General features: G+C 37.8%; 1 protein-coding gene and 1 pseudogene across 2 annotated transcripts; one reads left to right on the top strand and one right to left on the bottom strand.

Moving 5' to 3' along the window:
* Window positions 1–69,698: 69,698 nt before the first annotated feature.
* PPP3CA (protein phosphatase 3 catalytic subunit alpha) lies at window positions 69,699–368,585 on the bottom strand. Of its 2 annotated transcripts, XM_065877944.1 has the most exons (14): window positions 368,008–368,585; window positions 224,702–224,902; window positions 146,538–146,662; window positions 138,296–138,407; window positions 137,101–137,246; window positions 134,069–134,208; window positions 124,277–124,354; window positions 121,778–121,872; window positions 103,103–103,228; window positions 100,585–100,659; window positions 82,801–82,885; window positions 76,690–76,787; window positions 73,621–73,650; window positions 69,699–70,438 (listed from the first exon to the last, which is right to left on the bottom strand). In XM_065877944.1, exons 1-14 carry the CDS (start codon window positions 368,063–368,065, stop codon window positions 70,242–70,244), a joined length of 1,566 nt encoding a protein of 521 aa, XP_065734016.1. In that variant the 5' UTR covers window positions 368,066–368,585; the 3' UTR covers window positions 69,699–70,241. The 2 variants fall into 2 exon arrangements, with proteins under 2 accessions (XP_065734016.1, XP_065734017.1); XM_065877945.1 differs by lacking the exon at window positions 73,621–73,650 and having other exon boundaries at window positions 368,008–368,166.
* A 26,188-nt stretch (window positions 368,586–394,773) lies between these two features.
* Window positions 394,774–396,473, top strand: LOC136123117 (60 kDa heat shock protein, mitochondrial pseudogene; annotated as a pseudogene).
* Window positions 396,474–576,716: the final 180,243 nt, after the last annotated feature.

The raw sequence follows: 576,716 nt of genomic DNA on the forward strand, positions 1-576,716 counted from the left end.
ACACACAGTTACCTCTGAAACTTGTTTCTCTACCAATTTGGGCTTCAACTGAATCATTATTATATTTTCCTCTAACCTTCAGGACATAGCCCATCTGTTCAATAATGCTTTAGCCTGAATACTACGGATGGGTTGGATGACAAGAGCAAAAGCCAGCAGTACAGTATTGTTGCTGTTTTCATCTTTACAAAGGTTAAATATATGGGTCCCAATGTCCCAAATAATCTCAGCTCACAGAATGGAAAATCAATCTTTGCCCAGAGAGAAAATGACCTTGCTTTTCCTTCTTTCCATGCACTACAGTTCACGTGAAGATTTGGAATAGGTAATTGGACCGGGTTCTAGCACTGGGTTTGTTTTCACTGACTTCTAAGAATACTGACCAGATTCGCAAAATCTATTCAGCTAATTAGAGATGCTGCCCTTCAGGGCCAGCTAATTCAGCATGTCGCTTGTAGGAAAGAGATTTTTAAACATGTGGGATTATGGCTTCTGGCAACCAGAGCTGCAAGCAGCAGAAGGAAGGTTTATTCCCTGTTTCTGTTTTGATTCTTTATTTCTGAACTTTCGAAAAGGAAGTCATTGGGAGTCAGACATATTTGGTATTTTATTATACTATTGCCCTATGATCTTACTCTATAACTGTATAAATAAAATGCTCATGTTATTAAAGAGGAAAATAAACACAAATCAATTGCAGTTGTATAGCTACATTTAGAGTCTGAACTGATAACACAGAGAGGTTCAAACTCAGTACCTTACCATGAAGCAAAAGGGACAGTAATGATATTAATGTCACATTCTGTAATTCAAGAATTTTGCATTTACCTCTTTGTTTTGGAATAACCCTTACTTACCCAAGTATCTCACACACACCATTAAACACCAGCGTCCTTAAATATGTACCTAGTCCAGGGTTACAAAACAGTAAGCAATCTTTACCATGATTAACATTTATTGAGAAGTTACTATGTTCCAGACACAATGTTAAACGCTTTAAATATATTAATTCATGTAATCTTCACAGTAGCCCTGTAAGAATTCTACTATCATTACCCTTCTTATTTTTAAAATAAGTTACAGAAGCAAAGAAAGAAGAGAAATTTTTCTAAGGTAACAAAGCTAGTAGGTAGGAGAACTGGGATTTGAACTCAGGCTCTTATTCCAGAGTCTGTGATCTTAGTGACTGAGCAATAATTATTCTGGTTGTTGTTCTATATATACATATACACAAAATATAGAAAAATTATGAAGAGTTATATTGGCATCTTTACATGGGTTTCACATGGAATTTCACCTGGTTTTATTTGTATTTTTACTTTTTTGAAATAATTTTAAACTTACAGAAATATTGCAAAAAGATTACATAGACTTCCCATACACCCTTCACCATGCTTCCACTAATGTTAATATCCTACATGTTCAGAGTACAATTTTTAAACAAGGAAATTCATATGGGTACATACTACTACCAATTCAAATAATACTTCATTCAAATTTTACCAGTTTTTTCTCCTGATAATACTTTTTCTGTTCCAGGACCCAAATCAGGATCCCACCCTGCATTTAATTATCATGTCTTCTTAGTTTCCTCCAATCTGTGACAGTTCCCCAGTCTTTCCTTGTCTTTCATGACCTTGACACTTTTGAAGACTACTGGTCAGTGGTTTTGCACAATGTTTGTCAATTTGGATTTAACAAATGTTCTCTGGTAACTGGACTGAGGTTATGCATTTTTAGTAAGAATATCACAGAAGTGGTATCCTCCACATCATATTATGGTATACCTGATGGTGACATAACATAACTATGATGAAGTTAACTGATAAAGTTTGCTAAGCTGGTGTTTGCTAAGTTCCTCCACTCTTTTCCCTTTATATTTAATAAATATATTGTGTGAGATTCTTTGAAATTATGTACACATCACTTCCCAATAAAGGCAATAACTCACTAAAATAATGTTAAAATAACAGTCTTCCTCCAAAGTTACTGGTAATTGATAACAGAAATTACATTTCACAAGGCTAATTTGGATTTTCAAATCAGGAGGTCATTAATACAGAGATATCATTTTGTTTTAATCACTGTTCACTTGCCTTCAAACCAAAAAATACGTATTTCTCCTGACATGCTCACTGTGTCTCCCGATGCCCAACTGTACAGAGTCCCCAGCACCTACTCTGTCCACCATCAACTCATGGATAGCCAACACCTCTCCTCCTGTCAAGGAACATGAAATTTGTTCTTTAGCAACTCCCTGAATCTAAAAACAGGGGCCTGCCTACATTTCAATTCATCCCAATTTCATCTTCATTCATTTCCATTTCCACCCCAATGCGTTCCTGGAAATCAGGTTAAAAACAAATCACATTTTACCTTAGATGTCTTAGGCTTTATACCTTATATAGAATTCAGATAAATTGTATATATGCCCATCAGTATGTCACAGAGCAAAAATATAACAATAAACCTTTTTTCAAAATATACTTGTCAAATAACATTCTAAGTCCTAAAAATTGGTCTGAAGTGTATGTTATACAGCGTTTGCACATAGGCTCCAGTGTACTAAGAAATGCACATAGAAAATAAAACTTCAATTCTACTGTTAAAGAGAAATAAAACTAAAATTAGTATATTGCCTTTAACACTAGGCACATTTATAATTCATATACTTTTGGTTGACTTAGAATTTAGAAGATGTGGCATAGGAAGAAAGTTGATGGGGAATCATTTAAATTGCTCACCTTTAAAAAAATATCTGTTCAGAAAGTTTGAAATTTTTGTCTTCTCTTCCTTGTTCTCCCTCATTGTCCCCCCTCTCCCCTCTCCTCTCTCATCTCTCTCTCCATCAATATGTTCATAACAAACAGAGGCAATCAATCTCTTGCACTAAATTCTTTTTTGCGGTGTGGAATGAGGGTGATTCAATGCTAAAGATTCAGAAGATAATATTTTTTCTTTTTATGTTTCAATAATGTTTTTTGTAAACTCCCTACAAACAAAAGTCCAGGAGTAGATGGGTTCACAGGTGAATTCTACCAAACATACAAAGAAGAACTTATATGGATCCTTCTCAAAGTCTTCCAAAAGATATAAAATGACCCAAAGACATGCTATGAAGCCACCATCACCCTGATACCAAACGAGGCAAAGATACCACCCAAAAAGAAAATTACAGGCCAATATCTGTGATGAATATATATCTCAACAAAATATTAGCAAACCAAATCCAGCAACACATAAAAAAGATCATACATCACGACCAAGTGGGATTCATCCCAAGTTCACAAGGATAGTTCAACATACTCAAATCAATCAATATGATATACCACATCAACAAAAGAAAGGACAAAACCCAGATGATTCTCAATAAATGCAGAAAAATCATTTGACAAAATTCAACATCCATTCATGATAAAAACTCTTACCAAAGTGAGTATAGAGGGAATATATCTCAACATAATAAAAGCTATTTATGACAAACCCACAGTCAATATAATACTCAACGGTGAAAAGCTGAAAGCCTTCCTGCTAAAATCTGGAACAAGAAAAGGATGCCCACTCTCACCACTTCTATTCAACATAGTATTGGCAGTCCTCTCCACAGCAATCAGACAAGAAAAAGAAGTAAAACGTATCCAAATTGGAAGGGAAGAGGTAAAATTGTCATTATATGCAGATGACATGATACTATATATAGAAAACATTAAAGATTCCACACAAAAACTACTAGAACTGATAAACAAATTCAACAAGGTACAAGATTAGCATATGGAAATCAGTTGCATTTCTTTATACTAACAATGAAATATCAGAAAGGGAATGTAAAAAAATACCTTTAAAAATTGCACCAAAAATAAATAAATAAAAAAAACACTCAGGAATAAACCTGACCAAGGAGGTGAAAGACTTAAACACAGTTGCATTTCTTTATACTAACAATGAAATATCAGAGAGGGAATGTAAAAAAATACCTTTAAAAATTGCACCAAAAATAAATAAATAAAAAAAATACTCAGGAATAAACCTGACCAAGGAGGTGAAAGACTTAAACACTGAGAACTATAAAACATTAATAAGGAAATTAAAGATGATTCAAAGAAATGGAAAGATATCCCATGCTCTTGAATTGGAAGAATTAATATCGTTAAAATGGCCATACTACCCAAAGCGATCTACAGATTTAACGCGATCCCTATCAAATTATCCATGACATTTTTCACAGAACTAGAAGAAATAATCCTAAAATTTATATGGAAGCATAAAAGACCCAGAATTGCCAAAGCAATCCTGAAGAAAAAGAACAAAGCAGGAGGCATAACCCTCCCAAACTTCAGACAATACTACAAAGCTACAGTAATCAAAGCAGCATGGTGGGCATCCCTGGTGGCGCAGTGGTTGAGAGTCCGCCTGCCGATGCAGGGGACACGGGTTCGTGCCCCGGTCCGGGAAGATCCCACATGCCGCGGAGTGGCTGGGCCCGTGAGCCATGACCGCTGAGCCTGTGCATCCGGAGCCTGTGCTCCGCAACAGGAGAGGCCACAACAGTGACAGGCCTGCGTACCACAAAAAAACAAAACAGCATGATATTGACACATACCTGACATATGGATCAATGCAACAGAAGAGAGAGCCCAGAAATAAACCCACACACCTATGGTCAATTAATCTTTGACAAAAGAGGCAAAAATATTCAATGGGAAAAAGACAGTCTTTTCAGCAAGTGGTATTGGGAAAGTTGAATACTTTGATGTACAACAGAAATTAACACAACACTGTAAATCAACTATACTTTAATAAAATATTTTTAATGAAGTTAAATTTTAAAAAATAATGTTTTTGTCAGCTTTGTGGAAATATAATTGACAAGTAAGATTGTAAGATATTTAAAGTGTACATCATGGTGATTTGATATACATATACACTTTAAAACATTCCCCCCATCTAGTTAATTAGCATATCCATTGTCACGCATTTTTATCTTTTTTCTTTGTGAGAACATTTAACTTTTTTTAAAATTTATTTTATTTACTTATTTAATTTTTGGGCTGTGTTGGGTCTTCATTTCTGTGCGAGGGCTTTCTCTAGTTGTGGCAAGCGGGGGCCACTCTTCATCACAGTGTGCGGGCCTCTCACTATCGCGGCCTCTCTTGTTGTGGAGCACAGGCTCCAGACGCGCAGGCTCAGTAGTTGTGGCTCACGGGCCTAGTTGCTCCGCGGCATGTGGGATCCTCCCAGACCAGGGCTCGAACTCATGTACCCTGCATTAGCAGGCAGATTCTCAACCACTGCGCCACCAGGGAAGCCCCCGAGAACATTTAACTTTTACTCTCTTATCAAATTTTAATTATACAATACAGTGTTATCAATTATAGTCACCATGTTGTATGTTAGATCCTTAAACCTTTGCATCTTTAGCTGAAAATCTCTACCCATTTATCAACCTCTCCCTACTTCTTCCATGCCTGCCCCCTAGTCCCTTGGTAACCATTTTTCTACTCTCCATTTCTGAGCTTGACTTTTCATTGTTGTTTAGATTTCACATATAAGTGATACCATGCAGTATTTTTCTTTCTCTGGCTTATTTCACTTAGCATAATGACCTCATCCATACTGTTGCAAATGGCAGGATTTCTTTCTTTATCATGGCTGAACAATATTCCCTTATATATAATAATATTCCTATATATATAAATAAAGATGTGGTATATATATAATTTATATATATATATTAATTACATATATTATATATATATAAATAAAGGAGTGGTGTATATGTACCACATCTTTATAAAACTGTTGACAGACAATTAGTTTGTTGCTGGAAGAAAATGTTTACATCTGATTTTCTGTTTTGAATTTCCTACCTCATCATCCAAGAACAAAAGGAAATAAAAATGAAAATTTTATTGGTCAGTGGAATGCACTGCTCATAATTTTATTTTACATATTTTTTCACATAAAATCTATAGGAACCAAATTGCTGTTAAAATATTTCATATTTCTTACATAATTATAGAACCATAAGCTTTCAACATAGGATAATTGAAAACTACTAGATTCCTGTTGAAAGTTTGACCCATTATTTAAATATTGACTTATAATTTTATACTGAGAAAAACTAAAGCTTATGGAGATTGAATAACTAACCCAAACTCATTTATTTCTAGCCAGTAATAAATGATACTAAAGTCTTAACTACAAAGATATTGCATATTAAGGGTTCTCTACTACAAACATATTCCATATTAATTATTTTTTCTAGATAATTTTTGATTGATATAATTCACATACCATACAATTTACTGAAGTGTGCATTTCAGTGGGTTTTCATACGTTCACAAAGTTAGGTAACCATTACCACCATCTAATTCCAGAACACTTTCATCACCCCAAAAAGGAATCATGTACGCATTAGCAATCACTTTCCATTCTCCTCTGGCAAACACTAATCTACTTCCTGTCTCTATAGATTTGTTTATTCTGGACATTTCATATAAATGGAATTGTATAATATGTGGTCTTTTGTGTCTTGTTTCTTTCACTTAGCATGATGTTTTCAAATTTTGTCCATGTTATAGCACATGTCAGTACCTTTTCCCCTTTTTCTGTCTGAATAATATTCCATTGTATGGATATACCTCTTTTGTTTATCCGTTCATCAGTTAATGGACCTTTGGTTGTTTATACTTTTGGGCTGTTATGAATAGTGCAATAGTACTGTTATTAACATCATGTATAAGTTTTTGTGTGAGTATATGCTCAGTTAACTTGAGTATAAATGAAATTACTGGGTCATATGGAAACTCTATGTTTAACTTTTTGATGAACTGCCAAACTGTTTTCCAAAGTGATTACACCATTTTACATTCTCATAGGTCATTTGTATTTTTGTTATTGAGTTGTGAAGATCCTTTTCATATTCTGGATACTATCCCTTATTAGATATATTTGCTTGCAAATATTTTCTCCCATTCTGCAGGTTGGCTTTCACTTTTTTTTATAGAGTCCTTTGAAATGCAAGAGGTTTTAATCTTTATGAAGTCCAATGTATCTATTTTTATTTTGGTTGCTTGTACTTTTTGTGTCAAGTCTAAGAAATCACTGCCTAAGTCAAACAGCTATGTTTTCTATGTTTTCTTCCAAGAGCTTTATAATTTTAGCTCTTACATTTAGCTCTTTGATAAATTTTCAGTTAACTTTTGAATATGCAGTGAAGTAGGGGTCCAACTTCATTCTTTTGCATGTGGATACCCTGTTGTCCACATTTACTGAAAAGAGTATTTTTTCCCCATTGAAGTGTCTTGGTACTTTTAATTATATTATACTCCTGTGTTGGACTTCATCAATAGCACATACTACTAAAGCAGTTTTCTCCTTCTGTCTGCATTTTCTTTCTTCTCTGGCCTCAGAATTTAAGTTTAACCACAGATAGAAGTCATTCTGACAATGGCTACGGACGTTTTACAAGCCACTTTAGAGCATTCCAGTGCTCTATTATTTATTGTTCTATTGCTCTTTCCCACTCAGTATTCATTGATCAAATGTAGTTGTCAGAAGAGTTGCACAAAGAAACTGCAGAGTGCCTGAACTGAGATGTGATTACCTTCCCTCAAATCTTCTGTTTGCCTCTAATCCTACACAGAAATCTTGATTTTCAAACACCACTCTTTAAAAAATGAGACTGTAATGTCTCTGGACAAGTCGGCCTATACTCTAAAACCTAGAAAAAAAAGTAAGCAGGAAAAGTCTTAAAGAACCTCTGAAGACTAAACAGTAGCCTTTTCCCAAAAGCAATTTAAAATGGAAAAAAAAAGGTTTTTAACTTTCCCATTTTGGTGCAAAGACAAATTTTTCCAAGTAAAAGTACTTGAAAAATGCTAATGACCACGAGTTTAAATTGTATAATCATTTGGAATACTGGAATTATAAATTAGAGCTAACCATATGCCTATGCCATGACTCAAGAATAATTAGTAATGTGACCACCAAAAAAAGGTACAAAAATGTTGATAGCAACTTTAGCCATAACAGCTCAAACTGGAAACAACCCACGTGTCCAATAACAAGACAACAGTAAATAAATTGTCTGTGATCATAAAACGGGATACTACACACAATAAATAACAGATTACAACCCCAGACACGCAGACACACACTCTCCCTGACAGTCCTGTGTGCAAAGAAACCAGACACAAAAAAATACACAGTGTATAATACTATTTATCTGAAATTCAAGAGCATATAAAACTAATCCAAGATATTAGAAATCAAAGAAGTGATTCCTTTGGGGGGATGTATTAACTGGAAAATGAGGAAACTTTTGTGGTATGGGAACAGTCTGTGTCATGAGCTGGGTGTGATTATACAGGTGTATATGTAAGAAAAATAAATCAGTCCATGCATTTACAATTAGTGCATCTTATGTGTTTTACTCATAGGTCTGATAAACTTCAATTTAAAAATTTTAAACAAGGTGGGGAAAGTGACCCCAGGAAAACAGAAATTTTCAAACCTTTTTCACCATGAGACAAAGAGCTACATCTCATCCACCCTTAACACAAGACAGAATGAAGACTCTAAAGCTAAGTGGCTGGAGCAAAGACACATAGTTGGACATGAAAAAGAGGTGATTAAGCAGTAGACATCATGTACATTTCCTTATTGCTAATTTGAGTCCATGAATCCCACTATTTCAGCTCCAAGAAATAAAATGATAAAATGAGGATTGTCTTCTGCAGAGCCACTCAGTTCTTAGTTGAAATCATGGGATCTTTAAAAAAACAGATCCTAAAACCTGTAGAGTTCATTTCTTTTTCTCTCCCACAAACTCACTTCACATCCAAAGAATCCATCAATATTCAAGTTCAGCCACAGGAAACCAAGTCATATGTTAATTCAATTCTACTCCAATGGCTTTTACATAATCCCTAGGCAGGGACCTTGTCAAAATCTTTGCTCAGTACAATTCCTGGGTCACTGCTGACATTCAGTTGATAGTGTATATTATAATTAATATCATAACAATAACAACACACAAGGAAAATACACAGGTCTTGCAGTTTGCAAAATACTGGACTGCAGCTAACACAGAATTTTGATTCAGAATCAACAATGGAAAGAGAGATCAAAAAGCAGCAAGAACAACTGGATTCAATGAATCCGTGAAATCAGCCTAAACTGTGGCAAAAACAATACTTATTAGGCAAGCTCTCCTATAGGAGACAACTAAATTAAGCAAGATAATTTTGTGTTCCTAATGCATGTACTCAACCATAGTGAAGGTTGATGTCTTAGCAGCTGTGTACATCTATGTATGTATCTCTTTGTGTGTATTTGAAAATGTTCAAAAGTGTTGGTGGGTAGGGTGAGAAAGGAAGAAATAGTAATAAAATACTTTTGTGACTGAAAAAGATTATTTGTCTAATTAATGAAATGAGTTATACCTTTAGCTCCTTAGTTCCTCTACTCTACAGGAAGAACTGCTGGTATTAGGAGGATTAATAAACATTCCCTAAAGATGCAAAGTTGTAGATTTCTTTTTTCCCCTTTGGAGAGCAGCCAATATCTACTCTCCAGTCCTCAAGCCAGGAGCACACATCTAACTTTGCCTGGAAAAGAAAAAAATCTGGCCTACATTTCACAGAAACACCTGTCAAAAAACTCCAGGGCAAGAAGGATTTTCCTCAAATCCAGGTTTTATCTGAAAGACTTTTTTTCCCAATTCCTAATCAGTGATGCTCTAAGTGTGGTCCCTGAACAGTAACATCAACATCACTGGAGAACTTGTTAGAAATGCAGATTCTGCCGCTTCACCCAGATTTACTGAATCAGAAACTCTGGGGGCGGGGCCAGGTCATCTCTATTCAACAAGCCCTCTAGATGAGGCTGACACATGCTCAAGTTTAAGTTGTTTCTCCTCAGTTCCACATCCTCTTCCACCTGCTCCAAAAAAAAGATCTAGCCGAGGTCTTTTAAGTAGCTGCTGCAAGTTTCTCTTCCTGCTCTGTTATTTTTTTAGTTAATTATTCTTCATGGTGGAGTCATATTTCCCACTGGCAACTTTACATAACCTTATTCAAACAGAATATACTCCCCCACTACAGATCATTAAATACAAGAAAAGTTTTGTCTACTCAAAATCTTGTCAGTATCTAATAAATTGCATCAGGGCCACCACAAAGTACAGCTGATCTTCTACAACCCAATCCTATTCCGGAATCTTCCACCACAGCAACACCTCACCCCCCCAAAACACAATTCTACATATTACATGAAGTTGCACTTAAAACTTCTATGGAGGGCTTCCCTGGTGGCGCAGTGGTTGACAGTCTGCCTGCCGATGCAGGGGACACGGGTTCGTGCCCCGGTCCGGGAAGATCCCACATGCCGCGGAGCGGCTGGGCCCGTGAGCCATGGCCGCTGAGCCTACGCGTCCGGAGCCTGTGCTCCACAATGGGAGAGGCCACAGCAGTGAGAGGCCCGCGTACCGCAAAAAACAAACAAACAAACAAAAACTTCTATGGAAGTGACTCTGCGGCCATGTGACTGATTTCTAGATAATAAAATGTGGAGGAAATCATTCATGTGTGATATTTCTGGTTCCACATTTTTCAGAAGAAGGTGGCCCTTTTTCCCATCCACCCATTGGATGCAGACAACAGGGGGCTGCAGGCCTGGAGCAGTGGTTCTCAAATTTTCTTTGCACATGGAATCACCCGGAGGGTTTTTTATTTTTGTTTTTAATTCAATTTAATTTTTTTTCCACACTAACCTTTCTCCTCCCGGCTGTCGGCCGCCATTGCTCACCTCTTGTTTCCGGGGCTGCCGCCACTGCCGCCACCTCTGCAGCTCCCACACGACTGGCGCAGGCGCTGCAGCCTGGAAGCAGAAGCACAGGCGAGTCTGTCAGTCTGTCCCCTACGCTGTGAGCTTCACCCCTTTGCCTGTACTACACCCCTCCTGACACCTGGGAGGGCTTTGTGAAATGCTAATTGCTAGACCCTACCCCTAGAGTTTCTAATTCACTAGGACTAGGGTGGAGTCTGAGAGTCTGCATTTCTTTCTCTATTTTTTTTTAGTTTTCATTGGAGTATAGCTGCTTGACAACGTTGTGTTAGTTTCAGGTGTACAGTAAAGTGAATCGGTTATACATATGCAGATATCCCCTCTTTTTTGGATTTCCCTCCCATTTAGGTCACCACAGAGTGCTGAGTTTCTAATGAGGTCTTAGGTGATGCTGATGCCACTGGTCCTGGGACCACACTTGGAGAACCACTGGCCTGAACTATTGGCCTAGAAGATGGTGGAGCCATAAAAGGGAAACTCCTTCCCTAAGTGACCATGTGGAACAGGGGTCCCCAACCCCCGGGGCGCGAACTGCTACCAGTCTGCAGCCTGTTAGGAACCGGGCCGCACAGCAGGAGGTGAGTAGTGGTTGAGCAAAGCTTCATCTGCCGCTCCCATCACTCGCATTACCTCCTGAACACCCCCCTTCCTCCCCATCCGTGGAAAAAAGTTCTTCCAGGAAACCAGTCCCTGGTGTCAAAAAGGTTGGAGACCGTTGATGTAGAGAACTGTTAGCTGGTCAAGAACATCAACCTCATTCTCTACATGAGCAAGAAATAAACTCCTCTTGATTTTGAGGAGTGCAAGGGTCTATTTCTTACCACAGTTTATTTTATTCTTAACTAATAAAATTATCTAGAAAATAGATTTCAACATCTTTGAGAATCTGCATAAAAATATGTTTATAATATTCATTAATAAGAAACAGTAAAGACACTAAACAAACAAAACACAGACAATGAAATGTTACACATCTTAAATTAGAAACAATTGATTCCTATTTTTTAATCTTTTGTTCCTTAGAGATTTTTTTTTTAGTGTTTCTCTCTCCCAGAGTTCAACAAGGTCCTTATGAGCTAAATTTCCTTAGTGCAATAAGACTTTTTGTTCTTTCTAGTTTTCCATCAGTCTGTGGCTTTTTGTGAAACCACCAGGGCAAGGTTGTGTCTAATTTACGTTTACTTTCCTGGTGCCTAACACAGGGCCTGGAGCATGGTTGAAATTCAAAAAATACATTTATGAGATGAACAAAACAATAAAGTATGGAAATGGGCAAATGAATAATATTTTTAAAACTTGGTTTTCTTGACTACCAGATCTTAGGTCCCATTAAGTTCCACAGATGCATTCAATAAATGCTTCTTAAAAGTATTCCAGGCACTGTTCAGATGGTAGGTGTAAAAAAGTGAACAGAGTCAAGGACCGTGCTCTCAGAGTGTTTACATCCTATGAAAAAAAGTCATAAACAAGCAAATATTTTTAATGCAATGAAAAGAAATAGAAACAAAACAAGAGAAGTAACAACAAGGGGTTGATTCATTCAAAAAATTAATAGGATGCTGTTCTCTAAGATGCTTGATATAGACAAAACTACTGGACAAACTATTTGGCAGAGAAAAATGGAAAAATCTCTATTGTAGCAGTAGTACTTATTCACAAGTCCCTGTACCAATAGCTTCCGCTCATGGTTAATTTGGCAGAGCACACAGGAGGTAGCAGACACTCTGACTTGGCTTTGTCAGCCTTCGGTACGAATTTTTACCTTCTTGAACTCCCAGAGATGGAGAAAGAGGGTTTTAAGTCTGCTTAACATTGTCAGAGCTTTTGTTCAATCTCAGAAGGCTACACTGAAAAGAAATACGGTCCCCTATTTTACAATCTAGGATACCTCCCTTTCCCCCACTATCAGTTTATTTTCTAAATACCTTGCCTGGAATAATGCTTGATTCAGAATAACATATGGAATATGAGCCCCAGCTTTGGGGTTAAATTGAGCTGCTTCAAGTCACTTAATTAACTACATGGCACTGGGTAAGTCTATACTGTCTAAAATTTCTTAACTCATTGAATGAGGTAATGATAGTAACTGTTTCATAGGATTGGGGTAAGATTACGTGAGACAATTGCATGTCAAACACTTATATTGCAAATGATCATTAAAGCTGTGCAATCCCAGTGAGGTCCAAAGAGTATGTTCAGTAGGAGTGAGAAAATAAGGGAGTCACAGCAAAAGAGTCTCAGAACTTGAGACCAAAGTGGTAAAACCATTCTGGATTTCAGAGTTTTACAATGAGGCCATTGTGATGAGTTGCTCAGACTAAGAGAGATGGAATAAAGAAGTATAGAAGTCAAGAAACTGTGAGTCACGGTGTTGGGTGTCAAATCCAACAGAGATGATGACAGAGTGTAGAAATCAAGTGTTAAAAGTTATTAAGAAAGTGGAAATGTGGGGCTTCCCTGGTGGCGCAGTGGTTGAGAGTCCGCCTGCCGATGCAAGGGATACGGGTTCATGCCCCGGTCCGGGAGGATCCCACATGCCGTGGAGCGGCTGGGCCGGTGAGCCATGGCCGCTGAGCCTGCGCGTCCGGAGCCTGTGCTCCGCAACAGGAGAGGCCACAACAGTGAGAGGCCCGTGTACCGCAAAAAAAAAAAAAAAAAGTGGAAATGTGAAGTCAGTAGATGATTCTCAAAGAAGTATTCTTCAGTTAGATTCCTCTAGAATATGCTTTTATAGCATCTAGTGTTTTTCCTTTGTGACACACATCTAAATTGTACTTAATTCACTTATTTATTCATTAATGTCCATCTGTGGGATAATAAGCTTCTTGAATATGAGAACAAGTATATCTTGTTCCCAAGCAATTATACTTGCTTGTAAAATACAGCAGAAATCTTAATGAATGTTGGGTGGATGCACGGATAGATGGATGGGAGAATGGATGGATGGATGAATTGATAGATAAACAAATAAGAGACAGTACTAAAAATAGATGGCATCGAGATCAAAAGAGGAGAGCTTTCAGAATCAAGTCAACAGGACGATTATCTGCCAAACAAAATTATACCTGAGAATCCAGGATTTCTTAATGATGGTTTACTTATTTCTCTCTTCCCTATCTAATCTCCACTTCCTCTTTCTCAGAGTAATAAACCTCATCTTTAGAAACTTATTTGATAATTAACGACTCGAGCAAATGTCCTTATAGTCTCACCAAGGATACTCCTAGAATCTCTCAGCATCATTTATCACGTTGGCAGTATATATATATATATATGTATATATATATATAAAAATTTAAAATGTGCATGACTTTGAGGCAACAATTCCCTTTATTGAAGTTTACCCTACAGAAATACTCATTCAAGTATGTATGATATGCACACAAAGATTTTCTTTGTAACATTATTTATAATACTAAAAACAGGAATGACACTAAATCTTCAAAGATAGGAGATTTGTTAAATAAGTGACATTTTCATACAATTGATTTTTATGCATCATTAAAAATACCTGACTTGTAAATACATCCATGATGTACTATTAAATTTCAAATATGTATAAAATATGGAATAATCTAAATAGGATGGTCACATTTTTAGGCATATAAATGTGTTACAGGGGCAAAAAGTTCTGGATAGCACTTAACAGCTTTTTTCCCTCCCTTTCTTTTTCTTTCCACTCTCTCTCCCTGCTGTTTTCATGTCTTATTAAGAGGGAGTAGTCTTTGGAGAGACATGATAAAAAAACAGACTAAATGTCCATTGAGAGATGAATGGATAAAGAAGATGTGGTATATATATACAATGGACTATTACTCATCCATAAAAAAGAATGAAATCGTGCTTTTTGCAGCAACATGGATAGACCTAGAGATTATCATACTAAATGAAGTAAGCCAGGCAGAGAAAGACAAATGTCATATGATATTGCTTACATGTGGAATCTGAAAACAAATATACAAATGAACTTATTTACAAAACAGAAATAGACCCACAGACATAGAGACCAAACTTACGGTTACCAAAGGGGAAAGGCGAGCGGAGGGATAAATCAGGAGTTTGTGGTTAACATATACACATTACTATGTATAAAATAGAGAGCTAATAAGGACCTACTGTATAGCACAGGGAACTCTACTCAGTGCTCTGTAATGACCTATATAGGAAAAGAATTTTTAAAAGAGTGGATATATGTATAACTGAATCACTTTGCAGTATACCTGAAACTAACACAACATTGTAAATCAACTATACTTCAATAAAAACAAAACAAACACAAAAACTGAGACTTTCATAGTGTAACGCACAAATATCTGCCAAGAGAGATCATCAATACTCGTCAGAAAAATGCTGGGTTTGGCTTGTGGCTACTTCACTCTGAAGACTGTGAAACACTCTGCGGAACTCAGGAGCCAAGGGGCGAATCCTGTCGTCCTTCTCTAGATGATGCCCAGGTTCTCAAGCATGAAGGTTTTTAATAATAGGGATGTAATAGGTATGACCAGAGGCTCGTGGAAGGGGAGAAGGAGTATACCAGAGTGAGAGCAACAGGATCTCTGTGGCTACACGCAAAGTAGAATCGTTATGAACTGATAGGTGACATGAGGAAGAAGTGAAGAAATGCTTTGCACCTCCTCTGGACTCCAGAGGTGTGTCAATAGTGGTCCACACTTCCAGGTGCTCCTGGTGTGACGGAGTGGTAAGATCTCTATGTTTACATATACAATTGCATAAGCCAAAACATCTTAAAAAGTACAAACCAAGCTGTTAGCAGTGATTGTTTTTGTGGTGTTTCGCTGTGGCTGGGAAGGGGAAAGTTTAGTGGGATGCAGATCTCAAGGAAATGAGGATAGAAAAGGAGGGAAAGTCAGAAACCTCTGCAATGATGCATGGTTTACTACAATCATGTTGCATAATTTTAAAATGAAGAGAGAATTTTGAAAAGCGCTCAGACAAACTTTACCTTGCTTGTACATTCCCTAGGCCTGAGCAGGAGAAGGAGGCCCTAATGTCAGTGTAAGTTTCCTGAGGAAGATACATCTGCCATTAGAGTTACACCCAGATTTGAAGTGAAATGCTTCTGAAATCTTATCACAAAAGCAATTGTTCAATTTTCTTGGAAATGATCATTTAGCTGTGCAAACAAATAAAATAGATATTTTCTCATGATCGCTTACACAAAGAGAAAAAGGAGACCACACAGCATACCTCCCATATCATATCCAACACTCTATAGATTAACTCTGCTTACTGACATAGCACTGGAATTTATACTTTCTACGACCATCTAATTCAAATAACTTGAGATCTTTCAAAATGAGAAAAAGACCCCCAGCTATATAGCGAATATATTACCCCTTTTACATAAATGGACTCCCAAGGCTTTTGACATTAAAGTCACAAAGATCACCACATCGTAACTAGCTACAAGGCTGTATATTCCTATTTCTACACTAGATTGAAAGTCAGATAGAGTTGTTTTTTTTTTTTAATTTCCTATAGCACTAAGTAGAGTGTATTGCCCAAAAACAGACAGTTCAATTGGTGAAGACAAAATTCATCACACAGAAGTGACAGGCAACTACTCTTCCTTGGGTTTTCTGGCCATAATTTTTTAGTTCGTCCACTGATGAAGTGTAATGTTTCGATTCTTCTAATTATCCAGCACCTGCTTTTTGGAAGCCTAATTTATTAGGATACCTACTGCAATGTGGAAAAAAAGGAAAAGAGGTAAAAACTCAACCAACAGATTTGGTTCTTATAAATAACTTTATAGGACGGTTGGCTGGAGATTATGTGTTTAATTCATGGCCTGCATGATTCCTGCTCATTAGACCACGGATAAACAAGACTTGGCTATAGTCAGGCTCCTGTTAGGCCCCTTCAGTCCTCTTCCTTGTTTCACCTGGAAATGCCCCTGTTGATGACCCAACAAATAAGCAAGTGCCGAGCCACCAAAATCACAGAAAGAGTAACTCATGGTTATCATCTATTCTTATAAATACTGGAAGAACTCTTATCAGATATTTAGGTTTTAAAAATACGTCTACTAAATTGAAATTTATACATTCCTGCTCATGTTGACATGTATTTGTGTTCCATTTTTTTCTATAAAACAGCCTCTCCATACTTCAGACAGAGAGTATGACTCTAAAATGAAAAACTCATGACTGGGTGTGGGAGGATAAAGACTAAAATTAGAGAGACCAACAAGCTCTAATATTAGGGATTTATTCTGAAAATGCCACTTCTAATGAGAACTAGCAAGGACATTTTCTAAAAATGAATTTACTTGTTTAGCATGTTGAACTTCTGTCCTATCCTAACAGGAGAAATAGCTGGCCTTTCTGCATTATTTTTGAAGACGTACAGTCAGATTCAGAGAAAAAAGCAATATTCACCCACTAAATCATGTAGAGAAGAAAAATTAATATTGGGTCTAAAGAGAGTAGAGACTGACCAGGACAGAGGTAGGGTGAAAGTAAAGAAACTAGAGAGAGATTCTTGATCAGTCTGTCTGTGGCTTCTAAGACCTCTCCGTTCTTCAGCTAAATAGTTAACACACAAACAGAATTAGATATCACATCCTGCATTTAGAAGGGGTTCTGTGTCACCATGGTAACTGGTTTTGCTTAAACATAGCTCTGCATGTACGTAGAGTCCGAATTAGCTACAGAAGAGAGACACACACAATATTCCTGGAGCTTATATAAAATCTGCCTATGTGTTATATTCTTCTGAAATGGGGTATTTGAGTTCATGTTTGTAAACGCTTTCTTTACAATTTCCCTTTCTGAAGAGTGTGTGTCTGATCATTCAGTTGTTTTGGTCCTGGAAGCAACATTCCAGATCGAATTTCAAGTGATAATCAACATGGGAAAAGAATAATTTGTGCTGCCTTTTGTCAATCAGTTCTCAGTACTTGGAATATAAATTGTAAAACCAATCCCTTTTACTTCTTACCTTTCAAATTCTATTTTATTTGGCTCATCCTTGTGGAGTGTTTTGGATCATTTTTCTCGAAAGTTTATCTCCAAATACATTCCACCCCCACTGACTCCTCTTTGTGATAAAATTGCTAAGAAAACAACTTAAGCAAATTGAAAGAACTTTAAAAAAAAAAAAAAAGTTGCCACAACATGGTATCCAAACCAAGAAGTATCCCCAGAATTCTACTAATAAGTTTTACTTGAAGATTTATCTAAAAGAAAAGAAAAATAATTTATGGATTGAACTCCATGACATGACACTGCTTAAAGCATGTGATTCTTTGTGCTTTTCAAGGCTCTATTTCTTTCTGTTGTTTTTCCTTTACTTTCTGAGAAGAGAATTAAATATGATACAGTTTGGGGGATATTACATCATTGGCTGTTTTACAATTTTTAGGACCACATTTATTTTTGTACTAAAATGGCAATAACGTCCTTAGTGTTAGTGGATATTTGTCTGAAGAGAGTGAAAATTAATCATGGTATTTTCCTTACTGAATACCAGTGAAATTATCCTTCTGCTTTTGGCTACAGGATGTATTTACAAAGTTTGTCCAGTGTCTGTAGCTGGGTCCCTTCTATTCAAGGGAAAATAGCTACCATTTTATGGAGCCCCACTTGGTGGGAAATTTAGCATGCCACGTCATTTAATTCTCACAAAACCTTGCGAGGTCGGTGTTATTATCTCCACTTCGGAAAAGGAAACTAATGTTCAGAAGGGTTATTTCCTCTACTTAACACAGCTTACAATGTAGCAAAGCTGAGATTCCAGAACACAGTTGCTCAGAAGACACTCAGCTCATTTCTAATGATGCTACTCTCAGCAGATAAGCTCTCATCCACATTGGATAAAGTTGCACTGGCTGTATTTTTACATTAGAATTCTCATCCCCCTGTTGGGGATCATTGCTGTGATCTGCCTGGAGGGCCACTGGGAGGCAGTAGTAGCCTGAACCCAACACCAGACCTTCAAGTCATCATCACCGCTTGCTTTGAGCTAGGGGTCTCCATCTCTACGAGGAAGAGATGTGATAGTGAGAGAGATCCACAGGTCCTTGAATGCCAGAACTGGAGAGGAGATTCAAGAAAATTTCATCCAGTGGTTGTCACACTGTGTCTTGGAGAATTTCTTAAGCAGGCGGCCCAAAGGCAACCGAGGGGCTGGACCAGGAGAGAGTCCCAGGCGAGGCATCTGGCTGTGCATCCCAGCCCTGTTTTTCAACTACAGTGTTTCTGTTTTTATCAGTTTATGTTTTGGAGTTTCTGCAAAAGATTTTATTTTAGAAAAGAGACCCCTAGTTTTTAAAAGTTCAAAACTGCTTTATAAATGAAACCGAGATTTAAGAGGCAATCTCTTACATAATATTTCTTTCTTCGGCAACGAGCAAATTGTTGGAACGTATTCCTTTTGATAGTGAAAGTATTTATGCCCATGATGTTTTGCAATATCACACCCCAGCTTTGAAAACCTGCTTAGAGGAGTGGACATCAGAGGAAAATGGACGATCAGTGCAGTAGCCCAAAGATCTGTGCCTCAGTTCTACCGAAGTGTCTTGCTGTCATGTGCCTTGAGACAGATCAATGACAGGAAGTCTGCCTTTATTTCCTCTTTAAAATGAAAACTGCGGTATCAGCCCCTTCATCAGAAACAGATTCAAAGGGCAGTCAGCTAGGTGCTCTGTCAAGAAAGGGGCAAGGGATTAGAGCCACCAGAAACAAAACTATACGCTAAGGAGAGTGATTTTTTTATACTATTACCTCAGAGCAAGAAGCCTTAATTCAGCCAGGGGACTGGAAAGATACTTGACTGAGGCATTAACCAACCTTGTGGTACTTTATACGGACAGGAAAAAAAAATAAACGTGCTTTTGCCAATTAAGGTGCAAAGTTTCTTTAAGAAAACAGTTTCTGGAATTTGGGACAGCAGGATGGTTTAGAAGAAGAAGCACCAGCTTTGAGCCCAGACGTTCCTGAGTATGAATCTAGCGCTGCTAGTTCCTAGTTGTACACCCTTGACCACGTTGTTCTGTCCTTGTGGGCCTCACCTTTCTCCTTGTAAATGTCCGCAGGACTATTGTGAGGATCAGAGAAGCTATGTGGGATGCAACTGGCATGAGCCTGGCATCATCATTACTATTATTGTGCAATGCTGTTGTTTCCACTGTGACTGGACTTGAATATAAGGATTCAGAGTTAGAGTGAGTTGACTTGTGTGATTTTTCCACAGTAAGGATATTATTCTGCTTCTACAGCCAGTTTCATCTGGCAGGGAAATTCTAACTACTTGGTAGTGGATGCCTTGAGTGCTGTGGGGAGAATTCTGAAGCTTCTCAGCAGGAAAAAAATGTCATGAGTGTAGCAATGGAGGTACGGTTACAGTGACTACACAAATGTCAGGTACAGACTGTCTCTGCTCTAGGCCAGGTGGGTGTTAGGAAAGAGGACACAGGCATTGAGCCCCAACTTTGTGCCCAATGTTTCCGCCATCACTGATGGGGGAGAGTAGAGAAACAGCAAACATTTCTTCTTTCACAGCAAACATTTTCTTGGCACCGAACTAGCTCTTGGCAGGACCTCAGTAGCTCGTGGGATGGACTATGGAAGGTGTCATCTGGGAGGAAGAAAGAGCAGCGGAGAAAGTTCGGGAGGAGGTTGGGGAAGGAACAATCTAGGTTGGATATGTTGTGTGTATCTTGACAGGTGCCTCCTGCCATCCCTAGCACTTGGTCAGCTGTGATGCTTTCCATTTCACAGGTTGAAGGCTCCTTAGTGCCACTGTGAACTCCTGGAATAAGCCGAGTGTTGGGACAAAAGTCAACTTTGAAATTAAGCTATCCAGATATGGATATGATCTGGGGCCAATTTTCTCAAGAAACCCCAGAGGTCTGGGGTCAGTGGATTTAGACTAGCGAGAGGCCACACAGCTGTCACTAAGGTTCAGATGCTCTGGAAATATTGCTGCGTCAGGGAAGCCAGCTACAAGGCGGGCTCTTATTGAAAAAATGATGGAAAGGGACATGATTTGGAAAAGGTTCCCTGAAGTGATCGTGATCATAAAAGCATATGGAATTAGAGATTTTGTGCACTTTGAGGTTTTTCTCAAGCAACTGGCAAAATACAGAAAAATCGTACTTAGTGTAGATTCATTATTTTCTACTGAGAACATTGAAAAACAATAGCTCCCCTTGCCCCATGTTAGAAATCTGTCAGGTTGATCCTGCATCTCTCACAGGTAGAAATTACAGTTTTGAACATCTAAGCCACGCAGGCCATCCTGAGAGTGTGGGCTGCCAGTGTGGCCCACATAAACTGATGGGACAGTTGGTTACCCTGCTCAAAACGTGTCAGCCAGGCCCACAGGTTCTCCCAGGCCAGGTTGCTAATGGAATTTTTGCTACCTCTTTTCTAAAGCCTCATTTCCTAAGTGTTGCCTTTTCAGTTATAATTACTTGCTAAAGATGACATTTTTCTTTTGCAAGTAAGTGGCCTAGGATGAGTATGTGAAACCTCCCATTTGAATAAGTGCATCAATTTAGTGTCTTGAAGTAAACAAGGTTAATGAATTGATGCATTCTGTGGAGTCCCTGAATGTAATTAAATTCAAACATTACCCAGGAGGGAGTCATGTTGCTGACCGTCTTCCACAAGGACAGCACCAGGGAAAATTGCAGCCTACAGACTAATTATTAAATCTTAGCTCCTCACAGGGAGAAACAATGGATTAACCATTTTACCTCACATTGAAAGCTCGGGGGTGCTTTGCATTTCTGTCATAAATATTGACCCAGCATTCCAGTTTTGCCTTGCTCTTTAGAGCTAGGGTTCCTTTGTCCATGAAACCACACAGAGGAAACCTATTTTCTATGTCCCCGTATTTCTCCAGGCTACATCATTGTGCCCAGAGTTTTTTTTTTTTTTTTCTAATTTAGAAAAAGCATTTTTTCTTATCTTGGGCTCCTGAATTGATTGTGAAATCTCCATTCCCCTTCCCTTCTCTCAATCTTGAGAGTCCCCACTGAATGTCTAGTCAATGTGTCACAAATATAGCATTTTTAGCTAGCAGACAGAATCCACCATTTTTCTACTCTTTCACTCTGCTTTTAGACTCCTATCGACATATCTGTCACCAAGGCCGTTAAAATCTTTAAGGCCCCATAAAGACAACTCACCATTGCTACTGCTGGCCTGGGCGCTGTCTGCAACCATTGCCCCCTATTCATGCTGTACCAGCAACGCTGGGAGTTGAAGTGCTTGTGCCCTCTCATCCTCTAAGACTAGGGTTCTCAGATTTAGCAAATAAAATTACAGATAAGCAACAAATAAATGTTTCATGTAAGTATGTCCTAAATATTTCATGCATGTACTTATACTAAAAGAATAATTTGTTGTTTATCTGAAAGGCAAGTTTAACTGAATATTCTGTATTTTACCTGGCAGCCCCATCTAAGACACATAAAATGTATGTTTCATCCTCACAACAATATCGTAGTTATTATTATTACTATTGTTGTTGTTGCTGTTGCTATTGTCCCTATTTTATTGAAGAGCAAACTGAAGCTCAGCAAGATTTTCTAATTAGTATAATGTCTCTCTGTTAGTAAGTGCCAGGGGCATCTGATTTCAGCCTCACGCTCCTAAATACTCTCTCTGACGTTCAACCCCTCTTCTGTACTGCCGCATTTATCATGTCTGCTACGTGGAGTTCCATCCACATTGTCCAGCACATAGATGAGTGGAATTTTGAATTAAGAGAGCCAAATCTTGGTATGTCAGTCCAAAAGTAATCTATATTTGCTATAGATTGCACACCTAGGTGAGGTAGGCTTTAGTTTCCAGGGGAACCGGCTTACCTGAGTATCAAAAATGTGAAAAGACCTTATCTTTTTTTTAATATGCACCCATTTTGGAACCTCTATCTCTCACCCCTTTGATCAATGTGCCACAAATTCTATCACCCAATTCCATGGGCTTCGTACACTGTCTCACCTGACTGGGAAATTGCTTAACCAATAAAGCACCTCACCTGCTATTTCTACCTGCCTCCTAGCAGCCTGCTTTTTCTGCCCACTTGTAATGCTATCCAAAGATGGCCCTGCTGCTAATAACAGAATTTTCTACCCTCTCTTTTTCAATAACTAATAGACAAATGAGCACAGTATCTGTCCTAGCCAGCTATTGGTTGTGGCCTTTCTGAATGAACCAAGAGAAACAATGCTTCACACTAACGAGATCATTAAAATAATCTATTTTGAAGTCATCCACTTAAAGAGAGAGGTTTATATGCCCCTTAGTGAACAGGGACCCACTTCTTTTCACCCAACTGCATTCTGAGACACAGGCACATGTGTTAGACCCGAATTGGGACCTCTTCTAAGAAGAACCGAAGAAGGCTGGAGCAGAGAAGTCCCTTATTTGTATCTCTACTATATTTCACATAGTTTTTGTTATACTGAACCCTTTTGATTCAATCTGTTTCTGAAAACCAATGGTGTGCTGACCTGTGTCATTACACGACATATCTTTTTAGCAACTATAGGCTGAAAGAAACTTTCAGTGCCTTGAGTGCTTCAAAATATAATCTGCACACAGTTATATTAAATGGGGTCTTGAGCTCTGGAAAGACTTTTCCTCCTGCAAGGATTCTCCATTTGTAGATAGCAGCTACCTTAAACAGATCATCTGCCTAAATAGAACATGACCTGGGGCATAACATTCCTTTCCATCAAAGAACCTTATGCTCCCAGATGGCAGGAGCTTATCATATTTTTTCCAAAATATGTTAAAACAGGGTTGCAAATTAATTTCTAGTCACTTCCTGAAGCACTAAGTGGAGGCGATTACTCACGTTATATTGGGGCTCTGGAAACATTTTCATGATGGATCAACCATGTTTCCCATGGTTGCATGTTTGGCAAGAAGGACACACATGCCTTGTATTGAATATGCCTGTATTAGAAGCATATATTGATCACACGAGACAGGAAATTAACTTCAGGTTCCTGGGATGAGGCAGTAGTATTTATAGCTAGCAAAGACAGCTTCTGACTAATTGACCAGGACACTTGCTAAGTAGAGAAGCACCGCCGCTTCTCCCTCGTACCTTACCGTCTCCATCCAAAAGGATTTGCTAAGCTCTTAATTGTGCGTGTGTTTGCTCAGAGTTGTGAAAGAACCACAGCGACCTCACCTTCAAGCTGCATACAATCTTACTTTAGAAAAACATTATGACAGGGTGTTAGAGCATGTGGAGGGCTCAATGTCTTTTCCCTTCCGTATCATATTGTATCAAAAGAGACCCATCTTTAAATTGCTTGAACCACCATCCCAAATTTATAAAGTTCTTAGTGTAATACTCTTTTAATTTTATTTATCACTATACTTCTGCCTGGGAATCAGATATTTTTCCAGGGGCTGGCCCCAGATAGAGTCAACTGACAGCCAAACCAAACTCAGATCACCACCACCATCCAGGTGACAAGTTATATCTAATTTTAAAAAAATAAATAAAAAAGACCCAAGCTCCTGCCTGAGATTTTTTCCCTTCAGGATGAATTTTCTTAAGAAGCTCCTCTGTCCTCATGCAAACAGGCTTCTCATGAGTTGTTCAAACAAGGCCGGACAGGTGTTAGTTCCATTTAGACCTCTACTGGGATCCCTGAGAAGAATTTCCATAATCAACTGGATGAGGCTCAGAATGGGTAATCAGTTGGTTATCTGTGACTCCCATACGCATCCAGAAAACTGTAGTATGATTATATTAGCCAGGTGACTTCCAGGCAATTTTTTCTTTTCTTTTTTTTGGCCACGTGGCTTGTGAGATCTAAGTTCCCCGACCAAGGACTGAACCCAGGCCACAGCAGTGAAAGCCTGGAATACTAACCACTAGGCCACAGGGAACTCCCCCGAGCAATTTCTTTAATATCCTTGAAGATTCCCAGAAATGGGCCTGGGTAATTTCTAGTTCCTATGACTCTATGGATAAGACAATGCCAGCACTTCTGCAGTATTGTGTATGACGAAGAAAAAATTGTCTACTCTTCGGTGACCCCCTGGGATCTAACAGCACCAGGGTCACAGGGACCAACCTAGCCTGATAATAGGTGCACCTTTCTCCCCTTTAAAGGGGCCAAAGGCAGGGTCGGTATTTCTAGTTGAGTTGGGCATATCTTGTACGATGGTACTGGAAGAAAGAGTGGGTCAGGGCTGAATGGCATCTCAGACCTCACTCCCCAAGCCATGTGTTCAATCCGAGTCTGCACTGGCCCAGAAGAACAAGAAAAGTGCCACGTGGGCTAGAGGCAGCTCAGGTTAAGTCACGAGTCTGCGCGTCCTCTGGGTAGATAAGTAACTTGGGAGTAGACCCCAAGCCAGATCAACAACCATAGATTTTGAGCAGTACTGCTTCACCACTTCAGAAACCAAAGGGAGGTGAGATGGAAAATTAGGTCCAAATATTTTGAAAAACCCTGTATTTCTACATTTTTATCGCTTATAACAGAGACCTTCAGAGTGACAAAATAAGTCGGAATTTAAAGTACTGTTTGCAAGGTTATGGTTTGTTGAGAGCTGTTGTACAAAGCAAAACCAACCCAGACAGAAAACTTGGGCCAGTGTGCCACTCTGCCACTTACAACATTTCTGAGCTTCAGGGTCTTTACCTATAAAACATTAAAACAGAGCCTGCTGTACATACTTTAAGAGATATTTTAAAATAACTTTTTGTATATCAGTGTTTCATACATTGTAGTTTTAAAACATATAAAAGAATAGGATGATCACACTCTAAATTTATATGTTAAATTTTTTAATGTTTATTTCATTTCAAATAAGACAAGTGACTACTTTTAAATACTACAAACCATTTTCATATTTCTAATCATCAGGTGACACTGCAGAGAGAGGCACTGTCTCACTCTGACCCCATCAACAGACAGAACAGCTTGCTTTCCATTTCTTAGGATAATCCAATTATCAAAATTTGTGCAGGATAACAGGTCATCCCAAAGTGAGATCCATCAAGTTCAAATCTAGAAAACCAAAAACTAAACTACAAAACAAAGGAAAGTATGTTTAATTCATAGAACGAGAAAAGAATTTTTTCCTTAGTCATGGGCTATAATAAAAGCAAGCACTGAAAAAGGCGAAAAGCTCTCAAAAAACGTCACATTCCAACAAAGCAAAGATCCTCAACTAATAGTCTCTCTCTGCAATACGTGCTATTTCATGCTCCGTATTTAATTAGTAATGATACGTTTTAAGAAACGACTTCGGAGGCTTCCGGGAAGATGGCGGAAGAGTAAGACGCGGAGATCACCTTCCTCTCCACAGATACACTAGAAATACATCTACACGTGGAACAACTCCTACAGAACACCTACTGAACGCTGGCAGAAGACCTCAGACCTCCCAAAAGGTAAGAAACCCCCCCCCCACGTACCTGGGTAGGGCAAAAGAAAAAAGAATAAACAGAGACAAAAGGATAGGGACGGGACCTGCACCAGTGGGAGGGTGCGGTGAAGGAGGAAACGTTCCGACACACTAGGAAGCCCCTTCGCGGGCGGAGACTGCGGGTGGCGGAGGGGGGAAGCTTCGGAGCCGCGGAGAAGAGCACAGCAACAGGGGTGCGGAGGGCAAAGCGGAGAGACTCCCGCACAGAGGAACAGGGCCGACCAGCACTCACCAGGCCGAGAAGCTTGTCTGCTCACCCGCCGGGGCGGGCGGGGCTGGGAGCTGAGGCTCGGGCTTCGGTCGGAGCGCAGGGAGAGGACTGGAGTTGGCGGCGTGAACACAGCCTGCAGGGGGTTAGTGCGCCACGGCTAGGCGGGAGGAAGTCCGGGAAAACGTCTGGAGCTGCCGAAGAGGCAAGAGACTTTTTCTTGCCTCTTTGTTTCCTGGTGCGCGAGGAGAGGGGATTAAGAGCGCCGCTTAATGGAGCTCCAGAGACGTGCGTGAGCCGCGGCTAAAAGCACGGACCCCAGAGACGGGCGGGAGACGCTAAGGCTGCTGCTGCCGCCACCAAGAAGCCTGTGTGCGAGCACAGGTCACTATCCACACCCCCGTTCCGGGGAGCCTGTGCAGCCCGCCACTGCCAGGGTCCCGGGATCCAGGGCCAACTTACCCGGGAGAACGCACGGCGCGCCTCAGGCCGGTGCAACGTCACGTAGGCCTCTGCCGCCGCAGGCCCGCCCCGCACGCCGTGCCCCTCCCTCCCCTCCGGCCTGAGTGAGCCAGAGCCGCCAAATTAGCGGCTCCTTTAATCCCGTCCTGTCTGAGCGAAGAACAGACGCCCTCAAGAGACCTGCACGCAGAGGCGGGGCCAAATCCAAAGCTGAACCCCAGGAGCTGTGAGAACAAAGAAGAGAAAGGGAAATCTCTCCCAGCAGCCTCAGGGGCAGCGGATTAAAGCTCCACAATCAACTTGATGTACCCTGCAGCTGTGGAATACCTGAATTGACAACGAATCATCCCAAATTAAGGAGGTGGACTTGAGAGCAAGATATATGATTTTTCCCCCTTTACCTCTTTTTGTGAGGGTGTATGTGTATGCTTCTGTGTGAGATTTTGTCTGTATAGCTTTGCTTCCACCATTTGTCCTAGGGTTCTATCCGTCCATTTTTAAAAAAAATTTTTTCTTAATAATTATTTTTTTATTTTAATAACTTTATTATATTTTATCTTACGTTTTTTATTTTACTTTATCTTCTTTCTTTTTTCCCCTTCCTTCCTTCCTTCCGTCCTCCTTCCCTCCCTCCTTTCTTTCTTTCTAATCTACTAATTCTTTCTTTCTACTTTTTCTCCCTTTTATTCTGAGCCGAGTGGATGAAAGGCTTTTGATGCTGCAGCCAGGAGTCAGTGCTATTCCTCTGAGGTGGGAGAGCCAACTTCAGGACACTGGTCCACAGGAGACCTCCCAGCTCCACATAATATCAAATGGCAAAAATCTCCCAGAGATCTCCATCTCAACACCAGCACCCAGCTTCACTGGGTGAAGACCAGCAAGCTACAGTGCTGGACATCCTATGCCAAACAACTAGCAAGACAGGAACACAACCCCACCCATTAGCAGAGAGGCTGCCTAAAATCATAATAAATCCACAGACACCCCAAAACACACCACCAGACGTGGACCTGCCCACCAGAAAGACAAGATCCAGCCTCATCCACCAGAACACAGGCACTAGTCCCCTCCACCAGGAAGCCTACACAGCCCACTGAACCAACCTTAGCCACTGGGGACAGACACCTAAAAACAACGGGAACTACGAACCTGCAGCCTGCAAAAAGGAGACCCCAAACACAGTAAGATAAGCAAAATGAAAAGACAGAAAAACACACAGCTGATGAAGGAGCAAGATAAAAACCCACCAGACCTAACAAATGAAGAGGAAATAGGCAGTCTACCTGAAAAAGAATTGAGAATAATGATAGTAAAGATGATCCTAAATCTTGGAAATAGAATAGACAAAATGCAAGAAACATTTAACAAGGACCTAGAAGAAATAGAGATGAAACAAACAACGATGAACAACACAATAAATGAAATTAAAAATACTCTAGATGGGATCAATTGTAGAATAACTGAGGCAGAAGAACGGATAAGTGACCTGGAAGATAAAATAGTGGAAATAACTACTGCAGAGCAGAATAAAGGAAAAAGAATGAAAAGAACTGAGGACAGTCTCAGAGACCTCTGGGACAACATTAAACGCACCAACGTTCGAATTATAGGGGTTCCAGAAGAAGAAGAGAAAAAGAAAGGGACTGAGAAAATATTTGAAGAGATTATAGTTGAAAACTTCCCTAATATGGGAAAGGAAATAGTTAATCAAGTCCAGGAAGCACAGAGAGTCCCATACAGGATACATCCAAGGAGAAATATGCCAAGACACATATTAATCAAACTGTCAAAAATTAAATACAAAGAAAACATATTAAAAACAGCAAGGGGAAAACAACAGATAACCAGAAGGGAATCCCCATAAGGTTAAGGTTAGGCAGAACACTCTATGACATAAATCACAGCAAAATCCTTTTTGACCCACCTCCTAGAGAAATGGAAATAGAAACAAAAATAAACAAATGGGACCTAATGAAACTTCAAAGCTTTTGCACAGCAAAGGAAACCATAAACAAGACCAAAAGACAACCCTCGGAATGGGAGAAAATATTTGCAAATGAAGCAACTGACAAAGAATTAATCTCCAAAATTTATAAGCAGCTCATGCAGCTCAATAACAAAAAAACAAACAACCCAATCCAAAAATGGGCAGAAGACCTACGTAGACATTTCTCCAAAGAAGATATACAGACTGCCAACAAACACATGAAAGAATACTCAACATCATTAATCATTAGAGAAATGCAAATCAAAACTACAATGAGATATCATCTCACACCAGTCAGAATGGCCATCATCAAAAAATCTAGAAACAATAAATGCTGGAGAGGGTGTGGAGAAAAGGGAACCCTCTTGCACTGTTGGTGGGAATGTAAATTGATACAGCCACTGTGGAGAACAGTATGGAGGTTACTTAAAAATCTACAAATAGAACTACCATACGACCCAGCAATCCCACTACTGGGCATATACCCTGAGAAAACCATAATTCAAAAAGAGTCATGTACCAAAATGTTCATTGCAACTCTATTTACGGTAGCCCGGAGATGGAAACAACCTAAGTTTCCATCATCGGATGAATGGATAAAGAAGATGTGGCACATATATACAATGGAATATTACTCAGCCATAAAAGGAAACAAAATTGAGCTATTTGTAGTGAGGTGGATAGACCTAGAGTCTGTCATACAGAGTGAAGTAAGTCAGAAAGAGAAAGACAAATACCGTATGCTAACACATATATATGGAATTTAAGGGAAAAAAAGCGTCATGAAGAACCTAGGGGTAAGACAGTAATAAAGACACAGACCTACTAGAGAATGGACTTGAGGATATGGGGAGGGGGAAGGGTAAGCTGTGACAAAGCATGAGAGAGGCATGGACATATATACACTACCAAACATAAGGTAGATAGCTAGTGGGAAGCAGCCACATAGCACAGGGAGATCAGCTCAGTGCTTTATGATCGCCTGGAGGGGTGGGATAGGGAGGGTGGGAGGGAGAGAGATATAAGAGGGAAGAGATATGGGAACATATGTATATGTATAACTGATTCACTTTGTTATAAAGCAGAAACTAACACACCATTGTAAAGCAATTATACTCCAATAAAGATGTAAAAAAAAGACTTAATACAAACAATTCCAATCCTCAGTGTCTTTCCCAAGATGATACAAGCCGTACCACACCCCTAAACTTCATTTTTGTTTGTTTTAGGCAGATGTTTGTCACCTGTATAATGAAACAATTTCTTTACTAATAAAATTTACATTTGATCTTAAACTAGCCATACAGAGAAGGTTAAGACTGAAAATGAGGTGGGGGGGGGATTTGACCTTGAGAAGTTCTCATTCTCTTTTCAACCTTCTGGAAGGCCATCCATGGGATGTGATTTGTGGTATGCTTTAAGAGGATTTAATTGGGAACAGTGCATAAGGGAGGCTGAAGGAAGAGAAATTGGAGATAGTTAATTATTGCAAAGTGACATATTCGTGGGATAGAAAGCCAATAAACAAAAAAGAAAGGCTATTACAGTGGTCCAAGGGCTCATTTATTCATTTGTGAAGTATTTTGAGTTCTTGAATATGCCGGTTATGAGCTAGGCACGTAATGTTGAGGAAAACACTAGCAGAGTGATGGTCAAATAATCATATATATAATTCAGTGTATAGTAACAGATATAGATGAGTTCTATAAATGTAAGGGAATATGTTTTTAGAAAGTCATAAAGGATACTAACAAGAGTTATGGATCAGGCAAGGCATCTCTGATGAAGTGACATCCAAGCCAAAATAAAAGTAGTTGAAGGAACTAAATAGGTAAAATAGCAGGGAATAGGTACAGAGAAAGAGGTCAAAAAAATATTTCAAGTAGTGCAAACATCAAGTGCAAAGGCCCTGTGGCAATAGCAAGTGATTGAAACAAGTAAGTATGGCTGGGTTTGGAGAACAAGAGAATGAACAGAAAACAAGTAATGCACATGAAATATGTCAGGTGGTGGCTAAGTATATGGAACAAAAATAAAGAATAAGAAGAACAGATAGTGAACAGGCAATCAAGGTAACGTCTGAGCAGAGACCTCATAGATGGAGGCATGTGGATAGCTGTGCACAGACCTTTCCAAGCAAAAGAGTCATCCAGTTACCTGAAGTGAGAGCCTGCTGGGATATTTTAGGAAAATAAAATACCCCAGCAGGTAATACACTGCTGTGGAGTGAGAAAGGGGGAGAACATTGGAAATGAGGCCAAAGAAATAGTAAGGGACATAGATTACTATTCTGTGTGAAATGGAAAGGTATTGGAAGATATTTTGCAGAAGAATCTCATAATCTGGCTTACATACTTGAAGGACTGTTGTGTGAGGGCAGAAGTGGATACAGTCATTGGCTTAGGTAGAGGGAGAGGTCAAGGATGACTCCTAAGCATCTGACTCATGCACCTGGAGAGCAGTGGTATCATTCCTGCAGATCAGCAATACTTGAAGAGGACCAAGCTTTCTGGACAGATAGCAGAGGAATCACTGCAGGGGAGGAGAGCATGAAACGAATCTCGGACAGTTGAGTTTGAGGTGCTTTGTGACATCCAAGAAGAGATGCCACACTGGGAGTTATCAGTGAATAGAGGGTAATTGTGTGTGTAGAATAGATTGCCTAAGGCAGCGGTCCCCAACCTTTTTGGCACCAGGACCAGTTTTGTGGAAGACAATTTTTCCACGGACTGGTGGGGAGGGGCAACGGGGTGTTGGTTCAGGCAGTAATGCAAGCGCTGGGGAGCAGTAGTGAGCTTCCCTCACTCGCCCACCACTCACCTCCTGCTGTGCAGCCCGGTTCCTAGCAGAACTCAGATTAGTACCTGTCCGCGGCCCGGGGTTTGGGGACCCCTGGCTTAAGGAGAGAGAATACACTGAGAAAGCAGAGGGCCTAAGGCCAGTCCTGAACAATACTGACATTTAGTGGTGGACCAGAGGCAAATAATAATCATGGTAACAGGAAAAACAATGCATAAATGTAGGAAGAGAGGGAGGAAAAACCAAAGCTGCAGCAGCATTTATGGAGCGCTTATCATATTTCAGGCACAGATCTTCACGCCCCGCATGTATTAACTAATCTTCACAACAGCCTTATCAGAGTTTTTTCACTTCTTATTTCAATTCAAATTATTGAAATTTGACTAGGGTATAAATTTCCATTGCCAGCTCTGTATCAATTTTCCTCAGTCATTTGTGATTCAAGTTGTTCTTTATTTCAAGAAATGTTTGCATTATTCATATCTTTAGACATTTTTGCTGTTATTCCATATGTGCTGAGCTCTCTGCTCTCTGTATCTTCTGTCCCTATTTGTCATCCACATCTATTTCTTTTTCTGAGATTATTGCTGTATCTTTGTGGATGTTTCTCTTTCAGTTTATACAATTAATTTCTGTAAGCCTACCCAGAGGTTTTCCCACTCACATTTGCTTTTATTCTAATTGCTTAAATATGGCTTTCATCTGTGATTTTTTTTTTCCCTCTTCCATTTCCTTCTTGAAATTCTTCCTCCTTGAAGCATTCTCTTCTCTTAGCTTTCATATTATCTCTCACTGTTGTTTATTTTTTCTTCCTGCATCATTGTTCCTGCTTAGAGTTCTTTTCTAGCTCTTTCTCTTCTTCCTGAGCTATAAATCTCACCCATTCAGTCTTCTGGCTTCTTATTTTCTCTCCCTATTATCCTTTCCTTCAGTTCCATAGATTCAAAGAACATCTATACTCCTGTGACTTCCAAACCTAAATTTCCAGTCCAGCCCTCTCCCCAGGGACTTATCTTCATCCTTTTAAAAAATCCATTTCGGGGGCTTCCCTGGTGGCGCAGTGGTTGAGAGTCCGCCTGCCGATGCAGGGGACATGGGTTCGTGCCCCGGTCCGGGAGGATCCCACATGCCACGGAGCAGCTGGGCCCGTGAGCCATGGCCGCTGAGCCTGCGCGTCCGGAGCCTGTGCTCCGCAACGGGAGAGGCCACAACAGTGAGAGGCCTGTGTACCGCAAAAAAAAAAAAAAAAAAAAAAAAAAATCCGTTTCAACCAGAGCCCCGCAAACCTAGAAAGTTTAAAACACAGCTCCAGATTTTCTCTCTGAAATCTTCTTCTCTTCCCATCTTTCTTATTTCTGTAAATGGTTCCACTATCCACCCAGCTGCTCACACCAAAAACTTTGTATTTATTATAGGTGTTCATTCCCAAATCCAATCCGCCATTTGGAGGGCTTGGATTTGTCTCTCATGATCGTGAGAAAAATCACCTTGAATGTCAGGTGTTACAGATCTCATTTCCTAGCCAAATTTTTTGCCCTTTGAAAAGGTAACACTCATTTGCTTGGGATGAATAACAAATTGCTTGGGGAAGGAAAAAGCTTTTAATTAGTGGGTAAAAATGTCTTTAACCTTGGGAGGATTGAGAATTAAAGTTAGAAATGATAAAGTAAATTAAATCCTTAGTGTTAATACTTTTGCATTAAACTAACAAATAATCTTTGTACATTTTTTATTTCATACGTTTGTCATGTTTAAGGGAATTTGGCATATTAAAATTGTGAGTATAATTTTTTTTTTTTTTTTGCGGTTAGGCAGGCCTCTCACTGCCGCGGCCTCTCCCGCTGTGGAGCACAGGCTCCAGACGCGCAGGCTCAGCGGCCATGGCTCACGGCCCCAGCCGCTCCGCGGCACGTGGGATCCTCCCGGACCGGGGCACAAACCCGCGTCCCCTGCATCGGCAGGCGGACTCTCAACCACTGCACCACCAGGGAAGCCCTGTGAGTACAATTTAAAATATCTAGTTACTAATTTACATTTGTGATTTTAAGATGAAAAGTATAAAAATATTTTATCACAACTTATGATACACTGTATTTATGAGTCTATATTATTAGAGTTTTAATAAAGAACTTCTTAAGTACTTTGTAAATTTTGATTACTCTTGTAATTGAAATAGTTAAAATAATTAAGTATCTTAAATGTTGAAATTAAATTTAAAATATTAAAGCCCCTTAAAAGTGGTTGCTTCAATATATCAAATTTTGAATAGAAAAAATGAGATTTTAATTAAGAAAAATCTAGTATTTTCAATCCTATTAATTTAAAGGGAGGAAAAGTCACACACACACACACACACACACACACACACACACACACCCTTAGGTAATAATGATATGTGCCTACCACAAAGTAATTTTTCAACAAATATCTATTGAATGAAAGAATGAAAACAGATTTATCTTAAATGTATAATCCCCTGAAGAGCAAAGCATACATTGTGACAATTTATTTAAGAAGATAGGGCAAAGCTTTTGGGGAGTAAGGATCAAGGTTCTGTTGTACTTTATTAATCTTAACCGCAACCATTATACATAATTACTTCCTGATATTGCTAGAGCCAAAACATCCACCAGTCCCTACCCACTCTCCCTTGTGTTTGCTAGACTTTCCTCCTCTCAGAAGGCAAATGGGTTAGAACATTATAGCAGTCATATACCTACTCTAAGAAAGCTACTCAACCATCCAGATTCCTCAATCCATGGACCAACACTGAGATTGCATTTCTGTAACTGCACCAAAGAGAGAAACTGTAGCCTGCTTAATAAATTCTAGATTCCAGAAACCTTTTTTAGAAGGCTAATCTCCATTTTAGCAACCAATTCAAATTACCATATTGTTGATTTGATCGACTGCCAGAAAAATTTAACTTTTAAGCTTGGTGTAATTTCAGATTAGACCATGCTACTATTATTCAGAAAATCTTACAGAAACAACCTTTGGCTTTTCTCCATTCAGTTTAAAAATAAACATGGCTATACCTAAGATTGTAGACCTAAACCTGAAGTGCTCTGTAGTCAGATGCACATCTTGTGCCATTTTACAGGAATCTTCCCAAAACCTAATCATTGGATCCAAGTCCCTTGTGCCAATTTTACACATTGGAAATATTTGTAGGGTAAAAATACCAAAATCTTCTCCAAGCCAGACCTGACTCTTTTCCTTCAGTAATCTGTGTTTCTATGTGTAAACTTTGTAGATGCATCTGTTTTGTGTTACATAAATACACCAAAAATGTATTTTATAGCAGGAAAATTTATGCATTCCATATTCTCACAGCTTGAAAATGGCCAAATTTATTCTCTTGAATAAATGCTTGGGGGGTAAAATCAAAAGAACAGCTCCAAAGCAATATTTTGAGAGTTTTTTTTGCCAGCCTCAGAGAAAAAGAAGGTACATAAAAATAGAAGCATGTATATAACGCATATATCCAAATATCTGCTATCTATGCTGAAAAAGGGGGATATACTACAGATAATTCCAAACAATTTGCCCATTCAAAATTTCTTTATTTTGGCTCTAAATACATTTCCATGCAAATATTTCTATTTGAATATGGGTGTGTTTAATGTTCTTGTATTCAATTCAAAGCAAATAAGGGAGTCAAGAGGATACTGGTTGGGATCATTTACAAGAAAGGATTTTGTGTAGCATTTGTATGACATGGAAGATTCTACCTCCTTCCATAGGAAAATGTGGGTCTGGGATGGAACCCCATCATCCATACTCTATTTCTCCACCCTACCCCAGACAACTGCAGCAGAACAAGAATTCTAATAAAGATTCAAGAAGTGGGACAAGCAGGTAGTGGACATGAGAGGTGGAACCCTTAGAAAGGGCAACAGAAATGGTTGAATAAGTCCTTGATGTATAGCTTCAGGGATAAGAAATCCCTAACAATATCCCAACCCAAATCCATAATCCCAGACATTAACTAGTTTCTACTTCTGCTTCATAATACTTGGTGCTCTCCTCTTGGCTCCAACCACAGGACCCTATACACTCTTAGCCATAGCATAGAGTCAACTCTGCCCACCCCTACCCCTGTCTCTATGGATATGTCCCACCTACATCATTGATATTACATTGGGAAGATCAACCGGAGAAGCTGGAAAGCTGTTTCATTTCCTGATTTTGTCTTTTTAGAGGGTCACTTGATTCAAGCTAATGATTAATTTAGAGCTACTAAGGTTTTATATTTTTAATTTAAAAAACAGTCCTGAAGAGGGGAAGAAGTTTCAAATATTTTCTCTTGCATAACAAGTAGACAAAATCTTAAAATGTCAATGAAGAAGACAAAAATACAGGCAACATCAATAAAGACATTTATCATTAAGAACTTGGGCAGAGAAGGTAAGAGCAACACATTTGAAAGCAAGATTTGCCAGGCATTGACTAAAACAGAGAAAATCTCTTTGAGAATAAATAAAGAGAATATTCTATAGATGGCCATGTACTTTCTGGATTATAAGCATGAAATATTCACATGAACAGCTTCCTCTATCCTGTCTCCTTTCCTGTTAAGATCTTGTACTCTCTGGGCTCTTGGCCTTATCTATATACATTCTCTCTTTCACTAATCTCTTCCCAAAATGAATACTCATTTTCTATGCTGACTATTTTTGAAAAATTTACTTTTTTTCTTTCCTTTTATTTCTTTCCCATTAGGGAGCCAAATATTAACCCAACCCATGAAATGGATCTCAATAAAGAAAAATCCCCAATAACTTTTTCACAAAATGGAAAACAGTAAAGAATTGACACTCTCAAAATATAAATTCCTGTAGCAGTTCTAGAAGTTCCTTAGCAAATTCCCACAAAGCATTGCATTACTGTTACTATTTTTTATTTTTCTCAAGAACCTATGTTTAGTAATAAAGAAGAAGTAAATTTTAATATTATTTTAAATTTGTTTAATTCCTAATGTAATAATTATATTTTAGGTACTATCATTCATTATAAATGTGTAATTTTTCAGTCATATTATGAATTACATAGGTTTTGAGTGCTGATCAGGCCAAACAATAGTCGTTTATAATATTAGAAGAATATTATAAATAACTAATGTCAAAAAGACTTTCCAAACACAGTCTATTTTAAACTCAGTTGTGCCTAAACAGATATACGCAGAACACATAACCATCTGTGTGTCAGTTTCTTAGTATAATCCACACTTGCTAAGTGTTCCATTTTATTATGTCAGCTCTGAAAGCAACAAAAAAAATGCTATGAACTCAGCAATTACGATCATACAGAAAGTCAAGTTGAGAGTGTGAGTGGGGTCCAATCTAACATATATGTACCATCTTTCTTGCACATGTAGAGACTGAATAGAATGCAAAGCAGCCAACTGTCTTGATTTCAGTACCTGAGAAGAAACCACAGTAAGCTTCGTTAGCAGAAAAAGCGATCGTTTTCATTCGCCTGAGTTTAAAAGTTTCTCACAGCACCTTCTGGTAGCATGCAATTTGACCTGGAGATTCTGTAATGAAAATCTACAATTACACATCTCTGAAATTAATTTTTATGTGCATAAAAATATGTCCCAGAAGTTCTGCCGATGATTTTTCATTGACTGAGCAGAACTTGCTCCTTTAAATCCCTAGGGATTAAGTGTCCATATATAGCCCCACGGCAACTGAGCCTTGCCTGCACAGTGTGAAGGTTCACAGAGTTTAGGAGCAATATGAGGTAGACATGATGCTCTTTAATTTTTAAACATTTTCAGAATATAGTTTTTAATGGCTCATCACTCAAAAATTTAAGATAAGTTGTATATTTGGACATTTGACATATTTTTCTTATGGCCTTATAGCAAACTGATTTTTCTCAAATTATCTATGCCCCAGTGATTTCATTCTTAATCAATCTTTGTTTTACGAAGAAAAATTTAGGTTTGATTTTTAGATAAGTAATTCCAAAATGATTTTCTCCAACTACAAGTCTCTAAACTCTCTCTTCCAAACTTGTTTATTTTTTAGAAGTTGTTTATATATATATAAAAAAAAACTGTATCTTCAGAATGAAGTAAATTTTTACTCAAAAGTTAATGATTCATCAATTGAAAAAATATTAACTGAATACCTATTTTTTGCCAGATAGCTCATCCAGATAAAGGAATTCACTTGAGCCGTAGGATTTGATAATATTGAAAACCTGACTCATTTAACTATTATTGATTGAGTTCCTTTTATGATCTAAGTACTGTGTTGGTCATGGGTTCACAAAGAAATGATTTAAAAACGCTGCCTTTGAAAAGCTCACATTCTTGCCAAGAAGACAGAAATAAAAATTACAAAGAGATAAATGTCCCAATAGAGGTGCTGTAAAAAGTATTATGAAAATAGAGAAGGGGAAGGGTCTAATTTTAATGTGAGGCATAGATGGTTCAGGAAATCTTCCTAAAAGAGGCAGCACTTGGGTCTTCCCTGGTCGCGCAGTGGTTGAGAGTCCGCCTGCCGATGCAGGGGACATGGGTTTGTGCCCCGGTCCGGGAAGATCCCACATGCCACGGAGCGGCTGGGCCCGTGAGCCGTGGCCGCTGAGCCTGCGCGTCCGGAGCCTGTGCTCCACAACGGGAGAGGCCACAACAGTGAGAGGCCCGTGTACTGCAAAAAAAAAAAAAAAAGAGGCAGCACTTGAGCTGATTCAAGATGGTAATTAGGGATTTTCCAGAGAGAAAAGTACTCCTGACAGAAGCCACAATATATGTGAATGTATGAAAAATGAGAAAGGCAAGTATTTTGGTGAAGCAGAGCATAGAGTATATATTGGGGAGCAGTAAGATGTGAAGACAGACAGTCCTGGAATCTCGATATGCTAAGGGATGCTATCCTTAGTCTCAGAGTAAATACTGAGAACTGATTGATAGTATTCTTTTTGTATCTGTTATTTGCAGCTGATGAAGAAGCATGCCCAGAGCTAATGTACCTATGAGTCAGAGGTTGAGAGTAGGTCTACACATAATATTGAAAAAAATTGAGAAAGACTAAGGAGAGTTTTTCACCAGAGACTGAGTCTTTACTCATCAGCATCAAAGTTCCACAAGGTACTTTTTTAGACTTGAAAAGCCTGAACCAACCTCTAGGGACACACTGGTTTATCTCCTGCTTTGTGCAGTCATCTCATTCAGCGTTTTAATTCTCTGTCCATAACAGAAGTATTATAACTTTTAATTCTGTGCTAGCATCTATCTACTGCAATGCCATGCACCTCCTATAGAACTTGGATTTTTATTTTATAGGTGATATAAATCTCAAGATAAGTTTAATTAGGGGAGTTCTGGTTCACTCTGGAAGTGATGTTTAAGGTGAATGCAAAAAGATTGAGGCAGAGAGATCTACTAACTGGCCCTTGGTAATATTCAGGAGTAGAAGATTAGGGCCTGAACTAAAAGTTGTGGCACTCAGAATGGAGAAGAAGTGGGATATTTAAGAGATATGTAGAGTTTCAATACTTGGTAATTGAGTAAATATATAGGATGGGAGAAAAAATGATGACCTCTGGGGACTTTACCTCCAATTAAAGAGATTAGCCAGAATCAAACCAAATTCACACCAAAAATGATAAGAAAAGCTAGATTTAAAAAATGTAAAAAAGCAGTCAGGACTTGAAGTGATCACGGTCCTAGAGGAAAGGAAAATGCATTGAGGTGAGTCAAGTATTCTGGTTAATTTCTCTCTAAATGCATTTGCCATTTGTAAGTAGACTGGAGCCAAAAACCTCAGAAGCCAAACAGAAAGAGATGATAGAGAAGCTAAACAGAGCGAATGGCACTCTCATAAATACTAGAGAGACATAGAGTTAAAGACCTACCAAGATGAAGCACAACTAGTAAACATTATAAATTTTCTACTGGGAAGCCTAAAAGACTGTGCAATAGAAGTAAAGATGAGCTGGAAATAGATCAAAACCCACAGAATAAAATTCACATTTGATCAGTTTAATCCTAGAATGAATTACAAAATATGCCCCTTATCGAACTACCTGTCAAAAGCAAAATTAAACTGAGGAAAAAAATATCATTCAGAATCTTTCCAATTATTTATACATAATATCTGAAAATCCATAGAAATATTACCATGTATACCAGAACACAGGACCAATTGACCAAAAACCAAAAGGAAAACACACAATTGAAAAAGATCCATAGGTGATAAAGTTATTTGTTTTGTCAAACAAAAACTTTAAAATAACTTTGATTGTTATGTTGGAGCTCTTCAGAAAAAAAAAAAAAAGAACCTGAGTCAACAAAAATCAAATAAAAACTTAAGAACTGTAAAACAAAATAACTGAAATAAAAAATTCAATACATGGTTTAAATAGCATATTAGACAAAACTGAAAAGAAGATTAGTAAATTGGAAGTTATGTCAGTAAAAATGTTCACAAATAAAACACAGAAAAACTGAAAACAAATACGAAATGAGAATAAGAGACACTTAAGAAATGGTAAACAAAAAAAAAAAGGTCTAACATATGTGTTATTGGAATCTCAGAATGAGAGGAATGACAGAAAAGGGCAGAAGTAACAGTTGAAGAAATAATCCTGAAAATTTTCCCAAAGTGATAAAAGGCATTAAACTACAAATTCAAAAAGTTCTGAGTCCCAAGCTTAACAAAAGCAGAGAAAACAATATCAAGAACAATCAGAATAAAGCTGTTCACAGCCAAGATAAAAAAAACAAAATCTTAACAGCAATAAGAAAACAAAGATTCATTATATTCATAGGAAAAGCAATATGACTGAGAGCTGACTTGAAACTGTAGAAGCCAGATGATGATAGAATATCTTCAAAATGCTGAAAGAGAATAAATGCCAACCTAGAATTCCATACCCAAGAAAACTATCTTTCAAAAACAAAGGCAAAATACATTTCAAACCAACATACGAATGTTGTAATATCTGGAGTAGCAAAGAAGTAATACACAGAGGGAAAAAATGAAATAATAAAAAAATCAATTGACCAAAAGAGATAAATGAGAGAAAAGGAAATATAGAAAACACTGAAAAATAAAAAACAAAGAGTAAGGTTATGGGGTAAACACAAATATGTCAGTAATTTCATTAAATGTAAATGGACTAAGCATTCAAATTAAAAGTTATGAGACGTTTGGAAAAATTAAAATAAAAATTTTACATGGTTTATAAAAGAAACATTTCTATATTAGGATACAGAAATACGGAAAGCAAAAGGTTAAAAAAGTTGTCATGAAAAGCACTAACAAAAAGTAACCAGTTATAACTATATGAATGCCAAATGAAGTACCCTTGAAGGCAAAAATCTGTAACAAAGGTAGAGAAGGATATTTTATAATGATAAAAGGTTCACTTCAAAAGGAAGATAAAGCCATTCTGAATTAAAATATATAAAGCAAATCTAAAGCAAAAAAGAGGAATCTATCAAAACTAAAAGGAGAAATATACAAATCCACAACTCAGTGGAAATTTTTAACATACATTTCCTATTAATTGATAGTATAATCAGACAAAAAATATTGGCATTGTTTTACATTTTTGCAAATCCCTTTAAAGCTTTAAATCTCTTTAAACCTTTGTATAATAGAAGACAGCTAGATACACAGATCTACTTCTGTATTCCGTTTGATGTATTATCACATATTAAATACGTCTGGAAAACTTCACTGTTCACTCATGAAAGAATGAGAGTAAAAGAGGGCCATCTGAATGGAATTTTAGGAATCCCCAGGGCTCCTTGGATCACTCCTTGAAAACTACTACTTTAGGTGTTTAATTCTTTGTGCTATTATAAATTACACTGTTTCCTAAAGTTTCATTTTCCAATTGTTTTCTACTTGTATATGAATATACAACTGATTTGTGCATATTGACTTTTATTCTGGGAGCTTTCTAAATTCACTTAATAGTCTTAATACTTTATTTGTAGATAATTTTGGATTTTCTACATATCCAATAGTATCAGTATGAAAAATGACAGTTTTATTTCCTTCTTTCCAAATGTGTTTTCCTTTTATTTCTTATTCTTCCTTTATTGCAAGGTTGGGACCTCCAGCTCAAACTTCTGAGGTTCTGGAAATGTTCTGTTTCTTTATCTGGATGGCATGCCCTTGTATCTTCATTTTGTGGTAATTCACCAAGCAGTAAACTTGGTGCAGAGTCACTGATTAATATTTTCTACTAGCCAAAGAAAACTAAGTGTTGTGAAATAATTCAGCATAATGTCTCCATGGTTCTATGGTTTTCATACTGCATTCGATTTTCCTTTGAGATTTCCCTGGCCAATCTACGTCTTGACATGCATGTTAAAGAGTTAAAAGTTGGATTATAAAATAATCATTGTTTCTAGAGAAAGCATTAGGGAATTATTTAGTTTTATAATTTCAGCTTCTTTTGCCTGGGCATGTGTGCCAGAAAAACACCCGTTTACGTTGATGCTGACTAGATTTCTTTTTTAAATTCTCACTTGAGAGTGCTGACTACTTCAGCAGGATTTGGATCAATTTACTTTGCCAAGTAATTCAAGTGATCCTGCTGACCAGTACTTTAACCTGGTCTGGGCAAGGTTAAAGATAGAAGAGAGTTGAGGTAACTGATAAATTTCCTTTTGCTGGGACCCAGGGCCCTTCCATTATTCTCTTTCTTCCCAATGCCCATAATTGCCCCTTATGGTATAGGAGGAATATCTGGATTCTCCCTGCTAAAATGGAGATTAGCAGGTTTTACATAGTTCCTCATTTTCTAGTTGAAAAAGTCAGTGGTGTCATCAGAATAGTAAGAATATATTCAAAAAGAGAGTCAACCTGGAGATTAGCAGATACTGTCTATCATTATTTGGGATCAGAAATTCTTCAAAATATTTTCATTCAAAATTCATCTTTGACACTATTCTGTTAATGTGGCCCAAACTACCCATAGTAATATATATATATATATATGTATATATATATATATATATATATTTTTTTTTTTTTTTTTTTTTTTTGCCCCAAACATTTCCTAGGCAATAAAGTTGCTTAGGGAAATTTTTATTGTGGAGAAAAATTCAGAAGTGACTTCCTGGGCCTCCCCACATAAGGGAGTGGGCAGGAGGGCAAGTATAACACAGACCTGCCTGGCTCTCTTGGGGGAGTTTCTCTTCTCACACTTCTCTTAAGAGTTCTTCCTGTTGTCTTTCTCTGAACTTCTCAGAGAAATGAAGATGAAAGACTTAATTTCCTCTCTGGAGAGAACAGCGTTTGTGATTTTTTTTTTTTTTTGGCCGTGCCACGCAGCATGCGGGATCTTAGCTCCCCGACCAGGGGTGGAACCCGTGCCCCCCGCGGTGGAAGCTCTCAGTCCTAACCACTGGACGGCCAGGGAATTCCCTAGTGTTTGTGATTTTTATAAGTGTACTTCTTACAAAACACATGTAGCTTTTTCCCTTCAATATAAAGTCATTTTTAAAGGAAATTCCTAGGTCTGCTGAAGGTAAATAAGGAAGCTCTGTTCTTTATCCACAGTCAGTACTGGCAGCTCCAGAATAAATCCTGACAGGGGTGATACAGGTAAAGAGGAGACACTGAATTACAGAAAATCAAATCTCCTTTCCCCTTTCCATACTCCATCGGGAGACATTACACCGCTTTTACAGCAGCTGCCTACCTCCATGTGATGAGCGGCATGAGGACATAAGGCAGCTTCTAATGAATTCCCCACCCAGGGGGCTAGGCTGATTTCCTCTCTGCTGACAATACTCAAATCCTCTTTCCAAATTGTGAAGTGTCTTTAAAATGTGGAACATCTAACTCCCTCTCTTACAACTGACACCTGGGATTAAGGTCAGATATATCATGGGCCCTCTTTGTTTAAAGGTAAAATGACTCTTTGAACTGAAATAATGGATTTAAGGCACTGAGACAGAACACAGCTCCATCCAAACCCCCAATGACGTATTTACAGAACCAGGTCTGGCTGGAAACAAGGTGAAAGAAACAGTAACTCTAATTGCAGCCAGCAAAATGAACAAGCTGTTTGGCTGAATGCTGGCCAAGCCCTTACCATTAAAAATACCACAGCATTGCTGCCAAAAGGGGTGTTGGGACAAATGGCCAGAGGTAGCCATTACATAAGCCAGAGCTCACCCTGCCAATTAGCCAGAAACCATTGCTGCATCTCTTCTGGCCACACTCACTCTGATAGGGCCCTGGCAAGCTCTTTAGCGGTTGAAGGAATGTACCGGAAGAAATCGGTTCTTCTGTGGGACAAGAGAACTCACCTTTAGGCCAAAGCAAATTATGGACTTAGCTCCTTGGGATTGTGAATCTGCCCATCAGCTGATAGTAGCTTCATCAAGAAAGTAGGAGAATCTCAGAGAACTCAGGCAAATGACCTTTTACAAATTGCTGCAGCTTTTTCAGAAGAGCAAGGGTAGTAAAAGCAAAGAAATGTGCCTTGGCTTGCACAAAGAAAGGAAGGAAAGAAAGGCCCATCGAATTACCTCATTTTCTTTATTTAAAGATGGTTACCGCCCTGACTAGCTTTGAGCTTAGCGGGCAGTTCCCTGAGAACTGTCCTCCACAAGCAAAATGAAGAAAAGCACAGAAGGCAGTTCTCTAGATAAATCAAACAGAGCCTTTCCTGTATCGTGAAGCCCTGGAAAATGTGGGTGTATGGATGGAATTACCCAGGTAAGAACTCCTGTGCTCATCACCTGTCACTGCTCAAGCAAGCCACAATAGCTATGGAGCCCTGCTGCCACCTTGGTGCTGTCATCATTTGCTACTTGATTCCCAGCCACAGGCTCCCTCTAAGAAGTCTTTCTATTTCCTTTTTCCAGGATCATCCCCTTCCCCACCAATCCCACACACACATACACTCACAATGTTGCATAAACAGTCCATTCAATTGCTACCTATCTAAGATCTCCTTCTAGTATACAGATTCAATCTTGCCATTCACCTGTACAAAATTCTTTCTTTTTAGTTTCTTTTTTTAATATGTATTTCTTTTTATTTATTCATTGTTGGCTGTGTTGGGTCTTTGTGGCTGCGCGCGGCCTTTCTCTAGTTGCGGTGAGCGGGGGCTACTCTTCGTTGCGGTGCACGGGCTTCTCATTGCGGTGGCTTCTCTTGTTGCGGAGCACGGGCTCTAGGTGCACGGGCTTCAGTAGTTGTGGCACGTGGGCTCAGTAGTCGTGGCTTGTGGGCTCTAGAGCGCAGGGCCAGTAGCTGTGGTGCGTGGGCTTCAGCAGTTGTGGCACATGGGCTTAGTTGCTCCGCGGCATATGGGATCTTCCCGGACCAGGGCTTGAACCCATGTCCCCTGCATTGGCAGGCAGATTCTTAACCACTGCGCCAGCAGGGAAGCCCTGTACAATATTCTCGAGGATCACTGTTACCTTTAAGTCTGAGCTTGTTACAGTGAACTCCATCTAAGCCTTATCAGTACTCTTGCCCATAAACTCTACAGTCAAGGTAGATAACAGGGCTAACAGGGGTTCTCATCATGAGCAGCACATTCTAATGATGAAGGGAGCTTCTAAAAATCCCAATGCCTAGACAGAATCCTGTACCAATTAAATCAGAATTTCTAAGGATGAAACGCAAGCATCTTTAATATTTTTTCCTGTGGTTACAAGTGTGAGAACCAGTGCATTATACCACTGTTGTAGATTGAATGTTTGTGTCTGTCGTCCCCCAAATTCATATGTTGAAATCCTAACTCCCAGTGCGATATTTTTAGGAGGTCAAGCCTTTGGGAGGTGATTATGTCAGGAGGGCAGAGTCCTCATGGGTGGGCTTAGTACCTTATAAAAGAGACCCTGGAGAGGACTCTAACTCTCTTTCTGCCATATAAGGACACAGCAAGAAGTCAGAAGTTTGCAAACTGGATGAGGGTTCTCACCAGAATCCAGCCCTGCTGGCACCCTGATCTCAGACTTCCAGCCTCCAGAATTGTGAGAAATAAATTTCTGTCATTTATAAGCTACCCCGTCTATAGGGTTTTGTCATAGCTGTCCCAACTAAAACAACCACCAGTTATGCGTTTGCACATGCTTTTTCCTAGGTGGGAAATATGCTATGTTACATCTCTGTTATTTTTTCCTGCTGCTCTTATAGGGCATAGGTGAAATACCTTCTCCTGCAGCTCTTCAATAACCTCCCTTAGTTTTCCCACGGCAGCCCGTACACGCCTGCATCCTGATTCTGGATTTCTCTCTTTTCCTCGTGAACTGGATAAGGAAATCCTGCAGGGCAGGAATTGTGTTTCATTGGTCTTTGCATCCACAGTGTCTATTGAAGCAGGAGAACAGATGCACATCAATACCAAGCACAGATTTAGTCCTTCAAGCTCTTCTTCCTGCTTCTGGAAAGCAAACAGCCGTCTGCTTACAGTGACCTCACAGGTTTCCTAGTTTTAGGAGGTAATAAAGTGAATGGAGAAGAAAGACATCTGGAAGATAAATAAGGGCATTACAACTACCTCAGGACATTGGTGGCACTTAGGGTGGTTTACTCTCCGTTGTCTGCAACTGGGTGAGGGTCTTTTGATAATTTCCATGTTGAAAGATTGCAAAATGGAATGCTGAAGGATTCAATCAAGAACGTGAACGCTCATAACCAGTCTGATTTCATGGCCTTTACTCAAATGGATTTCACTTCTCAACGCATTTTGGCAAGGGATGCTCCACAATGTATGAGGAGGGAAGGACTTTTAGATAAGTGCCAACTGGGACCTTGGTTTCCATTAAGAGGAAACTCAGAACTCTTCCAAACAAAAAAGGGCTCCTGGACACAATGCAAGAAGGACATTGTGAGAAGAGATCCAGAGTTAGCAATAAGGATACAAACATGAAAGCAATTATTTGCCGGAAAGACTTTTTTAAAATCCTGAGATCTGCAGGCCAGGGCCTGCCTCTGGAATTGGCAAAAGTAGAAGAAACAACTGACTTTCCTTTTGGCTTTTGCCACAAGTACGATCGCTCTGTGATTCTTGCCCAAAGTCTCTATATGAGATGGCTGGTGTGGATTCCAAAGCTCCTGCCTTCTGATGCTAGCATGGAAGACACAACACACTCTTTTTCCTCTTTCCAGTGGAGTTTTAGAAAATAAGCTGCTTTGAACAATATGTTGAAAATCACATTTATTTTTCAACATAGGTGGTGCCTTGATCATTCCTGCTTAGGAAAACCACAGGGACATATAAAGGCAAAGCATTAGGTACAAAAAGCAATTACAGAGCAAGATTTTTCCTTTCCTCTTCCTTTGTCTTTTTTGGAATTCTCCTAGTAATTCTTTTGAGAGAATTTTTACACTTTTTATGATATTGACCTTTTTATGTTAAGAAGGCCCGATTTTCAGGAGCAAATACAGCAAGGCACAAGAACCGTCTTCTAAAGAACTTGTATTCTAGTGCAGACGTAGCTTTCAGTAATCGCCTACGTCTCAAGACACACAGAGAAGAAAATTGAGAGATTACAGGGTGAGCGCATAGTAAACGTTTGGCCCAGAATCTACATCCTGCAAAGTCCTTAGTCATCAAGTTAATCCTTTGTCTCTACTTCTTTGGATGCAATGATGTTAGGTTGAACCATATAAAACTATCATTTCTATAGGTCAAAACCTGTTAGATACCAGCAATTACATGTAGTTTACTCTAATACTAAACTGATTTCAAAGTAATTAGAGACATGGAACACCTGAGATAAATGAGTCCTCTTTGAATTTCATCTTTAAATTTCAACCTCCTTCTTAACATTAAAAAAAAAATAGACAACCTTTGAAGAGCACTTGTTTTTAAAGTTATTTATGTTTATTGTAGAAAAATTGGAAAATTCAGAGAACTTTAAAAAATAAATATCACCTATAAATCTAATCACCAGAAATGACCACTGTTAACGTTTTGGTATATTCCTTTCCAATTTTTAGTCTGTGCATATACATCTTTATACTATTAGGATTGGGTCATATATAGTTTCATATTCTATTTTTTAACTTAATCTGATGGAACATTTCCCCACAATGTGAAATAGTCTCCAAAATATTATCTTAAGGGCTATAAGGTATTCAATCATATCAATATAACATAATTTATTTAACCAGTCCCCTGTTATTAGAACACTTAGGTTGTTTCCAGTTTTCCCCATTAGAAATAATACTGCAATAAACATCTTTGATGAAAATCTCTCCCCACATCTCTAATTGTTCCCTATGCAAAACTCTTTTTTTTTTTTTTTTTTTTTTTTTTTGCCACACATCATCTAGGATCTTAGTTCCCTGACCAGGGATCAAACCAGCACCCTCTGCAGTGGAAGTGCGAAGTCTTAACCACTGGACCTACAGAGGACTTATTATGGGTTCAGTGCTGTGTTAAATGACATGCATGAAGTCTCATTTCATGTTTACAACCGTTCTGTTAGGTTAGTATTACGATTACCCCCAATTTACAGATTAAAAAACTGAGGCTTATAAAAGTTAAGTAACTTGTCCAAGGGCACCTATCTTGTAAGTGGCAAAGAGCTGAGACTTAAAACTGAGTTCTGACTGACACTCAGGTCCTGCTTCAAACCCTATGCAGGAGCCAGTTGGGCCATTTCCAAGGATCAATTTATAAGGGGTACAAAAACATTGCAGCAGATGTAAGGAAATGAAATAACATTACCATAATTCTTCTTAGGATGAGTGCTGTGTGTTGGCTGGGAAAAATACTTTGATAGGCTGCATGGTTTGTGGGGGGGGGAGGGTGAAAGGTGACAGCCCCCAGGAGATGTGAGTGCTTCGAGGCAGCAGTCACTCGCAGTGTGACGGTACCAAGACAAGATGTGTTAGCCACCATGGCTACTCGTTCACATGGTTTGAAGTGAGTAATCACTGGGTTATTGTTCTCCATTCTCAGGTTTCCACAAGTTTCCCCAAATGGATTCCTCAGTTCCATGACTCACCAAAGGCTTTTGTTTGAACCAATATTAAACCTTGGGGTGTGACAAATGGGCTTGTCAATCCCTTGCTCAGTGTGTATACAGTTCATTATTTTGTGCTCTTTTTACACTGTACACTCTCCAAGTAGCTGGTCCAAACAGATACTTTATGCAAATCCTTCAGTGGAAAAAAAAAAGCAAGGCACAGTTTAGAAGGGTGCACATTTGGTGATCAAATAACTGAAAGTAGGTTGTAGCAAAAGATCCAAAAGCATTAAAAACATCCCCAAATATTTCTCAGCCAGTTTTATTTTTCCACTGCTCATAAGCCACTAACTCTGCCTCTCAGTTGCGTGAGGGTTTAAACATCTTTCCAACTCAGAAACTACCATGGCTTCCCGAAGCACACACATCCAGACTTTCAATAGGAAGTTGCAGCAAGAAGCCGGCTTGTCTCCAAAATTGTCCATTATGAACAAGCCTCAGAACCTTTGATCTTAATTAGCTAAACAAGCTCCTAGGACTTTATTTATTGGTAGAGCCAGCTCAGTTAATTGACGTAGTCACATTTTTCCCATTTGGCACACAGTTTTGGTCATAGTAACTTAAGAAGATGACCAAGATATGCGAAGGTATTTTATCAGAGGAAAAGTAATACTAGAACATATAAACACCATTTCTTAGGACCTATAACTTAAAGTGCCCAGTATGTTGTACATGGTAAGCTCCAACTCTTGTACTTCATTTGATTCTTATCACCATGTATTTAACAAATACAAAAACCACACATGAGCACCAACCAATTGGAACAGACTTTGTAATAACTGGCCTCTGCTTACCTCTTTGTACCATCAAAATATGGGTCTTGATGTTTAAGGTAGACTTAATGTTGAGGCAGAAAGATATAAACCCTGTAGGCAAGATAACTTTAGAATTTTCTTTTCATCTATTATTAACTCCTAGGGATTTCATAGATAACTTAAAAACAAAATGGACTGAATACCCAGACATCTGCACATAGCTCTTCCTTTGGTTCCTTCCTTTGTTCAAGTTCTGGATTTGCAAAGAAATCACTGTATAGGGCTGTGTACATAGAACTCTGTACACTCTATATAGGTTCAATTAGGGGATTTACAATGGTAACTATTTCCATACTTTGTTTTTATTTTTGTGTTGATTTTAGAGATTAATCCCCCTAATTCTTCTGCAGAAAAGAGCTAAGGCATCCTCAAAGGAATTAAAAAGCATTCAGACTGAACCATGGTGCTAGGCCATAAGCAACTTTGCTTCATGATTAGTCTTTGTTTAGAATATGATGTTCTATCTCCAGATATTTATGTGACAGCCATTTAGACTATTTATTCCTCTTGAATACAGTGAGGAAAATTCTTTCCTTTATAGCAACTCCTACTCCTACTCACCCCAACTCCTTCTCATTTTGTGATGGCCTTTTACATTGCAGGCAGCAGAGAAGGCTCTAAGACTTCTCAGCCTGTCTTTGGTAAGGAGGTCAGGATGCGCTTCCCTTTATCTTTTACCCAAGTGTGGATCAAAGTGAAGCCAAAAGATCTCCAGGGACAGGACTGATCAGCAGCTTCCTCGTTTTCTTTCTCTTCTTCATTCATATACCTGGCCCGATTCAGGTAGGATGTGAAAATGCTAACTATTAGACTGGTAGAAATGATCCACGTCAACTCCAAGGGAAAAGCAGTACAGTGATGGACAATGTGCTCTTAGGCGGAGGAGAATGAACTTGTACCCTGGAGGTCCAGGAACGTCACATGCTACATGTTATGCTACAAGCTGGAAAGGTTTTCAACGTTCTAGATTTGATCATTTAAAATGCCACATGCTTATACTTCTTTCTACTCCAATATATGTCTGTTTACCTACAAAAATATTTTCTATTACTTACCATGGAATGAAGGTGACTTACCATGGAATCAAATGACTTCTTAGAATTAAGTTTTAAGACAATATACCATGTTGTTCCTATGGAATCATGTGTCCTCTGGCATACCAGCTTGAGAATCTCAGATGTAGATGAAAGAGTGTTATACTTAGAGAATGAGGCCTGGATTCTAATCCTGCCTCTGTCAGTAATATTTTCTTTAATCTTGATTATTTTGTTTAATATCCCTGTTTCCCCCTTTAAATGAAGGAAAATATTTTCAATGTATTGCAATTATAAAATTCTATAAAGATTATATTTTTGTGTTATAATTTTATACATGTTATCTTTAGAACAAGTTAGGTCATATTAAAAAATTCCTGAAAACATTTGATGCTCCTAGAAAAGAGAATGGAGTAGCCATGAAAAATAAACATAAGAAATATTTCTTAGAGCAGTAGCAAGAGTTTATTGAAGTCAGGGAGATTGAATTGAGACTCAGAAATCAACACCAGTGATTGGTGAACTTGAACTTCAAGATTTCTACCGTTTTCTGCCTTTTGCATTTAAAGGTACTCAATAATCAAGAAAAAACATTTAGTAAACTTATGTATGCATTGTCTTTCACATAGCAAAACCACTTCAAAAAAATCTATTCTGAAGCTATGCTAGCAAAAACACAGGCATGACATATATATAATAGCAAAAGACTAGAACCAATCTAAAAGTTATTACTAAGGCACTGGTTGAATAAACAATGGTTCGTCCACATGATGGAGTATTATAAAGCTGTAAACAAGGCATGATATATAATGCAATGGATTTATCTCTATAATATATAAAGTAAAAAAAGAGGAGAATATGAGCATAATATAGTTCACCTAAGAAAGGAATGAATATGAATATATACATTCATATTTGTGAAATGGAAAGATAAACCGAAAACGCGGGAGAGGCCACAGCAGTGAGGGGCCCGAATACCGAGAAAAAAAAAAAATGTGTATTCTGCTCTCGTGGAATGTTCCATAAATGTCACTTAGGTCAAGTGGGTTGATAGCGCTAGTCAAATTTTCTATACCCTTGCTGATTTTCTGCCTTAGTTCTATCAGTATTGAGAGAGAGATTGAAATCTTTGACTATCATTGTTAATTTGTCTTGTTCTCCTCGCAGTTCTGTTTTTGCTTCGTCTGTTTTTAAGGTTTATGACTGGGTGTATAAACATTTAAGATTGTTATGAGCTGTTGAAGAATTTATTTTTTTTGTTATTGTGAAAGAATCTTCTAATCCCAGGAAATATTTTCTGCTCTGAAATATACTCTGTCTGATATGAATATAGCCACTTCAGCTTTCATTTGATCAGTGTTAACATGGTATGTCTTTTTCTAGTCTTTTTACTTTTAATTCATTTGTGACTTTATATTTGAAAGTGCTCCTTATATACAACTTATAACAGTGTCTTGCTTTTAAAAATCTATCTATGACTTTTAATTGGAGGATTTAGACTATTTACATTCACTGTGATTAAATTATTAGGCTTGAGTCTATCATCTTACTGTGTTTTCTATTTTTCCCTCTGCTTTTTGTTCTTTTCCTTTTTTTGCCTCATTTTGGACTAATTGAATTATTTATGATTTTATTTTATCTCATTTGTTGGCTTTTTAGCTACAATTTTTTGTTTTGTTATTTTAGTGGTTGCTCTATGGTTTATGATATGCTCCTTTACCTTATCTCAATCTGCCTTCAAGTGACATTAAAACATCCCATGTATAGCATAAGGATCTTATCACATAATTTCATCTTTCCTTCTGAGCTTTGTGTTATTTTTATCTTATGTTTTACATATATGTTAGGCCTTTCACTACATTATTATTATTTTTTTAACAGTCTACGATCCTATAGACATTTAAATAATTAGAAAAAAAAACTTGTGTATTTGCTTATGTAGTTACCATTGTGAGACAATTCTTAATGAGTTTCCCATATTTCTGAACATCTTGTGGGCGAAGGCACTGGAAGCTTTTTCTAGACGATCTTTCCAAGGATGTTTATATAATGAACAGCCTTCAATGAGACTAAAATAATGCCTCCTGCTGGTACAGAGGGCATGGGTTTTGCTATCTTTTATACTAAAGATAATGCTTTCCTCCTGGGCAAAGTTTGGACAGATTTGCTTGCAGCCTATAAAAAAAAAATTATTTTACTAAATTCAGGGTTTCTCGCTTACAAGGAACCATGTGCATCACACATCTAGGCCAACCTGCTTTACCACACGGGCCTTGGATGGCACGGAGACCTGGCACAAACATGAAGCTTGTGCTGCTTGCTGTGTTATGAGTAATAAAGTTCTTTGTCTCTGACCCAGGAGTCTTGTATCTTCTGCCAGCAGCCATGAAACTGTGGAAGGCTAACTTATTAACTTGCAAATAGAGTGAAAGCTCAGACCATTCACAGTTCTTGATAATTACTATTTCTGGGATGCTTCTTTCCTTTACGTAGATACAGACTTTCCTCTGGTATCATTTTCCTTCTGCCTGAAGGACTTCCTTTAAGATTTCTTGTAGTGTGGGACCGCATGTGATGGATTCTTTCATTCTCTGTGTGTCTGGGAAATTATTTTTTTCTGCCTTCCTTTCTGAAGGTTGTATTTGCTGAGTATAGGATTCTAGGGATGCAGTTTTCCTTTTTTAAATTTCAGTATCTTAAAACCATTCTTCCACTATCTTCTTGCCTGTATTGATTCCTATGAGACATTTTTAATTATATTTTTTCTATGCGTGGTGTGTCTCTGGCAGCTTTAAAGATTTTCTCTTGATAACTGGTTGTGTGCAACTTGATTACGATCACCTTGACGTTCTTTTGTTTACGGTTTTTGTGCTTTGGATTAAGCTTCTTGCACATGTAGGTTTATAATTTCCACCAAATTTGGAATTTTTTTGAACCATTATTCTTCACTTATTTTTACTTTCCTCCATTCCTCTTTCCCTTTCGTTTGTGGACTCTAACTATAGATATATTGAGCCTCTGCAGTTATCCCACAGTTCGTAGATTTTCTTTCCACTTTCTTTTTCAAATTATTTTATTTTGGCTAGTTTCTATTATTATGACTCCAATGTAACTAATCTTTTCTTCTGCAATAATGAATCTGCCATTAATCCCATTCAATATACTTTTTCATCTCACACATTGTAGTTTCCACTTGCAGAGCTTTGAGTTGTTTTTTGTTTTGTTTTTTTTTTTTTACACCTTCTATGTCTTAATTTTGAACATCTGGAATCAGGACCAGGACTAGGGTGAGACATGAGACATATGTGGGGCACAGATTTTAGGAAGGCACTCACCCTCAGGGATATGCAAGTGCTAAACTCACTCTATTGGGAATAGTTATAATACTTCTTTTAATGTCCCTGTCTGCTGATTCTCCTGTCTGTGTTAGCTCTGTGTCTGTTTCAATTGATTGATTGATTTCCTCTTTGTAGGTCATAAAAAAAATTCTGTAAGGTTGTATAGCAAAACCTGTTTCTCTCTTTTGGGCAGTCATATTTCTTAATTTAATCTCATTTATTTACACTGTCTACCCTATTTCATCAGGCACATATTTCTTATGTAGTTATATATCATGCAAGGTTTGTTAACATTTAATTTTGAAAAGAAATCTTAAACTTACAGGGAAGTTGTAAAAATAATACAGTAGACTCCCAAGTAGCCTTCACCTTAATTTCCAGTTCTTCACAGTTTTCCACAGAAAGTAAGTTGTAAATATTATTGTGAAATTATTTTAATCGTACTGGCACTTGTAAAGAATAATATATCAAATGTCTGTGAACTTAGTCCCCAAAGCATGGACTACTGCCCTCATCTACATCACTTATTACAAATTATTGCTACTGGCCAAAAAGCATCCGGGGTAAGGTTGTGGAATGACCAAAGTAAACTCATCACTATTATTCAGGGAAAGACAGCATTATACTGTGCTGGTGATAAGTTAGAACACACTATTCAAATATAAATGAGAGCATAACTCTTGAAGATAAAAATAGTCCCTGCTTGTTTCTTCGGCAAAATCTATGCGATCAATCTGTTTGCTTCCATCTGTAGCTTCATGCCTATGTGTTTCCTTTATCATAGCATCAATTCCTCTTCAAACAACATAAGGCCTTGGGAACATGGGGTTAAGGCAGGGAGAAAAGAACGCCATAGCACCAAAATATTTAAACTGGATGTCGCCAGGGTATTTCCCAAGTTGGAGATGTCTAATGGAGAGAAATGGCGTGGGTGTTGGATCTCATCCCCACTCCAATTTTATAAGATCAGTTGAGCAGATTTACATTCTTCTGATTGTTTTCTTTTTTTCTTGGAGACTTGACTCCTGAAGCCGTTTTGCAGCATCAGGAAAGGCAGTCTTAGAATGCCATTTGTAGTTGAAGCCTGGGGCCTCTGTCACATCCCCTCAACCCTGCTCTTCTGTTTCAGTGCAGCTGCAGTGGACAGTTCTCTTTGCTCATAGACTCACCTTAGTGTCAGTTCCCAAGCAAGCAGATGTCTTTCTGTATTCTGCCCTGTGTCCTTCTTAGACACGGCAGGAACTCCTGTGGCCCACATGAAAACATGGAGCAAGAATCTGGGAGAGTTTATGTCCCCAGGGAGCAACTCTCAAACAAGGGGAGTAGGTGGATAAATACTTCCATGTCTCAGTTTTCAAGGAGGGCAGCTCTTGGAGGCATTGTGCACATCAAGAGAGCATGGCCTACATTACTGATCTTTCAGTCTCACCCCCTCTGTCCCCTCACTCCTGCTTCCTGGGATAAACTACCAGCGTCCTAAGCTTTGTCTCTGGCTCTGCTTTTGGGAAACCTAAAATAAAACAGCATTCACTCCTTGGGTATATTTAATGCCTGATTTACTGAAGGCAACTGGATTTAACTCTGCTTGTTTTATCGAATGCCCACAAAAGCAAGGGCAATGGCTATTTCATCCACCATTTTATCCCCAGAGCCCAGCATAATTGCTTGAGCAAAGAAATCCTTGGCTAAAAAAATAAATTAGTTAAAATGAGGCAAAAGAAAATTCATTCCTTATTCATAATTAAAAAAAAAATCACATGAACCCGTCTTAGAATTGCATAAATACCACTCAAGAATCCAGCTTCTGCCAATCGCTGCTGAATATGAGCATAAAATAGATAAATTTTCTGAGCTGAGGAGATTGTTCTTTAAACTGGACAAAATAGTATTTTTAAGGGTAGGTGACTCTATTTATAAAGACATCTTAATAAACCCTCAATTGCTTCCTTACTTTCCCTAGTGCTTGAATATTTAGCACATAGAGTTAGTATGTTTATGTAGATCTCTCATGTATATTTATGAATATATCTATAGAGACGTAGTTTATTCTGTCTCCTTTTGACTCCATAAGAATATAAAACAGTATGTTTCCACTTTGGTCAAGAAAAGCTAATTTTACTAAACCAATTATTTGGCTGGTTCATTAAGCAATTTTCAAACCTAATAACTATGAGCTAGTTAATGCCTAGACGACTTCTTCGTCTTCCAAGTCTAACCTAGTTTTTCCCTAAACTCTGATGAAGGAATTATTTCCTCCATCATTTCTTACTCCCTTTCATTTGAAATGTCTTTTGTACCCTTAACTATTGCTTCAGGTTTGGTCTGAGAGTCAGAAATCCTACAGATTCTTCTCTTTTCTCAAGTATCAGCAGGCTAGAGATCCAGGTCTGCTTATTTTTCACTGAATTCCAAAGGTAAAACTGCTGTGTAACTTTCTCTGTAAAACGATTGGGACTTTCGTAACTGGACCAAATCTCAACAAGTAATTTTAGTTCAGCTTCTTTCTCCAACCCTATCAGGGGATTGTGTGCCTCTGTGTGTGTGTGTGTGTGTGTGTGTGTGTGTGTGTGTGTGTGTTTGGGTTGGAGGATGTGAGGTTAGAGGAGCCCTGGCCTCCGAGTTAAGGACATCGTTTAGAGCACACTACACTGTCTCTTACCCTGCTGCTGCTGCCTTTCGATGGCTCACATGATCTGACAGTTGCCTTCCGCGTTGTACGTTTAGTTCACAATAGAAACTCCTGGTGATCTGGATTCTTTAGCTGCTCACAGACTACAGGTTACAATTCTGATCTTCAGGTAAACTCCCTGTGTCTTGAGTTTATCATCGATTTTTATGCCTTCCTTTTGATCAGATTCCATAGTTCATATTCATTCCGTATTTCTTACCAGCCTGTGGTTCATCTCATCCAGTACTTCTCTCTCATTTTATGCTTTAGGTGGGTCCCATAACTCATGCCAGGCTATATCCAAACTCAGATTTCTAAAAAATAAATTATAAATTGTTTTCACTACGTCCCATATCTCCCATACGGTAGTAGTGGTTACTTGCTATTCATTCATTCTTTCATTCATTCAACCGGTATGGATTGAACGCCTCACTTGAGGAACAGCTGGGTATTCTTTAAATAGCTTGGAAGTTGATGTGCACATTGAACTGTGGCAGCCACCTCAGTTTTGCATGACATCAGCTTGACAGAAGTAAAATTTGATTTGGTAGCACAAGGGGTCGATTTGAAAACTCTTAGAGAGTGCCTAAATTTTAAAAGTCACTTTTTAAAATACACGATGAAAATTGGAAAAAGGCACTTTGGGGGAATGACATTGAGAAACCACGAGAAGGCCAGAGGAAGGCCTATGGTGTAGGATAGAGGTCAGGGTGAGGTAACCCTAACCCTAACTCTAACCCTATCCTACGGTGTAGGATAGGGTACAGTGCAGTACTGGGATAGGGATGGCTGGAACTTTGTTTGAATAGGACGGAACTGTGACGCCATGGATAAATGTTGAAGAAGTCACGATAAATGCTCCAAAGTGTGTTTGGAAACTGCAATGACTTGTTTCTCCAAGGGTCAGATCAAACAACATTTATCTAAGAGAAGGAACTGTGGCTTCTGCCTGTAGATTTTGCTAGAAATATGCTAAGAATTCACCACTCTTTCGATTTCCATTTCCAAGGACATATTCTACTTCACTGCTCAAATGTGCTTGCTCCAGTCTCTCCGTCAGAGCACTGAGATTAGAAGGCAAAGTCTTAGACCCGGAGTCCCACTTTCATGTTGCTCAGAGTGCCCCCAGATACCTGAGGTACCAAGCTTTTCTCATCATTAGAATGGGGTCTGCTCATACTTGGACCTGTGAACAATTCTGCCTTCTAAGTTACTTATGTTCGTAATTGTACTCAAAATTGTGGTATCCAAAAATGTGCTATGTTTAATAACAAAAGTGTGGTTAAGAACATATAAATACTAAGAACAAAAAAACAGGAATGACAAAAGAACACAATATAGTGTCAACTTAATGCTGTAAACAGGTGACATATAGAAAGTCTGGGTCCGGAGTGTGAATGATCTGTAAGAACTGGATGGGGCAGAGCTGTGGGAAGGATGAACTGAGAGCAGCTCAAGGAAGCTGACCTCAACAGAGAACCTAAAAGACCATAAAAATGTTTGGTTTGGGGGGCTTCCCTGGTGGCGCAGTGGTTGAGAGTCCGCCTGCCGATGCAGGGGACGCGGGTTCGTGCCCCGGTCCGGGAGGATCCCACATGCCGCAGAGCGGCTGGGCCCCTGAGCCATGGCCAAGCCTGCGCGTCCGGAGCCTGTGCTCCGCAACGGGAGAGGCCACAACAGTGAGAGGCCCGCGTACCGCAAAAAAAAAAAAAAAGTTTGATTTGGGGAGAAGCATCTAGGATCAAGAACAATCAACTTGGTGTTTTCAGGTGACTCCCTAAATGCAGCAGAATACTTTTTTTTTTCTATTCCTTCTTTTGAGAAACAGGAAGCTTGAGGAAATTGCTTTAATCACTGTGGTTGTAAAACAAGTCATAGGTGAGAAGTTAGACTTATGTGCTAATAATAAACACGGCAACATTCCATCATTTTTTTTAGCTACTGTATCTATTGACCTAAGTGGCTTAATTTGCACACAAGATCTATTCCTTGCAAAAAGTGTTGGTAATAGGAGGTCAAAAACATTAGGTATGAAATTAATTAACCACCTTCTAAGCAAGTTTCCCCAAAGCATCAGTTTTGCCTTAAGATAGGGCAAAAAAGAATATTGAGAAAGAAATTAAAACTGAGGGGGAAAAGCGTTTCAGCACAGATGGCCTGGTTTGTGATGGGAAAAGAGGTCAGGTGTAATATAGTATTCCATTTCATTTCTAAAATGAAAAATGCCTACATATTGGCAAGAAGGTCTGGTCTCCTGATTCAGCCAAGGAGGTCAAGTCGAGGCTTTATCTTTTAAAGAAATAGATCATGTAATTTGTTGCTTGAGAGTAATTGAAAGTTGGCACAATTGGAGAACCATTTCCCCTGAAGACTCACTCCTCTTAAATTGAGCAAATGTCAGAACCAGACATTTAAAAGCTAATGTTTATCTTCTAATTCTCAGAGACTTTATTGTGTGTGTTTCCTGTGGATTTGTGTACATGAACTTTCCTAGGCTTGTGTAAACTGTTCATACCAGGCTGCCTCTGACCACTGATCCCTTAAATATAAGCAACATTTCAGAAACTATTAGTGGACTTGAAATAGAAGGAATGGTTAGAACAGTGATTTGTAACTCTTTCAGACCCAATGCCCTCTTTTTATAACAAGCATTTTCTATTTATTAGTGTTTGATTTTCATCAATTTTTTAAAAAGAGAAACATAACACAAATAAGGACCTTAATTGATTTAAGCCTCACTTTTTCCTTGTATAAGGAAATTATACCTATTTACAGGTGGCTAAATGTATCCATCACAGTTCTTTTTTTTTCTAAGAATATTTGCATTGATACAATTTTGAGCTTTCTAGAAAAATATCACTAATTATGACATTAACAATGGTTTGGGGAAGATAAAAGAATTTTTTGTTATTGTTGCCTTTTGATTTTTCTTTTAAAATATCCAATTAAAACATGTAGGGCTTTAAACATGCAAGCACTGCTAAAAGGCTTTCAACATAAGCAGCACTGCCACACTGTGTATCTTCCAGCCCTCAATACCCTCTCCTTAGAGATAATTCTCTTCAACTCTTAGCTGTTTATTCTGGTATATACCTCACTAGTTTTAAACAATGTGTTTGTACCACTGTTTCTTTTTTAAGCTTTACTGAGGTATAATTGATAATAAAATTATAATATATTTAAAGTTATATACACATACATTGAATACACATATAATGAATTGATATACACATACATTGTGAAAGGATTCCCCCATCTAGTTAATTAGCACATCCATCCCCTCACACGGTTACCTTTGTGCGTGCATGTGAGAACATCTAAGTTCTACACTCATAGCGAATTTCAGTTGTACAACACAGTGTTATCAACTATAGTCACCATATTACACATTAGATTTTCAGAAATTATGCATCTTAAAACCTTATTTGTAAAAAAGAAAAATTGTAACTCTGTGTGATAATGGATATTAATTAAACTTATTGTGGTAAGCATTTTGCGATATATGCACATATCAAATTATTTTGCTGTACACCTAAAACTAATACAATGTTACCTGGCAATTATATCTCAATAAAAAGATGAATAAGGTTTTGTTAATTTTTAAATATCTTAGCTTCCGTTTTGATGTACAGTTTTGAGTTGTAATACATGTATAGATTCACATAAGCACCATCACAATCAGGTCAAACGGCAGTTCCGATACACAAAAAAATTCCTTTATCCTGACCAGACCTTAGCCCTCACCCTGACCCCTGAGAACCATTGATCTATATGTAACCTGTCGCAACAGTTTTGCCTTTTCCAGAATGTTATATAAATGGGATCATACGGCATGTAATCTACTGAGACTGGCTTCTGTTGAGGGTCAGTTCTCCCTTGCTTTTCTACAGGTCTTGTGACAGCTTTTGTTGTAGACTATCTTTCTGAGGCTCTTTGTTATGGTAATTTCAAGACTGTTTGCTAAGATAGAGGCAAAGGGAAGATTTATTCCCTAACTATGATTTTAAGGATTAGGTCTCCCTATAAGCAAAAGTTGGGCAGGATTGCTTGGAGCCCCCTTTTATAAGATTGGGGTTTTCTAAGGTGGCTTTCCTCAGCTGTGACAAACATCAGCTGGGTGTTTTTTTTTTAAAGTCTGCATTTGCCTTGCATTTTGCCCATGGGTTAGGGGCTAGGGGAACTGATTCCAGCATGAAGTTCATGCTGGCTGCTGTGCTGTGAGAAATAAAGTCCTTTGTCTCTGACCCAGGAGTTTCCTGTTTTCTGTCCCCATCTATGAAACTGTGGCAGGATAAATTGTTAGCTTGCAAGCCAAGTAAGACCTCAGACCCTTCACAATTCTTGATGCTTCCTCCATTTAGCAAAATACATTTTAATTCATTATGTTGTGTGTATCAGTAGTGTATTCGTTTCCTAGGGCTGCAGTAATGAAGTACCACAAACTGTGTGGCTTAAAACAATAGAAATCTATGGTCTTCCAGTTCTCCAGGCTAGAAGTCTGAAATGAAGGTTCCAGCAGGGCTAGGTTCCCTCTGAAACTTGTAGGGGAATCATTCCCTGTTTCTCCCTTGTTTCTGGTAGTTTGCCGACAATCTTTAGTGTTCCTTGGCTTGCAGCTTTGTTACTGCAATCTCTACCTTGGTCGTCATGTAGCATTCATTCTCTTTGTGTTTCTCTGTCTTTACATGGCTGTCCCCTTATATGGGCACCAATCATATTGGATTAGAGGTCCATCCTATTTCAGTTTTATCTCATCTTAATTAATTACATCTGCAACAATTCTATTTCCAAATAGGGCCACATTCTTAGATATTGAGGGTGGAACTTCAATATATCTTTTTGGGGGGACACAATTCAACCCATAACAAATAGTTTCCTTTTATTGTTAAGTAGTAGTCCATTGAATTGGATGTATCACAGTTTGTTTATCCATTATCTGTTGAAGGACATTTATGTTGTTTCTGTTTGGGGTAGTTATGCATGAACATAACATTTGTGTACAGATTTTTGTGTGAACATAAATGTTAATTTCTCTAAGGTAAACACCTAGGAATGGGATTGTCGGGTCATGTGGTAACTTTATCTGAAACTGTTTAACTTTAAGAAAAACTGTTTTCCAGAGTGGCTGTATCATTCTGGCTTTTACCAGAAATGTATGAGCATTCCAATTGCTCTGCATCCTCACAAGCACTTGATATCGTCATTTAAAAAATTTTGCTCTGTGTGTCTGTTTTGCCATTTGCATAGATGTATGGTGCTTTCTCATTGCAATTTTATATTTCCCTGGTGACTAACAATAGTGAGCATTTTTTCATGTGTTTATTTGCCACCAGTATACCTTGTCTGGTGTGTTAGTTCAAATCTTTTGCTCAGTTTTTAATTGGTTTGTTTGTTTGTTGCTTTACTTGGAGAAATTTGTTTATATTCTATATATGTTACTCGATAGAGATGTGATTTTGAACACATTTTCTCCCAGACCATTTTCTTAAAGATGCCATTTATAAAGCAAAAACATTTTAAGTATGATGAAGTTCAGTTTATCAATTTTTTTCTTATTTAACTTATGCCTTTGATGTCATACATGTGAAATCTTTGCCTAACCCAAGGTCACAGAAATATTCTCCTATGCTTTCATCTAAAGATTTTATACCTTGTGCTTTAAAATTCGAGCCTATGATCCATTTTGAGTTAAATTTTGTGTAAGGTGTGAGGTTGAATTCACTGTTTTTTTTGTGTGTGTGTTTGTTTGTTTTTGGTCAACAAATCTCCAGTCTTTCCAGTATCACTTGCTGAAAAAGTTATCCTTTCTCCATTGAACTGTCTTTGCACATTTCTCAATTGACCATTTGTGTGTGTCTATTTCTGGACTATTCTGTTCAAAAGCTTGTAAGTTTGTGATCTTGGATGCAAACTATTATATATAGAATGGGTAAACAACAAGGTCCTACTGTATAGCACAGGAAACTATATGCCATATCCTGTGATAAACCATAATGGAAAAGAATATGAAAAAGAATGTATATACATGTATAACTGGATCACTTTGCTGTACAGCAGAAATTAACACAACATTGTAAATCATCTATACTTCAGTAAAATAAATTAAAAAGTAAATACAACCATTGAAAAAAGTAACTTGAGACAAAAAGTATATTATTTTAACACAAATATTTATTGCTAACTCTTCAAAATTCAGTTAGTAACCCTTCCCTTCCCATTTCCACCAGTCTTAAACTATTGTGTCGAACTTTGTCCAGTCCTTATCAGACTTCTCCATGGAAAGATCCACCTTAGCCCAAAAAACCCTCCTACATATTATGCTTTTGTTTTGCTTTTTCTAGATTTACTATGACCCTGCCAAAGTAGTGTTTACATGATCACAGTAAGAAATAAATTAAGAAGTAATTGAAGCTTTGCTTTATTTATATTTTATTTTAGTGGTGTAAGGAAGTGACCCCAGGAGCTGTGATAGTCTTTTGCAACCATGAAGAGAGAAACCAACAGTAGAAGTGTGTGAGAAGGAGCATGGACAGAGCCTAGGTCCTTGACGATGATGTTGAGCCACCAAACTAATCCTGGGACCATACAGTCTCGTCCATGTCAGTAACTGTAAATGCCCTTATGGTTCGAGCACAGTTAATCAGGTATTTGGTTTCTTGCAGCTGAAAGATCTCCTGATACAAATAACTGATTTGGGTCCCCTTTCACCTGTCATTCTCCTTTTGTGAGCCACCACTCTTATGCTTTAACCATAGTGGGTGACATATCACTGTTTTTCTGGTGGAGCTTCTCCTTTGCTCTTACTTTTTCTACCAGGCTGAGTGCCTTTCAGTCCCCTCCCCAACATTTCTCCCCTACCAACCCTGCCTCGTAGTAAGGTGTCAACCAAATGCCATTTCTTCTAGGAGGACTTTCTGACTACACATACCTCCCCAACTCCCATCACACTCACACACACACGCACACACAGGATCTTCATCTACAGAATATTTATTGTAAGGACCCATGCGACTCGGTATGCGACTGAACATCACGCCCCAAAACACAAGTTTATTGAGTGCTTATTTTGTGCCAGGCACCATGACAAGTACTTTATTTGCATTATGCTTTTTAATCCCCAGGAAAAGTTTATGAATTAATTACTCTTATTGCCTTCATTTTACCAAAGGAAAAATGAGGTTTAAAAATGAGAAGCTTCTCAAGGTCACACAGATAACCGGTAAGTAGCAGAGCTATAAAAATTGCAACTCAGGTCTAACTCCACACTGGAACTCATATAGAGTACACTGCACAAAAGTGAGCATGTGTGGCACAAAATACTGATTTATTTTCATGGCTACAGCATCTTGTGAAAGGAGAGATTGTCTTGAATTTCACAGCGTGCTCCTCTCTGCTGACCCATGTCCAGCACAAAGAGCTACACAATAAGCGGGCTAATTGATCATACAGGAGTCCTTTTCTCTGAGAGCCAGAGCTCCTGCCTGCTTGTCCCAAGTGCCATCCCAGGCTCCAGTCCTGGCCTTCCCCTTTCTATAAAAACACCTATCTATATTAGCCTTTGGTCAGCCCTGTCAGAACTGGGATAAGTTAATTCTGTCTAAGATTTAGCAACTGACAGTGGTTTGTGGTTTCCTTCTCTACTGTGTGTCTTTTAATAGAGGACTTTTGGAGAAAGTGTTGTTGAAGCCAAAGGAATGTCTCTCTCATCGTAAAACTTCAGGTACGTTATGAGATTCTTGAAGATTAAACTGCATTGACTATACATCCAAATGAACAAATCATAGCAAGCCGGTGGTGATCGTGGGTGAGGTTGTTATAGTGGGAGGGGTAATGTGGAGGAAGCAGTTATTTCAGTATGAAAGCATTTCCTTCTCTTTGAGACACAGAAGGCTTTTTCATTGATTCTTCACAGAGGAGAGTACAGATTTACCCCCCTAGTCTCCTTTTTCTGGTGAATTCTTATAAACTCAAAAAGGCCACCACCTCCTCCCCATAACCTGTCTGGTCGTAGTTGTTGAGGTTTACATAAATACTTAAATAGTTCCCATATTTTCATCTAAATTCATGTTCATTAAGCAATTATAAGCAAAAAAATAATAATTCATTATGCATAATTCTGTGTAGCAGCAACAGTGAGTGGTAAAATATTTGTCCATGCCAGACAATCTGTTGAATTGGAAATATAGGACTGAGCTTTAAATTTGTTATAGAAGTAAACTAAGACATGGTTTCTCAAACTTGTTTGATCATAAGAATTTTGGTGGATGCTTATTAAAATGTAGGTTTCATTCCAGACCTTCAGGCCGCAGGAGAGACGTATGGGAAAGAGTGAGAAAACTGAACTGGGGTAAGTGTTTCTGCTGTCCTTCAATAAGGGTTTGCCACTTGGACTCTGGGGTAACCCTTATCAGGAGACCACGATGAAAAACATTTTTGTTCGCTTTCCTTCCCTGCCCTTCTTCCAAGGAATGTTATGCCAGGTACTGTACACACTGAGAAAACAAAGATAAGCAACAATTCCTACTGAAGTACCAGACAAAGACAATAAACAATGATACAGTGTATTAAATGCTAAAATAGAGGCCGTACAGGACACTATGCACTTAGAGAGGAGGGAACGCCTGGTCCGAGTATTTAAGGCAAATTTGACATCTGCAAAGGAGAGGTCATTCCACATGGAAGATGCAGGAATACAGACCCAGAGGCTTAAGGAAACCTGGTGTTTTCTGAGCATTGTTAAATGCCTGGCATGGTTGAAGCTCAAGGTCAGGTTGGGGGAAGTGGGGGTAGATCGGCAAGAGTCAGATTGTGAATGGTCTCACGTGCCACTTTGAAGTTGTCGGACTCGGTCCTATAGACCAGCGGTCCCCAGCCTTTTTGGCTTCAGGGACTGGAGTCGTGGAAGACAGTTTTTCAATGGACTGGGGTGGGGGGACGGCTTTGGGATGATTCAAGCACGTTACATTTACTGTGCTCTTTATGTCTATTATTATTACATTGTAATATATAATGAAACAATTATACATCATAAGGCTGACAGGAGGGGGAGCTCAGGCGGTAATGCGAGCAATGGCTGTATTTACAGCCGTAAATAGAGATGAAGCTTCGCTGGCTCACCAGCTGCTCACCTCCTGCCGTGCAGCCTGGTTCCTAACAGGCCATAGACCGGTACCCGTCCGTGGTCTGGCAGGTTAGGGACCCCTGCTGTAGACAATGTGGAGCTATTGGGAAGAAACCTGCATGTCCCCAGAACTTAATGTAAAATGATTTCAAAATACACCTTGATAAGAACCCCTTAAGACTGGAGTTTAAGTCAACTTTGTTCTGAGCGAATAGTCAGTTTCCAGCTTTGCTCATCTAGTGGAGACTCTTCTCAACTAACATCTGATATAGAACACAATGTACAAAATAGATAAAAAGCCCCATGACAATATTCCTGTAAAACACGGGGTTCTAGGGAACAGTTTGCAAATCAAAGTTCTGTGCTCCCAAGAGGCTGAATAATTACACGGATATTCAGACTCTTCCTGTTGAAGGGTAACTTCAATGTTACCTTTGAAGAGAGCTCCTTCTACTATGTCTAGTATAGCTCCTTCCATGAAGCGTCGTTCAGAACATGCCTGCGGCACTGAGTCGACTCTGCCTAGGTTTTAATCCTTCCAGTGAAGGGGAGGCATCCACACTCTCCCGCAGTTTCCTCTATGGTTAAACAGCTTCATTCGCTAGCAACTTCTCTGTTATGATAAGTAGGCATCGTTCTGATTTAAGCAAGGTCTTTTGGAATAATCAATTCAACATTAGAGCTATTATGTCGCCTTCTGTTCACCTTTTAGGTTTCTTTAATCTTTCCTAAAACAGACCCTCTCCCCTGCCGGTTCCCCATTTTCCCATGATTCAAATTTGCCAATGTTGCCTCTTGAAAACGTGATCACCAGGAATAGGTACAACATTTGTTTGGCTACTTCTTGCCTCCCATTACTATGTATGCATTTATAAAAAAATTAATTTATCATGAAAGGACCTCATCAGGGACTTTTCTGGTTAGTATTACCTTGAAATATATACAAAAGGAATATCCATGAAACAGCGTAAAAATGGCATTACAAAGCAGCTCAGTGTTAAGCCAGACACTGCCTTACTATTTGATGGAATGCTGACACTTAACATCATAACGAAAATTGATAGGCTGTCAAGATTGCCATGCATTTGTGTGTGTGTGTGGAAAAAATAAGAGCTTAGAACAGTGAGAGGAACGTAGCAGAGGCTCAGTGTTTGTGGAGTGAATGAAGTGGAAGGCCATCTACCACGGGAAAAGGACATATCTTTAGTCTGGGGATCTCAGATTTGTCCAACTCAAGGGGCTTCCAGGTTTGAAGAAATGTAGGCAGGCAGCGTAAGCTGCAAGGTCCCTGCTTCTCAATCGAGTGTGACAAGAGGGACCCAGTGAGTGGGAGATATGAAGTTGTCAAGGGCAAGTGTGAGACAGTTAAGTCAGCTCCGTGGTCCATTCTTGTGGTGTTGGCTTCAAGTCGAGGCCCTGGTTTCTAGGCAGAAAGATGGATGTGTCCTCGAGTTTCTTATTTCACATGGATGTGGTGGGGTGGGAAGGACAGAAATGTTTAGGGACAAGATCATTCTGGGGGATTCAGCATCGCCGTGACACTCTCTGGGCCGATACCACAAGACACTTCCCCTTTGACACACTGTCCTAGGAAATGCCACTGTCGATGACAAAAGATATTCCTCCCCTCGCCACTTTGTTCCTCATACAAGTTAAGTGTCTGAAGATTTTTCTTTCTTTTCTTCAAAAAATATTTTAAAAGAATATAAGTAGAAGATATTTTAAATAAGAAAAACTGCTGACCTAGGGTCAGTAGTCAAATCTAGCTCTTAATCCTTGAAAAGCTAGATAAAAGTCAGCACTGAGTTTGAAGCCCATGAGACGTAAGTCACCTTGGGGGTGGATGAAGAAGGGCAGAGGACAGGAGGCTGTGTGTGTGTGTGTGTGTGTGTGTGTGTGTGTGTTTAGCCAAAGAGTCACTGGAATAAGCAACTGAAGAATCCAACAGTTTCTCCAAAAGTGAGATAGATTTAATAACTGATGATCGGGCAGTGTTATTGCTTTTAGAGAAATAACTTCAGTTGTACATTGATTTCCCTGATAGACTGAATTATAACGCAAACATATACACTATTACTTTCCTAACTACTTAGCAGAAAGACCAGGCAATACTCACATCAACTGCTTATTTTAATGTCAAATGTTTATTTCTATGCCATAGTTGCCTCCGCACAATTTGTAAAAGAAAGGAATCCAAAAAAAGGAATTTTTTTTTTTGGTCAGGATATTTTCTCTGCAGTTATAAGAAGGAAAATAAACACCTTGGTACCAGAATTACCATTTCTTTCATATCATTCTGATAAATACTGCATCTAAATATTTTCCTTGGGTGTCATATCCATGGTGGTGGGGGAGATGTTTGAGTTCATCAAAATAAATTTGGGATCGTTTTTGTCAGAGAATATATCTAGAAAGTCTTTGTTTTGGTACACTAGATCACTACTTGCCATATTCTTATTATTTAATAGAACAGCATACTTTATTACATAAAAACAAAGTGCACTGAAAATGAACAATGTTAGAAACAAACTAAAATTTGGTGTATCTTAAATCTTCAGGTGATCAGATATTAGCTAAAGCGACGGGATACAAATTTCATATTGATACAAATGCAACTCTCTTGGGATGAAAATGCATTTACTTGCTTAGTTCTTTTCGATTGAGCAGACAGGGCATCCAGTACAACCGAAACAATGGATAACAGTTTTTTTTTTTTTTTCAATAAAAAGGAATGCTCTGGTTTCTGAACGGGCTCCCACCTTTGAGGGAGCCAGAAGATGGCATCTGCTCCTTCAATATATTTCTCCTGTGTGATTTGAGACAAATCTACCGAGATTCTTACAGCGGAAGTAGGCACCACACCTGAGAGCCCAAGGCCCTTCAAGCAGCCACTTCAAGTCAATCTGTGATGCACTGGGGTGGACCCAGCACCTAGAAGACAGCATGGTAACTGTGCATGTAAATCCCTTCAGCAGACTCAGGGAAAGGAGGAGATTTCTTTAAGTTCATGCACATTTTATTGAGTAGTAATATAAAATGCTTGTTTCTTTTTCATTGTTACAAGTGCATGCTTTGATTGCCAACATTTCAGAAGTCAAGTTACAAAGGCAAGGCTTTAGGCTGTAGTGAATTACTTGGGCACTTATACAATTGTTAAAAAATATGAATGGACTTTTGTTGTTGTTGTTGTTTTCAGAATGAACCAGTTGTAACCCGTAACTGATATACAAAGGGAAAAAGTGAAAAAAGTACGTATTTTGTGGCACATGACAGAACCTAACAAAATAACTCAACTGTTATGACATTAACAGTTACCATGCATTTAGAGTTTCACATGTAACTATGAACTTATTTAAATTTCACAAGGTTTGCTAAACATGCTAACCATCTATATGTGCACTGACAAGCTTATGTTAAAAACTTTTAAGAATACTCTCCCCTTTAGATTTTTTCAAAGCTTTTTTTTTGATTACAAAATTTCAAAGGCATGAAGCATTTTAGAGAATATAAAGTACGCCAGTATACATACATTTCCAGTATATGTCAGACCACTAAGCGCATTACAGTCCCATACAGGCCGATACAGCCATTTTTTTTCCTTAAAAAACATGCATAGGCAGATTTTCTTTTTTTACAGAATATAGATGCTTTATCACTGTACTTAATATGGTGTCTTGTTTACTATACTTAAAAATGCACCACTCATAAATATTTAATTCAGCAAGCCACAACCAAGACTTGATTTATCAACAAAAACCCCTAAATATAAACAGCAAAAAAAAAAAAAAGAGATAGATGTAATTATTCCAGTTTTTTGAAACTTAAAGAAAAGGTATTCATTGCCAAAGTAATAAGATAAGTGTTATATGGAAACAAGGGCATTCAAGCACACTAAAGAAACCTGAGGTAAGCATAATCTGTACAAAATTAAACTGTCCTTTTTGGCATTTTAACAAATTTGCAACATTCTTTTTTTTTTTCTTTTTCTGCTTTTTTTTTTTTGAAGACTGCCTAATTCATTTTATAGCCATTGTCTGACAAGAGTAGCAAAACATTATCAATAAATAGTCCTTATTTAGTTTGTACATCATTTTGTTAAAAATGTTTGATGTCATCCATTTTTAGTGCTGCAACTGTAAACGTACAATAGAGTAAGAAATTAGACAAAGTTTTCGTGTCCAGTAACATAATAAAAGACCTCTCATTAACCTATCTAGAAGTCCCCGATGCAGTAGGAAAACATGTTCACTCCCCTAACATTGCAGTATATACTAGCATTAGCTTTCTTTTTAAATTGTTTTTCCTATAAGCATTTTTAAAAGGCATACCCAAAAGAGGTGTTTAATCATAACCCTCACCAAAATATAGTTTATTATCTCTCTCCCTCTTTTCTAATGATAGTGTAAACTGAATCCAACTCCTGGCCCCAGAGCAAGTAAGCTACCATCAGAGGCAAGGACATCCAACTGCGGATATGCAGCAATCCCCATCACGCCCTGCAGCTCCCAAAAAAAAAAAAAAAAAAAAAAAAGTGAACAGGAAGTGGTCACTGGATATTGCTGTTATTACTGCCATTGCTGTCCGTGCCGTTAGTCTCTGATGCGAGAGTCTTGTTGATGGAGTTAAGGTTGGTGTCAGAGGGCATGGCATCTCTGCGAGGTGGCATCCTCTCGTTAATTCGATCTAAGCCCTTGGCCTCCTCGAAGCTAGTGATCTTATGTTGTGGTGAAAATCCTTTGATAGCTAAACAGAAAATCATTAAAAAAAAAGAAAAACTGGGTTAGTCAGAGGAAAACAAAGGGCACAGCTGTTGTAGCAGGTGATGTTAGAGATTTCGCAGTGAGAGAGGGAATCCTTTAGTAGAGAACAAAGTGACGGGACCTGAACACAGCACAACAGACTCCTTACCATACCTGAAGATAACCGAGACGTTTGGTAACAGCCAATGTCTCTTGCCAACCAAAATGTCCTCTTCCAAGTTAGTAAGATGTAAACGTTTCTCTTGTCTTCATGGAAGTTTAGATCCACGAAGTGGCATGTAAAGAGAAAGGCTGCTACCAGGGATAGGTCTCTAGGCCTAGCATAGACTGGCTACATCGTTGGCACAATTAACTGTATCAAATGCCCTAACCTAGAAAGAATGGAAATGGCCCTAATTTTACTATTCCATTGTGCTAGTAATGGCAAATTCAGGAGAATCACTGAAGCAGCTAGACCTAAAAATCTAGTGAAGAGTTTAGAGCAGAAGCTGAAAGGAGCTATAAAAGGCATGAACTTGGGGCATTTCCATGCCATCTCAGGATCCCAGGAAGACTTGCTTGGCAAACAAACAACTCAACAGTGGCATGAAAAAAAATGAAATTAGAAACTCCTGCTTCTCCACTCAACTTTGCAAACATGTGGAGTGGGGACAAGGTAAAAGAAACTCATAAAAATCAAGATCAGATCACTAAGTAGAAAAACTCTGTCTGCCCTTCAGCAGCAAACAGGTCAAACTGATGTTCGTCTGGTCCATTACTGCCTAAATCAAAGAAAAACTCTTTCTTAGTAGATCAACGTAGACGTAAGTGCTGGTTCAAGAATAACAAGGGGAAAATGCTTTTCTCAACTTTTAGCAAAAATGAATGGGAATGGTTTTGGCCTTATTCAGTGAAACCATGGAATTCACAAAGGGGGAGCATTGATACTTGGTTTTTTTCAGTAACCCCAGTGTGCTCCAGAGATAGAGAAGGCATTTGTGCAAGAAACTTAATGATTTCTTCAGTAGGTGCACCAACCAGTGAGCTGAAAATAAAGTACATAGATGGGGAACCAATGACATCAGTTTGCTTTACTCCCTGTGAAAATGCAAGCCAGACACTGAAGGGCCAATCACCAATGCTGAATTGGGTCGCATCTCCATGGCTGATGAAGGACAATTTCATTGTACCTTTATCCTTCCTACCCTATTTGAGAAAAAAAGGAAAGCAGTTTCAAGCTGAAACTTTGCTAGCCACTCCCACACAAATGTACAGTGCCTTTCATTAGTATGGATGAGATTCTTAAAAGATAAGACACACTTGCTTCCAAACTCATTAAACGATGAGAAACAGTTTGTTCCCCCTCTGCATTTCAAAGGTTAGCGTCATGGTGATTAGTCAACTATGAGAGGAAGAAGATGGGGAAATGGGAAAAGACCAAGGCCCAAAGCAAAGCGTCTTAATTCTTCTCTCATTCAGTCATAAATCGCAAAATAATAGAGCTGTCTGATGAGCACCCACCCTGAAAATGAACTCAATGATTTTGAGGGACAAAAGTAGTACTCTATTGTTTTGCTAAACTACTGTGAATATCATTCCATCATAGTTAATAAATACAAAAAGTTGGTCATCATAATTGATGAAGCGATTTTACGAATTGAAATGGTAAAAGTGGAATCTCTCTTTTAGGTTGTTTAAGGTTTTAAAATAAAGCCAATAGGGTGAGAGCATAGAAATTCAAAATCTAGCGAGAGCAATGGCTATGCGGAATGGGGCTCCATTTCTAATCATTTCTGTCTACCCTGGTCTGGAAGAATGTGTGCTCTGCTGTAGTTGCTGGTCAGACGATGGGTATTAGCAATTTACATTGGTAGTATACTTAACACAACACAAGAGTCACAGAAACCACAGAAAACAGCCAAACTATCAACAAGAATGCACACTGCAGATTAGAATTTGCCAAGAGGAATAGAGAATTCCCACATAAATAGCAGTTTATTCACTGCTATTTAGGAAGCAGTTGTATTTTCTCTTACAGTGCTATCATTTCCCCTACCGTATCCAAATCACGTACAAATTAAAGAAACTAAAGTGGCACATTTTACATCATATCCAAGCACCATAAAACACAATTTTGGGAACAATAAAACATTATCTTGCAAGAACAAAATACAACTGAAAAATTTTGTTTTAAAGGGGAACTTCAAATTATTCTTTTTAAAATTTCCAGAGGGCATGGTATGTATCAGATTAAAAACTATTTGGATAGGTAGTTCTCTCCTAACTCTACGTTTCAAAAGCACTTGATTCAAAAGGAATTGCGAGAGGGTCCACTCTATTGTCCTCGAGCAGTGCTGGGACACAGTCGGTGATGAATATGTCTCGTTTCTCCTGAAGCACCCGGCACAGTGCCTGGTGCAAAGAAGGCACTCGGTGGCTATTAACCAGTTGAGTGATGACTTAATATTCCCTGTGCTCGTTACCAGCCACTTCTACAGCCACTAGATATTTTTGAACTCTTTAGAATATTTTGCTGGTGCTAACCTTCCTACAAATACCAGTACGTTAAAATTTCTAAGACTAGCAGAACTGTTTACCTCGTACACAGCTGTCTCTTGTTGGAATATTTTTTGGAGACAAAAATTAATGTTGAACTACAACAAAGCACTATTCCAATGAATTTTTCTTCTAGAAATTTCTGAAGACTAGACTTAATAAAGCTATTTTTATTCTCTCCTTTTCAGTGCCGACTGAAAGTGATTTGAGGGAGGGACATGGTTCAGCTCAAAGAATATTGTTCTATCCATTGTTTGTCAAAACGGCTGCCATAAACCCCACCCCACATCATTCAAGATCTCTAATCCTTTTGTTTTCCGTGATTATACTAGGATCATTGTATACAAAGTCAAACATAGCTTTAAGGGAAAAAATAACAAACAAACAAACCGGAAAAGGACATTTTCCCCTTTAAAGCAAGAACATGTTGGTTAATACTGAGCCACAACTGTTAGCCCAACACCCACACACTCTGTACAAGCTACAGCAAAATTAAAAAAAAAAAAAAAAAAAAAGAAAAGAAAAGAAAGAAAAAGAAAAGAAAAAGAAAGAAAGAAAGAAAGAAATGAATACACCCAGCAGAGCCCTTGTCTGTTGCAGGTACAACAGAAAGGGGACTGGCCAATTTACCTTCATCAGCCTCAATAGCCTCAACAGTAGCTGAAGAGAAGAAAGGGGGTGCAAAATGAATGAGAAAAATGAGCAGAGGATTTTTAACTCTAAGAACACATCAGTGACGATCAAGGGAGCTAAGAGGATTAATGTTCCTGTAAGTGCTGGATTCTGGCACAGACAAAATAGAAATACTTCAAAGAAAGGAAAGAACACCACGAAAATGATGGGGGTTTTTTCTTGTTTTTTTTTAATGAGCTGGCTACACGTATCTGAGTGACATGATTTGGATTTTGTTCACTAAATACAGGAGAAAATGATTAATCCTTTAAGAAAACACTCAGGAAAGGTTTCTTTGACTTAGACTGAATCTACAAGGGACTAGGTCAATCGAAAATGTGAATCTGACTCACATGAAGTATGATAAAACCACTGCTACGACTGGTAACTTATAGTTTTAAAATGCCCCCAAATGGCAGAGCTTGAAGTGTTGTCATAATGTCAGTGGAATAATTCACACTATTTAATATTAAATGGCACGATTTCCTAGTGGAATAGAAAAGCAGGGGGGATGCAAATTTAGAGTTGCGTCTGAGTTGGTAACACATTGACTCTTTAAACACAAACATCGAGAGTGTTTCGAGAGTGAGGGAGAAAGGGAAGAGAAAGACGTTGGGGATGGGACAGCCTGGACTTCTTTTGCCAGGTAACCCAGTTTAAAATCAGTTTTCCTCATTGGAATAGCATTTTTGGAAACAAAATTCTTGAAATGTTATAATCACGTGATAATATGCCAGTAGCAGCAATAATTCTATCAGCATTTTAAAGAAAGGACCGTCTAAATACGGAAACCTCAGCGTATTTCAACAGGCAAAATTTTAGAAGCCCATTGCTTTATCAGCAATTTTTATAATAAGCTTAGGGTCTATATTCTCGCTTTAAAGGTGTATGAGTCTTTCTATGTTATCAAGGTTAGGAGATATTTCCCTAATGAAGTGCTAAAATGCAAAACTTCTCTGTAATTCTAAACTGTTTAATATTAAAATCCTACCCCTTGACTTTAATTTGCATATTTCTTATAATTTAACGTTTTAAAACGAGAGCAACTGCCAAGTGTACACTATAATTCACTTACAGTGCATTTAAAATTCCTTATGATAAAAATGCAGAATGGTTACCACCATGGAGAAAAGCCAAACAGCAAAACTTAAGTAGTTTCCCCTTTTAGACAGATTAAAGGGCATCAGACAATGAATTCTGAAACTGTATTAATGTACATGATTTAAAATATACACTGATTTTTCAAATTCTCAGGACTCATAAGATGTCGGCTGTGTGTAGGTGTTTGTGTGTGTGTGAGTTCAACACCAAATGACAAACAGATGGATTTAAAATAAAACAACAGAACAGGAAACTGAATAACCCAGGTTAAATTACAGGTGAAAATCTGGAAACAAAACAAAGAATTCTAAGAACTTAAGTTTAAAAGTAAAGCAAAAAATCTGGAACCGCACCAGGACCAACATATTAGAAATATGTACTGTCCATTATTAAGTGTATTCTTCTAAAGCAACTGTGGCCCATAGTTTCTGATAATACACCTGCTGTACCTTAAAACTGTGCTTAACAGAAACTATGCAGATTGTAGTCAATTAGGTAATTGTGCATTTTGTGCGTACAAACGATCCATTTATGCTAATGTTCTTAGAGAGCATGTTTACTTTGGTGGGAAAATTGTGGGTTTTTTCCTGAAGTTACTAAGATAAATTTTAGCTACAAATTAAATGAGGAACTTACTTCAATACTGTGGTATCTTCCTACCTTCATTTAGAAAATTTTTTTTCTTTTTGTGGCAACTCGAAGACATTGATGTTGGAATAAATTCATATGAAAATAAAGAAACTTTTAGTGATGCTGCTAGGAGGTGATCATTTAGCAGTACAATATCCATGAAGCTGGGCATCACTTTCTATGTAAAAGAGGTGTATCTAAATAACATTACCATAAGAATACCAGAATCTTCTAGACTGAGGGACAGGGATAGAAAAGAAAACACAAACAAAGATTCAGGGAAAGGTACAGGGAAATAAGCAGGAGGCTGAGATTTGCTTTGAAAATGTTGAGTGTATTGTTGTTTTCATTTTTTTCTGTTAGAGTCTAATCTAAAAGCAAAATTTCCATAAAGTATGCTAATATTGGACTCTAATTAATGATAATATTAGTTAAAATAGATAACAAAAGTAAAGAGTGCACTGACTGGGCTGTCTAATATGGTAGCCAGTAGCCACATGTGCCTATTCAAATCAAATTAATGAAAATTAGATAAAAACCTCAGTTTCTCAGTTGTAAGAGCTATATTTCAAGTGCTCAATGGCCACACATTGCCAGTGGCTTCTGTATAGATAGAGAAATTTCCATCATTACAAAAAGTTCTATTGGACGGCACTCATCCAGAAAACTACAGATTTTAATACAAAATCTACCTTCAAGGAAATGTTTTCATCCTTTCTTAAAAATAACATATGATGGTACTCACTCTCTTATGTTTTGAATGGATAAGTCAGAGAAAAGGCACCTATGACTTCATTTCTGTTCAAGTGGATAACAAAATCATCCTTTTTATTCTCTTCCTCCATCCTCCACTAAATCCTAGACTTAGGCATGGATAGTTATGTGTCTATGTGTTTATTTCATCAATCCAATAGATAACCTGTACATTTAATAAAAACGTAATTAAAAAGTTGTTTTTATCCACTGCTTGGCTCCAAGTGGTCAAACGTACTGTGCGTGTAGATAAGCTGAATGAGTTATCTTACAGCGAGGCCTGAAATCGTGGTTAATATGCAAATGAGGACGTGGGGGTAGCGGGGTCAAGAACACGTTTCAGCAAATGAGGGAGCTACTCTGTGGGGCACAACTGGTCAAACTGATGGGGGCGCGGGAGGGGAGGGGGGTCTCAGCCCTTCTTCCAGCTGAGAAGATCTGAAGACCAAGACGGACCTTAAATGCGTGAACGAATCAGGGCTCTAACGACACAGCTGACTGAGGTGCCTGCACACGGTGTGTCGTACCAATGGGCCTGCTTACCGCTTTGCAGGGTTTGCTTCCCTCCAGAGAGCACTCCACTGGGGAGCATGCCCGTGGGCGTCAGGCCTTTCAGCGTCAGCACACTCTCACTCTCTTCTCTGCAAAGGCACAACGGGGAGGACACGTTAACGTTTATTTTCTTTCAAGACAAAGAAAAGACTTAAAGGAAAAGATGTATGTAAGAACTCACATTTACCTCTATCCTGGCTCTCTTGAGTTTTTTCTTTTTTTTACTTAAAACGTACTATATTTTCACACATTCATATAGAAGTAGTGGTGTGCCCATGACATGACTGCTAAGATAAAGTTGGGAATTATGCAATTGTGGAAGTTCAGTCTCTTCTGACTATTGAAGAGATGGAAAACAATTCTACTTTTGTAAGCAGGCTCACAATACAAAGTGTTTGTGGGCATCCTCCACGATACCATAAATATGTTTTTTAAAAAAAAATGAGCCATGGAGAGGGCTGTTGTAAGTTTTCCAGCCGAGGCTCTGCAAAAATACGTGGGGCTGATCTGACTTGTGAGAGAAAACCAGAGAGTATAACAGATTTAAAAGATCTGATCTATGGATTAGGGAAGTAGGAGTTACATTCAGGGGACTGTTAAGGAATTCTGACACTCCATGACAAATACACAAACTAACGGCAAGTCGCTGATGAAAACAACTGGCCAAATTTCCAACTTTTCTTTTTCAGTCTCTTTCCCCATGGATCTGCTAATACAGCGTTGTTATATTACTCATTATGACAACTGTTTTACAATCAGTTTTATGTACATCATTATTTGAATTACATTTATTACCACAGCACAGCATTAATCAAATGATTAAATAACCATAAAATAGGGATAACCTCATATATTTCCATATAGTAGACAGTGTAATCCCACATAACCAGAAAAAAATACTTACAATACACATATATATCTAATGTTTATAATATGTACAACTACTTACTCCACATTTTTATGAAGATGGCTAACATGGCCCACACAGAATTCCTAAACTAGCCCCAAACCTGCTGCTTCACTATCTTTCTTCAACTTCATCTTTTAGTTAAGCCGAAAGAATCAACCTTTAACTCCTTTTATCCTCTCTTACTCCACATCTACTCAATGAGCAAATCTTGAGGGCTCTACCCTCATATTATTTCCAGTATCTTACCACTTCTCACAATACTACTACCTCATCTCTTTTGAAAACAGCTTTATTGAGATATAATTAACATACCATACAATTTGCCCATTTAAAGTGTGTGACTCAATCACTGGTTTTTAGTCTATTCAGACAGTCGTGAAACATCGGCACAATACATTTCAGCACATTCTCATCCCTCCACAAAGCAGTCTCGTGCGCTCCCATTTCTTTCAGGCTGTGTTACTACTCATCTGCTTTCTGTAGATGTGCTTCTTCTGGACGCTTCTCATGACTGGAATCAGGTGGCCTTCTGTGACCGACTCCTTTTCGGACCACCAGCATCTCTTACCTGGATGGTTCCAGCAGTCCCTCAACTGGTCTCTCTGCTCCATCCTTGTCACACTCCTGCCCTCTCCTCCCATATCTATTCTCAGTATAGCAGCTGGCTGAGCCTTTTAATACATATACAGATCCTGTCACTCCTCTATGCAAAACTCTCCCAATGGCTTCTCCTCTCATTAAAGGTGAAAGGCAAAATCTTTAAAAGGTTGACCAGAGCCCTAAAAAACTAGCTCCCAACCCACAGTCTACCATCCTTATCCATCTCTTGGACTACATTTCCTACCACCACCCACTTCCCTTCGTGGTCCTCACCATGCACCCAGCACACCCCACCTTGGGGCTCTGCACCTTTCTGTCACACTCTTCCCCCAAGGTATCTGCCTGGCTCCCTCCCTCCCAGCCTCCAACTCTCTGCTGGAAAACTGCCTTCAAAGTGAGGACTTCCTTGAGAATGCTATTTAAAATATATGTACCTCACTACAAATAATGCAATTTTGTTTCTTTTTATGGCTGAGTAATATTCCATTGTATATATGTGCCACATCTTCTTTATCCATTCATCTGTCAATGGACACTGGGACAAAGTGAGAGAGTGGCACGGACATATATACACTACCAAATGTAAAATAGATAGCTAGTGGGAAGCAGTCACACGGCACAGGGAGATCAGCTCGGTGCTTTGTGACCACCTAGAGGGGTGGGATAGGGAGGATGGGAGGGAGACGCAAGAGGGAGGGGATATGGGGATATATGTATATGTATAGGTGATTCACTTTGTTATAAAGCAGAAATTAACACACCATTGTAAAGCAATTATACTCCAGTAAAGATGTTAAAAAAAAAAAAATATATATATATATATGCACTTTCTTACGCCCTATCTCCCCTTCCCTCTTTTATTTTTATTTAAAGCACTTATCACCCCTGAAGAGCTATACAGTTTGTTTCCTTGGTGCTTTTTTTTGAGCTCCTCTGCCCACTACACCCCACCCTAGCTAGAAAAGCTTCATGTGAAAGGGGTTTCTGTCTGCTTTGCTCCTGCTGCATTCACAGTACCTAGACCAGAACAGCACCTAGCACATAGTCGAGATTCATAAAACATTTACTAAATGAAGGAGTCAAAGAAAAATAGGATGGAGAATGGCAGTGTTAATCCACATTTTAGATTTCTGAATCCTTTACTGTTATTTAGAGCCAATGCCTAAGCTCCGGCTAATGGTGTGTAATTAGTCCCCAATATGCTGAGAAAGATGCTCTTCAACTCTTGGTCCCTCAGATTCCCATCTGACAGAGGAACTGCCTTCCCTGCTCACTGCTTCCCCAAGATGTTCGCTTTGAAGCAGAAGTTCTGCGTGCATTCCTTTGATGGGTGGATCCTAGGCAACATGTGGCACCTTAAGTGCAAGGGCTCTTGAAAGATAGTTTTCTGGTTCCCTTATAATATGGCAAATTACCAAAATGTAAGGACTGTGCTGGACAGCTATACCTGACAAATGTGTACCACCATCTGTATCCATCCATTACATGTTAAAATGTCTCATTCCACAAATTTCTTGTATTTGCCTCTTCCCTTGCATCTCTCCACCCACAGCTAGTTCAACATCTTTTCTTGGATTATTTCAATAGCTTCTTAAATGCGCGGACACCCATAAGTCATCCTGCTATCCAGTCTTCAGACTGTCATTACATATACATCTCCACATGGGTTAGCACATGCTCCGATTCTCCTTAGTACTGATCACTCATTGAGTTTGGACATACTACGTATCCTCTTTCAGTTTCTGTTTCCTCACTGAGGTCAAGTCAACCTTGCAAGCTTGCCGTGTGGACTCCTCTCAAATGTGTACACCATGAAGCATACAGCACCTGGTCCTTAACAAGCGCCCCGTAAAACACTGCTCCTAGGTCCTTAGGATCTAGGAGGACTTCTCAGCTGCCAGAAATGCCTTCACCACAATTCTCCAGCTAATGGAACCTAGCCTGAACTTCACAGCGCTCCACCAACGGCAACCTCTTCATGAACATTCCTTTCAGGAAAGAGTAGGGCTCCTTCCCATCCTCTTCCACAGCAGAGTACCTCTTCATGTATTTAGTGCACATCTCATGGCCTTACATTAGTTTATTGTCTACATGTCTGACATTTTAATTCACAGTACCCACTTTGCCTAATGCTCTACATGGTACACATTTAATGCTCAATCCTACTGTTCCCTAGAGATGACCACCCTGTATTGTACAAATGCTTTTATTATAGGATAGCAATACAATATACCTTGCTTTTATTTTCTGTCAATATGTGCGACCTTAATCAAGTAACTGATCATCACTGGGTTCAAATGGAACCCACTCTCAGCTGGGAATAACTGCATCTTACGTACCAAGATGCAGAGGACTAGAGGGACTTTCCAATTTTAAGACCAACCTATGATTCTGTAGCATTGTTCCTGTCACTTTCACATGGTTTGAAGACTAACATAGATACAAAGAATTTTCTTTTATGTTAAGAAAGGCTTCTCCTTTTTTTTCCTAAATGTACTTTCAACTGGAAGTGATGGAGCTGTTTTTACTTATCCTCACAGAGACTTCAGATAGAAAAAGAAGTAAGCGCATTTACTGGAAATCTGAGGCATGATAAATAAGCAAGTGTTTATGCAGAGGGACCAGCTGAGTTTATGATCTTCACATAGTCCTTTGCCCTCAAAGGCAATTTTTCTAGCCACACAGCCTCCCTGCTGGCCTTCAAAACTGCTGAATTTGTGTCCATCCAAGGATCTTTGTACTTGCTCCTCCCTTTGTCTTTTTTTTAAAAAAATAAATTTATTTCTTTTTGGCTGCGTTGGGTCTTCGTTGCTGCGCACAGCCTTTTTCTAGTTGCGGCAAGCGGGGGTTGCTCTTCATTGCGGAGCACAGGCTCTAGGTGCGCGGGCTCAGTAGTTGTGGCGCACGGGCTCAGCCGCTCTGCGGCATGTGGGATCTTCCTGGACCAGGACTCAAACCCGTGTCCCCTGCATTGGCAGGCAGATTCTTAACCACTGCGCCACCAGGGAAGCTCCTCCCTTTGTCTTAAATACTCTTACTCCCTACCTTCGTGAAGGTCATCCCCACACTTGCTCAAATGCTAGACTCAGAGAGTCCTTTGTTGTCCACGTACTAAAATGAATGAGTGCCTCGCCTCTCACCTGCTATCCCCCTGTACTGCTTCATGGTACATAATGGCTACTTTAAGTTTCATTATATTTATTTTGAATGAATGAATGAGTCCTGCAAGTTCAGTAGGAATGAAAAGCATTAGAGCAACGGCAGCCTCATTCATTAGGCCGCAGGGAGCAACTATGCTCTACTTTCAGCTTTAACATGACTTTTCAAGATTTGGCTGCTACCGCAGAGCTATTACTGACTTTGATCTGGTGTCTTTGGGAAAGGATGATCGTGCTTTTCATCCTTCTCATGGCTCCCTGTTGTTGGTATCAAATCACTTAATTACTCTTTAGTGACTCTACCAGGAGTGGGATAGAAACAGCAAGAAGGAGAAATCAGAAGAGCCGGTACAGCTACTCCACGAAAGAGTTGAAAAAAAGAATCTGGCAAAAATTAGAATATGAAATTATACAATGTGGAGATGGACTTTCTCCCAAGATATTCCTATTTATCCTTGTTAATAATGTGATTGTGAATTGACTGGATACTCGTCACATATAATCATACTGTATTTTTTAAAATTAATTAGTTTATTTTTGGCTGTGTTGGGTCTTCGTTTCTGTGCGAGGGCTTTCTCTAGTTGTGGCAAGCAGGGGCCACTCTTCATTGCAGTGCATGGGCCTCTCACTATCGCGGCCTCTCTTGCTGCGGAGCACAGGCTCCAGACGCGCAGGCTCAGTAGTTGTGGCTCATGGGCCTAGTTGCTCCGCGGCATGTGGGATCTTTCCAGACCAGGGCTCGAACCCGTGTCCCCTGCATTAGCAGGCAGATTCTCAACCACTGGGCCACCAGGGAAGCCCTAATCATACTGTATTTTAAAGTAATCTTTTGAAGAGAAATATAGATACTTTGTATTATCCAAGAATAGATAACTGAATTTAAGTGAAGAAAAGTGTAGTTAATTCTCTTCAAGAAAACGTGTTTTCTAAGCCCATGCTTAATAATAACAAGATACATGATCTATTTAAAAAATAACTACTATATGGGAACTGAAACACTAATTAACTTTTTTCTCTCAATGATTTATTAGAATAATATAGATTCACATGAACAAGCTTTATGGCTGTTCATTTCCTAGAAATCTAGTGGAATGCACCTGATAAATTCATCTTTACCACAGAGAGAGAATGAAAAATAGAAAGGATTATAATAGCTTTTCCATTTCATAACATGTTCAACCTATTGTGAAATAAATGTTTTAAAGTCCTGCAGCAAATAGAGGGATGGAATGTGAAAGTCCCTTTAGAGGCTTTCTCTACAGAAATAATTCAGTAGATTTCCATCTGACGAAAACAGTGAGGAACTGACAATTCCATTTTAAAAAATAATTAAGAAAAAGCAAAGAGTTTCGAGTAAAATACTTAAATTACCAGATTAAAGTATTAAAATGTTATTGAGTGACAATCAAATGCAATAGAGGACCATGATCCCACCTGAGCACGGAGAACACTCTGGCCATCTTGCCGATTGCTCGGATCTTGTTCCGTATCACTTCCTTGCGGGCTGCAGCCGTTGCACCTATATTTTAAAAACAGAGTTGAGAAGTCAGGTGGCTTTTTATTTAACTAGTTTACTAATTTACATGTATAACAGACTGCAGTTAAGCCAAACCAGGTTTGCTTTTTTCCCCCTCTAAGGATTTATCTGGAAATCAAATTTAAAAGTCTATGCTTCCAGGCAGGAATACTTGCCTGTGATACTTTAGAGGTCCCCAAAATGCCAAAGAGCATCTTCTGAGATTTCCAAGGGGAGAGGTAAAGGGCTAACTGAAAAGTTACTGAGTAGATGGGGTGGGTTCCTACCCTTCTCCTCTGACTGAGCTCCCTTCTCTTCTGTTTATACAAAGAGAACGTGCATTGGCAGGAAGAGGAAGTGCGTCACCAGGATGGATATTCCTCAGAAAGCGTGTACCAGGGAGCTGGTTTGCTCTCACCTTCTCTCTGACCTGAAAGCCCTCAAACAGCTCCTTTTTTTGTCCATTTCTTTTTCTCTAGTGGCAATGACACCATAGCAGGTATCCCCCAACACATCTAATTGGATTGCATCTATTTTCCCCCAACAACTCCCCACTCCCGATCTGGGCCTGGCCATGTGTCTTGCTTTGGCCAATGCGACACTGGCACAAGCGATGCCAGCAGGAGCTTGAAAAGCACGTGGGGCTTGTTCCGTCTCTTGCTCCTTGGTATTTACCCAAGAGAGTGGAAAACTTATGTCTACACGAACACCTGTACACAGATGTCTATACCAGCTTCGTTTGTAATTGTCAAAATGGAAGCAACCAAGATTTTCTTTCAGTAGGTGAATCTACTGTGGTCCATCCAGATAATGAAAAATTATTTAGTGCTAAAAAATAATGATCTCTCAAACCAGAACTTAGTATTGCCAGCTATTCTGCCTGCAAGTGAGTGGAGTAAGTCTAAATCCATATGAGAGAAAGCCATTCTCCAATCCAGTCTTTCTGATAACCAAGTGGAAACATGGATTCTTATTCATAATTGTTTCCTTGAATTAGACTCTATTGGCCAAAACACTGGAGGAGAAAATGGCGTGTGTATAGACCCTATCTCATACTTTATTCTGAGTTTCTAACAATATTTATTATTACCTACGATTTGCAATTATGATTCTTTATATAATAAAACCTGTCCTAGAGACCATTTGAAAGTCTGAAGTTTCTGTGCTTGAATTTTAGATGATTTATGATCAGGAGACTCCTTGAAGGACATTTGTGAAGGAAAAAAAAAGTGGTGTAGCAATCTCCTTATACTGGTTTTCTTATCTATTTTTTTTTCAGTTATTCTGTTAAATCATGTTTCAGTTTACTTATTTGGTGTGCTATTACCACTCTATGTTTAATATCCCCCAGTCTGACTGACCCAGTCCACTCAGAGGTCATGATGTGCTAAGGGGGAAAGATCCTAACCGTCTCCAAAAACAGTATGGCCAGATCATAAAAATCAATCCAACAGACACAAAGAATGGAAAGAGTGGGAGAACCCACAAAATGGTGGCTACATTTAGAAGCACAACAAGAAAAGCAGCAAGAAGGAGTAGTTAAATGTCTAGAAACGAAATTGGATATATTTAAGAGGAATGAGAAGGGGGAAAATGTACAATCAAGTAAGTGAAAAATATCTAAGAAGGATAATCTCTCAGAAAATTTTCATTAAAGGACTTCTAAAAACCATAACCAGAGCAATGAAAAGCAAGAAACTAAGTAGGAAAGGAAGGGGAATAAATTATGTAGAGCCGTCCTTTTCAGCTCAGTATGAGCTGGTACTCAGAAAGATGCTCAAAAAAAAAATACGGAATTTTATTTATTTATTTATTTTTTAAACATCTTTATTGGAGTATAATTGCTTTACAATGGTGTGTTAGCTTCTGCTGTATAACAAAGTGAATCAGCTATACATATAAAATATGGAATTTTAAATGTAAAATGAACATTCTGACAGTCTGAGCCCGTTTAGCGTTCCTTATTTTTCAGACCTAATGACTTACTGGAGAGTACAGAGCAGGTATCTTACTTTATGTATTCATAGTTGTGCTCCCAACACATGGTGGTTCACAACATATTATAGCACTTTTCTTAATGAAGAAATGCTGTCTCTTTTTAGATTTCTCAATAACCCAGGTAAGAGGTTTTAGTACTTCTTTTATAAAATTAGAATATATTTACTCAAAAAGTCAATTAACTTAATCATAGACAGTAAGAAGAGACATTATAAACTAATATCTCGAAGTTCCATTCTGGGGGATTACCTTCAGTATTTGTCAAATAATCAAAATCAAAATGAATATCACACATTTACAACCCACAAAAAAGTAAAATAACCAAATAAAATATCTGAGTTAATATGTAATCAAACTGAAAGGAGCTGAACAGTAGCAGGAAAGAATTAAGTACAGATATAAAGGTCCTTGTATATTTAGTATTGCTATTCCTGGCTTTTGGTATTTTCCAGAGATCATTAAAACTCTTATTCAAATACTTATGGTCCACTACAAATCCTCACAGCCCATAATTCAATAGAAAGATCAAGGGAAAAAAAATGCACGTTTTTCAGACTTCTACTAGCTGTGACATGCAAATACAATGTCATGTTTAACATTCTTGGTACTTGCTCTATTTAAGTTGTGGAAATATACCACAGTAGCTCAACTTAAAATTCAGTATATTGAATAATAAAGGTGCAAAAAAATACCTTTTACATTAAACTATTTTTAATAGTTAACTACTGTTAACTATTTTTCGGAGAAGAATCTAGTCATTTATTTTAACTCAAAAGTACCAAACTGAAAGGCAATGTTTCCTAAGTTTAAAAACATTAGTAATTTTAAGTACAATTTCATTTTGTATTTCCATTCAAATAATTATCACTTCTTTTTTGGGCCTCTCTTTTGCTTCACCTTTTAAGTTCTCATCTTCTTTAAAAACCCTGGGGTATTATGCTACTAATTCCAGAATCTAGGTGTGCTGGCACACTCCATTTTCCTCAAAGGCTAATGTACAGACCAAGGGAATCTTTAAAGATTTGCTTTGACCATGTGTGCTTCCTGACCTTAACTTAGTGCCTTACTGACTTCTCATGAAGTATGAAAGGTACGTATGCCAAGTGGCCTGCTGAGTGAATGCTGCCAGCCTCTGAAGGGAACTGGAAAACTGCGGCAGCATCGCCGCGATGAGGAACCAAGTGCCAGGGTGAAGAGAGGTTCTTACACGTGGGCTACCTGCCATGCATTAGAGACCCTGGCTCTGTATGGCCCACGGTCCCCATCCATCCACTGAGTGACTACTATAATTCCTCAGTTTTAACTGAATTAGTAGTGTGTGGAAAGTGCTATATAGAATACAATTTATTACCCAAATCATTTATTCATAAAGTGTTCTTGTGAATCCTATCCTGTTCTATAGCCTGCTGTGTGCTAACTGCTAGCAACAGAAATAGGAGTAAAACGTGGTCTCTGCTTTAGGAGATCACGTGAACACCCATAGTGCACCGTGACACGTATTAGAGAGGAAGCAGCAGTGGCACGTGGGGCCGGTGGCTGTCAGCTAGAGAGTAGACTGAGCACATCTCTTCTTAGCTCCGTGTTCAGTAACTTCGTACTGGTAGCTTGAAACCAGTGGTAGGGAAGAGAATTTATACCAACAAAACCTGCAAGTGCTATAAACCAGGGTCTTTTTTCCCCTGCAGTGAAGCCTTGTTAAATATTTACCACTGGAAGTAGATGTGAATAGTCTGGAGAAAAATATTCACCCAAATGGTGATAGTTGAAGGATCCTGAAGGATAAATAAGAGTTAAAGAGAAAGGAGAATTCTCCATAGAAGGAAGAGAATATTCAAGCATGTGGAGGCCGCAAGAATCCATGTTATGTTCAGATGATGGGTCAGAAGTCCAGTGTGAATGGAGTTTGCCCTCACTGGGGAAAGGGCAGGCTGAGAATGAGGAGAGAAGCAGGGCATGCCCGGGGCTAAATTGTAAAGGTTTTAGCATAGTAGCAGGGACAAATAAGAAGTTTAGACATTAGCATTCTTATCACAGAGGTACAGAGAACTTACTTTGCACTTACCCACCCCTCTTCAAAAAAACGAAAAGAGAAAGAAAGAAAGAGATGGACGGATGGTTGTATACAGGGACAGAGATGTGAGAAAGCAAATATAATTGAATGTTAATTGTAGAAAGTAAATGATGGGTACATGCATATTGACTATACAATTGTTTCAACATTCCTTTATGTTTGAAACATTTCATAATAAAATGTCAAAAAACCCCACTGTATTTGGAAGAAGCTTGGCTTTGAGGGAAAAGGGAGAGAGCAGCTTTAAGAAGAGAGGTCTCTCCATCCCTCCCTTCCTTCGTGTTATATGGGGGATGCATGAGTTTCCCAAAGGAGGCAATGAAGAAAAGTTCTCAGTGCAGTGACATTCACCCCTTCCTTCCTCCAACCATCTCCAGGGGGAAACTGGACTGGTAAGATAAGCCCAATTCAACAGATTCTAATTGCTATCAGTACCTTTTTGCAACTGTAAGACGTGATGATGAGCTGTCTAAAATTTTAATACATTGATAGATGCCAGGGGCCTGGGGGTGGGGAGGGGGAATAGGGAGTTAGTGTTTAATGGGGACAGAGTTTCAGTTTAGGAAGCTGAAATTTTCGGGAGATGGATGATGGTGAGAGTTGCACAACAATGTGAATGTCCTTAGTGCCACTAAACTGTACAGTTAAATATGGTTCAATTAGTATGTTTTATACTATGTGACTTTTACCATAATAAAAAACATTAGAAAATACATGCAAAAAATCTTTTTTATACTTGAATATCTTATAAAAGAGGAATATTTTCATATTATTAGAAGGTGAAAAAGGAGCTTGCAAAAAATTGCTTACTCTTTAATGGAAAATGTAGCAGAAAATTTCCACTTCATTATTATATTGGTTTCAAATGTTTTGCTATTATTTAGGCTTCTTTCTTTAAAGGACTTTTAACTAATACAAGTGTATCCATAGCATATATCTTTAAATGAAATATATTATATTAAAAGGAGTATATATACATTAACATTTCACACTTTTTCAAAAGAAAGATCTATTTTAAGAACTATATTTTGTTGGCAAACTTCAAATCTCTTAAACCTTTTAATTCAAATTCTGAGAAAATATTACAGAAAACTCACGACTTTTTCAAACTTTTAAAAAGATAACAAAGTTTATCTCTGTAAGAAACCTATTCTACTTGAAAGTAAAATTTTATTATGACTCATTATTTTTAAGCAGAGTTTAGACATGTCTCCAGATTTTATTTTTCGACACCATAGGGCAATTACTGAATTTGAATACAGGTTATTGATGGAACAAAGCATAAGGTGCTGAGATAAGAAATATCTTTTGTTGTGTTATATTAAAGACAAAAATTAGTTTGTTTTCCTTCCAAAATCAGCACTTTGAAATATGATATAATGCAAAGACAGAATATGTCTTCAGATACCTCTAAAACCTTGCATAATTGGTCTTTATGGCTCTTTACAAATGATGGTGAAATTATAAGTATACAGACTGTCTTATCTGGGAGAACACATATCCCAAATTGACCCCTATTAAGGCTATGAGGCCAAAACATGTACTATAATCCCCAAACCTTATTTTCTTGTCTTTTCTTTCTCTGACCTAGTTTAAAAATAACAGACCTTGAGCAACTATACCTCAACCAAGCAAGGCTATACAGAAATTACTTAAACATCTACGCAGTTTTGCCCTTGGCTGTGGTGAACTTGACAAGTGCTTCATTATATTTTTCTACGCCACCAAGCCCTTGAGTCCTGGGATTTAGGGACAGCACCATAAGCACTGAGAAATTGTGTTCATTCTGATGGACTGGCTTTAAAACTGTGGCCTTTACATTTTCTACTCATGCATCTACAAAAGTATATCCTCCAAAGAATACTATTCTCACCTCCAAGTTTAAATAATTGTAAGGAATATAATGTTGTAAACATTGCCATTTTAAAATGAAATGACTATACTACTCTTTTAAAAATCAATGGCATATAAATATCATAGCAATTTCATCCTACCATCATCCATTTAAAGAAAAAAATCCATGAACAAGACATTCATTGATATTTAGTCCTTTTTTCTTTGAAATTGCATTTCCATTTTCCTGATTTTACTTTAGTGAATTATATATTTATACTTTAAAATATTTTTATCACATTATACTTTGCTGCCAAAAATATGTTTAGAAATTTAAATGAAATGTGTTTTTTAAAATTTCCTGAGACAATAAGGCCCTAAGCCTTAAAAGTGCCTTTGTAATCAATATCAATTATTAGCAGTACATAACTGAGCTAAGTAGCACAAACATATGATAAATTTTTATGAATATTTAAAAAACATAGAAATATAATTTGATTGGAATGCATCCCTTAATGATAAAGATGGGAGGGCGGTTACACTGCCTTGATTAAGGAGACTTCCTACGCATTGAGTTTTTCCAACGTCTCTTTGTTTAGTACTCCAGGCAGTGTTCATAGAGACTATGTTTAGGGAGACCCATGCCTTTTTGTTAAAATGAGAGAAAAGCAACTGAGAAAGAAGAGGTGGGAAAGGAGAGGCTGCAGTGAGCCTTGCAGCTCAGATGAGTTCCCAGCCTGATCATTTTTAGGAATGAGGACATATGGAAACTGAGGATGTGAAAATAGATTCCCTTACTCCTCTTGAAACTTCTTTGGGTAACCCCAATGGTCCAAATATTCTGGCATGAAGACAGCTGCTCTATCAAGAATTAGATTAATCACTTTCTATAGGTGACAGTTGTTGGAAGATCTCCTTGACCAGCCATGACTTGAGAATCCTGCACTGCTGATCCATTTAGGGTCAGTGCCGGTTAAATCTAGTCCAAAGAGACTGGAGGTGCTGCCCCTCACATAATAGCTATATGAATGCTTATGTAGGTTACTCTATTAGGCAGAGAAAAACACCTTTAGGATAATAAATTTTAAAAATCTCTGTAAGAATTCATCTTTTTGAGGATTACAACCTAAAATATTTGGAATATCTTTCTAATTTTAATTCTAACAATAGCATATAGTACATATCCATAGGTGATAAAACTGGGACATAATGGCTACTCATTCCAAATCACTCCAAACCACATATTCTGAATTTCTTCCATATGCTTTTTCAGCTCAACTAAAATCTCAGCATGTAATAGCATCTACGATGGTGTGATATTTGGCATAAGGCTATTCTGTCTTATATGTCATTTTGAAAGCGACAGATCCTTGAAAAAATATATTTTTTTTGAATAAAAAGACTCTTCTGTGTAATGGATTTTCAAAAAGGCCAGTATAGCCTAGACAGTTTCTTCCACCTTCTCTTGTCATAAAACACAACTGGATTCTTCGGATAGGAAGTCTTAAAAATGTACAGACTACTCCCAAATGTCAAATAACTGTCATTATTTGGTTATCTTAAATATGTAGTTAAAAGATACTTTCGTTTCCAAGTGTTAATTTGATTCCATGGACTTTTGTTCTCTGAGACATTGCGTTCCATCTGTTAGATAATTCCTTGGTAGACTTGCAGAAATTGGCTATGAGCATAATTATAACTTGGGTAAAAATTAAAGACTTTAAGGTAGATTAGGAGGCTTCGTTGATTTTTCAAGAAACTATTATATATTCAGCCTATGTTTCAAGAAACTATCATATATTCAGCCTATGCCTTACAGAGGACATTTCAGTTTATTTATATTTACCAAAGTAGAAACTAATAGCATGTGAAATCTCATTTGGATTGAACTCTTTATCATAATAGAAATGCATCAAGTTTATAAACTGGCAATGAAAATAAAAGCAAAATGAAATGAAATAACAAAGGTCAAGCTAATAATGTAGATGTATTGTCTATAGGAGAAACAATCATAATGTCTGGATGTTTCGTCTGTCAGGATTATTTTGGGTATAGATGAGGATTTAACAGTTGAAAAAGGTATTTATTAAGGACCTAATTGTGCATACGTGCTAAATGCTGGAAGAAAGCATTTAGACCAGAATTTAATTCTGGACACTTATGGATTTAAAAATTTATCAAATAGTAGAATGATATTTAAATGTTATCTCTCTGAAATTACAGAAATTGAAGGAAAAAATAAACCAATACAGTAAAATATCATGTTTGATTGTCCCATGTGTTATACCCTAGACAGAAAGCTAATTGAGTACCATTTGACAGCACGACAAAAAAGCAGGCTGAAATACGTAACACTGCTCCAGTCGTCTGACAGCAGAGGATGGTCAAGGTGCTGGCATGTACTGAGCTGATCGGAAATAAAGCCACTCGAAGATCTTCTGATGCTATTCAAGAACTAGGCAGGGTGTTTTGTCAGTACAGGGGGGATGCAGTGAAGATTTTGCCCCAAAAGGTAAATAGGGAAATGAGCATTAGGTTCTGGCCAATGATCAGTGCACAGGCCTGCAGAGGCAACTGAAACAGACAGAATGGTTTCCAGGTCGTGAGACTTTAACATCACTGAAATATATTATTATCTTATCAGAGGAAAGGGATATGCCAGTCAAAAACTGTACTGGTCAGATACAGAGGCATAAGAAAGAAGAGAAGCCGAGGCAAACATCTGACATGTCTAGGGAAGTACTGTCCAGGGGCCAGTGGCCTTTCAGTGTTCTGGCCTTACAGCAAGACTTCAGATCATAAATACCTGGCTCATCGACTTCTTTTAAGACAAATGAATAAACTGGCATGTGAGAGGCAGAATAGCACAGTGGTAAAGAACTTGTGTTCTGGAGTAAAAGACCTATTGAGTCTCAGCTCCCCTATTTACAGGCTGTGCTACCTTGGATAAATTACTAAGCTTCTGTAAGTCTCACCTTCCTCATCTAAAAAATGAGGAAGGTTCTAAGTGCTTTATTTGTATTATTTCGCTTGGTAAGTTGTTGACCTAAGGTCATCAGCTGGGAAGTGGGGAGCCCAAACCAGGATTCATTACAGTAGCAGGCTGGTGATCTACTTCCCAGGTGGGTGGAAGAATTACCTAAGTTAATTCGTTCGGTCATTCTCAACATTCAACGAACACAAGTGCCAGGTACTGTGCTATATGCTAAAGCACTTAGCATAGATCATTGGTATACAATACTCAAAAATGTTTGCTCTTTCTGTTAAGAAGAAGGAAGTGCTTGTGCAGAAGTGCATATTCCAGTTCTTCTAACAGTTACATTTCTCACTGTAAATTACAAGGTTGATGGTGTGATCTTCATTAATATCACGCTGCCTCAGTTGGGGCCCCAGTCGTGTTTTGTGCCAACCAGGCTAAAGGCTGGGCCCCAGATGATGGCCAGTTCACTAGGGGAGAAGGGGAGAATCCAGGATGCTGCTGGCTTTGCTTTGAGGCAAAAAAACAGACCGCTTCACAAAGATGGGCTGACCAAAGAAAATCAAGATATCTGTTTCTTTAAAATTCTAAGAAAAATTGGAAGAAAGTTTCATAGCTTCTCGTAAGCTAGGAGTAAAGATGAAGGAATAAAAGGGATTTTTAGGAGAGCGAAAATAGATTACCCTCATAGAAAAATATTTTTAAACTTTAGATTTTCTGAGCATTCATTAAACTTTTTCATATGGCCTTTAAACCTGCCATCTGAGATCAAACAACTATAAAGAGAATGTTTTACAAACTTCAGACTTACAACGACTGTCTGCTGTTGTTCAATCAATTATTAATTATTCTCATATAAGTACAACCTTCAGATTAAGAAGTTGGACCCATAAAATGCTTTAGAACAAAGAGAAGCACGTAAGCTCTGCCAAAAACGCATGAAAACTGGATCTTATTTTCTTATGGTATCAATTTTCAGCAAGCTGACATTACCCCCTATACTTCTCTCTGTGAAGAACACTTCTTTCATATGTCAATTACCTCAACCTTGTGTGTGAGAAGTGAAGTTTTTCTGAAATATAGAGACATACATATACACAAAATCTTTGCCTTTGTTGAAAAAAGAGCGCTCTCTAATACCTTTCAAATAAAGAATACATTAAGGTTTATAAAGCCCATGCTTATTTCCCTTCTTAGTATACAACATGGACTTCCTTCTCAAATAAATTTTATAAATACATTTAATCCAAGTGTATGTTTAGATATGCAATAGCTAATGTTTAATATAAGTTGGCCAATGTCACCATAAGTTGAAGGAAAACTCAAATGCTACAAAAAAACAATGATTTTTAAAACTGTGAATATTGTATATGTGTATAGTACAGGTGTCTGTGGAATACAGTATAAACTTCTATTTTCTGCAAGCATTTTAGCCAATGGTGGACATTATCCAACCAATTAGCTCTAATAGGGAGATGACTGTTTTTTTAACATTTAGTTCGTTCTGCAAAGTCTGCACTTTTTTTGTTTTTTGCAGTACGCGGGCCTCTCACTGTTGCGGCCTCTCCCGTTGCGGAGTACAGGCTCCGGACGCGCAGGCTCAGTGGCCATGGCTCACGGGCCTAGCCGCTCTGCGCCATGTGGGATCTTCCCAGACTGGGGCACGAACCCGTGTCCCCTGCATCGGCAGGTGGACTCTCAGCCACTGTGCCACCAGGGAAGCCCCAAAGTCTGCACTTCTGTGCAATGTGAAAATTATGCCAGCTAATATAACTCATTTGTGCAAAATCATGTAGTACAATAAGAAGAGAAAGCAGTACTTTTAATGTCTATGTTACTGTATCATTTAAATTGGCAACTTAAATAGATTTTAATTATTGTAATCACATATAAGTCAGACTTGATGATACTGACTACAGTATGACGGCTAACCAGGTACCTTGTTTGATAGTCCCGGCCCCAAAATATCAATAGCCATATATATGATGGGAATTCATACCCTAGTACCTAGTAAATGTCTGTGTATTTTTTTAGACATGTTTCAGTTTTAATGATATACTGGATATAACTATTTGTTTCCTTTTTATAGCACAACCCTGATGAAAAAAAGCAGTTACCTGTACTATAAAGGGTACAGAGTACCAAGGATACGTTTATAGTGACGAAAATGATTTAGCCTCTAAATTACACATTGAAATATTAAGTAATTGAAAAAAATCAGCCATAAACGGGAAGGTAATTAACAAAAGCCTGACAAGCAACTACAAAGCCCTTTACAAAATACTGACTAATCTTTCTTTTTATAGATGTCATCCTTTCCTTTCTCCAATTACATCATGCAAAGTCAGTTATTTTTAAAAGATAAGAGAACTTAACACTGGTGAACTGATACCCATCTTTGCATATAATTTTCTGGAAAAATTATATGGATTTCTCAAACGGCCATACTTCTTAAAGCAGTAAAATACATAAAGTGCTTTTCTTTCCCTTGTCAGAAGTAGAAGAGAACGAGAAAGGTGTCCTTTATGTTTCCTCCTTCAGTTATCAAATATATTATCCCAATTCACACCCCTTCCTGCAAGCCTCTAAATCCTCTGTGAGACCAGCATATTTAAAATTGGTTTCTTATTGCACTAGACTCTCAGCTTAGTGAAGGCGGAGGCCATGTGTTTGTTTGCCACTGAATACACAGAAAAAGATATTTCATGAATCAATACTTTGACATGGAAATAAAAATATAATATAGAAATATAACGTGGTATCAAAATTAGGGTACTCTGAATTTTATTTTAGTTTTTGGCCTTCTAAAAAATGATTTCAATTTTCTATTTTAGCTATTGTAAAATGAAAACAAAGTTTGCTATTTGCCTCTTTTGAATAATCTGTTATCTGACAAAGTTATGCCCTAATATTTCACTTTCTGGTTTTCCGGTCAGACTTATATCTCAGTAATTTTTCTGCATTTGGTGCAAATATTTTAAGATGGCTGCTGCCTGAACTGTTCCATGATCCTGGTTCTTATGCTGTCTCCCTCATCACTCCTTTCTCTTTCACTTGTTTGCCTTTTTTCTCCAGCTTCATAAAGAAGGGATAATTTTACAGATTGGTCCTCAATTTTCTGATATTTCCTTCCACATCAGTAACTTTGGAGGCCTGTTTGACTCTTAGTAGATTCGGCTGTGACTTTTAATTCAAAGCCTCTGTCATCAGACCCGATTTTGTCCCCAGTCTCCAGGGTTCCATTTCCAAATCCTGCCTGGGCACTTCCAGAGTGATGTGTGTACTCAAACTCATGTCTGTCATTGAACTCTTTTCTCCCTGAAACGGATGAAGTTTTTCCGTAAGTGTTCTCATCCTCCTAGGTACTGAGGTTTGAACCGTCCAAATCCACTTTTGTTCCCTTTGCCCCACTGATACCATAGTTGTAAGCCCAGCTCTTTGGAATAGCTCCCTTTTCCTTTATTTATTTTTTGCTGTACGCGGGCCTCTCACTGTTGTGGCCTCTCCCGTTGCGGAGAACAGGCCCCGGACGCACAGGCTCAGCGGCCATGGCTCACGGGCCCAGCCGCTCCGCGGCTTGTGGGATCTTCCCGGACCGGGGCACGAACCCATGTCCCCTGCATCGGCAGGCGGACTCTCAACCACTGCGCCACCAGGGAAGCCTCCTTTTCCTTTTATTATTAACACTAACATTGTTCCGATCTAGTCACCTCAACTTTGAAATAGTTAAGTTCCTAAATTATACCCCAACTAATCCTTTGTTCTTTCTCCAAGCATTTTCTTGGGGAAAGTATTTGCTGTTTCTCAGACACTGCTTTTATGATGTTACTCCTCTGCTCACCAATGGCAGGTTATGCTTCAAAGTTGATAGAACAAGAATCATGTCGTCACAGTGCTGCTGAGGGCTCTTTTTTTGTATGTCTAAACATTTCTTTGTATTTTTTATATTAACATGTCATATTTTTTCTCCCAAACTGCCAATTATTATCAGACACACAACTTTTTTTCACATTGGGAACATGAAATATGAGATGCTGAAATGAGTTGCTCAGAAATGACAATAATTACAGCCACGGGAAGAGCTCTAAGCTAATGGCTCTTAGCGAGTGTGCTGCCAGAGGCACAAAGCAGAGGGGAATTTTAAAGATGAAATTCATCTCAAACATTCATCATGGCAAATATACACAGCTTCGGTAGAAAATGATATACCCGAACCCTATATAGTGGTATTCCTCAGGGACCCATAAGATGCCACGCTAATTCCCAACTTTGTACTTTAAAAAGTTCTGTATGGTTTTTTAAAGCTAAACAGAAAGCAGTGGGGAGACACTCTGGAACCCGTGATATTAGATCTGAAGAATTATCTAATAATTTAAAGCAGATGATGGGAGATAATTTTCTTGTATACAATTTAGATGGTTTCGTAGAGGCATGCAAAAACCTGCTCTGATCCCATATTCAGTGACTTGCCTGTGGTTAACATTAGGATAAGGCAAAAATGTGGATAAAGGATAAGAGTTCCACCATGTGGTTTGCTCCTTAGATGAAAACAGAGACATAAATTCTAATTTAATATTAAGTCTTTCCAGGGCAGCCTGAAACTATATTTGGCTTAAAATGTATTAGTTTTATTATTTTTTTCTTTCCTTTCTTATTCTACAGGATTTCAGTTTTACCTCCACAATTCTTTCCTGTTAGCCAGACTTATCACATATCATAGTTTCAAATATAACTTGTATATATATAGATAGATAGATAAAGTGATCTCAGAGTCTAAGATTTTAGAGCTAAAAGAAAGTTCCAAATAAATATTTCTAACTCATGAAACTGTCATTAGGTTTCTAATGCTTACTGCTCTTCCAGACTTCCTTATTATAACAATGAACAGTAAAGAAAGTTCTGTGATGCAGATTGCTTGATTTCTGTCAGCTCCCCCCAACCCCCTGCCAACACTTTGGGATCACTTACTAATCCTTGGTCTGAAATGAGTCTTCTTCCTTAATGAGAATCAACTACCAAATGAGATACATCTACTTGGATTTCTTCCTTCTTTGAAATGTTCTGGTGAATAACAAACCCAAATTGAAACCAGACTATCATTTTATCATCCAAAATCAGAAGTGGAAACAGGAATCAAAGACCCCAATACATATAAACTAGATCCTCAAAAGACATCACTTGGCATTAAAGTGCTTCAAAACTTTTCAAGATAAAAGAAGTTTAGTATTTTATTTTCAACATAAAGGAACCATCGACCAATATAAAACAGTGATCTTTTTCTAGATAGGCTATCAAATTCCTTTATTTGTAAGGCAGAAGCTAAGGAGGAGAGATTCATGACATGATTTCTACCCAGCAGAAGCCTAGGCGAGCCAGGAGACTCTTTGTCTGCTCAGATACAATACAATTTTTCACATTATCAAACGCATAACTTCTTGGAGTAAATTGAGGTTAACAGAGTAGCACAAAACTATTTTATTTGCTTTGACTTTCATGGCCTAATAATAATGTAAAAATCTTTTTTTGTAATTTTATGGATATTTAACAGAACGAACTAAAGTATAAGTTTAGCTATTAGTGTTGTTCTGTTAAAAACAAAAAAGCATCATGCTGTTTAAAAAAACAAAAATTCAAGCACTGGAATCACAGGTTGTGGAAAGTTCAAGAGCCTGAGAACCAGGCAGACATTGGTTTGAATCCAGGCTCCATTACTTCACTAACTCTGTGACCTTAGGTTTTAACCTCACTGCCCTGAGTCTGTCTAGCTTCATATGTAAAACTGGGATAATCATAGCACCTATGTCAAAAAGTTGTTTTGAGGGTTAGCGATAACATAAATAACCTAGAAAATTTCCTTAAAGTAAGTGATAGTTAATAATTACAAATTTTTGTTGGTCAAAAGGTACAATTAGTTAATACATATAAATGACTTAGAATGATGCCTAACACATAAGTGTTAGCTGCTGCCATCGTCACCGTTAAGTGGTAAAGGGGAGCTGACAGAACATAGAAAAGAAGCAAAATTAATCCCACACCTATACTCCTCAAGGATAGGAGGAGAATTTCTGTCTGCAATAGACTTTATAAACACAAAGAAGTCCACTTGATAAGATACACAGATAGGCATGGTCTGTAAAGGCACCATTACTACCTTGGATTTTGCAGCTTGATGTTGGATACCAAGCAAAATATTGAGAAGGGTTTGATAAGGACTCATCAAGAGATGGCTCCCCTTTAGAAAGAGCAGGAAGTGCTTTAATTAAGTCCTTTGATGTCTTCTGATTCCTGCTTTTACCTCTGGAGCCAACCACAAGCCCAGGAGCCTGATAGGCAGAGCAGAGGGCCAGCCCCCAGAGAGAGACAGACTCTGCAGGCTGCCTACAGGAGGAACAGGGTGGGAGAACTGGAACCTTTATCCTAAGGTTGAAAATAATATCACACAAAAAGGAAAAAAAAACTTAAATATATGTTCTCAATAAACAATTGTTCCAAAAAGAGTTAAAGAGTTCTGGGAAGATTTATGAGTTGTTCTTTGAGTACCTTTGAGGAAATCCATAATTTTTGTGCCGTGTTAAAATAAAGCACTAAAGAACATTTCTCATGATTTACTCCGAAATGTATAATATTCTAAGTTAAACATTTTTTTTTTTTTTTTTTTGCGGTACGCGGGCCTCTCACTGTTGCGGCCTCTCTCGTTGCGGGGCACAGGCTCCGGACGCGCAGGCTCAGCGGCCATGGCTCACGGGCCCAGCCGCTCCGCGGCATGTGGGATCTTCCCGTACCGGGGCACGAACCCACGTCCCCTGCATCGGCAGGCGGACTCTCAACCACTGCGCCACCAGGGAAGCCCTAAACATATTTTTTAATTAAAACTTTTACTTCTCTTTTCTTTTTTTTCCTTAGAGGGTAAATTTGTGAGATTTGAACTGAAAAATCCCATATTTTAGTCCTGCTGTTTCTCTGCAGGACTAACCTAAGATTTAAGCATGGTAGTAAGATTTCACTGGTCTGCTTAGAAAGAAAAACTTCTTCCAAGTGCCTTGAAAAGGACATGCACTCCTATCATTGGAATAAACAAGCTTAAAAGCAACTGCTGATGAGCACAGTATATTGACTGGAACTAATAATTTTAAAGCAGAGGAAGTTCCAAAATATATCCTTTCATGTAAGTGACTGAATGGGTGGATAAAGAGAACTCACTATAAGTGAAGTAAACACTGAGGTGGTCTTGGTAATACTACTTGCACTGTTGAAATGTGCTGATACTTTTGGCTATAGGACCTGGAAGCACACAGTAGGTACTCAATATATATTTGCTGAATGAGTGGGTTAACATAATTACAATTATATGCAGGTTTACTTATTCTATTGAATATACCATATGTTGTATATTTAGTATGTTGTCTATACTATAATTATTGGTCAATAAACCTGACTAAAACAGAGATCTGTTAACAGAGATGCATCACTGCATTAATGCTAATTAATCTTTCTTTTGAGGAATAACAGGAACATAGTGAAAGGCATCTACTGCAAAATGTCTGTTGACTTTTAAGATTTAGATTCCACCAGATTAGTATTCTTTCCTGAGGAAAAAATAGCCTCTTCCTAATCTTTCACTGGGAAGATTAATATCTCTTAAATGATATCACTACCCTGGAAAAGTTAATGATGGTAAACTGTGGCTATAACATATGAAACATCTAGAATCTGGATAAAGCACAGAATATCCATTGAGCTTCTGAGTATTTTAAAATATATCAATATATTTACTTAAGTAAGTTCTTACTTAAACCATGAGATGGTAGGAATAATTGTACACTTTAAATTTACCTAAGTATATACTCTATTTACGTGAGCGTACGGACACTTTTACTTTACTTTTGCCTACAGAGTTAGGTATTCTGCATTCATAGATGTGACCTGTATTAAGCCCAAGTAAATATTAAATCATGCTGTTCAGATAGTAACTTTTGGCAAGGGCCACATTCTTGCTTCATTTTACCCAAGTGCAGTTTTTAAAGGTAAAAATTTTATCAATTTAAACTTGCCACAATATCTAGTTTCCACTGCTACCTTCCCCCTTTACTTATTTTATTGATATTATAATGTTTACGCATCCATCTCTCTAACCAGACTGCAACTTCTTCTTAGGTCTTTAATGCATTTTGGAATCCCGAGTGCCCTGTGCAGAGCAGGTACTTAGTAAATGTTTATGGAAGTGAACTTTGCACTTTCCTCCTCCAACTACATTTTTTTGTAAGTTTCCATTCAGTTTGGGGTCCTTTTGTAAGACCCAGAGTCATTTTTTCTATCTTCATTCACCTCATGAATCTTTTGTCTTTTATAGAAATGTATTCTTCAAGGGTAACTGAATACCAAATAGTATCTTAAAAAACAACAATAAAAAACCTCATAGCTTATTCATTAATTATTATAGGCATGAAAAAATACTGGGGTTGACATAAATACCAATATACCAATGTGTAAGTATCTTTTATCATAGACACCAAAATTTGAATAATTGACAGAAACAACCTCACTAAAAGAGCCAAAAAACTCACTTAGCAATGTGAGCTACCGAAAGATGTTTATTAAAGTAGTTCACAGCTTCAACTATGTTTTCAGGGTAAGGGGGAAATTCTCTCAAGTTTTTTCTTGCATTTTTTCAAAGCAACTAGAAAATATAATAATATCTTTCATTCTCAGCAGTATGTTATGATTTACACATCTAAATCTTAGAAATTTATTCTTAGGGTTACCTACAAGACACCAAGTAATTACTTGGCAAACAGCATTAGCACAAAGGCTCGAGGCTCTTACCATCAAATCCATCTTCCTCTGACCCCAGTTCATCATCTGAGCAGATGTTGAGGACATTTACCAGCATCTCAGTCACTAAAGAGAAAAAGGAAAGAAAGAAAGAAAGGAAAAAAAAGTCTACATTTTCTACTATAACCTTAATTATTACCCTGGCACTGTTAATGACCAGGCTTAGCAATAACAATCTTACCTATATTGAAGATGGAATTTCCTGTAAGTAGTTTCTATAAAATTCAGACCATAAAAGATAACAGGCTTTGTATTTCTATGCAGACTTTATATTTTTAAAATCATTAGCTCATGCCTACAAAATCTAATGGTAACATTTACCAGCTATAGGTCAATAGACAGTGGACAAAAGAAAAATGTGGATATGAATATACTATAATCCATGAAGGAGAAAATGGTTACTTTTGAATTTTTATTTATTTGTACAATGATGCTGCTAGATTTAGACCAGATTACAAACTTTATGTTCATAGGGATCGAGTGAATGCTAGATCTCTTTTTTAAATGTTTTAGTCCCCCAGAGAACCCAGAATAGTGATAGAAATGTGGTTTTGTGTTTAAGAAAAACTGATGATTTATGAACTAATATATTTGAGGTAGTTGTGAGAATATTGATTTTAAAAAATGAATGTGTTGATATATATATATATATATATACACATACATATACATATATACACATATACAACATTAAGCTTCATTTTCAAAAAGGTTTTACAAATGAAGCTCAGGTAAGTTTAATGAGAAATTTACTTGAGTAAATAGATTATAAGAGGGCTGTATAAAAGCATTATACACAGAAAATTAGTACTGCAACACTTTACACTAAGTTACATGTTATTTGCATTGAACGCTTTAAAAAATTAGGTTGGGTTCTATCACGAATGTGAAAAGAAGCCTGTCCACTATTTCTTCAAGAGTTACTTTTTAAAATCAGTGTTCTTCTAGCATTGAAGATATATGATAAAGGGTAAAACTTCATTGGAGCCAACGTTAACTCAGAGCTTCAGTTTAATTATCAAAAGTAAATTATGTACACACTGTTATATTTAAAATGGATAACCAGCAAGGACCTACTGTATCGCACAGAGAACTCTGCCTCAATGCTATGTGGCAGCCTGGATGGGAGGGGAGTTTGGGGGAGAATGGATGCATGCACATCTGTGGCTGAGTCCCTTCGCCTGTGTACCTGAAACTATCACAACATTGTTAACTGGCTATACTCCAGTATAAAGTTAAAAAAAAAGAGAAAAAAACGTAAATTATGTACACGAATATATTAATACATTCTTTTATAACAGATGTTCAAAATCTGAATAATTAATGGAAACAACCAAAATGAAGGGTGTTCAAGGGTAGTTGTCAGGATTCTCAGTGCTTCTGTGTCCATGTTGTGATCTGATGGGTGCAAGGAAGTGGTGACATGGAATAGTACTGGGAACATTTATCAGAAAGTATTAAAATTTACTTTTGACTTATTCTGGTGTTGAAAGGGAAGACTTCTTTGCTGACAATTCATAGATTCTCGGGTTTAATTGTTTATAGAATATTTAAAGAAAAAACACATTGACTGTAGGAAAATAAATACTACACATATTAATATATTACACGTATGTATTAATATAAACAAACAAATGTTTCAGAAGAATGTACAGCTTTTCTCTAAAATCCCCCCATAAGACATCATTTTTCTGAAACACGTGCAAGCTCTTATGTTTACTACAGTGCACGTTCACCTTCTCTGTGATGCTCAAGATGTTGCATGAGGAATGATCCAGATTATCACCATTAAACCTCCTGAACTGAAAACTCAAGTTCAGTGGGTGCAGGCCTTTCCTCCAAATTTTTGCTGAGGTTTAGGTCAAAATATAAAAACCAAATAAAGGGAGAAGGAAGGAAAGAAGGATAAGGCCAATTCTTCTGTAAACCTGGGGCATGCTAATAACTTTTTAAATGTAAATTTGTCTCACCTTATACTAATGGCCACTATATTTAAAATGAACTATTTTTTTGTTATTGTACATGTTGTGTTTCAAAATACTGTAGCCACTAATCACTTTCGTACAATGATTATTATTAACATCAGAAATGTGAGGAAAGCATGGTTATCGCAAACTTTTAATTCGACCAGTAGTCTATAAAATAAAATTATACTTTTGAATTATAATGCGAAGGGGTAAGAAAAGAAGGTAGCCATTATAGCTTGAAGCCAATCAAAACTATGAATCTGTTATTTTTTAAAGGGTTGGATTATTCTAATGAGGTTATATAAATTATCCTAATATTCCTCACTTCTTTTATTTCCCCTTAATTCCACTCATTGCATGTTGTTAACAGCATATACAGTGACATACTTTCAAATCACTGCTCCTACGGTAAAGCTTGTGAGTTTTACTGGTTAGGCCGAAGTGTTTCTCTTTCTGACTGTTTCATGGTAAAAAAGGCTGCATTACCTCTCCTTCCTTCCCATACCATTTCATTAAGAACATCTCAGGATTCCACAACATACCTTTTTCCCCAACAAATGGCAGGGACCAAGTGAAAACATCCATGAAATTTGGAAGCCAGTATGGATGAGGAGAACAGTTGAATTGCCTGATATTCATGACATTGTTCTCATACTTCAATACTGCAGCTGAAGAAAACAAAAAGAAGGACATTAGATTCACAAGCACATATTTCTGCTTCTACACATGGCTTGAGTTGATCAAGAAAATTCAACTATATATTTGACTTAAGTTCCAAAACATGAAGGCAAACAGCTTCATTGGTCATGAATGTTTATTTAGTTATGGATTTAAACTTCATTCAGTGTAGTATCTAACTGCACAATGTATAAATACTATACATGAAATGGCATTATAGTTTGGCAAATATCTATATAAGATAGTTAATCAAATGTCAGGAATTGGATCAAGCCCCTTTTGCAGCCAAGAACATTTTAGTCTTTTTTTTTTTTTTTTTCTGTGGGCCTCTCACTGTTGTGGCCTCTCCCGTTGCGGAGCACAGGCTCCGGACGCGCAGGCTCAGCGGCCATGGCTCACGGGCCCAGCCGCTCCGCAGCATGTGGGATCTTCCCGGACCGGGGCACGAACCCGTGTCCCCTGCATCGGGAGGCAGACTCTCAACCACTGTGCCACCAGGGAAGCCCCCCATTTTAGTCTTATTTAATACCTGGTGACACGAATAAAAGTGGCATAGCTAAGTTAGTGTGATATAATTTAATAATATCCTTAAATATTTGAACAGAATTTACATCTATTGTTTTTAAAGCACACTTTTTTCCAGTACAACTCACAACAGTTGTACAACTCACAACAGTTGTACAAAATAGTTTAAATTAGACTGCACTCCTGACTTAATAAAGTAAAATGTTTGGACTGAATCCTGCCTTAAATAATATGCCGATGTTGACTCCACCTTTGACTTCTGAAAAGGATGCACCATCCTCAAAAATGGGAAAATCAATCTGCCTGCTTCACTCTGCTTTGCCTGGTATCTGTAGGTTGGACACACACTCACATGGGATGTTACGCTTGCAGAGATGTTAAGAGCATGGCTAGTCTCACTTCTAACCAGGTTCAGAACCTCATCTATAGCAATCGGGACACAGGGTGAGCAGGTGTCCGTGAATACTTTCAATGAAGCAAAAGCTACCTGTTTTAATAGGGTCATCTCCTCTACGGATAGACGATTTTAAGTTGTAGGAAATTCTCAGGGGGAATTTAAACCTTCTTTACTACTTACTGATCCTAGTTCTGCCTTCTGGAAAAATACAGATCAAGTATACTTCTGTTTCTAAATGACAGTCCTTTAAATATTAAGAACAATACTCTCACACTGTACCTTGCTGAGTTTTGGCAAGATTTTACTGTTATTATCCTATCATAGCATGATTAGCATTATATTAGCAGAAACTATTGAACAGATCCTAGATGCTGTCAAATGAGCTTTTCTTGGTTTTGTTTGGCGGTTTAAAATATAGAAAAATTAATCATCTCATGACTTTTTAATTTTTGGACTGACTTTTGTATGTGGAAGATGTTATAGCATGTGATTGCTATGCATAAAGATATCCCTTAAAAATATATATTTTTTTGAAAAGCTCCTGGGAGTTTACTGGGTTTGAGCTTTGCACGAACGTCTGCACTAATATCTTACTCAACTACTTATCGACATCTTTAACATAACGTTGCTTTCATAACTCTGCGTTTTCCTTCCACCTGGAATGTTTTCTCAGAAACTCTGAATTTCCAAATTCTTCCCATCCTTCGGTGCCCAGCCCAAACACTATCCCCTCTGTGAAATCGTTTCTGATTTCCTCTGGTGGATGTCTCTCCTCTGAATTCCAAAAGCCCTTGACTTACAGCTCTATTTGCATTTATTATTCAATTTTGATCACAGCTATTCTAAGTGTATATGTATATATCCAACGTCTCCCTACGGCTGTAAGGACAAGTACCATACAGCAGGCTCTCTATCTTTATGTTCCATATACCACCTTCTTAGCACAGATGCTCAGAAGCTAAGGATACATCTTGGTATTTTCCCTATAATCTTTTTCAAGAAAATTCTTCCTAATGCCTTTGACCCTTCCTCACATGAGACCACTTCTAGAGCCTTTCCCCCATCTTGCTTATCCTATTCTGGATGTATTCCACAGCAGCAATGCTACTGTTAAAGTGTGGCTCAGAACTAACAGAATCTTGGTGGGGTCGATCAGTGCAGAGCACGGGAAGGATGTATAGTTTTCTGTGATTTGCATACTACATACATCATATTGCAGCTGAATAATAAAGTGGATGTTTTCAGCAGCTTGAAGTTAACAAAAATCATACTTGAGAACAGTGAGGTTTTTTCCTTTGAATCATATTTCAGGCTGACCAACCCAGTTCCAGGGAACAGAATCACAGATGGTTTGGGGACAGGAATTGCAGATAATGCAATCCACACTGATATGGAGGGAGTTAACTGTCTTCTTCCCATGGAATGCTGAATCCCGCATACAATTCTGTAAACCTGTTCATCTTTGCATTATCCTATCATTTATGTGATATGTCATTTGGCCTAAGGATACATTCACATAGTATCAGAAACATGCAAAATGAAAAACTCATGGCAAATTACAATACCAATACTTGGGATCTGCCAGATGGGAAAGGTGAAGTACTTCCCGCTTTTGCTAACTGCTCCCTGAGCACCGGCTTCATGGAAAAGGTCTTTACCATTTTTGAATACTGCATATTATTAGCAGAAATGGATCCTCCCATCTTCAAAAGGATCTCTTAAGTTTCTAAGTCATCTTTTTGAAGAGTAATTTCTCCTCTAAGTCCACTCCCCCACTTTTTATTAGTGTTAGGTTGGTACAGTAGGAAGAAGGAAAGTAAGTGTTATAACTGACAGTACCCCAGATGAAAGAGAGAGGCTTTCTATAATATGTCACTTAAACCTTACCACAAATCTGAGAAACAGATGTGACTGCCCTCATGTTATAAACTAAGGATTTGAGGTCAAGAAATGAAGTGACTTTCTTAGGATCATGCAACCAGGAACTAACTGGAAGATATCACTCCTATTCAAACTCAGCTTCTACTGACACCAAATCCATTCCCTTTCCACCACACCCTCTCTCTCTCCTAAATTATAAATGTATGAATTCTAGTCCCAGCTGTTATACTAATTTAACTTTGAATATGGTATTCATAATTAAAGAGGTTTTAGCTTTTTGCCAAAATACATGTTTGAGAAAAGTGAAATAGGATGCACATTCACAAGTGTGGATAAGGCTTGTCCACAATAGATAAAGCAGAAGCTCTGTTTTGTAGCTGGTGAGACAAAGCATTTATTCATTCAACATTGGCTCAACCTAATTTATCTGCGTGCCTACTGATAAAGCAGATACTGTTTACAGATTTTTTTTTTTGTTTATTAACAACAGAAATAATACCAGTTAACAGCAGCTACGTTTTCTAAGCATCTGCTCTATACCAGGCACTATATTTGGTCTTTTATAATCACAAATCTTTGCAATCTCTCTCAAAAGTGATTCTTACTTGCATTTTCAAAATAAGCAGAGAGGTTATTTGCCCAAGGGCACACACGAGAAGCAGCAAACTTCAGTTTGGGTTTGAACCTGAAGTGCCTCAACTTTCCAGTATTCCACAATATTCTCACCCTTCTCCTTCCACATTTATTCTTTTTTTAAAAAAAGGAGCACTGGACTGGAAGGCCAGGCGCCCAGACCGAGAGATGGATTCTGTCATGAATTATAAGACACATGGTCACTTGATGTCTCTATGTCTAAATTACCTCACCTCACTACATGGCTTTATCCAGATAACTTACACGACCTCTTCCAGACCCAAATGATGTTCACAAACTTCTGCAGCAAAGATCTCATCATTAACACAAAGACTGACGAATATTCTCAGTAATTCTAAGAGGCTATTAATAGAACTTTATTCTTATTTTTCTATAAAAACAAAAATAAACAAATGGGACCTAATGAAACTTAAAAGCTTTTGCACAGCAAAGGAAACCATAAACAAGATGAAAAGACAACCCTCAGAATGGGAGAAAATATTTGCAAATGAAGCAACTGACAAAGGATTAATCTCCAAAATTTACAAGCAGCTCATGCAGCTCAATAACAAAAAACCAAACAACCCAATCCAAAAATGGGCAGAAGACCTAAATAGACATTTCTCCAAAGAAGGTATACAGATTGCCAACAAACAAACGAAAGAATGCTCAACATCATTAATCATTAGAGAAATGCAAACCAAAACTACAATGAGGTATCACCTCACACCAGTCAGAATGGCCATCGTCAAAAAATCTACAAACAGTAAATGCTGGAGAGGGTGTGGAGAAAAGGGAACCCTCTTGCACTGTTGGTGGGAATGTAAATTGATACAGCCACTATGGAGAACAGTATGGATGTTCCTTAAAAAACTAAAAATAGAACTACCATACGACCCAGCAATCCCACTACTGGGCATATACCCTGAAAAAACCATAATTCAAAAAGAGCCATGTACCACAGTGTTCATTGCAGCTCTATTTACAATAGCCAGGAGATGGAAGCAACCTAGGTGTCCATCGACAGATGAATGGATAAAGATGTGGCACATATATACAATGGACTATTACTCAGCCAGAAAAAGAAATGAAACTGAGTTATTTGTAGTGAGGTGGATGGACCTAGAGTCTGTCACACAGAGTGAAGTAAGTCAGAAAGAGAAAAACAAATACCGTATGCCAATACATATATATGGAATCTAAAAAAAAAAAAAAATGGTCATGAAGAACCTAGGGGCAAGATGGGAATAAAGACACAGACCTACTAGAGAATGGACTTGAGGATATGCAGAGGGGGAAGGGCAAGCTGGGACGAAGTGAGAGAGTGGCATGGACATATACACACGACCAAACGTAAAATAGATAGCTAGTGGGAAGCAGTCGCATAGCACAGGGAGATCAGCTCCGTGCTCTGTGACTGCCTGGAGGGGTAGGATAGGAAGGGTGGGAGGGAGGGAGACGCAAGAGGGAAGAGATATGGGGACACGTGTATGTGTATGGCTGATTCACTTTGTTATAAAGCAGAAAGTAACACACCATTGTAAAGCAATTATACTCCAATAAACATGTTAAAATAAATAAATAGCTTTCATTTAAAAATGCAAGTGCAATAATATATATTCTTTTTTCTTCAGCCACATAAAATACTCATGCAAATATACTTCTCGAATAATCTTACATTAATGTATGAATTTTGATTTTTTGCATAAATATATATGTTGCAAAAATACATGAAAAACATTAAACCAGAACAGTCCCAAATACTCCGTCATGAAATTCACAGTTAACGTTTCATCTTCCACCCCTGCCACCTTCCTCTGACTGCCGCTGGAATTACAGAACTCAACTGAGCCCTAACAGGGTGCTCTCCTCTGAAGTACTTGAAAGATGTTTATCTCCAGTGCATATAAATAATACAAATGGTTGTACTTCAAGAATCACTCGAGACCACCTCCTGAGACCTTGTCTGAGAAATAGAGAGAGGAAAAAAGAACAAAGTCTACCATCAAGGAACTCCTCTATTCCGCTGGCAATACACATGACCTCATGTCCTTTACCAATTGTATCAGAGGCCCGGAGAGGGATTATGACACATATACGGGCCTTAGGTTATGAACCATTGTTCAGAGCAGACCAGACAGCACAGAAACAAATGCTCTTTTGTTGCACACACAGGGATGAAGGATAGCCAGAAGAAATTTGGTATAATAGAAAGAATATTAATCCCCATGAATCTGGAGACCTGACTGCCAGTTCTTTCTCTGATGTCAAAATTATGGTTGCAAAATTATGCAATTAGTTGGTCCCATCATGCTTATGTAAAAGATATAAAAGTCAGTGATAAAGAGACTGCTCCGGGCTTCCCTGGTGGCGCAGCGGTTGGGGGTCCGCCTGCCGATGCAGGGGACACGGGTTCGTGCCCCGGTCCGGGAGGATCCCGCATGCCGCGGAGCGGCTGGGCCCGTGAGCCATGGCCGCTGAGCCTGCGCGTCCGGAGCCTGTGCTCCGCGACGGGAGTAGGCCACAGCAGTGAGAGGCCTGCATACCGCAAGAAACAAAAAAGCAAAAACAAAAAAAAAAAAAAAAAAAAAAAAAGAGACTGCTCCTACTAGGAAATAGGGAAGGGGCACTGGACCTCTATTATTTCTAATGATACCACAAGGCCATCTGAATATAGTGAAGCCCGAGAAAGAGAATCTAGATCTTAATTCAATCCTCCGTCTATCAAAGCATGCATAAATTGCTAGGCCATATCCAAATCTGTAAATTAAAGGGGTCTCTCCTACTTTTTAAAATTAAAAATTTTGATGAGACACAAAAACCAATAGTTCACAAAAACTTGATAACATTTTGCAGCATCTTCTTTACAACTGCCATCATCAGGGAAGCTGATGACAGAGCAGTACATGACAAAAATAGAAAGGTCAAAGAGAGCTTCCAGTTTAAGAGAAGTTATCAAAATATTGCTAGCAAGATGCATTGACGAGCTCACCGAACCATGGGTTCAACACATTCCAAGTCGATTTTAAGAGGAACACAGAGCTCTTTTTCTGAAAGTCTTCAGATTAGTAACTGTAATGTTCCCTACATACCTCAGGCATTCTCAACACTACTAGGGCAGTTCTAAGATAGAGGAGAGAAGAGCTCAAAAGAAGGGAAATGATAAATTTTATTCTTTTCACCCTTCTGCTAACGTTTTTATCTCAACTCGAATTGACAATCCACTCCCCACTTCAAAAGATGGGACAGAGGGACAGAAAAGAAACAAAGATGAGAGGAAAGCAAATAGAATCCCTGGAAGCCATCCAGAAAAAGCGCAAAAAAAAAAAAAAGCACAATAGGCCCAGGATGTTTTTTCCTTTCAATTCTTCCACCCTCAGATACCCTGGTAGAAAACGTAGCATCAGTGTGTTCTTTTGGCAAAGTCCTACCATCATAGAAGGAGACATGATAGTTTGATGGATAAAATTCTTGAGGTAGGACTATGTACTCATAATGTCCTTTGGCAGAATTTTAAGATTATGTTGGTATGCTGCATGAAAGGGTCTTCTCTCTGGGAGAGATGCTACAGATTTTTAAAAATCTATATGTTCCCATAAAGATTACTTTGGGGAGGGTACAAGTTTCGTTTAAAAACTTGAGAAGATATATATGTACATTCACATATATGCATAGTTATTGTAGTACCTGTTATAGCATCTATAAACACAATCTCTACGATTCCTTCCATTTAGAAATTTGACTTCTCACTCCTGTTTCCTTTTTTTTTCTTCTCAATGTCCTATACTTGCCTGATGGATTCTGTTTTAAGAAGATTCCTTTTTTTTATTGTTAGTGACCTAGGTAAAGGGCATGACCTAGTTCAAAGGAAATTTACCAGTTCATGAGGGTTACTGTATTTGGTGAGCAAGGGCTACGCTTGTAACTCACTTTTACTCTATGGCTCATAAGGTTAGGCTCAAAGTAAGTGTTCAAGGCATTTATGAAGACAGATTTCAAGTCTTCAATTTATAGGTAATTTTCAGGTAATTCTGTCATAATGATATTTTTCAGCATGGGTTTCTTGAGAAATTTAATGTTTAAATTGCTCAATTCAGTACTTACCAGAGTGTATTTCACAGACATATGCTCAGCAACTTCTACACAATGACTGAATTTCAACCAACCTGAAATATCTTAGTATTACTGGATACAAACAGTAGTTATATATAATTTTCTTGAAGGTATGAGCTAATGATTTTGTACTTATTGAAAGACACGTGTGTGTGTTTTACGTGTTTCTGCATATAATCCTTTTACGCCCACATCTAACCCTTGTTCCTCCTCTTACCTTGTACATGCCTCTTTCACGGCACCTACAACACCTTCTTTAACTTTGTCACAAGTCTCCTACATAAATGTGGATGATATTATCTTACATGAAGGAAGGTGACTGTACTAGATATATCTATTATCTGAGCCAATCTTATGGTTATGTGTGTGTGTGTGTGTGTGTGTGTGTGCGCGCGCGTGTATGTATGCATGGGTGTGTGTTATGTGTTTCCCTTCTCAATACTGCATTAGTAAATTCTGAATCAGGTATTATTCAAATACAGAATTTTGAGTAAAGTAAGTGGAAGGCAGATGATAGAAGGAATGAGGAAGGCATAGATCTCTCTTCTTTTTTTCTTTTATTGTGCTTTGTACCATACCTGGCACATGGTTGATGCTCAACAGTGTTGGCTGAAGAAAAGATCTAATGAAAGGAAATAGAGAAAAGAAAGACAAGATGGAGAAAGAGAGGAAGGAAAGAAAGAAGGCAGGCAGGCAAAAAAAAAAGAGAAAATAAAGAAAAATTTAAAAACATAAAACATGTAACTTGTCAGGACACTAAAAATGTAACTAACCACATATGAACAGAAGTCTGAAGGGTGCTTGAAAGAATTTGGGAAAAAGGTAATATGTCACTTCAGAGGCTAAACTCTGTTTTAAAATTGTAAGATTCTAAAATAGATAAGAGTGGAAATAATATTATCTCTGTCACATAGTAACTATGTGAGCTCCGGCAAACATTTCTCCTTATTTGAGTCGTACCTTTCAAACTTGTAAAATAGGAATAATTAGGTCATCTTCAAAATATGAAGATCAAATAAAATAATGTATGGGATTAATATTTATAATATATACAATCAGATAAAATTTTGGCACCTGAAAAATGTAAAGTATCATGACTTAGTTTCAAATTCCTTGAGGAAAGAATGGCTATCTATTTTTAATAGTTTTGCCATTTTACAATTCCCACTTAATGTGTCACATCGACATACTAGGATCCAGAGAATTTGGGCCAAAAATTGATCCTTGGGATTAGCCCAAGTCCAGTCAAACACTGTGAATCATTTCTAACATTACAATTTCACATAGAGAATTTGAATTTCTACCATTAAATATTTTTTGCTAAGTCAACAAGAAGGAGTTCCTTATCAGTTTGAGCTGGTACGTTCCTTTAAGTTCTAATCTATACAATTATAATGTTAAAATAAGGCTTAATCAACCCTAGACTAAATGAGAAAGATTTACCTGAAGCTTTAAGCTACTGAGGGAGGTGGCATGGACATAGGAAACACTGGCTCTCATTCAATACAGCTGATACTTATCAGCTCCAAATGCATAACAAGGGTAAGTGTACCTCGGTGGGAGGTACTCTGAAAAGTAGTGCCTATATCTGTATCTGTTTCAGTGTCTGTATGCGCTTTCACCTTGTACTTGGTATCAAGCCTTAAGCTGCAGTTTGCAATGGTTCTAGGTTGCTATCTCCAAGATATCCTTGGCACTGAGTTAATATAAGCCTATACACTTGATATCTACTTCTTTTCGTGGAAGTAATGTTACTGAGTGTCTTGCAGGTCTAGAACCTCTAGATAATGAATAGCAAGGGATAATCCACTGATTCACATCTTTAACGTTTCATATATGTTATGTGTGTGTATATATATATATATACACATACATATATGTATATACACACACACACACAAATAAATATATATTTCTTGTTTTTCCTCCTGTTAAATGCCTTATTGACAATTAGATTTCTAGAGAAGTTGGTTTCAGTCCAGGGTAAGAATCCTCTAACCATCTGTCAGAAAATGGAATGTAACACAATATGTAAGCCTTAAATGGTCCCGTCCAAGGGGCAGCAGAAGAGCACTGACAAGGAATCTGGATGGAGGACTCAGGTTGCTAGAGGTCCTGTCTTCATCCCCAAGGAAGGGTTCACAGAACACTGAGATCTGATTTTATGGGCAGAGCTTTGTGAAAAGCGAGGATTATCGCACCCACTGCCATAGAGTACTTACTTTGTTGAAGCTCCACAATTACTTAACTGCTGAAATTTAAAATCCTGTAGTGGTGATGGTTAAGAAATCAAGCTGTGACAAAGCGAGAGAGGGGCATGGACATATATACACTACCAAACGTAAGGTAGATAGCTAGTGGGAAGCAGCCGCATAGCACAGGGAGATCAGCTCGGTGCTTTGTGACCGCCTGGAGGGGTGGGATAGCAAGGGTGTGAGGGAGGGAGGCGCAAGAGGGAAGAGATATGGGAACATATGTATATGTATAACTGATTCACTTTGTCATAAAGCAGAAACTAACACACCATTGTAAAGCAATTATACTCCAATAAAGATGTAAAAAAAAAAAAGAAATCAAGGCCATATGTTAGAGTAAAGATACATAGATTATACGTAGCTTAATTCAATTAAAATATATAGGGAAAGTGGGGCTTCCCTGGTGGCGCAGTGGTTGAGAGTCCGCCTGCCGATGCAGGGGACATGGGTTCGTGCCCCGGTCTGGGAGGATCCCGCGTGCCGCGGAGCGGCTGGGCCCGTGAGCCGTGGCCGCTGGGCCTGCGCGTCCGGAGCCTGTGCTCCGCAACGGGAGAGGCCACAGCAGTGAGAGGCCCGCGTACCACAAAAACAAAAACAAAAACAAAAACAAAAAAATATATAGGGAAAGTAATCCCTAAATATTCAATCTTGATAGGTTTTCTATTTCACCTTCTGTCCCATTAATTAAATGTTTAAATGTAAGCAAGGTGATTACTGGAGTAAAACTAATCTATTTAGAAAGCGGCCTCCAGCAATGACACTTTAACAGCAGAGCTGAATAAACAAAAGCAAAAGCATAAGTGCTTTGGGGGATATCTTTCCAAGGGAGACATTTATTTCAGACTAGTACAAAAGATACTCTAATCTTTTCATAATGTATGTATTTGGATGTAAAACACTCATGTAATTTAAAAGTGATAACAAATGACTCATTTCAAAAGCTTTTCCTTTCTTATTGAAAACTAGTCACCTAAACACAATGAACCCCTGAGTTGAATAGAGGATCAGTGCAAACGCTGCCCTGAAAGCTTTCACATAACAAAGCTGACGCACAAGAGCACAGAAGGAGGGTAACCCGTGGGCCCTGGAGTCAGACTGCTGAGCTTCCATCTCAGTGCCATTCCCTGACCAGCTTGCATGAACTTTGGGGAAAGTATGTAACTCCTCTGTGTCCTGGTTTTTCATCAGTAAAATCAAGATTATAATGTAGTTCATAGAGTGCTTGAAAGATTAAATGCATTTATTCATGGAATGGAAATGTAGAGCACTGTCTGGCAATGGTAAATGCTCAATAAACATTAGTTATTATTATTGTTGTAGGTATAGGAAATCACAACCACTGATGAACTGCACTTATTGAAGAATCCTGGTCATAAAAGTCAGCGTAAAGGGGACATTCTACTGAAACCTCTCTGCAGTTAATTTTATCCATTTATCTCAGAGAGATGATTTCTCTGAAAACCAATCAAAACCTTCTAACTTCAAGTTCTCTTTACCTTTAAAAGTCTACCTAAATTTCTTTTTTACCATCTCATACTGATAATAAAAGGAGTTAATACTAAGAGTTTTGTTCATGGTTTCTGCTTTACTCCTTCATAGATTCTTATATTCCATACTACTTCTTGGTAGATTATCCTAGGTTTAATAACCATTATTAAGACATTATCTTCCTGGTGTGTGTAATTCTACCAATACTCATTGGGCTAAAAAATAAAAATGTTTATCAAATAAATAAAGAAATGACTATTTTTTCATGGGGGTGTATCTTACTTATTGTTTGCTTTTGCTTTAGCATTTGTTAGCAAATATCAAATAACAAAATGCTACCATGAATATGTATTTACATTTTCTTTCTTTCTTTCTTTTTTTTTGACTTAAACAACAAACATTTATTTCTCACAGTTCTGGAGGCTGGAAGTCCAGATCAGAGTGCCAGCAGGGTCAGGTTCTTGGTGAGGGCCCTCTGGCTGGTCTTGTCCTCACGTAGCCTTCCTTGGTGCATGCAGAGAGAGATCCTCTGTTTCCTCCTATCTTTATAATTAATCCCATCACAATGCCCCAGCCATGACCTAATCTAACAGTAATTATTTCCCAAAGGTGGCACCTCGAAATACATCACATCGGGGGTTAGAGTCTCAACATAATGACTTTGGGGAGAGGAGGAACACAAACATTCAGTCCATAGATGGTATTTTTATAGTTTATCTAAATGTAAATACAATCTGAAGTGAAAGATTAAGTATCTACATTTTCTATATTGAAATAAGTGAACTGACCAAACAGCTGCTCAAGAGCAATTAAGAAGACCTTTAGATTTGAGATGATAGAGGAATAAAGTAAGGGTTGGGAAAACTTTGCCATTGGGCAAAGTCTCTAGATTAATTTTATCCAATTTGTGAAGCAACTAGTGATCATATTTATGGCTATGGTTGCAAATACCCCAAAAATGCTTTAAAAAGGGATATGTTAATGATAAAGGTGATGCCCATGCTGCAGACAGACCTCAGACTCTACAGAAATGGCCCCTTGTTATAAAACGTGGGTGTCTTCGCAGGGAAGTAAACTTTTACACATGCTGTAGAGAAAGAGGCAGAGGTGCTACTCAGGGTTGCCTGGGCACTGATGCTACTCCCTTCCAGAGACTCCCCCAGCCCTTTTCCCTCCTCCACACAGGACAAAGATGGAATCTAGCTGGTTCTATTTGGCTCCTGAACCTGGCAGGTTCCAGTTATCTCTAAGTTTGTGGAAGTTATTCCTGAATGGTGAAACAAGCTCCCAGTGTGAAAGGACTGCGGTGCAGCAGGGAATGAGATTGTAAGGCCTGGCAACACCATGCTGTGTCAATGATGTGTCACTGAGCACTGAGAGCTCCTGCTGGAAGGTGGGGCTTCAAGGCCAGTTGGCTTCAGATATACTGCATTTGCTCCTGGAGCTCACACCACGACTGCCAATCAGATTCCTACCTGGGTTCACTATATTAACAATTCAATCCTCCCTTATGATAGTATTTTCCTGCCAAGTCAGACATTATCTTTTAATTTATAAATGGTATCTTCCTGAAGGCCCTGTCTACTTTTTGATTGGGAAATATTTGAGGATGTTGAAATTGCAAGTTTTGGTAAGATTAAAATGCTTTTTATAAGTAAATCTATCAAGTTGTCTAGTTTAAAAGTCCAAAACATCGTAATATGTTTTTTTCTATCAAAAGCATAGACTTTTGCAAAAAAAAAAAAAAATCTCAAAATTCTTGTAAACAATGCTTTTCCTGTCCATCCTTGAAACCTGATTTTCAACTTCTCTTCCTTAACTTACTTTAACATTGAATTGATTTCTTTCCTGGTTGTCATTTTAATCTTTGGTCTTGATCACTGTATTAGTTTGGTTGTCATTTAGATTTTCCTCTCAACTCCAAAATACATTTCATTTAATACCTTTTACTTAATTACTTAATTTTACTGTCAGTAGATTTTCTTAGAACTGAGTTGTACACCCCTGGAATACATATTTATATTTCTCTACATCTGTAGCATCCATCCATCCATCTAGCCTCTCACCTATCCATTTGACAACTCATCTGAACTATGGAGAGCTGGCACCACATGGAAACCTACTACAATTTACTTTATAGATTTTTTTGAAGCACAGTTATAATCATTAGAGAGACAAAGGACTTAACTGTTTACATCAAGGTTTAAAACACTTTTAAAAAGAGGTTTATTATAGTTTTCGGCCAAACCGAATTGTTTAAAGCAGAGTTCACATCTGCCATTGTGTTTTTAAGCACTGAGAGATTTCACTCTAAGAGAGCTTACATGTCACTTTCTCAGTTAAGCTTTTTTTGTTGCCACCAGCTTATTTCCATTCTCCTTTCATACCGTTCTTTTCTTTGTAGGATTTTGCAAATATATTTAAATTATTGGTGAAATTCTTTAACGCCTATCACACTACTAGATTATAAACCCCACTGGAAAAAAGACCATGTCTGTCTTGTTTATTTTATATCCTTAGCACCTCACGTGGTACTTGGTATACAGTAAGTTCTCAATAAAGGTTTGTTACATTGGTGAGTGGATGAGGTTGAAGTCACTTTCACAGATGGAAAATTATTTTGAAGAAAAAGCTGCAGCAGCAGTAGCAGCGTGTCATTACTGCATTTTTCTTCTGTTTGGTGTATCTGGATAATTGTGAAATCGCTTTTCCCTTGGGCTACAGCTTCACAGGAGAAAAACAATTCAAAGGTGCTAAGTACTCTGCAAATGTTTAACTCCAACTGGGAAATCAACACTGGTTACAGCAGTAATTTAAAGACAGATAAAGCTCTGAGGGTCAACACCAATAGGATACTTTTGGGCACTGTCTTGCTATTAATTCCCAGAAAGAAAATGCTTTGATCAATGCACGTATTGGCTGCCTACCATGTAAAAGGCATGCTACTTGGCTTTACAATGTGTATCAAAAAGCCCCTGATTCAAACTATTATCTGATTGGGAAGTTATAGGAATGCACGGAAAAGCTAACTAGAAACAAAAGTAAATGCTAAGTACGAGGGCAAATGATTGGTATTGCAGGTGAAGGGTAAATGGTTGGTATTACAGGCGTTAAGAGAAGAACTACCAACAGACAGACTGGAGGGGGTGTAGTCCATTTACATGGGCAGAGAAGAGCAAGACAAGTATTCTAGATATAGATGAAAAGAAGTGGGTGGGCAAAGATGTGGCGAAAAGGAAAGCCAAAAGTTGTTCAGCGCGATGAGCAGAACAATTTGGCTAAAGTAAAGGGTTCATGCAGAGGGAAGCAGAGAGATCGGTCACGAAGGTAGACTGACCCATAAAGTAAAATTATAACTATGAAGCTGAAGAGGAATAGTATTCTGCCAGCTTCTGGGAAGCCCCACACAGACACATGGCATAATTCGAGCAATATAAAATATTCAATGATGATAATATCTTAATAGTGCACAACGTTTTGTTTCAAAGTAACTTCATCTATTATTCACACAAAATTGTTTTTTTCTCATTTTACAGAGATGTCACTGTATGCCAATAATTTTAGATGAGTTCGTTGTCTCACGGCAGAGCTGGGATTCAGAGCTACATCTTTGGCCCTGGCATCTTGCAGGGGTAAGCAGGATTTGTCAGAGTGAGGAAACCGAAGCAGGAAGAGGGGCAAGTTGTTTGTCTGTTAATGCAGACTGGAAAGGATAAGAACTGAATGGATTAACATAGGAGATGGGGATTGACATAGGGGATGGGACATGTACAGTCCTCACTGCGTTCTGAAAGCTGCTTTTAATTGCAGGCAAGTATGAACTACTAATCCGAACGGTTGGACATTTAAACATGAAGCTGATCATATGACTATTATCGGTTTTAAGACGGTAGACTAGACTCACAGACGTAGAAAACAAACTTATGGTTACTAAAGGGGGAAGGGGGGGAGGGATAAATTAGGAGTTTGGGATTAACAGATACACACTACTATATATATATAATAGATAAGCAACAAGGACCTACTGTATAGCACAGGGAACTCTAACCAATATTTTATAATAATTTATAATGATTATTTTATATTTTATAATAACCTATAAGGGAAAAGAATCTGAAAAAGAATACATATGTATATGTATAACTGAATCACTTTGCTGTACACCTAAAACTAACACAACATTGTAAATCAAATATACTTCAATTTAAAAAAAAGATGGCAGAATAAACCTATTTTTTTTCTTTTTCTTTCATTTTGCCAGAGAGCTATTACTGCTTCCTTAATTCACAGGAATTTAAAAAATCAAATCACACTCTAACTACTAGGTTATAATCCCAGAGGCCTTGATGGTCATCTGTTTTCTAAGAATCAAATGGTTAACTCAGAGATTCTTCATGGCTGTTTCTTTCCACTGATTGTGTTTTGAAGGTGCTTGCAACCCAGTTTTACTGCACTGGCTTTTAAAGTTCTCGTTAACATTTATTTTATTCTAATACAGTCATCCTCCCTTCAGCAGTGAACTCCCAGTCCCACATACTGTACACAGTGCTAGTGTAATAGCTTGAAAGTGCTTCAGAGATTTTCCACAAAAGTCTTTTGAAATTGTGCTCAAACTGAAGAATATATCTTTCTTCTTCCTATCAGTTTATCTTCTTCTCTCAGGAGAATTTTTTTCTTTTATGAAAAGGTTCCCAAAATGAAATGCTTCTATATCCCCTCCCCAAGAGATTGTGATCTGCCCTAAAGGCAGAGTGAAAGAAGCACAGAACCTCAAAGATAGCAATGCACTGATGTCTATTGCTTTTTAAGTTCCTGCCTTGTTAAATCAGAACCACAGACAAAGAAGCAATGCACATCTTATTCAAGAAATCTCTATTGGTCTCAAGCAAAACTGCATTGCCTAGCATTGTGATGGATGGAAAAAGGCTAGACCTGTTTTCATGGAGTTAAAATCTCAATTTTCTCTTTCTGTTTCTTTTTTTTTTTTCCTGTTTTGAGGGGTTTTTTTTAATTTAAAAAAAACTTGTAAGTATAGTACATGCTACTTAGTAATCAGTCTCTGTCAAGAAAATTATTCATTTGGGCACTGCCTTCACTAGGTTTAACAGAAAAAAAGTTTAATGCCATAAAACAACAAAAACAAAAGTGCTCATAAATTATATACTTTTGGTAAATAACAGGATCACGGTGGGACATGCAAAACAACATACTGAGTTCTTGCATTTCTTGTAGGTACCAAGGGGAATTTTGCGGACAAGATGGAGAAGCCTTATCCAACCAAAGGGAACTACTTCTTATTGATTTTACACAAGAGGCTTCAAGATTGAGATTCTGTTTGGAGATGAAAAAAAAAAGTCTTTGCTGCTTAAAAATAAAAAAGTTGCAAAGACACTGGCCTTTACTTAATTTTTTCCTCTTTCTAATCAAACGTTAATGATTCTTCCATGTCCAGATCATATTTTATCTGAAATAAGACTTTCTCTGACCATTCTAGAAAAATCACCCCTTGTCGAATGTACTTAGTGTTTGACTCTCTTGGTTTTACTTAATGACACCGTCTTACATTTTCATGAAATCATCCGGATGTCTTGCTCTGTCAACTAGTTGATAAGCACTTGATATGCAGAGAACATGTTTTACTTGATTTTGCATGCTTCTTGCCACAGAGAACCAAGGGCAGGCTCTTTTCTAGGAACTAGGCAATAAGAAAAGGGGGACAACTATCCCTCACATGCTGCCATCCGTGGTTGTGGCTGAAACTCTTTGTGCCTACTGACAACCATGCCCCAAGGCCACAGGGGAGGGTCCCCCAGAGTCAAAATGGAAAAGAAACAGACTGTGCAGCTAGAGCAAACTCCAGCCAGCAGGGGTCACTCTCTGAGCCATGGGGACAGGGGTTGGACAGTCAGAAACTGTATCTGTAGGCCAGCGCAGATTCCTCTGGGGAGAGGTAGAGATTGGGAAGTGCGACATGTGGTTTGCCCTTTGGAGCAGGATCCCTGACAGATCCAGAAGGTATGGGCCTCAGTATCCAGGCCTCAGCGGGAGGTGGGAAAGTGCGAAGCAGGAGATCAGGGTACAGGCAAAGGGAGAGACCCACTTCCCAAGGGGAAAGTGGAATGCAGGCTTGAAACGAAGGTAACAACCTATTCATAAGGACGGAGGACAGCAAGCAGGTGCCTGGGAAGGCATCCTGGACACCAGCCTAGGACAGGAAGCTGCCTCTCACGACTCGCAGAGGCATGGGAAAGGCTCCCAATTCCAGGAGTTTTCAGACTGGCTCAGAGATAAGGCTGCCTTTTCCTGCCTCTCCTGGCCTGTATTCGGCCTCACATGTATTATTTGATTGGTTTCTTTCTGTTTCATTTCTCTTAATCTCAGAAAGCCACACTCAGAAATGCTGCATATATACTATCCAGACCAATGCCAAGGAGGGTTAATGACTGTTTCACACTTTCTCATTCATTCTGCCACACCTCTAACACCTCACATCATTTCCTTTCATAAAGAGATTACCTTCATGAAAGAAAACAATGTGGCCCCCGCTCCCCCTCTCTTCTCTAGTCAGTAAATAATGCCCTCTCCTTTCCTGGTCTCCTTTGGGCCACAGATACAGCGTTGCAGAAAGAAAGTACAGGATGCTGGACCAGATGATGTCGGTTTGATGCCAGTTCATCACTACCTAACTGAGTGACCTTGGGCAAGGCAGTTACCATAGAGACTCACTCTGGGAGGCAAATGATATTTATTTTAAAGTTTAATTCAATTTTTAAAAAATAAATGAATACATACCTATCACAAGGTCTGACTCATTGTAGGTGCTCAACAGATGAGATCTGAATTTGAATTTCAAGCTATAGCTTCTTTCTGCTTATTTTTCACAATCCTTTACATGTGCAGTCACACTATTCTTATTTAAATCCCTATCCTTCTTAAGAAGCATGATTTTGGATTTCTCTCAATTATTCTTTCTTTTAAAGCCTATACCTATCATAGCAGTAGCTGTCAACCCTACTTTACATTAGAATCTCCTAGAGAACAATTAAAAAATAACAATGCCTGGGCTCCCACCTCTGACCAACTGAATCTGGAACTTTGAAGATAATCACAAAATCTGCATCAAACAATAAATGAAAAAGTAAGGAGAAAAAGAATGACTAAAAATGCTTAATTAAAACCAGACCAAAAGAGAACTTAGTTATTACACATACTATACAAAACTCCAAGAGAGATTTGAAAACACTCACCTTTGTTATTGTATACATCTAAGTAATTTGGTGCTGAAAAAATTGTAATGAGAGAAGGGAAGCCTGTTGTTTGGCTTTTCCTGTACATGCGGTACCTAAAAACAATAAATACAAGTCAAAACAAGGCTAAGTATGGAAAAAAGATGATATCAAAATAGACATTTAGAAATAGAAAATTAAAGCTAAGTTTTACTATTCAAAGAGAATTCAATTATGGAGGCACTAAAAATTTTCTCTCTGAAGTCTGTTATACACAGACATCAATTCATTTTGAGGGTGACAATGGAGACGCACAGTCATATGTACAATTTCAAAATAGGTCTTTTCTAAGTTTAGCAGACCTGGGAGAGAGTGGATTTCAGTGAAAAATAAGAATTCATTTCCATGTTGAATAGAGAGGACAAAGGCTGCTTTTCGTACACAGATACCTGTACCTACCATGTTTTTCAGAAGTTTGCCAATATTTTTAACATAAATAGATTAAATAAGCAGTGCGATATACAAAACTTTACCACTAATAACCAGGCTGATTATTCTATTTGTAACAATATTCTGTCATGGTTATATAAATCCATTTTGCCTAGACCAAGTGATTTGCTTTTCATAGAATGTCTGGTTAAATCTATGGGTTATACGAGCTGAAATTGTTTCTATTTTAGAATTTTATTTATTACCAATCTCTTCTGGTGTCTATAGGTCAAAGATTATTGTCTCAGCAGGGAAATATTTAATCAATCAGTAATGAAACCTCTGCAAGATGTTTGGAAATAAATTAACAATCCAGTTACTTTTCTTTCACTGAGACAAAAATAGGACTCTAGTCCTCAAATCAAAAAATACAGGAGATTTGGTTCTTTTCCATCAAGGTGAAAACGTATCTCACGACTTCTATGTGACGGATTTCAGGAATATTAGTTTAGAAAAATTCCTAAAGTGCAAAACAAAATTTTATCATTCTTTGGTTCTTCTGCGTCAGTTATTTCTGGTAGACTAATCATGCCTAATTTAGCTGGGTTCTAAACAGGCCTCAAATAGTACCTTTATATAGATTAAATAACGACTTTAAAGTTTATAATTTTACAAATATTTTGATACTACTTTTCCCAAGAGAAAATACCCCCTTAAAAATCTTTTGAAATGTCCTAGAAGTATTTATTCTGCTTATGGAACTGAGCTTTGTTGGGGGAAAAAATCAGAATGGAAAAGATAGTGACACTCTTAATCCTGGTACCTTGACTTTATAAACTCTGGCTGATTACACCTACTTGACAGCAAATAAAAACAAAGAATCTGGATGACATAATCTCAACTTTCCCCAATGAATCAGTCAACTGCTCATTTTAAACAAATATACTTGTTGATTTTAATCGACACACTTAACCTGTTTTCAAGTAAGCAGATGGATTTCAGGTCTATCATGGGATTAAGATAAATCTGCTTAACATGTTCAGTTGGGACAGTCAGCCAAAAAGTAGTGGTGACACCACTGCCCTGAAAAGTGAAAAAAATTATCTGAGGACCTGATTGGCTGGGTATATCAATAGGTTACTGCGAACATTGGCTACAAGAGCACTGAGCACACAAAATTGGATCAGTTCATACTTGCTGACTGATTGCTTGAAAAAAGCTAATTTTGTAAACAACAGGATCTGCCTTGATTCAGAATCATCACAGGTATGGGCTTACTTCAGAATGCAGGCATCTGAATTCCCAATTTCAGTACACAGATTATACAAATAAATGTTCCTCCTTTTCAGAAAACTTAGAATATGAAGGAATGAGCTTAAGCTTTTGAAGGCAAAACAATGCCTTTCAGTGGAGCTTACTGGGAAGGGTATTGGACTTCAAATCCTAGAATTAATTATGCTTATTTCTCCCTATGCCTATCTCCCAAATGTAGATTGAATGTACCATCAAAGTGCATGACTGATATTTTTTAGATTTCTAAATCCTTAGAATCAGTTTACATTTTTAAAATTTACCAGATATTACAAAATCATGTTATGCATTTGTTAGTTAGAATATAGGATTTTCCCCATCATTTGAATGTCTCTTGTTTTTGCCCTTTAAAACTTGGGATCAGGAATGATATTCTTTAAACAAGAGTACAACATGCAATACCTGTTAAATACGTATGTGTCATTCTCATCCACATTGCCAGCCAAGACTGAAAAGTAGCAGGCAATTTACTCACTCACGGGACAACGGTAAGAGCAGGAATTGAAAGAAGTAAAAGGAGGTGGCCTCACAGTGCTTAAGACAGCCAGGTGAAAAGTCTACCTCTTCAAGCTAAAAATGAAAGGACTTTAAAGGGGACTTTACAGCACATCTGCAACTACTTATTCCCCAGGACCCTGCCATATCTGTATCACCAGAAGGCAATTTTTAGGTCTAATTCCTTCAGGCAGAGAGCTTGGCAAAGGGAACCTCCACCGCCGAGCATATGAGGGACTGACAAAGGGCAATGCATGGTTTTCATAAACCCACAAAACGGCTCACCCTGCGTCTTGCGCTTCATGGGCTCGGAGTATAGATAACAAGTTATTGTGCTGTAAGAATTCACATACAGCCGGGTAACTGCCAGAGACAAAAAGAAAAGTATCTGTTATGAAATCATCAAGAGTAGCACATTTATCTACAACATTCAGATTTATGTGATTGGATCAATTATAATCAAACATACATCATTCATGAAACAAGCCTCTTGGTTCTAAGGACAGGTTTTCCACTGTGGCAGAAAAAGTACCTATAGCTATACTTTTTTTTTTTTTTTTTTTTTTGAAGTATAGTTGACTTACAATGTTGTGTTAATTTATGCTGTCCATCAAAGTGATACAGTTATACATACATATGTACATTGTTTTTTTCCATTATAATTTATCACAGTATATTGAATATAGTTTCCTGTGCTATACAGTAAGACCTTGTTGTTTATCCATTCCATTATAATAGTTTGCATCTGCCTATAGCTGTACTTTTATTTATTTAGGCCACATTGCGTGGCTTGAGTGATCTTAGTTCCCTGACCAGGGTTCGAACTCAGGTCCTCTGCAGTGGAAGCGCTGAGTCCTAACCACTGGACTACCAGGGAATTCCCTATAGCTGTACTTTTAAAGGGCTGGAGGTGTGTGAATTGGAAAAAGAATGCTGTTATTATATAACGACACTAGAAAAGTATCCAACTCATAGAGAAAATCAATATTATTAAGTCTACATCTAAATACAAAGTGAACGGAAGCATAAATACAACATGAGAGTGGAATTTAAAGTATAAATCCCAATTTTCTCAAAGATAGCATTATTTGTATTTGGGTGCCTGCTTGAGAGCTTGACAGAAAGGACTGAGCTAGGGAGTGGGAGAGAGTAAGTCTTCTGAAAAGTCAAACTGTCAACTTCTTTATGGGTACATCAACTGATTATATCATTCAAAATCTAAACAGAATTATGAAATCCACAAGATTTTAAAATGTATACTTTAAATTTGACCAACAGAATTTTATCTTAAGACATTGTTTCCTGTGACTTAATAAAAATATCAAATATACAATCAATATGATTTTGTCTGTTAAGAAAGTCTCAAAACCAAAGATGAAAACTTCATTAAAAATGAAATTCAATGGGGCTTCCCTGGTGGCGCAATGGTTGAGAGTCCGCCTGCCGATGCAGGGAACACGGGTTCGTGCCCCGGTCCGGGAGGATCCCACATGCCGCGGAGCGGCTGGGACCGTGAGCTATGGCCGCAGAGCCTGTGCTCCGCAACGGGAGAGGCCACAACAGTGAGAGGCCCGCGTACCGCAAAAAAAAAAAAAAAAAAAAAAAAAAAAAAAATGAAATTCAAATTACAAACTAAACTTGAAAGACCTTTTGCAATCCCTTTATCTCTGCTCCAAGAATTTTTAATGAGAAAAATGTATGTCATAAAAATGAATAAATTTTAGATAGTTCAAATCAAGAGACAGCAAATCAATGCTTGTTTAAACATAAACAAACTACAGATATTCACTAGAACCTAAACTACATATACTATAGGAAACAATTCACAATTACAAAAATAGCTCTTTGGGGAAATAATAATATATGTCACTCAAATAATTAAAAAAAAAGAGAAGATGAAAATCATTTCTATGCTACAGATTTTGTAAGAATTCTCTGATTAGGAGGAAAAAAATACCATTAAGATGGCATATCACTGTAGAGATACTGATTATAAAAAGGATTCAGTTCTTTGGCAAAAGTGGGATCTGAAATCAAAAATAGTCTTTGTGCATGTGCAACATGTGCACACATATTTGTGTGCATGTGTGTGTGTGTGTGTGTGTGCGCGCGCACATGTGTCTTCTAGAATATTCTAGCAATTTGCTAGGGAGAGAGAAAGAGGAGACATCCATGCCGCCTTCCCTTCCTAGTGTTCCCAGGTCATCCCAATAAATAAACCACCTAACTGATGAACATTAGCATGATCCACAAATTGGAGGAGATGGTCCACCCAGAGTGTCTACATGGAAACATGTCCACATGGTACCTAGATCAAGAGTTGGCCAACAGGTGCCGTCAAAGACTTCTGTTCTACTTTGGGAAAAGGTGAGTATATCACTTTTCCAGATCAGTGTGTCAACAAAAGAGACCTTAATTTCAGAGACACTGGTTGGTCTTCAAAAATAGCGCATTTGCTTGTACATATTAGCTACAAGATGCCCAGCCAAAGGGTGACAGAGTAGCGGAGGCACTCAATAAATGTTCCTTCCCTATCTCTTTAAGCAGTGTACTTACATTTCTTGTGCCCTCAAAATGCTTCTTTAGAAAGACACTACTGCCTTGTTGTACCACTGTAAGACAGAGGTTGTTTGTCTACGTTTGTCACTTTTTCCCTCGTGCAAATGGCTTGGTTGCTCTTTTTTATCTATTTTTTTCCTTTTAGAAGAAGTTACCTAGTCTTATGAAAACATAATTTTAATATATTTTCTTCATGCTAAATTTGATACCCTTATGTGTTTAAGCTAAGTTTTCCCCCATGGAAATATACATCTTATATTTAATGGAAATCTGAAGAAGATAAAATTAACCTAGCTAGGTTAATTTGCTAGGTTAATAGCTTTAAGTGAGGAACACTTGATTACTTGGAGCAAATTCATTTTGAAGAAGATTTTTAGAAATGTAAAAGCATGCATACTCAAATACTTGAACTTTCTAAGAATTACAAACATTTTTCTAAATAATAATTTCTTGAACAATATTAGGAAAAACCCCTCTACAACATTTTTATGCTTTTTAATGGAAATGATGATAAACCACAAAGTGTTCAGCTGAAAAGCATTAAAAAAGATACACGTAGAATGGTAGGAAAAGCAGAGTTCAGAACACCTTAACACCATAGAGAGAGTTGGAAAATCATTAATTCACCAATAATTTATCAAACACTAATTGGTGATTTTCTTTCCATTTGTTATGAGACACAGGGAGGGGTGGTATGATAAGTGCAAGGCATGGTTTCTGTTCTGAAGATATAATCTAGGTAGCAAGGTAAAACATATTTTTTTAAATTAAAAAAACTACATTAAAGATAAAATAGTAATGCTTTGTAGAGAAATTATAAAGCAAAAAAGAAAGCATGTGGGTCTGAGGAAATCTTTTTGAAAAATATCTATCTTGTAGTAGTTTTTTTTTTTTCCTTTCTCTTTTCATTAATAAGGTGACACTTCTGAACCCACCAAGAAAAAAGAGCCTTTCCTCCTCCAGGCTGATCAGCTCAAGCCGGGGCCATGGCCTTCTGAGCAGAGGGCAGGCTGAATCTCAGCCCCACTCATCCCCCTCCACAGAGCTACCCTTGTCAGGCGCAATCTAACTGTATGAGTGATTCTGCTGGAACAGTTTTTTTTTTAACCCTATGTCCTGCACATGTCTTCTAACGACACTTGCTTCAAGGATTGGTGAAGGCCAGTGATGCTTTCAGCTTTGTGATATTCATTTACCAGCATGCATTGCTGAATTTGGGAAAGAAGCTATTGTAGTCTTTGAAAATGTTGGGTTTTTTTCTATTGGAATATGATTATTCCTTAAGCACTAGAAAATGCATCTTCTCCGAGTAGAAAGGGAGGTGGAAATTTCCATGGAATAGTAAGGACCCTTAGATTTGGGTTCTTATTCCACTTCTTTGAGCCTGAATTACCCCATTTGCAAAAATGCAGACAGTATTATTTATTTCATAGAATTGAGATGAAGTAGCAATATATGTAGATGTCCGAGCCCAGTGCCTGGCCCATGGCAGTAGACATTCAGCCACTCCTATTTGTCTCCTCACTACCACAGTGTGGAGGTAAGAATGCGCCACAGAACGTGAGTCAGCAACCCCAGATTCCAGCAGTAGCTGTTCCATTTATTAGTTGTGACTTGTGTTAGACCTTAGAGGCAATAACTTATGGGTATTAGCAGACAGGCAACGGGTTAAATTCCGCCGAAGGAAGGAGAGGAAGAGGGAGGAGACTGAGCATGAACAAAGGTAAAGAAAGTAGAAAAGACAAAAACGTGAGAAATGGTAGAAAAAGTGGCTGGGCATTAGAGCAAACAGCTATTATTAGACTCATTCTATTGCTTCTCTTATTATTTTTGTTTCCTGCAATATTAAACTCTATTTTAGACCTTGAAATAAATCTTGTAGATTTCAGATGCTTTAACCATGATAATAGCCAGCAGGCATTATTAAAATGCCTTTTTATGCTTCTATGCCTTTGCATCTACTTTCCCTGAGTTTGTTTGTTCCTCTGCAAAGGCCCACTCTTCTGCGAAGCCTTAGCTAAATTATCATTTGTGAACCCTTCTCTTCAAACCTACCTCACCCTGAGGTGCATAAAATTGCTACATCCACCATGTTCCCATAACATATGAATCTAATACATCGCTTGTCACACTGTAGTGTAATTTACGTTTATACATCTGCTCTCCAGTAATAGCGAATGCCTTAAGAGACAGACACGGTTTTATTTGCCTTCATATTCTAAATGCTCAGCAGCAATTTGTCAGCTTACTGAAGCTCACACACAACTGTTGGAGGAGCCTCAACAGGGGCAGTTAGGCAGGTGCGAGATGCAAAGGGTTTCCTTCCCTCACTGGCTCCAGCGAAGCAGAGGCAGGCAGCCTGCAATCCCTTGCCAGTGGACCAAGAGAAAGCCTCCATCTGCCTCCTTGGTGCCTCACCCACTCTCAGCCTGGTAGTATGGAGGACTCGCCCCCCTGCCCAGATCCTCCTCTGTTTCTTGGGGCCTAGCAATGGGTTCTTAGCCCTGGGGTGTCCTGGCACTGCCCGGATGCTGTCAGGCCTATCTTTTCCTAGGACTTGCTGTGTTTTTTTCTTTGCCCCAGGTTCTCCGAACAAATTTCATTTTGCCCACTAGGGATCAAGTCTGGAAGGGCTCCAACCCTTCCTGCCAGAACTTCACCAGAGCTCAAGTCCTCAGCTGCCAGCTGCCTCAAGAGCAGTGAGCAATTCTTATTTAAGGCAAACTTTTTACTGAAGTATAACATCTTTACAGAAAGTTGCACCAATCAGACGATTACAAGTGGACACCCTTGTAACTAACACTACGATCAAGACAACGAACATTACCTGAACTCCTCATACGTCCTTTGAGTCACCACCACCTCCTCACTAAGGGTAACCACCATCCTAGCTTTTAACCTTATAGACTCGGTTTCTCTAATGCTGTACTCTTATATCAATGAAATCACCCAGTACGCACTCTTTAGTATCTGGTTTCTTCCACTCATCATTATACTTGTGACATGCATCCATGCTGTTCTGTGCAGTTTTTCTCATTCCCATTTGCTGTATATAGCTGCATAAATATACTACAGTTTATTATTCATTCTACTAAACAGACATTTGGGTCGTTTCCATTTCTTGGCTAATATGAATACTGCTACTATGAACAATCCTGTATATGTCTTTTGGCACACATGTGTACACATTTCTAGTGGATATAAAAATAGGAGTAGAATAGCTTAGTTATATGAAGGTTCAGCTTTAGTGTATACCAAAGCAGCTACCTGTAATTCGGGATTGGGGGTAAAGTGAGACCATTTGGGTAGTCATCTTTCTAGAATTCCCAGAGTTTTTATCTTCCTCATATTTTTCACCACTTCCCTGCCTTCAAGAGCTTCCCCCACTGATTCTGGTTGGATATGTTCTACTCATCCTTTAACACTCAGGTCTAATAACATTTCTACCATGGGTAGTCCCTTAAACCCCATTCATCCTTGTGTGTGTGTGTGTGAGAGATAACCTCCACATTTATCAAAGAACTACTCACCTTGCAATTTATCAGTTTCTATTTATTGGTCTCTGCCACCAGACTGTCATTCACTCAAAGGCGGGGACTTTACCTATAAAACCTTATGGAAGGCATATATAGTAGGTGCTCAGCTAATATTTGTTAAATAATTGAATGAATGAATGAATGAATTCTCAAAAGGTTACCCATGAATGGAACAGTGTGAATTGAGGGGAGGGGATAGGAAGGTGCTGTGAAATCAGGTGTGATTTCGACAGGCTAAAATTGAAGGTCTTGAACTCAGAGTGGGAGGGAGGGAAGGCAGGATGGTCTAGATGCTGGTTATATTTTAAAGAAAGGGTCAATAAGACGTGATGACTGGTTGGTGGTGATTTCAGCACAAGAAGAAAAAGCAAAGGTATTTGCTAGTCTGTGTGACTGGGAAAATGAACTGTTAATAGAAACAGAAAAACCAGGAGAAATCTCCAGTGGGAATCAAGCAAGTGGGAAGGTAAATAATAAACCTTTTCAGGCAAGGTGAGTTCAGGATAAGGTGACAATGGAACACTTAAGATAAAAATTCCAGCAGAAAACTAGGCATAGAGAATTCGAGCTCAGGAGAGAGAAAGAGACAAAGGGACCAGACATAGATCTGGTAATCTAACCACAGAGTTCAAAGTTTACAGTGAAGCTAAGGGAATAGATGAGGTTCCTGGGAACAGTGTGAAGAAAAATGTCAGGAGCAGGAGGAAGACAAAGAAAGAGGCAGGAGAAGAGTCAGGGATCTGCCTGATAAGTCAGAGGAGAATCAGGATATGCGGAAAAGGAGGAACCAGAGCATTTCAAGGTGGAAGGGGTGGACAAGAGTGTCAACTGTAGAAGAGAAGTTGGGTAGCTTGTGAACAGAAGAAAGGCTGTTGATCTGTGATTAAGAGACCAGTAGTGATTTGAGTGAGCTGCCATTTGTAGCTTCAAAAACACGTTTTAAGTGACCGTCAAGATATTCTTCAAATCTCAGCATATAGAGGAACTTTAAAATGGCTGGTTTAACTCACTTCTTCTGAAGCAAGCTATACCTAGAACACAAAGCTTACAGGATGCCCCCAAGGTAAACAACCCAAAGCACCAAACCTGGCTGACAGTTTCATATGGTCTCCATGAAAATGAAATTTTACCTCTGATTTGTCACGATCCTCACGAACCTTTATACTCTAGTGCGTGGCTGCTTCAACCATCTTAGTTACTTGAACATTATAGGCACTGAGTATGCAAACTCTGGTCTAAGGTTCTAAAGATGATGGTAGCACTGGGGCAAAAGCAGAGTGCTTATGGATTCCTTCCTCTCTGTCACATGGACTGTCTTCTATAACTCATGAGCAGCATTGGCAAATTCTTACAGAAGCATCTATCTGTATAACTTCTTTTTTTTTTTTTTTGCGGTACGCGCGCCTCTCACTGCTGTGGCCTCTCCCGTTGTGGAGCACAGGCTCCGGACGCGCAGGCTCAGCGGCCATGGCTCACGGGCCCAGCCGTTCCACGGCAGGTGGGATCTTCCCGGACCGGGACACGAACCCGTGTCCCCTGCATCAGCAGGCGGACTCTCAACCACTGCGCCACCAGGGAAGCCCGTATAACTTCATTTTATTTAAATCATGGCCCAGGTAATACATTAGATCATGGATAGGGCGGCATAGCAAATTAAATATACAAACTACAGACACGTGAAATAAAACTGGGAGTTGTGGATCAAACTAACTGCCAATAACTCAAACAGGTAATTGTCACCAAGTTCTTTTACCAATTTTATTGTTCCTTTGTGCCCCCTAGATCAGCTTTATAAACCATGACCACAGAGGTGGCTTGACACCTTCAAGATGACACTAAAGACAAAAGAATCAAAAAGCTCTAGGAGAATGTGTGAGTCATTTTTCTCTTCAGATAAAACAATCCACACTGCTCTGTCATTTCTCAGAGCACATAGGCCGTAGATTTTGACAGTCAGCATTTCTCATGGCTAGCGATCATTATCTCTTAAGAACCTCTGATGAGAGGAGTTAATAATTTTGGTGAGAACAAAAGTGTGAAAACACGCATAATCCTCCCATTATCTAGTTGATGGACTTTATGTCTGATGTAAACACATCTGTGTCTATATTCATGAAACAAAAAAATACCATAACTTTATATATGTTATACGGTATATAACTTATATATATATAAGTTATATACCGTATAACATATATAAAGTTATGGTATTTTTTTGTTTCATGAATATATAATATATGGTATATATATATATATATATACCTTATATATATGGTATATATAAGGACTTTATTTAGGATATATTTGAATAGTTGACTCAGAATACTAATAGAGGAATGTTATACTATGAATTAAAAAAAGATTAATGCAATATGGCTTAATATCGAAACCAAGAGGTTTATATTTTATTTGATATTGTATTATTGAAGCACAACTCAGTGGTATCAAATAAGTAATTTAAACATTCCTGGTATAATTAGGGATTTGACACCAGATTTGAAAAATTGAACACTTGGCTTTGATATATTTCAACAATACAACTTTTCACTAAAAGTTGGAAAGTCTTTAATAAAAGACTACTCTTCAATTAACTAATTACTGAAAAGAAACCTTAGGCTTTTCAGAAATACTATACCATGACTCTTAATTTTAGCCAAAATTTCCAAAACATAGAAATGAATTGTAAACTTTCTGATAAATAAGCTTGGGACAAACCTCTTTCTTAATATTTAAAACAAAAACCATTCTTTGAATGATGCTTTATAGTGTTCAAGACTTTCTGTTCGCAAGCTTCAATTTCTCAATCACATTAACAGATAAAGAAAAGGAAACTTTTTCCCCCATAAGGGAAACAATGTATGGAACAAAATTTTCCACCAAAATGTTCCAGAATAAACTCTGATCAATGTTATGCAGAAGGATGATATCTGCTTACTCTAGAGATGAAAGATAGGTGGTTGGATGCATTTTACAGAGTTCTTCCAGCCTGGTCATTAGCTTGGCTGCCAGGGCAGGAATTGAGTGTAAACTTCAGTGAACATCAGGTATGATTTTTCAGTTTTTTTTTTAAAAAAAGACTATGTATTCTAGAACTTAAATTCTCAACTTCTCCACAATCTCTTTTGCACTTTCATTCTGGCCACTTTCACATCAAACTATATGTCTGATAAGGGAACCTAGTGCAACTGGGGGTAATAAAATGCAGTAGGCTAAAATTGAGGTAACTAAGACGTCAGGAAAATCATGAGGATATGCAAAAACCCAACTGCGGTGTTGATGTCTTCCTGAAGTGCTCTGAAATGTTATTGGGGGTGGCAATGTTTCCAAATGCCCATACATTTGCAAATAGAAACATTACTATAAAATTTTTGTCAACATGGCTTGTCAAAGTGCTAAGAATAAATTTACTACGGCACCTATATACTGGGTTGCTGCTAATTTTAATTTATTCAGGAAGTCCAATGAACTTAAGAAAATTTAAGAATAACTTGAAAATAATTTAATTGATCAATTTGACATTGCTTTTCTCATTTAAGTTATGAAAACTGGTAAAAATAATTTTAAGTGATGACATAATTGAATGAAGAAAAAAGAAAATCAAGGCTGGCACTGGATTTTTTTCCCTACAGTTCCTGAAACAGAACGAATCTTCTACTAAACCCTACTACCTTCTTCAGCTGCTTTGTCATGCTGAAGCCACTTGCCGCTTTTATGCCTTTTCTATTCTTCACAGATATTATATCTATATGTCTATATAGATACATTCATTTATTTCTCTATCTACTTACTTATTTATATTTTTATTCTCCAAGGGCTAAGAACCCATTTGAACCAGGCTATCAAAGTGAACCTTTCATTTGTACTTGCTTCCTAGAAACGTTATACGCACATAATAACTAAATCAAATACATGGACTGATGAATAACAACAGTTAACGAATGTCACGTGCTCCAAGAGGCAAGCTGGAGCTCTCCGTCCTCACCTGTAGAAGTATGAACACCCCCTGACTGTGTTGTGAGTGAAATGTTCCTGAGTCTTCTCATTTCCAAAATCCTCCAGGGGGTCTGACCACAGGATATCACACATAGGTCCATAAGCGGGTGGTTCTTTGAATCGGTCTAACTAAGAAAAATAGAAGACAGAGAACAAAATACTAATCTTTGGAAAGTTGGAATTCAGAAATAGAAGAAACCAGCATTTTGCAGTACCCACGTTTGCTCCCCAGCCACAGCACAGCGTGAACTGCCCCCTACCTCTCTCCTGACCTGTGCTCCTTCCTCCCCACTCTTCTACTCTTCACCTTTCTCGAACTTTCCTTCCTTCCTCCTCCTGACACTCATTTATTATCTGCCTTCAGCTCACCCTTTGCTTCCCTCTTGCCTCTTTAATTCCCACTCTTTACTCTGTTTCTTCTTTCTCCTGGTTTCCTCTCCGTCTTTCTCTCCTTTTTATTTTATCCAGCCTAGTGTTATAGTTATTACCAATTGATGTGACTCTAACTGTGTTTCATTTCTTGAGGAGAAGCTTTTGTTTTTTAACCTTTGGGGAAATTTCTGTTACTGCCTCCATTAAACTCTGATTTAGAAATCAGGATGGGGAACGATTTACGGTGTTTATATTCAACAATATAATTCTGAGAACAGACGGCTTTCATTTTAAGAGTAGTTACTTGCTATATGACATTTTAGATGTTCACTCATTAGGGGATATCTAAGTTTCTAATTAAAGTCCAAGAAGATTGGAGTCATTTTACTGGGTACAAACCATTTTAACAATAAGTAGTAAAATGAACTCCAATTTAGCTGGTCATTCTTCAGCTCACAGTTCTAAGCTTTATAGTTTTGTTTTGTTTTGTTTTTTTAAGCTTTATAGTTTTACCTTAAGTCCTCATATGAAATCCATTTTCCAATTTTCCAGCTATAAATGTTTAGCAAAGTCATATTTCAATTTAACATGGTACATTTAGAAGCTATGAGCAATACAATAACTGGAAATGACACTTCACCAACAATTTTATAACACTGTCACCTTCTTATAGTTTATCCTGATTTGACTACAATTAAAGGATCTTGGGTGAAGTTAGCAGATATTATGGAGTCTCTTGAAAGAAAGCATAAAACAGCTTTGAAAACCCATTAAGAACCAATATTCTCCATTTTCAATACTTTAATATTTAAAAAAACCCCATAGGGACAGGTGAATATATAAGGCTGACAGCCTATCAAATTCTCTCTTTTTCTGAGACATAAAAGGCGATGTAAATAATGGTTTTGCTACACATCATTGTTTACTAATATCTAAAAAGAACGAAGCAATATTTCACTTTTTCAACACCCAATGAAAAACTTCAATAAGACAAGACCCTCTATATTTCAACCATTATACTATATGTAAAATATTTATTGCAAACTTAGACTTAAGATAATTTAAATAATTTATGCTTTTGGAACAATTCATACAAGAAAAATAATGCTTGTCCATAAAAATACAGAATTTCTTTCTGAGAAGCAAGGACTGATTATTCGGGATAGAAAAGTAGAGGAGGGGAGACTTCCTGATTAATGTGAATTCCCAGCTAGAGCTTTGGTAAGGCAACCAGAATATAGAATTTATTCTGGAAAAGTTATAAAATGCATTCTGAAATTAATACCATCTACTGTGAAAATAAACAACTCTGAAGTTAATTAAAGTAAGTGTGGTGGAAACTCTAACTGGCATATGGTAAATGCAAACATAAAAATCACTTTATGGCTCAGTCCAAAGTGTAATGACAAATACAAAAATTGAACATAATATCTGAAACATGCCAGAAACAAAGTCCTAGGGATAGCAGAGCATATTTTAAAAATCTACATAATTTATGATAACAAGTTTAGTTACTGATTTCAGGAGTCCATCAGACTCTAGAAGAATAAAGTGGTTACATTCATGCAGAAAGTGAACCACTCTATACTTGAACTCCATGACTACACTTCAGTGTCCTATCTCTATAGAACTTGAAATATAGAGTAAATATCAATCCTCTGTGTGCTACAGAACACCAGAAGCAGACGTGTAATGGTGTCTTATAAAAAAGGACACAAACACACAGAGCAGGAAACAAAGGTTTATTTAATGTATTTTTGTTTAATTTTAAAAATAAAAACCATGAATCTCCTTTCTAACAGGAAAGTAAATACAATATTATTTTTACATTTGAAGACTTGGACCTTAATGATAGAGTATTCAGATAGAATTTGACTGTTTTACTTACTTAAATATAGTTTTTCTTTAAAAACCAATGAAATTTTAAAAGAATATTGAGCATAATCAAAGAAATAAAAGACTGTCTCTTCCACTACATAAAACTATCCTATACTACATTTTCTCATGAAAGAGATATTCCCACATTCAATCTAACTCATCTTTTTGCTGGCCAAAACAACAGTAAGATCTAATGTTAAATTAAGTAGAAAAATACCTCTTTAAAAAAATCAACTGCTTTTCACCTTGCCACTCAGTACAATCAATAAAATAGCATCATAGCCTTTGTTAGGTTGTTACTTTAAAATTTTAAGCCGTGAAAATTGTTAGATTTAAAAAAAATGCCAATATGGACACATTTTAAAGGTCAAGTTGTGATATTTTCCCAAGAGGAAAACAACATCTTTTAACTGTAATATACCACGAATATACAACGCATTGTTTGAAACAAGCGAAGGGGAAATGAAAAGGCATATGTGTATATATATATATACATATATATATGTATATATATATTTTAGTGATCAGATATTTAGTATTTCTAATGACACATCACATGGTAAAATGAAACTTGAGGTTTTTGAGATGAAAACTCTTCCAAGTATAAATATATGTTTCTTTCTAGATAAAAAAAAAAAAAAGAGATTCATGACCAGTTTAAATCATTTTCATTCAGAAGTATCAAGTTAGTGATAAAGGCAGGGAAATTAATGCCTCGCATTTATTACTGAAAGACATCAAATGGTAGACTTGGAAAATAACAGAACTTACTTTTCTGATATCATCTAAGGTGTTAATCTCTGGAGACAAACCGCCGTGTACACATAGGAACTGTTGGTTCATCAGGGCAGCCAGGGGCAGGCAGTCAAAGGCATCCATGCAGGCATCATATACGCGTTCTGAATACTTTATTTTACCTTTAATATATGATTAAAAACCAACTACTTACTCTTATGATTTCACAGGTAGGATTTGGTTCATAAAAATAGGGTTTTTAAAAAAAATGTTTTCTTGCCGGAATCATATTAGCATATAACTACACATGCAAAGTTCCAAATGTGATTAAAGAAGACTTTTTAAAGTTATATATTAATCTTTATATCTACTATTTTTTATTTTTGTTGTCCTTCCATATTTGACAGTTTTTAGTTACTTTTTGTGTAACAGAGGTGAGAACTTTTATATACATATATCCCTGCTAGTTACCTGCAGATGTGTATTAAAACAAAAACAAAAACACAGCAACTAGGAGACCAACAGAAGAGGACACAAAACTGGCTGATACCCCTGAATGTTCTTGTAGAAAAGCAGATTGCAAGAAAGTTTCCAAAGTTGTTTCTAAATCACTGCACATTACTTTTCCTTTACTGACTTATATCTAATGTTTTGAGAGAAGTCTCTATGCTCCATTGAAATAGGACTAAATGACAAAGAGAAATTTAAACTTCCAAGGACAATGAGGAAAATTAAGAGAAGAGGAAAATGAAATTTATATGAAGTACTCCTCACTCTTAGTATTTATTTCTAAAGGAAGAAGTCGTCTTTAATTTTGTAAAATCCACTCAAGGCCGGTAAATCTACTGGGTCCAGGAAGAGAGGCTCAATGTGGAATCTGCCCTCCATTTGTTTTTACTGAGTGATTTGAGATTAAAGAGTAGGATTATCCTGAACAGCAGTATTCTGGCTATTAAAAAAAAAAAATCATCACTTGTTGCTTAGGCTAAATCACATCAAATATTAATTTGAATTTTTATATCACTTTATAAAAAAGTATAATTTAAAAAGAAATTCTAAATTCTCTTAATTGACCATGCTCAGAACGTAAAATGGAATGACATAATATAGTATCAGTTTTTGAATTTTTGACTTTTAAGCAAGGGATCATATTGTAATATGCTCTTTGTATGGATCAAAATCACTATTTAGCACATACAATGTTAAACGAAGAAGCCTGAAGTATACTTACATTCTTGTTTAAATGTGAAATACTCTGTTAGATGTCTACATTCATGATTTCCACGAAGTAAAAACAGTGTTTTGGGGTAAAGAATTTTCAAAGCCCACAAATACAGCACACACTGAGAAAAAAAAAAAAAAAGAATAATATAAATATTTTCCATTATACTTACACATACCTTGGCTGACATATCAGGAAGACATGAACCAAATGCACTACTGTGACCAAAAGTCCCCAAAAGGCTAAGTCTTTTTTATGGAAGATATTGAAAATCAAACAGAAAACATTACTTTGGTACAGAGCCAAGGTTCATCTATACTGAAGTATAAACATTGCACTGGAGATCTAGACACCACACGAAAACAATGGACTGCATAGAGTTTATTGGGAAAAGCCCGAATGAAAATATACTAAAAATGAAAATATACTTGTGTCAAAGTATGAGAAGAAATGTGATAGACAATTAATAAATAAAATAAAGTCATTTCTCTTTATAAAGGTAACTATTTTGTACAAATTAGGTAAAAGAAATGGGAGAATTAGAAAGGAAAGGCACCACAAAATTTAGAAGCAAACATTGACAAGCTCAGGCTGACTTGGATTGTAACTATTTTCTTTTTTTTTTTAATTAATTTATTTATTTTATATATTTTTATTTTTGGCTGCTTTGGGTCTTCAATGCTGCGTGGGCTTTCTCTAGTTGCAACAAGTGGGGGCTACTCTTCGTTGTGGTGCACGTGCTTCTCATTGCAGTGGCTTCTCTTGTTGCTGAGCACGGGCTCTAGGTGCGTGGGCTCAGTAGTTGTGACACACGGGCTTAGTTGCTCCGCGGCATGTGGGATCTTTCCTGACCATGGCTCGAACCCATATCCCCCGCATTAGCAGGCGGATTCTTAACCACTGCGCCAGCAGGAAAGTCCCTGTATCTATTTTCCATTATGCTCTCTCCTTCACTACTCTTCTCTCCCATTATCTTGTCTCTCATTTCAGTGCCTTTGGTATTTAAAGCCTTGAGCTTTTTGTTTTATACATAATTGTAAATAAACTGAAGGCCAGGGAATCTCACTACATATGCTGCTGATAGCTAGGGGAAACATTTCGTATACCTTAAAACTCTCAAATTAATTACTTGGGTATTGCAGTTTGCATAAAAATGAGGGCCAAGTATAAATTCACCAGGCTTGGAATCAACCGACACCGAAACAGTCTTCCTGGAGTGTGAATTAAGATAACTGGGATACTCAAGTATTAACATCAATTTCATTATCCTCAAATAGCATCCATTAAAAATCCACAGGGAAGAGAAGAGCACACTGAAAACAAGTATGCTTTTTTATCCTCATGAACTTTATTCTGAAAGTTTTAGAGAACCAGAATAATATTGAGACAAAAGTCTGATTCTGGTTACTGAAATCTAAAACCCAAACTGAAACAATATTTACATTTTAATAATGAGTTTTCCAACATATAGTAGGTATGCCGGATAATCTCCACAGGGAAAAGCTACTGGCAACTCATTTGTGGTGCTACCTGTGAACAATAATCATCTCTGTCAGCTCATGTGATAATTTATTAAATGAGTGGAAATAAATGTTTGAATATATAGTCCAAGTTTTGAAGAAAATACTAATTATCAGAAAAAATATGTATTACTGAGTTGTTCAAGCAAGATACTGCCCCTCACTGTAATTATGATTCCATAAACAAAAATAATTAGCTGATATCAAATTTTACATATATATGTTACATTAGTTAATTTTATAATTACCATTTTCTGCTTATAGTTATTACCTAAAGTTAATGTGAAAGATGATAGTACTATTTTCTGAGAAGTTGACCAACTGGCCTGTATTGAAGGATTATGATCTGTTGATACGTGTACGTGGCTCAATGAGTCTCTGATTGCTATGTATCAGGTTTAGAGGTGCACTTACAATGTTCTAGTAAAAGGAGTGTGTATTATCAAGCTTGTCTCACATTTCAGATGATATTTATACACTGTTATTAATGTCAATGAGAGAACTATTCTTAATGTAAAATTTATAAGATTTTATCATATGTATGTTTTGTTTATATATTATATTATAAATAATTTAAAATCATAAATTTAAAATATAAATTAAATTATAAATTATATAAAAATATTTTTCCAAATAGGTTGTTAACATTGGATGTTTGATTTGGAATAGGAATGGGTATGGGAAGTCTTTTAAAAATTATATTGTATTTAATATGTTGTATTTAATGCATACATTGGGGGAGAGAATATGTGTTTTGGCTACTCTGTAGTTACTTTTTTTAAAGGTTTTCTTTGTTTCTTGTTTTCACTAATGTATAACTTATATCCAGTGAAATGTATCTATCTTAAAGGTACTGGTCAATGAATTTTTGCATATGTATATTCCCATGAAACCGCTGTCCAGATTCAGTTACATTTCAGCACCCAGATGGCTCCCTTGTGCCCCCTCCCAAATCAATGTCCTTGGGAAAATGTTACCACAATTCTGAACTCTTTAGATTAGTTTTGCCTGTAACAATTTATTTTAAAGCAAAGCTATAATCTCTCCAACAAAAATCTAAAATGCAATTTTTTAACCCCACTCAAATACTACTAGAGGAATCACATTCTAGGGCCCATATTTTCTTTTTATGCCATCTGTTAAAGATCCTGTCTTGACATTAGCACATGGCTTTATCACCTCTAGTCTTGGTTACTATAGCTCTTTCATAACTGAAACCTCAAAGGTTCTGTGGTATCCTTATCATACCTATTTACCTTTTAAATGATTCAGTACACATTTCATGTCCCTTATTATGTAATGGATGTAAAGCACCCTGCATGTAGCAGGAGTTTAGGAAACATGAGCCTCTTTCCTGTAAATGAGAAGGAAGGCAGTCAGAAAGGAGGGGGAAGTAGAGAGATTGGGGGAGAGAGAGAGAGAGAGAGAGAGAGAGATGACAGAGAAAAAGGAAGGGAGGGAGGAGGAAAGAAAAGTAAAAAGACAAGACTAGAGAAAAGAAAACTCAATTTCCAAATTCTTGGCTCGAGTACCCTAAAAAAAGAATCCGCTTTCCACATTTTATTTCCCTCTCCCCTGTGGCAAGAATAAAATATCTTCCCAAACACTGAATAAAACCACAAATGCAGCCAATATGGAAGAAGTAGCATGGTAAATGACAGGGCAAGGGTGGACTGGAGAGTGGAGCCCCGCGAGCTTCACCCTCAACATCTGGTGGGAGAGCACTGCCAAGCACAACACTGTCCTGCTGGTAACTATTTTGCCATCTAAAGTTCTAACATTCTGGAGAGCTAAAGATCTTGAACAAAATTATAACTTGATATTCTTTTAAAAAAGAAAAGTCTCGTGTAAAAAAATTATCCTGTTTAATGAACAATGAAAGAAAAATTAGTTAAATAATTGGTTATTTTTGTCCATGGGGTATCAGATGGCTAATGTGAATAAAATTTTCCCTGGATTAATTGGTTAAAGTAGAAATAGAGAGGCAAGTCCCATTGGCTTTTTTGCAGGGTGAGACGTAAGTTAATTGCACTAATCACTTTCAACTGGACCTCGACTATCTTTCCAGTCATACTCTAAATAATTAAACAGATATTTACAATCTAAAATTAGTTTAGTTTAGTCAATATGACAGATCGAGCATCCTGTATCTTTTTCTTAATTTTTTATGGCAGACATAGTTTTCTCTTATTTAGCTTCCCCAATGAAGCAGCACTAAGGATGTAATTTTCTTCATTAGTTTAATTGGCTCATTGATAATAGCAGTGCAGTTCTTTACTTGGTAATTTATGCCTCTTAATGATGTGTATTCTTAAAAACCTGTACAGGGGAGTAAAGAAGGATGTAAAAGAGGAAGCAAGAAGTAAAAAACACATATATACAGCTTCAGATATATATCAAGCAGCTCCCTAAAATAACTATACATGCTGCGAAACATTCTAATCAAAAGTGCTGTCTCTCAGTCACAGGACGGTAAAGTGAGGGATATGCACTGGCTGGGTAAAGATCCAAACTCCTGAAAAAATGTCAAATGCTCCTCCTTTAAGACATCATTTGCCTGGTCTGACAAGCACACAGAGAAGCAGCGGTGGGAGCTAGCAATGCACTATAAGGAAGACTGGCTGCAGGGAGACAGCCAGACAATTTCTTCCTTATGTCTGTGGCATCACTCTGTCACCTAACATTGCTTGCTGTACCCTTTGCTTGTTATTCTCATGCAGAAGCATGGAACATTGCCTGACGTGCTGTGGTTCGTTCTAGTCTATGAGCTTACAGCTAATAAACACAACTACTCTTCCTGCTTAAAGGTGTTTGAGGCCTGGGCTGAGATCTAGTCGTTGGTGCAGGGGCACAGCCCTCTAAGCTCAAGGCAATGTCTTGCAGGGCAGAATGGCTAGAAAGGGAGCCCGAGGAAGTGAATAGAAGAAACAGTTGTGTGTGCCTTTGTTTGCAATTCTGGGTTTTTCCCTGCATTCTCAGAGAAACAGACACGAAACTATCAGTATATATGTACACATAGCCTTGATCAAAGAGATTAGGTAGCATAATGCCATCATGAGAAAGAGGATGGTATTTGGTGTGAGGCAAATCATCATCCCAGGCAAAATTATCTCTTTCATCACTATTCAGAACGTTGTTTGTTTCATTTGGGCTAACTTTGTGGGGAACGATTTCTAATCTTGACGAAAGAAGATGGGGGGAAAGGCGGGGAGGGAGTGTATAAAATGAACTCCATGTACTGCCCAGAGCACACTACCCAGTGCCTGTAAATACTACCCAGCTGAGACTATATGAAATCTGAATCTACTCTTCAAAGCTGATTTCATAAAAATTAAACTTAACTGCTTCTCTTTGCCCAGAGAATAGCCAAAGGAGGAGACCTGCAGTGGAACTCTCAATTATTGAGATGAATCAGGAAGCCTGTTAGGATAGTACACGCTGGAAAACTGAGCTCTCATTTTAGAATCTATGTTAAACCAACAGGATACTCAAAGAGAATATTTTATATTTAATGCTTTGCCCTTCAGATTATGTTATATACAAAGTTATTATATATATTATATTACACATTATGTAATGTGTAATATAATATATATATTATATACAAAGAGTGTGTATCAGTGCCTGCATCACTGATGTGTGGATTTTTTGTGGTTCGTTTAGTGAGTATATGGCCAAGGCATGGGATGTAGTGGAAAGAGCACAGACTTTGCATCCCGGCACTGCCATTTACTATGTGTGTGACTCTCTCTGAGCCTTGGTTTCTGCATGCTGAAAAGAAAGACATTTACATGTTCCTTGAAGAGCTGTGAGGAATAAATGAGATCATTTACACTAGGCAAACAATACCATTTCCAGCTTGCAAACAATGTCAGCTTCTTTAATCCACAATACGAAGCCTCACAGTATCTTCAGTAAGTATATTTTATATAAATATTAGTTCTATTTTAAATAGGCTGATATCACTGAGCCATTCTCAAACCCCTCAAAGGTCACGGTCTAATCAAAATGGATCATTTTTACTTCTGAGGCCATCACACTTTTGTCATTTCTTTGTGTATGTGGTAAGTCCCCGGGGCTATACTCCCAGACTTCTAGAGTCGAATTAAAGAGCTGTTTTTGAAGATGGGGACTCTGATATATGCATCTCAGAACTTTTAAATGTCCTATGATACATACACTCGATATTTCACCAACATTTGGTTTCAGACTTTGATTCTTTGCTTGAATTGCAGAAGGTACATATTACATAAACTACCACAACTTTCACAGTTCAAAAATCTAGATTAATTGTAGACTAAAATAAAAATCTACTGAGGAACCAGTGATTACTGCTTCGCAACTTCTTTAAGGAACCAGTTCTAAAAACCTCTAATTAGAGAGAGTTTGGGAAGTTTCAAACGGTTTGAGACCAGAGATTCAGAAGCCTGAACTCTTCTCGTAAAGAAATCAAAGGTAAATAGACTGGTAAGATTAAGAAAATATAATCACTCCCAACAGGAGAGTCTTTGCCATTCTTTGCTTAGAAGGTGGGCTTCAAGAAAAGTAGAACACCGATTTCATTTATCCTCAGAACCTTCCATAGGAGCATATAAATATTAAATGAATAAGATAAATTTAAGTTACTAAAATCATTTTTAAAAATATTTCCTTAGTTTCCACATGACCCTAATTTAAAGGAAGTAGCAGAAACTCTTTATCTCCCATTACTGTTTTCTGTTTATAGCAGTCTTTCTCAAATCTGGCTACACACGGAAATCATATACCGCAAGGTAAACCAATTCTGGCCCACGGGAAGTAACAGTGCCACTTATGGGAAACATCCTTAAATGAGAGGACATACCCTTTTCTTCCTTCTTTTCCTTCTAGCTGCATGTAATGTGGGAATATGAGGGATGAAGCTGGTGTAGCAGTCTTGGGTCAGGAGGTTGACTTTGTAACGAGGCCACGCACATCAGATCAATAAGGCAGAGGCCCTGGGCCCTGGCACCAGGCGGGGTCACACCAGCCATGGTCCGCCCATCTATCAGCTTTTACTAGAGAGAGAAAGAAACTTCTATCCTGTTCAAACCACCATTATGTTTGTGTTTCTTTTTTCCCTTTACTCTTGGCAGATACTAGCCCTAATGTGATACAAAGGTCTTACAAAATTTGTACTCAGTCACACTTCTCTGCCATGTTGGTCAAGTTAACCCATGAATGAGGTTTATGAGGTTTGCTCATTTCTTCCTCTGTACTTTTCTCACTTCAGCTTCCCTCCTAGTTAAATCTTACTTGTGTTTTGTTTCTAACCCCGGCCATATATGCCCTCGATATTCTCCCAAACATCTATATTCCAATGGTAATTATTTTCTGTACCTTTTTTATCCCAAGATTTTAATAATCAGTTCAAATAATAATTGAGTCCTGGAACCATCTGTTCTAGGCTTCTTATTCTATAAAGCTTTTTACAGTTATATTTTCCTACACAGATTTAGGTTTCTAGAGAGCAAGGATGTATATTCCTTTAAATTCTCCTACTTACAATGCATATACATGGAAGAAATACCTAAATGTGCTCCTCTTTTTGGACTTATATACAAACATCACCCCTCCCTCCCTTACCACCATGAATGATTAAGAAATATGTGATCTTTAAATGAGATCCTTAAATGTGATTAATATATTGGTGGGCCATATATATATACATATATGCACAGTCAATGATGGGAGGTGAATTGAATAACCCCCCCTCCAAAAGTTAGTATAACAGTTTAAAAACAAAAGCCATTTAGGAGTAACATGTTTTTCAACATTAAATATTCCTATAATAAATGAAATATGATGATGAAAATTTAAAAACCTAGAATCTCTTTAATAAATGATTGTTATGAATGTATGACATTGGTGTGAGACTTCAATAAATTTGATTTCTCTCTTTAATTAAGAATAACTGTTTTCCTTTTTAACACATTATTGCCAAGAGCACATATAATGTCAGCTACTATAGCATGAGCTCTGATTCTTTAAAACTTATTCTTATTTCAAACTATTTCTTTTAATAAATATTTAATGAGTCATTTCTATGTATGAAACACCATGTTAAGCACCAGAAAGAGAAAACATCTGAATGAAACAAGAGCCTTTTCTTTATTCTGAACGTAACTTCTACTTACCTGAAGCAGATGCAGTTGGGAGGCTGAGGAAGAACCTCTACTCAAAGGTTATCTGTTTTGTTTTAACTAATGATTTTGACAAATTACCCTATTAGATGACAGGTGCCAAAAAAGACAAAATATAGCAGCTGTCAGTGTACTCATACAGACTCATACACACAAATGCAGACACATGCACTTGACTATCAATTTACAAAAATAACTTATTGTCTCATAATTATGAGACATAACCAGGCAAACACATTCCTGCTTATTTAATCAAATTTGATTCATTGTCTCAACAGGAGATAGAATTATCTAATGTCAAATATCATGCAAGTTTTGCAAAGTTGCAAATCTATAAAAAGTACGAAAGGCAAAATCTTACTATGAGCCATTTCCTTGGCATTTCTATGCAATAAAAAGCATATAAGAATCAACGGAAAATAGGATATGGAATCTCCCACACATTTATGTGTATTAAAGTTCATTGTTAAAGACTAGGGATTTCCTTAAGGCAATACATATACCACTTTATTTTGCTAAGATATTGTTGATCCATTACTGAGCAGCTAAGAAGAAATGATGCAGACTTACTTCGATACTGAAGTACCCTCTGTCTACATAGTCCCCTAAGAAGAGGTAGCGAGTGTTGGCAGGAGATCCGCCCACTTCAAAGAGCTTCATCAAGTCAAAGAATTGTCCATGGATGTCCCCGCAAACTGAAAGAAACAAAGAAAATTCATCTGATGGTTACATTTTGTTAAGACTCTGAATTAGACAGTAAAATTACAAAATCTTAGAACCAGAAGGAATTTAGAGGTCATCTTAGCCAAAACGTTCTTTTGCAAAACAGGAAAGTGAGACAGAAATTCCAAACTTAATTGGTGGCAGACCTGGCTTTTGCATCCAGTTCTACCAATTCACAGATTAACTGGAAAAATAAAGATAATAATAACAATAATGGCTATTATTGTTGTACATTTAACAATTCTGCACCAAACACTCTGCTAAGAGATTTCTACACATTTTATAGTCATGGGATAGGATTTCCTTTTGCAGATTAGTCAAAGAGAGGTTCAGAAATTTGACAATCTATATACTGAGTCTAAATATGTATCTACTACATGTTATTGACTCCTGAAGAAAAGGAAATGTTGGTACCCGTTATAAAAACTGTATTTCACTGACTCTAAAATGCCATCAATTGTAAAACACATCATTATTTTATGTACCACTGAGAAAGGAAAAAAACTCCAATTTAATTTAAGTTTATATTATAAAAGATCATTTTTGTAAGATGTACCCTGGTATCAAATGTCAAATTTTTTTTTTAAATTGTGAAATGAAAAAAATCCTGTAAAACTGTATAAATAATGACTGGTAATTTGACATTTCTTAACTTTCTCACCTTCTCTTTTAAACCAAAATTCTTCAAAAAGCTATGCAGTCTCTCTTTTTAAAACCCCTTATTCAGTACTTACTATTTCATTTACTACTTTCAAAGTCCTAAAAAAATAAATATTATCTCCATTATGGTTATGTGGCTAGGCGAGATCACTGATAAAAATGAATGATATGGGCTTCCCTGGTGGCGCAGGGGTTGAGAGTCCGCCTGCCGATGCAGGGGACACGGGTTCGTGCCCCGGTCCGGGAAGATCCCACATGCTGCAGAGCGGCTGGGCCCGTGAGCCATGGCCGCTGAGCCTGAGCGTCCCGAGCCTGTGCTCCGCAACGGGAGAGGCCACAACGGTGAGAGGCCCGCATACCGCAAAAAAAAAAAAAAAAAAAGAATGATACAACTGAACTGAACTGATAACGAAAAAGAACGATACCGAGTTTCAATTCAGATTTGTCTAATTCAAAGATTTTGCTGTCAACCATCATGTTATATCTTTGACATTTATATGGTTTATACATGTGTATATATTTACTACCTTAAGACAATTTTATGCTTGAACGATGAACGTGATGTGGCTGTTTCTTTAATGCTAAGAGGTTCATAGAATAAATGTTATCAGTGAATAGGAAATCAAGAGGCCAAAGGATACTATCTTAACACATTCTTACGCTGTAATCACAAGCCAGGTGAAATGTTTTAAACCTCATTCCTTTATCTGATGAAAGCTGATAGAAAGAAAAATGAGTCAAAGGAGTTCATTGATGAAAAAACTATAAAACAATGGGCGAATAAAAATGTCCTATAAATCCCCATTCTTACCATCAAGGAACAGCCAGTAAGGACCCAGAGTTCTATAAGCCTGAAACAGGTACATGTGGACTCTATTTTAGAATACCTGCACTCAAAAATCTTAGAACCTATCAAAACAGATGTAAATTACAAGGAGCTATAACTGCTAAGGCATTCTTTCTGCAAATTCCAATCCCATAGCTTCTTCCCTCTCATGAGCAAGAGATACACAGAACAAATACCAGAAACATATTCTTCCACTTCTGAAATAATATCATACTAGAAAATTGTCTCTAAATTATCGTTTTTATTCTTACAGTTGAGTACTTTGCAAACGGGTTCTTATCCTGGCCTAATGAGGAATTTGGTTTGTGAGAGACATGTCATATACTGTATTTTAACCAGAGGGAAAGAAATAAAGAGCAACAAGTGTCGTGGTTCAAACACTGCCGGGAACAGATGCCAGTACCCACTTTGGGGAGACTTGCATGCTGCGTTTAGAGCTGTGAAAACTGATGTTAATAATAATAATAATAATACAACTAAAAATAAGTAGATAATAAAACAATTCTTAAAACTTAAATGGACTAATAATAAATCCATTTAGAAGACTGAATTAGCATATCTTGTATTACTAAATTTTTAAGAAGGCAAGAATAAACTTATTAGTTAGTTAATAAGTAATAAGATAATTCATCTTCCACTGATTTATCCCTTGAAATTACCGTTGGTATGGCTTACTTATCACAGGTTTCTCTCAAATGGCAGGCATTTTTACACCTGTCATGTTATGTTTCAAACCAGAAATTACAAACAAAAAAGGTTTGTCTGGAAACCAAGCCTTTCTTTACATGCCCTCCATTAAGTTCAGAAGTTGAAGGAAGGAACTTCAGGGAAAGAAAGTATGAAGCAGGGCACTTTGTTTCAGCTGAACTGATGCAGCCTGTCAAATGTGAACGCCTGTGACCAGGACACTTCCTTGCCACTGTCCCTCTCTCTATCCTGAATCCTATCAGAGGGATAGGATCCTATCAGAGGGTCAATTATGGGGTAAGGCTCAGGGAAAACATGAAGCCAGGTGATGGGGTAGGATGGAGGATTCAAACATTATTTGGAATTTGTATTACAGTAGCAAGTCTAATAATCATATTTTTAGGCTATTATTAAAAGGTCCCCTAGTCAAAATGGGTGTAGTATTAAGGCTATTAGAGGCAGTGTGGTACAGCGTTTAACGACCTAGACTTTGAAGCCAGACACTCAGGCTCCAGTCCTATTTACAAGTTACTCAACTTCTCTGAGCCTCAATGTATTCATCTATAAAATGGGATGATATCGGTACCTTACCCTACTGGGCTATTGAGAGAATTAAAGGTATTAATAATGTAATGGGATTAGGAGAGTTCCTGGAACCTGATATGAACTTGATAAATGTTATATCAAAGTGGCATTTCAAAATAGTTGTATCTAAAATATCAAGGTACCAGAAAGAATGGGATTCTGGTGCTTGGGGTTGGGGAAGGAGGAGTGAAAGGCATTCTCAAGCATCTTCTTCACCATTCCCTCCCCTCCTATCCTCTCCTTCATTTTCGATTCCTCCATTTCAATTCCTGGCCATGGCTGAAAATTCAAGGATCATTATTTTTTATACCTCCATGTCAATGACAAATATCAAGACATTAATTCAGGCTGTGGACCACAGGTCTGGAGTTAAGTGGTTTTAGCAACTGACATACAACTGTAGCATAATCTGGCAACGAGAACTACACAATATTATAAATAAATGGGCTCTAGACAATGCAAACATTACGGATTACTTTTGTTGGACTACAGAAGTACATTACTGTGAATGCAATTTTATAAAAACTGAAAAGTAAGCTCTTCTTTTTGGCCTACAGTAACTTTGTGATAAGAGAGAATCTCAATGATTTATAAGATCAGCACAATTATTGGGTCTTGGCTTGACGATATAAAACAGCAGAGAGCAAGTGCTGTAAAGTTGGCATGGGAAACAAAATACCCTGAAATTCAGTTACTTGTATGATGGCCACATCATCACTGACTTTACTTTAGACCAGCCACACAATTCAAATCATACTTTTACAGTAAGGACCGCTTATGACAATGTCCAGCAAAGGAAAGCAACTTGCACATACAATCATAAAAAATATGCAAAGCCCAATGAAAGAAAACAGTAGTTCAAATAAAATACACCCGAAAAATTGAGATATTTTTATTAAGAGATTTAAGGATTTCCCAGGTCAGTTTAAGTTAAAGCTATTTAACTTTAAAAAAAAAATCATCTACCTATCTATCTATCTAGTCACCATCCTATTGCCCTTCTTGTTCACTAGATGCCAGTCTTCTCTGTCTCAAATAAGCCATGTTTCTTTCTTGTATTTTCACAGGCTGACTCCTTGTCATCCAATAGGTCTCAGCTACATGTCAGTAGTGTTAAGGAGGTCTTTCTATAAAGGAGCTACCTCTCTCTAAAATTATTCTTCTTCCCATTAACTTGTTTCACTTTCTTCATCTACTTATTACTCTCAGGAATGATCTAGTTGATTAATTTGCATGCCTGTTTCTTCCCTGATTCTTCCCATTGGAACATAACCTACACGAGGACTACAGCCTGTGTGAAGCCGTCAGTTTGGTTCACTGACCAGGTGGAGAATAGCGCCTACCACCCAAGAGGTACACGAGAAACGTGCTACCCTAGGATTCTTCCACTGGGCCTGTGCTGTGCTGAATTTGGAAATCCATTAACTAAGAAGTCAAGGTTTTGAGGGGCCCTTGGGATTGACAGAGTTGGACAATAGCTGGAGTTTGCTTTGGTGGAAGCTGAAGGGCTTCGACTGGTCTGAGATGGTGCCTATTTTAAGCCTTTAAGTCGCAGCTTTTGAATTAGTGTGCAGCAAGACTGGGGGAGAATGTGGGAACTCCACAGTTTATGGTGGTTTCTTTACCTGGTTCTACATCAGTAACACTTGGGGAACTTTTGAAACTACAGATTCTTGGGTCCTGAATCAGAATCTCCAGAGATGCAGATTTATAACAAGCTCTTCGATGACTCTTATCCAGAGAGTAAGACTAAACAGACCTAGGCTTTTGACCCTCTGTCTCGGCACACTCAGCCCTCATTCTGCATGCTTGTGCAGTTCCCCTCACAGGGTTCACATGTGGGGGAGATACACACTGGAAAGGCAACTACGTTGGATGCTAATTCCAGCTTGGTGTGAGATCGGGATTTCCTATTATGTGAAAGGATAATATTGAAGTGATTGTTTGATAGAGTCTAGGATAGAGGAATGAATCTAACAAAGGTGACGACAAAGAGCAAATTTACTTGTGCGTTTGAATGTGGCTATTGCTCAGGCCTTGTGCATTGCAGCTTTCAGATAAAGGATTTATCCCAAAGTCCTACTATTTGGGAACATTTACTATTTTAATATCCAACATCAGGAAGAAAGTGATCTCCATACTGAGGTATACCCACACTTAGGTACCCAAGAGGAGGGAGGGTAGAGCCAGGGCATCACATAGAGGGAAGGGTACTTCCACGTGATGGTAAGTGAAAAGTATAGCCAGGTAACCTTCCTTCTTTGTAATGCCGTGGCCCGCACCTTCCATTCTCTTGGGTACCTAACACACTGGTGTCCAAAGAGAAGTAAAGTACAACAAATGTCAGCTAATGAGGCAAACCATCTGCTTGGCTGCTCACAGCCTCTAATTCCCCACGAGGCTAGGTCCTTTCATCTTCAATGTCATCGGCTTTAACAGCACTTCTAGAACAACCAGGCTATGACAAGTTCTATTCTACCTTCAAGGCAAGCTCATTCTTCACCAAACACTCCTGCTTCCCATATTTCCCTAGCTTCCCATTATTTGCTTCTCATTTCCAATGAAACACTGCTGGCAGGCAGGAACTCAACTAGGGGCTAGCTCTAAGAGACCTATGATACTGAAAAAGCACCAAAAACATAGGAACACAGTACAGGTAGTAAAAGCACTCCCAGTCTCTATGAGATATCCATCCATCTGGCTGAACATTCAAAAATATATATATCTTCAATAGATTATTACCAGAATTGTATATATTTCCATCACAGATGTATAGTTATGGCATTTAATGAAATTAACACATCAAAGATAACGAATGAAAGCATACGGGTTTTTCTCTGGACCACTGCTACCCTCAGCCATTAGCAACCCGATGCAGTCCTCCACTTGTTTTTATACTGGACAAGTAAGAACTACCAGCTACACTGAGCAGTTGAATCTATTTGTTGAGAAGGTGCTAAGGTTCCCATTATCTTCTCCTTGGTCCCTTCTCTAAGTCAGGTGACTAAGTGGTTTTGAACCTGGCTGTTCTAACATCCTCAGTACAACCAAATGGTGCAAGAGGGATCAACATCCTGCAATGCTTACACATTTATTTCTTCATTCTCGTCTACTATCAGGAAATACATAAATTATGCCTAAATAACCAACTTCTAAGTAATACCTAAGCAAACAATTACTTTTGAGTAATTGCCTTTTAATATTGCTTCCCTCCCCCAGTAACTCTTGACCCACAGTAAATAAAAGTTTACTGGAAATGATTCTCACACAAGAATGGTCTCAGTAACTTTTGATCTAAGGCTTCTGAAGAGGAGTACAGAATTTTAAAGGGGGAACTAGAAAACATACAGAAAGCCTTTGTCTTTGTTTTTTAGGGAAGGAAACAGCTTTTATTTCTCATATCATTGCTAGAGAGCTAGTTATTAAACTTTGAAATCACAGACTTAGGAGGTTAAAGTAAATATAAACATTAATTTAAATGTGTTTGTGTGTGTGTGTGTGTGTGTGTGTGTGTGTGTATGTGTGTGTGTAAAGCCACCTACCACAAAGGAGGAAGTATTTGGAGATTAGTGGTCAGTGCAGCAGTTAGGGAGTCATTAAACAAGGTCAAGACTTTACTCGCTGTAGATTACAGCAAAGTAGTGCTAAAGAGAAACGCAATAAACAGCTGGGGCAGGAACAAGGGGCTCTTTGTAGTTAGCTGAGAAAGCTCTTGGGATCTACAAACTAGACAACGAATCAGTCACAGAGCGAGTCTAAGAGTCCCTAGAACTGGCACACTGCTCAGGAGAGAAGATAATGGCCAGCATATTGAGGACAAACAGACCCTTGAGAAAATAATCTCAAGGATGGAGGACAAGTTAGAAAGATAAGCACAACCAGGACCAAGCCTAGGCCTTGCATCTCCAGACTAACAGAAGTACTGCTAACTCTCTGTTGAAAAGGTGCTCAAAACAACAACCCTGCATACATTATATGTGTAATCAAGTATGCATGTCTAAATCAATTTAGTGATTCTGCAAATAAGTATACTCATATTATAAGTTAATTATTTTTTCAAAGAATTCCATTGTTTTCTAAATCTACATTGGCAACTAAATCGCTACATTAGAAAATGTAAACAGTAGAATGCACTGAACATTTAGGATGAGGTCCCAGTATAATTGCTACACAATTGATAGCTTGAAAAGAACTCTGTTACAGCTGCCATCCAGAGTGGAAGACATATAAAGAAACGTAAGATAAAAATACATACTTTCATATAAAACTACTTAGAATAGCTTTGAACTAATGCTCAGACTTATGCATTTGGCCATGTTTACTTGCCTATATTAAAGGAAATCCAAAGAAAATCATTGGGTCAACTTCGTACTGACACTAAGCAAGATCTGTATAATGTCAGAGAATTCCAGTTTATAGAATGCTTCCAGAAAACAACAACAGATCAGTGAAATCATACATTGCAGGTGAAAATAGATTTTTCATGGACTGGCATTTCGAACTTGCATCAGTATTATGATTTAGAAGTCAAGAGCTTTTAATTCTTGACTCACTGTTTATTTTTCTATGAAGATCTCTTAGTTCCTCCAAAATACTGGCTTTTATCATCGTGGAAGACGTGCATGAAGTAGAATAACTACCTCTACACATTTTTCCAGTTCACATGAAACTAACAGGTTGTACTTTTTCTTTTAGAGAAGACATTACTGAATTGCTGTGCAATTTTCACCATTAGAATTCCACTCTCCTCTCAACTGCATTTACTGCAACCCAATTTTTTTTTCCATAATAGACACATTTCTCCAAGACAATAAAAGTTCTAATGTTAAGGAACTAATATTATGTCTAATTCTAAGCATGAGGAGATTAACCTGTTAATTTACTGGTTTGGTTTTTGAATGCTCTATCTGCTACACCTTTTTCTTTTCCAAAATCTGCAATTTTGCAGAGAACGATCTTGCATTTAGAGGTTTTGTTAGATGTTAAACACAGTGGGTACCACAAGTACGTATCTGTTTCCCCCTGTAGACCATCCAGGCTTATGTAACTTTAGTGGATGATAAGTTCAAGTACAAACCAGCCAGCCCGAATATGCGTGATTCATTAGCAGAATGTGTAAACTTCTGAAATCAGGCAATTACTGAGATAAAAGTGAGTTTCATTACAGCATTCACTATACATCTAGAGATCTTCATCAACTGTAAAATAAACTAACCAAGAAAAAAATAACAGGGGTCTAATTCATCAAAGAGGTATACTGCAAAATAATTAATATTTTCCCCATAATGAATATTACTTTTCAAATGTTAAATACGTATTAGGTACTTTATAAAATGCAAAATATGAATTCTTAACCAGGGCTTGATAGTATAAAATGATAATGAAAAGTCTATAATTAAAATTTCCTAAAAACTATATTTTTTATTTTAAAATCCTTGAAATGTCAGTAATGAAATTAGATACAAAACAATAACAGCACCAGTGTAGATTAACAGCAATAATTTCAAACATTTTCTTTATATTTATGATGCTTTTTTACAAAGATAAACTGTTAGCCAGCGTTAATGAGAAATGTAACAGGACAATTGAAAAAACAAGAATGGTATATACTGTAGATTACAATAGATAATAAATTCACAACAATCCAGTACTAAATATGAATACTTCATGAATCCCCTAAATCTCAGTTTATAACTATAATTACATGGAAAGAAACTAGAAGAGTCTGCATTTTTAAACTGTTTTATACAAGGACCAAGCATACACAGCACCATGGTAAATCCACTGTTTATCCCAATCAGCAGAAAAATCAATGATTGAAACACATATTTATTTCTTATCTTAAAGATGAGTTTTCTCACTATCAAGATTTTTCTTATCTTGTTTACTGGAAGAACTTAATCTATTGAATAAGAATGTATTTGTTCCATCTATTATCACTATTTATCCATTTCAGCACCAATCCAGATTTTAACAAAATGCCTAACTGTTAAAGATTCATAATAACATTATGGAATTATTTTAAGTCACAGTCATGGCAGTGACAGTAGTAAATAATAACAATAAGTAAATATGTACAATACTTATAGCGTTATTTAAATTTGGTCATCACTATGTTCATATGTCCAAGTCTGATCAGTCCTGGAAACTATCAGTTATTTGATATGTGGATATACTTACATTATGTAGTTCACTAAACCCTTGATTGTCATCACCAGACAATAAAGAGTACCGGATGAACTACGAGATGATGTAATTTCAGCCAAATATAAATAAACTTGATATCTTATGTACTTATATATATTTATTAATAAACGAGAGATCGTTCCCTTCACTTTTTGAAATACTGATGCCAGGCTTCAGATCCTATGCACTCCCTCCAGGACCCTAAAAACTGGGCTCTCACTATGGTAATCAGACCTAAGGGTTATAGATCTATGCCTTAGCATTCCCATCTTAGGTCTTCCAAACTGGTATTTCTGGAGGGGTGTTTTATGTTTTGTTTTGTTTTTTTAATTGTCTGGGAACTGTGGCCACAGGATACTTTCAATTCTGGCTTTTTCCTGGACATGTTATTTCTTCCTGGGTGAGAGGCAGTACCGTGTAATGGTTGAGAACACAGTCTATGAAGCTAAACTGCTCAGTTTCATAACTGCTGTCTGTGAGTTTTTGCTTTGTATGTGTATTCCTCCTAACTGACCTTAATCAGTAAGCTGTGGCTTTTTAGTTAATCATTTTCTCATTAATTCTCCCTGAATCAGCTTGACCATCTCAAGAAAGCATGGGCTCTTCTAATATGCTTTTCCCAATCTCCTCCTCACACAGTCACACTCTATTCTTTTTTACTGCAATTCTTTAGGCTTTGACTATCTTGCCCTATAAATCGCCACTTGTGTAACTAGGACAAAAAACTTAATCTGTGTAGGAGGCCTCAGATGTTTCATCTATAAGGGGCTTCATAATAAACCGTTTTAAAATAAGTTTTTGAAAATTAAATGAAATAATATAAGGGGGAAAAAAGGCTCAGCACGCTGTGGCACACAGAAGGCACTAACACAAAGTGAAATGGCAGATGTGGCCACTATTCCAGAGGTTGTCTACCTAAGAAACATCTCTGCCTGATTTAAGACAGATGATTGCAGTACCTGTAGTCAATGTAGCCATAAATAAAACATACAAAAAGTCGTTCTATTTTCTTCCACTTCTTATCCAAATGTATGCTATCATATGTTGAAAGCTGTTAAGCCTGAAATCAAATAGACTAGGCCTCATGTTCCACAATTTCCATTTTTTAAGAGTGGAAATATCTCCAAATGGCTTTAGTGATATTACCCATCTTTCAGCCAGTAACAGCACCATGATGAGTTTCCAGTTAGTCTCATTTTCTTTTGTAGCAGAGCTCATTTACAAGACCACTCTGTTCCTTGGCTGTGTAATGGTAGTAATGTTTTAAAAGCTGAAAGTGACACAGTAAATAGAAGAAATGTAAGGTATTTCACCAAATGGATTTTCAAAAAAACTACTCTTCTTAGATTTCTGGAAAACTCGGTTAAGAAAAATCTTCTGAGTAGGAAAAAAGTGAGTCATCTCTTATTCTTGTCATGATACTCGTCAAATTTTGACGATTTAAAAGATTATTTTGTTTTTAATATTTTTAAAACTCAAGGAAAGCAACTAATGATATTTAATTCGAAAGTCCACTTATTCATCACTAATTTGGCGATTACAGGCAGCGGGGATATTCGTAAAAGGGTTTTTACTTACCACTGACTTTCCAGTAGTCAGCTCTATTTAGTAAGTACTAGTAAGTAAACAAGGCTAATAAGTGCTATTCCTAACCGATAATACTTAAATGACCTGATGGAAAGAAGGACAGATTATGTGCTACCATTTCATCAGTAAAAACATATGTTTATTTTGGTACATGACTCTTTTTGAATTATGGTTTTCTCAGGGTATATGCCCAGTAGTGGGATTGCTGGGTCATATGGTAGTTCTATTTTTAGTTTTTTAAGGAACATCCATACTGTTCTCCATAGTGGCTGTATCAATTTATATTCCCACCAACGGTGCACCCTCTCCAGCATTTATTGTTTCTAGATTTTTTGATGATGGCCATTCTGACTGGTGTGAGATGATATCTCATTGCAGTTTTGATTTGCATTTCTCTAATGATTAATGATGTTGAGCATTCTTTCATGTGTCTGTAGGCAATCTGTATATCTTCTTTGGAGAAATGTCTGTTTAGGTCTTCTGCCCATTTTTGGATTGGGTTGTTTGCTTTTTTGATATTGAGCTGCATAAGCTGCTTGTAAATTTTGGAGATTAATCCTTTGTCAGTTGCTTCATTTGCAAATATTTTCTCCCATTCTAAGGGTTGTCTTTCAGTCTTGTTTATGGTTTCCTTTGTTGTGCAAAAGCTTTGAAGTTTCATTAGGTCCCATTTGTTTATTTTTGTTTTTATTTCCATTTCTCTAGGAGGTGGGTCAAAAAGGATCTTGCTGTGATTTATGTCATAGAGTGCTCTCCCTATGTTTTCCTCTAAGAGTTTGATGGTGTCTGGCCTTACATTTAGGTCTTTAATCCATTTTGAGTTTATTTTTGTGTATGGTGTTAGGGAGTATTCTAATTTCATTGCAGCTCTATTTACAATAGCCAGGACATGGAAGCAACCTAAGTGTCCGTCAACAGATGAATGGATAAAGAAGATGTGGCACATATATACAATGGAATAGTACTCAGCCATAAAAAGAAACGAAATTGAGTTATCTGTAGTGAGATGGATGGACCTAGAGTCTGTCATACGGAGTGAAGTAAGTCGGAAAGAGAAAAACAAATACCCTGTGCTAACCCATATATATGGAATCTAAGAAAAAAAAAAAAGGTCATTAAGAACCTAGGGGTAAGACGAGAATAAAGACGCAGACCTACTAGAGAATGGACTTGAGCATATGGGGAGGGGGAAGGGTAAGCTGGGACAAAGTGAGAGAGTGGCATGGACATATATACACTACCAAACTTAAGATAGATAGCTAGTGGGAAGCAGCCGCATAGCACAGGGAGATCAGCTCGGTGCTTTGCGACCACCTAGAGGGGTGGGATAGGGAGGGTGGGAGGGAGGGAGATGCAAGAGGGAAGAGATATGGGGATATATGTATATGTATAGCTGATTCACTTTGTTATAAAGCAGAAACTAACACACCATTGTAAAGCGATTATACTATAATAAAGATGTTAAAAAAACAAAACAAAACAAAACAAAAATATATGTTTATATGGGGCATATTTGGAAATGGGATTTTTAATTCTTAATTGAGTGATTATTAAAAATACATGAACCACACAGACATGTTAGAACACAATGATTTGAAAATTAGTTAAGAAAAAATATTTCCAGGAACATGATTCTGACAAAGGCAATAAGCCTGTTTCTTAATTCTGCCTAGTTTTCCTCTATCTATCATTTCCTTGTCTACCTTTCATTAAGCAGATATTCCAGAATATCTGGGAAAAAGTGAATAAAACATTGAAATATGAAATATTTACTAAAAGTGCTGTATTAAAATGATAAACGCATCAAAGGCTGAGTACTTTTTACTTGTGTTCAATTATACTGAGACAGTGAAGAAATGGATGGCATGGAACTTGGTCTCAAGAACTTTAGAGCACACTTGAGAAGACATACATATACAAAATGACATGAAAAAGTACTGGCTTCCTGACATCTGAGTATTTCCCTCTCCAGCCTGAAACATCTGAGCACTGACTCATGGTCAAGAAGTATGGGTTTAAGACGTAGGTCTCCCATCCAGGCAAATCATTTCATTGCCTGTTTACCACCTGTCAAATTCTTAACAGAGGGAAGAACATATACAGTTTTTCTAAAAATAAAAGTCAAATTATAAATACTTCACATTTACCTTTAGTAATGATACTTTTATTTTGAAATTTCAAATTCATTAAGAAAGGGTAAGAGATTGTTTTATGTATTCAAAAAGGGAATCAATTAAAAGTTTTAAAAACTTGTACTAGGTTATCACAAATTTCTATGTCAGAACTAATATTCACTCAACTGAAGACTTCTTTTATGGGCCTGATTGTATTCCACAGTGATACAAACCATCACTTTTGTTAATCTTGATGAGTATAAATATGGGTCACAGTTACCTAAATTGATTGAAACCATAGCATCCATAACTTCTTTGTATATTCTGTACATTTACATATGTGCTTGTCACCAGTTTGAGCCTGAATCATGCCTCATGTTTCTTGTTTCTTTAGCATTTGACACATAACTAATTAAATTATGCAAAAATCATGTTTTCCTAACATGTTATATACGGCATATAAACTGAGCCATCATGGCAAATTAATGCAGGTGTTTGGAAAACAGAAAATAGCTGCTGATAACTCATCATAACTTGTGATTCATTAGTAATTATAATTTCAGATTTAGTTTAATTTTCATCAATTAGAAATGATGAATGTTGTTATATATTTGAATTGCTAAAAAGACCGATCAGGATTATCAATCAACCTTTTTCTTTCCCTTCACAAAATATTAAAAAACTGAAAAACATGTTCATAACGTGTTTGGTGAATTACTAAATAGGTGACTTTTACTAGGAAAAAGTTTGTTTTATAAAATCACATAACTTCAGGTTTCATTTCCTTATAGACCTACTTCATTAAGTTTCCAGAACTCTTTCCATCTTCTGTATTCCTTATTAATGCATTTTAAACAAAAAATTTTAAGGTTCTTAATACAGAGGCTTTTAAAATATGAAATGTCTTTGTTATTAGTCACATCACAAATTCAACTACATTTTACAAAAGAACACTTGATTTATCCTAGGATGATTTGGTGCTTTATAAAGAGAGTTCACATTTCAGATGGGACAAAACTGTCTATAATTGCAAACAACAGCTAACTTTATAAACGAGGATATTTTATGCAGTCTTAACCAGCAGGTAGTTAATAAGTATCTCCGATGTGTTAGGTGTTACAGTGAATTACAAATCAGTCATTATTCTTTCAAACTGGCAGGAAGACAAGCTCATACAAATATGAAATAAAGAATAATATATAATTTTATACTAAAGGAATATAAACACAATTAATTCCCTCATGAAATATAAAGTATACTTGGGATATAAGACTTACACATATGAGTAGGTACCAGATAGGGATAAAATCTCTGTGTCTTATGGATGTTTCCTAGGAAGTGGTTAGAATCCAAAAACACGGGGCTTGAAAATGTTTGCCGAGGCAGGCATGGCAAATATGATCCTTTCCTTCTGTTTCATGAATAAGTAATTTTCCTCTTAGCAGTGATAAGTCATCCTGACCACTTCTAACCTTTGCCTTGCGAAGAGTAAGACCACGCAAAGACCAGGGTGGCTGAGATCACACATTCGCTTCAAATGTGTTCTGCAGAGCTGAAGGATACATGAGGAGTGTTGTGGTCATTATTACAATAAGCTCTACTTTTATTGTTTTTATCCCTTGGAGTTTCATGTAGGGTTTTTTCTTTCTGTGTGTGTGTGTGCATGTGTGTGTGTGTGTGTGTGTGCGCGCGCGCGCGCATGCGCTGGGGTGGGATACCCCCAGGGGAGGTTCTGCAGCTTGAAACTTGTTTATGAATACTACTGACATAGACAGAAGTCTTACAGAAAGTCAGAAGTTATGGAAATGAAGACCGGCTGAGATTATCAAAGAAGACTTAATTGAAGGAAAGTGACTTGCAGTGTTGATAAAATTGTTAATAAACGGAGAATAAGAGAAAGAGATTGGGCTTCCCTGGTGGCACAGTGGTTGAGAGTCTGCCTGCCGATGCAGGGGACGCGGGTTCGTGCCCCGGTCCGGGAGGATCCCACGTGCCGCGGAGCGGCTGGGCCCGTGAGCCATGGCCGCTGGGCCTGCTCGTCCCGAGCCTGTGCTCCGCAACGGGAAAGGGGCCACAGCAGTGAGAGGCCCGCATACCGCAAAAAAAAAAAAAAAAAAAAAAGAGAGAAAGAGATCTTTAGGTAGGAAGGTGCAAATGAACAAGACTAACTGGATCGCAAAACAATTTGGATTGATTAGAAGGTGCATGTGAAACAGCAGGAGAGAAATTCGAGTAGAAATGTGTCATGAGATTATGAAGGGCCTTGGATTTCAGTATGAGATGTCTGAAGAAGGAGAATGATCCCACTAATATAAGAAGATAAATCTGGCAGCTGTATGTAAAGTTCAGTGGTGTGGAAAAACTGAAAGCAAGGTTGATTCCAATTAGAGGTTCACTGCAATAATACAATCACAAGACAATGAGGTCTGCTATGATAATGGTGGAAGTGTGAAAAGATAAAAGGGGCCAAATAGAACATTCTTATACTTCTACCTGAACCATTATAAATGAAATAGTAAGTAAAGTCATTCATTTGTGCCCTGATTCGATAAACATCAAAGCCTGCAGCATTTCTACAATATCCCATTGTGTTAGACCCTAAGAATGTAATAGAACAACTTAGATATAATCAAAGCTCTCATGTAACTAATGAAGGATACTGAACTAAATAAGTAACAATACTAGAGTAAAAGCCATAAAGGAAGAGATCTCTTTCTTCTTTGCTCCCTGTTATATTCCTAGTGCCTAGGACAGTGCCTGGTACAAAGGGGGTCCTCAATACATATCTGCTGAATGAACTTATGAATGAGGCAATGGGCATGATGGACTTGGGGAAGTTTCCTGGAGGATGCACTACATAAGCTGAAACCTGGAGAATGAAGAGGACTTAGTCATAGGATGGTGGGGACAGGAGCAGGTAATAGGGGTCACGGCAGAAAAAACGACTTGCGGCAAATTTTAGAAAGTGAAAGGCGGTCTGTTTACCTGGAGTCTAGGTAAGGAATGAAAAGTGATGAAGCTGTAGAGATTAACAAGGTTCAGAGAAAAAGGGTTTTGTCATCCAAGTCAGGAAGTTTGAACTTCATCCAAAGAGGAGCCGTTTGGGCAAGAGATATTCTATCTTACCTCTAGTAAGTCACTCCACCTCTCTAAGGCTCAAGTTCCTAATGTGTAGAATAAGGACAGTAGCAGCTACCCTGCACAGTGATTGTGAAGATGAGATCTGATAATGTAGTAACTGACACAGGTTAGTAACTCAAGGTAAGTTCCTCTTCTCTATGATAGTTCTTTTTAGCTTCACTTGATCCAAGCTGCCCCCCGCCCCCATAAGTGACTACAATAATATTTCAAAGTAAAGTATCACTAGCATGAGTCTGGATAAAGAGTTCTGTATATCTTATATTAAAATTTACCTTCTTTTATTTAATGCTAGGTACTGGGTAGCTGATGGTCCCAACTTTAAATCTGTAGATGCAAAGTGCAAGTAGGGAGATACTGCTTTCTTATTCACCTCTTTTCCCACAACATGACTGAATCAGAAAAAAATAACTGCAGAAATATTTAAAACAGAAACTACGTATGAATAAATTATATAGAAATGACTATTTTGGTGTTAAGTAGCATGTTTTTATTTCCATGCTTTTGAGTTTCCATCATTTATAAAGCCCCTTAACTGGCATTCATTATTAAAGTAAGTAAATATTCACAGGTTTCTGAATAATTAATTGATGCACACAATACTTTCCAGTGTTTGTAAATATAATGTATTTAAAATGAAACAGTTTCGACATGTCTTAAAAACACAGAGAATTAGAATACTTCAAAGACAGCAATGAAGTCTAAATGCTTGTCAGCACGCAGGTGGCAGGGTGTAAGATACCACAGAACCTTTAAGCCACATGAAGGATCTGCTCCCAATATCTTGGAAAATCCTCTAATCCACAAACATTACTAAACATATTCTTCTCCCATGAGATGCAGTAAAATATAAGCACTGACTTCAGGCACAAATGAATCTGGGCTTAAACAAAGCCTCCCTAACTTTCACTCTCCTATCAGCTTCTCTCTCCACATTGGTTTTATTTTCTGCTACTGAAGTTAGGACTTACTCCAAGTATCCTCCAATAGCATCCTGCCAGCACGCTGACTTAAGAGATGGATCCACCAATTCCAGAAAAACTGAGCCCTGGAATAACTGTGACTGGCCCCTTGCAGGTCCCCTGCTCACTCATGAATCAAGCGCTGTGTGCAGGGAACGCTGACTGGCCAGTCCTAGCTCATATGCCCCCTCGTACTTACTGATGCTAAGGGGGCAAAGTCTATCATCAAAAAGAATGGGAATGGAAAAAATATTCCAGGCAACCTCAAACAGAGGATTTCTGCACACACACAAAAAAAGATGGAAATTCTTCTACTTTTAACTCAAAGATCATTTCAGTGGGCATTCTAGAGCCTTTGCTAGAGTTTTAAGTTCTCATTTGAGCAATGTTGGCAAGACCTGGAAAACTCATTGAAACAGTTTAATGTTCACTTTGTCTAGTATCTGTGCAGAAATTTTGATGGATTCATTTATAGTACAGACCCAAATCCCTAAAAAATATGGCATTCTATTCTTTATCTAAAGCCTTTTTTTTCTGGCTATAAGTCATCACCTCATCACTTCTTACTTCCAATGGCATTGACTGTCTTTTTATAGAGATCTTTTTTCATAGAAAATATACACACATACTAGACACACACACACAGATATACAGCTAAACACACACGCAATACTTAATAAGAGAAAAAAGCTGAAATGAAATTCAGATGCTGAGAGGTCTGTTAGCCTAGTGCATAAGCTAAATTAATACATGTAACGAACCATTGAGAAAGGTCAAGTCTTAGAATGTGAAAACTGTGAATGCCAAGACTCGACTCTTCTCCTGCTGTATCCTATGATGTCTAAAATATGGTGAAAACATTTTAAGTACCATGACTCATGTCTCTGAAGATGGCAGCAGTCTTCATACAAAGATCAAGTGTTAGAAAGGCATGGAAAACTGGAAATGAAACAACTATATAAAAACCCACTTAGGGGATGATCTAATCTTCGTTGATGCAAATTCCTGTAAGGATTAGAAAATTCTACGTTAAGCACACTTTCCATATTTCTCTTTCCACAGTTGTCATTAATATGGTATTTACAAAAGACTTTTTGACTAAGATACAAAAGAGATGAGTTTCTTAATATTTCAGCCATATTGCTTCTTACTTGCAGTCAGAATCCTCTATTTGGGAAATCAAGACTGGTTACTCTGGAAATAACGATGGTACAGACACACAGGCAATCAAACTAAACCTCTACTTACGATGCAGCTTTCATTCATAGTATCCTTAAACATTTTACAAACCTAACGAACTCATACTCACCCACCAGTAAAGCTCTCAAGAGCAGACAATGCCTAATGGCGATACAGAGCAAATTCTTAAGTATTTCAACCAGAAAACAAAAACGTAACTCTTCCCTAGGAGACTTCAGACGCAACTTACATAAGCAAAATCTAACTATGTAGGTTGGAAATTGGCCAGGCAGTCAAAGTCAACAATGCTGCTTTTATGAAGGCTGTTAAAACTGTATTAACACCTGCAAGTTGTCAAGGTGTTATTTATTCCATGTTTGAGGAGAGGCACTTCCATGAGTAAATTGGATCCTCAGTGCCAACTTTGGGTTTACAGCTTACACCTTGGTACCCAGTTCAGTATTGCAGGCCCTCTAGGATGCGGGTCCAAATTTGCCCCCAGGAAAAATTGAAATCTTATTTTCCCTTATCTTAGCCCAGAGGTTTAATTTGGGCTGTATTATTTATTCATAGAAACCTCTAGCACCTATTCACTGCTTAAATCTCAAAACATCACCTGTTCTTATATTTCCCATCCCACCCCTCCCCCCACTGCTGTCCTCTACTTGCTTCTGGGGTATCCAGTTTTTCTGTTTTGAACTTCTCTGTTACTAGATATAATGAGTTGAATTCTGTCCCCTCAAAATTATATTGATGTTCTAACCCTTGGTACCTATGAATGTAACTTTCTTTGGAAATAGGGCTTTTGCAGATGTCACCAGGTTAATATGAGGTCATACTCCATTGGGGTGGGCCCTAATCCAATATGACTTGGTGTCCTTATAAGAAGAGGAAAATTGGGACGGAGACACAAAGGCCATGTAAAGACAGAGGCAGAGATAGGAGTCATGCTGCCACAAGCCAAGGAAAGCCTGGGGCTACCAGAAGCTGGAAGAGGCAGGGAAGGACCCTCTCCGAGAGATTTCACAGAGAACATGGCCCTGCCAACACCCTGATTTCAGACTTCTAACCTCCAGAACTGCGAGACAAATTTCTATTGTTTCAGTGGAACTTTGTTATGGCAGCCCTTGGAAACCAATACACTAGATTTATAACTCAACTATTTGAGTTCTCTCTCTCTCTCTCTCATACACACACACAAGAGTATTGTGAGTTCCTAAAATATGTGAAATATTTCTAAGCATTTTATATGCTTAAGTTCAATTAATCCTCAAATAATCACAGAAGGTGGGTACAATTATTAACCATCATTTTCCAGGTGGCGATTTGAGAAAGGTTAAGCAACCTGCCCAAGCTGGCAAGCAGCAGAGCTAAAGTTCAGACACAGATAGTCTCACTGTGGGGCCTGAGCTACGCAGGATGCCTCTTCGTGCCAGCTGTCACGCCTCTGCTACCTCGCTGTGACTTCCTGCCACCACAAGCATCTGAATCTTCATGGTGAACCATCTTCCACATGCAGATGCCAAGGTCGCAAACTCTTCCAGTCTGCCCTATCCTAGTAAGAGTTGGGTTATGTGCCCTGAGACATGACACAAACATCCTTCTTTAGAAATTCAGGAAAAGGTGAGCCTGGGTTCATACCTATTACCTTGAAAAGGTCCTGGAAGTGTTTAGTTGACTGCAGACTCAACGTGTGTCATGTCTATGCTGAAACTCCTAAGGCAAAAGTTCACTCTGAACTCTGTATTTTTAAACACACGGCAACAAAATAGAATATCCGAAGGGAATATGAGAAACATTTATTTTGGGCTTTGAAAACATGTTTTATAAGAAAAACAGGGGTAATTTGGTCCAGGAAACAAAATAGATGGCAACATGATAACGGTTCCCAAGTATTTGAGAGGCTTTTATGGATGAGACATCTGGTTTATTTTTTCTGTTTTTTTGGAGGGCAGAATAAAGGTGAATGAGTGAAGATTAAAAGGAAACCTATTTCTCCAATTAAAAAAAAAAATTCATTTCTAACAAGAAAAGCATTCAGAATGGAGTCACTGGTAGTGTTGTATGATGTGCTCACCCACCCTAGAAACATTTAAGCCAAGAGTGAAGCACCAAGTTGCTACTGTTAATTCATCATATCCCTGTGTCCTCCCTTTAATCTTCTTTTTGATTAAGGATCCTCTTCACTTGGGCAACTTACTCTGGGTAAACAGCTTGAACTCTGGTTTTTTTTAAGATGTTTTTGATGTGGATCATTTTTAAAGTCTTTATTGAATTTGTTACAATATTGCTTCTGTTTTCTGTTTTGGTTTTTTGGCTGCGAGGCATGTGGGATCTTAGCTCCCCGACTGGGAATCAAACCAGCACCCCCTGCATTGGAAGGCGAGGTCTTAACCACTGGACCGCCAGGGAAGTCCCTTGAACTCTGGTTTAAGTGGCAGCTACCATTAACCAACTATTAGTTTCCCAACCACTACAGGCCTTCCTCAACTTTGACAGGGTTGTGTCCTGATAAACCCATCATAAGTTGAAAATAAGGTCAGCTGAAAAGGCATTTAATACACCTAACCGGCCAAACATCAGAGTTTAGCCTCGCCCACCTTACATGCACTCAGAACACTTACATCAGCTTACAGTTGGGCAAATTTTCTAACACAAAGCCTGTTGTGTAATCAAGTGTTGAGTATCTCATGTAATTTACTGAGTATGGTACTAGAAGTGAAAACACAGAATGGTTGTATGGGTACAGAATGATGGTTACTGGATCTGTTGTTTACGCTTGTGATTAGGTGGCTGATTAGGAGCCATGGTTCACTGCCGCTGTTGCGAATCAGGAGGAAAGTAGCATACGTATTGGCAGCTCAGGAAAAGATCAAATTTCAAAATTGGAAGTACGGTTTCTACTAAATACGTATCACTTTCACACCACTGTAAAGTCAAAAAATCATCACTGTGAGTTGAGGACCGTCTGTACCAGTTTTCTAAGACATTGAGCTGGTCACCTCATCTGCAAAACCAGAAGAATAATATCTCACCCCGCAGGGCTGTCTGATGATTAAAAAGTATATTGCACTGTGATTGTCACTAAGATATTTCAATGACCTTAAGATATCACTGATTATAAGAAACACCAATTATTTTGTGTATTACTAAATCAAACAAAAAATGAAATATTTTCTTATGACTTAAAATCTTTGTTTTATACTTTATAAGAGAAATGTTGATTAATATATTCCTAAATCCTCCTCCCATTTAGTTTGACTCATCAGAAGCATTTTTCACATCAGAGTCATCGATGTTTTTTCACCAAATATCATCACGTATGTTATCCAAAGTGGCTGCATTCATAATGCAGTGTTTTTAAAGGAGTACTATAACTAGGATTTGTTGCTGGACTGTCTTGATGGGTGTATGATAGGCAATCTTCTGCTCCTGTGTTGGTTAGAAAATTTAATGGGCTTCAGCAGATTGCGGTAAGCTTTATTTCTCAGGTCCCATAAAGCATATGGTTTTGGCTTTGTGTGAAAACAGGAAATTGCAAACGGTCTTCCAATAGTGAATATTTTCATCTCTGATTATTGGACCTCATTGTCCTGTCTCTGTACCTTTCTACATGATAACATTTAGTTTCAATGTCAAATAATATTTTTGAAGACGGTTTGCAAACAGCGATTAAACTCAACACATGCAGTTCCAACAATGCACCTAACTCAGAGGCAACAATGTGAACAGCTTCGACAAAGCCCGTACCTGAGCAGGCAATGACAACTATAACATGACTATTGTTTGACTAGTGGTTGAGAGACCCAGGCAAATTTCAGAGAGGTTAGAATATGAAAAGAGTTCATTTTCGAATTGGTGAAATATGGTATCGTTTGATTACTCTACTGCAGTTTTCCTCTATTGTAAGTTAAGTGTCTGTCTTCATATGTACCCCTATATCTACATAAAAGAAGGACTCAATAAGTGTTTGCTTAATGGAGTAGAGGCTGGCAGGCATATTACACAGGGGATTTTCTACTATTATCTAGAAGAGAGGACTGCTAAATTACTTTTTGAACCTATGATTCTTTCATCCCAAAGCAATTAAAAAGGCAAGATATGGAGAGGAATGGGGATGTGACTATCAGGCCTTGAGATGCAAATAAAAGAACACATGAAATAAGGAATCACAAAGCTGTTTGTCCCTGAGGCTGAGGAATGGTTCGTAGTTCCCAGGCATCCTGGCCAGCTGCTGTGAGACACACAGAGACGTGTCTGCACTCTCCCAGGTATGTCATCTCCACAGCTCTCTGTGGACCAGCCACCTCAATGCCAATGCCACACTCCTCTTCCCAGTGAACCAAACCGAAGGCTAGGTCTCCCCAGAGCAGGGGTAGGCTGAAGCCCCAGGGGAGAGCTGGGTCACCACTGTCTCTGGTTGAGGTGCCTGCCTGTGCACTATTTTTTCTTTTCATCGTTGCTGATCTTTTTCTTTTTGGAGGCTCATCATCCCACATTAGTTTTAATTAGTTGATGCAGTGCCACCCCCCTCTCCCTACTTCTTCTCCTGATCTAAATATGTCATGAGAACGAGAGCAATTTACTACTCTCCATGGGCTGAGAGTAGGCATGGATAAATTTGGGAAGCTCATTATAACTCACAGCTGTCAGTCCTCGAAGAAAAAGAAAAAACAACCTCCCACAAAACAAAACAAAGAACTCAAAACCAGCAAGGACTTTGTCTCCATTATTCTGTGTTATATAAAACAGATTGTTAGTAAGTGAGCAATTATATTTCCACTTCTGTAAAGTTGAGATCTTACTAATCTTCTTATAGCATTGCTTTCACCATGTCACACCTCTGGGCAGCAATAATCAATGGTTGCCTTTTGCCTAAATGACAAAATACAAATTTCCTATCATGGCACCGCCATATCCTTTCTTCTCAATACAATCTGGTTCTATCTCTCCTCTCCAGCCTCGCCTCTAGTAAATCCCTTTGAGAAGAAGTTGGCATTGTAGTCAAGTGTGTGAGCTTTAGCACTGATTAGACCTGATTGGAATCTTATCTTTACTGCCATTACATGTATAACTTTGGGACAAGTAACTAAACCCCAATGGACTTCAGAGTTCTCATCTCTCAAATGGGGACGAGACATCTACTCACTGGCTTATTGCATGATACTATGCTTAATCACCATGCACACTATCTGACATACAGTTAATGTATATAAATGGCAACTATTACTATAACAAAAGCATTCCACTCTGCACTCTCACTTGTCTTGAATCTTATCAGGCCTGCTCTTTCTACTACTCATTCTGTACTTGTAATAAACACATGTATTTATACGTAGTTACACATAAGGTTACATATATACAACTTTATACATAGTTATAAGGTTATATATCTATACGGTTACGTATTTAACCTTATATGGATAATAATTTCATATTATCATATGACATAAAATGGAAATAAAATGAAATTATGTGAATGATAGGAAAATGTATGAAATAATATATATATAATATGAAATAATATGAAAATCTGACATATGAAAAACATTTTCAAAAAAAATTTTCACAGTAAGCTAAGTAGGTTATAAAAGTGGAAAGTAAGTCTTAGGTTTAGACGATTTGTTAAAGGTGATCTGGCTGGTTAGCGACAGGGTCAGGTCCAGGACTCTTAATTCCTAGTACAGTAGTGTTCACACATCCCAAATTTGATGAGGCAACTAGAGGACAAAGACAGCCTGTTTGAGTTCTCTACAGAATCTAATATTATACCTTGGGTTTCCCATTGTGGGAGCCCAATAATATTTTACTTGAACCCTACAAAGAACATGGCAAATGTATAAACCGTGCTTGAGGTATGAACCAAAAAGAAGTGAACCTGAATAGAGTCCTGATGTTTTTACAAAGTGGAATGGATTTTCACCCATAGAAGATTTTGGGTTTTTTGTTTGTTTTTGTCCTGTAACTACTGAACAAATAAAACAAAGGGCTTTGAGAAACTTCTGTTTTCTACTGGATTTGAGTTTAAATTTGTTCCAACTCCTACTACTAGAAAATTATGCTAACATAAATAGGACAATACAATTAATTCTGTAGTCTTTAAAATTTCAATTTCTCTTACAGTATTTTTAAGCTTTCTGGCAAAATGACATTACCATATAATTCTAGGGATTTTTTCACAAATTAATGTTTTTTTGTGTTGATTTTCCAATGAATTTTGTATAGTATGTTCATATTTTATTAACATAGTTTTCTGTCTAGAAAAGATAGAGTACAAATTCCCCATTCCAAGCTATTCATTTATTTATTTACGTAACAGTTTTTTAAAAGGGAATTGATAATTATTCAATCTTCATTCTATCTCAGTTTGCTGCAAGAGAGTACAGATAAAAAGGTTCATTTATCTTCAGTAAGGTAGAACTCAGTGCTATATTTCTTCTTTGCAATTTCCTTTTCAAATTAACTTAGATTTTAATGTATAGCCATGCTGAGTTCTGAGTGCAGAATTCAGCACTAATGACTTGATAATACTCTCATTTGCAAAATACTACCCTTTCAAGCCATAGAGCTCAGCAGACAAATACATGCCCCACACAGATACCTGGTCATGTTAATGACAGATACTTGCTCGCAGCTACAGCAGGTCTCCTCAGTGGTACTTAGAACATTAATCACATACTATTAGACACTGAGAACACTTTCTTTTTCCCTCTTCTTCCCCTTTTCAGCATTATCTTCTCTGGATAAGATCCTATGTGATTCAGAATAACATGAAAAAAAATGTGCTCTAATTTGTGCTTTTATTTGGGAAGAAAAAAAATTTAAGGTGCCTTTCCTATTAAAGTCAATTTGAGTAAAAGTCAGATGTATCTGTGACCAGCACACAAACACTGTACTATGGACAAAAAAAGAAACTGCCGTAATTATTACATAGGTAGTTTGCGGTTCCCAGAGTATCCCAGTTAAGTGTGCAGAGCACTGGAGCTATGGGTCTGGTTCTCTCTCTATCCACAGACACATTTTGTAAAACATGTGATTAAATTTAACAGAAACAATATTATCTGTTTCTAGACGTCTACTTCCCATGAAAGAAATAAAAGTGCATAGACAGGGGCTTCCCTGGTGGCGTAGTGGTTGAGAGTCCGCCTCCCGATGCAGGGGACACGGGTTCGTGCCCCGGTCCGGAAAGATCCCACATGCCGCGGAGCGGCTGGACCCGTGAGCCATGGCCGCTGAGCCTGCGCATCGGGAGCCTGTGCTCCGCAACGAGAGAGGCCACAACAGGTGAGAGGCCCGCGTACCGCAAAAAAAAAAAAAAAAAGTGCATAGACAGGGATTTGACCTTAAACTATTTATGTTTGAGACACCATCCCCCAGTAGAACATTTTCATAGAATAGCCAGCCATTTTGATTAGTTGTTCATGATTCAGAAAAGAGGTTACAACATGATGGAGACAGAAATAACATCTCAAGATGTCTTAAAATCAATATTTTACTTCTCTCCTCAAAACCCTGTGGCATCCTATTTGAATTGAGTAAAAGCCAAGGCCCTAAATGTTCTGGTCTCCCAGCCTCCAGAACTGTGAGAAATAAATTTCTGTTGGATAAGTCACTCAGTTTTTGATATTCTGTTATAGCATCCCAAATAGACTAAGACAAAAACCAAGAAGAGGAGATAGTGTTAGTGGAAGTTGAGGAGAGAAGGACTCAAGAATGCCTGCTGGGCTTGACAGTTAGGAAGTAACTGGTGCTTTCTGTCCATAGAAAAGGAGTAGAGTGGCTGGGACAAGGACATTCCTGTTAATGTGAATTGAGAGTGATTGGGGCAGAGGAAGGGAAGGCACTCAGGGTAGACCACTCTTTCAGGTAGCTTGACTGAGAAGAAAAGCATGTCAGTAGCATGAGAGGATTACAGAGTCAAGGAAAGACTTTGCACCATGGAAGAGATTCAAGTGTTTCTAGGTAAAGGGAAAGAAACCAGTAGAAAAGAAGTCAGAAATGTATGAGACAGAGTAAATAACTGATGACCGAGCATGATCCTTGAGAAATTAGGCCTGGAGGATGGTACAGAAACCTCCTGAAGGAGTGGCTAGGAAAGAGAGGTGACCAGAGGCAAGGTATCAGTAAACAAGATCAAGGCATTGGAAGACTCAAGTCACTGGCAGATTCAGTTTCCTGTGAGGGATAAATCTGACGGGCTTCTCCCATCTTCTTGCTGTGTCCTCACACAGCAGTAGGAGCAAGTGAGCTCTCTGACATCTCTTTTATAAGGGCGCTAATCCCATTCATGAGGCCCCCACCCTCCCAATGGCCCCACCTCCAAATATCATCACATTGGGGATGAGGTTTCAACATACGAAATCTGCGGGGGAACCCAAACATTCAGTCTATAGTAGTTCTCCACAAACTTTTCTGACTATAACTTCTCAATCTTCTCTGTGGCCCCCCTTCCTTTGATTGTTCCTTAAACGCAGGCATTATCCTCAGGTTTGTCATTACCCCTCTACTAGCAACCATTTTTCATGATTTTACCAATGCCTATATAATGATAACTCCAGAGTAGCAACTCTAATCCAGATCTCTCAGCTGAACTCTCGAGAAATGTATACACAGCAGTTAACTGGGTGACTCTGCTTAGGCATTACATAAGACACTCACATTCAACCTGCGTAAAATGAATCTGCTGTCTTCTCGCAGAAATCTGTCCTACACAGATATTCAGTCTTGGATGGTGGCATCACCAACTCCAGTCACATAAACCAGAAGGCTGAAAATCATCCCAGATTTCTCTTTCTACCCATCATTTCCTTCTTGACACCAAGTCTTAAAAATTTAATTAAATCCCATCCTTTCTACCACTGCTGTTGCTGTCTCTGTCTTGACTCAGTTCCTTGTCTGGACCATCATAATGACATTTTAGTTGGTCTTTCTGCCTTCAGCTTTTCTCCCTCTAATGCTGCCTTCAGAATGATGTCCTGGTGAATAAAACATAATAGTAACCACATACAAGCAAGCCTTTTCCTTACTAAACACCCTTTGAGTGTCTGTACATAATGAAGCTTGAACTACTTATTCTTAGTGTATGAGACATCCCCCTGTCGAATTCTTCAATCTCTCTTGGCACGTGCCTTCAGCCCTAATAGTTTTCCAAACATACCAAGGTAAAACATCCCTCTGCTCCTTGGACCACATTATTCCTATGTCTAGAATGCCCTCTCTACACCTAGGTGTCAGATATGCAATTTGTCTTTTAAAACATAGATCGGAAGTTACTGCCTCTTGACCTGTACCCAGAGAGTCACTCACTATGCAGCCTCTATCCTTTGCAAATAGTTTTTAGTTTACACTTACCATATGTTTCATAATAGATTTATTTCAGCAGAGGCTATATGTTTATCAATTCTGTGCCTGTAGATCCTAGAAATGTAAATGCTCAATAAATATTTCCCAACTAAATAGAAGAATGAATAGTCTATTTAGTCCACTTTCATCTACTTCTAGATATTCCTTGAGGTTTACTATTCATGCTTAAGGAAACCTCTTTCATGGTATTTCTCATGTCACATTTCCCTGAACAATGGAAATGCTGTGCAAGGTTCTGTGCTGTAGGCAGTGTTTTCCAAAACTATTTGATCACAAACCAAAGTTAGAAAATTTACAACATAAGACATTATAAATATACATATGTACAAATAAACAACACTTTTATAAATATTTTCCCTTATTTAGCATGATAAACTCTGATATGTTCTTTCTTATTCTACTTTTTTGCATTAAATTTTAAAAATACTGGATTGATAACAATAAACTACTTTCATGTCTCATGGATTGTGATACACATTTTGAAAAACACTGCTGTATATGTAGTGTTTTAGAAAAAAAATTCTTACCTTAAGGAATTTAAACTTCTGAATTAGTTAAGTATTTCCCTTACCTTGACTATGAATTTCACAATAAATGTTATTGGAAAACATGTATCATTTATCCATACTTTAGAACTGTCAATGTAAATATGTGGAAAAATTATAAAATATTTAAAAAGAAATATCATGCTACTTCTTTGAAGTTCATACATTGTTGCAAACTATAAACAATATGTGAAGGTCCTGGATTTAATGACTACATAAAAGCACTTTGTTCACAAGTTATTGTGTTAAATATGCCAATCATCTCCCTTTGAACTATTTCACATTTTATTTAGTTTAATAAACCCTTTATTCACAGACATTTTCAAAGTAAACTTCAGTGTGGTCCAGATCTAAGTATCAAGAATCTAAATTTAGGAGAATTCAAATTTATGAAGTTTTTCTTCATTCATGTTTAAAGCTGGAATATTCTCACCTACCTATATCTATTTTTTGTGTTTTTAGGTGCTGCCACTCTACAAAGTTCCTAAGGGCATAAAATCCACCTTCTGTGATTTATCCAAAATCATCACGAACAGTAACTGAAATTGGGTAGGAACACTGAAGTACAGCCACCCTTTACGACATGTCTCTGCACATCAGGCAACATGCTAGGTGATTTATGTCATTCATAATTCTCACAACATCCTGAAGGTCAGTGTTATCCTCTGTTTACAAAGGATGACCTAAGTAACGTGATTCCAAACATACAGTTAGGAAGTATAGGAATCGGTGTCAAAATCAGAGGAAGAACCACACTTTATTATATATTTACTATCTGCCAGGCACTGTGCTTTTCATTTAGTATCTCATTTAATTTGGACAACATCCTTCTGAGAAAAAGGTACTATTTTTATGCCCACTTTTCAGATTAGGAGACAAAGCAGAGAAAGGTTAAATAACTGGTTCAGGGCACACAGTTACTAAGTGGCAGAGCTGAGATAGAACCCAGATTTCTCCCAAAGTTGAGGCTATTCCCATGGGATTCTCTGCTGTTAAATAAATGCAGTGAATAGTCAAAAACTGATAAGGTGCTGGATGCTGGATTTAGAATTTAGGGTTTTTCTTTTGTGGCCAATAATTTCCCATTTCCTCAGTTCTTCTTTAGAGCATGCAACTAAATTCTGGCTTAATTTACTTTACACTCTGTAAAAATGTCACTGTATTATTATAATTTAAAATGAATTTAAAGAATACGAGTATTCTTCAAAGATGCCATGAGTGAGAGCTTGCTGGCATGCTGCAGTGTACGATCAAAGAATTCAGAAGGATGCCTTTTATCTGAGAATATCAAAGGCCACTAACTAAAAAAAGACACAGAGTTCCTATTACACTGAGAAGAAAAAGCTGAGTCCATTGAAATATAATACAGGAATGTTGGCATACAGGTAATTCACAGATATTATTACCTTTGCTACTTGAAATTGGACCAATCTGGATTCTTTCCAAGAGCTATTCTTCTTGTAATACATTCAATTCATTTGTTACAATGATCACCTATTTTCCTTCAGTACTCTCTCACACTTCATCCGTACCCTACATTAACACACACACACATACACACACACACACACACACACATGCACACACACAGAAATTTACAGGTTCAAATCACACATCCATATATTATGCTGTTTTTCCATTGTGATTAATAACAGTCGATGCCATTAAATAGCTAGTATTTACCAGTTTAAAAACTACAAGATTAAAATTAACTGAATTATCTTTCCAATTTGTGACAGGTCTCTGGTCATTGTGAGGGCAGGTGGATATTTTCAAAATGTAGTTGATTAAGTAACTTGGTGTCTTCTACTAAGGTCCATGTTTCAGCCTGAAACAGGCACAATCAAGTACTGGTTTTGGGCATATTGCAGACAATAACAATCCCTTCTTAAAATGTTTATCTCAACTCCTTCATCCAAAATATAAATGAAAGAACAACCTTTTTCCCTAGGATACATCGAAGGCAGTATCATTACTGAGTTAAATCTCATCATGATGTCAAAAAAACAGGCCTTACAGAATTTTTAAAAAGTAGCTGGAAAAAAAATTCTCCTTGAGCTAGATGTGACATAAAAATAGGGGTTAGGAAGAATGAATACAATCTCTGAATAATCTGACTCCTCAAATTAAATGCATAGCTTTTAATAACCATATCAAGGTAAGTATTCCCATGTACAATTTGACTTAGTTGGCATGGGTTTCCATAACAAATACCATAGACTGGGTGGCTTAAACAACAGAGATTTACTTTTCACAGCTCTGGTGGCTGGAAGTCTAAGATCATAGTACCAGCTAATTTGGTACCTGTCTCTTCTTATAAGGCCGCTAATCTCATCACAAGGGCCTCATCCTCATGACCTCATCTAACCCTAACGATCTCCTAAAGGCACCATCTCCAAATACCATGATGTTGGGTGGTAGGGCTTCAACTTATGATTCGGGGAAAGAGGGGATGGGATATAAACATTTATTCCACAACACAATTTGTAACACTTTATTGCTCCTCAGTATGATATTTTTTTCACGTACAATTATTTCTAAATATTTAACTCGGTTGCCCTGGTTAGGCTATCTATTAATTTATTAAATGTCTTGATTGTGAAAGCTAATTTCTCTTTCTAAACACAGGAATTTCTGATATCCTGGAAAGAAACATTACCATAATTTATTTTTTATACTTACAAATAATGGATTTCTCAGAGATATTAATCTCTTGATATCCTGTTCATATGGCAGAACTACTAATTTAGTTTTGCTGACTGAATTCCCAATCAAATTAGCATACACATTTTAAAGGTAACATGTAAACTGTTTGGATTTTGATAGCACTTTATATGGACCCAAGGAGCCTGGTGCCTGGGTCTGTCCTCTATCTCACATGGTTAGAGCATCATTAGACCCATGAAAAGATGAGGCGAATAAGCCTCTATGACAGGTCAGGGTGGAAGGTTCTCCCACAGGTGTCACCGTGACTATTTAAACTTTGTATATTTAATTGTTAAAAGGAGTAAAGTTGGTGACTCTCTCAGTATATAAAATTCCAAATTAGAAAAAAAAAATTTTTTTAAGCATAAGAGTCAGACTTAAAAAAAGAGACCTATCATAGCAATGGTTCTAATTTTGTTTTACTAATTCACAGCATTACAGAATAAAGATAAATTTCTAAAATGTGTCTCTCATTAAGGTTTCCTATTATATTTTTAAAAGGGATGGAAAAGTGGATTTTCAGAAATTGGCACTTTAAAAAATATTTCTATTGAGAATGCTGCAATTTTATATCTTTGAAACCATGAGCACATATTAGATAAATTATTAAATTCTAAACGAGTTATTTAAGGCAAAAAAATAGATAAAACTGAATTAGAAGTAATTATAACATTTTTTTTTGAGCACTTAGTATGTGTAACACATGATCTTTCTTTACATGCGTTACATCATACCCTCACAGCAACAGCAGTAACTAGACAAAGGTACATACCATGGTGGTTTAACCAAAGGACTTTGGCTTCACACACTTTCTTACATTATTCACCTGTTTTATTTATTTATTTTTTTAGTTTTTAAAGATCTTTACCTAAAGAAGCTAGCAAATTGCATTTTTATTTCTTTATCTTAGTTTCTTAATAAATAACTTGGCTGATCTTGTTTGCTTTGTTTTGTTTTATCCATCATGTCCCTGGGTCTTTTTTTAAAAATTTTTATTGGAGTATAGTTGATTTACAATGTTGCGTTAGTTTCTGCCATATAGCAAAGTGAATCAATTATACATATACGTATATCCACCCTTTTTTAGATTCTTTTCCCATATAGGTCATTAGAGAGAACTGAGAAACGTTCCCTGTGCTATATAGTAGGTCCTTATTAGTTACCTATTTTATATAGAGTAGTGTGTATATGTCCATCCAAATCTCCCAATTTATCCCCCCCACCGCTGCTTCCCCAAGTACCGTTTGTTTTCTATATCTGTGACTCTATTTCTGTTTTGTAAATAAGTTTATTTGTACCATCTTTTAGATTCCACATACAAGCGACATTATATCACCTGTTTTAGAAAACACTGCTTTTCAATGTATTACCATTGTACAAACCAAGCACTAGTTAGAAAACAAGAAAAGGAATTGGTTTCATCCTGTACCCTGTATAACTAAAAGATTAACATTTGAAATCATATGTTAATTCAACCCCAGGGAAAGGAGAAAGTCAAACACTAACCAAAATGAAAGACTTTTGCTATAAGTTGTAAGTTCAGTATAAGAACCAAAACAACAGCAATGTTCCTTTGTCTTGCCTTTACTTGTGTTTCTCACACAGTCTATCGGGCATTAAAAATCCAAACAATCATGTGCTCCTTTGCACCTCAAATGACATGATTTTTCTCTAACCAATAGTTAAGAATTGAGCAGAGAAATCCAATCCTAATATTTTTATTCCTCAAACATTTATCAGACGACACAGTTGCAACATTATAATTTAAACTTTAAGTGGTTGATGATGGCAGGATCAGAAATACACCTAAGATTTCAGCTATCTCATTAGATCATTATCTAACAATGGCTAGGTTACTGAGTTTGCAACCTGCAAAACCCTGTAGTAAGGTCTTTATGTAGATTACCTCATTTAAACGTCCCAATAATCATACTGCCCACATACAACTCTTACTCCGTTTCAGAAATGAGTGAACTAAGGCTAGAAGAGATAGCGCAACAGTTCCAAAGTCACAGGGCATCTCATGGTGGAGCCAGGACTTGAAATCAGGCCTTCTGATTCCAGAGTCTGTGTTCTTGACCTCTAGCTTATACTACTCATATCCATTTTGGGGGTAGGGTGATGATAATGCACATACTTTCACCATGACCTCACTACACAAAGACTAGAATAGTAGGAACAAGATCATCCGAACTTGAGAGGAAGTAAAAAGATTCAGAATAGGCCCATAGTTATTAAAAATCTGGAAGTCTAAGTATACTTGGCAGCCTATTCTAGAGGTTAATGAGTTCTTTCTTCAGTCTGACTGTCTGGATATATGTCTAAATTCTGTGCGTATACATCTGATAGCTCTTGAGCTTTCTCTGTGCTTCAAAATTTCGGGAGTTCTAGGCAGCATTTGAGAGCTCAACATGGAGACAGAACACATAGGTTGAAGGGTGGTTTTGCTATTTACTAACTTAATCCCTCTTTCATGCTTCCTTTTCACTAAATGACGTTAACTCCTACCCTGCTTGCCTCATTGAGTTATTGAGAGAACATATATTAAATTGCTTTAAGAATATAGTTCTCTATGTAACTATTATGATCGCTATTAGAATATAATGCTATAAACTGACAGAGTAGTTGAGATCTATCATTTTTTCCCTTAACTCACGAGAACCAAAGTAGTTTTACTTAAGTTAACATGTTGCTAAATAAAACGTTATGTATGATATACAGTACAGAATCATTAACAAAGCAGAAAAGAACCAAAATACAGAAAATCTAGATAGTTATCGTAAACTGTGAGTAAATGTAGATAAATAAAGACAATAAACCAATTTAATATCATCAGAGCTCTGGAAAAAATTCAAAAAGAGATTGTTTAGAGAGAAAAACACAAAAATATTAAGGAAACATGTGAGTGTAATCTCCACAGTGAGAAAAGTTTCAGAAGTTAAATAAGAATTTCTGCTGGAAGTAAACTTCAATTTTCCTCTTACCCTGGCTCCCCATCTAATTTGTTAAGTTATCCTGTTGATTCTTTCTCCACCTTTCCACTCACATCACTTCTTCTTTCCATTTCCACTGCCATTGCCTGGTCATTATTTTTTGTCAGGATTAATCCATCAACCTCTTAAGCGGTCTCAATTCCAGATTTCCCTTCTCTTCATGTATTCTACTTAATGCTACAAGGGTTGCCATTATAAAGCAAGGACTTGACACCATCCCTGTATCCATCAGGACAGGAGAGACAGTGGTGGTGCAGTAATAAACTACTCTCAGATCTCTGTATTAAGCTTAAAACAACAAAGGTTTATACGCTTTGCTCAAAGTATACATCCATCTCTGGTCAGCAGGAGGCTCCACGCATAGGGAGCAATTCTATCTCAAACATACCAAAGGGAAGAGAGAGAGCTGGAGAAGGATTTCTCTTGGTCATTAAATGCTGCATCAATTCTACTACCAACACCATTCTTATAAGCAGCTACATGACCCCATCAAACTAGAAAGAACAGAAAAAGGGGGTGCAAAAAGTGCAACTCTACTAAGTGCCTGGAAGGGAAGACGTTTTCAGTGGTCATTATTATTGATTACTAGAGTCTCTCTTCAGTTAAAAAAAAAATCTTTAGTGGTAGCTCCCTACGACCTACCAAATAAAGTCGAATTCATTCAAATCAGACTTGCCATTACCACCCCCAAGACCCATCTCCAAACATACTCTGTCCAGTCCCACTGGTTGGTCCCATTCCCTGGATACAATCACACAGTGGTTTGCTTCAGAGGTTCTGATCTACCTGGAATCTTCTGTCTCCCATGATTTGTGTATTGAAATGGTATTCAACCTTCAACTACCATTGTCTCTATAGAGCATTCTCTGAGTCTACAAATTCACATTAATCACTTCCTCTTGGCAGTCTCATAATACTTTCTTTTTTCATTTAATTTTTGGCATCTATCACAGCCTATAGCATTTTATTTAGGGAAACATTAGTTAGGTTCCCTGGAATCCCAGTCCTTAGGGAGAGTCACTATGCCTTTTTCATTTGTATATCTTCCAAGCTCAGCCTAGTATGCTGTACACCATGTGCAGTCAACAAAAGATTTTTTTTTTAAGTTCTACAAAGTTTAAAATGATTATAACTAACTGCAATACCACAAAATTAAATACATAAGATTTTAGAATAGCGTGACTTTATTTTTAACATTGGATGTTAACATTAGTACTTTTCCATAAAGGGCTACTTCAGTGCTGGCCCATCCACAGTGACGATGGACCTTTGGTCAGAATTTGAATATAAAGGTTGAACAATACTGTTTGACCAAATATTCATCTATTTAAGCTTTATCTTGAGGAGGTTCAATAAATTCATTTCTACAGAGAAATGTTTATTCTCATTTTTCTATACCAAGGAAGACGAGATATAGGTTATTCCCAAACTTTAGCTGCGCTAAAGTGTTCTACTTTTCTACATATATTCAAATATTCTGGAATTCAGGAAATACAATGTAGCGAAACCTCATTACTTCAGTGAAACTAGAAGAATGGAGTATATTTGAATTGCTGAAAATGTGAACCTTAAATATATTTTCCAAATATTTCTAGAAGGCAGGGGTAGTATATTTCTTTTAAATACTCAAAACTTAAACCTAATATTGCATTTTTAAAATTCATTCATTCATTGTTCCATTCAATAAGCATTAATTGGACAGGGCAAGGATTAAATAGATATAAAAATGCAAGTAAATACTTGGAAAATACATATAGTATTTTGAACTAGAATGAGATATATTAGTGGAGGTCTTTACAGGGCTTTATAAGAAACAGATAAGAATAATTGAGAATTATCAGCACAATTGTTTTTGAGAATTACCAGCACAATTGTTTAGAAGTAAATAACATCATGAAAACACTTTTCTTTTCATGAGCTATCTTTAAAAATTGGTAGTTCAGACTGTCTTAACTGATCACATTCTAACGCAGTAGGTGCTTTAATGAAGATATTTCACTTTATAAGATCACAGTGTTATAAAGCTATCTATTTATAATTTAAAGTAAGAAAGCAGGTAATTAATCCAGATTATGTAACAGAAAATAAATTAAAATGCATCGATTTGGTTTGTAAAACAGGTTTCTCTAGCACGTAGTAAGTGCGTACATACTTTTTTCTCTTTATCAATCAGTCAGTAGATATTTAAGTGACCATGACACAGTGTTACACATTGTGGAGGGAGACCAAGAGAGATGAATACAGTCTTTTCCTTGCAAGAAATAAAGTTTAGAAGGGAACACAGATTATAGGCCACAGAATGTCTGATGCAAAGTGCATTATTCTCACCAAAAGGGAGAGTGTGAAGGCAGAAGATTGCATGTGGGTAAGAGATGATTTCCCACTGGAGTGACATTTAAGTTGAGATCTAAAGAAGCCCTCCAGGCATCTGGGGCTGTAAGGAATTTGGATTCTACCCAAAGGGTGAAGGGAAGCTACTGAAGGGATTCCTGTAGGAGCAGGGGACTGACATGTGCGTGCAGAACTCTGTGGGTGGGTCTGAATGAGGCAGGCACAACATGAAAGAAAGAATTCAGGCTTCTTCTCAACCTGGAATCTAAACAAAGCATGATTATCATACCAAACAAAGGAGCATCCCGTCTTAAGTTCAACTGTGAGCAAGAAATAAAATACACACTATGTTCCTTTCTTTCTTTTAATAACATTCATTTCAACAGTGCACATAGAGCAAAAGATTTCTGAAGATTTCATACATTAGTGGCAGAAAAGAATTGTATCTTGGGCACATGGAATAGAAAATTCTAGTCATCACCCCCCATTTGTTTAGCTGCTAAAAGATCTCTTGCACAAAGAGTCAAGTCAACAGAGAGGTCAAAACATCAACCGAGAGAGATCCTGTCAGAGCTTAATTAGGGGTTCCAATTAGAAAACCAAACTAAGGATCCTATTAGCACTCAACTAGGCATTTTCCTTGACCTGGAAGAACCAAGCAGCACCACATCTAATCTAGCTAACAAAAAGGAATTTTTTATCTTTATGATGACCTTCCTCTGATGGGCTTAAGTCAACAAAGACAAGCAGCATGAGGATCATACTCTCAGAAGCACAGGGAAGAGAACCACTGTGTGCTCAGGAACACTTCCTGCAATTCTCCAAGTTACCACCACCACTCAATTTTTTTTAATACCGGAACAGTTTGGACAATGCATGGCCTTGTCTGCTGCTCTTCGATACAAATTATTAATAAAGCCCATGGTTACTTTTAAGAAAAAAAAATTTTCAAGTCATAAAAAAGGAAAATTTCTACCTAAAAATGGAATTAACTCCATTTTTTATAAAGTACCATATTTACTTGTGTATTTCACCTGTATCATGAATGCTGCTTACCTGCCTTCCAGTTTGGAAGATATAGTTCTTTCCTCCTCTCTAAATTATTTTGTGGCCAGCGTGCTTTATAAAGTATAAATGGTCCTTTCCTACTAGTTAGTAAGGAAAAGGTCACACTGTTGAAACAGCGTTTGCAGTTCTGTACAAACTTCAGAGACCCTAGCAATGAGTAAACTTAAAAGAAAAATTTCAGTTTATAGTAACATACCAAGTAACATAATTCTGACCAGAAAACTTATAAACAGGATCAAAAACTTAAATCAGCCCAACAGTCAAGCAGCATATGGCCTATATAGCACAGGAATTTGGAAATGGTTCTTTTCCCAGGCTGATGAAACGGTGGGAAAAATAGTCTAAAGCTATGCTATGGGACAATAAAAATATTTTCTATACATCTAAAAATCACACGGCCTAGTAGTAACACGGAAACTCCAACATCTTATCACAGAAATAGGGAGGGACTAGATTTTAGAAATCACTGGTTAGGGCCTGTCCCAAAGTTACCTGATCAGCGTGACGCCAACTCTGGTTCTCCTCACCTCAGTAAGAGATTCTCCAATCGCTCCAGTGCTTCCATTTTATAATTTTTAAATACGCATTACATTTGCTCCACTTGGCACTGAGTTTAGCAAACATAAATGTGATTCAGAAAGTTTTGATTCCCAGAAGAAGTATTTTAAGATTTAATTTGAGGTGCTATGCTAAAACGCGCACAAAAAAACCCACCTCCCTCACCTCAAGGCAGAGAAATAACTCTCATTCTTTTCCTCTGAGTGTCCAATACCTAGTATAGCACTTGTCACCAGGTATATGCTCAATAAGTAATGAATGGAACAAATAATAAAAGAGTGAATGAGTGAGTGAGCAGATCCACACATGTAGAGCACCTTCACTGGGCCCTATGCTTGCTTGAAGAGCTCAGGTAGGCACTTCTTTCTGTGTCTTAGGCCTCAGATTGGCTTTAAGCAAGAGAAAAGGTCCTTCCCACTCTTGCTGCCTCACCTACTCTTCTTTCTTCTGGGAGAGAAAGGTATTCCGAGATCAGGGAGGTAGCAATGGATCAGGGAGAGGATAGCCTTTATACTGAAATCTTTGTTCAGCCAGGAGAGATAGTTTCTTTCTCCTGGGAAGAGATCCATTTGGCTCCAGGCTTCTAAGAGACTAATATAAGGAATCATTAAGCTTAAATGATTCCTTTGTTGTAAGTTCCCACTTTGGGAAACACGGAACTACTTCAGTGCACGAAATGCCTCATTATTACTTAAAGGTATATTAGATGAATTTTTATTTTAACTTGAAATAGATTTCGTTCTCAAAGCAGGAAATATCTTTTCACTCAAAATTAAGTGTGGTGAAGTAAATGCTGAATGAAAAAATGTCAAGTTCATCAGACAATAACAATATTAATACTACTACTAATACTCATGGCAGCAGCTAATATCTACTGAGCTCTTATCATGTGCTGGGCTCTATTCTTATGCTCACAACTACCCTATGAGGTAGTCAGGTACCATTATCATACTCATTCAGAGGTATGGAAACTAGGCCCCAAATTAAACAGCTAGGAGTCAGAATGAGGTTTTACACTCAGACAATCTGTTTCTAGTACCTGTTCTAAGCTTCAGCTGTGGCTTTTCTTCAGCTGAGGCCTGCTTTACTAAAGCAAGAAGAATTACCAAAGATAAGCAATTATGGAATGGTTCCAATGACGGAATTACTGAGTGGTTCTTTTCAGTGTGTGGTCAACCCTCAGTCCTAATTCAATTAACTTTTTGTATCAATAAACATTAATAATTGAAGTAATGACATTCGCTTACATCACAGACTTCTCCCACATTTCAACTAGTGTGGCCTTTTCTACCACGTGGGTCCCAAGATGGCCTGAACACAGACGTGGTAGAGATTAAAGAGAGGTAATCAGACTTGAAAGCTATTCTTTTTTTTTTTTTTTTTTTGTGGTACGCGGGCCTCTCACTGTTGTGGCCTCTCCCGTTGCGGAGCAACAGGCTCCGGACGTGCAGGCTCAGAGGCCATGGCTCACGGGCCCAGCCGCTCCGCAGCATGTGGGATCTTCCCGGACAGGGGCATGAATCCATGTCCCCTGCATCGGCAGGCGGACTCTCAACCACTGCGCCACCAGGGAAGCCCAAAAGCTATTCTTAAAGAAAATTCAGAAAAAGGGAGAGATAGGAAAATATTTTTCCAGCGACAAAAAAAATCAAATCGATTTGGCTAGATTTGCAGGTTTGTGAAGAAAAATCAGAGAGATAAGTGGGTATGGGCCAAACTGTGGGAGGCCTGAAACCAGCTTCTCTATTAAGGCCATTGAATTGATTTCTAAAAGTAATATTAGGTGAGTCATTTCAGGTTTTTAAACAGGAAATGAGGAATGCAAAATGGTATTTTAGAAAAATTTATCTAGCAGATTACAAAAAAAAAAATGAATTGGAAGAGAAAGAGACAAACTGCAGGCAAAATACACAGGAAAACACCACAGCCCCTTAGCAATCAGAGATTGAACATTCATAATTTCAGCTTGTTCCAAATGATCTCCAAATGTTCTCATTTCTAATTTTTCTAGGGCACAGAGTTATGAGGTCGATGTGTGAAGGCAAGTTGTTAGCTAGCACCGTGCTTCTGCTTCTCGGTGGGATTTTATCTTTTTCCCCCCAAAGCAGGATCTTGTACTCAGTCTGTCTCACTAAACAGAGGAGTATGTTCCTTTATGCAGAATGCCTCCAAGTAAACCTCAACTACAGGTATAGAAATAACTGTGAGTTACAGTGATGAGAATGGTGATTGATTTGTGAAAGTTCTACAGATTAACCCCTTGGGAATGTTGAAGCATTTTGTACTTGCCACATTCGTTGGGTCAGGAGGAAGGCAGGAGAAGAAGTGAAGGAGAAAAGGGAAACAAGAAGACATCAGAAAGGAATGGTAGGACTTACTGGCTGACTAGAGATGGGGGATGAGGGAAAAGAAGAAATCAAGATGGACTCTTAACTTTCAAGCCTAGGAGACAGGAAGCGTGTTAGTGCCTCGAGTAAAAATAAATCCTAGAGGGAACTAAGCGCCTAGGCAAATGTGACACGTGTCTGTGAGCACTGAATAAAGATCTTAAAGGCTGATTTAAGCGAACACTTGTCTGGAGGAAGAGAAGCAACTTGGATAACTTTACGGTTCTCTGAAATGCATCCTAGGGCAGGGGCCCCCAACCTCTGGGCCATGGACCGGTACCAGTCCATGGCCTGTTAGGAACTGGACCGCACAGCAGGAGGTGAGTGGCGGGTGAGCGAGCGAAGCTTCATCTGTATTTACAGCCGCTCCCCATCGCTTGCATTACCGCCTGAGCTCCGCCTCCTGTCAGCATTAGGGTGAGTTGTATAATTATTTCATTATATATTGTAATGTAATAATAATAGACATAAAGAGCACAGTAAATGTAATGTGCTTCAATCATCCCAAAGCCATCCTACCCCCCACCCCCGGTCTGTGGAAAGACTGTCTTCCATGAAACCAGTCCCTGGTGCCAAAAAGGCTGTGGACCGCTGTCCTAGAGGACGTGGAGCTTATCCAACGCTCTTTTCTTCTGCTCTTTTAACGCTGCAGATTTGGAGCACTCTGATTTCTTGATTTTCCAAGTCAAAACTGTACCATTCTGTCTCTTATTTCAGAAAACACTTTCTAAATCCCGAACAGCCCCTTCACAGGCACAAAGCTCCCAGTTTTCACGACTAGTTTCCAGATAGTTCTATTTTCAATCACTATCTAAGAGCTACAAGGGATTAACTTCTATGCATCTAAATGCTGATACTGATACACATCATAATGGAGAGAGAAAGGCCACTGGTGAAATAACTTTACTGTGTTAATTTTTCGTTTTTGTTTTGCAGGAAAAGCTTCAGGGTGACAAACATTGTGTGAAATAATTAAAGTTGGACATAAACCAAGAAGGTTAAAAAACAAACAAAAAAAAACACCTGGTAATTGCTGAGAATTCAAACTGAGAGAATTATTCACAGTGACAAAGAGTCATTATCTCCCTGTCCCCTGGCCGGCTCCTGGTGGATCACCAGGCTCATCTGTATTCCCCACGGGAAGTAGCAGCAGCTCCAGGGAAGATCAGCAGTGGGCAGAGAATGTGTTATGTGGAAATAGTTATTTCAGATAGATCACAAATGGGAGCCCAGTGAGAAGAGACAAGGGGGAGCAGCAAGAATACTTTACAAAGCACTACTTCAGAGGACAGGGGGTTTTTTCAGTTTTAAAAAATTTCTGGAGGTTCAGATGCAAAATGGATGTCGAAAGCAACTGTGCTTTATGGGGGCTCTACTCTTAGTTTCAATATTTGGGGCTTCTGGAGCCTCTACACAATACGATCATTAACTATGCTATCTGAAGAGAAATAATGAGAGCAGTTAGGATTTCCCATAGCAAGTGCTCAATAAATCATGCTGAAGCGAACCAGTCAAGTGTCATATTCAATAACTGAATACCAAAACCTGCCTGTCCTACGAATAAATTGCAGTTTACTAAAACAGTAAAAACTTTGTTATTCAAATGTTGGATGCAACTGAGAATGCAGGTTAGTTAAAGCCTTTTAATCAGCTAAAAGTTAATTCACATCTCAGTAATATTTGCTAAGTACTTTTTACCAATATCATCCATTTTCTTTCATCTTCACACTGCCTATGATACTCCATTTTATGAATGAAGAAAACTACGGCACACGTCGTTAAGAAGTTTACACCGCAACAGTCTTACCTGGTTTAGTTACTGTGGGGAATGGCTCATTTAATCCTCACAGCTGTGTAAGGAAGGTAGTATTATTAGCTCCATTATGCCCATGAGGAAACAGGCTCAGAGTTTCAGGTAAACTGAGGCTCAAAGTTTCAGGTAACTGGTCCACATTCATAACGCCACCAAGCTGAACAGTCAGCCCCAATGTGGACCAATCCTGGCTGTCTGGCTCCATGGCCCACAGAGAGTTCAGGAGGAGGGGAAAGTTGGAACTAGAAGCTAGACATCATGATTTGGCAGTCAGTTTTCTTCCCAGACACCACGCTGACCTAAGCAGGTGCTCTGTGGTTTCCTCCCTTTCTTCCTCCTCTCCTTCAGCCGCCCACTGACCTGTCCCTCCAGTCCAGGATAAGAACAGTGGCCGGCCCCAGATTTCATCTGGATTTACTTTATCTCAGGAGAAGAGATCAGGGATTTCACAGTAATCCAACCCTTCCACTCCAAACAGACAGGTTTCGTCTTGTGATAGGTTTTTACCCAGAAGGTTTTTTTGATTCAGTGAAGAAGACTGGCTTTCTTTCTAAAGTCAATAGAAAGACAGCTTTGTTTATTAATGGTCAATAATGGTCTAAATGGACAGTTATATTTTTATTACATAAAACGGATTCAGAAAACCTCACGGTGCCTCTAGTCTTAAAATTATTCCTACGCTAAGTGATACTGTCATTATTTTAAAAGTCACAGAACAAAATTTAGTCTTTTTGCAGGACTGCATAATTCCAGAAATAAATCTTTCAAAAATATACATTTTTGAATGTAGGACTAATTCTAAAATAGGTAGCAACCAGGACTGTCTCTTCCTGCATTGCTCCAGATACCTGAAATATATACATCAAAACCATCTGTACGCAGAAATGGGGCCATTGCTAGGGGCAGTAATCTTCTTAGAGTTACAAAAATTGGAGCTGTCTATAAAATAGTCTGGTTCTTACTGAAGATAGCCTAATAGAAAAAAATATTCATGTATGCATCGTTATAATAAAGATAGGCTAAGGTGACAGCTACCTTTGGAAAGTAGCAAAGGAAAACATAATATAGAAAGTAGAACAGAAAAGTATGATTGGTGCATGTCTGCTGCATTCCACACTCCATTCTGAACTGCTGTGTGCCACGTACTTTAATAGTACGGTAACCATAAACCTACATAGCAACTACAGCGATAAAGTAGCTAACAGAATTCTGAAGTACTGGCGTTTCTACACGGAAAACCCATTGGCAAAGACCATTAATAGTAAATACTTCTAATCCTTACAAACAAGGTTTGGCTCACTTTAGGCAAATAACTTACTCCTTCTGCCCCAAGTTTTCTGTCTTTTGAAATTTTTTTCCCCCAGCTTTATTGAGGTACAATTGCCAAATAAAAATTGTATTGCTTGAGATGTACAAGATGATGTTACCCCAAGTTTTACACCTCAAGAAGCAGGGGAATGGACAGTATGATTTCTTTATTCTCTTCAAACTTTAATATTCATTAACCAGGTCAAAATGTAATATCTCCAAATTTATGTACAAATAAAATATGTGGAAGTCCAATCACATTAAATGCAAAAAGAAAGCTCACTGTAAGTTAACTGTGGTAAATTCTTGAGAAGCAAAATATATCTTGCAAGATGATTACCGATTCCCCTTGTTAGCTTCTGTGAAGCCACATTTTTACCTGGTTGCTTAACACAGGTACATCAACCCTCTCAAGCAGCAAACGCCTCTACGTGACTCTGCTGAAGAAAAAGATGGTGGTACACTTCCAATTTTCATAAATCAAGAGACATTTCTGCTTTTTGAATACCCAGAGTGTATTTTTCTTTAAAATCTTCTTTTAAATCAGAGAAATGAAGGTGTTCTTTAGAATGTATGTGAGTGAAAGTTTCCAAGTAGATAATAAGAGGACAGGTTTTAGCAATATAGAGAAACGGAGTGCTGGAAGTTTAGATCTGTTAACATCAAGAGTAAATCTGAATCCTTGTCCAAGTTCAAAATAATGACTCCGATTTCAAGGGTTTCTTTTTCTCCCTTACAAAAAGAAATAGTAATATTTTTATTATTTGAACAAACGCCCCAACACCACCATCGTGATGAATTTAATCACCCGTGAGTCCTTTCGCTAGGTGCTATGATATGGTATATAACACCATATACTTTCTCAGGCTATAGTCTTGGTGGTTAATGAAACTAAACAGACTGCCTTAGTGTTGCTATGGGAACATTTATCAGATGGAAAGGGGCTGGTAGTCAGCTATCCTGTTGCCAAATGGGAAGGGATTCATTTGCTCTAGAAGACTGGCAGTCCCAAGAATTATTTAAATATAGACATTAAGAAAAAAATGCTCAATTGACAATTTGGTTATGCAATTCTAAAATATCTTTTAATACGTAAAGATGAGAGCTGTGTAGATCCTGCAATACTTGGTAAGGGATTCTGAACAAATTCAACTATAGTGGCAAATTTCTGAAGAATCTAGTAAAAGGTACAGATGAGGTCGGGATGTAAGAGAAAGCTCATTTGCTCGCAAAAGAACAGGGAAGCTGGTGTCTTCACCAGCACACCATAATAGGAGTTGCTTTGAAGCAGGCAACCCGATTCCTTTCTCACAGGCACAAGTCTGTACCCGACTTGGCTGTACATGCATTCTGCAGGAAAATTCTACCTTTACAGTCCACGTTTCTTTAAAAAAAAAAAAAAAGTGAAATACATCAGTTAGCTAAACAATGAATTTCTATTCCTTGGACACTTTGTGGAAAAATAATAAATGGGAAGCCTAAGAATCTGGTATTTCCAAAGCAAAAGCAATGGCATTTGAGAATGGCTGCCACCCTAGGAGACATGGGAAAGCCATGTTAGAAAAATATATTAAAGGAGTTTCAAAAGGCCCTGGTAGGCAGAGTAAGTTCTTTCCCACAGCTCTATTCAGTGAAATAAGAAAAACTTAGAAGTCCATGGACATTGACAGGCATTTCAAAAATTAATTTTAATTAGAAATATCTGTTAGGCTCTACTATGAAAAACAATGAGGAAAACTCAGAGTGTGAAATACCACTGGTAGAAGAAGTGATACAGAAACGACAATGAGAAATTGACTCCAAATCAACCATCTATCAGGTAGAAAAAACACAAAACAAAAAACTGGAAGCTGGATTATTTCCCTGCTTTCTATACATTGAAACTAGAAGAAGTAAATAAAGTAATGAACTTCTCAGGGCCTGCCTGTGTGGGCCCTACTTTTGGTTCGGTCATTAGCCATGTGACCTTGAGCAAACCATTAAGTCTCAATTTTCTCACTGACAAAGTGAAGAGACTGAATGTCAGTAGTTCTCAGACTGTATGCAGCATGTGAAAGAGGCGCTGAGTGTGTGTCTGTATGGGTTCTGATACCCCAGGGATTTCGGTTCCACATACAAGGTGCCCCAGCAATCTGCACTTTATAGGATTCTGGGTAGTTCTGAAGCAAGAAGTCCTTGAAACTCACTTTTACTCATTCAACAAAAGTTATCTGAATGCAAATAGGCCAGGCATGGTGGAAAACACTGGAGCTACAAGTGAGTAAAATCAATAAGATCCTTGTCTTTGTGAAACATCCAGTTTCAGGGATTTAGCTCCCCAACATAATGGTTTTATAGATAAATAGGAGGCTTCAAGCTAAGTTTAAAATGAAAAAGAAAGAAAGAAAATAAATGGGAGCCCCCCGAACCCGTGAAAATTAATTTCTTAGTTGATCCACTCAAATGAGTAGCATTCCCAGGCACAAATGCCTACTCACAATTATATGTACAGTTCGCAATATCTTGTCCCTGGGCTTAAAATTTCTCACTAGCAAATTTGATTCCCCCCCTCCCTTTGAGAATTTCCACTTAGCTTTCACTTCTTCCTTTAAAATGGGCATGCCCTTGACAAACTTTTATTGTCAGCACTCATTACCAATCCCTTCTGTACTCTCCCCTATATGACAGGGCTGGAAACCTAGGAACTAAGTTTCCTAAATTCCCTTGCCATTAGGTTTCTGGATAAGCTTAGGTTTTGCCAATGAGGTGTACTCATGTGATATTCAAAAGTGAAGGAAGGTAGAAGTTATCCTCACCCCAGCACCTGACAGGGTTACTGCCTGTGGGTTTTGGTAAACAGGGTTTTCAGTGACCGGCAATTCCACGTTCACCAGTTTAGAGGCTGTGGAACAGTTACAGCTTTGTCAGGGTTTTCCTTCATTTGTGGATGGCAGCAGTAGTTTCCTGGACACTTATTCATAGTTTGCAGTGCGGTGAACAATGACAACACCAAAAAAAACCTCTGACTGATACTCTACTGTTCCCAACCATTTTTGTAGGTACTTAATTCACTGTTTTAAATTCCATTTCAGTTTGAAATATCTAGTATTTCCATTTCCCACCTTGAACCCTTTCTTCCAAGAAAAAGTAGTGATTTAGATCGATCAAATTTCAGGATGCTTATTAGTCCACAAGTCAAGGTTGTGGGGTTTTCAAAGAGAGCCCACAAAAGCATGTAGCATAAACTTGTGTGGTCTCAAAACTGTCTGGCGGAGGCTTTACAGAGGGCAGGTCATTACTCTCTGGTCCTTTCTTATTCCCACCCTTTCTCCAAGGCTCACATGACTTTGTGGACGGGGCATGTTCACTCTCATTCTTATTCTCTGTCTCTCTTGCTACTCCTTGTACTTGTGAAAGGCCTGAGCTGAGTTACAGAAGTACAGCTCTAGGTGTTGGAATACACATCTTGCTCCCCATTCTTTTCCTTTTCCCAGTTTGTCTCTGGATGGGTTTGCCACAGCTTAAAGATTCTGGTTGAATTTCGGGGTGGAAATAGGTAAAGCAGATCTCACATTGTTTTAAGTCCACGTCAATGGACCGGAAGAGAGTTTTCCATTTGGCTTAGCCTAGCTCTTCAGGCACTACCCTGAGGTTTAGGGCTTAAGGCTCAGCTACCAGCTATTTATCATAAATGGACAGATTTCTCTCGTGATCTCAGGAGAAAGCTGGTAGATGACAGAAGATGGATATTTGGAATTCCACATCTGGGCCATCATTCTCTCCACCAATAAATGTCCACTGAAGCTTGTTTTGACATAATAGGGGGGAAATATTGATATAAATGCTGTTTTTTTAAATGTAGCATATTAATTAATCTAAATTCAGGGTTAATGCATATTCAAATTTCCATTTTACCAAAACAAATTAATTAAATAAAAGCAAAGTAACTCGGGATTTTTTTAGGGTGGCAAATTCCTAAGGACAGTATGAGGAGAATCGTTGCCCAGGTATACTATTCTCCAGTTTAGTCACTCTGTAGAAGTCACACTTGCCTCCTTGCTGTTCCTTGGACACTCAGGCATAGTTCTGCCTTAGAGCCACGCTCCAGCTGTTCACTCTAGAAAGAGCCCTTTCGTGAGGATCTCCTGGGCTACCTCCTCACCTATTTCAAATCTGCTCAAATCCCAACTTCTCCATGAGGCGTCTGACCACCTTTTTTAACAATGCCTTCTGCTCTCACCCTGACACTCGTTTATCCCACTCTACTTTTTCTATTTCTGCGGTGCTTATCACCGTCTAACTTCCTTATTTATACTTTATTATATTTATTATGTTTTGCCTCCCACTAAGAAGATAGTTAAGGAACTTTGTGTGGTTTACTGTCAGTCCCCTTCCTTATTCCACATTTCTCTCTGTATAAGGGCAAAGTCTTTCTCCCAAACATTTCAGGTTTGATTCAACAACATGAAATAATGCTATCTGTTAATACAAAATAAATAATCATCCCCTATACAAACAGTAGAATATCTGCTATGTCAATCTGTTATCCATACCATCTTTCAGACAGCAGCAGAAACATGAACCCAGTACCAACCCTTTAATGTGCTCCATGCAGTGCCTTATCCTTTTACCCATTCAGATTTAATTCTTAACTTTATAAAATTTGATATTAAACCCTTTTCTCCTGCTGCTTTATCCCAAAATAAGAGAAATCCTTAAACAACTGAAACTGCTTTCTTCTTTGATATCCATACTGCCTAAGCGGTCTAAATATTACAAAATATATATGCATACATCAACAAAAATTTACCTGCTCTCAAGATGACTGGCCATACACAAGCACAGAGCAGTTGTTTATGAGACAGTGGGCATTTTTCAATTAAAAGGAATTTATCAAGTAATATTACTGAGATATACTTAAGCTGACATTAGAGTTTTGGGTATAGACAACCAGGATATCTACGTCTATATACTCTCCTAAATAACAACAACACAAAAAACGATTTCTATGTTAAATAAGACTCATCTCACCCAGTTAATTAAGAGAAAAGTAGATGGATGATACAATGAAGGAATGAACAAAGATAGAAGACTTCAGAGTTGCTAAATTAGTCAAATAAAATTTCAAAACATAAGAGGGGGGAGATAAGACTACAACTGGGTAGAAGCTGGAACACATATTTATTTAGCAGATTTCAAAATGATGACCCTGAATTTGCATACATAACCTGACTTTAGTATTTTAGGATAAGACATATACAACAACCATTTAGACAACTTAAGGAAGCAGTAGTCATAGGCAAAGAAAGTCCTCTCGTGACAGGCCATCAAATGCCAACAGATTCTCTTCCAGACTCAGTTGAGTCTTCCTTTCACCTCAACCAAGCATTGCCTTAACTTTTTTTGAAGTATACAATCCAATGGTGTTTCACAACGCGTTTTTGTGCTCAGGTGACATACAACGGTGCTGCTAGAGCATTACGTGCACCGTTTTCCGAACGTGACCCAGCACATTTTCATCGTGTGAAATTCAGTCTCAATACTGACATTCCACGTTTATTTACTTTCAGCCAATTCCTTTTGCTTCTTACGGATATTTTTTCCCGACTAGTCTCTCTCCTTTGGAGAAGAGCTAAAAAAATTCAAAAAAAAAAAAAAGAAGAAAAGAAAAAAGATTTCCTGAATTCAGCTTATTACCTAAGGCATATTTGCAAGTGGCACACTGCATGGCACACCATGTGTCACGTCTTACCTGCCACCATGAGTCCACCTTGGGCAGTTCATTTCTGTAGAGATGATCTTCCATTATTTTGGATTTCCATATGGGTTGTTCCCTTCTATTAAGTCAATCATCCAAAAGTACCCAGCCTACCATTTAAAAGATGGATGAAAAGACCTTACCTCTAAGATTCCGAAGCAATCTTAGTAACACAAGCACCTTTACTGACTGTCGCTACCTTTTACATTTCCATAGGGTACATTAATACATTTGAGTGCCTACTACATTGTCGCTAATCCAAATCACGTACTTGATTTATTTACCTTGTACTGTTGATGTTAATAAGAGCTGGATTATTAGGGAACAATAAGACAACTTTAAAAACTAAAGTAATAGCCCAGGGCCAGTCTCACTCTTTCTTGCCTCTCCTTGTTAATTATACCTGCAACTGAACATCTTAACCTGAATTCAAGAGAAAATTAAGTGAAAAATGATTTGCCTTAAGTCAAACTCTAAACTTCCATGCTCTCAACTGAATATGTTAGCGTATCATTAACCAAGGAAGTGGGACAAACACTAAAGCACATTTATGTAGGAGAAATAATTTGTTACGCTCTGTGGATGGCCGTTATTTTAATAGCCTGAGGAGCCACAGCCTTTACTGGGCCACAGAGATGATGATTCCTGCCATCACTACAGGGGCTCTTGGTTAAGGTAACTTAAGAGCAAACTGCTTCTGGACGCAGAGAAAAGCATGTCTTTTGGGGTAAATCCCAGCCACATGGTTACCAGACAGTGAATTTTGTTCAGCTAGTATAAAGCCTCAAAAAAAAAAAAAAAAAAGGATTAGTAAATATGTAAATCATTACTAATTGAGTCAACAAGTAAGTATTTACGAAGTACCACATGTATTCCATATACTATTCTAGACCCTGGGAACAGAGTAATGGAAAACATTAATTAAGCATTCCTGCTTTCCTTGAGTGTATGCTTTAGGGAGAAAGAAAGATAATAAACAAAATAAAAACTGAGTTACAGAGTGCATCATTGGATGATAAGTGCCATGGAGGGAGGTAAGACTGGAGTACACGATGACAGCAAGCACCTGAGAGGCAGTGAGTGGGGCTGGGGAGAAGAGGGGCCCCACTTTCTACAGAGTGGTCAGGGAAGGCCTTGCTGAGGAGGTGACTCTTGAGCAGAGACATGAAGAAGGTGAGGACTGTATGGATATATATTAAGAGCGCTCCAGCAAGGACAGAGTGTGTGTGAGGAACAGCAAGGAGGCTAGTGTGGCTGAGGTGAACGAATGAGGTGAGGCGAGTTGGAGATATAATTAAAGAGAAAAATGGGCAGAAGGGGAAAGGGGTCAGAACCTACAAAACCTTAAAGATGAAAGTAAGCACTCGTTCTCTTGACTTCTGCAGTGGGGAGGGGCTGAGCAGGAGAACAGTAGAATCCTACTTACGTTTTACCAGGAAAACACTGGCTGAATTCAGCTTCTTATTACCTAGGTGAGAATGCGAAGAAAGGGGGAAACCGGGGGACCTTTAGACACAGGCCATTGCAACAATCCAGGCAGGTCAGCCAAGGCCAGGGCAGAGGAGGGGGGGATAGGTCATGACCAAATTCTGGGCATGTTTTAGAGACAGAGCCATGAGAATCTTCAGACAGATTCTATACAGGATGTGAAAGAGAAATGTCGAGAATATAGTTTTTGTGTACCAAGAGAAAGGACAGTAGGAAGAGCAGGTTTATGAAGGAAGGTCAGGAGTGTGGTTTTGGACATTTGAGATGTCTCTTACACAGACAAATGGAGATAGCAAGCAGTTAGAAACATGAGACTGGACTTAGAGGAAAAGGCTGGGCTGGAGACGTAGTTATTTAGGAAGAATCAGACTGAGGACGGTTTTGAAAGCAAGAGAACAGACAAGATGTCCAAAGGGGGTACATGTAGAGGAGAGAAGCAGTCTAAGGACTAAACCTTGGGATACTCTAAGAGGAGAAAGAACCACCAAGGAGACTGAGAAAAAATGGCTGCAAATTAAGGGAAAAACAGCGGAGTACAGTATCCTGAAAACCACGTGAAGACATATTGGAAGGAAGAGGGAGTGTCAACTTGCCAAGCAGTCTAGTAAGCGAAGGACTAAAAATTGGCTCATGGCAAAAAATAAAGAAATTTTAAAAAATGTTCAGATACTATAAAACTGAATCTTATCTATTAAAAACACAGACACCATTCTTTGGAAATTGTTTTTTAGGAGCTGTACCATCTTATCCAGACAAGGTAAAATCTCAAAATATTGTATTAGATATTTACACCAAGTCTTTTGTATTTGCTACACCTGCTTATATATTATAGATAAAATGATACATCTGCCAAATCCACTATCAGCCTGATAAAGCAACGGTCAACCCTAGGAGCTAATTCCTGACAATTCTATCTTCTCCTTTACACTCACTTGCTGGGCGATCAATATTATGCATTAAATGAAACAATGATAAAGCTATGTCATAGACTTTAATAGCAACTGCAAACAGGAAATTGAGATACTCACTTTCCCATAAGGGCAATTAATTACAGTAAGGAACTACGGATAAGCAGTCAACAACCAGGCTTGCCTGTTCACTGAAGACCAAACTGACTGTCTAGTGTGATCATCGTGTGTAGGCAACTTAGGAAACTGAATATTTGACCTAAATCCTAATAAAGCTGCTGGGTGCAACTCATCACTTGTACCATCTACATGGATTTAGCACAGTGCGTAGAAAAGGTGCTTAGTAAGCAGTGGAGACAACAATAACTGGTGTGCACACCCAGAGCTGCTGCAAAGGACCAGGAAGGTTGGGCCCGCTACCAGTGCAGAGGGCACTGGTCACCTAGACTGCCATGTCATGACATGTGTAGTGCATACCTGCCAAGCCACAGGCGGCAGATTCCCTGGGGAGCATCTACCAGCCTCTGACTTTTATCCTAAAATTGAAAAGCCATCAATGGCACCATGTGCTAAATATCCTTGCAGGTGGATATAAACTGAAAACAGGCCTACAGAGATGTGTCATGCAGGAAGAGACAGTTACTAAATGCCTGTGCGTGGGTTTGATGCTTTTTACCTTGCTCTACGTGAACATAATATGCTTGCAGCATTTGATGATAAGGTGCTAGAAGGCAGCGATTGCTCAAGCAAATGTTAACGACCAGAAGCAGTAAACACCTTTTTAACGCTGACGCTAGTATGTCATGACTCTGCAACAGTAAAGCAATCCATGGCAAGCACCTTTAAGAAACGCTGATTCAGAAATCGCTTAAAAGCCATGTTTTCAAGATATGCTGGTGATTTTTTATCCTCTTAAATCTGGGGAGTCAGTGTTGATTCTGGAAAGACTGTTCATTTTACAGTGAGTGGCATGCAGCAGTGTGTTTTGAATAGAGGCAGTGAATTATCAGGCTGGCCCAAGTTGTTTGGATCATTGCCCCTGTTTCCATAATTTTCCAAGGAAAATCCCGTATTTATTTTCTAGCTGTTTCTGCTTTGCATCATCCTCACCACAATTAAGAACCATAACACATGATACAACAGTGACTTTAAATGTCCCACAGACAATAATTTAAAATTTCTGGAATACCCATTGAAATCACAAAAGAATAGTGGCTTTAAAGAAATATCACTCGGGACTTCCCTGGTGGCACAGTGGTTAAGAATCCACTTGCCAATTCAGGGGACACGGGTTCAAGCCCTGGTCCGGGAAGATCCCACATGCCACAGAGCAACTAAGCCTGTGTTCCACAACTACTGAGCCTGTAGTCTAGAGCCCGCGAGCCACAACTACTGAAGCCCGCGCGCCTAGAGCCTGTGCTCCGCAACAAGAGGAGCCACTGCAATGAGAAGCCCGTTGCACCGCAACGAAGAGTAGCCCCTGCTCGCCACAACTAGAGAAAGCCCGCACGCTTTAATAGATATAACGAAGACCCAATGCAGCCAAAAATACATTAATTAATTAATTTTTTTTACAAAAGAAATATCACTCAAAATCTCAGTTATTTAAATCCTCAAGACATTATTTTTCCCATAATTATACAAAGCTACATAGAAAACAGAAATACAACCTTCTGCTTCTTATTGAAAATCACCTATAGGGCTCAAAAGCCAAAACACACTGTAAAGCACCTGGGCCGTTTGGCTTTAATCTCTCTGACTCTCAAGAACGTAATTCTTCATAACAGTTCTCAAGCCACAGTAAACCACATAACAAACATGAAAATCAGTCAGAACTGAAATACAAAAGCAATAAACATTTTATATGTTAGCTCAAGTAATTACATAGAACTTAACTAATTGAAAAGGAGCTAAGAGCTGGGAAAAAGGACCAAGGGAGCGAGGAGAGAGGTGGTAAAAAGATGAGACTTTCCTATTTGTATCGTCCACCATCTTCACACCTAATACCTATACCCTACATCTCATACCTTTCTTAGATACACCTATACCAGGATTTTACTCAGAGAATTAATAGAATAATCAATCTATGTTTCATCTACCCTCACTGGAAAATTCCTGCACAGGCTATAATTCATCCTTCTTATCCCTTCCAAAAGATCTGAAGGCTTTCAAAATTCACTCAAATTCACTTCAACTCATATTTATTGAGCACCTACTATATACCAATTTACCAGTGACACTGACAAAGAATCCCTGTCCTCCAAGAGCTCATGTTCTAGGCTAGTCAAACTCGTCTGGCCAATTAATAAATCATTTTGGAATTTTTAAAACATTAAATCTCCAAAGAAGTATCTAGACTCTACAGAAATTCTTAGCTATGTATTTGTTTGCTTACTGATCACATTTTTCCAAGTACCTATTAATACTCACTCAAGGGCAGGTACACAGAGCAAAGTCCTGGGATGGTTGTCAGTGGTTGACATTCCTGCTCTGCCATGTGTGTAACCTCCTCTCTCTGCCATTTTAAAGCCATCACTTTTTACCTTGAGGTATGAATCAGGGTCGTCTATGAAGCTTTTGAAATGCAGAGCTCAACCCAGACCTACTGCATAAGAATCTTCCACAAGGGGGCCTGAAAACATGTATTTTTTATAGCCTTATAATTGACTCTCAGGCGCACTCCAGTCTAAGAACATTCTTTTAACAAACGCTTAGAAGAAGGTTAACAGCATAGGCTACGGGTAAAAGAGAATTTCCTAAAAAGTTCTACTACATGATAATAGTAATAGTAACTAAACCTTCTCCTGCACTTATGGTATCTCTGTTGTAAACTGCTTCCAAATAGTCCTTAATTCCACCCTCACAACAACTATTATTATTCCTGTTCTGCAAGAAACTCGAACACGGGAGGCTGAGAAACTTGCATCAAGTCCCAAAGCTCAGTAAGCAGCAGGGCTGGGTTCCAAAACCTGCCATGATGATGCCGAAGTCCCTGTGCTCTGTTGCCACATTGTAGAAGAATTTATCCTAATCATCCATTAATTTTCTAATGTATTTGGTAAACAGATGCAGATTTAAGAAAGACAGACACATCTCTATCCTCTGTAATATTTATCATAAATATACACAATTGTGTAATTTGTTTAATACCCATCTCTGCTAGGAGGTAAGGAGCATATGAAAATAAACATGTCTCTAGTTTACTCCGGCACCCCCATATTTAGCGCAGTGTCTAATGCAGGGCAGCGTTCAATAAATATTTGTTGACCAAATGACTGATTGAATGAGCGAATGACAAGTCTGTAGACTGCAGAACAGACTTAACCACAGTGTTAATGCTCCATCAAAGTGTGAAGAGCGATCGCTGGGAGACAGGAAGGAAGACACTAAAACTTATCAAATCCAAAATATCACTTGATTCTCTCAAGAAGCCTGTGAAATAGGCAGCAGAGGTATTATCAACCGTATTCTGTAGGTAACTCAACATGAGTATGCCTAGCAATTCATGCTACAGTCCCAAAACCTGGGCTGTGGAGTCAGAGACCCATTTTCAAATCCTTTTCGGACACTTCTGTCTTGGGCTTTAAGCAAGCTGCTCGGTATGTTTGAGCTTCAGCCACCTCATCTGTAAAGAGAGGTATATACCGATCCTGCTTTTTAGTCACGGCTATATCCCAAGCACTTAGAATAGTGCCTGGCATAAAGCTGGCACTAAATTTATTACGGAACCACAGTGCTGATAAATGCCTTAAATGTGAAAACATGTATACAAGTGTCTAGCATTGTGACTGAGACACACTGTTACTTACTCTTCCCTCATGACTAAATGTCCCTAAAATGTTATTCCCACTTCCCCTTCCCTTTAAAATCTTGAAAGGGACTCTCTGTCCCCCTTCCCCATTTCAGATTCCTTCTGAGCCATGTGGCCCCTTCTACGGTGAGTCTTAGGAGGTGTAGACCTATGTATTCTCGTGAAATCACCTAGCTCACTAATGCGAAGGGGGGCAGATTTGATCTTTAAATCAGGACAGGCTCTAACTTACACCAGCAGTGCATTAGCTTGCTCATTCCCGTAAGATATGTGAAACGTTAAGTCTCTAAAGTTTCCTTCTTTCTAAAAACCATGGCATCACTTTAATACATTTAATAATGATCCTATAAAAAAGTTTACAGAACTGCAGCACTGCTTTATCATCACCATTCAAACTAATAAAACCAAGTCACTACATAGCTACACGTGAGATTTCCTTGCACTGAGGCAGTTACCTGGACATTTAAACTCAGCAACCCCAGATGTGTGATAACCCATATACACACTGAGCTCCATCTGCCTGCTTCCGTCCTCAGGCTCATCTAGGCCGCCATCTTTGCCTCAGCACAGCGGCTGAGCAACTGGACCAGGGCAACAACATGGCTAAGAGGTTGAAGACGGATTCTGGGCACTGACGATGGCTTTTGGAAATTAATAGAAGACAGGCTTTTGTTGGGCTGGTTGGGTTTTTTGGGGGGTGGGGTGGCTTTTTTTGCGGGGGGGGGATTGTTAGGGAGTATGTAAAAATGTCCTGTAAGCCCAGCTACATTGCTATAAGTAGTAATATCTCGATATATGGTGGGCAGGGTAAGAGGCAGAAGGCAGTGCTTGGATGTACTACAAGATTTTGCAAACCTGGTATGCTGAGGGAAAAAAAAAATCCAAACGTTAGTGGGCCTATTTTTTGCGACAGTACAATAAAACACTAGGAGATTTCTACAGTCACATCCAGCTTTAGCAATCTGTGTTTTTATTAATAGCTAAAAAATAGCGTTCTTATATTTAAACCACACACTTATTCCTATGCACCAGGAAAGGCAGTGATGTCAGGATTTATATAGACAGAGATACAGATACAGATACAGATATAGATATATGACGATAATCCTCTGTGAGCCTAAGTTTTAAATAACAGTTTGGCAAAGAGGTTTTTCATCCAATTTAATTTAATTAAGTTTAATTTTAATTTTCCAATCATAATAATTCCTGATTTAATAATTAGCTAACTGAATATAATAATATTAACAATGACCATATCAACGCTAATAATAGACAACATTTATTGATGTAATAGTGTTACAAAAACCCATTGAGGTATACGCCACTGTTAGTATCATTCCTACTTCACAGAAAAAAATCTTATCTGTAAGATAACACGAGCCATTAAGTTGTTTAAGTAACAAAACAGGCAGATCCAGAACTCTAATCTAGATCAGTCTAACCACATAATCCCAGCTGGTAAACACACGATTTTCCAAATAATTATAGATAACCATAGCAATAATCTCCTGGGATAAAAGTGGAATGGACTGTGGAAATTATGCTCATAGAGGAGTTAAATAAATGCCTCTGATTTCTTCTCCCAGTTCAGCCATTAACTAGCTGAATATCCTTGCAATGAAACTAACCTCTGTTGAGTCTCAGTTTCTTCAAGGGTAGAAGGGGAAATTTAGCTGGGTATTTTCCACTCTGGATCTGTATGGTCACTGGTCACAGGGGAGGGAAGCATCATCTTTCTGTTAACCAGGGCCTCTGTTCTATATTTCGAATTAGGCGTAACAATGAAGTTTTGCATAACATTTCATTAGAAGACTTGTGTTGTCAACAAATAGTTTGGAAATCACTGAATTCAATGAGCTCTAGGTTTTTAAACTCTTTGGTATTCTACGGCTCTATTAAATACTTATGTTTGTATCAGGAAGATTGGCTCCTTCAGTATTACTTATTTAACATTAGGTCTTTTAAAACATGAACCCAAAAGATTTCTTTTCAAGGAAGCAAAACAACCAAACTCCTTGGTGGATCAACATTTTCCATTAACATATCACAAAATTAACTGGAGTTGGAGAATAAATCACCAAACGGTAAAGTCTTTGGGTGTGTTTTATTTTCTTAAAAGGGAACTTAATAAATCCTTCATATTTATGTATTCTTGTAGTCTGGTTTAAATCTTTTCTAAAACATTTTCTTAAAGTATGACATTTTTTCCCAACAACATGGGAAAGCCCTAAGCATTGTGAGAATGATTTTTAGGATTAGAGGAATATAAAGTATATGTGCTCAGCCTTAAATATGAGATTATGCACGATTTGAAGTATTTAAGGGTAGTCAGTAGGCGCCTGTTTATGTGTACTTCCTGATCCAAAGTAACATAAAAGGATATGCAGCCTAAGTCAGAGGAAGATGAGACCCTCAGCTGGCCAAGAAGAATAGTGAGGTGGGGCAGGGGAAGGATGCCAGCAGTAACACTACAATAGCCAGCAATCACACACCATGTACCATGTGCCAGACAGTGCTTTAAGAGCTTACGGATACTAATTCACTTAATGCCCACAACAATTCTGAGATAGACACTGAGCACAGAGACTGTAAGTAACTTGAACAGTCACAGAGCTGGGAGGTGACAGAGCTGGGACTGGAATTAGGCACCCCGTCGCTGGGAAGGGGTGTGCTTTGTGAAACGCGGGTGGAGGGGAGAGCCAGAGGATCAGGGTAAGATTTAAAGTCCTGAAAAATATTGGCAGACATGAAAAAGATCTAGGAAATCTACAATGATGGAAGAAAAGGAGATGGGGAAATCCCTTGGAAGCAAATACTAAAACACTAAAAGCAAGGAAATAAAGAATTGTAGAAGGAGGAGCTAGAATGACACTATCCCTGTTTTTGAAGCTGTAGAAATCAGCAGGGGCTAACAGAAGAATAAAGTCTTACTTCTGAGAAATGAGAGGGAGCTTTCAAGGTCATAGGTTATACTGGGACTTAGGAGAGGCGTTGTGGCAGATTCCTGGGAAACAGTAAGCACCAGAGCTAAGTGAATGAAACCAAAGAAAAGTGATGAGCGGGTAATTCTTGTACCGTGCTGTCTGGCTCACTTTATCAATGAGAAAACTGAGGCCTAAGGAGCTGCAGTGACTTGTTCTGAGCTTATTCTGATTAGTGACAAGTCCCCCATTCCTTTCACTATACTACTTGAGTTGGTTTTCTCCTTAATATTTCTTCCAGATGTAGTACATTTTTTATGGTTCCACTTGAGTGTTTGCTAAAGAAGAAGTATCCCAGGAGACCAAAGGAAGTTAAAACTATGACATATGCACATCGATTTTGGGGTAATTCCACAGCTGAACACGTTATGAAAAGATGAGTATACCTGGATCTGCTCTCAATGCTAGATGAGAATGAAGAAACTTGGAAGTTATGGTCTTTGGTGTATGAAACACCTTCTGTTTTCAAGTGGAGAAATCTGATGGCCAGGAATAAACTTCAGCGAGAAGTGAAACAGAATCTTGTTTGCTCTTTAGGCACAAATACAATGAATAAGGTTGATTCTACCACCCAGAGGGGTAAATTGGAGAAACTCAAAACATTCTATTTTATTCCATTTTCCTCAGGAAATAGAAAATGGAGGTCTGTGGTAGACTCCCATTAGAATTATGTAGCCTCCATAAAACCCTACATTCTTAAGTCTAAAGACATTTAAAGGTAATTATGGGGGAAGATGAGGGGAACTTTCCCAGCAGTTAAACAGGGATAGTCATGGAATGGACATACATCACGCCCTGCAGGTCTTTACCTCTGCCCTGCTGCTAAATATGATGTAAGAAGCAGAAGAAAGCTCTGGATCAAGGACAAAATGAGAAGGACATTGAGGGCTTACTCTACTTAAAGGTTAGTGGGGAAAAGTGAGTTAACATGCGATCTACAGGCTAGGTAAGAGTAGAACTCAAATCTCTTGCTGAGGAATAACGGTTATAATAATGCACTAAATGTACATAAATATACATTAAATTCCAAGAAAGGCAAGAGAAATTAAATTGTGATAGTAACACTGACATGCTGCAGAAGTGAAATCATCAGTGTTCCCCATTGTTGTTCAGAAGAAAATAGATGACAGAACAAAGAAGGGCGGTGGGCCATGGTGGAGGAGGCCAGGGTTCTGGGCCTGACTCAGCACGAACCAGCTGTGGGTGATGCTGCCAGACCAGGTCATGCCCAAACCCTGCAGCAGGTGAATGTCCTCCTCCTCTGTGAGGCTGGTAGCTGGAGGGGGTCTCTAAGTCTCTTCCACCAATAAAATTAGATGACTATTACAGCAAGAAAATAATTACAGGAAAAAAATTCAAATATTTTTTAAAAGTGAAGAATTTAGTAATAGGGATTGTTATGACCAGTTATCAGCTATATGAGCAAATCATTAACCCTTAGAGGAATAATGAAAGTGTTCATTAAATTACTACTATTACTTACAACTATTATCAAAATCTCCCCCCTGCCCATCCCGCCAAAAAAAAAAACAAAAACCAAAACCCACAGTGAGAGAGGCAAAGATAAGAACATTAGCAGCTATGTGATAAAAGGAAAACACTTCTGATACCACATGTATGGGTCTTCTTCCCTCATACCAACCAATGTTCCAACACTCCAGACGTCAACTGAAAGTCCTATAATTCAATTCAATTCTGATACTAACTATGCAGAGTCAGTAGAGCCCTTCAGGTGCCAGTTACAAATAATGGGTCCCCAGGGTACCAACATTTGTGTCAGACTTGGTTACAAAGTCAGGGGTTCTCACAACTCCCGCCCCCCTGCACAGGTTCAGTAATTTGCTGGAATGACTCACAAACCTCAGGGAAACATTTACATATATTTACTAGTCTGTCATAATGGATATTCTAAGGGATACAAATGAACAGCCAGATGAAGAACTAAATACGGCAAGGTCTGAAAGGATCCTGAGCACACGAGCTTCTTTCCCCGTGGAGTTGGGGTGCACTGCCCTCCCGGCATGTGGATGTGTTCACGAATCTAGATGCTCTCTCAACTCTGTAGTTGAGGAATTTTTATGGAGGCTTCATCACATAGACATGATAGATTATTAACTCAGTCTCTGGCCCCTCTCCCCTCCCTTGAGGACGAGGGATAGGCTGAAAGTTCCAGTCTTCTAATCACGGCGTGGTCTTTCTGGTAACCAGCTCACATCCTGAAGCTGTCCAGGAACCCGCCAAGAGTCGCCTCATTAGAACAAAGGATGCTCCTATCACCCAGGAAATTCCAAGGGAATTAGGAATGCTATGTAAGATGCTTCTATCTCCCCCATCTCTCAGGAAGTTATAAGGGTTTTAGGAACCTGGGGCAGGGACCAAAATATATTTATTCTTATGTCACAGTGATATATCAGAATATTTTACTTAAAATTCACAAATTCATCCCCTTTCACCATGTTTTTTTCCTCTATAGTCACAATAAAATTATTCAAAATAAAAAGCAGTCACTTCACTTCTTAGTTATACTAGAAGACTGAAAAGAGCATTTACTTAAAGAAAAACTGTTTTGGGAAAACTGCCCTTCTGTATTTTAAAGAAGAAAGAAACACGTGTGGGGAAGGGGGAGGGGAAGCTCCAGCTATAACAATAAAGGTTATGTTGTTAATGACGGAGGTCATTCTATAATAGTTATTGAAGAACTCACAGAAATGTTTTATTTCAGAACCAGTGGTTCTGAAATGTTCAGGAAACCATCACATGGGGGGAAGTAAACTCACACAATAACAAAAATTGGGGTTATCAGTTACTTTGACACGGAGGTGTTTTTAAAGGGTGGCAGGAGGAAACCCTGATAAGGTTCATGAAGTATCTAATCAAGGTATTCATTTTGAAGTCAGGTAATATGTACTTTGAGTAAGAAACACATTATAGAATCAAAACTGAAAAGAGCTTTGAGATCATCTAGAATAACCTTCTCATGAATTACAGGAAGAAATTGTTGTTAGAACTGGCACTACTTCTCTGGCTTCCTGATTCACAATCCTTTACTCTTTCCCTCTGCTTTTAAAAGACAGTAGGTTTCACTAATATCATTATTTTCATCGTCCCTTTTTTGTTACGCTCAGAAAAAGATATTCTTTTAATATCCATTTAGTATAATAGCATAATAATGACCAGAAGATCCTCAATAAAACAATTATACTTCCACCTGGAACTAAAGCAAATGTCAAGTAACTCATATGTGAGTCAGATGAAAGGTGGAATTCAGGTGATTAGAAAACATATCAAACAAGACAAGAAGAGGGTCTATATTCTCCAAGTTGGATTTTTGAATTTTCAATCATAAACTACTTTAATGATTTTCAACTTGCACCAAAAGGTCAAATATGAAGTAAGCACTGAATAAATCAGCAAGTGTTTGATGTTTCTTACCAAAAATGTTTGTTAAATTCAGCAGACAAAATAACACAACCCCTATGACCATGACTGATCATCATTTAGTGTAAGCCACTACAGAGAGGGAAATACGATTTTTCTTTTCTTTCTAAATAGTTACATAGTTATCCATCCATGTGCAGAAGATTCGGTGGTGTGAGTGTATAAGCATCAATATCAGTCATAATAAATGATCATTTTTGTTCACAGAGTGCCTACGAGGTCTCAGGAACTGTGTGAGCATCTTTTTGAACACTGCCTCCTGTCCCACAGCACTGTAAGATAGAAATTATTTCAATCCTCTCTACAGATGAGTAAATGGAGAGGGATGCGTGAGGTAACCTGTCAGCAGCAGGATTAAAACTTAACGTCTATTTGATTCTAGAGACAGTGTTCTTTTCACCAGGTGACAGCGCCTTACCCTGACAAAATTCCTATGACATACAGAATGCAGATGCTACTTGAAAAAATTCAGAACACATGATTGAACATATCCATGTTCCATTTCACTTTTACCTTCTACAGAAATGTTAAAATTTTAGTATTTTACCAGTAGCACAGTTAATGGCTTTAGCATTAAGCCTTACTTAAACAGAAAATCAAAATCTGCTCCAAAAGAAACCTTGTCTTTACATTTAAAAACTTTTATTTAAAATCATGATCATCACTGACCCTTAAATAATGTACTCTATCTAACAAATACAGTCACACCGTCTCCCTTCGGCCCCTACCACAGATTGTTGGTACTGTGCTCCCTTTCCCGAGGGTACATCTGACAGTTCCCAGATTCCTTTGATCAATCATAATACTTATTTTGTTACATTCCTTCCTCTCTTTTCCTCCACCGTTCTAAACTGGACAACCCACCATAAGTCAACCCCCAAACCAATTCCAGTCTGTCCTTGAAAGCGTCATGCCTGTTTCCATCATAATTTTACCCCCAGCCTGTTTCTTGAAATGAGCATTTGTCATTACATTTACCTAGCCATCACTAAATTCAACATAAAACTCCGTAGCTACTATGGGTCCCCGAGACATCCTTCAAATGAATGGAAATGTCCCCGTGAGTGCCCCCGGCCTAATTCCTCAGACTCAACCCAACCACACATGGACCACACCTTTTGTCAGCCTCAGCCATCAAACGATTATTTCTCTGACCCCTGCTACCTCCTGGTAATTCTTACTTTGTCTGTGGAACCCAAGCCTATTTGGCTGTTACCAGCCAACTGGACTGAATCTTGCTAATTTGCCAATCTTACCAATCCCTTCATCACACTCAACCCTCCCCAGTTTTCTTCCTTTCTTAAACTATCTCCAGAACAATCACCCCCCAACTCCCATCCTCTTACTGTAGAAACCAAAGAGGTGTCAGAGACATCACAGATCCTCTTGTAGGTGATCTCAGTTCCCGGGAGGCAATTTAGGAAAAAAAAAACAGCTACAGAATTGGGCCTAAGTTCTTCACAAGACCTCATTACATTTTAGGAAAGGTTTGCCACCTTTTGGATACCACCTTAAAGAATCTATTGCCTGGCTGAAGAAGTCTGACTCAGCTACAGAGTCATCTATTCATTGCTGAGGCAAGTCACATCGTCTGCGGGCAACAGTACCACTGGCCTTGAATCTGTGACTTGCAATTACAAGAATCCAGTACACTGTCCTCTAGAACTACATCACCCTGGATATGGAGGGAAGTGACTGCTACACCTCTGTAATCTCACTGATATCTTTGCAATAACCAGGAAGGTTCAAGAGGCAAAGGAAGAAATTCCTTGCAGGAAACATGACAGGTTCTGGGACTTCTTCTGGCAGATCCCTGAAGGCCTATGAAGTTGGGCATATAGACTAATTCAGTCTATAATCTTTCTGCTTATCCTCCTAGCAGTATCCCTCTCGCTAGATGTCTCTGGGTGACACAGTTCAGCAACTGGCAACCTTCGCCAAGTCTCAACAGATGGCTCAGCTGGTTCTTGATGAACAAAAGGTGACTGAACGAAAAATGGCCTTATATTGTTCAAAGAAACAGACTGTTTCTTCTTTCCTTGAATAAGAGGAGGGACTGACAAAAACTCTCCTTGACCAAACTTTAGAAAGGCTTCTCTGAGTCATCTTTTCATCTAGGCCTCATCCTTGGGGCCCTGTCTTCAGCCTGCCTAGTTCAGTTCTAGGAAGAATCCCCCCACCTTTAATATCTGATCACCTTGGCCTGCCAGGAGCAAGGATTCTCTATCCTTGACATCTTCTCTTAGGAATTCTCCATCCAGTGACCCCCTTGTCCTGCTCTTTGGCTATGAATTTCCACTTGTCCTTATTGTATTCTGAATTGAGCTCAGTTTTCTACTGAAGTTTCTTTTCCCCTGTTGCAATAGTTTTGGGATAAAATATGTTTTTACCACTTTAACTGGTACCTGGCTTTGACACATGGTATATATGGTCGTAAGAAATGTTAATAAACTCTACAAACTAAGATATTGCATGCATCAATTCACTTGACAAATATTAATGGATATCTGCCAAGAGGCAGTCACTATGCTTGATGCTAAGAATAAACAGTAGCCAAAGGCAGACAAAGGGTCTACCCTCTTCAAATTGACCATTTAGTGAGGACCAGAGATCACACAAACAACGATCACACAAGTAACATAGCAGCATTACTATGATAAGTAGTTTGAAGAAAAGGTACACAGTACTATACTGGGGTAAGTCAGGGAAGGCTTCCCTGAAGAACGAATGAAGTGACTTTGCAGCTGAAATCTAACTATTCAAGATTATTGGGTGTGTGTATGGGGGCGGGGGGTGGGGGTAGGGATCGGGCATTCTAGAGAGAAGGAACAGCCTGTGCCAAGTCTCTTATTGACAGAAATGGAATGAAAGAATGCCAGTGTAGACAGGTCACAGAAAATAATGAGAAGTAGGCAGTGGATGAGACTGGAGACATATATGGGGAACAGAACAGGCAAGACTTTCTAAACCATCTTAGGATATGCAACTTGATGCTAAGGGCAGTTGGACACCACTGTATACACGCGCTTATTTAGCACCCTGCCTGTATCAGGGTACATGCCCAATCAATGAAAACTTTAAAATACTTGAACCATCTTAATGTGTGAGGTATGATATTTGTCTTACACATAGGACTAATTTCATACAACACTGATTTTTTGGCCCTAGAGTGGTCAGTGGCAGGATGTTTGGGAATGTAAAATACAGATGATGTACACTTTGTTGGGAGTTCCATGAACTGTTATTTAAAGCGGTCCCCAACCTTTTTGGCACCAGGGACCAGTGTCGTGGAAGACAATTTTTCCACAGACTGGGTTGGGGGGTGGTTTCGGGATGACTCAAGCACATTACATCTATTGTGCACTTTATTTCTATTATTATTATATTGTAATATACAATGAAATAATTATATAACTCCCCATAATGCAGAATCAGTGGGAACCCCGAGCTTGTTTTCCTGCAACTAGATGGTCCCATCTGGGGGTGATGGGAGAGAACGATACCCAAAGTGTGTTGCTTATGTCCAGACTACTCCTTAATTGTCACTTGCCACTCACTGATAGGGTTTTGATGTGAGTCTGCAAGCAGTTGATTTATTATGGTCTCTGTGCAGTCAAACCTCTCTGCTAATGAGAATCTGTATTTGCAGCCACTCCCCAGCGCTAGCATCACAGCCTCAGCTCCATTTGCAGCCACTCCCCAGCGCTAGCATCACAGCCTCAGCTCCATTTGCAGCCACTCCCCAGCGCTAGCATCACAGCCTCAGCTCCACCTCAGATCATCAGGCATTCGATTCTCATAAGGAGGACGCAACCTACATCCCTCTCATCTGCAGTTCACAGTAGGGTTCACGCTCCTATGAGAATCTGATGCCACCGCTGATCTGACAGGAGGCGGATCTCAGGCGGTAATGAGAGCGATGGGGAGTGGCTGTAAATACAGAAGCTTCCCTTGCTCGCCCACCACTCACCTCCTGCTGTGCCACCTGGTTCCTAACAGGCAATGGACCAGGACTGCTCCGTGGCCCAGGGGTTGGGGACCCCTGATTTAAAAAGTCAATCACCCATGGCCATCATCAAAAAGTCCACAAATAATAAATGCTGGAAAGGGTGTGGAGAAAAGGGAACCCTCTCACACTGTTGGTAGTAATGTAAATTGGTGCAGCCACTGTGGAAAACAGTATGGAGGTTCCTTAAAAAACTAAAAATAGAGCTACCATATGATCCAGCAATCTCACCCCTGGGCATATATCTGGAAAAGAAGAAAACTTGAATTTGACAAGATGCATACACCCCAGCGTTCATAGCAGCCCTATTAGCAATGGTCAAGACATCGAAGCAACCTAAATGTCCATAGAAATCATCACACTGAGTGAAGTAAGTCAGACAGAGAAAGACAAACATTATACGACATCACTTATATGTGGCATCTAAAAAAAAATCCAATGAACATATTTACGAAACAGACTCACAGACATACAAAACAAACTTACGGTTACCAAAGGGGAAAAGAGGGGAGGGAGGGATAAATTAGGAGTATGGGATTAACAGATAAACACCACTATATATAAAATAGGTAAACAACAAGATTTATTGTATAGCACAGGGACCTATCTTTAAAGAAGGTCAATCACCCAAATTTGAAATGAAAATGTATTTGCGTCAGAATGATTCTCAGCCGTCAAGTATGGAGTATTATTACTTGGACGTGGGATGCTTGAGCAAGACCCACCCTCCCATATTTGGTTAACTGCTTCTAATTTTAAAAGACATCTAAGCCCATATTATACAGGTTTTAAATGATTTTTTTCATTTTCTTATTTCTAATCGATATACTGACGGCATGACCATGAACACAAAATTTCTTTTTCTTTAATTAAAATTGAAACTGATTTGCAATTTAGAAAGGGTGGGTAATAGAGAGCTGTAGGCATAAGGGCCTCTCCGCTCCCTCTTTCATTCCACAGCCCTCTCGGTATTTACTTACATCCATAAGAGGGGAAATGCAAAGTCTGCTATAATATCCAAATGTTAATATAGTTAACAGTTCTCTATGCTTCTAATCACTGAACAATGGAACAGAACTGATAGTTGCAGTATTAGCTGCATAACAACAATAACAGCCACGACAAAAATGGTTACAGCAATGATAATAAAGCAGCTACTATTTGCCGGGCACTTACTCTGAGTGCTGTGCTTGCAACACTTCACTTTATCGGAGTGCCAGGCATGAAACTCACACCTCATCTCTTCAAAGATGAGAAAGCTGAGGTTTACAGAGGTGAAATAATTTGCGCAGTGGTAAACAGCTAAGAACTTGCAGATCCTGAATGCCTCTCTAGAGGTCCATGATTTGTAACCCTGATAACATACTACATAGGATGAAAATAAAGTTATTGTTGCACGGTCACTGGGAGATGTACCTCAGCAGGTGAACTGGATGGACAGCACAAATGAAATCGCCCTTCCTTTTCTCACCTCTTTCCACACCATTCATTTTTTTTTTTTTCCTTCAGATAAACTGGCTGGCCCAGAAGTTTGAGTATAATCAGAAAATGCTAAACAGACCACAGTGGGAAAAGAGTCTATAAATTGGCCCACTGCCACTATACCCTTAATAAACTAAGCTAACCAGCCACAAATAATTTTGAAAGGGCCTAAAAAAAAACCTCATGTACTTTTAACACTTCCTTAATTCAGATTCTTAAGTGGAATGGATATTTTATATCAATAATGCAGACAATTTACTTTCTAATTTCCACCTAGCTTTGATATATATTTAATAAGAATTACCAGCTTATCTCTTGAAGAAGGCAAAAAAAAAGCGGTAGTTAAGGTTAAGCTAAGGTCCACCTTAGAAGGAGCTGGGCTTTAATGTTTAAAATACGAGGAAGAGAATTTCAAATGAATAATTTCTGTTTCATGTTTATGATTATCTGACAATCTCCTATTCATCACATGGTATACAAAGAGCCAATCAAATTTTACCATTAAAAAACTAAATGAAAAACATGTAATTAGGAGTTTAAAGGGGATGCTAAATATCTACAAATTTCTCTGAACTAAATTGAATTCCTAAAATGGGAGCTTGACTTTCAAGGTCAATGTTGCCTTAAGAAAGAATCAGATTATGTTAATAAAGACCAAAGCAAACATGCATATTACTTTGAGAAAACAGAAAGGAAGGTACAAAGCATCCTTTGTTTGAAATGGAAACAAATGTCTTTGCAAGTCATTTCAAAAATATTCTCCCTTATAAGCAATAAAGGATGTAAGACTGATGACAGTTAAAAGTAGCACTAGATGTATCAAAGGCATACCACCAGATGGCATCTTAAATCAGATAGCACATTCAGAGATGGTGAGTTAACTATGTTTCTGAAATGGAATCAAATTCATGAATTCCAAACAGATTTTTTTAATGGTAAAATGTCTGACACTAATCATAAAATCCAAAGAACCCAACAATGTAGTCTTGAATATAACCAAAATATATGAATCTAAAAAGAAAGGCACTGTAAATAAAATGGTGATCTTGATACAATTTTTATTTTAAAAAAGACATAACAAATGGAGTCGTACGAGAAAAGGAAAGTTCGGGTAGTAATTTCATGTTTCCTTCATTATTACCTACAATTTTTCTTTCCACAAATCCTAATTTTACTCTATCAGAGGGCTTTGTTTATTGTAAACATGAAGAAAGGCAGTTCAGAGCAGAAGAAAAATAGTAAGAAAAAAGCTTATAAAAAAAAATAAAACAGGTCAAGTTTCCTTTCACCTACATGTATGACTCTTATGAACTTAAAGTTCAAAAGCCTTGATGTCCGGGCTTCCCTGGTGGCGCAGTGGTTGAGAGTCCGCCTGCCGATGCAGGGGACACGGGTTCGTGCCCCGGTCTGGGAAGATCCCACATGCCGCGGAGCGGCTGGGCCCGTGAGCCATGGCCGCTGAGCCTGCGCGTCCGGAGCCTGTCCTCCGCAACGGGAGAGGCCACAACAGTGAGAGGCCCGCGTAACGCATAAAAAAAAAAAAAAAAAAAAAAGCCTTGATGTCCAAACCTTAAATATCTTCAGGAACAGAATGAAACAATGCTGCTGTGTCTAAAACTGCCTGGTACCTGGACCACAATGTCAAATATGAACAGAAATTAATACAGAGAAGCATATCATACACCAAACTGGAGTCAAAAAGTAACCATATGATAGCAGGAACTGAAATCTTGTTCAGAATATTAAAATACAATATTGTTTCATAAAAACCTCTGAAATAGATTTGATTATCCCCTGGGTGTGGGATGTGTTGGTTGTTTTCTTCTACCATCATATAATCAGTAAAATCCTATTTTTACAACACACAGTTAACTAGAAATGTTATTTTCATATGATAAAAGCAACTTAGAGGATACTTGTTACCAGTTTGTAATTTATTCTTGGATTGGATTTATGTATATAGACAGTATTCTACATACACATTTTAGGGCTTAATATAAGGAAAGAACACTGGACTTTTTTGAGCGTTTTCCTTTTTCCCCTTACTCAACACACTTGACTTAGGTCTCAAACCCATCTGTGGATTTCACATTACTTCACAAGGCAATGCTTACTCCATGATGCTGGTAGAGAGCCCAGCAAAACAGAAGGAAAAGTTATGTGACCTCCAAGACAAAAGCAAAGCCAGGACTGAACTATCTAAAGGCCTTCTCTCACGGAATATATTTTAACATTAGCGAGACGTGTACGTAAAAGTATTTAATTCATATTTTAAAAATACATTTTATATATGAAGATAGTCGTTTAAATAGTGGTAAAGCAGCTGCCTCAAAACTGAATATTATTCTCTTACTAATCCACTAATTAAATCACAGATTCTTCTATAAGAAACTACTTCTGACCAGTTCATATATTTATCCAGTATCCCATTTGTCCAAAATCCTCCACTTTAGACAGATATCAACAAATAGCTATTCAGGAGAAAAGAACAGAGTAAAAAAGATAACTGTTATTTAAATGACGATACTAACAAAATACAGAAACACACACATCCACACACATGCATAAATACATACATACTCTGTTTAAGAGGTTCCTATATCTTACCATTATATTCTTACCATAAGCTACTATGTGCAAATCAGCACTACATTTACATTAAAATTATATTGAAACAGAGGGACATTCACAAAACCGTGACATAAAATTCATGTCCTCAGCTGTTAACATTTAATAGGATAATAGCATGAAATGATAAAAAAAATTCAGTACAATATACAGTTGACCCTTAAACAACACGGGTTTGAACCACATGGATTGTTTTTCGACAGCAAATACTACAGGATCAGAGGTTGCTTGAATCTGCAGGTGCAAAACTGCATGTACATGGAGGGCCAACTATAAGTTATACGCACATTTTCGACTACGTGAAGGGTCAGCACCCATAAGTCCCTGGTTGTACAAGGATAAACTGTAGTTAAATGCCATGCTATATAGTTACTCTCAGATTTCATAATTTCATGGACCTGTAAAATTAACTTCTAACCCCAAATAAAATAGGAATAGACATTGTTGAACTGCCTGCATTTTAATACCAGTTCTGGCACCTTCTAGTTCAGTAACCTTAGATATAATACTCAATTTCACTGAGCTTCAGTTTCCTCATTTGTAAAATTGAACTGATCACAGCACTTCCTTCACAGGGTTGTGTGAAAACTCAGAGTTAAAACGTACAGTGTGGGCTTCCCTGGTGGTGCAGTGGTTGACAGTCCGCCTGCCGATGCACGGGACACGGGTTCGTGCCCCGGTCTGGGAAGATCCCACATGCCGCGGGGCGGGTAGCCCCGTGAGCCATGGCCGCTGAGCCTGCGCGTCCGGAGCCTGTGCTCCGCAACGGGAGAGGCCACAACAGTGAGAGGCCCGCGTACCGCAAAAAAACCCAAAAAACAAACAAACAAACAAAAACCGTACAGGGTTTATAACACTGTACGAACTGGCAAAAAACAAGAACCGAACAAGGTTAGCCTTACAACAAAAATAACTCATTAATTTGTCCCCCCAAAAGTATAAAAAGCAATTACTGTCACCATAGTTTCATGTACATAAAGAAAGCATTCTCACTAAACTGAAAAAGGCAATTTCAGTCTGGACCAGTGAAAACTTTGTCATAGCCCAGTCCCAGTCTGTGGCCAGTATGTGGGAATGTCCATTAAGAACTGGATCACAAGAGAATAAAATCAGTGGAATCTAAAATTATTAGGGACACTTCAATGGGAAAATGGAACATGACATGAGTTGGAAACATAAATATAATCTGAATTTCCTGTAGACAAAGGGAAGTGTATCTATATTTTTCCTTTAAGGTATCAAAGAAGAATGCACCTTCCTTACCTGGAAGCCTTCCAGTGTTATTTGAAACACTACTTCTCTTAAAGGCACAGCAGTATTGATAATAATACATTTCAACCTTCTCTAAAACCATCAGAAGGTTATTATTGCAAGTGATCACTTTCAGATTTTAAAAATAATAGTTTGGGGATTTTTATCTTCCTACGGAAACAACTATAGGTGTTGCCTTATGAACGGTGCTTACACACCTTACTATTTGTGAAAACTGACTCATGGCAAATTGAAAAGGATAGGGCACACTGTGTCTTAAAGCAAAATATCTCTTCATGTAATTATGATGTAATAACTGTCAAATGCTTCTTCTGGGTGGTGTTATATGTTTATTGACATTAATAGATTACATTAATAGATTATTACTGACTGGTATGTTACACACAAATGCTGAATTCCTAAGGCTCTGCTATTCTTAATATAATACTGTATTCATTACCACAATTCACTTAAAGATGCTTTTGATCCGTCTTCCTTTATTCTCCGCAGTAGCTTTCTATAGTCAACTCTCGAAGAGCTTGTAAAGGAAAGCACTACAAAGGTTTTTCACTGGGAAAAACCATATAAACTTTATGCCCCAACGGTACTAAGCACTATTGTTTGGTCTTGCCCCCTTGCGTTATAGCAATACATTTTAATTTAAAATATAATAAATTATAAATCGAGTCAAAATAATTTATTCCTTGTATTTCTCAGTAATTTCTCAGTAATGAGCAAGAACAAATTCTAGTCAAATGAGCTGAAATACTTGATTTTTTTCAACCTAATACAGAGGTAGAATAGTGCATGTAATACCATGTAATAGCTCAGCATGGGTTATGTTGACGGATCCTGTTCATAGTAAGGTCTTCAGCTGATTAGCTATGAGGCCAGTTACTTAATCCAGTGGTTCCTGTAGAGGGGTCCCAGATCAAGGGGCTCATCATCATCTGGGAACCTGATAGACATTCAAATTCTCAGGCCCTACTCCAGACCTACTAAATCAGAAACTCTGGAGGTAGAACTCAGCAATCTGTGTTCTATGAAGCCCTCCAGGCAATTCTGATCCATGCTCAAGTTCCAGAAACACTGACTTAAACTCTCTGAGACTCCCTTCTCTCATTTGTAAGATGGGTTTCCTAAGACCAACCTTGCAAAACAAGGGAGGAAAACAAATCAGGGAAAAGGACGCTGGCTCTCATACAGTGACCTTTTATCCTTTTTTTTTTTAAATCAAGGGCCCACATTAAGGGGAATAAAAACATCAAACTGTGGTGGCTGCCACAGGCTGGGCCTGAAATGTGCTGACCTGCCAGCGGTGGGCTAGGTACCAAAATAGGACTCGGGCTGCAGGGCAGGCCCTAAAGATTTGGCCACTGAAATCTTTGAAGTGGGCAAAATGCCCCAGAAGTAATATTTTATCCTCATATAAACTAAGGCTGCATTGCTCTGATTGTGACAAATGATAGTATGAAGAGAATAAACACTGATCTTTCGGTTCTCAAAAGACACTGGATTCTTACCCCACTTAACTCTCCCCGGAGTAAAGGCATGGGGAATTCTCCTAATTGACGTCAGCTGCTGTAAGGGAAGGAATGCCATGACCTTAAACTTGGCCACTAGTTCACTCTCACATCCAGGAACAAAGCCAAAGGGTTCTCCTGGCAACTGCCTGACGTGCTAAATGGCAGGCACAGCCACTGAGGGAATCCTTTGCTGCTCTAGGGACAAATCCCCCCCTGCAGGAAACAGACAAACTGGAGAGATTAGCAGTTTGCCCAGCTGATGCTGGCCTATCCCCCCGGTCCAGGGAGCAGAAAATGAGTTCTAAATCATTCTCTTCAAAGACCCAGGCTCCTGGTCGGCTTCTGCTTTATACATGAGGGAAATGTTCTCTGCTAGGTCAAAGGGAAAATAGGAAAATATGAGAACTTGAAAGAGAAATGCAATAAATTGGATCCCTGCATAAATCATCCTACCATATTCAAGAAGTCGTTAATGGATATTGACTAAGCACAAACTAATCAGACATTTTAAGATCAATGTCAATCATCATTCTTGAAGGGCCCTGTAATCAAAATCGGATCCAATTCTCCTAGCCTGCCAAAATCATTGCCAGGGCACAAGGCATACTCGGGGCATACTGAACGAGTATGAAAGGTTCCTGATCAGCCCCTCTCGCAAGAGCTCCTCCCTGCTCACTCTGCTCATCTCATCCAGGATGCCATTCTAGCCACAAACCTGAAGGTGTAACTCCCCCGCTCCAAGACCCTCTCCACTCCCAGTGCCTACAGAACAGTAACCAAATGTTTAAGTGCTGCTTACAAGAGACTAATATTTGACCCCGACAGTCCAACCTCAGTCTCAACCCCCACCCCTACCCCTCACACCCTTCCGATACCTTGTCTTCCCACAGCAAATCTCCAAGACCATGCCTTCCCACTTTACAAAAAATAACAGTGCCTTTCATATGCTGTTGTCTCTGCCCAGAATAACCTTTGCTAGCTTTTTCACATAGTAAAATCTCACCTATCACACATGCTCCAGTTCAGGTACCATGTAATCTGTCAAGACTTCCTTGGCTTTCCTGCATTCCTTGTTCTGAGTTCCCACACTAGTTTATAGGCACCTTCATTACGGTTCTTAACAAATTTTACAGTAATTATCTATTTCTGTATCTGACTCCCCAAATAGACCTTGAGTATTCTACTCAAGGTCTATGCCTCATCTGTTTCAATCATCCACAGTTCCTAGCCTTCTGAAAGAGTTCTCCATCCATATCCAGGACAGATAGGATCCGAGCTATTTAACAGGGTTTTTTTTAGCTCAAAGATGTAATATAATAATCAATGGACACTGTCAGGGAAACCGTAGCCATTTAGAAAAGAGGAAAACTTTTTGGTTTTAAGTTAGCTCTATCTAGTTGGATATTTCTAAATTTGCTTGAATAAATCTAGATCATATCCTTTCATTTAATCAATAGTTTGATGCACATATCTTTCGGCAAATATCTGTTTCAGTTTTTTTGTTATATGCTGACCCCTGGGAGAGCAGAGACCAGGTCTTATTCACCTGTGTATAACACACACCACCTGTACCAGGCAAATGTTTGGTAAACTGAATTCCCAAATGACTTGTACCTTAGTTCAGCTTAGTTCACAAAATACCTTAGACTGGGTAGCTTAAACAACAAGCACTTATTTCTCACAGTTCTGGAGGATGGGAAGTCCAAGATCAAGGTGCTGGCATATTCAGTGTTTGGTTAGGGTTCTGTTACTGGTTTGCAGATGGCCACCTTCCTGCTGTATCCCCACACGGAGTAAAGAGAGAGGGCTCTCATCTCATCTTCTTCTTATCAGGGCACTAATCCCATCACAAGGGGTCCACCCTCAGGACTCAACTAAATCTAATTATTTCCCAAAGACCCCACCTCCAAATAACATCACACTGGGGGTCTGGGCTTCAACATATGATTACTGGGGACACACAAACATGCAGTCCATAGCAAGTTGCTACACAGATATTTGGCCACATTTTTTAATGTTCCATTTGTATGTCTGCAAGGAAACAAAGATAAATTTAACTCAATTTTCAAAAAAGAGTCAAAAAGAGGGAAAATACTTTCCTTCACAAAATGCCTCCAATATAGAAACACATTCTTCAAGTTAAATGTCTAAAACAGCCATCATTCTAATCAGGCAAGTTTGCTGAGAGAAAAGAGCAGAATGTAACTCATGCCTCCCTTGCTTTGATTAGGGACCCATAACTAATCCTCACCTCTACTCCCACAGAGATGATTACTGGCTTATCTAAATCCATGCTCCAGGAGGGTAAGGTACATAGTGCTTTATCACCTTCCCCAGAGGGATACACGGAGGGAGCATTGGGACCAGGCAGTTTCCTGGTCCTTCTCCAAAATCAAAAGTACAGAATTTTAAGGGAAAAAAATCCTAACTGGACATAAACCTTTTGTTTTACTGCTTTAAAAACACTTGAAGGGGAGGGAGGAAGGGAAGTTGGGCAGCTTTGTAAATTTAAACATCAAAGAAATGCTAAAGGAATGCAATAATGCCCAGATTTCCAATAACCAGGACACTAATTCCTAGATTTTTCTTTAAATAGGAGCAAACCATGACACAGAGGTTAGCACAACTCCTCTCTAAACATTTGAGTGTGAAACGTTTTTATTAATAAAAAGTAGGAGGGAAGAAAAGAAGAGGGAAAGCTGGGGAGTGGCTTTTGTGCATGATTATAAAATAGTTGCCATTTGTTTCATTTTGTGAGTTTACATATCAGGCTATACTTAAAGCTGAATTGCCCGAAAGAAGCTAATCGTCAGTTTCTACCCTGATGGCTCACCTTACATTTTTAGGAAACTGACATACATAGGTGAGAGACTATTTCTAATACCACTTGAAAACCACCATATGGTTTCAGGCTTCAGGCTTTTTCTCCCTACATTAAAAGTCCTTCTTCTTTCCCCTTACTCTTTTTTCACAGGTTCTCATTTGCAGCTCTACTGTTTTCCTTCTTCTCCCCCTCCTCTTCTACATCTTCCTTTCTGCTTTCTCTTTTAAACTGTTTAAGTTCTCCATTTTTCTTAAGTGTGGAATTCTGAACTACATAAAGAATACTCTACCCTTAAGATTTGGAAGTGTAAACTATGCCTTTTATTGCATAGCGTAGTGTCAATATAATATTGACTTCATTGATTCACTTTACTGATTCAGTTATCCAAATAACAAATGTTCTACATTTAAAAATAAATATTACATTGCTGGTTCAGCTGTCCAAATAAAATCAAATCTCAGAACACAATCATATATCATAAAATGTTATCAATAAATTATAAGAAGTATCTTGAAATACAAAGAGATAGCAATTTTCTCGGATCACGGTACCCTGCTTTTATTTCACAGTCCTCTGTGCTTCAGCTTGGAAAGTTCATGGGTTAAAATATGAAGCTATGGATTTAGCTTTCTGGTGAATCATATGCAAAAGAGTTTTTTTTTTCCCTTTTAATGGAAATGTTAAAATAAATTCCCCCACCACTTACATTACATATCTTTACATTCCCAGAAAAGGAAGAAAGAGATCACTGCAATGGAATCTACTGGAGGTTCCTTAGAATCCTGCCTTCATTAAGAAATATAAACACTACATATTCTGTGCTACGTATTCTGTGATGTCTCCATAGCTACTTCTGTCACCATCTAGAAGGATTTTTTTTTTTCTTTCTCACCCAGGGAAAGTTATACATAATTGAGTCCTGATTTCTAAAGTCTCTTCCTATCTATATTGGGAAATGTGCCAAACTGTCACCTGGAATCTCACCAGAAAGAACGAGGTGCAACCTCTGCTGAATATGAGGGCAATTAGTCAATGGACCCCAGAAAGGTTCAGGGATAAAACATCACGAATCTGACTTTTCTAGAAACCTCCCTATGTGTTCTTTCAGGACAGAGCCTCATCAAACAGAAGAGCTGATTGTATCCCAGGAAATATATTCCCCTAAATGTCTATTTTACATGTTTCCTTTTTGTTATAATTATCACCTCCATTAATACCTACTGGGCTCATTAGTGAGTTTAACATGAATTGGAAATCACACATTATTATGTGAAGTAGAGAAAATATCATAATAAATATCATAATATACCATATTTATCATATCATAATGTCATATTATGATATCATAGTAAAATATCAAGCCATTCATTCTTACCAAAATCAAAAAAACTTAATGATATAAATATCATTTAAAGCTACTATTTTACCATCTATTTATAGGTGGAATTTACAGTGAATTTTTTAAAGTAGTTTCTTTGCCGGTAGATTCCAAGCTACTACTTAGATATTAAAAAATTTTCATATTTTAGTATCTAAGAAAGTAAAGCATGTTCACATTTGTTTTGTTCTTATATTTCTACAGTGCCTGTAAGTCAAAGATAATAATGCATGACTGCATTTTAACACATGGAAAATGGGGTTCATAGTGATACACACAGGGTAAGTATGTAGCTCGATTTTTCACCACTGGTCCAACACTGACTTACCACCGGAACCAATTTCTCCTGCTGCCTGGCCCCAAACACATTCATTATTCTTCTGAATTACAAATAAGAAAAGCAGCATTGCCAACCCAAAACAAAATGTAAATGTCAATTTCTCTGGAAGAGGAATCATTAGAGGCATTTTGATCAAGGAAGGTCTAGTCTGATATTCAAGAGTGCTTATCTTGCTCTTACCAGTCACCTTCAAAAATATATTAGAAGGCCAATAATATTATAAGTACATGAAGGTTTGGAAGAAAGAAGCAATCAGTAGTATATATGAAATATTTTAAATGTCCTCTTTGTTTTGAAAAGCATAATATTCTATGTCAAACTTCTTCCCTTTGCCAGAATGATAATAATTAAGGAGAAAATACATGTTTTTTTTAGATTCTCTAGAAATACAAACGTGCAAGTTTAGCAAATTTCACAAAGTGTAGATGAAAAGTCTCTACTATTTGACCCTCTATACCACACAAAACTTTTTGACAAGATTTAATTTTTATGGTCTAAGTGAAGTTCCACTTACCCAAAATACATATCTGCCCTTAAGAAGTAACAGAACAAAAACTCTCAAAAAGTAAAGACATATTTTCTAGGCATAAAATGCTATAGGAAGGAGAGAAATTTTGTCTTCTTCCTGAAGTTCAATGGTTCTCAAACTTTAATGTTTGTCACGGTCACCTAGAGGACTTGATAAAACGGATCACTGGGCTTCACCCCAGAGAACTGATTCAGTAGTTCTGGGGTGGGAGCTGAGAAGGTACAGTTCAGCAGGTTTCTAGGTGGTGATGATGGTGATGCCAGTCTGGGATGACACTCTGAGAGCCACTGCATTAACTTAGTCACTTAACTACTTTGGAAGTCTTCCTATGCTTTGTCTGACCTTTCCCAATGAATATCTTGTGTTCCTCGTGACAGTGTTCTACTGACCAAATGTCACTTCTTAGTTAAGGTATTACTTCAGAATATCTTCATCATCTCTAAGTTGCACACCACTTTTTTGGGTATCACATCACACAGATATTTAATACATGAAAATAAAAATACTGTTACATATGTATTAAATCTTTTGTTCCTAACGTACAGATTTGGCAGGAAAAGAGTAAGATGAAGAAGGTGAAGACTCACTGGTATCTAAGACTTTTGATTTGATGTTGAAAACAACAAAGTGTGGGTCCAAGTGGACAGTCTCCATCCTCAGGACTTACCTGTGACTGGTGCATCAATATCCAGCAAATTTTTTTCCTGTCGAAGAATTGAAGCCCCCTCTGTGATTATTCTCAATGCAACACTCTCTTCCAGCCTGCCCTCCTTCATGAGATGTGCCTTTAAGATATCCACACGAGGTTTCCCATCGTTATCAAACACTTCTTTTGCCGTAAGCCGGTGACTTGGAGGAAACGGGACAGCTGAAAGCGAAGAAGTCAAATCGTTACATTAGCCAAAACTCAACAACCAAAGATTCAAGATTCGATAATAACCACCAAATATTCATCCCCATCACTAATCACCTATTGGAGTATTTAAAAAGTCCCCCCATTAAAATATGATCAAGGGCTATCAAGAATTAAAGACTGCCTTCTTCCTATGAGTCTAGATGTGATGTGACTGCTGAAAGGAAATTTACATTTCTTCTTCATCCAGTACCTATCTCATGCATCTAGAAGATCCTGACTGAGTGAATAACAAAAAAGAAGAGAGATTTGTTTCTGTTAGGCAATAATCAATTCAGCAAAAGCAAAGAGTCCCTATACATCCATCCTTCTAATTTTGACTCTGGTGAAGACATTTCTTCACTAAAAAGCAGGCTCCTCTACTGAGACTAGAGGAAGGGGAAAAGACCTTTCAGACCAGATTTGCCCTTCAATGGGAGTTACACCTCTGAGTAAACTGACCCACTGACTCACAGTATAAGGAGAGAGCAGGAATCTGAGGGTGAAAACGCACTGAATACTGAACAGAAAATCAGGGAATCTCTTGAACAGTGAGAGGACTGTATGACATCAGGAGACACAGGTATTTCGGAGTACGATATAATGACAAATTCCATTTGTTGCTCAGACTTAGAGCCAACCATTCTCTCTTCCAGCCATGCCCCCATGCCTTCTTAACAGCAAGAAGGTCTCTTGTAGCTCCTGCCATTCTTCACATCTCTAAATACATTCACTCACTCATTCAGCCAGAGGATATTCACTAAACTCCTACAACGTGCCAGGACGTCCAAAGGTCCACGGTCAGAGACGGTATTATAAAGGTTAAATTTCTGATAAATGGCCACTCAGCCCCTTCAGTGAGGGAAAATCATTATTTCTCCGTTTTACATGAGGGTTCATTTACTGGATAACTCAGATCTATTAGAAATATCTGGAAGAAGCACCAGCACTGTTTCCTGTAACTTTCATCTGCCGTGTGCATTATGTCATATGCATAAGAACATCTCCATATGAAGCACTTCTCTTAGGTAAAACACTTGATGTTACGGATTAAACCTAGCCCTCTTACCTCCTGAAAGCGTCTCTCAAAGAAGCAGGATTTATGGTAGACCTATGCCAAGAAATTTTGTGCAATCTAACAGCACAGACTTGTTATCCAAGAGAAATGACAACTACTTAAAAGTCAGGAAATGAACATGTACTGATGGATGCAAGCTTGATTTTCCTAACAATCCAAGCATATCTATTTAACAATGCCTCCAAAGTGAAGTGGCAGTGCAGACTCAGTGGACATGCATGAGGCTTTCATGGTCAGATGAACCTGGGTGCAAACCTTGGCTCTGAGCACCCACCAGCTATATGACCTTGGGCAAGCTAAATAATTTAACCTCCTTTAGCTTCAGTTACCTCACCTGGAAAGTGGGGATTATATCTATCTGAGGATTGTTCTAATAACTAAAGTAAATAGTACTAGTAGTAGCTATCATTGATAGAGTGTTTATTTTATGCCAGGCATTGTTTGGGTAATAAAGTCAGACACAACAATAAAGCTGTAAGGTGAGGAAGGCATAAGTACAAGTGTTTATATATAAACTTATTTAGTCCCTAGAACATTACTGTGGGAGAGAAACTTGAGACTCAAAAATATTAAGCACCTTGCCCAAGATAATCACCTAGTGATTTATATGTAGACCCGCTGAGCGTCAGCCCTGGCACTCTGATGCCAGAATACTTGTGTTAATAGCTACACCACACTACTTCCCAGAAAGTACTTGACCGTGCTTAACAATTAAACGGTGATGAGTAAACCACTTTCTAGAATTGAAATTCTAATGAATCCCGAGTGGTATTTCTTATAAAGACCACACTTTTATTTTCAAAAATTATTTGGAGTGGCTTATAGTAGAATAGATATGTAATACAAAAGCAAGAGGTAAAATGAGAGATAAAATGCATTAACACCAAAGCATAGTGTAAAATGAAAGAAAAAGAAAGTTCCAGAATTAAACAAGGAGGAGAAAAAAGAGGCAACGAAGTCATTAGCCTTCTGGCACTTGGGCTCTATTTTGTTCATTCTGTTTCTTTGCCCTCCTCACTTTTTCTTGCCTGACTAACATACACGCTTGTTAAGAAAACATGGAAACATTTCGATGGCCACATTTCTTTACCTGGGTCTTTATGTTTGGTTTGAAAGTAGAAAATATCTTACCTGGCAACTCCTCAAAATTCCCCAGAGACAGGATGGGGGTGGAAAGGGGGAACTTCAAAAGGACACTTGGGGTAAGGCCATGAGCTGATTTTTTTTTTTTTTTTAAGTGAGTTCCTAAAGTGTGACTAGGACAACTGTGAAGGTTTAAGTGACTCTGCAAAACTGTCAGGCAAGAATCATAGGAACACAGAAGGGAAGGAGGCTGATTTATTGTCAGGCAGTGGGTCTCTGCCACACACACACTAGCTGGCCTTATTATACTTCAGACAGATCAAAGGGTTAAACCTGAAAGAGCTGAAGCATTTAAGAAGATGAGAGGCAAAAGGAGAGCACCCCAGAGAGGGCATCACCTTCATGAATTAGACTTTCTCCAAGTCCCTAGACTCTCTCCAAGGCCAAGATCACTGCAATAACAGATGCTCCCACCCTTTGCTGCAGATCTCTTACCTTCCAGTAATTGCTAATCCTAAGGTAACTGGCTAAGGTAAAGCCACCTGTCACTGAGATATTGGGGCTGGTTCCAAATAAACCGAAGCAAGAAAAAAGAGGAGAAAGGCCATTCGAAGGGTTCTATTTCCAAGTGGATGATAGGGACACTGATAAGATGGGCCCCTTTACCAATTAAACAGATGGCAAGGCCTGCAGCGGACCAAGATGGGCAGCAACGATGCCAAAGAGCAAACGCAGAGATGCGGTCAGCCAGAGAGACGTTTTCTGGGACAAAACGAAGCATGGGCTAATATTTGTATTTGTACACTTTTTGGCTTCATAAAGAAAACACCAGCCTTACAAAGGTCACACTTATTTGCTTTCTCTGTTCACCTAGAGTCCTACATGCAGACCTGTGCCAAACATTGAGCAAAAACTACTTGGACCAAAGAGTCCAACGTACTTAGAAAACATTTCTTTCATTAACTCATTGTATAAGTGGCTACACTTGCTATAGCAAAATGGGATTTCCCCTTCCCTCTTTTGCTTTGAGTATGACAAGTTGCTTCCATTTATACATGAGCAGGCCAAGATTGGAAGAATTAAGCTTGTGCATGCTAATAAAAATTCTGAAATAACTGCTGATTTTTGGGCTGATTCTTTCTAAAACAATTTTCTCATAATTGCCTGTTAAGTAAAGAAGACGATATTATAGAAGACTTCTTAGAAGCATCCTAAAAATAGATAGAAACCTTCTCAGCTTTCTCTACTTCACAATTCCCACTCGGTGTCTTTTTTGCTATCGTTGTCAAATAAAACAGCAAAGCAGCTAAAATCCGGGACGTGTAAGTCCTTGACTGACTCCTGCCACAAACCACCAAAGAAGTCTTTAAAGGCAAACAACACACTGGACTAGGGTTGTATTCCCATGTCATTGACTGTGGAAATCTGGCAAAGACTGAGTTCCAAACAACAGGTTGGAAATGATATTGTTTCTTTTCTATTTGTTGATGCTACCAGAGAGTTCATCTATCTGATAGGAAGGAAGGTTGAAAGTCTAGGAACCAAAGCCATGGGCATCCAATATTGGCATCCAATTATTGACATTGGCATTCACCAGTAGAGAAATACATTCCAAGTCAGAAAAGCCTTGTAGCCAAGGTATTCCTAGCTCTGGGTTCTGGCTGACTATGGGGGCCACACCTCAGAGTCAGGGGTCCCCTGAGATTTGGGCTAGAGGTCGGTTTTAGACAACCACGAGCTGCCTCAGTAGCCATAAGTGAACTGTATCACTCTGGGGTAGACCTCGGTATCTGAGCTTTCTATTTCTCAACTCTGAGCCACTGTAGCCACTGTTGAAGGAATTCCTACTACTTGATAGGAAATATTCAAGAGTCACTGTCACGGTGATACCTTCGCTGGAAGGAAAAGCAGGATACCTGCTGCCTGACCTCTTCCTGGAATAAATGCTGACAAGAGAGAACCACAGACTTAAGAAAACATTCAACCGAGGGATTTTTCAAACGTTGGTTTGGTTTAAAAAAAATTTTTTGTTTCTTTCCTCAAACAAAATGACATCCAGAAATGCAAGTATATCCAAAAGAAAGAAGAGCCTAAAGCAGATTGCTTGTTTCTCTTCTTCCGTATGATGGCAGTTAAGGTGTGCTCACGAAATCCTGGGGCTCTTTGGAGTAAAATTATAAAACTCCCAATTTAGACTGACTGCTGACCCCCTCCTAGTAAACAAAAAGGAACTGAAGTCAAGAGAGAGGATAAGTGAATTGTCCAAGGTCACAGGATTAGTCGGTGACAAAACCAACACTACATTCAGGTCTCCTGGTCTCTCTTCTAGCACGTTACCCTCCAGATCTGTCCGATATGAGGTTGACTGGCCACACATGAGGGCAGCTGAGCACTTGGAAAGTGGCCAGTCCAAACCAAGCCGTGCTGCAAAGCTACAGGATTCCCTGGACTTAGAACACTTGATACAAGGGGGAAAAAAAGATTGTAAAAATGTCTCATTAACATTCTTATATTGATTACATGTTTTAATAATAAGATATATTGGGCTAAATAAAATGTACTATTAAAATTAATTCAAACTATTCCTCTTTCCTCTTTTTAATTCCACGACTAGAATATTTAAAATTGCATAAATGGCTTATACTACATTATTATTGAACCGTGATGTATCTTTCTCAACAAGTAAATGAGAACAGGGTGAGTAGAAATTATATTCCTTAATCTTTCTTCTCTTTCAGCTTTGGTTCCTACAAAACCTCAAACTATTTCAAAACCGGTTACACGTTGGAATTGCTTTTTAAAATGAATGATGCCCAGGCCCAACCTCTAGAGATTCTGATTTAACTTGTCTAGGGTAGGGCCAGGGCAGTGGCAGTGTTAAAGAAATCCAGAGTATACTAATGTGAAGTCCAGACTGAGATTCACTGACCTATCTATATCGTTAAGTAAAGACGTACAAAACACCAGGCAGTTTAATTCCCCACCCCCCAAACATGATCCACAATGTCAATCATCCACAGCAGGTGCAATGTCTTTGCAAGTCCAGACACGCTTATTTCATGCCTCTCTGTAATCAGAATGCATCCAGGAACAACACTTGTCCCATATTTCATGTGGCTACTGTCTGCACAGGGCTAAGATACTTATGTCAACACATGTTAAGAGAATAGTTTAAGGATACCACGTGTCAGACACAAAACACATTCTGGCCTGGCCTCCACAGATTGGCACTCCATCGATTTCCTTCTGGACATCTGTATATGTCACAAACTCATTCTAATCAAACCATATCAATCAATCAATTGATTGGTCGTCAAGCACCTTTAAGCACCTACTATATGTTGTATTCCATGCTAGGCAGTGACAAGGGCTGGGGAGAAGTGAGCTAAAGAAAACAAAAACAAGCAGAGCCAGACTCTGAAGAACTCACCATGTGGTAAAATTAGGAGTTTTTGCTTGGGATAGATGGGAAACTGTTAAACCGCAAAACCTAAGGGCAAAATTTAAAGAAAACGACAGACAATATAAGCAGTAAGAAAAAAAAAGTGTCTTTATCGACCTTAAAGTTATGCCTGGGTTCCTAGAAACTCTTAGATGCAGTCACCCATTTCTTTTGTCTAAAGTATATAATAAATATCTAATTTTTTAGATGACTCTGAAAGATGAGGCTCTGTCTTGAAGGTAAGTAATGAAAATAGAATATGCTAATTGTAAGGTACAATATTCCAGCTACAATATACATAAGTACCTCCATCATCAGTAATTAAACTGTGTGGAATCTGATCCTACTTCTGAACAGAGTGATGGGGTACATAAAAGGAAATACTAGTGACTTTTCACTAAATTTTCTTTGGGTTCTAACATAGAGAAATTAGGTTTGACTTATACTCTTCTGGGTTAAAAAAAATTCTATCAGTATGGGGATACATGTTTATCCATGCACAGAATGTCTACATGCAAAGATATACAAAACATGTTGTGTGGGAAAGATAGCTTAAAAATTAACCACAGCTAGCCTCTAAGAAAAACTATAGAAAGGTATTTATTAGAGTCCTACTTATGCTACTGCTGTGGATACTCATCACTTGTTTGTTTGAAAGCCTCTGGCCTTCATTATAGATATTAATGCCTGTAGAATTAAAATATGCTTGCCCATCTCAAGTGCAGTTGAATATTAATTTTGTAAACAGAAACATCCGGTCCCACTTAAGCTAAAAAAATTCTTCACAGTAGGTTTACAAACTTCAATTCATTAATTTACTGGTGTTTTTTTCCTCTTTTCCCCCTACTGCTATCATGACTTTATTCATCCTTAGCAGAGACATCTTTACCCACCCTCTCTGAATACGACCACACAGATCCTGAGCTTTAAAATGTATTCAATTATTAGACACAGTATGTGTACTGATCATTTCACTAGCAAACTGAATACCCCATCTGGTTTTCCTGAATGTTTACGTGCAAATATAGCACAGTGGTATTTTATGTAACATCCCCAATGTGTTAATAAAAGAGCACTACAGTACTTGAAACACTTATTAAAATAAGCAATTTTTTTCCTATGACTTACAGAACATATATTATACACAGTAATTTTTGAAACTAAATATGAAATGTGCTAAAGCAATTCTGTAAGATCAGACACAAATTAATGAAAATAAATATTGTTCCAACAACAAAGGATTAATAATTAATTAGTGAAAATGAGTACCTTAACAGTACAATCAGAGCTTCTTTTTATTGTCTGTGTTTCAAAATAATTTTCATGTAAGTATGTTTCTTGATGTACAGCTACCCCCTAACCTTTCCATGTACAGCTTTTCTTATTTCCTGGCTGCTACCCTCAGTCTTGAGTCTAAGGACTCAAGGACATAGTCCACAACCCTCTCCACATGAAGTCTTGGGTTGTTCTATCACAAAACTCCTTTGAAGTTTTGATATTTTGGTTAGTTCATTTAATTACCAGAAAAACTGCAAGTGGCTTACATAATGAATTATATAATAATGACTCAACATGAAAGATTATTTAACAAAAGTCTCAAGTTTCAAAATATTTCAGAATTACTGTGAAGCTTAAATAAAATCTGATTTTTCAGTGAAAATTTAAAAGTTCTACGCACAAGTCCTGTGACTAACGTGCCGGTCAGGCCAATCACAAATTATTTTATACATGTACAAGATAAAGGCAAAATTACATTTACTGGTTTTGATACATGATATCAAATGTTTAGATTAAACCAAGAATTTAAATTAAATATTATAATGTTTTAACTTAGATATGTAAATTAAATTATATATTTTTAAATGTCTTAATACGTAATTGAAGATGTGTTCTTTAATAAGGGTCTACTCTATTGTGTGTTTTGTTCTGTTTTGTTCAGTTTTAAATAAAGACAGACATAACATTTACAGCAGTATGTATGTACTCCAGCTATACTGGATCTTGGAACTAGATAAAACGATTACAGCAGTATTTTCAGCAAATGGTATTTATAGTAATCTCTGGAATAGTAAATTTACAGTAATGCATAAAATTCCACTCACTTGGATACATTTACATAGAGGGCTTTTTACTTATTTATTTTTTGCCTTGAACATTTTCTTCTTCTCTGGAGACATATGTCACAGGAAGAGATAAAAATCAAGCAACAAACAAGATACTTTAAGACAAGTTGTATTTATCTCCCAAGCAAGCAGGTCCCTATGAACATGATAATCATCCCTTAGGAATGAAGAGTATCCAGGGATTCTAAAACTTTATTTAACCCGAGACACACTTTATCATTCAGAAATCCTCCACTCCATGGCCTGAGACATGAAATATAAGGAAGGACTTTACCTGAATTGAACTATTTGATTAGAAATTCATTAATAAATATAAATCTGTGTACTGAAAATAGCGAACCTGCAAAGTATAATGTGTGCATTCTTAGTCTTCAATCCTAAACTTAGAAGTTAATATGAAAAAAATCAATCTGTGCCCACACACAATTCTTTCCTTTCAAGTTCATCATTCAGCTGGAGATGCCCACACATTTTCTATGCCCACGTGCCCGCCCTCGGTCCCCATCCCCTGTAGTTGAAACACCTACAGGCGTCAGAATAATTTTTTTAAATGCACAGACTCTCTCTTCTTTGAAAGATCTTGATGAAATGGCAAATCTATGACACAAATGATATCGACTGATGTAAATCCTAAGTGGCAATTTAAGAATGTTACCACTTTTGCATATAAAGGGTGATTGTTTAAAAAAATAATGAATCTGGCATATAGCCTTATATCTGTGTGCCACAGTGAAGCAAAGATTGAAATACTCTGCCTCAGAGTCACCCTCCAGAGAGCCAAGGGCAGGAGCCAAATTCCCAGGTTTGCATTTAATTGCCCCTGCCCTCGCTCTGTGCTCCCTACTCCCCGTGGGCTCGATCATGAAGCATCAGGACCTCTGGGCCTCCCCATGTTCTAGTAATGCTTACACTGGTTGCTTTACTCTGATGACCAGAGACCTGCTCTCATCCACTCGCTCTGGTCTCCCATTTCTAAGAACGACCCACTCCTGTGAATAATACAGAAGCATACAGGAGGTCCCAATTCTCAGCACCTCAAATATGTACCCCACGAATCATAATCTTCACACATCTATTTAAAAACTGGAATGCTTTAGTGAATACCACCCACAAATGTACCCTCTCAAACTTCATTTTCATATGTTTCGTTTATCCTTAAAATGTCCTTGTCAATTCTGATTTTAAATCACATATGAATTTCTCAGCCTATGAAATGGAAAATGTCTGATATCATAATAAAGCTGCAACAGACTGCATTCCCTTCCTCCATAAAGAAACACTCTTAAGAAAGATTTTCCACTCATAAACAGCGCATATTTTGTGCATAAAGAAAATTCTCAAAGAACTAAGGAAACAGGTTGCTGGGATTATAATGTCAATTGCAAACTGACAGGCAACACCAAATTTCACTCTTTAAATGAGTCAATTAATCACCACTATTTGAAAAACATCAGAATAATTCTAATAATAAGTAGAAAGATTAACAATCGAGTGCCACCAAAGGTTCAAGTCCAGTACCCTGGCATTTGATATTCAATCAATATGTTTTTGAGTGAATGTAAAAATGAATGAACTTTTTTTTTCTCCTTTTCACTCAGATAGGCGGTAAAATTTCTGTGGTACTAGAAGTACAGATGGTCCCCAATTTACAATGGTTCAACTTCCAATTTTTCAATTTTTCAACTTTACCATGATAACCAAAGATATGCATTCAGTAGAAACTGTACTTCTAACTTTGAATTTTGATCTCTCCCAAGGCTAGTGATCTGTAGTATACTACTCTTTTTGATCCATAGCTCCCAGTTAGCCAAGCAATAATGATACACTTACAACCACTCTGTTTTTCACTTTCAGTGCAGTATTCAATAAATTATGTGAGATATTCAACGCTTTATTATAAAAATAGGCTTTGTGTCAGATGATTTTGCCCAACGTTGACTAATGTAAGTGTTCTGAGCACGTTTATGGTAGGCTAGACTAGCCTATGGTATTTGGTAGGTTAGAGGTATGTACTGAATGAATTTTCAACTTATGTTGATATTTTTGACTTAGGATGGGTTTATTGGGAAATAACCCTATCATAAGTCGAGGAAGATCTATAGTTTAAGAAGAGAGAAAAGAAAAAAATGGCTTTGTTCAGATCTAAAAGTATGTATGGAATTATAAAAAGAACAGTCAATGGCCAAAATAACTCAAACTGAAAACTGCATTTAGTAAATGTGTCTTTAAAAGTGCTCATTACAGGAAAGAGACCAAGTCTGTCAGATGTATGTTTCATCCCAAGATGAAACATACAGACATGGTCAAAAGTGAGCAACAGAGAAAATTGAAAAGGGAAGGGGAAACAATCACTACAAAAAGTTTGAACTACTGAATGTTTTAATCCCACATGTGATTACAGGATCATATATAAAACTTGTTGTTATCTGTGATGTAAAATTAACCCAACAACAATAAAAACAATACCGTATCAGTACAACAGTATTTTGGTGCTTTTAAGCTTATAAAGTACTATTCTCTGGAATTTCAGAAAGACATTCAAATATTTCCTTTAAAAAGAACATTTTCTAGTTTAGAAGAATGCTATTAATATGTATTACTGAATTTACTGAAGTATGCTTCAGTAAAAAAAGACTTTGTTTTAGCTGTTAAACTTGAAATATCTGAGACTTAATAGACTAACACTTTCTCAGCATTCCTAAGGGTCAGAAGTAGCTCAGGACTTTCCTTCCCATCTTTTTAGTATCTGTTTGACAAACTATCACTACCAGTCAGAATGAATTCAAATCTTATTTGTAGACACAAATGAAAAATTTATTGTAAAATGTAGCAGTCAAGATTAGCTAGAAACTAGGTTATCTAACTCATTCTAAGCACATATAGAATGATAAACAGAGCAACATAACTCCCATGATATATGACTTTGGGTTATGGTTCCCTAAAACATCTTAAAAGCTTCAGTCCCATAAATTTTTCACTACCCAAGTTCAAGACACTCATTTGGGCATGATGGTGAATCATTTAGGCAACACTGTGAATGCTTTTCTTAAAGTTACATGTGCCGAATACACAACTGGCAGGCTCATTTAGAAACATAGTATTTTTTTTTATTACCACATCATTTAAAATCTTTCCTTGCCTTAAATCCCTACTCAAGAAATAATCATGATTAAATATATAACTAACAGATTAATACAAATGTAAGATAAAGGATATATCCACACACATACAAATCAAATGGTGAAAGAGTGTACGTTACTCTAACAATGGAGTTGTGTGTGTGCTCTTTAAATCCCTTGATCCACGATAATGCTCCACTTATTCAGAGCTCTGGTTCCCATCATCTTCACCAACAACAGTTCAATTACACACCCAGAGGTAATCAAAAACTGAGCTGGAGTGAGAACACTCACCAGAAAATCTGTGCCCATTACCCCATAGGAGAGGAATGGAGGCATTCTCAGAATACTAAATAGAAAAGGACGGTGGCCGCCATAACTAAGCATTCCTGTGTAGAGTTCCATATTTCACTACAGACCTAGAGGATATCAGGGCATATCCATGGTGTTCATAATGGTACACATTCCACACTTCATAAGCATCTTATTCCAGATTACTGGACAATACACTGTTACAAAGTGGAAAAGGTATAATACAATTTTGATATGCTTTCATTAAGTAGAATTTTCAATAATTTAGTGTTTAAAAGAGATATGTCTCAGTTATGTGATAATTTCACCTTCAGTGAAATGTCTCCTTCCCTAATCAGAGCATATACATGAAGGTTTATGTATATTGTCAATTATTTTTAGAAATATAAATGGTCCTCATTCCCAAAAATGTGCATTTAGTCATTCATAATGAAACTCAAAATAGTCTTTGATTTGCTAATACTCTATATATCAGGTGTATTTTTTAAATGATATATAGGGTACACACATTAAGTACTGAAGAAAGAAAAATGTCATAAAGATTTTATCTATTACATAAATGCAAACTAACTAAAAGCAACTTTCCTTTATAAGCCTGAAGTCTGAGAATATATAGAAGCCTCTAAAGTTGTTTTTCTGATAACATTCTTGCTCTAAACTAACTGGTTAATAACATCATGATTTTTGCACATTTGTACAAATAATTTATACTTTTGAAATAGAGACTTTAACTTTACTCCTAGTGGAGTAAAAGTTCAGGGGAAATTAAAGGAAAAGGAGAAAGAAAGAAAAGAATTGATTTTCATCACTTCAGGAAGATAAACTTGAGTTCAGCTCACCAAACTGCCAAGTTAGATTGTATTTTTTTAAAAAATCAAATCCTAAATAGCATGTGAATTTTACTAGAGCAATTTCCTATAGGTATTGGCAATGTTTACTCCCCACATAGTCAAGGGGGACCCAATTATTACTCTCACACCAAATGATAAACAAAACAAATGATAATCAGTCACCCATCCTCTTCTGACTCCCTTACCTCTAGACTCTTAATTACCCTAAGGGTTTCCATGCTCAAGAGACAAAAAAAGGGTCCTAGGAGCAAAGGATCTGGCTCTCCACAAGAGGCCATTTCAGTTGCATTTTGCAAATAGGACTGATCTTTTTTTTTTTAATGCAAATAATGTTCCCATCCCAGATACAGTTATTCAAATATAACAAACTATTTGCGAATTAACACAGAATGATATGGATAGGTAGAGACTATCTACTGGCCAGAAGGTCTACTAACACTTTTGTACTCAAGCAACAAAATAAGGAAATTTCACTGCAATTATTTATTTACATATATTCATACAGCAAGGACATAAGGTTGATTAAAGTTGATCAAAATTATAATTTTGTAAAAATTAGTAACCAAAGAGCAGGTATCTAAAGAAAGTGAAATATTAGGGCTTCCCTGGTGGCCCAGTGGTTAAGAATCTGCCTGCCAGTGTAGGGGAGACGGGTTCGAGCCCTGGTCCGGGAAGATCCCACATGCTGCAGAGTAACTAAGTCCATGCGCCACAACTACTGAGCCCGCGCTCTAGAGCCAGAGAGCCACAACTACTGAAGCCTGCGCGCCCTAAGCCCGTGCTCTGCAACAAGAGAAGCCACCACAATGAGAAGCCCGCGCACCTCAACAAAGAGTAGCCCCCACTTGCTGCAACTAGAGAACGTCTGCACGCAGCAACGAAGACCCAACAGAGCCAAAAATAAATAAATAAATAGATTTATTTAAAAAAAGGAAAGTAAAATATTAAAAAGTATGACTACTGAAAGAAAACATAGAAAACAAAACAAAGTAAAAAACTGGAGACTTATGAAAATATACAATTATTACAAGGAAGGAGAACCAAGCTGCGTAAAGCATCAAATAAATTAAAGGGTTTGTGAAACTGTTGAAATTCTGTAGCAATGTCATATGTTGCACACATTTCTGGAAAGAAGGCCCACAATTTAATAGATTTTCAAAAGGATCCCTGACCCAAAGAGGCTAAGATCTTCTCTAACATGGCTTCCTCACCATTACTATGGTGACCATTCTAGTTTAATTCCTCAATACATTCTTATCTAGATTATGAAGATAATGATCAGACTCTTTCTTTACTTCTCCAGTTACCAACCCTTAATACATCTTATCCCCAAACACTATAGTTTGGCCATACCCAGTTACACAATACATATTCTAAGTATTCCATGTAACCTTATACCTTTCTTCAAGCCTTTCAGAGATAGTAGGTAAAGGGGCTAAAAGCACAAACTCAGAAGCCAAACTGCCTGGGTTTACATCCCAACTTCACCAGCTGTATGATGTTGGGTGAGTTATTTAGTTTCTTGAGGATTAAATAAACTAATATTTGTAAAGTGCTTGGAACATTACTGGCATAGCAAATACTTCCTAATTAGCCCTTATGATTAACAAATGCCTTGCTTACCTACTTAAGCATGCAACTTCCTAATCATCCCCATTCAAATGTCACAACTTCTGCAAAGATACAAAGCCTGCTTTCCATCTAAACCTCCACATCCTTGAGAATCAAACACTTAATAACGTGTCCTTCAATTGCCAAACAAAGGGCTTTGCTTTGTCTTTTTTATTTTTTGTTTTTTTGTTTTCTGCGGTACGCGGGCCTCTCACTGTTGTGGCCTCTCCCGTTGCGGGGCACAGACTCCGGACGCGAAGGATCAGCGGCCATGGCTCATGGGCCCAGCCGCTCCGCGGCATGTGGGATCTTCCCAGACCGGGGCACGAACCCGTGTCCCCTGCATCGGCAGGCGGACTCTCAACCACTGCGCCACCAGGGAAGCCCTGCTTTGTCTTTTTACTTTGTGTTTGCTTTGTGTTTATTTTTTTGCCCTAAAAACACACAGCACTTGCTGTTTGTATTAATTTTCATACTTTTGTACTCATAAGACTCCTCACAAACCATTAGAAGACTTTTATGCTAAATTCAATAACTGTGTACGAATCTGAAATTATGATCTTAAATATCATGAATTTCACTCCCTAGTTTTCTAGTTGAAGAAACTGAGGCTTAAAGAGAATAAGAGTAGTAGTGATAATAATAATAATTAAAACAATAATAAAATAATCGTTAAGACATAGCACTTCCTATATCCTAGACACCCTTCTAAACACTTTATACTGCATGTGTTAACGTCATAAAAATCCTAAGATGTGGATACTGCTAATCTACTTTTCATATGCAAGAATTCAAGGCACAAAGAAATTAAATGACTTTACCAAGTTCACATAGCAAATAACTAGGAGACACCAGGGCTCATATGAGGACCCCGACTCTAGAGTTGTGCTTTTAATCCTTGCTACCATGCCTCTATAGATAAGAGGTGACTTATCCAATAATCCAAAGATAATAAAGGCAAAGCCTGAAGTCATACCCAGTTCTCTGGATTCCCTGAACCATGTTCTTTCTTTTTGAGTTCATTATTCCCTACCCAGAATGGACATGGCAAGCAATCCCAAAAAAAAAAAACAAAAAAACTTTCCAATGATTTACTGATATACGATTCACATCTCATCACATAATTCTCTAAACCCAATAAGATTTATCCTGAATGTGCAGTCTGCTCCTTGAACATCTTAATTTGGCTCTTCTCTCTTATCTAATTGTTCCCAACTTGAAAGAGACCAAAATAGTACAAGGAACAGCTAGTTCAGTATTCAGCTTATGAAAGGTACAAGGCCTTAGCTGTAATTTGGTTTTTGATGGGTTGGTCAAGAGGTAAAACTCTCATTTACACTTGGCTTATTTATACCTCCAGTGTTTCCACATATGAGCTTTGAACTTGGATCCTATCCAAAACTCAAAAGTTTTCCATCAATGACTGCGGGCTGCCTCTCAGTCCAACCTGTGATTTTGCTAAAAAATGTGCCTCCCCAACCTTTACTCCTTAAAAAGACTAGTTAGTGCAGCTGCCATTGACAATTTTCAGCCATATGGAGCAGAATCCGAGCTCTAAATGACACTAAGTGTAGCAGTGATGAGTTCTAAAGTACCTAATCACCTATCTTCACATTGTGGCTGAAACGGCTATGGGTCCTTAAGAAATCCTTGAGAAACCACAGTTTCCTCACCTGTAACATGGAGATATTTACATAACCAAGAGGCATTTAAAAGGATTAAATGAGACCATACTTGCAAAAGTGCTTAGTGCAATACTTAGTGGGAAGTATGAACTCAAATTTAAGTTTGTTTGTTTGTTTGTTGTTGTTTTTTTTCCGGTATGCGGGCCTCTCACCGTTGTGGCCTCTCCCATTGCGGAGCACAGGCTCTGGATGCGCAGGCTCAGCGGCCATGGCTCACGGGCCCAGCCGCTCCGCAGCATGTGGGATCTTCCCGGACCGGGGCACGAACCCGTGTCCCCTGCATCGGCAGGCGGACTCTCAACCACTGCGCCACCAGGGAAGCCCAGTATTTTTTATTATTTGTTATTATTGTGCTTCAGTGAATTCCCACAGGATTTCTGTAGTTTCATATGCCAGCATTTTGTTGTATCACCTGAAAACTCTCATTTACACTTGGCTTATTTATACCTCAAAAAACCCCCAAAAACCAAGTATCATGTAAGTGTTTCTATCATATTTGGGGTCCAGCAGAGAGAAACTTATCTTGCCAATTGACATTAAATATGGCCCCAAGAGGGTTGTCTAATCAAGAGCCGAATTCATTGTCATGGGCATGTATGAAATTCTTATTATGAGTTTAATGTGACCTTAGTGGAAGGTTCAGAAGAGTAATTCACATAAGAACCCCAGAGACTACTGGGCCTTCTAAGAACATCAGATTTTACATAAATAGCAGCATTTACCAAAGACAGTTCTTAGATAATAGGTGTTTTATAAAATAAAGCATTTCTGGAGGAGAAAAAAAGCTCTGGAACACCTGTTAAACATGGTTAAAGGGACTTATTTATGGCAAGTTTTCTTACAGAATTGAACATGCTATTATGTCTGGTGACTATCTAGCAGGGAGATCAATCATGCCTCAACTCCCAATTATTTTTCTATAAAACTGTCTTCTTGACACATATGTTTTGTCAAAACCTACTATAAACAAATAACCAATTCAACTACTTTGACAAAGTGAGTCTGTCAGTTCACACAAACATGAATATTCAATAATAGAGGGTATCAGTAAAATTGGCCAAAAAATTTTAATCAAAATCATAAACATGTTAGTTTAAGCTGAGGACACACTGTATGTGTCTAACAATTTCAAAAAAAACAGTGTAAAATCAGCTTATTTCTGATGTCTCCTTACTCATATACGTACCTTACTGAACAGTGTATGACCATGCAATAAAAGTTTACATTTTTACTCTACAATTAAGGAAGAAGGAAACCAAAGAATTCCAACCAAAGGAAAGAAAACCTTTGGTTTTTGACATTGATAGGACTGCCACAGCCGCAGGCATCTCCCCTGTCTTCCCTCCATTTTCAGACCTAATGTTTGGCATTCTGGATCCATGATCTGGGGGCCACACCAACTTTTCAACGTGCCAGTCAGATATAACAAAAACTAGCAATCATTTAAGTGTTTACTCAAATTAATTACAAGGGATTTTTGCTCTCAAATAAAAGATTTGCTCCTTCTTATTTTAGAGGCTTCAGTTAAAGAAGTTTGGGTTGGGCTTCCCTGGTGGCGCAGTGGTCGAGAGTCCGCCTGTTGATGCTAGGGGACGCGGGTTCATGCCCCGGTTCGGGGAGATCCCACATGCCACGGAGCGGCTGGGCCCGTGAGCCATGGCCACTGAGCCTGCGCATCCGGACCCTGTGCTCCGCAGCGGGAGAGGCCACAGCAGTGAGAGGCCCACGTACGGCAAAAAAAAAAAAAAAAAAAAAAAAAAAAGAAGTTTGGGTAATGCAGCTGTGCTTGCTCCAGGGCTCTGGAACCCTACTCTCTGGGTTCACATCATTTTCTGCTACCTAATAGGTCTAAGTCTTCGGGTGGGATGATTCATTTAATCTCTTTCATCTCACTGTGTCTGAGCTTCCTCATCTGTAAAATGCAGATAATAATGGCCACTATCACACAAGACTATGTAAGGCTTCAATAATACATATAAAAAGTTAGAGCAATTCCTGACGTGCTAAGCACTCAATAAGTGCTTACTATCATTACTTCGAGACTTGTTAAACTGAGAGCCAAAGCAGAAAAATGCAGTAGCTCCCTGAGATGTGATTTACCAGGAAAGAGATCAAGAATCATTGCAGGCCTTCATTTAGAGATGACCCTCATACCACAGGATATGCTGGCTTTTAGCACCGATAAACGTCTCCTTGGAGGAAGTTCTATTGTACCTATTAGAAAACTAGAATTTAAAACAAGAATATGATTCCTCCCATAGCAGAATAATCTATAACAGCTCCCTTCATCAGGTCCATGTGCTCTGGGAAGCCATTCATGTAAGTGTTTTGATGTAACTAGCCTGTAAAACCACCTGGGAAAGCTCACTGAAATAACCAGTGATCAGATAGAAAGAGGCAAACTGTACTGTGAAAGTCTCATTTTGATAAACCCTGACTGCATAGAAATACAAAATCATTGGCACACTGATTTGGTGCATACCTATAATTAGCCAGAGCAATTTTCCTCCTAGACATTTCCCTCATTTTCATTTAAATTAATATAATTCCTTAGCTAAAATGCAAGAGAAAAAATGTTAGAAGAACACAATCTGTTTACCATATAGCAATGATCAAGTGTTTTCATCCTATTGGTGGAACAGTATAACCGTGTACTTCTTTACTCTCATGTCCTCTCATTAGATTTTATCTTGTATACATTCACTAAATTGAGTCTGCACTGAATGAGTCATTTTGCCCAATGAAATATTTACATTTGTAATGTTTACAATAATAATATGTACAGTTAATAATGTAAATAGTAATGTACAAATACAATATTACATTTGCCACATGTATGGCAAATGTAATGTCCCTTCAAGCCGAGAAAAGAAAATTGTCTTGAAACTTAAAAATAAATGCAAATTACTATGAAATTAAAGGAAGAAAAAACTATTCAGCTATTCAGAGATATTAAGCAAAATATAAGAGAATATAAATAGACTTCTCTTTCTAAGGAATACTTGTATATAACCGAACAAAGTTATTACCAAAACACAAAATGCTTTAATTAATACACATTGTATTGATTTCTTCTGAATTCCTCGTTTCCAATAATAGAAAAGGAATCAGAAATTTTTTACACTTCTTTTCTCTTGTACCTAATTACCTATTAACCGTCCAGTTACTGACTAAGCAAAATATCATTTCTTCTTAATTTATTACAGTGCAAGCATTTTGTTCCCTTTGGTAAAGAAAGATAAACAACAGTGAAAGGGAAAGAAAGTTCAGTTATGTGTTTCAGAAACAAGGACTTGTTCACCATTCTAACCCTAATGTCCCTTCTAGCTAAATAAAACTAACCTCAGTTGTTTTCATTTAAGCATCTTTACAATCCTTAATTTAATAATAATGCAGCTCACTCCAGGAAAAGAACCTCATATTGCTGATATACCGAATTCACTCTAAAACACTGCTAATCTATTTAAGGTGTGTGATATACTTTACTATATAGGTACAAAAAATGCTTGCCGTTTAGCAAAGATTTAGAAACATAACATGATCAGTTTCAGATTAAACTTGTCTCACCAAAGCTCAATAAAAGCAGCACCTAAGTAGTGAAATATGTCATATTCAGTAGATGACAGGCTACATCATCACCAAATTTAGAGGATCTTTTATGAAACAAGTAACTGGCTTAATCAATAGAAGAAAAGTCCCTAGGTCTTGAACTTTTGTGCCAACAATGAATATCTAATAGATGACCCTAAGAATGGAAGTGATCTTTGAGGTGAATTTTTTGGCTGACCTACATATGAATGCGAAGGAAAGACATTCACCATCAATGAACTGTACAGCATTATAGATAATTTCTCATTTGGAAACATTATTTAGTCATTGTATCATGTAAGGGAAACTACAGTAATACAGTCCCCAAATGAACTTCAATTTTACGAACTATTTTCCTCTCATCTGCGAATAAATGACACTGTTCCATACTAAGAACAAGTGGTGATAACAAATGAGAACAACTACACTTTTTTGAGAATCCTGAATTTTCTTGACTGTTCCCAGTCATGGTGCTGTGAATTATATTTCACCAGCTGATCTCCAGATTGTGGGCCCTGCATTCCAAAAACCTGTGAGTCCTTCAAAACTTTCTAGAACTGCTCACTTGCTACAAAAAAATGTCCTGTTGATTATAACAGCCTACTTCAAGAAATTAAATGAAATCGCCACATACATCTATGATAAATTATACCATAAAACATTTTGAAGGAGAAACTCCTGCAAAATCACTTCCCTAAAGTGTTATCCAGATGTTAATAAGATACCTTCAGTGATCAGTGGAAAGAAAAATGTTCCAAAATTATACAAGTAAAGGATGCTATTTGGAGTACAAATCAATTAAATGGCGCTAGCTCTGAGAAATAGTGCTAAAATTTGAAAGAAATGAGCTACACTAATGGGTAAGTTGAAGCCAAACATTCTATATGGATTTCATTTTCCCTGGAGCACTTCACTTTGTTGTCAAGAATTTTGAATACTTGGATTTGAGACCTGGTTTTACCATAACCACATAAAATAAGGGTTCACTGTCCCTATTTGACAGATTAAGAAAAAGAGGTTAAATATGTTGTCCAAGTTCATACTAACATTAAGGTGGCAGTTTAGATGCACACCCAGGTACCTCTGGTTTCAATTCTTTACACTAGATCACACTAAACTACCTAATTTATGAAATAAAATTGTATTCTAAATAACTTTCAGAAACATATTTCATTTTTAGACTATCAAATCTAATTTTGTCTATATGCTGAGTGAGTGAAAGAGTGGGATAAAATGTTTATTGAGCCTCAAGGGCCTCTGGTTTGAAGGCAGATTCAGGCAGGGCTCTGCCACTTAAATGGCTACATAACTTCACTTTTCAATCCCTCAACTGCCTTGTTTGTAAAATGAGGGAATAATACCAGTAGGCTCCAGAGCCCTTTCCATTTTGAAAATACAAGCCACATAGGGGTTTCAAGTATTCACCTATGATGTATAATCATGTCACCTATTTAACAAATCCCGGGGGCATTCCCCACAGCTACATTTTCAGAAGGAACACTTTTAAAAACAGAAATCAGCATAAGGTGAGCTGGTGCATTCCACGGTACAGTGTGGGTATTGCACAAAAGGGTCTGGAGGAATCAGAAACTGAGGGCTGAAATCCTGTCTCCACTGAATGAGGCAAACCCTGTGCCTTTTCTACTTCCGGCACCAGCAAGGGGTGGATGCAGGCCAGACAGAGACCGGGAGTGATGCTAAAGAGATCTACATCTCAATAAAGGATTTGTTTGTTGAGGTGGGACAAGAAAAGAAACCCCACAGTTCTTTTACTTCTCTTCTCTTTCTGGAGCTTGAAGATGAACCACATATCTTGAAGAAGAACCCAGCAAGGAATAAATTCTTAATAAACAATGATGGAAGGAAAGAGGAAAAGAAGAGAAGGAGAAAATGACAGTGTTACAGAAAAAAAGAAGGGGAAAAAAGGGAGGAGAAGGAAGAGGAAAATTTATTAAATGGAGCTATGAAGACCATATCCAAGTTTTCCTTCTCAACGTTAACGGAAGAAAGGAAAAAGCCCTCCACGAAAAAATAAGATTTTACTCTCAGCATATCCTGAGTTGAATCAAAGGTGCTTGATCTTTACCATCAAATATTATTCAGATAACGTAAATACTCTAAGAAAAATCCCTTAAAAACTGCATCATTACATTGAATGACTCTCTTTTTTTTTTGGAGTTAAAATGTGGAAAACTGAAGCTTACTCTCCCAACTTCATTGCTAAGTTTTTTTTCCCTTCACTTTAAAAAACAATTTTTGTTACACCCAAGTTTTCCTATAGCCCTTCACTGTATAAGGTCAACTTTTGTTTTCACTAACACTATGAAGGTTGAATAATAATTAGCCACAGTTTAGATTCCTTTCTAGAAACAATTCATTTAGAGAAAACAAAGGAAAAAATCACGTGTAACAATGGAAAATACAGTTCTTCCATCATCAGATAAGAAAACAAATAAGAATATTTCAGCAATGGGGATAATCTGTAAAACCAACTGCTCTCTGGATGAAACAGAGAACTAAGGAAGTAAATAGATGTAGAAAAGTAAAAGGTTTTGAAATGAGCAGAAATATACATTGTTTTTAAAGTCTCAAATCAGACATAAGCAATCAGCAACGAATGAAGAATATTATCTACCACTATTTATCCTCCATAGTTGTTACTGGATATCCAGACAATCCTTCATATCACAAATAAACACATGGTCCTTTTGAGAACCTCTGTTGAAGATGTGAGTTTATTCTTTCATTTAAAAATATCTTGTTAACGTCTATTATGTGTCAGACACTGAGCTAGGTGTTGCAGAATCAATTTTTAAATTCCTACTGTAGGGCATAAGAACAGGGAAAAAATGGAAGGGTGAGATTGGGGTTCTCAGATTCACTGCTGAAGTCTGATATGCTATCATTTTATCATCTTGTGCTCAAAATTTCATATTTTTTAGTGAATTTTATTTCACATCAATTTACAGTTTTTCTCAGACTGCGAGGTCTTTTTTGTTGTTGTTTTTGTTTTGTTTTGTTCTGGGCCACACTGCACAGCATGCGGAACTTCCCTGACCAGGGATCGAACCCGTGCCCCCTGTACTGGAAGCGCAGAGTCTTAACCACTGGACCACCAAGGAAGTCCTCAAAATTTCATATTTTGAAATATTTCATCAATGCATCTGGAAAGTATAATATTTAAACAATAATTTGAAGCTCGATTAATAGCGTGGGGTCATGGAATAAGAAAGAGAAAATAAACTGAAAAAGAGGCCACAGTAGGATATACCTAAGTTATTGACAAATATTCATGTACACAGCCCAGCTCTTTAACAGAAAGGCACAGAAATGCCTAAATCACAATAAGATACTTAAAGAAAATCTAAAGGTAAAATTAGTGGTTAAAAAAATACACAAAATATTGTTGACATTATTACTATTTAAAGAAAAATATTATTGCCTCAGTGATGATGATCAGTTACACCTGTGACATTTCCAATTCATACTTCCTTAATGAAATCAATATTTTATAGCCATATTTTTCTACTTATAGAAGAGACTACCCAGCAATGAATAATATATGCATGAAATTTTAATAAAATCTTTTCTCTCCTTGAAAAGTATTCTATAATATTATGAACATTGCAGATAAGTAGGAATACAGTTAAAAGTAAAGCTCTAGTATATAATTTTTAGCTTCTGAATAAATCTTAATAATAAAATCTAAAACTAACATGGAGGTAAAAACAGACAAGATAATTAATCTCTTCTTAAAAATTAGAATTGTTAATCAACTATACTCCAATATAAAATAAAAAGTTTAGAAGAAGATTGTGATATGGGCTTCCCTGGTGGTGCAGTGAGAGTCCGCCTGCCGATGCTAGGGGACACAGGTTCGTGCCCTGGTCCGGGAAGATCCCACATGCCGTGGAGCGGCTGGGCCCGTGAGCCACGGCCACTGAGCCTGCGCGTCTGGAGCCTGTGCTCTGCAACGGGAGAGGCCACAACAGTGAGAGGCCCACATACAGCAAAAAACAAAAAACAGGTTGTGATAATAAAATCTCATCATTAAGTTAAACACATATCTCTCTTTCATCTAGCAAAATTTCAGTAGAATAGCCTATAAGGAAATGTCATTTATAAGTTATTTCAAATGGGAAAGTAAATCATATTATTCTGAACCATCAAGGTGAATAATACTTTTATTCCTAGAAGCTCTATTTTCTTTAAATTAAAGAAATTAGTACTTAAAAGTACTCAACACCTTGAATAAAATGAATATCCAATATGCATTACAATCTTCAGTACTGTCATCTTGGAAGAGGCCAGTTAACAAATTGTATTCCATATAACAATGTAGACCGATTTTCTAAAAGTATTGTTTAAGTTGCAAAATGAAATGAGAGATTCAAACTCGAAATCAGATTTACAAATTCCCTTCATTAGTGTGATACACAAATGCATAACCTTATAGTATTAAGAATGGAACTAACTTTACATGAAATGTAGCCAAATGAATGTTATTGAATATCCATAATGATCATTTTCCATTAAGTTAAATACTTATAATCATGAGGTTTGATAAACATGCTCTGGTTTCTTGCATGCCATGTTATCATTATAATCAGAAAACTGAAAGAAATTTTCTCCAATTAAATATAAAACAGATGAACACACTTAGGAAGAAAACATGTTTCACTGCCACTTATATAGTTAAGATTACAAGTACATATGAATATTTTCATCATAAAGGAAATCAGATCATTTAGTATGTTAATTTTTCCAACAGCCTTAAATTTTCAAATCCTTTGAAATAAGTTCAAAGGCTACATTCTTACATAATACTATGTATACCCAATGCTTTATTTTTCACAATTACTTGACAGCAAGTTTGGGGTTTTTTTCTTCCTTTTGTTTCGTTTCTTTTACTTGCTAAAATAATAGTCCAACGAGAAAGAGAAAATTAACTTACTCTTTTTTTCACCAAAAACATTTACACTTCTATTTTAATCTCTTTTTTAATAATCAATCTAAAATATAATCTTTAGACAGTACTGACACTAAATTTTATTTACTAGAATTACTGATGCTTTTCATCTGGAGGTTAATAGGTTTTAGTAAAAAGATCTAGCTTTTCTGATACTCAAGGAAGAATACACTTGTTTGAGTGCAATCAGCGCTATGGAAACAGTTTTTTTTCCCTAGTACATGCAATTGCAAATGAAACACTTTGGTTATTTTTCCTCTTCAATTTCCCAATTCACATGAGATGGTGTCTGTTATCTAATGCCCTCTTATAAATATTATCTATCAATAACTCACATACACACACATTCAAAAGTTAAACTAGTCGGGCTTCCCTGGTGGCACAGTGGTTGAGAGTCCGCCTGCCGATGCAGGGGACACGGGTTCGTGCCCCGGTCCGGGAAGATCCCACATGCCGTGGAGCGGCTGGGCCCATGAGCCATGGCCGCTGAGCCTGCGCGTCCAGAGCCTGTGCTCCGCAACGAGAGAGGCCACAACAGTGAGAGGCCCGCGTACCGCAAAAAAAAAAAAAAAAAAATCAAACCTAGAACAAGCTATACCAAAAACCAATCCTTATTCAGAAACTTCTGTTCATTTGTTTTCTTTCTTTCCTTTCTTTCTTTCTTTCTCTCTCTCTTTCTTTCTCTTTTCTTTTACTATAGGAGAGAGTGGCATTTGATTTTAAAAATATATATGAGAAAAACATTATAATATAAATGGACAGAATTTATTTCCACAGTGAATCAGATCTCCCAGCCTGTAGAACTCTCCACCCGCAACCCCACCCTAAACACATTAAAAATACATTCAATAACAATGGTACTCCGTAACTGCTCTCTTTAGTCATTGTTTTTCCAGTCCTTAAAAATAATATCACACAAAAGATTAAATTCATTTTTCCTTCATTTCTGTGCATTTAAATAAGGGAAAGGGCACACCTTTATACTCTTTACATTGCCCAGCATCACATAGGGAAATCTGATTATTTTTCCCAATTGTTATTTTATCCCAAGGTCATGACTATCTGTTGGCAGATATCCAGGAATGGATGATTCACTGCACTGATGAAAATGTGGCTCATAAAAATATCATTTATATCAAAGATAGGCCAACTATAGGAGTCTATAATGTGGATCTACTCTTAATCAAACAATAAAAATATGAATGAACATTATTAAAAAGGAATATGCTTAAGCCTATTTAAACATAGTCTTTCTTGCTCCAATATCTCTGATGAAAGCTATGTACTACACTGAAACACAGATATCAAACTGGATTAGTTGCAAAGACACAGTTAAAATTTAATTATCTATGCCAGTCATGCAAGTCATTGGTGCGCATAATCCAAAAAGTATTTCCATGTGAAAGATAGACATTTGGGTATCTCTGGCAGCCTATTAATACACGTTATTTTCAATAAAATAATGAAGTCATTCTGAAAGGTCTATTTGCCTAGGCTCCCAAACCTGTCAAACTGTTCACATTAGCTCCAGCATTCCCTCCATGCAAGGGATGAAACTAAGTAGTCTCCCAGACTAATGGAAAGATTGGCTTAAATTTGACCTTGGCTCTCTCTTTATAATTAGCTGATTCATTCCCTAGGGGAAAGAGGTAATTAACTTACTGGTTCAGAACTTCCTTAGGAAAGAAATGTAACTGTCTCACTTAAAAGAGCTTTCTTTTTTTCTACAGATCTAATGCAATCTCAGATCTAGATAGAAATGATAATTTATAAAATTCTTTCAAATATATTAGCTCCTTGACTCCACACAATAGCTCATGACTTAGTTTAGGCCAGAGAACCAGCCCTAAGGCACAGACTGGATAAATGATATTGGCAAAATCATGATGCCACTTACTAGATAAAACTAGAATTCAAGTTTCCAGACTCTCCATTTAGTTCTCTTCCCCTGACTCCACAATGCCATGTCTCTAAGAATGTTATAGGAATATTTACAGTGTAGTGATGTTTCCAATTGAGATAATATACTAGCAAAGCAAATCTGGGCACATATATAAAAGCATTCCTTCCAGAAAATTCCCTTAAAAATGAAACCTTTATTTTTCTCTTCAATATCCTTCCACAAACCGAAACTCTGCAATGCTTTTAAACAATACATAAATATAACATTGCAATTTTAATATATAATTATTTAATATTATTTTAACAACAATACTCCAGAAACTATATATAAATTTGACTCTGAAGTAGTCTTTCATTCAACAGTCAAAAATGTTAAATAGGGCTTCCCTGGTGGCGCAGTGGTTGAGAGTCCGCCTGCCGATGCAGGGGACACGGGTTCGTGCCCGTTCCGGGAAGATCCCACATGCTGCAGAGCGGCTGGCCCCGTGAGCCATGGCTGCTGAGCCTGCGCGTCCGGAGCCTGTGCTCCGCAACGGGAGAGGCCACAACAGTGAGAAGAAAAAAAAAAAAAGTTAAATAAAATAAATAGAAGCATCTTCTAAAATAAAAAAATGCATATTTTTCTGAATTGCCTAGAAAGGGAACAATCTCCAATCTCTTTAAACACAAATCTACAAAACTATCCCCACAGGGGAAAAAAAATTTAAAGAAAAGACAAAATATTGAAATAATGAACACTAATAATAACCTAAAAATCAAACTAAAATTATGAACATACCAAAAATTGAAATAATATAAATGATAAATAATGTAAATGTAGCATAAATGGTTATGGACTTATATGTTGGGTGACCACATTAGCTTACTGTCTAAATCAGGACATTTTTGGGAATGAAAGGGGGCTATTAATAATTACACTGGACAAGAGGCATAAATTGGGATTGTCCCAGGAAATAAACAGGACATATGATCACTCTAATTTTATGTCTGCACCAGCTGGGTTTTTTTCGAGGATTCCCAAGCATCTTGAAATTTTTTAAGGTCAGAATAATTTTTTTGTCTTCATTCCCTCCTACCCCTACTTCTCTTTGACAATCCAGGAAAATATTAGTCAAACCACTGAACTCTTTCTTCTCTGCATGCCCTATTTTGTCTATTAACTAGGGCAGGACACGTGTATTAGTCTGAAAATCTTTAAAAGCTACTTCTTCTACAGTCTCAGCTTTACAGTCTCTGTGTTTCCATTTCAAAATGTCATGGCCAGAGCCCTGAAGATCTGGTTTCTGCCAGCACGAATACACTGCTCTGTGTTGGACATCAGTGAAACTGGACTCTGAAAAACCTGCTACAGCTCATTTGATGTATGTATATTTCAAATGTAAAGTCTTCTGAAATTCAACATTCAGAAGAAAGAAGGAAATTTGGAAGGGAGAGGTAGAAGGACTAATCAATATTACAAATATACTGCACAAAGTATACTTAAGGTTTCTGAAGACTTTTTCATTAACTCTTCATGCTTAGAGCTTTCCAATGGTTTCTCATCTTCTTCTGAGTAAGGCCAAAGTCCTCACAAAGTGTTATATGATTTACCCCATTCCTTACATAAAATAGCTCTTTGGACCTCCTACTCTCCCATTTCATTCACTTGGCACCAGTCCACCCAACTCCTGGAGACCCCCAGAACCTCCAGCCATGCTGCTGCCTCAGGGCTTTAGAATATGCTCTGGTTGGAACATATTCCCCCATGTAATAAGCACTTATTTATTCCCTCACCTCCTTTGGTCTTCCTCCAAATGTCGCTTCCGGGAGACCTTCCCTGAACACCTTATTTTAAACTGAACACCCCCCCAACATTCCCCATCCTCCTATCTTTTTCTCCAGAAAGTCACTATTTGACATATCATATATCTTAACTTATTTTTTCTGTCATGTTCCCACCAGAATATCTTTGTCCAAAAGACAAAGATATTTTTGTTGAATATGCTCACTATTGTGTCTCCAGTGCCTAGAAAAATGACTGTTACTTTAAAAAAGGGCTCAATAAAAATTTGTTGAATAAATAAATAAACTCATAACTGAAGAAATGTAACCCCCTTAAATGCACTAAGCTCACAAAAATGCCCAGCAATCTAGCACAATGGTTACAAATCCTTCCACAAGCCCCGGTTGCCTAAAGATGACTTAAAATTTATAAGTAAAATGTTGGCCATTTTGCAAATGTCCTTTTGGGTATCTTTGAAATACAGAATTCTTTGGATTTCAAAGAATTTATTGGTTCCAGACTGTTATTTATCAGTAACAGTCATAGCAAATAAGAATTTTATTATTTGTTTAAGTATATTTTTAAAATAATATTAAACATATACATTTTATGACAGTTAAGAGGAATTTAAAATAGAAAAAAAAATGATTCCTTTATAAGTCATATATCAAATACTCACAGGAAATTACACATAAAATACTAATAGGAAAACAAAGACCTTCCTTTTTGTCTCTAAAACGTCTGAGATAGATGTGGATTTAAAAGTGAGCACTTTATGTCAAACTACATAAAAATATAAATTGCAACATCAGAAACACTGACAATCAAACTTTCAGTTTTCTCCATCAAGATGCCCATTGTATATGAGTGTGGGGAATAAGAAAAAAGTGTGATGTACAAATACAAAGTTTGTGTTTACTTTCAATAGAAAATATTTACAGATAATAAACTGTGCTGTATATAATACTGTCATGATATTGATGTTGAAATACCTGAAATTTTGAAATTCTAACATTAAAATAATTATTACTCTTTTTTCTATGTGAAAAAAACATATAGACATAGAACCTGAGCTTTGAAGGATTTTAATATATGTGGTGAACAGATTTTTGTGAATTTTCTGAGAATCCAGGCTCCTTGCAAGACACACACGCACACATGCACGCACGCACACACACGCAGCTGTGCGTGCACACACAGAATCTCCTTCCTTTCTCCATTTAATTGCTATTACATCCAGCACCTAGGCAAAATTACCCAAAAGAAGTGACAAAATTAAAAACTTAGGACCTCCTAATATCCTGATATGATAGTTGGGAAACAATCACATATCTCAGTTGCAAAAGTTTCCTTGAGATAGTGCACATTTGTAGCAGAATGACCAAAGTCAGAGACTGCAGATACTGATAATGGGGAAGAGTTTTGCTAGATGAATGAATATCTATATAGGCCCTTTCAACAACTGTCAAAACCAAAACAAGTTCTAACTCAGTGAACTCGCCAGTTTAGAGTATCAGTGAATTAAAGTTCCAAATGCACGGCCATGTTTCTTGCACTACAGTTATTAGGAAGTAGTAATTACAACCTAGACTTTTTTGTATTGAAATAACACATATATTTGAAGGAACTAAAATGCTTGCAAGATTTTTTTCATACAAAGTCTAAGACTTCAAAATATGTTCCTATTAAAAAGTCCCTCAGAGCTATATTTCTCAAGCAACCCAGAACATGATAATTCACATCATTCGCCTCTGTAGTCATAGTGTCTTCTAATATAAATGTTTGAGAAATATTGATATCATGAAACGTTATCACTTCAGGTAGAAAAATGAAAACTACTGACATACTACCCCACGACTTTCCATGATTGAGTAGGATTCTGTTTTTATGTGATGGACAGTGCATAGTATCAAAGATACAGATGTTTATAATCCTTTATAATTAAACAGGTCTACTATAAAGAGCATTCCAAAAAAGAAAATAAATGTGGTCCTATTGATAAGCCTAATGTTGGGTATATGGTGTATAGTTTTGGTATACGGTTATGGTATATAGGTTTCTACATTCATACATACACACACACAGAGAAAGACATTTACCTATTATGTGTGTGTGTGTATATTCACACATAAATTATATTGTTTAATAAAGACAATACACTTTTGAGGGAAAGAAAGCTTGCACCATACTTAAATTATTCTTAGGATAATAGATGCTCATCAATTTCTTAAGAGACTCACTGGGTTATGTATAATTTAAAATTCAACTAAATCCTTCCCTGATGTCTGACACTTGCTCTCTCCTCATCATCTGTAAATTCTCCTCTCTTGTTTTATATACCAGATCGTGTAGTCATATATAATGCTACAGTTATTCATCAACCGTCTTTCTTTCATTCTACATTATAATTGTTAAAAAGATAGGAAATACTTTATGGATCAATTATTATTTAGTTTAGCTCCTAGCAGATAGAAGGCTACTCAAAAGTATTTGTTGAATTAACTAAGTGAATGAATGAATGAATAAACAAATAAATAAATATTTAATTCTAACTTCTCTTCCTCATGTTTTAATCACAATAGTGGTCCTTCAAAGATAACAAAGAGAATTCCTCTCAGCATATAACAGGCCTTTTCAAGGGAATTCTTCTCTCTTTAGTGATTGAAGCTGTAATTGGCCAAATAAGGCTAAACTGTATAGCATATAAAATTTAATATAATAAACAATTTAAATAAATGAAAATTCCTTTTCCTAGCTAAAGAACAAATGTCTCCTCCCAACAAACAAAAACCCAGGACCAGACAGCTTCACTGGTGAATTTTACAAAACACTGGAGGAATATTCAACATCTATTCTTCTCAAACTCTTCCAAAATATTGAAGAGGAGGGAAATCTTTAAAACACATTTTATGAAGTCATCATTGCTGATACCAAAACCAGACAAAGACACCACACAAAAAAAGAAAATGACAGGTCAGTGTCTTTGCTGAACATGATTCAGTAAAAAAATCCTCAACAAAATATTAGCAAACCAAATCCAACAATACACTAAAAAGATCATATACCACAATCAAGTAGGATTTATTCCAGGGATGTAAGAATGGTTCAACATTCAATAATCAATTAATGTAAGCCATCTATCAAGACAAGGATGCCCACTCTCATCACTTTTATTCAATATAGTACTGGAAGTCCTAGCCACAGCAATTAGGCAAGAAAAAGAAATAAAAGGCATCCAAATCTGAAGGGAAGAAGTAAAACTGTCACAATTTGCAGATGACATGATATTATATATAAAAAACCCTAAAGACTCCACCAAAAACCTGTTACAACTAATAAATGAATTCAGTAAAGTCACAGGATACAAAATCAATATACAAAAATATGTTGTGTTTCTATACACTAATAACAATCTATCAGAAAAGAAAATTAAGAAGACAATCCCATTTACAATTTCATCAAAAAGCATGAAATACCTAGGAATAAATTTAACCAAGGAGATGAAAGAACTCTACATTGAAAACCATAAAACACTGATGAAGGAAATTGAAGACGACACACAAAAAAAGGGATAGATAGTCCATGCTCATGGATCAGAAGAATTAATACTGTTGAAATGTCCACACTACATGAAGCAATCTACAGATTCAATGCAATCCCTATCAAATGCCAAAGGTATATTTCACAGAACTAGAACAAATAATTCTAAAATTCGTATGGAACCTCAAAAGAAAATAGCCAAAACAATCTTAAGAAAGAAGAACAAAGCTGGAGGTATCATGATCCCTGATTTTAAACTATCCTTTAAAGCTACAGTAATCAAAACAGTGTGGTACTGGCACAAAGACAGATATATAGATCAGTGGAACAGAACTGAGAACCAGGAAATAAACCCACACATGCAAGGACAACCTACAACAAAAGAGCAAAGAACACACAATGGAAAAAGCACAGTCTCTTCAATAAATGGCACTGGGAAATTTGGACAGCCACATGCAAAAGAAAGAGACTAGACCACTATCTTATACCATACACAAAAACTAACTTGAAATGGATTAAAGACTTGAATGTAAGATCAGAAACCATAAAATCTCCTGGAAGAAAACATAGGTGGTAACCTCACTGACATCAGTCTTAGCAATGTTTTTGTGGATCTGACTCCAAAGGCAAGGGAAAGAAAAGCAAAAATAAACAAATGGGATTACATTAAACTAAAAAGCTTCTGCACAGCAAAGGAAACCATCATCAAAATGAAAAGGCAACCTACTGAACACAAGAAGATATTTGCAAATCATATATCCTATAAGGGGTTAATATCCAAAATATACAAGAACTCATACAATTCAACAACAACAAAAACCAAACTGATTAAAACTTGGCCAGAGGATCCAAATAGACATTTTTCCAAAGACATACAGATGGCCAACAGACACATTAAAAGAGGTTCAACAACATTAATTACCAGGAAAATGCAATTCAAAACCACAATGAGATATCGCCTCATACCTGTTAGAATAACTATTATCAAAAAGACAAGAAATAACAAATATTGGAGAGGATGTGGAGAAAGGGAATTGTTAGCAGGACTGTAAACTGGTGCAGCTACTATGGAAAACAATATGGTGATTACTCAAATAATTAAGAATAGAACTACCATATGACCCAGCTATTCCACTTCTGGGTATCTATCCAAAGAACAAAAAAACATTAATTCGAAAAGATATGTGCCTATGGTCACTGAAGCATTATTTATAATAGCCAAGATATGGAAACAACCTAAGTGACCATGGACAGATGAATGGATAAAGAACACGTGGTATATATACACAATGAAATATTACTCAGCCATAAAAAAGAATGAAATCCTGCCATTTGCAAGAACATGAATGGGCCTTGAGGGTATTATGCAAAATTAAGTAAGTCAGATAAAGAAAGACAAATAGTACATGATTTCACTCATATATGAAATCTAAAAAGCAAAAAAACCCCAAACTCATAGATACAGAGAACAGATTAGTTGCTACCAGAGGGAAAGGGGGTTGAGAGGTTGGAGGGTAGGCAAAATGGGGGAAGGGTGTCAACTGTATGGTGATGGATAGCAACTAGACTTGTGATAATGATCACTCTGTAGCATATACAGATGTTGAACAATAAATCTGTACATTTGAAACATGTATAAAAAGAAAACAAAGAACAAATATTTAAAATACTTGTGTTTCAAGGGAGCCAGAACATACACAGTTTTTCATGATATGAATTCCCTAGTCACCCAAATAGGAAATTCTCTTTGAAATCACCATGAGACTACTCTTTCAGCATGTACCTCCAGAGACTGCTACAGAACTATAAAATCTCAGTTTCTGAGTGAAAATTATTGAAATGCTAATATGTGGAAAGTCTTATGGGAAGTAAATCACAATTCAAAATTATGAATGGACAGCATCCACAATGTCTACAGAAATTTTACAAAATAATGGCATTTAATTTAAATAAAAAGCATTTCAATCTTAAATACAGAAGCTTAAAAAGGTAACACTTAAATAACATTCAAGAGCCTTGATCAAAGACACTATACAATAAGGAATTTTATATTTTGTCTCTTCAAATCATTTTAATTTAGGACTCTTTCACTTGGTTCATGAGTCATCAAAACAAAATCTCTCCATGCATATCTGAAAAAAAGAATCCTTCCTGCCAAGGGGCTCTTTATCAAAAGACACTTTTGTGAATGGGAAGCACTTGGTGAAATTCACAAAGGGCCAACTATTAAAGATTTCAACTTCAGAATCAGGACAGGGCCCGGCAACCCTAACAGAGGTGAAATCTATCCATGGTATAATACTCTCTTTTACTAATAGTCAGGAAACAACAGGCAATGGCAAATAAACTACTGTGAAAGGCAGCCATTTAATCAGAAAAGATCTGGAAATAGATATGAGCTCTACAAAGACAACTTTTCCCAAAAGTCCAGTCCCACTGGTGCTGTCCCATTAAATATCAGTTTTGATTTTCCAATTAAAGTGCAAGTGACTCTTTGGGGGAGGATGTCCAGCATGTAAACTCCTACTACTCCACGTAACAGCACTGAAATAATAAAACCATTTCCACAGTAATGTTATACTGGCTTGCAAGTGGCTGAAGTATAAAATAGAATGATATATTAAGTCTGATAAACAACTCTCTCTCTCCAAATATGTGCTGCAGAATGGTACAAAACAGAATTTTTTTTTTTTTAGAGACCAACCAAAAAATAATTCAAGAAAACCTAAGAAATTAACAGAGAAGGAACAACTTGAAATACTACAAGGGGAATAAAATTTTCAGAATTAAGATTTGTATTCATTATTGTACATACATTATTTACACATAAACAGAAAGAATACAGTTGAGAGACAAGTGCCTTACAGCTTTGAATGGAATTGCCAATATCCAGTCTCAAAGAGAAGACAGCTTGAGTTTCGAGGCTAGTTCTAGGAAGCCAGCTATCTATTCAAGGGTCTTGCTGCTGCAGATTCCTCAGAGCAAAGAAACTGATTGTTCTTCAGGATTCAATTACCAAGTATCATCATATATAGAGAGAAGCATTCTAGCAAAAATGTGTGATTTTGTGATAGACTCTTCTAACTGGCACTTTTCAAGAACCTTACTTGCTTCCTATTTCGATCTATTCATTCTTTGCAAAAGTAAACCTTGACTTGAATAAACAACTAGGGAGTTTGGCCCTGTGCTATCAGGTGAAGAAAGTGTATCTCAAGGCAGCCTTAATATAAATTAAGCCCAGAGGAGTTAGTTACAAGCTAGTCAATCTCTAATCCCTGGGCCAAATGTTGAGTTAATTGCTCCCTTCGGTATTATATATTATTCCCAGTGCTGTCCACAAAACATGGGTAAAAAGGGCAGCAGGAAAAGGGAGAGGTAGAAAAGGAGGGAATTAAAAGGTAGGTAGATAGTGCTTTTGGAGTGACAGTAGTTGTTTTTTCAGGCAAATAGGACAAGCAAGAAAAGTAAAGACATAACAAATAGAGAACTGGGAAAGGACAGAAGAAAAAGTCCAAGGAATGGGGAAAAGACAGAAAGATATTCAAAGTGTGGGAGGGGGGAGCCTATATTTGAAACCGTTTATCACTGGTCTTGATTTTATATATATATATATATATATATATATATATATATATATATATATATATGCATACATATATATTTTTTCTCCATTAAAAATCTTCTCAGCTGCAAAAAATAATCCAACTCCTGTAAAATCATACTGATTTGAGTTATAAAAGACTTTAATCAAAGTACCTTGACAATTCTTGAACCTTAAATTCTAACAATCTTTAGAAACCTCTTATCCTAAGTCAAAAATCAAATTTACTCTATCAGTCAGAGTTTTCTTCTCCAGCAATGGATCTTACATTCTATCTATCCCCACTTGCAGGTCCTACTTTTAAGACCAACATCACCTCTATCTGAATTATATTTTTCATTGACTTAAAATATATCATTATTTTACGTATCTCCAAAAAAGAAAAAAATTACTGCCAATTAATTTATAACATCCATCAATGGTAAGATGCATCCCAATTTCAGAAATGTGGGGAGAGAAAAGTGTTCATTTCATAATGGATGAAATCTCCCAACTAGCTGTCCACCTGCTTATCCCATGTCCCATCTTCCCCTCCACCCTTCACTCTGCCACATGAATTATCTGCACGTTCAAGCACTGTCCAGCTAAAAATCCACCATGTCTCCCTTCTGCCTGCATAAGTGAAATCTAAATTATATATTAATAGCATGCAAAGTTTTTCACAAACCAAACCCCATCAACTCTTTAGTCTCACTTTCTATCACTCCCACGACATAACTATCATAAAGTCACAATGAGGATCTCTACTTTCCATAAAGACAGCATGCTCTTTTCAAGACTTTCTATGCATGATATGAACTATCCCTCCCTTTCCACGAACTGTCTCTCCTCCCCACCTTCCTCATCTATGAAAATCCTACTCACACTGCATAACTTGTTTCTGAAGCATTTTTAAAACACAAAGTCATTCCAAAGTGCACTGGAGTATGGATAATTTTATAAGAATGTTTCCAGATCTTCAATTCCCAAATCTCCTCTTTCTTAAAACCATCTTCTTGAAAACACTCTGGTTCTTCTTTCCCACCCCACCACCCCACCCCTTTTCTTTCACAGTTGTTCTTCTCTACTTTATAAATCTTACAATGATGTACTGCTCACTGTAAGATGAGCAGATCACCAAGATCACCAAGCAACTGGAGACAGCTCAGAGCTCTAGTACGGAGAAAGAGTCCTGTAGGAACCAAGTAAAAAATGAGAAAGCCAGAGTCTTAGTTCATCTGGCCTCTAAGTCACAGCCAGACTCCATGCCTTTACCTACTGTAGGTTGAACTGTTTATCTATCAATCCATCTAACTTAGAATTAGAAAGCAGAAGTGAGATGCTTGGGGGAAGGAGGTATAGTTTATTTTAACTGAAAAATGAAGTCATACTTTTTCTTACCAGAAGTTAAGTCTGATTTGGCTTATTGGTTTGACACATGAAGACTAGCTTTATTTATTAGATAGTGTGGTGAGCATTTTCCGATTTGAACTAAATCTAGTGTTAGAGGCTTTGACAAAAAAAAAAACAAAAAGATATATAAAGCACATATATAACACACCGTAAGCAAAAAATTATAGCCTTTACCCATGCATTATAATACTTCTCATATCTTGCTTTAAATACTTGTTATATGTCTATCTCACTCCATTGGACCATGACATCCTTAAAAAACTTAAACTGTGTGTTAGTCATCTCTTATTCTCTTGAGTATCTCATTTATTCTAGTTTAATCAGTTATTCTAGTTCAATCAGTTTTTGATGGATTAGAGCTACGATTAAATCTCCTTGCTAAAAATTCCTACTAGAACACAGTAGTAAGCACATTGTTGAATAAACAAAAGAAGACCTCCCAACCAGAAGTACTCATTCCCTCCTGGACTACCATTTCATATTACTCGTAACTCACTCTGCATTCTATGCTAAAAAAATTACTTCAGTATATTTCATACTTTCTATAAGATCAAAAGCTCCCCAAGGTTAAGACCCATCTCAGACTGACCTCTGTCATCACCTGAGCACCTAAGGTAAACCTTACTAAACATTTTTGAGTGAATTACCAATTTAAAATAAACATATCAGCCTTTGCTCTTTGGAACTCTGATACCTAACTTAATCTTACTGCCATGTGCTTTGGCCCAGGATAGAGAGGGTAATTCCTAAAAAGAAAAAAGTGCTGTCAGTATATGAATATGATGCCACTGACTCACCATGAGCAAAGCAGGCGTGCTGAGTTATTTTTTCCAGTAGTAATGATGAATTGTGCTGACTGAGCCATTTGGCTCCTCCTGGGACCAATGGCACACATTTTTTCATATAGACTGCCAGGATTTAAGCTATAATTTTTGACCACTGAGTAGGGGTGGCATTTTTTTCTTTAAAAAGTTGTAGCTATTTCACTCAAAGCGACAATACTAAGAGCAAAACAAAATAACCAAGAGCATATGCAGTAGCAATAAATGCTTAATGTTTAATGTTTTGTTGGGAGATTTTAGACCTTCTGATAATCTCTAATTCCTTCAGACATGAGTCAGTTTTGGTCTCACTACCTTATGACTGACCACTTGTACACCAAATACTTTCAACTGCTTGCTGGTCCCACTATAGATCAGCTTCGTAGAAAAATTAATATCCCCTGCTTTCCAGTTTCTATATAAAACCTCCTTCCTAACACTCTTAAATTTAAATTAGTTTCATGACCTTAAATAAAAAATACTATTATTTTTTGTTCATTTATTCTGAAAATGTCAATTTTAAAAACTGATGTTATTCTATTTTTTTTTAATTTAAGTACAGTTGATTTACAATGGTATTCTACTTTTAATAGTATACATTCTAGTATTCCAACAGCAGAAAAGAAATCCTCAGTAATATATGAAGAACACTACATACATTTATTAACGTGTATTAAAATACTGTGTAAGTAAACCTAGCAGTGAAATAAAGTCAGGCTGTTCTCTCCATGTTCATTTAAAGGATTTCAATGCAAATGGATACCCCACTTCTAGGCAACATCATCAACATAAAACATCATGATGACATTTTGTAATTCACTATTTCCCACCTCATTATCTCTCAAATACGTATTTCTTGTTAATTCATTTATTTGTCATTTTCACACATCACGTTGTCCTCTCCCAAAACAAACTATCTAAACTCAACTCGACATGAACTACAAAAATGAGGTCTGGGTTTTTTTTTGTTTTTTTTTGGTTTTTTTAGTCTATGCCTACTTTCAAAGGAAAGGCCACCTTGCTTAATAAGTAAACTTGAAGACACTATACCTAGAATATAAATGAATCTCTGAAAACTTAGAAAGAATTTTAAAATATAAGGACATAAAGAATGGCTATCCAGAAAACATGAAGGAAACAATAAACAAGGAAGAAGGATTTTAAACTTTACATTAGAGTAGCCAACCGTCTTGGTTTGCCTGGAAGTGAGGAGGGTATTTCCCTTATGCAGGTCTTTTTAAGGTGCTAAAACCAAATTTCCCTACTTGACACAGCAAACTGGAACTTCAGCTTCTCTTATTATAGCAGTGAACTAAAAGTAAATCATAAACATTTTAGAGAGAAAATGTATGCTTTGATCAATTTGATTTTCTATAACACTTTAGAATAATGCTGGCTTTCTTTGCATATTTTAAGGAAAATATAAATAAATAAAACCTAAAAAGGCTTTTGAAAATCCACCCTGTAAATTAGGGAATTTCGTCTACCAATGTTTACTTTTTGCTTTCTACCACCAAGTTAACTGGCCTTTATGTCTGAGTTTAAAAGTCAAGAAAAATAAATAAAATGAAATAAATTATTAAGTATTTATCTCAAATGAAAACTTTGGAAAGTCCTAATCTAGAAAATTTCAGATCTTTTTTTTTTTTTAATTAGTTACCTATTTTATACATATTAGTGTATATATGTCAATCCCAATCTCCCAATTCATCCCACCACCACCCCCCTCCCTGCTTTCCCCCTTTGGTGTCCATACCTTTGTTCTCTACGTCTGTGTCTCTGTTTCTGCCTTGCAGACCGGTTCATCTGTACCATTTTTCTAGATTCCACATATATGCATTAATATATGACATTTGTTTCTCTCTTTGTGACTGACTTCACTCTGTATGACAGTCTCTGGGTTCATCCACATCTCTACAAATGACCCAATTTAGTTCCTTTTTATGGCTGAGTAATGTTCCATTGTATATATGTATCACATCTTCTTTATCTATTCGTCTGTTGTTGGGCATTTAGGTTGCTTCCGTGACCTGGCTATTGTAAATAGTGCTGCAATGGACACTGGGGTGCATGTGTCTTTTTCTTTTAAAGAAGATGTTGGGAGTAGGAGTTTATTAATTAATTTATTTATTTTTGCTGTGTTGGGTCTTCGTTTCTGTGTGAGGGCTTTCTCTAGTATGGCAAGCGGGGGCCACTCTTCATCACGGTGCATGGGCCTCTCACTATCGTGGCCTCTCTTGTTGTGGAGCACAGGCTCCGGACGCGCAGGCTCAGTAGTTGTGGCTCACGGGCCTAGTTGCTCCGCGGCATGTGGGATCTTTCCAGACCAGGGCTCGAACCCGTGTCCCCTGCATTAGTAGGCAGATTCTCAACCACTGCGCCACCAGGGAAGCCCCATGTCTTTTTGAATTATGGTTTTCTCAGGGTATATGCCCAGTAGTGGGATTGCTGGGTCATATTGAGTTTTATTTTTACTTTTCTAAGGAACCTCCATACTGTTCTCCATAGTGGCTGTATCAATTTACATTCCCACCAACAGTGCAAGAGGGTCCCCTTTTCTCCACACCCTCTCCAGCATTTGTTGTTTGTAGATTTTCTGATGATGCCCATTCTAACTGGTGTGAGGTGATACCTCATTGTAGTTTTGATTTGCATTTCTCTAATAATCAGTGATGTGGAGCAGCTTTTCATGTGCTTCTTGGCCATCTGTATGTCTTCTTTGGAGAAGTGTCTATTTAGGTCTTCTGCCCATTTTTTAATCAGGTTGTTTGTTTTTTTAATATCGAGCTGCATGAGCTGCTTGTAAATTTTGGAAATTAATCCTTTGACAGTTGCTTCATTTGCAAATATTTTCTCCCATTCTGAGGGTTGTCTTTTTGTCTTGTTTATAGTTTCCTTTGCTGTGCAAAAGCTTTTAAGTTTCATTAGGTCCCATTTGTTTTTATTTCTATTACTCTAAGAGGTGGGTCAAAAAAGAGATCTAGGTCTTTGGCAAGTTATTAAAAGTAATAGAAAGCCCGTCCACTTCAACATGTGTTAAGGCAGTTCATAGTTGAGGCAGTGAGAAATTTCCATGTTCAAAGTGAAAAATGTACAAAGGTAAATATTAGCATGGCATGATTACCTTTCACTTAGCCACAGCTTTTTGCCTAAAAACCAAATTCTCCTCTGGTTTGTTTTCTAATCATGAACTCGCAGAGTCTAAATATTATTCTCAAGTTATTAAAGAGGCAAGAATTAATCTGCTTAAAAGAGATGTGAAGCTTTCAGGATGAAGTGAGAGTGGCATGGACATATATATACACGACCAAATGTAAAATAAATAGCTAGTGGGAGGCAGCCGCATAGCACAGGGAGATCAGCTTGGTGCTCTGTGACCACCTAGAGGGGTGGGTTAGGGAGGGTGGGAGGGAGAAGCAAGAGGGAGGGAATATGGGGATATATAGGTATACGTTTAGCTGATTCACTTTGTGATACAGCAGAAACTAACACACCATTGTAAAGCAATTATACTCCAATAAAGACGGTAAAAAAAAAAATGTGAAGCTTTCCATGTAGTTATTTACAAATAATTACTGCAAGCAGGCTTTCTTTACAACAAACTTTGCAATCATACATATATTACTAGTGAACGAATCATAGGAATAGTTGGCTTTTTCAACATACAAATTATTAATGCATGAAAGATACTGTGTGAGATATTATCAAAATAATAAAACTTTTTAAAGTATATACCTGAATTTAAACTGCCCAAGATATACATAATTTATACCATTTAAGAAACTAAATCCTTTTACAACAAGCTACGTTTGTCTAACTCATTTGGTGTGGGGGGTTGAATTGCCTTAGGAGAAAGTTTAAATGAAAATAGCTTTTTAAGGCATCTCATTTGGGGCTCAAAGAACAGTAATGAGGTTGACCATTCTCCCTATCAGTCAGCTTCAATCTATGTCACTTCAGACTTTTGAAAGGGTTACCAGATCTATGTTTTTGTAAATAATATCAGAATCATACACACCCACATAAAAACTATACAAATATATAATGTGTATTTGCATCAGGGTTAGCACTGACATGAATGTAAAATCATGTGCAATGGAAAATGATTGCTAATTAAAACAACTATCCCCTCACTAGACTATAAGCTTCATGAAGACAGGGGTTGCTTATTTCTCTGCCAAATCCCTGAAGCCCATAAAGGTGTCTGGGCACATAGTAGATGCTCAATAAACAGGTTTAATTAAATCTTGCTTTGGGAACAATCATAAATAGTAAACACTTTAGTACTTTATTTAACAACTAGTTGAAATAGTTTTTTGGTTGCAACTTCTCATATAACTAATATTACCCCAAAATAACACAGTATAATTGTTTTTAACAGCCAACTTGTCTAAAATTGTTTTACCTTATATGTAGAAAGGTACTTCCCCCACTGATGTGATAGAAGGTATCACATAAACTTTTAACTCAAATGAACATTAACTCTTTTAACATCAATACACCCTTTGCACTGTGCAGGGCCCACATGACTTTCCAATAAAACTGACAATTTTTCTGTATTTAAATTTAAATCTATGTTCTACCTTGAAGAACTAAAAAGGACATAAGTAAAAAAGTCAATTCACCAAGGCTTGACTATAAAGACCACTAGATGTCCACAGCTGGTGATTCATTCAGACAACACAGAAAGAACATGGACTCTGCCAGGCACTGAAGAAACAAAGGGAATGAGATAGACTTTAGCCCTGTACTCAGCATCTGTAGTATTGTAGAGTACCTAGATAACAAACAACCAAAGGAACAAATAATATAATCACAAATGATGGCAAGAACAATGAATGAAATGGGATACAAAGAGAGTGAAAGGGGAAAGCAGCTTTCAATACTATGGTCGGGGCAGGCTCTGCTGAGGAAATGACATGTCAGTCAAGATTTGAAGGATGAGAAAAACTCAGTCATGTGAAAAGCAGAAGGAAGCACATTCTAGACACAGAAAACAGCAAGAGCAAAAAAGCCTGAGGTGGGAAAGAGACTAACATTTAGAAGAACTGAAAGAAACCTTGTTGACTTGGGCAAAGTTGAAGGGGGCCGGGGTGGAGACACCATCTGTGGCTGAAGAAGTAGGCAGCAAAGAAGATATATTCAAGGGCAACAGGAAGCCATTAAAGGGTTTAAGCAGAGAACTACTAAGATCCCACAGATGTCCCTCCTCCACGTGGAGAAAGAGAGTGGGGAGCAAGTATGGAAACTGATGGTGACCAAACCCTTGCCTTGATACACTGAAGTTTCGCCATCTATATAAGACAAGGGAGCGCTATTTTTTTTCAACTGAAGTACAGTTGCTTTACAATATTATATTAGTTTCAGGTGTACAGCATAGTGATTCAGTATTTTTACAGATCATACTCCCTTAAAAGTTATTACAAAATAATGGCTCTATTTCCCTGTGCTGTATAATATATCCTTGTTGCTTATCTATTTTATACACAGTAATTTTTATCTCTTTATCTCATTCGCCCTCTTGCTCTTCCCCCCACCTTCCCTTTCCCTGCTGGTAACCACTAGCTTGTTTTCTGTAAGAAGGGAGCACTTTTTAAAGCTGCTTCTTTTCCTTTGAATTGCTGAACATTTCTTTTTTCAACCATCCCTGATTTTTCTACGACCAACACATTATTTCAAATAAACATAATCAACCAATACGTCCCTAAGGAAAGCTCTGGACTCTGAATGTCAATTTTTAAAATCTTGCCTTTTCTGCTTACTAGTTTTGTAAAGACTCTAGTTTTAGTGTTCTTACCTGTAAAGTTGGGATAAGAAGAGAACTTATTTCCTAGAGATATTATGAAGATTATATCACATAATCTGTGTAAACCTCTTAAAACAGTAGACTAATAAGAATTAAAGAAGATAATCCATGTAAAGCACTTGGCAACTAGATCATTATAATCAGAAGTAACAGTTATTACTATTTTAGTTATAATTATTATTAAAAAGCAGCCTCAGAAGTCTTCCTTTATTGGCTACTCTTTTTCTATTAGTTTGAAAATAAAAGTTCTCCTGAAAACTTCAAGTCCAACAGAAACTATCACAACTGCACTCGTGGCTTCCCAATTAATCAAATCTAATGTGCATATAGTAACACTTTTCCATGAGCGTATGAATATAACATTAGCATTGTGTCAGCTGAATCACCTGAATTATATTTATCCAGCATTCTGGGAAGTGGAGGGTTTGGGTGTTAATTTGGAGCTTCAGTTACTGAGTAGTCAAACAATATCCACGCAAAATAGCGTGAAAAATATAATACAAGATAAGCTTATATGAGAGAAGGCAAACCAGTAACGAGCTTGCAAAAAGATTAGGTCGACTACCATCAATATACATTAAAAAAGTATTTTATCCATAGCTTCATAACAGATTCTTAGCTTCTTAATATAGGCCTTCATAATACTATGTCTTAGCTCTGTAACAACCAAACTTTGCTTTTATTTCTGTGGTTTTTGAATAGACCTCAACTTCCTGAAAGAATGATCATGTCAGCTTTTGTTCAACATGGTGCCCCCAATGCCTAAATCAAAGTTGGATGCTTGGTGGGCAGTGGTAGTAGATGCTATGGTGCGCTGTCCAGATCCCCCAGCTAGGACTCCCTCTTAGACTCAATTTACTCTCCTCTCCCCAGCTTCCAAGAGTACTGGCTCTTGACTACTCACAACCACACCACCCAATGCTGCACCCCTTCTTTGGTTGATGCGGGACTGCAAACACCCAGTCCCTGGCCTCCGTACGGGACAACTCTGCAGGGCCATCTAGTTCCAGAGCTCACCATAGGATTGGCTCACACCTCTACTGAAACTGCATCCTGGTTCAACTCCTCCCTCTTTCCAATCCTCACTCCCTTCACTCCCCCACAGATGTAGATCCTGAGAGTGCTCACCAGTAGACCTCCCGCACACAAATTTCAGACTGTTTCCCAGCAACTCGCCCTAAGACAACACCCAACAAATACTGTAGAATAAATGAATGGTTTTGCCACTAGAGCCATATATACCTTCTTTCAAAACAAGATCACATCCAAAGCATAAGCCAACAGATAAATTGATAAATAAAGATATGTGAATAAGTTTTAAAAACAGTCATCTTTCCGTTGCATTATTTGTTTTATTTTATGTTAAGTTGTCAAATAAAATAATTACTACCTGAAGTGATTTAATATCTTGTCCTTCACTCTGAGACCACAAGCCATTTAAAAGGCTGATGACATTAGTTCTATAGGTATCTCAAGAAAATTATTCTTATTTTTATAGAGAAAATAATGTATGGTTCAAATAGACGTCTGGAACCAGTTCATTTCTTTAAAACCTCCACACCCAACTACTTTTTTTTTCTTAAGAATAGACCTAATGTTTACCTACAGGCAAAAATGATTTAATTCAAGAAATAAAGAATTCAGTTTTGTTAAGACAAGTTAATACCTTATTTTTAAGTTAAAAGAGAAGCTTACAAACTCTCTAGTATAATTCTAATTTTATATATAAAATGATAAAAATTAAATATATAATTTAAAAGTTTTCATTTAAAGATCAAAAAAAAAGGGAAAAATACTGAAAATGGAGGTTCAGGAAATACATTCAAGCTTATTTTTCTCCATATAAAATACTTAACTTTCCTGGGACTATTTACAGTCTTACAGTGCATAGCTTAAAGAGTTAGGATTCAAAAATCAGAGTTTTTCTACTTCAAAAATCAATATTTATTTCAGACCACAAGCTAGAATCTTAATTGTTTTGATGGGAAGCCCTTCAATTTTAATGGATGTAAAAAGAGAATCTACTCTGTTCACTAGAAACTAGAATTATGCTCTCAAATATATCCTATCATCTATCCCTCAACTAGCTTTCTGAGACTCAATTCTCTCTCTGACCTAAGATGTTTTGAATGTCTTACACAATTATTACTTTACTGGCATTTTTATGACTCATAATTATTTATAGGATCAAAACTCTAATGTAACCATCCTCCCGTTTGCCAGTACTCCCTAGTATAACTGAAACATATACATCTAGCACTGACAATTAAATTAACTTTGTCTATCTCCAAACACTATTATTCAAAGAAAGTTTCCTGAGGGTCAGGAAACAGACTGTGAGGCATTAACTGAATCCCATAAGCAGAACTTTCAACAAAAGTTTATTTCTGACAATTACTGTGAAAAGTCACATATATAACTTAGATTGCTTGGTCCTCCCTTGCACCTTACTATATGCAAATATCAACACAAACATCTCACTTTTGTCAGAAGCAAATAAATAAATCATTTTCTTAAAAATTCACAGTCTCACTGAATTCTGCTTTCCAACAAAATTTAAACATTTTGTTTACTATCATTCCTTAAAACTCAAAAGCACTTTGATGTCACTGTTTATTACTCCCTTTCTCTTTCTCAGTAATGTCAAAATCTCAAGAGTTTAAAGCAAACATACCATGAAGGGAAAAAAATGAATTTAAAATTCTGTCTTTACACACAGAAGAAAAGCAATTCCAGAAGAAAATAATTCTATCCAGATACAGGAGAGGATCTAGAGAGATTTAGGATATTTAACTATCACAATTTGGAAACAAAAAGCAGCAATGGAAGATAAGCAAGTAGATGATAAACAAGAGAGTAACAGTTAAATACAAACTCATGAATAGAATGCAAAAAATGATGGTCATTTAATGATTCATCTCTGCTTTCCCAATTCTTCTCCAATCACATAGTAAGATCATATATTAAAGTAAATACCATCTATTATATATCATATATTAACATACCATATATTAAGATAAAATACAAAGACATATTAAGGCTGCTATGGGCCTTGGACACAGAATAGGTGCTCAGTACAACAAGTTGGTATTCCAACACAGGCTAAAACTAACTTGTCAAAATTATCACTCCTTTAGGGAATCAATTACAGCAGGGATTCTCTATGCGTGGCAATCCAGGCCAAAACCTCCCTCTTGAGGCACAATAATATTGACAGTTAAAATGTAGCTCACTGTGGTGGTGATGGTGGTAGTGGTCAGCTCTAACACATTTTCCTGTCCACTGACATCAGCTAGATCTTAAATGAATGTCATCTAGGACAGTTTGATTAAAGAGGTTTAGGCTTAAAAGGAGGCTATAGCAAGTACTTTTTTGGATAGCTACTAGAACACAAGAACAACTGGTTTGTACATCATGGTACTCTAAAGTTCTACACATACCTGGGTTTAGAAACACAGTAATGGAAAGCATTTTTAAGAGTGAGAATATAAGCATGATCAAAGCAACAGTTAAAATTGTGAATGCTCTGAAAATCTTTTGGCCCTTTAAAGTTCACGTACACAATAGAGTTCTCCTCTCTCCAGAGAGCTACACGACACCAAGGGGGAACACGTTCTTCAGCAGCAGCTACTGGGAATTACCAAATTACATAAAATTAATGGGATGTGGCTCTCTGCAATGAATAAATTTATAACTAAATGATGAGTGCTTTACGCTTTTTATTCCACCGGGTAAACTGCTAGAGTAATCAATTCAGTCAGGTCTATTAGAGAGGCCCATTACATGTCTGATGGGCAGCTTTACTTTTTTTCCCCTTCTATTCAGATTTCTGTCTGTGTCGAAGAAAAAATAAGCAGGTTGGTCGTTGAATTTAAATCTGGAATGTTGGGAAGTCAGATATGCAAAAAGGTATAAAAGTAAAAAGGAAACCAGGATTCGGATAAGCCAAAGATACAAAAGAATAAAGAGAAGCAGAAATATTAAAATGTTTTTGAATAAATCAAATAATTTCAATGTATTTTTTAAAATGCAATATTGGTAATATTCAGAAAAATCTTTCCAAAAGTTAAAAAAAATAAAACAACACACCCTAGGGCTTCCCTGGTGGCACAGTGGTTAAGAATCTGCCTGCCAATGCAGGGGACACGGGTTCGAGCCCTGGTCCGGGAAGATCCCACATGCCATGGAGCAACTAAGCCTGTACGCCACAACTACTGAGCCTGCGCTCTAGAGCCCACGAGCCACAACTACTGAAGCCCGCGCACCTAGAGCCTGTGCTCTGCAACAAGAGAAGCCACCACAATGAGAAGCCCGCGCCCCGCAACAAAGAGTAGCCCCCGCTCACTGCAACTAGAGAAAGCCCACGTGTAGCAGTGAAGACCCAGTGCAGCCAAAAATTAAATAAATGAATTAAAAAAAAAAAACCCTAAGGATGGAATTATTGTGGTCCAGTCTTAGAAGAATCCAAACCAACATGGATTCTTGCCCTAGGTCCAAGTGATCCACGTATAAACCTGCAGAGGCAACAAACAGTAAGCTCCATGGGAATGTAAGTAAGCAAGGCTCTTCCTACAACAAGATGATATGGCAGAGGGAAAGGAGACTACCTAGACTGTACTTCCTGTAATGAGGGAAATCTTTGCACCCCTATGAAAAGTTACTTCATCCAGAAACTGGCAATATAACTTTTCACAGCTACCTCATACTTTTGACAGAAAAGCCACATAAGATAATATACGGAAGGGCCTTGTAAAGGTAAGAGCATGAAGCAGATAAAATGTAGCACTGGGGCTTCCCTGGTGGCGCGGTGGTTGAGAGTCCGCCTGCCGATGCAGGGGACACGGGTTCGTGCCCCGGTCCGGGAAGATCCCACATGCCGCGGAGCAGCTGGGCCCGTGAGCCATGGCCGCTGAACCTGCGCGTCCGGAGCCTGTGCTCCGCAACGGGAAAGGCCACAGCAGTGAGAGGACCGCGTACCGCAAAAAAAAAAAAAAAAAAGGTAGCACTGACTAGAGGCAGTATCACTGTTGCTATCTCCAGCACAAAGCAAATGCTCAACAAATAATTGTTGAATGAAAGAATGAACATTTTAAAATAATTTTTAAAACCCAAGACCAAATCACCAAATGATTCCAATACGTAACATTATATTTAACATTAGCTTCTGGAATGTTCTAGTTCCCTACAATTAAATGCAGTATGAATCCAGTGCCTACTATTTGCCAAGCCCTGTTCTAAAGACTTTAGAAATATTAAGTTGACAACAACTCCATGAGGTAGAATTTACTATTAGAATCTACTTCATCTATAAACCTTTATTTACAGATAAAGAAAATGACCTAATTCAAAATACAGGGCTAAATAATTTATCAAAAATCACAGAGTCTGTAAGTGGAAGAATTCAAACCTAAAAAAATCTGGCTCTTCTAACCATGCTTTTAAACTAAAATGAATTTATTAACACATATACTCAATGGCAAATTGGTAAGCATATCTATACAAACATTACAGTACATGACTAAAATAGTATTTTCAGATAAATTCAGTTCAGGATCACTGTTAACTGTGCTGTACAGTCAAAATTCCTTTCTATTCTGGAGCTGACTCAGTGGGGCATCACATCAATTATATGTGCTTCCTTGTTTCACTCTTCTCTCTGCTTCAAAATACCTCTTTCCCCAATCCCCAGATATACTCCTAATGGCATATCTTAAGTAGTTTTGTGTAGATGTGAAAACGCTTCAATGTGTGGAATTCATAAACAGTCATAGTAGAGGGACTTCCCTGGTGGCGCAGTGGTTAATTCTCCGTGCTCCCAATGCAGGAGGCCCGGGTTCGATCCCTGGTCAGGGAACTAGATCCCACATGCATGCCGCAACTCAGAGTTTGCATGCCACAACTAAGGAGCCGGCAAGCCGCAACTAAGACCCAGTGCAACCAAATAAAAATATTTCTTTAAAAAAAAAAAGAATCATGGTAGAAACACCTAGATTACATGAATGTTTACAGATAGTCTTTAGTTCATTAATAATTTACTACTGACTGCAATAAGCATTATATTAGCTACTGAATGGGGACAGCCTAGCAATTAAAGACATAATCTAAATTAATATTTAAAATCTAATTAAGACACAAAACCTACTTACGTAAGATGGCCTGGAAACTACATTAAAAAAAAAACCTACTTATCTTCAATTGAAAACTCATACATTACTAGTTGAAATAAAAAGTTCTAAAGAGAAATAGAAAGGGTCAAATTTGGGGAACACACGTGCCAGAGAACAGAAATGAAGTTTAATTATAACTACTCCATGTATTTGAAATTATTCAGTAAGAAAAATGTAAGTTTAATAAAAAAAAATAGTAACACTGGACTCTCCAGCCATTTCTCACATCATGGATTTACATGACTTCTAGGCTATCTGTATGTGTCATTATCAGAATTAAATTAAATCTGTTTCTGATCCCTTGAACAAGAGCTCTGTTGCCGTTGAATCTGTATTGTATTATCCACTAAAATGGAAGCAGCTCATGCAATGGAATATTACTGGGTTGAAGTGAGCAGAAAGGTTGACAGTGGCTCTAAACCAAAACTGGTTCAGAAATTTGGAGAACACTTAAAACAACCGTTTTCTCTTATATCCCAACCTTCACAACCTACAAACTAGAAGAATCTTCTTCTGAGTTTTCCTTCTGCTCATTTTCCTAAAACTGCCCAACTCCCACCACTGTCCATCTGTTTCAGGCACTGCCGGCGTGACTCTCACAACATACACACGCACACACACTAATGTACACACCTGTGCACACACACCCTCACAGACACAGCACGTGCTCTTATTCAAACACCAAAGGATGAAGAAAATACCATCCATTCTGAACCACCAATATAACCTCTAGGCTGAGAAATAGCACAGTGAGTTACAGAACAGGGCTGTGGAAAGAAGTGTATATGGTTAATAATTCTTGGCCAGGAGCTGGACATCTTGAATCAAATCCCAGTTCCTCCCTTCATGCCTGTGTGGTCTTGGGTGATTATTTAATCTTTCCAACCCTCACTTTTCTCATTCACTGAATTTTGGATGAAGAAATAGCTAATTCACTTTCCAGCTCAAAACTCTTAATTCTTGAGAGAAAAAAAGTGAATTCAGAGGAAGACAACAGTTTTGATTTATAGGATAAGGTTTTGATATCTTTTTGTATAGGATCAAAAATGTTCTGTCTCGGGCTTCCCTGGTGGTGCAGTTGTTGAGTGTCCGCCTGCTGATGCTGGGGGCACGGGTTCGTGCCCCGGTCCGGGAGGATCCCACATGCCGTGGAGCGGCTAGGCCCGTGAGCCATGGTCGCTGAGCCTGCGCGTCTGGAGCCTGTGCTCCGCAACGGGAGACGCCACAACAGTGAGAGGCCCGCGTACTGCAAAACAAAAAACAAAAAAACAAAACAAAACTGTTCTGTCTCATGATGGTTGGATCATAGTCTCTTACTGAGTAATATGTTGGCTTCCCTATGCCAAAGGCAAGATTACAACACTTTCCAGAATATTGGTAACACTTGAAACATTAGAGGAACACATTAGTCACTGTGCCTTCAAACTATCTGATTTTTAGTTTCCAATGTGTTACTTTAAAACATGCTTCCTGTACACAAGCTTATTTCTTTTTTTTTCTTTTTTTTTTTTTTTTGCTGTACGCGGGCCTCTCACTGTTGTGGCCTCTCCCGTTGCGGAGCACAGGCTCCAGATGCGCAGGCTCAGCGGCCATGGCTCACGGGCCCAGCAGCTCCGCGGCATGTGGGATCTTCCCGGACCGGGGCATGAACCCGTGTCCCCTGCATCAGCAGGCAGACACTCAACCACTGCGCCACTAGGGAAGCCCACACAAGCTTATTTCTTAAAATACCTTTTGGAGAAAAGTCACACCAGGGCCAACCTCCAATACTATGCATTTCTTTATTCTCCACCAGACAAAGTCTACTTTCCACCAAAAGTTAAGTTAGAGTCTATATACATTTACAGGATCTATTTTTGTTGCTTAATCATTTTTGTAATGTTAATGAGAGAAGAATGAAACAGGGAGGCTGTGTAATTAGCCTTCCATCTGTGAGTTGAACCCAGAAACAGCATACAAAAGAGTCAGGACATGAATATGTAACTGAGAGCACATAACCTGTTGACTTTCATCAAGTCCATGGAATAAGAGGAAGTGAGAAGTCACTTCCTCCCCAAAGTGCTTCTGAGCACAAGGAAAGAGGACACTGTCCCCAGGCAAACAGAGGAAAGCCAACAGCGCACCTACACAGGGACACACTAAAGTCACGCAGGAAAACGAAAGAGAAGAGATCCTGTTATTTGATGTGACACACGCTTTCTATATTTTAACAGTTTAAAATATTTCAGTAGCTGTTCCTTGAAGATGTACCACACACGATCCAGTTAAGTATGGAATCGGTTACTATGGATGTTCACGTCAAACTGGCACCAAGTCAGAACTCTCTATTCTGTACCCTGTACCTGCCTGTAAAATGTTTAGAGATGCCAAATACATGGCTCTGTGAGAAAGAGCTTTAAAGAAAACTATTTAAAACCATGTCCAGGGACTTCCCTGGCGGTCCAGTGGTTAAGACTCTGTGCTTCCACTGCAGGTGGCACAGGTTTGATCCCTGGTTGGGGAACTAAAGATCCCACATGCCATGTGGCACGGCCCCCCCCCAAAAAAAAACAAAAAAAAAAACGTATCCAAGCTAGGTCATAATTTTACACATGACGCTGACAAAAGAGAAAAGGGAGAGAAATTGGCTCTACCTATGAAATTGGACTATCACAACTCATCAGCCTGCGTATATTTCAAAGAAATCTCATGAAATTTAATGAGATTGGTGAGTACTTTCTCCATATTTGTTTGAAGAGATTTTTTGTTTAATGGATTCCCATCAAGGCTTTTAAAAAGTTTATCTTTTTATAAGAGATGCAACTCTGATTATACAAAAGAGAAGGCTCGCAGACTGACAAGGACCATTTACAACCCTGAGCTCCATACTGGCCCCGTCTCACCATCCAACTGCACTTGCTTCCCTGGTGTTTAACTTACCATCTTCTCCCATATAGTTCGAGCCCCTCTTCACTGATAGCTCAGTCTTAGTGAGGGTGCCATCATACCTGCAATCCCCTCAAATAGAACACATAGAACTGGTTTCTGATTTTTCACCTTTTTATCACTAATAGTGACAAGAGTTGCATTCAGTATCTATATACCATATACTTTTACCACTGCTTTATTTAATTCAATTCGCTACCACATCCTGCAGGGTTTTTGCTTGTTTGTTTGAAAAAGGTCTTGAATTTACCTTTACCCTCCAAAGTCACCGCTGCCACCCTAGACCAGACCTTCTTCAATGCTCCCCTTAAGTATTTCAAGAGCTTTTATCCTTTACTCCTCAACTTACCCAGTTTATCTCTAGAAGACTTATCTTCCTAAAACACTATTCAATATGTCCTCTAGAACCTGTACTGGTTGCATCTATGTTCTATTACAATATTTCCCAAATCCTATTTGTCACAAGAAAAATTAAAAAGCACCTGTGACCAACAAGGTTCAAGATATTCTGCATGCTATAGCCCGCTCTTGGAATTTCACCTTGTACAGTAACATATTAAAATCTCTTTAGTCTCTTTCTTTTTTAATATATTTATTTATTTATTTTTGGCTACGTTGGTCTTCGTTGCTGCACGCGGGCTTTCTCTAGTTGCAGTGAGCGGGGGCTACTCTTCATTGCGGTGCACGGGCTTTTCACTGCGGTGGCTTCTCTTGTTGCGGAGCACAGGCTCTAGGCACGCGGGCTTCAGTAGTTGTGGCTCGCAGGCTTAGTTGCTCCACTGCATGTGGGATCTTCCCAGACCAGGGCTTGAACCCGTGTCCCCTGCATTGGCAGGCAGATTCTTAACCACTGCGCCACCAGGGAAGTCCCAAAATCTCTTTAGTCTTGAGGTGCAGAAATCAGTTTACCTTTCTCTAGTCTAGCATATTCCATACTTGTTCTATCAAGGGACCCACCCACTACTGGAGCAAGGTGGGGACTGCTATTATCATGTATAAATTTAAAACACCTCCCCAGTTTTCAATTCCCTTCTCCATCTTTATGAACCCCTAATCACCTGTTTTCCACAACTTTCCTTTGCCTCTGACATGGATAGCCCAGTCTCTTTTAGTATATTATACTCATCTCAAAGTATCTTCTGCCCTTTTTTCCAAAAGCACTAATGATGATCTGGTTGTCCAATGGCTATATACTGACAAAAGTGTCAAACTTCTAATTAGTGAAATTCTACTTATTTTCTTCTATCTGTCCCTCATTAGCAGCTACTCTTTGTAATTCAAACCGGAATTGAAATATCCTGAACACATCTGTCAGAAATTAAGTGTTAAGCAACACTTAACAGGAAAAAAATTATTGCTCTTAATATATTTTAAAAGAATGCAGATGTTACTACAAAGTTAGATGATTTCAATTTCCTCTTTTATAGACATGTATCTACCTTTGACATAACTTTAAATGCACTGTTAGCAAAAATAAGACAAATAAATTTAGCTTTAAAATTTTACTTTATGTCATATAAAATAACGCATATGCTATCATTTCTCCTTATAGTAAACCATTCATTAAAAAGTATGACAAACTCTTTTGGAACAAGATTGCTAGAAATTTTCCATCCTGCCAGAGGAAAGATGGGTGTTACTTTCTTTTTTTTGCCTTTTTGTTTTATTGCATTTGTTCCTCATTGAACACCAAACTTAAACATAGAAAAAGAAAAGTAAGCATGGAAGTTGAGCTATTATTTTGTGAGGGCAGTATGTTAACTTTGCAATTTCGTGATAAACTCACTTCAGTTATCAGAACTAATATGGTTTTTTGGGTTTTTTTTTTTTTTTTTTGGTACGCGGGCCTCTCACTGTTGTGGCCTCTCCCGTTGCGCAGGCTCAGCGACCATGGCTCATGGGCCCAGCCGCTCCACGGCATGTGGGATCTTCCCGGACCGGGGCACGAACTCATGTCCCCTGCATTGGCAGGTGGACTCTCAACCACTGCGCCACCAGGGAAGCCCAAATGCTTTCAATTTTATAAGAGAAGCTACATTTCCACTTAATGAAAAGAAAATTTTTGTATTACTTACCTTCTTTTTTATGCATTAATATCATCTTATGAGGAAGAACTAGCAATGATGTTCTTAGTTCTCAAAGTATCATAAAATGACGTCTATATGGAGAAAAATGTGGAATCGTGAGAAGAAAATAACAGGGGAGAGATGGAAAAAGTCCTATATAGTTTCATTTATCAAAAAAAAGAATATATGTAACAATAGATAATAAAATATGTACACATATTTTTTTCAATTTCTCTCTATGTTCTCCCAAAGATAAATAAACTTGTTTCATTAGAGTACTATAGTACCTACAAATGAAGGGCCTTAGACATTTTCACTTATGTTTTGCTAACCACAAAACTCAATTCCAGATATTTTTCTACTATGTGAACACGTGACTGACACAGTGTCCCTAGTTGCTAAAAGTAAAAGGAAACATCCACACAAGTTACACAGGACAAAATTAAGCTGGACCGAACAATGACTGTTCCTCTGGAATACAGTTCACTGACATTTCACCCTGTAGAATCACGTATCATTTATTAAATGTCCCATAATTACTAACCATGGGGATTCTCTAATGCTCTTCCTGAATAATAGGAAACAAAAATGTTGTAGAGATTAAAAGCAATGTGCAAGTCCCAGATGAACTAAAGGTGTACAATAAAGATTACAACTTCAACAAATATTCATTCTAATACCACCTTCCCTTCCTTTCCCAAGAGGTTCAAAGATGCAGTATACATCAACAGCCAGCTACAAGAAATGTCTACCGTCCCCAAAAGCAAAAAGCAAAATAGGGTCTCAGCTTCTGTCTACAGGCAGGCATGTATGTAAATACCAAAGGTAGTGTCTGTGGAGATAATGAGAGTCAAAGGATAGTCCTAAGCCAATCTCCCAGATCAAAGGGGTCCCTTCAGAAACTCAGAACCAGACTCTGCAAGAAAAGTCCTGATATCAGAAAGGTCACACCTTGCTGAAAAGGTGTGTACCCACAGTCCCCACTTCTCATCCCTGAAACTATGGCTTTAAGACAAGATCGGTTCAGAGGAATAAATATTATTATCCCCAATTTCCAGGTAAGCAAACTGACTGCAAGTCCACTTTTGACGACTCTGCCCACATGTTCAAAGACAATCAGTAATGTGCAACAGAATCTACACCCAAACTCTAGACATGGATTCCTAAGTCCATGTCCTTAGACAACATTACCATCCCAGTCTCCATATTACCAGTATACTGCCATATTTAATTAGTCTTATTTTTTTTTCTACCTTAGCCTCAGAGGAGGTAAGGTAAACATAACCTATTTGTTCATCATCTGTCTGTCATATGACTAAATACAGACTTTGGCAGGGTTGTAAATACAGTAGAGAATTACTAAAGGACTATAAACATCCATCAGAATATAATTATTTCTCACCTTTTCTTTTTTAAAATATTTTTAATATATTTATTGAAGTATAATTGCTTTACAATGTTGTGTTAGTTTCTGCTGTATAACAAAGTGAATCAGCTATACGTATACATATATCCCCATATCTCCTCCCTCTTGCGTCTCCCTCCCACCCTCCCTATCCCACCCCTCTAAGTGGTCACAGAGCACTGAGCTGATTTCCCTGTGTTATGCGGCTGCTTCCCACTAGTTACCTATTTTACATTTGGTAGTGTATATATGTCCATGCCACTCTCTCACTTCTTTTTCGGATTTATATGTGATTTTTTTTCTCCCCGGCTGGTGATTAAAATGAAAACTGAGACACACCAGTGTGGTACTGGTGAAAAACACTCTATTCATATTTATAACTCCACGGTAATGGTTTTTAACTGTGTGCATCTAAACAAACAAAAAATGCTGCACGGATGTTTGTAATTCTTAGACACTCTGAAGATTATACACTGGCTCCATATAGGTCCATGTATAATATAACCCTGCTTTATGGATACTTGAAAGTTGAAGGCAAGTTACAGTTATTATTATTATTAACTGATTCTTTATACATCTGCAGCCTGGCTCAGAGGCTTATTAACTCCTTATGTCTCTTTTCCCCTCCTTTGAGGCACTTCTCAATGATATATCTCTCTTATTTAACAGATAGTTGTTCTCACATCAGTCTCACTCTACCATCAAGCCCACACTTAACATTGGGATGAGGTGAAGCAGTGGAGGAGTGAGGCTGTTACCTGCAGAATGCCTCTTGCTAAGGCATGTGGCTCCTACACAGAGGGAAAAGGACTCTGGGAAGCCCTCTGAAGGCCTGGGGAACCCATCCTGACTAAGCCAGTAGGGCCCAAGGATTAATCTAAGCTCTCCTTGCCCACTCCCACTTTGCCTATAATAGGATGGCCTGGGTTTGCTCCTGATCAACCCTGAGATAAGTTTGTTCAGAAACCCCTATTGTTCTATTGCATATTACGTGTAAGAATTACGTGTTGTTTGACCAAAACCCTTCTTTCCTTCCATCCCAGTTTAAATTAAGCCTGGGGGGATAAAAAGCTTGTTACCAGTTCAGGACAAGGACATTTTTTAATCTGTCGAGGCATTTGGTCAAACTCAACCAAGTGTCAAATACACCTTTCTATGATTTCTGGTCCTATATCAAGTTTTGATGAAAAACAATGAGATTTCATACATGCAGATAACAGACAAAACCACATACTGAGTTTTATCATGACAAGTTTTTTTGCTTAGGTTTATTTAATGAAGGTATTCATGCTGAAATAGAATTGCCCCAAATGGTACAGTTTCTCTAACCAACAACCAATAAATAGAAGATCCCTGCTGTATTATTTTGTACCATACAAAATTATATATGTGAGAAGCAGATGGTGAATGTCAACTTGGCACCATTCCACCATCTGCTCTTTGTATAGCTTGTCAAGTTCAGAGTGTTACTTAAAGATTAAAGAAAGACAATGATATTGTTGAAGCCAAGAGCAGCCTTATTCTCCTTCCTTAAGCAATCCCAACATTTGCAATACATACACCAAGTACCTCCAAGGGTAACAGCTCATCTATGACCTAGAAAATCTTGTTTTAATCTCATTCTATTAAATAAAACCTAAACAAAAGCATTCATTTCTATAGCATCCCACAGATATTTCCTGGACAAGAAAAAAAAGGAGTAACAAATTTCTAAATAGCTAAAAACAGGATACAGAAAGGAGATTGCACATACTACAAGAGGATATATAACAAGAAAAACAACACAGCATAAATATTCGTGCTGAGTTTGTTTTTTGTTTGCTACTAGAGAGCATAAAGGATGTTACTGAAGGAACATCTGCAACATGCTGGCTTCATATCCAATACAAAAGTGGATATATTTTGCACCATCATATAACTTTATCTTACAGATATATTTACAGCTATTGTACTGAAAAATACAAAAATGAAATCTATAATACTTACTAGACTTCATATACTAAAGACCAATTGGAGGCTACCTGTTATTTTTTTTTTTTTTGGGGGGTGGGGTACGCGGGCCTCTCACTGTTGTGGCCTCTCCCGTTGCGGAGCACAGGCTCCGGACGCGCAGGCTCATCGGCCATGGCTCACGGGCCCAGCCGCTCCGTGGCATGTGGGATCTTCCCGGACCGGGGCACAAACCCGTGTCCCCTTCATCGGCAGGCGGACTCTCAACCACTGCGCCACCAGGGAAGCCCTAGCTGTTATTTTTAAATGATGTATTTCCATCTAAATGCAATAAATATTACTCATGACAATGTGTACAAGGAAATGATACTAATTCCGTATTTTTATAAAATTACTATGTGATATAAATGTATCATAATACATATAATATAAATTAACTAGATGATATGCTAGATATGTGAATATGCCAGATAACAGTAATGACAAAGCCTTCTCTAGTGCCTACTCTATGCCAGGCATCATTCTAGTTGCCTTACCTCTATTAGTTCTTCAGTCCTCCAGGCTTGGCTATATAATCTGCAGGACCCAATGCAAAATGAAAATGCAGGGTTCCTTGTTAAAATTGCAGGATAAAAGCTTTTTCTGTCTTCCACGGTCTTTCTCTCGCAACAGATCATGAGATACTTGCAGGGTGAAGGCAGATCTCCCCAGGTGCTTGGGCCCTCTCCTGTCCCTGACACTAAGCACATGCACCACTGGCTGACCGGACTTCCCCGGCCCCCACGCCCAGGCCCCTCTGGAGGCAAAGCGAGGCAGAGGAGGCAGGAGAAGGGGCAGCCCAGAACCCCTCCGGGGAAGTGGGGAAGCAGTAGCAGGCGGGATCACACGTGAGCCAAGGCTGCAAGCCCCCAGTGCAAGCGACACTGTCCCATCTGACTTCATTACAAAAGAGAAATCCAAAGTAAAAATTGCTGAAGATGTCAAGATGGTGAGCACAGAGCATTAAGCAGCAAGCGCAGGGCCAGATTCTGAGTGCCAGACCATGTGCCATGTCACTGGCTGAATGCCCATGAAGTTGCCCCCGACCGGAAAAAGAAACACTAACTCCATTTTACAGATGAGGAAACTGAAGCATAGAGAAGATCATTAACTTCTCCCTAAGTCACCCGCATATAAGTGGCAGAGTCAGGATTCAAACTCAGACAGGATTTAAACGCAATCCTGACTCTAGGGTCTTTCCTTTATGCTATACTAAAAGGAAATTTAAAGTAATATATTTTTAGTGTACAATAATCTGTTTAGTCTATTACTTCTAATCAAGTATTTCTAGTCTATCCAAATCTAAAGGCACATATACAAATACTTATTATAAAATCACATACAAATACATCAGGAAAAATTCTAAAACGTATTCCTTTATGTAAATAAGACCCAGATATAGAAATTTGATGATTTCATTTCTAGAGAGGGGCAGGGGGCTATGATATATGCATGAGCAGTATATACATGCCTTATATATTGATACCTGAATTTCAAAGGTCTGATAAGTCATATTTAATGTCATATATACATGAATACCTGAGTCCCAAAACAGCATTCTAAGCCTGACTCCAAGATTTTCAGAAACACGAAAATAACCATCAGTATTTGACCCCAAGCAACCATATGGCGTCTCTCTGGCACTCTCACACCTCTGTTCTGTAAGCCTTTCCTCCTTCCTGGCCATTATCTCCTATGACCCCGAACACCTGGTATAATCATTCTAATTATAGAGTTTTCTCTTGATTTCCCCATCACTTATACCAATAAAAAATACCAGTGTCCCAATCTGTTCATTTATTTGTTCAATAAATATTTATTGAACAAATCTGATTTACTCCACAGGCTTTAAATTACAAGTTTGCAGATTATCTGATTAACACATTCATGAATAGTTTATGATGGCATTATGATTGAAATAAGAGCTCTAGCACTTACGCCCCTATGCCACAATCCCAGGATTTCCAATGAATGAATCATGTCAGTGTGTAGATGTGAAAGGAAGAAGGGAAAAGATAACACCTCTCTTTTGGGATCCACCTTAGAAAAAGAGAAATCAATGCCAGTTTTCTTGGTGGGAATATGGCAAACAACATACTCCAGAAAATTATTTAAAGTACAGGCAGTCACTTTATTGCTGTTGTCACCCTTTGCCGCCCCCCTGTCCAACTGGTAACAGTTCAACTTAATTTCTACAGTCACTCAGAGTTATAGAGTTGTATCATTCCCATGCCAGATAAAATTTAAAAATCATTCTATCTTTCAAGATACGCATCCAAATTGAATTACTCAGTATGACTCAATCTCCTCCAACTCCCAGTAGAGTTTGCTCTTCCAGTTACAATTTAGCAACTTGTACTAGAAATATTAGTTTATATATCTGCCTGAATCACTAAAACTGCCTTGCATTTAAAACTTTTAAAAAGCAGGAGTCATTGATTTAGTGATTGCTCTATAACTTTCTTCAACTCCAAAACGTTCATTATTATAATAGTTAATGTTGGTAATTCTTGGCAAGGTCTCTATGAATAAAGATTAAATGATATAATTTGTATTTAAAAGGAAAAGCACACCCTCTCACCACTAGAAAACTGGAACAGTGTTCAATGATTCACATAGAAATGATCAGAGAGAACACTGTCTAAATGGACTTTGAAGACAAACTTCATTTAGTAAATTTAATAAGATAAATCAGCAAGTATTAATTGACCATTCCCTCAGTTAGGCTAAATGTTAAATATTGAGTCTTGCCCTTCACAAGTTTCGCTCCTATAGCCATTGTGACTGTCATAAAATTTTTCATTTAGTCACTCAGACAACATTTAATGACCTTAGCTTGTTTCTGTCTCTAAATTATACCATTCTTGAAGACAAACCCTGTGTCCAATTAATCTCTGTATCTTCCATCATGCAAAATACAGAGCCTTATATGTAATTGCAAGACATGAGCCATATGGGAATGAAGAAATCCCTCCACTCCACAATACCGTAGACATAAAAAGCATAAGGAAATTTTTTAAAAAATCATGAGTCCCAGGATCAAGATGTAAAGTTGTACAGGAATATGTTTCTTTTGGTTTTTTTTCCTTTGAGGAACCAGAAACCTTCAAATTTTACAAATCTGAAATCACTGAAATGGAAAAGCCTATCCTTCAGGACTTTCAATTTCGTTTCTCCCTATCCCCCAATTACCCTGCCCTAACCCACCGCAAATCCGTCTTCAGAGGCCCATCCTCTAAGATCTCTCTTAAGCCCTCCTAAGATGTCCCCCTTTACATCTCTGATCCAAACCTCCATTTCCACAATATTTAATAACCAATAATCCCAGGTATTTGTGTTAATTCATGTAAATTTTGGAGGCAGGACATCTTGCTCTGTTTTTAAAAAGGGGGTGGGGGAGCGGGAATGTCAACAATTTAAAGAGAAGGCACTTTGGGGAAGGAGAATCAGCACTTCCATTTAATTTCTAATTTGAAATTGGAATTAGAATTAGAATTCTGTCCCTTTCTTCTTTCCTCCCCAACTCAATAAACTGTTTAGATTCCTATTTCACCAGAAAGTAGTTCTCCATTGTGACTGTTATTTTTAAAGAGGCAAAAATATGTTTCCATGTTATGTTGGCCGCTTTAAGTGAAATTATATTTTCCATTTTTCAGTTGTTACATTTTTCAGTGTAACGTAAATACTTCACCTAGCACTTATACCATGCCAAGCCCTACACAAAAAAGGCAACAATGAAGACAGAAAAGAAATTAAGACAGACCGTCCTCTCCAGTGTTTTATCAAATTTATAAAATTTATCATATTTATAATATCAACTTCACTTGAAAATTAGTAAGAAAAACAATTCTTACTATCAATTAAAAGTGACTGAATTCTGCAAATATAAAAGCAGTCTATTATTTAAATGTTAATCTTCCTAAAGTAAAAGCAAAAATTTTTTAACTTAAATTGAAGGTTTATTTATTCCTGCTCCCTTTTTTATATCTTACACTGCTGTATTGTGCCACATGTATGTAAATACTTTGTCCAAAAGTGTACAGACACATAATAAGTATGCTTAGCTGGACCTTTTGTTTTCTTACTGTAATCACAGTTGGTACTATGTTAATGTTACTTTTTCATAAGGAAATCATAAAATAATCTTCAAGTCTACTCTTGTTTACCTTTCTCTTCCTCCCCCCCTTTTTTAAAGTAGGATAACAAATCATTTAAAATCATTTTCCTCTCTCTTCTGTCTACACTATGGCCATTGAATGGTTAAAATAATTGGTGAATTACCAATACGTCTAACAATTTATATTCCTTTCTGCCCTTGGACCTGGCACTGATCTTCTATTCACTACTCTTGCTATATCAAGATTTTTATTGAAAACATGTATTAAGAATTTTGAAAAGTACACATATGGATTCTTAATAGAGATTTGTTTCTAGTCCAACATGGACACTAGATTATTTTGCTATCAAATTAGAGTCAGAATCAAGAGAGTTAACTTTTTAAAAATCATCTCATGTCAGAAGAGTTTCATACCAACCAGGAAAAAGGATGTTATCTTTCAGGTTACAATTTAAGTCAGCAAGGCACAATCTTAGCTATTGTTCACTCTGGCAAATCACCACTGACTGGATGATTTACAACAGGTTGGTAATTATATAAAGGCACATAAATATTGCTAAAAATTTCAAATGTCCACCTGCTAGAAGTGGAACCACATGTGCTATAAAAGTAGAGCAATCATGATCACTGGCCAACTCCAAAGGCAAATATTTGGCTAGTAAGGCTGCCTGTTCACTAGTGTTAGCATTCACCGATAGCAAATAAACCATATCCACAACAGCAATTTCCATTTAAGTGATTGTTAAGAAGTCTGATGAAGTTAAACTGAGATATGATGATTGCAGAACTTTAATGATGGAAGGAGTCAATAGACCTGTTATGAAACAGCTGTGTATGTTGGCAATGTGTGCCAGTGGGATTGCCTGGCCCCATGAGTTGCATGGTAATCTTAGGGTTGTGCCCTAGGGTAGCAGATTAAATCACGAAGAGTGAGACAGCGTGGACCGAGGAAAACTGGCATTTATCACGTGTCTATTATAAAATAAAGCACTGAACTAGATATTTTCAAGTACCATACTAATTTGCTTAGTATTCTCATTAATGCTGTAAATTTTACCATTGCTATGTTTTTCACCCATGAAGAAACAGAAGCTGTAAAGGATTAATTTTTCCAGGGCCACTCAAGTGGGAGGGGGTTGGATTTGAATCTAAATACTTGTGATTAGAGAACACATCTGAGCCCTGCTGTGTGCCATTCCACAGGTCACTTAATTTTTCTGAGACTCAGTTTCCACATCTCTACAATGAGTTCCAAAGATACTTCCATGTTATTACTTACTCCTGACTCTTTTAATTTCATTGTCTTCTTTCTTATGCCTTTATAAATGCATGGTGGCGGGCTGCTTAATACATATAAGATGTATTAATGCTACAAAGGGAAAAAACATTAAAGAAATGGGTTGGTTAGCTACCTTCACCTCAAGTTAGAGTTAGGTCTCCATCTGCAGAGAGAAGACATTTTATTTTGTCAGTGCTCTAGGTTCAGCGACTAAATCCAACGAGAAGATTATCAGCCATTTTATTCGACATTTAGAATCTGCTATCAGTTTGTTGTGAAGCCCACAAACACTTATTGCTTGTGGGCTGTGTTACCTCATCTACAGTGTGCAAATCAGGGACTACTGGTTTAATACAGAAACAGTATTTATTACACAGCGTTGTTCTGATAATTAAATGAATCAATATATGTAAAACACTTAGAACAGTATCTGGTATGCAGCATGGCCTATAAAGTACTATTTATTTTTATTATGTTGGATAATGTACCCCTTCATCCATGAAACCTATAGAACATTATATAATTCCTGGCAGACAATATTAACATACCTTTTATTTATTTATTTTTGGTCTAAGAACATTAATTACTGAGTATGCAAAACATACCCAAGAACATTTTCAACTTTTCTTCTCTATCTTCTATCTAGAAAGTTCAGAATGTATTATCATTGTTTCCCAAAAGTGACCAGAAATAATTCTTTTTAAAACTATGTAAACAAATAAAGCAGTATTCAAAACAAATTTATTAATATCATGTCCTACTTATGAAGAGGCAGAAAAGCATAAAAAATCGCTTACAGGCAACTGGTATTCAATAAATATTTACTATAAGAACAAATATGTATATAAATGAATAATTCTTTAAAAAGACATGATCCCAGTAGTAGTAAAGCATTCAAAACAACACAAAATCAACTAGAAAAGCAAAACCCCAACTTTAATCAAAAACACTAAATCTGAAGCACAAATACTAAATTCTCATAAATACATTGATGGAAAAAAAAAACTGTAGAATATATTAGCTAAGAAAATTTTCACAAAACTTCACCAAAGAAAGTGGCTATTGTAGAGAATACTTAAGGAAGTATCCAAATGGGTTATGACTGAAGTGAAAGAACTATGGTCCACACCTCCACAGTCAATTTGCCCAAATTTTCTGATGAACCAATGAGCCACTAGCAAGCAAAAGAAACAGAAAAGTGTGTCAGAGGGCTGCTACATTGCCCACATGTAAGTCTTCCTCTTGGACGAGAAGGTAATCTGTATGTTCCCTAAAATCTGCCAGTGTTTTAGACACTAACTTCCCAGGTAGAAATAGCAGATACCATCTAAATTCCTTTGCTTTGATGGGAAAGGTGTGATTTCCAAAACCATAATCTCTCTCCCTGAGGTATTGTTCACTCCTCTGAACTCTGTCTCTTTCTTATTCACCTACTGTTGGGCTAAAACGTTTCTCTGTCACCAGTCGTTTCCAGGTCTCCACTTATCCTTCCCTCTCCCCAAAGAGTCATGGTGAGCCTTCCTTTGATAAAACTCAGAAAGGAGGAAGCCTGGCTCTTCTCTTGAGCTTGGCAATGAAGTCTTTGGTTTCCTTTCATGACAGCAATTAAATCTCTGGGAAATTAAGTCTCTTTGAGAAGAAACTAGACAAGCATACTGTTGACTCCGGAAAGCCAAGAAACCACTCTAAGTTGGGATTTTCACCCCAGCCTTCACAGTGCTGAAGGGAGCACCCACTTCATGCCCAGAGTCAGAAGACCTGGTTTCTGAGTCGTCAGCTGACTCCACAGGGAGAACAGATTATACCTCTTAATCTCTGCTCTGGGTTTCCCCCTCGGCCAAAAACAGGAACCAGAGGTTTTCTTCAGTTTATATTTAAATAGTTTTATTACTCTTAACACTTCCTTGTCTTTACTCTGGAGAAAATAACATTACAAGTACTTTTCCCCTCTTCTGTATCATCATTCTCCACCACCCCACATGCCAACTGTTTCCTCTCATGTGCCCTTGAGATAAATTCAATTTTTTTTTTTTTTTTTTTTTTTTTTTTGCGGTATGCGGGCCTCTCACTGCTGTGGCCTCTCCCGTTGCGGAGCACAGGCTCCGGACGCGCAGGCTCAGCAGCCATGGCTCACGGGCCCAGCCGCTCCACGGCACGTGGGATCTTCCCGGACCGGGGCACAAACCCGTGCCTCCTGCATCGACAGGCGGAGCGGACTCTCAACCACTGCGCCACCAGGGAAGCCCCGAAATAAATTCAATTTTGGAAACTAGTCAGAATATGGGTCATGAACCCCGTTGTAAGAAACCTTACTGCGGAGCATTTTCGTTTCCATTTCATGGTTTCTTGCCTCCTCTCCCAGTTGACAGGTAAGCAATCACAATGAGCCTGGACACCATACTGACCAGGATCACCAGAAAGATCAATAAATCCCAGTAATTTCAACCCCTCCTCCATTCCCCCAGACCAGTCCCCACAGTGCAGACCATGCCCTTAGAGCTGAGGGATCGTTATACCAGGTAAGAATTTTCTTTCATGAGAACTAATAATGAGGTATCTGAATACTAGCTTAACAAATGAACTCTCATTTGAGTATATCTGACATGATATAAAAGGAACCTGGGTAGAATTATAAAGTACATCATTATATTGCCAGATGTATTCACAGTGCTATGTTGAAATCATATTCATAACAATGTACAAATTCTGAAAGGTCTTTTAGATTCTTTGGATAAAAAAACAACCACACCATCCTAAAAGATGCTGACTTTTTATCAGGGCAGGAGATCACTGGCAAATTCAAGTAAGCATATGAACCTTCTGTCCTATGCTCCCTTCTCCGAGACTAGAATATGCTGTATATGCTACTGCTCTATTAGCCTCAGGTCCTTATGATCTACTACGTAATCTACACAACCCGTTTCCAAAGCATATGCTAATAAAATGCTAAGAGCTGTCGAGCCACAAAGCATAAGAAACTTCCTGACCAACTTTAATACTAATTACTCTTTCCTTTTAAGGCAGAAACTGCTTTCTTCACCCTCAGCCAATTTTAGCTAGATGACCAGTTCAGAAAGTGTTATTGTAAAAATGCAGTTTTTCACAATGATGCTACTTTCTCTTCACGCCTCACCTACAGCTGCACAGGCTCCTGAAGACGGGGCAAATCATACCAACAAGAAAGGTGCAAAGCTGCTATTCTAATAAAGATCTTAGCCTCATGGAATTTCATGCTGTCTCTAATTTAAAATTTCCCTCAGATAATTCTGAGACAACAAAGAAATTGTGGTGGGTATATGTAGTATTAGAAATGTAGTAACTTAAAACTTTCTTAATGTGCTGGCTCCCTTTCTGGTCTTACAGAGCACTTCATAATCCAAAGGGGGAAGAAAAAAAAAAAGGAGAGAGAGAATTCAAAGTCTAATACAAAATTTAAATGACCTAATAAACCCATTCCTCAAAACAGCATATCTGGTTTCCCTGGAAGTCTTTTACTTTCCTAGTACTATTCTGGTCCGTGTGGGACTACCCAAAATCGTTCTAGAATGATAGATATGTCATCTAAATAATCTTTTATATTAGAACTTTCAAACGGTCTTTATCAATAAAGGCAAGTTCTGTTTCAACCATTAGGTATGACTCTGATCAGCCAAATTATTAACTGAAGAGTGAATGCCAGCAACACACTGTAGCTTTCTGTATCTCTCTAAAATCTAAGTCCAAACTATCTACCTCTTCCTCTGAAACAACCACCTCTGCTCAACTAAAGTAACCATCCTATAAACCGCCCTCTGACAGTCTTACAATCACTTCTCAATTACTGTCATCAGGTAAATTGGCCTCATAAAAGATGTTAATTTCTGTTTCTAATTAACATTATCACCTACTTTCTGATTATTCCTATCTAGAATGAGCTAGAAAGGAAGACCCATTAAAGTAAACCACTTAATTACTTTCACTGTCCCAGGGATACATGAGACCTTAAAAGGAAAAAAAAAAAGTCAAAGGCATTACTTTCAAAGAGAAAGCATCAGCCAATAGCAAAGGAACAAATGATTTTTAGCACACAGGAAGGAGAACAACATTATCACTAACTTTTACTGAGTGCTTACTATAGAGCCGTCTCTAGCTAAACACTTTATACATATTGTTTTAATTAATTTTCATAAAATTCTATGAGTTAGGTACCATTAACATCTCCAATTTAGAGGTAAGGAAACAGGTCTGGCAGCTTTGTTACTTAACCAAGATCAAAACAGTTAAAAGTGTCAGAGTCAGGGCTCTCTCTGACAGCATTACTGGGGTAACTCCAAGAATGATAAAAGTCTTATAGTCGGTTTTCAGTCATAGTGAAAGGATATTGCCAATAATTCTACAAAAGGAGGCAACAACATAAATATCTAACCTTGAGCACTCCAGAACTACACCCTTAACTCTGAAGCCACAGTATGATTTTCTTTACACTTTATTATTTATAACAAGATATTCTGTCTATCTTAATGTAACATTATCACTGCACAATTTTTATAACGCTTCCAGACTTTTTAAAGGTATGTCCCAAACAACCGCATTTCTTCCAAAGCATTTGCAAACATCACAAGGTAATTACTTTCAGTACATCAGTCTGAAAAAAAGCTTGCTCTATTCTTTTATAAATTACTAATGTAGGAAAATTCTTTTCACTTAAAAGAAAAATCAGAATTTTATTTTCTGCAAAGGTGTCAATGATCCCATTGCAAAGTACTGGACAGAGATTTACAGACTGGTTTAGAAATATTCAATTAACTATGAGCATTGCAAATTCCCAAATTAATTATAGAATCATCATGAATCTTCTCAAACATTCTTCTAAAGAGAACATTTTAAAAATACTTAAAACTATCCACGTGTGTTGTTAACCTCCACATAAAAGCTACCAAAAGAAAGAATCAAGCATTAATGTTTGTTCTCCCCCGAATTACTTAATCTACTCTAACTACTTACATATTTCTATAGGATTAAAGTACGAAATATGCAGGGAGATTATTAACCTTGCTATAAAATAACGACAAAAAGTGATTTTCAAAGATTTTCCTAAAAACTATTTGGTGAGTTAAATACTGACCATAAGCCAGGGTAAAGTATAAAGACTGATCTTTTTACCATAACCATTTTTATATTAAACTTTCTTTTTCCTTTACTGGAAAAGGAGGAATCCACCGATCACTCCCCACTTGACTAATAATCACTCTACAAATAGGCAAAGGCAATGTTATCTATGTTTTATAGAAGCACTTTAAGTGAAGTCAATAATGAGAGTACACACATATACCCATGGCCTTCCCCCTCACAGATTATAAAAATTTCTAGATTGGTGTAGTCTTAATTCATAGCACTAAGACACTTTCCAAGTAAAATACCCCCATATTAAGGGTATACGCGATATTATATAAATTGTTGACGTCCTTAACTTTTATTTCGGTTTTGGTTGTTTTTTTAAGGTTTTGTTTCTGTAGAGCAGTTTTAAGTTCACAGCGAAATGGAGAAGGTACAGCGGTTTCCCATTACTCCTGGCCTCCACACGTGCACAGCCTTCCCCATTACCGAGATCACTCACCATAGTGCTGTATTTAGCTGGATATTTTTTTTATGATGAGAAAACAGTACTTAGCTACACATGGATGCTTATGTTTTCTTAAACTAATAATAAAAGCAGCATGTTGCATTTTAAAGGCTAGAAGGAACCTTAGAGATCGCCTTATTCAAGATCCTCATCTTAGAGAAAGGAGGCAAAGGCAGGTAAATAAGTTGCTGCAAGTCACAATGTCAAGGGGCCCCTGAACCTCTGAGACTAGGATGCAGGTCTCCTGACTCTCACGGTTTTAACTTCCCAGGACCACAGCATGCCCCATAACTTTCAACTGTACATAATGCCTTCTAAGAGTAATTAGAAAAATGCAAATCAGGCTGATGTTAGCTATAACTACCCTCCTGACCACCTTACTCCTATAGTTAGTGGGCCAGCTACTTCGCTGAGAAGAAAATTTACATTGAGTTTTATGCCCATGGCTGTCCCAGTGGCCCTGGTATGCTCTCTTAGGCAGTGTGAGCTCAGAGGACCCTGAGGGGAGGACGGGGTGCTGGAAAACAAGAAACCAAAGAGACACAAGGCTGAGAACACACCGCTATAATCCGCAGCACACACAAAGTCAATGCACTTACAATGAGCCACACATGCACCCGGATGTGTTGTGTGTATGGACCTGGGAAAATACATTTAAGCTGGAGACTTATATGACATATTTGTAGGGACATTTTCATTTTCTTCAGCTCTCAATCTTATTAAGCAAAATCCTGGGGACAAGTATATACCACTAAGCAATAACTATTGCACAGTATGTGGGAACAGGCAATCTTTGATCCACCTCAAAATCTTAGACTTGTAAATGACTTAACCAGTAACGCTTAACCCTGGTTGAACACTCATATTATCTGAGGAGCTTATACAAAGCACTAATGCCTGGACTACATCCCAGATCAATTACATCAGAATTTTTAAGAGCGAGGTCTAGGCATTGGTGCCCTTCTTGTCCCTGTTATGCCAAAACACGTTACATCTCTTTCAATGACTGAATCAACAAACATGTTTTTAAATACCTCCTTCACTGAGGTATGATAGGCATCAAGAATATTAAAAAAAATAGAGAGAGATAAGATGTATTTCTTACCGTCAAGTAGGGGAGCTTTCTAAAATTATGTTTGTATTTTTCACTGTCAACTTTACATTTCTACTTTGGTCTTTTGTTTTGTTTTATTGTTTTTCCCATGACTAATGATAAAATTCTCACACCTCCCCCATCCCACCCTCACAAACATACACAAAGGTCAGAGCCCCCTTGCTCACCACAAGAAGCACTTCTCCAGACTGACACTGATCCATTAATTAAATTGTCAGTTCCTTTGTTCAAACAGGGAAAAATCCATTTTACCACATCATCTTCTAACCCACATTAGCTTTAATGTATAGTGTGCCCATTAAGGTACCATTCAAGGGTTTTATAAAAATGGAGCAGAAATCTAGATATGCTAATGCAAACTATCTTCTTCTGATCACTCTTCTTACTTTACCAAATTTTTTTTTGGCAGTACGCAGGCCTCTCACTGCTGTGGCCTCTCCCGTTGCGGAGCACAGGCTGCGGACACGCAGGCTCAGCAGCCATGGCTCACGGGCCCAGCCGCTCCGCGGCATGTGGGATCTTCCCGGACCGGGACACGAACCCGTGTCCCCTGCATCGGCAGGCGGACTCTTAACCACTGCGCCACCAGGGAAGCCCACCAAATTATTAAGTGAGGTCAGTTAGGTTGACACAGAAAATAGTGAAGAGAGTTCTTTCATTGATATGACACAACAATTGATGGGTAGAGTCTCCATCCAACGCTATCCTTCCCCACAATTATCTTAATGTACTGATTCTCTTACTAATTAGCAATTTTGCCCATAAGTACAGACTGTGAAACAGGCAAACAGGCAGAAAAATGTTATATACCTACACATAAAGTATTTTCTTTACATTAAATAAATCAAATAACGCATAAATCTCTTTTTACTTCTTTTTGTCCATATAATGAGTTCCTGCAAGGGAAATACTATTTCTATTTATCTCTCCTTTTTTTAAATGACCCAATATTTGATTAGTAAATGAGAAATTACTATAGTTCACAATTACATTTGAATTTTGGAGTTTTTAATGTCAACAGGAATTGAGTTTTTTTTATATTTAAAACAAAAACTGAAATGACTTCTGAGGGCTCTGAAGGAAAGAAAAAATTTCCTCTTCAACTTTCCTCATGAACTACTTTTTCAAAACCAGCAAGCAATTACTATTTAACATATAGCAAAGCGCTCAACATACAAATGCACATAAAATCCAGTTTACTGCGCTAACCTTTGTGCCTCAGTCTCAGAGTTAATCTAAATTCTAAATGCCCAGCTGCACAGGCTAGCAGGCCAATGACCCTCAATTTCTCACAATTCAAATAATCATTAAACAAATATCTCATTTAATCGCCCAAGAAAGCCAACTCGAATACCTATAGGAGCCAAGCAGACAAAACAACTGAATGTGTATATATATATGGAGGGAAGAGAGGACAGAGGAGGCAAGATGGGGTTCTGGCAATAATGCCCTTACTAAGAAGATGCAGCCACTAAAAGTCAGCTTTTACGTGAAAACTTCTGAATCCTCCATGTTGGAAACTAATGCAAACGATTTATATTTCTTTGTAGGCCAAATAATTCTCTCAGAGCTGGGAGGCAGCCTTCAGCCTGCTACATCACCCTGCTGATGTAGATGATAAAAAGAAAAGATAATTCAGGAGAGGAATAAAAATTCATATTACTACTGTTTTCCATAAGCCTTCTGTTGAACTTTGTTTTCTTGTAGTCTACATCTGTCAACCCATATGCAGTAATGCTTTAGAGTCTGCTTTCTTCAAGATTTCATCTTGAGTTTTTCTAACTAATTTGGTCTGAACCCCTAAGAATGTTCCAACAGATACACAGCATAGGCAGAAAGAAGACTGACCCTTTCTTTTTTCATTTATTTTACTGAAGTATAATTGATTTACAATGTTGTGTTAATTTCTACTGTACAGCAAAGTGATTCAGTTATATATATATCTACATTATTTTTTATATGCTTTTCCATTATGGTTTATCACAGGATATTGAATATAGTTCCCTGTGCTACACAGTAGGACCTTGCTGTTTACCTCTTTTTTTTTTTTTTTTTTAATGAATGGTGGTGATTCAGAGAATGGATAACTAAACATGAATCACTTGGAAACATGAATAAATATAAACAGTGAGATTTTGCTCACTCATGCTCTCTGTTTTTGTCACATTTCGGGGGAGAAGCTGAATGAAAAGTAAGGAGAGGCTACGATCACACCAGATCAACAACAGATACACAAACACTGCCTCCAACCCAACATAACCCATTTCACAAGATTCCAAAAGAATAAAACTCAACTATCTGACAAACTTCAATGGTCAACTGCTCATAAAATAGAGGACTTAATTATATAATACAGGTGAATAAATCAAAGGAAGAGACATAGATAAATATCTCTACAGTGATACAACTTGCACGTTCTACCTGGGAAAAAAACCCTGTGTTTTTACAAATGTATTTGTGACAGCATACAGGAGGGAATGTGGAATTTACATGTTACCTCTGCCTGTGGATGAATTACCTTTATATACACAAAGAGAAAGTAGAATAATTTTATACTTCAATAAGACTACTTTTTTTTTACCAAGTGCCTTAGATAAAAATTGACAATTCCACACAGTTTTTAAAGCTTCTTGACGCCTTTCATTTACTGTACTTTTCAGCAAAATCCTGTATTTTCTTTCATCAGTCCCCATACTCTTATTTCTCTCCTTAAACTCTGTCAAAATACATAAAATCATCAATAACTAAAAGGAAGAAAATAACAGTAATAGTTACATACATCCCTACACTTTTATGATTTATATGTAATATCAGAAGTGTTTTAAAAAGTAAATACAATTATAAGGTAAATATACTTTTTCAATAAAGTTATTAAATTCAGATATAGCCCTGGTTATGTGATAGTTACTAATATATTTTAAAAATTAGTTTCACTATTATAAACTGAGTGACTGCCTAAGGTCTCTCATTTAAAATCATGTGTTATTAACTCAGTCTATACAAACCACAGCTTAAGGACAAAATTAAAAACCTATCACTAAGAACTACCTAATGAAATCTCAATGAAAAGTCAGGGTTGGTTGGGAGTAACCTGAAGAAAATGTCTTTACAGCAATAGATTCAGAGACAATATGATGCGAAATAAGGGTAAGTCCACCACGAAGTCTTCCAATTGAACCTGAGTCTAACCAGTGAAAGGATTTAAATTAGGAGTAATTTGTATCAGACAGAAACACATTCACAGAAGAAAAGAGAACAGATATTCTGAAAGGAGGGAAGAGATAGTAAATGCTCAATAATTGTTGCTTACTGACGTCTTCTCTCATCTATAGGATCTGACCTTTCCTTCAAATAAGCCAAATGCTTTAAGAACACAAGACACCCATGTACCACATCACTGCCCCTGGCTGTCCTTTTCAGACTACTGATCAGGCTACCATGTGAAGTCAGATAAACACCTTCTTACAAATCTGCCTCTGCCCTGGGGCTTCACTGGTTACCTAGGGATGAAATAATATGTATGCATGTAGATTTCCACACCCACATACCGAGTGCAAGGGCTCTAGAAAATGGAATTCAGTTGCCTGTTAGAAAAATATTAGTGAATAATTCACGTAATGCACAGAATATACATTAGATATATCAATAGAATAAGTTAATGGCACACTTAACAGCTGAATAAAATTCTACCTCTGTTAAACCAAAAGGTTTTCATAAGTCAATGTAATACATAATATGTATGAATTATCCATAAATGTGAATATTCAATCACTATTTATTCGGGACCTAGGAATTGTGTTACATACTTGGGATAACAATGTCCCTGTACTTCAGGTGCTCATAATCTAGTGGGAAAGACAAGTAATCAAACAATCACAGCGCAGAAACCGTGCTATGGTGCCTGCTTTGAGGGCCATAAGCACAAGGTTTAATAATGGAAGTACTTGAAGCTCATGCTACACTGAGACTGGAAGAGGAAGGTGTAAGGGTATTTGAGGAATGGTTTCTTAAGGAGGTGACATCTAATCTAGTAATCTGGCAAAGAAGTGGAGGGAAGTGTGCTCCAGGCAGATGGAAGCCCATGTGCAAGACTCTGAAGCAACAGTGGTCTGTTGAAGAAGCAAATAGAGACCCAGAAATAGAAGGAACTTGGACTCTATCCTTTAAGAAAAGGGAAACCACCGAAAGATTTTAAGCAAAGGAATAACATGCAAGGCTACTTCTAAATGGCATACATCAGCTACTGAACTGCCTCATATTGTCTTTACATTAAATACTGAACTGACAGCTAAATCTACATGACATCTAAAATCAAATTCCAATTAATCAGTTAAAGTCTTACCCCCACTTCTAATTAAGTAATTAACTGACCCAATAAATATAAATATTTTCTGAAGGTGGAAGTGTGTTTTGAAGAAAAAAGAAAAAACATTGAGAACTGGGGTGGCAGTGAGCAGTCAAGATGAACAAAGGCACAGAAACAGGGATACGGGGAAGCACAGGCCCTGCTCTGGCAAAGCAAATAACCGAAGCTCCTTCTAACAGCAGGATGATTTCAGTCTCAGAAAAAAGTCAGCACAAAAAATGATAAGGTGGAGTGGGAGATAAAATGCTTTTAATTTCATTCAGAAGCTACTGGAGAACAACTATAGTTTTGTAAACTGAAGAGTGACAAGCTGCATGAGAAAACTGCAGTCAGTGTAGGAGAAACTCGAGTCACACAAGAACATTTTTAAGGGCTTTTTTTTTTTTAACATTTTCAGTTTAAATAAATAGCCTCCTCTTTTCAGGGATACCTGAAATGGCCTGGATTAAATCGATATGAAGGAGAGAAAAAATCTATAAATTTTCATGTTAGTCAATATTCAACTAAAGCAAATGAGCAAGAGACATAACCCCTTTTCTGTAAAAATATCTGCACAGTTAATCATCAGGGGAAGAAATCTTAGAAAAGGAGGCAAGACTGTCACATTTTAGTGATTACGTTCTTCAGGTGGTACATGCTGACTAGTGAGGCTTCAGCAATCATGGTGGGGGGAGAATTCTGAACTCTCAGTTCTTACTCTGACTCCATAGTGACCACAAGGCTGGCATCAACTCCAACACACAAAACCGCCTTCATCTACAGCAGCGCCCTAGATATGCCAACACCACTACAGAGCTGCAAGACAGAATCAACAACACAGAGATCATCACTGCAATCATCTGACTCTCCCTGAACTAAAGATAATAAAATTTCAAACTTATCTCCCCTCCATACCTAGACAAACCTAAGGAAGATTCAAATCCCATAATATCCTAATAGCATATCATTTACATTAATGTGCTGAGACAACAGGCTTAACATATGTCACACATATAAGTAACATACCTATGAACCAAAGGTCGAAGACGTGTGTATTTAAGACATCTTCTTTGAACAGCTATGGGACAAAAGCCAAGGGCATTACCATGATTTGATTTCTATGTCATGTTCATGAACCCAATCTTGGCACTTGTTTCTTTTAACTGAGTTGGCTTATGGGACTTCCTGCTAAATATTAGCTGCCCAAAGTTCATAAACATTATTTGTTCAACCCAGGAGCAAACTGCTATAAAAATTATAGGAGGGCAGTCACCAAATTCATTTATTATGTCATTTATTATTAAGTAACAATTATTTATTACTACTACCAAATTAGCATTTTTCATTTTTATTGTTACCTTTTAGCAATGCTAAACTCTGCCAAGAAGATGGAGCATCTATGCTGTAAGATTCCATAGTCACCATCCTCTCCAACTCAAAATCCCTCTACTTCCTCAATTCCCTCTCCACTCCCTTCTCTGAGTTTTAAGCATACTTCCTCTTTGCCAAGGTGAATCTTCTGCCCATTTTCTTGAAAGTGCCTCACTGCCCTCTCTAGCAGTCCATTTTTTAAATCAATTAAGCGGAAGAGTTCTCTTACATTTTCAGATTCTCCCTGTGGATTGGCTCTTTTCTTTTCTTCTTGCTACAAAAAGTCTCAGGCCTCCCCATGCAGGAAGGAAGGAAGGAAGGAAGGGAGGGAGGGAGGAAGGGAGGAAGGGAGGAAGGAAGGAAGGAAGGAAGGAAGGAAGGGAGGAAGGAAGGGAGGAAGGAAGGAAAAACCTTTCCTCTGATTCTGTTCCTTTTCAACACAATACCTCCCCCTCCCCTATGAATGCCTTGAAAATGAGACTGCCCCAGTCTGCTAATTCCTCACTTCCCACCCACCACCTCACCCCCGCGTACACTGTTTAAGCCATCTCTACTTCACTTAAAATGTTCTCCTAGCTCCTCACTTTCCTATTTTTCCACACACCCACTGCTCTATCTGCTGGCAAGTCAGAAACTTAGGGTCATCCAAGACCTATTCAGTTCTGTCACCTTATGCCTGCAGTCAGTTACTAAGGTCCTATATTTAGTTGATATTTCTATTATTTGTCTCAAATATACCTCTCAGTGCCAGTACATTACTTTGGGTGCTTTTAAATTCCACCTAAAATATGGTGAAACCCTCCTAACTAGTCTATCTACCTTGATCAATCCATTGCCTACAACATGCTATAATAAATTTTTCCAGACACAAACTTGACCACTCCTTACTTACAATTTAGACTACAATTTGCCCCATATCCTAATGGTAGAATAATCTTCCAGAAGCCCAGCAGCAATCATGTGACTATGCTGCTCTGAATCTTCACTAACTCCACATTCTCAAGTGAATTAAGTGCAGTCTTCTTAGTTTGTTATTCAAGGCTTTGCACAGTACAGCCCCAAACTACCTTTTTAAATCTATTTTTCTCTAACTTATATTCTAGAATTCAAATAAACAATATTAAATTATTTCCATTGATGAAGGTGATCACAGGATAAAATGTTATTCATTCTTCCCTCTCCTATCCAACATAAAAGTGACATTAGACAGAAAGACTGTTCAATAACAATCATTCAACACACAACCCACAGAATCAATAACCTAATCAAAAGAAGAAAAAAGAGTGTAAGTTCCATGCAAACAGGGAATTTTGTATATATTTATTTTTACTGCTTTATTTTTTTTTTAGCTGCTATATCCCCAGAACCCAGAAAACATCTTGGTATTAACAGGCACTCATTAGGTTGGATTGTTGGAAATGCAGGCGTGCTGTGGTGCTAATCCACTTTGCTTTACAGCTGGGGAACACAGAAGGTACAAGTAACAAGGTACGATAACATACAAATATTTGTAAGATAAGTGTCTAAATATGGCAGTACTCCAGAAATGTGATGTCAGTAGAAGGAGGGCCTTTACTCATTAGCCAGCCTCTATAACTTGGCCACAGTTTTCTCCAAGAACACGTTAAGATTTCATAAATTTTCATTTTCCCACAGTAATCTCCATGGCATAGAGTGAGCTGCTGAGGATTTCATTAAATGTGAGGAGAAGTTCCTACAAATGGAGTTAAGGGCACATAACACATAACATGAGATAGGAAGAAAAATACACTTCACACAGTTCACGGAACACTACATAGCAAGCAAGTTCCTTGAAGAATACTGTGTAAAGACAGCAATTTTCAAAACAAAAGTGAAAAGACAAGGTGCTGAAGTTATAGTACTTTTATTATCTAACATCTGTAACTTTTGAAGTGGCTATAGATACTGCACAATAAGAAGCATTGAGACCTATGAAGAACACAGACCATTCATACAGGTGCATATGCACTTAAACCACCAAACGCACATTTTAAAAGTACAGCTTGTTCGTTGGGACAAGTGTGCATCTCCATCTACTGCTCTATCACAAGGCACAGAGGAATGAATGTCCACTATCAGTTACCAGCGAGGAAGTTCAAACTGAGCTTCCTTCAAACTCAGGGATGAATAGGAAAGGCTCACTGCATAATGCTGTAAGTTTCTAAAACTATGTTTACTGATACAAAGCAATTGCCTGCCAATTATCTGAGATGCACTATGTTAAAAGAGGTTCCAAAAGCCCCTTTCAAGTAGACCTTAGTCTATTTAAATGGGCACACTAAGGTATATTTCCTAGAAATAGCACCCCTGCATACTGGCAAAAAGGACCCATCCAAATTCTTTAATACTCAGTTTATTTAACTTAGTTTTTATTTCTTAATTTACAGGTTGGTTGGTCCAGTCCCTGATTCCCTACATCAGCTTTAACAATTGGATAAGATCCATTTTTAGTTAGCAGTAGCATTGCCATTTGCATTCAAATAAATCATGGCCTAAAAGTCCTTTTTATAAGGACTTCCAAAATAGATTAAATATAGTGTGATTCTATGAACTTTTAAGAATAGTTCCATAAACTACATGTAAAAATCATTCTAATAATTTTTTGTTAGACCCCTTCATTATAAAACTGCCAACTTCCTGGCTTCCAAAACAGGAAAGACCTGTGGTCCTATCAAATTTACTATAAAACCTACTCATTTTACCTATAACAAGCCACCCTTCCCTGTAAAAGTTATTTTATGGCTAAATTTATAAAATATAATATGCATTCTATTATAAAAATCAGACAAGGGAAACAGAAGTAATTCTGTACTTGAAAGGTACAAAAATAGAGATGATTCTGTCAGCATTAGTGATGGCAGCTGGTTTTAGCCACTGGCAGATCTACCTGCCACCTCATATATGTGTTCCTCAAGGTCCCTCAGAGAATTAACTTCTCATACATGCTATTCTCCAAACACCAGCATTTCCCATACATCTTTTCAAGTCCTCTAGATTTCTCTTTATAAAACTCTGTATGTTTTCTAAACCTCAATAATTAAAAGCAGCTTTAGTCAACAATAAGCTCATGACAAATACTAACAATTCATGCATTTAACTATACAGTTATATCTAGTATAATTAAAATCCATTCAACAATTCTTTCTTTTATTCAACCAATAAGAATTTACTGGTGCCAACCATGACTGGTAAGTTGTAGTTACCTATTTTCCCACAATACACCAACTAAAAGTTGAAGTTAATATTTTATGTGTATATATGATATTCCCTGTTTGTTCACCTTCTAACTGGAGAAAGCAACCATAAATTTAAAAGGTAATAAGCATTAACAATTTTGTCATGGGTAAGCCAATGGAGCAAGAATGAAACACAAGTAAAAATGCCATAAATAAGGACAAAAACTGCAGACCTGTAAGTTACTTATCTATCATATGTACTTACTGCTTTTTAATTCTGGCTTGAATCAGTCCCCTTTTGCGGGTAAGGGGATCTTAACCCTCCTCCCCCATCTTCAGACATTATTTGTCTTCCTGTTACTGCATGAGTCAGCACCACTGGAAATGGACAGCTTCCTGCTGTTTATTAAGCGGAAAAGTCTCCCCATGGAATGATACACTGTAGCTAAAGCACAAACAAGGGTAAAAGATGCACCCAAAATGTTGTGGGAAAAATTAAACACACACACAAAACACAAATAACAAAAACGCTGTGGCTAAACAAATGCTGACATTGTTCATTGATACAGTTTACCTTTCTAAAACAAAAAGTTAAGACCCAACATACCGCTACCATCTTAGTCATTCCTAATAATAATATAATAATGTAATAATTATGAACTCACTTAATAATTAGGAATGACATTTTCTTTCTTAGTAGTTAGGCCTAATTTGCTTCAAAAAGACTTCCCTGACACCACACTCTACACACCTGCAAGTTAGGTTAGGTACCTTGACACTTGCCTGTGGATAACCCACTCTCTGTCCTTAGCCAATAATATAATAATATTGAAACTCTATTATTGGATTGATCTCCTCCACTATAGGGCTTCTAGTTCTATCATTCTAATGATAGCACTTAATAATACTATATACCACTTAGTGAATGCCTTTAATAAACAGCCTGTCACATTCATTATCTCATTGAATACTATAACTACCTTATGAAGTATTATTAGTTCCATTTTACCTTTGAAGACATTTACCTAGAATTATAAGTAATTATAAGAATTATAACTAAGTAGCATTCAGGACTTAAACCCAGTTCTACTAAGCACCAAAGTCTGAGTACCTTCCAGAGACAGACTGCCTCATCCTATAATATACAAGAAGTATAGGATAATAAGGTAATCATATCAAGAGTCATTTATCTTGGGACTTCCCTGGTGCTGCAGTGGTTAAGACTCCGAGCTCCCAATGCAGGGGGCCCGGGTTTGATCCCTGGTCAGGGAACTAGATCCCACATGCATGCCGCAACTAAGACTTCGCATGCCACAACTAAGGAGCCCACCTGACACAACTAAGGAGCCCATGTGCTGTAACTAAGGAGCCAGCAAGCCACAACTAAGGAGCCCATGAGCCGCAACTTAGAAGCCCGCCTGCCACAACTAAGACCTAGCGCAACCAAATGAATATTAAAGAAAAAAAAAAGATTCATTTATCTATGCAATACAAGCTTATCCAAGAAAAATGTTTTCAACATTATGGAACATTAGCATACCTCTCTTTGGTACTGAGCCTTGTCTTAGGGAGGCAACACAACACAAAGATTATATAGTCCAACCATCTCGGTTCCAATCCCAGTTCCCCCACTTACTTTCCTGTGCCTCAGTTTCCTCATCTGCACAATGTGAATAGTAACACTATCTACCTCATAAGACTAAACGTAAAGTACTTTACAAATAAGTAAAGTACTTGAAATGGTACCTGGCAGATAAGAAGGGTAAGGTGTTTGTTAAACAAAAACACTCTCCACTGGTAGACTGTATCAAATCTGCTTAATGGCAAACTCTGTTGACAGCACAACATGTAATAAGTAGTTTTATTTCCCCTCGTTTCAAAAATAAGCTTCAATTCAAACCTCTAGGGTCAGAATGAATAAAGGAGTAGAATGAAAGAATTCCTTTAGAAAAATGTTTAAGGATGCTACCACCTCTACAGGAATGACAGTACCTATCAACAATGCAGAGTAAAAGGGGAAAAAAATGATGAAATTTGAAAACATTCTGGACCAAGAAGCAATAGAAAGTTGGCTATTATAACCTAAATCTGCTTAAATTTGAGTAAATTAGGCACCTGAAAAAAAAATAAAAAGCTTTATGTAATGAAACTGCAGAATAACTCTTTAAATAGCACAGAGTAGATGAAAGGAGAACATTATAGATGAGAAAATGTGTTTAAGTTTCAGTCTGTTTTGCAGTCTTTATTCAACTAGTATTGAAGGACATCCCAGCGATTATTTTACTACAACTTCCAAAATCTTCAATTATTTTATTTCAACTAATCAGATCAAAGATCTGTTGAATTATTCAGTAATTTAGGGCATAATTGATTCTGCAGGAATACTGAACCAACATTACTTTCTGACTTCCCAATTTTTCTTTAGAAATAACATTCTTCCAGTGTTTAAATATGCCTTTTTTTCTTTTTCTCTTAATCCCTTCTTCTATCTGCTATATTCTGGCATGAAAGACATGGACTATATAAAAAGAATACTTGATGTATTTTCCATATTATTAAAATTCTTCAGAGGTTTTTTTTTTGCCTTTAAAGAAAGCCTTCCTTCCCACAAATCCAGTCTATATAATCATTTAATGTTTCACTTAATAAAACACTTTAATCAAGCTAAAGTGAAGTTTCATTTAGATTATTACAAATCTAACAGGTGGTTTATTATATTTCAAGCCATTTTGAACAATGAGACAATTTATATCCAATAAGATGTGTGAAAATAGCATTTAAAGCCTTTAAAAATCAATCATTAATATCTCATTTTTATTTCTTAATCACAAGATGCTCAAAAGTTCGAAAATAAAACTGAATGGCCTCAAAGGTTAATTACATAACATGGCTTGCAGGCCTTTCATCTGATCCTATTTCCTCATTAGCTTCATTATTGCCTCTTCACCCTCTAACTTAACGGTATATATTCCAGTCACAAAGAGCATCTCTCCCTGTTCTTCTAACTCTCCTCAGTCTCGACTCTAAGCTTCTGCACAGACTATGCCTTTACTTGCACGCCCCTCCTCTCTTGGTACCTCCTCATATAGCTAAATGCCACCTGTCCCTCAGGTCCTGTTCAGTTGTCACTTCTCATAGGACACCTTCCCTGACTCCTCAGGGCTACAGGTAAGCATCCCCCCTCTGCTCCTACAGCATCTTGTTCTCTGTAATAGCTTATAGAAGTTATACCTTCTTTCAGGTCAAATCCTACAGGAACATGGCTGGAAACATGTGACAACCGTTCACCACCCACATTCCTACCAGCGGTCCCCAACCTTTTTGGCACCAGGGACCTGTTTCATGGAAGACAATTTTTCCACGGACTGGGGTGGGGGGAGGGGGGATAGTTTGGGGATGATTCAAGTGCATCACACTTATTGTGCACTTTATTTCTATTGTTATTACATTGTAATATATAATGAAATAATTATACAGCTCACCATGACGCTGACAGGAGGCGTAGCTCAGGCGGTAATGTGAGTGATGGGGAGCGGCTATAAATACAGATGAAGCTTTGCTCGCTCACCTGCCACTCACCTCCTGTTGTGTGGCCCGGTTCTTAACAGGCCACGGACCGCTACTGGTCCGTGGCCCAGGGGTTGGGGACCCCTGCTACAGAACACCGCAAAGAAGATATAAGGCTGGGAAAAATACACTTCTCCCAAAGAGAAATTATTGCAAAGCTATTTCCACCATTATTTCCAAAAACACCAAAAGGCTTATGTAAGAAAAAGAGCACTATACCTTCAACGTATTGTACTTAATACTATTGAAAGTCAAACTAAAACACCAAGGTCATTCCAAAATTTACCCAGAACTTAACAAAAGAAGTTGTATGTTTTCTTTAGACCAAAGACCCCAAATTTTAAAATATTATGCAAATAATAGTCCACCTATCTATTTCTTGTAATTGCCTTTCAACCTTCTTTGCTGGAAGCTTGCTACTTAAAGAGGTCACATTTACATCTTATCAAGGTTTTGTATCAATGTTACAGAAACCTGACCACATTAAACAATGAAGGAAACAAAAAGTACCTCCAAAGAAGGGCCCCCCTCTGAAACTTGTAACCTGAAACCTCTAGAACACAACCAAATATATAAGCAGTAATTTGATTCATGAGGGTGTCTTTAATTCACACAATCCGGAAGCATAAGTATCAACCTTTACATAAAGGAAACTATACCAATTATTTTTTCTGAAGATTTACCTCTTTAAAATAGCACGTCTTTAATTCAAATTTAAATTACTCTTACGCCATCTCAATCTTTTTCACTGAATTTTTTCAGTTACACTTTTTCATTTTTCTTTATTATTCCTTTTTTAGTTCTTTTTCCCCACATTCGTGGAGAAATATATGGTACTTTCACATACATTATCACCTGTCTTTTTTTTCTTCATTCACCCCATGTTACATTCATGTACCACATATTAATTAGACGTCCACTGTGTACTAGGAAATGGGATTCCCCCTTTTTAAAAACATATGATAGAGTTTATTTTTTAGAACAATTTTAGATTTAAAAAAAACAGAATGCAAAGTTACAGATGTCCCTCCTGCCCAGCCCCCCACAGTATTCCCTACTATTAACATCTTGCATTAGCGTGATATATTTGTTACAATTGAGCCAATATTGATACATTACTATTAATTAAAGTCCACAGTTTAGTGTTACTTTTCGTATTGTGTAGTTGTGTGAATTTTCACAAATGCATGTCATGTATCCACCACTACAACATCATACAAAATAGTTTCAATGGCCCTAAAAACCCTCCATGCTTCACCTATTCTTGCCTCTTGCTCTCCTGTGCTCCCCCTGAGCCTCTGGGAATTACTGATGTTTTTATTCTCTCTATAGTTTTGCCTTTTCCAGAAAATCATACAGCTGGAATCATACAGCACGTAACTTCTTCAGATTAGCCTCTTTCACTCAGCAATAAGCATTTAAGGTTTTTCCACTTTTTTTCATGGTTTGATAGCTCATTTCTTTTTATCTCTGCACCAGTTTCTTTACACCTTCACTTATTGAAGGACATCTTGTTTGCTTCCATGTTTTGTCAGTTATGAATCGAGCTGCTATAAACATTCGTGTGGAGGTTTTTACATGGACATAAGTTTCCAACTTATTCTGGTTGAGGTGGTATTTTGATAAATACCAAAAAACATAGTTTGCTTGTTTCCTAACAGAACACCTGGTTTTTTTTTAATTCCTAATTCCTGTCGACTCTTTCTTTCCCTTGCATTTAATTATGAATATTTAGATAACTAAGTATGTAAGAGTTTCTAATCATTCTTCATTCGTTATCCAGGGTGAAGTGGGGTGCGCAGTCAATTCACAAATGCACACAATTCCTATTAAACAAAAAAATCAGCCACCACTTCTACAGAGTAGATGTGCACAGCCTTGCAAAATGCTCAACGAAAATTAAATCAATTGTAAATGTGCACAGGACTTCACCTTTTCCCAATGACAATCCTCAGTCAAATCCAATCAATGATATTTCTTAAGTACCTACTACAGGTAAGTCAGGAGTTGGCTACAAACAGGATCTCTACTTTTTACTGCTCAGTAGTTTGAGTGGTGAGAGTTCTCTCTATATCAACGGCATACAGTGTTCTCCTTAAACAGAAATTTCTATGAAAACTGAAGCCATGAGTCATAACACTAAGACACTGACTATATTTTAGTTTTCAAAGTCCTCTTCCTAATCTCCCTGGGATCCATCCTGACTTACCTTGAAGCCTAAATAAACCAGGTATTTTTCCCCAAGTCACAATGTTGAACCTGCCTAATACATAAAAATGCATATTTCTAATATGGAGAGAAACCCACTTCTTAATTTTTACTTGGCAGTAAACAAAAAAGAATAAGTAAAAGCCATTACTAAAAAATTAAGAACAGTTAGGACTTTTACTTACTTTTTGAACTTTAAAGTCATGTTTTGGGATAAATTTAACACTGCAATTACTTTATTCTTTCTATACAATTGTTTTTCGCTAACGTATAGTTGATTTACAATGTTGTGTTAGTTTCAGGTCTATATATATATATATATGTATGTATGTGTGTATATATATATATATATATTCTTTTCAGATTCTTTTCCCTTATAGGTTATTATAAAATACTGAATATAGTTCCCTGTGCTATACAGTAGGTCCTTGTTGGTTATCTATTTTATATATAGTAGTGTGTATATGTCTACACAATTTAAAAAGAACTATAAGCTTATAACAAGGTCAGCATTTTTTAAATATATTTTACCTAAATATTATTTTGTTTATAATCTCCCTGGCAGCCCTCCACTATTACCTCATTACTCTAAATTTGACCTCTCACTGGCCCTCAGAATTAGGTCCATTAACTGTCCAGAGAGAAATGTGATGCTCTCCATGGCACTCGCTCCACCATCTCCTGTCTGCTGTGGTTTAGAAATAACACCTGCTCAGAAACGGACCTCCCCATACAGACCTCAGGGCTCTTAAACTGTGTGCTTCCTGGTCTCTCTTTCTGCTATAAAGTAAATCAGCAAGTGGGCTATCAGCTTCCTTGTGTCCTGAGAACCTGAAGGCCAACCTTCTACCCATACCTCTGACCTGTGCTAGCAATGACATAAGTAGGGTTTGCGGAAGGCAGTCCCAGTTTCTGCCTGTGGTACTTTCACCTTCAAAGCATTCTGATTTAGACAATAAATTATGTGGTCACCCTGGTCAAAAGCATCCCCCCCTGACCCACTGACTTTCCATATTCTCTACTGTCCCTTTAAACAACCACCCCTGCTGACACCCAGCCCCTTCATGCCAGCAGCTGTCAAACTTCCAGAGCTCTGACTACAAGAATTCTGCAGCCACTATTTTTCATACACACTATATTCTATGAAGGAGTGATTTTTAAATGCAACAAATTTGTTTTATGAAAACTGAGTGGTTTCCCCATAAAGCATTTTTCCAACTAAAAAGTGTAATTAAAATGACTTGGACTTCCCCGGTGGTCCAGTGGTTCAGACTCCACATTTCCACTGCAAGGGGCACAGGTTCGATCCCTGGTAAGGGAACTAAGATCCCACATGCTGCGCAGCGAGGCAAAAAAAAAAAAAAAAAGTCTTTCATCAGACTTAGGGGCATAACATTCTTCTTGAATAAAAGAATCTCAAGCCATTAACCTTCTCACTAAGAGAAGTTTGTTCAATGTTCTAAAGCCACAATAGGAATTGTTGTAGGGAATTCAAGATTAATAGTAAAGCTGAGCGCCTGGAATTCAAGTCAATTTTTAAAAAAGAAGAAAGCATGGCCACAAACCATGCAATTCAATTTCATTTTACAGATGGCAAGGCCAAAAAAAAAAAAAAATGTGATCCAGGAGCAACAGAGGGATGAGTGAGAACAAGGTGGGAAATGAGTTTTGGGGGAGTTTAATTAAGGGTCTGAAGAATGACATTTAGAGAACAGAATGAAGTAAGGGCAACAAAAATGCTTGAGGAGGTACTGGAGGGGTAGGAGCAGAGAGAGGGCCAGGGAGCAGATGACCAGCAGCATCAGATACCTGATCATGCTGCATCTGTATGGACAGCCAACAATCATTTAGAATTTCCATTAGTAAGCAGTGAAGAAATACACTCCTGTGACTTGCGTGTGATAATTGCTAAAGGGCGAGTGCTGTATATAACTTGTTGTTTTGTGTCAGAATTAGTCTGGCCCATCAAAAGATAACTTGCGGAGTCATTCACCAGCTTCAAATATGCTCAGTTTGAAACCTGACTGAAACCAGCTGAGCACATGACGTCACCACAGACTTTTTACTATAAAAAGGGCAGACTCTGTGAGGTCAGGTGGCAGAACTAAGCTCAGTGACCAGAAGCCAAGCTGGAAGAGGGAAGAGCCAAGGGAAGTTCAGAGGAGGAGAGACTCATTCCAAGAAGGAGCGAGGATGAGCAGTTTGCTCAGACAGCTGCAGAAGAGAAAGAACACAATGGAAATTTTCCTTTAAGGACTGGGGCTTCTGTCTCTCCCAAAGATGTAAATCTAAAGCAAAGCCTCAAAGGAGAAACTGATGGAAGCTCTTCCACGTTTTCAGTTCCTGGCACTGCATTAAACTGTAGCGTCATCATGGGAATAGTATTCAGGTAGTCTTCCACTCAACATGTATTAATTGAGCACCTACTATGGATCAGGCAGTGTTACAGGAACTAGAATACATTAGTGAATAAAATGGACAAAAGTCACTGGAATGAAAGACAGTTAATAAACAGGCAATTATAAAACATGTCAAAAAAGCATTGCAGAGAAAATTAAGAAGAGAAAGTGGTTGGGTGGAGAGTGGTGATATTTGAGCAAAGACTTAGGGAGGGGGGGAGATGAGCCGTGTGGGTATCTGGGAAAAGAGCAGGGCAGGCAGAGGTAACAGCAAATGCAAAGGCCTTGAGCTGGGAGCATGTTTTCTGTGTTGCAGGAACATCAGGACAGCAAGTGCTGCTACTCAGAAGGAACAAAGGGAAGCAGGCGTTTGACTGTGGACAAGTTAATTTAATTTAGACATGCAAGGGTTCTGCTAGTAGCTGTATAAGAACGTGGGCTCAGGAAAGGGTTTGTTATCTCAAGACTGAAAAATTATAGCATGTTTTTCTGCTAAGGGGAAAGATCCAGTAAGGAGAGAAAACAATGACGCAGAAGACAGAAGAACTTACCAGGGCGATGCCCCCCAGATAGGTAAAAGGGGGTGGGATCTAGTGAAGATGGGCCTGCCCTTCCCTGGCTGTAGTGACACTAAATGTGTACAGGCTACAGGCTGATTTGGTCTGTTTACATTTTTTTAATGAAATTGTGTTGGCTATGAATGAGAATGAGTCCAAAAAACCTGTCGCAACTTTACGAAATTCTTAAGTTATTTAGGCTATGCACAGCTGGGTTTTAAACGAATCAAATGTAATAACAAGAATGTAGTGAAACAACATACAACTCAGGTAGGAAAACAAACTCCTGCTCGTATTTAAATTTCTTTTCCTTTTCCCATCTTTCCACAACTTTGTTTTAATTTTATATAGCAAAATAATAATCTTCTACTCAGTCAGTGAAAATACTTAATACAACAAAGGCAGCCTGCCAGTTATCATGGGTGTTTCTTCCTGTACTAGGTTCCCAAATGACAAACCACGAGGAGGGAAACAGGAGGGGCAGAATTTGCATTCAACACACACTCAGATCTTACAGAGCCTAGAAGTACATCTTCATGGTCTTTCCACACCTACAAAAATTGATATTTAACTTTGACAGCCCTCCACCCCATACCTTTTCCTTGGAAGAGCTAGTCCAGATAACAAGAACTTTTTATTATCTTCTCATCGATGACAAGTTTAAAAGTGACTTGGAGCTATTCTCTATGAGTATAGGTAATCCCACTACCAAAATCATTTAAACCTGGCTTAACTGCTAAAACCTATTTTGAATGGGGGTGCTTTTGAGCTCTGATAACCACTTCACATCCATCTGGTGGCAGCAAAGCCAGAGCTAGGTGGTGACAGAAAAACAACAGTTTCTCTCTCCTATCTGTGAAAACCAGAAGACGGTGAAGATTAGGATGAGAGGGATGTGATAGATAGACCTCGCTGGAATGCAATGGAGGGCTTACATGCCTGAGGTATGTGTCTAGATCTCTTCCCAGATGACTGCTTCAAGTCGGGATAAACACACGGAAACGCAGGCCCCGAACTCCCCAGGGCCTATTCTGAAGCAAGGGTATGCAGCACATTCTCTGTCATCTGATTGACTTCTGGGCTTCCCGGGCTCCTCCCATGTGGAGCTAGTGTCTGACTCACACTTGCTCTGGGTGCTTCTCACTGACTCTCATTTCTTCTCTGACTTGATCATTGATTTTGCACCCCAAATAATTCTCTTGCCAACGGATATCCATAGACTGCTTCTAGGGCAATTTAACATATTAGATGTAAGTGTTTAGCGCATCTTAGCAAGCTTCCCTTCCTAAGCCTGCTGAGGTGCAGGGAACAAAACAAGGTTCCCACTCCTCACTACAGAAGCATGGCTGGTCCACAGAGAGGACAAACCTGCTCCCAGGGAGGTCCTCAACACGTGGATCGTGGGCTTCTAAACAGCTACTCAAACTCTGACGTTCATAGAATCAGCTGTCATCATAAGCACCTTTCCTTTTTACCTGTTTTTCATTTACTGGGTCAAGTACTATTCAGTTCAAATGTATTAAATAAGAAGAAGTGATTTTTTATAAGTTCATGCGACACAAATATCACATTCACCATCAAAACCCTTTGTTCATGCTTTCAAAAATTAAATCAAAACCTGCACTACTCAGATTTCACACACATTTTTAGCACTACGACTTTACAAAAACTGAATTTTCAAAAAAGACTTGAATTTCAAAGGGATGGTTTTAAAATACCCAGTTTTAACATTTAACTGATCAGCAGGATAGGTTCAGATAAAAGCAAGCATCTGGCCCTAACAGAGCAACTCATTTGGTGGCTTGAGGTAGCACAACACCTAAGCCTTCGTTTCTCACTAGTAAAAAGAGAGTGCTGGCAAATACATTCACCTTGTGGCCTTCTTCAGTTGTAATGTTCAATGACTTCTTTCCACACAATGTTATAAATTAGTCTCCCAGCTTAGTACAAGTCATCAACACATACTGCAACTATTTTAATTTGTAATAAAAAAGGTAAGTACTCAGGTGCAATATGAGTGAATTAATAAAATTGGAGTATTTTAAATGCAGAAAATCACTGCTTGCAGAGAAAAAGATCTAAGTAATGTGACAGATAATTCTTAAGACTGCTGCCTGGCTCACACACACTTCCTTTCCCCTGAGCACTGCCATCAGCACACCTATACCTACACTGTAATTCTTTAACCCAACCTCTAGCTGATTGATTTGAGAGTAGATGCTAGACCCAAGCTAAGACAATCAGTTTGTCTCTCCCTGGGAGTTGTCATTTTGATCTGATAAACACAGCCTGGGAGCATCTGAGTCACAGTAACAGCCACTCTAAAGAATCTACCACTCTTGCTTCTAAAGACCCCAAAGCAGTCCTGAGTCCTTAGGGTCACCCCTGGCTGCTTTCTACCCTTCTTAAGACTGATGGTTGTTATTCCCAGAACTCCTTTAAACACTGAAAATTTTAAATTTAAAGTAATTAAACCTAAATACAACTTAAAATCCACATCCTTAGTTGAACTGGCCACATTTCAAGTACTCAATAGTCACATATGGCTACTGGCTACCATACTGGAGAGCCCAGATTTAGAGAACCCTTCCATCATCAAAGAAAGTCCTATTAAATAACACTGCCCCAGACGCTTCCTTCTAATTAACTTCCTTTTGTCTTAAGCTGCTAAGGATCAGAATTTGTTTTGCTTTATGTGCGTATGTGTTTTATACACATACGTGTTTTATACTTGCACTCACAAAAGTCTGAACAAGAGTCATAATGGTAACGTTATGGAAAACTTGTGAAGGATTTCTGGGTACTCTCAGAGGTTCTAAGTCTTGGAGTTAATGTCACTTCAAAAGTTAAGGTTTACTCACCTCATTCCTAGATCCTAGACTTCTCCTGGGTCATGGAATCACTGAATTTTAGGAACTTGGGAAAACGTTAGCAAATACCTAATTCAACTTCCTGTTTTTCACACATGAAGAAATGAAGAGCCAGAAAGCTTGTAACTTGCTTTTGTTTCTGAGCAGCACTTAAATTTGGTTTAACAGGTTAAGACAAGATAAATAAGACACCAACTAAACTGTAATATACAACACAACTCTGCAAATCTCATGATTACACAAGTAACCAGGCATGAAGTTTAAATATTTATTTACTCAGGAAGCTGTTACTACACCAACTCCTTCCCACCCCCCCACCTCCATCTCTTTTTTTTTTTTTCATTTATTTTGTAAGGTACATGCACCATGGTTACCAATGCTTTCAATGTCATAGTTCCCCATATCTAAACAGCACAGAAAACATTCTGTACTTTCAAATCATGGAGCAGACAAATACATTTTTTACTGTAATTTTTCTTTTTCACTAGAACCTTTATGTTCAAATCTGCCACATGATTAGTCATCTATACAGACTGAAATCTGGATAGCTGGAGATGTTTTTATTCAGTTGCTTTTAAACAAACAGTAACCAAACATCATTTAAAATATGTGGATTAAAATGTCATACCTATGTATCAGTAGATTTAAATTTGCTAAAGCAAGTTCCCTTGGCATGTCCACAAGGCAACGTGTTCGTCCTAGCCAAAAAAAACAAACAAACCTTCAAATCACAAATCTGAACACTAACAGTAGACAGGATTCTGAGGCTCCATCATACCCACTGTCCCACACCTAACTGCAGTGAAATCTGTCATCGTCCACCCAGCAGAGAGAAGTTACAGCTTGCTTTCAGGTAAATATAGGAGTCAATAATCGTGCAATGTTAATTTTGCCAGAAGAGACTATTTTTAAACAATTCTTATACTGTATTTGCTGCCCTGAAGTCAACTGTTGTCAAGTGTTAGAGGCGTTTATGATCTCCCAACCACCCTTTCCATTAAAAATAAATGGCTTACATGTTTTCCCACATACAGATTTGCATCTAATATGACTAGTTGATAAAGAAGTGGAGTAAAATGGTTACAACCCCTACATATATCAAATCACTACAATCCATGTTTCTGTATGGTTTTTCCTTCTTAATGGTAAACAAGCAAATGTTTCCCCCTGCTCACATCACATCACATAAACCAATGTTCCAAATTTTCTAAAACAATGATACACATTTCAAAGAATTAACCAAGGCTATTTCCTTTTCCCTTCCCTTTCAAACACCAGTGGTTTGTAAGTACACAAATACAAACTTATATATAAAATATATATTTACATATATATACACACATACACATTTGTTTCACAAAGTTTTCTAACATGCAGGGGTGTTGGCCGTTCCTGTCTCCGGAAAACAATTCTCCCAAGATCATGGAACATGACCCACAAAGTCAACAAGGGGAAGCCCTGAACTCAGTGGCTGCTGCTGTGAATCACGTCATTAGTCAATGGTGGTGTGAATCATCGAAAAACAGTCCAGGGAGCACAGACCAAGAACTTGCAGTCTTTCCACAAAGGTTTTAGCAGATAACTAACACAACAAGAGCAAAAAAAGCAAAACGGCATAAATTCCAACACCTAAATTGCATGGCTAAAGCATATGTTCTGTAGAGAAAATCTATGAAAGCCAGTAAGTATATCTTAAAGCAAATGAACACAAATGCCGACCACAATCCTGGCTTTCACTCAAACACCTGACTCCTCTGAAACATTCCATATACCGTGGAGGGGATCACAAATTAGTCAGGTCATAAAGTTTTGCACCTGGAAATATTTACTACACTAATAAGTTACCAAGAAGGAGGACAATTCATGGTGTCTTATGAATGGAAGTTATGGAGTTGATTATTTTAATAAAAGTCAAACCACTGATTAAAAAATAAAAACTTCCTTACACTGTTGAAGGGGCTCTTGAACCAAACTCACAGCATGTGCGGGTCCTACCTTCATTTCAAACTGGAACTCTAAACACTATTACAGGCTACTCTATATGCAGAATTTTGCCAAAGGTTTATTTTAACCCTTCCTCTAATACTGATTAGTTATACCAAAGCTACAAAAAATTAAGTATAAGCGATTTGGCTTCAGCAGCCCCAGTTGGTTATGACAAGCCATCAAGAGAGGATCTGGAGACCTGCAAAAGGAACCTGGTCCTTTAACAAGGTCTGAGTAAGTGGCTCAGCTGTCACCTGTGACAGGGTTCGGCCTTTTGAAGGAGAATGCGTTAGCTGTAGCAGCCCAGGATCAGTTTTCAACAGCTGGCATTGAACCTTTAGGCTTTTCAGTCATTGGTAATGTTTTTTCTAGTAGAAAACATATATTTTCTCCAGCAAGTTTTAGGGGGAATAAAAGTGTGTGTGTGTGTGTAATATTGATACATCTTTTCTCTTAAAATAAGGGGAAAAAGTACTTCAAGACTACGTTTACTAAACATTTACTCTTTAAAGATTAAATAAAAGGTCATTCTCAAATCTGTATTTCATTTCTCAAGCCCAGCAACTGCACGGGGAAAAAAAACCCTACTAGCAGAAATACCTAAGTTAATTTATCTTGTTTTAGCAAAGTTTAAAATTTTTGGAATAGCCATCAGCTTTACAGCTTTGATTCCTTTGAAGATATTTAAATATATGGGTGCTTAAGTATTAGAAACACAACTGAAAAGTCACATTCATTTTTCTACACTCCTTTTAATGTACACATTTAGTGCTGAACCACCAAAAGAAATAGAGATAAGAGTCTTTAGAAAGAACTGATGACATTTTCTACTTGACAGAGATCTTGTTTTGAAAATACTCAGCATGGAAACACAAGGTTCTGATCAAAACAGTGGCAAAGCAGTTGAATTTTCTTAGATATGTGGTCCAGCCCTCCGCGTGGGAGTATGAAGCTCAGATGCCCTGGACAGCCTGTCTTCTGCTCCGATTCAAGTGTACAGAGTCTTCTGCTTAAGGGCCCATTGTTCTACATCCAAGGCAAGCAAAGGTTCTCCATTTCAATTAGCACGGGCACAGCTTTTTTTTTTTTCTTTTCCAAGATATATGGATCATGTGGCATAAGAAAAGCAAACATAACAGAGCTAGTTGTCTATTAACTTTTTTTAATTGACGTGGAGAAAATGTCTAAATGCGTTTTCGGTAAATCTGTCCAAAGACAAACTTTAAAGTTATCTTGCTAATCAGTGGTTGGCGACTTAAATTCTATGCAATCTCAGAAAATGCAAGTGAAAACAACAGTTCCAACAGCCCAGTTCCTGTCTCCTTATACCTTTTTTTTCCCTCCTTGCCTGGACTGTTGAAGTCAGACAGGTTGAAGAGACGGTCACCTTCAAGAAAGCCCTTTGCCCTGCCAGGTGAAAGTCACGCCAGCAACCAAAGCAGAATCTGATATAAAAATAGGGGCCTAAGGAATCCAGGGAAAGCAAAGCACACATCATGTGGCCAGCAGTTCAGATGGCCAAAAACGCAAAAGAGGTGACAGAACCTTAAGGCTGTATCTGAAGGAGCTACAGAATTCACCTCTCCCACCACATTAATCAGGTAAATTAATAAAACACTAAAATGGCCAGGTGTTGGGCTGAAAAACCAGTGAGTAGACTATTTGATGTTGCAGAGTTACAGGTAAAGGACATTAATCTTCTACTTTTTTACATGTCTTAGTTTATACATAAAGGCCATTTACTTTACTGAGATAAAATAATGGTTACTCACCCTCATCCAAAAAAAAAAAAAAAGATTGCAAGGTTGTCCATACAAAGTACTAAATATAAAATTAATACCATTTAACGTCAACACAGGATACTAAATATGATATTAACCATTCCTAATGTCATTTCACTTTTAGGCACCCTAGGTCAAACAAATTCACAGATAATTTTTTTCAAAAGAAGGAGAAAAAGATTGATATCAAAATAGTGCTACCAAAAGCAGAAATAAAGTTAAGGGGTTTACAGGAGTCAAAAGCATGCTAGTTACAAAGGCATGATGATGTCTGTGAGGTAGTAAAAATATTATTTGTGTATTTAAAAAAATAAAGGAAGCAGCTGTCTAAACATTTTAGCTTTTTTCCCAAAAAATGTTTATAGGCTGTTCTGAGGATAGAACTAATCCAAGCTGAGGCAATGTTTTAACCCATTAGAACACACACACGCACACAATCGCAGTCACACACAATCATAATCACACATCTTGGAGTGCCTTGTGTCCCCTCCTCCTTTCCCTTTTTGATTTGAGGCATTTCCTCCTAACTTGGCTGCAAGAAGGAAATCCTGAAAGTGAGGGTCATCGACAAATATCTGTCACTCCCCAACAGTGCATGATAAGACTAAAAAACTTTAAGTATTTACTTGCTGGTTTCAATTTTAAAAAAGGAAAATGACATGCTATCTTTTACAAGTTACCATTATAAATTTAATGCCAATCTGATTTTACTAAAGAGATATATCTGCATTAAAATATACTTATAAAGTACAACAAAAATAGCTCCAATCTAGAATATGCATGTTTACTTTCCTATTTCCTTTGTCTTTATATATCAAAATACATATTGGTCACATAGATGTAATCGTGGTTCCCTTATAGTTTTGTATTCTGCATTTTCACTTAACATTTCATTATAATCATTTCCATATGCCCCACGTATTTGTAGTTATAATTTCATTAAGAATTCCATAATATTCCACAAATTTAGTAAGCTACTCATTTACTTGCTTACTTATTTCTACAATGCCTTCTTACAGAAGGGGCTTGATGTGGAATCACTATCATTTGGGGTAGATGATCATGATTTCCATTATTCTGTTGTTGGACACTTAGACTGTTTCCAATTTTTTTTCTCCCATTTGTAGCTAAACCTGCAATGAGCAACTTCATGTAATACAGCTCCCTTTCTCAGTTGAATCGTTTCTTCCTAATGAGTCAAAGGTTGTAAACAATTTTTTTAGTAACTATAATGGCTCATTGCTTTACCAAATGTTCATACCCATTTATAATAACAAGAATGACAAAGTAAAACAAATATCCAGTAATTATTTCAGTACTGAGACAGGTCTAAAGTCAATTTTTTAAATGCTCTTAACTTTTTTTCACTTTGTACAATTAAATAAATAATGCATACTTCTACATAAACTTCAACTATGTATTTGCCAGAGTCTAAAGTAAAATCAATATTCTCCCAACTCCTAAAACCCATTCTCTGATGTAAGCACTGTTAACAATTTGTACAACAAAAGAAAAGGTGTGAGAGCATGTATGTATATATGTAGGATTTCTAAACATTTCTTTCATTTTACAATACTAAATCTCTTCCTATCTTCAAATATGAGCTCATTATATGACTTCTATGCCTTCTGTAATATGATTCCATCTCATTCAAATATCACTCAACGCCAGTTATACATTCAGTATAACAACATCACGAAGTATTATATCAATATTCAGTTAACTGCCACTCCTGAATAAACTAAAACAGAAGATAATCCCCAAACTTTAAACAGTGGGATGTGTGTGTGTGTGTGTGTGTGTGTGTGTTTCAGAATTACCTTCCTGTCTGTGTTTAAGACCAGACATGACCTTGCATGCCCTAAGAGCACATCACTAGGGCAGTACAGCAAAGTGTTTAGGAAGGAAGCTAGACTGACATCATAAACATGTGACCACATGTGGATAACCAAGACTGTGTAATACCAAGATTGTACCTAGCAAGACAAAAGAGTGACCTACAGTTTTAAAAGAGATGAGTGACACAGAGTTACAAGTCAACAAAAGTTCATGAGGCTTGCCAGGAAAAAACTAGCAAAATCTTGGAAATAGTGGTTTCTCTAAAGGGTATAACTTATATTAATTAATTTGGTAAAGGCATTAAGACCCCCTCTGTAAGGAACATCACTTTTGTCATCTCTATGTCAGTTTGCCTCTTTCCGGTGCAGTCACTGGAATTTTCTTTGGTGATCTATGCCTCTCCTGTTATCAGCCATACCATCAAGTGACACCCAAATTAAACCACCCCTCCTGCATTTGTTGTCCCATCGCTATGTTTTATTTTTCACAATACTTATAACTAACTGGTGTTTTCTTGTTTACTTATTTAATATACGTCTTCCCCCACATGAAAGTAAAGGCATTGTCTCTTTTTAATTCATGACAATGAATATTTATTGAGCACCTACATATGCTGTACAAAGGGGGCAGAATAGTGAAAACAGGCAAAAACATGTGCCCTGGTGAAGCTCATATTCCAACAAAAAGAGAAAGACAATCCACTTTGAGTGTAAAATCTACAGTGTATTAGAATGTAATGTGTGCTGTGGAGAAAAATACAAGAAGGAAGGAATGTAAAGAGCGCCCAGGGTAAGAGTGGATGCATGTAGATGCAATTTAAATACCATCTCCAGCACCTAAAAGAGAACACGCAGACAATCGATAAATACTGGCTCATGGAATGGGCCAGACTGACAAAAGTCAAACAGCATATCCCAATGGGAGACTCCCTGGAAACAGTGATTGGTTTTGAGATGTGCAGATAACAAGATCAGAGTCATCTGGATGCAAGAGATATTGGAGCAGGCAAGCTCCACCGTATTTGGTGTTGTGAATGTGTATGATTTGGAACTATTGTAGCCATCTGGCAATCATAAGAATAAGCCATCATAGGCAGAAAGGCAGAGCCAAAGAGAGGAAAAGAACCAGCACTGGTTACATCATGATTGTCTGGTGCAACTGACATCCAGAGAGTTGCCCCCTGACTGAACTATGTCGTTGCTGAGGGCAATCAGAGCCTCTAAATCAACTCAGCTCTTCTGTGTGGGGCATAATAACGTCCTGCTTTGCTTTCACTAACAGGAGTTCTCTTAGGGGCCATTTCCTCATTTGGAAAAGTTAGAGTCACTATGTTATGATGTTGTTTCATCCACTCTGAGCTGCGTTACTTATTACTTGCAATCTAATGAGTCTGTACTGCCATGCATTCCAATTTACTATAAAAATATAACACAAATTGTCTTCCCAGCACACATCATGCTCATCAGTATGACCTTGTTTGAGTTTGGAATATTTCCTCTACCTTCCACTCCCATCCTCAACTCTCTACCAATCCTACCTAGGATATCCATATCCTACTTCCCTACCTCTTTCACAAAGCTTTACTATTAATCCGTTCATTATTCATTCAGTCATTAAATATATGCTTAGCAGGCACTGACAGGCACTAAGAAAAAAAGACTAATAAGGCACAGTCCTTGTTCTTAAGGACATTTCAAAAAGGAAGGGAAATACTTCAGTAATAGCTGAAAAAGCAAATGCAGGCTAATGGCTACTTGAACAGAATGATGCGTAGAAGACAGTGACAGAGTGAAGAGTGGGGCGAATAAAATACATGTTTCAGGTGGTCCACAACTTCCCTCACTTCCTCTATGCCCACGGATGGTATCCACTTATTATCCTACATATATAGCCCCCAACATGGGAGTCATCTCTCCCCTAAAAGGTTCTAGAGGGCTGGAACTGTGTCCAATCTTTCTCATAAAAAGATTCTTTTGTAAATCTTTTATTCTTCTTATATATCTTCCCAACTTTCTACTGTATAATACAGAATGTCTCCCATAAATGTTTATTCACTTCAAATATGGGTGTTTTGTTCTCAAACTTTTGAAAAGGACCATAGACGCTATTTCTAGCCCTAGTTAAATTTCATTGCTTTTTGACAGAGTACTAATTTTCTCTTATCTGTTTTGACAGCTGAAAGCTTATCAGAGGTACTCATCCTAAATGCCATCAGCAAAGGCACCTTTTCCCACGGCATCTCCACACGGCCTCTAAATCAGCCTCTTCTTAGTGGGTCAAAATAACTTCCTGCTTTGCTTTCACTGACAGAAGTAAGGGGAGTACTCTTGGGAGCCAAGGAGATAATTACTTGAGAGAATTTCACTTTTGAGCACCATATACCAGAGCCACTATGCTGTGGCAATAAATTAGAGAATGTCTACTGCCACAATACTCCTTAATCAGGCTGTTCTCAATTTAGATTAAAAATTTTAAAAGAATGATGAACTAAGTGGAACTAAGTACAGCTTTTAGTCCTTATGATAGAGCAAACAACAATTAACCAAAAAACGAAGAGGGAGGTGGGTGAAGCACAGATATTCCTGTACAAAATTTTATGAATTCTTAAGACTGATGTGATTCAAAAGGGGAAAAAAAATGCTTTTTCTCCTATGGTGAACAGTGAATCTAGTTTGTATTGAAGTGCTTTTCCATATGATAATCTCAGGTATCCAATCATAAAATTTTAATATTTTTTAAAATCCTTTTCCAAATCTATGTGGTCATTCATAGGCTATCATTTACAAGTTTGATGAATCCATTTTCTAACCATACTGCCCAAATCTCATCCACTATTTCAAAATGTTATATTAAAATTTTGGTATTATAGCACAGGTAGGCTACAGGAAGCTGGCCAAGAAACAAAACTCGCACTTACGATGTGGCCTGTGGGCAAGTGCATTGTGGAGCTCAGGGCAGGAAAGGGTAGGCAGCATAGAAACTGCCCTTGTCTTCTTTCCATTCTAATCCCACTATGCCTTTAGTGTTCTCCTCGCTTACTTCCTGGTCCCACAGCAAGCAATATTCTAATGCCCATATTTCTAATGCCCATTCTAATTCCCCTTTTCCATAGGCCAGAGCCCAGTCCAAGGGATGAGACAAGCTCAGGAACTCTTCATCCTTCAGACCTCCGAGGGAGCCCAACCAGCCCGGCCGCAGCTGTGTCCTCTTAAGAAAGGAAGAAATGCTGCTCACTTTCTCTTTGCAGTACCTCCTGCTACTCCGGTACATTCCCTCCTAACTTCCCAGAACTGGAAGATGCTCCTTTGCCAACCTGCCTGTCTGCTAGCGTGGAGTAGGCAGTCCAGGCCCTCCTTTCACCTCCACCTGGACATGTAAACAGGTGACTTTGGGCAAGTCATTTCAACTCCTTGGGTCTCAGGTGATCCAAGTGATGGCTAGATCTCTTGCAGTTCAATATTTTTGTTCCCAACTGTTAAATATTCCTACAGCTTTGCTTTTATTGCTTTTGCTTATTTGCTTATTCTGTCTCTCTTCTGCTCAATGAGGGCAGGGATAATGTCTGGATTCTCAGGGGCTAGCACTGGGCCTGGCAGGCACCTAGGAGGCATTCTACATGTATAGGGAGAATGAACATACATAGAGAGGAAAATCAGCACTTCTTTTTTTTTTTTTTTTAGTATTTATTCATTTAGCTGTGCCAGGTCTTAGTTGTGGCACGGGGGATCTTCATTGCGGCATGTGGGATTTTCTTTTTTTTTTTTTTAAGTTGCGGCATGCAGGCTCTCAGTTGTGGCATGTGGGATCTAGTTCTCTGACCAGAGATCGAACCCGGGCCCCCTGCATTACAAGTGCCGAGTCTCAGCCCCTGGACCACCAGGGAAGCCCCAATATTTCAACATCTTAAAAGCAAGTCTATTAAAGCAATAGGGAAAGAACAATGATCTGTTTTTTCAGTTCAGCAGTCACTGAACTACAACTGTGTTACCTATGGGATGCCAGGATCTTTGACCCTTCATGTAATATGGGGTAGAAGAGAGCAGTGGCTCTCAAAGAGGAAGGAGAGTGGGAATGGGATTAAGGTCACCAGAGCCCCTTATAAAAAGTGAGCGAGCTTACAAAAAGCCCTGTATTAGAGTGGGGCTCTAAGCATTCTTTTTTTGAGGAAGGCATTTCCTCAAGTAATTCCGACACACCACCTCAATTAGGAACCACCAAATTAGATGATCATTTAGGCCCATCCAGCTTCAGCAATGTATAATTCTAGGACACATACTAAATTTTATCAAATCTTTATTTATTATTTTTTCCAGGAATACTTTAATACTCCTAAATACTAAGCACATGCCAACTAGATGCTAAAATTTTATGTCCTATACACAGCTAATTTAATGTTTTATTTCAATAAGGCACAAATTTTAGTCTCTAATACCACTATATTCTAAGAGTATATTTTGTGACTGTTAATGATGAAAAAATAAATACTGATGAAAAAAATTATGTATGGCAAGGACGGGAGGGAGAGACAGTTCCGTCTAGGCTAAGGTTTCTTAGCCTTGGCGCTATTGAAGTTTGGGGCTGGGCAATTCCTCACAGTGGGGTTGTCCTGTGCATTGCGGAATGTTTAGCAGCATGCCTGGCCTTTTACATTAGAACTAGGGCCTGACCCCTACCCCTAGTTATGACAACAAAAAATGTCTCCAGACATCGCCACCGCCCCCCCCACCCAATCCCCGCCACATTGGGAACCACTAGGGGAATAACATTAAAATAATTGAACTAATTATCTAGGTCTCAGAATACAAAATATCCATTATACACAAGGTAGGGTTATGATACCAACAGGCAATTACTTAAGGGAAAGAACTACTTATCTTAAAGAATATTCACTCATTTGTTAGAGGCTTAAACCCTTTTATGAATAATCAGACAAATGAGTTTTATCAAAATAGGCATCGATTTCTAATTTGTACATAAAGCATACACAGGTGGAAAACCTCAAACATGAGCATACGCACAGTCTAAGACTATTAAAGAATTCTAAATAACATTTCCTAAACATTTCTGGAAATTTCCTTTTGGAAAACTGGACACCCTCTTTCAAAATCTCATTGTAGAGCTCATGATTTAAGACCACATCTAGACAGAATAAAACAAAAAGGAGACTTGGCGATTCTTTTGATACAATTAGTTCACTTCAAACTTTTCTCTTTGGGGTCTAAATTATAGCTTTTTGCTGTCAACACTAATAAATTTAACCAGATAATTAGCAAGTTATTACAAATAACTTTTGCTATGTAGACATTACCAACTGTAATGATTTAAAGATGTTTCCATCTTTTTCCATGAGACCTCTTAACTGGTTCTGAATCCCAGAGGAAACAGTAAAAAGAAAATCACTCAAATTCTCTATGTTGAACACTAGAGACTGGGATCTTTTCACTATGATGAACCAGACCCAACATTTTATGAACTTTAGACAAACTTTTTTGCAATGACAAAACCTCAAGAATGGTTCCCTCTCACTGAGTTTTCCTTTGTAACTGATTTGAAAACAAAGTTGGGTGTTCTTCTTTTTTAATTTCTTAAGGAATATTGTCTTTCAAGCAAAATGTGTCAAGAGGAGAGACACATTGACCGTTTAACCTTAAAAAAATAAAATTATGCATTTTAAAGATATTTTTACATGGTAGCTTGAGAGAAATTTCCAAACTTTGTTAAGAATTACCAACCTTCTTAAAGTAGTTTCAAATAAAATTGAATGTCAATTAACCTTTAAGTCATTTTAAATTCTATTTGTGTCTCATTCACAGTGGAAGATAGGAGTTAACCATTACGTATCAGCTAGTATGTGTGTTTCTATAATTAAATATACACATTACACAGATATGCAAATTTTTAAGTTTAGTATTCATCTAGAGTCTAACTTGGACCACATGTCTCCTAATGCCTACTCTTTGTTCATTTCACTATGCCTTAATAGCTATATGAGGAAGGTAAGGAAGAATAAAAAGAAGATGAATGAACTAGTTTCACTACACTCCAGGTTTTGATAAACCAGTTCAGCTTTTTCTTTTTTTTTTGCTTCTAAGTGATCAAATGTGTCCTTCTTAACAGTCCCTTCTACAACACAAGTCTGCAGTCAAGGCACTGTAGAAATTTTGAAGTTAAATAAGAACATGTGAAACAGCAATATATTTAAATGCTGAGAGCTTCTTCAGAAAAGTTTTAATATTTGCACAACTGGACACAATGTCATTCCAGGAACTCATAAAGTTCCTACGAAAATATCACTGGTTTAGAGATACTAGCAAATGAAATAATGCATAATGACAAAACAGGAAATATTTATACATTCCTGCTTTCTTCAGCTTCTCTTACGATCTGTTCTTTGTAATAAAGTGTGGTTGCCTTCTGTCAATGACACTGGCAAGTGATAAGTTCCCTGAGCCTCCCTAATTTTCTATAATCTACTGCTTTTAGAGTTGCAGTGAGATTTACTCTAGATAATACTTACCATCTATTTTAGCACAATGCCTACCACACAGAAGTTCAAGAGTAACTACAAGCTTCCAACCTAAGGCATGGAGAAAAAATATCATTATCACACTCATTTACCATGTCCTAAGTGATTACTGTATGGACACCATGAATTGGCTTTGTAATACAGGTCACCGCTTAACCAGGATAACATCATCAGATCCATATAAGGTGACTGAAGCTGGCCCAAGGTCTTTTAAGAACTCTGGGGCTTCCCTGGTGGCGCAGTGGTTGAGAGTCCGCCTGCCGATGCAGGGGACACGGGTTCGTGCCCCGGTCCGGGAAGATCCCACATGCCGCGGAGCGGCTGGGCCCGTGAGCCATGGCCGCTGAGCCTGCACGTCCAGAGCCTGTGCTCCGCAATGGGAGAGGCCACAACAGTGAGAGGCCCGCGTACCACACAAAAAAAAAAGAACTCTGTAACTTGAATGTAGAGGGTATATTGGCCAATTGCCTGGGTTGCCAGGAAGGAGAACCCACTGGGTGACCAGCCCTGGGATGGGGTCAACCCATCTAACACACATAGCCAGCTGTTAGCAGAAAACTCTGAATGTAACGTACTGGGACAGAAGCTTCCACAAGCTTTTTCCCCGGTTGTTCTGTGCAGAAATACTGGTCTGGGCAATGAGGATCCCCTGCCCTAAATCTCAGATACTGAAGGTCTGCTGCATACTGTTTTAGTCATTTTTAAGTAAAACCATGAAGGTAATTTTTTTGGATTGGTTTTTCATGCCTTATCATAATGTTTTGATTATAGCTATTTTTGTTTGAATTGTTCAGTTGTTCTTACTTTTATCTCCACCACTTTTAGGAGCCAGAGCACACTGCCAACACAAAGCAATAGGACCAAGAATGAGAGGACCAGCTCTTAAAGGAACAGGCTCTGCTCAGGGTGAATTGTGCCAATCCCTGCCAGGCTTTCTCAGCAGTGACAGGCCAATTCCAATGAATGACTCCAGAGGTTCCTCTCAGGTCCAAAGAGTTAGGGATCTAGTGTTTCGCTTACAGGTCTTAGAATCAGCACAGGCCAGTCGGTCTCACAGCTCCTTCTACACCAGCATTACAGAAAGGTGCTCCCCCAGACAGATTCAAGTGTCCCCAAGGTACACCCCAAAGTCATTCAGGACCACAGTCCCTTTTAAACTGGACTGAGGCAAAGAATGTTCATTCAAGGTCACCTAATAACTGGCTGTAAATACCTACACCTAGCAGGAATCTTTTTTTTTTTTAATAAACGTTATATATCAGAATTTTATACTTTTGTCCTCATGTCTCTGAAATGCTGGAGGACAGAAACTTCGTAACAAACATGCAGTAAGCATCAATAAGTGATACTGAGTAAATGATCTGTAATTTCTATTATGAAATATCTAACTTATTTTCATCAGGTCAGAAGCATTAGTAGGTAAAGACACATTTATACAACTATCTCCCTTTATCATAAAGGACCGGTACCCTGCACATTCCTATAGCTACTTTAAAAGGCATTCTCTCGACACACTTTTATTCAATATCTATATGAGCCCCAGCTCTGCGCTTAGGTTTGTAAAGTTCATGGTCTGTGCCCTCCAGGAACATAGTCTACTAAGGAAGAGAGGAAAAAGTAAAGTAAAGAGGCAAATAACAGAGTAACATGCTGACTGCTATTTCAGAGAGACAAATAATTTGGATCACAAGAAGAAATAAGCTAAAATATCACCAACTGTATTTAACCAAGTAATAAGGTTAGTACACATACATATTAAACATTCCAAGCTTTCAAGTCAAACTACCCATATAAATACTTTGTATCCAGAAGATGTGAATCATAGTAATATTATAAAACATGTTCAGTCAGAAAACCTGTTTGGATCAAAGACTGGCAAAGTCACACATCTTGGCTTAGCTTTTCCTGACACATAAATGACAAAGATCACATCAAAACATAAACTGTGATGACAATCTACTAGGGAAAAGGTATTAGTGTTACCATAGTGATAAAACAATTTTTGCCATTACGTTTTTTTTTTTTGAAGAATAGGTGATTTACAATTTTTGTCATTACTTTTAACCTAATATTTTAAATCACTTTATGTCACATAACACAGCATTTCATGTAGAGGTCTTAGATATTATTCAAGACTATACTGTAGATTCCCCAAAATAATGTATTTCTGAATAATGCTGAGTCCTCTCCATACTAAGAATATTATTGTTTCAATCACTATTCATAGATAATTTGGTAGTAAAGGGAGAAAAAAAGGGGGGAGGTAGTATTAAACTAAAAGTACTCAATCTTGGGAAATAATTTCAAAAGTCCTTAACAGAAGTCACCATCATTCATCACAAATAGAATCATCTCAAATACCAACGGAGTAATCATATTTATACATGCCCTTATCTACAAATGTATATATATACACACATCTACATATAAAATATGTTTCATTTATATAACTATATGTACACACAAACTATGCTGACACATAAAGCAAGCATTCATGCCTTCAAATGTCCAAAACTTACTGAGACTACAAAGCTCAATTCATTTAATATCAAAAACAACATGATATTCCACTGCTCATTACATATAAGGCCCTCCTTACTCAAATATTTCCAACGAAATTAGTGTATGAATCACCCAGTTCTCTTGTCATTCTTCACCCAAGTAATGCAACAACCATGCTCACTTCTAAGAAAAATAATTCTGCTTAGGTTTTCAAGGGCGGTTTACATATTTTAAAAATTACCTTGTACCTTTTTACATACTTAATGATAAGGTGCTTACTCCAAATAACAAGTTACTACTTTAAAAAAATTATATATATATATATATATATATATATATATATATACACCCCCCCCACACACACACACATTTTTTTTAAATCACATGAGCTCAAAGGAAACCACCAGATAGTTAAAATAAAACATGCAAGTAAGTAAATATTACTTATATATGTTTTCTACAACTGGTCCATTTAATATAGTTTGTAGAGTATCCTAAAGAAATTTCAGTTTGAAAGAAAAAATGTAAAAATGAAGCAAAGCTACCCAGCTTCTACAAGGGTACACCTTTTCTTTGAGATAGTAATCTCATTGGTAGAGATTACCTAGGCTTCTGAATAATATCTATTCCATGTATGAAAATAAGGAAATGTTAAGTAAAATGTATAAATGCTATAGAAAGAACTCTAGATTGAGAGTAAAGAGATGAATTTATTAATTCATTTATGGCAGAAATACTTCTCAGCATGTTGCCTCAATGAAGTCCCAGCTCTGTCATTTACCAGCTATGTAAGCATGGACGAGGAATTCACCTCAGCTTGATCTTTAAAATGTATCTGCAGCCTCATCTTCAAGGTCCCTTCTGGCTCTAACACTATGAGAAGATCTGCTGAAATGGACAAACTTCTCTAAATTAGTATACTACCACAAAGCAATAAATAACTCTTGATCTGTAATGACAATTGGTTATAGCACCCACTAATAAAAAGATAATTAACACAACAAGCCATGTCTAAGTCTGTCCTTACCATACACCTTTACACAGAGCTCCAAATAATCTAAAAGTACTCACTAATTAATTCTCAATATTATCATTCCCCTTTGACAAAAGGAGAAATGGAGTCTCAGAGCCAGGAGAGTCATTTGGCCCAATATCAGCAAGACAGAGCCCAGCATGACAAATCAAAAGTTCCTGGCTCTCAGCCACTGCCTTTCAGGAGTATGCAGTAAGTGCCTCCTGAATCACCCTAAGGCAGAGTTATAAAGTAAGTGCAAAGTTGAGGGCCAAATTTATGTGTCACTTAAAAATTGGCAACTAAGCCCGTGTGCCACAACTACTGAGCCTGCGCCCTAGAGTCCACAAGCCACAACTACAAGCCCACGTGTCACAACTACTGAAGCCCGCTCACCTAGAGCCCGTGCTCCGCAACAAGAGAAGCCACCGCAATGAGAAGCCCGCGCACTGCAACGAAGAGTAGCCTCCACTCACCGCAACTAGGGAAAGCCCACGCGCAGCAACAAAGACCCAGCGCGACCAAAAATAAATAAATAAATAAATTTATTAAAAAAACAAAAGAAACGCCAGAAAGATGTTTCATCATCAGGAAGGGCTTCAATCTCCCCTGTGACTATAACAAAGTGAGATGAAAACAATGGCAGAATTGACAGTCCTGTCCAAACTGTCTAAACTCAGTAATAATTTGTTCATGAAATGTGTAATTCTGACTTGTTTCAAATTAACATGTTTCCTTAAAGTTAAATGGTCCAAATTTTTATTTAAAGGTTTGGTTGGTACTGTGAAAATTACAAATGTAATGGATATACTTGTATTTCTTTTACCTCTACCTCTGAATATAATGCTGTTTAAAATCTTAACATGAGGAATTTGGAAGATTGATCAATGGCTTCCTTATCTAGATGAGCAAACTTTAACACTCCACACATTCTATGTTTAGATTTTTATTGCATCAACTTTAAAAATCATAAATTAAAACCTTTTCAATTGTAGAAATGAAACTAAATTGAAACTACAGCAGAATGTTGCCTGGTATAAGTTTTATACCAAGAATTAAAACTTACAAACCACAGAGCAATATTGGCACAGAAACTCACCCCAAGGGAAATGTCCATATTTTCACTACGTGTACACAAAAATATACAAATGTATCCATTTCTTGGGATAATTGTTTTTTATTAACAAAAATAATATAAAATACAAACTCATATATCTATATGTACACAAGTATCTGAAATTTATTTTGTTCTCTTAAAAAGTATCATGTACATTTTCCCAAGGGTATAGGTACCTACAAATTATTTTTAATATTGCTGCACAATATTCCATAGTGTGAATGTACCATATTTGGCTCAAAAAGTTTGATAAAAATACATTTTAACAGTTAACTTATATTAACAACATACAGGTTATTAACAATAGAAACCTTGTTCTCTATCCTTATGTATTGGTATTTTCTGTACGATTGATTCTTAGAAGAAGGATAGGTTCACTGAGACAAAGTGAAGCCCTTTATATAATAATTATATTTTTCTGCAAATATTTTTCTGCCTTTGTCTATGATGTCTTTTGCAAATGAGAATTTTTACTTTTTATGTAACCAAATCTGTCAATGTTTGCTTTATGGATCAAAGTTTCATAGCAAACTTTGAAAGACTACTTTCATCAGGATATTTTACTAACATTCTCCTATGTTTTCTCCTACTATATTTATTTAGATTGTTTTTAGTCTTATCTATATTGTTAATATATTTGGAATTTATTTCTGTATATGATACTAAATAAGCCTAAAAGGCTATGCTATATGATTTCTTTGAATAATCCGTGCTTTTTCTATTTAACTGAAATGTCATTTTATCATTTAAGTAAGTTTCACTGTCTACTAGAACCTGTTTCTGAATTTTGCCTAATGACGCCCATTTCTGTGCCAATATTGCCCTGTGGTTTGTAAGTTTTAATTCTTGGTATAAAACTTATACCAGGCAACATTCTGCTGTAGTTTCAATTTAGTTTCATTTCTACAATTGAAAAGGTTTTAATTTATGATTTTTAAAGTTGATGCAATAAAAATCTAAACATAGAATGTGTGGAGTGTTAAAGTTTGCTCATCTAGATAAGGAAGCCATTGATCAATCTTCCAAATTCCTCATGTTAAGATTTTAAACAGCATTATATTCAAAAATGAATAAAAATATGTTTTTACATATGCAATAGGTTTTAATTATTTACTTTTATTGAAATATAGTTGACTTACAATGTTGTTAATTTTTGCTGTATCCAATAGTTTTTAACATAAAATCTTACAACTTCTGTAGGTTCTAAACTTGATACCCATTTACGTAATTTACCAATACACACAAGTAAAGAACATGAAAGAAAAATTTCTCTTTGATCTTACATTTTTTTAAATAGCAAAACAAATTCAAAAATCTCTAATAAACATTCGTTATTTTGATATGCAACAATTTATATGAGACTGTCTAAACAGGCCCATCAGCAAGTATGGCCCAATTTAAGGAAAAACATTGAGGCCTTTGAAAATTAACTGAAATGTCAACCCACTTTAGAAGAAAGCTATTAGTAAAACAAGGGTGAAGTTACCAGCACTTGTGAAAAGCACAATAAATAAACAATGAGACTCATTCAAAGACATTCAGGCTTTGCAGAGTCAGGACAAGAGACTGCAGAACCAGTTCCCACACGGGCAAGAGTTTGTTTATTTTATTTTGCTTATCGGAAGTCAGAGCAAATGATCCCAGTGGTTTGGAATGGATTGAAAGTGTTTCTTAGCATCCAGGCGAGAAAAGCTGCTTGGTTTTCAAGAAGCTTAACTGCTTTGTTAGTAACCTTTTTGCTCATGCGAACTATAAAGCTTATGTTTGAGAACAGAACTATTTGAGACCAAGAAAGGTATTATTCTTTCTTTCTGTCATCCTATACTACTTTTTAGTCACATTTTTAAGAGATGGTCAAAAGAAATAAAGAATATTTTCTACATAACTTGGGAAATACTACAGTCTGCACTCAGGACTTAACCGTTTATGGAAATGAATTTACAGAATTAGTGTGCTTCATACCTTAGAAAAAGATGGGAAATGAAATTAAATGGTTACTTTTAATCATAATTGAAGTCTTCTAGAAAACCAACAAATATTTAAAATGTGAATCATAATGATCTGTTTCCATGATTTAATTTGGGGCCAAGCTAATTGATGAGAAAACCTAGAACATACTTCTTTTAGAGTACAAGTATGAAGGAAAAATGATAACATCATCCTTTTTTTCATATAAAAAGTAAAAGGTAACTATATTCTTTGAATAGGATAAAATAAGATTAGTAATATCAAAACTTTCTATTTGAGTGCAATTTCAGAATGAAATCATTTATCGCAACCTTCCTACTTCAAAAGCAGTAAACAGTGTATCAAAGGTTTTTTGGGGAGGCAGGGAGTTTACCAAAAAATTGATGATAAAGTTTTTAACCTTTATACATATCATCTTCTAGCACCTAACAGTATAAAAAATATTTTAAGAACATATACTGAATCATCACTAAAATATATCTAGCCTAACAACCAAGTAGTTTGCTAATTATTTTTCGTGGTTCACAAAAATGACCACATATTCAGTGAATCTTAAATGATGGAAATACATCCATCTCCAGTACCTGAGAACTCTGTTACCAATTAAACTAGTTCATTTCAAAGCTTCACACAATGCTTTGAGAGCATAGGATTTACTGGAAAGGTAGGTTTAAGTAATAGATTTTTCCCCCACTAAGGAGACAGCTTCAGGAGAAAAAAGTTTCAACTCTGCCTCCCAAAAAGGAGAATGCACCTTACCATCATAAGGTGATGAGGCAGTCCACCACAAATACAAGAGGTAAAACTACAAATTCTTTAATGCAGGAAAATTAGCTCTTTGTCATGTCCTTGGAAGATCTTTTCTTTGGTTAGCTTACTCTGGAAGAGGTTTCTAAATTGGTTGGCTGTCATTAATCTAATTGCATACTGGGGTAGCTAATTAGAGAGGGCACTTTTCTGTTTAAAAAATACTGCCTCAGGTGAGGCTGGAATTAGTAGCCAACTCCCTCCCCCATCCCCCCCGCAAACCCAACTCACTCCAGAATCAGTGCTCTGTTTGGAACACCTACCACTCACTACAGGTTTGGAATGCAGCCTCCCTCCTCCACCTGACCACGGAGGTTCCCTCTCCGGAAAGCCACAAATTATAGTGCTAGGTTTCAGCCAAGAGAAGAAGGCATTTGGAGGTAAAGCCAAAATGAGGGTGAAAGAAAACTTTCCACTAAGAAACCAACAGTAATAAATGATGTATGAGCTACACAAAAAGTAAGCGAATAGGGCCATATACCCACTACCATCCTTTTTTCTCAGGGAAATAAATGAAGAGAACACAAAAAGGCTCGAATTCTGACCCAAAAGGAAAAACTATTCAGTAGTAGCAAATCAAAAAGTAAACAAGCTGAGCTACAGATTTCATTCTCTTTGTTCTACTGTAATTCTGAAGTTGACATATCAAGCATTACAGAATTACTGATGTAAGGACCAAACCCAACTCCCTTGAAAGTGTACTCTCATTTCTTTCCTGGTTTAGTTACTGTCATCTCCTTTAAGATGTAAGAATTATGGTACAGATAGAAAGATAAAAACAGGGAGTGCAAGATCTCTGAGCTAGACCAGGAACATGAGTCAAAGATTGAGCTCTTTCCCTTCCAGGTAGACCTCTGATCCACAAGCATCTGTTGATTGCCTCCATGGATGCATCACCTCTTCTCTCCTCCTCTGAGGTAGGCAATGTAGGTATTACAGCTCTAACAAAACACAATTTTCCCCAGCAAAACACACTAAACTTAGATCGTGGTGTATGCTCAAAGAATCTAAAATGGTATTAAAAGATAGCACTGCCCTTTCATTTGAAATCGAAGAAAACCAGACTTGGTTGGCATACTGTACTCATACAAATGACCCCACATTACGTGGAAAACAAGAATGTCCTAGAGTAGAACTCTGACCCGTAAACTTTTGCCCCAATCAATGCTGTGATTACAGCTTCACTTCTCTTGGTCCGAGGGAACTTGAACACAGAGTACATTGAAATGAAGATGAATAACTGCCATATTTCTAGTGTTTTGGGGCTTTTACTTCTGCAAAACAATTCTGAGAATGTAGTTTGGCAGCACAAACCTAGGAAACCAGATAGGTCACCATGGTTAGCTGACTTATCAGCTGAACCTGAACCTTCCTTAGTGGAATTCTGGAGAAATTTACTCCCTAAAAAAGTTTTCTCCTAACAAATGACTTGTCTCAATTATGTGACAAATGGTTGCTATCTTGATTATAAAATGCAGTTGTAACTGGTTCAGTGTTAAAAAAAAAGGTTAAAACATGGTCAACTACGTGACATTTTTCGGTTGGAATTTTCTCTTTTCTCTTACGTTTCTAAATCTGCCAGATGTGCCTGGCGGCCAACAACTTGGGCACTACTAGGTGCCTGGTATGTGAAGCCTTCCTTCAGAGAAAATACTATGCTCAGTGTTTTTTCACAAACCAAAGTAATCATGAGGTTGTAACTGAAGTATTCACTGCTTTTTTAAAGGCTACACTTCTCTTCTTTAAAAATCTTACATATACTCTCATTCTTTGGTAAGTTTGTTTTCAGCCAAGGACACAAACTGTCATTTCACAATACGAATTCTTACTATAAATCTACTGAATCTGTTATCGCAAAATAATTAATGATAAAGTCAGCACAATGGTAACTGACTAATCAAGGGAGAATTTCCTAACTATATCTTATACATTTTTTAGCCTTTTCATCTACTGGGTGTGCCCCAAACAACTTAACAATACATCTTGTAATGACTCATGTCTACGATTTTTTTTACAAGGACTCTTATTTGTGCTCTTAAAGATTCCTACAATCTAAAAGCTAGCCTGGACTGTGAAATTAAAAGCAATGTATCAAGATTTTTATGTATTTTTCACATTCAAAATCCTTCATGCTATGCAAATGGAATTTTTAAAATTATTTTCTTCCAAGATGACTATACCAGAGCCAAAGTAACCCTAGATTTTAAAACTAGAAGGGAAAAACTGCTCTACAGAAGCCTAATAGTTTGAGTTATTATCACTGCACAATATATACAGTATACTTATAGTTTTGTTATTATGATACCTGGCATATACATATTTCAGACTTATTTTTAATAAAAAATTTAATAGCCAAAAATTAATTTATATTCACAAAACACTTGATTATTCAATTAAAGTATACTTTATGAAATGTGAAATTGTATACACATATACACATGAGATTAAAAGTTTTTTATTAGTGAGAGGAAGTTACTTCCCAGAAAAAGGAATCCGGGGTTTTATATAAAGAGCTCTCCCAGGCCAACCCCATCTTCCTCTGCCATTCCTTTTCTGCACTTTGAGAGCAAGGCTTTTGTCATCTATGATTTATAAAAAGAAGGGAACAGAAAGAAAAAAAAAAAAGATACTGCACATCAGGTGTTATCTTGGTACTTCCTGTGTCTTCCCACTGTAAGGGTCTTTATTCCTGGGGATAATATAAAATGACAAAGCTTTCTACTTGAAAATAATCCATAAATAATAGAACATAAGAAACAATCCTTCTGAAGTGCGGGCAGCCAGGCTCTGAAGCAGTTATGTTGTGATGTAGCTTTTATATAAACACTTGAAACCTCAAAGGCAAAATATGTGTGTGTGTGTCTGTGTGTGTGTGTGTGTGTCTGTGTGTGTACCATGCATGGGGGGTAGGGGCAGACACACTTCACAGTCCCATAAAGTTCATCTTGTTCTAGGGCTCAGGGAAAACTTTCTTAAATATGGCAAACTGAAACACTAATTACAAAGAAAGAAATGGGGCCCTGCCGAAAAATAAAATACAGCAGCTAAAAGAAAAAGTATTATTATCTACCATGTAGGGCCCTGGGAAAAGTCCAATTGTGTATCTTTTAAAAGAAACCCAGACGTACCACATAAAAACAGACTTTCTTCTGTTGATTGATTCTCTTTGTAGTCTACACAAGGATGGTTAGCAGTCAGAATCAACCAAAAGAAATCCTGTTTTCTAGTATGTAATACAATCGAGTGTTGCTATAAAATATTCTTACACTGTTCAAAAAAGAAAAAATACTTCTAAAAAATGGTACATATTACTCTATTTTAAAAAGAAAGCGTGTATTTATCAACTAATGATTCAACAAACCCAATGATTCAACAAACCCAAACACTTTAATTCTATATCTCATGCTCCATATGAAAAGATTAATATGTAAATAAAGATTTGCTTAGCTAAGTACAATTACAAAAACTTAACAAATTTTGAAGTTACCTAACATCTAACAAGGGCTAACTAAAGTATGCCAGTTATACTTTCTTCAACTGAAGTATTGCTGATAATTGTATTTGTATAAGTGTAAAGACAAGCTTTTCATGACTGACTTCCTGTTTTTCCACATACTATTTTGTTTTCCACTGCCAATGTTTTTTAAATCTCTCACAATTAATATAATGCTACAAAACTTAAAATAAGGTTTAAATTTTAAAAAAACATGAATTTTCAGTAGCCAATAAAAATGATTATTAAGCTCTATTTTAACTTGGCTCACAGGAATAATGTAATCACACAAGCCCTCAAACTTTTTCAAAATGAGTGATACTTGTCCTACAAGAATAATAACGCAGGTAAACTCCAGAAACTCCATTTCAAAAGAAAGAAGGAATTTATGTTTGATTTTACAAATTAATATTACTTACTTCAATCCAAAAATAAATACTACAGAATAATACATGAAATCCATGACAAAATTCAGTAGAAGGCATGCATAAGAGCCTGAGCCTAGGATCTTGTTCAAATTAAACAGAAATTATAGATTTACTTGGCAAGATACAATTTATATTAATACATTTGAGACAGAAGAGCAGATTACTTGAAATTCATCATCCTAAAGACATGAGGAGAAAATTTAGTTAATACTAAATGGAATAGTGAAAAATATCAAAATCTTTTTATTTAAGCAAAGAATAAAATCACACAAAAATTAAGCTTTATGAAAAGGGACTAATTTAAAGATCAAGAATTAAGAGTCAATTCTCACTCATATTAAATAAATCACAGCAATGAAATAGATAATCCATCATTTCAGGATTTCTTATTGGCCAGTGAACCCAAGTATAGCTAAAATTCTAAGAGATCAGTGTACGTTTTTTAAAAAATTATGAAAACACAGTGCCACATGTTCACTTTTGCTCTTCTGTTATACTTCCGCCATGATTTTAGCTGTTGAGTTGGATGAATGACCATTCATTTTGTTAATGTACAAAGATTGTGCGTAAAGTGAAAAAGTTAAAATAGCTCCTCCTTCAGTAAAATGTTGTTTGAAAACAGCCGTATGATCATTATCTGAAGAAATTTCAAGTAATCTTTTATTATAATTTTAGAAAAGAAAGTGTATAGATTAGTGCTATAGAGACAAATAGCAAAGAACAAAATTTATAAAAGACAATCAAAACACAAGTGAGTGTAAAAAAGCACTTTAGAAATAGAAACCAAAATATAAGGCAAGAAGAGCATTCTAATGCACTTTCAAAAGTTTATTTCTTTTCTTTTTTTCTTACTATCTAACCAAATCCCTCATCTTTGACCTCTCAAATTCTTGCATTTTCCTTAAGTGCCATCATTCCTTATTACAAAACATTTCATGTGTAAGAATGCATTTTTTTCTGTTAAACATCTTTTAGTTTTTGATACCAGGAAATTCTGTCCTAAGAGGATCCTATATGTGGAATTAATCTCTAAGACATACCATTGGAGGTTCTGACTTAAAACAAATGGAGTCATCTTCTTTTCCAAGGTATGTTATTCTAAAACAAAGGGTCATTTTCTTGAAGGTTCAGATTAGTGTTCCTATTTGTCTAGCTGACACCTCCAAACATGGTAGACATGAGGATTTTCTACAGTTTTCTCTTAGTTTTAGTTAATGTTCTGTTTTGAGTTGCAAGAAAACATCCCAGCCCTACCTTTCTGAACCACCCTCTTTAGCGGTATGTGTAGAGATCAGCACTCCACGTTGGTAGTACCTTCCATCTAAAATGTTTTCAGAGTCTAAGGCAATTCAGGCAGCACAGCTGTCTACTCAGGAGGCTCATTAAACATACTTTAAAAATTCCTAGAAGAAGGCATGATTTATTATAAGCAAATGGCTACCCTGGATTTTTTGGTAACAGAATTTTAAATTAAAATAAAATTATATAAGATATACCTTATCTGGATTATTTAAAACTCTATTAGGGACTTCCCTGGTGGTGCAATGGTCAAGAATCTGCCTGCCAACGCAGGGGACACAGGTTCGAGCCCTGGTCCGGGAAGATCCCACATGTCGCGGAGCAACTAAGCCTCTGAGCCACAACTACTGAGCCCATGTGCCACAACTACTGAAGCCCACTCGTCTAGAGCCCAAGCTCTGCAACAAGAGAAGCCACCGCAATGAGAAGCCCGTGAACTGCAACAAAGAGTAGCCTCCGCTCACCGCAACTAGAGAAAGTCCGCATGTAGCAACGAAGACCCAACACAGTCAAAAATAAATAAATAAATAAAAATTTAAAGATAAAATAAAACAAAACTCTATTAAGCTTAACTTTTAAATGGCTGTGAATTTGAGGGTTGGAGTAATCAAATGTCAACCCCAGCTGATTAACAAAAACACGAAAAATGGGGGAAATGATCCCCAAAGCTCTTTTATTCTAAGGAGCGCTTCACTTGACGGACAAATACTAGGAGGATACAGTCACTACTGTACAACAGGAAACACTAGGCACAAGCTATCAAGTAATTGTGATGGAAAATAGAATGCATTTGCAATTTTTAAGTACATTTAATGCCCAGTGATTTCATCACCTACCCTACATTTAAAACTGGGAAACAATCCAGAAAACGAAGGAAATCAGATATTTGCAAAAATATGTTTGCACTACACTATCCAACACCTGTACTGGCAACATTACTGTAGATATTTCAATATATGTTGATTTTAAAGAATAAGTTTTGGAGTTAGGCTTCTAATTTATCACATTTTAATTAAGGAGCTATTACCAGCCAATTTATCAAAACACTTAATTTTCAGAACAGCAACTCTCTTTTATTTATTTTTTAAATTTATTTAATTAATTAATTTATTTATTTTTGGCTGCGTTGGGTCTTCGTTGCTGCTCATGGGCTTTCTCTAGTTGCGGCGAGCAGGGGCTGCTCTTCGTTGCGGTGCACCAGCTTCTCATTGCGGTGGCTTCTCTTGTTGCGGAGCACAGGCTCTAGGAGCGCAGGCTTCAGAAGTTGTGGCACGTGGGCTCAGTAGTTGTGGCTCGCGGGCTCTAGAGTGCAGGCTCAGTAGTTGTGGTGGACGGGCATGTGGGATCTTCCCAAGCCAGGGTGCAAACCTGTGTTCCTTGCATTGGTAGGCAGATTCTTAACCACTGTGCCACCAGGGAAGCCCCAGAACAGCAACTCTTTAAGGTGCGTATTGCTCTGCTGTGAAAACTACAAATAATGGCATCATAATACCCCTCTGCCATTTGTCATCTTGAATAATTTAATGAAAAATATGTAACTCAATATATTTTTAAGAGAATAAAAGTAATCCCTGTGAGATACTTTCTACATCTTTTACTTGAACCATAGAGAGACTAAAACAAAATACAAAAAGTCCTCCAATCTGTTTCTTCAAGTTATCTGAATGGCCATCTTCCTTCATTATAAGAATCATCACTTATTCTCTTCTTTTATAAAAGTTGCTCTGCAGCAGGAGGATGTATTTTATTAGCATTTTTTCAAATCATAATTAGAAACAAATAGCTCTTGATTTCTCATTTAAGCTTCACAGTCCAACTTACAGAAATTTTAACTTACAGCACTAAATGCTTGTTCTCTGTGTATAAAGCCCTGAAACTAGCCTTAAAACATAAATATTAGGTCGTAAAATCCCAATTTTCATTTCAGATTGCACTGAATTCTTATAACCACTTTTTGTCTGTAGCCTTCTATAACTGTTGATGAAGGTCCTCCTATCTGCATAAGTTTCTTGACTTTTTTTTTCCTGCCAATACCTTTAACACGTTCCATTTTCTGGCCTCTTTATTTCCTCTCTGCCATTAGAGGAAAATGCCATTTGACAGGACCTCAGATTCCTTAACATAAAAGGAAAACAGGAAGTCACAAATGTAAATTCTGAGCCCACTATGTGCTGCACTTCGAGTCAAGCATTTACATTTTATTCAAAAAGAACCTTTGGACAACACTACAACCCTAGTTTTACAGAAAAGGAAACTGAGACTCAATGTGGTTAAATAACTTACACATAATCAGTAGAATTCGAAGTCAAGTTCATGCTCTTTTTCCTGTATGTACTTTGCTGCTTCCCATTATTCACTGACATTTATACGTGGGAATCAGAGTTTCTCATTCAGGATACAGAAATATGCCCATGAGAATAAAGTCAATAAAGCATCCAAGAAAGATCCTATTCACTGGCCTTTTTGTACTGGAAGGGAATCATATCTGCTAGAATTAGATTCAGCTGCATACAACAAACCCAAAATAACACTGACTTAAATAAGATAGGAGTTTAATTCTCGCTCATGGAAAATAAGTCAAGGTGGGTAATCCAGATTTAGTATGGCAATTCCACAAAGTCATCAAGGACTCATACTCTTTTTAGCTGACTACTCCATACTCTCTACAGTATGATTTTTATCCTCACGATCCAAAATGGCTGTCAGAGCTGCAGCTATCACATCTGTGTTCCAGGAAGCAGGATGAAGGAATCAGGAAAATAAATATATTATCGGGCTTCCCTGGTGGCGCAGTGGTTGAGAGTCCACCTGACGGTGCAGGGAATACGGGTTTGTGCCCTGGTCCGGGAGGATCCCACATGCCGCGGAGCGGTTGGGCCCGTGAGCCATGGCTGCTGAGCCTGCGCGTACGGAGCCTGTGCTCCGCAGCGGGAGACGCCACAACAGTGAGAGGTCCGCGTACCGCAAAAAAAAAAAAAAAAGTGTATTATCCTTCTTTTTTAAGGACATGTCTCAAAGTAACACTCAGTACTTCAACCTTTTCCCAATAAATAGAACTTGTCACAGGCACTCACCTGGCTATAAAGAAAACTGGGAAATGTAGGCTTTCTGACTGGGTAGGAAAGTGCTGAACTAAAAAGCAGAGTTTTATTATTACTAAAATGGAAGGTTAGAATGGATATTTGGAGGCACCTAGATGAAACTGCCAGAGAAGTTTGCATATAATCTCTGATTTACTCATAATATTATTAAACTTTTCAAGCAGATCAGAGATAACTGAGACTGACATACCCAGTGTTATTTCCTAGGTAGAATACATTACCCCACTGGATTCATCTCATAGGTAATCAAATGAATAAACGTGATTTTACATTTTTGCAACTTATTCTCAACATTTACATTATAAAGAATCACTAAGTCTATCAGACAAAATCAAGTGAGACTCCTTTTATAAATGGTGATCTTTTTCCAGGGTTAGAATATAGGGCACTGGATTAAGTGACAAATTCTACCAATAGGGGTGCCACACACTTTAAATGGCCCCTATCTTCTAAAACTTCTAATATCCAGAGGTCATGAACAAATAACTGAATGGAGAACACAGGAGAAAATGCAAATGTTGATAAGGAATCAAATCTGAAAGGTGCTTCAATAGTTAACCTAGGCGCAAGTATTTCCTCATATATGCTATACTTATATTAGTATTTAAAAACTTGTAACTTGAATGTAAGTAGGCTTTCTTGGTCCCTGATGTCACCTACGTGACACAGTCTTTTCTACTAGGAGTCAGTCTTTGATGATGAGGCATTTGAGAAAAACACAAACACCATCTCAAAAACACAAGACCCAAAAAAAGGTGATTTTTTTCAAAAGTGTTCTGGGAAGACAGAGAAGGGAGTCATTTCACACACAACAAAGCAAATATCCTCGAAACTCTCTTTAAATATTTTTCCCCAATGTTCCAATCCTCATGGCATTTCCCCTACCCTCCGCTCTCATCTCCTCTTTCTCAAACGCATTCCCAACTTCCCACAATCATTTTCCATAACCCATCTGACTGCACTCAGCTAGACAAAGCTGGACAAATAGTCCTCAACAAAATAAAATCAAGTCATGTGTCATTCCTTAAACATGGTCTCGGGGTTCTGTCATCTCAGCACTCCCAACATGTACAGGCATATGCACATGTACACACACACTGATGAAACCCTTCCACTTCTCCCATGGTAACGTGATGTAATTTCCACTAATTCAATCCATAATCAAGATAGTAGAATTTCTCCTTCAAGTTCATCTATTTGTGAAATCCATATGATCTCTCTCAAAAGATTCTGATGGGATCATATGCCCACTCTTGGATCAGTCATTGTGTCCAGGTCTGATAGGCCAACCAATTTACAAATTAATGATAGTTTAATTACCAATTAGAATATTGCTTGTTGAACTCTAAAATGAGGGAATAGCTGTGTTTGTGTCATGTTTTGGTCAAACTCTTGTAGCCTGAAACGTTTTCCTTTTTCTGTTAGAAGTACACATCTTTTAAGGAACACATTGAATTTTTAAAAAACATTCCACTGAAGCTATTCTGTGGATGTGCTGATCCGTTTCTAAAGTATTGTCTTCCTTCTGCACCTCTACTATTTAAATATCAATATAACATGTAAGTGAACAGTTTAGTTTTGGGGTTTTTTTCGGTTTTTTTTTTTTGCGGTACGCAGGCCTCTCACCGCTGTGGCCTCTCCCGTTGCGGAGCACAGGCTCTGGACGCGCAGGCTCCGGACGCGCAGGCCCAGCGGCCGTGGCTCACGGGCCCAGCCACTCCGCGGCATGTGGGATCCTCCCGGACCGGGGCGCGAACCCACGTCCCCTGCATCGGCAGGCAGACTCCCAACCACTGCGCCACCAGGGAAGCCCAACAATTTAGTTTTAATTGATTACATTTTAGGGTAGCCTATAGGGAGTGCCTCCTTAATGTTAATATCTAATTTCAAATGTAAACTATTTTAATCACAATTTGGGATAGGTTACTTCCAGATTAAAATTATATATATATATATATATATATATATATATATATATATATACTAGAAGTGGTGTGTGTATAACTCTTAGTAGTTTCTGTAAGACAGAGTACTATTTCCTGATCTTGCTCTTAGATTTAATGATTCTTGGTAATTTTTTTGGCCTGCTGTCCCTCTAACTCACTGACTCCTATGGATTGAGTGAAGGAAATGTAAGATACACACAGTAACTTACATATTCTTCACCATTATTCTAAGGAAGTAGATGTCTCCATTTGAGAAGAGAAAATTGATATAAAGAGGCTAAGTGCACCCAACTCAGTCTGCTTAACATATATGATATTATAAAAACAATTGTACTTAAGAGCTTTTGCTGGATCTACTTTGCCACACTTAGTAGGATATTTATTTTGTATTAACATAGGCCTATTACTATCTCTTGGATGTTTAAACACATTCAGTAATTGATACCATTATACTTTTGTCTGAAACCCCCTCTAAATATGCCTGAATGAATTCTTAACTCAAATTTTTCAACTAATTTGAGAATATTTTTCTTCTTTAACCCTATCCTAGATGAAAGAAACAAACTGCTATTACAAAACTACTATCAATTTTGTATTATCATCTAATCTACTACTGCCCATTCAAAATTGATGATTAATATTTTAAAGGAGTATAATTTGTTTCAATTAAGTAACGTGTACTCTTGAGTAAGACTCATAAAATTTGTAGCTGGTTTAGAAATTTATTGAAACTTAATGAACACTAAACAGATGTTCATGGGTGTGAGTGAACATTTATGGGTGTGAGTGGCATCTCCACTCATTTGTAGCTTTTCCTTGGAGATACGCCAAACAGCTGAAAATCAATAGTCAGACCATAATCTTAATCATTTCAAAAATAGCATATCCAACTAGCTTTTAAAAGTGATCATGCAATTTGTTACTCATTCTTTTGGGGGGCCACATATTATTGAAGGAAGGTCAGATAACTGTTCTTCCTTTTGTAAGCCAGGCAGCTTTTTTCAATCTGATAAAACTCTTTGAGAGAGAATTCTTTGCTTTCAGAATCTCAGTAGCTTAGAAGAAATTCTCTCCAATGAGTGTGTGCTTTTAAAATAATTTTTTCCACTTCATTATATTTTCATTTGCTGCCAATTTGATTTTTTTTCTTTTTTTTTTTCTTTTTTTTTTACTTTTTGGTTAAGAAGTTTCTTGTCCAGCAGAAACGGACCTAGTCTACCTTAAGGGGAATGGAAAGCCTGCATGATTATGAAGCCAACTAAGTGGAAAGCATCATAGAGGGAAGAACCACACCTCTTTACATGTGTGTTTAAAGCCAAATCTATTCCTTGGATTTCCAGTTGTAAGAAGAGCTATTTTTGAAGGTTTTTATGTATTTGCTATCAAATGACTCTTATCCAATACAGTAGACATAATTTGTGCTTCTATGTTCACCAGTGAGCTGTGTGATTCAAAACTGTGATTCAGTTTTCTCACCTATATGTTATCAATGATAATGCTTATAAACAAGCTCCAGGAAATCAGCTCTACAGATACAAGCATGTCCAGACATGTTTATTTTTTTACGCATTTTAACAGAAATAAAAAGTAGAAACACAAGTCCTTTGATACAACTGACTCAGAGTCACATTTAAAAAAAAAATAGACGTAGTCCAGAAACCATATACACTTATTTGAAAAAACAAACACAACAGCATTTCACAGGTAAATAGGTACTGGCTGTTACTCCGCATACACTATTATGTCACTAAGGCAAGGAAAAGCAATCCTTATCCTAAAGGCTTAAAAATGTCAACAAGCACCAAAAAGTCCATCAGTGAGCACAACTGTCATTTCCATCTTCAGTGCTAAGAGTACATTTTTTCTCTTTTTTTTGGTTTTCTTTCTCTAAATTTTCCTCCCCCAAAAGCTTACTACAAAAGAACAAAGGAGCAGGATTCATGTGTTGTTGTCATCTGGCAAGAAATGTGGGAACCCTTCCAAGGATGCTGAGTACCAGTGAACAAGCCCCCAAGATGGGAGTAACAAAACGAAAACAAAGACAAGCAGCTTGGTACCAAGACTGCACAAAGTTGCCAGGATAAGAGCAAGAAACTTTAACTGCATGCAGGAAACGAGAGAAAGTTGAAGAGCCAAATGGCAGAGTTCAAGTGCCAATAGAAAGGTGTTTTTAGCAGTAATACTGTGAAGAAAGGGGAAAAAACAGGTCGATCAGAAAGGCAGCTGTTGCAACAGAGTGCCTTAACTGCGAAGACCATTTACAGTCATTTCCCTTGCAGAAGGTTGGCCCTTTCCCCCAAGCCTGACTAAGAATAAGAAATCCTTGTTTCATTTGTCCTTTAATACTTCTGACCCAGAACCCTTGTCAAATGAGCTCTTTTGAACACATTTTTAACATTTTCAGGTTAAATGTTAAATAAATAATAGTCACTCTCTTCACATAGTGATTTTTTCTGTGCCAACAAAAACATGCCTAAACTTGCCCATAAAAAATAGATACCATATTTATTCCAAATGCATGCAATCACTGTGATAAAGCAGTAAAACATTTTGTTGATATCACAACTTTGAAGAGGTATAAAAATGGACACAAAAAATACTGTATTATAGAAAAGTATTCAGTGTTGCTATTACATTATTTTTGCCACACTTGACACATATATGCATTTATGTGCATAAAATGTATTTAATTAATGAGAAAAGTATAAAAAATAAGTAAAAATAAAATGTGCATTCTCACTAGAGCATTAAAACCTTCACATTTCAGCCACAATTTTGTCACCTGTAAAATAAAGGCACTGGGCTAAACTGTAATCTTCAGGTTCCTTGAAGTATCCATATTTATGGTCCTAATATTCCAATAACTCAGGCCTGCCATGAGAGCCTCCTAATCTGTCTGTCACATTTCCTCTGTGTCTAAAGCCATTCCTCAAATAAAACCAAACTATAAAATGCTACTAATCTAGCAAATGGCTTTAAAAGTATTCAAACGTGCTACCACAGGGCTTTTGGGAAAGCAATTATTTTAAAGACTAAAATTTGAATTTCTTCAAGGCCTCTTATTCAAGGAATATAAAGTACTTCTAGAAACTAAGGTTAATTGTATCCATGTGATAAGTGTTACCGACCCCCCACTTCAGTCAAGCTTGGATTGATTAACCCACTTACCCAATGTATCAAGGAACAAATGGAGTCAGAATACGTAAATGTCTGAACATATTACATATTGTGTCCCTGCTCTAATCAGGGACCCAATTTCCCCAAACAAAAATCCTGTTTTAGCCTGAAGAATCTCTCCCATGTTAAAAGCATTAGGGTAAGGGTCTATACTTTCACATATAAGCCACCTTTTCTCTTCTAGGTATGGAAAATTTAATAATCGTAATACTATCAGCAAATACATAGCACTTACTATGTGCTAGGCACTCTTCTAAGTGCTTTACACATATATTAATTCATCTAATCACCACAACAATTCTACAGGTAAATGCCATTATTACCCTGTTTTACAGATTAAAACATAAACAAAAAAACTGAGGCACATAATTAACTTGCCCCTGGTCACACGGCAAATAAGCAGCAGAGCTAGGATTCCATGCAGGTAGTTTGGCTCCAGAGCCCAGGCTCTAAACCACTCCACCACCTGCAACTCAGCGTAAGGAGCACATAAATACTGCACTTCTCTGCATTGTTCAGTTCCCTTCAACTACTTTGTTCGTTTGGCTGCATTTTCTAAGCACTCAATAACTGCAGATGAATGACAGAATACAAAAGTCATTGACTTAAAGAAAAGCAAATATCCATGTACACACAGGAAACAAAATTTAAGAGCAAAATTAAAATAGACTCCTATCCAGTGTAATCTCATGAATTTATTTAATGACTTTTAGCCCAGTTTTCATCCATTTGGTATTTCACAACTCCCTGCCTCCCTCTAATTCTTCACCTGAAGGATAAAATGGGGGGAAAAAAAAAAGACAATAAATTTTGGCAACATTTTCATTCCCTAGTGCCAAGGACGAATAAGAACAGTGAGGAAGTTCAGTCCTGCATAAAAGGGAATTATTTTCTATGGAATTATCAATGAATTAACATCACCAAAAAGATTCAGTGTAAGCCAAAAATTTCTTTCATCTTCAATTCTCATATTGATAGCATCATTTTCAATATATGATTTACAAGATGAAATGTTTTGTTTAGAGTTAAGTAGCTAAAACAGAATGGAAAGATACTCTAGTCCTATTAAACCAGTGCACTTTAAAGCCTGGCCAAACTTAAGTATCACCAGGAGACTTAAAAAAAAAAAAAAAACAAATGCTGGGGCCTCACCTAGAGAGTCTAATTTAATTGGTCAAGGGGAGGCCGCACTGGTAGGTTTCAAAGTTTTCCAGGTGATTGAATGTGCAGCCATGCTTGGGAGGCACTTGTTTAAATGCTATCCAGGGCTTCTCAAACTTTAATATGCATATAGAAGTCTTAAGGATCTTATTCAAAATGCAAATTGATGCAAAAAGCCTAGGTTATGGCCTGAGATTGTATTTCTAATGTGCTCCCAGGCAAAGCTGATCCTGCTGGTCTATGGACCATACTTCTGAGCAGCAACCTTCCATCCCTCCATCCATATATTACTATAATCAGTATTAAAAGTGAGAAGCGGAAAAGATATTACAGTTGAAGGTGATGTAGAATATTTCACTTTTATATATATAAAGACATACTTATTTTTAAAAAGCAATTTGACCCACAAGAAATGATTATATAACAGGGGGTTATTGTGAACTGAGGTAATACGCATGAAGCACGAGGGGCTGTTCCTAGCCCAGAATCAGTACTCACTAATTTTTAGCTCTTTCATCACTATTTTATTAACAAATGAATAGCAATGATGACTACCCATATCAAGAAAACTGAATGCAGATATATAACTCATTTTCTAGAAAGATATGGCTTCCATTTGTTCAGTGTTTACGTTATGACATTCTCTCCTATACTTAGACCATTTGGTATAGAGATAAAATGTTTGCCCCAGAGTCAAAATTTGACATTTGATAACATGATGTCTGAGATCTGCTTTAACATACTTCACCAAAGAAGAAGAAAAAAGGAATATATAAAGCAAATATAGTGAAATCGGAATATCTCCATGATTAACTGTGAGTTAAGTACATGGGGGTTAATGGTCGTCTTCTCTCAACCTCTATGTATACCTGAAATTTTTCAAAACAATTTTTAAGTGTTCTACTTTTTTTTCTTTTTTTGCGGTACGCGGGCCTCTCACTGTTGTGGCCTCTCCCGTTGCGGAGCACAGGCTCCGGACGCGCAGGCTCAGCGGCCATGGCTCACAGGCCCAGCCGCTCCGCGGCATGTGGGATCTTCCCAGACCGGGGCACGAACCCGTGTCCCCTGCCTCGGCAGGCGGACTCTCAACCACTGCGCCACCAGGGAAGCCCAAGTGTTCTAGTTTTGAATCTCAGCTTCACCACTGATTAGTTCTGTGACCATGAACAAATTATTTAACTTCTCTGATCCCCAGAAGACTCTTCAGTAGGTTTTCACATTAGCCACCTGATAAGCTTTACCACAGGAATTAAAGGAAACAGCATTTTAAAAAAATAACTGACACTAAGCAGGTCACATCATAAAGACAAATTTAATTTTAATCCAAATGGGTCAAATTTAAAGAGAAGCAAAAAGAATGGTAAAGTGTTTCTAAAATAGAACCAGGTGGGTCTATGATGACTGAAGATGGTTTGCCATCACCCGGCCATTTCATCCTATTACCCCTTTCTTAACAGTCTAGACCAGATTCCATCATAAATAGCAACAAGTAACATATAATGAATTCTCCAGAATGCCATATCCTGAGATAAATGCATAAAAAGGTTTCTTGCATGACAACACAAGGGTCAATGCATGTCAATCAACTAAGGGTGACCTATAGACAAACATCACATCTAGCTGCTACACTATTGCCCTGACTACAAGTAACATGGCTTTTTCTCACACTCACTACTTTCATTTATGAAAATCTCTGGATAGCAGCTGGGGACAGCAGTTCAGGAGGAAAGTAATATCTTGAATACATGCCAAATAATCAAAAGCAAACTATCACTTCTGGTTCCATCTCTTCACAGGACAGAAGTTCAAATAAGACCAGATGGTACCTTTATTATCTATAACATAATTACATAATCATTTAAAAATATACATTATCGGAGACAATTCCATCATTCCAGAAATAAATCCAACCATTCACAAAACCTCACAGTTGGAAACTTTATACAGAGGGAAAGTGCATAACTTCACAATACACAGTTTAGCATAAGAGTGACTGGGAAAAATTATTTTAGATAGTGGATATATAGTAAGCAATTTATGCACGTTTCCATTTTTTAAAGAATATGTAGAAAAAATGACACATCAAATCTCACTTATATCCATTCCAATTGAATTCTAATCAAATGTTGTCACCAAATGGGACTCCAAGGGGCATGACTCTCTTCCATAAATACAAATTCTAAAGCCTGGAATGTACTGCAAATATGCTGGCCTCCCTCTTCAGTTAAAGAAAGAACAAATAGTAAAATGAGTTCAGGAGTCGTACTTTCTAGGGGAACTCTCAAAAGAAGCACTCTATGTTATTAATCTTCTACTCTACAATTTCACTCTTAAGACACAAGTTAAAGCCACATTTTTTAAAAAAGTAACCAAGCATGTTTCTTACATATTTTTCATACTGTTCATATATGGAATGAATGGGACGCTTAGTCACTGGTTATTTTACTTAAGATATTCCTATCTGAATACAGACTTACCTGATATTTTTCTTATACTAATAACATTCAAATTATCTATGCATGCAATAATAAACACTAAGCATAATCATACCATGGTATCAATTTCCTTAAAAGGTAAAGCTTATTTCAGGCAAGGTCTGGCTCAAGGATTAAAATAAACACACACAGCAGGAAAGTTGTAACGTATATTCTGTTTCTTCAAGCCATGAAATATATATTTATTTATACATATATACTTATAAATAAAAAACAAGAACTGTCAATGAAATACCCTAGTTGTACTGCGCTCTAAGAATTAAGGTTATTCAATTTTTTTCTTCTATGTGTTAATGAACACCTTTAAACAACCACCAAAAAAAAAAAAATCATATTTGAAATCCAAGGTTCACAAAAATGTCACAGGGGGAAAAAAGGAGAGGAAAAGAAAATATGAACCTAAGATGATTCCAGCAGGGAAGAAAATTTCCCACATACAAAGGTATTAGCTGTGAAGCAAGGGAAAGCCAGAGGCCTCAGTATGAAATTGGAGCTCCCTGAATTTACACTCAGGGCATCAAGGCAGGGTGCTCCATCTTTCGTTCCAGCTGAGCCTGTGACCTACAGCTATTTTACCTGCAAGACTTCCCACAGTCAGTCCAACCAGGTGTAGCTCGATCAGAAATGTGTTTAGCAATCATATGAACAAAGAAATGAATTTCTCTAATCACCTGCCTCAGAGAAGCATTAAAATTCTCAATCTGAATCATCACCCTTTTAACTAATTACAACATTGGTTTAAAAGTGCAACTAGGCTACTCCTCAGCATTCGCCATAGTACAGAATGGTTACAAGTGGTAAACGAAAAATTCTGATCTCAGAACGATTCGCATTTGCATCTAAAATGCTACGATGAAACCACATAACTCCCTCCTCAAAATGTTTCATGTGACGTCTCCTTGAAGTGGCTTTCACTTTAGCTATGTGTGGCTTCCTTTATTTGCTTTAGTGACAAAAATATGATGAATGTAAAGAAGCAAAGACTCTAAAACAAAGGCCAACAGTAGATACCACAGCCAGCACTAGATTTTTTTTTTCATGGTTTTAACCTAGAGGAAAATCTCAAGGTTCAATAAAAATACCTTCTTTACGTAACTCACAGTTAGCACTCTTTTTATGTTTTAGATTAGTTTGTCTTATAACGCAATGATAGGGTCAGCAGTGCCAAGTAAAGCCCGGTTAACAGTCCCATTGTTTGTGAACCTTAGCTACATATTTCTAAAAAGGAAGCCGATATACTTACCCCATTAGAAAGCTACATTTTTCTCCCACAGGAAAGGCTAATGGTGTTCCACTAAAGTGATTTCCAGCAGTAACAATATTTTACATAAAAACAAATCCCTAATAAACTCTATTTTCTATCAATTCATTGATACCAACTAATGAATGTGGCCTTGAGTATACTTGAGCTTAGTGTCATGGTGGTAAAAGTCCAGGATCTAGAGTCCAAACACCTGCTCCACCACTCACTCACTGCATGACCTTGGAAGGGTACTGAATCTCCCCTAGCCTCAGTGTGATTAGAAGGATAGAGCTAGGTAATGCATGTGCAGGGCATATACATTAATGTTATTAACATTTTTAGAATAGAAAGCTCGTGTGTGTGTGTGTGTGTGTGTGTGTGTGTGTGTGTGTGTGTGTGTATTCACTTTACTATTTATTTACTTTGAGCGAGATCCTATGGAGAAACAAAGTAGCTGACAAGTTAACAAGTGTTCTCTTCAAATATAATCAGGTGAAATAACATATTACAAGACATATGCCATTAATAAACACACCAACTCTCTAACCATTATCGATGGAAAATTCATTCCTTCCACTCCCTGAAATGACAAAAGAGTAAAGGAAGTCTCAAGGCAGGCAAAGGCACTGGAAAATTGTTTTTAATTTATCATTCTAAAGTACAGCTATAGAAAAACACATCAATTAGGTAAGGAAAAGGTCAAGGACAACGATTACTCAAGCACCTCCCTTTTTTTCTTTTTTTAAACAGAAGCCACAAGTTTTTTATTAACACAGGTGGGATTTTTTCCCATGTTATATATGCGGAACCTGAAGTAAAGATTTGTGAACTCACTCATCCACACTGACTGGCTCCAAAATTTCATTTGGTTGCCAAGCTTAAATAAAGGCCTAGGCAAATCTACTAAGGACACAAATTGGGGCAAATAACTAGAAAGAAGAGGTAAAAGAATCCATATGTTTAAATAAAAGATCTAAAAAGCCTAGAAGCTTATATTATATTATTAGCACAAGCTAATGCTTGTGCTTAGAAGTGTGTAAAATAATTACAAAATCCAGAGTAAAGGAGACCTGGCTTATACGTTTACATGAAAATGCCTGGGGAGATGGATAAGGAAGTCAGGGATTCCATAAGTCAAGCGTACTAGAAAAAGCAATCCAACCTGGGCTACGTGAATAAAAAGTATGATATTGGAGGAGAAAAAAAGCAAGTATTGATATCACTACGTTTTCGTGATGATCAGATATAGCTTTTCCAGTCAATTCGTTTGCTGGAGGGAAAAAAAGCAAAAACAAAGATTAACTATGTGCCAGTCATCATGCTAAGCCTGGGGAGATGAAGTGAATAGAGGCTTGTCCTTGAAGATTTCACAGTTAAAGAGAAAGTTGTGTTGCAAATGTTTGTGATACCCTGTGTGTACCAAGTACAAGAGGAAGCACAGGCAGCTATGCCTGAGGGGATCAGCAAAGTAAGTTTTACACAGAAGAAGGACACAGTAATGAGCAAGAGTGTTCCATGCAGAGGAACAACGAACAGAAAACCATAGAAGGTACCATTGGGATTTTTAAGTTGTTCAGTTTAGTTCCATCAACTTTATAGAGACCAAATAGCCCCATGCATGCAGAATACACATGTGAATAAAAAATGTTCTCCCTGCTCCCAAGAACTTATATTGTAATAAACTGAAGACACTTAAAGTAAGTTCAGCACAATGTGACATACGCTATATATACTGTAAATATTTTTGATATTCAGGCAATAAGGGTCAAATCCTATAATATAAAGAGTTCCTAAAATTCAGTCAGAAAAAGATAACCAAAAATGGGATTAGCTGAATCAGATGTTCATTTTTAAATGATCACTCTAATGATAATGAATGTTAGAGAGGGGACAAGTTTGAAAACAAAGAGACTAATGTTGGGAGGATACTGCTGCACTGGGTGAAGTAGTTAAAAGATCTGAACTGAAGGACAGATTTAATTAACTGGACACATGGTAGTCACACTGCGCCCAGGATAGAAAACACAGGGGAACAAACACCCCACTTTACTTTCACCATATCCATCCACAGCAACTGCTGCATATACGGTTTGAGAGAAAGATCCAGACAAAAGACTAGATAGCAGATACAGATGTGTTAATCATCAGCCTATAAGCAGAAGTAAGTCCTATGAGTGTAAGGAGGTGAAACTGCCTGGAAGAACTTGTAAAGGGATAAAAGAACATTTAGGATTCAATCAAGACGAGCTGACAAGTCAGAAAAAGGGGAAATCCAAGAAAGACAATGAGGACAATGTTTCTGGAAGAAAGAGGTGGCCCACCATGTCCAATATCACAGAGACCAGCAACTGGACAGTCATTGGTAACCTTTGCCATACTGTTTCAGAGGAATGGTAGAGGCCCCCAAACTACAATGGATTGGACAGTGGGTAGGAGGTGACAAAGTATATGCTTTAATGCAGGTTAATTCTAGAAGAAGAACGCTGCGCTTTCAAGGGAGCTGTCCAACAATAAAATAACAATACCTAACAGCTACCGAGGGCTCGTTTTGAGCAGGCAGTAGGGAAGGCATTTCACATACAATTCCTCTCCTGGCTACCACCACCTTCAAAATCAGTATTACTGTTTCCACTTTTCAGTTAAGAAAAATTGGGTTCGGGATGATTACATAACTTCCCCATGAACACACAGCTGGCACATGGAGAAAGGATTGAAATGCAGGTTCTGTCAAACCATAAACCAGTACTCTTTCCACACTCTGATGCTGCCTCCCCATCACTGGAAATTAGGGGGGATAGGGGGTTATTAACCATTTTACAGGAAGGTCTTTTTTTTTTTTTTGGAAGATAGCTAACTAGTTGACTTTAAAAGTCACTTCCACCTTCAATAGCCCATGATTCTCTCATATGCTTTGCTCACAGGTAGCTGTAATAGCTACAGAATTTCAGATCTAAATGCTCATCACTCCTTTTGCAGCACTTTTTATGCCATCTTCACTTTAAAATAAGCCCACATCCTAACAATGTGCCTATCATGCTACACACAGAGAAAATTAATATCAGTTCCATTTATTTTTGCCAAAAAATGAAAGTACAGTCTCTGAAGACAGTCACATCCATCTCCGCACTCCACAGCATGCTGCATCTTCTGCTATTAAAGTAATTATAACTTATATTGTGATTTGCTTTCGCACCTCACACTGGACAGTAACCTTCAGAGACTGTCTACTTTATTGTAAGCTCTGAGAACATAGCACAGAGCCAGGAAGCAGGGGGCACTAAAACTCTGATGCATGCATGCATGGACAGAACAGAAGAATGGATGGAGAGATGGATGGTGTGGTAAGTGAAGGAAATAATATTTTCTAACAGCTATTTTACACTTGATAATGGATTATTTAATCTATTTACCAACTGGGGGATATTACAATGATATACTTGAAGGAGGCAGTATGGAAAATCGAGTGGTACAAGAGGCATGGGATACGGATTTAAAGAGAAATGAACGTTCACTCACAAAAAGACTCCTAAAATACACGATTTTTCCTGGATTCAATACCACCCAAAGGCAAAAAAACCCCCCCAAAAAAAACAACTAGTCAATTCACTAAATTATTTTTTACAGATCAGTTACTTTCGAAACCTCTATCAAGAAGGCCAATCTTATCCTAAATAAGTAATTTATAATGGAATTTCAGGTGTGACCCCCTAGGAGATGTTCAAGGAGAGAAAGTTTCATAAGGCACTTTGAAATCACCCCAAAAGTGCCTACCTATATGTTTCAAGATCTATTCAATCTACAGATCTGGCTAGCAAAGGTCTGCTCTCTACTCTCAAGTCTCAGACTTTTTTTTCTCTCAAGATGCATATGACATGACATTCACTTGCACAGAACATAGCATGAGTGAATCCAGGTTCTAATAAACTATCCTCAAAAATGCTCACGGAAATGAAGGCAAACACTGCCACAACTTACAAGAATGTCTGATTTCCACTGTGATTAAAGGCATATCGGTAAGATCAAGAGGACTGCAAGCTATGCAAATACCCACCGTGACAGCTGCAGCTCGCATCCTCTCCCGCATGAGGAAACACATCAGGATGAAGTGAAAGTAGCATTTTAAGGCTGAACTTGAATCCACCCTAGTTTATATATAGATATTTTAAAATAAGTCATTTGCAAACTTCTGTATGTCGTTATCAGTAGCTGTTAATACCTCACAGCTGAGTGTAACACAGAAATGTGTTGTGACACTGCAGTTGGAAGCCACTGGCCTCTTTTAGGCCTCGGTGAAACTTAAACTAGTTATCAAATTACAATCGGACTCGCTGGGTTAGCCAATTTCAATGGCCTTAGGAGCTGTTTATCAACAACTATTAAAGACAGAGTGTGCCAGAAGTTAGAGCAGGCAGAAGAGGCAGGTTTGGGCTCTGGTCAAGTCGGGTGCTGAGGCGCCTTCATGGTGTGATTTGAAAAGTAAACAAGGAACTTGGCCTGTCCTCAATTACCCCACTAAACCACCGTGGTGTCAGGCTATCACACTGTCTTTAGTACTCGCCTGTATTACAAATAAAAGCAAGCAAAATACAAACAATGCCTACAGAAGTCACTGGTAAAATGCATCTGCTAGCCAGGTTTTCTGGAAAGCTCCTAGTTACAGAGCAGATTAGGTATTCAATACCTTAAAGCTGCAGATGCAGCAGGACTGGGAGAAGATACAATTGAAGGAAAATTCAGTAGGAAGAGGGCACGAGAAGTAAGAGTATCCCGACGCTGGGGGCCCTCACCCAGACAAGGGACATCATGGGATGGATGCTAGACTGGGCCCCCCAAGTGGAGGACTTGCGTTCCAGGAAGTTTAAAGGTTAGCACAAGAACAGTGAAGCAACCGAGCCCACGGTGCTAGAGGTTTCACAGAAGGAAGTAAGCCAAGATGAACCTTTGCCCACTTCCCCAGTTTCAAGAGACCCTGACAACCTGATGTGGTTTTCCAAGAAGGCTACTGGGATGGGGAAAAACCCAGAAACCATGACATGTGGGAAAAAGCTAGAAGAGTTAAGAACAGGGAAGCTGTTTTTAGTATCAAATAAGCTCTCTTGTAAAAGACAGAAAAGGTTCATTTCATCGAACTCTGTAGGGCAATGCAAGGAACAACAAACATGTATGTCAGAGCATCAGACTGAGGTCAAACATTAGGAAACACCCTGACGGGCAGAAATGGCCAGGATAGAGCAGGAGATCTTAAGAATTCGGGAGCTCCTTCTCACTACATATGTTCACAGGCAGTGGAAAACTATCCCTCAGCGAGTCTGGACAGGGGTTCCACGCTGGAGATAGCCTGAGCTAGATTTCTGGGGCACTGTCCCATTCTAGGAGTCCGATTTGTTCATTGTGGTTAGGGTCCAGACTTGAGCAAGTGTAAGAGATAAAAGGTTTCCCACATAAACTCCGATCCCTCTCACCAGTTCACAATCAGAGGACTGGCTCCAGGCTGGACAGGAGTTAGACTTCCAAGGTTTCTTCTAGCTTCAAATTTTCATAATTTTAGTCTCAGATCTCATTTACACCCAAATAAATGAGGATCATGTATTCTCTCTATTCAGAAGATCCCCACAATGCATTCCAGGGTTAAATGTCCTTGATTGGTTATAAAAAAAAAAAAAAAAATCACCTAAATCCCTAATGCTTCCGAACAGTGTTTTCTCTTATCCACTTGATAGTGGTGATGGATAACATCTGAGTGTGATCCGCTGTAGAAAGAGACTTTTTAATATGTTAAATCTACAGTTAAATCACCACTCAACCTTTTCTTTTTAAGACTGAAGAATCTCTCAGTTCCTGCCACAATTTAAAACCCTTTAGTCACTCGGAGGGAACCTCTTTTTTTCCCCCTCAACATATTCCAAATTTTCTACATCTGTTTCTAGAAGTGCATGTGCAGTGAGACACAGCACTCATGTAGAATTCTGACTAGAGGTGAAGACAAGAGCGATTCCCCCCCCGGCTGCTAAACACAGATGGGCGAAGGTTGACAATGATGAGATTTTTATGTAGGAATATAGTTTCCCTAGTCTTCAGCTCCTTGAAGGAAAAGTATTTCTGTGCTAGGGAGACATTAAATCCTGGCTCATAAACCAGAGCTGGGAAAGCCCCGGCTGGCCTGCTTTAACGGCGAGCCATATGACCAAGTGTGGGCTCGTGCAGATCCATCTGTGGTCCTCTGTGACAGCCATCAGAGCAGGCAGCTCACCATGCTGCCTCCCTGATCCCAGGGCCATGCTTTCCTCAAAGCGTTCACCATGCAGATATGCCATCAGGAGAGCGGGCTCACAAGCAGCCTGTACTCGCGGCCTGAAGACTTTTTAGTATTATTACACAGACACCTCATATTTGGGCCTGCAGTACGCTTTACATCTCTGTTTTGGTTCCTACACGTATTAACCTTTATTCATTTGGATTTGCGCGTTTCTCAAGGTAAGTAATATGATTGTGAAGTGGACTCTGGGCCTCCCAGATGCCTGTCACAATAGCTCACCCCACAGCCTGGGATAATCTCCAATCTTCCTGAGGAAAAAAAACATCACCTAACTTTGAGTAAATCGACCTATACACCCTTTGACACTGACTCACTGAAAACTAAGCACTCCCTGGGTAAGCCACTATTGCCAGTTATGCTTCTGCAGGCTGGCTATTAGGCAAAAAACATACAACCCCAATTATAAAACAGAGTATTTCAAAACTCATGTGAAAAACACCTTCTACAGGATGGGCACTTACAAATCAAGAAACTCCTCACGTTTGTGAGCCACCCATGATTTAAGATCCACAAAATTTCAAAACAGAAAAGAACCCTATAATTTAAAATTTTAAATCCCTCTTATCCTTTATCTATTATTTCATTTATTTAACAATCATGTATCAAATGCCTGTTCTAGGGCAGGCCCTGTGCTAGGGCTAAAGATACAAAGATAAGTGGAACCAACACCCAGTCTTCTGGGCTCTCCACTTCTGGGGAGGAGAGGCAGTCAGGTAAACAAATCATCACAGCAACATGCTCTATTCAAGGTGTCCGCTGTGAGACCGAAGAGACTGTGTCCCTTCACTCCAATGAGTGAAGGTATCAGGAGATGTGGGTCCCAGAGGAGGTGACATTTGAACTAAAGCTGTAATAATGAGAATCAAATGATGAGAACTGTTATCATGCCAATAGTCAGACCCACACAGAGAAGGTATGCATGTACTTTAATTTATTAACATTAAATATACATAGCAGACCAACAATGCCAGGTTTAATAATAAAAAGAAATTTAATTCCTTTGTAAAAAGCAAAAAAATTATACCACAAACTTGAAGCCCTGACTCAGGTTCTGTCATTTTAAGAGAATATATTGTGCTTTTAATTTAATTTGATAAAATGGCATAGCTCACAAGATGTTTAAAAGCAAATGTCAATGAATGGCTTAAAGCCCACTTAGGAGAACATAAGGAGTCAGCAGAGTTGGTGCCACCTTTTTTAACTTCTCACGGCCCCTGTATCTTCCCACTAGATAGACTCCAGTGACACTGCGGGGGCAGAGAACGGCAGGAGCTTATGCTGGAGAAGGCCACATTACTGGATTACAAAAGCTTTACAGAAAATGATGAATTGAGATGTAAACAAAGGAAGAGAATTTTGCTTTGTTTTGGTTTCGATTTTTCGTGTTTTGTTTCTCCTCATGAGATTTGCCAGGTCATTGTTCTCTTCAAGTCCAAGTTTGTACAATAGTTAAAACATATAAATCACCCAATAAATCAAACACTGAATGATTAACATATCTTTTCTCACTCGTCAAAAATTGATCGGCCTAAGGAGAAATACAACAGAAACTGAAAGAAAGCTTTCAGGTTCAAGTTAATATGCTAAGTTGAAAAGGATTTAGCCTTTTAAACTCAGCTGGCATAAAGCCAGTCCAAATGACCAAACAACAAAACTGCCCTCAATCTAACTGTGTCACCTTTGTAATGCCTTCTTCTCATACTCCATTCCCTGATGTCGCTGGAGAAGGCAGCATTCCAATTAACCGGGCACTCACCATATAGAGCCATCTACAGAGAATCGAAATTTATATAACGCACTCAAAATAAACATATAATGTGTCTCCATTTATGGCTTCAGGAGACACGTGATAATTGTGCATTGCCCAAATCATTCAACAAGAATTTATTCAGTGCCCAAAGTGCAAGGCATTGAGCTAGGCACTATTAGCTAGGCACTGTATTTCCCAAACTAAAAGTTTGAATACACATTTTAACAAATCATTTTATGTAACATCCAAGTAAATGCAGCAACCTTGGGAGATACAGTTTAGACACTGACATACTAAAATTTCCAAAACATTCCAATACTACATAGAGACAACTGAACATTTTAAATCAGAAGTAGCTGCTCCTCCCAAAAAGAAAAACTGGAACTATACAGTCACTGTAGAGACTCTTTAACTCTTAGAATCCTGGAGCTGATGGGAAATTTTTTTTAAATTTAGCTCCATATGAATAAAATATTCTCTCTGAGCATCAACCATCATTCTTCGGGTTTCACAACTATAGAAAGTATCTGAAATTGACGAACATTGAAAGGTGGTATGTCATAATCTGGAAGCAGCTGTTAACCTAAATCTTTGGTAATTTACTTGTTTGTTTTGCTCTTTTGCAGAGACATGCAGAATTTCCAGCTGTAAGGGACAGAAGTTCAAAGAAAGTCAGAGAGACCATCTTTTAAAATAGAGTTGAATATATTTTGCTGCGAGGCAAAAGCACAGACTAGGGAAATAAAAAGAAAAACACATAGTTCTATTCCTCTCTATGATGGTCTCAAAGGGAATCCATCCAATTCCAAAAACACATAGCATTTTAATAACTGATAACGGCTTCCTCAGAGTTTTTTTTTTAAATAGCTGCATGTGCACTTGTGAAATGGATTTGAGATTCCAGCAATAGGTCTAAGTCCTCAAGTTGATAGTCCACCTGCTTTAAGCCATTATTCAGAATCGCTAACCGTGGAGGAATATGAAATTTTTAATTTGTTTGCTTATGTGAAATATAATGGATGGCTTATCAATGAATACAGCCTGTATGAATACAGGAGATGGAAATATTATAAAATAAAATGGGTTAAAAATGCCAAAATGCAAAGAATATTAAAGACAGTTTACAAACTGAAACCCTGTTTCCGTCTACATCATTCCTACCTGATGACTGTATTTTAAAAAAGGAGTAGATCGCCTAAGAAACACTGGCTCCTGGGCTTCCCTGGTGGCGCAGTGGTTGAGAGTCCGCCTGCCTATGCAGGGGACATGGGTTCGTGACCCGGTCCGGGAGGATCTCACATGCCGCGGAGCGGCTGGGCCCGTGAGCCGTGGCTGCTGAGCCTGCGTGTCCGGAGCCTGTGCTCCGGAACGTGAGAGGCCACAGCAGTGAGAGGTCCGCGTACCGCAAAAAAGAAAAAGAAACAATGGCTCCTATTTTCTAGAGCTTTCCCTAGAAATTAACAAAATCCTCAAACCAGAGTAACAATATGGGCCATTATCTGTAGTTCAGACAAATAGTCTTACAATAACACCTTTCAAAATAAAAGTAAATAAAACTCCTTACCAGGAGTGTACACTATTTCTATTTCTGCATATATATTGATATGAATAGAAAACACTGTTTAACAGTTTTCCTTTAGTAAACTTCATGCCAAGATCAAACCAGATTATAACATTTACCATCAGACTTTAAATTTCTGCTAAATATAAAGATATAAAAGCTTCTCCTAATAAAACTATTTTATATAGTCAGTAATTCAATAAAGAAAATTTCAAAACAAAATGTGATATCCTAAATATTACTAAAAGAAGTGACAGTTTCAAACAGATGCTCAAGAGAGAAGAGCATCTTTGCCAAAGGGAAGAATTGGCTTACACTCACCTCCATTCTAGTCCCACCTGTGACCATCCATTCTATCTATTCTGGCTCCATTTCTTCAACCATAAAATAAATGTCACATGAGCTACCACTGTAGACCCAAGGCATTCATGAATTTCAATATTAATGGTCCTGACTATTCTTGAGTGACCCTGAAAATACATTAACATGCTGTCATTTGTAATTCTGTGTCAGCAGTGACTGAACTGCCATTCCCAGGTGAGTGGACCAAGGGTAACCTTCCAGGCTCTCAACTCCCATTTGATGATCTTCTGGTTCTCACAAGTGAGTGGCGAGTACAACTGCTGCCCATTTACATATAGGACAAGTAGCCTGTGATGTTATTAACACGTAACAGTGGAATTATAGGAAGCTGGGACTCAAAATCTCACTGTATTTTCCTCTTGAACATCAGGAGAATGCTACACTAGAAAGCTGCTGAAAAAATTAACAAAATGATTTTTTCATATCATTTCACTGGATTTGCTAAAAGGAGACTATGTCTAGAAAAATGCTGTTTTCCAATGAGGTCACTCTAAATGGATTCTTTATTTGGTTTCATAATTAGTTTCAACTTTACACATGGCTGACAAAAAAGATAAGGAAAAGCAGAAGAGGCCAATTATAAAAGCTATAAACGCATACTACGTCAGTCATATTTCATATCTCTAAAATTACAAATAAAAGCACATCATAAAGAAACAAACAGATCTTAAAAGGCATATTTTTAAAGTAATCTAAACAAATGTCAGAGTAAACCTCTAACTAGAGCCTAAGGTGTTACTTTTTTCACATTTTAACTGGATGTCTTAGATTGTTCTTTAAAGCAGACGTTCTTCCCACAGTTCCCAAAAAACTATTATTTTTTAAACGTTAATTCTTCTAACTGATGGCACTGGAATTTCCCCGAATCCCAGCTGCAACTGTTGCCTTAAGCCTTAAGTTTACAGAATGTTTTGAAAACAATGCACTTGTGTTATATTTACTTTATAGTGGAAATCCTGAAAGGATTAAGGAAGAGATCAATCTAATTTGCAATTAACAGCATTAATTTGCATGCCGTTCACTAAGTCCTGAAAAGAATTTGTTCTCTTTTGAAGGATATTCACCATGCCCAAATCGTGTTGCTTACAGTATTAATTAGATTAGCAGTCGGTCCCCTTTCTTCACATCCTGTGCTGATGTAAACTTCAGCCACCAAACAATGACATTTAGTCAAAGTTTCAATTAATGACACTGAATTAATGCAGTTTTACTATACTCAAATGGAAAACCAGATACATGGAAAAGCTCAACTGATGGTAACAAACATCAGTAAAATAAATTCACAATGAGCTCTTCTTGACACACTGCAAAGAAATGGCGTTATTTAATATTCCATTTCAAGATCCAAACATGACAGTTATCACTGATGTACCATATTTTTGTTTTCTTTAATTAAGTAGTATTACCAGCCTCATTCAGCTAGAAACACTAGTGGCTTGAATCCCTATTTACTTAACATTTTACTTAGCTACAATCGTCTTGCTTATAAGATCCTAGATAGCTTTCCAGAATTTCTCTATGTGTACTTTGTCTACACAAATACTATATAAGCTGACAATACACAGAAGGACAGCTCCTTTTTTTGCATTCCCAAGAGTTAAAAGCAATCTGACATAAAGCACAAGGGTCCCCTAACTAGAGCTTTTGAGAAATTCCCCAAAACACTTCCCAGGAATTGACCCCTCAACAACCATGGTATCTGGAATTTCTACCATTTGGGTTAAGGTAAAAGGCCCATTACAAAATACCTGGAGATGGGAAAAGAGGAAAGGGCAAGAGATATAACAAAGCAGCAGACTTGTCACATACAGTTCGATTTCCTCCAAGTGTTTAACTGTCATATAAACAAAGTTCTACAGCCCAGCCCGTAGGGAATGTTAGGGCCACACGAAGAAGAGTAAAAGACAGGAACAGGCAGGGAGACATGAAGGGAAGCCAGAGTTTGGAACAAGGCCCCCGTGGAGCACCACTGAAGAGAAAAAACCAGACTATGGGTTGTATTAAGGGAGGAGAGGGGGAAATAATTATTCTTCTATTTATTGACTTCTGTCTTTTGCCTTATAATTATACAATGCTTCTTTTTAAAAATATAAAACAGTAAATGGATGAAACTATTCTGCTTTCCAACAAATGGCACTACCAAGATGTTTTCTCTGAATTGTTTTACTTTCCATTGTTTTTATGCAAGAACAGACAAAATGAAACAGCCCAAGTTTTGCTAGATGAAGTAACTTTCTGACGTTATCTAAACGAATGCTTTTCCTCTCCAATGCTGCCATGCCCTTCCATTTTTAAGGTTTAAAACCTGACCAGGGTCTGTGAACACACTCAAGAAGATGCTGAAAATCTGAAAAACTACAGTCAGTCGAGACTAAAACTCAACCTGCCTACCTTTCTAAAGTTGCATTCTGGAAATACAAATCAAGGAAGCTGTCACATCATCGCATTACTACAAACAAAACCACAAGCACAGCTTTATTTGTAAACAGCAGTTTGTTATACAACAAAAGCCAGATCACACTAACGAAGATAACTGTAAACAAACACCACGGCCACAGAAATAATGATCTGAATTCTTCTTACTTCTACTTGCGAGTCAATGTTATCTGTACTTTATAAAGTGAAAGAATACTTAAGGAGCACAAAAATTTCACTTGCCTACTTTAAAAACATGAGTCAATCTCAGACCACTGAGATAAAAGTTCTAACAAAATTTAGAGTAAAGTCATGGTTTCATGGCTTCGTGAACTATGTCTTATTGAATTTTTGTAAATGTGAAAAATCGTTTGCTAACCTGTATTCCATTCTGCAAACATGTACTTCCTACTCATTAAGCATATACATATGTTTTCATGTGGAAATGCTATGTCATAGAAGACTGATAATCAAAATAGATTATCATCTCAAATGATGGTAAAAATCATATGTATGACAAAATGTCAAATCCAACTTTCAATAATGCCTCTTAAGCCAACCATATAAAGTCTATAAGAAAGCATAAGAGGAATAGCAGTAGTATATCCACCTTAACATCAGGATTCATCATAAAACCTTTTCTATAAACAAAATTTCACATTTAAAATTTCACATCAAGATCCCTATCAAAATATATGCAAAATTAACTTTTCCTATTTTGAATCTATTACATCCAACTGCATTTCAGTTCTGCAAAAATAGGTAAACCAAATTTTTTTGAATTATCGGTGGTCATGTGTATGTATAATGAAAAGCCATTTATGATAGTATGTATATAATACAGTACTGTAAAAAGGCAAGACAAAATAGCCATGGAATGGTTCAATGGGCTCTTTCACATCAACGGGTAAAGACATCAAGCCAGAACGTATGAACAATTATTTTCACATTCTTCACTTGATGATAATTTTACATTTACATTAAGAAGCCACACTCTGCGATTTAAAACAGAGAACTGACCTTATGTGTACACATGAGTGTTTTCTAATTGCTGACACATTTACTGCTATCATTTTAATTGTAAGCTTTACATCAAGTGTTTTGAAAAAAGGTAATCTCAACATACAGATTGGCATTACACCTAAACTTCACACCTTAGGGAGATATTTGTTATTCTCTGATATTTCAGCAAAAGGTCTTAATTTTTGAAAATGTCAACAGAGGCCCTTAACACAAAACATAGTTCTTTTGAATGAATGTGAATTGACTGTTTACATGAAAATCCATGCCTGCAGAAAGAATAGTTGTGCATCAATAGACCTATTTCAAGTCATTTTTTTAGAGATATTACCTCCTTATTTTGATGAGTCTGTGAATACTGCACTGAAGCAGGAATGATTCTAATAGAACCAAAACAAGAGGAGAGAGAAGACACACATACACACACTCACACGCACATTACTTTAAAAAAAAACTGAGCAAACCTGAGTGAAGCAATGAATAGTTCCGAAGCCCCATAAGGACTTATGCATCATGCATGGTCTTCAGACTGCTGGGTTACTTCACCTAACTGCTCATGGTGCATACGACTTCATTGCCTTGCACTCTACTTGCATGCTCAGGCCACATTAGATACTATCTCTGTTCGGCACAAAACACACAGGCGTATACACACACACACTTTCTCTCTACACCGTCCAGCGCTGTTTCCAATTCCAGAGGCCCGCTCTGCGCGTAGCCCGTGCCCATCCCTACTTTGCTCTGCGTCCTGACTCCAGGAACGTAGGGATACTACATTTAGGGATACTACTTAATCCTGGTGTATCTGCTCTGTGGCCTCATCCTTCCAGGATTCACAGGATGGTTCCACCCCCACTCCACCACAGAATACAACGGAGTCGGCGGATTCCCCGGTGCGAGAGAGGAGACCACTACCTGTCCCCTTCCTCACCCCCACGCATCCCGGCTTCTCTTCGCCAGAAACCCCAGGGCCCTCGCCGCCAGGAGTCTGTGCTCCCGGGGGAGACAAGAGCCAATGACAGGAATCAAATAGCCCGTTAACAAGCGGGTGCCAGGGGCACGGAAAAAGTGAGCGGGGTGAGGTTACCACCGGGGAGGTGTGCTCCAGCAGGGCACCCTTCAAGAGCAATGACAGCTCGGCGGGGGCAGGCTGGGGGCGGCGAGGGAGGCTGGGGAACCGCTTTCCGCGTCTCTCTCAGGGCCTGCGGGGGAATCCCGGGGCGGCAGCGGCTGGGCTCTCGGGTCGTTCCCCGCCTCCCACGCCCCCTGCGCGTCCCCTCCGCCACCCCCTCCCTGAGGCCGCCCCCGCCCCGCGCGGAAGGAAGCGCCGGGCTCCCCCCACGTTCTCCCGCTCTCTCGCGAGTCCTGTGCGGGCCCTTTCAGAGGGAAGCGAAGAGGGAGGGGGCGCGGAGGGAATTGCTGCAATGGAGCGCCGAAAGAACCCTGCCCGAGCGAGGCAGGCGGTGGAAAGCCACGGCCACATAAAAATGCCATATTAATTTCTGAAAAGCCATAAATCACCCCTCCCTCTGCAAAAGAAAACCATAAACCCGATCCCATGCAAGACTGCGAGCAGCCACCCACTTCCTATTTCTGTCACAGCAGCTACACCCTGCCAGCAACCACCCCCCGGGCGCCCCCTCCCGCCACCGCCACCGCCAACCCCGCCACCGCCTCCCCTCGGCTCAGCCATTTGCCAACTGACGCCCCCGTTACATAAAAATGCCCCAAGGGGGGCCGGGTGGGAAGCCTGGGGGAAGGGCGCGCGAGGGAGGGGGGTTCGAGGGTTGCACAATATCCTAGAAGGTCCGTGGCTGGAGCCGGGAGAAAACCCGGGGCTGGGGGAGGGGAGGTGAGCCGCCCGGCGCCTGCGGCACACTGTGCACCCGGGCGACCGCGGCGCGCCGCTTACCTTTCACCACCCTGTCGGTCGTCGACAACTTGGGATCAATTGCCTTGGGCTCGGACATCTCCGGCCGCCGGGGGACAGCGACGCGCTGCTCGTCCGTCCTACTGCACACCCCGACCGGACCGGCGGGCCAGACACTCAACGCCGCCGCCGCGCTGCAAACCGCTTGGCTGGAGGTCTGGGCTCTGAGCTGGCTTGAAAGTTACTGCCTTCTCCGCGCGTCCCTCCTCCTCCTTCGCCGCCGCCGCCTTCACTCCTCCTCCGCCGCCGCCGCCAGCCCCGCCGACTCTGCTCCGGGCTGCGCGTGTGTGGTGGTTATTTATTTATTTTCTAAGCACGCCTCTCGGTTCTTCTTTTATTCTTGGGGGAAGGGGGATGGGGAGGGGAATCGCACACACGAGCACCCACCCCGGCACGGAGATCGGGCACCGCGGAATGGAGCCCCACGCGCGCACACTGCCGGGATTAAGACCGATCACATGGGGAGGGCCGGGGGCGAGGGAGGAGAGGCAGGGCCGCCGATGTCAGTGCCACCAGCCGCGCCTCAGCGTCCCCGGCGGCGGAGAGGCGGCCGCCGCTGCTGCTGCTGCTGCTGCTGCTGCCGCTGCTGCTGCTGCCGCCGCTGCCGCCGCAGCCGCTGCCACTGCTTCCCCACACAGAGCACCGCCGCTGAAAGGCGGCCGCCAGAGACGTCCCGCCGCCGCTCTCGGCCGCGCTCGCCTCTGCCTCCCCGCGCTGCTCCTTCACTCACACAGGCACAGCCGCGGAGCTCGGCAGACACAGTCCCTGGCGCAACCTACCCTCCGCCACCGCCGCCGCCGCCGCCGCCGCCACCGCTCCCGCCTCCGCCTCCTCCCCTTCCTCCTCCCGGCCCCCGCCTCTAGCTCTCCGGCAGCCTCCTCCTCCCCGCGGAGCCTGCCCCCTACTCCCCCGGCGTTGGAGCTGCGGGCGCTCATTGGCTAATGTGCGCGTCACTCACTGCCAGCGGCGCTCCCCTCTGGTCCCGCCTCCCGCTCCTCCTCCTCGTCTCCGCCCCCCGTTCTGTTTTCTCGCGGCTGCCAGTCGAGCGGGTCTGCTACCTCCACCGCCCAGTCTCCGCTCAGGTGTCACTGTTGCTGGCAGCCCAGGATTAGGGAAGGAGAATGGGCAGGGGGTCGCGGCTGGAAGGAGAGAGGCTCTACCATGCCTCCCCCAGCCCCATTTGGCCTCCTCCCCTGGACCCCGCACACACACCCCGCGCCGCTCTGGCAACCGTGCCGGGTCGGCTGGGTTAAGCCGCAGTGTGAGTAGCCAAGTGCGGAGGGTGTCTCCGGGTGTGTGCGTGGCCCGCGAGAGGGCAAGAAGGGAGGAGGCGGAGGGAGGAGGGAAGGGGGTGGGGGTGAGAGGCGACCGAGAGAGGGCGGAGGAAGGAAGAGCGCGAGGAGCTCCGGGGCCCGCCGCACAGCTGCTGTCGCTGCCTCAGCTGTCCAGAGAGAAGCGCCAAAATGGGGACGAATAAACAACTTACCTTGGAGAGACGGGCTCTGCCTGTGATGGGTGTACGGTGGTTTTCCTGTTGGGGCTTTTGTGGGGCGTGGTGTAGTTGTTATTAATGTTTCCCACCCGTGCATCCACACCTTGCGACGAACAGCCGCTCCCGAGTGTCTCCGGCCAGGGACGTGGCGGAGAGTGCGGGACGCTATAGGACGGGGGACCGGGCTGTCCACTGAGGATGGGGACGGGAGTCCAAGCGACCCTGGGCAACTCTGAGTTACCTGGGTCAGCCCTGCTGGTCTCCAGGGAGAAATGGGGATACGAGGGCGGGAGAAACACCAGAGAGGGTCGCCTTTTCCCTGTTGACACTGCACACCACGCGACTGGTCGTAAATGGTGACCCCACGTCTCCCTTCCCATCTCCCTTCCCAGCACCCGATACCACCTGGTGCTCCTGGTACCTGCAGGGCACTGAAGCCCAAAGTGGGTCCCCATTCTGGTATCCTCCCGTTGGAAGGAGTGTGGAGGATGGAATGGGAGGTGTGGAAGGCCAAAGCGTGACAGTGGCCCAAATGCTCCCTTCTGACCTGCCTGCTGCGCCACAGAATGAGGAGCAGGTCTCCCTCTGCAAGAAGGTCACCTCTCCACAGCCCCTCTCCCCAACCAACCTCAGCAACAAGGACCAAGGACCAGCAGAGGCTGGGGACAGGGATTAGATTAAAGTTCAAACCCGAGGGCTTCCCTGGTGGCGCAGTGGTTGAGAGTCCGCCTGCCGTTGCAGGGAACACGGGTTCGTGCCCCGGTCTGGGAAGATCCCACATGCCGCAGAGCGGCTGGGCCCATGAGCCATGGCCGCTGGGCCTGCGCGTCCAGAGCCTGTGCTCCGCAACGGGAGAGGCCACAACAGTGAAAGTTCAAACCCGAAAAGAAGTTTTAGGAATTGTCTGATGACACTGGAGTGTGGCTTCAGCGGTGTGGCCTGCAAGGAATAGGAGCTCAAACTAGGAGGCAGGTGAGCCTCTATGGAGGCCTTTTTAGCAAAAGGAGACCACGCAAGGTATGTCCCTGATTTAGGGAGACTGCCATTGGCTCCAAATTCTGCTGCCCAATTCACAACCCTAGGATTGTTTTGTGGTAATTAGTCAGACAGTACATTCAGTAAATATGTATCCTGCTCTTTTTTTATGCCAGACACTGTGATAGGTAATTTGTGTGGGGTGGGGAATTGAAAAGGGCCCTTGCCAGTAATAAAGCCTAGTCCAGTAGAACTGTCATAAAAATATGAGCTCTGAGAGGCCAGTGTATTGCCTCAGGAAGGGACTGTTAACAACAGCCTCCTGAGCACAGGCAGAGCTAGTTGCTAAGGCAGATTTGGGAAGTTGGTCCCTGGCCAGATGGCACACAGCAAGGCAGGGATGCCAAGACCTGTGGGTGAAGAAGAGGGCCTGCTTGAGGCAAGAGCAGGAAACCATGTCCAGGTATGCTCACTTCCAATGCCGCAACGTTCTTTCCCACATATTGCAAACAGAGATACAGTTCCCACCATTATTTGGACTCACTTTTCAGGTATTTTTTTAAAAAAAGAAAAAAAATACCTTTGAACCAAGCTCAGAGACTTAAAAAGTCAGCACCATAGAAAAGTTTTATGAAACAGATAGGAAATTAAGGCACACTTTTCAGGCACACCCTTCAGTCTGCTACAAGTCTAGGACACCTCCTAACTGAGGTATGTGTGGTAAAAAAAAAAAATGTTATGAATCATAATCACTTTATAACACATCTTATTATCATCATGTGCCTTTAATGCGTGTGTCTGGTTCCACGCTGTTGCAACACAGACACATCTTCTTAATCAAAATTAAACCCTACTCTAAGGAAAATTAGACAGCAGCATATTAACTAGAGACTAGTTACGTCCACGTAGCTGGCCTACTGATAGAGCCAAATCATCTTTTTTATTTAGGTATTTTCAGGTGTCCTACTATCTGCTGCTGACAGTTTTTTTTATTCTGTTAGATTGCCCAAGCAGTCCTTGATTATATTACCTCTTGCATCAGATCACCTTAGACATGGAATTTACATTTTCAAAAAGTTACTGCAATTCCTGGATGCTAACTTTGACAATGTCCTCTATTTATGGAGAAAAAGAAGAAAAAAAAAAAAAAAACCTTGGCAAAAAAAAACTTACTGTCTACCAAAAGTTGTATTTCCCCTTCTTTAGTATACTTCTCTCTGCAAAGCATCTGTCTAGGTAGAGACTCCATTTCCCGGCCTGCACCTGCTTGCATCTGAGTGGGTCCATGAGACTAGTTCTGGTCAATGGGCTGTGGGCTGAAGTGTTTCATCATTTTCCAGCTAAGGCCGTTAAGCAGCAGATATGCATTCTCTAGCCCATGGGCTCCCATCCTATAGCTGGATTCAGAGGCTTCTAGGGTCCTGGAGGAGGTGTAACCTCAAATGGAAAGAGCTCAGTGCCTAAACTACCACATAGAGAAATGCTGCCCACCTACTAGAAATCTGCATTGGACTTTACATGAAGAAAAAATAAACTCTTAGTGTTGCTCCATTGAAATGTGGGGATATGTCTGTTAGGGGAGCTAGTATCACCAAATTAGCACACAAAATTTATGTTTATTTATTTATGTTAGTTCAAAAAGTAAAATCCAGAATTATTGTGTATCTGTTATATAACTACAAGAAGACTAAAAATATTCTTATTTTTTTAAACACATGAGCATCAAACCTTGTTCTTTTATAAAGAACTATTGATTTGCCAGTTGTGTTTCGAACACCTGTTCTGTGCAAGGTACTGTGCTGCTAGATAATGCATAAATGTATAAAGGAGTCAAGATTTAGTCCTTTCGTTCAAGGATCTCAAAGTCTTGTTATACAAGAGTTGTACATATTTTATCTCTGCAAACATTTAGGTGTAAGGTGCTACTTCATCAAAACGAATTATGAACATAAATATGTATGAGAAAAGAAACTATTGAGGATTTGGAGTCATCTATGCATTCAAATGCTCCAAGTCACAGCTTACCTCCATTGGTACAAATTATCGTAAATGAATAATGTTTTAGTTTGCTATTAAGGGCTCTGCTAGATCTAGAAGCTTTTTTTTTTTTTAAAGAAAATAAAGATATTTCATTTTGTATCCTGTTTTGAGAATAACCAGCTTTTGAAATTTTTGACTTTCCTTTGGTTCTTGAATGAATTACTATCATTTTGACTTTAAGAGCTGAATAGTAACTTCTGGTTTCAACTCTTCTAAGACATGCACTTCATTCTGAGTAGTTGATGGCAGACAGCAGCATGTCTGACCTATTCTCACCTGAGATGAGGGAGCATAGTGCTGAAGAACCTTGTAGACAGCCAATCCTGGCAGAGCCATGAATATGTATGAGAATTCGATTTATTATCTTTAAGCTAATTCCTATGACATGCACTTTTAACATGTTCTACCCTATTCACTATAGAGTCTCTATGAAATATATATTCAACATGGATTTTATTTGAGGTTTAAACTAAAAGTGCTTCTTGTTTATCTTTTGGATTGCTCTTGAAATTTTATTGAGCCTTGTTTTTTTCCAGAAGATAGTTTTACTCATTTAGGAAAATTATTTTTCAAAGAACATAATAAATTGTTATACCAAATGTATTCAGGAATAAATTTTTTTTTCTCCATCAGGGACCAATCTATAACTTACGGAATTGTATGCTAAGTTTAATATGGAGAGGATATATTTTATGTAAAATTTGGCAAGACTATGGGCAATCATTATTAATTTGGATTTAATAAACATATTTTTATATTTGTTTTATTTGTATTTATACCTTCATCTCATATCCCAGTTCTGGGCACACAGTAAATGCTCAACAAATTTTGCTGAGTGAATTTAAAAAGTCTATTGTCATCCAATATATGAGGCACTAGAGTAAGTACCACAGCCCCTACTCTCAGGGATATTTTAATATTACTAATATAGATATAAAAATATTTTTTTATATCTATATATTATATCTATCTATATATCTATATCTATATATACATACACACAAACTGGAGAGAAATCTTATAGCCCTTTCTCCTAGATAGTTTGAATTCTAATTTTATTAATTAAAAAATTATGAATAGATTAATGGTGTCAAGTCATAAATGTTCACATTTAAAATAACTATATACGTTGTATTATATTGATAATCTAAGAACTATTCATGCTGTAAAACTTTATGTATTCTGGCTTTTCTAAACTCAGAATAGTTGACCTGAAATGAGCTGAAGTTTACACTTGAAGTGCTTTGAGAACAACTTCAAGACCAACATCAAATGACTTAGCAATTAAACTAAAGATACCATGTTGTGGAAGACCTGATAAATCAATTTAGGACAAACTTTCTCAAGCCCTCTAAAAGCACATTTGCATATACAAAATCAATATAGTAACTAGAAATGAGTTTCACTCTTTAAAGCCAGGAGAAATTTAACCTTACCCCAAGTAAGTTTTGCCCATTATCGATTGGAAATTCATGAATTTGCAAGTAAACATTCTATTAAAAAAGAATCTTGCACTCAGTCTAGCCATCTTCTCATTTGCTTCTAATTAGTGGGGTTTTATTTTGCTAGTCTTCATGGTTATTGGAAATCCTATATTCAATAGGCATTTATTGAACACTTATGCATATCAGACACTGGGAATACAGTAGGAAAATATCAAGGTCTCTCCATTCATAAACCTTACATTCTAGTGAGGAGAGACAGATGATTAAAAGTAACAATTAAAAACAATTACACATACAGGTGAACGAAGCGGTAAAAATCACGTACAGTGGTAACAACAGTGGAAGGATTGGTTGGCAAAGTGGTGTTACTGTTGTGGACAGATTGTTTAGGGAAGACCTCTCTGAGAAGGTAATATTTCAAGAGATTCAAATGAAGTAAGGACAGTATCTATGCAGCTATCTGGAAAGGGAGTGTTCCAGGTTGAAGAAACCACGTGTGCAAAGGCCCTGATGTAAGAGTCTGACATTTTAAAAGAACTGTCAAAGGAGGTCAGTGTAGCTGGTGCACAATGAACTAGAGAGAGTGGTACAAGATGAGGTCAGAGAGGTGATGTAGGGTCAGATCATATAGGGCCTCGTAGAACATAAAAAACTTCTAAACATTATTCTGGTGAAATAAGCAGTATTTTATTAGGAAAGGGATATGATATGATTTAAACTTAAAGAAGATCCTCACTCTTTTGTAAGAACTGACCCTGGATGCAGTGGTTGGAAGGGAGCAGGGGTGGAAATGGGAGCACCAAGTAAGAGACTATTGTCACAATCCAGGCTAGAAATAAGGTACTTTGGATTATCGAGTTTAGAAGGAAGTAGTGAAAGCTATCCTATTCCAAATATATCTTAAAGCAGAGCTAACAGATTTGCTGATGGATTGGATAGACTTTGTAGGAAAATAAAAAAGAGGAGTCGAGAACTCCAAGGTTTGGGGTCTGAGCAAAAAAAAAAAAAGATGGCGTTACCATTTCCTGACAGAGGTAACATTGGAAATGAAGAGCATATTTCTAAAGCTAGTTTTAGATATGTTAACTTTGAGATGCATGTTATATGTGGACGTGGAGATGGCATATAGGGAATTGTATATACGCATCTGGACTTGAGAGGAAAGAGCCAGGCTGGTGAGTAGTCGTGGCATTTTAGTAGTTCTTTTTTTTTTTGCGGTACGCGGGCCTCTCACTGTTGTGGCCTCTCCTGTTGCGGAGCACAGGCTCCGGACGCGCAGGCTCAGTGGCCATGGCTCATGGGCCCAGCCGCTCCGCGGCATGTGGGATCTTCCCGGACCAGGGCACGAACCCGTGTCCTCTGCATCGGCAGGCGGACTCTCAACCACTGCGCCACCAGGGAAGGCCTTTAGTAGTTCTTTATTTTAGTTAGGCGGTAGGGAGAAGAGGAGGGACCAGAAAGGAGTAGCTTCTGGGGTAGAAATGTGGTATCTCTGAGGTCAAGCAAACGAAGTGTCAGCAATGCTGAAGATTTGAGTATAACGATAACTGAGAATTGACTACTGGTTTTGACAGAAGGTGAGTTCACTGGTGATTTTAACAAAGCAGTCTTTATACCTATCTAAAATAGCACCTCATCAGTCTCTACCTCTTTATACTAACTTAGCCCCTTTTTTATGTTTATAATTACTTGACAGTATATGTGCCGGTATGCTATGTCTGTGATGTGTTTGTCTGTCTTTCTGAAAGTAGATGACATGACCCTCGAGGGAGGGGAATTTGTCTTGTTCCCATTTGAATCTCCGTGATTAACAGCTGATTATTGAAAGAATGGGCTTACAATGCTAGCCCAGGTTAGTTTTTCTTATTTTCTCAGCAGTTGAAATAAGCATTTCAAGGGGGTTGGGGGTGGGAGGATTAAGTGAATGTGGTCAAAAGGTACAGATGTCCAGAAATAAGATAAATAAGCTCTGGGGATGTAATGTAAAACATGGTGACTATAGTTAGTAACACTGTATCATATATTTGAAAGTTGCTAAGAGAGTAGATCTTAAAAGTTCTCATCACAAGGGAAAAAATTGTAACTATGTGAGGTGATGGATGTTAACTAATCTTATGATGGTAATCATTTTGCATTTGTAGAGAAAAATAGAAATTCATGTTTAGATTTTTTTTAATTACAAAAATCAACTTTAATAGAGTAAAAAGAATTGACTCAGACCTCCAGGATGAGAAATGGGATGGGAATTCAGGAATTCCATTTTCATGTGAGGTGTGTCTCTCACATGTCCCCATTGTAAGAATAATTACGTGTGTAAATCCAGGGGAGGGCACAGTGTTACTCATAGCTCCTCTTTCTTCAAATACACAAAGAGTTCTATTGTTTGAAACATTTGAATGACTCCCTAGTGATAAATTAGGCCAGACATTAGCAATTTTGAGGGAGGAAGTGGGTAGAATTTGGGTGATGGTTGTTTAGAAGCAGACCCTCAAAAGAGATTCCTTCTCTCTTTCAGGGTGTGCCTGAGGTCCAGCCCACAGGAGTGTAAACAGTCAGGGAAATTGTGCTAGATAGGCTTTCAGGTGCCTGTCCTGCCCACTCCCATCTTAGATAAAATGCCCCAGCCACGGCACCTGCTGAGTGATCATCAATTCACAGGTTCAATTGCTGTCATCACAGAGGATTGGACCAGGGTGGGTGAATATCTAACTAGAGAACATCTAAGGACCAGTGACCTTAACTTCCCAAAACTAATTTGCAAAGTAAGCTAGGCTAAACAGATACTCTCTTGGAAGAACATGACTTAAAAATTCAGAGGAAAGTTGGGGGTGGTTGTTTGAATGAAAGGTCTTGCAGACTGGAACTGAGATGGCCACTAGCAAATGATTCATGTGCAAGGTGGGTAAACAGATGAAGCCATTCAGGCCAGAGGGACCATCATTCAGATTCTGCAGGAGTGAAGGGAGGAGAGAGAGACAGAGACAAAGAGATTCCTAAATCTGTTTTCCTTTTTGTTCTAAGGCCTGGTTGTTTAAATTTTTTCTGGGTTTATGAGACCCCTCAATATCTTGACAACAAATCCTGTTTTCTAGAGCTGGTTTGAGATTTCTATTCCTTACAAACCTCAAAACGCCTCACTGACTCATACGAAGGGTAGAAAAGAGCAGCTAAGATTGTGACTTCATGCCCTCTGTGGGTTTTCAAAAGTTGACACCTGATTGGGATAGTTCCTTTTCTTCATTCAAAAAATGACTATAAGGGATTCCCTGGTGGCGCAGTGGTTGAGAGTCCGCCTGCCGATGCCGGGGACACGGGTTCGTGCCCCAGTCCGGGAAGATCCCACATGCCACAGAGCGGCTGGGCCCGTGAGCCATGGCCGCTGAGCCTGCGCGTCCAGAACCTGTGCTCCGCAACAGGAGAGGCCACAACAGTGAGAGGCCCGCGTACCGCAAAAAAAAAAAAAAAAAAAGACTATAAGATGCTCCCATCCTTGCCCATCCCAGTTGTTTCTATAGCACACTTAATACCAAAAATAAAAAGAGTGAAAAAAGTATATGCGGGGGAGAGGTGGATAGGGGAGGGGGAGAGAGAGAGACAGAGACAGAGGCAGAGACTGACTCTGCCTGAAGAGCCTTGGTAAGTGCGAAGGTTTTTAATTGAATATGCTCTATGCCTGTTTCCATGTCACATTCAGGTTATAAGCTATGCTGCAATAAAAATGTAAAGATCTCAGTAACTTAACACAGCTTGATGTTCTCTGCAGGCTTGGGCCACCCTCCAGGGCAGTCATCCTCCGTGTGCTGGCTCAGCATTCCAGCCTGCTTCAATCAGTCAGAAGCACCCATATCAGCATTTCACAGTCACCCAGCAGGAGAGGAGAGCCCTGGAGAGCTGAGTTCCAGCAATCAAATGCTTCTGCCCGGAAGTGGCACTCACAAATGACTACATTTGACTGGAACTCCTCATTTGGCCACACCTTATTTCAAGGGGGCACAGGTATGTGATCCTCCCACATGTTCAAAATCAGAGGGAGGCCAAATATTTATAAAGGGTAATAATGCCATCAGCAGTTCTAAATAATCTAACCCACGTGGGACTTCCATGCTACTGTTTGATAGCTAGTGACTAGGACAAACATCTTAGTTCTTTTTTACATGCCAAGATACTCCTGCGTGCCTGTGGCTACTGACCTGCTTCTTGTATTGAACCTTTCCTATTCTGCCACATAGCCTCCACTGGACTGAATCGGTTATACTCCACTTGGCTCGATTTTGATCTTACTACATCTTCCCTAGGGCCTGCGGTCCTACACCCAATCCTGGTATCACTACCACTTCTTGTAATCTTGCCAGCTCCCTGTTAGGCCAAGGCTTGGTTTCTCCCTCACTCTCAATACTCTAGTGCCTTTGTAGATGGGTATTGTTGGGCGATCACTGGCAGTTGTTAATATTATACAAACCAGACTGGAAAAAAATGCCCTCTTAATGTGTCTTAGCTACAAATAGAAGCATTAACTTCTTTTCTAATTTTCAAAGATGTAAGCAGATTATTTAAAAATATGAATGTCTCTATATATAGATATACAGTATATAGAGAGTTGATTTTTTTGAGTCACTGCCTTTTATAAGAAGTTAATATCACCAGTTTAACACTATGCAAACATATTATACTGTGTAAATGCTGAGTGGTTTCTGAGAATGCCACATTTTGGTACTATTTTGACACAACAAAACAAATTTTTTTCTTCTTACTTTATTAGTCCTGCAATATGATGAGTAGCCTCTTGTGTCAATCTGACTAGGCTACAAAACCCAGTTATTTAACCACACACTAGTCCATGTCATGCTGTGAAGGTATTTTGTAGATGTGGTAACATCTACAATCAATTGACTTTGAGGGGATTACCCTTGGTAACGTGGATGGGCCTCATCCAATCAGTTGAAGGCCTTAGGAGCAAAAGCTGAGGTTTCCTGGAGAAGAAAGAATTCTACTTCATGACTGTAGGGTCAGTTCCTGCCTGTTTCAAGCCAGCCAGTTTGCCCTACTGATTTCAGACTCATCAGCGTGAGCCAGTTCTTTATACAAATCTCTTAATATACACATACACACATAAAGATACATATATATGTATCTCCTTCTGGTTCTCTTTCAAATCCTGACTGGTACCTACAATATATATACTTTTTCTAATTCAAGGTCAGTAGTTATTCTAAATATCATGAAAGAATGTCTCTTTCTATATCTATATCTCTCAGTCTCTCTGTCAATCTGTCTCTTTCTCACACATGTGGATGCACACACACACACACACACACACACACACACACACACACAAAACACATCACATAGGACCAAATTATATATTTATTAAAAAGTAAAGTTTCTGATTTAATTCTGTAGTTTCTGTTTCTCTCACTCATGGCCTAAGTGAAGAATTTCTATTAGCAACTTCCCAGGTAATTCTAATGGATAGGCAGTATCTAAGGTTGGGGTGCCTAGCTGTAGAGCCTGAGATGAAGATTCGTATAAAAGTGATTTATTAAAGAATGTTCCAAGGAAAAACCACAGAAAATTATGTCAAGTGACAGGGAAGGGAAGGAAGCCAGGCAAGAGACTGGTGTCGAGCAAAGACGCAGGGGTGGTAACTTGGTTCAGTCCTGCAGGGGACCTCTGCAGACTTATAAGTCACACCTCCAAGCTGTCCCCATCAGGGACCAGAGAGCTGAGTATTTTACCCAGTAGTCACTGGTGGCAAACGCAAATTCCTAGGCCCCTTCGGCTCTCTCTGTACTAAGGCAAAGGCGAGGGAAGTCTGAGAACATCACTCCAACGGAGATGCAGGTGAAAACACGCAGGTAGCTGTTGTGCATGAAAATGGAAAAGGTTTGGAGAAGATATGGGTGGGCACTGAGAACATCTGCTACTCAGGATTGAAAGCCACTAGGATAGAAGCATGGTGCAAGGAAAACAACCACACCTCATTGAGGGCATGCAGATTTAACAATTATATCTTTTCTCTCATATCACTTCAAATTAGTCTCCTCTCCACAATGGACTTACCATCTTAGAAGTAAGTATGATGTGATTTCATGGGCAGATGGTCTCACTCCTTTCCCATTTGCAATCCCCAAATAACACCCCTTCTATTGTATGAAGTTCTTAAGTCTCAGAATACAGCATTTAGTCCCTTTATGGATAGACTAATGTGAAAATATTCGTAAGACAGGAAATACATTGGCTCAACTTAGAACTGAAAATTGTGCTAAGTGTTTGTGGCTAGGTTCTCTGTCCAACCTAGGAAGGAATTGGGTATACGCTGAATGTTTTATCTGTTCAGAAGCCTCATCTCAAATCTGATTCAACCCTATGATTTTACATGAATCATGGGGGCATAGTTCCATGGATCAGGATTGGGTGCATGATACCCTCTTCCCCTATAAGATTCCTTTCTTTGGAGAATTAGATTCAGTCGTTCTCTGGAAGATAGATGAAATTTATACTAAGGCATTTTCAGCAGCCATATTACTCTACCTTATAGATCAGAAAAGCAGAGAAAGGTTTTCGAGAAAGAATTATGAATCAGACATGCAGAGAGGAGCAGAGATGAAAGACAGAAGACAGACTGCTAGGATTCCATTTCCTGATTCCACTATGTTCCTGAGGCCCGGCTGCATGATGGCTCTTGGGCACCATGAGACCCCATGCATTCTTTTTTTTTTCCAAGTAGTCATTTATTTATTTTTAACTTTTTATTTTATATTGGTGTATAGCCGATTAACAATGTTGATAGTTTCAGACGCACAGCAAAGCCACTCAGCCATACATATACACGTCCCCAATGCATTCTTATCATTCATTCCTGTTTTGCACTGAAGTTGTGCTGAAGTTCAGTTACATGCCACCAAAGAGTAATAAATAACAAGGGGAAACAAAGAGTAACACATTTTCTAAGCTATGAACTCTGCCTGGGAGAAATCCTGGGTAGAGTTTGGGGAGGTCCCTTATCTCTAAGCGTCTGGCTGCATGTGGGGTGACCTAGAGGCTAAGGTGGTGAAATGCATAGCCCTGCAGACATAAGAGGGCTTTCCAGAGGTTACCCAGGTAGAAATATTTTCAGAGGTCCATTTTCCAGATCCTCAAAGTTCATACTTAGTCTTTCTTGAAACTAATCTGTTAGAGTGTCTCCTGGGACCTACCACTTCTTTTCCATATCTCTCTTCGCAGACCCCTCTGTCTTCCCCTCACTCATCTGAAATCAGTATGGTGTGTTATCCCAAGACGTTTCTGGGGCGCCAAACAAAGAAAATTTGAGAAGTGACACTGGGAGAATCACAAGATGGTAAAGCTAGAAAAGCATCAGCAAAAACATTGGAGAGAAAAGTGCCCTTTCTTATCTAGGGGAAAGTCTGATGGCTAGGATCCTGCAACTTTATGTATCTCCCCCAAATCATGTATTACTTATATATCTTAGAATTCAAAAGCGAAGTGATAGTGGGAATGCATATTTATATGTTTATTGTGATTGAAAAAAATCAGGGTTTTTTTTTCCCCTCACAGAAAAGCCTAATTTAGATTATTGGTTTCACAATTAAGAACCAGATATTTTTCCTCTAAATTAAATAAGTTTAGTTTGCTGCTCTAATGTTTTGATGAAAAATATTTAACACACAAATGCAATATACAATTTTCTAGAACTTATAATCATGTTTAACTATTAAGCCTTCAATATAAAACTGTAGTTAACAACTAAAAATATAATTTTTAAAAATTATTTTAGGAGGTACTTGAGCAAAAACTGTGAATACCTCTAGATAAGCAAAATATATTCACCAGACTAAAGCACTATGACCAAGAGAAGCCAACCAAACCCATCTTTTCTTTTCATTCTCTTGAATACCTCATGACCCTAAGACTGAAACACTTTGATTAATTAGCCAAAGCCCCAAGGAATAAAAGCATAAACTAAGTTTTTGCTTTGATATGTGAGAGAGAAGAGAGAATGCAAGTATACTAAGTCTAAAAGGTGATAGTTTTTTTTTTTTTAAGGTGATAGTTTTTAATACTCAAGGGAAAAGGTATGAAAGTAATGAACTTGACTTGTTTTATAATTCTGCATAATATTCATATAGAACTTTTATAGTACTCTACAGTTAAAATAGTTCCTATATATTTATTTCACTTTATTCTCATACTATTTTAGTGGATATTTTTATCCTAAGTCATCTAAAAGCAAAGACTGAGATGGTGATTCTTTTCAAATGATTTATTGAAAAAGTACCCTCAGAGGGAAGAGATATGGGAACATATGTATAACTGATTCACTTTGTTATAAAGCAGAACCTAACACACCATTGTAAAGCAATTATACTCCGATAAAGACGTTAAAAAAAAAAAAAAGAAAAAAAAGAAAAAGTGCCCTCAGGAGAAGGGGGCATGAGGGAAGTGGGACAGAATGGGAAATACAAACTAAGCAAGAAGGCAGTTTCAGTGGAGGTTCATGTCATTAAGCTTCAGTCTATTCCCACTGAAAAGCTTTGAGCACGAACTGCTCCACAGAGTTGGACCCTGTTGTTGCAAGAGGTTGATCTATTGTACCCGTCAGGCATTGGTCAAGATCTCCGGGGACAGGTGGAGGTTCCTGTATGACCAATACTCTGGGGGCAGTTCTCTGGAGAAGGGGGTCATTGTCAATCAAAACTCATAGCAGATAGGGGATGGGTGATCTGGATGGTCAAGAGGATCTGGGGGGAGCGCCAATATCTCCAGTTTTCTATTTTAGAAATAAGGAAACCCAGGCTCAGACTGGTCAAGTATCTTGCTCCAGGGTTCTACAGGAGTAAATGATGGCATTATGGCATAAGTTCAGGGCTTTTGACAGTAAAGCCAGACAGTGAATTTCAGATCTTTCCCATGTCCAGTGTATACAATCTATGGAGTTAAACAATCTGATATGAAGTCAGACTCTGACATTTATTAGCTATGTCCCTGGATATATAGCCTTCAGATATATGACCTTAGGCAGGTTACTTAGCATTTATGAGTCTCAACTTCTTAACCTGAAAAATGTGAACAATAATAACTACCACGGTATTCTGAGGATTTTTTTTTTAAAGTATAAAGCACCTGTCATTGTGCCTTACATAGTGTATATGCTCCACAATGTCCATTTCCTTTCATTTTCTCTTTTACTTATGAGTAGACACATTAAAGTAATATAGAAACTATATTGTATAACACATAATATATTGGATAACACACAAATATATACACATCACTAAGCAGGAACATTGTCAAAATGATTAGATTTTCTAGAGAGACTTTCTAGTCCAAGTTGCTACCACAAAAGCTTTAAAATTGACCACTACAACTTGTTGTTTGAGTCTGTATAATTTTAAAAAATCCTCTGTTTGAGTCTGTATAATTTTTTAAAATCTATTGATGTATAAGACATACTAACAGATAAGTGGAAAAGTGTACAGTTTAATAATTATTGTAAAGTAAATACACTTGTGTAACCATGACAGATGCAAGAAATAGAACATTACCAGCAGCCCAGAAACACCACTCTCCATCTTGGACCCCTTCCCAATTATTAATCCCTTCCTTCTTCCTAAAGGTAACCAATCTTAGGGTTTACAATACCATGGATAAGTTCTTTGCCAGTTTAAAGTTTATGCAAATGGAATCAAACGATATTAGCACGATGTTTCTGCCTTCTTTCACTCAACTTACCTGTTTTTTGTGTGTGTAACAGTGTTTTTAAAATTTTCATTGCTGAATAGTATTACCATGTATGTATACTTATTTAAATATTTTATTGTTGATGAACATTTTGGTTATTGCCAGTTTGGGACTATTAGCAATAATGCTGCAGTGAATATTACTGAAATTTTCATTTGGTGCACATGTGTGCATTTCTTCTGGGTATAAAAGATGGCAGTTAAATTGTGGGATTATGAAGTATGTTTATGATTAACTTGAGTAAATACCGATAAACAGCTTTCCAAAGTGCAATAACAATTTACACTCTGCTCCCCAGCAATTTATAGTAGCTCGTTGCTCCATGTTCTCACCAACTCTTGATTTTTTTGTCTTTTGTTTTCGCTTTTACCGTTCTCGTGGCATACCATTACACAACTACAGAAGTTATGTTTTTACCTTCCATTTCCCTGATATCTAATGATATTGAGCACCTTTTCATGTGACTTTTCAAGTCTTTTGCCATGTTACTATCACCTTGTCTTTTTCTTACTGATTTTTAGAACCTCTGTCTATAGTTTGAATATCACTCTTCTGTTGGTTGTATCTTCTCTCCCTCTGTAACTTACTTTTTGCTCTCTTGGTGGTGTCTTTTGATAAAGAGAAATTCTTAATTTGGGCTAGTCCAATTTTGTCAATCTTTTCCCTGATGGTCAGCATATTTTATGTTTTCAGAAATCTTTATTTATCCCACAGTTATAAAGATATTTTCTTTGTTATCTTCTAGATACTTTCTTCTTTTACATTTCACATTTTGTTCTATACCCCTCTAGAATTGACTTTTATTTGTTGTGTGAGATGGTAGTTGAGCTTTGTTTTTTCCATATGGATATACAACTAACAGAACACTATTTATTGAAAAGACTGCCCTTTTGCCACTGTTATGCAGTGCCACATTAGACATAAATCAAGTATTCGTATTCATTCAGGTCTGTTTCTGCACACTGTATTCTGATCCATTAGTCTATTCATCCGTCCTTGCACCGATACCGCACTTTTTTGTTGTAGCTCTTTTGACATCGAATTAGAAATTCAAAATAATATTATTATTATTATTATTATTATTGTGTGTGTGTGGTTTGCGGGCCTCTCACTGTTGTGGCCTCTCCCGTTGCGGAGCACAGGCTCCGGACACGCAGGCTCAGCGGCCATGGCTCACGGGCCCAGCCGCTCTGCAGCGTGTGGGATCTTCCCGGACCGAGGCACGAACCCGTGTCCCCTGCATCAGCAGGCGGACTCTCAACCACTGTGCCACCAGGGAAGCCCCTCAAAATTATTTTAACATTGAATAGAACAGTTCGCCCCTATTTGTTTCTCTTCAAGGTTGCCTTGGTTATTTGCATTTCAGTATATATTTCTACAAAAATCCATGGAAACTTTAATTAGGATTGCACTCAATTTTTAAATTAATTTTTGTTTAAATCTTTATAATATTTAGTCCTCCAATCCATGAACATGGTATAATTCTTCATTTATCTAAAAATTTAATTTCTGTCAGTATGGCTTAATATTTTTGGGGAAGAGACATTGTACATATATCCTTAGATTTTAAAAAACTAGATGTTTGAAAATTTTTGGTAACCATGTGTACTTTAAAGGAAGAATTAACTGACTTGTAATTTGATTGATTTGCTGGGAAAGCCAAAGTCTTCAGGCTGATTTCATTTGCATATAGGTGTATGTAATAAGGCTAGGTGAATGTACCAATTTCCTGGGATATATTATTTTAATTTTCTATAGTAATAACTTTGATGAATTACAATTCAGTATTAGTTCAACACTATGAAAGGTCTCCAGAAAAATGGCTATTGGAAGAATACTTCACATATTCAGTCTATTATATTCAATGTATTTTAAGTCAGAATATATTCAGGTAATAAATTGTGTCTAGAATTTAGTGTAAGGAAGATAGTCATTTTTGTAATTAAATGATATACCACGTATATTAGTCAGGAAACAAGTAGCAAACTTAATTTGAGTACTTTGAAGAAAGTTTAAGAAGGAAACGCTTTTTTTCCCCCCATGGCAATGAAAACATGGAGTAGGAACCACTGGACTGCCAAAGAATTCCCAGGAAACTCTTTACAGTGATGTAGGCAGTATGTGTGTTCTAGTGTAAAGACAGCAACAGAAAGCATTATTACCACTCTTCTACCTAAAAAGACAAAAAGAGAGTGGGCTCCCTGAAGGTTCTGTGACCAGAGCAGGCACACAGCCAGCTCACATAAACCCCACAGGCATGGAGTTCTCCTTGCTCATTTTCTCCTTCCAGTAGTCCTATGGGCCTGACCCCATCAGAAGCCAAACATCAAAAGAACATTTGATGCAGTTTACACATTCCAGTTTCCAGGAGATACAGCCCAAAGCAAGAAAGATGCAGAATGGCTCCAGAGAGCCAAACAGGAGACATCATATTACTTTTATAAATCCAGAAAAACTTTAAAACCCTATTTTCTTTGACTTCCAGGAAGCTAAACTTTAAACTATTTCATTAACAATAGTACATCTAGACCTTTAACCTATCTTTTCCCCTCTGCTGTGTAGTGCATGCTGTTGGTGTCCCACTAAATTTGCCTTTATCCATTTGTATCCATCACCTTGTTGCTGGCTTGTTGACTAATAATAATTCACCATTGTCCCTTTTCCAGAAGTTCCAACAGGGAACTTCTTTCCTAGAAGGCTGATTCCCCCCTCCCTTCCCTCAAGAAGTCAATCAGTGACAGACTGACACAGCAGTACAGTGGCTGGTCCACTTGCCATAAAGTGGGACTAACTCTGTGGTGCAATTTGTGCTTTGAAATTTCCCCCAAGGGATCAGATTGAAGCTAGTGTCTAACTAGGACTACATTATTCATTAGTTTGTTCCACTCCCTTATCCTGTTTCCCTCCCTCTCCTCTCCTGAGAGAACTTCCTCAATAAATCACTGGAACAAGAATCCTTGTCTTGGGAGATCAGCTCTGTGCTTTGTGACCACCTAGAGGGGTGGGATAGGGAGGGTGGGAGGGAGGGAGACAAAAGAGGGAAGAGATATGGGGATATATGTATATGTATAACTGATTCACTCTGTTATAAAGCAGAAACTAACACACCATTGTAAAGCAATTATACTCCAATAAAGATGTTAAAAATAATAATAAATATTAAAAAGATCAATGAATATGTGAATGAATGAAGGGCTGAGTGAATGAATGAAGATGGTAGAGCTACAGCTTTGTTGCAGTAGACACCACCACTGGGATAAAACCTCCAAGCAATACGGGGAGGAAAGAATCTCAGAATGGGACCTGAGATGGACTAATCCAATATAAAATGGATATTAATGTATCATCTTTACCTGTCGACATCCCTAGGCTGAAGAAGTCCACATTATAAGGATTACTTAAGATGCTTTCAATGTCCTTGCAGGAAGACAAACAACTTGAACCCGGTCTTTGACCAAAGACCTGTGACCCAGTTTAGAAAATAATATTCTAGTGTGTTTATACTTACTGATGAGGCTGTCATCATTTTTTCAATTTTCCTCACAGTGGTATAAGATTAATGAGCTAAACATTTTACATCTTGATGTGAAAGAAACTCATATGTATAAACTATTACTGTCATGTTTATAATCCAGAATGATTTGATGGAAAAAAAAAAGGATGATTTGATGAAGTAGTACATTTAGATACCTAAATGATAATGAAGAGTTTGTGTTGAGTTTTTAATTTATTTGGTTGATTTGTTGAATTTTTAATTAATTTGAGTTAAAAAAAAAAAAAAGAATCCCTGTCTTAGGCTCTACCTCTAAGATACCTGGCCAAGTCTGTTCTGTAATATGATACATATGTGTACCATTTTATATGCTTATGAAGGCTTTGGTGGTATCTTTGATCCTTTATTTTAAAATAGCTAGCATTCATTAAGCACTGAAAAATAGATTGGCACTTTAATGAGCACTTTACATGCATTTTAAAATTGTATCATCTCAGCAAACCAAAAAAGGAACAGTCATAATTCTCATCTTATAAGTGAAGGTATACTTAAAGATTAAGGTATATCCTGAGGACACACGATAGTAAATGGCAAAACTGATATTCAAAACTAATCTGTTCAACTCAAAAAACCAAACTCCTGGGCTTCCCTGGTGGTGCAGTTGTTGAGAGTCCGCCTGCCGATGCAGGGGACACGGGTTCGTACCCCGGTCCGGGAAGATCCCACATGCCGCGGGGCGGCTCGGCCCGTGAGCCATGGCCGCTGAGTCTGTGCGTCCGGAGCCTGTGCTCCGCAATGGGAGAGGCCACAGCAGTGAGAGGCCCGCGTATCGGAAAAAAAAAAAAAAAAAAAAAAAAACACCAAACTCCTAACCACTAAAATATATAGTCCACTTATTAAATTTTTTTAAAAAATCTAATGTTTATTGACAACTCACTAATCACTTTACCTGAATTATGTAATTAAACTCTCATAATATTCTGTAAGGTGGATACGGAAATTATCCTCATTTATAAAAGAGGGAAACTGATAAATAGGCAATATATAAAAGATATACAACCTGAAAATAAAGTTTCCCATCTCCAGATGAGGGCCTCTTTCCTCAGCACCTCACCTAGAGGCATGTGGATGGCCTATATTACCATATCACGTAAGATACAGTCTTTTCCACAATGATTGTAATTGTATGCCTTTCCCACTAAATACTCAAAGGGCAAATAATTATTTCTGTATTTCTAGCACCTCCTACAATGCTGGGCACATAGTAGATGTTCACTAATTTCACATAAATGAATGACTGAAAGAATGAATATGTTCACTCTTAAGGAGAATTCACTCTTGTCTTAGTTCAGGCTGCTACAACAGAATACTACAGACTGGCTGGCTTAAACAACAATTTATTTCTCACAGTTCTGGAGGCTGGGAAGTCCAAGTTCAAGGTGCTAGCAGATCCAGTGTCTGGTGAGGGACTGCTTCCTGGTTTGCAAATGGTTGTCTTATTATATCCTCACATGATAGAGAGCAAAGACAGGGAGCAAAGTCTACTGTGTCATCTTATAGAGGCACTAATCTCATTCATGAGGGCTCCACCCTTATGACCTAATTAATTACCTCCCAAAGCCCCCACTTCCTAATATCATCACATTGGGGCTTAGGATTTCAACATTTAAATTTTGGAAGACACAAACATTCAGTCCATAACAACTCTTTTAAAAATTATATTAGAATCTACTGTTTGAGGGGTTGTGAGGGAGGACCATTTCACACAATCCACAACATTCTCCCATCTTGCTTACTCCTTTTGTTTCTTCCCTTCCATTCTATTAGATTCCAAAGCCTGGATGCCTCGTTTGTTTCTCCTTCTATGTCATAGCCCCCTTTCTCCAATGGAGCAGCCCTACCAGATTGCTCTGCCTTCCAGATCACCACCTAGAATTCCAGTGAGCAAGTGTTCTCAATTTTTTAACAAAAGGTAGAAATCCTCTAAATTCTTTTCAGTAAATGCCCCTTTTTTTAATTTAAATCAATTCCAAAATAAGACTGAGTAGAGAAAAATATATCAAACATATCTAAATTTATTTAATAATGTAAAAGTCACAGAGATAGTATTATCGAATTAAAAAAAGAACAGAGCTCAGCTTTAACCATGCCTTAAAAAATATCTAACAACTATGGTTAATTTTATATAAAGAGAGAGAAACAACTTTAAATAAACAGGGAAAATAATTAAGGTTTGGAAGATTCTCTGGCCTGTGGAGTGAGTAGGTAATAATAACTGACTACTTTCATAGGCAGGTGGGATGAAATATACGTGGCAAGATCAAGTTTCTTTTTTCAGTGATAAATAAATCTGGAGAGAAAAAAGCATTGAGAGAATAAAACAAGCATCCGTGCAGCCAACACCAAGCACAAGAAATAAATCATCACATATACGATGGAAGCCTCCCGTAAACTCTCCCTTATTTCACACCTCTGAATTTGATCTCACTCTTTGGAATGCTTTATATTTCTACTACATATACATGAATTCCATAAATATATGTACTAGTGTTATTTTGCATATTAAAAAAATATAGAAATGCTATTACACTATATATTCTTTAGCAGCTTGCTTTTCAATATTGTTTCTAAGATTCACTCATGTTCATACATTTAGTTTTAATTTTTTCATTTTAACTACTGTATAGTCTTTTTTGTTATATGAATAAATGTTTATCTAGAATCCCACTAACAGACATTTAATTTTCTTCTTTTTTTTCTTTTTCTGTTAAAACCAATGCTGCTATGAGCATTTTGGTAAGCTTCTCTTTGTATACATGTGTGAATGTGTGAATAGTGTATATCTAGTAGTAGAATCACTGGGTTAAAAGGTATGCACATCTTCAATTTTCTTTGATATTCCAAATTGCTTGTTAATGTGGTTGAACCAATTTCCACTCTGCCAGGATTATATGATCTTCATTAACACTTTTAATTTTACCCAATGAGAGGCATGTGAAACTGTATCTCCTTATGTTTTCAAGCTGCATTTTTCTGAATAAATGTGAAGTTTAGCATCTTTCAGTATGTTTACTGGCTATGTGGTTTCCCTGTGGGTGAAATTGTTGTCATATCTCTAATGGTTTTGTACTATGTCAACTTGGCTAGGTTAGACCTATGTTTCCCAGAATCCCTTTCTCTGTATGGTTCCAGTTTAGAGTTGGCCAAACTGAAAGTTGTATGAGATTTGGAAGGTAGAAGTGAAGCAGCTGGCATCTTGCTTTGAAGGTTATTATGATTTTTGACGTGGTGAGAAATAGATGCAGAGATGTCCGTGGTTTCCACCTTGTCCTTTCTTTTCCCCACTATATTTAACTCCTCTTCATGATTGCTAGCCCTGATGATCAGTCGTGGTCCTAAGCCACCGGATCCAGAAGCAGTGGCCTTCCATAGGCCTCTCCACTAACATCCCTTTGTGTTCTCACTTCAGCAAATGGGAGCACCTGGCTTCAGGAGTGCTAGTTAGTGAATTGTCTCTGATTCTTCAATTTCCTCCTTTGGATCTTTGTTTTCCAGATTCCCCTACAGTTGTGTAAGTTCTTATTAGTCTAATAAGCTTCTCAGGCAAAACAAAACTATAGAAACTGGAAGCAATCAGAAAGTCATGAGACCCTAACAGGCTAAGATCTGAGAGAGAAGAGAGGGACTGAAATTAGCCCAACATCTGGCATAGCTTTTTTGCCAAATATTAAGCATCTTTCCAGATTCTAAGATGAGTATAATAGAAGCAGAGTAGAGGGTAAACCAGATGAAAGGTGACCAAGAGGCCAAGAAACTAAACAAAGCTTTAGGCAGTCTCATAGTGCCAGGCTGGAGAGAGAGGGAAGGAGAAAAAAATTAGAGTATGAAGGTTTCCAAGGAGAAGGGGCCCTGGTACAGACTTTAGCTTTTAATTGGATGACTGAATGGGTGCGCTTTATGAGTGATTGCTCACAAAAATAGAACAGAATTGACAAAACTGAAGCCCAGGTTTGTACAGACTGTATAATCTGCCCCCACATGCCTTAATAGAGGAACAGAAGCACAATTAAATCCTTTATAGGGAAAGATATCACCATTCTGGTCCTTAAATTATTTCCAGAAATTTTCATATAAAATATCCTGCACTCAATAAAACTACTGTATATTCAACTGTATAAAAATAAAATTTATACCAAGAAATACATTCTAATGAGCAGAAACCAATAGATTAAAAAAAACAGTAGAAATAAACACAAGGAAATACATATAGTATTGGAGTTTACTTACAGGGGCTTTAAAATAACTGTGATTAAGATATTTAGGAAAATGGAAGAAAAGAATTTTACCAGAAAGTTAAAATTCACAAGAAGAAATCTAAGAAAAATTTAGAACTAAAATATAAAATAATTAAATCTGAGGACTCGGTAGGTGAGTTTAAAGCTGATTAACATGGATGAAGGAGGATTGGGAAACTGAAGCACCAAGAGAAAAAATATGGTAAAACATAGATAAGAGATACATGAAGACATAGTGAAAAGTTATAAGATATATGCAATTGATCTCTATTAGGAGCAGAGAGCAAATTGGGAAAGAATCAATATTTGAAGAGATAAATGCTGAAATTTTTGCAAAAGTGATGAAATATCTATAGCCACATATTTAAGAATCACAACAGATCCAGAGCAGGATAAGTACAAAGAATATCACATGTGGAAGCATCATAGGTAAATTTCCTGAAAATCAAAGGGAAAAAATTATTCAAATCAGCTAATAAAAATATTAGATATTTTTAAATATAATTTAACAAGTTGAGCCCAAGAGTTACAAAGAAATGCAAAGGACCAAAAACAGCCAAGACATTCTTGAAGAGGAAAATCTCTTGAGGATTTTGAGTGTAGAAAAACATTTTAAAAACAAGACACAAAAAAGTGTTGATAAGTAGCATTACATTAAAATGCTGTTCATCAATAGATACCTTTAAGAGAGTGACACAAAGAGTGGAAGAAGATATTTGCTAATAAATATGACTGGTAAGAAAAAGAAAGACAAATGAATAGAAACATGGATGAGAGATGTTTACTGGCACTTTAAAAGTTTAGACTAACCAAGTGGCCATTGCACATATGAAACTGTTCACCGCATTAATCATCAGGGAAATTCAAATTGTGAGGCTCTTCTATACTCACCAGAATGGTTTAAATTTATAAAGTATCATAAAGCTTTGTTATGGAGAGATGTGGAATAACTGGATTTATCGTACAAGGTTGGAAAAGGATTGGTATAAGGACTTTGGAAAAGAATTTAGCATTATGTCTTAACCTTGAATATACATATTCCTGAAGACCAGCAATTTCCCGTTAATAGAATGCATTAAAAGACCTTTTCAAAGATATTCTTGACTATTTTATTTTGTATTAGCCAATAGAAACAACCCGAATGTGTATTAAACACAGAATGGGCAATATGTTTTTAAATTCATTTTATTGAAGTATAGTTGATTTACAATTTGTCTTAATTTCTGTTGCACTGCAAAGTGACTCAGTTATGCATATATATATTCTTTCTCATATGCTTTTCCATTATGATTTATTATAGGATATTGAATATAGTTCCCTGTGCTATACAGTAAGACTTTGCTGTTTATTCTGTATATAATAGTTTGCATCTGCTAATCTCAAACTCCCAATCCCTCCCCACCCCCCTCCCCCTTGGCAACCGTGAGTCTGTTCTCTGTCTGTGAGTCTGTTTCATAGATAGGTTCATTTGTCTCATATTTTAGATTCCACATATAAGTAATATTGTATGGTATTTATATTTTGCTGTCTGGCTTACTTCACTTAGTATGGTAACTTCTAAGTCCATCCATGTTGCTGCAAATGGCATTATTTCATTCTTTTTTATGGCTGAGTAATACTCTAGTGTGTGTGTGTGTATGTGTGTGTGTGTGTGTGTGTATCTATCTCACATCTTTAACCAGAATGGGTAAAATTCGATATATTCATACAACAAAATACTTCATAGCAATGAACAAGAATGAACCCTACCTAAATAATAACTCTAAAAAGAAAATACAGACTTCTGCTCAAGACAGATGCACCATGGAGAGCAGGGGTGGGAGGAGGGGAAATAACAAGACCTCACAGTCCCCTGTGCCATGCAACATAATGTGGCAGCAGCACTTAAATACATTCTGAAACCAACAGGCCTGAGTGTTTAAAAAAGGCTCCTCAGAACTTCTCTGGTGGTCCAGTGGCTAAGACTCCATGCTCCCAATGCAGGGGGCCCAGGTTCGATCCCTGGTCAGGGAACTAGATCCCACATACCACAACTAAGAGCCTGCATGCGGCAATGAAGAACCTGCTTGCTGCAACTAAGACCCAGCACAGCCAAATAAATAAATAAATAAAACAAAATAAATATTAAAAAAAAATAGAAAGGCTCCTCAAATGTTGATTGGGGCTGAATGATTAAGAAGCGGAAGGGGGGGAAGTGCACCCAGCAAGTCCCTAAGGCTCTTCTAGCGGCTTCCACGCTGCAACGTGGCAGGACAGACGCCAACCCCGCCGTTTTCCCTTGGTGGCTCGGAGGGCAACGCTGAGGGAGCTTCATCCTGAGGTCGCAACTGTGAGTAATGGTGGGCAATGTGAAAAATACGATATTAAATTTAAAAAGTATCTATCTGTGGGCAGTCTTTCTGCCAGCACCTGAAACCTGGCATCAAGTGGGAGCTGGCCCTTCTGGAACGTGGGCAGGGCTTTGTGAAAGAGTGGGTGGGGTAGGGGAATTCTGCTTCTATGTGAGTTTGTAGAAAATGGGAAAGAGTGGTGCCTTTGCCCTAACAACAAGAAAAGTCTAGATAAACTACAGAATCATAATTTTTCTTAAACCCATCCTAGAGCTGAGATTTTAGGATAGCCAGGTGGCCTGAAATCTGAGGAACAACAGATCCTTTAAGGACAGTAGATCAGTGAGGCTGCTGCTTTCTGATTTAGTTCTACATGCTCCAAGAGAGCATCAGGGAGTTCCTTAGGCAGAAAGCCATATAAATGTTAATTTGCCCCAGGCAAGGTCCCTTCTTTCAAAATTTGAGATTGCTCCAAATTTCTGTTTTTCAGCTCTGTTCAAAAGATAGTTAAAATTTTTTTTTCTTCAGAATTTATAATTGCTCCAAGTAGAAGACTTGGTTCAATGCAAGCAACCCCATCACTATTAGAAACTTGCAATTACATTTTTATCTTGATTTTTATCAAATAACTTTGTTAAACTTTCTTGCTAGCTTACAGACTTTTTAACATACATTTAATATTTAAAATATACAATGCATAATGTCTGAGAAGAACAATTATAGTCTCTCCTTTGTAATCTTTCTGTATGCCTTAGTTTTTTATTTCATTTTTATATTATATTGGTGAGAACCTCTGGAAAAAAACATAAAAATAATCACTGAAAGCAGATGTTCTTGTCTTATTCCTGATCTTAAAAAAAAATTCCGCCCTCACCCACTGCCGACGACCTGTCTTGTCACCTGCACGCCGTGCCACTGCCTCACAGAAAGGCTTTGATTGCCCGCAGTCCTTCGCCAGATTAGGCCAGTGTCCAGGGCCCTGGTTCCTCATCTCACTCGGGCTTATGCCAAAGATGTAACATCTGGTGCAGATGCCCGACCTTAAGGCTTCGAGGTGTAGACCTTTTAGCCGATGCTGTAACTGTTACTGTGGGGTCCAAGGGAAGGACAGTGATTACTGAGTTGGGGAAGTCCCAAAGTGACAAAAGATGGACTGTTGCAAAGTCCATTGACTTAAAAAATAAATATAAAAATGTTGGCGCTAAACTTGTTCAAGATGTTGCCAGTAACACAAACGGAGAGGCTGGGGATGGCACCACTACTGCTACTGTACTGGCACGCTCTATCTCCAAGGAAGGCTTCGAGAAGGTTAGCAAAGGTGCTAATCCAGTGGAAATCAGGAGAGGTGTGATGTTAGCTGTTGATGCTGTACTTGCTGAACTTAAGAAGCAGTCTAAACCTGTGACAACCGCGAAAGAGATCGCCCAGATTGCTACGATTTCTGCAAATGGAGACAAAGAAATTGGCAACATCATTTCTGATGCGATGAAAAAGGTTGGAAGAAAGGGCGTTATCACAGGAAAGGATGGGAAAACACTGAATGATGAACTAGAAATTATTGAAGGCATGAAGTTTGATAGAGGGTATATCTCTTCATACTTTATTAATACAGCAAAAGGTCAGAAATGTGAATTCCAAGTTGCCTATGTTCTTTCGAGTGAAAAGAAAATTTCTAGTGTCCAGTCCATTGTTCCTGCTCTTGAAATTGCCAACGCTCACCGTAAGCCCTGGGTCATAATTGCTGAAGATGTGGATGGAGAAGCTCCAAGTATACTTGTTTTGAATAGGCTGAAAGTTGGTCTTCAGGCTGTAGCAGTCAAAGCTCCACGTTTTGGTGACAATAGAAAGAACCAGCTTAAAGACATGGCTATTGCTACTGGCGGTGCAGTATTGGGAGAAGGACTAACTCTAAATCTTGAAGATGTTCAGCCTCATGACTTAGGAAAAGTTGGAGAGGTCATTGTGACCAAAGGTGATGCCATGCTCTTGAAAGGATAAGGTGACAAGGCTCAAATTGAAAAGCATATTCAAGAAATCCTCGAGCAGTTGGATATCACAACTAGTGAAAATGGAAAGGAAAAAGTGAATGAACGTCTGGAAAAACTCTCAGATGGTGTTGCTGTGCTAAAGTTTGATGGGAAAAGTGACGTTGAAGTGAATGAAAAGAAAGACAGAATTACAGATGCACTTAATGCTACCCGAGCTGCTGTTGAAGAAGGCATTGTTTTGGGAGGGGGCTGTGTCCTGCTTCGGTGCCTTCCAGTCTTGGATTCAATAACTCCAGCTAACGAAGATCAAAAAACTGCTATAGAAATTATTTTAAAAACACTCAAAATTCCTGCAATGACCACTGCTAAGAATGCAGGTATTGAAGGATCACTGATAGTTGAGAACATTTTGCAGAGTTCTTCAGAAGTTGGTTATGATGCTATGCTTGGAGATTTTGTGAATATGGTGGAAAAAGGAATCATTGATCCAACTAAGGTTGTAAGAACTGCATTACTGGATGCTGCTGGAGTGGCCCCTCTGTTAACCACAGCAGAAGTTGTAGTCATAGAAATTCCTAAAGAAGAGAAGGATCCTGGAATGGGCAGAATGCGTGGAATGGGAAGTGCTGTGGGAGGTGGCATGTTCTAATTCCTAGAATAGGGCTTTACCATCATTAATGAGCTGTGAGAGGAAGCCCGAGGCAGCGTTCCTCACCAGTAACTTTAAGAGAGGTCTGTTGAAGGAGATGACTGAAGAAAAGGCTGTTTGATGTTTAAGAAAATCACTATAACCATCAGTTACTGGTTTCAGCTGACAACATAGAACGATTTACTGCTGTCATTGCCCATGCCTACTGATAATTTATTTTGTATTTTTGAATAAAGACACTGTTACATTCCTGGTAAATGAGTATAAGAGCCATGTACCAATGTACTGCTTTCAACTTAAGTCACTGAGGCATTTTTACTACTATTCTGATAAAATCAGGATTTTAGTGATTGCCATCAACAGATGAGAAGCTAAGAAGCAGCCTTTCTGTGGAGAGTAAGAATAATTGGATTCAGAGTAGACCAATATCCAATTATGTAACAACCTTTGTGAAATAACAATTGTTTAAAGTTAAAAAAAATTCCAAGTTTTCACCATTAAATATTATGTATGCTGCAAAATGTGGTAGATACTATTTATAGTTATGCAAATTTCCTTCAATTCCTAGTTTGCTAACAGTTTGTTTATTATCAAAAAGAGCGTACTGAATTTTATTAAATATTTGATCTTCATCTACTGTGATATTTATAAGATTTTTCTTCTTGAAATTATTGTCATAGAGTGTTATTATGTGGGTGGATGTATGGATTATCTAATGTTAAAGAAACCTTGTATTCCAGGGATAAATCCAGATTTGTGATGATATATATACAAACGTGTGTGTGTGTGTGTGTGTGTGTGTGTGTGTGTGTGTGTGTGTGTGTGTGTAGTAATGTGTTAATTCTGGATTCAACTGGCTATTTTTTTTTTTTTTTTTTTGGCGGTACGCGGGCCTCTCACTGTTGCGGCCTCTCGCATTGTGGAGCACAGGCTCCGGACGCGCAAGCTTAGTGGCCCTGGCTCACGGGCCCAGCTGCTCCGCGGCATATGGGATCCTCCCAAACCAAGGCATGAACCCGTGTCCCCTGCATCCTCTCAACCACTGCGCCACCAGGGAAGCCCTCAACTGGCTATTTTTTAAAGAATTTTTATATTATAGTGAGCTAAGAGGCTTCAAGATGGCGGACGAATAAGACGCGGAGATCACCTTCCTCTCCACAAATACATCAGAAATACATCTACATGTGGAACAACTCCTACAGAACACCCACTGAACGCTGGCAGAAGACCTTAGACCTCCCAAAAGGTAAGAAACTCCCCACGTACCTGGGTAGGGCAAAAGAAAAAACAGCGACAAAACAATAGGGACGGTACCTGCGCCAGTGGGAGGGTGCGGTGAAGGAGGAAAGCTTTCCACACACTAGGAAGCCCCTTCGCGGGCGGGGACTGCAGGTGGCGGAGGGGGGAAGCTTCGGAGCCGCGGAGAAGAGCACAGCAACAGGGGTGCAGAGGGCAAAGCGGAGAGACTCCTGCCCAGAGGAACAGGGCCGACCAGCACTCACCAGGCCGAGAGGCTTGTCTGCTCACCCGCCGGGGCGGGCGGGGCTGGGAGCTGAGGCTCGGGCTTCGGTCGGAGCGCAGGGAGAGGACTGGGGTTGGCGGCGTGAACACAGCCTGCAGGGGGTTAGTGCACCACGGCTAGCCGGGAGGGAGTCCGGGGAAAAGTCTGGACCTGCCGAAGAGGCAAGAGACTTTTTCTTCCCTCTTTGTTTCCTGGTGCGCGAGGAGAGGGGATTAGAGCGCCGCTTAAAGGAGCTCCAGAGATGGGCGCGAGCCGCGGCTAAAAGCACGGACCCCAGAGACGGGCATGAGACGCTAAGGCTGCTGCTGCCGCCACCAAGAAGCCTGTGTGCGAGCACAGGTCACTGCCCACACCGCCCCTTATGGGAGCCAGTGCAGCCCACCACTGCCAGGGTCCCGTGATCCAGGGACTACTTCCCCAGAAGAACGCACGGTGCGCCTCAGGCTGGTGCAACGTCATGCCGGCCTCTGCTGCCGCACGCTCGCCCCGCACTTCGTACCCCTCCCTCTCCCCGGCCTGAGTGAGCCAGAGCCCCAAAGCAGCTGCTCCTTTAACCCCGTCCTGTCCGAGCGAAGAACAGACGCCCTCAGGCGACCTACACGCAGAGGCCTGGCCAAATCCAAAGCTGAAACCCGGGAGCTGTGCGAACAAAGAAGAGAAAGGGAAATCTCTCCCAGCAGCCTCAGGGGCAGCGGATTAAATCTCCACAATCAACTTGATGTACCCTGCATCTGTGGAATACCTGAACAGACAACAAATCATCCCAAATTGAGGTGGACTTTGGGAGCAAATATATATATTTTCCCTTTTTCTCTTTTTGTGAGTGTGTATGTGTATGCTTCTGTGTGTGATTTTGTCTGTATAGCTTTGCTTATACCATTTGTCCTAGGGTTCGGTCCATCCATTTTTTTTTTTAACTTAAAAATTTTTTTTCTTAATGATTATTTTTTTTAATAACTTTATTTTACTTTCTTTTCTTTCTCTATTTCTCTGTTTCTCTCTCCCTCTTTCTTTCTTTTCTTTTGATTTTTTTTCTCCCTTTTATTCTGAGCTGTGTGGATGAAAGGCTCTTGGTGCTCCAGCCAGGTGTCAGGGCTGTGCCTCTGAGGTGGGAGAGCCAAGTTCAGGACACTGGTCCACAAGTACCTCCCAGCTCCATGTAATATCAAACAGTGAAAATCTCCCACAGATCTCCATCTCAACGCCAAGACCCAGCTTCACTCAGTGACCAGCAAGCTACAGTGCTGGACACCCTATGCCAAACAACTAGCAAGACAGGAATACAACCCCATCCATTAGCATAGAGGCTGTCTAAAATCATAATAAGGCCACAGACACCCCAAAACACACAACCAGATGTGGACCTGCCCACCAGAAAGACAAGATCCAGCCTTATACACCAGAACACAGGCACTAGTCCCCTCCACCAGGAAGCCTACACAACCCACTGAACCAACCTTAGCCACTGGGGACAGACACTAAAAACAATGGGAACTACAAACCTGTAGCCTTCGAAAAGGAGACCCCAAACACAGTAAGATAAGCAAAATGAAAAGACAGAAAAACACACAGCACATGAAGGATCAAGGTAAAACCCCACCAGACCTAACAAATGAAGAGGAAATAGGCAGTCTACCTGAAAAAGAATTCAGAATAATGATAGTAAAGATCCAAAATCTTGGAAATAGAATAGAGAAAATAAAAGAAACGTTTAACAAGGACCTAGAAGAGCTAAAGAGCAAACAAACAGTGATGAACAACACAATAAATGAAATTAAAAATTCTCTAGAAGGGATCAATAGAAGAATAACTGAGGCAGAAGAACAGATAAGTGACCTGGAAGATAAAAGAGTGGAAATAACTACTGCAGAGCAGAATAAAGAAAAAAGAATGAAAAGAACTGAGGACAGTCTCAGAGACCTCTGGGACAACATTAAATGCACCAACATTTGAATTATAGGGGTCCCAGAAGAAGAAGAGAAAAAGAAAGGCACTGAGAAAATATTTGAAGAGATTATAGCTGAAAACTTCCCTAATATGGGAAAGGAAATAGTTAATCAAGTCCGAGAAGCACAGAGTCCCATACAGGATAAATCCAAGAAGAAACACACCAAGAAACATATTAATCAAACTATCAAAAATTAAATACAATGAAAAAATACTAAAAGCAGCAAGGGAAGAACAACAAATAACACACAAGGGAATCCCCATAAGGTTAACAGCTGATCTTTCAGCAGAAACTCTGCAAGCCAGAAGGGAGTGGCAGGACATATTTAAAGTGATGAAGGACAAGAACCTACAAATAAGATTACTCTACCCAGCAAGGATCTCATTCAGATTTGATGGAGAAATTAAAACCATTACGGACAAGAAAAAGCTAAGAGAATTCAGCACCACCAAACCAGCATTACAACAAATACTAAAGGAACTTCTCTAGGCAGGAAACACAAGAGAAGGAAAAGACCTACAATAACAAACCCAAAACAATTAAGAAAATGGGAATAGGAACATACATATCGATAATTACCTTCAGTTTAAATGGATTAAATGCTCCCAGCAAAAGACACAGAATGGCTGAAGGGATACAAAAACAAGACCCGTATATATGCTGTCTACAAGAGATCCACTTCAGATCTAGGGACACATACAGACTGAAAGTGAGGGGATGGAAGAAGAAGTCTGTGATACAGAGTGAAGTAAGTCAGAAAGAGAAAAACAAATACTGTATGCTAACACATATATATGTAATCTAAGGAAACAAAAAGGTCATGAAGAACCTAGGGCAAGACGGGAATAATGACACAGACCTACTAGAGAATGGACTTGAGGATACGGGGAGGGGGAAGGGTAAGCTGGGAGAAAGTTAGAGAGTGGCATGGACATATATACAGTACCAAACGTAAAATAGATAGCTAGTGGGAAGCAGCCGCATAGCACAGGGAGATCAGGTCAGTGCTTTGTGACCACCTAGATCGGTGGGATAGGGAGGGTGGAAAGGAGGGAGACGCAAGAGGGAAGAGATATGGGAACATATGTATATGTATAACTGATTCACTTTGTTATAAAGCAGAAACTAACACACCATTGTAAAGCAATTATACTCCAATAAGTATGTTAAAAAAAAAGTTAACATGAAAAAAGAAAAATAATGAGCTAAGATATAATTTTATTTTTTATTATTTTTTTTTGTTTTGGTATCAAAATTATTACAGTCTCATAAAATTAATTGGGAATTTTTTCCATTCCTTTTATTATATGGAACAGAGTACATAGAGTAAAGATTTCCTGTTATGTAATTTTTGAAAGAACTCCACTGTAAAATCATGTGACTAGTGTTTCATTTGTAGATTTTTAACTACTCTTTCAATTACTTTAATTTTAATAGGCCTATTCTCCTATAGATCTGTTTTCTTTAGACAAATTTGGTAAGATACTTTTTTTTTCTAGAAATTTGTCCATTTTGTGTAAATTTGCAGTATACTGGCATAAAAATATATTACTAGATCTCCTGTATGTATAGTTCTTTCTTTTTAAAATGTGTAATATTTTTAAATTGTGCCTTTTCTGGTTTTGGTTTGTTTGTTTGTTTTTTTTTTGCTTTATCTTGTTGTGAACAATGGCTTTCCCCATTCTTTTTTTCTCCCTCTATAATGCCTAAGTAGATATATGCTGTTCCTTTCATTTTATGTTTCATGTCACCTTTTCCTCTTTCCTGTTTCTTTTTCCTCAGGGGTTATATTCTGAGTAATTTCTCCAGTATATATTCAACTTCGTTAGGTTCTTTCCAATCTGTTTTTTTTTTTTAACATCTTTATTGGAGTATAATTGCTTTACAATGTTGTTAGTTTCTGCTGTATAACAAAGTGAATCAGCTATATGTACACATATATTCCCATATCCCCTCCCTCTTGCGCCTCCCTCCCACCCTCCCTCTCCCACCCTCCCTCTCCCACCCCTCTAGGTAGTCACAAAGCACCCAGCTGTTCTCCCCGTGCTATGCAGCTGCTTCCCACTAGCTATTTATTTTACATTTGGTAGTGTATATATGTCAATGCTACTTTCTTACCTCATCCCAGCTTACCCTTCCCCTCCCCTTGTCTTCAAGTCCATTCACTACATCTGTGCCTTTATTCATGTCCTGCCCCTAGGTTCATCAGAACCATTTTTTTTTTAGATTCCATATATATGTGTTAGCATACAGTATTTGTTTTTCTCTTTCTGACTTACTTCACTCTGTATCACAGACTCTAGGTCCATCCACCTCACTTCAAATAGCTCAATTTCGTTTCTTTTTATGGTTGAGTAGTATTCCATTGTTATATATGTGCCACATATTCTTTATCCATTTATCTGTTGATGGACACTTAGGTGGCTTCCATGTCCTGGCTATTGTAAACAGAGCTGCAATGGATATTGTGGTACATGATTCTTTTTGAATTATGGTTTTCTCAGGGTATGTGCCCAGTAGTGGGATTGCTGGGTCATATGGTAGTTCTATTTTTAGTTTTTTAAGGAATCTCCATACTGTTCTCTGTAGTGGCTGTATCAATTTACATTTCCACCAACAGTACAAGAGGGTTCCCTTTTCTCCACACCCTCTCCAGCATTTATCCAATCTGTTTTTTAACCTCATCCTTGCCTCTACGTTTTTTATCACCCATTACATTTTTCATTTCTCACATTAATATTTGTTTATTTTTCCAAACTGCTTGGTCTTTTTGGATAATATCTTATGTGTTTCCCATGTGTTTAGTTTCTTCTATCTTTTCTCTAATTTTAAACATGACTATATGACATACCTGATAAGTTTTTCACCTGAAAGTTTTAGGAGTATATATCTGTCATTTGTTTGGTTTTTGTTGACCTTAGCTCATTATGGATTTTTTTTTCATATTTTATAATTTTGAGCCAGGAAATCCTGTTCAAGTGACTTTACCTGTTAGAATCCTCAAAGGATTGCCTGCTATTTTCTCTTTAGAGAGTAGTTTTGGGTATACATCTGCCAGGCTTAGCCATTACCACTTTGGGAAATACTTTTTTTTAAAAAAATTATTTTATTGAAGGATAGTTGATTTACAATGTTGTGTTAGTTTCTGGTGTACACTGAAGTGATTAAGTTATGCATATATATATTCTTTCCTATTATGGTTTATTACAGTATATTGGATATAATTCCCTGTGCTATACAATAGGACCTTGTTTATCCATTCTATATATAATAGTTTGCATCTGCTAATTGGGGAAATACTTTTTATATTAATTTTCCAGACCATGAAAACCACATAAATTTAAATCCTTAAACTTATTAAAGCAGGCCTATGCAAACAGTGTTTCAGGGGAGGTGTTTTGTTTTCATTTGGTTTTTTTACCCAGAGCCAAGGATGATACAAAGTTCCTTTGTCATATCCATTTTCAAGTGGAGGGATTTTAATGAAGGTCACACGTTCACAGTAGATGATGTCCTTCGAGGGTTGTGATTGCGTGAGTCATCTTCATTCCAACTTATCAACTCACAGGTGCCCAGGGCTTCATGTGGCCCTTAAAGGCCAAGCCTCTTGATTACTCAGCCTAGCAAAACTTTCAGGGCTGTCAGATTGCCAGTGCCTGATTGTTCCGTTGGGTTTCAGTTTCTCCTACTTTAGGAGATAGTAGAGGTTTCCTTTAGTTACTTCTGAACTCAAACGTTTATCTTAAAGAAGTTTATCCTGGACTTTGACAGACTTACCTCAGGAGGGTAAATGCACAAAATTTTTGAAAAGTTGACCTGAAAACTCTTCAGTGCAAAGCCATAGTTTAGGTTTTTCAGTAACTAATGATCACACCTGAGAAATATAAAGTATTGCCCAGTTGAGAAAATGGCTTAATATATTAAACTAAACTATACTAAACAAACTATTGTTTTTATTTTAAAATAATATAAATAATATAATTTATGAAGAAATTATACTGTTCAAAATTATTGAGGACTTCAGACCTTTTATTTTTGTGGGTTATAGCTATCATTATTTACTATGTTATAAATCAAAACTAAGAACTTAGAAGTTTTTTGTTTATGAATTTATCAATAAAACAGTCACAATAAATCCATTATATTTTAACATAAATGAGATATTTTTATAAAAACTGTATTTTCCAAAACAAAAAATAATGAGAACAGAGGCATTGTTTTATATTTTTGCATACCCTCTTAAGGTCTGGCTTAATATGAAAGAGCTGGGTTCTCATATGTTTCTACGTTCAGTGTGTTGCGATATTTGGTTGAAATATATGAAGAAAGTCCAGTCTCAGAGACGTGTAGTTAGAAGAGGGAGGAGTGTTTTAGTAACTTTTTCAGATCATTATACATATTCTTCTTTGATTCAACATCTATCTAGCCTGCTAAATTCAAAGAGGCATGACCAAGCACTTGGCTACATACTTGGAATAGTGTGGAGTGAGGGAAATAGAGATAGAATACCATTGTACTGTGTGTCCTTACTGTCCTATGGTTATAGACACAACAGGTATTGCATACATTTCTAAAGCTCTGTCCTCACCTTAAAGCTTCCTCTTGTCTGCTTTCCCCAACTTTTCTCCCCCTGAGAATTGCCAAAACATCAAATAGCTAGGGTTAAAGAAAACTAGAGAAAAGAGAAGATGCAGTATGGCTAGAACACTGGCGATGGAAGAAACTATGGATAGGAGAAATGATGGAGTGACAGAAAGAGGCCCAGAACACATTGTTGTGGAACAGAAAATAAAGCATAGTGGGAAGACAACAGAGAAGGGAAGCAAGGAGCAGGGTGGTAGAGAAACAAGATAGGAGACAGCACAGATGCCCAAAGGACAGGGGTGGACTGAGGCACCTATAAGGAGATATTTTTTTCTTTAATTTATCATAAAGAGAGTTACTTTTACAGAACAGTAAGACCAATAAGATAAGAAAATAGCATGGTATATACAGCCTAATATTTTGTTCATAAATGAGGCCCCAGGAGACTGTGGTGGTCATCCACGGTTGTCCTCACTCCAGAGATTAAGGAACTGCCAGTAAAAATCTCTCTGTCCCCATTTTTCCTTAGAAAGAAAGTCATTGTGACCATTACCCAACGTGGTATCAAAAACCTTTCAGAATGTTTTCCATTTTCTTAGATTGTTCTCTCAGTATACAATAGTAATTTACTTCCCCGTTGTACAAAATAACTCTTTTTTTCATTTTATATGTTTTCTTATTTCACATTTCAAAGATTTCCATCTCATGTCAGTCTGTCATTTCTGCAGGTTGAAAAATTTTATGTTTGAATACCAACCTAATTAAACAGTTCTGCCACCCCCTTAATGGTCTCGGATTCCTGTTGTTGGGCTTCATTTCTGTTGTCTTTGTTTATGACTTTGTGCAATATCCAGACAATTATTTCACTCTTTTATTTTCTTTTAAGAATACCAGCTTTTGAATATTTTCCCCTGAGATGTCACAGTGAACCAGTCTCCAGAAAAGGGTATATAATAATTGCCTAGTTCTTTATCTGCATTGTTGCTGGCTTTGAATTTGCCATTCCATGAGTAAAGTCTGGATTCTCCTTCTATAAGTCACGTTCTATCTGGATTTTGTTATATAGAAACTTATTTGCCTTTATTATGCCCTCTCATACGAAAAGAGAGCTCTGTAGTTTATCTCTTTTACCTTAGAATTTCACTGCAATAAAAAAGTTTACACCATTTATAAACTTGGAGATTTGACTGTGGACTGCTTCCTCCTAATTATCTTTAAAAGTATCAAAGAAGACTACAGTGATGAGTTAGTTATCATTATCCTGTAATTCCTGTTCAAGTCCACTGTAAAAATCTGGTTCTCATCGCTTGATGACTCAATGCATTTCAATAGTGTTTGATATAGAAAATATCTGAAAATCTAAATAGATTTTAAAGCTTCTGGATCTCTTTTTACTCAAGTTATCCCAAATAAGCACCAGTTCTCTTAAAGAAACCATGTTAGCTTTTGTATATACATATATCCTTATATTTTCAATGTTCCAAACCTTTATTTTAAATTCTAAAACCTCTGTGAAATGGAAGAAAGAGTTAGTAATTGGTAGTTCTCAGTACTCCCTCTGAAACCCTGTTATAAATGATTATCATGTTGGAAAAATCACCAGCTGTCTTGTGTAAAAGCTTGAACATTCTGGGAAATATTCCACAATTGCACACCTTAAATTTTTTCAATCTTATATGTCAGTGACAAACTGACATATATTTATTTTTATGTTTTCTTAGTGATTTGGTGTAGAATAACCTATAGTTTTACTTTTATACAATTTAGAAATTCCAAAATATCAATTTCTAAAACAATTTGGGAGTGAGAAACTCCCTAAACACTTCCCCACTAAAGACCCAGACAATCAGTTTATTATTCTCTCATTGTTCTTTCTTTTTGAATCCCAAATTCTCCTTTTACACCATGATCCTCCAGCTGTTGGATTTCTTAACTAAATTTCTCTTGATTACAATTATCATTAGTTTAGAAACTCCTATAACAGACTCTAAAATATGTTTTGTCCCATCTTGTTTGTAACTGTGAATATTCAGTTAAATATGGAAGTAAAATTATCCTATGAAACTACCATGATAGAAGAAACAATGGTTTAGACATCAGAGTCAGGATAGGGATCGCAGACACCCATCCCCACTTCCCCACCCTACAGATGCTGGCTCTCATCAGTCTACAATTTCTTCTCAGACAGTAGCTTCATAGAACAATTTCATGTCTAAATCACCAATGGGGAATGTTCTCCCTAACACAATGTAGGGAGAACTCCCAACTTTCTAGAGAAGTTTTGAATACAGAAGAGGAGAAAATCCAGGAAGAGTTAAAGCAGAGGTTTTCAAAGTGTGGTCCACAGGTCAGCAGCGGTGGCAGCAGCATCTGGGAACTAGTTGAAAAATAAATTTTTGGTCCCCCTCCCCCAGGCCTACTGAAGCAGATAGTCTGCAAATGGGAATCCAGAAATCTGTGTTTTAATCTTCAAGTGATTCTAATGCCCACTAGGGTTTAAAAAACCTCTACATTAGAGACTTGGGTCCATTTATCAAAGGGCAGGTAATGTCCAGGAGCAGTGCTTCTCAAACATGACGTGTTTAGGAATTAATTGTAGGTCTCTGGTGAGACTAAAGAATCTACATTTCTAAGAAGTTCCCAGGTAATGTTGCTGCTACTGCTGCAGTTCTGCAGACTACATGTGATTGCAAGGCCACTGGTAAAATCTAGGGAGAGACCTTGTAAGGAGGTGCCAAGAAAAACAGGCTAAATGGAGTGACCTTGATGAGTCTGGCCCAACGCTGAGCGAGATTGACTAGACTTGACTTTGTTAGGAATCTTGATAGCATCACAAAGCAAGGCCTTATCCTGAATCCAGGATTTTAGAAAGGTGATCTGGCATGAAAGGTCAGTGAATAAGGAAAAGAGAGCGTAAAGTTTTAAACTTATGCCAGGTTACGTTGTATAGTTTGACACTGCATGATGTGCTATATCTCAATTCTCTATAGTAATTTTTGGAAGAAAGAGATATACATTTGAACTTTCCAGAAGCCTTATTAAATAGACACAGTGGGGAAAACTGTACTTATAAAGGACAGGAAGCAGGGGCAGGTCATGTCGGTGGAACCCAGCTTAGAAAGCCTACAGTTTGGGAACTGCTGTGTGACCTTGGGCAAGTAACTGAATGTCCTCTAATGATGTATGAACTGAATGTTCTTACATCTAAAATGTGATTAAAAATAAAATCTATCTTACAAAAGTTTTGTGAAGCTTAAATAAGTGAAGATGTTCAAGGCACTCAAGAGTGCCTGGTACGTAATAAAACTCAATAAACTCTTTCTTCTTCATTCTGTGTATCCTTGTCTTCACTTTAAAATTTTCATTGTTGTTATTACATCAGCCACATTCAGGATAAAAAAAACTTAGGTGGTGGGGGAAAAAATAAAGGTGGTTGAGAAAGGGCTCTTTGAGAAAAGGGGAGCATTGAGCAAAATAAGAAATCCCTATGTCAAATATTTTTATAAAAGGAAATGGAAAATCTCTTTATCTTATGACTAGTCCCAAAAGATATATAATGAATGAAAAGCTATCGTTATTAGAGTTACCTTCAAAAATATAAAGGGAGTAATGTTTTAATGAGGTATAAGAGAAATAGCAAGTTAACGTTAGTTCACTTTCTTTTGCTTTTCTGAGGTCACTCAGAGGTCAGAGTTCCTGTCCAATTCATCTTTTGACATGGTGAGGTACTGAAGAAAATGGAGAGTTTCTTTGGGGAGCATATCTCTGGGTTTTCTTTTTTCTTCTTTTCATTCTTTCAAGAAAAGTCATCAATATATAGGTCTACTGCAGGAAAGAATTGGTAAAATCATTTCTGCAATCATCACTGAGAATAAGAGACTAGGGTTTTGGGGTAAGAGACAGAGAAAGAGAGTTTCTCCATGATTATTTGTTTAGTATTTGATTGATTTTATTCCTGAGAACACAGATTTATTAGCACAAAATAAAACAGGACTTTTTTGTTTTTGTTTATTGATCTTAGCTTATTTGTTCTGTTCAAAAAACACTTATAGTCTGAAAATGACAAGGTAATTTAAAATACCTCAATGCATATACATGTGGCTCTAGTCTCTCTCTCTCTCTCCCTTCTCTCTGTCTCTGTGTTACACACACACAAAATATATTATTGATGATTCTTGGCAGTAATTTTGATTTGCATAAAATTTCAGGTGTTTTCAACACACTGCACATTCAAAATCTCAATAAAATGAAATAAATCCTTGAAAAAACAAATTAGTTGGAATTTTTCAGGCTTTACTAAGTTCTCCCCCAAATAGGTCTTTAAAAATGATATTTACTACTTAATGTCTTTAAGAAATGTACCTGTTTGATGCATTATTAGGAAGAATTTCCTCACAGTCCTCAATGAAAGCAGTGTGAGAGAACAATGTACATAAATCTCTTACCCAAGCAGAACTGTTGTCTTACCCAGTGGTTCAAACAGCCAGTAATATTTAACTTATGTGGTTCATATATCAATAAAACAAATAAATGGCCCTCTCAAAAGTTATATCCTGCATTATATAAATATTCCTTTTTAGTACATTGTAACCTGCCTAGCCACAAATTATTACAGCCTTTTAGCCACAGTGTAAAGTACTCTCCTTACTGAGGCCTAAACATTTTCATTGATTTTCCTCACATCATAGTGAAATAGTCTGTGCCAATAAATTAGCAATATTTAATTAATGTCCCCGAGGTGTCTTATTATCAGTGTCTAACATAGCCAACAACAGTAAATGCAATGGATCTTCCTAAATGAATTAATTATTTTGTACTTCAAAAGTTATATGAAGGCAGTGATGAAAGACTCTGCTCTGATAGATCCACAGTTACCCAGCTGATGTGCAAAGTTCCCACAAATTTGGCAGAGAAATTTTGAGACACTCATAGCAACCTGGCTGTGTGAAGCAGGCTGGATTCTGCCTCCTGCCAGTCATGGTACAGTGTAAGCAGAAGAGAGCCCACAAGGCTCAAACCCAAGAAACTGTGGTCTGTTTTTCTTTCCGAGGGGGGGCTGATGAGAGTGAAAGTATTCAGGAGATCCTCCAAGTGCCTAATAATGTAGTCTGATTACAAAAACAAAACAAACCAAAAAAACAAAAGCAAAAAACAAAAAGAAAAACCAAAGAAAAACTAAAGACACACACATAAAACCCTTCCTAGAGTGTTGACCTTTTTGCAACTCACTTTAAAAAAAAAAAATTCAGTTTACTTTTGGAGATAAATATACAAACTTCCTCCCATTCTGAGAGAAGGTACAAAGTGAAGCCCTTTACCATCTCTTCCTTTGGTAATTAACAAATATGGTTTGAACTCAGAATATAGGGGGAAAAAGGAGTACAACTTGTCCTTAGAACTGATCTTTGAATTATAAACTCTTTTGTTCAGACCTGATATAGATGACTTTCAATTTTCAAATAAATAAGGTGCTAATTAGAGTAATAACACCATTCTAGAATAGCAAGAACACATGCAATTTTATATACTTAAGGCAGTATCAAATGACCCATGCCTTTAAGAAATCACTGAAAATAGAATTAATGTATGGTTATTAAATCACCAGGTTCAGGTTGGTCCCAAGTCTTCAACCCTAATACCTACTCACAGGCTGAGGCTCAGTCCTAGTTCCCCAGACTCTACTCAACAACGACGTCTGTTACTCATCACCACGATAACCTGCTTATGTCATACTCCAGTTCAGAAAATGGGGCTTTTGACTGGTTCCTGAGTCTCATATTTGCATAATACTTCTCACCTACCAACTGTACAAGACAGATGCCACTAGGGGTTGTAAAATGTCTTTAGACTGTCACTAGCCTCAAGGATGGATTCATTTTTTTCCTTCATTTGTCTTCTAAGATGTCCCTCACTTTCCAGCAGCCTCAGGAATGCACTTACAAGTTTTTCACTATATTTTGCCCATAACTTTTAGGTGTTTTGTGATAGATGAAACTATGGCAGGCAAACGTGTTAGCGTGTAAGGAGATTGGAAAATCTGAGAGCCTTCACAGTTCTTAATAGTACATATATATATTTTAAATGACTATTTGTTTTAACCTCTTTTTTTTTTTTTTTTAAATTACCTGAGCAGCTAGTGCTGCTCCTAATCTTATCAAATAAGTGTGCCTTCATGGTACTCACTATGGTGGTTTGAGGCCTTTTTTTACCCCTTTTCTATTTTTAAAAAAACTGATTCACTTTGTTATAAAGCAGAAACTAACACACCATTGTAAAGCAATTATACCCCAATAAAGATGTTAAAAAAAATAGATTAAATTTTTGCTGGCTTCTGCTTCTGAACCATAAACTCAGGTTATTGTTTAATTATAACAATTATGATATTATTGCAAATAAAGCCTACTTCCTAAAAAAAAAAAAAAAAAAATTCCTTCCTCTAGTAGGAGTGAGAAGGCATTCAGAGTACTTCAAGTGTTTCAGTAATGCTCCTCTCCACTGATCCCCAATTCGATGTTATACCTTTAGGCTATAAGATAGCTCATTTAGTTGTTTACTAGTTCCTTTGTGACAACTTCTACTCACTTTTCCATTCCAAAACCCCCAACTTCAAATACTTTTCCAAAATGAGTTATAAAAACAAACATTGTTGACTGCCCACACTCATGCTAATTTATCTTCTTTGGTATTAAATGTAGGTATTTATAGATGCTGTTTATGAAGTTGAGGAAGTTCCCCTCTAGTTGTAGTTTGCTGAGAGTTTTGATCACGAATGGATGTTAGATTTTGTCAAATGCTTTTCTTCATCTGTTGATATGATCATACGGTTTTCCTTCATTAGCCTATGGACGGATGGATTACATTAATTGATTATTGCATGTTGAACCAGCTTGCATACCTGGAATAAATCCCACTCGGTTATGGTGTATAGTTTTTTATATATATTGTTAGGTTCAATTTGCTGATATTTTGATGAGAATTTTTGCGTATGTGTTCATGTGAGATATTGATTGTATTCTTTGTCTTGTAATATCTTTGTCTTTTTGGGGTATTGAAGCAATCCTGGCCTCATGGCATGAATTAGGAAGTATTTTCTCTGCTTATAGGCTCTGAAAGAAATTGTAAAAAGTTGATGTAATTTCATCTTTAAATGTTTGGTAGAATTCACTATTGAACTGAACTGGCCCTGGAACTTTTTGTTTTGGAAGGTTATTAATTGTTGATTCCATTTCTTTAATAGATATAGGACGCTCAGATTGTTTCTTCTTGTATGAGTTTTGGCAAACTGTATCTTTCAACGATTGATCCATTTCTGCTAGGTTATCAAATTTGGGGTCATAGAGTGGTTCATAGTAGTCTTTTATTATCCCTTTAATGTCCACTAAGCTCGTAGTGATTTCCCCACTTTTATATCTGATACTAAAGATGCCAGAAGATTCCTCAGCTGAAGATCTAAGTTGTCCAGCTACATTTCTGACACTAGTAATTTGTGTCTTCTTTCTCTTTTTCTTAATTAGCTTGGCTAGAGTCTTATCAATTTTATTGATCTTTTCAAAAAATGCATTTTTTGTTTTGTTGATGATCTCTACTGATTTCCTGTTTTTGAGTTCATTGATTTCTGCTTTCATTTTTATTACATCTTTTCTTCTGCTTACTTTGGATTTAATTTGCTCTTCTTTTTCCAGTGTCCTAAAGTAGAAGTATATAGGTTACTGATTTTTGGGTTCTCCTTTTTTTCCAATATATACATTCAATGCTATAAATTTTCCTCTAAGCACTGCTTTAAACTGTATCCCACAAATTTTGATAAGTTTTGTTCTCATTTTCACTTAGTCCAAAATATTTTTAGTTCAAAATCTTTTGAAATGTATTCTTTAACCCATGTGTTATTTAGACATGTGTTGCTTATTCTCCACATATTTTGGAATTTTCAAGCTTTCTGTTACTGATTTCTAGCTTAATTCCCTTGTAGTCTGAGAGCAGACATTTTATGATTTCTATTCATTTAAATTTGCTAAGGTGTGTTTTATGACCTGGAATGTATTCTGTCTTGGTGAAGTTTCCATGTGAGCTTGAGAGGAATGTGTATTTTGCTGTTGTTGGATGAAGTAGTCTCTAGATGTCAATTATATCTAGTTAATTGATAGTGCTATTGAGTTCATTGATGCTTTATGTTTTAGAAGGTAAGTAATTATTGATTTAATTTCTTTAATTCATTTAGGCCTGTTCAAATTGTCTATTTCTTATTGTGTGAGTTTTGGCAGATTGTGTCTTTCAAGGATTGGTCCATTTCTTCTAATTTATGAAATTTGTGGGCATAGGTGTCTTTATATTTAAAGTGGATTCTTGTAGACAACCTATATTTGGGTCTTGTTTTTTGATCCATCCAAGGATCTCTGTCTTTTAATTGGTTTATTTAGAACATTTACCTTTAAAGTGATTTTTAAAAAATAAATAAATTTATTTATTTTTGGTTGAATTGGGTCTTTAGATGTGTTGCTTAATCTCCGCATATTTTGGGACTTGCTGCACGTGGGCTTTCTCTAGTTGTGGCAAGCAGGGGCTACTCTTTGTTGTGGTGTGCAGACTTCTCATTGTGGTGGCTTCTCTTGTTGCAGAGCATGGGCTCTACGATGTGTGGGCTCAGTAGTTGTGGCACACAGGCTCAGTTGTTGTGGCTTGAGGGCTCTAGAGCACAGGCTTAGTAGTTGTGGTGCACAGGCTTTGTTGTTTCACAGCATGTGGGATCTTCCCAAACCGGGGCTCTAATCCGTGTCCCTGGCATTGGCAGGAAGATTCTTAACCACTGCACCACCAGGGAAGTCCTAAAGTGATTATTGATATATCTGGATTAATATCTCCTATATTTGTTACAGTTTTCTATTTGTTGCCCTTGTTCTTTTGTGCCTATTTTTGTCTTCCATAATTTTTGTGTATTTTTTGGTTTTAATTGAAGATTTTATAATTCAATTTTCTCTCCTTTTTTAGTGTATCAATTATGCTTTTTTTTTTTAACATTTTATTGGTTGCTCTAGGGTTTGCAGAAGACCTTTGCAACTAATTCAAGTCTGCTTTCAAATAACACTGTACATCTTCACAGGTAGTACAAGTACCTTATAATAACAACATATTCCTAAGTCCTCCCTTCTAGCCCTTGTATAACTGCTGTCATTCATTTCACTTAATCATATATATACACACACACATAAGCAAATACATTGTTGCAATTATTTATTTATTTATTTTTAACTTTTCTAAAAACATCTTTATTGGAGTATAATTGCTTTACAATGGTGTGTTAGTTTCTGCTGTATAAAAAAGTGAATAAGCTATACGTATACATATATCTCCATATCCCTTCCCTCTTGTGTCTCCCTCCCACCCTCCCTATCCCACCCCTCTAGGTGGTCACAGAGCACCAAGCTGATCTCCCTGTGCTATGTGGCTGCTTCCCACTAGCTATCTATTTTACATCTGGTAGTGTATATATGTCCATGCCACTCTCTCACTTCGTCCCAGCTTATCCTTCCCCCTCCCCGTGTCCTCAAGTCCATTCTCTACGTCTTTATTCCTGTCCTGCCCCTCGGTTCTTCAGAACCTTTTTTTTTTTTTTTTTTTAGATTCCATATATATGTGTTAGCATACGGTGTTTGTTTTTCTCTTTCTGACTTACTGCACTCTGTATGACAGACTCTAGGTCCATCCACCTCACTACAAATAACTCAATTTCGTTTCTTTTTATGGCTGAGTAATATTCCATTGTATATATGTTTTGCAATTATTTTAAGCAAACATTTTTGTGAATAATTAAGAAAAATTAAAAATTTACCTTTACTTATTGATTCTCTGATGAATGCAGATCTATGATTCTTTCTTTGTGTAGATCTGAGTTTCTGGCCTATATTATTGTCCTTCTCTCTGAAGAACATCTTTTTAAAATTTGTTGCAAGACAGGTGTACTGGCATCAAATTCTCACAGTTCTGTTTGTGGAGAAAGTCTTAATTTCTCCTTCACTTTTGCAGGATAATTTCACAAGGCATAGAATTCTAGGTTAGTGGTTTTTTCTCTCATTACTTTAAATATTTAATACATTTTCTTTTTACTTGCATGGTTTCTGAGAAGTCAGATATAATTCTTATCTTTGCTCTTCTATATTAAGGGTTTTTTTTCTCCTCTAGTTCTTTCAAGATTACTTTTTTATCTTTGATTTTCCAAAATTTGAATATGATATGCCCAGAGTTTTATTTTGTTTTGTCTTTTGACAGTTGTCTTTTTTGGTGTTTTTGGAGATTCCTGAATCTGTGGTTTGGTGTTTGAATCAATTTGGAAGAAATCTCAGTCATTATTGCTTCAAATATTGCTTTTCTTCCTTTCTTTCTTCCTTCTTCTCTCCCTCCCTTCCTTCCCTCACTTTCTGGTATTCCCATTACACATATTTTACATTTTTTTGTAGTTGTCCCCCAGTCCTTTGATATTCTGTTCCATTTTTAAAGTTGTTTTTTTCTCTTTGCTTTTCAGTCTTGGAAGTTTCTATTCACATATTCTCAAGCTTAGAGATTCTTTCTTCAGCCATGTCCAATCTACCAATGAGTCCTTCAAAGGCACTCTTCATTACTGCTACAGTGTTTTTTTTTTTTTAATCTTTAGCATTTATTTTTGATTCTTTCTTAAAATTTCTCTCTTGATTATATTATCCCTTTGTCCTTGCTTGTTATCTACTTTTTTTGTTAGAGTTGTTAACATACTAATCAGAATGATTTTAAATTCCTGGTTTGATAATTCCAACATTCTTGCCATATATGTCTCTGATTCTGATGTTTGTTTTGTCTTTGCAAACTGTATTTTTTATTACGCCTTGTAAAGGTTTCCTGATAGCTGGACATGACATACTCGGTAAAAGGAACTGTGATATTTAGTCATGTGGTAGTAAGGTGTTGGAGAAGGAGAAGTTTCTGTTGTCCTGTGATTAGATCTCAGCCTTTTGGTGAACCTGTGCCCCTAGACTGTGACCTTCACAACTGCTTCTCAGTTTCTGCCCCCACCTACCCACATATGGTGACTGAATGGCTAGAGAGGCCTAGAGCTGGGTATTTAGGTCCCTTTGTGGAAAGATCGAGGGAACTGTAGTTCAGATTTCCTTCCGCCCACAAAGAGCCAGCTGGATTTGGGTACTTCCCTTCCCGCAGGTAGGTTAGGATCTGATATAAACCAGCAGATTAGGCTGTGGCAAAATAATTTTATCTGAGGGCAGACCTTGTTAAGAAGAACAGAATGCTATGGCATCTGTCAAAATGATACTTTCCTCCTCCCCCTCGAGGAATCAAGAGGGAAGTTTCACTGTGAGGACCTGGTAGGCTTTGTGGAGATAGAACACCCAAAAGTGTTCCACAGCCTACTATGACTGTGTCCTCCTGGAGATGAAAGCAATTTTGTTTTGAAACAATTTTTTTAGAGCAGTTTTAGATTCACAGCAACGTTGAGAGGAAGTTGTATGCCTCCTGTCGCCACACATGCATGGCTTCCCTTATTATCAATACTACCCACCAGAGTCGTACATCTCTTACAGTTGATGCATCTACATTGACATATCATTATCATCCCAAGTCTATAGTTTACATTAGTGTTCACTCTTGGTTCACTATGGGACCTCTCCATTTTTTAAATCTTAGACTTGTCCACACTGAGCCTCTAGCAATTCATCAATTACAGTTCAGGATTTCTTATCTGACACAGGTTCCCATGGAGGTTTCCCCTGTTGGGTTTCCAAACTATTAAATGGCGATTCTTATATCTATTAAATGGTGATTCTGTCTCTTCAATTTGGGGTCCAGTGGTTTTGCCCTGTAACCTCACTTTTCTGATGAATCTAAGAAGAATTTTTGATTTTTCAGTTTATTCATGTTTTAACTTGTCATTAGGACAGAGAGGTGACATTTAAGCTCCTTACTTGCTGGACTGGAAACCAGAAGTTACCAACACTTTTTGTTGTCTATGTTTTTAAGTTTTAGCCATCCTAGTAGGTGTGAGGTGGTATGACTGTGGTTTTGATTTGCATTTCCTTAGTCATGAATGATACTGAGCATGGGGTATATAATTTAAGGAGCACTTGTAAGATTTTTTATTGAACTGAATTTCATTGTTTTAGGATAAGCAGAAGGAGTCTGCTTATGCTAAAACAATGATATTATTATCAATAATGATTGAATTATTGCCCACTAATTTTGCTGGCCAGCTTCCATTTAGATAATTTTGAGAGATTCTTTCCTTACTGGTTTTTACTGGACTTCTAGATTGAGCATGCTTCATGAAGCATGTGACATAAGGAATAAACGATAGAAGCCTAAGCTTGTATCTCATTGTAATTAATACTCATTTTAGCCAGGCAAATGTGATCATGTGATCAGAAAAAATCTGTACCTAACAGTGAAGTGTGACATTTTAAGAGTATCTATCATGTATTGTTTTGGGCTGCCCAACTGCCATTTCTTGGAGAAACCACCCTCCATCAGTTCATGTCATCTTGATAATGCTTACAATCACATCCTCTCCTCATCCACCTATAGCCTCCAGTCCCCAGACTACAGGGATGAACACAGAGCACATAACCCTGACATGGCCAATGTTACTGTCTTATGCACATCTTTTTTTTTTATTTTAACTAATTACTATTTTTAATTTATTAATTTATTTTATTTATTTTTGCTGTGTTGGGTCTTCGTTTCTGTGCGAGGGCTTTCTCTAGTTGTGGCAAGCGGGGACCACTCTTCATGGCGGTGCGCGGCCCTCTCACTGTTGCGGCCTCTCCTGTTGTGGAGCACAGGCTCCAGATGCGCAGGCTCAGTAGTTGTGGCTCACGGGACTAGTTGCTCCGTGGCATGTGGGATCCTCCCAGACCAGGGCTCGAACCCGTGTCCCCTGCATTAGCAGGCAGATTCTCAACCACTGCGCCACCAGGGAAGCCCCCTATGCACATCTTTTTTCATCATATTTCCCTGACACCATCTCTTTTCCGTTTCAGTGTATACAGCTTCTTCAAAGTCTTCAGGATCTTTGAGAAAGAAAGTTAGCTCCATAGGCAAGTGATGACTGCAAAATATTAAATTTGTCATGATTTTAGGGATACCACAGATGCTTCTCAGTGAACACACATGTGCATCTCCCATTCAATCGTGCCTTTATTTCTTTCCAGGTGAGTTGTGCCTTGCGGTGAAGATGTTGGCTGGAAGGAAACTACTAAAATATTATCTCAGAGCTGTGAATAATTTTCACTTAGCTTGTCATAGAAGCAATCCAGATTTCATGGTCTTCATCAACCATTATTGGACATATGTATCACTTCTTCATTTCTGTGTCAAGGTGACAGAAGGTAAGACGACTTTAAGACTTTAATATGTACATGTGTACACTATTGAAAAAAAAACATACCATATCAAATACGTACAAGAAAAGTGGTAATTTCAGAAGTATCAGGAGCCGTTCAGATAAGAGGTCTTTGAGAGAAGGGGATATGTGCTTTTTTGCTTCCTTGACAATAGATGCAAGCCTTAATGAGTTAATCACATTGTGATGATCTCCCTTGAAGTCAGATTGCTAACGAGCAGTCTAACAAAGGGAACCATGTGTAGAGCACCAGTCCTGAGTTGAGCACTTAGTGCATGCAAGCACATGATTTCATTTTGTCTTTCCAAGAACCCACTGAAGAAAGTATGGCGATACTGTTCTGATAAATTAGCAAATGGGGGTTCAACGGACCTTAAATAAATTGACTAATTTTTTTTCTTCTCTATCCATGTCTCCCAGATGCCAATCTATGAACAGGTGCAGGGCTGGCTGCACGATAATCATCCTGGTGAAATTGTTTAAAATATAAATTCTGGGACCCTCACTCCTGAAGATCCTAGTTTGATAAGTTTAGGTTAGATTCAGGTGTTCTGCTTTTCTGACAAAGTGATTCTGTTATACATCCAAGTCTGGAACATGTCTTCTATACCCCATGACCTCAGACTGGTTCAGGGAGTTAAGTTGGTATCATCTCTTATGGTAGATTGGAAAAGGCTGCTGAGAGTCCTGTACTGAAAGGCTTCTGAGGCTGGTGGGGAGGTATTCTGTGATCCGTCAGTGATGAGGCCAGATGGAGGGAGTAGAATCTTCCTGCCAAATATCGGCCAACTGTGATCTAGATTGTGACAGTTGGTAGGTGGGTGAGGAGGGAAAAAAAGGAAAGTAGAGAATATCAGTTACATTTTGATTAAAAATTGTCTGAGAACGCACTAAATATTTTATTCAGCTCTATGTAACCCCCTTAGCTATATCAGAAACCTAAATGTAGCTCTTGGAAAAATACTAATGATGACCAAAGTACAGAGAGCCAAATAAAGGAGATAAGCCAAAATACTCTTGCAAATCTCCAAGATACTGGATTCCTCCACTGTCCCAGTCCTGTGGGAATGCCTGTGCCAGGAATATCTGGAACTCTGTGTAACAGCAGCTGCCATGTACCCGTGTTCTTTCTGTTGCAATCTTATTTCTTGTGGCAGAAAAAAATGTGGCTCTATGCATTTTAGCAATTGATCAAATATTCCTTATTATTTCAAAACTTTCGGGAGAAGGCAAATTCATTTTATAGTTCTGAATTGTGTGGGCTTATTTTTCATACTTTATTTTTTAGTGTTAATATCAGTTGTATACACTATATTTGGAGAAACCAGTTTGGAAGGTGGGTCTGATAAAAATATACCTAATAGATACAGTGGCTGTCCTTTCTTAGATATATTCATAGAAAGAAGTGGATAAAGCTGCACCTTTAAATAGAGAAAGGCTTCATTTTAGGGTTTAATTATCCATGACAATGTAGCCATTTTTAAGGGAGAACTCCATACCTGGGAGTCATTTAGTCCAGGAGAACTGTACACACAGTCCTTGCTGTAACACCAGAAACTAGGGTTGCTGTAATTCCTATTATTTCAGTGACCATCAGCAGGTAACCTGTGGCAGAAAGGCTCTTAGGATCCTCAATTCTTACTTTGCTTTCCACTCTTGTGGACATTGCTACTTCCTCCTGTCCACTTGGAGTTGAAGGGAACCAATGCACAAGGTCACTTCCCACAGCTAGTGTCAGAGATGACCTTCGAACTGCTTAGTTACCTCCCAGCCTTTAGAAGAGTTGTGAAAGAGACATATAGCAAATATAAAGAGAAAGATGTTGCAATTGCCTAGTGATATCTATCATCAGACCAGAACTGGGAAGTTGCAACCCATGATTAGGATATTTACCATCTTTGATTCATATCAGTAACACTGGCTAGGTGAGTGGGGAATAAAATATGTCAGGCATGATGTTATTATCAGCATGAAAGTGGGAAAAAGCAAAAAACCTGGACAAGAGGAATGGCATGAAGTGTCTGGATATAATTTCCACAAAACCGAAACTGAGCCTTCACAAATCTCTATAGTGCCAGAATTATTTAAAAATAAAAATTAATAAACACTCATAGATACAACTGCTAAGTGAATTTTAAAAATATAATTGACTTTGAATTATACGTGCATTATTTGTCTTTGTTAATGACAATGTTCCATTTCAAAATTCATAAGATGTGAGTTCCTAGAAAAATCGAGTTGGAAAAATAATTTAATACTTTGCCATTCATTCATCAGGACATGGAAATTGGTCATTATTTTGGTAAACAGTTTGAAGTTCCGATGTTACCCTCAGTTTTATCCTTGTAACAACTGAGACTCAGTGTCCTAAAGATAATTACATTTGTTTTACAAGCTAACTGGAAAAGTGCTGAATAATTGTCACTGCTTCAGAGATTGGATTTTGTGGCGATTTTTTTTTTTTTTTTTTGCTAGCACTGCATCCAGACACTTTTGATGGAGGGAGCTACAGTAATATTAAAGAATTGTTGACAGCTACTCATAAGAGACTTTTACATTTGTAAACAAAACAACTCTGTCAAAGCAAATGTCAAGAGGTTATTTTAACCTCTGTTACACCTCATAATGCATTTCTCATATATTCTGGAGGAAGTGTGGGGTGAGTGGGAAAAGTAATGGAGAAAAGTCTGTTTGGCAGACCAAATGACAAGGAATGAAAAAGTAAGGCCAGACAATAAAAATATGTTTTGTGCAATGATGCAGTAGGATTTTTAAATAAGAGTTCCCATTTACCTCAAACTCTGGAAAACACACTTAACTCTCAATATTTCCTGAAGGTAATGGAATGTTTCTTTGTCCCTTTGAAAACATTACCTTTAAGGCAATGAGCAAAACAAGGAAACCTTCTAAACGGCTGATTGGGAATCTAAACTGAAGCCAAGACACATACTGAAATTAGAGCTACCAAGCCATGGTAAGGACACATGGCTTGATTTCTGTTTTTCTCATTAGATGTCATACATGTGTTTCCTGTTGTGCTTACTAAGAAGAATATCTTATATCAGGTCACATTTCCTACAAATACCAACCAAGAACTAATTTCCCAGCTTGCAAATTAACTTTTAAATGTGATTGTACATCACATTGTAATAGGAAAAGGAAAGGTTATTTAATAAATGGTGCTGGGCAATTAATTAACTACTTGGGCTTCACTTCGCATTGTGGGAAGCAGAAAGCAAGAAAGGAAGGGAGGGGAAGGGAAGAGAAGGAAGAGAGAGAGAGAAAGAGAAAAAAAGAAAGAAGGAAGGAAGGAAAGGCAGGGTGGGAGAGAGGGAGGAAAGGAGGGGGAAGGAAGAAGGAATAAGAAAAGGAGGACGGGAGACAGGGAGGGAGAGAAAGAGGGAGAGGTAGAGAAGAAGGAAGGAAGGAGGGAAGGAAGAGAAAGGTAAGAAATTCCAGAATGGTTAGGGAAGCAAATGTTAAGCATAAAACCACAAGAAACAGAAAAATTGGGGAAAATGTTTATTTTAGGACTCCTGTTTTCTCAGTAACAAAATAAACCACAAAAGTGACTTAGGTACATAAAAATGGAAAGAACAAACCACTGTCAAAAATAGCCAATTAACAAAGAAGCAAACAATAAAGTGGGAAAACGTGTTTCAAATAGGACAAACTAGGGATTCACAGCCTGAAAGTATAAAGGATCGCTAGAAATACGTAAGAAGTATCTTAAGATCCCAACAGCTTGAAGAAAACCGCCAGAGGCTTTTGCTCATAGTTCTTTCAAATAGATACTGAAAATGAGATGAAATATTTCACTTCACTGGTAAGCAAAGAAACGTAAACTGAAATAAGATGATATTTTGACTAAATATACTGAGTAACAAGGATTTTGTAGAATAAGAACATTCACACACAGTATAAATTGGTGAAGTTTTTCTGGATAAGTTTGGCCGTACATATTGAAGGTGTCCAAAAAGTTCCTAACTTTTCCAATTATTTTCATTATAGAAACCTGTCCTGTGGAAATTGTCACATATGCATGTTATTATTCTAATGCTACTCATGATGAACAATCCAAACATCCAATCGTAAAGAATGACTGTGTAGTAATCCCCAAACCAGCAGGATCAGCATCACCAGGCAAATTGTTAGAAATGTACATTCTTGGCTCCATTCGACACCTATTGACTCAGAAACTCTTAACTGTGCACCAAGCATTCACAAAGCCTGCAAGGTAATTTTGACGCATACAAAAACTTGAGAATCACTAATGCAACGGAATATTAATGGACATTCAAAATGTTTTCGAAGAACACAACATGGGAAAATTCGTAAAACCTAATATTAACTAAAGGAGAATAAAATTTGTTCACATTTAATATGATCATGGGAATGATGTATAATATGACTTCCATTTTGTAAATACATATAAGTGTATATCATTTGTAAAATCAAAATCATTCATGTATGTGTATATTCACATAAACATGCATACCAGCAGAATAAAATGCTGTTCTCAGTATATCAGAGGAGGTGACTTTGAATTACTTTTTCTTTTCATCTCTATGTACTTTTCCAAATTCTCTTCTATTACTTTTTCTTTGCATCGTTATGTACTTTTCCAGATTCTCTTCTATGATGACATATTATTTTTTCCTATCAATAAAAGATCTTGGCCACAAACATTTTCACATGTATATGTAATGTTCAAGGCCCCAAGTTTCCTGTAACCCTAAATGTTTATTCATCTTTCATGATGACATTGGTTTATTGCAAAGAGAGACCCCTTCTTCAATAGCAGGTGGTGTTTTATCCGTCAAGAAAACAGTAAGATGTGGTACTTGGGTTGACCTCGCCACAGGCAGGATGTGGCTGCCAGAGCAGAACTATAGGTCTTTGAGCAACAGGCACATCCTCCTCCCACTAGTTCTTTTTTTAGCTTACGGCGACTCCCAGGATTCTGACGTTAACCAAAAGTTCACGTCTTCTTTGTATTGCTATCATACCCGCTTCTTTCACGAGCAATTCTCACAATAAGTAGAGAGCACAGGGCATAGAAATTATGGAAATATTAGGCATTAGAAATTTCAAATAACCAAGCCAAAATGTTCTAGCAGGGTGATACCAAGAAGAAGTGATAAACAACAGTTATTTATCTTTCTATGTTAAACATTATCTGTCTCTTGTTATCTCAGAAACCATCAGAATTTCTTCTCTGGTTGACTTCAATTTGCAGCTATTTGAGCACATAGAAGGTTCAACCTGTTCTACTAGTACTTGGACAAGGTAGTGGATCTAACATTCTTTACAATGGTCGTAAAAGCTCTTAAGTGTCGGAAACATTTTAATTGTCATAGAAAATAAATATCGTAGCGTGTGTCTCCTTACTTGTCTAAATCACTGGAAGAAAGACAACTTCTTTTTTTGCTTCCTGCTCATGTTAACACAGCAAGAAGGTTAGGGGACAGTCCCAGCTGCACCACATGACAGCTGCCCTCAATTAGGGTATTTAAGGGCTTAAGAAGAGGTATCATTCAGTTTGTATGCGATGATCTTCTTCAGCCTCCGTAGTTTTACGTTGGAGGAACTCTGTGGGCAGAAATACAGTTCCATTCCTTAGGCAGGTGCAAGAATTGCCATGATTTGAAGGAACAGTGGTGTGTTAAACAACAGTGACATTCTAAAAGAAATACCCTAGAGTCTCATAGAAAATGGGAATGAAAGACTATAATTTTATATAGCAAACTTGAGAGTTAAATACACTTACTAAGCCTGCTTAATGGCAACGGTGTTAGATTTCCTATCTGTTATTCAAAATACATGGATTTATGAGTAGGATCAGAGACTGATTTTGAAAACCTGAAATTCCTCAGATGATGGTTCATGTTCTGTGACATGTAGATGCTATCACCTGAATGTTATGTCTCTGCCCTCGGGTTTTATTACCAAGGTCATTTTTGTGACTTCCTACAAATGTGCTTTGTGTCTCTGAGATATACTTATAAATGTTTGACTAAGTTTGGAAATAGGCAGAAGGTTTTCAAAAGAAACCTATGTGATGTATGGAAACTGAGTGCAATGTGTAAATGCTGAAGATAAGGTGACCGTACAGAAAATAGAACAAAAATAAATACAGCAAGGATCAGGGTGGAAAGCCCAGTCAAAAATGAGAAACTTCAAACACCTGTGTTTTGTCAACAGTGGCTTGGCAGCTAGAATAGGAAGGACAGAGGAAGTTAAACCCATGCTGCCTTCTAGAAGTCAACTACAAAAAATGAACCCCTAGGACCAGATGGTTTTATGGCTTTGGTAAACAATAGATTGGCATAATGCTTCCTCAATAATTCTGTCAGGAAGTGTTGAGCTAGAATACAACGTACAATTGTGCTTTTTTTGAAAACCAGCTCTCTGAAAGGCCAGCTGGTAATTAGGGAGAAACTGAAATGTTGGGAAGGACAGAGTATGTAATGAACTATTATCAGACCATCTTGACTACAAGGTAATTATAAATACCAATATGTCTGGAAGTCTTAGGTCTCCCCTGGTGGCCATATTATAAACTAATTATCGTACAGGAATGAGGGCTTCTCTGATTTCAGGCACCACCGCCCTAGGGTTTCCTTGTTTGTTCTGATTTGTAGCTTCCTTTGAGTTTTGTTTCTAAGGTTTGGGTGACTGCTATTTGGTTCCTCTTCAAGAAGAACCAACAGAGAGAGCACTTAACACTGAATTCTTTTCTAGTATACACATGAATCACTACTCCCATCGATCTCAGGATGTGGGATCCCCATACACCTTTTGAACAAAATCCTGTTTTCGCATGTGGATAACAACCCTCATCTACTTCATTCATTCAACTGATTTAATTGAAACAATTATTCCCACAGGTGATTTCTCCACATGCAAATACAGATTTCTACTTTTCAACACTTGAAGCAGAAAATGGGCCAGGGGAATAATGCACCACTAACATCCACCTCTTCTGCGCTCCAAACATGGCAACAGTCCTCTCCCCACTGGTAAGTACTAAAATATTGATGTTAAAAGACAGGGCGGGGGCTTCCCTGGTGGCGCAGTGGTTGAGAGTCCGCCTGCCAAAGCAGGGGACACGGGTTCGTGCCCCGGTCCGGGAAGATCCCACATGCCGCGGAGCGGCAGGGCCCGTGAGCCATGACCGCTGAGCCTGCGCGTCCAGAACCTGTGCTCCGCAACCTGTGCTCCGCAACAGGAGAGGCCACATTAGTGAGAGGCCCACGTACCGCAAAAAAAAAAAAAAAAAAAAGACAGGGCTTGCAAACTCAAAAGCATCCAGGTGGGTAATATAACTACAGATGATGGTGAAGGGAGTAAAGACTAACAAAAGGGAATGTTGGCAACTGCGGTGAAGTGGCAAGCCTTTTCTAAAAAGAAGTCAGCAGCTCTCCAGCTCCAGAAAATTGTTGCCATGTAATAAATAAAATCATCTCCTGGATTTTCAAGAAAAGTAAAATTAATTTTTTTTAAAAATCTCAATTTTATGAGCATATGGGTAATTTTTCAAAGTTAGCAACGAAGTTTAAATTTTAATGATATTGTAAGGGGCAAACAAAGCACTTCTGTGAGCAATATTTATCTTACAAATTACCAGGTTTGAACCCTACCTTAGTCTCGAAGGCAGGGCTGTCCAATAGAAATACAGTGTGAGTTACATATGTGATTTCAAATTTTCCGTTAGCTCCATTAAAAAGTAAAAAGAAACAGATACAATGAATTTTTATATTTTATGTAACCTAGTTATCCAAAATATTGTCATTTTTCAGATGTAATCATAAAAATTATTAATGAGCTATTTTACACTCTTTTTGTGTGTTGAGTCTGAAATTTAGTGTGTATTTTATACATACAGCACATTTCACTTTTTACTGGCCTCAGTTCAAATGCTTAAGAGCCATATGTGGCTAGTGGCTCCATATTGGACAGCACAGGTCTAAGGCTTAAGAGTACCTGCTCTTACATACATATACACAGTTGGCAAGTCCTTGGTTAGAAGAAATGTCATGGTCTTTGGGCACAGAGCTCATCCTGTTCATGCCCAACAAGCGACTGCTGCCATTTTGGCAACAGCCAGTTGCAGCTGCCAGAGTAGTTGCAGGAGACAGACAGGAAGGGCTGTTCACGGGATATGTTTTCCCAAGGAAACAGTGTAAGGGACTTTGAATATTGCTTGACTTATGTGAACCGAACTCATAGGAGTGTCTTGGGAAGTCACTTAATGCATATAACCTTTCATAATATTGTAAAAAATAAGAATTCCTCCTTTGCTTGTGCACATCTAGTAGAAGCCTACTACCTAGTTATTACCTTTGTTATTACTGGATTATTTTAAGTTATAAAGTCTCTTGTATCAGGTGAAAAAACAATTTGACTTATTCTAGAACAAAATTCAAGTGGAGAAAACAATGGGGAGACAAATGTTAATTCAAAAATGAAACAAATCAATCACAAGAAAATAAGAAAAACAGCAACTTTCTAAGTTATTCAAAGATTGAATGTATTTCCTTCAGTTCCATTTATCTAGAGGTGTCCAAGCAATAACTGTACAAATAATTGGTGAGTTTATTGTAGCACATCCATTGCATGACTGGATAATTTTTCCTGCCCTGAAATCTGTGATAGGTATAATAATAATAAATGTATAAAATACATACATGTGCATACATATTCTCAAAATTCAGATAAATATTATAACATTGTATGTGTTATTTTGAAATTTGAAATGTTACTATGTTGCTTTAATTTGCATTTTTCTATTATCAGTGAAACTGAGCATATTTGCATGTTTTTAGCAATTTAGATTTTCCTTTTTGTGAGTTGCTCGTTCATATTCTTTTCCCATTTTCCTATTACATTCTTGTCTTTTCCTTATTGAGCTTTCAGATACAAATAATTGTGGGTTGTATGTGTTGTACATATGTACTCCCAGTTTCTGTCTTATAGTTTTACTCTTTTTAGGTCTCTTTTGAGGAACAAATTTCTTAATTTTAATTTAAATTATCAATCTTTCTCTTTTATGATTATTGCTTTTTTACTTGTTTAACAAATCCTTCCCTACTTTGAAGCCATGAAGATATATTTTATTCTTAATATTTTGTTCATTTTTTCTTTTGTATTTGTCTTTCATCTACTTGGGATTGATAATTGTATGTGGTGAAGGTAGGAATCCAATTGTGCTTTCAGGTACCAAGTTGTCACAATTCTGTTTACCATTATTTCCCTGCTGAATTGTCTAGTAAGTGTTCAATTGTGTACCTATCCTTGGCTCTCTTTAATGGTCTTTTGGTCTATTTGTTGGTCCTTGCACCAATCTGAAACTGTCTTAATTTCTATGAATTTATGTCTTGATGTCTAGTACAGCAACTTCTCCCAGATGTTTCTTCTCATGGGTGCCTTGGTTATTCTTGTCCCTTATCATTTCATATAAATTTTAGAATATGCTTGTTAAGTTCTAGAATGGGAGTGAAGGGTTGGGTTTGGGGCTTGGTATTTGGATTTGGGTTGCACTGAATCTACAGATCGATTTGAATTGACGTAACAACTTTTATTAAGTCTACCAGCGCATGTGTATGGTATGTCTCCACTTATTTAGGCTCTTCTAATATTCCTCAATAAAGTTTCTCCATACAGATTTTGTATTTCTCTTACTAGATTTATTTTTAAATACTGCACTTAAAGAATTAATAGACTTTAATTTTTAGAGCAGTTTTAGGTTCACAGCAAAACTGAGCAGAAGGTACAGGGATTTCCCATCTACCTCCTGCCCCAACACATTCATAGCTTTCCCCATTATCAACATCCCCCAATAGAGTGGGGAGTTACAAGTGATGAACCTACACTGACACATCATTATTACAAAAAGTCCAGAGTTTACATTAGGGTTCACTCTTTTTTTTGTGTGTGATACGCGGGCCTCTCACTTTTGTGGCTTCTCCCATTGCGGAGCACAGACTCCGTATGCGCAGGCTCAGCGGCCATGGCTCATGGGCCCAAGCTGCTCCGTGGCATATGGGATCTTCCCGGACCGGAGCACGAACCCGTGTCCCCTGCATTGGCAGGCGGACTCTCAACTACTGCGTCACCAGGGAAGCTCTAGGGTTCACTCTTGATGTTGTACTTTCTATATACTACATATGTTTTAATGTGATGGGAAATGTTGTATTTTAATCTCATTTTCTAATTGCTTGTTGCTGGTATAGAAATGCAAATTGACATATATTAATTATTTTATCTTACAACTTCATAAACTGTTAGTAATCCTAATAATAATACAGATTATTTTGGAGATTTAAAAATATATACAATCATGTTATCTGCAAATAATAACAATTTTTGTTTTTCTTTCTAATCCTTAAACTTTATTTCTCTTGTTTGCATGTCTGTGGTGGTCATATGTAGGTCAGCATTACTTGCCTGTTATACAGAAGTGGTGACAGAGGCATGCTTATTTTGTTCGTAATCTCAAAGAGAAAGCTTCTAATGTTTTCTTATTAACTACATTGATTGCCGTAGATTTAAGAAAATTGTCATTTATTCTTAGCTTGCTAGAATTTATTTCATGAAACAATATTGAATTGTATGTTTTGTCATTTGGTGATAAGATCATTTGATTTTCCTGTTTCTGTGTTTGTATGGTGGATTACGTTAATTGATTTTCAAATATTAACCCCTGATTCATGGGATATGTGAAATTTATTCATGATGCATTATCCTTTTCTATGTTTCTGGATTCAATGTGCTACATATTTTGTTTAGAAATTTTTCATTCACATTCATGAGTTGGCCTGTCATTTTTCTTTTTTTTTCCTCCTGCCATTTTGAGATTGAAATTATGCACATCAAGATATGAAGTAATGCTAATACTAGGGGAGCATTAACTCTTTTTTTGTCTTTTAGATGACAAAATTGGGACTCTTTTTAAAAAAACATTTTATTTTGAAATAAATTCAGACTTCCAGAAAAATCACAATAATAGAACAAAATCTTGTATATGCTTCACCCAGTTTGTTTCACTAATTGTTAACATATTGCCACAGTAGCTTAATCACTGTCTATTTTTTTCTGAGCTATCTGAGAATATGTTGCATATATAATGAAGTTTTATTCCTAAAACTTTCACCACATATTATGTAAGAAGAAGAGCATTTTGTTACATCACTAGAGTACAATTAGCAAAATTAGGAAAATTAACATTGTTAAAATTGTCTAATATTTAGTCCATAATCAAATTTAGTCAATTATCCCAATAATGTCCTTTATAATATACATTTTTTCTCTCTGATTCAGGATTCAGTCCAGTATCACGAATTGTATTTAGTTGTTGTGTCCCTTTAGTCTTGTTACTCGAGAAGCTTTTCTTTGTATTTCAAGATTTTCTTTGTATTTCGAGAAAATTTTTTCAAGATTTTCATTAATAATTTTGTAAGGTAGTGGCTAAGTATTTTGTAGAATCCCTTATAATTAAAGCAGGAATTATTTCTCCCCTGAATGTCTGTAGAATTTACTGATGAAGATCTACAGCTCGGTTTGGAGGTCTCTTTGTGGGATGATTTTCAATGATTGATTCAATTTCTTTCTTTTTTTTTTTTTATAAATTTATTTTATTTATTTATTTTTGGCTGTGTCAGGTCTTTATTGCTGCGCGTGGGCTTTCTCTAGTTGCAGTGAGTGGGGGCTACTCTTTGTTTTGGTGTGAGGGCTTCTCATTGCAGTGGCTTCTCTTGTTGCAGAGCATGGGCTCTAGGTGCATGGACTTAAGTAGTTGTGGCACGTGGGCTCAGTAGTTGTGGCGCATGGGCTTATTTGCTCCGTGGCATGTGGGATCTTCCTGGACCAGGACTCGAATCCATTTCCCCTGCATTGGCGGGTGGATTCTTAACCACTCAGATACCAGGGAAACCCTGACTCAATTTCTTTTATCAATATCAATATCATAAAACTATGAAAGATATTTCTCTGCCCTTTACTCATTTTGTTTAAATTTTCTAGGGATTTATCCATTTTAATTATATCTATTACTATAAAGGTGCTCATAATACTCTTTTATTATCTTTTTAATGTCTATAAATTGTGTAGTTATGTCTTCCTTTAAATATGCAATAATATTTGTGATTCTCTTCTTTTTTTCTTTTTAAATTCCAGACTTTCCTCTCAGGCATACTTTCCTTTTGTTTGAAGTACATCCTGAAGAATTTCCTTCAGGGAGAATTTTTGTATCATCATCATCATCATTCTTAAAATGTATCTTTGCTGGTTATAGAATTCTAGGTTGACAGTTATTTTATCTCCTTGAAAGAATCTGCCCAAAGTTGGCCCACTTGTTTTTTGGGGGAGGAAGGTTACACTGAATGGGGTCTTGTCCATGAGCATTCCTGACGGATTGGCTGTATCACACCTTTGACCACTCTTGGGCTATTGGCGGTGCTTCACCGTTATTGACGCTTTTTCAGATTACCATTCAAACTATTGTGGCCCATGAAACAAATCTGTGCCATTTGTATCTTGACAGCGGTATGCTTTTTATTGCAAAAGCCACTCAACAATGGGCTAATAGTCAAGATATCTGATAGGTCTTCCATACTTCCTACCATCCACAGCATCTGGTATTGCTGTCTTGGAAAGATCTTTTCGAAATTTGACTCAAAAAGTTTTCTAACTGTACCCTCCTCACCTCCTCTTAGTCTACATCCCTTAGTAAAAGAGTTTGGTCACTGAGTGAGGCTGTTCCCAGAAAGGGATCATTTTCTCTTGTCTGCTTCCTGGTTGATGATCAGGATAAAAATTTGGACTTCTGCCTTGACCATTCCTGGGAGTGATACTTCTTTGTTTTTCCAAATTGTAGCCCTAAAGTCATGATATGATTGTGTACATAACAATTCAAAAATAATACAGATAAATTATTAGAATTAATAAGTGGATTTTGCAAAGTTTCTCAACATAAGTTGTTACAGAAAATATATTCCATTTCTATGGGTTTTCTAAGTGATAAAATTTTAAAGTCAAATAATACCCTGTATTGGTAATACTACTAGTGTATGCATACATTGGATTTTCCTGTTTGGAAAACAGCTTGGCATTATCTATCAAAGTTGAAATTATGCATACCATATTGGCAATTGAACTCTTAGGTATATATACACAAGGGAAACGAATACACATGTATAAAGGAGATATATGAATAATGTTCATAGTAGCATCATAATAGTCTCAAACTGGTAACATACTCAGTATTCTTCAAGAGTAAAATAATAAAAAATGGTAAAGCAAATAGTAAAATAAAATGTAGAGAATAAATATTTCTACAGTGGATAATAGCAATGAAAGTGAATGAAACTGCAGATATATAGAACAATGATAAATTTCTCAAAAGTAACCACACAAAAAATACTATATATTGGATGATTCCATTTATATTTAGTTCAAAAAGTAGTAAAACAATAATGTTAAGTGATATAAGCTTAGCATCCTTGTCTTGTTTCTGTTCTTCGAGAAAATGTTTTCAGGTTTTCACCATTGAGTATGTTAGTTTTGGCCTTTTTATATATGTGGCCTTTATTATGTTGAGGTATGTTCCCTCTATACCCACTTTGTTGAGAATTTTTATCATAAATGGATATTGAATTTTGTCAACAGCTTTTTCTGCATCTAAGGAGATGGTCATATGATTTTTATATGATATATATTTTATATTTTTATATGATTTGTGAATCATCCTTGCATCCCTGGGATAAATGTCACTTGATCATAGTGTATGATCCTATTAATGCATTGTGGAATTCGGTTTGCTAATGTTTTGTGGAGGATTTTTGCATCTTAGTTTAATCGATCTTTTCTATTGTTTTTTTAGACTCTATTTCATTTATTTCTGCTCTAATATTTATATTTTTTTCCTTCTACTAACTTTGGGTTTGTTTGTTTTTCTTTTGCTAGTTCTTTTAGATGTAAGGTTAGCCTGATTGAGTTTTTCCTTGTTTCCTGAGGTAGGCTTGTATCACTTTAAACATCCCTCTTAGAACTGCTTTTGTTGTATCCCATATAGTTTGGATCATTGTGTTGCCATTTTTGTTCATCTCCAGGTATTTTTTTATTTTCTCTTTGATTTCTTCAGTGATCCATTGACTGTTTAGTAGCATATTTTTTAGCTCCCATGTGTTTGTGTTTTGTGAAATTTTTTTCCTGTAGTTGATTTCTAGTCAGTCTCATCCTGTTTTGGTTGGCCAGAGATGCTTGATATTATATCAGTCTGCTTACATTTACTGAGACTTGTTTTGTGACCTAGCATGTGATCTATCCTGGAGAATGTTCCATGTGCAATTGAAAAGATTGTGTATTCTGCTGCTTTTAGATGAAATCTTCTACATTATCTATTAAGTCAATCTGGTCTAATATGTTGTTTAAAGCCACTGGTTCCTTATTGACTTTCTATCTGAGTGATCTGTCCATTGATGTACATTAATGTATTACTATATTACTGTCTTCCTAAAGGAAATATTGTCTTTACCAGCCCAAATTTTTTCTTGTTTCCTTATCTTGCTTGTATAATAATTAGCACAAATGGACTGACCCCAAAATATCAGTGGCTTAAACACCGTGCAGTTTCCATTCAGATATGGAGAGACTAGGAGATACACAGCAGTCACTTTTCCATAGCAATTCTCAAATCCCACTAGGCATATAAGGTAATATTTTATTTTTATTTTATTAAAAGTTTGTTGTGAAATGAAATAATGGCCTTCCTTCATATTAAGGCTCAGCCTTTTGGAACTTGGGGCTTCCAACATTGCTGCAACAGAGAAATGAAGGAGGCATTCATTCCAATAAGTATGTGGTAGACATTTACTTCTCTTGTCTGATAAAACATGGTTTTTTGCTATTCCTTCTGCATATAGAAAATACCCAACCGTTCTCCATGGTATTCAATCTAAATACTTCACCTTGTCAATGCATGTAGCTCAGAGTTCAAGGTCTCTAGATGATACACAGTAGTCACTGCATCAGGTCCAGATTATCTCCTCTGTGTCTGGAGATCTAACTCTCAGAATGGGAGAAAATATTTGCAAATGAAGCAACTGACAAAGGATTAATCTCCAAAATTTACAAGCAGCTCATGCAGCTCAATATCAAAAAAACAAACAACACAATCCAAAAATGGGCAGAAGACCTAAACAGACATTTCTCCAAAGAAGATATACAGATTACCAACAAACACATGAAAGAATACTCAAAATCATTAGAAAAATGCAAATAAAAACTACAATGAGATATCATCTCACACCGGTCAGAATGGCCATCATCAAAAAGTCTACAAACAATAAATGCTGGAGAGGGTGTGGAGAAAAGAGAACCCTCTTGCACTGTGGGTGGGAATGTAAATTGATACAGCCACTATGGAGAACAGTATAGAAGTTCCTTAAAAAACTAAAAGTAGAACTACCATATGACCCAGCAATCCCACTACTGGGCATATACCCTGAGAAAGCCATAATTCAAAAAGAGTCATGTACCACAATGTTCATTGCAGCTCTATTTACAATAGCCAGGACATGGAAGCAACCTAAGTGTCCATTGACAGATGAATGGATAAAGAAGATGTGGCACATTTATACAATGGAATATTACTTAGCCATAAAAAGAAACGAAATTGAGTTATCTGTAGTGAGGTGGATGGACCTAGAGTCTGTCATACAGAGTGAAGTATGTCAGAAACAGAAAAACAAATACCATATGCTAACACATATATATGGAATCTAAAAAAAAAAAAAAAGAGGTTATGAAGAACCTAGGGGCAGGACAGGAATAAAGATGCAGACATAGAGAATGGGCTTGAAGACAGAAAGAGGGGGAAGGGTAAGCTGGGACGAAGTGAGAGAGTGGCATGGACTTATATATTGGACTTATATATACTACCAATTGTAAAATAGATAGCTAGTACCAATAAACCGTTACAGCCAAAAGAAATTAAAAAATAAAATTAAAGAGAATTCATCTCCTCCTATATACCTTCATACAATCCACAGGGATAGGATACTGGCAATAAACATTTCCTGTAGTCAGCTCTTCCAGATCTTGAGTTTTGACAGGTCACCTAGGGAGGGTTTCTCTGTTGGTTACTATAAAGATGACTGCCTTATTTCCACAATGTAAGGAAATATTCTAAGCACCAGGAGTTATTTTTCATACTGCTCTCCTCAAATAATATATTAGTAAATATGACCTATTTTTGGTTAATAAATAGAGTGATGTAGAGCCATACTGTCTTTTTTTTAAACATCTTTATTGGGGTATAATTGCTTTACAATGGTGTGTTAGTTTCTGCTTTATAACAAAGTGAATCAGTTATACATATACATATGTTCCCATATCTCTTCCCTCTTGCGTCTTCCTCCCTCCCACCCTCCTTATCCCACCCCTCCAGGGGGTCACAAAGCACCGAGCCGATATCCCTGTGCTATGCGGCTGCTTCCCACTAGCTATCTACCTTACGTTTGGTAGTGTATATATGTCCATGCCTCTCTCTCGCCCTGTCACAGCACACCCTTCTCCCTCCCCATATCCTCAAGTCCATTCTCCAGTAGGTCTGTGTCTTTATTCCTGCCTTACCCCTAGGTTCTTCATGACATTTTTTCCCCTTAAATTGCATATATATGTGTTAGCATACGGTATTTGTCTTTCTCCTTCTGACTTACTTCACTCTGTATGACAGACTCTAGGTCTATCCACCTCATTACAAATAGCTCAGTTTCGTTTCTTTTTATGGCTGAGTAATATTCCATTGTATATATGTGCCACATCTTCTTTATCCATTCATCTGTTGATGGACACTTAGGTTGTTTCCATCTCTGGGCTATTGTAAATAGGTCTGCAATGAACATTTTGGTACATGACTCTTTTTGAATTTTGGTTTTCTCAGGGTATATGCCCAGTAGTGGGATTGCTAGGTCATATGGTAGTTCTATTTGTAGTTTTTTAAGGAACCTCCATACTGTTCTCCATAGTGGCTGAACCAATTCACATTCCCACCAGCAGTGCAAGAGGGTTCCCTTTTTTCCACACCCTCTCCAGCATTTATTGTTTCTAGATTTTTTGATGATGGCCATTCTGACTGCTGTGAGATGATATCTCATTGTAGTTTTGATTTGCATTTCTCTAATGATTAAGGATGTTGAGTATTCTTTCATGTGTTTGTTGGCAGTCTGTACATCTTTTCTGGAGAAATGTCTATTTAGGTCTTCTGCCCATTTTTGGATTGGGTTGTTTCTTTTTTTGATATTGAGCTGCATGAGCTGCTTATAAATTTTGGAGATTAATCCTTTGTCAGTTGCTTCATTTGCAAATATTTTCTCCCATTCTGAGGATTGTCTTTTGGTCTTGTTTACGGTTTCCTTTGCTGTGCAAAAGCTTTGAAGTTTCATTAGGTCCCATTTGTTTATTTTTGTTTTTATTTCCATTTCTCTAGGAGGTGGGTCAAAAAGGATCTTGCTGTGATTTATGTCATAGAGTGTTCTGCCTATGTTTTCCTCAAAGAGTTTGATAGTTTCTGGCCTTACATTTAGGTCTTTAATCCATTTTGAGCTTATTTTTGTGTATGGTGTTAGGGAGTGATCTAATCTCATACTTTTACATGTAGCTGTCCAGTTTTCCCAGCACCACTTATTGAAGAGGCTGTCCTTTCTCCACTGTACATTCCTGCCACCTTTATCAAAGATAAGGTGTCCATATGTGCACGGGTTTATCTCTGGGCTTTCTATCCTGTTCCATTGATCTATCTTTCTGTTTTTGTGCCAGTACCATACTGTCTTGATTAGTGTAGCTTTGTAGTATAGCCTGAAGTCAGGGAGCCTGATTCCTCCAGCTCTGTTTTTCATTCTCAAGATTGCTTTGGCTATTCGGGGTCTTTTGTGTTTCCATACAAATTGTGAAAAATTTTTTTCCAGTTCTGTGAAAAATGCCAGTGGTAGCTTGATAGGGATTGCATTGAATCTATAGATTGCTTTGGGTAGTAGAGTCATTTTCACAATGTTGATTCTTTCAATCCAAGAACATGGTATATCTCTCCATCTATTTGTATCATCTTTAATTTCTTTCATCACTGTCTTATAATTTTCTGCATACAGGTCTTTCGTCTCCTTAGGTAAGTTTATCCCTAGATATTTTATTCTTTTTGTTGCAATGGTAAATGGGAGTGTTTTCTTGATTTCACTTTCAGATTTTTCATCATTAGTATATAGGAATGCCAGAGATTTCTGTGCATTAATTTTTTATCCTACTACTTTACCAAATTCATTGATTAGCTCTAGTAGTTTTCTGGTAGCATCTTTAGGATTCTCTATGTATAGTATCATGTCATCTGCAAACAGTGACAGCTTTACTTCTTCTTTTCTGATTTGGATTCCTTTTATTTCCTTTTCTTCTCTGATTGCTGTGGCTAAGACTTCCAAAACTATGTTGAATAAGAGTGGTGAGAGTGGGCAACCTTGTCTTGTTCCTGATCTTAGTGGAAATGCTTTCAGTTTTTCACCATTGAGGATGATGTTGGCTGTGGGCTTGTCATATATGGCCTTTATTATGTTGAGGAAAGTTCCCTCTATGCCTACTTTCTGCAGGGTTTTTTATCATAAATGGGTGTTGAATTTTGTCAAAAGCTTTCTCTGAATCTATTGAGATGATCATATGGTTTTTCTCCTTCAATTTGTTAATATGGTTTATCACATTGATAGATTTGCGTATATTGAAGAATCCTGGAATAAACCCCACTTGATCATAGTGTATGATCCTTTTAATGTGCTGTTGGATTCTGTTTGCTAGTATTTTGTTGAGGATTTTTGCATCTATGTTCATCAGTGATATTGGCCTGTAGTTTTCTTTCTTTGTGACATCCTTGTCTGGTTTTGGTATCAAGGTGATGGTGGCCTCGTAGAAGGAATTTGGGAGTGTTCCTCCCTCTGCTATATTTTGGAAGAGTTTGAGAAGGATAGGTGTTAGCTCTTCTCTAAACATTTGATAGAATTCACCTGTGAAGCCATCTGGTCCTGGGCTTTTGTTTGTTGGAAGATTTTTAATCACAGTTTCAATTTCAGTGCTTGTGATTGTCTTGGCATATTTCTCCTTGGATTTATCCTGTATGGGACTCTCTGTGCTTCCTGGGCTTGATTAACTATTTCCTTTCCCATATTAGGGAAGTTTTCAACTCTAATCTCTTCAAATATTTTCTCAGTCCCTTTCTTTTTCTCTTCTTCTTCTGGAACCCCTATAATTCGCATGTTGGTGCGTTTAATATTGTCCCAGAGGTCTCTGAGACTGTCCTCAGTTCTTTTCATTCTTTTTTCTTTATTCTACTCTGCAGTAGTTATTTCCACTATTTTATCTTCCAGATCACTTATCTGTTCTTCTGCCTCAGTTATTCTGCTAGTTATCCCATCTAGAGTATTTTTAATTTCATTTATTGTGTTGTTTATCGTTGCTTGTTTCATCTTTATTTCTTCTAGGTCCTTGTTAAATGTTTCTTGCATTTTGTCCATTCTATTTCCAAGATTTTGGATCATCTTTACTATCATTATTCTGAATTTTTTTTCAGGTAGACTGCCGATTTCCTCTTCATTTGTTAGGTCTGGTGCATTTTTATCTTGCTCCTTCATCTGCTGTGTGTTTTTTTGTCTTCTTATTTTGCTTATGTTACTGTGTTTGGGGTCTCCTTTTTGCAGGCTGCAGGTTCGTAGTTCCCGTTGTTTTTGATGTCTGTCTCCAGTGGCTAAGGTTGGTTCAGTGGGTTGTGTAGGCTTCCTGGTGGAGGGGACTAGTGCCTGTTCTGTGGTGGATGAGGCTGGATCTTGTCTCTCTAGTGGGCAGGTCCACGTCTGGTGGTGTGTTTTGGGGTGTCTGTGGACTTATTATGATTTTAGGCAGCCTCTGTGCTAATGGGTGGGGTTGTGTTCCTGTTTTGCTAGTTGTTTGGCATAGGTTGTCCAGCACTGTAGCTTGCTGGTCGTTGAGTGAAGCTGGCTGCTGGTGTTAAGATGGAGATCTCTGGGAGATTTTCGCCATTTGATGTTATGTGGAGCTGGGAGGGCTCTTGTTGACCAGTGTCCTGAAGTTGGCTCTCCCACCTCAGAGGCAGAGCCCTGACTCCTTGCTGGAGCATCAAGAGCCTTTCATCCACAGGGCTCAGAGTAAAAGGGAGAAAAAGTAGAGAGAATTAGTAGAAGTAGGAAGAAAGAAAGAAAGAAAGAAAGAAAGAAGAAAAGAAGGAAAGAAGGCAAGAAGGAAAGAAAGGAGGGCGGGAGGGAGGGAGGAAGGAAGGAAGGAAGGAGGGAAGGAAGGAAAAAAGACAGAAAGAAAGAAGATACAGTACAATAAAATAAAGTATAGTTATTGAATTAAAAAATAATTATTTAGAAAAAAAATAAGGGACGGATAGAACCTTAGGACAAATAGTGGAAGCAAAGCTATACAGACAAAATCTTACATAGAAGCATACACATACACCCTCACAAAAAGAGGTAAAGGGGAAAAAATCATAAATCTTGCTCTCAAAGTCCACCTCCTCAATTTGGGATGATTCATTGTCTAAAGGAGGGAAGTAAGGAAGGAAGGAAGGAAAGAAAGAAAGAAAGAAGGTAAATTATAATAAAGTTATTAAAATTAATTATTAAGAAAAAAGTTTTTTAAAAAAAACAATGGACGGATAGAACCCTAGGACAAATGGTGGAAGCAAAACTATACAGACAAGATCTCACAGAGAAGAATACACATACACATTTACTAAAAGAGGAAAAGGAAAAAATCATAGATCTTGCTCTCGAAGTTCACCTCCTCAATTTGGGATGATTCGTTGTCTATTCAGGTATTCCACAGATGCAGGGTACATCAAGTTGATTGTGGAGCTTTAATCCACTGCTTCTGAGGCTGCTGGGAGAGATTTCCCTTTCTCTTCTTTGTTCTCACAGCTCACAGGGGCTCAGCTTTGGATTTGGCCCTGCCTCTGCGTGTAGGTCGCTGGAAGGCGTCTGTTTTTTGCTCAGACAGGACGGCGTTAAAGGAGCCGCTGATTCGGGGCCTCTGGCGCACTCAGGCCGGGGGGAGGGAGGGGAACGGAGTGTGGGGCGGGCCTGCGGCGGCAGAGGCCGGTGTGTCGTTGCACCAGCCTGAGGTACACCGTGCGTTCTCCTGGGGAAGTTGTCCCTGGATCCCGGGACCCTGGCAGTGGCGGGCTGCACAGGCTCCCCGGAAGGGAGGTGTGGATAGTGACCTGTGCTCGCACACAGGCCCCTTGGTGGCGGCAGCAGCAGCCTTAGCATCTCCCGTCAGTCTCTGGGGTCCGTGCTTTTAGCCGCAGCTCGTGCCCGTCTCTGGAGCTCCTTTAAGCAGCGCTCTTAATCCCCTCTCCTCGCACACCATGAAACAAAGAGGCAAGAACAAGTCCCCTGCCTCTTCGGCAGGTCCAGACTTTTTCCCGGACTTCCTCCCGCCTAGCCGTGGCGCACTAACCCCCTGCAGGCTGTGTTCACGCCGCCAACCCCAGTCCTCTCCCAGCGCTCTGACCGAAGCCCGAGCCTCAGCTCGTAGCCCTGCCCGCCCCGGTGGGTGAGCAGACAAGCCTCTCGGCCTGGTGAGTGGTAGTCAGCCCTGATCCTCTGTGTGGGAATCTCTCCGCTTTGCTCTGCGCACCCCTGTTGCTGTGTTCTCCTCCGCGGCGCCGAAGCTTCCCCCCTCCGCCTCCCGCAGTCTCCGCCCGCGAAGGGGCTTCCTAGTGTTTGGAAAGCTTTCCTCTTTCACAGCTCCCTCCCACTGGCGCAGGTGCCATCCCTATTCTTTTGTCTGCGTGTTTTCTTTTGCCCTACCCAGGTACGCGGGGAGTTTCTTGTGTTTTGGGAGGTCTGAGGTCTTCTGCCAGCCTTCAGTAGGTGTTCTGTAGGAGTTGTTCCACGTGTAGATGTATTTCTGGTGTATCTGTGGGGAGGAAGGTGATCTCCGCGTCTTACTCTTCCGCCATCTTCCCAGCCCCCCCGCCATACTGTCTTAACTACAATTCTAAAATCCAAAATTTCAAAACCAAACAAAACGCTAAGTTCTTTGATGTTTAGTGATAAAAGTTACCTTGGCCTGAAGTGAGGATATTTATAGTCCTTATTGCTCTCACTTAATGTGACTATTCATATATTTCACTGATGTGTTACTGTGTTTGATGATGGCCTGCTGCTTTAGATGCCCACTGGGAATGCCTTCTCATGTATGCTCTGTGCCCTGTAATGGACTTCTAAAATTGGAAAACGTTTAAAATACATGCAAAACACATGTTCTTCGAAGAATTTAAGAGAAGGGATTATGGATCTGTATTTACCTTTTTTGTTGTTAGTTTTTTGACTTGATAAGTATTTGACACTGGGAAAAAACATTACGTGCTAAACAGTGCCTTTAAAGTTTCAATGTTGATTTAACCTTTCAATCTGCAAACTTCAGATACTTGCAGTTTTTATAAAGTCGTTACAAAGAGTCATGACCGCTAGGTTACATAGTGTTGTCTCTTTGAATAAGATATTTATTTCTGGTGTTTATGTAGGAGAAGCTGTTATTCCTGAAGACTTAGCCTTGTGCACATTTTTCTGTTCATTGCTAGAAGTTTATAGTCATAATTTGGTCCCAAGTATATGGCATACATTTTTTCTAATGGTCTTATTTTTCTCATTTCCGACTTCATGTTACAAGTCTTTGTTTTTCTCCTTTGAATTTAATTTGTCTTGATTTTATGCATTTTCTGTTTCCTTACCTCGATTATAGAAACAAGGCAGGAGCATAGATAAATGAAATAAATAGATATATAAAAATCACATGTTAAGAGTAATGTTAAACAGGGCTAAACTCCTACAGGAAGGAACTCTGGTATGTGCATGTGTGTGTGCTTTGACGACTTCATAATATATTATTCTGTCATGACCTACATTTTGTGAATAGTCCTTTTATCACCATCCTTAAATTATAATTTTTTGTGCTATCTGTTTTCTGCCAGGACCCTGATTAATAAAGTAGTTGCTACCAGAAGTGGTCCCAGAAAATAAACTGTCAAAATTGTATCTGAGATTGGGTTGCCCATAAAATTGAAAAATGCAGAGAGAACTTTCTTGCGAGGGGAAAATGAGTCACAGATAAATCTACGACATGCAGTGGTGTCACAATTACTCAAACTGTCACCAGTGGTAGTGCCTGAGGAAGGCAAGGAATTCGGAGAGTGCTTCTGAAATTTTAATGTACATACAAACCACTGCAATTTGTTGTTAAAATCTGTTGCTGATACAATAGGCCTGGGATGGTGTCTTAAAGGCTGCAGTTCTAACAAGCTCCCAGGTGATGCTAACACAACTGAATGATACCACATATTAAGTAGCAGGAATTAGGAGATCAAGTGGCTGTAACACTCAGCTTCTATGGCAACACTAGTAATGATAAAAATTGAGGAGTCAACTGGATTTTTCTTATGTCTCTAGAGATGTAAGTAGGGTGACTGTAGACATTGAAAGCTATGAATATACACGTGAGAAGAAATATGGAGATTATCAGGTCTCCTTACAGATCTGAAGTTATCTGGCATCTGCTGTAGGTGCAGGGAAGATCCTGATGCCTCAGGATCATGCCCATGGTCTATCTGACAATAAGAATTACAGAATGGTAGTAACAGTTGAATGCTAAGTTTTTAAAAGGTGAAGTAAAGGCACTAGTGGGGAAGGAACATGCCTCAGATATGGGAACTTTTCAGCAGACGTGTGTAATGTTGAGAACTTGGAACCTTCAGATTCTTCTGGAACCTTCAAATTCCTCGTTGACAGAGGCAGGGCATCTCTGCCATCTAAGGGAACCAAGCTTCCTCAGCATAAAACTTTCCAATCACTCTCTCTGGGACAGTTTTCTGTCAAGGTGAGGGCAGTTCTCTCCCTGGCTCACTTTCATCTACTCATTGCCTCTAGGACGAGTGTAAGAGTTAGATTCCAAGATAGCCTACACTGGGAGAGTAGGAGATTTTCTTTAGGAAAAGCCAAAATTTAGAAGAAAAAAATTAAAAGACATCATTGATCTTTATCAGAGAGAGTCTGGGCAACATGTGTGGCAGTATTAAACCGAGGAGGTAGAAATTTAAGGCTTGATCAGGCCAACTTAATTGCTAGGAAGGTACTCACACTGGATTTGGTTTCTATTGCATTTTCAAATGACCTGGGAATGATAATCAGGTTACATTATCCAAAACTAAATTTCTTTCTTTCTTAGGATGAAAAGCACATAATATAAAATTTACCATCTTAACCATTTTTAAGTGCACTGTTCAGTAGTGTTAAGTGTATGTGCATTGCTGTGAATCAGCTCTCCAGAACTCTTTCATCTTGCAAAACTGAAACTCTATACCCATTAAATAATTCCCCTTTTCTCCTTCTGCCCAGCCACATAAGTGGAATCAAACAGTTCAAGAACATTCTTGGCATAGCTTCTGTAGAGGAAACAGTCCAAACCTCAGAAACACGTAAAGGTTGTTGTGGATCTAGATGGGCAGCTTGTTCAGCATCCACCTTACTCAACCGTAACCCTGCGAGAGCCTGGAGGACCCTACTTTTGTCAAAGTATTAAAAAACACATAGGTTAGGAGGACACCAGCAACCTTGAGGAGAGTTGTGGTGATTAGCTTCTATGAAAGTTAGATTTGCACTACTGGAATTAAGTTTCTTGATTTCAGTGGGAATAAATGATTCTAAGAGTGTTAGATTTTATATGTCAGTATAATCATCATAGTATGTGGGCCCCATTACATCAATAAGCCATAGAGATACAGTGTTTTGAGTCACAGAAACCTGTGGCCTAGGCTAACTGATCACAGTGCACAAGGAAGAATGTATACTATGTATTCTATAGAAATAAAATATTGGTAACCTTAGAAGATACTTATGCAGAAGAACTTCTAGGGCTACTGGACAGAAACCTGTCTCACTGTAGGAGGCTTATATTCTGTAGTCTCCTAACTTTTTTCCAGAACTATGCCATTTCACAGATCCATACAGCTTTGACTGAAAGGTAGGCCAGATATTCTTTTATTTTTTATTTATTTATTTATTTTTTTGCGGTACGTGGGCCTCTCACTGTTGTGGCCTCTCCCGTTGCGGAGCACAGGCTCCGGACGTGCAGGCTCAGCCGCCATGGGTCACGGGCCCAGCCGCTCCGCGGCATGTGGGATCTTCCCGGACCGGGGCACGAACCCGCGTCCCCTGCGTCGGCAGGTGGACTCTCAACCACTGCGCCACCAGGGAAGCCCCAGGCCAGATATTCTTGAGGAAAGGACTCAGCAAAGTGGCTACAGATGTATACTGTGAATCTTCCTCCAGGTTTTCCCCAGAGAGACCTCAGCTATGAACCTAAGTGAGTGAGTGCTAGGTGAAAGAAAAACTCTCAAACATCTAGGGCTTATTAGATACTGGCTTTAAATTTTGTTGATTCTCAGAGACCCAAAATGTACCTATGAACTACTGGACACAGTAGGGACTTGTACAGATCAAGTGATGGATGGAGTTTTGGCTCTATTCCATCTCACAGTAGGTCTAGACAGACTACAGACCTGTCCTAGTGTTATTGTCCCAGTCCCAGAATGTATACATATATTTAATATCTGTCAGGATCACGACAGTCGTTCCTTGACCCATAGGGTAAGGGCTATTAGAGCAGGAAGGACCAAATAGAAGCCCCTCAGCTGTCTCCAGCAACCCTTGCCAAAATTGTATATCGAAATCAGTACTGCTTCCCTGTGGAAATAACAGAGACTGGTCCCATTGTCCAAGACTTGAGAGATATACAAGTAGTGATTCCTACCAGATCCTACCTACATTTAACACAAGTATTTGCCTATTAGCTGAAAATTTAACTCAAAATTCAGATAGTCCATGAAAAACCAGACTAGATCATCACACATATAATCAGGTAACCACGGGAGCCACAGCTGAAATTCCAAATATGGTGCCTTTATTGGAACAAATTAACACAGTTCGTGGAAACTGATATGCAGTTACTGACCTGGCAAATGATCTCTTGTCAAGCCCCATCACTTAACAAAATCAGAAGCAGTTTGCATTTACATGGCAGAGACAATGTAAACTGACTTGCCCCAGGATGTTGTCAAATTTTATGTTCTCTCTTGATTTTGTAATACAGTTCAGAGGGTCCTTGATCATCGGGTAACCAACAGAAGACAGTATGACAATTGGATCCAGCAAGAAGAAAGTAGCAAATACCTAAGATACCCTGATAAGACTTATCTATGCCAGAGGTGTGATCATGCCAGAGCAGTAATCCTTGGAAAATATCAGAAGTCTGCCACATTGGGGAAGTTTTTGGGATGCAGTGTTTTGGACCATATCAATATATCCTTTATATGGACAGTGTCTAAAGTGGCCGAATTGTTCTGTACCTTGTAGCACCTAGTATGAATAGTAAGGCATGCCACTTCACAGATCTCTTTGGATTTGGGAGGCAACATATATTTGCACATGTTTATCAACCAACTTACTACGTATCTAGTAATGCTGCTAGTCTTGAGTACAGCCTGGTTATCAACAGGGCTCTGCAGCAGTTCTAGGCTGTAGTGCGAGCTACCCTACAACTTACTCCTTATAACCTAACGGATGTGATTTTATTGGAGATATCTGAGGCAAAAAAGATGCTGTATAAAGTCATTGGAAAGTCCTGGAAGAAAGTAACATAGCATGCCTTTAGGGTTTTAAAGTAAAGCTATGCTTTCTTTGGCCAACAACCATTCTCCACTTGCAAAGTAGCTTCCAGGGTGCTGCTGGGCTTGGGTATAGACAGAACACCTGATCATGGACACCAAGTAACCAGGTGGCCTGGACTTCCCATCATGAACTGGGTATTATCTGACTTACTGCAACATAAAACAACATGCATAACGGCATTCCATTATACAATGGAAGTAGTTTATGTAAGAGTTTTCCTCAGCAGGTGTAGAATATAATAGTAAAGTGCATAAATGTTGGTTCAGACTCCTGCTGTATCTGTCCCTTCACTGTCTCTTTTTCACACACACCTATAGCTTCACAGGAAGTTCTCTGTTACCAGTTAACAGAGGAGAAAGAATAATGGGCCTGTTTTATGGATGGATCTGCATGGTAAATCACTGCCAGGTAGAAGTGATAGCTTCTGCATTTGTAATTCCTTAGGGGAGTGGCTCCGAAAGAGTGTGGTAAAGTAAAATCCTCCAGGAAAATAGAGTCTTTAGGGGTACATCTGATTGTCCACTTTTTATGCAAGGAAAAATAACTTGAAGCATGTATCTATGTTGACTTAGGAGTACTGGTTAATTTTTTGGCTAACTGCTTAGTTAGCTAATTGACTAGTTGTCCTGGAACAAAGAATATTGGGAAATTAGCAACCAGGATATGTGGGGGAAATATATATATATGGTTTCAACTCTTATAATGGGAAAATTGAGTAAATATCTCTGTAGCCTATATAAATGCTCACCAGAATTATCCACAGTGTAGGAGGTTCTTAATAATTAGGATCACAAAATTACTTGACCTCTTGTTATTAGTCACTTTTCTCTCCAAATCCCCCAGTACTTGCACAATGGGTCCATGAACAAAATGACCATGAGGGCAGAATGGAGGCTATGTATGGGCTCAAGCATATGATATTTTCCTCACCAAATCTTGATCTGACTACTGCCATTTGTTGAGTACCCAAACTGACAGTTACAGAGGCCAATGCTGCACCCCCATATGGAGCAGTTCTGGGATATGATAGCTGGCTGGCCATTGCTTGTGTTAGACTCTTTCCATTAAAAGAATAAGCACTTTTCTCTTATGGAATTAGATGCATTTTTTAGGTTTGCATTGACCTTTTATGCTGACAGACTTCTCCCAGAACCTTGATTTGTGGACTGGCAGAATGTCATTTCATCCTGAACAAAAATGCCTCTGACTAAGGCACACATATTACTCCACGTACATATTGCAACAGTAGGCTTCTGCCCATGGAACTTACTGGTCTAACCATGTGTCACATCATCAAAAAGCAGTTGGCTTAATAGAGTGGTGGAATGGCCCGCTGAAGGCTTATGTATGGCTCCTGCTACTAATAAAATCTTGCAAATTTATGGCTCGTGCCTTAAACTAGCAGGCTCTACATCACGTGATTTCTCCTACAGCTAGAAAAAAAGGTTTGATATTAAAGTAGCCCTTCTCATGATGACAACTAACAACTAGTTTTAAGAAATTTTATTTTCTGTCACCAAAACCTTAAGAATGGTAGATATAGAGGAACTAGTACTTAAGAAAATTATGACTTTGAAGAATAGCAGGTTTCTGACCATTTTAAGATCATTGAACCATTGCACTAATAATCAACCAGGGTATAGCTATGAAAGAATTTAATCCCAATTATTGGCAGAAAATTACCTTTTTCCCCTGTGTCTTCTTTCAGGATTTGTTCTTTATCTATGATTTTTATGTAACTTGAAACTGATATACCTAGGTGTAGTTTTGTTTGTGTTTTTATTTTTATTGGTATTTCTTGGAGTGCATTTATTTTATTTTATTATTTTTTAACCTCTTTATTGGAGTATAGTTGCTTTACAATGTGGGAAGCAGCTGCATAGCACAGGGAGATCAGCTTGGTTCTTTGTGACTACCTAGAGGGGTGGGACAGGGAGGGTGGGAGGGAGATGCAAGAGGGAGGGGATATATGTATACATATAGCTGATTCACTTTGTTATACAGCAGAAACTAACACAACATTGTTTGTATTTTTGTTTTACGTTTATCCACTTGGTGTTCTCTGAGCTTCCTGGATCTGTGGTTTGGTGTCTGACATTAATATGAAGAAGTTCTCAGTCATGATTACATCAAATAATTCTGTCTTTTCTCTCTTCTCCTTTTGGTATTCCCTTTACACATGTTACACCTTTTGTAGTTGCCCCATAGTCCTTGGATATTCTGTTTTTTTTAGTCTTTGTTTGTTTTTCAGTTTTTGAGGAGTCTATTGATATGTCCTCTAGCTCAGAGATTCTTCCCTCAGACATGTCCAGTCTACTAATAAACTCATCAAAGGCATTCTTCAGTACTATTACACAGTGGTTTTTGTTTATTTCTTTGTTTTTTATTATTTTTATCTTTAGCATTTCTTCTTGGTTCTTAGGATTTCCTTCTCGCTGTTTACATTGTGTCTCTGTTTTTGCACGCTGTATGTTTTATCCATTAGAACACTTAGCAGGATGTGATGTACCAAGTAAAAGGACCTACTGTAAATAGGCCTTTAGTAATGTGGTGGTGAGGTGTGGGGAAAAGGGAAGCACTCTATAGGCCCGTGATTATGTCTCAGTTTTTTTTTGTTGTTGTTTTTTTTTTTTTTTTTTTTTTTTTTGCGGTACGCGGGCCTCTCGCTGTTGTGGCCTCTCCCGTTGCGGAGCACAGGCTCCAGACGCACAGGCTCAGCGGCCATGGCTCACGGGCCCAGCAGCTCCACAGCATGTGGGATCTTCCCAGACCAGGGCACGAACCCATGTCCCCTGCATCGGCAGGCGGACTCTCAACCACTGCGCCACCAGGGAAGCCCTATGTCTCAGTTTTTTATTGAGCCTTTGCCTCTGGACTGTGAACTTTACAGATGTTTCTGGTTTTTTCCTGTCCCCTCAGGTGGGACAAATTGTCTGGAGTGCACTGCAGTTGAGTATTTTCCTTTCCTGGGTCAGTCAGGCTCTGATAATACCCAGCAGGATAGGCTCTGGTTAATTAGTTTTCCCTAAAGACAGGCTTTGTTAAGAAAAAAATGCTCTGGAGTATTTCAAGATGGTTCCTTTCCCTCTCCCTCTCCTGGAAGCCCAAGGGGATTTTTCTCTGATTTTACTGTGAGAGGCAAATCTCACACTATTGTGCAGGCCCCCTTATGACTGGGTCCCCCTGGAGTTCTTAACTCTCTGAGCTGTCTCCACTGAGTCTCCAGCAGCTCACCAATTACAATTCAGGTTTCCTGCTACCAGTTCCTGAGGCATTTCTCCTCGTGGGTCTCTGCTCTCTGGTAAACTGTGACCGCCTCTGTCTGGCTCTCTGTCTCTCCAGTGTGGGAGCAGCAGTTTTCCCTGTGTCCTCCTTTCTCATACATCCAGGAGGAGTTGTTGGTTTTTCAGTCTGTTCAGCTTTTTCACTTGTTGTTAAGATGGGGGTGGCATCCTTATGAGGAACTGGAAACCTTAAGTTCCTCTCTAATCCTTTTAAACTACAAACACTCTTTTTCATTTTTTTTTCATTTTATTGATATGTATAGATAGGTCTATCATTGCATATTATTCAGTATTGTCTCCTATATTAATTCCAATTGTGTATTCCTGTTTGTTGGTTTTGTTTTCTCCTCTGTGCTTTTCTTGAATTTACCAGCTCATTGTTCTAGGGACACATGTGCATCCTGTGTTTTAGTTGTAGAGTTTATTATATCTATTACTTTAAGCTCTGTTATTGTATATTTGGATTTCATATGTTGTAGTTTATTTTTTGTTGTCGATGTTTCTTAAAGTCTAAAAGAGGTGTATTAAAATATACTCAGTAATTATTTTGTCAGCTTCTCTTTGTAATTCTAGAAGCATTTCTTATTCCTTTTCTTGGGGCACAAAGGCTTATGGTTGTTATGCCTTACTGTATATATCATTTATCATTAAAATATCATTCTTTTTTCCAATTAAATGCTTTTTAAATTTTTTTTTTTTTGTGGTACGCGGGCCTCTCACTGTTGTGGCCTCTCCCGTTGGAGAGCACAGGCTCTGGACGCGCAGGCTCAGTGGCCATGGCTCATGGGCCCAGCCGCTCTGCGGCATGTGGGATCTTCCTGGACTGGGGCATGAACCCGTGTCCCCTGCATCGGCAGGCGGACTCTCAACCACTGCGCCACCCTTAAATGCTTTTTTGATTTAACTCTGCTTAATGAAATAGTAAACTAGCTATTTCTATTTCTTGTTAACATTTGTTTGAAATATTCTTGACCATACCTATAGTTTTAATCTTTCTTGACACTTTGCTTTAGGAATGCTTCTTATCAGTCGTAAATAGCTGGATTTTCTTCATCTGAAGCAAATTGAAAGTCTTTGTATTTTGAAAGGAAAAGTCAAACTATTCAGTTCAATTATGTTAACTGATCCAAATGGTTTTCTTTTTTCCATCTTATTTTATGTATACAATTATGCAATTTTATTGTTTGTATCTCTCCTTGTTTCCTTATTTTTTTATTTTTCATTTTTTATTAAATTTCACTTGATTTTTAGGAAGAGGTCAGAATGCCTTTGTTCACCATCAGTAATTGGAAAGGTTTAATAACAATTAAATGTGGCATGAATACTGTGATTTAATTCTTTAACATATATCTTTATGTATATATAGAAGAATGATTGGCACTTATAAATCAGAGGCTATTTCTGTTAACAGGGATTATTTCTGTGTATTGGAAGTTAGGGTAATTTTTACTTTTAAAAAATACATTTTTAATCAACTATTTCAAGTTTATAATGATGTTTTTATAATCATCAGAAAAGATAAAACTACATTTTATCTCTTCTAAAGGTCTGAGTATCCTTATTTAAGGAACACATTTTGTTTTGGCCCAATGATTCAGACCATCATCGCAACATATTTCTTGATCATGTAACTTACCATTACACATATCCTGAGTTTTTTCTCAAGTAGCTTTTTTCTCCTACTCTTGGTTGTATTATTCTTCTGTGTGTTAAAAATAAGAAAGTAACTGCTATCTTAAAATAGTTTTTAGGTCATATATATCCTATATGTCTATATCTATATCTATTCTATATGTCTGATCTAAAATGCTTTTTAGGACATCGTTTGTCCCTAAGTAAGGGACTTCCTGCAGAGTAAATTCAGTCAAAAGTCTTTGAGAGCTTTTGTTCCAGGTTAAATATTGTTGGCTTGACCTTGAGACTCAAACAACTTAATAATATTCTGCTAAGCTAATTAAAAGCATAGATTTCTAGGATATTTAATTTAATTCCATTTTAAACATGAAAATTATTATTATTATTATATGCCGACAACATTTATTTAGATATTAATGAAGTTTGCCAACATTTTGGTTCAATATTTTTTTTTTGTTTTTAAAGAAGATGTTGGGGGTAGGAGTTTATTAATTAATTTATCTTTTTGCTGTGTTGGGTCTTTGTTTCTGTGCGAGGGCTTTCTCTAGTTGTGGCAAGTGGGGGCCACTCCTCATCACAGTGCGCGGGCCTCTCACTATCACGGCCTCTCTTGTTGCAGAGCACAGGCTCCAGACGCGCAGGCTCAGTAGTTGTGGCTCATAGGCCTAGTTGCTCTGCGACATGTGGGATCCTCCCAGACCAGGGCTCGAACCCATGTCCCCTGCATTAGCAGGCAGACTCTCAACCACTGTGCCACCAAGGAAGCCCTGATTCACCATTTTTAATCATGATTCTAAGCAGAAAAGAATTTTCCAAAACTACATCAGAGAATTTGCCTCATGAGCAAACTGCCATTTCTCTGCTTCCCCAGTGTACATGGAGGTAAGAACAGCCCTTCCTGCGCCTCCAAGAACCCTTCTGCACCAGGAAGACCAACTTGCAGCTGCTTGAAAACCACTCCTCCTTTGACTTCCACCACAAAAATACCAATTACCTTCTTACTACTCATGCCGGAAAAAGTGGAAGTTGCATAAACAGATTAATTCCTTTCTTGGCTTACTTTCAAATCAAAGTCTCAGATAGGTATGTCTGATTAGTGGCATCAAATACATATAACTGAATCCAAGCTTCAAGGGAGTCTGGGAATTTGAGTTCTGACCCCATTTGGAGGAGTTTCAACTCCTATATCTTCTGCTCTGTCCTAGGTGACTTAAATTCTAGTTTAAATACACTAGCTCTGCATGCAAGTTTTGTGACTGTAAGTTTTTACTTCCCAAGATTTCCAAAGACTAGTTTTCAGCAATTCCATTTCAGCATCTTCATAATAGGAAAATAATCTATTTTTATTTCAAAGGCATTGCTTCCTCATTATCTCTGAGTGTTCTCTGTATACTTATAGTTGACCCTTGAACAACTATGGGGCTTAATCCATGTGTAATCTCTGGATTCAAGCACCTGTGGACTGTGTAGTACTGCAGTATTTACTATTGAAAAAGTGCCAGCGTAAGTGGACTCATGCAGTTCAAACCCATGTTGTTCAAGGGTCAGCTGTATTTTAAAAATCCCTTCCAGATTATTTCCTTATTTTCTGTTGGTGTGAATTCTTCTGTTTGAGGGACCTTCTGAGGGCTGCTCAAGGTGTTGGATTTTCTTGTGTATGCTGTTTGTTGTTTTTTTTTTTGAGCTGTGTTGTAGACTTGCTCCTGGGGATTACTGATATAGGGCCTTTTGGTCAATGGAAAAATAAGGTTCTTTGGTTATCTGTGATCCTGAGGATCTTTCAGAGACTCAAAGATGTCCCATAGCACTCATTTCTTATCTATATTCATTTCTCATAATGTTATTAGGAAAATGATTTCATGAATAAGGTTATTTATTTCCTGAATGTAACATTTTTGTGGTTCCTATCATTGCAGGCTCTGACTTTCTACACTCAAACTCACCCTTGCAATGACTAGACATGTTTAAAGTTTGCTTATTGTTAAATGACTGCCATATGATTACATGTGTGATACTTACTCATTCTACAATAATTGGCAAGAATCATCAGTTTACCTGAAACCCACATGGTAAAGCTTAGTATTGCACCTCGTTGAAAGCAGTTTTTATAACATCTTGGATAATTATGCTGAAGATTTAGGTTGATGTGGTTAGGGGTGTACAAACTCTGTTAATTCCCTCTTCTGGGCTTTCTGCAGTCTGACAGCTTCTCTCTCTGAACTGGTAGAACCCTAAGCCACATATACTCACTCAGTATCTCCTAACCTGACTGTTATCCTTTACTTGAAAAGGATATCCTTTCTTTTGTGTTATTGTAGGAAATCTTTTAACTTCTATAAGATTTATGAGCTAGAGAAGGGTTTTTCACAAGGACCCAATCCACGTCCTCCAAGGACTGTTAGCTTCTCCCCAGAGTTTGTAAGATGAAGGTAACTAACATAAATGTTAGTGTCACTGCTCTAGTGCCTGGCGAAGGTCTGTTCACAGTGAATGATTAATATTTGAGTATAAAGTTTTCACTTAACACAAAGTCTAGGAAGTGAGAATGCAAGAATGGGTAAATTCTCCATGAACTTTGGCTGAGCTGGAATGTTTAAAATTTGTTTTGTGGCAAGGAGATGAGCATCACTACAGCACAGTTATAAGAACGGAATATTGTTTTAGAGACTAGTTAGATTTTGGGAACTGAATCTAGGGGCATTTGCAGGATATTACCATTTTCTTATAAAAATAGAATGATTTTGTAAGCACTGCATATTGTGTTAGAAATAATAATAATTTAAATTGAGATGGAAAGTAAATTGAATCAGATCAAAATAAAATTAATCCAATAAATAAATTTCTTCTGAAATTAGCATCCTAAAAGTTAAATGCCAACTAATTTATACTAAATTAAAGTTCTCTAAAAAAAGAACATTGCCAGCATTGATATATTATTAGGTAGTTATTGTTAGTGACAGTTCACAAATTTTACTTGTTAGATTGCTCCTTTGTACAGATTCCTCACTTGAGTTGTCAGTGTTATGCACGATATGACCTTTGACCCCTTTGCTTTTTCCATATAGTGAATAATGAAGAAATTGAGTTTTTTGGCTCACATTTACACCTGACTACAAGTGTATAATCACTAGGTATGAAAAGATGGGATTGTGTAAAACAATGTGGCAATATTTTGATTCTTCAAATTTCTACTCTTACATCTTTAGTTCACAGGCAAAAAATAAAAACAAAAAACCTTTTGATCTCAACTATAAGCATGTTACTATTCACACACAGAGAGTAATACAAGAGTTGTTTTCCTAATAGAGCTGGTAACTGATATGTAGGGGTTTGGTAAAGACTAAATAAAATAGATTTGTAAATGATACCTTGAAAAATGAAAAACATATATAAATGCATAAAGACATCTAAAATATATCTACCTATTTGGAGCTCTGTAAAGAAGTCTATTCTTATTTTTATCATTCTTTTAGGGAAAAGCAGAATATTTGGCCTTGCTTGTTTATTGTTGCTTCATGATCCTTTATTCTTATTCTGTGCCTGATGGGAAGGGAGAATGTTCAGTCACTTTTTTTTTTCTTATTTCCATCCCTAATTACTGGCTACTCTTTCTGTCTCACCTGAGTTTAAGGGCAGGGTAGGCATAAAGGAGATAAGATAGGTGGTTAAAGGGAAGCAGAAAACTTATTTTGACTATGTTCATAAAAGATGGCTCTGAGCTGTGTAATCCCAGCAGATGTTTGAAGCTGATTCCTCTTCTTTTTTTTCTTTTTTCTTTCTTTCTTTTTTTTGTTTTTTGTGGAGCATTTTTATAGGTTATGTGGAAGTCCTCCTCCATTTCTGGATATCTCTTACCTGAAATACCCTCAAACTTTACTATTTTATCTGGTTGCTTAATTCCCTCTGCAGCTTCAAAGAGTTTTATCCAAAAGACTTTCTCACAAATTCTTCACATAACCTGCCTCTTTCATCACCTCAGTGTGGTTGACAAGTCCAAGAATGATGTAACTTTTTTTTCACTTTAACTGCTTTATAAATTTGACGTTTTGTCTAACACTTCCTTTGGAAAACAACATTTATTCTGCTTCAGTGCCCCAGCTTAATCATATGCTCCCCCTCATAAAAGTACATTTGAAACCTGTATTGAGAAAGGCTCATTTTACAATTAGCACAGCTTTGAGCCAATGGGGTCCCATAAATTCACTGAAGATCATAATAAGGCTTCTTTTCTGTTCTATCTTGAGGCCTGCCAGAATCATAAAAGAGATCCACTTCCTGTTACCTAGAGAGTGATTTACGTCTCTGTTATGTTTACTTAATGCATTGTTTCTCCCTTGAGGTGGTGGGTGGACGGTGCACAGTGCAAAGGGGTTGCTATTTATTCATATCTCACAGATACTTTATTTTCAACTACTGAGAACAACAATATGTTCAATTCTCCAATACAATAATAGTTAAAGTTTCCCTATAGTTAAAAAAAATTATCAATTAAGAATATATTTCCTTTAAAGTTAAACATAATTCACTTACAATTTGGCTATTTTTCTTAGAACCCATTCCCTAAGTTGTTTCTCCCCCTTATATATTTCTTTCAAGTTGTCTGAATAATTGTATTCCCAAAGGATCTTTGGTCATTCAAACTTTTGGTCTACACTGCATTTTGCCTCATGAGAACAGCACACAATGACAAAAATGCAAGCCAAACATAGCTTTTAAAACTGTCTTTTGTTTTAAAAATGTCAAAAGGACTTTTCATTTTAAGACTGAATGTTCAACATAAGGTGTAAAAATAAAATTCTCATTGGAGTGGTGTACATTCAGTTTTCTCCCTACTTCCCCAACTGAATGTTGATTTTAATTTATATGGAATCACTTATCCTTTTCTTTTTGGTTCAGGGTTATTTTATATTTATTCACCTGCTATGTTCAGTTTAAGGTATGAAAAAGACTACATAAATCTTTGAAATAGAATCGAGTGTTGTTTGCACAGGGTAGTTTCTACTAATACTTTAGGCGGAGGCACTGTTGGTCAACTTTTCCATTTGTAGCAACAATGGATTTAGCTATGAAAAAAAAGACATTTATTGGCCTTATACTTCTTGAAGTTTTTTGCCCCCTGAATATTTTAATTAATTAATTTATTTTTGCTCTGTTGGGTCTTCGTCTCTGTGCGAGGGCTTTCTCTAGTTGTGGCAAGCGGGGGTCACTCTTCATCGTGGTGCACGGGCCTGTCACCATCGTGGCCTCTCTTGTTGCGGAGCACGGGCTCCAGACGCGCAGGCTCAGTAGTTGTGGCTCACGGGCCTAGTTGCTCCACGGCATGTTGGATCTTCCCGGACCGGGGCCCAAACCCGTGTCCCCTGTACCGGCAGGCAGACCCTCAACCACTGCGCCACCAGGGAAGCCCGCCCCCTGAATATTTTAAACCTTTCTTTTACTGAAATATATTGTAGGGACTTTCTTATTTCTCCCTTCTTTCCTTTTTCTCCTTCCTTCCTTTCTTCCTTCCTTCCTTTTTTTCCTTTACATATTTAGGTTTAAACTCCAGTTTTAACACCTGGTAACAGTGTCTCAGTTCCCTTACATATAAACTTAGATAATATCAAATCTAGACATAAGTATAAAATGAAGTAACACATGGGAAGGGCTTACGTGGTACAATGCCTGACTTCATGTAATTTGACAAAGTTATGTAGAAAATTAGGAATGCCGTCAAAAACAATGGGTATGATCAGTCTACCCAATTTGGTTTTATTTTTGTAAAGCTGTCGTTTTTTGTTCCTTGCCTGCCAGGTGAGCCCAGGCAGTGCCCTAACTTTCAACTAGGTTCCTCCTTAGTATTTCTTTTTCTGTGATGGATGGGTCCCTGACCTGTCTGCCCAGCCGCTGTGTTTAAATACGCTCATCTGGGGTCTGCTTCAAATTGGACAGACTTCCTGGAGTCATAATTGCACCATCAGCTTGATGAGGTGGATGAAGACCATTCGATGATTTCAACCACAATTTTCTTACACTAGCTATGGACTCTGATTCAGATCTGATCCAAGTTTATATGTCACTTGTATCATTTTTTAAAAATCGCTGGTGTTTGAATTATAAGGAAGATCAAATAGAACGAATTTAAAAACTCAAATTATCTACCACCTAGATTTAACAAATGTCAAGGTTTGGCCACATGTACTTAAAATTCTTAAAAAGACTATTAAAAGTACAAATGAAATTCCTCCCTTCCCATCCTATCCTCTCCTTCCTTACCTAGAAGAAACTTCTCTTCTGAAGTTAGTATGTATCTATTTTATCTATGTTTTCTAACTTACCATACACTTATACTATCCTGTGCTTTTAAGACTTGCACATGTGAAAGACCTAGATGGGTGGGATGGGAGCTGAGGAGGGAGGTCCAAAAGGGAGGGGATATAGGGATATCAGTATACATATAGCTGATTCACTTCATTGTATAGCAGAAACTAACACAACAGTGTAAAGCAGTTTTACTCCAATAAAAAAAGATTTGCATATGTGATATATGTATCTCTCTGAATTAAACTTTTGTCTTCCAATAGTCAGATTTATGATTAAGGATATATTTAGGTCGAGGATATTTATTTTATAGTATTCATACAATAGAATCTTCTTATCGTGTGTGTGTGTGTGTGTGTGTGTGTGTGTGTCTGTGTGTGTGTGTTGGACATTTGAGTTCTTCCTAGCTTTATTACAAATAATGCTGGGAGGAGGATCTTCACACATGCAAGTTTTCTTGTCATATATGTAAGAATGTATATCCTGAAGTGGAACTGCTGTGTTGTATAACATATAGACTAAGATTTCTTTATACCAGCCTAGGTTGCCATGCTTGGTGCCATTCCAAACAAAAAGAGAAATCATTTGGAATAGGGTGTACCTGGTGTGATTTACTGGTATGAACATACCAGTACGAGCCCTGTCCTGGGTCATCACTTCCACAGAATGGTCATTTCTAAAGTGCCCTGACATTAGTAACATCTTACATGATTAATTTACTTTGTAAGGATTTATATGTCTTGGCTGGAAAATAATTCTACTAGATTAAAAATACTGCTACCCAGCAGGCTTTGAGAAGATAAAACGTAATCTCTCATTTTCTTTGAGATTAGAAACCGATGAACAGCAGGTTGTTGTCTAAATAATGAACTTTGCTAAAATCATGAAAGCATGTCCTAAAAATAGACAAAAATCCACTTTATCGGGATTTTGTTATCTAGTTTTAAAACCTAGCTGGTGGTTAGTATTTACTTCGTGTAACGCAAGTGGATCATAGCTAATCACTCATCCATTTGTATCCAAATGTTAATTGTTTGTTAACAGATAACGCTTTCTCAGAATGAAAGGAGTACTTGAAAAAAAAAAAGGAAAAAAGAAAACGAAGAAAAAGCCTCACACATAACTTTTTGGATTTGATTTTATAGTAGCAGTTGAATTGAACATGATTAAACAGCACTGATCTTGAATTAAGAGGTTTATGAGTCATATATCCATGAATATTTGGGAGACAAAAAAGTAGTCAAAAATAATCATTGTTATTTTAAAATGTTAAATGTATGAACGAATAAGTAACATTTAACATCTTTGAGAGGCAAATCCATGTTTGATTTTTGTTTGTATCCTTTGTGGTCTCAAGCACAATACCGTGTGCATGAAAAATGCTAAATAGCTATTGATGAGTGAATCAATTAACAAGTGGACAAGTGATGCTTAAAGTGATGACAAGAGATGCACAGATTTGTTTGCTTTCTCATTAGGAATAACATCAGGCAAAGGAATATTAAATTAGAAAATAATCCTAGTGTCATATCTTACTCTAATATTAAGGGTGTTTTTTTCTTTTCTGGTAGTAGATGCTTTGGGTAATTCAAAATTAGAGGGGATATCTATTCTGTAATATTTAAAACCTATTCCCCAAAGTAGTATTTGTTCATTCAGTTGAAAACTTTTAGCACAATGCCTCTGACATTTGTAGCATCATTAAAAATGTACTCAGCAGTTAATTATAATTCTTTTTTAAGCTTTTTTAAGCTTAAGTAAGACAAATACCCAGACTTTTGGGTTCTGCTACAACCATTTGCTAGTACATGACAGATGTTTGGATAGCTGTGACCAAGCAGACTGGTCATTTCAGGGTTTGTTTGAACCACATGCAAGAGAAAACATAATGTTGAGACAGAATGTTGAAGAATGTGTAAACCAGGCAATTAATATGATGAGTAATGACGAGTATTATTTTTAATGGTACAAAACAAATTTTTCAGAATATATGTGCACCTAGGAAGTATGGTTTCAAGAAATGATATAAACATGTTTTAAAATACAGATTTGTGATTCAAAATATATTTTCTCCCATGGTTACAATAAAAATATTTGGAAGCCAGTCTCTTAAGGGACCCAAAAGGATAGGTCTCTTAAAAAGTGACTATAACAAGCAGAGAGAGGCAAAAACCAGGAGAATGTGGTATTATAAAAAATAAGGATAGAGGGCATTTTTAAAAAGAAGGGAATGGGCACCATTATTACTTGCCGTAGTGATATCAAGTAAGATAAGGCGAGAAAGGGCTAATTTGATTTAGCAGTAAGGAGGCCAGAGATGATTTTGTTTCATTTCAGGGATGAAATTGGGCTTGATTAGGTTCAGGAGGCAATAGTATTAAGGAGGTAGAGTCAGGTAAATAGAGATCACTTTTAAAACTTGACTGAAGGCAAAAGAAAGAGGAAGTAGAGGCAGTTTATAAAACCTAAGTATTTTCTTATCTATAAAATAGATACAAGAATACTTACATCAAAAGGCTAGCCTGTAGCTTGGGCACAATGCCTGGACAGCATGTAGGACTCATTAAATGTGAGCCACCATCACCACCACCACCATCATTTCTGGAGGTAGTTAATCTCCAAAGGTTCTTTTAGTATATTACCACCCTATCAGTCATTGGTAGCACTAACTTTGTTATTCTTACCTACTACTTTACAATTCTGGATATGAGACTCAGTGATTTTATATGTATGGAAAAAGGGTATAGGGGAGGATGTGGTATAAATTAACAGTTTACAAGAGGACTAGGGCTAGACTTTTTAGCCTATTAATCCAAATTCTGTGGAAAGATTTTTAAACACATATAACATGTACTGAATATTTACTGTGTGCCAGACACTCTTCTAAACATTTCACATTCATTTAATCTTTGCAGTCACCCTACAGGGTAAGTGTTCTGAATACATTCTCATTAAATGAGGCACAGAGACATACTAAGAAGTTAAATAAGCATGTAGCACATATTGTTTTATTGTATCCATGTTTTGGGTCCTTTTGGGGAAGAAAAAGGTTAAAAAAAACCTTAAAACCAAAGAGAGAGGGAAAGGGAGAGAGAGCGTGACCGCATTTAAGTTCTTTCTTTTTCTTCTGTCCATGAAAAAGAGTGAGGTTCATATGCTAAGTCTTCAGAATAAATCCACTCCTGTAATGTTTATCAATCATCCTTTTTTGAAAATTCTTCAGGTAGGGCTAAGAACACTTGGAGAAGACTGTACAGTTCCTCTGTCAACTGGGCAAGGGAAAGAGCTGTTGCTGCACTGTTTTTAAATGAGTAAATCAAAAGTGGCTGCTGGACATACCTTCACCATGCACTGTTGATATAAATTGAAGTGATCACTGCAAATAAACAGAGTTAGAAGCTATTTCACGTTTGGGGGAATGGGAAGGAGATGGTTGGGACAACTATTGGCTGTGGAATTGGAAATACAATTTCACTGTGAAGCATTTCCAAAGATACTGCAGGCTAAAATTTCAAAGTATCTCCAGAGGATTTAGTTTTATTACTCACACTGATGTCAGTGGGAACTGGGCAGTTATAGCCTTGGCTGCTCTCTGGAACTTTGCCTGACTACTCCTGTTTCAGCCATTAGAAATTATTTGTTTCACAGTCTCTCTCTGCCCCCCCCCATCCGTATAAACCAATCTCAAGTAATTGATGTTAAGGTAATTCCAGAAAAGTGGTCCCAAAGAACAGCCACTAGCTCTGAACCATCAGCCAGAGAATACAGATGACCCTCTCTTTGTGAAATGAAGATTGCCTATGAAAGCAGTTCTCTCCATGTGAAAGCTGATCTTCTTGTTGACTTCCGTTATAAAATTGGAGGCTTGCTCCCCCAGAAAGTCTCTGAGAAGTAAAATAGAAACACATTTAAAGGCAGCAGATTTTAAAAACATATTTAAAACTGATTAATGCAATATATCTGAACATTTAAGCAATGAGTTTGAAATAGTAAGAGTTATTGTGTTTCTTAAGTTGGCTTTCATTTGAGAAGTAAATTAATCAGTTCAAACAGAACAAAAAAAAAACCAGTTGGCTCAAAGTTTTTTTCAACTTCTTTCAGTCTCCATTCCTTCACATTCTGTAACAGAATGTTGTTTATAGTTCCCTTTGCTTGGACAGACTATGCCTCCTGGTAGTTTAAGCTTATCCTAGCTTATCATTATTGCTTTTTAAGATAATAAGCATGCTTATCTGGTTGAAGGGGAGGGAGACTATCTAGAAGCACGATGGGAACAATTTAAACGATGAGAAACGGAATTAACCATATTCATATTCCATAGTTCAATTTCATATTCTTCAGAAAGGCATGTTGCTAAATGCTGTATCTTATCCTGTAGGGTTTTCATTTACTCTCACCTGAATTACACTTTCTGGACAAAGTGTTACCTTCCAGTCTCAGTGAGGTCAGACCTAGCACCAGGTTCTCTTGACTGACTTCTCTAAACTCATCACATTTTTGAGCATCCATTTCCCTTGACTCTTCTTTATTCTGTATTCTTCTGGTTGCAAATTTTGATTTATATTTAAGTAGTCAGCAACTAGGCAACTGTCTCCAATACCTAACTGTTTGACAGTATTGGCCGATTAACATTACCTATTGCCACTCAAGGTCACTAGACAAAAGATGTTGGCCTCTAGGGAGGCTCATGGCTACTCTCTGTACCACCACCCCTCATCACTGTCCCTTACTTCATTCTTGGGCAGGCTGAGAGGAATATTTTACGTTCAAGGATTGTAGTGAACTAAAAATGGCTAGGAATTCTATTTTGGTTTATTTGCCTTTCTCCTGAATTTGGGCCAGCCCTCTGACTGCTTGACCAATAGAATGAGGTAGAAGTGACACTGTGTCTGTTCTAGACATTGACTTAAAACTCTGGCAGCTTCAAATGCGTTCTTTAAATGCATGCAGTTGGGGTACATTTTCTTGGACATCAGCTGATCTTCTGGGGGAAGCCCCAACCCCATAGAAAGGATGCATTCAGGTGTTCCGGACAACAGGCTCAGCTGAGCTCCCAGCCCACAGCTAGTGTCAACTGCCAGCCATGTTGAGTGAGTCAGCTTTGATGCTCCAGCCCAACTGAGCCCTCAAATGACTACAGCCCCAGCTAACAACAGGTGGAGCAGAAGAACTTCCTAGCTGAGTGCAGTCAACTTGCAGAATTGTGAGAGAAAATAAATAGTGTTTTAAGCCATTAGAGTTCGGGGTGGTTGGTCACACAGCAATAAGTAACAGAAACAGGGGTATTTGTTCAGTTATGGTACTAGGGACTGGAAATGTCAAAATGAGGAGAAAAGGGGTTTACGTTCTGAGACTTTGTTGGTATGGTTTTCTCCATGTCTACAGTTTGCTTCTCCTCCTCCGCTATGTTGTGTCTAGTCTGATGGTGTGAGAAGCACTGAGCTCTCCTTCCTTTTTGGAGTTGGTAGCTACCCTGCTTCCCTCACCTCCTTTGAAAATCAGTTCTAGGTACCAGAAGGACTCTTAGGCCTGCCTAAGCTAGCCAAAGATGGCTTCATTCTGATATGTTTCCAAGGTTCTGCAGTGGGATTTCCTTTCCAAAGCTTTGAATAAGGTTTTTCCTCATCAGATGTTCTCTATCCATAAGTCTCCCTCAGGGAACTTGAAGAAGGTGGCTGTAGCAGAATCAGATTTAGATATTCATGATCCTCAGCCCTGGCCATTCTCTTGCCCTTCTCATCCATCATAACCATTTTCAGTTGGGCTTTTTAGACAAAAGGATTATGTGTCTACATGCCCATTTCTGCTACTAAGCCCAGTAGCCTCCTAGAGGGCAGTAATCATAGCTTACTCATCTCTGCCTCTAGCTTACAGGAGAGTCTGTCATATAGCCCTCAGCAAAAATACTCTGTGGAGCTAAACTGGTGGCCAGGACATTAAAGAACACAATTTATTCGTGTTCTAACTTTGATTAACTATGAGCCTGGCTATGTTATGTTCTCTAACATATGACTAAAAGTCATTAGTTAATTAACCTAAACAGACCTTTATATCAGCCTCTTCCTTTCCATGCCTTACACCATCTGTTGCTTACTTTTCAGGTATATGTTAGGTATAGGAACAGTCACCTGCAAAGGTAAGAACTATGTATTTATAAATGTCTTTGTTTTAACTGTCCCCATTCTTTTAATGTCCTGACCTTAACTTCAGTAATTTCTTGACTGTTCTGTGGCTACTCAATCAGTGTTTTGGTATTTTACTTAATAAAGAATTATTTCAGTGCTTCATCTCTTTGCAGACACTAAATGTGGCTAAATTAGATGTAAAATTGTTATCAATTTTCTGGGACTTTTGGTTTCTAATCAGCATTGGGACTATTCCATGTTCTCTATTACCCTAGGTTCCAGGCTGTCACTTGTTACTGTTCTGAGCCCATTCTGTACCAGTGTAATTCATTCTCACATCTAAATCTGCATTCCATGTCATTGTTTTGATAGTAGTTCAAAAATGAAAGCATCACTCCATACTCTAAAACTCTCATTCTTTTTCATCATCTTCTTTTTTGTTTGTAATCCTTAGAGCATTCAATCCTCCATTTTAAAAATGTACTTACCATTCTACAGTTACACACTGCCTACTCAACTTTCCCATTTTGTTTGTTGGTTATAAACAATGCACCAAAGAAATGATAGACTAAATGGACCTTGTTTTTGCCCAGATGTTTTCTTGATTCAGCAAACCAGTGAAGCAACTCTGAAGATGCTTGGAATGGGCAGTCTGGGCTACATATTCTCCACTTGACTCTTTGGATCCACTTTATACTTTTGTTTCCCATCCTGCTCTGTGTGCGGAGAGGCTGTCCTCTAATAAAAGGGCCCTGTTGAAATAATGGGCCCTGTTGCCGTCTGGTTTCTAGTTGGGTTCAACCTATGGGAGGTACTGGCAGGAAATCAGACAACGGGAAGATAAAGAAGCCTTGGTATATGTCCCCCCTTCCTAATTCCCCCATCCTTACTTTAATATGGTTCTACCTGTAGCTTTGTTCCTACACCAAAGGCCATAGCTGTTAAGGTGAGTTTCTTCCTGACAGGTATGCATCTTGCTAGTTTTGCTAATCATGTCTTTCCCTCTTTAGTTGCAATGGTTTCTTACATATTGTAGCCCTGGGTTTTTTCACCATTCCTTTTGTTTCTTTTAAGCTTGACTATGCCTTGTAAATTGTTTCTCCCGTAGATTGTCTATGATCACTCCTATTGTGTTATCTCTTTTCTGTGAGGAATTTTCAGGGTTAAAACTGCAAGTATTTATAAGCTATCCTCAATTTTTAGACTACAGAGAACTTCAAATTGTATATTTCATCAGAGTCAAAGTCATTCTGTGTACATTTAGGCAAGATATTGGACAACATGTATGCCTGACAGTGAATATTTAAAAGTCATTAACTCACTTCTCTCCAAATCAGTATAACCCAAGGGATGCTACTTTTCTAACAAATCACCGTTAAACTTAGTTCACCTGTTACTAACAAATAAAACTATTTTTTCCACATGGCACCCTGTCAGTCATGTTTATTCCTTCCTTCCATGATATATTCTCTCTTTACCACTTCATTCACATTTCCTCTGGATGTCTGTGTTGCAGTCACAGCTTTGAAGATCTCATATGAGCATGATTATAAAATGATAAGATTTAGGGGTTTTCCCCCCTTCTTAAAAATTCTTAAGACCTGCTGTAGACTCATACCATAAGTCTCAGCATTATAATCAGTCATTTGTACATCTAAATTGTCTGGGACTTCTGAACTTTAGTAGTTAGAATCCCTGTTTGAATAACTATCCCCCCTGCCTGTTTTAAAAATTTCATTTGACTTTAGGGCTTTTCTTCTTTCTCAAAGTTTTAACATGCTTTTATGGTCAGTTTGCACTTTTGTTCATTTTGCTATTTTGAAGAACTCCCTCACCCTTGCTTTCTTCCCAGATGTTAACAGACTTGTTACCATTGCCTATTAAAAAGCAATGCTTCTATTCCTTTGCTATTTACTTTCAAAATTCAGTGTATAGGACTTGTAACAACTTGTAACTAGATTTAGTATAATATACTTTACGTAAGTTACAAAATTTGCATCATCCATGGCAGAAACTAGGCAAGTATGTTAAACCATCATCAGTGAAATTGATAGAAGAGGATTTTTAAGTCCAGTTTGTTTAGTTATAAAATAATAAATTGAATATTTATGTATCTGTCTATGGATCTGTGTATCTCTCAATCTATATCTTGGTCAGCTTGTGGGCAATCTCATCTACTCAGTGGAAACCCCAGATTCCCCTGGTTTGGTTGTAAACTTAGAAATTCACAGAATTCCCAGAGAAGAGAGTTAAATTTTGACAGAAACCTCGTCCTCCCTGAGTATTACCTTTGTTTTTGTTTTTGTTTTTTTTCGATGACCTAATGCCTTTCTGGTCCTCTGATGAGTTTCTCTCATTCGGACTCACTATATCAAAAAAGTATTTATCCTTTTCTTATATATAAAAGAAAATGAAAACTCTGGTTTCTATTATCTTTATCACCTATTTTATTTGATTTTATTAATTTGTAAGACTTGCATTCTTTTCTTCTCTAGGAGAAAAAAAGATATTTTGGATATCCTAAGGTAATATTGAATATTTGATGACATGCTATCTTTATAGTATTCTAAATTCTTTGTATAATAGTCATTTCTAAGTATAAAGGATTAGATTATTATTTCACTAGAGTTATAGAAATGTTTTTTGCTGTAAGTAACCATTTTTACAACTACTCTTTGATTTAGAACCTGTAGTAACAAAATGCTGGACATATATTTAAGTGCCTTAGATCGATTTAAAATGTATTTTTCTCAATTTTTGAAACTCCTATTAACACAGTTGGTTTATCACTAGAGACATTCCTAGAAGAAAAGTGATTCTATTTGCAAGTGGAAGAAATCCATTTTACTCTTCCAAGACAAAAACATAGTGTCCATAGATTTCCTCTTTCAGAAGACTAAGTGAATTAGCATCCTTATACTCAGAATCTCCTTCTTCTTCCTCTTCCTCCTTCTTCATCAAATGAACTGTGTGAATTTTAATTTGGAATGTAAAAAGAGATGTTCACAAGCATTTTTACCCAGCACTTGCAAGCTCTTCACAGGAACAACTCTGGACAACAGTTATTACCACCTTCAGTTTGAAGCTGCATTCCAAACCAAGTTGACTGATTCCAAGATCAGTACTGTTTCCAGGTCACCCTGGTGGATGTGTAAAGAAAGACTGATCATTCCCATAAATTTTTCATTTTCACAAGTTATTCTAAAGAGAATAACCTTCCTAATTAAGAATAATTTATAACAGAAATAGCTTGGGTGATGAACAATTGCACTGGGTTTCAGCTTAGTGGTGGGGAGTCAGGCCCTTCTCTACAAATTATTTTGGCACTTTCTAGAGGAGCAGGGTACCATAGGGTTTTCCTATGCTTTCATGCTTTTGATACATAGTGATACTCCTGGAATCCTTGTTTGACCTTGTTGATTTCTTCTTGATTGTAGCCTTATGTTATAGTATAGTCTTAAGCTGATTTTTTTGTATTTGTAAGTATTTTCTATGTTTTACTGTTTACATGGGCCTATATTTTAGAGCTAGAGAGAGGTTGAAATATTATCCTCGATCTAAAGAGTAACTATGGATCTTTCTTCTGTTACTTCTTTATAGCAGTTTTCTTTGTCTTCACTAAATCCAGCCTTTTCTGTTGGCCCTTACTTTACCAGTTCTGAATTGTCTCATTATATTTAATCATAGTTTCAGGAAAAAAACCACATATAATATTAACTCTAGGAGACTATGATCCAGACCTCTTTATAAACCAAATTATAAACTTTATACTGAAACATATATTTAAACCAGGTATCACCATACATCCATATAATATTATATGCTCTACATACCTGATATCCTAGAATAAAAGACTTTTATTCTCTAAAACATGGTACTCAGCTGGTTACTAGTCTTCAAAGTCCTTTTCTCAGATACCTTACAGTCTACCTTTTGAAGGTGATTTCAGCCTTATTCAATAGTACCTCAATTTTCATTTAACAGTATCATATCTTCAACTTATTTCCTACATGGAGAGTTTTAATCCTACCACTCATCATTTAATTACTACTTCATTTCTTTGGCACCTCTTATCCTCCAAGAATTTACTTTTCCTTCTAAACTCTAGAGGAGAACAGAATTTCAAAATCAAATGAATGGATAAAGAAGATGTGGTATACACACACACACACACACACACACACACACAGTGGAATATTACTCAGCTATAAAAATGAATGAAATAATGGCATCTGCAGCAACATGGATGGAGCTAGAGATTATCATACTTATTGAAGTAAGTCAAAGAGAGAGAGACAAATACCATATGATATCACTTATATGTGGAATCTAAAAAAAATGATACAAATGAACTTATTTACAAAACAGAAATAGACTCACAGACATAAAAAACAAATTTATGGTTACCAAAGGGGAAAGGGGGGGAGGGATAAATTAGGAGTTTGGGATTAACAGATACATTCTGCTATATATAAAATAAACAACAAGGACTTCTTGTATGGCACAGGGAACTATATTCAATATCATGTAATAACCTATAATGGAAAAGAATCTGAAAAATAACATCTATTTTTCTATCTACCTACCTACCTACCTACCTGCCTACATCTGAATCACTTTGCTGTATACCTGAAAATAACACAACATTGTAAATCAATTATACTTCAATTAAAAGTTGTTTCTTTTGGAAAAAAAATATAAACTAGTTCTGAGCTCTTAGGCATTCTGTTCAGGGTTAGAAGCACAGATGCATCTATTTCTACCATAGACTCGGTCTCCTAAATTTTGTATATGATTAGAAAATGCAGGATAATATCTTAGTCCATGAGTCTGGTAGCTGAGTGGCTCTCAGGAGGTATTTAGATTTGTCCAGAGCATGATAGCAGTGAATACCAAAACATTTTATTGGTGATGATCTCTTAATTCTGGGATAGGGGGCATCCCTCCTTTCTTCTGGCTCTCTTCCTCATTACCCAGACATAAATCATATCCTCACCAAGAGTACCTTAACCAAACAACAACACTCAAACTTGTTCAGAGATGCAAGTATTGATTTTAAAGTATATATAAAATACATGATAAAAAACAAAGGACAGTGATGAAGGCATCTCCCAGGCCTCCTAAAGGTGCTGTAGTGTTGGGAAGGGGAAGATGCTGAGATTTAGTATGTAACTTAAGATGTGTATCACGTGCAGCCTGGCATCTCCCACTGTTTTTTACTTCCTAGAGACTCAAAACTAGAAATTCAAGGCGAAAAAGGAAAAAGAGAGTGGATGATATTCCGGAAAGCAGATAATGAGAAAAGCTAAGCTCAGCACAGCACTCAACCTGTATGTTTCTTATCTCTTGTCTTGGAGAACTGAGCTTGTCAAATATCTCAACTCTCATTTTGATTATTACCTGGAATTTGTCATATTTAGTGAGTTTTTTCCAAGATTTAGGCAGACATTTCTTTTTCCAATTTGATTTTCTTACAAATTCTGGAAGTTGATTTTCATAATGCTCTAAAGAGAAATCTCCTTATTCAGCAAGACCCTTTGTTTCCAGCTTTAGTAAGAACAAGTATCCTATGAAAACTTTCCAAGGATCTCTGCTGCCCAGGAGTGAAAGTTTTCTTGGTCTAAAGAAATTAAGTCAATCTTAAGTATGAACAAGAATAAAAGATGTGTGAAACAGGAAGTGTTATTTGGTCCATAATATTTTAGGGTAGGTTTTGAGTAATAAGTAACATTATTTGTACAAGGAGTACAGTGACCCTGGACAGTACATTTGATCGGCAGACCTACCTTGATATCAAGCCTTGGGTCTTATTCAACATTTAATACCCAGTTCCTTGTATGGAACCTGACATACAATAGAAGCTCAGTGAATATTTGTTGACCTAATGCTTCCTATTTGTATTTCCCATAAAGTCCTATAAATTGCAGTGATCCTGTAAATAGTAGGGGCTCAAAGAATCTTGACTAATGAGAGAACTGATAATTTCTAATTAGCTGAGCTAGCTATAGCCAATGGAAGATTCTATAGCCATTACAGACACTATTTGGTAGAATTTTAAGTAACTTGGGACATTTTTGTGATGTAATACTAAGTTAAAAAAAGCAGGACATTAGTGTCATGGTTTTTCTCACCCACCTCACTTGAACATTTTCCAATGATATTAATTATTCCACAGATATTTTTAAAATCATAATAATTAGCTCATCTAGGTAAAATGAATTGTGTGAGGGAGAAAAGTCCCCCCCCCCTTCTGGCTGTTTAAATTTAGCTTGGCAATGGGGCAAAATATACTCTCCCCAAAAGTTTACCTTTGAGAACGAATTAGCTTTGGTCATGTCCTGGTAGTAGCTCTGGTCTGCTTTATGTGTAAGAGGTTAGACTCCTGAAGTCATGTATTTAATGCTTATTTTTTAAGGTATCTGAACCCCTTCTCCCCTAAAATGTTTTTCTTTTTCTGGGATTCTCTGTGTTTCATAGGATGTTTGCGTTTTATGAAACCTCAGGTATCATTTGGATTAAATTCCTCATAATGTAGATGAAGAAATTGAAGTTCAGAGTAATAAAGGGGAAATAGAGAATTATCACTTATTGTAAATTAAATATGTGCTGGACATTATGCTCTGCTCCATGCATACATCATCTGTTTTATAACTTCAAGTTAACCTTCATTTGTAAATGAACATCTAGTTAACCTTTTACTCCCCTGGCCAAGAAGAAAATACTTTAAAACTTATTAGTGTACATTAATTAAGAATTATTTTAATCACCAGAGGGATTAATATACTTTTTTCAGAAACCAGATAAAAATTAATGGTGATTAAAAGCCAATGAAAAGAGTTAAGATTTTGATTGTCATACTATTCTTTTCCCAGTTTCCTTGATGTAAAAGGCAGCCTTAACAATCCTTTTACTCATGAAGCACAAAGACATTTTAAAATTACTATGTGGAAGGTGATTGCCTAGCATAATCTGTTCTCTCCTTCCACAGTAACAGAACTGTTATTTAATTCCAGGAAGAAACACATCCAATTAAAAAGTTACATTTCTCAACCACCTCTGTGTCTAGGGATGAATACTAAGATGTTAACAGAAGATGCTGAGTGAGACTTATCAGAAAGCAATTTTTTCCCCTTGCCGTTCCCTACAGTTTTTTGTCTGGATCATGAATATTATGAGTAGAGCTCCAGAGGACAGAAATAGCGTGGTTCCCTGGTGGCATTGGAGAGCTACCATACAAGTCTCAGCTGCCCACTGCTGAACTTCTAGATGAGAGAATAAATTTGTATGTGTTTAAACCGCTGTTGTCAGATTTCTATGACTAGGTACAATTCCCAACTGATGCACAGCTTATGACAGATTTGGAAGAAACCATTAGTGTTTTTAAACTGTGCTCCTTCGTTTTGTTGTTTCTTGGTGTTGTTCAGGGCGTTACCTGGGAAGGGTTGGAAAGAAGGAAGGCATGATTCTCAACTTCTCTGTGCCGGTCCATGAAAACATCTCTAATAACATCTGTTTTATTATTTGGACATCCATGTGGCATTTCATTTGAACTGGGGTCCCATAGCTTAAAGTAATTTGAAAACTGCTGAGTTCTAGTTCAAAGTTCTCTTCATATAATTGCTAAAACAGTCACCATGTTTCAGGCATTCTTCTAAGTGGTTAACATATAATAAATCATTTAACTCTCTCAATAACCCTGTGAAGTAAGTGCTATTACTATTCCCATCCTGCACACAAGGAAACCAAGGAACAGAAATATTAACTTGTGCAAGATTACAAATCTTGTATGTGGCATAGCTGAGATTCAAACGTGGGGCAGCTTGCTCCACAATCCAAGCTTTGAACCACCATCCTGTCTCTGCACGTGATTCTTAAATTAATGCTCATGGAATGTAAGTGATTTTCTCAAGTTCGAACAACAAGTTTGTGGGACACCTGAAGAAGCTCTCAGATCATTTAACTCTAATGTTCTTTCCAGAACACCAAGCAGGATCCTCCTTCTCTTAACAGTTTTTTCCATGTGACACAATAAATTGTAAGTCACTTTTCCAGGGGCTGCAGTTGCAAATGAATGACACCCATCACAGATAAATCTAACTTTCAGCTTCTAGCTTCTTTGTAAAAAACAGTTCTCCTGAATAGTGTAACAGTGACACCATACTTTACTGAAATCTTTTCTACCCCTGAGCTTTCTTTTAAACGTTAATATCATCTCTCTTCATATACTTCAAACCTTCTATTAATCACAGACTTTGAAAAGTCTTAAGAATTCTGGAGTGCAAGTTGTCTAGTCTCAAATAGCTGGTAAAATCTTTCTTAAGACCTTGCTGTATTAGTCCTACTTAAATCAAATAAACATCAACTAAATATGGCTCCATTGCTACCATTTCTTCTGCTGATACATTAAAAAAATCTAGCCTTATGACTGTTTCCTTATAAGCCACCAATGCACAATACTATAGATATGTTAAACCTTTTTTTAGTCATATATGATACAGTTACTTTCCTAGTGGTTTATTTTTTACATTTTAAATATTCTTTACTATATATATTTCATCCTTATGTGGTTATATTTACTATTCTTTATGGCTTCTGCTTTTGCTTTTGTTCCCTGTCCATGCCAAGATGAAGTATATTCACTGTACACTTTTTAAGTCTTTTGTTGTTGTTGTTGTATATGTTATATATGACTTTTAATTACCTGAAATTCATTTTGGAGTATAATTCGAGGTATGGTTCTAATCATATTTTGCTCCCAAATAGTTTGCACTTGGCTCAGCATTTTCTGTTGAATAATATATGTTTTTCCCCACTGATACAATATGACAACTTTAGGGAAAGTGCAAGTCATTAGAAAGCAACTCCAACATGCAACTGCAACTATTTTTGTTTGTTTCAGCCTCCAGTACCACGGAGGCAGCGTCCATGTTCCTATTGCAGTGTCATCTCCTCTGGGAGATGCCTGTAGCATCACTCTCATATCCCCACAACACAAAGTAGCAATGCTTTCTTCAACTCCCTCTCCTCCATGTATCTTAAATCTGTCAGCTTCTCTGCTCTGTCACCTTGTCATATAAGCCACCAACATTTCTTGCCTAGACTACTATAAAACCTCCTGATTTTATACATGTAATTGTCTCTTTCTCCAAATCATTCTCTACATACATCTCTGTTGCAATATATATATATGTGAAGGTTTGTACTTTGATTCTACTAGTCACCTTTAGACTGCCACCTTTTAAAAAATATCCTTAATCCCCATTTTTTGCTATCGTCTATTGGTGTCCGACTAAGAGCATTGCTGAAGTTAGCTAGTATCATCTTATTCTCCCTTCAACATCACCTCACTTAGAATCTGATATGAAGTCAGACTAAGTAGTGATAGGTCTCAGACACTTCCAAATATTTACTTCCAGAATGAGAGTTATCCCTTCCTAAGTTGGAACTTCTGTGGACAGAATTGGAATTACTTAGGTCACGAGTACTTGAGAAAGCAGAGAAAGAGTGAAATGGAAGTCCATAGAAACATCCTAAAGTGACAGATCTCAGAGAGCACCTCCTTTTAGAAGAAAATGAATACCTTTGAAAGGAAGTTGTATCCCTTCATAATTTCATCCAGGGATGGTACCAGGGAAGCCAGTGATGAGAGAGGCCCTGTGAACTAGGTTAGGTTCTTGGATGTAAAACTGGCATGACGTGACTACACAGAAAATATGTAATATTTATATGTTAAAACTGTAATATAGCAAATATATATTTAAACGATATAAATAAAGACATATTTTAAAATTAAAAAAACTTTGTGGTAAAATACACATAGTATTTACAATTGTAACCATTTTTTAGTATACTGTTCAGTAGTGCTAGGCATATTCACATTCACAAACAGTCCACAGAACTCTTTCCATCTTGCAAAACTGGAACTCTATACCCATTAAACAACTCCGCATTCTCCACCCATCACAGCCCCAGAAGGGTTATATTTTAAGGAAACTAAAGAGAGATCCCACAATCAATGAAACCTGGGCAGGTACCTTGGCTTTTTTCCTCTGTTCCAGTAAATTCTTCTTGTTCTTTTTTTTTTTTTTTTTGGTTTATTTATTTATTTATTTGCCACGCTGTGCGGCATGCAGTATCTTAGTTCCTTGACCAGGGATTGAACCCAGGCCCTCAGCAGCGAGCCCAGAGTCCTAGCCGCTGGACTGCCAGAGAATTCCCAGGAATTTCTTGCTAACGGCTGGCTTAAAAGAATTCAACTCCTTCAAAGATGAATTATGTGAAGGGATAAATCCAATTTTTGTATGGTGGAACTATGAACAAATATGTAGAAAAACTTTGTATATGAAAAAAAAATGCAAGAAAAATATTGCCTCAAGGTAGGAGAAAATAATAACCTAATTCTAACTTGAAAAGAAAAAATGTAATGAAGTAATTGCAGCTATGAAGGCAGACTGAAAGAAATAATACAAGAATTTGGTGGACAATATGGCCAGGCAATGGGAACCAAGACCAGAAAACAGGAGAAGGAAAAAAGGAAAGTGGCAGAATTCAGGAAAGAAATAAAAGTAAATGAGATCATTTCAGGAATGGAGACTAAATTGCAAGAACATAAGAGTGAATAGACATTACAGAAAGCATGGCAAGAATGAGATGGGTTAGTGGTAAAAGCAAACAAAATGAGGCAGAAAGTAAGAAAGATTTCAACAGATTAGAGGGAAATTTTATCCTTAGGAGACTGACAAAAGAGATTTAACATGCACATATTGGAAATTCCTGAAGAAGAAAACCAAAACATGGACAAGAACAAATATTTTAAAACATAAATCCAAAAACTACTTCTGAAATAAGGAAAAATAACAATTTATATTTAAAAAACACTAGAAGAAAGCACAGGAACTAAGGAGAGTGGTAACTAATGGGAATAAATTAGAAGAATGGGGAAGATGCAGACAGGGGTGGGAGCAAGATTTCCCTGCTTCTATCTTTTTACATGGTTTTGATTTTGAAACATCTGACTATATCATCTATTAAAAATACGATAAAATTTTAAAATGCCTGTCACGTGGTAGGTCCCTTAGATTATAAAGCATTTTTATAGGCCTCATATTTTTTTTCTTCTTTAAATTTTTGTATGAGGAAAGTTCTTTCCAGGCCTGATCTGTAAACTGACTGTGTGGCTTGGCCTTGGCTCCTCACCAAACAGTTATTTTCTACTATGTGCCAGTCATCATGCTAGTAATTGGGCTACATCACTGAAAACATAAAAAAGACAAATCTCCCATCCTCATGGAATTTATATTCTTCTTGCGGAGGAAGGGGAAAGAGAATCAAATATACGTCAGTAAAAGGTATAGTATGTTAGACGATGGTAAATGTTCTTGGGAAAAATGCAGAACATGATGGTATAGGGAGTAGGGGAGCTGTGCAGGTGCTTGTAATTTCTGACAAGGTCTTTAGGAAAGGCCTGCTGGGAAAAGAGATTCCTCCGTTATTTTAACCTGTAGTGCCCCTAACTAGATTTCTGCTATTCCGTAGGTATTAAATTTGAATATTTTAGGCAGAAGGAGGAATTCCTGGTTTTATTTCTTCAGCTTATTTTGGTGAGAAATTTTATTTTAAAAATATTCTTAAGCTTTTTGTGATTCCTTATTAGAAATGGTGAATTAAAACAAACTAACTCCCCAGACAAACCAAATTGTAATTTCTCAAGTCCCTCATTCCATGGATCTTCTTGGGTCAGCCAGATACCCACATGTAAGTACCTTTTAGAGCAAGTATATTACCAGGAAAATTATTTCCAGAACTTGTGCCCAAAAAGTTATTAAAGGGAAGGATGGGGAGGAGGTTATTAGAAGAGCTGTGATTCTACTAAAAAGCAGCTCTCATACCCTAGGTTGGAGGCTTCTCTCTTTCTGATAAGTGAAGGGAATCTGTGTCCAAAATGTGGTGGTAAATGTTCTTGGGAAAAATTCTTCCAAGATTTTACTAATTCCATTACTATCTGACTTTGTGAAAATGGGGGGAATTTACAGATTAAGTGTCCACTACTTCTGAAATTTTCAGTCTTAAAGAAACTTCTTTCATTAATGAGGAGGTGGGGGTAGACGAGTTAGGTATTGCCCAGATTCTGTCAAGAGAACCTAGAGGCTTCTTTATCTTTTATTTTAAATTTAATCTAATTTCATTCCAAGTATTTTGTTATATAATTTAAAAAGTCAAATAGTTCTTCAAGGATTATAATGAGAAATGAGAGCCCTCTGCTTTATTCTGCCACAATCTGATCATTATACCCCAGTGGAAATCATTTTCAGTATTTTAACCTCTACATTTCTAAATGGCATGCTCAGATTGCCGTTTTTGACCTTTGAACTTCAGATACTATACATAGATTCCTACTGTGAAAGATGAGTATTTAGCTCTCTTATATCTGCTACCCCACTACAAAGTTTTTTTCATTTTTATAACATTATTAATATTATTTATAATTGACACATCCATTGTACATTGCTTTGCTTGGTCATCTTTTTATTTTTTGAGTTGATAAGTGATTCGTTTTTCTTCTGCCTTGTTTTCTTCTACACACCTATTATTAATTTATCCCCAGATTCTTACCAGAAATAGGAATCTCTTCTCAAAGAGGCCAAACATATCAGGTAATATATCAGTTTTATTTATTTATTTTTTGAGATATCGCTTCTGGGAGCCTTCCGTTCCCTCAATTTGGTTTTTTGCTTATTGGCTTTGCAACAATGTGGCCCAGAGCTACCCCTTCATCATCATCAATGTGAAAATTTTCATAAGACTCTTTTGTCTGGATCCCATGTTTCTTGAATTTCTATTCTGGATTTAGGTCCTTGATTTCATGGGGAACATCTTCCAGTAATATAAGAAACTGGTCATTGGAGTCAAGTTGTTTGAGACTTTGCACATCTGAAAATATCTTTATTTTCACACTTGGGTGTAGAATTCTAGATTGGAAATCATTTCCCATCAGACTTGTGAAGACTTTGCTAAGTTAGTTCATTGTCCTCTAGCTTTCAGTATTGCTGTTGAAGTGTCTGACGCTATTTTTAAAACTTTTTACTTTGAAATAACTATATTCTCACAGGAAGTTGAAAAAATTGTACAGTCACATGTGTCCTTCTCTCAACTTACCCCAATATTGGGAGGTTGATCCATCCCAATGGGAACAACTATATAGCTGTAGTATAATATTAAATGATGCTATTTTTATTCCCATTCCTTTGCAAATGACATATTGGTTTTTTTCTGAAAATTTCTGAACTTATAGGTATCACCCTTCAGATATTCTGAAATTTTATGATAATGTACCTTGGTACGAATTTTCTTTTTTTCCCATTCAATGTGCTGTGTATTCAGTGGGTCTTTTCTTCCTGGAAATTTTATGGAGTTTCTCATAGTTTTTTTTCTTCCGCTTCCATTTTATCTGCTTTTTTTCTTGAATTCTATTATATGTGTCATAGACTTTTTGAAAAATAATCCACTTAAAAATATTTTCCCTTCTACTTTTCTTTATTATTACAAGAGCTCTCCTAAATTTTATCTTCCCATCATTCTATTTAATTTTAATTTTTTTTAACTTTGCATGAGTGTTTTTGAACATCATCCTCTTCTTTTCTTAAGGATACATTAACTTTCTAAAAAATTGTCCTGAAGATATCGATTATCCACTTTGTTTTCCCTGGGTCCATTTTCACATTGAAGGTCTGTCTCATGTGCATAGGAGGATGGAGTGGACATACAGGACTTCACCCTTTTTTTTTTTTAATAGAAATTCTGTTGGACCCATTAATAGCTCCCTCAACGTTAGAAGCACCTGAGGCCTCTAGTTCCTGGCTGACCTTAGGGAGTGCCCGGCCTCATTTCTTGGCTTCTCCTCCCAGATGCACTTCACTTTTTATCTTTTCTTGACTGGTTCCTTTCTCCTTGAGTCCTAAAATTCTGTGATTTTTCTTTGTCTACTTCCATTTCTCATTAATCTCATTCTTTTTGTGCTTATAAGTTAATGCCCTAAACTTTTAAATTACTGCCATTTTGAGAGAAGGTGGAGGTAAACAAGTATATTTAACTGTGTGATTCATCTGGGAATTTCTGCCATAATGTTTAATAACTAATTATTGTAGGTACATAGAAAGGTTCTGATTTTGTGTATACCTGTTTTATTTCAAATCACCTCATTAAATTCTCTTTGTAAAAATAGTTTTAGCCAATTATCTTGGATTTCCTAGATAGGTAATGATTTTTCTCTTTTATAAGTTTGAAAAAAAATTTCTTACTTCATTTGCTGGTGCTTGTAAAAATATTTATATGTAATTTTAACCGATTATTTTTTGTTATCTTCATTGGCTAATACTTTAAAATTATTTTAAAATTATTTAAATTAATTTCTTAGACTTTCTCAGTAGGTGATAATTTGACTACTTTAAATTTGAAAATTTCTCTTGCCTTACTTCACTATCACTTTAAAAAAATATTAAAGTGTGAGCATTCTTTTAGTGTTCCTCAAGTTAATGATGTAGCCATAATTTTTTTCTCATGTGTACAGTGTGGTTGTTGTTTTTACATAGATATCCTGGGTTGTATTAATAAAATATTCTTCTATCTTTAGTTTAATTCTACTTTTTCTAACTTTGGAAATTTATTTTTTTCAATTAATTTAATAATTTCAGTTAATATTTAACCTTTGCAACTCCCACTTTGGCATTCCTGTTTTAATCATGTGATTGTTCTTCTTTATTCAGTAAAGGCTTATTTGTTTAATAGGTCCTACTCTTGAATAATATTTATTTCTCAATTCCTTTTTTGATTTTTTTGGCTACGCTGGGTCTTCCTTGCTGCGCACGGGCTTTCTCTAGTTGCGGTAAGGGGGGCTACTCTTCGTTTTGCTGCAGGGGCTTCTCATCGCAGTGGCTTCTCTTGTTGCAGAGCATGGGCTCTAGACACGTGGGCTTCAGTAGTTGTGGCACGTGGGCTTCAGTAGTTGTGGCACATGGGCTCAGTAGTTGCGGCTTGTGGGCTCTAGAGTGCAGGCTCAGTAGTTGTGGTGCATGGGCTTAGTTGCTCCATGGCATGTGGGATCTTCCCGGACCAGGGCTCAAACCCGTGTCCCCTGCATTGGCAGGCAGATTCTTAACCAATGAGACACCAGGAAAGTCCCTCAATTCCTTTTATAGTTAACATTTCTACATTGCTTTGTTAAACTAAATGGTTTAACTAAATTGCTATTTCTGTTGTATGGTTTGAAAGGAATTTAACAGAGAGTTTAAAATTTTCTGGTAAACCCTCAGCTAATTCCCTGAAACACTGCACTGCTTTCTCAAAAATAAAAGTTTTAAATCGCCTTACAGTGTTTTCTTTTCTTTTGGCTCCCTAAGCACTGAAGTGTTTCTTGAATTTTGTGATATGAATAGCCCCTTGCCTATTTTCCAGTGCTGGCCCCTTTTTTCTTATCTACATATTCTTTTCATCATTTTGGTCAGAATCCTGGAACAATTAAGTATAGTTACTTGTGTTTACATCCTATTTTATGCCAGATTTGGGATATAAAATCTTTTTATGTTATATTTATTTCTATAATCTACCATAAATCCTTTAGAAGAATATAAAATATAAGTATATACATTTTGAAGAAGTTAGAAAATTACATTATAGATTTAAGAAATAGTCATACTGAACTTAAGAATTATGATAACTATTTTATAAGAAACTGGAAAATGGTGGGTGACATTCATCTATTATCAACATTCTAATAAATATTCTCAAATTTTCATTGACTTTCTGGACAACAGGTCAATAAAAATGAATACAGTTTTTATACAATCTGTAGTTCTCCAACTAGGTGGTTTTTCATCTTCACTCCAGTCCTATGTAAAACACCATAAAAGTAACATCTGAAAACAGTAGAAAAGAACTTATATGTTTTGAAAATACCTTTGCTTTCTTGGAAGATTCTTATCCTATCACAAATCTTAATACTCTCTTATGCAAAAGGGACTATTTTCCTTGAGGAAAGATTATGGTTAGCCTAATGATTTTCATATAAAGATATATTACAGCTGACTTGCTACTCTTTCTTACCTTTGGAGCCACCTGCCTGAGTGAGGGCATGGTGAATAATAATGGCAGAAAATTAGAGAATCTTGCAGTTTTGTTAAAATCTCTTTTTCTCCTCGTAAATTGAAGCCATGATTACCGAGCAGCTATACAGTATTTTAGATATAATTCTTATTTCAAAATGGGTTAGTCATCTGAGAAATGTAAAAGATATGCATCAGACTTGGGTACTTATTTCTACTTGATATACCCCTAGTAGACGAATACACAGATAACCATCAATTGATATGCAGGAATTGTAAGCAAAAAATAAAAAGAAACTCTGTCCCTCATTAGTCATCAGAAAATGTTCATGTTGATGTGCTAGGAACAAATGGACAGCTCTGAAGTCTGACAACTGTACAATAGAACTTTTTTGTGACTCATTCTGCTTTAGCCTATGATAGCCTCTGTCTCTCGGCTCTCTTTATTCTCTGTGAATTGCTCAGATGAGAAAATAGATGGGACATCGGGAGGATACAAAAAGGAAATACATTGGTCAGAAACTGCCTTGTTCTACATGCATTTTCTTTCTCAATAAGGAAATAAATCCTCCAGAAGTCTTTAAATAGAAATACTCAGTTTGAAGCGTTCATTTTCTTTTCATTTCCTTCTTGTAACTTTTTTTTTCTTTTGCATATGTTGTGCCAGTGAGTTTCCATGACATGTAGAATTTAGGACTGGACTGGGAATCATAACAGGCAGTGAAGAGAGTACAAATAAACCTAGTATTTCTGAGAAGGCTTTGAGACATCTTGCATATTACAGAAGGCATAGGAGAGCCAGCAAGCATTAAGTACACTCCTGTATTTAGTGAAACTTTCACTGGCACAGAGCAGGATACTTCAACCACTCTAAACCTCGTGTTCTCAATGTGCCAGTGAACCCTCAGCTTTGAGGATGCAGTGTGATCAACAATACGTTAAATTGGGATGCTGTACTCTGCATCCAAAAGGCGTGTGTCTATGCCGTCTCTTCCAGCCTTCCACAAAACTAAAGAAAACATGGGGAAAGCTGACAATTCCTTACAGAGCTGAAAAGTACAAATAACCTGTAGTTGGAAACTATGAAAATCTTTCTTTCCTATAAGGCAGATAGAACTAACGTTTAAAAACCCCAGTCTGGCTTAACTGAGATTTTTGCCTTGCTATTTAAAAAAATCAGAAAGATAATTTATAACTTTCCCACTCTGTCAATGGACTGAAAAATTCAAGGTCTGAGCTAACCAAAAGAAAGTATTATTCTTCCTCTACTCTCCTACATTGATCTGTACGGTGTAAATACTTTCTTGCCTCTGACCCTTGGCTTTTTCCGTCTTCTTTTTCACCATTGACACTGACACTACCATCCAGAGACAGTGACTTTCAGAAAACAATCGGGTAGGAAATAGAGACTAATGGTAACAGGTTATGTTCCCAGCAAAATCAATGAAAATAAATCTATATCTACGTTCACCTTGGGAAACATTTAAACAACAAAGATAAAGAAAAAAATACCATAAAATATCTAAGAAAGCAAAACAAAACCAATAAGGTTACCTACAGAAGAATAAAACTGAAGCTAGTTTCTTTTCTGCCAACAAAAGGCACTAGACAGTTGTGGCAGAGAATTTACTGCTCAACAAATATCTGTATTCTTCTGTATGTCTCCCAGCCCCCTTGTAGTTAGGCTTGGGCATGTATTTGGGCTCCTAGAGGAAGTGACAAAATGTCACTTTTGTATTGAAAATTTTACAGGCTTGATTTCGTCTGCCAAAGTGCCCAGTAGGCCCACAGACCTGCCCTGTAGTTATCTTCTCAGATCCTGAATGCAGAGTTGGAATAAACATTCTTGGCCACTGAAAAATCTCCACATTGCCTCCCTATGTGTGAAGTGAGAGCTATTATGATAGGAATGTGGGACAAGAGAAACCCCTGGAGCTGCCCCTTACCTCCAAAACAGTAAAACGAAAGGTTATCATAGCCCTTTGTATCATTTTTAATGGCTTCTTCACAAGTCAGACTACGTAGAAAGATGGTGAGAGCAGAAACTTCAAGGCCTCTCGAGACTTAGATTTAGAAGTCTCACAGCATCACTTTATTTCATTCTGTTGGTCAATGCAAGTTACAAAGCCAGTTCACAACTGAGGGGTAGAGAAATACATGCTCCTTCATGTGAAGAATGGCAAAGTCCTATTGCCAAGAAGTGTCATATACAGATGTGAAGAACTATTGCGTCCATGTTTGCAAGAAATCTACCACATCATTGGAACTGGCAAAATGATGGGAAGCATATCATTTTCACCTGACATGAATAGAAGCACACCTTCACTGTTTCACCTCAAGGTTATGCCTTTTCAAATCTCTTTACTCATAGTGTAGTGGGAAGTTTACTTAGTCTAGTGGGAAGTTGAACGTTGGGAAGGGCAGTCTTTCGACACCCCCTCAGCCAAAAGTAGGCCTTGGGCTTGCAGCACTTCCTTACCAAGAGATAAATAGTTCACACAGCCCATGCCAAGATTTTCACCTTGTATAAGAGTATCTTTCCCTGCTTCAGGCTCAAAGTACGCTCTTTTATCTTTTCTTGAAGTCTGTGCTTCATGTAGCACCCGGTCAACCCCACTGTCCTATCTGTCCTCCGCTAGGAGGGGATGGCGTCTTTCTAGTAGGGCACAAACTGCCCTGCATTGGCCGCAGGGAGCGAGCCGCTGGCTACGGGGGCTGTTGTCCACTGTAGAAGCTGACGTTGCTCTGGCTGTGCTCTATGTAAGCAAAGCATTGCTCCACCCAGTGCTTGACTGGACTGTGTTCTTCTTGGTGATTCTGACACCAAGATGCAATGCACAGAGTCCTCCCCCGGGATTGGTAACCGATGCACGGTAAGCTGCTGCAGCACTGATCATGTGAACATCTTTCAGAACATCACGCTGTGGGGCACTAACTATGTTGATGACATCGTGCAGGTTGGAGTTTTGAGAAATAACAAGTGTACTAGATACTTTAGCTGGATGCATATGTGCTAGAGTTTAAGAAATCAGTCCCATCTGGGGGCCTGCCAGTACAGTAGGTTTGGGGGAGTCCAGAGTCTTAAGCACTTTGTGATATATTTTCCCAAGTAAGAAGGTAAGATGTTGTGCTTTGTACCGACTATCATTAAGAAGATAGTACAACACTTGGCAGATTCCTATAGAGGCCTTCTGGGAGTGAGGCTCTGATCCATTTATTGAGTGATTCATAATGGTTCATGTTCTGAGTGAGAACACAACAAAAGAAGGCTCTGCAGCAGGTTCAGGCTATTGAAAGTGCCCTGTCGTCCGTAAGATTAAATGGTGCTCCAAGTATCAGTGATACATAAAAATGCCATAATATAACCTCTGGCAACGACATTAAAAGATGCATGACACAGTTCCCTAGTGTTTGGGGGAAGTCTTCTGCTGATAACTATTTCATTTTGAGAAGCCCCTCCTGACTTGCCATTGAGACCTGGTAGAGGCCGAGTGCTAGAACACTGGACACCAAGACATTGAGATGTCTGCCATGCATTAGCGGTTATCAGATTTATCCATAAGATTGTGCAGGATCAGTCATGATGAAATTGAAATATTATGGTCTGTATTAGACTCATGAAGGCATAGAAAGGACATGAAAGCTGTATGGACAAGTGGCTCCGGCTCTCATGACACCTACTCATGCTGCATTGCTTTCTTCTACCCACTCTTATGGCCTCATAGAGAGTTTCTTGCAAATAGCTGACATATAAGGAAACAAAATCTCAGGTCTTGTTTATAGAGAGTTCGACAGGATAAGCTGGCACCAGCTGGAAATGGTCTATTGCTGTTTTGCTTGAGCACTCAGAGGAGGCTGTCTGGTGAATGGAAAACATCAGGCAATATATAAACTTTTCCACTTTGCCTGGAAGGAGGCGTGGCCTAAGGATCTTACTCATGGGTGGCAACTAATGGCTTGACTTGGTGATGAACTTGGAAAAACAGGATTGGATGATTGATGGTAGAGGGCTCTAGAGAAGATGTTTGTGAATGTTCCTGTTGTAATGGGTACAGGGAGGGATGATATTGTGTCTCATGTGATTTCCCATAAAAATATAGCCACTGCAGAGGAGGCTTTCAAAAGTCATTTGAACAAGTTGGCTCATCTTATGAATGTTGGCCAGTCTCTTTCCCCAGGCATCCTATAACTTTGTATAAAGTGACTATGGTGCCAGGATGGAAACTTTGCATGGATTCAACAACACGGCCTCCCTCTCATCAAGGCTGATATGGCTATTGCCCCTGCTTGCTGCCCAACTTACCAATAGCAGAGGCCAATCCTAGGGATTAGATGTGGCTCCATTTCCCAAGGAGACCAGCTAACCACTTAGGGCTAAGTTAATAATATTGCTCTCTTCCATCATGGAGAAGGCAGTGATTTGTTCTCATTGGAATAGATACTTATTCTCAGTTTTGATTTTCCTTCCTTATTCACAATACTACTACTGCAAACAACAACTGAGGACTTAGAGAAAGCTTTATTCATCCTAATGGTATTCTACACATTACTTCTATCCAAGGAACTAATTTCACTTGCAAGAGTCATGTAGCAGTAAGTTCTTTATTCCCATGGTGGAATGTTTGTAGTAGAAGAAGAAATAGCGATCCTATCAAACTAGAGGTTCAGACTAACACCTAGGTATTTGGGGCCTTTTAAACCACAAAATTAACAGATAGAGAAGGAATCTAGGTGGTTGATCTCAATTAAAGGCGACAACTGGATTGCTTTTACAAATGGAAGACGTTGATATTATTTCTGCAAACCCAGGAATTAACTGAGTTACCTCTTAGTAATTCCGTGTCTGATAGTAAATGTCAGTGGAAGCATAGAGCAGCCCGATAAGGGCAGGAACCCTAAGGAGTCAGACACATCAGGAATTAAGGCTTAGATTATGCCATTGTTAAAAACACCAACCACCTGAGGCACTGTTGGGAGCAAGAGAAACAAAATAGCAAGAGGAAGAAAAATCTTATGAATATGGCCTTGGAACTAGGTACAGACTCTAGAATTATAGCAGCTATGAATATATCCTTAACGTATATATTTCTCAGTGACTGTCCCCCTTTTCCTTCCACTATTATTTTGTATGAGATGTGATGTTGACACTTAAATTTATTTAAGTCGTGGCCATAAGGAAACATATGTAGGTCTTCATGGTAAGAACCGGTTATCTTGGAGATCCTGAACTTGAATTTGATTCAATGACTAATAGTCCTTAGTGTCACCCTTTTTCAGGGGAAAGAGGGTGATATTATCTATATTTGTACAATGGATAGGCATTTGATGTTAGGTGAAAACATTTAGTTATTAAATATGAGAAGAATAATGAGCATAGATGCTGAGTAATAGAAGTCAGTGGACAGTGAAAGCCCTGGGTCTCTCAGTCCTCAGATCCATTCCTTGCCCTCTCCTTGCTCTGCCGTATATCATGGGTCTAATTCTTGTCAATATCCCGTGTCGGCCAGCTTCTGGTTGAGGTTTAGCCAATGATAGGCCCTAGAGGAAAATTAAATGAATGAAGGAAAAGTAGCTTCCTCTGCGTCCTCTGCGGTGTAACGGGCAGATGCTGCATTTCCTTGATGATTCCAGTCCTCTCTGGACAGGCCTACCATGGTTACCACAGGTGACCTAGCCAGTGTCACTGCCTCTTCCTCTTGTTCCTCCAGTCTGGGGACAATAGTGGCTCCTAGCTTTTGCTGATCTGTGCATTACTTCACTGTCTTTTCCTTGGCTTCTCAGCCTGCCCTTCATCTGTGCAGCCAGTTCTCTAAAGATGCGTTCTTTGTGTCTTAAGGCAAAGTGGTTCCTACTTTTCTTTGTTGTTGTTGGACTCTGACTGATAAACTAAATCAGTAAAACCCAAATTGCTATGAATCTGTTTAAACAGTGAATAAAGTGAACAAAATTATTCTCAAAATAAAAATAAATACAAAGAAGAGATGATACAACATTTACCTGGGTTTAAAACCCTCGTTTAATCTAACACAGATGAGGAGGTTGGTGGAAAACCGTTTGGACACATGTAGTCAGACAGAAATTTAACACATTAGAAGGAAGAAGGCAATATACAAATTATGCCGTTTCACTCTTGACTCTGATTTTAATTGCAATACAAATTTAATGCAGCCTTTCAAAGCCTTAAGGTCAATAAATAAAGAATGGCAATGAGATACACACTTCACAGAAACAAAACATAGAGGCAAAAAAATATATATTTGTATACAAAAACACTGGCAACAAAAATAACATCAAGGCAGCATTAAAAATATATTAAAAATTATATGTCAGATATAAGTAAGGCCAGATGAATCACTTATTTTAAAAAAGATAAATGAATTAAGCCAGCATGTGAACAGAAAAAAAACAGTCTCAGTTGGAGTCAAAAGCAAATATACTTATGTGCATATATATACGTTTATGAAATATATTCAAGTAAAAATAGACCAGAGTACGTAGCAGTGTTCTGAGACTAAGATTTTACATAAAAAGCAGTTTGTAATTCTCAGCACTCGTGGTGTAAACACATATAATCCTCCTGCTTCCTCAGCAATACCTGCTATTTCCTGGTCTAGAGGCCTTCTACCCTACTCCCCAGAGAATAATCCTTCTGTCTTTACTGGAGGCCCTGGTGGGAGAGAAAAAGGTGAGAGGCAGGCAGAAGCCAGGGCGTTTACTTGGTGAGGGAGCAGTTGCCCACTGCGTGAAGCGAAGGAAGAGGTGGTTCAGTCTGTTGTTTCCTAAACTGACTTTAAAAGACTCTTACATTTTAACTCCGTCTTCAGCCTCAGCTCCTGAGCTACCTTCAGCTGCCATTCTTAAGCCTCCCGAGAGGGTGTGCAGGAAAAACAGTGATGTGTTTCAATTTCCCCCACTGCTCACTTAGGATTCAGTTTACTTAGGATTTCTTTACCAGTTACCACTGTCCATGGCTTTCCAGCTTCCAAGGTACCGTGGCTAGACTCCTCTCCCGATCCTGTTGCCTTTGTGAGCTGAACCTTTTTTCCCTCTTTTTTTAATCCCGTCACTCTTGTTTATTTGATATTATGGGCAGTGAAGGGAAAACTGGGAGGGGGAATTCACTGGTCATTCAGGAGTTCAATTGGCCATCTCTAGCCAGAAGAACCCCGTTATTCTATTGAGTTGTTCTTTCTTTATGTTTTTTACTTTTAAAAACTCTCTGTAGATTCTGGATATGAATGTTTTGTCTGGTATGAGTAGACAGCTGTAATTCAGTTCTATAATTGAAGAAGGGAGGAAGGGAAATTAGTGGACAACCAGCTGTCACTGCCCCAGCCTGCTCTACTTGGTTCCCATATATCCAGGCCTGTCCTTCTTTCCAACCTAGAACATACTCAAGCCTCCCCAAGGTAAACAACGCCAAGTCCTATACACTGATTGTGTCCAGATCAAAGTATTGCTCGCTGTGGCCCTGTGATTGATGTGTTATTTGCAGCCCTTCTAACACACCTTATGCACAATGGTGAGTTTGAACTCGTTAACTTAAAATAATTCTTACATGGAAGAGGGAAGAACAGGAAGCACACACTTCCTGCACGATAGCAATAAAGAATTCTTGCTGTGAAGGACTTGCTCTGACTCCCTGCTCTGGTCACAGAGAGATTTCTTCCTTTAGACATTGATTCAGCTGCTTGGGCAGAACTCCCTAAGCCCATTTTCAGTGTGGCCTCTGGATGTGCCCTCTGAGGGCAAACGTTACTCCACTTCCTTTTGTAGCCACAGAAGTACTACTGGAAGTTGAACAGCTTTCACCACCTGCTTCCTACTGACGTGGCTTGGCTCTAGTGGGATTATTTCCGGGAATGAAATAGTCACATGATTTTGAGTGTCAAGTATATGATTTTTTGGTAATATAATTGCCTTCTCTGACTTAGTAACGTCCTAGTTTGTATGTTCAAAGATGTCCTTTAGAAAAATTAAGACCTCCAGGTTTCCTCTTTTATTACCTCAGGACTTTTGCCTGACACACTGTTTTTACCTCAGGTTTATTTTGGCTGCCTTAATGCCAGGTGAAAACTTAAGCTTCAGGAGGAGCTTCAAGATGGCGGAAGAGTGAGACGCAGAGATCACCTTCCTCTCCACAAATACATCAGAACTACATCTACATGTGGAACAACTCCTACAGAACACCTACTGAACGCTGGCAGAAGACCTCAGACCTCCCAAAAGGTAAGAAACCCCCCACGTACCTGGGTAGGGCAAAAGAAAAAAAAAAAACAGAGACAAAAGAATAGGCACGGGACCTGCACGAGTGGGAGGGAGCTGTGAAGGAGGAAAGGTTTCCACACACTAGGAAGCCCCTTCGCGGGCGGAGACTGCGGGTGGCAGAGAGGGGAGCTTCGGAGCCGCGGAGAAGAGCACAGCAACAGGGTGCGGAGGGCAAAGCAGAGGGATTCCTGCACAGAGGATCAGGGCCGACCAGCACTCACCAGCCCGAGAGGCTTGTCTGCTCACTCACTGGGGCGGGCGGGGCTGGGAGCTGAGGCTCGGGCTTCGGTCGGAACGCCGGGAGAGGACTGGGGTTGGCGGCGTGAACACAGCCTGCAGGGGGTTAGTGCGCCACGGCTAGCCGGGAGGGAGTCTGGGAAAAAGTCTGGAGCTGCTGAAGAGGCAAGAGACTTTTTCTTACCTCTTTGTTTCCTGGTGCGCGAGGAGAGGGGATTAAGAGCACCGCTTAAAAGAGCTCCAGAGACGGGCGTGAGCTGCGGCGGAGAAAAACGCCGACACATATTAATCAAACTATCAAAAATTAAATACAACGAAAAAATATTAAAAGCAGCAGATGAAGGTGCAAGATAAAAACCGACCAGACCTAAAGAGGAAATAAGTAGTCTACCTGAAAAAAAATTCAGAATAATGATAGTAAAGATGATCCAAAATCTAGGAAATAGAATAGAGAAAATACAAGAAATGTTTAACAAGGACCTAGAAGAACTAAAGAGCAAACAAACAGTGATGAACAACACAATAAATGAAATTAAAAATTCTCTAGGAGGGATCAATAGAATAACTGAGGCAGAAGAACAGATAAGTGACCTGGAAGATAAAAGAGTGGAAATAACTACTGCAGAGCAGAATAAAGAAAAAAGAATGAAAAGAATTGAGGACATTCTCAGAGACCTCTGGGACAACATTAAATGCACCAACATTTGAATTATAGGGGTCCCAGAAGAAGAAGAGGAAAAGAAAGGGACTGAGAAAATATTTGAAGAGATTATGGCTGAAAACATCCCTAATATGGGAAAGGAAATAGATAATCAAGTCCAGGAAGCACAGAGAGTCCCACACAGGATAAATCCAAGGAGAAAAACGCCGACACATATTAATCAAACTATCAAAAATTAAATACAATGAAAAAATATTAAAAGCAGCAAGGGAAAAACAAATAACACACAAAGGAATCCCCATAAGGTTAACAGCTGATCTCTCAGCAGAAGCTCTGCAAGCCAGAAGGGAGTGGCAGGACATACTGAAAGTGATGAAAGAGAAAAACCTGCAACCAAGATTACTCTACCCAGCAAGGATCTCATTCAGATTTGATGGAGAAATTAAAACCATTACAGACAAGCAAAAGCTAAGAGAATTCAGCACCACCAAACCAGCATTACAACAAATGCTAAAGGAACATCTCTAGGCAGGAAACACAAGAGAAGGAAAAGACCTACAATAACAAACCCAAAACAATTTAGAAAATGGGAATAGGAACATACATATCGATAATTACCTTCAGTGTAAATGGATGAAATGCTCCCACCAAAAGACACAGACTGGCTGAGTGGATGCAAAAACAAGACCCATATATATGCTGTCTACAAGAGACCCACTTCAGATCTAGAGACACATACAGACTGAACGTGAGGGGATGGAAAAAGATATTCCATGCAAATGGAAACCAAAAGAAAGCTGGAGTAGCAATTCTCATATCAGACAAAATAGACTTTAAAACAAAGACTATTACAGGAGACAAAGAAGGACACTACATAATAATCAAGGGATCGATCCAGGAAGAAGATATAACAATTGTAAATATTTATGCACCCAACATAGGAGCACCTCAATATATAAGGCAAATACTAATAGCCATAAAAAGTGAAATCAACAGTAACGAATCATAGTAGGGTTCTTTAACACCCCACTTTCACCAATGGACAGATCACCCAAAATGAAAATAAATAAGGAAACACAAGCTTTAAATAATACATTAAGAAAGATGGACTTAATTGATATTTATAGGACATTCCATCCCAAAACAACGAAATACACATTCTTCTCAAGTGCTCATGGAACATTCTCCAGAATAGATCATATCTTGGGTCACAAATCTAGCCCTGGTAAATTTAAGAAAATTGAAATCGTATCAAGTGTCATTTCAGACCACAACGCTATGAGACTAGATATCAATTACAGGAAAAAATCTGTAAAAAATACAAACACATGGAGGCTAAAAAATACACTACCTAATAACCAAGAGATCACTGAAGAAATCAAAGAGGAAATCAAAAAATACCTAGAAACAAATGACAATGAAAACACGATGACCGAAAACCTATGGGATACAGCAAAAACAGTTCTAAGAGGAAAGTTTATAGCAGTACAATCCTACCTTAAGAAACAAGAATCATCTCAAATAAACAACCTAACCTTACACCTAAAGCAATTAGAGAAAGAAGAACAAAAAAACCCCAAAGTTAACAGAAGGATAGAAATCATAAAGACCAGATCAGAAATAAATGAAAAAGAAATGAAGGAAACGATAGCAAAGATCAATAAAACTAAAGGCTGGTTCTTTGAGAAGATAAACAAAATTGATAAACCATTAGCCAGACTCATCAAGAAAAAAAGGAAGACTCAAATCAACTGAATTAGAAATGGAAAAGGAGAAGTAACAATGGACACTGCAGAAATACAAAGGATCATGAGAGGTTACTAGAAGCAACTCTATGCCAATAAAATGAACAACCTGGAAGAAATGGACAAATTCTTAGAAATGTACAATCTTCCAAGACCAAGCCAGAAATAATTGAAAATATGAACAGACCAATCACAAGCACTGAAATTGAAACTGTGATGAAAAATCTTCGAACAAACAAAAGCCCAGGACCAGATGGCTTCACAGGCGAATTCTATCAAACATTTAGAGAAGAGCTAACACCTATCCTTCTCAAACTCTTCCAAAATATAGCAGAGGGAGGAACACTCCCAACTCATTCTATGAGGCCACCATCACCCTGATACCAAAACCAGACAATGATGTCACAAAGAAAGAAAACTACAGGCCAATGTCACTGATGAACATAGATGCAAAAATCCTCAACAAAATACTAGCACACAGAATCCAACAGCACATTAAAAGGCTCATACACCAAGATCAAGTGGGGTTTATCCCAGGAATGCAAGAATTCTTACACACAAATCAATCATTGTGATACACCGTATTAACAAGTTGAAGGAGAAAAACCATATGATCATCTCAGTCGATGCAGAGAAAGCTTTTGACAAACTTCAGCACCCATTTATAATAAAAACCCTTCAGAAAGTAGGCATAGAGGGAACTTTGCTCAACATAATAAAGGCCATATATGACAAATCCACAGCCAATATCGTCCTTAATGGTGAAAAACTGAAACCATTTCCACTAAGATCAGGAACAAGACAAGGTTGCCCACTCTCACCACTCTTATTCAACATAGTTTTGGAAGTTCTAGCCACAGAAATCAGAGAAGAAAAGGAAATAAAAGGAATCTAAATCAGAAAAGAAGAAGTAAAGCTGTCACTGTTTGCAGATGACATGATACTATACATAGAGAATCCTAAAGGTGCTACCAGAAAACTACTAGAGCTAATTAATGAATTTGGTAAAGTAGTAAGATACAAAATTAATGCACAGAAATCTCTAGCATTCCTATACACTAATGATGAAGAATCTGAAAGTGAAATTAAGAAAATACTCCCATTTACCATTGCAACAAAAAGAATAATATATCTAGGAATAAACCTACCTAAGGAGACAAAAGACCTGTATGCAGAAAATTATAAGACAGTGATGAAAGAAATTAAAGATAATACAAATAGATGGAGAGGTATACCATGTTCTTGGATTGGAAGAATCAACAGTGTGAAAATGACTCTACTACCCAAAGCAATCTACAGATTCAATGCAATCCCTATCAAACTACCACTGGCATTTTTCACAGAACTAGAACAAAAAATTTCACAATTTGTGTGGAAACACAAAAGACTCCGAATAGCCAAAGCAATCTTCAGAAAGAAAAACCAAGCTGGAGGAAATCAGGCTCCCTGACTTCAGACTATACTACAAAGCTACAGTAATGAAGACAGTATGGTACTGGAACAAAAACTGAAATATGGATCAATGGATAGAAAGCCCATAGATAAACCCACGCACATATGGTCACCTTATCTTTCATAAAGGAGGCAAGAATATACAGTGGAGAAAAGCCTGCCTCTTCAATAAGTGGTGCTGGGAAAACTGGACAGGTACATGTAAAAGTATGACATTAGTACACTCCCTAACAGGATACACAAAAGTAAAATGGATTAAAGACCTAAATGTAAGGCCAGAAACTATCAAACTCTTAGAGGAAAATACAGGCAGAACACTCTATGACATAAATTACAGCAAGATCCTTTTTGACCCACTTCCTAGAGAAATAGAAGTAAAAACAAAAATAAACAAATGGGACCTAATCTTCAAAGCTTTTGCACAGCAAAGGAAACCATAAACAAGACCAAAAGACAACCCTCAGAATGGGAGAAAATATTTGCAAATGAAGCAACTGACAAAGGATTAATCTCCAAAATTTACAAGCAGCTCATGCAGCTCAATATCAAAAAAAGAAACAACCCAATCCAAAAATGGGCAGAAGACCTAAATAGACAGTTCTCCAAAGAAGATATACAGATTGACAACAAACACATGAAACAGTGATCACCATCATTAATCATTAGAGAAATGCAAACCAAAAGTACAATGAGGTATTATCTCACAACGGTCAGAATGGCCATCATCAAAAAATCTAGAAACAATAAATGCTGGAGAGGGTGTGGAGAAAAGGGAACCCTCTTGCATTGTTGGTGGTAATGTCAGTTGATACAGCCACTATGGAGAACAGTATGGAGGTTCCTTAAAAAACTAAAAATAGAACTACCATACGACCCAACAGTCCCACTACTGGGCACATACCCTGAGAAAACAATAATTCAGAAAGAGTCATGTACCAAAATGTTCATTGCAGCTCTATTTACAATAGCCAGGACATGGAAGCAACCTAAGTATCCATCAACAGGTGAATGGATAAAGAAGATGTGGCACATATATACAATGGACTATTACTCAGCCATAAAAAGGAACGAAACTGAGTTATTTGTAGTGAGGTGGATGGACCTAGAGACTGTCATACAGAATGAAGTAAGTCAGAAAGAGAAAAATACCGTAACCTAACACATATATATGGAATCTAAAAAAAAACAAAAACAAAGAAAAACTGTTCATGTAGAACCTAGGGGCAAGATGGGAATAAAGACACCGACCTACTAGAGAATGTAGTTGAGGATATTGGGAGGGGGAAGGGTAAGCTGTGACAAAGTGAGAGAGTGGCATGGACATATATACACTACCAAATGTAAAATAGACAGCTAGAGGCAAGCAGCCGCATAGCACAGGGAGATCAGCTCGGTGCTTTGTGACCACCTAGGAGGTGGGATAGGGAGGCTGGGAGGGAGGGAGATGCAAGAGGGAAGAGATATGGGAACACATGTATATGTATAACTGATTCACTTTGTTATGAAGCAGAAAATAACACACCGTTGTTAAGCAATTATACTCCAATAAAGATGTTATAAAAAACAAAAAAGCAAAAACAATAAAAACCTTAAGCTTCAGTGGGAACACAGCACTCTTCAGTGGATTTTCAATGCTGACTTGCCTCCCATTGCCTTTCACTGTCTTGTAGAAAACTCTTAATTTGAGGTTCTTTTTTACAATGGTGCAATAGAAACATATATTTTTTTAATAAAATTATATTTCACATACAATATTGTTTTACTTTCAGGTGTGCAATATAGTGATTTGACATTTAGATACATTATGAAATGATCACCATGTTAAGTCTAGTAACCAGTTGTCATCATACAAAGTTATTATGGCATTATTGAACCATGTTCTTTATGCTATGTATTACATCCCCATGATTTATTCATCTTATAGCTTGAAGTTTTTAATCTCTTAATCTCCTTTACCTATTTAGTCTAGTCCCCCATCCTTTTCTCCTCCGGCAACCACCAGTTTGTTCTCTGTATCTATGAATCTTTTTCTGTTTTGTTTTGTTTATTCATTTGTTCTGTTTTTTAGATTCCACATATAAATGAAATCATATGATGTTTATCTTTCTCTGTCTGACTTATTTCATTTAGCATAATGCCTTCTAGATCCATCCATTTGCTGGCAATGGCAAGATTTAATTCCTTTTTATGGCTGAGTAATATTGCATTGTGTATATATCACATCTTCTTTATGCATCCGTCTATTGATGGATGCTTAGGTTGTTTCTATGTCTTTGCTGTTGTAAATAGTGCTGCAATGAACATAGGAGTGCATATATCTTTTTGAATTAGTGTTTTTGTTTTGTTCAGAAAAATGGTCGTAAGAAGTTGAATTACTAAATCACATGGTAGTTCTATTTTTAATTTTTTGAGGAACCTCTACTATTTTTCAAAATTGCTGCATCAATTTATGTTCCCACCAGTAGTGCATGAGGGTTCCATTTTTCCCACATCGCTGCCAACACTTTTTATTTGTTGTAATTTTAATGATATCCATTCTGACAGGTGAGAGGTGGTATCTCATTGTGGTTTGTTTTTTTTTTTTTTGCGGTATGCGGGCCTCTCACTGTTGTGGCCTCTCCCGTTGCAGAGCACAGGCTCCGGACGCGCAGGCTCAGCGGCCATGGCTCACGGGCCCGGCCGCTGCGCGGCATGTGGGATCTTCCCGCACCAGGGCACAAACCCGTGTCCCCTGCATTGGCAGGTGGACTCTCAACTACTGCGCCACCAGGGAAGCCCCTCATTGTGGTTTTGGTTTATATTTCCCTGATGATTAGTGATGTTGAGCCTCTCTTCATGTGTCTGTTGGCCATCTGTATGTCTTTGAAAAATTATCTCTGCCTATGTTTTAATCTGATTTTTATTTCTTTGATTTTGAGTTGTAGGAGTTCTTTATATATTTTGGATATTATCCCCTTATTGGGTATATCATTTGCAAATATCTTCTCCCATTCAGTAGGTTGATTTTTTTGTTTTTGCTAATGGTTTCCTTCACTGTGCAAAAGATTTTAGTTTAATGTAGTCCCATTTATGTTCCCTTTTGTTGCCCTTGCCTGAGGAGACAGATCCAACAAAAATATTACTAAGACCAATGTCTAAGAGTTTACAGCCTATGTTTTCTTCTAGGAGTTTTATGGTTTCAGGTCTTAAATTTAGGTCTTTAATCCATTTTAAGTTCATTTTTATACATGGTGTAAGAAATTGATCCAGTTTGATTCTTTTGCATTGTAGCTTTTCAGTTTTCCCAACACCATTTATTGAAGAGGCTGTCTTTTCCCCATTGTATATTCTTGCCTCCTTTGTCATAGATTTATTGACCATATAATTGTGGGTTTATTTCTGTGCTCTCTATTCTGTTTCACTGATCTGTGTGTCTGCTTATGGTATGATTGATGAAACAGTATCGTACTCTTTTGATTACTGTAGCTTGTGGATAAGTTTGAAATCAAGGAACATGATACCACCAGCTTTGTTTTTGTTTCTTAGGATTTCTTTGGGGTATTTTCTGGTTCCATACAAATTTTAGGATTACTTGTTCTAGCTCTGTGAAAAATGCCATTGGTATTTTGATAGAGATTGCATTGAATCTGTAGATTGCTTTGGGCAGTAGAGACATTTAACAGTATTAATTTTTCCAATCCTTGAGCAAGATATCGCTTTCCATTTATTTGTGTAGTCTTCAGCTTCTTTCATCAGTGTCTTATAGTTTTCCAAGTACAGGTCTTTCATGTTCTTGATCAAATTTATTCGTAGGAATTTTATTCTTTTTTATCAATTGCAAATATTATGGGGGGCTTGTCTTCAGGCACAGGCCCCTGGGGACTGGGGTGCTCAAGGTGGGGTTTGAACCCCTCACTCCCCAGTAAGGCCCTCCATAGTTGTGATATCCCTCCAACCTGTGGGTCACTGAGCTGAGACTGTGGATCCTGGCTAGACTGCCCCTCTAGTTCTCCCACAGGTCTCAGTGTGGTTTTTCCTTTTTCTTTTTAGTTGTGGAAAATCTTTTCTGCTGTTCTTCAGGTCATAGTCATACATAGTTGCTGTATGTGTTGTTTTAGTTCTGGTGTAGTCCTGTACTTCCGTGTTTGTGGGAAGAAGCAAGCCCAGGATCTTCCTACTCCACCATTCTTGTCCCTGTCCTTCAGCTAATCGGAGGTTCTGAAGGCTGAGACTTTGCCTCCAACTGTGCCTTTTTTTTTTTTTTTTTCCAGAGCCATGTCTTTTAATTAGCCTGAGTAGAAATTTGTTGAAAGTATTAAGCTGTTTCCAACACACACTAATAAGTTCTGCTAAAATTATAGAACTCTGTGGGCATATAGTCCAACTTTCAGTCTATAGAAGATGACAATTTATCATAGCACAATAAATATGATCACCTTTCCATCATTTGATACTTTTGCCATCACTGTCTACAAATTGATAGCTAATCTAATGTTCTTAGGTTTACATGTTGACATCACTATACTTTCATGTACTTATTTTGTGTTACTTAGGTAGTGACTAAGTAGCTATAACTAAGACAGCCTGAAATACAGTGGCTTATGCCTGTGACTTGAGGGTGGCAGAGCTGAAGACAGCTGCTTACCTCAGGACTACTACAACTATGAGTCTAAAGTTTTCATCCTCTCCCAGCCAGTGGAGTACCTAAACATTGAAAGTCTTGATCAGTATGTGACAATAAACTCTTTTATTTTTATTCCATTGGCCAGAACTTAGTTATGTGTCCCCATCACCTTGGAAGGAAGACTTTGGAAATGTAGTGTCTAGTTGGATATCCATCTACCCAGTAAAACTAAAGTTTTAAAAAAAATTATTATTAAAAAAGGGAGTATGAATATGTGGGACAATTAGAAGTCTCTGCCAAATGGAGGCCCAGTTACTAGCATATCACCACTGACATTCTTCTACCCTTCTTACTCATTCTTTTCTTGGGGAACAACTTCAGTAACTGTTGATTTAGGGGTGAACTGGACATGCACAGTTCTGTTTCTTCTTTCCTTTTTTCATCACTGCCCTTTCTGTAGAGACAGTGTGTGCTCAATTGCTCATGGATATGTGATGAATGTAGTGATAAAGAACCTGCCCTTACAGAGTAGACTTGCAGTGTCTAATGATACTGGTGATTGATTTGGTGTGAGTGTCTACTATCAGGATTCACTCACTTATGTGTGCATACAAAATAATCCGTTTCCCCCAATATCAGCTTTGCTAATTTAGTCTCATTTGTCTGATGCTTCTTCTATTTCTGAATTGGTTAAGAACATGTAAAGAGAAGAAAGGTGCTATCAACTGGGCATTCTTGAACCTTAACAAGTTGGTCCAAAGAGAGCAGAACTTATATGTTCTCACCAAAAAAAAAATAAAATAAAATAATAAAATAAAAGAAATAAAGTTGGCACATACAATTAAATATTATTATTACTGCTATTATTATTTTAGTAGACTCTACTTATCCTTCAATGTACAGTTGCTCTCTTGCTTTTTTGATTATCTTTTCAAATTGAATTCTATTTTGTTTTCTTTATCTTAGTATTTTTGTGGTATATCCATTTACTTAAAATTTTTCTTTGTCATGTTGTTTTAAATATCTCTTATAAATGATATAAAAATATATTTCCCCCCAACTTAACATGTGATTACTGGCTTGCCTAAAATTATTAATGTCATATTTTTTATATTTACTTTTACCTGATTTTTTTTTTACTCCTCTCTATTATTTCTTGTTGGATTTATAAACTTTTTTCCTTCCAGCCCTGGGGATTTGTAGATTTCTACTTTATTTCTTTTTTAAAACTTAACTTAAAAATTTTCAACATTTTTATCGTATAACATACATATAAAATGCATAAATCATATTTTACTACTCAATAAATTTTTACAAAGTGAATTACTGCTTACAGCTGTATAACCAGCACATAGATTGAAAAACAGAATATGATCCCAGAAACTATCCTCATACCTATTACTGTTGCTATTCACCCTCACCCCCAAGGTATAATGACTATCCTGAGTTCTGTCACATCTGTGTCTTTTTGTGACTTGATAGCTCATTTCTTTTCATTGCACATTGCCTGACTTATAAAATATTTTTGCTGATTTTTGTGGGTATATATTTATATTCACTGTGGTTTTAATTAGCATTTCCTTGATTACATGGATGAAGTTTGCATGGATTACATTAAGTGAGGTTTAGAATCTGTTTCATATGTTCATTGACCATGGAATTTTGTTTGTTTATGAAATATCTATTTATGTCTTTGCCCATTTTTCTGTCAGATTTTTTGCCATTTCCCCATTGATTCCTTGATATTCTTCATGTATTTTGGATGGCAATCTTTTGTCAATTATTTGTATTAGACATATTTTCTTCCAATTTGTTATTTTCTTTTTAGTCTGTTTATGATTTTTGATAAGCAAAAATTCTTAAATTTAATGTGGTTGCATTTTCCAGTCTCTTCTTACATGACTTCCACTTTGCTATGGACTGAATTGTGTCTCACCCAGCCTCAAATTCATTTGTCGAGTCCCCAGTCTCCAATGTGATGGTATTTGGAGAGGGGGCCTTTGGGAGATAATTAGGTTTAGAGGAGGTCACAGTGTGGGGCCCTCATGATGGAATTAGTGCCTTATAGGAAGAGACACCAGAGAGTTTCTCTCTGTCATGTGAGGCCACAGCAAAAAGGCATCTACTTAACAAGCCAGGAAGAGAGCCCTCACCAGAACCTCACCATGATGGTCCTCTAATCTTGGATTTACAGACTACAGAACTGTGAAAAAAATTAATCTTTGTTATTTAAGCCAAATGGCCTATAGTTATGGCAGCCTGAGAAGACAAATAATAGAATTTTCTAAAGAAAGTCTTGCTAGAGAAAAGCTTCTATATCCTAAATTCAAACAGAGAATCACCTGTATTTCCTTCTAAATATTTTAGATTTTTTCATTTAAATTAAGCTGAAGAAGTTTACGAGTTTTAGGCTCCCTGGGATAATGGTAGCCACCTACATTGGAATTACCTGAAACCTCCTACTAAAATAGACATATAGTAAAAGGAGAGGAAATTAAAACTCTTACAGTTACTTCCGCAGTGTAACTGGGAGACCTAGAAGACTAAAAACTTCAATTTGCATGTAATTAGGGGAAAACACACAAGAAAGGCAGAGTTGTTGCCAGAACCCCTAATATTGCATAGAACCCAGAAAAAAATTGCATGGAAAATTTTTAAGTCCAGAGGCATGCTGGCAGTGGCAGAGGCCAAATATCATCAGTACAAAGATGACCTTGCTGTATGAAGGAGCGAATCCCATCCTAAGGGAAATGCTGAAAGCAAAAGTGAGATGGAGTATTTCAGAGGACTCACATGGAGGAGCTGAATGGACCAGGCTTCCAAGTGCATGGACTGGAATCAATAGTCCTAGAAAGGCACCAATTCTTGGGTAGAAAGAGAGGAACAACCTGGAAATTGGAGGTGTCCTTTGAAAGCAGCAGCCAGTGATTAAAAAGTAGGCTTTTAATCACTGATAATCACGAATGAAGAACCATAAAAAGACTGGCCACAAAATGGTACCATGTATTGAAACAACTTCTCTTTGTTTTAGCAACAAAAGAGGGAAACCTTGAGCTGAGAAACCAGAAGAGCCACTTCAATCACCTCCTTTACCTACTCCATAGAATCCCTCTTCTGACTAAAATACTAGGAATATCTAACATCTTTAAAAATAAAAAAACAACAAGCCAAAACTAATATGCAAGTTCCACAGATATACTATAAGGAAATAGTAGATAATAAACTTTAAAATTGTTTTGCAAATAAAAGTACATAAGAGGCCTGAACCAAATGGTGGACAAGGACATGCTCTCACTCCCTCTTGTGAGAACACCAGAATCACAACTAGCTTCTGGACAATCATCGACAGGAAGACACTGGAACTCACCAAAAAAGATACCACACATCCAAAGACAGAGGAGAAGCCACAGTGAGATGGTAGGAGGGGTGCAATCACAGCAAAATCAAATCCCATTACTGCTGGGTGGGTGACTCACAGACTGGAGAACACTTATACCACAGAAGTCCACCCACTGGAGTGAAGGTTCTGAGCCCCACATCAGGCTTCCCAACCTGGGGGTCCAGCAACGGGAGGAGGAATTCCTAGAGAATCAGACTTTGAAGGCTAGTGGGATTTGATTGCAGGACTTCGACAGGACTGGGGGAAACAGAGACTCCACTCTTGGAGGGAACACACAAAGTAGTGTGTGCGTCGGGACCCAGGTGAAGGAGCAATGAACCCAGGGGAGACTGAACCAGACCTACCTGCTAGTGTTGGAGGGTCTCCTGCAGAGCTGGGGTGTGGCTAAGGCTCACCACGGGGACAAGGACACTGGCAGCAGAAGTTCTGGGAAGTACTCCTTGGTGTGAGCTCTCCCAGAGTCTGCCATTGGAATCCTGCAGCCTGTGGAACAAAAACCACATTCACAGAAAGATAGGCAAGATGAAAAGGCAGAGGGCTATGTACCAGATGAAGGAACAAGATAAACGCCAGAAAAACAAATAAATGAAGTGGAGATAGGCAACCTTCCATAAAAAGAATTTAGAATAATGATAGTGAAGATGATCCAGACCTCGGAAAAAGAATGGAGGCAAAGATCGAGAAGATGCAAGAAATGTTTAACAAAGACCTAGAAGAATTAAAGGACAAACAGACAGAGATGAACAATACAGTAACTGAACTGAAAACTACACAAGAAGGAATCAATAACAGAATAACTGAGACAGAAGAACGGATAAGTGACCTGGAAGACAGAATGGTGGAATTCACTGCTGCAGAACAGAATAAAGAAAAAAGAATGAAAAGAAATGAAACAGCCTAAGAGACCTCTGGGACAACATTAAACACAACAACATTTGCATTATAGGGGTCCCAGAAGGAGAAGAGAGAGAGAAAGGACCCGAGAAAATATTTGAAGAGATTATAGTCGAAAACTTCCCTAACATGGGAAAGGAAATAGCCATCCAAGTCCAGGAGCGCAGCAAGTCCCATACAGGATAAACCCAAGGAGAAACACGCCGAGACACATAGTAATCAAATTGGCAAAAATTAAAGACAAAGAAAAACTATTGAAAGCAGCAAGGGAAAAATGACAACATACAAGTGAACTCCCATATGGTTAACAGCTGATTTCTCAGCAGAAACTCTACAAGCCAGAAGGGAGTGACATGATATACTTAAAGTGATGAAAGGGAAGAACCTACAACCAAGATGACTCAACTTGGCAGGAATCTCATTCAGATTCGATGGAGAAATCAAAAGCTTTACAGACAAGCAAAAGCTAAGAGAACTCAGCACCACCAAACCAGCTCTACAACAAATGCTAAAGGAACATCTCTAAGTGGGAAACACAAGAGAAGAAAAGGACCTACAAAAACAAATCCAAAACAATTAAGAAAATGGGAATAGGAACATACATATCGATAATTACCTTAAATGTGAATGGATTAAATGCTCCAACCAAAAGACAAAGGCTTGATGAATGGATACAAAAACAAGACCCATATATATGCTGTCTACAAGAGACCCACTTCACATCTAGGGACACATACAGACTGAAAGTGAGGGGATGGGAAAAGATATTCCATGCAAATGGAAATCAAAAGAAAGCTGGAGTGGCAATACTCACATAAGATAAAATAGACTTTAAAATAAAGAATGTTACAAGAGACAAGGAGGGAAACTACATAATGATCAAGGGATCAATCCAAGAAGAAGATAAAACAACTATAAATATATGCGCATCCAACATAGGAGCACCTCAATACATAAGGCAACTGCTAACAGCTCTAAAAGAGGAAATCGACAGTAACACAATAATAGTGGGGGACTTTAACACCTCACTTACACCAATGCACAGATCATCCAAAATGAAAATAAATAAGGAACCAGGAGCTTTAAATGGCACAGTAGACCAGATAGGTTTAATTGATATTTATAGGACATTCCATCCCAGAAGAGCAGATTACACTTTCTTCTCAAGTGCACACAGAACATTCTCCAGGATAGATCACATATTGGGTCACAAATCAAGCCTCAGTAAATTTAAGAAAATTGAAATCATATCAAGCATCTTTTCTGAACAACACTATGAGATCAGAAATGAATTACAGGAGAAAAAAACATAAAAAATAATAACATATGGAGGCTAAACACTATGTTACTAAATAACCAAGAGATCACTGAAGAAATCAAAGAGGAAATCAAAAAATACCTAGAGACAAATGGCAATGAAAACACGATGATCCAAAACCTATGGGATGCAGCAAAAGCAGTTCTAAGAGGGAAGTTTGTAGCTATACAAGCCTACCTCAAGAAACAAGAAAAGTCTCAAATAAATAATCTAACCTTACACCTAAAGGAACTAGAGAAAGAAGAGCAAACAAAACCCAAAGTTAGCAGAAGGAAAGAAATCATAAAGATCAGGGCAGAAATAAATGAAATAGAAACAAAGAAAACAATAGCAAAGGTCAATAAACCTAAAAGCTGGTTCTTTGAGAAGATAAACTAAATTGATAAACCATTAGCCAGACTCATCAAGAAAAAGAGGGAGAGGACTCAAATCAATAAAATTAGAAATGGGGCTTACCTGGTGGCACAGTGGTTGAGAGTCCGCCTGCTGATGCAGGGGACACGGGTTTGTGCCCTGGGGCGGGGGAGACCCCACATGCTGCGGAGCGGCTGGGCCCGTGAGCCATGGCTGCTGAGCCTGCGCGTCCAGAGCCTGTGCTCCACAACGGGAGAGGCCACAACAGTGAGAGGCCCGCGTACCACAAAAATAAATAAATAAAATTAGAAATGAAAAAGGTGAAGTTACAACAGACACCACAGAACTACAAAGCATCCTAAGAGACTACTACAAGCAACTCTATGCCAATAAAATGGACAACCTGGAAAAAATGGACAAATTCTTAGAAAGGTAGAACCCTCCAAGACTGAACCAGGAAAAAACAGAAAATATGAACAGACAGTCACAAGTAATGAAATTGAAACCATGATTAAAAATCTTCCAACAACAACAACAAAAAATCTTCCAACAAACAAAAGTCCAGGACCAGATGGCTTCACAGGTGAATTCTATGAAACATTTAGAGAACAACTAACACCCAACCTTCTCAAACTCTTCCAAAGAATTGCGGAGGAAGGAATACTCCCAAACTCATTCTATGAGGCCACCATCACCCTGATACCAAAACCAGACAAAGATACTACAAAAAAAGAAAATTTCAGACCAATATCACTGATGAACATAGATGCAAAAGTCCTAAACAAAATACTAGCAAACAGAATCCAACAACACATTAAAAGGATCATACACCATGATCAAGTGGGATTTATCCCAGGGATGCAAGGATTTTTCAATATACGCAAAGCAATCAATGTGATACACCATATTAACAAATTGAAGGATAAAAACCGTATGACCATCTCAATATATACAGAAAAAGCTTTCGACAAAATTCAACACCCATTTATGAGAAAAACTCTCCAGAAAGTGGGCATAGAGGGAACCTACTTCAACATAATAAAGGCCATATATGACAAACCCACAGCCAACATCATTCTCAGTGGTGAAAAAGTGAAAGCATTTCCTCTACGATCAGGAACAAGACAAGGATATCTACTCTCACCGCTGTTATTCAACATAGTCCTAGCCTTGGCAGAGAAGATAAAGAAGTAAAAGGAATACGAATTGGAAATGAAGAAGTAAAACTGTCACTGTTTGCAGATGACATGATACTATACATAGAGAATCCTGAAAATGCCACCAGAAAACTACTAGAGATAATCAATGAATTTGGTAAAGTTGCAGGATACAAAATTAATGCACAGAAATCTCTTGCATTCCTATACACTAACAATGAAAAATCTGAAAGAGAAATTAAGGAAACACTCCCATTTACCTTTGCAACAAAAAGAATAAAATACCTAGGAATAAACCTACCTAGGGAGAATAAAGACCTGTATGCAGACAACTGTAAGACACTAATGAAAGAAATTAAAGATGATACCAACAGATGGAGAGATATACCATGTTCTTGGATTGGAAGAATCAATATTGTGAAAATGACCCTACTACCCAAAGCAATCTACAGATTCAATGCAATCCCTATCAAACTACCAATGGCATTTTTTATGGAACTAGAACAAAAAATCTTAAAATTTGTATGGAGACACAAAAGATCCCAAATAGCCAAAGCAGTCTTGAGGGAAAAAATGGAGCTGGAGGAATCAGACTCCCTGACTTCAGACTATACTAAAAAGCTACAGTAATCAAGACAATATGGTACTGGCACAAAAACAGAAACATAGATCAATGGAACAAGATAGAATCCCCAGAGATAAACCCATGCACCTATGGTCAACTAATCTATGACAAAGGAGGCAAGGATATACAATGGAGAAAAGCCAGTCTCTTCAATAAGTGGTGCTGGGAAAACTGGAAAGCTACATATAAAAGAATGAAATTAGAACACTCCCTAACACCATACACAAAAATAAACTCAAAATGGATTCGAGACCTAAATGTAATACTGGACACTATAAAACTCTTAGAGGAAAACATAGGAAGAACACTCTTTGACATAAATCACAGCAAGATCTTTTTTGATCCACCTCCTAGAGTAATGGAAATAAAAACAAAAATAAACAAATGGGACCTAATGAAACTTCAAAGCTTTTCCACAACAAAGGAAACCATAAACAAGATGAAAAGACAACCCTTAGAATGGGCAAAAATATTTGCAAATGAATCAGTGGGCAAAGGATTAATCTCCAAAATACATAAACAGCTCATGCAGCTCAATATCAAAAATCAAACAACTGAATCCAAAAATGGGCAGAAGACCTAAATAGACGTTTCTCCAAAGAAGACATACAGAGGGCCAAGAAGCACATGAAAAGCTGCTCGACATCACTAATTATTAGAGAAATGCAAGTCAAAACTACAATGAGGTATCACCTCACACCAGTTAGAACGGACTTCCTCAGAAAATCTACCAAGAACAAATGTTGGAGAGGGTGTGGAGAAAAGGGACACTTGCACTGTTGGTGGGAATGTAAAGTGATACAGCCACTATGAAGAACAGTATGGAGGTTCCTTAAAAAACTAAAAATAGAATTACCATATGATCCAGCAATCCCACTCCTTGGCATATACCCAGAGAAAACCATAATTCAAGGAGACACATGCATCCCAATGTTCATTGCAGTAGTATTTACAATAGCCAGGTCATGGAAGCAACCTAAATGCCCCTCAACAGACGAATGGATTAAAAAGATGTGGTACATATATACAATGGAATATTATTTAGCCATAAAAAGGAACGAAATTGGGTCATTTGTTGAGACATGGATGGATGTAGACACTGTCATACAGAGTGAAATAAGTCAGAAAGAGAAAAACAAATATCATATATTAACACATATATGTGGAACCTAGAAAAATGTTACATATGAACCGGTTTGCATGGTAGAAATTGAGACACAGATGTAGAGAACAAATGTATGGACACCAAGCAGGGAAAGTCATGGGGGGGTGAGGGGGGTGTGTGATGAATTGGGCGATTCATGTACACATGTATACACTGATGTGTATAAAATTGATGACTAATAAGAACCAGCTGTATAAAAAAATAGAAAAAAACTATTTATTAGGTTTATAGACATGTGTACAATTAAAAAAAACCACACTACTGTTACCTTGAAAAATAATTTTTTAAAAAGTACATAAGAGAAATACTGCTGCAAAGTACAAGACAATTGAAACAAAAATAAAACACAGAAATAAAAACGAAGCATTCAAAAATGGAAAAATCCATTATATAGCTTAATTGCAAAAATTCAGAAGAAATGGTTTAAACGGAAATGAGATATAAAAGGAGATCTGAGAGAATTCAAAAAAATTTTCAAAAAGGACAAAATCACCTTTTGTCCTTTTGACGAAAAGGACACAAATGGAGACGAATTATTTACACAGAAATGGAGAAATGGAGAGATGGAAACGATTGGAGATGAATTATTGATACACAGGGATCAACAAATATGACTGTATAATACAGGGGCATAGATAATAGAAATGAGGAAGGTTAAGAAAACTATACAGATAGAAGGAAAAAGAGAGCCAAAAACTCTGAGAAAAATTGACAGATATACAAGAAAGGTAAAGTAAATCTAATAAATATATAAAGAACCTAACAAAAAAGAAAAATATGGAACAGAACTAATGTTTCAAAATATAATTCAAGGAAATTCTCCTGAAATTATAGAAACCTGAATCTACACACTGCATTGTCAACTTGGAGCATATCCTGGCATTAATTAGACACTAAAGGTAAATTTCTCTGTGCTGTTGACAAAAGGATCCAGTTCTTTCAAAGGAAATCAAAGCAGGTTGGCCTCTGACCTCTCACCAACAATATTTTATCAGAAAATAGTATAGCAATGTCTATAAGATGTGCAAGGAAATAATGAGCTAATGATATAATAGCTAGCTAAGCTATCCTTCAGGGATCAAGACCAGAGAAAAACTGTTTGAACATTCAGGATTTAAGCAAATATTATGCTTGTGAGTTTTTCCTGAGAAATCTGCCAGAGTGATAATTGGGGAAAGTTTGATGAAAGAATTAGTGTTGAACAGTGGATATATAATTAATGGTCTAAACAACTATTGACATAATGTGTGAAGAATAGTATGCTAGTATTATATGCTCTGATAGTGTAAAAATAACTTACGAAGGAAAGAGAGAAGACAGAGCTTGAAGGAGAAAAATAGGATAAATAATTGATTAAGATAACTGCATTGCTTCATAGGTAAGAAATGGAAATCAACAGGTATTATTTAAAACTGACAAATTAAACAGAAGAAGCCTAAGTGTATTTCAGAGTGCCAAAAAAAAAAAAAAATCAGAACGATGTTATTGTTTCAAATGGGATGTTTCATGTTAATTGTTAGGCAAAAGGAAGGGAAATAATAGAATAAGTTTGTAAGCTGGTAATTTGTTGCTTATAGTAGGGAACTAATAAATATTGTGTGAAGAAAAATGGAGCTAAGGGTAATGTATAAGGGCATAGTTGCAAAAATAACTTTTCATTATACATTCTTAGTGGGATATAGTCTAAGAGCAATAAAAATACTCTAGAAGTTTTGAACTTTTAAAAATAGTTTTATTATTTGTAGTAAAACTAGTATTACTTTTTGAAATTACTTTATGTATTTTGTAGGATAAGGCAAGAAAGTAGTTGTGTTGATATCATTACAAAGTAAATAAAACAAATATTTTTGGTATAAAAGAAAAATTATTTAAGTATAAAAACAAAAATGTTAGATTTGAATTGGAAATATCAATATAAACTCATGATTTTAAATATATAGATTATTTAGTTCTATGCACTAAAAAGGCCTAGAGAAATGACACCTCAATATCAATAAACTCTTCAAGTGCCCAGATTTTGATCTCTAAATGCCATTCCTTGCAAAGGAAGTAGAACTTTTTAATAATTGATTTCAAGTTTGGGCTAGGAAATGTAGACAAGGCATCTTTTTGGCCAGGTAACAAGGAAGCTTGCCAAGATCAAAGGGTTTTCATCAAAAAGGATGCAGGGGCTTCCCTGGTGGCGCAGTGGTTGAGAGTCCGCCTGCCGATGCAGGGGACACGGGTTCGTGCCCCGGTCCGGGAAGATCCCACATGCCGCGGAGTGGCTAAGCCCATGAGCCATGGCCGCTGAGCCTGCGCGTCTGGAGCCTGTGCTCCGCAATGGGAGAGCCACAGCAGTGAGAGGCCCGTGTACCGCAAAAAAAAAAAAAAAAAAAATAAGGATGCAGGAACAGCCTTGAAGGGGTTCAATTTGAGTATGAAAATAATATAGACAAAGCAACAGGTATACAGTAATCCATTAGTCTACAAGGAAAAATGTGAAAACAATAGCAAATAAACAAAATTCAAATTAACAAAATTTACTTTAAAAATCATTATAGATTACTATTACATTAATTCTGTAGTAAAAATAAAATTGTCATTAGAGGGAAACAAATAAGCATCAATTCAGTCTTTCTAATAGGAGGTTAATTTTAGACTTAGCAAATAACCCTGGAAATGATAGTCAATCACCATTTTATAACCCTATTGTTTACATGATTTAGGCAAGAATCATCAGTGGATGCAAAGACCATTAGGTGACGCAATGATGGAGAACTGAATAATTTCATGTTTCCAAGGTAGCAACCTATGTATTTTAGCTGCATACATGAGGAAAAATAATTTTACAGTGAAAGGATTCATCACCACCTTAACTCTGTGCTCAAGTGAGACAAGCTGACATTAGGAGTATCATTATGTGGTACAAAATGAAGTTCACAGCATCACTTATGAGGTATTTTTGCAAAAATATTTAATCTGAATCAAATTAATCTTTAAATCTAACTTCCATTTTACAGAAAACAAAGACAATGGAGGAAGAAGTTAAAGTGATTTATGATTCAATCAGTCAGTTTTTGAATGTGGGAAATCCTACAGGAGTAGGATCAATGAGAAACATGAGATGGGCTGGGAGACTTTCTAGGTTAATGGAGGTTGAAGAGACATAACAACTGAGTTCAGTGTGTGGTTTTTAATTGGATCCTGGTTTGAACAAACCAAATATAAACATCACTTTAAGACAATTGGGGAAAACTGAATCTTGACTTGGAATTAGATGTTACATATGAATTATTGATAATTTTGTTAGTTATAATAATGTTAGTGTGGTTATTACGGAGAAGAATGTCCTTTATTTTTATAAAGGCATGCTGAAGTATATAGGATAAAATATTGTGATGTCTGTAAATTTACTCTGAAATAAGCAAAAAAAAGATGAAGCAAAAATGGCAAAATATTAACAGTTTTAAATTTATTCAATAGATTATGGCTACAGTGATGATAACTTTATGTGTCAACTTGCACTGATATTTGGTCAAACATTATTCTGGACGTTTCAGTGAAGGTGTTTTTTTGATGTGATTAATGTTTAAATAGGTGGACTCTGAGAAAAGCAGATTACCCTTCATAATGTGGGTGGATCTCATCCAATCAGTTGAAAGTCTTAACAAAACAAAGACTGACTTCCCCTGTACAAGAAGGCATTTGGACTCAAACTGCAACTCTTCCCTGAGTCTCCAGTCTTCTGGCGCCCCCCATCCTATTTTGGACTCACTTTTTCTGGAGAATCATCACTAATACAGGGATAAAGGTAATCATTTTACTATATAAAATTTTTTCTGTATGTTTAAACATTTTAGCAATAAAATAATTTTACAATTCAAAGTACAGGCATCCGCTCTCCTTGTTATTGAATAACCCATCCCTTTTCCACTGATCTGCAATGCCAGCTTTGTTCATAAACCAAGTTTATATGTATGCATGACACCCTTTCTTCCTTATTCTGCCCTTTCACTTATTATTTGCCATGTTCCAATACTACACTGTCTCATGTAAAATAATTTGAAAACAGACCCTCATATCTTTTTGTTATTCTTGGATAATCTTTTACATTAATTTTAATATTTAAAATTTTCAAGTTTGTCTAAGCCCTGTTGAAATTTTAACTGTATCTTTAGATCAATTTGGGAAGAATTGCCTTCTTTAAGGTATAGACCTTTTCTATCTTACTGTATGTTATGCTGTTGCATTTTATAGTTCCTTCTGTAATGTGTTTTAACGTCATCTTTTTAAAATGATATTTTCTAAGTGATTTTTAAAGTTATAAAAATGTAATTGGATTATGTACATTAACTTGAATGTCTAAAAAACTTATAAATCTCTCTTTATTCAGACTTTTTTTGAGTTTCTTTTGGGTTTTTATATTACTGGTTATATCTACTGAAAATATTAACATTTTTCTTTATAGTCTTTCTACTTTTATTTCTTCTTCTATTTCTACATTTCTAGCGAGGACCTCTAGGACAGTTATGAAAAGAGCAGTGATATGCTTAATGCATTCCTAATATTAAAGAAAGTTCTTTTGTTTCAAAAATTTTATTATTAATTATGATATTCACTATGGGAGTTTTATAAATTTACTTTTATATTAGGAAGCTTTTCTTCCTAATTCTTAGATTATGCAAAGTTTCTATCATTAATATATGCTGAATTTCATCACTTTTTTCCTGTACAGTTGAGATTGCCAAGTTTTTCTCCTCTAGTTTGTTAATGTGTGAATTAAATTAACCAGTTTCTGATATCAAGCCAGTGTTAAATTATTGGGATAAAGTTATGTTGGTCATGATATATTTTCTTTTATATGGAATCTTGGATTTGGTTTAGGATATTTTGGTCTGGATTCTTGTATTTATATTCATCAAAGTCAACTGCTTGTAATTTTTCTTTGTTGTGCTTTGCTTTTCAAATTTGGAATATCAGTAAAACAGGTTGAGATGTTTTGCTCTTTTTACTAGTTTCTGTAAGAATTGTAAGATTGGGATTACCTGTTCCTGAAATATTTCCTATAGTTCGTTTTGTAAACTTGTCTAAGTGTGGTGTTTTCTTTGTGAAAACATCTCAATTACAGTTTTTTATCTCTGATTTTTCTATTTATTATTTAATCAGTTTACAAATTTGCTTTTATTGGTGGGGGGAATAAAATGTTTTATCTGAGTACAAAAGTAGGCAAAACTGTAGTATTAGCATCAGGATATTGATTTCTCTTGATGAGAGTAGTATTGGAAGGGAACTTGGAGGAGTTCTCTAATACAGGGAATGTTCTCTTTCTTGATTTGGGTGCTGGTTACAAAGCTGGTGCAATCTATGGAAATTCATTGAACTGTACACTTACGAATCGTGCACTTCTACGTTCATAGATTACATTTTATTGTATATTTTAAAAATATTTAATCCAACAATGTAGTTAAAGAAAAATAAGTAATTACAAAATGAGATTGGTTTTAAGATATGAAAGAATTATTAAATAATAGGATCTGTATTAATATACTTATTACTTTAATAGGTTCAATAAAAATATAATATTATTTTCATATATGCCAAAGGCATTAGATAAAATTCAATAGTGATTCCTACTAAGCTCTGAACAGTAGAATATTTCTTTAACATGATAAAGACAAAATCCATTTCAGAATAGGTTTATTTGGCTACATAAAATTTAAAATTCTTTTCATAATAAGTAAATCAAAGGGCAAATGGTAAACTGTGAAAAATACTTGCTGCTGTAATGTCAGATAATGGATCAATATCATTATGATAAATAGACCTTTTACAAGTCAAAGAGAAAAAGTTGGTATTCCTAAGTGACCCACAAGAGAAAAAATTGAGTATCTTTTATAGTTTTATTATTTATAATTTTTATATTTTATATTGTTTTGATCAAAGAATTAAGGCTTAAAAGTAGCCTATTAAAATTTATCATTTGTGGGAAATACAATTCTTATGCACTATCTGTGGGTATATAGAGCAGCATAAACTTTTTGGAGGGTAATTCAGCAGTATAAGTATATAGATGGTTTAAAAATGGATTTATTTCTGATTTAGCAATTCTATGAATAAAGCCTAAGTAAATAGTCATTAATGTATAGTGACATCTGTCAATTGCTTTGTTATATTATTTTTATAACAGCAAAAATCTGGGCTCCAATTACATATCAACAACACAGGATTGATAAAGTTATTCAAATTAGAATCATAAATTTGGAATATAACTAGACATTATCTTATTGATGAAGTAAATTTCTATTTTATTGTTAAGTGAAAGAACAGGTTAGCAATTAGATTTGTGTATGTATACATATACTCATTTGTATATATATGATATACACATCTATGTGATATATACATATGGATACATATACATGTAATATATCATATATGGATTATATATCCATAGATATATTCTTATAAAATTTTTAACAGCGGTGGTTGTCTCTGTGTGATAGAATTATAGGCTATGACTTTTACTCACCTGTAAATTATATATTTTCTAAAATGAATATTGATATTTTTATTTGTAATGAAAGGAAGCACAAAGTTATTACATACATGCTATAAGAGACTATTTTTAAATTTGCAGAATGTAACAAGGAATGAAACCTATTTCTTAGATTTTTAAAAATATTTTTATTGGAGTACAGTTGATTTATAATGTTGTAAAGTTTACAATTTACAACTGTAAAGTTTCAGGTGTACAGCAAAGTGAATCAGTTATACATATGCCTGTATCCACTCTTTTTAAGATTCTTTTCCCATGTAGGCTATTACAGAGTACTGAGTAGTGTTCTCTGTGCTGTACAGTAGGCCCTTATTAGTTATCTATTTTATATTATATACAGTAGTGTGTATATGTCAACCCCAGTCTCCCAGTTCATCCATCCCCACCCACACCCTGGGAACCAAAAGTTTGTTTTCTCCATCTGTAACTCTATTCCTGTTTTGTAGAAGTTCATTTGTACTCTTTTTTTTTTAGATTCCACATATAAGCGATATCGTATGATATTTGGCTTTCTCTGTCTGACTTCACTCTGTATGACAGTCTCTAGGTCCATCCATGTGGCTGCAGATGGCATTATTTCGTTCTTTTAGATTTTTGTATTGGGCACAGCAGGCCCAGGGCTGCCATGTCTGGCATCCTTCTCTGCCTGACAGTGCACCTCACCTCCACGTCTCAGCGAAGCCATGCTGTTTCGTGTGCGCACGAATAGCCACTGACTGGACTGGAAATGCACCTGTCCACATGTGCTCAGTGCAGGCTGGTGGGAATCCATAACTTGTCATAGCACAAAGGACTTTTCCTAAGGTAGTCGCTGGTAACTAGCTCTCTTAATCATTGTAGTTCTCTGTGGAATTTACTCAGAATGTGGTGGGTTAATAGCTGTTTTTTTTTTCTTTTTTCTTTTTGAGAAGACAGATTGTATACTCAACAGGAGGCAGAGAGGCTAAAAAATAAAGATTAGATGAGAATAGGGGAGAAAGGGAAGAAGGGAGAGAGAGGGAGAGGCTTGAGTTCATCTCCAGCAATGTCTTGCCCTGACAACTTGCCAGTCCTAATGTACATATACCCTCAAGTTGGCCAGTGTAAATCCTGCATCCTTACAGCCAAAAATTGCCTAGTCTTCATCCTCAGTGATGAGGGGAAAGTTGATGATGCAGTCACTCCTGGGATACTACATTTACTTCATTCTTGTTAGTCACATGTTACTAAATGCTGCCTGTGTACATTATAGCAGAGGAAATTGTCTTTTAGACATTTTGCTTTACATTCTCGTGTGTGTGTGTGTGTGTGTGTGTGCGCGCGTGTGACCTAAATATTTCACTAAAGGAGAAGTTATAATATTTTGAAAGTGTAGGAATCAAAAGGAATTGGGAGCTTCTAGTATTTCCTGATTCTTTATTTTTAATCCCTCTTCCAAATAAATAAGCTCAGATTAAAAGCAACCATGAAAAAAATATACATTGAACTCGTTAAATATACTGTAAGGAGAGAGGCTTGCTAAATAGAGATGTATTGATGCTGTCAGGAAAGGTCTCTAAAATTTGGAAACAGGCAAAAGAGATTGCTGAGTGTGCTTTTAGGGCAGTGCCGGCTGGACTGTCTAGCAGCTGGGTTCTCTTACAGATCTGTGGGGCTGTTAACTTGTAGATTTTTGTCTGGTAGGGATGCAGATCATTTCTTTCCTACAGAAGAGACAACCCCAAATGGTATGGTTCACTACTCTGTAAGACATAAATCTGTTTTGTTTCTTTTAATTAATTAATTTATTTATTATTGACTGTGTTGGGTCTTCGTTGCTGCGCGTGGGCTTTCTTTAGTTGCAGCGAGTGGGGGCTGCTCTTCGTTGCAGTGTGCGGGCTTCTCATTGCAGTGGCTTCTCTTGTTGCAGAGTATGAGCTCTAGGCACGCAGGCTTCAGTAGTTGTGGCTCGCGGGCTCAGTAGTTGTGGCTCGCGGGCTCTAGAGCGCAGGCTCAGTGGTTGTGGCGCATGGGCTTAGTTGCTCCGTGGCAAGTGGGATCTTCCCAGACCAGGGCCCGTGTCCCCTGCGTTGGCAGGCAGATTCTTAACCTCTGCGCCACCAGGGAAGTGCTTGGTTTTATTTCTAACCTAGCTATATTATCCTCACAGTTTTATTTTATTTTATTTTATTTTCCTGTATGCGGGCCTCTCACTGATGTGGCCTCTTCCGTTGCAGAGCACAGGCTCTGGACGTGCAGGCTTAGCGGCCATGGCTCATGGGCCCAGCCACTCCGCGGCATGTGGGATTTTCCTGGACCGGGGCATGAACCCGTGTCCCCTGCATCGGCAGGCGGACTCTCAACCACTGCGCCACCAGGGAAGCCCAACAGTTCTATATTTTATTGCACATATGACTAGCTTCTCAAATGTTCTTTGACCTGGTTGTAACAGTTTACTGGTTCCCCCGTTAATTAATGAACTGAATAAAATCCTTGATGTTTCCACTTCATATTTTCATGAAAATACTGATTTTACTTTTTTTAAAAAAAATTATACTTTTACAATGCTCTTCCTCTAAATCTTTTTTTTCCTTTTGGAGAAAATATTCTGTATGGTTTAAGCTAACTGTTATAATTCCTAAGTGGGAGGTTTAAGATTATTTATCCTTAAAAATTATACAAAATAATAAATGTCCCAGAATTCTTCCTTAATTCCAGATTTACCAATTTCTTCCTTACTATGACTACTTTTATATTTAAATAGAAATATTTTATAAAGGTTTTTGTTGTATTTTACATTTATTAAGTATTTTGTTTGACACAGAGCATCCAGTTCTTCTGAGCTTCTTTTTGCATATGCTTTAAAAACAATAGGTGGTAAATAAATGCTTATTAATACAAGCGTTTAAGAGTCAATATCTCCTTGATGTTTACTCCTTCAAAATGTCTTTTAAAAATTCAGTATAATCTACAGGCCACTCTATATCATCTACTTTTAGTCACCTGTAGTAATGAGTAATTTCACTGAGTTTTTCTCATTTTTTTACTTAGTCTTCCCACATGAGAAATGGTGACATGTCAGATGAGACCTTTTTTTTTTTTTTTTTTTGCGGTACGCGGGCCTCTCACTGTTGTGGCCTCTCCCATTGCGGAGCACAGGCTCCGGACGTGCAGGCTCAGCGGCCATGGCTCACGGGCCCAGCCGCTCTGCGGCATGTGGGATCCTCCTGGACCGGGGCACGAACCTGTGTCCCCTGCATCGGCAGGGGGACTCAACCACTGCACCACCAGGGAAACCCGAGACCATTTTTAATATACTCTTTTATTCCTTTTTCCTGTCAACAAATATTTGTTGACAACCCTTCTGTGCTATGCACAGTTTAGGAGTTGAATATGTAGATGAATTCAGGAAATCAAATAATAACTAGGAAGGACTATTTGCTAAGTATAGATTTGAAGCAAAGGAAGTTACCTGCTAAATTTCCCATTTCTATTCTAAGATTATTTTTGTCTAAGAATCAGGACTAAGAGTTTAGAGTAAAAACATCTTCCTCCTCGAATGGTTCTCTTGAAAAATTAACAAATTCCTTGTAATTCTTCTATTTCATAGATTATATGATGACTTGTGCCTTATGGTTTACGACCTCCACTCTGATTTAATAATAAACTTCACAATTCCTCTACTCAAGGTAAATACTCTTAGTTAATTTCCATTGCCATTTCTCAAAGGAATGCCTCTACCAGAACTAATCTTTGTTATTCTTAAATAAAATCAACCCCCCCAAATTTAAAAAGCTATTTATACTAATTTTTATAAAAGACAGTAAAAGTTTAAGCCAAGAGAAAACTGGGGGTGAGAACTTGAAGGGAAATATTTCACTTTACATTATTATTCTGCTGTAAACAATGGAATTGGTCATTCACTATGGATGAAACACAGTGTGAAAAAGAATGCAAATAAAAAGTAAAGTAAAATCATCCAGTATTATGGTTGACACACTTATCATCCCTTTCAATCCACAGACTGACAAAGGGGTATTCATATAAATTGATGGGGCGTGATGAGTCATGGACCAAAAAATGTCAGTTAACTTGCATGAGCTCATACAGCAGATTAAGCTGTGCCTACATACAGCCTCTGACTCAAAGATTTTGGGCAGAAATGTCTTTTGGCAACCATGTAGGAGAGGGTAAAAAATATTTTCAAAGTTAGGCAAACATTGTGGGTGGATCCATCTACATGCCAAAAATATTGAAGTCAGTAGTCATATTTCCATTGGCTTTGTGTGATTTCTGGGGCTAACTGGAGGGCAGGGGGTAGGGAATATTGTGGGGTAAAATGGCAGGGACTTTGGAAATGAAACCTGGAAAGGAAGCCCAGAATATTCCTGAGTACTCTGAGAGTATTTGTCTGATAGTAGTTAATCTGGAAGTTGTGCTCTTCCTACTAAAATCCCGAGTGGTCTAAAAATAAATAATACTTACTGATGCACAAGATACAGAGCAATTGTGGCAAGCAACTCTGTATAGTTTCCATTGACAGAATATCTGCATTCCATGCAAATAGGGCGATTTATGGATTATGAAATGGTTAGAGCTTTCCAAGTGTTGTTTAACTGAACTCTGCCTTTAGAAGTCTGAACTATGAGCAAAAGAGTGTCAGTTCTGGTATGAGAGAGTAACCGTTGTTCCAGGCTGGTGTGTAATGCTGACCAGATGAAAGCACACAGGATAGTGATGATGAAAGAGACCACAAGGTAAGGGGTTCTAGCATAAAGGGAGAGTCTATTATTATCTTATCACATTTAGTCTTTACAATAAATCTTGCTGTTAGGTATTAGGCCCATTTTCCAGATGAGGAAATTGAGGCTTAAAGAGATTAAAATATTTATTCAAAACTTAAGGACTATTACCATCTTCTTTTTTCATGGCTGAATCCCATTTGGCTACTTTTTTCATCATTTGTCTAGTGGGGAGGGACTATATTTGCCAACTAAGCTATTCTGTGATGACAGCCATACATAATATAGGCATCTATGCATGTATGTGGGTACATGGCTCTGTTGAGGAATTCTGTTCACAAGCAACAAACTGACTCTAACTCACTTAAGGGAACCACAAAATATATAGGCAGAATGCTAGGATTTGTCCAGAATGGGTAGACAAGCTGGAGAAGCCAGTGGAAGAATTAGGCCTGCTCTGGGGAATTCAGCATCAGAGGCTTACGTATTTCTCATTTAGACTTTCAGTCACTTGAATTTCCATTCAAATTTTCACATTCCCTAGTGAGAAATTCTTAATAGCTTCAGGATTGTATGTGAAGGTCAAGCAGATTATGAGATATGTGAGAGGTGGCATTAGCAACACTGATGATAACTGAGGGGATGATTGTTACTTCTATATGTGACATACATGTATGTATGTATGTCTGTGTACATGTTTATATACAGAGGGTATATTTGTATTTGATTTTGGTAAACTATAGAGAAAATTACAATGGATAGGTCTGATTATTCTTGGCTTAAGATTTTTTTTTTAAACTAGGGTTTATTCCTTTAGATATTATTAAGAAGTCTATGAACTAGATGGGCTAACAATAATATTTTACAGTAAAGGCTTTTCTGCTCAGAGTGAGCGAATCTAGTTCCTAAAATATGAGCTTGAATCTTAAATGTGAACAAGACCTACTGTTTTTCAGGGAATTTATACTTAACTATACAAAGTGCTAGACAGACTGTTAATATCCTTCATATCAATTCATCAGTTTTTCCTCATAAAACGAGCAGAGGAGCTTAGCCCAGGAGAAAACAAAGGAGCAGTACTAATGCTTCTAATTTAATGAGGCTGGATTTTTCAGTAAAAAGGTTTTGAGCATATCAACAACCACTGGAGACTTTGCTACATGTTTCACTTTTTAAATACTTCAGAGTTATATCATAGGCACACATTTAGTTGCTTCCTCAGATCTATTACTTATGTGACCCTTCTAATCTCTAGGAACAACTTCTCACATTTTCTAGAAAGGAGAATGTAGAGTATTTGACATTGAGAGGATCAATTTGGCTACCCACTGTGAGGGACCACGTTTACTAATTTCACCATCTTCTGTCCTTCTAGTTGCTTCTTCCTGTAGCTTCTTATAGAAATGATAGGTGCAAAACCGAAAAAGTCTGCTCATAGTAAATACTGTGAATTTTCCCCAAACACAAAATTATTTGAAAACAACTTAAGAAAGGAGTAGAAATGAGTCATTAAATTTTGAGAAGTTTAGGAATGGAATCCTGTGGAAGGATTTTCTTTTTTCCTCATGGGCAAGAACACGTGGCTCTACTCATTTGAGCTCTGAGAGGAGAAATTAATTAGGAGCTGGTTTCTCATCATTTGCATATGCTCTGCTGATTATCAAAACAACCCTCACAAGGAAGTGAGCAAGAATTATTATCTGTCAATTTCATGTTAAGGAACCTGAAAACACAGAATTCTGTGCCCCCAACATTTTTATCCAGTGTGCCAAGCAAATGCCTAGAGCTTGAAGCCCGTAGGCAGATTTCCCTAGATACTGCTACTCTTTCCTACTTGCAGTTCGGGAAAACTGCAAGAAAGCAAGATGCCAATCACATGGTAACTGCCCTTTGAGATACCATGTCCCTTGAGGCTCTACTTTACTTTCTAGGCTGTGCTTCTGATGAAGGTTGCTGCATTTTCTGAGGACTTCTAAGTTAGTTACTAGTAAAAAATAAGTACTAGTTAAGTCAAACTTTAATTGAATACACTCGATTTCTGAGAGCTCTGTGTACAGGGCGTAAGGGAGGAGGTGACTTCCTTAGCCAAGTTTTACAATTGTCACATGTGGGAGTCTCCAGCATCTTAGAAGGCAGTGAAGGCATCCTCTATGTAAACTGTGTTTTAAGTAGGTGAAGACTACTTCGTCCATGAAGGGAAAAGGAAGAAAATATTCATGTTCTTTCTATCTCAGTTGAAACTGCAAAATATTCAGAAGCCCAGGAACTTCCCACTTGATACACTCTTGCCAAGAATACTGGCCCAGGATTGTGTCTTCCTTCCCCAGACAGTATCCCCAGGAGGAGCTGTTCTTGCAAATGGCTCAGCATGCTGCCTCACCGAAGGGAGAACAGACAGTGTCTCAATTATGCACAGTCCTTTTGTCCTTCCAGATGGATGTGGTTTATGATCTAAGTCCCACATGTAAAAATAGTATATTTATGATGGAATTTTACATAATCTGGCTTTTCACCTGCCAAGGGGTGGGAGTGCAAACATTTCCACTCTCAGAAGAACTTCTCCGTGGAAAGGGACTCTATCCATCGGTTCCCTATAGGATGGCCTGGGGAATACAAGGGCACCTCTGAACCCACTATACCATTGTCCCTGTGGCACAGGGAAGAAGACATATAAATAAATGCAAAACAAATGTAGCTGCTCTACAGACTCCAGTAGTGCAAAGTAGCTTTTAAGAATTCAAACCTGTGCACTCAGCGAAGTCTGGGCTGTCACCTACTAGCTAGCTTTGCAATGCTAGGCGATTAATTTAGCCTCTCTAAATCTTAGTTTCCCCATATATAAAGATGATGTCATGTATTACATATGTATTGGGGAGAATAAATACATAAAACAAATAGTGTTACATCTAGCATAAAATGATATTAACTAGATTATTGTTGTTGTTACCAGCATGACTGTGTTAAAATTAGAAGTCTGAATCTAATGGCCCACTCTATTGGTCACCCTTATTATACCCACACACACACATGGTCTTTGTGTGCTTTGTACAACAGTGACACTTTCCACTTCCTAAGTAATTTGATCACTATTGATTCCACTACGTATATATTCTTGTCTGGTTTCAACTGAGCATATCATTAGACTGTTTTATAAATTAGCTTGTGGCTCTATTGATTTCTGTTCTTAAAAGTTTAGAGAAAACTATATGAAACTTTGACCTGTTAGTTCATACTATTTTTTAAATTAATTTTTATTGGAGTACAGTTGATTTACAATGTTGTGTTAGTTTCTGCTGTACAGCAAAGTGAATAGGTTGTACATTTACATATATCCACTCTTTTTAAAATTCTTTTCCCATGTAGGTCATTACAGAGTACTGAGTAGAGTTCCCTGTGCTATGCAGTAGGTCCTTATTAGTTATCTATTTTATATATAGTAGTGTGTATATGTCAATCCTGGTCTCCCAATCTATCCCTCGTCCCCTTTCCCCCCAGGTAACCATAAGGTTTTTTCCTACATCTGTGACTCTATTTCTGTTTTGTAAACAGGTTCATTTGTAACACTTTTTTTAGATCCCACATATAAGCGATATCATGTGATATTTGTTTTTCTCTGTCCGACTTACTTCACTCAGTATGACAATCTCTAGGTCCATCCATGTTGATGCAAATGCCATTATTTCACTCTTTTTTTATAGCTGAGTAATATTCCATTGTATATATGTACCACATCTTCTTTATCCATTCCTCTATCTATGGACATTTATACTGCTTCCATGTCCTGGCTATTGTAGATAGTGAAAATTGGGGTGCATGTAGTGCTGCAGTGAAAATTGAGTTGCATGTATCTTCTAGAATTATGGTTTTCTCTGGGTATATGCCCAGGAGTGGGACTGCAGGATCATATGACGATAACTCTAGTTTTCTAAGGAACATCCATACTGTTCTCCATAATGGTTGTATCAATTTACATTCCCACCAACAGTGTGGGAGTGTTTCCTTTTCTCCACACCCTCTCCAGCATTTACTGTTTGTAGATTTTTTGATGATGCCATTCTGACCAGTGTGAGGTGATACCTCATTGTAGCTTTGATTTGCATTTCTCTAATAATTAGTGATATTGAGCATCTTTTCATGTGCTTTTGGCCATCATGTCAACTTTCACCTAACATTCAGCTTCTCTTTCTCAGATCTTTCCACTAAGTCCTAGGAATTAGGGCTTTTTTTCTTCCTCAGAATTCTTCAGTTGCCTCTATTGAAGCAATGCTCCTCGAACCTTCCTAACCTTTGGCCTAGAAAATTACTAAAACCTACAGGATGGGGATGGGAAACAAATGGCAAGAAAAGACATGAACTGACCAGTAAATATTGGAAAAAAGATATTCACAAGTCAGAATAAGAGAAAGAGGAGGAATGCAGATGTCAAACATAATAACATGTTACCAAGTTCAAAAGCTACCAAAAAAAGGCACATAGTAAAAATTCTGTGTCCTCTCTCTGTCTAGCCACCTAGATTCTTTCCCCCAGAAGTGAACAAGTGATTAGTTTCTTATATACTTATATATTCTTCCATATCTATGTCTTTTTCTATACTATTTTAACAAATGGTAACATACTATATACACTCTGCACTGCACCTTGCCTCTTTCACTCAAGATACGTAACTTGGAGATTATGTAGTATTAATACCTAAAAATCCCTCTATTTCTCTGTGCTGCTTCAGTGCTATTTGCTTAACCAATCTCTACTTATTGATATTCAGCTTTTTGCCATTGCTAACAGCACTGCACTGAACAACCTTGAACACATCTCTTTGCACATATGTGAGTGTGCATTACTCTGGACTCAGTTCTGAAAACAGAAACCGCTCCATTTTAGAGAGACAGGAGTTTCAAACAGCCAGTCTGGTACTTACAGATGATTAAAGGGTTGTTGGCACAGCTGGAAAAATGGGCTCTTAGGCCGATGCTCAAGGAATGTCTCAGGATTGATGGGCCATGGAACTTTTCTGCAACCTCTGTGGCTACTCCTGCAATACTGAGTTCAAAAGCATATCTCATAGCTGTGATTCAGGGAGCAGGAAGCCAAAATAGAGAAAAATTGCCTCCACTGAGACCACCTATTCATCAAACAGTCAGAAGAGGCAAAAATGGCTTCATTTGTACTTTGGCTGTCTAAATCTTACTTGATTACATTGAATTAACGGAACCTAATTTGCTTTTAGAACCTTGATTCCGTAAGAGTCTGGGAAATATAGATGTTTATTTTCTAGACCCTGTGGCTCTGTAAAAAAGGCATTCTAGAAAAAGGCAGAAAGGAGGGTATGTGAGTCAATCCAAGAGAGAAAACAACTGTTACTTTAATTGACTATATTGTTCTAAAGAATTATCAAATCTTTTACAGAAACATTGAAGGTAAAAGTCCCATTAATGGGAATAATTGAAATGAATGATTTTTACTGACAGGTCATATTTGACTGCCTTCCATCACTTCCACTCTCCCCAGTCCCCACCTCCTCAACATATTCTTCTTGGCCAAAGAAAATTGTCCCAGAGGAGCAGAGTTTCCTCCAGAGCCAGAGGAACCTGCACATACACATCTAGCTCAAGCCATGGTTATTCACGCAGGAAAGTAAAGAGGCAGTGAGAGTCAAGAGTGATATCAAGGTCACATGCTCCAAGTGGGGGAAAAACAGTGGGAAAAAAAGGAGAAAGCAATACCAAAAGGCGAACTAGGTGATAAAATGTTCGGTTGTTGGAAGTAATAATATTAAGAGGATTTTCTCATAAAAGTTGACAGGAGTCACTATAATGGGCAGAAGTTACAATGCAGTGTAAGCAAGAGGGCGTTGTAAGCAGTTGTTTGGAACAGAAGATAATGGCCATGCTGTTCCTAAGCCATCAAAATGTAGAAGCAAAGCAGAGTGGCTGCTGTTATGCATTGGTAGGTATTAAGAATCGCATTGTGCTGATATTAAATTAGCACGGATTAGAGAGCATATATTTACTCACTGTTTCCCCGTAGAAGACAACAAACCATGGTATGAACAGGAGCGCTGCGGGGGAGCTCCAGAAAGGAGATATGTTAAACTCTCTTCTTAGAGGAGACTTCAACTATAAGTTACAAAATTACAGCTTTAATGGAAAATAAACATTACTTGCATGGTAGAGAATTGTGGTTCAATTGTTTGAGGCTTTCTTAGAGGGGATAAGTACTATTACCTAGGCTAGGTTTTAATCTAAGGCTGGCAACTCCATACTTTCCTCTATTCAGACCAAAATACTTGGAGTCATCTTTGACTTAATATCTTTCCTTTGTAAAATTAAAAAAAAAAATCTTAATTTGGGTAAAATACACATATTCCAAAAGCTACCATCTTAACCATTTTTAAGTGTACAATTCAGTAGTCCTAAGCACCTTCGCACCGTTGTGCAGCCGATCTCCAGAACTCTTTTCATCTTGCAAAACCAAAAGTCTACATCGCTTAAGTAGCAATTCTCTAGTTCACTCTCCCGTGGCCAGGTCACAGCAACACCATTGTACTTTCTGTTTCTGTGAATTGGACTACTGTAGGTGCCTCAGATAATTGGAACCATACACTATTTGTCTTTTTGTGACAGGCTTGTTTCACTTAGCATATGGTTCATCCATGTTGTAGCATATGCCAGAATTTCCTTTTTAAGGCTGCTCGTTTGCTTTCTTTGGGGCTTTCTTCTCTTGCAGTCTACATCGAATGATTATGAAATCCTTGTGAATCTGCCTTCAAAGTGAATGCAGAGCCTGGCCACTTCTCACTACTGCACTGCGGCCACTGTCGCAGCCACCATCACTTCTCCCCTGCACTTCTGCAACTTGGTCCCTATCTTCTGTTTTCAACGCAGCATCTACAGCAATCTCTTACAAATCATGTCACCCCTTTGCTCAAAATCCTGCAGTCTCTCCTCATTTTGCTTAGAGAGGAAACCAAAATCCACGCCTAAGCCTGCCAGGCCCAGGAAGCCTGCTAGCTTACTGTCCCCAGCTTTTCCTCCTACTGCTTTCCCTGCCTATCCACCCCTCCACCCACATCGTGCTTGCTTCCTTGTGCCTCCTTGAACTGGCAGGCAAGATCTAACAGCAGTGCCTGTGCCCTGACGTCTCTCTTCCAGATAGCTCTGTACGCTAACCCTATTATTTTCTTTAAGCGTTTTGTCAAATGTAAGCTTAAAAAGCTCTAACCTGATCATGTTGCTGAAAATACAGCCCACCCTACCACACACACTCCCTTATCCCCTTCACCACTCCTTTTCCCCCCTGACAGTTAGTGGCTTCTAAACTGTTATATAACATACTTATCTATGTTGTAATAGTTTATTGTCTGTCTCCCCCTGCTAGATATACACCTTTACCTGCTTTGTTCCGGGATGTATCCCAAACATTGAGAGCCATGCCTGGCACAGAGGGAGCATTCAACAGGTGAATGAAAGGAAAGATCACCTCTTTGCACTGAGAGCAGGTTGCGTTCGTGCTTCCATAGGTCATCTGAGACTGTAACAGTGTGTGAGTAAAGAAGGAAGCAACCAAAGGATCCTGATTTCTAGTCCATCCCCCTCTTCCCCCCACATTTTCACACCAACAGAGCTTGTTTCTAAGAGTCCACTGGGAAGAAGTGTGGTGCAAGCTAGGAGCCTGGAGTCTAACTCTTCAAATTCAACCCCATTATCTACTGACTGAATGGCTTGGGGGAAGTTAGTCTTTTTACTCTTCAGTTTCCTCATCTATGAGATGGGGATACTATTAATTGGGTATTCCTCATAGGTTATGAGCATGAAATGAGATAATTCATATAAAATACTGAGCACTTGATAAATTACTTGTTGGTAAATATAATTATAAAGCACTTAAAGACAATGCATTTACGATGTTATGCATTCCTCTGTAATCTCACTTATTTTACTTTGCTTAATAAAATTCTCTTTATGTAAGTGGTATAAAAGTTTGAGCTCAGTACTGAATTATCAAGAACTCTGAGATACCAGTATATGAATTATTTTACCATATTGTGAATTCTCAGAAGTTAAGTGCATATTCAAGTGAAAGTACACAACAATATATGATCAAATATGAGAGTTTTGATTGTTTATTTAGCTTTTCCGTAGTACTGATTATCATGATATGACTCATTATATCTCTAATTCAATGGTATTTTCTCAAAAAAATTATTATAAGTAGATACTGAGCTTTTCATAGTTTCACCTTTCAAATAATACTTTATTACTTGACATTTATATTCTATTTTTAACAAAGCTTTTCTCTTTGTTAGGTTATCTGGACTATACCAGTTAAAATTTTTAAATTGTTTAAATTGGATATTTCCAATTAGTTTCAATTTGTCAGTTACACATCTGAATTAAGACTTGTACTGGATTTTAATTACCTTTTGGGAACAAATATTTGAATAGTTGATTAATAACTCCTGATATTGTGGTAATTTCCGCAAGAACATCTTTTCATTAAATGTGGAGATTTAAGCCAGTTAGAAATAACCCTTTTTGTTATATAAATCTGGCTTCAATTCAGTGGGTTCAATTTTTGAACCCATTACCCTAATGTTCAGTGCTATTTCCCATTTTGAAAACTCATTTTGTGTGTGGGTATTTGAAATGATCAGAGATATTACCAAGAAAATGACCAATAAGCCATAAAACTGCTCAACTCATTACTAGTATACTTTATTTGTTACCGGGAAAGTTTCATTTTAGATTACTTTGGAAGAGAGTATGGGTGTATGTGTAGCAGTTCCCTGGGTGTATGGTCCTATTGTCCTGTTCTTAATTGATTTAGAGTTTCTGCACTTGCTGTTGAGCAAGTGTGAAATTAAGGCCACTGTGTTTAAAAATGTAGTACAGGAATCTGAGCTTTCAATGGAATCAGATAAGAAACCTGAGAAAAGTGCAAAAGAGCAAAGTGTTTATTTCATTCTCCTTACTTGTGCCTAAGAAAGCAGTCCACCTCCAAGTAAGGCGTTCACATCTACAACTTCACCAGCGTGTGGAACTGGCAAGGAAAAAGACCCAAGGAAAGCATTCTGTCAACAGCCTTCCCCAAACTGGATACACTCTACCTCACTCTACCAAGGCTGAATGAATTGAACCCAAACCAAGAACTTAACAAATTTTGTCTGCCTGGACCGATTTTAACTTGAATTTGAACTTTTCATCATTCTCTGACACCTACAGAGGATTTTAAATCAGTTACAAGAGATCTTGATTAAACTCTTCTATCTAAGACATCTTTTTAAACTTGTTAAACAAAGGCAAAAGAGGCACATGGTAGAGTGGACTCTGTGACCTTCTGTTGGCTCTACAGAAAGGCCCTGTCTCTTAGTCTTTGGAAGGCTTCAGGTAATCAAGGAAGCAGATTTGGGGTACACTTCAGAAGACATTTACTTTTCACCTTTGGTGAAAAGTGGCGTGATAGTACAGCCTATTTTTCTTTGGTTTTCAGTGGGATTAAAAGGCCTCCTTGAATGTTTCTAAAACTTGTAAGAAGAAGGTGCTTTACAGCAGCTAGTAAGATTTATAAGACTATAGAAAAGCTTAGTTAGCTGTCTTTTATAAACACTTAAAGATCTTCGGATCAAAGGAGCATTCATAGAAAACATTTTTATTTGCTAAAATAAAGTATATGTTCATACTTGGATTTTTCCAAATATGCATTCCTATATTTATTTTAGTTCATAAAAACTCTTTGTGGTAAATAAGGGAAAAACAGAAGATGAATGTAAGATGTTCTCTTCCTAGAAAACAAATGTTGAGGATGGGAACAGTTTCTAGAAATGAATAAGGTAAGGTGGGAGCATTGCCTTTGAGTCATTTAAACCCTAAGCTAATGGTAGTTGTGATTGTTTATTGTGAACTCACTGGGCCCATGCAAATAGGATGTGACTCTAGATTATGTAAGAAAAGGTGTTAATGGATGATAAAAACTCAACTCATCATGCTCACAAAAGAGGACATGAAATAGTTGACTCCAGGGAAGTTTCACAGTGCTACATAGGGAGTAGCAGTGCATCCAAATGTCCCCTAATATAAGAACATACTTTTTGCCCAGTCAGTAAATTATTCTTCCTGACAAAATTGATGGAATATAATCCCTTCCCTTACTGTGGTGCAGATAGAATAATACAATAGAAAAGACACAGGAAGTAGAATTATCAGTTCATGGTGGAGAGACACAAAAGCACAACACCATGGTAGAAACCAAGAGATAAAGCATTTCCCAGCATAGGCTGCAGATTTGCTTGAAAGGAGGAGGACAATAGAAGGGTTAAGAACAATGATTTTATGATCAGTAGAGATGTATTTTCATTCCAATTTGTAGATTTAGGCAGGAACCCGAAGCCTCCATTTCTTCTTCTATACCTGGGAAAAATAAAAAGATAATAAACTAATTTATACAGTTGTTGTGAGAGTTAAGTATGGTAATGCATGTAGAGCAGGGGTCCCTAACTCCCAGGCCACAGACCAGTACCGGTCCACTGTCTGTTAGGAACCAGGCCACACAGCAGGAGGTGAGCAGCTGGTGAGCGAGTGAAGCTTCATCTGTATTTACAGCCGCTCCCCATCGCTCGCATTACCGCCTGAGCTCTGCCTCCTGTCAGCATTATGGTGCATTGTATAATTATTTCATTATATATTACAATGTAATAATAATAGACATAAAGAGCACAGTAAATGTAATGTGCTTGAATCATCCCAAAGCCGTCCCGCCACCCTCACCCCCGGTCCGTGGAAAAATTGTCTTCCACAAAACCAGTCCCTGGTGCCAAAAAGTCTGGGGACTGCTGATGTAGAGAGATTAATGAAATGCCAGGTATGTAAGTGCCCAGGAGTTTGTGGCTGCTGTCATTAGTCCCCAGCTCTTTGTCCCGCACTGTTGAATAAAGGTGTAGTTAAATTTTGAGCAAGTAAGTGTACAGTACCTGAAAGCAAAAGCCTTTCTATCAGGAAACAACACTGAAGTGTGAACCAATAAGAGAAAAGAAATGTGTGGTAAACAAGAATGTCATCAGATTTAGAAAGAAAAACAACATGGCCTGAACTAGAGACAGGATTAAAGGTTTTCAGTTTTCCTAAAAATTAATATAAGATTTGTCCTTACTTTGTTGTCAAGATTTGTGACAAAATTAACTACAGAGTGACCTACAGATGGTTCTTATTCTTAAGTGTGTATTCATTTATTTTCAGTCCTTACTTTTCACCTTTCTTGAGTTAATAAAAGAACTCCAGTCTGGAAGATCATTCTGGTTGGTTTCTGTACACTTGCTGCAGTCTAGATTGTGGAGCCCAGAAAGAAGAGCTAAAAAGTACGACCCCTTTATAGGAATTTTGCCTTAACAAACCTCTCTTCTCTCTCTCTGAGTCCGTGTTATATACACACATTTAAATGTATGGTCTTACAATACTATATTCTTAAATATGGCTACATATGTTATTTCAGAATTCTCATGAACTTTCATTCAACATCATGGGTCTTCAGGGAAACAAAAGAAAAAAATTCCCTCTCTCTGTTCAGCTCTCATCATCTTTCTGACCAGAGAAACTGGAGAAAGAAGTGTTGGATTTGTTTCTCTCCGATTGCTTACTTCTTGGCTATAGAGCCCCTTTTAAGGGGGGGTAGTATTCTTGGATCAGTCAGGTTTGACTGGGGACGCAGAAGCCACTGTCGGTATAGTTAGGGGAAAGAAAATTAATATATGCAGAGTATTTGAAGCTAGATAATTATTGGAAGAACTGCAAAAGCAAAGATCCAAAAGGCCCCTTACAGGAAATCTAGAAGTATGGGCTTTCATGGAAGCCTATACTACATTGATATACCCAATAACAATGATTCTAGTTGCTAGCAGAGCTGAAATAGGAGCGTAGCAGAATGTCCGTAATACAAGTGAGCCAGACCTCATCTATTTTCCTCTCCAGATCTTGTCTTCATTTCTCTGCTTTTATCCCCAGGAGTCTGATTTGAATGAACTGGTGGTCCAGCACTGGTGGTCCTCCTTTGTCTTCTAGCTTCCAGTTGGGTTTGGCCAGTCAGGAGTACTGATAGGAGATCAGATGAGAGGAGAAGAATAAGGTTAGGGTAATTTTTCTCCTTCCTCCCTTCCTTCAAGGTAGTTCAGGAAGTCCGTGTCTCTTGCAGCTGCTTTCAAGTTAGCCTCCTCTCCCAATATACTCCTTCCAGGTTTTGGTAACTGTTCCTTCCTCATCCTTTCTGGCTGAGGAATGATAATACCTCTTACTAACCCTTGCTTGGATCCTGCGTTCTCCCTTGTGGTTCCATTACATCCTGCAACATTTTTGTAAATAATCCTTTAGTAAATAAACACCCCGTGAGTTATTGTAACACGAGCGTGCCAACTGTTTCCTATTGGGAACCTGACTGATATAACAGTTTATACCATAAGTGTTTCCAAGAAAGCCACCTTAAAGATGGGTGTCTGGAATTGGGAGATTGATATTTAAAGGAGGTCAGGGATAACATCCTTGCTGGGATGAAAGGGACATGGGTAACCCATGGCATGTGGTAAAATCTCCCTTTCTCACCTTGTCATGCTTGTGAACCTAAGATACAGTACAAGTTACAGGCAAGACATAGATCGATTGGCTGAGAAATTTGGCTATTTTGTAAACAATGAAGATTGTAAGGGCTATGGAATCACCCATTTTTCTCTTTGGGCCTCAGAGAACATATACAGAAATTAAGAATCATAAACATATAATTAAAAGGAAGGATTGGAAGGCTCCACGACAGCTTTGAAGGCTTTCTTCCTCTCCAGAGGTTGCAATCTACAAGTATGAGGGTAAGGACTGCAGAGTTGCAGCTCCAGTTAAATGCTCAGTCTTGTCTGATCTCTCACTCTAAAAGCATGGACACTGCTGCTGGAAAGCAGTGGGTCCTTGAGATCTGGGTTGAGGACATTTGAGAAAATGTGGGCTGAGACTGAGATCTTTAATCTCAGCTTGCCCTGAGATTCCCTTTCTTGTGGAGGGAAGGGTCTCCTCTCTCCATCATCCCTCCTCTTTAGTCTTTACATCACAGACAGCTGCTTCAAGAGCTAATACTGATTCTCCTCCAGGCCCACCCTGACTACGTCTCACTGAGTTTGATTTGCCTTATTAATTATATACCAGCAAAGCCCTAAAAAATTAAAAATTATCAACAGCTGTTAAGTAAAATATTTTGAGATGTTTGATAAAAGTGAGATAAAGTTAATAAAAAATGTTTTTGTAAAACTACTAAGATGTCATTTACACCTATACTATCTTTGAGTTTCCCAAAATGGCCATTAGGTAACACAAAGGTTTCATCCTTCACCCTACAAAAGAAAGGATCATAGGATTAACTAGGGTTTTTCTAAAAATTCAGCAAATTTTAATGTATTCAAAACTGTTATGAAAGCTTTTGTCTACCGAACTTAATATGTAGCGGTACACGGGCCTCTCACTGCTGTGGCCTCTCCCATTGCGGAGCACAGGCTCCGGACGCGCAGGCTCAGCGGCCACGGCTCACGGGCCCAGCCACTCCGCGGCACCTAGGGAGTAAACCTGGTGCTAACCTAAGGAGATTGACATAATAAAAGTGGAATTTCCCAGAATCCTTCGTAATGTTAACCTCAATAGCAAAAATAAATTCGCCATGATACTGAACCAACTTTGTGAATATTTTAAAAATACTGGTGAGGAGTTCTCCAAGGCATGTCCTACCTGCTAATAACGCAATCTCAGTGAGTTCTTAGATGTAGGATATGGACAGGAATGTAAGCCTCAGGACCCTTTCTCCAAATAGGCTATGGATAAGTTCTAATTAGTGTTATTTATTTTTTGGGTAGTTTGAAGCTTCACCTTGATAGAGAGCTATGTTGTAATGGTAGAAAAAAAAAATAATGTGGTTTTATACTCCCAGCTTGGGGAATTCCAATTTCTCTCTCCAATAATAGGGACACACATTTCACAGGTACTGTTATTTAAGAATTCTGTAACTTATAATTACTCAGAATCTCCACAGTCCTTTTCATCCCAAATTTCAAGAAAGATAAAGAGAAGCAAGGGAATTCCAAAACTATAACAAAGCTCTCAGGAATCTCAGACTATTAAGGCCCAAAATACTGCCAATAGCCTTGAGGACAATAAATCAATCCTCTCTAGTAGTATCTATAAGTTATCTCCTTTTGAATTAATAACTGGCCTAATATTTTTGAGAGTTACTTTCTATCCTAGATTGTACTCTTTCAGAAGCTGGTATGACTAATTATTGCAGGAGACTCAAATGATACCTCTAGTTTTATCACCAACAGGTAAAAGGGGGATTTCCAAAATGCCTACCCAAGCAACCTTTGCATTGGAGACCTGGGCTTCAGAAAAAGGCATCAAGAAAAAAAACAAAAAACAAAAAAACCCAACAACAACAAAAAAACTACCCTCGAGCTTCAATTAAAAAAAACTTTATAAGGTACTGTCATAACTGACACAGCATAAAACTCTAAGGTGTTAATTCTTGGGTTCATGTTTCCCAAGTTAAAAAAAATATACAGCAATTCCTACTGACTACTGGACTTCTGTTCCATCAGGAGACCTTAAATTGATGATGTTTAGGAATTCTCCTGAAGCTGCTGACTATATAAGTGGACAACTTCTACCCAGAATGACAGAACAATCTGCTGACTACAGAAGTAAACAGCTTCTGCTCGAGATGATAAAACAAGATTAATTATATGATTTTCCAGCATTTTCCCCCTTTACCACTAATCTTGCCTATTGTTCTTTTTTTGTTATTCTCTATTAACTAAAGGTTCTCAATATGATCCCCTTTATCTTTATCCTGCTACTTTGGACCCCCCTCTTCTGCTACTTAAGAAAAAGCAAAATTCTCTGGAGTATCTTTCTCAGACTATAGCTATTGCTCTGATTACTGACAACATTTAATAACTGTTCTTTTAGACACTTCAGAAGTAGATTCGTTTTTATAGGAACCTCTCGGTAACTTATGTTTACTTCATGTATCACACACTTCAGTATGATAAAAATTAGACTTTGACCTCATGTCAATGAATGCTTCAGCTAAGGTTATTACAACCCTATCAGTAAAACCTAGCTCATCAGGAGGGGTTTCTAATTTGGGGCCATTCTTGCTACAATTGTCAGTTTGTTTTCTTGAGAGACCTGTTGCGGGCCTCACTGTTGTGGCCTCTCCCGTTGCGGAGCACAGGCTCCGGACGCGCAGGCTTAGCGGCCATGGCTCATGGGCCCAGCCGCTCTGTGGCATGTGGGATCCTCCCGGACCGGGGCACAAACCAGTGTCCCCTGCATCGGCAGGCGGACTCTCAACCACTGCACCACCAGGGAAGCCCGAGAGACCTGTTTTGTGGGAACTCTTTAGCTCTAGTCAAGGAATCTGTCCCTCTTGAGGGACAAAATTGGTTTTCTCCTGGTGCTAAGTGATATCACTACTCCCAATACAGTTTGTGTCCCACTAGATGACCAGTTCTCATGTGGACATTGAGCTTACCCTCACCTGTCACATGCTAACTTATCCTAAGTATTCAGGATACCTGTTAGAGACTTTTAGATGGTTATAGTTGCCAGCCTCCAGTGGATCATGTTTCTCTGAAAAGAATACTCATAAACCTTCCCAAAGAGGCCGACACAGCCTGTTTAGGAAAACTTCTAGGAGGGATCACTGACTCTCTATGCATACTATAGGATGATACAGTTGGAAAAAGTATTCTGACCCTAGAAGACGTGCTAATTGACAAATTCTGTCTGGAAGCCTCCCAAATCATTTAAAATTATTCAGAGCTATCATGGTTGATCACACAGGCCTTAATTTCTATGCAGCTATCCAAAGAAAACATTTATTCTATACCAAACACTTCATGTTGCTCCTATGATGCCATAGGTCAAGGAGAATAGTGCAGGACTAGCCTGAAAAGAAAAATAAAGCCACCTGGTTCTCTAAAACAGACTCAGCTGAATTCTGGAAAATGCTTTTCCTGCCTGGGTTTTATAATCTTGCCCCTGACTTTGAGGGTTTTCACTAGTAATAGCATTGAATTTAACAATTGGGGGGAGGGGAGGTAATCATAATATAACTGAAGCTGATGGAGTAAGCCACACGAAATCCAACTATATTGAAAAATAAGAATTTATCATGAAGACACTTTAGTTTGATACGGTGAGAGCAGAAGCTAAATTACAATGGTTTGAAGAGTCAGAAAGTAGAAATCAAGATAACTTTCTAAATTTCAAAAAACCCAAATCACCACTTTTTCTAAAAGTGTGATTTTGAAGGAATGTGAGAGATACAGAGAAATCTAGAGATGTGTGTTGTGGAGATGGAGATGCTATCCCATGCCCAACCCAGGGATGAGCTATCCACAGGAGAGAACCACATCTGATAACACGTGAGGAAAGTGGGCTAAAGGATGGGTGATGAGGTAGGCAGGTTGTAGGAAGGACAGACGGGGAGAAAGTAGGTATTGTATGACATCACTGTTTCCTCTGTGAAGTAGGTATTGAGACTACACTGAGACTAGGTGTTGGGACTGAAGATGAAAGTGAAATGATAGAAGATTTGAAGAGTCAATGGAAAACAGATGTTGAGGGACCGAAAGAGGTAAATGAGGGCACACAGCAGGTTTTTCTGAGGCGCCTCAAGTACTACCTTATACTGGAAACTATGAATTTATAAGGGAACCAACCTGCAGGATTCTGTAATCCTCTCCAGTAGGACTTAGAAGCAGGTATCGTTTAGAAACAGAAGAAGTGAGCTGTTGGACTGATACAGCTGAGATTACTTTTTATACATCTGTGTGGTGAAATGACAATGGACAGGGGAAGTAATCGAGTAGACAAGACTGTATTTAGAGAGGTGGGCCATAGGATCAGAGGTGTCAGTGGCACAGCGTGGGGAACTTGATAACTCACCTAGGGAGTTATGCTATCTTTGTCAGGCCTCCAGCAGAAATTCTCTGTGACTGAAGGAATGAAAGCTTGAAGTGAAGCAGAGTTGAACTATCCTGTGTTTAAGAAAGTCAAGGAATTTTGAATCCACTCTGAATGGCATCAATGCATACATAAAGAACAAGGGAGGAGAGGAGGGAAGGAAAACAGAATTGGTGAGAGAGTAACATTTCAGTTAAGGCAAAGAGGTATTAATAAGTTACATGGTAAATTGTATTCTATGAGACATAAACATTAAAGCCCATTTAGAAAAACTAGGAAGATGTCTAGAAAATAAATTGTTTTACCAAGATTATTTTTAAGCATCTTGTCCACACATTGTGACTTTTAGAAAGTTAAATAATTTCCCTAGACCTCAGTTACCCTATTTGTAAAGTGGTGACAACAGTATCCCCCTTGAAAGTTTTAGGGAGAAGATTTAAAAAAAATTGTAGGAAAGTGTATAGCATAATGCCAGGCACAAAACTAATGTTAAATTTGCTTTAGGGAATTCCCTGGTGGTCCAGTGGTTAGGACTCCACGCTGTCACTGTCCAGGGCCCGGGTTCAATCCCTGGTCGGGGAACTAAAATCCCACAAGCCACATGGCGTGGCCAAAAAAAAATTGCTTTATTTTTTCTGTTATTAATACTTAAGTAGTGCTGGTTTAGTGTTTTAAAAAGCAGTTGGTCCTAAATTAGAAAATATCCAGGATCATCTTTTCAATTTGTTACCATCAAGAGAACCTTAAACTTAAGTGTATGATTGTTGATCTGGGAATTTTATAACCAAAAATGTAAATACCAATAGCAAGAATTATTTATTTAAATATGGAATTTGGCTTTGCCTGAAATAAGCAGGGTTCAAGCCACTCCCTGAATCTCTGTAACTTCCTTGTACCTCCCTTCCACTAGGCAAAGAGGTTGTGTGATTAGGTCAGAGCTTTGGAGGGCTTGTGTTGAACTGTTATGACATAGACTGATAACTCCCAAGATGTACATCCAGACCCAATCTCACTTCAGAACTGCTTGCTGCACTTCTCCACCTGGATGTGTCTCTCCATATATATGACATTGTGCAGAAATACACTCCAACCCCAAACATGCTTCTCAGCCTATGTTTCCTATTGTTTTGGGGGCAACACCGTATATTCAGGCACCCCAAGCTAAAAGAAACCCCTCAATTTCATCTTGAATATATTTTCTTCCTCACCAAATATCCAATTACCTAAGGCCTCTTAAATCTTTCTCAGTCGATTCCCCCCTTTCACCCCTACCACCAGTACCTGACTCTCCCTCAGAATCTCCTACACAGACCACTGCCTATGGTTGCTACTCACAAAGCCTCTCCCTTAACCCATATCTGCGGCTGTGTCCTTCACCCCCATCACACTGTAAACTCTTCTATGTAGGTCCTGACAAAGTGCCTGGTACATGGTGAGCGCTCAGGAAACATCTGTTGAACTAAGCAGGATTGAGGGAGAATGGATAGTCTATCTGAGGAGATGGAGGGCTACCATTGCAGATAAAAACTCTTCTTGAGAGGCTGAGCCCAGCCTACATTTCCACCCTTAGCTTTCACTCTTCTCTTATAACTCATTCTAATTGGATTTGTGACCAGTCCTCATGTCAGACATTCTCACCTCTGGTATAGCAGAATGGAATGATTGATGCCTTTTTTAAAGAATGAGACACACGTGGATTATGAGCCAATGACTATCTTCGTGCTTAAAAAACTCTCTGCAAACCAGATTGTTTAGTGAAAATGGGGGCAATAATAACTACCTCATGGTGTGAATGTGAAGATTAAGTGAGATGATATACACCGAACAACTGGCAAAAAAATTACTGCTCAATAAATGTTAGCTATTATTAGTGTTATATGGTCCGGCCCTACCTGCTCTTCTCTTTCTGAATCCTATCTACTCTTTCACTTCTTTCTGGATAGCTCATTCCCACCTTCATAATAAAGCCTTTCCTGTTGGGAATTAATTTTCTTCCCCCATTCTCTTAATCACTTCATTGATGATATTAGCTACTTAATGTATTAAGAATACTTTATATGTTATTTTATTTAAAGAAGTAGATATTATCATCTCTTTTTGACACATAACAAGACTGAGAAATAGTGTAATAAACTTGCTTGCCCAAAGTCACATGAGAAGGAATGGGCAGAGTGATAGCGTGAATCCAACCAGTGCTATTTATGTTCTTTTCCAAAGCCAAAGGGACTCCATTGCCTGAAATTATTCTGCTTATTTTAAACTTATAAACTCTATAGTATTTTCCATTATACAGATCTTCCTCAACTTATGATGGAGTTAATCCTGATAAACCCATCATAAGTCAAAAATGTAAGTTGAAAAATGCATTTAATGTACCTAACCTACCAAACATTATAGCTTAGCCTGGCCTACCTTAAATGTGCCCAGACACAGTAGCCTACCATTGGGCAAAATCATCTAGCACGAAGCCTATTTTTAAATAACTTGTAATTTATTGAATACTGTTCCGACAATGAAAAACAGAACGGCTGTGTGGGTACAGAATGGTTGTATGTGTATCAGTGTTTACCCTCATGCTCGCATGGCTGACTGGGAGCATTGGTTCACTGCCCCTGCCCAGCATCACAAGAGGGTATCGTGTCACATATCACTAGTCCAAGAAAATACCAAAATTCAAAATTTTAAAGTCTGGTTTCTACTGAATGCGTATCACTTTTGCATCATTGTTAAAGTGGAAAAATCCCAAGTCGAGGGCTACATGTAGAGTGTGACAGGTTAAATATGTCCACAAATTTTTTGCAGCTCCTCCCATCAAGAGTTTATTTCTGTATGTATCTTGAATCTGAATTGGCTTTGAGACTTGCCTGAACAGTAGAATATTGTGGAAGTAAAGATGTGTAAGTGTGAAGCCTGGGTCTTGAGAGGCCTTGAAGCTTCTGTATTTGCTTTCTTTTTTTTTTTTTTTTTTTTGCGGTACACGGGCCTCTCACTGTTGTGGCCTCTCCCGTTGCGGAGCACAGGCTCTGGACGCGCAGGCTCAGTGGCCATGGCTCACAGGCCCAGCCACTCCACGGCATGTGGGATCTTCCCGGACCGGGGCGCGAACCCGTATACCCTGTATCGGCAGGCAGACTCTCAACCACCGCGCCACCAGGGAAGCCCTGGATTTGCTTTCTTTTACTGCTCCCACCACTATCTAAGGAAACCCAGGATAGCCTACTGAATGGTGAGAGACCACGTGAAGAGAGCAGCCCAGGTGACAGCCAGCACCAGTTCCCAGACATGTGAGAGAGCCACCGTATACCCTCTACTCCAGGCAAGGTACCAGCGTACTCAGTCACATGAGAGCCTGGCAGAGAACCTCCTACCCAATCCAAGAATTACGAGCAATAATAAGTTGTCATTTTATGCCTCCAGTCTTGGGGTGATATTTTATGCACAAATAATTAACTGAGACCAAACTTGGCACCTAAATGTGGATTGGAGCGATGACATAGACCTGCAAAAGTGGCATTGTCTTTGACCCCAGTGGTAGGTTAATGAGAGAGAGTAAACCACACGACTGTTAGAGGAGCTGGAAGATCAGTGAGGAAATTGCTGCTGGAGAAGGGACTCCTGTGCTATATAATTCCAGGACAAGTAGCATAACTATTGCCTGTGGTAAACTGGAAGATAGAGAATATACCTAATGTACTTGTGCACTTGGCAAAAGAGATCTAGAGACAGAATGGTGAATGGGCCAGGCTGCTTCTCTTAGTAAAATATGACAAGATACAGGAAGAAAGATATAAGCTACAGGAGACTGGTCAGTTTGTATGAAGAAATTAGGGGAAATAGAGAAGACCCAGGACTTTCTGGGTTGGAATATAAACTACCTCCCACCCTGTCTCTCAGCTGGTAAAAAAATTCTCATACGAGGCCTGTGGGTAAAAATCAAATTGTGTATGTCGTTGTGCAACCCTTTGCTAAAGGGAATTGCTAAGCCAATGCCTACTAGATTCTCTCATCTGGAAAAAAGAGGGCATCTAAGAATCTTAAAAGTGCCCTCCCCGCAGCAGTCACCCACACACACTAAAGTAGAAATTTGGGAGCTATCAGCAGGTAGATAGAATGTCAAGCCACAGAACTGGATGAACTTCACAGGGAAAAAGTTATGGGGTCAATGAATAAGAGGAATCAACACAATCAAAGTGTTACCGCAGCTGGGATTTTATAATAAGCAGGTAAATACAAGATGGTAATCAGTACTGACTTGCCATTGAAATTTCAGAGGTGCTACTCTAGTTACTGGTGATGATAATGAAAGTTTGTGGCAAAGGAGGGGTTAGAGGAAAACGTGGGTGGGTTGAGAAGCCACAGTGCTTGATGACTTCTTTGAGGCAGTTGACATCACCAAGAATGAAAGCAGGTTTAGTGGGGAATCCCACGCTCTTCTGTTTTCATCCCCTGTTATAGCAAGATTCAGGTGTTCTGTTTTTGTCTCTTTCGAATGTTTTAGATTCTTTAGAGAAATAGAATAGACTGAAGAAAGCAAGTTCCTAAACTGTAGCAACCCATGATGGGTTTTTTTGGAAGAAAATAAACCCAGAGATGATGGTGATCAGAGAGATTTGATCTAAGGAATCAGGTGGAAGATATCTCACTTCATCAAGTATCCCCTTAGAGTGTGAGCTCTTCGGGAGAAGGGGAATCTGAAAGCAAATATTGGAAAATATCAGCAAATGATTTTGTATATGGATAATCTTCTCTCTGCCTGATGCATGAAATTTGAGACTTAGCATATTCTCCAGAAACAATGGTATAAACTAAAAAAAGAGGTAAAATAAGGTATTGTCTATTCAGCTCTTTGTCTGTTGCTAGAAAAAAGGTTTTTCTAGGGTCACTGAGAATTCATATTTCCCACCGTGATCATTTAAATTCAGTAGCAGAAGCAGTTCAGGTAGCAATGTATCTGTGGCATAGTTCCATACTTAATATTATATGGTTCTACATCTTTATGCTGAATAGACATTAAAAATGATCTGACCGCTATTATGCAAGAAGATCCATTTTTAACATGGCCTAATTTCAAAGGTTTCCACAGAATTGCTCCATTTATTGAGAAAATACAAAATGTATAAAAGCTACTTAAAATTTAGATGCTTTCAAATAAATCTGTATTTAATAACCATAACAGCCACATAGATTTAAATATATACCAAATACTTATATATAAATAATATATATTATTAGTAGTAATATGCATAGATTTAATTCAAATACTTTTATTTACCCGACATAAAATATTGCCGATTATTTGGATTTGAAGAGTTCCCACAGTTGTCCAGGAAAATTTGGACGTGTCTAAGAAAAATTGCACAGGAGAAAGTTACACAGGCAAGTTAAGACTTTATTCAAGCCTATTGCCATAGGGAAGAGAGATTGAAATCAAGTCCACAGAAACAAACGGCAGGAGGGATTTTAGGAGTTGGGGTGAGTTGACAGAAAAGTACTAAAGGATGTTGGCGGAGAGGTTGACACATGGGAGGTGCCAAGCACATGGAATCATTCCTGAATTTGCAAGTGTTCTTCTCTGTGATCTGGCCATCTGTACTCGCTAATTAACGACACAGTAGCCTCCTACCCTCCCACAGAGATGGGGATGTAGGGTACTCTCTTCCTTGATGATTATATTTCAAAGAGTTGGTTGTAGGTCCTTGAGAAAGATATTCCTGGGTTGTAAAACTGGCAAGAGGCTGGGAGAAGATTTGTATACATTTCAAAGGGGCAGAGAAAGAATTTTCAGCTACACATTTTATAAAGTAACTCATCTAAGAAAAGTGAGATCAGAGGCCTGTCATCAAGAAGAAGCCTATCTAGAGTTTAGTCAAGCTAAGGGGAACTTTAAGCTCATCTTGGTCAATCTCCAGATTGGAAAACACCAATTTCAATACCACTTGTTAAAAGAAGCCTCCTGGACCAGAACCAAAAGTCCTGAGTGTTAGCCCTGGCTTTTCCACGGCTAGCTATAGCTCTTAGACAGATCATTTAACCTCTCTAACTTTAAAACAAACCTTGTTTAGTTTGTTTGTGTGTGTGTGTGTTTAGGACACTTAAGATCTACTCTTAGGGAATTTCAAGTATACAATACAGTACTGTTAACTATTTTTTTTTGATTATGTTAACATTGTTGTACATTGGATCACCAGAACTTATTCATTTTGCATAACTGAAACTTTGTACCCCTCAACCAACACCTCCCCATTTCACTGCATGTGGTGATAGATATGTTGATTAGCTTGATTGTGGCCATAATTTTAAGATATATATGTTTATCAAAACATCAAGTCATATGCCTTAAAAATATACAATTTTTATTTGTCAATTATACCTCAATAAGGATGAGAAAAAAGAAATTTAAAAAAACCCAAACATCAAATTTAGGCCCTGAAATATGAGGGAGAAGAAGGAGGTATTGGCTGGGTGTCCATGGATTCATGTTCTAATCCCAGCTCTACCACTTGTTTATCCAAAGAAGGTGTTGGATAAGATCAAGTAGCTGATCTAATACCAGTTGCATTTGCACCTGGGAATTTTGCTAACCATTTTTCGGAACTCATTCCATTAACTTCCATATCCTTCTCTGCATGAGGTGACTCCCTCTTCTGACTTTACTGGTCATAGTTTATTTGTGACTTTGGCAAGTGGGCACCTAGGACGTAGGATGTTCCCATTATTATTTTATTGATCTTTGCCTCCCTGCTTATGTCTTTCTTTATGTCTGTTAAGCCCATCTTCCAGGATGCTCAAATCTCAGTTAAGAGTTATTTGTGAAGACGTGGCCCCGAACTTTAGATGAACATGAAGTCACCTACAATTTTATTTTTCTATAATTCTAAGTTTTCTATATCATGATGAATATAAAACAGTTGCTTTTTTCTTTGTTGAATGTTGTGAGAATTTATTTGGGGGCTATAAAAACTCTTCCTACGGGTTCCCTGGTGGCGCAGTGGTTGAGAGTCCGCCTGCCGATGCAGGGGATATGGGTTTGTGACCCGGTCTGGGAAGATCCCACATGCCATGGAGCAGCTGGGCCCGTGAGCCATGGCCGCTGGGCCTGCAGGTCCGGAGCCTGTGCTCCGCAACGGGAGAGGCCACAGCAGTGAGAGGCCCGTGTACTGCCAAAAAAAAAAAACCCAAAAAAACCCCAAAACACTCTTCCTACATCCCATGGATAATGTGCACAAAATTACTGCCTCCTCAGTTCTCTTGCCTAAGTCTTCTTCAGGTTCTACCTTTAAAAAATATTCCCCTAACCTTGTCCTATTTGCTCCTCAGTTTTGACTTTAAAGAGAAAAAAGCAAAACAAGGTTTTGTATGGCTATAAATAATAAAGAGAGGTCATAGGAGAGATTAGTTTTCAGTGTAAAAATGGCTGGATTGTTGTATGTAGAGAAATGGAGACATTGCAGAGGCTTGGTGTTTCAGCTTCATGTGACACACTTCTGCGGAAGCTGGCTCCATCTCACTCCAAATGGTCAGCATCACTAAGGTGAAGATGAGTGCTCAGTGGTGACTAGACCATTCTGTTGTTCTGTATTTCTCCCTCTTCTACCCTTCCTCCCCTCCCCTCTCCCCTTTCCCTCTACATCCTTCTCCTCCTTCTTTTTCTTGCTCTCTCATTTTCTCTCCCTTTTTTATTCACTGCTCAAGGTTTATTTGGTGTTTTAGTTGGTATGACACTTGGATACTTGGTTGCATTGTTTTTATGTACATTTTTCTTTTTACATTATGTGGCAATGTACATTACCCTGATATTGATACATATAGTACACAACATAAGATCCTTTAGAACAGTTATGCACAAAGTATGCAATATTGGGTGTCTCTCTCTCTCTCTCTCTTTCTCCCACACACATATATCTCATACTAGCGTTTTAGAGATTTCAAATGAGGACTGCTAAGAGAAACGTTTGCTGAATAATATCCTCTTTTAGTTGATGCTTGAAATTCCACTATCGGAAAATTATTCTTCCATGTTGGGCAGTTTTTACTCTAAGTTCTTCCTTTAAATTAACTTAACAAAATTTTATGCATTATTATAAGAAAAATAAAAATTAGCTGAGTTACTGCCACTCTGAGAGAACAGATGATTTCTCTGTCAATAAGAGAATTAAATTTGCGATTAACTCTGCATTATTGGATTATAGTTCCTTTCTTGAGATAGCCCCAGGAGAGAGAAATTTTTCCTATGAGATTGTGAACATTTATTATGCTGATAATACTGAATGTTTGTTGCTTTCAAATAAGTCAGTATCTTCTTTATATTTGGGGGGACCATTTTCTTGATTTTCTAACTTCAAGAAGACATGAAATACCTCGTATTTGCTTTACAATCAGAATTGAGTGTTCTGCTTTATAACCAAAATTGATCAAACATAACTACAGCACCCATTACCAACATGACAATGTTTGTGAAAGTTAGAGAGGGGATAGCTTCCTTTTCACACTATCAAATCTTTCACCCTTATTCTGTTCATTTATGTATGTATACATATTTATCTTCCTTTTATTTATTTATTTCCTTATTATCCTTCAGACTACACGCCATTAGAGGAAAGCAGTCATGTCTGTTTTGCTATGTACCTGTATGTCCAGGACTGCAAAGTAAAGAAAGAATGATGTAAATGCCTCAATGCTCTGCACATATGTATGTACATATGTAATATACATACCTGTATATCACATATACCTTTTCCATATATATATCTTACACATATACATATATACACATATATGTACACATGTATATTTGTTTGCTTATTCCAACTACACACTTAATTTTTAGGAGTTTCTCTTATGGGGGAGATGACAGAGGGTAAATGTATAGAGATAGAAAATAATTCAGGGCTAAGAAAATAGTTCAGGTTTAATAAAATTTACAGATATTCCCCAAATCTCGCTGTAAGCAATAGTTTAAACATCACTTAATCCCTAAATCTTCATTTAGAATATTTTTAAAACAGCATAGTTTCTAAATATTTACATATTTTGTCTTTGAGGCTAGGGCAGTCAGTTTACATATACTGCCAGTAAATTAGGGCAGGGGAAGCAAGAACAAATAACCGTCTATGTGTAGCATACACTAGATTATCGTCCCCCCAGTGAACATTAGCCAGGTGGAGAGGAAAGTGCACAGGCTTTGGAGTCAGTGAGATTCAGATTTAGATGCTGGCCAAATCACATTTTCCAGATGAAAAGCCTTGGTCAAGTCGCTGTGAGCTTCAATTTCCTCTTCGGTAAAAGAACGATGAGAAAAACTTAATTCAAGGGATGTGGCAGGGATTAAATGGGATGAAGTACAAAAAGCACCCACCCAGCATATTACATAAGGTATGGGAGAAGGTCAATAATTGTCCCCTTTGTCTTTTTCACTCTTGTCGAGGAGGAAGTGCTTTTCTAAATAGACTCAGTTACATTGTTCATATGTCCTGATGGATCTTTGAACACAGAAGGTGACTGTATTTAGCAGCTTCTTAATATCTCTATTAAGTGTACACCACTTTCTGTTGTACTTGTTCATTGAGGGCCTGCTGCAGGTCTACACTCTGAACATCTCTAGGGGTATACTATCTCCTTTCATCTCTATATCCCACTAGCTCCATGCCTAGCATATGGTGGGTACTTGATAAAAGTTCTCTGAGCAAATTTATTATAAAGAGAACACTGAAGATATAATAGGACTGAACTGACATCATTACAAAATTTACTAAGGTTCCATAGGCAGTGATTCCCAAACATATATATATATATATATATATATATATATATATATATATATATATATATATATAACTGAATCGTTTTGCTATACACCAGAAACTAACACAACATTGTAAAGCAACTGTACTTCAATTTTAAAAAAAGAGTTGGCCATTGCATTCTATTGCTGCTGTGAAAAGTCACAAACTTAGTGGCTTAAAACAGCACAAAATTATTATCTTACAGTTCTGGAGGTCTAAAACACAAAGTGGATGTCACTAGGCTAAGTCAAGGTATTGTCAGGCCTGCATTCTTTCTAGAAGCTCTAAGGGAGACACTTTCATGACATTTCTAGGGCCACCTGCATTCATTGGCTCATGGCCCTTTCCTCCATCTTCAAAGCCAGCAGCATAGCATCTTCAAATCTCTCTTTGGTGCTTAACTCTTCTGCCTCCCTCTCCCACTTATAAAGACCCCTAGGATTACACTGGGCTCACTTAGATAATCCAGGATAATCTCCCTCCTCAAGATCCTGAACTTAATCACACTTGCCAAATCTCTTTTTGTCACATGACCTAACATAATCACAGTTTTGGCGATTGAATATCTTCTGTGGTGGAATGGGCATTATTCTGCCTACTGTAGTTACACTTCTGTGAGCCTCTTCCTGGTTTCTCTGTTCTGTTCCATTGATGTGTCTTTCCATCTGCTAATACCACATATCCTGATTACTGTAGCTAGAAGTCCTGAAATCAGGTAGACTGATTTTTCCCACTTTATTCTTCTGTTTCAAAGTTATTTGAGCTCTTCCGATTCCTTTGACATTCTCTATAAATTTTAGAATAATCTTGTCTATATCTATGAAAACTTTCACTGAGTTATATCTCATCTTGTTAAAGATGAAAATATTTTTTGTATTAACAACCATTAGGTGTAGCTGTATTTTTCGGCTCTACAAAAATTCTGTTTCATAACAAATCACAGGTGACATAGTTTCATGTTCTGCGAATTTTTTTTTTCAGAATTTTGATTTCTTATTATCATTTATAGTTATTTTCAGTGTTTCCTAAGGCAAAATTGTTGTCTTGGTAGCACAAAAAATGTACACTTTTATTCTAGGTCAGAAAAGCTGAAAGCCTTGTAGGTTTATACCATGCCTATTTCAGAGTATCTCGGGATGAAGATGGTAGATACAGAGCACTCATGTTCCCACTTCCCATTTCTACACCCATAAAGACAGCATTAATCAGCCAGGGCAGTCTATTCCAGAGATTAAGGTAAAAGATTCCTCTTCTTTTTAACATAATCTTGCAGGCAACTATCTCCTATTCTGCAGCATTACATACAAGATGAAGCCCACCAGCCTTCTCTATTCGAGATGTTTTATGAGGAGATTATTTTAAAATAATACTTAAAAAAAGAATGATCTATTAGTTTCTTGAAACCTATAGCTGGTCATTTATAGGGAGCCTTTAAACGAGAGATTATTTGGAAATGAAAGCTTCTTTAAAGTATAAAAGTATTATTTCAACACCATTATTTTTAATAGCCGTATTGTATAAAATATGCTGAAAATCAATGTCACCAACTTTCTGTGGTTCTCTATGGTTCATAATTTATTTTTTTGCCTTTCTAAATTTTTTAAATAGTGAAAACATTTAAAATAGTGCAAGTGGGTTTTTAAATTACACTGTAACTTTATAAAGGTTTATTTTAAATTGGGTAAGGTAGTAATCATTAGATTCATTCATTCACTCATTGCACAAATATTTATTAAATGCCTAATAAATGTCAGACACTGTTCTTACCCCTAAAGGTAAGTAGGGAACAGGAAAGCCAAAGTTCTGCTCCTACAGAGGTAGGATGCAGACGGACAGCTAGAAATGTACAAGCATTCCTACATAACTTTATGCAGAGTACGGAGATTGATAGTTTGCTAGAGAGTACTTGGTGACTGATTTTTTTTTTTTTTTTTTTTTGCGGTACGCGGGCCTCTCCCTGTTGTGGCCTCTCCCGTTGCGGAGCACAGGCTCCGGGCGCGCAGGCTCAGCGGCCATGGCTCACGGGCCCAGCCGCTCCGCGGCATGTGGGATCTTCCCAGACCGGGGCACGAACCCGTGTCCCCTGCATCTGCAGGCAGACTCTCAACCACTGCGCCACCAGGGAAGCCCTTGGTGACTGATTTTGATTGGTGGGTGAGGAGAGGCTTCTCAAAGAAGCTGACATGAATCAGCTTTGTGAAGCTGGGGACGGGAAGAACACTCCATGCCAGCAGAGCTGACTACAGAATTTGCAGGGTCCATTGCAAAAAGAAAATGTATGATCCCTTGTTCTAAAAACGGAAAAAAATACCATTAAGAGTACTAAAATATAAAGCTTTCTCATTTTTTCTATGGTGTTTCTCTTCATTTATCCTATTATTTTTTAATTTGTTATGTTAATATTATTAATGTTATTTTAAGCAGGGAGAATTAAAATGTCAAATTATTAGCGTGAACCTTACCATTCATCTTTGTATTGTGCAGTACTAGTTTTCAGTGCAGAAATAAGAGCACTGAACTCATAGATGGCATCACCAAAATTACAGTTTTTAATTTCATAGCTTGTACATACCTAGGTTTTTCATTTTTACCAGAAACATTGTACAAAATTGACTCAACGTCTTAAATTTCACTTCTCCATAGGCATACATTCTATCAACACTGTCTATCTTGGGCTTCTTTATGAGTAAGGAAGGACTAAATGAAAATGCGAAAATGAACTCTGGTTGCCCTGTCTTTCTCTGTCTGTATCATCATTTTCAGTGTAGGTGGTTAGCTAATACTGAGGAGTTACATGAACAAGAAGGGTTATGTTAGGGCTCTTTGATCATTCATGTTTCTTAGAACAGCACTGCTTCCTTTCTATGTTTGAAGCAAGTTCTGGTTCTCAATAGAAGGTGTGGCCTCTCTGAGTTGTCGGTGCCCCTTCTTACTCAGTTCTCGACATAATATGCTCACTTTGAGTCATAAGGAACTCCTACACATAGTAGGTCCACCAGAATTCTTTGCTCATGGGACATTGCAAATGCCATATGCAAATGAGGTGGTGATGAGTGATGGAAATATTGCATGTATTTTCTCTGCTCACCCAAATGCTCCACTGTCCCATTGGATTTCACTTATAAAACACAAGTTAAAAATTGAAATTATTAAAAAATATTTGAGATGGCAACAGTAGAACATCAAACCATCAGTGGGGCCCTTCTGATGTCAGGGCTCCGTGTGACTGCAGGGGCCATACACCCGTGAAGCTGACCCTCCACGCAGACTAAGAATTCGCTGTAAGGGCCTTAAAGCAGAAATAAAGTTGGCACTTTTTAGAACGAGGAAGAAGACCACTGAAGCTTGGTTGGGGGTTGGGGAGGAGGATGGAGGTGAGGTCGGTGAGGAAGGAGGGAGCAGATGACGTAGGGCTTTGAAGGCCATGGTGAGAAGTCTGTGGTTTATCCTAATTTTGATGGGAAGCTGTTGAAATGTTAGAAGCTAAGAGCAGCATGATCTGATTTACATTTTTAAAATATCACTTTTACGTGGGGTATGAACTAGAGAGTGGGGTGGTTGGAATTATTTTGGAAATAGTATAGATGGAGAGATGTACAAGATTCAGGATACATTTTATAAATTGAATGGACACGGCCTCTGTTGCAGTGGATGTATGGTGTGATAGAAAGACAGCAAGAAGAGATAATTAGGGATTTTCTTTTCCTTGTTCAGTGAAGTGAGGAGGACTTATAGCAGGGCAGGTTTGGTGGAGACAGAATAGCAATAGTGCTCTTTTGGCCAAGGTGAGTCCGAGTTGCCTGCTAAGCTTCCAAGTGATTTTGCCAAGTTGGCTATTTAGAATTAAAGGCCTCGATGAATAAATAAAAGTAAATTGAAGCAACATATAGAGCAAACTTAGGAATTACAGGTCATTTGCCAGTTTTCTCTGCATGAGAGTGACTGGCTCTTCTTCAGATGGTCACTTTCAGTGCATAAACTAACAAGATCTCAAATGTCATCTTTCTTTTTTTCCTCCTCTTAATGATGGGTCACTGTATATACCTAGGAAGGTCTGTAGGTTCATCCATTAAAGAAGAAACAAATCTTATTAGTTGCAAATGACATAGATACTTGAATTCATGAAGGTGGTATAACATTTTATTTTAATAATTACTAGCGGCTCACATATTAATCCAACAGAAATGGCCTCAGTTGAGGTTTAAAAGGTCCTTTACTTTTGTTGGTCTTCTCTGTTCTTTGCATTTTATTTCTCTGCTCTTTGGTTCTTATTCAGATGTTCAAAGTAAACGGGTCAGAGCTGACCCTGGGAGGTACCAATCAGAAGACTAGTACCCTGCTTCATCTTTAGCCCCTCATGTTATGGTTACTCATGCTTAGTGAGAGTTTACTTGGGCTGTTTGGAATTCTCAAACAGTGTGTGACTTATAGAGCAGTAATGTACCATTCTTTTACTAATATCCATCACTTCTCATCCCATAGCACCTATGAACTCTTATGCAAAGACACACTTTGCTACCACAGGTGAAGGTATGAAAGAATGAAGGGGTGTTGGGGAAGAGTACTCTGTTATACCCCAGAGCACTACAATTATTGAGCATCTATTATATGCTAGCAGTTTCCACATGCTGCTTCTAAAGCTTATGACACCTATGCAGGATAAATGTTTATTTCTTCATTTTACAGCTGAGATCAAGATCAAATAGCTAGTACATTTCAATCTTGGAAATCAAATTCATATTGTTAAGTGACAAATCAGTGTTCTTTCCTTTATACAATACTGCCTTGCCAAAGAAAAGTGTAGTTTGAAAATCTTCTTTTCACATCCCAAATATCCATTTGCTTTTGAGTTCTACCTGGAATCACTAGAATGTCACTTTTATAGACTAATTCAATAACTAATTTTATAGGTGAGAAAACCAAAGCACAGCGAGGTTAGCTGACCTGTCCTATATCACACAATAAACACATTTAATTACAGTAGCTTAATAGTGTTATATGCCAATTATTTCATAAGGTTTGCAATTTGTCCAGCTTAAGCAGCAGTGAAGTGTCTCAGAGTTGTAAGAAGGGAACAAAAGTTAAACTTAACTTTTCCCTAAGCCTCTGCGTAAAATACAAATATTTTATTTTGCATGGTTTAAGTGAATCCTGATAGATAAATGCAATCATAGGTAGGACTAGATTGTACTGTTTTCTACTTCACCTGATTCTACATCTTGGGACAAGTACAGTTTGGTCTTATTATTATGAAAATTAGTGCAAATGCAACCTCATTATGTTTTTTCTCAAATGGGAAACAAACATCAGAAAGTACACAGCCAACATGCAAGAGGCATTTTCTTTTTGAACACAAAACAAGAAAAGGAGACCATAGAACTCTCCTGTAACGCAAATTAAACTGACACAATTTACTTGGGACCATAGCAGGATCCACAAGGATTTGGATATGCTTTAGCCTGGGCATTTAGATATAATGTTAGCCACTGGGTGAATGAGGCTAGATAGGAGGGTTTTTCAGATGTTACACAGCCGAGAACAAAATTAGAATCTGCTTCATTAAGGAAACAGGTTAAAAAATTACTCTCTCACTTTCTTCCAGTCTCCAAAGATTTCTGAGACCTAGATAAGTTAACACTACTTCAAGATTTGTAATACTTAGGAATAAACTCTACAGGATGGGAATTACTTGGTTAGAAAATCGGGAGGAAGAGGCAATATTTTGCAGCATTATGAAATTCATCCAGGACCAAAGTGGCCTAATGCAGCTAAGCATAATACTGTTTTAGTGGCTTATGTAAAATATATTGCTAATTTGTCCAGAGCTTAATTGGAAAAATCTATTCTTCTCTGAGAGTGATGATACTGTTTAAGCCAAAATGCAGGAGGTAGATGGAACATCAAGTGATGATGCCCATTCTGTATGCCAAGGGAGCTGTGTGACGACTGAAGAGTAAGTAAAAAATTGGAAGAGAGAAAATGTGCTCATACTGCACTCTTCTGTGAATAAAGGTAATACATATGCTTCCATAAGGAGAGCTGTGCATACAGTAGTTGAGGCCACCATTCAAGGTCTTTCAATAGGCAGTTAGCCAACAAATATATCACAAGAATCTGTGTGCTCACAGTAGGGCCAGTGGAGGATACACTGGTCCATGTATGCTTGCCGCCTTCAAGGAGTGCCCCGTGTACTCACAAGTAAAAGATGCTACACTAGTAAGCTGTCAAAGGCTTTTGTGATGGTGGAGCCGACATATACAGTGATGTCTTTCCACTAGAGGTCAAATGTGATTTAAGGAGCCCCTGTTGTATTCAGCTTTGTAATCTTTACGTGGTCGCTTTTTTAGAAAATGCTCTGATGAATGTCTAGAACACATTGTACGGACATGATAGCTGCGTTGGGGCAAATACTTAATCTCTCTGTGCTTCACACGTGTAAAATGGGGATTATGACAATACTTGCCTGTACTGTTGTGACACTTAAAAAAAGGTATGGACCAAAAATACTTAGCCTGGAAATAACAAATCCTCAGTCAGTGTTAGTTGTTATCATCATCATCATCATCATCTTCATTATCTAGAGAACCTTCCAAAGAGATTTTCTTAATGGCTAGCGTTGAATGGGAATAAAAATAGACTTTTGTCTCCTTTTCTGCAGTAGTATTTCTTCTGGGGAAAACTGCAACTATTTTAATATCTTAAAAGAGAGGACAAGTACCAAACATTGTAATTGCATTCCCTCCAAATAACAAAACCCCTCTAATTCAGTTCAGTAAATAATCACTGAGCATGAGAATATGTTAGGTATATTCAGTGTTAGGCACGGGCATGCGAGGTAAATCAACTACATCCCACTCTCAAGGATTTTAGAGTATAGGTGGGGAATTCAACAAGTAAAGACATTCAGTAGCTGGTGACCAGTGCTCTGATAGAGCCGTCACTGGACACTATGGGAGCAGATTGGAAGTAGGCCTATCCCAGTCTGGAAGGGAAGGGGAGCATCTGTGAAGTCTTCTTGGAAGAATTATGCATGAGTTGAGTCCTCAAAGATGAGTTATATTTAGATAAAGCAGGGGTTGTAAGAACAAAGCAGGGAGGCTTGCGTGGGTATTGTGTTTGGAGGGAACTATAAGTAGTTTTGAGTGTCTGGACTAAAGTATGGTGTGGCGGACTTGGAAGGAGAAGTCTGCAATAATTGTAAGCAGGTTCTAGGTCATCAAAGATCTTCGATTAACTAGAAAGGGCTAGCCTGGATTTGATGATTGATGAGAATCACCATTCAGATCATGTTCAAATTTGCTTTTACTTCAATAGACGACCAATATCAGCAAATGATTCATGCAAAGTGCACATTATGAGGAAACAAGTGAGTAACCAGCCTCTGGTCCCTGACCTACGGAAAATTGATGGGCAGTGTGGGCCTTGGAGTAAAACATCAGAGTGGCAGGAAAACTATGGAGGCTGCTAGCTTTTATCACATTGGGCTGCAGGGAAGAAGAAGTTACCACTCAAGGGTTTATTTCCTCCCATGTAATGCAATCCTAGCTGAAACTTGATGACATTCTTTAGGTTTCCTTTTCTTATTGAGTTATCAGAGTCAAAGACTGGTCACGGCCTAGCACAGCCTTCTATCCCAAGTCAAGGAATTTGGACTTGATCTAAAAAGTAATTTGGAGTAATCAGCAGTTTTAAGTATAAAAACAATATGATTCCTTACATTTTAGAAATCGCCCCATCAGCATGTTTTCCAGATACCATTCTAATGTACAGAAGGTCACAATAGGAAGATGTTGAAGGCTACAAGTACAGTGGAAAGACTTGTACGAGTCTTGCGAGAGAAAATGAGAACCTGAAGTAGGTCAGCTGCGATGGGTGTGGATTGTAGGTGATCCTGAGAAAGATATGTCTGAGACAAATTGTCACGACTCGTGACTGAGGAACTGTATAGAGAGCAAAAGATAAATGACAGGTTTTATGTGTTTTGGGTTATTTCTAAGCTTTGGAATGTACTGGAAATTCCAATCCCAATTGGCTTAATCATTTAGAATCAGTTCTACCTTTTCAGTGTGGAAGTAAATCCTACAGCCCTCTTTGGACTGTACCATGTTTCTCTTAAGGATGCTCCAGCAGCAGGTCATAGGGATTATACCAGTTTTACATCTCACTGTCTTGGACTATGAGAAAGCAGTATTATAATATCTGATTATATTCTATATTTTATATCACTCTTTCTCTGTACCGGTCTCCTTTCTCCATTCTCTTTTATCAGTGTCCTTGGTCATAAGGCAGAACAGATCTTTTTGTGCATATATATATACATATGTGTATATGTATGTATGAATATGACATAAACTCATAACAAAGACTTGAGCAGACTTGAAAATCATCAAAAAGTACAAATAAATATAGAATAATTATATTCACCAATATCTAAGTGCTGAAAAGACCTCAATCAAACACATAATTATTGATCAACTAAGATTGATCAACAGCGATATGTTTCCATATAATTCATGTTCAACATGAAATTTCATTACAGGAATTTCAAAATTAGTAAACTTTTTCTATTTTTATTTTATTTATTTATTTATTTATTATTTTTTTTGCGGTACGCAGGCCTCTCACTGTTGTGGTCTCTCCCGTTGCGGAGCACAGGCTCCGGATGCGCAGGCTCAGCGGCCACGGCTCACGGGCCCAGCCGCTCCGCGGCATGTGGGATCTTCCCGGACCGGGGCACGAACTCGTGTCCCCTGCATCGGCAGGCAGACTCTCAACCACTGTGCCACCAGGGAAGCCCTCTATTTTTATTTTAATATCAACTTCTGTTCCAGTGAGATGTGGCAAACAATGGGAGTTCAGGCCTGGATTAAGAAAAAGCAGAGCAGCCTTCTCTGTAAATATTCTGATTTAATAGGTCTGGAATAGGACTTGGAAAAAAAAAATTCTATTAACAAAAGAAAACTTCTCAGAGGGTTTTGACGTGCCTCCAGATTTGGAAAGACTGTTTCCTAGATAAAGTCCAAATTCTTGTTATGACATATATGGTCCTCTATCCTCTGACCCTTGCCTGCTCCCCTAGCTCCATTTCCCTATTACAGCCCACTTTCCACCTGTATCAAATAGCCTGCAGTTCTCCAGACATGTCAGACTGAGTTGTGTCTACCTGCCATGTCTGCCGGCATAATTCAAGAATCCAGGTTACCAATGATTATTAACCCCTCTTGGTTTCTCTTCTCTTCTGTAAGGACTTGAATAACAGCATGTGAATGCTTTGTATCAGGCTCAGAAATATGCTCTTTGAAAGTTGCCTGCAGGCTGCACCTATTACACCAAGACTACTGGCAGAATTTAGTACTCAGGAAAACTGTTCCTTCGTTTGAGGAAAAATATTTTAGTAGAACTTCTGCTTATACAAAGGAAAGGTCCAAATCCCACCCCGAAGGGGAAATGTTGAGAAAAAGGGGAGCTCAAAGCCTCAGTATAATAGGGCTGTAAGAACTCTTGGTTTTATAGGGGAAGAGATATTCTGACCAGGCAAGGATAGCTTCAGACTGATAGGATGCAGAGTCCTGGATTTCAGAGAGTTCTTAGAGGGTCTTGAAGCAGCAGACTGAATTCTGGTCCTGGAGCAGAGGCTCTTAGCCCTAGCTACAGCTTGTTTTGGTGCTGACTGCTTGGTCTAAGTCCACAGAGGTTCATTGAAGAAAGAAAATTAGGGACTTCCAGGTGCCCCTTGCTTCTTGAGTCATAAACAGCAGCACTAGAAAATGTTCAAATAACCAACCACTCTCTGAAAAAACTGTAAAAGGTGTTTATTATCAATTTATCCAAAACCTTTAAAAATCCCTTAACTGGAAGGTGGAGTAGGATATGTTACCACACAATGAATTGGAAGTAGAAGCATATCATAGGGTGGGTTTGGTTGTGTTAATAACTGATAACTTTTATTGAGTGTTGACTATGTATACTAAGGGCTTGATGTGTCTTGTTTCATGTAATCCTCACTACAACCTATAAAATTAGTCCTATCCTGGAGGGAAGTAAGGATGTGGAAATAGAGACACAAAGAATTTAGGGTCAAAACATCCGGCAAGTGGCAGACTGAGTTTTGACCCTTGCTCTGAGTCTAGCTAGAGCCCACTCTTTTAAACACCATGCAACTTAAGACAGTGTAGTCCACAATGACAAAGGCAAGGAAAACCTACCGAAATGCTTATTATGAATAGGAAGGAAAAGGAAATTAGAATAGAAATTTTACCAAGTATACATTTAAGTACACCACAAGACACTAAAAAAAGCACATACGTGATACAAAACAAAAACAAAACTTATTCAGGACCTATTCCAAAGTAATAGTAGCATCTTGTTCTCTTTGCAGCTAATTTGTTTTTGCAGTAATACATTTTTTTTTTTTTTTTTTGCGGTACGCGGGCCTCTCACTGTTGTGGCCTCTCCCGTTGCGGAGTACAGGCTCCGGACGCGTAGGCTCAGCGGCCATGGCTCACGGGCCCAGCTGCTCCGTGGCATGTGGGATCTTCCCGGACCGGGGCACGAACCCGTGTCCCCTGCATCGGCAGGCAGACTCTCAACCACTGCGCCACCAGGGAAGCCCTGTAGTAATACATTTTTCATTGAAGTCAAAGTTCCTAGTGCTTTACCTGTATCACTATAGATTTTTATTGTGTTGAAATGTGTCTTCTTCCCTGTTCCATTTTGTTCCACTTAATGATGTTTTATAGCTTTAATTATATTAAAAACCCTCCTCCACCCAATTAAGGCAAACAGACTTTACAGAGGAAATCCAAATCCCTCTTTGGTCCTAAGTAATTCATTTTTCCTATTTTTAGGGAAAGAAATATTTCAGCAACACTTTTGAAAAGAATTGGCAATGGGATAGAATTTCTTCTAATTTTAAAAAAGGTAAGTACTTTTCCCACTGAAAATACAGATTCTTATAAATATGAGATATAACTGATGGAGCCACATTCTATAAAGCCATGTACATAAGTACAGACACCAAACTCACATTGATAACCCTTTAAGAGATATTCTTTATGTAATATTCATAAAATGACCTATCTGAAGAATAAGGGGCTTTTGCTTTTGGGGTTATATGATTCAAATTAAATTTGAGTAACATCCTATTACGTTTACCCAGAAGTTTCAGTAGCTGCCACTAAGCCCATATTCATTTTGACAGAGCAGTACAACTGTAGCCTCCACCTGGTGGTTTTGATGAAGAAAAACTATTAGAAGGTATAGTGCTATCAATGGATTTCAACTGATAAAATCAATAAGAAGTTATTTTTGGCTAACTCAGAACTATTGGAAAATGGTGTGTAGAGTCCTAAAGAATAGGAAAAGGATGAAGAAGTTTTCCTGTTTCCTTACAGATACAGATGTGAGGAAGCATTCTTTGGCCAGTACAATACTCCAAGGATTAGTTTTGGTAATTAAACCCATTCACCTTTATTATGAATATTTATCTGTGTTTAAAATTTGAAGTCAGCCAGCGTGAAGAGCTCGAATCAGAATTAGTTTAATAAAACCATCCAGGGAGGCTATGTGATCTTGTAGAAAACACTAACAAGTCAACGAGATGGGTCTTAGTTACAGCTTTGTAACTGAGATCTATGCCTTACTCAGTGCCTCAGCCTACCCTCTGTAAAACGAGAACAATAAAGTTCCCTTCATCACAGGGTGGGCAAGACACCAACAATTCAGTACTGATGCCTTCACTGCTGTTGTCTGACCTACAGTGTGCTATGGCAGTGTGTTTGTGTATTTCTTCTGCTTGCTCTAATGCAACTGATCTTCCAGTTTTCCCCATGGATACATCAGCTCCAGACTCCCCTGCTACTCCCATTTTCCATGTGGGTCTAACTCAAATGGCTCTGACATGAATAACTTTACTTTTGGAAAAAAAGTTTGATTTCCCTTTAAAGATTTTTGGATTGTTAATATATTGTGTGCTTACATCACAGAGCCTACCATATATTAATGCTTTCTGAGAAGGTGAACATTCTCAGGCACTGATATTTAGTTAACTATTTCATTTTATTTTTATTTAGCCTTCCTAAATATGTATGCTCAGATTAGTATTAAAGTAGGCTTGTGAGGGATTACATTTCCAAATAACCAATTGCTGGACAGATACAGAAGTCAGCTAAGTAAAGAAGTGACAAATTTAAGGCTGATGTAAATCAAGTGGATGATTGAGGATAGATTTCAATTCTCAGATCAGTAAATAAGGTATCAGTAAAAAAAAAAAAAAACTTTTGTTTATCTATTTATTTCAGTTTTTCTTTAAACAGACTTGGCTATTAAGTATCCATAAGCCCTAATTAGTGGAAAGAGCACTGATTTTTGGAGTCAGACAGATTTGAGTTTGCATCTAAGTTTTGCTATTTATTAGCTAGGAGACCTGGACAATCTACATTTATTATCATTCCCGTGATTGGTGAAAGAAGTATAATAGAAGGTTGTGAAATTCAGTGTTGACATCTGCCCCCAACTTATCTTGGCTTTCTCCTCTCCTAATTCACTCTCTCCCCCTCATTCACTCATTCCAGCACACTGGATTTCTTGCAATTTCACAAAAACATCAGGAATGTTCTCAATTAGGGATTTTGTGTTGACTGTTGCATTTGTCTTAGATTCTCATTCTTTAGATATCCACATGGCCTTCACCTTCACTGCCTTCATGTCTTTGTTCAAAGGTCTTTTTGTGTTTGGAGTCAGCCTTGATTCAAACCTATTTGCACTTGCAAACCCTGTAGCTCTATTTACACTTTTGAACCCTTCTCCTTGGCACTTTCCACTACGCTTTTTTTCTTTTTTTTCTTCCGTTTTTATTGAGATATAATTAATATACAGCACTGGGTAAGTTTAAGGTGTACAGCATAATGATTTGACCTATGGGCATTATGAAATTATTACCACAGTAAGTTTAGTGAACATCTGTCATCTCATATGGATACAAAATTAAAGACAAAGAAATAAAGTTTCTCCTTGTGATGAGAACTCAGGATTTACTCTCAACAACTTTCATATGTATCGTACAGCAGTGTTAATTATATTTATCATGTTGTTCATCATATTACTAATACTTATTTATCTTATAATTTGAAGTTTGTACTTTTTGACTATCGTCCTCTAATTCCCCCTCTGCCTCTGGAAACCACAAATCTGATATCTATTTCTATGAGTTTGTTTGTTTTTGAAGTATAAATGATCTACAACACTATGTTAGTTCCTGGTGCACAACATAGTGATTCGAATTTCTGTATATTTCAAAATGATCACCACAATAGGTACAGTTACCATCTGTCACCATAGATATTACATAATTATTGACTATGTTCCCCACACTCTACATTAAATGTCTGTGACTCATTTATTTTATGACTGAAAGTTTGTATCTCTTAATCTCCCTCACCTATTTCTCTCCTCCTTCAATCCCCTCCTCCCTAACAACAACCTGTTTGTTCTCTGTACTGTGACTCTGTTTCTGTTTAGTTATATTTATTCTTTTTTTTTTTAGATGCCACATATAAATGAAAATGTATAGTATTTGCCTTTCTCTGTCTGACTTATTTCACTTAGCATAATACCTTGTAGATCTATCCATGCTGACACAAATAGCAAGATTTCATTCTTTTTATGGATGAGTAATATTCCATCGTATATACATATATACCACATCTTATTTATCCATTCATCTATTGATGAGCACTTAGGTTTCTTCTGTATATTGGCTATTGTAAATAATGGTGCAATGAACACATGAGTACATGTATCTTTTTGAATTAGTGTTTTTGTTCTCTTCAGATAAATACACAGGAGGGGAATCTCTGGATGATATAGTAGTTCTATTTCTAATTTTTTGATAAATCTCCATATTGTTTTCCATACTGGCTGCACCAATTTATATTCCCACCAACAGTGCATGAGGGTTCCATTTTTTTCCACATCCTTGTCAACACTTGTGATTTGTTACCTCTTGAGAATAGCCATTCTGACAGGTGTAAAGTGATATCTCATTGTGGTTTTGATTTGCATTTCCCTGATGATAAATGATATAGAGCATCTGTTCATGTGCCTGTTGGCCATGTGTAAGTCTGCTTAGGAAAACCATCTATTCAGTTCCTCTATTTTTCAATTGGATTGCTTGTTTTTTTTGATGTTGAGTGGTATGAGTTCTTTGTATATTTTGGATATTAACCCCTTATCAGATATATAATTTGTAAATATATTCTCCCACTCAATAGGATGCTTTTTCATTTTGTTGATAGTATCCTTCACTGTGAAGAGGCTTTTTAGTTTGATGTATTTATTTTTGATTTTGGTCCTCTTGCCTGAGGAAGGGAAATATCCAAAAAAAATATTGATAAGACCAATGTCAAAGAGAATACTGAATATGATTTCTTCTATAACTTTTAAATTTTCAGGTATTTCATTTAAGTCTTTAATCCATTTTGAGTTTATTTTTGTATATGGTGTGATGACGTAGCCCAGCTTGATTATTTTGCATGTAATTGTCCAGTTTTTCCAACACCATTTTTTTTTTTAACATCTTTATTGGGGTATAATTGCTTTACAATGGTGTGTTAGTTTCTCCTTTATAACAAAGTGAATCAGTTATACATATACATATGTTCCCATATCTCTTCCCTCTTGCGTCTCCCTCCCTCCCACCCTCCCTATCCCACCCCTCCAGGCGGTCACAAAGCACCGAGCCGATATCCCTGTGCCATGCGGCTGCTTCCCACTAGCTATCTACCTTACGTTTGTTAGTATATATATGTCCATGACTGTCTCTCGCCCTGTCACAGCTCACTCTTCCCCCTCCCCATATCCTCAAGTCCATTCTCCGGTAGGTCTGTGTCTTTATTCCTGTCTTACCCCTAGGTTCTTCATGACATTTTTTTTTTTCTTAAATTCCATATATATGCCAACACCATTTTTTGAAGAGGCTGTATTTTCCCCATTGTATATTCTTGTCTCCTTTGTTGTAGATTAATGGCCCATGTAAGTGTAGGTTCATTTCTGGGCTCTCTATTCTGTTCCATTGATTTATGTGTCTGTTTTTGTCCCAGTACCATACTGTTTTGATTACTGTAACTTTGTAGGATGCTTTAAATCAGGGAGAATGATACCTCAGCTTTGTTCTTCTCTCTTAAGATTGTTTTGGCTATTTGGGGTCTTTTATGTTTCCATACAAATTTCAAAATTATTTGTTTTAGTTTTGTAAAAAAATACCATTGATATTTTGATAGGGATTGTATTGAATCTATAGATTGTCTTGGGTAGTATGGTCATTTAAACAATGTTAATTCTTCTAATCCATGAACACAGTATATCTTTCCATCTTGTGTGTCATCTTCAACTTCTTTCCTCAGTGTCTTACAGTTACAGGTCTTTTACCTCCTTGTTAGATTTATTCCTAGGTATTTTATTCTTTCTAGTGCAATTGTAAATGGTATTTTTTCCTTTAACTTCTCTTTCTGAGACTTCACTGTTAGTGATAGAAATGCAACAGATATCTGTATATTAGTTTTATTTCCTGCAACATTACCAAATTAATTAATTAATTGATGTGTTCTAGCAGTTTTTTGGTGGTATCTTTAGTATTTTCTATGTATAGTATCATGTCATCTGCCAACAGTGAGTTTTAATTCTTCCTTTCCAATTTGGATGAATTTTATTTTTTTCTTGTCTGGTTGCTGGGTCTATGACTTCTAATACTATATGGAATAAAAGTGGCAAGAATGGGCATCTCTGTCTTGTTCCTGATCTTAGAGGAAAAGCTTTCAGCTTTTCGCCATTGAGTATAATGTTAGCTGTGGGCTTATCATATATGGCTTTTATGTTAAGGTATGTTCTCTCTATATCCAGTTTGTTGAATTTTGTTGAAAGCTTTCTCTGCATCTATTGAGATGATCATATGATTTTTATTCTTCAATTTGTTAATGTGCTGTATCACATTGATTTGTGGATATTGAACCATCCTTTCACCCCTGGGATAAATCCCTTTTACTCACAAAGGATGATTAATGTGTTATTGAATTCAGTCTGCTAATATTTTGTTGAGGATTTTTGCATCTATTTTCATCAAAGATATTGGCCTGTAAGTTTTATTTTTTTGTGATAACTTTGGTTTTGGTATCAGGGTGATGCTGGCCTCATAAAATGAGTTCAGAAGTGTTCCTTCCTGTGCAATTCTTTGGAATCATTTGAGAAGGATGGGGGAACTCTTCTCTAAGTGTTTGGTAGGATTCTTCTGTGAAGGCGTCTGGTCTGGAACTTTTGTTTGTTATTGTTGAGAGGTTTTTTAAAATTAATGATTCAATTTCATTATTGGTAACTGGTCTGTTCATATTTTCTCTTTCTTCCTGATTCAGTCTTGGGAGATTGTATACTTCTAGAATTTTATCCATTTCTTCTAGGTTGTCCATTTTATTGGCATATAATTGTAATCTTTTATGATCCTTTGTAATCTCTTATGATCCTTTGTATTTATGTCGTGTTGTTTGTAACTTCTTTTTCATTTCTGATTTTATTTAATTCTGCCTGCTCTGTTTTTTCCTTTGAGTCTGGGTAAAGATTTACCAATTTTGTTTATCTATTTTTTTTTTCTTTTTAGTTTTTATTTCATTTGTTTCTGCTTTGATCTTTCTATGTGGATAGAAATGGTTTTACTATTTATATGTGGCTATAAATTATTTCAGTACTTTTGACTTTTAACCTTTCTGCTAGCTTTATATGTGGTTGATCGATTACCTTTACTGTATATTTGCATTTACCAATGGGAGTTTTCCTTTTGTAATTTTTATATTTCAAGTTGTAACCTTTTCTTTTCTGCTTAGAGAAGTCCCTTTAACATTTCTTGTAAAGTTGGTTTCTTGGTGCTGAACTCTTTAAGCTTTTGCTTGTCTGTAAAACTCTTGATATCTCCTTCAAATCTGAATGATAGCCTTTCCAGGTAGAGTGTTCTTCATTGTAGATTTTCCCTTTTTTCACTTTAAATATATCTTATAACTCCTTCTGGCCTGAAGAGTTTCTGCTGAAAAGTCAGCTAATAGCCATATTGAAGTTCTCTTGTGTTTAACTTGTTGTTTTTCCCTTGCTGTTTTTAATATTCTCTCTTTATTTTTAATTTTTGTCATTTTAATTACAGTGTGTCTTTGTGTGCTTCTCTTAGGGTTGATCCTGTTTGGGATTCTCTGTGCTATTGGACCTGGATGTCTGTTTCCTTTCCTAGGTTAAGAAAGTTTTTAGCTATTACATCTTCAAATATGTTCTCTGCCCCTTTCTCTCTCTCTTCTCCTCCTGGGACCCCTAAAAGGTGGATGTTAGTATGCTTGATATTGTCCTAGAAGTTTATAATACTGTCCTCATTTTTTAAATTCTTTTTTCTTTTCTCTGTTCTGCTCTAGTGATTTCCACTATTCTGTCTTCCAGTTTGTTGTTCCATTCCTCTGTATAATCTAATATACTGTTGATTACTTCTAGTGTATTTTTAAAATTTCATTTATTGTATTATTCAGGTGTGTTTGGTTCTTCTTTATGTTTTCTAACTCCTTGTTAGATACTTTTAACTTCTCACTGTGTTCATCCATTCTCCTCCCAAATTTTTGAGCAACTTTATGATTATTGCCTTGAACTCTTTCTTAGGTAGATTGTTTATCTCAATTTCACTTAGTTCTTCTTCTGGGGTTTTATCTTATTCCTTTGTTTGGAACATGTTCCTCTGTCACCACATTTTGCCTAATTTACTGTTTCTATTTCTATGTATTTGGTAGGATGGTTATGTTCCCTGATTTTCGAGCAGTGGCCTTATATAGGAAATGTGCTATGGCATCCAGCAGCACACTCCCCTCTGGTCACCAGAGCTATATGCTTCAAGGGTGCCCTCCATGTGAGCTGCATGGGCCCTTCTGTTGTGGCAAGCTGACTACTATGTATAGTCTGGTAGGCGTGGTTGAACCTAAGTCTGGTTGGTTGCCAGGCCCTGCCTTGGCCAGAAGCTGCCAGCCACTGGTGGGTAGGGCAGGGTCATGAGTTGGCTGGCTATGGAGCCCTGGGGGTGGGGGGCATGTCTCAAATCTTGTGTTGGTCTGTTAATAGATAGGGCCATGTCCTGGGATGCCCCAGGTCTGAAGTCCACCTACTGGTGGATAGGGCTGGTTCCTGACATGGCTGGCTGTGGGTCCAGGGTGTCTTGGAGCTGGTGTCAGCCCACTGGTGACCAGGGCTGGGGGCCAGGGTATCCCGAGGTGGTGCCTTCCCGCTCCCACTGGTGGATAAGCTGTGTCTTGACATAGCTGGCTGTAGGTCCGCAATGGTCCAGGGCTTGTAACTATTCCCTCGTGGGATTGGCTGGGGACAGGGGGTTCCTGGAGCTGGTGCTTGCCCAGTGGTGGGCAGAGCTGGGTCTTAGGGTCTCTGGCTGCAGGATCCATGTGTCCCAGAGATGGTGTTGACCTGCTGGTTGGTGGGTCCCAGTCCAAGGGCTGGCTGTGGAGCCCTGGATGTCCTGGGGCTAGTACTGGCCAATGGTGGGTAGTGCTGGGTCCTGGGCCCTCTTGTAGGAAGGACTGGGTCCTGGGCTGATGGGGGCTCAAGAATTCCTATGGCAGCTGGCCTGCTGGTTGGTGGGGCTGCATCTGCACCCAGCTGGCTGTTTGGTTTCGGGTGCCCCAGGACTGATGCTGACGAGCTGGTGGGTGGGGCCGGGCTCCAGTATTAATAAGCTAGAGGGAGGATTTCAAAATGACGCTTGCCAGCACAAGTGTCTTCATGGCAAAATGAGCTCCCCAAAATGTGTGCTGCCAGCATCTATATCCCCAAGGTGAGGATCCTAGTTGTCTCCTGCCTTTCTGCGAGGCTCTCCAAGATCAAGCGAGTGGATCTGACCCAGACATCTTTAAAATTGCTGCTTCTGCCCTGGGTCTTAGTGGATGTGAGATTTTGTGTGGTCCCTTTAAGAGTGGAGTCTCTAGTTCCCACAGCTATGGAAACACTGGCCTTCAAAGCCAAACATTCTGGGGCTTACTTTCCTGGTACAGGACCCCTGGCCTGAGGCATCTGATGTGGACCTCGCTCCTTGGGGAGAACCTTTGCGATTGTAAATTATCGTTTTGTTTGTGGGTCACCTATCTGGGGGTGCGGGTCTTGACTATACTTTATTTCCATCTCTCCTACCATCTTGTTGTGACTCCTTTATATCTTTATTCATAGGAGATCTTTTCTGCTAGTCTTCAGATCATTTTCATTGATAGTTGCTCTGTAAATAGTTGTAATTTTGTTGTACCTATGGGAGGAGGTGAGTTCAGTGTCTTCCTACTCTGCCATCTTGGCCACTATTCTGCTTTTTTATTTTCATAAGATTTATCACCTTCTAAAAAACAAAACTTATTTTATTTATTATGATTATTATTTGTGTTCCTTTAATCAGATGTAAGTTCAGTGAGGGCAGGACTTCGCTCACTACTGAATCTTTACAGACTGCAGTAGTTCCTGGCACATAGTAGGTGATCAAGACATATTTTTAAACAAATGAATGGATATTTTAATATTACATATGGGCATAATAAAGTCCAAATTGTGAGATGCCAATGATTAAAGAAAAGACTGCATACTTCTTACCAATTATATGAAATAATAAGTGCAAAAAGATCTAGAGAAAGAAGTCAGTATAATATCCCTTGTAGAACATACACTCTACGAGGACTTTTGTTTGTTTACTGCTGAGAGATTGAACATACAAATGGTCAATGGTCAGACCATATATAAAAAAGAAACTTTAACCTACAACCTGCAGCAAACTGCCTATGAAACCAATCTCCTTGTCTATAATAAACAACCCAGGAAGCCCACCTGCAATAAATCACACTTGCAGAAAGCCTGATTGTTACCTCTAGTGACAGTCTAGGAAGCTAAACAATAACTTGTGCAACAATCAGCCCAACATGGCCAGGACCTGATTAATAATTGACAGCTTCCCTAATTTTTGTCCCTGCTTCCAACTTAAAATCAACCATAGAAAGTCAAATATGTACCTCTAACCAATCGCAGAGGATGCCCTGCTTCTAGTTGGCCTACCTGTAGCTTCCCCATGCCAACAGCTTCCAATCAGGGCACACCTGAAGCCTTCCCCTTTAACATGATAAAGCTTTTCCATTTGTCTTTGAATCTCTGCCAAAGTGCAGGTGACAGGTGACGGTGGCTGACTCCCTTACTCTAGCAAGCTCAGAATAAGCAGCCGTTGCTTTACTCCTTTGGTTGGTCTTTGTTTATTTCCACACTAGTATATCCTGAACTCCTAGAACAAAGCCGAACACATAGTAGGTACTCAATGAACGTTTGTTAAATGAATACATGGATGAAAGACTAATATCATTGATGAAAATTTCATATAATGTGGTAACTTTTTTTTTTAACTTGCCTTCAAAGGAAAAATAGGAATTGTTGCTATACACTTTTCTTCTTAGGTTGTTCAAGGCTATCTTACCTCTCTCGAAGAAAAAGAGAAAACTGTGCCATAGTAGTAGAAGATAGAGCTTTTGATGTGACTCAAGAAAGGATGATAAAGTATAGCATCTGAGGGCAAGTTTTCCTTTGCATTCTGCTCATTGATTTATCTTTGAGATTCTGAGCTTTAAAGTTTATGTGGTGAAAAAGTATCTCCTTCTCTCCACTCCTTCCTTATCCTATCTCTCAGAGTTCTCACGATCCATATGTGGTCCGAGGAAGCTAGGGGCTTGGAGTCAAAATCCCAGTTAGTAAAAGAATGTGACTGTCTGTAGTCTCTGTGTACTGACTGACAAGTGTAAAGGAAGGGTGTCTGTGGCCATAGTAGGTGGCAGGTAGGAAATTCAGGGACTGTGGAATATTGGTTATCTTTTTATTATTTTCTACTACAAATACTTTCCCTGCTTTCTCCAGTAAAACTTATGGAGAGGTACAGGGCTAGAAATGAAAAAGGTGACTGGGTTGAACATTGGGAATCATTGAAAAATATGGTCTGTAGATGACAATAAGATTTTTAAAAGGAGTTTGTTTGTATATGATATATGTGCAGTAGGGAGCAGGGAAACAAGTTCTTAAGAAAGAAGAGAATACAGTATAGTGGTGTTTTAGGAAGTCTTATCTGGCAGCCAGTGGCATTTGCTTTAGCACTCATGATTTCAGTAAAATTAAACAGAATAGGTGGCATTACCTCAATTTAATTTATCTTAAATAACTTTCTGGTGACTGTTTTGGATCAAATGCAAGGAGAGAAATTCAGAGAAGATAAAAATAAGTCAATCTTTTACTTTCAACATCAATCTTTTCTCATAAAATATTATGAATTCATTTTATATTACAATGTAGTTTAATTTTTTGGCAATGAATTAGGGCAGGCAACTCAGGTTGTATCCCTAGGAAAGAGAAAATGTGTATTTCAGACTATTAGGGAGTTTATGCAGTGCACAAAGTGAGTTTTTCAGATATTAATTGTGTGTGTGTGTGTGTGTGTGTGTGTGTGAGAGAGAGAGAGAGAGAGAGAGAGAGAGAGAGAGAGAGAGAGAAAGAGAAAGAGAAAGGGAGAGGAGGGTGAAAAATGCATCACTGTATTTCTTCTGAAAATTCAGTTAGAGATAGTTAATGGCTTAACAGGGAATAGAGTTTCAGATTTGAGAAAACCAGTATAGCTCACCCACCATATCCTTTTATATACATTTAGTAAATGTCTATATAACTGAATTTTAGGATCTTTGTTCATATTTTTGAGACACATTCAATGGCCAAGTAGAGAGAGGAGCTTGCTGAGTGACTTAGCAAATCTAATTGCATTAAAATTTGTAGTTAGTATCAAAAGATAATTCTCCTTTCACAGGTAGTGTTTAACAACTTTTTTCATAGGCACACCAGAAACTCAACCCAGATAACTTTCATTATAAATGTTTTCTGGAGATACCATTATAAAAAGGAACATTTGATCTACTATAGTTGGTTTTCAGATATTAAATTGCTGCTCTGAGCTTTTGGGCTCCTGGTAATCAAAATACTAAGAACTGCAAACAACAGCATTCTGTGCTCAGAACCCCCCAGCAGCTATTCTATACTGAGAAGAGCACTGAAGACTCATTTATCAGTGTTCATAGTCGGGTTGAGTTAGGTAAAAACATTTTAATGATATTAGAGATTATATTGTAATAAGAATTTCTTGGGAAACCTGAAGTTAGGTGTGGCATAAGGCTTGTTTGAAAAGTATATAGAACTGCTGAAATATCATCTAAATTTTATTTTTAGTTCAACATTTATGCTACACATCTCTAGGAACTTGTGATCAAAAGAAATAGGTTTAAACTAAACCATCTAACCTTCTAGCTGTGTGAACCCTGATTATATTTCCTCCCCGTTTTGAGTTTGTGTGTTCCTTACTCCTTAAGGGTAAGTAAGACCTGTGGCCTAGGGCAGTGGTAAGCATGAAATAAAGCAGTTTTTTAAGTACTAAAATAGTATCTGATATGTAATAGCATCTTAGTAAATGAATTAAATAGAGTAAATAATGTGAACATCTGAATAAAAGAATGAATCATCAAAATAAGTCTCTTATAATGAATACTGATAAAGTGCAAGGTTCCCTTACTTCATTACTGTGCTTCTGACGCCACTTAAGAGGCTCACAGAGAGTTTAGAAGAGCACAATACTTTGGGAAGACCTCCTGGATTCTCTGAAGTTTTTAATCCCACTTTTATGATTGAATGAATGTGCATTTATATCACTTATCAAATACTGTATATATTTGTTTATGTTATTTGCCTCTTCCATTAAAATACCAAGCAAAAGTGTTAATAAATATTTGTGGAGTAAAATATCTTATGGCTCTGATCATTGAGCACAGTTTGAATCATATAGTAGTAACTAACTGAACACTTATTGGAGTAACATCTCACAGGCAAATAGTAATTGACTGAATGAATAAAGTCTTTGTGCATTTAACTCAGGTGTGTTAACTCAAAATATGAACAACAAAAACATCCAGCTTTGTCCAATGGATATGTACAGAAGCTTAAATCTGCAGAATATATGGAAGTTCTGCCAAATTATCTCATTAATTTCAAGTGATTAGGAGCAACCAAACCACACTATATGGCCACATTGACACTAATTTTAAAAAAACAACAAAATGTAACCAGAAAAATACATTTATCTTTCAATTAAGAAAAGCTTTATCTTATGAGTAAAAACCATAAAGTAAGTTAGAAAATATTTATAAGAATAATGTAAAAGCTATATATTCAAGTGTTTGGTATACAACCAAAGCAATACTTAGAGTGGAATATAAAACCTTAATATTTTTATTATAAAAGAAGAAAGTTTGAAATTAATTAGATAATCATCTTACCTAAGGAGTTTAAAATGAATAGAATAAAAAGAAGAAAAGAAATAATAAATATAAAAGCTGATACTAATGAAGGAGAAAATAAATATCTGAATGGTCTGTAACCTTTAAAGAACTTAAATCACCAGTTAAAAAAGCTTCTCCCATAGCAAATTCAAGGATGAGCTTGGTTTTACAAGAGGGTTCTACCAAACTTTCAAGAAAAAAATAATTCTAACATTAAATACTCTTTAATAAAAGTGAAAAAGAAGGAATTTTGTCAAATACTATAATAGTTGATAAATGCAAAACAATATAATTTATATATTATATGGCATATTAATAAAATAGACATTTGTGACATGTCACTGCATCTAAAACCTTAAAAAGTTCCAGTACTGTTGCCACTGAGTGCTCCTTCTTTATCCTGTCCTGCTGCCTCTCTCAGGGGTAAATAGTACCCTGAATTTTGTATTTTTTATAATAGAGTTTTAAAAAATTGAGGCATTTAGTAAAATGCACAGACATTTTGACAAGTAACTACACATATGTAAATAAGATAAAGTATCCTTCCATTATACAAAATAATTATATCAAATATACCAAATAATTCTCTCCTTCCACCAAGACAACCACTGCTTTTCTGATTTCTATCACTACAGGTTAGTTTTGTCTGCTCTTGACCTTTATATCAATGGACTTATACAGCATTATTCACATGTATGTGTGTTTCTTTTGAGATTCGTCCATCTTGTCTTAGTAGATCATTCTTTTTTATTGCTAAACAATATCCCAGTGTATAAATATACCACTGTTTGTTCGCCTATTTTCCTGTTGATGGAATCCCAAACTGTTTTTAGTTTGGGGTTGTTATGACTAAAAGTGATATGAATATCCTTATACACAGCTTTTTATAGACATATTTTAACATTACTTGTTTAAATATTTTGAAGTCGAACTACTGTACCGATGTGTATGTGTATCTTCTTTGTAAGAAGCTTTCAAACTGTTTTCCAAAGTACTTGTACCATTTTACATTCACACTAGAAATTTATGAACACTTCAGTTGCTCTGCTTGCAATGGAATTTTGGATGTTGCCATTCAAGTGTGTGCAAAGTGGTATCCCACTGGAGTTTTAATCTGTATTTCCCTGATAAATAATAAGGTTGAACAACTTTTCAACTGCCTGAATGATTTACAAAAGAGTTTCTAAAAGAGAATTTTGTTTATTTTGGATATAAATTTTAAAAATAATCCTGAGTATTTTGGGATTAAAAAGATGGCTTCCAGCTTGTCTTCATTACTTTCTTAGATATCGACAGATTTCTGAGTATATGATGTTTCTCTCACCTCTCTTAAAAATAAGGAAATCCCATAGAAATATACAAATGATTCAGGTCAAAGTGTGAGGGAAAGCTTCACATGCAAACAAAAAGGTGTTAATAAACTTTAAATTGTGACCCCTCATCTGACCAGAAAAGTACTGCCCAAAACAACACTTAATGTATGCGGGAGAAATAAAATTATAAATTCCAACAGAATTTGGAATTTATAGTTCCAAACTAGCCTGCCTAGAGCTTGATAACAACACCCCATTATGTGATTTGAAATACTTTGTAAATAAATAGAATGCTATGTAACTGCTTATCTCCAAATACAAAATGATGAGTTAGATTATAAATTCACTTAAATTGAATAGAGCTCTTGTTTCTATTGGCTTATTGAGACTAGTAAGGCCTATGTAAATTTACAATGCAAGAATTCATACATTTCCAGAAACAAAAAAAAAACTTTAAATGCTTGTTGGGCTATAAGTCAAGGGAAAAAAAACGAACTTAAAAATAATGACCTTGATTGCTAAATTAGAAGATAAGAAGCACAGAAAGGTCATTGATATCAGACAAATAGCCAGGAAAAAAACAAAAAACAAAACCCAAAAAACCTAAGAATTTTCGTACTTCAGAATATACTTTAAAGATGAAATCTGAATGAAGTCTACAATTTAATTAATATAATGCATTAATGTTAGTTACTTAGTTTCGACAACTGAACCCAGGCTATATAAGATGTTAACATTAGGGGAAACTGAGGGAAAGGTGCACAGGAACTCTGAACAATACTATATGCAACTTTTTTGTAAATCTAAAGGTATTCCAAAATTATAAGTTTATTTAAAATTATGTATTTAGAGAGAGATAAAGGAAATGTGGCAAAATATTAATAATTGGTGAGTCTAGGTAACAGGTATATATGGCTGTTTACTGGCCAACTTTTCAACTTTTCTGTAGGTTTAAAATTTGTCAAAATCAAGTGTTAAAAGAAAAAAGAAAATCATGTTAGGAAAAACAAAACAAAAGAAAAGAATTGAAAAATTTTATTTACTATATAAATCTTGAAAACGGTTAAGACTATTTCTTATTCAGGTGACTTTTTGGACAATTTATACTGGTTTAATAATTTTGATTTAAAGCAATATATGCCATCTGATTTTATCACAATGTGGGAAAAATAATATTAACACGCTTTATTTTATTTAGCAGTGTTTGGTTTATAAAAGACAAGTATATTTGTTCATAAAAAGCTTAATTCTTCTGAAAATTTTAATCTCCTAAACTGATTTTATGGGTAAATAATTTATTGTTTCCAAAAAACGGTTAATAAAATTTGAACGTTTAACTAAATTAAATTATAATAACAGTATTGTCTAAACTACTATTAAACTGTTTATCATGCTGCAAATCAATAAGACTATTCCAAATACACTATCTGGGTAAATATTTTATACAGTAAAAAGTGGCTGTCAGTTAGTAGGCTGAAAGGATATAAGATACCTTAGTGTCTTAGTGTACATGTTTATAATTAACCTTCACAAAGGTAAAAGCAATATAATGCCTGTTTCATGATTCAGTCAGGTATTGCCATAATAATACTGCTTGTCTATCCCCAGACTCAGTGGATTAAAGGAATATTTATTTCCTTGCTCATATGTCTGCAGGTAGTCTGTACATTAGCTGGGCTGGGCTGAACCCCCAGCTCTGGGATTCAGGCCCCAGGTTCCAGGCTCCGTGATGCAACTGTATTTGTTCTGGGGTATAGACTGTCGGGCATCGGCTACCTGGGACATGCATCTCTCATGGCATATCACCGGAGCGTATGCCCTAACATGAAAGGACATTTCTAGCCTCTGCTCCCCTCATGTACACTAATATCCCTATAGCCAAAGCCAGGCATGTGGCTATTCCCAGGTCAAAGGGCAAAGAGATACACTTCACTCACCATGAAGCCATGGAGAATGTGTGAAAAAAAAAATCACAGCAGATCAGTGAATAATTGGAAACAGTAATTTAGTCTGCCTTATGCGGTTATGTATAATGGTGTACGATTGTTTCTGGAATACTGCTACTCTAACGTGCTTGTATGTAATGGACAATTTTCAGTTTACTCCCTGGTACTCTTTGGCCTATGGCAGAAGTTAGTAATTGCAGTTAAGAGTTGAAACCAATATTGGTGGTTGAGGCTCTAATAAATTCAAAAGTTGCAAAGAAATATAAATGTGTATAGAAGATAATGGGCTTGACTTTCGTTCATGAAAGGAAAAAGAGGGTAAGTAAATAAAATGGTTGGTTATACTAGAAAGTGAAAGATAATAGACTAAGACAAATTGGGGCTCTACAGTAAAATGTGGAATATCCGAGGTAAAGTTTATCTTGTAGTACCTGCAGGAGTGACTTAAAAAAAATGAACAATAAAATTTATCTAGTTTTGACAGAGTTGGCCAGTGTGATGAGTTTATTTTAAAGAAAGTTGTGGTTTCCACACACAACTGTTGTCATTGTTCTCTTCCTTCATCATCCTTCCCCCTGCTGCCCGCCCCTGGGTGACTCATCATCCCTTATTGATTTCGTGAATTCTGACTACACCTCCACGTATCGTCCTCTTAGTTAATTCTTTACAATTTAAATCCTTAGAGGGTAACATCTGTTCCCCGCTGGGACCTTGACTATTATGTATTTATCTGTTTGTCTTTAGTTTCACCACATTTTAATGTTTAGATTTTACTTTATATCCATCTATGGGAGTTGTTTAGAGTAGAGGAAAAAGCTCAAAGTGTAATCTTATAATGTCATTTTTTAAATAAAAAAAATTATGTCCTCAGTGATTATTTTGGAACACATATCTATTTAATTAAATGTTTCTCTATGATTTTTTTCCATCTGTCATTCAAGAGACTGAAGTTGAAATCGAAATAAACATATTAAAAATTAGTTACCTTGTCTTTTTTTTTTCAGAAGGAACAAACCAACAAAACTCTCCAATTTCCTTGCAACTTAGGATCGTTTAAAGAATGTTCTACTTATGTTATCCCTTTCTTTGACTCCCACTGCTTCCTTCTGCTCTGGTACAAGCTGGTATCTGATAAGAGGACCCGTGGAAATACTCTGAGCCTCGTTGAAAAAAGAGATCACACTTGAGTTTGCAGCTTTAGACATTTTGTGATGAGTTTCAGACCTAAAGTTAGACTGATCTTAGGTGTCTGGGTCTGTGGTGAAGGAAATATTTCTGCATTTGATAGAAGATGCTTTGACAGCCCTTCACTTCTTTGCCTTGAAGCAAGAAAAATATTCTTAAAGTAAAGGGAATATTTCTCAGGATCATTGCTATCTATCAATCAGAAATATGAGGAACTAATGAACAACCCCTAATTTTGAAAATTTAATGAGGTGGGAAGTACACAAAGTCACGACGTAAGACAAACCTGGGTGCAAATCCAACCTGAACAATTTATTTGTTGGAGGAGGTTATCAAGAGGACTTGACCACTGGTTGACCTGCGACCTGGACCCAGGCAATGGGAGGCTCCTTGCCCCCTCCCCATTCTTGGAATGTATGTTCTGTCCCAAATGTTCATAATGGGAGCCGTTGTCAAGTACACAGCCCTGAGAGAGCAATGTGTTGTTGAGACCACATGGACGTTATATATGACTGAATCCAGTTAAGGCTGCTATATAAACTTTTAAGACTCTGGCAGGCAGAGGTGAAGATCTACTCGTCTCATGGTGGTGGAGACAAGCCTGGTAAGTAAGTTCCTTGCTTATTAGAACTGCCGCCCAGGAATCTGGAGTGGTTGCCTCTTTCTTCCCTCACTCCTCGTCCTCTGTGTTTGAGGGCCAGTTTGTGAACAGCATTATTTCACCTTTCCCCATCTCCTCTTTTGCAGAGTAATGCCTACCTTCCCCTGCTATGTCATGTAGGAAAGGATTACTAAAGAACATTTTGGCTAAACCTCTTATTTACAGAAGAATTTTATTAAACTAGGCTGAATAGAGCTTCAGAATTCCCTGTATCCTGATTATCTTCAGCCCCGCCTTGTTCCTTGCTACCTGGTAACCTTGAGTAAGCCGCTTAAACTGCATTGTTTCAGTTTCTTCATCTTCTAAAGGAGTTTACATGTACCATGTACCCATTGCCTGGCTCATAGGAGGTACTCAGTAAATTCTTATTATTAAATAAGAATAATAATTATTATGACTATTTTCTTATTAGAGAAAGCACATTTATGAGTGATACTATTGAAACAGGGGTAAAGAGGCATTAAGAGATAATATTGAGAAGAAGAAATATTTAGGAAGTAAGAATAAGTTGCATTTTGGCTTTAATGTAATTATTTTTTTTCTCTTTTAAGATTTTGTTGTGCTACCTTAACACTGAGTTCACCTGGATAAAACACTTACAAGGTGGTGATTTGCCTGTCCACCAGATGCCTAGGGATAAGCCCACACAGGATAGTCAACAAGAGGTGAAGGCCATTTTAACTTGGTGAAATACTGGCATTCTTATGTTCACTCTTTTAGTCCTCTGGATAATAGAGTTATAACATTCATCCACCTCATGAAGGTGTTGACAAAGTACATTAACTTATTTCATTTTAGAAATACATATTAAAATATCTGTTCTTAAAAAATTATTTGTTAAAAGAAAAATCAATCTCTTCTGTTGCAAACAGACAAAAAGATAGATTTTCCTGCATCTCTTGACAGTGATTTTGGGGTTTTCATGAATTTTGAAAGCTTATGAATAAAGAAAAAGGTGTAATCCCAGCAGTGAGTAGGAAGTTTATGATGACATATGGATGGATGTCAGCAAGAATCAAGAACATTCCTGCAGAGATAAGGGGAGGCATCGTGTGGGAGGAACTCACTCAGCTGTCTCAGGGTGCTGTGGATAGACCATCTTGAGTATCACAGAAGTTCTGGATTCTGCCATATATTTTTCATATACTAACCATGATAAAAAGCCCCTTGGGGACTTTAATTTTTAAGTGTCTTTCATTCTGATAAATTAAAACTCCTCCCTTCAAGTAGAAGAGTTTTTGTACTACTATGAATGAGAATAAAAGCAACGGCAGCAAAAATAACAAAAATAATATCAGCTTAATACATTGCCCTCCTGTGCCAGGCCCTAGTCATCTCGTTGAGTGTCTCAGCAAACCTGTGAAGAAGGTATTATTATCCTTATTACGTATGTGGAAATGGGGGCTCAGGAAGTTAAGAAATCTCACCACAGTCACATGGGTTGGAAAGGATAGGACTAGGATTCAAACACAGATTTACCGCTTTTCAAAGCTGATTTTTAAATTTTTTTTGCAGTACGCGGGCCTCTCACTGTTGTGGCCTCTCCCGTTGCGGAGCACAGGCTTCGGACGCGCAGGCTCAGCGGCCATGGCTCACGGGCCCAGCCGCTTCGTGGCATGTGGGATCTTTCCGGACCGGGGCACGAACCCGTGTCTCCTGCATCAGCAGGTGGATTCTCAACCACTGCGCCACCAGGGAAGCCCTCAAAGCTGAATTTTTAATCCCTGTACAATGCCATAAACAACTGGTTTATAGTTTCCATTTCTTCTTAAAACAATAATCTTAAAGTGCTTTTTATAGTTAGCATTCAGGATTGTCTATCAGCAATAGGAATAATGGACATAACACTCATAGATTCTATTGGCTTCAGTTGCTACTCACTGTTTATCCTTTTGGAAATGTTCCAAGAAAATACACCAAGAAAGCCAAGTTGCACAGAAATAACAATAGAATATTGGTTAAATATGATTATAAAGCACTTCTCTTTTATGATAAACAAGTCACATTTTTTAAGATGGTACAAATTATAAACATTTTTGAAAAGAAATTACTTGTTTTTAGTGTTTCCTGAAATATACTTAAGTTTCAAAAATTCTGATACAAACCCCTGAATCTTTAATTAGAAGACAGAAGATATGCTGACATGACATATACAGGTTAAATTATGAATTATCTTTTAATTCTTCCTTGTTTTCCTCTTAGACCCCCAAACATCCTTTTTTCATACTTTCATTTTAGACTTTAATTTCTAAAATGCTTGGCTGAGACTTTTCTTGATGTACAGAAAAGCAGGTTAATAATGGCAAGATCCTCAGTTTAGAGTCTCAGATATGTCAAGTACATAAAAGCATATGCATGGTGAGTGAGAAGTTTTCATAAATAATTATGGTGTCTTAGTATCAGTCTCAGAAATCCTTCTTAGTTGTAAAAACACTTAAGATTCAGAAAGAACCAAGTTAGTTAATGCATGCTTCACTTATTTAACTCACAAAGACATATGAACAAAGATTATGAACATTGATTCATTCTTAATTGAAAAGTTAAACCTAACAGAGAATAGCTTGCTTGATATCTTTTAATTTTATTTTTTAATATTAAGCAAGATCATTATCACCATAACTATGTGTGCAGAATAACATCCCACCCACCTTTAAAGAACTACTTTTCAAAATATTCAGATTTTTTGGCCTATGTCAGTTTTCCTGCTAATATCTCAGAAGAAATGTTCCTTTAGGTAGTTATTTTCTATTAAAATGCTTTAAAAATGATCTCAATGAGCTTTAACAAGTTCATTTTCGAATGTTGAACCACCTAGTCAACCTACCTCAGAATGCAAGTGAAATAAATTTGAATAGCAGCATGTAAGGCTACCCTTAAAGTAACAGTCTTTAAGGTAAAAATTACATGTTCAAGCTATGTTTTTATTGTTCATGGAGGCCAACAAATTTTATTAGGTGAAAAGAGACAAGACAACAACCCATGCTATGTTATATGCTAATCCATATCCATAGAAAAACTTAGTTACTGGCTGAAAGTGAGGATTGAATATACCAGCTTCAAAAATGACATGTTTTATTGACAATTTTGCCCCAAAATTCTAGGCAAATCATATGCATTTTTTGACAATAATAATTCATGAATGTAAACATGGATGTAAAACAGTGGTTCTCACCTGGGGTCAATTTAACCCCACAGGAGTCATTTTTGTTGTCATGACTTGGAGACTTCTGTTGGTATCTACTGGGTAGAGGCCAAGGATGCTGCTAAACATCCTCCAGCGCACAGCTCCACACAAAACAGAATTATCCAGTCCAAAATGTCACTGGTGCCACTGTCACAATTACTGTGATAGAGCATGAAAAGCATCAATAAGCAGGGATCTAGAGTTCAAAATTCAGTTCGTGTATTTTGGGAGAATTAGAGTATAAGAAGGTATGTAAGAGTAAGGAGGAAGGACAATAAAGCATTGAATATGCAAACATCATAATCAGAAACTGAATACAGTGAAAAACTAAACTCAGCCAAGGTATCTGAATAATAGTTATCCAGTTACATAAAAACTAGAGAAAAGAAGGAAAGCATTAATTATACACAAGTATTGCAACTTTAAGGTGATGGGATAATTCAGGGAGAAAAGGAAAGTCTTTTTAATAAAAGTGATTTATTAAAAAGTGATTTAATAAAAATTAGATATCTGTATGAATAAAACTGAATGTAAATACTGACTTCACAGCACACTCGAAAATTAACTTGAAGTAGATCAGACTTAAATGGCAACCTAAAACTATAAAAATTCTGGAGGAAAACCTAGGAGAAAATCTTTGTAACTTTGGTATGTGTAGAAGTCTCTTAAATAAAATACAGAAAACAGGAAGCAAAACAGATTTTTTTGTTGTTGTTAAATTCAAGTTCATCAAAAGTAGGAATTTTGCTCTTTGAAAGACATCATTAAAGAAACAGATAAACCACAAGTTGGGACAAAATACTGACAAAATTTATATCACTGTGTAAACCTTTAAAACAAAAAGGTCAGCGTTTAGTCAGCAAAATTGAGTTTATATGGGAATAGCAGAGGAATTGCAATTTGGAACATGCATAATAAGGTGAACCACAGGAAAGTCCAAGAACAAAGGAGAGGAGCATTCTTTGATAGAGGAAGGGAGAAAGTTGAGAGGGGCTGGTTTGAATGAAAGTTTATTGAAGGAGATTGAGAGTTGCAGGTTGTGGGGTTGTGGTGGCTTCTCATTGGCTACTTTGCAGCGATTTATCATTGGCTGAGCTGTTGCTGGGCCGGAAGAAAATCTTTCTTCTTTTTGCCGGGATATGTAAATTAAGTTGTGACACGCAGTACAGGTGTGACGGCTCCCTCTTCACTTTAAATGAGGTTTTCCTTTATTTATTTCCACATTTCCCCTTTTAATTAATATCTTTCCATGAAAACACTGCTAATCAAGAATTGGGTTTTTCATATTTAGTGGTTTGGTCCCTCGGTGTTAGGAAGGACCTTTCCTGGTTGTCATGTCCCACATCAGAGGAAAAGTGTACAGACTGGAACTGTTGAAGACACATCTGAGTAACAACTGCCATTTCCCAGTTAAAGTCTGTATCTTTTGAAGGTCATAAGCATTGGAGATCATCTCAAAGCGTTGAGCTAGCATCCCCTTATTGGGTACATCATTTCCATAAGGGTTTGGCAGGCAATAGGTACAAAGCTTAAAAAATAATTACACAAAACAGGATTAAAAGTAATATGACAAATCCAGTTTGTGTGATGGTTCTAAACCAGGATCCTAGACTTGAAGGTAGCCAACTGAACAAATTGCAGGACCGTGGATAATCAGGTTAAATTTGTTACAACCAGTGTGCTTGTTCCCTTATCTTGTGTAATTGAATTTCTACTTCTCCAGAGGCATTTATCCATGCAACAGGTGATATTTCCTATTGCATAAATGCCTCCTTGTTCATCAGGTAAGTAATCAAGGTCTATGTAGTTGTCTAAAACTACTTTAGCCAGTGAGTCAAGCGATTGTTTTGGGGCTGCTGTTGCTTTGGCTGTGGCATTGAACAGCTCTCCTAATATTAGGGAAAGATTTCTGATCACATGTTCATTGGCACTTGATCTGACGGAAGGGAGAAAGACTCTCCCTATGGAGGCAAGCCCAGAGTCATGTATGTCTCTGGGTTGTTCTTGTCTGAATCTATGCCTCAGGACTGGAAAGGTAACAGCCATGGAGGCCAGTATAATTTTAAGGGTCTGTAGGTCACACAGGCAGTTTTATTCTGGTTACTCTTACCTTGTGTCCCTTTCTTTCATAAAGCCTGGAGACAAAATTTCTCAAGTTTGGGTGTTAATCAAAGACAGGGAAATGGACCAGGGAGTCTCTAGCGTCATGGACAGATCAGTTGTTGATGACAATTCGAGCAGTCTGAAAGGTTATCCCTCCCTCCCCTTAGCAATGGCCTGAGATACAGATGATGACATCTTTCCAGGTCAATGCCAGAGTAAAGGAAAGAAAGGGAAGAAAAAAGTGTTTAATGTTTAGCCAAAGTATGAAGTCTTGATCTAGCATTTTGAGAGGAAGTAGTCTACCTCAATAGCAGATACTTCTCTTCCTACTCTACTTTATTTGGAGGTCTCCGGCTTCTGTACACGAGGTCAGATGGAGCCTTTTTCAGCTGTAAGATGTGTATCTAAGGTTCAAGTCCCTGAAGTTTGGTTGCTATCTGAGTAGTGAGGAGGACCTAATACGGTCCCTTCCAAGGATATTCAAGAGCAATCTTTGTTCTTAGTGATTGAAATGTTACTTTGGAGATTTGTAACCAGATATTTGAGGAAACTAGAAGAATTCAGGATCTAGTACAGTTTACAGGTAGATAACAAAACCTCAAGTACAATTAACAGGATTAGAATCTAATATAGACAAAGGTGTGAAAATAAGTTTTCTCTCCAAAATTGCCCCCATTTTTATCAAAGATAGTGACAGTAAAACTAATTTATTTTCATTGAACTTGGCCTGTTTATTTACTTAAATGCACCAATAATAGTGATGGGCCATATAAGCTCTTTTTATGACTGCTTTGTTAGAACTTTTTATAAGGAATCTCAGATTGAGCTCTTAACAACCTCTCAAGACCAGGAAGCCAAGTCCAAGTCTAAGTAGTTCCTTAAAGCTATCTGATTATATCTGAGTCTATG

This window comes from Phocoena phocoena, chromosome 5 (genome assembly GCF_963924675.1).
Source record: "Phocoena phocoena chromosome 5, mPhoPho1.1, whole genome shotgun sequence".
NCBI lineage: Eukaryota > Metazoa > Chordata > Mammalia > Artiodactyla > Phocoenidae > Phocoena > Phocoena phocoena.

Excerpts from the sequence above, each read along its gene's own strand:
- PPP3CA (XM_065877944.1), bottom strand. The coding sequence starts at position 368,065 with ATGTCCGAGCCCAAGGCAATTGATCCCAAGTTGTCGACGACCGACAGG. Across the intron at positions 138,408-146,537 it reads GAGGGTACTTCAGTATCGAA|TGTGTGCTGTATTTGTGGGC; the intron begins GTAAGTCTGCAT and ends TTTTTTTCTCAG. Across the intron at positions 103,229-121,777 it reads AGATGTATACAATAACAAAG|CTGCAGTATTGAAGTATGAG; the intron begins GTGAGTGTTTTC and ends TGTTTTCTTCAG.